The sequence below is a fragment of the Nomascus leucogenys genome, chromosome 8, assembly GCF_006542625.1.
Source record: "Nomascus leucogenys isolate Asia chromosome 8, Asia_NLE_v1, whole genome shotgun sequence".
NCBI lineage: Eukaryota > Metazoa > Chordata > Mammalia > Primates > Hylobatidae > Nomascus > Nomascus leucogenys.
In genome coordinates this window covers 73691117-74195308 of record NC_044388.1, presented here as the reverse complement: position 1 = coordinate 74195308, position 504192 = coordinate 73691117, and the positions used below count along the sequence as shown (strand labels likewise).

The 504192-nt window shown below is 39.8% G+C and overlaps 5 protein-coding genes, 1 long non-coding RNA gene and 3 pseudogenes across 18 annotated transcripts in view; 3 read left to right on the top strand and 6 right to left on the bottom strand.

Annotated features, from left to right (window-relative positions):
- Nucleotides 1-19691: 19691 nt before the first annotated feature.
- LOC105740195 lies at nucleotides 19692-20284 on the bottom strand (annotated as a pseudogene).
- Nucleotides 20285-20355: 71 nt separating this feature from the next.
- Nucleotides 20356-20760, top strand: LOC105740194 (histone H2B type 1-A-like). The gene has a single exon (XM_012508631.2). The coding sequence runs from the start codon at nucleotides 20356-20358 to the stop codon at nucleotides 20758-20760; it is 405 nt and encodes a 134-aa protein (XP_012364085.2).
- A 4504-nt stretch (nucleotides 20761-25264) lies between these two features.
- On the bottom strand, nucleotides 25265-25841 carry LOC100583044 (histone H2B type 1-A). Its single transcript, XM_004088749.3, has one exon. The coding sequence runs from the start codon at nucleotides 25691-25693 to the stop codon at nucleotides 25310-25312; it is 384 nt and encodes a 127-aa protein (XP_004088797.1). The 5' UTR covers nucleotides 25694-25841; the 3' UTR covers nucleotides 25265-25309.
- A 226-nt stretch (nucleotides 25842-26067) lies between these two features.
- LOC100582700 (histone H2A type 1-A) lies at nucleotides 26068-26530 on the top strand. Its single transcript, XM_003263231.3, has one exon. It carries the CDS (start codon nucleotides 26098-26100, stop codon nucleotides 26491-26493), a length of 396 nt encoding a protein of 131 aa, XP_003263279.1. The 5' UTR covers nucleotides 26068-26097; the 3' UTR covers nucleotides 26494-26530.
- A 24017-nt stretch (nucleotides 26531-50547) lies between these two features.
- Nucleotides 50548-93159, bottom strand: SCGN (secretagogin, EF-hand calcium binding protein). Its single transcript, XM_003263230.2, has 11 exons — nucleotides 92820-93159; nucleotides 91854-91924; nucleotides 83671-83763; nucleotides 80078-80167; nucleotides 75531-75587; nucleotides 75022-75099; nucleotides 63059-63114; nucleotides 55811-55856; nucleotides 55496-55555; nucleotides 53894-53962; nucleotides 50548-51126 (listed from the first exon to the last, which is right to left on the bottom strand). Exons 1-11 carry the CDS (start codon nucleotides 92899-92901, stop codon nucleotides 50998-51000), a joined length of 831 nt encoding a protein of 276 aa, XP_003263278.1. The 5' UTR covers nucleotides 92902-93159; the 3' UTR covers nucleotides 50548-50997.
- Nucleotides 93160-125602: 32443 nt separating this feature from the next.
- On the bottom strand, nucleotides 125603-471669 carry CARMIL1 (capping protein regulator and myosin 1 linker 1). Of its 13 annotated transcripts, none has more exons than XM_030817391.1 (40): nucleotides 470913-471669; nucleotides 465846-465943; nucleotides 327937-327987; nucleotides 322080-322139; nucleotides 313191-313312; nucleotides 298962-299059; nucleotides 298548-298618; nucleotides 298246-298319; nucleotides 283429-283504; nucleotides 278177-278265; nucleotides 276913-277007; nucleotides 267117-267203; nucleotides 260619-260722; nucleotides 257448-257525; nucleotides 257231-257307; nucleotides 253854-253958; nucleotides 248548-248617; nucleotides 240530-240541; nucleotides 238176-238257; nucleotides 237311-237410; nucleotides 237155-237209; nucleotides 231753-231925; nucleotides 230180-230248; nucleotides 227278-227371; nucleotides 217585-217683; nucleotides 208073-208201; nucleotides 205982-206113; nucleotides 194669-194844; nucleotides 191671-191758; nucleotides 188926-189075; nucleotides 167938-167955; nucleotides 163930-163996; nucleotides 163480-163676; nucleotides 151931-152043; nucleotides 145389-145821; nucleotides 141264-141345; nucleotides 139884-140096; nucleotides 135946-136077; nucleotides 133252-133401; nucleotides 125603-126678 (listed from the first exon to the last, which is right to left on the bottom strand). In XM_030817391.1, exons 1-40 carry the CDS (start codon nucleotides 470950-470952, stop codon nucleotides 126542-126544), a joined length of 4296 nt encoding a protein of 1431 aa, XP_030673251.1. In that variant the 5' UTR covers nucleotides 470953-471669; the 3' UTR covers nucleotides 125603-126541. The 13 variants fall into 13 exon arrangements, with proteins under 13 accessions (XP_030673251.1, XP_030673252.1, XP_030673256.1 ...); XM_030817392.1 differs by having other exon boundaries at nucleotides 133252-133398; XM_030817396.1 differs by having other exon boundaries at nucleotides 139884-140078.
- On the bottom strand, nucleotides 313395-313513 carry LOC115836530 (annotated as a pseudogene).
- On the bottom strand, nucleotides 365266-365365 carry LOC115836446 (annotated as a pseudogene).
- A 21111-nt stretch (nucleotides 471670-492780) lies between the features above and the next one.
- Nucleotides 492781-504192, top strand: part of LOC115836357 — a 16332-nt gene continuing 4920 nt past the window's right edge. The window contains exons 1-3 of the long non-coding RNA XR_004031377.1: nucleotides 492781-493064; nucleotides 493630-493856; nucleotides 498912-499029. This is a non-coding gene — a long non-coding RNA (uncharacterized LOC115836357). The remainder of the gene's footprint in view (nucleotides 493065-493629; nucleotides 493857-498911; nucleotides 499030-504192) is intronic.

Below are 504192 nucleotides of genomic sequence, written 5' to 3'. Positions count from 1 at the left end.
GTCAAAATGAAATAGTAAGCTAGAATTTATTATTGAAAAAATAAAATTTTTTTATAAACTTAGTGTAGCTTAAGTGCACAGTGTTTACAAAGTCTATAGCAGCGTACAGGCATGTCCTGGGCCTTCACATTCACTCACTGCCTCACCCAGAGTAACTTCCAGTCCCACGAGCTCCATTTATGATAAGTGTCCTAGAAGTACCATTTTTTATCTTTTTACTGTACCTTTTCTATGTTTAGATATGTTCAGATTCTCAAATATCACCGTTTCAATTGCCTGCAATATTCAGTATAGTAACGTGGTACAGGTTTGTAGCCTAGGAGCAACAGGCTAGACCACATAACCTAGGTGTATAGCAAGCTCTACCATCTAGGTTTGTGTAAGTGCACTTTATGGTATCCACACAACAACAAAACTGCCGCACAGCACATTTCTCAGAATGTATTCCCATGGTTAAGCATCGCGTGTTTGTATTATGGCAAATACGCACATGCTCTGTGGGGAGAAGAAGCAGTAGATGAGTTTCTGTGGCAGGTACTATTAATTGGCTAAGCCAATTAATTTCCAAATACATTTCCAAATTTCTGTGCCCTAGCTTGTATCTACTATAAGGCATATAGAAACAAAAACTTCATTTCTGTGGTTTCCTTGAAACAAATGGGGCCTACACATTTCTGGCTATTGATGCATAAAAAGAAGTAGGCCTGTGTCTCATCTTTTTTTTTCTTTTTTCTTTTTTCTTTTTCCTTTTTCCTTCTGCCATAACAGTGGCAAGACTTGCCATATCAGGTCTTGAGGTGTGGCAAGTACCTGATGCTCATGAGACAAGAGCAAGATGAAAGCCAATAAACTGATGAGGGCTCTATCAGTCAGGATAAGCTAAGTTACACTGGGATAACAAATGACCCAAAAATCTCAATTGCTTATAATAACAAAGTTTTATGTGCTGTTCACAATTCATGACCATTGTGTCTTGGCTACAGCTTCTCACCATGTTTTCCTCACTTCAGGGCCCAGTTTGACAAATCAGGCTTTATTTGGAACATGGATGGTCTCATGGCAGAAGTAAAAGAGAAATTATGGTTAGCCAAGTGCTTGCTCTTACAGGTTTTGCCTAGGTGTCACTTCCACTCAAATTTCATTGGGCAAAGCAAGTCAGATGGCCAAGCCCAATAGAACCAAAACAGAGAAATATAATTCTTTCCAGGGGAGGGCCAGGGAAAATTTTTGAACAGTCATATAAGCTATCACTGTCCAAGCTTCAATTCAAAATTATTTAGTTAGTTAACTATCCTTTCTGCACACAAAATATACTTACTCCCTTCCTATGAAAAGCCAACTCAAAGTCTCATGTAATTATAGCTTCAGGGCTGATGTTGACAATTTTATGATATTATCTCGTCAGGTTGAGTATGACTTGTCTTGCTCCAGAAACTCATGAACTAAGGAGACAAGGTGTCTGCTTCCCCTACACACCCATGCACACCCAATGTGTCATGCCAGGACACAGAAAAGATAATTGCAGACAGAATTTCACAGTAGTGTGTAGTTCAAAGAAATCTGAGATCATGTGGGCTGCTATTTCAGTCTTCCTCCTATCTCCCCATATGAGATAGTCCCTAATTAATCTGTGGCTCTGCACGCCATGAGTAGTTCCCCTAGGATATTATTTTTCACAGGTTTTGGCTCCATGCTCTGGCCAGTCCTTCCTTTTCCAATATCTCCTTTGACCAAATTTGAATAGTCCTTGCAGACTGGGCAGAATGCTCGGCCCATTGCTGACAAAAAAAAATTTTTTAGAAAGAGGACACCCCCCTCCCTGCCACACACACAAGAGACATAACCCTTGATGAATCACAGTCTCCTTTATCCAGTTTGGTAGTTCTGTGGTATTATGTCACTCAAAATCATAACCAGTTTCCTATAAAAGTGCTTCTCCTTCCCTCCTTTCTCTCTCTCTCTCTCTCTCTCTGACTTGGGTTACTTTGAGCCTACCAGGCTTCAATAGAAAAGCCATAACCTTTGCTTCATTATTTTTAGGAATGGTTACCACCTTGATTTGATACTTGCACAAGACCAAGCTTTGAAAGGACTTTCTTACTTAAATCATTTATCAGTTTTATCTTTAACTGTTGGGAGTTGAGAAATAGTGTCTTTCAACTCAGTAAGTCTAGAGTTTTTAGTTTCTCTCAATTTCCTTCATTCTGATTTTCAAGCCAGCTAATTACTTTTTGAGATTATGTCTTGTTTTATTATACTTTGTGAAATATAGTCAATAGTAAATCACACAATTTACATTAATTATGCCAAGAACTTCACCAAAAATAATAAGCTCAATAGGGAAATTACCTATAAATACATTTCTAAAGTTTTCTAAATGTTTCACCTGTGCAAATTAAGTATTAATGCCCTTCTAAACTCTAATGACAGCTTCTGCTCCTATCCCATCCCTGAAGCCAATACCCTAAAAAAGGCGGTGCTTTGTTTTACTTTGTTTTTAACCTATGGCAACACCCTATGCTATGCCTTGCACTGATTTCTGTATTGATTAGGAAAGGAGAAGTTAGGCTGTGGTAAGAGATGAAGCCTTAGTTAGTGGCATACAATGTAATTTTATTTCCTGCTCCAAGATACATGTCTAGCACAGGCCAGCAGCAGCTGTGATCCACATCATCTTCATGTTGAGACCAGGCTTATAGGCAGCTCCCATTTGAAACACTGCAGCCAGTCTCATGGCACAGAAAAGAGAGAATATGTGGAGAAACTTATGGCTGGAAACATGTTATTTCTAATTAAATTGAATTGATCAAAGTAAGTCATGTGATCCAGATGGACATTAATGCAGCCAAGAAGTATGAAGAAGGCAGGAAGTATCTGTGAACAATAATATATTCTACCATGGGGTTGAGTAGAAAAATAAAAAAAAACTTGAGTCCCTCTGGCTTTATTGAACTGGTATACCAGTTCTGAACTGCCTATAAATTGGGAAAAATAAAAATCTATTTTTTTAAGCCATTACCTGTATACAGTTCAAGAAGTAAGCAGTGTCTAATTTGATATTAAACTCACTTGTATTGAGTTTTATTTTCAATGACTTCCTTTTTTAGGTTTTATTTTTCTCCTTGTAGGGAAAAGAAAAAGAGATCAGACTGTTATTGTGTCTATGTAGAAAAGGAAGACATAAGAAACTCCATTTTGACCTGTACCCTGAACAATTGCTTTGGCCTAAGATGCTGTTAATCTGTAACTTTGCCCCAACCTTGAGCTCACAAAAACATGTGCTGTATGGAATCAAGGTTTAAGGGATCTAGGGCTGTGCAGGATGTGCCTTGTTAACAAAATGTTTACAGGTAGTATGCTTGGTAAAAGTCATTGCCATTCTCCATTCTCCATAAACTAGGGGCACAATGCACTGCGGAAAGCCGCAGGGACCTCTGCCTGGAAAGCTGGGTATTGTCCAAGGTTTCTCCCCATGTCATAGTCTGAAATATGGCCTCGTGGGATGGGAAAGACCTCACCGTCCCTCAGCCCGACACCCGTGAAGGGTCTGTGCTGAGGAGGATTAGTAAAAGAGGAAGACCTCTTGCAGTTGAGTTAAGAGGAAGGCTTCTGTCTCCTGCCTGCGCCTGGGAATGGAATGTTTCGGTACAAAACCCAATTGTATATTTGTTCAGTTCTGAGATAGGAGAAAAACTGCCCTGTGGCGGGAGGCGAGACATGTTGGCAGCAATGCTGCTTTGTTATTCTTTACTACACTGAGATGTTTGGGTGGAGAGAAGCATAAATCTGGCCTAGGTGCACGTCCAGGCATAGTGCCTTCCCTTGAGCTTACCTGTGACACAGATTCCTTTGCTCACATGTTTTCTTGCTGACCTTCTCCCCACTATCACCCTGCTCTCCTACCACATTCCTCTTGCTGAGATAGTGAAAACAGTAATCAATAAATAGTGAGGGAACTTAGAGACCGGTGCCGGTGCAGGTCCTCCATATGCTGAGCGCCGGTCTCCTGGGCCCACTGTTCTTTCTCTATACTTTGTCTCTGTGTCTTATTTCTTTTCTCAGTCTCTCATCCCACCTGACGAGATATACCCACAGGTGTGGAGGGGCAGGCCATCCCTTCACTCCTCCCATTTTTTCCCTTTTCTTCTAGTCTTTATAAATAGTTTATTGGTGTTTTATATATCTATTTCCTTAGTTTCTGTAATTTCTTATGATGTTTTATTATCTCAAGATCTGGAGTAGGATGTCCAATCTTTTTGTGTTCTTCTGACTCCTGCTCATATGGGAGGAGTCAGAAGGATTGAAACAATCATATGGATTGTTTCAGGTGTGTTGTGTAATTTCAGATTGTGAGCTCATATTTAATGAGTTTCACCTCAGCTAACCCTGCCATGGATTGAGAGATTGTTTCTCCAGAGAGGTTTTGTGTTTGCCTCTGTTCAGTAACACCAATCTGAGACCTTTTGTGTTCCTGACTGTCATAGACATAGTACTGATTTTTCACCATGAAACAAGACATTGGGGTTTAGGTTAAGGTATATTTGGCCCTTCTATTAAGAATAATGTTATTCTTGTTTTACTAAGCATTTTTTCATGTTAAATAAGTAACAAATATACACATATGCCCTTCTAGCAAATTTTGAGTTTTTTGAATTCACTTTTTTGAATCTTTTGGCTTGGAATTATAAATTCCATATAATAGATTTCCAAATGTCAATATATCCTAGGCATCTTAGTCAATTTGTGCTGCTATAACAGAATACCATAGACTGGATGGCTTAAACAACAGAAATGTATTTCTCACATTTCTGAAGGCTGAGAAGTTCAAGATACTGCCAGACTCAGTATCTGATGAGGGTCCACTTCCTGGTTTGTGGACAGCTGTCTTCTCCAACTCCAGAGAGTTGTATCCTCTAGTGGTGAACAACAGAGAAAGCATGCTCTCATGTCTCTTCTTATAAAGGCACTAATCTCATTCATGAGGAATCCAGCCTCATGACCTAATCATTTCCTAATATCATCCCATTGGTGATTAGGATTTTAACATATGAATTTGAGGGAGACTTAAACATTCAGTCCATAACAGTAGGTTTCTTGGAAGAATATTTTTGGCTAAAAGATACTTAAAGAATTTGTGCAGCTTTGGAGGTGTAGTGTTATTTGTTGGCTGATTTACTAACATCCTAGAGTCATATTCTCCAATCAGACAGTTGAGCTGAAGGCTGCAAGTTTACATGCCTCCTTTCATTGTTTCTAGTCCAACCAGCATTTAAGCCTAGCTCTTACATTGTGGAAATGGAAGCCATAAAATAAGATTTCCCCATGGATCTACCATGATCTACATATTTATTATTCTTTCTCAGGAACTGTGTTGTTGTCAGAATGCCAGAACAATTGCACTTTGCTCCTTTACCCTGAATGCCCTAACCCGGAAGAATGGCAATGTTGCTGCAGGAATACACTGGGTTGATTACTCTGCTACCTGTAGGAGGTGCTAAAGTAGATCCACTTTGATACTGGCATCCTCTCTGCAGCCTTAAACATCATGAGTTTCTCTGTTGGTGATATTCTTGGTGAACTGCTTTGAGAGGCCCCTGTTATTACAATCAAAGATACTTTTTAGCATACTGTGAACAGTTGTGACAAAGTACTCTTTTTATTGTCAGTCTATCCCTGATGAATCAGTCAGTAGCTTTGTTGGTTCTGTTTCCTACTTTGTGACTAAAAGAAGTTGCATTACGTATTATAACCTAACCTCGAAAGTGGCATACCATCAATCCTGCCATATTGTTTTTCATTGGTTGCACAGGCCAACCCCGGTACAGGATGAGAAGGGGATACACAAGGTTGGAATAGCAGGAGGCAGGAATAATGGGTGCCACCTTAGAAGCTGGCTATTATACTCAACTACAATGAAGTCATCCAAAAGTATGATATTGTCTTATAGTTGACCATGGCTAAATTCTATGCTTAATAACTTGTCTAATATTCCACAACAAGGCATATGGTGGTGATAAGAATTTGATTTTTTTTTTTGGATGTTTCTGATTCTAATGGCAATAAAACAATCTTACTACTGAACTTAGGATGCTGCTCCTTCTTTTGGGATGTATTCACTCAACAATTTTTATAATTTATCCCATTACCCCCAGTTTATTAAGAATTTTAAACTTTAAAGAACCCATAGCTAGCATTTTTAATGCATTTTAGCAACTATTGTCAGGAATGTAATATTTTATCAGTATTGACTTATTTAGTTAATTACCTTTATAAATGTTATTATACTGGAATCATGGACGTCCCTGCACTTCGAAGAGGAACTCCATGAGGACTCCACCTGAAAATAAGCTGCTGAAGGATCATCAAAACTAAAGATTTTTCAGAGCAATTAAGTTTTAAAAATAAGACCTGTGATTAACTATGGTTTCCATATTTATATGCTTTCCATATTTATATGCCATTTATGAATCATGCAGTTAATTTGATAAGACAGGTAATATAGATAGGACATGATGCATTTTTGTTGAATTTATTATCTGAAGCTGCAGTAAACATTTAAGTTCACTAGATTGATAATGGCTAATACTATTTATTGTTAGGATTGCAAAATCTGCTCATGAGTGATCCTCTCTGTCTTTTAAGTCAAATATGTGAATTTACTTCCAAGTATACCTTTAAAGACTTCTGAAGCAATCTTGTGCAATGGTACTTTTTCTACAAAGCCTATCAGGATCTGTTGGCTGAACTTTACAGATGAAATATGGTAGAACCAATTTTCCATATAAGGGAGAAGCTCTAAAGAAACAACTAATAAATGCCCTGATGTTGCCCACATGGGTTTGGTCCCTCAGACCTTTCAGCCACAATATCAAAGTATTTTGAGTAATGGATTAGTTCCTTCTAGAAAAAGTCTAGATCATTTGTTTTGGTTACTTTGATGATTTGTTATTCTGTAAGTCTGAAATAGAAAGACCTGGAGCCTAAGAAAAGGCCTCCAACTTAGGGAAGTCTGTAACGCAAAGATTGAGCAAGTTTTACATTTTCGCTATGATTTTAGTGAAAGGAAAAGGTGTTCTTGCCATGATCTGGCCTTACTCCCATTGGGAAATGTGTGAATTTCAGACCAAAGACTAAGTAAATGTTAAAGTATTCCTTCCTCTCTCATTGTGCTCCGTACACGTATTTCATTTGGAGACCTCTCTCAAATGTATAGTTTGTAGATAGTTATGTGCTGGTATGTTTTTAACAACTGGCTCTAAGAGAAAAGTGAATACACACATATAAATACGCAAAACATTTACACACCTATATCCACACATATATATATTAATAAAATCCATGGTACCACTTGCAAGTTAATGTAAAAACTTCCACTAACATTTCTGTATATAATTTGAGAAATAAATTTTAAGCTAAACTGCTTTATTGATTTTCAGTTTAGACCTATAACTTCAGAGGAAATAATATTTCTTGTAAAAATTCTATCAATTTTTAGAATTTTATTGCCAACAATAGTGTCACAAAATCAGACTGCAAACTGCTTGATTACTATCTGTTTGATCAGAGAAGTCACTCACACATTAACTAGTGGATGCAGTCCTGACATAAATGTTGGTTATGTGCTTTTATTTCAGGTTTCAAAAAAAAAATGAAGGAAAATGAAAGTATGTCAAAATTTTGCTCAGATGTCAATGGCATGAGCAACTACTTGCTGAACTGGATAATAGTTTTGGGGTACTGAAATTATATTTCCTTAATATTTCAGGCTATTCAGAATATAATAGCTATAGATATGTCACACTTTTAAGTTTAATCTACATTATTAACATTTTCTCCAAGATTTTCTTGTCTAGACAATCAATAATAAAGTCCTAATTTATAGTGTTTGTTGATTTCCACGGTGTGAGAATGTCCACCAGGCTGATTTCCAGCTACCCACACATTAGTGAATGCAGAGTTGGGAAGAGATGCATAATAGCATACCATTAAGTAGCATTTCTACCATTGAGATAGAATTGACATAAATAACCTCAAGAGCATGGAGAGCAAATAGTAAAAGGTACTGTATTTTCACCTTTCTAAATTTAATTTAATTGTAATTTTATATAATTTAATTTTTAATAATGGTGGTGTTTAACAACCAGTTTGCAAAATTCCTGCAATTTTAATAATTGGTCCTTGTGAGTAAGATTGCATTCATTTGAGCCAGCTCCAGCACAACCCTGGCCCTGTGACTGCTTATAGAGATTAAGATTAAGTGACTGCTTAAGAGAATCCCAACTTTCTGTCTCAAGCAAACTGGACAGGTGTGTTTCCTCATACTTCACCACTTCCCCATTGCAATCCATCCACACTGATGCTACCAGTTTCTTGATTACTCACATATCTGACCATTTCACTCCTGTACTCAGAAGCCTTGGATGTCTACTTTTTAAATTAGAGGTTCCAATCTCCTTAACATGCCACACAAAGGTTTGTGTCAACTGACCTTAAGCTGCCATCCAGTCATATCTCCCCACTGTATGTGCATGTTCTCTAGTCATATTAGATTAGTCTTTATTACTCAAAGAAACCATGGCTGGCCACACCTTAGTGCCTTCAATGACTCTCTTCTGTCTCCCTGAACGGACCTTGCTCTTTTCTCTGCATGGAACTTAGTGACACCCTTTTCCAGATCTGACTCAAATATTCTTCTCCTTAGGAAACTTTTCTCACCTTCTTCTCCCTCCAGTCAGAACCATATGCTCAACCCAGTAATTCTCATGAACTTTTGTACATATATCTGCTATAGCACAGCTTTCTTTCACATTTATGATCTTCTGAAAGCATGTGGTTTATTTATCCATTTTATTACACATAAACTCCTTGAAACATTACCTAATTTTCCCAGGCCAGGAGCAGTATCTGTCATATGTGCATGCTCAGTAACCCTTGTTTAATGTGGATGACATTTAAGACCTTAACTATACTGGCATTGCAAGCATAAATCAAGTACTTTCACAATGTATTTTTTCTTAATAAACTACTTAATTGAATGTCATATTATTCTGTTTAGGACTTCTGCATCTACTCTAGTAATCGAGATTAGCTTCAGGTTGTCTTGTGTTTCCTTCATCTAGTTTTGATTTTATGGTAACACTAACTCACAGAATTACATAGAAGGTGCTATATTTTCCTATGCTTTGAATTGGTTTATAAAACCTAGAAAGTTTTTTTTTAAGTTTCTGGCAGAAATAGAAGGCATCTCATAAAGAATGTATCATCAGAGAACTATATTCAAAAGTCATTGGAAATAATCTATTCTCTGTGTAGTCATGTTACCAACACAAAATACAATTTGTTTCATTCGTTTCGGTTTGCTTTCAGTGTCAGAGTTTGCTTATTTTCCTTTTGATTTAATTTTATTTCTTGAGCCTGCAAATCATTAACATGGTTTAAATTGTTCCTCCTTTTTACAAAAAAAAAGTAGTACTCAATACACAGTTTTTTCACCTTTTTTATAAAAACTTCAAATATATCATGGAGATTTCTGTACCAACACATGAAGATGATTCTCATTCATTTCCATGGCTTCCCAGGTGTTCTACTGTGAGTCTGTTCTAGACATTACTCAACATTTCCCCTGTGGATAGACTTTAACATTATTTCCAATTTTTTATATTACAAATAATCTGCATGTACAACCTTGTATATCTTTGTTGTTTCATATATGTGGAGTTGTATTTTCAGGACAGATTGTTAGGAGAATTCCTGGGTCCATGGTTAAGGCGTATGTTATTTGGTTAGGTTTTACTAAATTCCGCACAAAATGTATTAATTTGTGTTTTTATTTTATTATTATTTTTTGAGAAATGGGGTTTCCCTCTGTTGCCCAGTGCAGTGGCAGGATCATAGCTAACAGCAGCCTTGAACTCCTGGGCTCAAGGAATTCTCCCACCGCAGCACCTTGAGTAGTTAGGACTACAGGTGTGTGCCACCACACCGGACTAAATTTCCCACCATACATATTATACCATTGTACACTTCCACCAGCAGCTGTATGAGTGTGCCTATTTCTCTTCCAGCCTTGGCCTCCCCAGTAACTAGGATTACAGGTGCATACCACCACACCCAGCTATTTTTTTTTTTTTTTTTTTTGTAAAAGCATTTCAATATGTTGCCCAGGCTAGTCTTCATGGTCTCAAGCCATCCTCCCTCCTTGACCTCCCTAAATGATGGGATTATAGGCATGAGTCACTATGCCCCACTAGGTTTTGGTTTTATAACAAAAGTTTCCTGCCCAGGTTCCCAGTCAGGCCAATTTATGCAAATAAAGGATTTAAATTCACTTAGTTCTGATCGGTCAATGTAACTTAGTTCTGATTGGTCAATACAGTCAAGTCCTGATACGGCTGAACTCTGATTGGCCACCGTAGCTGAACACTGATTGGTTGGCTTCCAAGCCCAGAAGTTTCTGTGCCAGATGATTCTTTTAACCTTGGGAGTGGTTGCCCAGAGGCTCTGGCTGTAGTTTTACCTTGGCACCAACAACGACCGGTTTGGCTTGATTATAGAAAGGGAGGTTTTGTGATACTTTTACAACATTTTTCTGAGAACACAGAGTATTTGAATGCTCCCTCACCCAGCTATGGCCCTCTGGTTCTGTTTGAAGTTTGAGAGCCTCAGTTTGTCACAGGGAGTCCATTTTGTCTGTCGGCCAAGGGTATACTTCAACAATGTGATATTTCGTATACTTTTTTTTTGAGACAGAGTCTAATTCTGTCTTGGCGTGATCTCTGCTCACTGCAACCTCTGCCTCCCAGGTTCAAATGATTCTCGTGCCTCAGCCACCCGACTAGCTGGGATTACAGGCATGCACAACCATGCTCGGCTAATTTTTTTTTTCTTTTTGTATTTTTGTTGTTGTTTTTGAGACAGAGTCTCACTCTGTCACCCAGACTGGAGTGCAGTGGCATGATCTGGGCTCACAGCAACCTCTGCCTCGTGGGTCCAAGTGATTCTCCTGTCTCAGCCTCCCAAGTAGCTGGAATTACAGGCGCCCATCACAACGCCCAGCTAATTTTTGTATCTTCAGTACAGACAGGGTTTCACCATGTTGATCAAGCTGGTCTCAAACTCCTGACCTCAGGTGATCCACTTGCCTCGGCCTCCCAAAGTGCCGGGATTACAGGCGTGACCCACCGCGCCCTTTTTTTTTTTTTTGGATTCTTAGTAGAGACGGGGTTTTGCCATGTTGGCCAGGCTGATCTCAAACTCCTGACCTCAACTGATATACCCACCTTAGCCTCCCAAAGTGCTGGGATTACAGTTGTGAGCCACAGTGCCAAGCCGTATTTTGTATACTTTAACAATGTGATATTTTGATACATGCATTCAATGTGTAATCATCAAATCAGGGTAATTAGGATATCCATCGCCTCAAATGTTTATCATTTTTTTGTGTTGGGAACATTACAAATCTTCTAGCTAATTTAAAATATATAATAAGTGATTATTAACTATAGTCATCCTACTGTGCTATCAAACAGTAGAACTTATTCCTTTTATTTTCTACCTATTAACCAACCTCACTTCATTCCCTACCACCTCCTCCACCTTTCACAGTCTCTGGTAACCATAATTTTACTTTCTATCTCCATGAGTTCAACTTTTTTAGCTCCCACATATGACTGAGAACATGTGATATTTTTCTTTCTATGCCTGTCTTATTTCACTTAACATCCTCCAGGTTAGCCCACATTGCTGCTAATGACACGATTTCCTTTTTTAAGGCTGAATAGTATTGCACTGTGTATATATAGCACATCTTTAAATTCCAGTCATCCATTGATGGACACTTAAGTTGATTCCATTTCTTGGCTATTGTGAGTAATGCTATAATTAACATGGAAGTGCAGATATTTTATATATTTTCTTAATGTGTTAGAATTGAGATTCATTTTTTGAACCATTTTATTTTCAGAATTATCTTTATAAAAATCTGAGAATAAACTCACTTTTCTGAGAAAGGAGCTCATCAGTAACATCAGTATCTTGCATTCCATATAGTCCATTCTTCGGTGGTTAAATTTTTTGCAACTTATATTTTATTGTAGTTTTAAACCACCCCCATGGTTATTTATTCTTTCCCTAATAAAATTAGAAGTTCAGTCTAATAACTGTTGTAATACAACAAATAACTTATATTAATCAATAATTTATAATATTTGAGAAATCCTATTTAAAAAAAATGACTTTGTAGATCCTTGAAGTTGTTATATCTTGTAAGGTGTTTGGTTTGTTTTTTCCATTGTCTGGAGAATGTGGATCATATTTTAGTTTTCCAAGTAACTAAGGTTTAGGATCATTGTCTTCCCTTATGTCAGTCAGTTCCTGCTCCAGCCTGTGACTTTACATTTCTCTTCATAAAATTTTAATTTATTTTTATAATGTTATTTGATCCCACATTTCTCCAGCTCTGCTTTGTTTTCCCTAGTAACTAATGGATATAAGTTATACTGTCACCTCATAGCTAAAAGGGGCTGGTTTTAACTTTTTGTGTTGAAATAATTATAGGTTCACAGGAAGTTGCAAGGCTAGTATACAGAAGTGCCCTGGATCCTTCATTAATTTTATCCCAGTGGCCTTATCTTAATTACTATAGCGCAATTTCAAAATCAAGCATGTGACATTGGTACAATGTGTGAATAGTTCCATATAATTTTATCACGTGTGTAGATTTGTGTAACCATCACAATTCTATCATCACAAAGATCTCCTTAATGTTACACCTTAATAACCACACCTCATGCTATCCCCTCCGCCTCACCATTCCAAACCCCTGGAAACCATTGTTATTCTCCATCCCTATGACTTTATTTTGAAATGTTATATAAATGGAATCATACAGTGTGTAATCTTTTGATATTGGCTTTATTTTCACTCAACATAATTTCCTAGAAGTCCATTCTACTCATTCTGTATACCAATAGCTTTTCTTTTTTGTTGCTGAGTAATATTTCATGGTATAAATATACCACAGTGTGTTTAAACATTCACTCATTAAAGGACATCTTAATTGTTTCTAAGGCTTACCTATTAAAAACAATCTGCTATGGATATATGCATACAGATTTTTGTGTGAGCATAACATTATAGACTGAATATTTGTGTCCCTTAGTTCATATGTTTGTGTCCCCTCAATTCACATGTTGAAATTCTAACTTCCAGTGTGATGGTATTAGGAGGTGGAGTTTCGGGAATGTAATTATGTCATAAGTGTAGAGCCCTCATGAACGAGATTAGTGCCCTTATGAGAAGAGAATCCAGAAAGCTTGCTTTCTATCTCTCTTCTCTCTCTGCCACATGAGGATACAAGAAGGCTATCCGCAAACCAAGAAGAGTTCCCTCACCAGAGATCAGATCTGCCAGTACCCGGATCTTAGACTTCCCAGATTTCAGAACTGTGAGAAATATTTTTGTTTGTTTGTTTAAGCCACTTGGTCTATAGTATTTTTGTTGTAGCAGCCCAAACTGACTAAAACACATACATTTTCATTTCTCTGAGATGAATGTTCCATAGTGGGAGTACTAGATCACCTTGTAAGTATATGTTTTGATTTTACAGAAACTGCAAAATGTTTCCCAAGGTGATCTGTACCATTTTATAGTTTTACCAGCAATGTATGGGAGATCAAGTTTTCCCATATTCATGCCATCATTTGATGTTGTCAATTTTTTAATTTTAGTTGCCCAATAGGTGTGTAGTGATATCTCTTCCTAGTCTTAATTTACACTTTCCTAATGAGTGTTAATGTTAAACATCTCCTCATGTGCTTGTTTGCCCTTTGTGTGTCCTTGGCAGTGAAATGTCTCTTCATGAATATTGTTCATTTTTTACTGGGATAGTTTGGTTTTTTATTGTTGAGATTTGAGAATTCTTTATATTAACATAGATCAAGTATTTTACCATATATATGGTTTGCAAATATATTCTGTAAGTCTGCAGCCTGTTGTTGTTTTCTTCACAGAGACTTTCACAGAACAAAAGCTTTTACTTTTTTTTTAATTTTCTGGATTGTTTTGATTTCATGTCTAAGAACTTTTTGCATACATCTAGACTCAAAAGACTTTTCTCCTACATATTTTTTCTAAAAGGTTTATAGTTTTACATTTTTCATATTTAAATATATGATCTATATGAGTTAATTTTAGGCAAGGTGTAAAGTTTAAGTCAAGATACATATTTTTGCCTATTGCTCTAGCATCAGCTATTGAAAACACTATCCTTCCTTCATTAAATTTTGTTTTAATCTTTGTCAAAACTCAGTTGGTCATACTTGTGTAGGACTATCTGTGTGTTCTCTCTTCTGTTCCATTGATCTATTCTGCCATTACAACACAGTGTTGATTACTATATTATATAATAAGTCCTGAATTTGGTTACAGTTATCCCTACCACTTTATTCTTTTTCAAAATAGTTTTAGATGTTCTAGTTCCTTTTACTGGTACTTTTAAGATTTATTGTGATTTTTCACATAAACAATCGTATCATCTGTGAATATAGGGAGTTTTATTTTCTCCCAAATCCATATGCCTTTAATTTCTTTTTCTTGCCTTATTGTACTAGCAAGGACTTCCAGTGTACAGTTGAATTTAATTGTGAGTGAACATTTTGCCTTGCTCCTGATCTTAGATACCAATCTAGAATCCAGGTAGAATCTGAATGCCTAGGATTAGGGGAATCAGAAGAAACATGTTAAGAATGAAACACTTTATATAATGTAGGACTTATATTTCTCTGTTGTAACAATGGTAGAGAAGACTCTTTTGAAGGAATTCCTAATTTTATTATATTTTGAAAGGGGGAAACTGTCAGTGATCTAGTAACATTGTTATATTTCATTGGAAGGCATAACGTTTATTTCCAAAATCATGTTATTTGGGTGCCATATTATGGTCATATATTACTGGTTGTAATAGCAGTTGTAACCACCCAATGAGTTTTTCTTGCCTGCTGCCCAGATAAAGCCAATTTGTCAATATAAGGAAATTGCAATAGAGAGACAGTTTAATACATGTAAAACAGGCTAGAAGGGAGACTGGAGTTTTATTACTATTCAAACTAACCTCCCCGAAAATTTGGAGGCTAGGGTTTTTCAAAGATAGTTTGGCAAGCAGGATGCTAGGGAATGGGTGCTGCTAATTCGTTTAGAACGCAATCATAGGGATAGGGAAAAAGGCCTTCCTAAAGCTGAGTCTGCTTCTGAGTAGTGGCCATAGGACCAGTTGAGTCAAGAGTCATGGATCCAGTGGGGCCATCCAGTAATCAGAAGTGCAAAAGCCTGAAAAGACATCCAAAAATTCAATCTTAGATTCTACACTAATGACATTATTTACAAGAGTAATTGGAGAAGTTGCAAATCTTGTCACCTATAGAATAATGGCTGGAATGGAATAATGTTTCAACTACAAATTAAGACCCTCTCATCCTCCTAACCTGGTAGGCTTTCATTAGTTTTACAAAGGTGGTTTAATTTATTGAGAAGGGCTATTATAACTTAAACTATAAACTAAATTTCTCCCAAAGTTACCTTGGCTCATGCCCAGAAATAACCAAGGGCAGTTTGGAGGTTGGTTAGGTAAGATCTAACAAGATCTAGCAAGATGAAGTTGGTTAGGTCAGATCTCTTTCACTGTCATAATTTTCTCACTGTTACAATTTTTGCAAATGCGATTTCATAATGAGTTCAGTCGGACCATGTAATTTTGTACAATTTAATGGAAAAGATAATAGGGTGTTAATTTTATTTTCACTGTGTAGAAAGACCTTGAGAACAATTTAGTTAAATATGATCCAGTTCTGATAAATTTCAGGATTTTAAAAGAATCTTGGTGTAACAGAAGACACTGAGAGTCAGACCTGCCCATCCCACTGGTCTTAACAGTAGAAGGAAGGAATGGGTTAATGAGCCCATGGAAGGGAGTCAAAATGTTCTGAGGATCCAAAAATCTTCTCAAAGCGCCAGCCATACCCCTTGTTTGGCTCTAAATTTGTCTTCTAATTGCTTTACAGTATTAAAGGAAAGAGAAAAATTCCATCTTTTAGCTTAATTTCATGCTTCTTCCTTATTCTTCATTTATCCCTTCTGGCACACCCTGATTAAGAACAATGCCATTTAATCTCACAGAAATGAGTACTGAGATACGGGGCCATGGTTAAAGACCAAACACATTTAATTGACTATGATTTTCGGGAGGGGTTTTTATTGTGTCAAGCCGAAAATTTTTGCTTAAATTTGTCAGACAGATGTTCTTACAAAAGAAACTCATTATTGAGATAAATTAAGGAGGAAAGGGTGGGGCCCATTAACAGTTCTCTTCTAGGGTAACCGTAGACTAGAAAGAAAAGCTGCTGGGACTAAAGTCCTCAGAGAGTGGAATCTGAGATACACAGACATTCCCCCTACCACCCCACTCCCACCACCTTCTCTTTCAACAGACACAGAAGTTTTTATTTCTGATGTCACCTTTATTTTTTAAAGTGCTCCAAGAGCAAGAGATTCAGCCACTGGCAGCTCTGGATTAATTTTCTAAAATTTTTTATTTGTCCTGCAACCGTATAAATATGTTTCTTCAATCTCCAGGTCTGAAAATATCAGAAAAGATTTTTACTGGCTCAGCTTGGGTGGCATGCCCAATCTTTGAACTAATCATGGTACCCCAGTGAGTGCAGTTCCTTTATTGACTAAACCTGAGTGCAGAGTGTACTGCCCTGATTGACCATTTTCATCATCCCAATCTTGTTCTGAAGAGCAAGTCATGAACCACTTGTGAAATAGAACATACAATAAAACAATAGAACACAGCACAATAATTTAGAAAGTGATGTCAGAATGCTTCCACCATAGCATATTGTTTTTGAAAACTTTTGTTTTAGCTCTTGAAATGTACATGTTTCCTTAACTGTGACTTCGGTCATGCAATAAAAGGTATTTCTTAAATGTTTGTTGTAGTTAAAAAAAAAAAAGTGAAAAAACTTTTAGCTCTACTGTACAGTTTGGGTACTTGAATTCAGTCAATGTTGATGTTTCCAGATTAGGAGTTTGTGATGTGTTACAGCAGTAAGACAGTTCCCTTGTTTGGTCTTTTGCAGAACAGACTGCATTAGAGCATGATTGCTCATTTAATGTCTCTGCTCCTCATTCACCCACTTCAGAGGGTAATCAGATGTACTTACGTCCCTTCTGGGCTTTAACACCAAGTATTATGTGTCCTTGCTCATTCTCCATTTCATTTGTCTTTAATCCCCCTACATTCCCTATTTTCTGCAGTATAATTACAGTAGAATATTGTCATTTCCTTTAGCAAATGTTTACTATGGCTTTCTGAATTTATAAAAACAGACAATACTCACCAAAAATGTTCTGTTTTACTTATTAAAATCCCTTGTCAAATAATACAATCTGCGTGAACTAAGGATGATAGATTAATGCCATCATTTTGAAGCAGCTGCAATTACTACATTGAACGTAAGTGAGTTACTGAAATGATATTTTTTGAAACTTGATCACAGCTCCTTTTCTGAGAGGGTGTATGGCTCTGAGAACTGTTGATTTCCAATAATTATTTCCCAGTTAATTGTGGGTCATTGCCCTGCAGATGTTACTTAACTCTGATTTTATTTTCCTTCTACTAGTGTAGGAGAATCTTTTTAATACCCTTTTTAAAGATTTGTCTGATCATCAAGAACATTATTAAATAACATGATTTTAAAAGTCCTCTAACAACAACTACTAGTATTCCACTAAGAAACAAAGATTATCCATCTAAACGTATTAACAAACGTATTAAAAAACTCAGTAAGCATCTACTGAGTTTTTAAAAAAGATTTATTTTTCCTTTAGCAAACAGGTTTGCATTTTACTCAGCATTCAAACATCCTTACACTCGTAGATGGATCCTGGTTTATCACTGTTAACTTTTTAATTGGCTACCAGAGTTGATTGCTCATATGTAATGTAAGATTTGTGTATATTTACTTATAACTGAGAATGTGCTGCACTTATTAGCATGCCTTCTTCATTCACTTTTGGGATTTTTTTTTAGTAATTTGAAACCATTTCGTTAGCTGTAGATTTATCCTTTTCTTAAATGTCTAAGAAGAAGCCTGATATTTGAGGATGTTAGTTTATTGGTAACCTCATTTTTTCCCCCATTCATCTTAGTCCTCACTGCTTTCTAGGTTTAATTTAAGCAATTTCTATTTTTTCAGAAACTCTTACATTTCTTCGATATTTTCAAATATGTTAACATAGGTTTTTTAAAACTATGTCCTTGTAAACTTAAAACAATTCCTAAATATCTATATCTAAATTAAGTTCCCAGGGGGGTTTAATAATTGTTTTCAACAAATAGCTTTTATATTTATTTAATTCTGTAGGTTTAGAGTAATAATTTTATGGACACAAGCATTGTGAAGAAAATAACTTTTGGCCGTGCGCAGTGGCTAACACTTGCAATCCCAGAACTTTGGGAGGCCCAGGTGGGCGGATCACCTGAGGTCAGGAGTTTGAGATCAACCTAACCATCGTGGTGAAACCCGGTCTCGGGAGTTTCACCCAAGAAACTCGGGAGGCTGAAGCAGGAGAATCGCTTGAACCCAGGAGGCGGAGGTTGCAGTGAGCCGAGATTGTACCACTGCACTCCAGCCTGGGCGACAGAGCAATACTCTGTCATACACACACACACACACACACACACACAGAGTATTAGGCTTTGGTTTGAGATATAACCCACATACTAAAATATTAGTATCTTTATACTTATAAATATGAGTATTTATAAGTATGAACATATTTATATCTCAGTGTGTCCATTATATCTCAAACCAAAGCCTAATTATAGGTTTGTATCTTAGTGTGTAGGTTATAAACCTTATAAACATTATAAACTTTATTATAGTATATTAAGCACTTTCACATAAGTAAGGTATCACATATCCATATGTACCTTTTATCTTTTGGTTTATTAACGTGGCATGGCTATGGCCTTCTAGACATATAACCATCCTAGAATTCTCAGAAGGTAATTCTTTGGCAGAAGAAAACATGCGCCCTAGGAGTATGTTTAGATATGCCCGTTCCTTGACTGATGTCAATACAGGCATGCTCTCCCAACAACAGTTGTGCTGAAAGCTGCAAGTTTACAAATCTTCCTTTGCTTCTAATCATTTAGTCTAATTCGACACTCTAACTAAAATTCAACTCCCAAAATAGGATTCCCCATCTTCACATTATTTTTCTCAGGAATTACATAGGTTGTCACAATAACGTCCTAATTTGTTCATTTTCCCAAGAAGAATGGCATTTCCCCTTCCAGGAGGCTGCTATAATGACTGCTCTGCCTACCTGAAGTAGGTGCTGAAACAGTTCCACCCAGAAACATCAAGTTCTGCTGTCAATACTACTGAGTATTAAAGGAAACTGCTTTGGATACCCCAATAACCAGAACTGTTCTGAGTCCTGTTTACGAAAGCTGTAGTCTTATTGACGAAACAGCATTTTGTAATCCTTTTGTAAGCTAGCTCTTTCTCAGAAATTGAGTGGCTCTGAAAAGGGCCTTTGATTTCAGCTTTGGGTTTTTTTTTGTTTTTGTTTCTTCTAGACATTAAACATTCAAGTCACTTCGCTGGCTTTTACAACTTGCGTGGTTATTCGTACTGGACTTTGTGGTAGTGGCTCCCAATCCTTTGGGACAGCAGCACAGCTTGGATGTTGGGCAAGACGTCACCCTAAGCCATTGTCACTCGGCCCAGCAGCTTGTTGAGCTCCTTGTCGTTGCGGATGGCCAGCTGCGGGTGGCGCGGGATGATGCGGGTCGTCTTCTTGTCCTGACGGCGTTGCCAGCCAACTCCAGGATGTCGGAGGCCAGGTACTCCAGAACTGCCAGCAGGTACGCTAGCGTGCAGCCCCCGACCCTCTCGGAATCGTTGCCCTTGCTGAGCAGCCGGCGGACACCGCCCACGGGGAACTGCAGAACCTCTCTGAATAAATAGCACGTACCTTTCCCCCGAGCTTCCCTAGTCTAAGACATAGCTCAAAACTAAAAGTTATAACGGAAAAAGACATCCGTTAAAACGGGTACTCAGCGTATTTCTAGTCTGACAGCAGATTGTGGATTGTCTGATTGATTGGCTAATAGCCATCTATCCAATCAGAGAACCTTACTGCTATCGTCTTATTTACATACTCTACCTATTATCCAATCAGATGTTAGATGCAAATGACGTAGGTTGAGGGCCATGCCTATAAATATCACGCTTCGCTCCAGTCAAACATCAGTTAGTGATCTCCCCGTGAACTTGGAAGATAAACATGCTGGAGCTTGCTTCAAAAGGCACTGCCATTTCCAGAAAGGGCACTACCATTTCCAAAAAGGGCTTCAAGAAGGCAGTCGCTAAAACTCAAAAGAAGGAGAACAAAAAGCGCAAGAGATGCCGCAAAGAGAGCTATTTTATTTACATCTACAAGGTGTTGAAGCAGGTCCACCCGGACACTGGAATTTCTTCCAAGGCCATGAGTATCATGAATTCTTTTGTTAGTGACATTTTTGAGCGCATTGCCGGTGAGGCTTCCCGCCTGGCGCATTATGCCAGGCGCTCGACCATCACCTCCAGAGAGATCCAGACGGCCGTGCGCCTGCTGCTGCCCGGGGAACTAGCCAAGCACGCTGTGTCGGAGGGCACCAAGGCTGTCACCAAGTACACCAACTCCAAGTAAAGCATAATCCAGCCAGCAGATGAGCTCCACAAACCAAAGGCTCTTTTAAGAGCCAATGAAAGTTTCTAACAGGGCTGTAGAATGTTTATTATAGAGTATGCCACATTGCCAGACTGATAGTTTTTTCCTAGACTAGGTATAACATGCTTATCTCTTAAGACTAAATTTTGCGTTAATCAACTGTATCTGCAGCAGTATTGGTGAAAGCTAAAAATTTCACAGCCGAGGCAATTAAAGGGGAGCTCCCAAAATCCTGGCCTGGATTCATGGGGATATTCTTTCTGTGGACAGTGTCATGGGGAAATATGGCTTGCCTTTTTGTCTACGACGTTTTCTACTACAAACCCTCTACAATGACAGCAAAAAAGGCCTGGAGCTCCCCACTTAGGGAAATCTGGCACTGAGCATTAGGCTGTTTGCTTTTTCTCGACTTTGGCCATCATGTGTGCAAAACATCCTCCAAGTCCAGGTGGACCTGCTTCAGCACCTTGTAGATGTAAATAGAATAGCTCTCTTTGCAGCATCTCTTGCGCTTTTTATGCTCCTTTTCTTGCACATTATGAAAAGTGATCAGGCTAACTCCCCTTGAACTGCTGGAATTTGAGGTCCAAAGCCCAAGGTTTCTGCGTCTCTGTGAACTCCAGTAAACTGCTTACTCAATATCACAGTTCTTATGTTGCTTAGCCACTTAAGAATTCTCTCCACAGGGATTTCCAGTTGATCCCAACAGAACTGTTCCTGAACTTCTGCATTCTCTATATCCATGAGTACCACCCTATTCACATGGTTGTCCAAGCCAGAAATGTATTTTTTCTCTAATAGTCTCTGTTCAACCTCCATCCACTTCAATCTCTCAAGATATGGTAATTTTACTTCCTACATATTTCTGGTGTCTGATTATTCACCATCTCCACTGCTACCATTTTTGTCTGCATACTCATGATCTCACACCTGAATTAGTTTCTAATTGATGTCACTGCTCTTAATCTTGCCTCCCTAAAACCCACTCTCCACCCAACTTTTTTCATTTTTTAAATTGACAAAAATTATGTATTTACTGTGTACAACATGTTTTGAAATATGTATACATTGTGGAATGGCAATCTAATTAACATATGCATTACCCCACATATTTTTTGTTATGAAAACACTTAAAATCTACTCTGCAATTTTCAAGAATACAACATATTGTTACCAACTATAATCGGCATACTGTACAATAGAGTTCTTCAACTTATTCCTCCTAAGTGAAATTTCATATCCTTTAACCAATATCTTCCCACCACTCCCCAACTGTAGCCACTGGTAACCACCACTCTGCTCTCTACTTACATGAGTTTAACTTTTTTTTAATTCCACTTATGAGATCATACAGCATTTGTCTTTCTGTGCCTCGCTCATTTCACTTAACATCCTCCAGGTTCATTCATGTTGCTGCCAATGACAGAATTCTTTTTCTTTTTTAAGGCCAAATAGTATTCTATTATGTATATATGCCACATTTTCTTTAGCCATTCATCTGCTGATGGACATTTATGTTCTTTCTATATCTTGTCTATTGAGAATAATTCTGCAATGAACATGGGAGTACAGATATCTCTTTGAAAAACTGATTTTATTTCCTTTCAATATATACCCAGTAGTAGGATTGTTGGATTATATGGTAGTTCTATTTTTAATTCTTTGAGGAAATTCTATACTGTTTTCCACAATGTATGCACTAAAATATTACCATTTTCAATCTTATTTGAGGCACAAATATTACTATATCACATATTTTAAAAAATATTTTGAAAACTCAATTTGATATTGTTTAATAGTATTAAACATTTTATTGCATGCACTTAGAAATTTATATTAAGCTGTGTATAGGATCAGCTAGACTTGCAAAGAAATCCATAGTACAATAAAAGTTTTGAATGTTGGAGCTTTTTGGATTACGGATGCTCAACCTGTATTGCAAACATGTAAAATTCAAGAAAATCTACCAGGAAACCAATAGGAAAATAAGTCAATTCAGTGAGGTACTAGAAGGATATATAAAAAAATAATGCACAGAAAGCAGTCTTACATACATAACAACAAAGTGTTAAAAAATAATGAATAGGAAATACCTCATTTACAGTAACAACAAAAATACCCAGAACTATATTTAACTTTTTAAAATGCCAAATATATATGAAGGTAGGTGATCAGTTCACACCCATCCTGTGGTTTTCTGCAGGTGAATGACTCAGCCAGCACCTGAACTAGGCTCAGTTCTAGAAAATGGATTTGAGAGGAATGGGGTCCTCTGGGAAGACTCCTCTTGCTCTCAATCCAAGACCCAGTGGAATAGACTGACTCTTCCTGCCTTTACTTTATCCTGTCCTCTCTGCATGAACACTTGGAACTGTAACCAGTATGATGGCAAAGTCACAGTGTGGAGAAGGGCAGAGGCAAGATGCAGGGTAGTGGAGCCAGGGCTGTGATCATCCTATTGGTGGAACTTCTCTGCCTTTATGTTGTCCTGTTTTACTTATCTCAACCAGTTCAGCTAGTATTTCCTATTATTTGCAGCCAAAATACATCTGATATAAAAGCTACATGAAGTTTGGTCTGAAAAGAGTTTTTATTTGCTGGTATTCCTACTTATCTATTGCCCAAATAAGCCTAAAAGTCCTTGGGTAATCAGGGTAGTCTACTGACAGTGGTCACAAAGTTGACAGGTTATTTGGCAGCTATGTGATACCTGCTGTTTTCCAAGGTGTTAGAGAAGCATGAATCCCTGATTAGAGATGATCCCATCCCCAATACAAGGTGAGCATAGATGCTAGATGCCCCTTCCCCCCGATTTGTCACCTCCTTGGAAGATTTCCCAGCTAAAGCATGCAGGGGCTTTGCAGGGACTGTCTTACTGTTCACAAAAGTGTGGGGGCACTTACTTTAGTGGATCTTGTTGTACATTGATATATTGGTTGTTTGTTTGTTTTTGAGACGGAGTCTCGTTCTGTCACCCGGGCTGGAATGCAGTGGGGAGATCTTGGCTCACTGCAACCTCCGCCTCCCGGGTTCAAGCTATTCTCCTGCCTCAGCCTCCCGAGTAGCTGCAATTACAGGCATGTGCCACCACGCCCGCCTAATTTTTTGTATTTTTAGTAGAGACAGGGTTTCACCGTGTTAGCCAGGATGGTCTCGATCTCCTGACCTCGTGATCTGCCCTCCTCGGCCTCCCAAAGTGCGGGATTACAGGCGCGAGCCACCGTGCCCGGCCAGTATTAACTTTTTAATGTAAAGAAAGCACATATACATATCCAAAATTTCGTTAAAAGATAAAGGTTAAATGAACATGCGTTGAACAAATTGAGGATTCCAGCTAACCACAGGTTTCCAGGAAGTAGTATTTGATCCATTTTTAAGGTGGCTGGAATCAGTTCAATGCTTGAGAGCCCGTACAGATGGGAGTCCAACAACCAGTAACACGACAATGAAGGAAACTATTATAAATTCAAGAAAATTAAAGGACGTTTTAAATCCATTTCATTCCTGCTAATCAGATTTGTGAGTTCTCCAAAGAGTTTGCGTAATCATTTCCACACTTGGCTTACCTGTGGCACAAAACGTAACTTCCTCTCAACTATTCCCTTTTCGTGAGGTCTTAAAATTTGGGATCATAATGCAAGTTATATTGTCTACGTCGCTGCGCTTTTTAGTTTTATACATGTAATGCTAACCTTAAATATACCAGTATCAGCATGTAGCTTTTTATACAAACTAGGGGGCCTTTTTTTTTTTTTTTTTTTTTTTGAGACAGTCTTACTGTCACCAGGCTGTAGTGCAGTGACGATCTCGGCTCACTGCAACCTCCGGCTCCCAGGTTCAAGCGATTCTCTTGCCTCAGCCTCCCAATCAGCTGGGACTACAGTGCACGCCACCACGCCCACCTAGTTTTTGTATTTTTGGTAGACGGAGTTTCACCTTGTTGGCCGAGATGGTCTCCATCTCTTAACCTTGTGAACCGCCAGCCTCTACCTCCGCAAGTGCTGGGATTACAGGCGTGAGCCACGGAACTCTGCAAGGATTGTCTTGCTGCAACTAGTTCGTCTACCCGCCCTTTTAAGAGACTCACGTCCACCCTCAGCCCACAGCTGATTTGAGTATGTTCGTGGTGAATCACGCCTGTAATTCCAGCACTTTAGGAAGCCAAGACGGGCAGATCACGAAGTCAAGAGTTTGAGACCATCCTGGCCAACATGGTGAAACCCCGTTTCTACTAAAAACACAAAAATTATCCGGGCGTGGTGCGGGAGCGCCTGTAGTCCCAGCTACTCAGGAAGCTGAGGCAGGAGAATGGCGTGAACTCAGGAGGCGGAGCTTGCAGTGAGCCGAGATTCCGCCACTGTAGGCCAGCCTCGGAAACAGCGAAACTCCATCTCAAAAAAAAAAAAAAAAAAAAAAAAAAACAACTACCCTTACGGTTAGAAACTACACTAAGTCCACAGCTCTTTCAGTATGCTTGAGTGGCTCTGAAAAGAGCCTTTGGGTTAGAAACGACGTTTACATGGCAAGCTTATTTGGAGCTGGTGTATTTAGTGACAGCCTTGGTACCCTCAGACACAGCATGTTTAGCCAGCTCTCCCGGCAGTAGCAAGCGCACTGCTGTCTGAATTTCTCTGGAGGAGATGGTGGAGCGCTTGTTGTAATGAGCCAAGCGTGATGCCTCGCTTGCTATACGCTCAAAGATATCAGTGACGAAAGAATTCATAATACTCATGGCTTTAGAAGAGATTCCAGTGTCCGGATGGACCTGCTTTAGCACCTTATAGATGTAAATAGAATAGCTCTCTTTACGGGTCTTCTTGCGCTTTTTGCCCTCCTTCTTCTGGGCCTTAACAACAGCTTTCTTAAAGCCCTTCTTGGAGATGGTAGCACCTTTAGACGACAACTCCGGCATAGCTGCTATACACCTCTGCAGTGTTACACAGCTCCTTTCCAGTGTTACGCAAACTCTTCAGTGTTTCACAGCTCTTTCCAGCATTAAACAGCTCCTCAGTGTTAAACAGCTCCAACAACCATAGCTCCTGAAGCCTCACCAAGCTTAAACGAACAGAGATCGAGGATGAAAGATTCGGTATTTATAGGCACGGCCCTCAAATGCCGCGTTCGGTATCCAAAATCTGATTGGACAATGGGAAGTGGCGTGAATGCAAATTAGGCGATTCTAGTACGACTTTCTGATTGGGTAGACGGCCATCAGCCAATCAGATAGCAAATGCCAACCTCAGTCAGACTATAAATAGGCCCAGTAGCAGCTCTGGAAACGTGATTCTGGTGTTGCTGCAGTTTTCTTGTGAGGAGATGTCTGGACGAGGAAAGCAGGGAGGAAAAGCACGCGCCAAGGCTAAGTCTCGCTCATCTAGAGCAGGCTTGCAGTTTCCCGTAGGTCGGATCCACCGTCTACTTCGTAAGGGAAACTATGCTGAGCGGATAGGGGCAGGCGCGCCAGTGTACTTGGCAGCAGTGTTAGAGTACCTGACAGCGGAAATCCTGGAACTGGCTGGCAATGCGTCTCGCGATAACAAGAAAACTCGTATTATTCCTCGCCACCTGCAGCTAGCTATCCGCAATGATGAGGAACTTAATAAGCTTCTGGGCGGCGTGACCATTGCCCAGGGTGGGGTCCTGCCTAACATTCAAGCAGTGCTGCTGCCCAAGAAGACTGAGAGTCACCACCATAAAGCCCAAAGCAAGTAACTTCAGGTTGTCATTGATAAATGACTTCTAAGTGTCAAAAAACAAAAGGCTCTTTTCAGAGCCACCTACCGTCTCAGAAAAGGCTGTACATTACGTAACGCTAATGCTGTTAAGCAGCCATCTTACGCGCCTGTCAGAAGTAATACCCGTTTAAACGCATTGCGGGAATGTACGGGGATTTTCAAGGAGCCTTGCATCGACCATTAGTTCGAGGTAATTTTGATTATATACGTCACTGGGCGAGGTGGCTTACGCTTCTGAGCAGTCAATACTTGAACTTGTGGAGGTTGGAGTGGGAGGGTCGTTTAAGCCTGGGGCTTAACCATTAACATAATTAAGACCCTGTCCCCACAGAAACTAGCCAGGCCTGGTGGTGCAGGCCTGTAGTCCCAGCTGCTCGGGAGGCTGCCGTGGGAGGGTTGTTCATGATCCCGGGAGGCGAAAGTTACAGTGAACGAAGATCGCTCCACTGCACTCCAGTCTGGGTGACATGAGCGTGACTGTATCTCAAACTAGAGTTTTGTATGTCAGTTATGTTAAGGGTTACACATGGAAGTGAAGATTGCATTACGAGCAGGAGAAGTGTAATCTTCCTGTTTAAATCCAGGCAACATCAGTCTGGCTGGTTAAAGTACATTTTAGAGAATTTCTTTTCAAATATGGTAGTTTCATGAAATACTCAAATGTGGCATGTAAGTTAATCTTAAAATTTGGATAAGCATATGTATTTGATACCTGTGGTTTCACGTACTTTGTAAAGAATAATAGAATTATTTCTTAAAATATAAGTAAAATATGTTGAAGCCTTACACCATACGTAATGGTGAGATACTAGTGTCAAACTCAGGCAGGAATGGAACTAGAAGGCCTAACAATTTGAAATTTAGAAATTTGAAACAGTATATGCTTCAAAAGTTTTGACTGTTGAAAAGAGGCAAAATAGTTTGTTGATCTGTGTTTGCAGTTTGTGCTGTAAACAAGAGAAAGTGAAAAGCAAAACCCATTCAGTAACGCTGCCAAATAACTAAATCAAAAATTACTGTACGATATTCAACAGTTGACCTTACCTCAAAAAAAAAACTCATTTGGTTACAAAAAAAAAATTGCTAAACACTTGATATCTACACATAATAAGGCGTGTATAGAAGCAGGTAAAGTTCTATAAAATAAAACATGCCGAGTAAGGACAATCAAGTTACAAAAGTCAGTCATCCCTTGAATTAACCTGCATACATAATAAGTAAGGGATGCAATTAGGGAAGGCAAAAACTGAAGATATTTGAAAACAGATGGCAACTATATGTTGAATAAAACTGGGTAATATTTAGAACATGGCAAATGTGAAACTTAGGATATAAGACAAATCTAAACAGATGAATTCCAAGTAATTAATGTAGATACTTTGTCAAGGAAGTGGCACTTAACTTCCCAGACTTGCCAAGGCAGAGTAGGGAAAGGCAGAGGAGGAGGGACTTGACTTTATGGAAGAGAACCTGTGTATTATTTTATTCCAAATGCACTACATAATACTTTTATTTCCATCTCTAATGCAATCCTATTAAAATTGCATTAAACTAAATGTTTAGATAGAATAAAATATATTTAAAAATTGTGAATACATGTTAAAAGAGACATGCCCCTTGATTTTTCAAAAACAATTTACTTATAGAAGTTTCTGATTCTTCTTTTTTTGGAGCCAGAGTCTCGCTCTATCACCCAGGCTGGAGTGCAGTGGCGCGATCTCGGCTCATTGCAACCTCCGGCTCCCGGGTTCAAGTGATTCTACTACCTCAGCCTCCAGAGTAGCTGGGATCACGGGCGCCTGCCACCACGCCCAGCTAATTTTTGTATTGTTAGTAGAGACGTGGTTTCGCCATGTTGGCCAGGCTGGTCTCCAACTCCTGACCTCAGGTGATCTGCCCGCCTCAGCCTCCCAAAGTGCTGGGATTACAGGTGTGAGCCACCGCACCCAGCCTTGATCTCTTCTTATAGAACTTTCACACGTTTCATAGTTTATCTCCAGGTATTCTTTTTTATTACTGGATTTTGGGGAAATATTAGGTTTTTTTAATTATGTTTTCTGATTGACCATGTTTTACAGATAGAACATTCTTGATTTTTGTACTGGTTTGTATTTCCTTCCTTATTCTGTCATTTCTGTTGTCCAGCTTTTTTCCTCTGTGGTTTTCCAGGTAGGCAGAAAAATCATATAATTTTGTCCTGTTGTTTTAAATAGTTGACTTTGTCTAAATGCATTGTCTAATAGTTATACGTGATAATAAAAATGGTGATACTGACTTTTTTTTTCCCCCCGACAGCCTTCCTGTGTCGCACAGACTGGAGTGCAGTGGCCTGATCTCAGCTCATTGCAGCCTCCGCCTCCTGGATTCAAGCGATTCTCCTCCCTCATTCTCCCAAGTAGCTGGGATTACAGGCATGTACCATCATGTCTGGCTAATGTTTATATCTTTAGCAGAGATGGGATTTCACCATGTTGGCCAGGCTGGTCTCGAACTCCTGACCACCCACCTTGGCCTCCTAAAGTGCTGGGATTACAGACGTGAGCAACCATGCCCGGCTGACTTATTTTTTATTATAATCAGACTAATATGACACTTTCTCATGCCTATGTGATTTGTGTAATTTTATGTGATTTGTGTAATTCCAAAATTGCTGAGTTGTTAATTAAAAATAAATATTGGCTATTAACAATAAAACTTTAGCAGCAACTGAGACAAATATATGCCACTTTTTTCCCTTTACTTTTTTTTTTTTTTTTTTTTTGGGGGGTGGGGAGGGCGGGGACGGAGTTTTGTTCTTATCACCCAAGCTGGAGTGCAATGGTGCCATCTCAGGTCACTGCAACCTCCACCTCCTGGCTTCAAGTGATTCTCCTGCCTCAGCCTCCTGAGTAGCTGGGATTACAGGTGCCTGCCACCACACCCAGCTAATTTTGTTGTTTGGTTTTTTTTTTGTTTTTTTTTTTTTTGTATTTTTAGTAGAGACAGCGTTTTGCCATGTTCAGCAGGCTGGTCTCGAACTCCTGACCTCAGGTGATCTGCCCACCTAGGCCTTCCAAAGTGCTGGGATTACAGGCATGAGCCACTGTGCTCAGCCTCCTTTTACTTTTTATGATAAATCACGTTGAAGGAATTCAGAACACACCACTCCAAAATATGTCACTCTGACATATTGACTGTTTGGAGTTAGACACTTGAAAAACAGCAGATGCACATACACTCTGACCTTCCTTTTGTTTCTTAAAAGCAGGAGATGAAAGATGCCCTCCCTGTACCAGAAGGAAAGTTATCATTCTCATCAAGGAGAGAAAATTAAGGCCAAGGAAAATCTGTACAAATAAACCTTGTTACACCAACCCTTACCTCTCTAGTCACTTCTCCACCTAATTAATTACTCTAACCCAAGCCCCTTTGCTGTCACATTTTCACAGCTTACTGCACTTTGTCAGATTCTTCATATAAGCATTCCATTCTTTGTCTTTGGGTCATTTCCTACTCCTGTGCCATGTAAAACTTGCATTCAATAAATTTATATGCTTTTCTCCTGTTGACCTCTCATGTCAATTTAATTCTCAAGCCCAACCAAAATATCCTGAGGGTAGAAGTAAAGTTTTGCTTCCTCCACTACAACATTATGGATTTCTCATCAGAAATCATAGAAGTCATGGAACGATAGAATAATACCTTCTAAGTTCTAAAGCAAAATACCTTTCAATTTAAAATTCTGTGCTCAGATGAACTTTTTTTTGTGTAAGGGTGAAATAATTTTTGGACAAAGATTGGAAAGTTTTGCCACTCACAGATTCATACTAGAAGAATTAATGCTAAAGAACATACTGAAATAAAAAGACTGAACTCAGAAGAAAGACTGAGATGCAGTAAGCAATAATATTGCCAAAGGAAGAGGTAAAAGTATAAATCCATCTAAATACACTAGTTGTAAAAAAAAAAAAAAAAACCTACAATAATACTTACTAGAATATTAAGAAAAAACAACCAAAAACACTGGACAATAGTTACAGAAGATGAAAGGGGCTGAAACAAAGCATGTTGATGTCCTTGTACTGTTTATAAGGACAGACATACTGATATTTTCTTAAGTCAGGTTTATATTTTGATATTAAATGTAAACACTAAAATAATGTAGACTAGAAAGAAGGGGGTAATAGCAAAAAAAAATGAGTCCAATGGAAAGCAGGAAATCAGAAAGGACTGGCATGACAAATTAGAATGCAAAGTCAAACATTAGAAATGAGTCCAAATATCAAAATGAAGGTTAACTGATTAAATTTCCCATTTAAAAGACAGTATTTAGGAGTAAAACAGCTATACCTTGGTTATAAAATACTTAAAATTTATTGGCACAGAACATTTAGAAGAAAAGGAATGGAAAAAATACATTCCAGACAAAACTGTCCCCCATAAAAATTGTTTTGCAAAATAGCAGAGATAATGTTTAATGAAAAAATAATTTGAAAATTAAAAGCGGAAAAATTAGGTAGATACACTATTTCTCATTGTGTTAACACCCCAAAACGCAGCTTTATAGAAAACAAATAGCAGAAATGTATGACAGAATACATTCACAATTATAATGTATATTTTAATATGTCTGTCTTGGAAAAAGGTAATCACCCCTACCACATATTGGAATGTTAAAAACACACTAAAGCATAATGCATGAGTTTAATAGCAAAACCATAAACCTCTTACTGTGTCTCGTCTGTCTCTGTGTCAGTCTACCAGTATGCCTCTGTTTCTATCTCTGTCTCTAAAATGTATGTTATTAATTTTCATCTATATGCTTGTGTCCCAAAGAAACCTGAGTCCTTTACCCTAAACTTTATTTTTAAAAAATATATATATATATTTTTTTTTTGAGAGACGGAGTTTCTCTCTGTCGCCCAGGCTGGATTGCAGCCACACTATCTTGGCTCAATTTCCGCCTCCTGGATTCACGCGATTCTCTTGCCTCAGCTTCTCAAGTAGCTGGGACTATAGGCTTGTGCCACTACGCCCAGCTTTTGTATTTTTAATAGAGACAGGGTTTTACTACATGTTGGTCAGGCTGATCTCCAACCCTGACCTCAGGTGATCCGCCCGCCTCGGCCTCCCAAAGTGCTGGCATTACAGGCGTGAGCCACCGCGCCCGGCCTCTTCCCTAAACTTTAGAGTCATAGATTTATGATTTGTTCCACAAATATTGAGAGTTTACGAAGTACCAGGCACAGTTCTAATCGTTTTACTATTATAAATAATACTGAAACAAACATCTACATGCATACGGTGTTTTCTTTCTCCTGCAGTGTCTCTTTGATAGATATTTCCAGCACTGGAGAAACAGTGCTGTACAAATCAGATGAGATCCTGTCCTCCTGGAGCCGAAGTTCCTTATTCTTACTCACCACCCACATACCCCCCATCAAGTCTTACATACATAAGGTCTTCTCTCCCTTTGCCATTTCTCCGATTAACATCTCTCAACTGCTCCCCCTAGCTGTCTCACCAGGCTGTTACCACACTCTCCTATGCTGTGGTCATAACCAATCTACTTGCAGTTCCTTGAACCCACTGCGCTTTAATTCACCTGTGTCTTTATGAGTTGTGTAACTTTTCTAGAATGTTCTTGCCGTTCTTCGTTTAATTAGTTTCTATGCGTCCTTGAAGGATACGCTTATACATTACATCATTTGTGAAGCTTTCCTTGACGATTTCCCTCCCCCATCTTAGAGTCATTTAGATGTCCCTCTGGTGACCTTGTTGCACATTCTAGTTAAAGGTGTTAATGTTTATGCCTGTCTCTTCTACTAAAATATAAAGCTTTTTATATTTATAAAACTATAAAGCTTTTTATGAGAATGTTTTAATTGTTGAGCCAAATTTTGCAGTGCCTTTTAAAATACAGAAGACACCAATTAATGACTGGTTGAATACATAAATAAAAACACTTTTTTCTGAGTTCCAGCTGCTTACTTTTTAGCATTTAAGTGACAATAGTAAAATAGAAAATTGAGAGTGGAAAGGTCATCAATCATTTCCCATTTTGACATATTTATTCTTATTTTTGTATTTTTCCACCAACCTTTATGCTTATAGAGAACATTTTTCTCTTTCAATATCATGTTTTTTAAAATATATTATAACATTAGATTTTTAAGTGGTTATGTAATTTTATAATTCTTATTTTTTAATTCTCAATTTCGATAGCTGCACCAAGACATATACTGAGTACTTTGTACCACACATTTTTTTCTAAATGTGTTACGCACTTGATCTTGTTTAATCCTCAAAACAATCCTATAGCTAGGTACTACTATTATACCCACCTTACCAATGAAGAGATTAAACTTCTTTGGGGCAACAGAACTAGCACTGGAGTCAGCATTGCAACCCAGATAGTCTGACTCTAAACCCCACCTTAATTGCGACTATACTAAAGTGGTTGTACCATAATTTAGTTAAATAGACCATCTTTCATTGTTTGGGATATTTTGGGGGGGATTTTGTTTTCTTTTTTTGAGACGGAGTCTCACTCTGTCATCCAGGCTGGAGTCTAGTGGCACAACATCCCCCTCACTGCAACCTCTGCCTCCCAGGTTCAAATGATTCTCCTGCCTCAGCCTCCCGAGTAGCTGAAATTACAGGCACGTGATGATTCAGCTGCCTCAGCCTCCTAAAGTGCTGGGATTACAGGCGTGAGCCACCAGGCCAGGCCGAGCTGATCATTGTTAACTACTTAGGCTGTTTCCAATATTTTATTATTGCAATCAATGCTGTAATGAACATCTGTGCAAAAATAGCTTTCACTCCTTCTGAAGTATTTGTTTAAACCATTCCTAGATATGGGATGATTAGGTCAAAGAATACACAAGATTTTATGCCTTTTTCTGCATACTGTTACTATTCCAGATTATTGCACCAGAAGGCCAGTAGCAAAGCACGACAGTGTTTCTATTTCATTTTGCCCTCACATAATTTGGTGTTATTTAAAGAAAAATTTGTTTAGTTGGTAGAGTACAGCATTACCACATTATTTTAGTTTGCACTTCTTTTCATCAAAGCGAGACTGAACATTTCCATATATATATATATACACACACATCTATCATACATATATATGTGTGTGTGTATATATATATACACACACATCTATCATACATTGCTTATCAACAGGGATACACATTCTAAGAAATTTGTCATTAGCTGATTTCGTTGTATTAACATAAGAGTGTACTTACACAAACTTAGATGGTAGAGCCTGCTACACCCCTAGGCTATAGGGTATAGCCAATTTCTCCTGGATTTCTGTACAGCATGTTACTGTGGTGAACAGTGTGGGTAACTGTAACATAATAGTAAGTATTTGAATATCTAAACATAGAAAAGGTACGGTAAATAGATAGTGTTATAATATATGGGACCACCGTTATATATGTGGTCTGGCATTGAGCAAAACATTGTTATGTGGCTCATGACTGTATATGTTTGTTTTTGCCAGTTACTCCCATATTCTGAAATGTCTCTTTGGGTCCATAAAAAATAATTTAAACAACAAATTCAAATTAGTTGTTTTGTAACATTATAAAACTTAAGTTATATTAGGCCCTTAAATATAATATTTGCAAAATCTGAATAAAACAATTTTATAATGCAATCAATGAGAGCCAGTTGAATTTTTTAAACTGCCTTTTAGAGAAAGCGCTCGTTAATTTGAAATGCAGTCACACGTGAGCTCCTTTAAAGTCAAATATAATCAAAGCTAACACCAGGGGGAGCCTAGTAGTCATTCCACATGAAAATATATCTGACTTTTAATACATTTCTGAAGTGACACTGGAGAAAATGTACAGTGAAATTATGAATACTGCATTTAATAGTCCTACGGAGAAAAAATAGAAATCAGTGCTTAAAATATACATTCAGACTTCAACCTTTTAGTAAACTGAAAAAGACATGAGAATGATGATTACATGAACAACTGTTGCAACAGTTGCAGAACACCCACAAATGCCTGTACAGATCATGTTTCCGTTGTTATTTCTGCCTCCTGTCAGCACAGGAATCTGACAGGCCTACTTCAGAATCTAGCTCTGCTACTTCTAAGCTGAGAGTTCTTGAACCAGTTACATAATCTGTGCCTCAGTCTCTTCACCTGTACATGGTAATACCTACCTCACAGGGTTATTATGAAGATCAAACTGAGATCACGTCAATAAGGCATCGGGCACATAGCCCAGGCTCAGATATGTTAGTTCATTTCTTCCTCTAAAGCAGTGATTCTCAACCAAGGGTGATTTTGCTACCAATGGTCATTCGGCAATGTTGGGAAGCATTTTTGGTTGTCACAACTGGTGGCGGGTCCGGCATCTCATAGTCAAGGCCAGGGATGCTACTAAACATCTTACATAGGACAACTCCCCAAAATGAAAAATTATCTGCCCCCAAATGCTAAAAGTGCCAGGGTTGAGAAATCTTTATCTATCTAGAGAAATCTAACATCATCATTAATAATCCTTTGCTGAGAGCCAATTCTATGTTGGATTCCATTTGAGTTGCTGGAAATAACCATGAAATATAAAGATCTTGCCATGCAGGGGATTACAGTCTAATAGTGGAACTATGGCTTATCACAGTCTGTGAGTTTGGGGATAGGAAAGAGTGAGGAAAGTTCAGAGACTATCCGTTTTTCAGTTTAGAGTAAGCACCTTCAGCACCTCCACTTCTGTAAGCAAAAGGTTGCAGAGCATCCTGGGTGCCCTTTGGCTGTCTCCATGTTAGTGGAGCAGTCCAGAGTTTCCTTCCTGGGGTTTCCTATCCCTTAATTTAGGCTTGCTTCAGAAAGAAGTGCTGGTCACTTCCTCAGCACTTCTTATTCAAGTGCTGGCCTCTGCTGCGGTAGATGTTCGGGCACAGGGGTTCGGCCCTTTCCTACAGAATGGGCCTATGTGAGGGTTGCTTTCACCTGCTGACCCTTCAGCGCAGCCCCTCCCTCAGCCCTGGGGAGTTTCCTGAGGTTAGCTACAGAGGAGAGTAAGAGCCACTTCTGCCCACCGCACATGGCCAGTGGCTCATGAGAGAAAAGGCTTTTGAGTCAGAAGTCCTATGTGAGTCCTGGCTCTGCTTCTTTCTTTCCGAGGAGCCTGGGAAAAGTCTCGACATTTCTGACCTCCACTTTATAGCATGGAAGGAGGAATCTCTCATGAGTCTTATGTGAACTTTATTTGGTGCTTTGCAAATATAAATCATAATCCCCCTCTCGGGGGGATTTGCTTGTTGAGTCCTGCCTGCCCAAAAGTTCTGTAACCAAGCTCAGAATTTGCCACAAAATTACTCTAGTGTGGCCTTATGTCGACAGCTAGAGGCAGGTGGAATCACGCTTAAAAGCACCTACTGTGTGTCCATTCTGAATTCATCACTTTGTGCCCATTGTTTAAGACACAAGTATGGAAAAGCACTCTAAGAGAGGCTACGGGGCTGAGTGAGCTGAATGCCTGGGAGATCACTTACTGGCTCTTCCACTGCCCATGCTTCTGTCATGAGCCAGGTAGGGAGCTCAGTTCTGAATACACTGCCTTCCTAGTTTCACGTTTTTCTAAAAAGAAAGCAAATGCCTATGTCATGTATCCAAAATCCATAGCATTTGTAGTTATGACTGTTCCATCAGATCAGAAAGTTACCAGAAACCTTTAATGAAACAGTAAGAACCCTAGTAGGGCTAATTTTATGGATGTCCTTCTGTGGAGCTTCTAAAAGAAATCGTGGGTGATATAATTTAAAATTATGTGTGGTGTTGTGCAACAATAGTAAGGAAGCCAATTGGTAGACTCTCAGAGAAGGACAGCAGAGGCAAGTTTTGGGCTCCCTGCCTGTGTAAGAGAACAAGATCTGAATCGGTCTGACCCCACGCCTGCAGGGAAAGAGCACCCTTGAATCTGACCTATTACTTCTACAGCAGATGGTCCAAAGGAAATGTACAGGCATTTTACACAAACATGCATCTTAAAATGAAATTTGGAGTAAAATAAACATGCACTTGAGAGCACTTTCTCTTCTTGCCGCATCTCATAATTGACTCCACTGAAGTAAATCCTGCGTCCCAGGCAGCAGCTGAAGAACTGAGGGAAAGACCACTACACCTTTCAAACATTAACTCATGAGTTGTGCTGGGTCATCTGGCACCGCAATCCCTCCAACAGACTGTAAGCTCTTTGCTTACAGCTTGTCTCCTTGCCTAGCTTGGTGCCTCACTGAAGGAAGCTGTTATGGTGTCCCCACTTCCCCTAGGGAGGAACCATCAATTATGTTTGGGTCTTCTCTCCTCTCTGCTTCCACTCATATATAGGTGTAAAAAGCATAATAAGACAGCAGAAAATAAAAATGATAACATATGGAATCTAACATATGCATCCACTGAGCCACAGAGCTGGGTAACTACCTACACTAATCTTTCCAAGGATTCCGTGAGTAGTTATTTCTACTTTACCTCTATTTTATAGGTCAGGAAACTGAGACGGATTTTTTTTTCCTATGGGCCCTGTTACGGGTTGAATTGCATACTCTCCAAATTCATATCTTGAAGTCAGAATATGACCTATTTGTAAATGGGATCATTGCAAATGTAATTAGTTAAGATGAAGTCATACTGGCATAGGATGGGCCCCTAATCCAATATGAATGGTGTCCTTATAAAAAGAGGAAATTTGGATACAGAGCCAGACATGCAAACAGGGGGAATGCCATGTGAAGATAAAGGCAGACATCAGGGTAGCACTTCTACTAGCCAAGGAACACCAAAGATTGCCAGCAAACCACCAGAAGGTGGGAAAGAGACATGAAAGAGATTCTCCCTCATAGCTTTCAGAAGGAAACAGCTCTGCTAACACCTTAATTTCAGATTTCCAGCCTCCAGAACTGTAAAATGATACATATCTGTTGTTTAAAGCCACCTAGTATGTGATACTTTCTTATGGAAGCTCTAGGAAACTAATACAGTCCCTCAGTGAGTTCTTAGCAAAGCTGGGATTTGGGTTCAGCCCTTCTGATTCTCAGTCTAATGCTCTTTTCTTCATAGAGCAGCTGTCTCATTTCCTGAGGGGAAGTGACCACTTCCATCTGATTAATCAGGGACTGCCTCCTGGAAGAAGTGAGCTTTGAGCTGTGCTTGAAGGTGAATAATGTTTTGATGTGTGGAAAAGAGAGTGGAGACTGAGGGTCACACCAAGGGTTAGGAAGGCTCCAGGCAAGTTAAGGCTAAAACAGAGAACCCGTATAAGGAAGCATATCTGGTTAAAACTTTTGCATATGCTGAGTACTAGCGATATGGCCTTGTAGTGTTTTATAAATCTGCTGGAGATAAAAGTTGTGGCCAATACAAAGCCATTTAGGATTTCTGTGAACCTGAGTATGCCAGTAATTAAAGGGTCAAGCTTTTGTGAAATCAAGTTTTTTCTTTGCCTTCCTGATAAAGGCAGGATGGGAAGTAGAGAGGGAGAAGTTCCATGAAATATATCAAATAGCCCAGTCCTACTGCTAGCAGACACTTCTCTCCTGAGTCAGTTACTTGAGTCTTTTACTATTACAAGTGATCCTCTGTCTCTGATCTTTTTGTGTACCCCAATTAAGGTAAAAATATTAGGCAAAACATTTGAAAATGAAGTTTTCTTATCCAAAACAGCCAAAGGGAAAATTTTCAGAAAGTGTTGAAGGGACTGGCACAAATGAATGATTTTGGTTAAACTGATCCCTGGGATATCCAAGCATAAGATCACAGATGGGGCTGGCTGGTGTGGTCCTTTAAGAGATCTCAACAATGGCTTGTTGTATCTCAACAATAAGCCCAGAAAATGCTTATTCAAATGGAGATAAAAACGTGACGCAGCCAGCTACAATACTTTGTTCATTTATCTGCTTTGGACTCAAGGGTTTATATATTGAGAATCTACATCTGTTAAAGGTCATCCCCAACTCTTGAGCATGTGAACCAGGCCTGCCAGCCCCCTGGTGACAAGCATGTTTAATTTAATTGCAGGCTGCCCTCTTTGCCAGCTCTTTTTGACTGAACAAGTGCTGGCTTTTTCACCCCTGCCTTAATTTGTGGTTGCAAAAATGCTGTAATCCTGATGCAGCAGCCGAGAATGGCTCTCAGATAATCACTCTGCAAAGCAGTATCATTAGCAATATGAATGCTTGCCTGTGGATTGCTATCATTGTGCATGTAGTAATCAGTGCTGAGTCAGAATGGCACAGATTTATAAAAAAAAAAACAAAGTGTGCACCAAGAAAAGGTTCCACACAAACTATCCTTCCCTCTCCCTCTTCCCAAATGTGCACAACATTCCCTAACTCAATTTTGCTACCATCTGCACTCAGATAACTAGGGGAGTACAATTTTGCTTCACTGTCTAGAAAAAAATGGGCATTATATTTTGACGGATGAAGAAGAGCTGTTTGAGACTATTCATTCTCAGATTCTTCTTTGCTATGCTTGGGTCACAGGGAGCCCTGATGTGACACGTGGCAGTCTACCCTCCAACAGCTTGCTGTTTCCCTGGGTTTCTGTTATGAAGCTAGGCCCAATTCCACTGCTCTGGGACCAAAAGGCCTTTCTTTCTTATTCTAGCCAAGGGAATTTTTTTTTCTTTTTTTTTTTTTTTGGTGGACAGTGAGGAGCCCAGGTTGCTCTCCTGGCTCTCTAAGATCTTCTGATTTCCCCCCAGATCCTCTTCTTTATTCTATATCTTCTCCACAGACGAAGTTCTTAGGAACAACCTGGGAGACTTGCAGACCAGGGCCACGAACTTCCCAGGGTGCAATGGGGAGAATTCAAGCTGGTAATATTTTTTGTTTTTTGGAAACGGAGTTTCGCTCTTGTCGCCCAGGCTGGAGTGCAATGGCGTGATCTCAGCTCACTGCAACCTCCACCTCCCGGATTCAAGCAATTCTCCTGCCTCAGCCTCCTGAATAGCTGGGATTACAGGCATGCGCCACCACGCTCAGCTAGTTTTCATATTATTAGTAGAGACAGGGTTTCACCATATTGGCCAGGCTGGTCTCCAGCTCCTGACCTCAGGTGTTCCACTGGCCTGGGCCTCCCAAAGTGCTGGGATTACAGGCGTGAGCCACTGTGCCTGGACAAGCTGATCATAATTGATTAACAGGGTAACTAAAAAATGCAAAGTTGTCATTAATAAATGTGAAACTGAAAAAGCCAATCCTTCAGGATGAATCCCAAGTGGTTAACTGGACCTGAATTTAAAATAGAGCCAAGGACCAGTTGCTAACTAGAGGTCACAAGGGGTATTCTGAGTTCCCAGTAAACCCACATCTCTGTTCAAGTTTAGAATTTTCGGAGCTCACCTGAACCAACCAATCAGGGATCATCTGTATTGACCAATAAGGGCTCAGCTGTATAAACCAATCAGAACTAAATAAATTTGAATATTTCCTTTGCATAAACAGACCTGACTAGGAACTTGGGTGGGGCTTTTGCTATAAAACCTGTATCAAGGTATACAAGCCCCATTACGTATGTTAGTACATAAAAGCAACTCTCAGCTCTGAATCTTCTTTAGGGCAGTTACAATTTTGCAGTGGCGGTTTCAGTAGCACATAGCCAGTAAGTGGTGGGCTCAAACATTTAACTAGGTTCATATACTTTCCCCTCTCATTTATATAGGTTTTTTTCCTATTACATGTTCTTTCTGACCTGACATATCCTAGAGCTTTTCTAACTTTGGATGGATTTGTTTGGCCCAAATGGCTTGCATCTGCCCTATTAATGTATACAAGCCCCGTGAAGAATTTTAGTGCATAAAAGCTACTTTCCAGTCTGAATCTTCTTTAGGGCAACAATTATTAGCAAGTAATTTTAAAGAATAATATCTGTAATTAAAGTACAAAGTGAAAATATTTGCATACTTTTCCATCGGGTTATTAATTCTTCAACATGGATTGTAATCAAGAATGTAGTTAGAACTAGAAGAAACCTTAGAAATCAATCAATCTGGCCTTTCATTTTACATAAGAAATGTAATCCTGGGAGATTCAGGTGACTTTGTCCGAGATAAAATGGCTTGAGCTGGAATTCACATTCAGGATTAGACCCCAGGTTCAATAACTCTTTCACCACACTGTGTTTGTCAGGGGGAAGCTTCCAGCCCCTCATAGAAGAAGACTGTATATATCAGATAGTCTCACTAGATGTTAACTCACCAGGCAACACTAACTACCAAGTGCTGCCCATAAAATTGAGCAGCCTTGTGGATCATTCATACACAGTGATTTATTCAGTGAAACATCAATCTGACAGCCAAAAAACTTGAAAATTTTTAGTCATTATTGAACTATTTCAATAAACATCAAAGGAGATTGCCATAAATAAAAAACCCAGTGAACTTTCTTAAACTTCTAGCAAAAGAAATTGTGCCAAAGAGTTGGCTTTGATCTTGATTGCAAATAATGAAGTCAAATTAGTAGTGAAGGATTGTATTTTCACTACCATGAAGTTTTTCTGGTAATAGGTAAGCACTAGATGGCAGGCAAGCCGTTGGCTATTGTGTCTCTTTTTATGATGGGTATAAGAAGAAAGATGTTCCCTTGACTGTAATCTGGAGTGCAAAAGAAAAAAAAATGGAGTTCATCATTTCATGCTCTAACAAATTAGTGAACACAGTTATAAATCCTTGGAAATGATTTCCCTGTGAAAATGATGACCTCAACTCTGTTGCAAACGCCATCTTCATTTTTACATACAAAAAATTAAGGTGAGAAAATGTTTAAAACTAGTTAGATTCCAGGAAAGCCAATTAGGCAAGCACTAATTCTATATTTAAAGGAAGATAATGGATAGATTATTATGACAAGATAAAGATGGATGATGGAAGAGGAGGAATCACAGCATAAGAAATACCACAAAATGCATCAGGTTTCTCGAAGGTCATCGCCACCCAACCCTCAACGTTCTCTCATCTCCATGGTCAGTCTCCACAGACAATTGGGAGTTTTTCCTTGTAATTTTTTTTTTTTTTTTTTTTTTGAGACGGAATCTCGCTCTGTTGCCCAGGCTGGAGTGCAGTGGCGCGATCTCGGTTCACTGCAACCTCCGCCTCCCTGGTTCAAGCGATTCTCCTGCCTCAGGCTCCCGAGTAGCTGGAATTACAGGTGCATGTCACCACGCCCAGCTAATTTTTTATATTTTTAGTAGAGACGGCGTTTCACCGTGCTAGCCAGGATGGTCTCGATCTCCTGACCTCGTGATCCGCCCGCCTCGGCCTTCCCAAGTGCTGGGATTACAGGCGTGATCCACTGCACCTGGCCTTTTCTTTTTAATTTAACATAACGGAATAGTCAAGATAGACCCATTTCTTTTTCCTAAACAGTATCTCTAAATTGCTGGAATGCTACTTCTAAAATAGTGAATAATCTGAACTTTACTTTGAACTCCTAATTCATTCCTGTCCACTTTTTGTAGTTTTTTGTTTGCACTCTTAATCTTAAAATGTCATTGCGCCCTTTTTGAGTTGCATAATACTGATATGGAAAGGAAGGGCATGGTGCCTTTAAATGATACCGAAGCGGAAAGAGACAGTGCTGGGTAGAGGAGGGTGTGGTCCTTGGCTAAGGGTCCGCCCCGAGCCTGTGCCCACGGACCTAGGTGAGGACAGGCATTGTTTTTTCCCTGACCAAAGGTTGCATTTCCCAAGACCTTCTTGGCCTGCCACGCCCCCATCCTGTGCCTATAAAAACCCCCGACGGTAACAAGCAGACACGGAGACAGCTGTTCGTTTGGAGGAGTTCGCGGCTTTAGGAACGCAAGAACTAGGAGAACTAGAACTAGTACGCTGGTGGCAGGTTATCTACTGGCAGAGAGAGGCGAAGCTTGGTCAGAGTAGCTAGGAGAATCCGGGCTGTTCAGCAGGCCCTTTACTCCAGAGGAAAGCTTTACCACTCCAATCATAGACATTTTATACCTGCTGCGTTCCGAAAACCTTGCACTCATTCTCCAAGCCCACCTGTCCATAGACCAAGTCAAGAGCTTGAGAGGAAGTTACCTGTCCCTACAGTAGAGCGTTTAATTGACGTGTGTAATAGAAGCCCCTAGGAACTGCCATAGCGTTAGAGTCCCACAACCTGATCCTCTGTGTACTCCCGTAGAGAGTTCAGCGGGGCACGGAAGAAGCAGGCCACTTCCCCATTGCATGCCCTGCGAGAAAGACAAGGTAGCTGCTCCTTTTCAACACTATACTTTAGCTATCTTTTTTCAATAAAATATTTTAACCTCTACTCCCAGGAAAATAACAGGCCACAAAGACAGTTTGTGAGATTATTATGTAATCCACGAAAGACAGCTATTTAGGCCGGGCGTGGTGGCTCACGCGTATACTCCGAGCACTTACAGAGAAAGAGCAGATCACCTGAGGTGAGGAGTTCGAGACCAGCCTGGCCAACAATGGTGAAGCCCCGTCTCTACTAAAAAATACAAAACTGTGGTGGGTGCCTCTAATCCGAGATACGCAGGAGGCTGAGGCAAGAGACTCACTTGAACCCTAGAGGCGGAGGTTGCAGTGAGCTGAGATCGTGCCACTGCACTCCAGCCTGGGCGACAGAGCAAGGCTCCGTCTCAAAAAAAAAAAGAAACAAAAAAGCGTTTTAAGAGTCCAGGTTTTTAATAAAAGTGAAGTGCTACAAAGTTTGGAGTAACACTATTGGGCATCTTGGTTGTTTCTATACTTTGGTATATTATAGCTAGTACTATAGTGAACATCCTTACAAATCAATTTTTAGCCAAATCTCTGTCCATTTTAAGGCTTAAATATTTTAAAATCAATTTCCATACTATGCATCCCACACTTCCTTCTGGATTTAGTTTTCTGCTTAAATACATCCTTATCTAGTTCTTAATAAGAATATATGGTGGAAGTTGAGTAAAGCCCTCAAAATATTTGTCTATGTAAAGTCTTTCATCATAAGTTTGAGTGATAGTTTCGATAGGTAACACTTTAGATTAACAGTTATTTTCCTTTCTTACTTGGAAATACTCCACTGTCCATTTGTTATCTGGCTTTGCTGATAAAAATCTACTGGCAATGTAGTTATTATTTAGTACATAATTTTCTCATTTTTCTCAGCTTTTGTGATTTTTTTAGCCTATATTTTCTACATTTTCGATATAAAGTTTCTGGTGTGGGTTTATTTTTATTTACCAGGTTTAGAATTCAATATGTATTCACATTCAGAGGATTCATGTCTTCATCATTTCTGGAAACTGAACTGTTATCTCTTCAAGTTGTATTGATCCACTATTTTTATTCTCTTTGTTTGCAATTGCTATAGACATATGTTGTGGACTGTAAAAACAACTATTATCTTCTTTTTAATTTTTATCTAGTGTGTCTCTGTGTGTCTTCCTGTGTGAATTATCTGCAATATGTGTATTCACTGATTCCAACTGTGACCAGTCAAAAGTTATTTCTTGCACTAATATTATTTCAGTAATTATATATTTTATTTTCATGATTTTAATGGGTTCTTACTTATGTCCACTTGCTTATATTTCATTCTGCCTATTTTAAAATAATTGTTTTAATTATTATACCTTTATTATTGTAAGGGTTCTAAGCAAACATATGCTGGTATTATAATTATTACATTTTATGTTTATATATCTATTTAAGTAGATAATACATTCATATGGTTCAAAATTCAAAAGGTACAAAGAATATTCTGTGAAGTCTCCTTCCTACCCTGTCACCCAGTTCCTCTTCCTGGAGGCAAGCAAATTACAGATTCCTTTACAAACATAAGTTACATATATTTAAGCAAATACAAACATATCTATTTTGAAGGTATTTTTATATGGCTGTATTGTTTTTATTTCATTTGTTTACTCCCTGGGTATTGATTTTGTAATAGTCTCTTCAGCATTAGCTTTTCTCATGAGCTTTTTTCCCAATGACCTTAAAAACTCTTTGTTTTATTTATTTATTTTTAAAATAAATTTTATTGCGTATATTTGGGTCTTACAATATGATGTTATGGGACACATATAGATAGTAAAATAGTTACTATAATAAAGCAGATTAAAATGTCTGTCATCTCACATGATTATTTTTTGTGACAAGGGCAGCTAAAATCTACTTATATAACATAAAATCCTAATACAATTTTATTAAGTTTAGGCCTCATGTTGTACATTAGATCTCTAAATTTCTTCATCCTAGTATACCTGCTATTTTATATCCTTTGACCTACATCTCCCCACTGCCTGTGCCATCCCCTCCTCACTCCCCAACCACTGTTTCATCCTCTGTCTCTGTGTATTTGAGCTCTTTTTTACAAAACCCCAAATATTCCACATGTAAGTGAGATCATGCAGTATTTTTCTTTTTTGTGCCTGGCTTAGTTCACTTAGCATAATGTCCTCCAGGTCCATTCATGTTGTGGCCAATGGCAGGCTCTCCTTCCTTTTTAAGGATGAAAATATATACCACATTTTCTTTATTCATTTATCTGTCAATGGACATGTAGATTGTTTCCATATCTTGGCTACTGTGAATAATGCTGCAGTGAACATCAGGGTGAGGTATCTTTACAAGGTGGTGGTGAATTCTTCTCTTTTGGGCGTATACTCAGAAGAAGGATTGCTGATAGTTCTATTTCTAACCTTATGAGCTTTAGAATTAAAGTTTGCAGGCGTATGGGAATAAAAAATGATCTCTTTCTTTCTCTTTCTCTCTCTTTCTCTTTCTCTTTTTATTTCTCTTTCCCTCTGTGTCTGTTCTAAGTTCTTGTCTGGTAGCTGGGTGCTTACATAAGACTGGCCTTTTAGGGCCATAGCTTAAAACCTACATTTTGCACTGGGGGCCCGTGACTCCTTCCCTCTAAAAATACTGTGGATATTAGAGGTTGCCTAAAGGTGCAGTGAGTGACTTGGCACAGGTCCAGCTCCCTAGGTTTGAGTCACTCATAAGCCTTTGGCCCAGCAGCGCCTCTCAGCTTTTCCAGCCTCTTTTCATGCCTGTGAAGTCCATCTCCAGCCCCTGGTTTTGAGCAGTGAGACCCACTCCTTTCTCCCTGCTCAGGGACCTTTCTGGTGCCTGCTGCTGCCCCTTCTTGCCTCAGAATCTGGAGCCCAGCAAGACCTCAGGCTCTGCTTTATCCTACAGGAAAAGTCTCGTCTTATTTGTGAGCCTTATTTTTTAAAATTATTTCTTATCACTGATTCTGACAGTGCTATGCATTTGGAGTGGTGGCCCGGGGAGATGCTTGCTCAAATCCTGAACATAGAGCATCATTTTTACTGAAGTCAGTATTATTTTTCAGATAAGGAAATGGATATATAGAAAGATTTGTTGATTTTCCCCAGGCTATACAGCTAGGAAAAGTCAGAATTGGAAGTAAATACCAGGGAACCAGCCTCAGAGGCAAGGCTTTCTCCATCGCTTGGTGATGAAAGTTTTTCATCTGTGCTGGTAACTGTGCTAGGAGATGTTTACTCATGTAGTGGTCTGGCAGGCCCACATGGAGTTGCTACCAACATCTAAAACAAGGGTTTCAGATCTTACTGGAAGGTTTTCACCTCGTTGAAGGTGACATACACACATATGTATCACACACACAGATACAGCAACTACAGGAGAATTAGGATTAAATTATGGATATTAATTAAAGAGTAATAGAAATTGGGTGAAAAGAGATAGTGGAGAGTATTGGAGCAGATTTATGGACAAGTTAGGACTTAAGGAGATCCAAGAAGAAAGGGTACATTTTAATTGGTCAAGGGCAAAAGGGATGAAGTGGAAGATGGAAAGAAGAGATTAGAAAAAGGTCAAGAAGAGAGACTAGGGAGCTGCGAAGTCACTGCAGAGAGAGGAGGGAGGCTGGAGGGAGTGTGGGAGCAGAGGAGAGTGGGACTGGTGTCAGTGGAAGGAGTCAGGGAGACTGAGATGGCCCAGAATGTTAAGAAAAACAAGGGAAGGTCCACAGTCGAAATAATTAGTTCCTTTAACCCTGGAGGGAATGAAGAGAGAAGGTCCTCAAGGAGACAGAAGCGGGTGTTTATCTCCCAGTTTATGACTGTTATGATAGTTAGAAACTCAACATTGTCCTAAAAGTCTCATAGAGGAGGTCATGGCTCTAAGTATACCTAACCCTGATAAAGCAAAAATAAGCTAACTATTGCTAAAATAAAAACCTACAAAAACCTATAAGCTTTTGCCTTCAAGAACTTATAAACAAATAAGCAAACAAGAAGCAAAACTGAAGCTTATGGGTCTGGCAGTAAGGCCTCAAGTTGTTTTTACACCAAGCCTTGTCCAGGTTTAATCAGAAAGTCCCTTATCTGTGTTATATTAAGTCCACTCCAGCTACTGGGTTTTATAGAATTTGGGACTGAATTGACCAGAAATTGCAATATCAAGAGATAAAGTAAAGCTGGATACCCACACCAATTTTACTGAAATTTTACAAAATGAGTGATTGAGATCTATCACTTAACTATTTATTTTAGGCTACACTATGCAGCAAATATAATTACATTTTTATTTTGCTTTATAATCATGTAGATCCAATAAAAGATTACATTAAGCACTGCCCAATCCCTAACTATGTTGCGCAGTAGATTCTTAGTCCACCAATACCATCATCACCACCAACAGCATCACTACCACCACTGTCAACAGCATTCTTGCTTACAACTAAAATGCTTCATATACAAAGGATTGCAATACACAATTCCTTGGTATCAATAACTTTACAATCCCCTTAAGAAGAAAAGTATCCATAAATATAAATTAACACTATTTGGAGGTATAGTTGGCAGATGAGTAGGACGGTGACTACCTGGGATCATAATTCAGGGGAGGGAGTGGTGTCTGAGGGCCTGACCAATTGAAGAAGGCTTCATTCATTCTTAATAGGTATTTGTTGAATGAATGGATGAACACACATCTCTGGACCAAAGCACAGCTTTCAGGATGTCATTCCACTTTTTCCCAACACATCAAATATATACTACATGGGCTCTGATAAGAGACTTCTGCCTACTAGGAGCCTCTACTTCAGCTCGCCGATCTGCCTCTGGGTTTTCAACAAAAACCTAAGTCCATTTATCCTCCTTGGCCATCCATAAATGAATCCACCAGCACCTACATTATATGATATAGTTAACTCATTCCTCACATGGAACAAACCCACCGTCTTGCTATTCAAAGATCTTCACCAGCCCTTTCTTTGCATGCTTGGAAAGGTCTTCATCAACTTAAGATTGTAATAGAGCAGGAAACCTGAGAGCTTCTGATAGAGTCTCAGCTATGTGCCATGACTAAAAGCTTGCTGTTGCTCAAGGTAAGTAGCTTCTTTCAATGGGTCTTAACAAATTATTCCTAAAAGAATAAAACGTCCCTTCCCACCCTCATCCTCCTCTCAGCCACCACTAGGTAGACACTGAAGAGGATGCACATCCTTAGCTAAGAATGCAGTACACCCATTGCAGGAGCAGCAAACCTCAAAGACTCTGTTCGTGTAGCTAAAGGAAGAGTCATAAATTAAGTGGATATGGCTCAGCCTTGGGTCCAGTTCTGATTTTTGCCAGTTCCAGAAAAAGCTCTATTTAGGAACAGGAGATTAAAATTAGAGCCTTCATACATTGCTAGTGGGAATGTAAAATATTGCAGCTATATGGAAAACAGTTTGGCATTTCCTCAAAAAGATAAACATAGAATTAATACATGAACCACCAGGTCCACTACTATGTATATACACAAAGGAATTGAAAACAGGAACGCAGATGCTCATATGCCAATGTTCCTTGCAGCATTATTTACAATAACCAAAGGGTGGAAACAAACCAAATGTCAATCAACAGGCAAATGAATAAACAAAATATGGACTACTCATACGATGGAAAATAATTCAGCCATAAAAAGGAATGACATTCTGATATGTGCTACAACATGGATAAATCATGAAATTACGATGCTTAGTAAAACAAACCAGACACAAAAGGTCAAATATTATATGATTCAACTTATATAAAATATCTAGAATAGGTGAATTCATATAGACAGAACATAGATTAGAGCTTAACAGAGAATGGAGAAGAGGGAAATTGGGAGTTATTGTTTAGTGGGTACAGAGTTTCTGTCTGGGGTGATGAGTAAACTTTAGACATAGTGGTAATCATTGCACAAGACTGTAAATGTAATTAGTGCCGCTGAATTATACACTTAAAATGATTAAATGGCAATTATGCTACAAACACACACACATATGTATCTATGACTACAATTTTTTTAAAGTTTAAAAAAGTGATAGTGGAAGAGAATGCATTTGTGACATATAGAGTGGGTTTTCTCAAACCAAACATAAAATATGTTGCAATAAATAAATATAAAATAAATTCAACTATGTTAAAATAAAAGGCTTCTGTTATTTAAAACACAACAAGAAAACAGGAGATTAAGAGGCCTTAATCACTGCAGAACAATGTGATGTCCTGGAAATAGAGAATGTCTTTTCCTCTTTGTGGGTTCAGGCAGTCTCAATCCTGAAAATGGTTGTTTGTCCTGTGAAGGGTGTATGTGTGCACAGTTAGCTCACCATTTGGACAATCAACAGAAGAATCTGGCATGTGTGGTTCACCCTGTGGTGCTTCCTGAACTCTCTTTAAGCTCCCACAAAGTGTACTCCAGGCTGAATGACCCGGCCTTGGAGAATTGTTCTTCTGGGAGGTGTGGCGGATCCCACCGTGAGAAAGAACCTGCAGGAAAGGGCCAAGGCTTCCTGAAAGGTGCATGAAAATTGTCTGTAATTAAGTGGTTGTTGGCCGGGCATGGTGGTTCATGCCTGTAATCCCAGCAGTTTCAGAAGCTGAGGCAAGTGGATCACTTGAGCCCAGGAGTTTGAGACCAGCCTGGGCAACATGGCGAAAGCCCGTCTCAGAAAAAAACAAAACAAAAAAAAATAAAAAATAAAATAAAGTGGTGGTTAGGAGCACGTGGTTCCAGAGTCAGACTCCCTGACTTACCACTTCTAAGAGCTATGATAATGAACATATTGTTTAGCTTCTCTCTACCTTGGTTTCTTCATCTCTAAGATGAGTATCATGATAGTACCTATCTCACAGGGATTTGGTGAAGATTAAATTACTTAAGGTATGGATAGCACCTAGAAGTACTTGGCATATAGAAAGCACTTAGTAAATAGTAGTTCTTAATATGAATAATCTATATGTTGGAGGTAAGGGAGACCTGAGGGGAAGAAAATCAGGTTAGGACAAGGGTGTGCAATGAAGGGAACCCCTGTAAACAGAATTCTTGGGTTACGAACAGCTCTAAATACACTGTTCTACACTAATTTTTCTGAATTATCTATAACACTTCACTAAGCCTGAAATTACTGCACAGTCTAGTATACGGCAGGGGTGTTATGAAGAATAAAGGATGAAAACAGTAAAGGAAAGTGGGGCCTGCCCTGCAGAAACTCTGCCCTTGCCCCAACAGTCTCCTTTCCATGGGGATGGCATCAGAGTTCCAGGAGAGAAGACAGCAGGGCACATGTTGGGGCCAGGAGCATGCAGAGGCACCCATGAGAGGCACTCACGTACCTAGAAGAAGGCTGCTGTGGTCCCAGATTTGCTGGAGAGCACTGTTGGAAAACGAAGGGATGGAGAGGGGAGCCTGGGTTACTTGGAAAACATTTTCTTCATATTTCTTCTCTATTTCTACCTGCCTAGCCATGTGAGCTCACCAAGCACTTAAGAACAAAACCCAGTCCAGGATGAGCGTTCTGGTCTCCTCCTTCCAATAAAAAGTGATTATTGGCAGCTCTCACTTTAATGCCAGCTCACCAGGAAGTCAGCCCTAGTGAGGGCATGTGAGAACTATAGAAGGATTGGTGGTGTGGATTTCTTTTAAGATATTGCCCTTCACTCTCCTTCTCTACCCTTCCCCCAATCCCCATTAGATAAGGGGTTTCTTAGTCAAAGCATCAGGTAGAACATTTCAAAGGTCACAAGACAAAAGCAATTATCAGTACATTTTTGTTTCCAATTGCAGATTTATTTCCACAAAAACAAAAAATCTATGTTGAAGTTACAGAATTGCCATGAATGCCACACACCATTCAGACTAAGCAGAAAGCCCACAAGAAAAGCACAAAATGAATGCACTCAGCTGCCCCTGTCCGCCCCCCACCCTGGTGACCGGGGAAGGACAGGCAGAGCCATCTAACAGGGGAGCTGAGTCTTTGGGAGGATAGGAAAGCCCAGGGTCAAGGGGAAAACAACACAGACACTACACGGGGGCTTTCGGTGAGGCAGGGATAGATCATGGCGGTGGAAGGAAGGCCCTAGCGTCCCTCCTCTTGCCCAAGAATAGCACACCATTTGTGAGTTTGCCCACTGTGTCCCCAGCAGCAATGCACAGATACAATTCTACCAGCAAGAGCGCAGAAACACAGTAAGAGCAAAAGGCAAAGCAGTCTGGGATTATGGGTTGATTTTCAGCCCAAGACACAAAGCCAGCTCAGACTTCTGAATTTTTCCATCCTTGTTCACGTCGCAGTGACGCAAGAGAATCTCGCGGAACTTATCAAGGTCCACCCCGCTGATGCTGGGCTGAGGGCGACAAAAGTAACATGTTAACAGGCAAGCCAATGGTGTTCCCACCCTTTAACGCCCTCTCTGATGCTCCCTAAGCTTAGGGTGTCCTGCCTTGGAGGAGACAGGCCACAGGGAGTGAGGGAATGAGTCTATTGCCTCATCCCACCAAATGCTGCCGAGGATAAGTTTTCTGCCAGCAGCTTCATTTCTCAGCATGTCCCTTCAGGCCAAAAAACCTTTACTTCCGCGTCACTTCCCTGCAGTTCTTAGAGAAAGACTGCCTTATTAGCAACCATAGTAAAGATACTTTCCCTCAAAGTAGAGAATTATGACCATAAATTTCTGCCTTGCTGCACTGATGAGAGAAGACACATTTCATTATCTCCCTGTAGGAGATTTTTGTGCCTCTGGTTTAAAAAAAAAAAATGGTTATACTGAATGTATATTTAAAACATGTGGTTGAGCTAGGGATGTAATATTTACTCCAAGGGATATGTTAGGGGGCAAGAAAGAATGTTAGCTAGAAATGTGATACATGTTAGCTAGGAAAAGTTTTTTACTTCAAGCTCAAAGGCCTGCAAAAGTGAGGAATGCTTTAACAAATTGATTCTCCATAGGTTATTTCATTTAAGCTTCACAATAATGCTGGGAAGTAAATAATTCCACCTCTTTTACAAATTAGGAAATAGAGGTGCAGAGAAAGCTTAAGCTTCCTGCCAAGCTGGAAAGTTGTGGCAGCATTTTTGAGCCCAAGAATAGTTCAACAGTCCTCTGACAATTGGAGACAGTCCTCAATAGTCCTCAGATTCCAATTGAGTGCTCATTGCAAAATTTCATAACATTCTCATGGAGAAAAGACTAGTCTAATGAAACTACATGTGTGCTGATGCATCTGTGAATAAACGTCAGAATCAAAGAGCCCATCCTTCAAAATGGATCTCACCTGGCTTACTGGCCCTAAATTTTTTTTTTGAGACGAAGTCTCAGCCGCCCAGGCTGGAGTGCAGTGGCAGTGATCTCTGCTCACTGCAACCACCATCTCCCGGGTTCAAGTGATACTCCCATCTCAGCTTCCCAAGTAGCTGGGCTTACAGTCACCCACCATCATGCCTGGCTAATTTTTGTATTTTAGTAGAGACAGTGTTTCACCATGTTGGCCAGGCTGGTCTTGAACTCCTGACACCAGGTGATCCGCCCTCCTTGGCCTCCCAAAGTGCTAGGATTACAGGAGTGAGCCACCATGCCCGGCCACTGGCCCTAAATTTAAAATAGATCCAAGTGGCCCTTTTTTGACTAGAGATGACAGCTTACTCAAGTTCCCTGAAAACCAGCACCTTTTTCTTTTTGGGGCTTTCAGAGCTCACCCGAACCAACCAATCAGAACTCAGTTAAATTAACTAATCAGGGCTCAGCTTTATTGACCAATCAGAACTTGGCTCCAACAACCAATCAGAACTAAGCAAGTTTGAATCCTTTATTTGCATAAACAGAACTAACTGGCAACGTGGGTGGGCACTGACTCTGTAAAATCCAAACCCCCTTTTGTTCTCATCAGGCTGATTAGACGTCAGAAAGGGTTTTATCCATGCTTGCTCTATTACAATACACAAACTTCCTGGAGATTCATGCAAAAATTGATATTTGCACATTTTTCAGCTGCAAGGCTCCATAGTGTTAATCTGATTTTCAAAGAAGTCTGGAACTCCACAAACAGTTCATAATTGCTACTCTAATTTTTTGCCATCTGGGCTGACCAGAACACAATCATTGTGTTCTGAACAAACCTCAAAAAATCCCTAAGGATACAAGACTATTAAATTCATTACCTACACAATCCCTTGGAAAAGGAAGAATTGGAAATGATCTGCTTAATTGGATCATGTAGCTGATCAATACAGTTCAACAGGACCTCGAAGAAGGTTTTTTAAACATTGTCTATCCTACATAAAACAGCTGTGTGATGTAAATATAATCTAAATTTCATCTGCCCCAACCTCAGCAATGTCTTAACCGATAAATAACCATCTTAGGCTAGGTATTAGAGAAGCCTCTTTTTTTTTTTTTTTTTTTTTTTTTTTTGAGACAGAGTCTTGCTCTGTCACCCAGGCTGGAGTGCAGTGGCCCGATCTCGGCTCACTGCAAGCTCCGCCTCCCGGGTTCACGCCATTCTCCTGCCTCAGCCTCTCCGAGTAGCTGGGACTACAGGCGCCCGCCACCACGCCCGGCTAATTTTTTTTTTTTGTATTTTTAGTAGAGACGGGGTTTCACTATGGTCTCGATCTCCTGACCTCGTGATCCGCCCGCCTCGGCCTCCCAAAGTGCTGGGATTACAAGCGTGAGCCACCGCGCCCGGCCCAGAGAAGCCTCTTAGTTAAAAAAAAAAAAAAAAAAAAAGAATTCTGAAGATAAGTTTTATTACATGAAATTCAATTAAATGTTTTAGTTATTCTAATAACCAAGTCTAAGGGGAAGAGGGACTTTCTGTAACCAAAAAATAGAACAGAAAGATATTCAGTGGCATTGTGCTCCTTTGGTAAAATAGATGGCCTTTAAATGATGGTAAAAACATACTTGTATGATAGCTTCATGTAATTTAAACTACAATCTTAAGAAAGCGAGGGAGGTTTGTTGGGTTTCATAACAATTCAAAGGTTATTAAATAAACTACATCCCTAGATTTTATCTTTGACATTAACCTTCTGTCTCACTGATTCCCACAAATAGACAATGGAATCAATCAAAATGACAACCCCAGTTCATAATAAGAAGAACGTGCACTCACCTGGACAAGCTCCATCATGTCTTTGACAAAGCCATCCACTTCTGGGCCTTCCAGGGCTCCTGTTTTACTCTGAAAAAGAAAAGATCCAATTGCCCAAATATCATTTTCTTAAGCCAAAAAGCAAAGCAATAAATTAGATAAATAAACCGTATCAGTATTCTTGTGTGGCCGCAAATAGATTTAGAAGTGGCATGTTCAAATTTATGTTCTCCATGCAGGACGCGAATGTTCCACATGAATTAAAATAACTCATTGAAAACAGCTCCATGTAACCAAATGAGAAGTCATACTTTTGAGTTCCTCGGCTTTTGCAGATTGCAGTCGTATGACATACATTGCCTTCATTTGCTTCCCAGGTCCTAGGCTTCAGTTCGGATAAGCGTTAATTGTACCTAATATTAATCCTTTGAGGTATAGATTGAAACTTTTTTGTTTTGCCCTATAATTTGGCAATGATATGGTGATTATTAAAATATTTATTTTAAATCCAGGGAAACTACATTGAATGAACATGTTAGAATTATCATCTGGTCTGTACATGAGACCCTTAATTTTTTTCTAACCATTTTATAACACATGCAGATATGAACATCTATAAAATACAATACATATTAAAATATTTGGTTCTTCTCTAAAGTTCCAGTATAATAACTCATCTGCCCTCTTTGTGATTTCTTAATCCTGAGCCTTTAACATATCATTTTAAAAATTCCATTCCCTTAGTGTATTTACCAAACACTTATATAGTACTTGTCAGGCACTCTCATAAAAGCTTTATAAACCTGAATTCATTTAATTCTCATAACATCCCCAGAAGGCAGATATTATTATCCTTATCACCCTAATTTTACAAATAAGGAAAACAAAGCACAGGGAGGCTAAGGAACCTGCCCAAGGTCACATAGGTAATAAGCCATGATTCAAACCCAGGTAATTGGTCACAGAAGCCACGTGTTTAGCCACCTCTATGCTAGACTGCCTCTCCCAGGTGATACTGTTTTCTGCTCAGAACATGACACATCATTATCTAGTCTGATTGGTTTCAGGGAAACATCCTTATAACCTTTCCCAACATTTTTTCTGCTTTTCTACTTTTCTTCCTTCTTACATCATACTATCATGTCCTTAGGAAATTCAATCTCTTTGCCATACTTTGTACTTATAATTTTTCTTTTCTCGACCCTTTTCATCAAATAATTGGTTCTACAAGAAAAAATAGTTTTTATGATAAATAGGTATGACTTTTCCTCTATTTCTTTGGGTTGAATATTGGGTGGAAGGGTTGTATGTTTTTGTGCATGATATTATAAATGAACTCTTAGTCCTACAAGAGGGAGAAAACTTGTAGTTTAGGCCCAAGAAGCCAAAAAAAAAAGTCACTTTTTTTTGTCTTCTCAACCATGTGTACTCCTTTGGCTATTTTTACTTTATTCTCAGAAGGTCTATAGAGACGTTGAGAGTACCTTGACCTAGAAACACACAGATGGGATTGGTATTCATCATGTAAGTTTAGGGTCTGTTGGGTAAGATGGCTCCACATAGGGGTTTTAAATAAGTTTCCTACTCAAAGATGGCCAGCACAGTATAAAGAGGCACACTTACAACATCATAGTAGGCAAAGATTTTCTCAAAGTCCCTTTTCCTTTCTTCAGTAGAACAAGCCTGTGTGAGGAAAAAACATTATGTCAGTCCAGCAATGTGACAATTCAGCTGTACAATTCTTCCAGAGTCCTGGGCAACCTTTGCAAACTTTGAGTAAATGACCTTTAAGATCCCTTGAGTCCATGCTGAGCCTTATCTGTTTTCTAAATAAGTTAAAAAGTAGGACAAATAGATGCCTTCCTTTCTTCTTTCCTGCTCAAATCCGTAGAGAAACAGCAATGACAGAAACCCATCTAGAGAAATGTCACTACTTACATCCATTTTAAATTGGAGAAGGAAGTTTTCCTGAAGAGCCAGAATCCTAAATAGAAAAAAAAAAAAAAAAATCCACATAAGGATCGTTCAGCTCTCAGTTATACGAAAACTTATAGCCCTGGTGTGTGGAAAGTACAGGCAATTTCCTGCAGAACAGAATAGGTACTTGAAAGACAGAACTTCCTACATCACAAAAACAAAGAAATTAATTGGGGAAAATCTCGTAGAGATTAGTAGTCACCATAGACCTTTAAAAGTTCATCTTGGTGGAAAATGGCACAGTATGGGCTTCTGGAAATTCACTCCTCCATAAAGCGCTGAGAAAACTGGAAAAAATAGTCAAAATAACTTTCCCAGAGCTCTGGAAAATAATTAAAGTCTTGCAGCAATCTGGGGAGTGTTTATTCTGAAAAAAACAGCTGAATCTTTTTTTTTTTTTTTTTTGAGACAGAATCTCGCTCTGTCGCCCAGGCTGGAGTGCAGTGGGTGCGATCTCGCCTTTCTGCAAGCTCTGCCTCCTGGGTTCATGCCATTCTCCTGCCTCAGCCTCCCAAGTAGCTGGGACTACAGGCGCCCGCCACCAGGCCCGGCTAATTTTTTTGTATTTTTAGTAGAGACGGGGTTTCACCGTGTTAGCCAGGATGGTCTACGATCTCCTGACCTGGTGATCTGCCCGCCTTGGCCTCCCAAAGTGCGGGGATTACAGGCGTGAGCCACCGCACCGGGCCTCCAAAACAGCTGAATCTTGGTTAGAACAATGACTGTCGTAGCATTTAACTTGCCCTAACACATACACAGAGCCCGTTAGCAAGAGACTGGGAGACTTACTGGTTCAAGACATTTTAGAAAATCTCTGTCCAATTATGAACTGACCATTGAACTGACCTAGCAGAGACTTCAGTGGACACACCTGACAAAGAATGTAGACTACATAGAATTAGTTCAGAAAAGTCACCAAATAAACAACAACAAAAATCATCAATACACCAGAAACATGACCTGTAAGAACTACTAAAGGGAGTCCTTCAGGCTGAAATTAAAGGACACTAGACAGTAACTTAAATCCACACGAAAAAATAAAGAGCACCAGGAGCGGTAAATATGAAACCAAATATAAAATACAGCATAAATGTATTTTTTGTGTGTAACTTTTTTGCTTTCTGATTTAAATGACAATTTCATAAAACAATAACTAAAAATCTATGTTGTGGAGCACACGATATATAAAGATATAATTTTAACAACAGAAAGGAGGAGAAAGGCTTTTGAACTATACAGAAGTAAAATTTGGGGTATAATATTGAAATTAAGTTGTTATTAATCCACAATTAGATTTGATTGAAATTAAGATGTTCATTGTAATCTAGCAGACAACCACTAAGAAAGTAACTCAAAAAAAATAGCAAAAGAAATAATAAGGGAATTAAAATAGTACACTGGAAAATGTCTGTTTAATGTGCAGGAGGTGGTAATGGAAGGACAGAAGAATTTTAAAAAAGCTTAAGACAAAGAGAAAACAAATAGCAAATATAAATCCTACCTTCTCAGTAATCACGTTAAATATACACATATTAAATACTCTATTAAAAGCAGAGATTGGCAGAATAGAAAGAAGTAAAACTATCTCTTTATAGATGATGCAATATTGTATATAGAAAGTCCTAAGGAACCCAACAAAAAACTACTAGAGCTAATACACAAATCCAGCATGTTGGCAGAATACCAGATTAATATAAAAAATTCAATGACATTTCTATACATTAACAATGGCCAGTCCAAAAGTAGAATTCAGAATACTAATCGTTTCATGATAGTGTCAAAAAGAATAAAATATTTAATAAATTAACAAAAATGGTTCAGTTTATAGACTGAAAACTACAAAACATTGTTGAAAGAAATTAAAGAGCTAAGTAAATGAAAAAACATCCCATGTTCATACACTGGGAGACTTAATATTTTTAAGGAGACAACACTCCCCAAATTGATCTGCAGATTCAAAACAATCCTCATCAAAATCTGAATTGGTTTTTTTGCAGAAATTGACAATCCGATCCTAAAATTAATGTGAATATGCAAATTTACCAGGATAGCCAAAACAATCTTGAAAAAGAGGAACAAAGTTTGAGGACTCACATTTTTTATTTCAAAATTTGCCTGCAAATCTACAGAATCAAGATAGTGTGATATTGGCATAAGGACAGATATGTAGATAAATGGAATAGAATTGAGAGTACAGAAATAAACCCATACATATGGTCAGTTGATTTTCAGAAAGGGTGCCAAGACCATTCAGTAAGGAAAAATATTCAAGAAATGGTGTTGGGACAGGTAGATATCTACATGCAAAATAATGAAATTGTGCCCCACCTTACACTGTGTTAAACAATTAACATGAAAAGGATTTACATAAAACAGAAATTTTATAGTTTATATAACTCTTAGGAGGAAACAAAGGGGTAAATCTTCATGAGCTTGGATTTTGGCAATGGCTTCCTAGATATGACATCTAAAACACAAACAACCAAAAAAATTAGACAAATTGGACTTCATGATAATTAAAAACATTTGTGCTTCAAAGGACATCATCAAGAAAATGAAAACACGACTCTCATAATGGAAAAAAGTTTTTGCTGATTATATATCCGATAAGTGTCTAGTGCACAGAATATATATAGAACTCTTATAGTTCAACAACAAAAGGACAAATCACCCAATTTTTTAATTGGGCAAAGGATCTGAACAGACATTTCTCCAAAGAAGATATACAAATTGCCAATAAAACATAAAAAATGTTCAAAATGCAAATCACAATGACATACTACTTCACACCCACTAGGATGATTATAATTAAAAGAAAGATGCAAACAATAACAAGTGCTGATTAGAATATGGAGAAATTAAAATCCTGATACATTGTTGGTGGGAATGTAAAATGGTGCAGCCACTTTAGAAAACACTTTGGCAGTACCTCAGAAAATTAAATGTAAAATTACGACATGAACCAAAAATTCTGCTCCTTAATATATAACCAAGAGAATCACAAACATATATTTGTCCCAAAACATGTAGCAACATTATTAATAATCTCTAAAAAGTGAAAACAACTCAAATGAACATCAGCTGATGAATGAACAAAATGTGGTATGTACATACAAGGGACTATTATTCAGCCATAAAAAGGGATAAAGTTACAACATGGATGAACCTTGAAGACATTACTCCAAGTGAAATAGCCAGAGAGAAAAGGCATATATTGTATGATTCCATTTATATAAAATGCCCAGAATAGGAAAGTTGATAGAAATAGAAAATAGATTGGTGGTTGCCAGGGTCTTGTGGGAGGAGGAAGAGGGGAGTGACTGCTAATGTGTACTGGGTATCCTTCTGGCATAATGAAATGTTCTAAAATTAGATACTGGTGATGGTTGGACAACCTTATGAATATATCAAAATCTACCAAATTGTAGATTTGTAGATCTGACTTTAAAAGGGTAAACTTTAAGGTACATAAATTATATCTCAATTTTAAAATAATCTTGTTTTTGTTTTAGAAAGCAAATATGTCTGCCTCTTTTCTGTATAATTATAATTATACTTTAATAGAATACAGTCAGTTTCAGTAGATTCAACATTAGATTTATGTTGTATTCATAGTCATGAGGATATATAGAAAAAGTAGAAAATATGTAATACAACTATGTGGAAAATCTTTGCTCCTCCAAATGCTCAGAGTGGAGGGAATTAATTTGAGCCAATTAGAAGATAGGATATCCTGGAAGTCTGCAAGGAATATTGTTCTTACTATATGCTGGCACTGGGCAGCCTAAATCATGTTGCCAGTCACAGCACATATACTTGGGAGGTGCTTTTATGTGGAGGAATTGAGCTGCATTTCAGAGCTGAAAGTAGAGAGAGAAAATTCCTATCTGCAAATGTTTTAAGACCTCCTTGTTGTTGTATTAGTTTCCTAGTGCTGCTGCGACACACTGCCACAAACATAGTGGCTTCAAATAACCATAATCATTTACAGCACTAGAAGCTGAAGTCTGAAATCGATCTCACTGGGCAAAATTCAAGCTGTCGACACGGCCGCATGCCTTCTGGAGGCTCTCGGGGAGAATCCTTGCCCTTGCCTTTTTCAGGTTCTAGAGGCTGCCTACATTCTTTAGCCTCTTCTTCCACTTTAAAGCCAGCAACTAGCATTTTCAAATCTCTCTGTGACACTGACCTTCTGCCTCCCTCTTCCATATTTAAAGGATCTTTGTTATTATATTGGGCCCAATGTGGATAATCCAGAATAATCTCTATTTTAAAGTCTATTGATCAGCAAACTTAATTATATCTGCAACTTTAATTCGTTCTTGCCATGTAACATAAAATAGTCACCAGTTCTGGGTATTAGGATGTGGACACCTTTTTTTTTGTTTGTTTGTTTTTGAGATGGAATCTCACTCATTCACCTAGCTAGAGTACTGTGACGTAATCTTGGCTCACTGCAACCTCTGCCTCCTGAGTTCAAGCGATTCTCCTGCCTGAGCCTCTTGAAGAGCTGGGACTACAGGCATGCACCACCATGCCTGGCTAATTTTATTTTATTTTATTTTATTTTGTATTTTTAGTAGAGACAGGGTTTCACTATGTTGGCCAGGCTGGTCTCGAACTCTGATCTCAAGTGATGCACCTGCCTCAGCCTCCCACAGTGCTGGGATTACAAGTGTGAGCCACTGCACCCAGCCTAAGATGTGGACATCTTTATTCTGCTTACCACAGTTCTCATTTTCAAATTCCATATCAAACTGGTTTTGAAATACACTTGGCACCCTGTATCTGTGGGTTCTTCAGGGCCAACTGTGGGACTTGAGCATCCGAGGATTTGGGTATCTGGTATCCACGGAGGTTCTGGAACGAATCCCCAGAGGATACTTAGGGACGACTGTACTGTACTAACTGATTTTGCTGCCTTGCATCTCTGTTCAGTGCTACTGTAACTCCATCAATTCACAACTACTCATTGAATCCCCCTAAGTACACAACACTCCACCAAGTGAGAAGTTATTCAAGGGATTAGGGCATAGTCCTTGCCCTACTAGCAGGACCGTAGCAAACCCGCCTCTACAGAGTGTTTAGACGTATGCAGAAGAGGCCCTATTAGTTATCAGAGTGATAAAGGGGGCACGACTAGCATTTTGTACATAGGGCCAGGGATATTAGGTTTCTGGCATTGCATGGAAATTTCTGCAGAATGAAGAATTGTCCCATGTCTCACTTGAATTTCAAATGTCCAGGGGGCAATCGTGACTGTAAAAACCCTGCTTTTAATTATTTGTGCTTGGAACTGAATTCTTATTTGTATAAAAACTCAAGGTTTGCATAATTTACTACTTACATAAATTTTCCACATGGTATATGAATTGTGTTGAGAGATAAACATACTTTGTCTCATTTGAAACTCTGTCAAGACTTATTATTTCATAAAATCATATCAACAGCACCTGAGTTACCAAAATGCCACAATTGTATCAGTCAGTATCTGAACTGCCCCATTTATGATAATTCTATGCAGGTGAAAGCATCTGACTACTTCATTATATCTTCACTATGATTGTATGCAAGCACTTATACACTGAAATGTGCATTATTTTATAATTAACTGCTTTCCTTCTATTTCTCCTTTATATGTTACAGTCTATGCATGATGTGAGTTATTTTAGCATTGTATACATTGGTAGGTCATATCGTGTATGGACTAAGAGGGCAGAGAGCAGCTGCTCTGAGCCCTTTATTAACCCCAGCCTCCCCGGGCACACAAGGCTCCTCAACTCTCACTACCTCTGAGACGTGCACAACTGAGTCAGGGCACAGGTGGATAGATGCTTTTGGTGAAGGGAACCATGAGATTGCACGCTTTTGTTTTCATCTAGATGGTCATCTATTGAATGAATCCTTTGGTCGCTTTGGGATTGGCTCTCTCACATAGCTTTCTGACCTCTACTTGAGAGGAGCCCTGCCTCCATTGACCAAGGGAACCAGGTGGGATCCACGGAGCACAGGCAAGATGCCTTCTGCCCCAGGCCTGATGGAGAAACACTTTTGTCCCTCTTTGGCTGGTCCCTCAGTGGCTCTTCTATTTCAGTGTGGACAAAGTTAGAACGAAGGTCCTAAAAAAAGTAGCCAAGAAGGACACACAGGCTGCCTCACAATTCCTATGAGGCACAGATAGAAGGCCATTTAGTGTACTGGGGTCAATATCCTGGCTGTTACTGAGGAGATGTTCTTCCTGGTGAGTGCCCTTTCACAGATATCAAAACCTGGCTGAGGTAGCTGCCAAGGAAGGAGATAGCTAGTGTGGGATTTGGTGATTCTGGACTCAGGTTAATGTCCACTAAGAGACGAAACCAACATCTTCTTGTGACTTTGTCGAGTTACCTCCTCATCATTAAAAACTTGCCTTCAGTCCTTGGAATTCCTCTCTCTCAGCTATACCTGCTGCTGCACTGCAGCCTGTAACTGCTGCCCCGCTTACAATTACCACTGAGCCCTGCCCTGAAGCACCTGGTATTATGGATGCTCCCCAATAACAGGTATATCTGTGTATTCCAGATCCAATAATTTCAACTCTGACTATTTGCTCAGAATGTCTTTCTCTTTTTTGTAGACAACTCCATGCTGTTTGGGATCAGCCGGACTTGACAAAACGTGCTGACACACCAATCACGTGTCACAACACCAGACTCACAGACAACATTTTCATGGACATTGAGCCACTTCTGCTTTTATCCTGTCCTCCTCCACTTCTAGCCTTCAGACACTTGGTGCCTCCCTGAGGATACACCAACACTTCAAGACCACAGAGTGCACCTGGAGTCTGGCTCAGTAGTCCTGTGTCCAGAAATAACTGCTCGACGTTCCCACAGCCAGTAAATGGGATTTGGGACATTTTTGTCATGAAGTCACAATGTGGGGCTATAAATGTCTTGCCTTTAAGGGTAGGGTCTTCCCATGACCCATCCATAAAATTTGTGAAAATGTTGTGTGTTGCTCATTTTGGAGAGAAGAATTTTCATTATCTTCACAAAGGGATCTGTTACCCTAAAAGATTTAGAATCACTCAGCTTATTTGGTAAGATGTGCCTATTCTTTTAGACTCCAGGTGAGGCTTGATCTCCAGTCTCGAAAGGAAATATATGATGTCATCAGACCCCTAGTAAGGTATTTCTGAATGTATGATATCATTTCCATGTAACTCACCTTGCTAAGTCATTTAGATCCAACCGACCATCTTTATTTCTGTCAAAAATCTTCATCTGAAACGCAGAAGGGAAAATGGTTGTACTTGTAACAGGAACTAATTCTGAAAGTTATTAAAGCACTTTTCTATTTTGCTCTTCTGATTACATATTTGCCTAAATTGGTTGAGGAGCCCACTTGCCTGGGGGAAAATTAGTATTTGTCACAGAAGGAATTGCATGTCAGCCTCTCTGTTAGGATGAGTCATAGTAGCCAAATCTCCTAAATCTCAGTAGCTTAACACAACACAGGTTTATTTTTCACTCATGTTATATGAGAATCAAGGGTTAGCTGGCAGCTCTACTTCATGTTGTCTATACTCTGGCAACATGAAATGACAAAGTCGTGACCATATGGCACATTCCTGATTGCCATGGCAGAAAGAAAGAATAGTAAATAATTTACTGATTAAAATTTTATTGTCCAAAGCAGATCCCTGGCCACACCTACCTTCAAAGGGACAGAATAATACAATCCTGCCATGTGCTTAAGAGGAAAACTAATTATTTGGAGGATAGCAGCAATGACTACCACAGTCGCTGACAGGCAAAACAGGATTTTTATAAAGATTACAAGCTTGAAATATGGGTACTTGGTTTGAGTCAAAGTTTTCTGAAACTATTTTATTTTAGCCCTCATTTAGCATGTCAACCACCAAGGAGGGCTTTGAGGGCTCATATCATAGGGTACTCTCATAGGGTATAGGAGAAACCTCATGTTTCCATGAAGGCAAAAGGTGTTGAAACTGAGCCTTGCCTTTCATAGAGAGACTTAGCATTGTCCAAAGAAGTTGTTTACATTATTAGATGAGACGAAACTTAAAACAAGATAGGACTAAAAGTTAAAGATTTCTGCACTAACCACAAATTAGAAGGACCAGATTGGTTTGGGCAGAATAGAAGAGATAGATTTCTTTGCACATCTGAGTTGAAATGTGAGTGAACTTTGTGACTTTACAACATTTTAATGCTACAGAATATCTCTAAACATATCCATATAAGGAGGCTGCACAGGGAAAAAGAGGGAGCGAGATAATCTGAAAATATATCCAACAGATTTTTGCTTTAAAAAATACATTAGTTCCCCATCCTTCCTCTGTCTCCAAATCCAGTTTATTTTTAATATTTCAAATGAATTTGAAAACCTATTCTCACCACTTTGGCACCAAAAATGTGTGTTACAGAATTAAAACACAGGTTATATTTTTTATACATTTGGGCATGTTACATGTCCAATTATGTCCCCTAAACATAAACACTATACAGTATCCAGTAAAAAGTCTGATGGGGATAAACTTTGCTAGAAGATGAGCCATGAGTTATTTTCTGTGACACCTTCATATGAGAGGTTCTATCTTAACAGAAAGCTAGGTCAGCTTGAGCTTTAAGCAAGTAACAACTCACCTTGAAAGAAGTGGGCCTAACTCCATTGCTGTGCAAACTTACTCCAAGAGAAAACAATCCTGTGCTCGAAATTGGCCTGGGATGAACTAAACACCAGTGTGGTAAATTATGCTTCTACCTCTCAGAAAATTGGCTATGGCTCACGTAAGAATAAGAATCAGAAAAAAAATCATTTGCCTAATTTTTCCATCTCTGAGTGTATACCAGTGGGGATGAATGGCACACATATTCCGCTATATCTGCTCTTCTATTTTCCTGGTGCCTCTGTAGCTCTAAGTTCAAATATTAATAATGAAAGAAGCTTGGAGCATGCCTGTAGCACCAGACTAGAAATTAGATCTTGTGTGACATTAAGACATTATGCTTCTTTGCAAGTATAACCTTTAGTGAATTTTGAATGCTTGGCATATTTGTTTGAGACATAATGGCTTCTTAATTTTTAAACTATAACAAAGACCATTTATGAGGGCTCAATGGGTTGTATGTTATTACATTTAATTATCACAACATCCTTATAAGGTAAAAAAAAATCTGTGTGCAACAAATAAGGAAACTGATATTTAGAAAGATTGAAGTAGGTTGTTTAAGAAGTAGGTTGTTTAAGAACCTAAGAAGTAGGTTGCTTAAGATTTTAATCTAAGCATATCTGTCACCAGAGCTCTTCCCATAAAACCAGGCTCTTAGCTCTATAAAGTCTGGATATCTCATCATGAATTTGATTTGCTTCATGTTTGGTTATGAAGTAAAACATCTGGTGCCATAGACTATGCCAGAGATGTGGTATTTACCTTTTCTAATTGCCTCTTTTTCCCTGGGAAAGCAAGAAAAGACTCTATGTGGATTTCCCTCCAATTCAGTGGCCTGAATTTCCCCTAAAGAAATATAAACTTCATGATAGTTGAGTCAACTCTAAGACTGCCAATTTTCATTTCACTGGATTCATGCTTATGTAGTTCATTTCTATCTATTTTCCCTACCCTTGGCTATAAACCAAGAGATATAAGCCTAGTGCCTGACAACTGCTCCAGGCAGTGGTGGCAGGTTGGTCACAGCCTGAGCTCCATGAGCAAGTGCCCCTGCCAGCCCTCAGCCCACAACCCAGCTTCCCTTCAATCCCCTGCACACACACCCCTGCCCACTGGGCTCCATGCCCTGAAGCTGCACGGGTGCTCATTTACCCTGGCTGGAATGATGATGAAGTATTCCTAGGCCAGAACAGGCTCCAGAATTTCTGAAACCAAATGTTCACTGCCTTGTGACATTGGTACTCAAATCCCTATAGCAAACATGCTGTGACCAAAAACACAGAATATGAGGAGGTGACCCCTGCCCAGAAGCTCCTGTCCCAGTGACTGCTGACCAAGACCAGTGGGATGTCCTGCTGGGCTGAGCGGCTATTTCTTGCCAATGATGCTCACCCAGTGTCCATCCTGGAGGACTCTACTGGGCACCTACAGAATCAGAAGTGACCACCTTCACCTGTAGCATCAACCATGCCCAGCTGATGGTGGTGGAGGGACGATGTATTTACTGTGTGAACTCTGAGAACTGCACTAGTCCGAAATCCTCAGGGAAGCCTGGGTGTTCTCTAGCTTATCTAGTATCTCCAGAGCTGTCCAGGATATTGGTCATGCTCTTTTCAAAAACAACATGATTGTAACTGTGAAGGGTTTTCAATATATCTTGGCCAAGCTGCCAGATGATGCACCTGCTGGGACAGCCAGGGAAGACAAGGGGAAGGCAAAGAAGACAGCACTGACAGCTGCAGAGAAGGCCAAGGACCTAGCAAGCAAGGCAACCACTGAGACACAATAGCAGCAACAGTGCATGTAGCCAGCCTGGGCCCTGCCCACCACTGCCACAGCACTCCAGATGACCTGGTTCAAATCCCTCTGCCCTTTTCCAGTTTACTTCCAGCCCTACCTACTTCCTGGGTGGTGGGTTGAGGGTGGGTGTCCTGTTGGCATCTACAGAACACCAGGCATACCCATATCTCAGCCAGTCCTGCTTATTTCCCCATTGGGCAGCTGAGGTCAGAAGCACAGAGAGGTGTGGTGACTTGCACGGGATCACAGATAGGATGCAGATAAATTGGTAATAAATGCTAGACTGCAAACTCCATGAGGGCAGGGATCTTTGTTTTGTTTTGTGATGTGCCCCCAAGTACCTGGCACATATCTAGCACATAATAGGCATTCAGTAATTATTTATTGAATTTTTTAAAAAAGAAAATAAATATAGGCCTGAAGTTTTCCTCCCTCTTTACGCTAATTCACCTCAGGAGGGCTGTGGCAGTTGAAGATGGCGGCGGTAGGGGGCATGCCTTCCATTCTGAAGGGCAGTTGCTGAAAGGTGGTGAAGAGCCCTTCATCACTCTTCTCACCTCTACCACTGCTTTTCCAAGACTTGTGCTCATACTCCATCCACACATTTTTGAGAATTAACTACCTGAAAGGTGCTGTAAAGGCTCCCAGAAATGGAACACAATGTCTTATTAACAAATGCCTTAAAATTCTAAGTGTGGTAGTTCCCATTGTCTGGCAAGAGACTCATCAGGGACTTTGGAGTTTTTCAGAATTCTCCTTAGATTGAATAATATTTTACTTTTTCAAATCTTTGTAGGTGCAATAGTGATTGTAAAATGCAAAATCACTTAAAATCATTACTGGGTAACTTCCTGTCAATAGATATTTTCTTAAACAATAGATTCAAACTACAACTACTGTGACGTGGTGGGAGAGGAAGTCTGTGACTTTTTAAAACAATTCTTAATGAAGAATTTTAGTATAATGCCTGCCCAAGGTGAAAAACATGCAAATAATTCAGCAGAGTCAAGAGTGTGAGTCCCTCCCTTGCCTGTTCTAGTGGTAACTACCATTCAGAGTCTTATGTATCCTTCCAGAAACTTTTTAAACATACAAGCATATGTATATATGTACACACACATATATCACAACTGTCTAGTTTTTTGACAAATAGGACCATATGTAATATACTATTTTGCAACCTCCTTTTCTTATTTAATAAATTATTGGAAATCATTCTTTAGCGGTTATTTTTTTAAAAAAAACTTTAAAGGAGATCCTCATTCCTGCCTGGAAATTATTGCCATATTCTATTCCAAAAAAGATTTAGAACCCCCCTCCCATATTATCATTGACAATTATTTGACAGGTAATTACTCTGTGTCTAATAACATTCTATACACTATGAGATATCCCAAACAATTATTAAGGTGGTACATGATTTTAGGGCATACAATTGTAATTGAAGAGCCATAAACAAATATCTGAAATATAGGTTAACAAATAAAATTCAGCATTATCTCTTTAACCCTGAGAAAAAGAGACACAGCAATGTGACAGGATATTGGAGGAGACTGAGGAAGGAGATAAGAATTCAGGTAAGTTCTGAAAGAGGGATAGGATTTGGACATGAGGTAGAGGGAAGAGAGGAAGACATTGTAGACTAGCAAATGTAAGAACAAAGGCACCGAGATAGAAATTCACCTGATAGCAATCAATGGGTTAGCCATAGAGAGTGACCAGGGAGGACAAGGGGTGTTCTGGGAGTGGAGGGGAGAAGTTAGAGAGGGAGAGAGAATGGGACCAGATGATGCAAGAGTTTGAAAGCCTTAAATAGGACTTTAAACTTTTGTAGATCCATGCACAGGTGACTGGCATCATTTATTCATTTATTCATGCATTCATTCATTTAACAAATATGTATGGAGTGCCTACTATGTGCCGGGCACTGTTCTATTTACCGAACAAACAAAGATTCGTGATCTCATGGAGCTGATTTGGAAAGAGGAGATGGAAGGGGGGATGGAAAATAAGACAGATAAGTAAAATACTGAAAGTTTTACATATGTAACATGAAATGTACATGTTACCTATGTTAAATGCTCTGGAGGAAAAATTAAGTAGCATATAGAATAGCAAATTGGGAGGTACAATTTTAAATAGGATGGAAATTGAAAGCTTCAATTAAAAGGTGGCTTTTTCACAAAGACCTGAAAGAGATGAAAGTAAATCAAATGCATACCAGGGTTAAAAATAGATTGGCAGGGATATGGCAAGTGCAAAGGACCTGTAGCAGCACATACATGCATGTCAGAGTAACCAAAAGTATGTCAGGTAATAGTGTGGCAAGACTAGGACTGGGGAGGAGATAAAAGGAGATAAGGTGGGAAAGGTGATGACTTGGTGTGTGAGCAGGTCGTGTAAGAACTTTGGCTTTTTCTCAGAGACAGAGCCATTGGAGGTTTTCGATATGAAAAATGATATCATCTGACTCAGTATAACAGGATCACTCTGGCTGCTGTGTTTCATAGAGATGGTAAGAGACAAGAGTGGAAATAGGAGGATCTGCTGGGAAGCATCTTGCAATTCAGTTGAGAAATAATTGTGCCTTGGAACAGGGTGAGAAATGGTCAGATTTAGAATGTAATTTAAATGTCTTCAATAAGATTTGCCAGTTAGACGTGGAGTGATAGAGAAAGAGGCATCAAAGATGGCTTCAAGTGTCATGCCTTGAGCAACTTGAAAGCTTGAGGAAGACCAGTAGTGGAGCAGGTCTTTGGGGAAAGTTCAGAATTCCAATTTGAGACATGTTGAAGGTGTATATTAGGCATGCAATTCAAGTGGAGATACACAGCTGAGTGTATCCAAGAAGTTGAGAGAAATGCTCTGAGTCAGACATATAAATCAAGGGTGGTCAGCCTTTAGTTGGTCTTCAAAACCATGAGACTAGTTGAGATCACCAAGAGTGAGAGTGGACATAGAAGAGACGAGATCTGAGGACTGAGCCCAGATGAGCATCAGGTTGGCCTGGATCACAGTGATGAATGCCTAGACCCAGAGAAGGAAGCAGATATGAGCTGCTTTAATCCAGGCATGAAATATGAGAGCCAAGACCAGGATCACGGATGGGGACAAGCTTAAACTCATATCATTCTCTTTATCTGCCATCGTTGCAGGATTTAGGAGGACGAGAGTGACCTCGGGTTGAAACAGGAGGATCTTGAGTGCACTCAGGCCCAGCCGACTCACGTCCAAAAGACCGGGCTCGGAATAAAGACAGCACTTGACTTTTATATACACTTTGCAAAAGGGAGTGGGCTAGCTTGAAGCAAGCTTACAGTGGCATGAAAGCAGGGATACAGAGGCAGAACAAACTTAGGATTGCACATAACCATTGCCAAGCAACCCAGGTGTCCATTATGAGGTTTGCCTGGGCACGGGCTTATCTCCTAACCTTCACTATGGTGCCCAGGCAGCTGTAGTTCAGGCCTACTCAGGCTTCTTATGACCTTCGTTGTACTTCTTAGATAAAACAGAATACTTGAAGTCACTAGTTTTAGAGAACAGGAATCTATAAACTCATTTCATAAAATAAAGGAAAATTTGTTTTTCTTCTCCCTATGTTGAGGGAGTGCTGGGAGTCTCCAGAGAACATTAGATAATATTATCAAGACTTTTCCTGGGTCTGGGCTTTGCCTGTTGCTGCCTCTGGGACAAGTCAGCCTAATACAGGAAAACTTACTTCTCTTTCTTTTTATTTTTCTTTGATTTACCACCTCACCATAGTCTCAGATTTAAATTTGTTGTTTTATAAATGTTCAAGTTTCCTGCTCTAATTTAGTATGTGATTTAACATCAGCCAGAACTATTAGCTTACATTTAACAAAAGTAAATATTATCTAAAAATATTCTATCCAGACAGTTAAATCTTTCCTCCTGCCTGGTGTTGGCAGCACCTCTAAATTCAGTATCATAATTTGATTTTAATAATAGGCTGTCTCCTTCCTTGTCCAGAACATTAATTAGGAATCAGGATAAGACAAGGTGTGCAGACCTCAGCTTTTCTCTTCTGTTTGGTCATTCTGCCTTAACTCACTCATTAGTCATGCTTAGGCCAGTTTTTAAATGTGCCAATCTTTATTCAGATCAATTTGAATTCATTTAATAAGTTACATCTCTTAAGTAAAGCATTTGATGCTAAACCTCAGAACAAAATCTTTAATACAATATTGCCATGACTATGTCCATTGCTCAATAAAAATCCATTAAAGCAGCAATAACGTGATTTCACGCTTGGTGTATCAGAGCTCAGGATGTAGAAGTCGTTTTTTAAAAAGTTAAGTTCCTAGAAGTTAGTACACCCAAAAGTTTCTAGGGAAATGTAAAAAGTCTTTTTAAAAATCAACTGTCAAGTTCCAAAATCTGTTTGTTGAAAAGTATAAGTCACCTCTATAACTTAGGGAAGAAAAATGAAATAGATTGGTCAAAATTTCATTGAACTCATTTTGTCTTCTGATTAAACTCAAATCTTTGGGTGGAAACTCTTTCACCAGCTTTCTCCACACTTGGCTCTCACCTCAGTGCATAAAAAGCCAATGAGAAGCTGATATAGTTTGGATGTTGTCTCCTCTAAATCTCATGTTGAAATGTAATCCCCAATGTTGGAGGTGGGGTCTGATGGGAGGTGATGAATCATGGGGGCAAATTTCTGATGAATGGTTTAGCACCATCCCCTTGGTGCTGTCCTTGCTATAGTGAATGATTTCTCCCAACATCTGGTTGTTTAAAAGTGTGTGGCATCCTCCTCAGCTCTCTCTCTCTTGTTCCTGCTTTTGCCATGTGATGTGCTTGCTCCTGCTTCACTGTCTACCATAAGTAAAGGCTCCCTGAGGCCTCCTCAGAAGCAAAGCAGATGCCAGCACCATGCTTGTACAGCCTGCAGAACCATGAGCCAATGAAACCTTCTTTTATAAATTATAAACCCAGTCACAGGTATTTCTTTATAGCAATACAAGAATGGCCTAACACAGGGGCCATCTGGAGTTTGCTTGATTATGGACCTGTCTCCATGGGACAGTTTAGAACCAAAATGAGTACTTAACTGCAGCACACATGAGCAGAAGAGCTATGAGGTGTGGGCAATTAAACAGACATAGAATAACAGGACCATCTTGGCCAATGGACAGTTCTCAACCTAGATACTTAAACATTGGGTAAGATCACTCTGATTTCCCTCAGCTACTTCCCAGGACTCTAGACTTATGAATCTAAGCTAAAAATGTTGCATATTGCCAAAATTTCTTGAGCCCAGGACATCCCATTGTAAGATGATGCCAGCCTGAAGCTTCTTTAATTCAAGCCTGAAGGCTGTGAAGGGAAGAACTCTGGGCAACTACGGCTGCTGGCCTGATGCGTGATGTACATCATCTTTTTTCAGCCACATACTGCACCCTTTCTTATTCTGCCCTGGAGGGTCTGGTTTAAGGGGGAGGGGAAAAGGAGAATTTCAGAGCATAAAGCTCTGCTTGGGGAAGATTAGTTCTGTACAAAATGCTGAAATGTGCAATATGCAACCCTCCAAGCACCCCAAGAGGGAGCAAGAGCCATAGTGGGGCACAGGGTCATAAGAAACACTGACAGGGGAGATAGGAGGGTCCCAAAGACAAATGTTCCTTATTTTGTCATGGTTTCATCATAGATGGCTATTAGGTAACAACTGAAAGTTCAGTTTAATTTGCATTAAGTAGCCTACTACGTGTCAGGTCCCATGTGAGGGCTGGGACAAGAAGGTGAGACGCTCTCCTCACCCTTGAGGAGTCACAGGCTAGTGGGGTACAAGACCCATAAACAGATAACATCAGTGTCATCCTTGACTCCCACCTGATTCATCAGGAAATCTTCTCAAGTCTATCTTCAAAATATATTTAGTTCTCACCTCTTCTGCCACCTCACCTGAGTCCAAGTTGCCATCTTCCATCACCTGGGTGGCAACAATGGCCTCTCAGCAGATCTTCCTGATTCCATACTTGCCCATTGAGGACTCTTCTCAACCCAGGGGGCAAATATTGACATCCTCTGCATCATAGCCCTCTAGCCGTTTTCCATCTCACTAAAACCCCAAGTCCTCATGATGGCCTAAAAATCCCGTGATGGTCTGGCTGCTGTTTAGTCTCATCCTTTCTTGCTCTGCTCCAGCCATGCTGGTCTCTCCCTGTTCTTAAAAATCCCAGGTGCGCTCTTGCACTAGGGGCCTTGTGCCTCCTGTACCCTCAGTCCCTCCTTACATCTCACTTTCTCAGAGGGGCCACCCTGACCACCTTACTGAAAAGTACCCCTTCTTCCTAGTCCCCTACCCCAACTGCTCCTGCTAGCACTGCCATTCCTGGCCTAACTCCACTTTTTAATTTTTTCCATAACACTCATCACCCTCTGTTATGCAATATAATGAATTATTAATTACATTTATTATTTGTTGTCAGTCTCCCCTTTGTCTATTTTGATCACTGTTTAATCCCTGGTGACTAGAATAATGCTTGCGGCATAGTAGATAGGTAATGAATATTTGCGGAATAAATTAAATTATTAAGAGGCTAAGATGATGATATGCACAAGGCGCTACACAGGCACAGAGAAGGGGTACTGGGCTCACTGTGGAGGGAAGGCTACAGAAGATTTTTTTTTTTTAGGGCAAGTTGATATCTAACTGATTATCGAAGGATGAGCAAGAACCATGTGAAAAAAGTAGGGGGGGAAAAGCTGAGCTATATTGAGAAGTTAAAGAGTAGTGGTTTAGTATGGCTAGTTGGAGATGGGGGCAAGCCCCTCAGAGTCAAAGATAGTCAAAGAAATACTGGCAACATGCTGGAGATTCTACATGAAAATATATTCATTAAGTAGGTCATGTTTTATAAGTCAATAAAATTGAGATAACAACAGCCAGTGCTAACATTCTGTTAAATCAATGTTAAAAATATGCTGAACTAGAAAAACCACCTCCTTATTGTTCTGTACCCCAGGCAGTTTCCATCTAATTTCCTTTTTCATAGTATTCATTCTATTAGAGGGCTTCACTGGAGCTTAGGTCAAAAGGAACCTAGAGATCCTCCTGTAGCTGGGAAACTGCTTCTCACTGCTGGGGGATTTCCCACTTCACCCTTTGGTGCTGAGCACATATTTACTCAGGATTTCAGACATCATTTTGCATGCTATTAAAACAAATCAACACAGTAAGAAGCTGAATAATTTCCTTAATTGAGATCCTGTCCTGAGATTCGATTCTCTCCTTGGCATTTGCTTTCTCCTGTCTAGGCCAATTACAAGTTACCAGGGTCAAGAGCACTTGCTTCCTTCCCAGCGCGGACTCACTTGACTGAGGGCACATTCAGAGCAGAGTACAGAGGGAAAGCAGAGAAGGCTCCACGGCTGAAAACCAGGGGAGCTTAGCTTCCAGCTTAACAGATGCCTTTAGCTAAAGAACACTTTTTCTTAGTTATCTGATCTTTAAAATGAGCTTAAGAACTCAACCTGGTGGTGACTTATTCACTTACCCTTTCTAAGCCTTAGTCATCAGATATATAAAATTGCGTGAACAATACCAACACTGCAGAAAAGTTGTTAGAAATAACATAGTATTTGGAAACACCAATTAAAAGCCTAAATATGTCAACCTGGTGGTACACATTTTAACAAACTCTTCCCAGTAATATGTATCCCTGACTTCACCATAAGGCTCAATGAGGTGATTCTGCTCAATAACTCTTTATATAATAAATATAACAATCCTACAAGTAATTAAGGCTTTGTCAGCAAATTTCCTTGCTTACTAATTAAGAAACCTGAAGATTTTGATAGGAATGAAGCACACACATAGGGATGAGAAAGGAATAGGGGAGGAGAAAAGACAAAGGAGCCAGATGCAGTTCAATACAAATCATTGATGAGTACTGGGAGAAATGCATCAAGTTAGGTGTTGAAACAGAACATGAGGATGAGTTTGCCAAAGGCAGCTTCCTACTTCACCACTTTCCGTGGAGCTTGACACAAAAATAGTCTCAAGGTCACTTGGAACAAGGATGACATGAGGGGAACATGAAATAATGACAACTACTGCAATAAGAGCTAACTCATTATATTCTGGACAGTATGCAAGTGCTTCATATGCATCAACGCATTTGCCCTCACAGGAATTAGGTACTATTCATCCCCATTTTACAGGAGAAGTAAATAAAGTTGAGAGGCTTGACAGTTTTCTTACATCATAGCTAGTAAGTGGCAGAGGTAGGACATGCATCCTCCATCTATCTGACTCTCCAACTGCACTAAATCAACATGCTAAATGAGGAGAATCATCCACTGTGGTGAGAGGCAGCTTCCATCTGTTTGGTCCTGATTGTCTAAGTCTGTATTTACTTGTTTCCGTGTGACTTCAATTAACATTGAGGTTATTGGCTGTTGCTTAGAAACCTAATGTTGACTGAACTTTACAGGTTTCCCCACAGACTGGTGAACAGCTTTCTCTCTCAAATAGATGCAACCTGGTCACAAGAGAGAGGCTAAAACAATACAGTTTTAGCCAGTATTTTTCAGAGTTGAGGTTTCCTCTTGCATTCATTTAGTCTTCAATTTCTCAAGGACGAACTCTCTAGCAGACACTGTTTCTGGGGTCTGGGGAGGGAGTGGGGGAGCTGCCCTCATGGAGATTACACTCATTACTTACCATGGTGCCAGTGTATTCTTCCAGTTTAGCCTCAGAAATGGCCTTTTTGTGGTGAAGAAAGAGGTCTCGGAGGAAGTTCTGTGGTGCCAAGAGAAGAGTCTTACTTTATATAGTGAGCAAATAAACTGCAAAGGTCTTAAAAGGCCTTATTTCAAGAATTGTGGGTTGTTTGTTTCCAGGAGGAAATAAAATGCTTTTAGCAAGCAATAAATCCAAGAATGGAGGGCTGTCACTGTTTATAGGGGGCTCACAGGACCCAGGGAATAGCTCCAGTGTGAAAAGGTTATCATAAATGCTCAATTATGCTTCTTTTCCAGAGAGAGCAATGTGACTTGCACTTTCTAAACCTTTTAAAAATGAATATATATACATATATGCACATAGGTATGTATTTTTTGAGTCACATATTCAAATACATCTTTCTTGGGCCCACAGAAATCAAATTCATGATACACACATATCAAATTCCCAATGATAAACAAACCCACCCTTCGCCCAGTGACACTCACGCGGAGCTCAGCAGCTGATATAAAGCCACTGCTGTCAGCGTCATATTTGCGCCAAATCTGAAATACACAAAAGTCATTAATTAATTTATCCTCAGATAACTTGGAATAATTATGTGGTATCTACTACAGTTCAGCATCTGAAAACAGTACTTAACTGAATGGAAATTCCACTTTCGATGGGAAACTTTAGGCTTTCTTTGGTGAGAGCAATTTTGGGCAGAATCCACCACAAATGGATCACTGCATTCACTTGGATCCACCTAAGGAGGGCCACAATGGTTTCAATGAAAGACCATTGAGTGGGCTTTCATCGAAAGGGTCCTTTTGGAAAGCTCAGAGTGGAAAGATAAAAAGGGATGAACTTCAGTTTGGGGCAATATGACAAACTAAGAAACCTCCTCAGTACTAAATACCTAAAAATGCAGCATTCTATGAAAATAACTTTTTGTTTTTTTTTGAGACAGAGTCTCGCTCTGTCGCCGAGGCTGGAGTGCAGTGGTGTGATCTCGGCTCAATGCAAGCTCTGCCTCCCGGGTTCACGCCATTCTCCTGCCTCAGCCTCCCAAATAGCTGGGACTACAGGCACCCACCACCACGCCTGGCTAATTTTTTGTATTTTTAGTAAAGACGGGTTTTCACCGTGTTAGCCAGGATGGTCTCGATCTCCTGACCTCGTGATCCGCCCGCCTCGGCCTCCCAAAGTGCTGGGATTACAGGCATGAGCCACCGCGCCCTGCCAATAGCTTTTAATTACATTGCATAGATCGCAAGAAAGTGAAAGGACTTCTAAGAGACCCGACATGATGGGAAAGCATAAACTCAGAGTGATAATGTAGGACTGAAACCAAAGCCTGTCCCAAGTATACCTGCCGGTCCCTGGCAACAAAGCCTGCAGTTTTATGAGAAAACTGCACATGCGGTAGACAGGGAATAAATCATGGGACCCACACAGGTGGAAAATTAGATTGAGGTGCCTGCTTTAAACTAAAACTTCAAAACTAAAACCTTAATGAAAGATGAACTTTAAAAAATTACACTGCAGAAAAGTCCCCTAAGAAATCTCCCCTGTGCGGTCTTGTCTCTGATGCAGGGGATAAAATAACTCCGATAATTCCCAGTTATAAGCTACTCCTCTCAGTGTGAGGCCAGCATTCATCCAGGTGAAGATGCAGTTACTGAACTGGAAGACAGAACAGCTGAAACTTTTTGAGGAAAGCACTGAACTGCTTTATTCAATAAATGCTGTTACTCTCCCCACCTCTGATTATTCCATGGACAAGCCTCACATCAATTGGCAAGCTCATTAACTCTTGTACAAAATGAAAGGTTACACTAAGTTTTTTTTTTCATTGACGGATTTTTCTTAGATCCTAAATGGGTTGCCTGTGTTCTGTGTTACCAACTGCAAGAACCTTAATTATTAACCACAATCAGCATCCTGAGCTCAGACTCTGCAGGGATAGTAGGAGGTGTTGATACTGATGCTGTGTTGACACTGATGTTGATATTTAGTGATAACAATTCAGAAACATCACTCCTTTCAGACCCTGTCATTTATGTCTGAATTTAGTCCAGTTTATAAAATCAGTCAGTTAAATGTGATTTATATCTTTTATCGTATGAATATGCCAAAACTATGAGAATTTCAAATAATTTTTAAAATTTTTGCATGCTTTTTAAGTGCCAATCTCCCATCAATTTCCGTTTAAATTATTGTATAGTTTTACTACAGCTGAGCCAATGGAGAGCCGAAGATTTTTATGTGACTATTCAGCAAGCCTATCTTTAAAGAATAAAGACAAAGTAAAGACATTTCCAGACAAACAGAAGCAGAGTTTATTACCAGCAGACTCTCAGTAAAGGATATATACTCTAGGAAGAAGAAGGAACAGGAAGAAGGAAATCTAAGATATACAAAAAGGAATGGCAAACAAAGACAATGGTAGCAATATGACACGTGGTGACACGTGGGCAAATTGAAACAAATCTTGACTGCATAAAATTTGTGGGGTTAAAGAAAACAAGATAGAACTAATATTCTGGACAATAATGGCACATGAGCTGGTGGGTAAGAGTTATAGTGTGTTAAGACCCTGTGGTTCAGGGGAAAAGTAAAGACATTAACTTAGAATTTCTTAAAATATGTAGAATGTAATGGGATATAAGACAGTTAATTTTAAAAAACAAATTCAAGAATTCACAATGATAGTTTTAAAAATTGGGTACAGAAAGGGAAATTGAAAAAATTACAGATAAAATTGACAAACTAGAAAGGCAGGAAAAGTGGAATTTAAAAAAAAAAGAAAAGATAAGAAGCCTCCATAGGGCCATGTGCTTTTCCCACTTCTCATGATTATTCAAGACTACACTAGGCCTAACATTTTAATACTATTTTTCTATATTCATGATTTTTTTCTGATATCATGTTCACTATACAAAATTAATGAAACACAAAAAGAAAAAATGTATAATCTCCAGAAATTCCTACCCTGAGAGAATTACTTATTGTTTCTATGTGTTTCATTTCTAGCATGTTTCTACAACATACACTAAAAAACAGAATTGGGGGTCATATTGTCTGTACGCTTGGGCAGTCTATTTGTTATTTTTATTAAAAATGTTATCTGAGTGTTTTTAAACACAATTAGAATCATTTTGAAAATGTCATTTAAAATAAATTTTAAATAATTATGACTTTATACACAATTAGAAAATACAAAAGTACAAAGAATAAAATCACCTGAAATCACCACTTACAAACAACCAGTATTTATTTGTGTATACTTACCTATTACCTTATTTATTCAGGCTTTAGGGTAAACAACTTTTAAACAAAGTTAAGATCAAATTCCATATACAATTTTGTTTCTTAACATTGTATTGCATTTCCTTCATGTCATTAAATATTTTTTGAAAACTTGGTCTTCAGTGATTAATAACGTTCAATACCGGAGTTTTTCTCTAATGAATCTGCAGCAACTAGAACAGTGCCTTGCATATTAGGGTGCTCTTAAAAATTTGTAGAATGAATGAATTATATGAATATATCATAACTAACTTTTCCATTATTGTTAGACATTTATGTTATTTTCAGTTTGAACTATAAGTGACACTGCAACATTATATGAACATCATTGTACAGAAAACTTTTGTCTACATCTCTGGTTTTAACCATAAAATAGATGCTGAAAAAGTAGAATTTTTTTTTTTTTTTTTTTTTTTTTTTGAGACCAAGTTTCCCTCTTGTCGCTGAGGCTGGAGTGCAATGGCACGATTTATGCTCACTGCAAGTCTGCCTCCTGGGTTCAAGTGATTCTCCACCCTATGCCTCCCCAGTAGCTGGGATTACAGGTGCCCACCACCATGCTGGGCTAATTTTTGTATTTTTTTTTTTTTTTTTAGTAGAGATTGGGTTTCACAGTGTTGGCCAGGCTGCCTTTGAACTCCTGACCTCAGGTGATTTGCCCACCTTGGCCTCGCAGAGTGCTGGAATTATAGGCGTGAGCCACCGCACCGGGCCAGGACAAAGATTTTTTTAAAAAAATAAATAAATAAATAACTGTGGATAATGACATTTTGAAGGATTCTGATTGAATTTTTCCAAAAATTACTTTCCATAAAATTATTCCATGATGTATGCCTACCGACAGAACGTCAGTGACAACCTCTGGGCTTCCTTGAAAGCATTGCATATTTTTGTGGATTTTCTTAAAATCTTTGCCATTTTGCTTAAAAAAAAAATCATTTTCTTAATGTGCATTTCTTGAGTTACTGGCATAAATTCATGTTCCTTTCAGAATCTCTTCTGTGAATTGCCTACGCAAAACTTTTTATCTCCTAAATGGGGACATGGTAACTATTTCCAGTGTGGGGCTCCGGATGCAGTGGCTGTCTTGAATCTGCTGCTCTGGACTTGGGGAAACCCTTATCTGCCCTTCCCTGGTTGGTTGTCACCAATAGAGCAGTAACACTGAGAGGCTGAGAGAGGGGGTAGCCCAGAGGGAAAGCAGTAAGAGAGGTCATTGATACTGCCTTTAACTTTTATTCTCCCATGATTATAAACAGAAGGGCTGCTGGCTGGACCAGCACTCTAATAAATTGTTTTGACTGTATCATCATGCCTTCAAAACTAAAATTAGTTGCCGCTATTTTCTAGAGTCTAGATTTAGATAGTATTCTCAAAAGGCTGAAGCTACATAGGAATATTGGCTTCAGATGGGGCACATGCTCTCCAGTTTCCATAGTCCCCCACCTCCCCTCCCTCTCCATTCTTCAGTGTACCTGTCTGGCCTCTTGTCTAAAGTTTCCTCCAGCCCAAATTAAAGGAGCCTGTCAGCTCAGGAGCACCCCAGGAAAGTACTGAGAGAACACTGGGGTTTGGGACCAAAGTCCTCACTCATCACTAAGGCATTTTTTGCTTGGTCTTATCCTCTGTGCTCAGCTCTCCCTTGAGCACTGGGCAGGAGTGGTGGCAGCCACAGCAGGTGGCTAAGATCATAGCCTTGTCTCAATCCTCTTTCTCCACAGAGACACAACCAAGCACTCACCTGCATAAACTCCACGCTGCTGTCCAGTGGGTTTTCCCGGCGAAAGAGCAGAAGAAAGTTTTCATCCTCAGATAAGAACATACCAGCAAGCTAAAGGAACAGAAAGAATAACAGTCAGGGACACTAGCCAGTGTCCATTTGAAGAGTGCTCCCTGGTAAAAGGCATGGTGGTGCATATTCCAGGGCAGAAGGGCTCAGATCTTCCAGGATGAACAGCTCAGTTTGCAGTTCTGTGCTCTTGACTGACATTCTTTCAGAAAGTATCACACTCCTACTAAATATAAATCACTACGTGTATCTGCCTTCCATGAGCTTAAAATCTAAAATAATGATGACTATAACATTAATATCAATAATAAATTTCTTAAGTGCTTGATATGTTCCAGGCACTATTCTAAGAACTTCCAATACTAAATTAATTTAATTCCATAATAACAGAAAATAAAAATAGCAAATAATGCTTATGTTTGCCAGGCATTATTCTAAATGCTTGCGTATGCTAATTCATTTAATCCTAATAACAATCTACGGGGTACACAACATACCATTACTGTTATTTTCTAGTTAAGGAAACTGATCTATACAGAGATAAGGAACTTGCCAAAGTTTTGTAATTAGTGTGCGATGAAGTAAGTATTTCAGCTTGGCGATCTCAAGCCCACACTTTTAGTCAGTATGGTTTGCTGGTGAGATGCTTTATATATACAGTACTTCAGTGCAAAAGCAGGAATGACTGCTGCCTGGCTTGATACTTGAGTGTTAACTATGGTTTATATTCTTTTACATTATTACTGTCTATAAGATACTACAACAGTTGACTCAAGTATGATAAATTCAACCAATCAGCTTTTTTATATGAGCACCAGTTTGACTGATTTACTTCATGCACTCCCTTGACCAAAGTTATAATAATATCTTATTCCCCTATGTAGTTATAATACTTTTTTCAGGTTTGGCTGTGTTCATTGCCAACCCTAGAGTACTGTAGTGTATGCTGTCTTCTTTCTGAGCTGTTCCCATAAACAATGGTCATTTCTTCTATAACTGAGTAGTTTGCTCAGTGTCTGGTACGATACCACAGACTGAGTCCACAGCAAATGCTCCGGAAGGGATTTAGGTGTGATTAGCTCACATTCTCATTCACATTTTCTAATTGGATATGGGTCAGCTCAAGGACACACCATGTTAACAATAACTATCAGATGTTGACTGCCTGCTACATGGCAGGTACCAGCAAGGTGCTTTTGAGTTATCATCTCATTAAGTCCTCACACCAGTTTTTCAGGATGAGTATAAATATCCCCTTTTTATCAATGGGAGGCAGTGCAGTTCAATGTGTAATAGGCTTTAGAGTGAAATTAAATTTCTTCTCCATTACTTACTAATTATTTGATCTTAGGTAATTTAGTTAATATATCTGCGCCTCAATTTCCTGATTTGGAAAATGGAGATAATAATATTGATATCCTGGTCCTGATGGGAAGACTGAAAGTAAGATGAGCCAGTATTTATAAACTGTTTAGGAACATACCTCATACATATCAAATAGTCAATAAATGATAACTGCCATGTTGGTAAAGATTATAAAATTGAGGCTCAGAGAAATTAAGTACCTTGCCTAAAGTTTCATATTCCACCATATTGACTTCATGCTTTTCCCATCAACCTACACAGAGTCAACTGGAACTGGGCACTGCTCTTTGAGACTAAGGGTGGCCTTTTTCCCATCTTATTTTTTACTAGAAAATCCAACATGAGTCAAAGTGGGCTGATTTTTATGTCACGACTACCTGTAATTGGAGTAAGTGAAATGGTCAATGGTACAGCAAGGGAATGTAGGGGAAACAAAAGGCCTTGCTGCTCCTTAGACTCACAGACTCATAACGTTTTAAGGAGCCTTGAGAACGCAGTCTTGCACCATCAGTTTTTGTACAAACAACAACCTCAGTGACACTCATGTGCAGGATTACAAGACAAAATGGTTGGCCAATTACTCGGAAATGTCTATCTGTTATTAGTAAGATAATGATGTAGTTTTCAGTTATTTGCTGTTTTTCTCATTCATTAATTAGGTCAAGAAATACTGAGCACTACTATGTGCTATGCTCTGTTCCAGGTTCTGGAAAATCACAACAGTGAACATGTAGTTAGGAATATTTTGTTTAGTGCACCTAACTTGCTGTTTGCATTTACTGTTCTGTTGATGCATACATTGATACTTTTACATCCAGTATAATGAGAATTTTTGGTTACATATACAATTTTGCCTTTGATTAAAAGTTTGGAAACAGCTACACTCATAAATCTAGAGTTTAGTTTATTAGTTTTCTGAAAAGGCAGTCTCCTGGTGAACATGCCCACTTTTTATAAAGGGACATTATCCTGCTCTATTAACATAACTTCCTGAAGAAATCGTCCTATTATTTTCTTCAATAATATTGACAGCTCAAATATGGCAGTGTCACAGCATCAAGAGACTAGCTCTCCCAGTGTCAGGTAATATGTCTAACAGGCAATTTTGACTATGAAAAAATATCTTAGTTTCAGATTGACTCATTTTCACATACAGACTTATAGCTACATAGTATGAACCTGTATAGATTCATATCTATAAGCAGGGTTCCACTAAAACCATTACCACTTATTTGGTCATGTTATTCTAGGAAAGTAACTCAAGTCCTTATCAGCAAAATGGGGATAATGTTCCATGCCTATCATCATCTTAACTACTACGGGAATACAATAACAAAATATATGTGCGCAATCTCGGCTCACTGCAAGCTCCGCCTTCCGGGTTCACGCCATTCTCCTGCCTCAGCCTCTCCGAGTAGCTGGGACTACAGGCGCCCGCCACCACGCCCGGCTAATTTTTTGTATTTTTAGTAGAGACGGGGTTTCACCGTGGTCTCGATCTCCTGACCTCGTGATCCGCCCGCCTCGGCCTCCCAAAGTGCTGGGATTACAAGCGTGAGCCACCGCGCCCGGCCGGAAGTCCTTTCTAAACTGTAAACATTTTTGTAACTGGAAGGAGAAATGATCAGCTAAGTTGTAGACTATCCACAGCCCTACACATGTAGTATAGTTACATGCTTTAGTATGTGCTCCATAAAAGTGGGTTGAGTTGAAGTAAAGACAGCTATTGTCTGTCGTGCTTTCAATAATCTTAGGGATAGATCTTTCCCACCTGCACTGGGAGCTGATGCTGAAGTTTAACCTTATTTATTATCAGTAAGTTTTTCCTTATATCAATGTTCAGTTTGAACAGGACACTGTTTAAAGAGACAAATGGTAGATCAAGTAATTGAGAGGCCTCTATCGTTTCAATTCCCAAATTATAAAATAGGTACAAATATTGATTGACCTAAATAAAATGATAAAAGAATTGCACACTCTTTGTTACGAAGTAGAAAAAGGAGAGGTGATTACTTTTAAAATGTTATCTAGGCCAACTGCCTTTCAGAAATCTCTAATTTCCTGATCAAATATGAAGTTTCCATTGTCTTTCAAAGAATATTACAGCCCAAGACGACAAAGTAAAGAAAAAAAACAGTCAAGAAGAGTAGAGCCATGAAAGATACAGTCAGGAAAGTTACCTCTTTCATCTGAATGCGACCATCTTTAGAGGCATCTTGGGTAGTCATAAATTGCTGTTTCACCTTGTGCAAATTTGCTTTCATGACCGTGTCCTGCAATTGACCAAACAGAGCCACATTAAAGCCACTGGGATCTCAAAGATATAGTTAGGATAGCAAATATTCAAAACATACAGCGTGAAAATTATGTTTTTTGAACCTGGAAAGTAGGTTCCTTGGCCATTTAAAGTGATTTTACCCTTTTGTAGAAGAGAGAGCAATGCTGGAGATTTCTTGAGCAACCAAGCACTAATTAGAATCTTGACTAGGTACAATTTACAGTTAATGAGTTACTAAAATATTGATGAAAAGAAGCTTAGAGACTAGGGTGCTAAAAGAACAAATTTGAACAGTGTTATATTTGGTTGTAACAAAAGACTGTATTGTAATTACAGGTTTTCTTCCCAATAACTCAGAGGTTTTACGTTTTTTAACTGAAAAATCCAGTTCTTCTGGGCCCCCAGGTGTCTGTAACTCATTTTTAATCTTCTTTTGTATTCTCTGAGGAAAAAAAATAATGAGAAGGGAGAAATAATTAAAGAGGAGGCCAAAGTAATAAGGTAATTGCCGAGTTAACCAAAGATGTTGCAACTCCCTTCTATGTAGAACTTTAATTGTATTCTTTGGTGGATTTTATGGTTACTACAGTAAAAGTGACATATGTAACCAACAATGAAGAATTAATTCTGATGCAAGGGTTGAGAAGCATAGATAATCCCAAACAGTGCCCAGTTCTAAGATTCTAGACTTGCTGAATTTATGCTAAATTCATTCTCCCTAATACTATCATGCTGTCTCTTGTCCCAAGCCCTCCAGCTGTAAGTTAGACGGGCTGAGAAGAGGTAATCCTGTTGACTCACTATCCTCCCTGTTGGTGTTGGGGGTGGAAGTGACTCAGCCTTCAGCACACTCTCTGGATGCATCATCCATGCACATGTGTACAGGACAGTTCTCTGGATGGCCTTGGGCTAACTCAGTTCTTCTGCCTTTCTCACTTGTATTTCTCAAGAATAACCCCAGCATGTGCTGGTAATGCAACATCCTGAGATAAGGAAGAACTTGCCAGAACAACCCAGGTTCAAGATGTCCTAAAACACTTTAGCTCACCACAACACGTTGCCTTCAGGTATAAAACCCAGAAAAGACTGCTTTCTGTCAAGCACCTACCATGTGCCAAACACAATTCTGGCCTGGTAATATTATAGTCAGCAAAAGAGACCTGGTCTTTGCCCTCCATCACAGGCTGGTGGAAGGCATCTTTGTCCAGCCTTCCTTTCCACTGAGACCTCTCGCTAATGGGTTACAAAGAAGAGAGGAGATGGTGGAAAGAGAAGTGTGGTGGGGAATTAACAGCTGCCACATCCAGTTCCTAAGAATAGGAAAGAAGAGCAGGTGAATAAACATTTTTGGAGTGCCAGCCAGAGGATGGGCACTAAGCCAAGCTCTTTAACAAATATTATCTCCCTGGATCTTCACAACGGCCCTGGGAGGCAGAAAAAAATATACTATACCCTTTAGCCCCTGGCTTCCTTGCTGGCCTGCTAGCTTCTTCCTCTTTGGGGACCTTGTTTTTTCCTTTTGTGCTCCAGCTTCTTACGTGGAAATTCTCCTTTATCATTTTCCCATCACTGGCTGAGAAAATGTTTCTGGTTTTTTTGTAGTCTTGACTCGGAGGGGCTGTCAGTCCTTACCGCTTCCCATCAGGCTGTCATCTCTTCAGTTGACCTCTTGCATATGGCAAAGAACTTGCCAGAACAACCCATGCTCTGTTTTAGTCCTTCCTAAAACAAAATGTCCTAAAACACTTTAGCCTGGCACATCGTGTTGCTCTCAGGCATAAAACCCAGGGAAGACTGCATATGGCAAATGTTTTCCAGTGAGTAGAAAATCTAGTAGAAAAGTAGTACAAACTCTCTACCTTCCAGATCTTAACATATGAAGACTAATACTCAAATTCATGACAATTTTATCCATTTTTGCATCTATAAATCAAAATGTATGATTCCTTCAGATTAGTCTTCATGATTTAGAAGCAAAAGAATAAAGAAGAAAAAAAATCAGAGGATGTTTGGCACCCTTTTCTAAGGATCTGAGACACTGCCCTTTCATTTTACTGATGGAGAAAACAGGCCAGAAGGGTGATGCAGCTGAATACTGGCAGAACAATCTTGAAACCAGCATATTTGATATCTGGTCTAGTGCACTTTCCACCACACCTTGTTGTTGGTTGAGATGAGGCAGAGAGCACCTAATGGAGTCATTGCATTCCAACATTAAGTCGTTAACAAATGAGAAATGGTTCAAACGAAATGCAAGGAGAGCTTGATGACTTGCTTTGGGGATTTTTCAGGATGGTTTCTGGCAACTAGTTAGATAAACACATGCTTTAAATATCATAAGACCCTGAAGGTTTGAAAGCATATTCTTAGAGAACCAGGGAACTCTTTGGTCAGCAAGAACAATTTTAATGCTGGGGAAGTTCCTGGGCATTATGCTAGACCTCAGCCTCTGACAATTGTCATCCATTGTACCAACTCATTGCAGGAGGTGGGTGCATAGCAAATGTTTGTTCGGGTTATAATAGTGAGGTAGAAAAGATGCTGTGAGCTGATATGATTTAAGCTATTGGATCCTCTAATATCTGATTCTTTAAACTTCCGGGATTGGTGTGGATACTGGATATATAGGGAACTGCCAAGTTTCATGTCAGTCAGTAGTTTGCCTCTTCCCTGTTCAATCACACACAAACTTTTGTCAGCAAGTGTAAAGATAGAATTGTATTTCCTTTCTTTTCACTTGTTGCTTTTTGCTGCAAGTGATGATAAATAGATGAAATGCATGTGACAGAAAGAGGTTAATGAATTAATGGCTTGTATAGTTCCCAAGTGGATAATAAATAGTGAGGAATAAACTTTATTTGAAATAAATTGCAGTGAAGGTGAGTCTCTGTGAAAAAATTAAAGTTATATGAATAAGAACTAAAAAACAGCATCTATATGTATAGCTATTCTTTAAAATTATAAACCCAAACCACTAGCATTTGTGATTGAGATGATGTATGAATCAAATGGATCTGTGTATTCTAGCCATATCAAGGTCATCTGCTGTATCTCTGGCTTTGGTCCTGTATTTAGAAACACAAAATGATTAAAATAAGAGGACTTAGACAGTCTGACTCTGTAAACATCAACCAAACATATTCATATGGTGATTATAAGTGGGGAACAGTGAAGGGTCTAGTTAAAAAAAAAAAAATGAATACCAGATGGGCGTGCTGTCTCATGCCTGTAATCCCAGCACTTTGGGAGGCTGAGGTGGATGGATCATGAGGTCAGGAGATTGAGACCATGCTGGCTTACATGATGAAACCCCGTCTCTATTAAAAATACAAAAAATTAGCCGGGCGTGGTGGCACATGCCTGTAGTCCCAGCTACTCGGGAGGCTGAGGCAGGAGAATAGCTTGCACCCATGAGGCGGAGGTTGCAGTGAGCCAAGATCGCACCACTGCACTCTAGCCTGGGCAAGACAGTGACACTCCCTCTCAAAAAAAAAAAAAAAAAAAAAAAAAAGAATAGCTTTCTAAATGAACACACACCAGACTAAAACTGTGGAAAAATACATTCGTGATTTGAAACTAAAGCATCAAGTGAAGAAATGAGTGATAATGCCTGTATCATTTGTCTAAGACAGAGCAAGTCTAACAGGTCCTTGAGGTGACAGTGTGTCTGTTGTCTTCTGTCTTCCTTTGAGTAGCCTCCTTTACTCATGAAGGACCAAAGAGTGTTGGTGAGTATGACTTAAGGCATCCTCCAAAGGCTACCCTAGCTTGGAAAACTTGCTCTCACAAACTGGAAATCATATATATATGCACACACACATATACACATATATGTACATATATACACATAATATATATATATTATATATATATATAAAACCTTAAAAGCATTTCAGTGTTTAAGAGAGTCAGCTTCATTGATCCTGTGTGGGATAACCCCTTGGTGGATCTGAGGCAAAGTGGGGCATACAATAAACACTGGGAAAACTAAAGACCCAAGAACATATTGCATCGGCATAAGAACATACATGTTGGGTGCTTTTGCAACTAAAAGCACCTTTCACTTGTGTTATCTTATTGGTCTTCACTGTGAAACAGGCAGGCCAAAACATTATTCTAATAATTATTATTTTATGGATAGGAAAATTGAGACCCAGGAGGTTTAAATGGCATGTTGCTATCACACAGCTCTAGGTGCAGAGATAGGGAATGAGCATCGGATTTCTGCCTCCACACGTAGTTGTCCTTCCCACACCCCCATGAGTCTTCTTTGCAGTGGGCCTTCAGAGACAAGAGGTGCATTTTTTTTATTCTCTGTGGAAGGTGAACAGGTTCTTTGAGACTCAGAGTTCTTCTGTCAACCAGGTTTCCTCATGTGACACCCCACTAATCGTGGTGGGATTAACCTGTCTAGTCTCAGCACCAAAGATTTTGTGTGTGCTTACATTTGAGGGTTCATGTACCATACAGGAAAAGCACAACGGAAATCACTCAACAGGGTTGAACTTCACTTTGAATTTTGGCTTGGTCTTTTAGATTAAGAACTCCACAAGCATATCATTCATTTCTTTAACTCTGGAACACAGGATCTGTTGGATGAATAAATGATTCTTTATGATGGGTTGGGCATTCCCAAAGGAAGCTAACTAACATAGGTCACGTTGGTGAAAAATTAGATTTTAAAGTAAATAAATGTGAAGCCAAAGAAACAGTGGCCAGATTCTACATTACCTTTAGTTTGAGGGCACAGAATCTTGGCTTCTGTCTTCTCACACCCCTAACCTCAAAGCTCATGACTATCCCTTTGACCTAAAGCAAAAGAAACTGGGGCTTCCTCTGTCGTAATTTCCCATCAGTCCTTATCTGAGACGCTAGGCTCCAGCAGGGTACTTATATCCCTGAAGTATTGAAAGAGGCCCAGGATGTGGTTCAGTCTGTACATGAGGGGTACGTACACATAGAATCTGATGCTTATCCATGGACTGGCTAAAATCTCAGCATTTGGAAAGAAAAGGTTTGCAGGGAGTAACAGAAACAGCAGCAATTGCAGCTGATGTTTCCATTAAGTCAATCCCCTCCGAGGCTCTGAGAAACAGGTAATTACAAGCAGGCTGGTTGCTCTCCTAGATAGACTAGCAGGCAGCTTGCTCTTAGAAACCTCAAAATACCTTCTTCTGAGATCTCTGTGACCCACTAATCAGCAGAGGAAAGTAGAGCTATTCATGCCACTGAAGGCTGGCTTACCACTGCTGAACACCAGAGCGAGGGGCTGCCTGATTGTGGAGGCCTCCCTGCTGCTGGATTCTGTACTCACTGGGCATTACCAATCAAAAGCAGGTGTCACAATCAAAAGGTGACTGTTCCTGAACTGAAGGGGCTTCCATTTTGGAAGTCCTGCCCTATTGTTAAGAACTTGCTTAAGGCCTACTTATTACTCATCAGAGACAAAACCCAAAATTAGGAATAGCTTCCTTAATCATGGTTGTCCAGGTAGCATGGAGTGCCCAGTGAAGGTCCCTGCAAACACGCTCCCCAGAGTAATGCCTCAGCATTTTGAAAGGCATCCAATGGCAGATGATATCCTTTCTAGTTAAGAGTTCAAACTTATCATCCTGGCTCCAAAAGCTTTCTTCCCAGCCAAGTGCTCATGAGATATGCCTGGGGCTGTTGCCACAGCTCAGTGGGATTGGCCTAATTATATCAGAAGCCCCTCTCCAAGAGTCACTGTTCCTGGAGGAAAAGAGGGCAAAAAAACACGCAAACTGACTTTGAGTGCCTTTAAAATGAAAGATCCTTGGCAGACCCCAAATGTACTTAAATACCTACAGGATGAGACCTAGGGGTCTGCATTTTAACAAAAAAATATAGTTCTCAGGCATACTGAAATTTGATTTGCACTAGGTTAAGGATTATGAGATCTTCCAACCCCCATTCCAGCCTCAGAGACATTTGCACTGAATGCAGTTGCACAGGACACCAGTGAGTCCTTTGTTGTCCTCTTTCCTCGAGGATTACACTTGCCTCTGTGTAAGAGCATTAGTCCATGGACCAGGTCTGAGATAGGGGCAGTGATGAAAACAGCCAAGCTGCAAGAGATGACATCCCTCTTTTCTCTCACAATGGCAACAATGCTTCTAAGGTTAGCCAAGACCTCAGATGAAGATATCTCACAGCATCCTCAACTTAGAGCAGACCCCAACTCGATGAATGAGTATTAGATACTCCAGCTTCAACATTGACAGCAATTTTTCTCCTCCCTTTTATAAATCACTAGAGCAAGGAGCCCTCTGAAAAGGTGAGAAGTTCCAGGTCCCTGAGGATAGATTGTTAGGAGCTGGCCATCCCATTTATTCCAAGATTTTGAGTGGTTTTAACTTCATCTTTTTGCTTTCCTCAAATACCCATGTCCATGATAGATAAGATGGGTTTCTGGAACACGATAAGCCTTACATTTACAGTTGTAAGTAGAAGCCCTGTGGGCAAGGCTGGTGGCCTTCACCATGGGCTGCTGGCATGTGAAAGTGGCTGGCAAGATTGAAGCAGAAGCCTTACTTGGGGGAGGCTTCCTCAGCTCTACCTGTAGCTTGTGTAGGTACAAGAATGAAGGATAAAGAGGAGTGTGTGCAAGTGGTCTGAACAGAGGAAAGAAGGGGCTTGTGTCTCTATCCTTCTCATCTGCTGATCCTTTCACTTCACAGGCTTCACAGGGTAAGGGGTGGAGTGCAGGCAGACAAAGAGCAATAAAAGGTTCAGAAAAAGGGAGATAAGAGACAAAGAAAAGGGTGAAGGAGAAAATGATGAGAAAAGAAATGAAGGTCAAAAAGAGAGACAGGAAAGAAAGAAGAAAGGAGAAATAAAAGACTTGGGGAGAGAAGAGACCAAAAGAGCTTTGAGAAGCAGAGAGACTGGAAAAAGAATGGGAAAACAAAGAGACAGAGAGATGGAGAAACAAATGAGAAACTGATACAAGAAAGAGACAAGAAAGATGAGCAAAGGAGAGGTCAGAGAAAGGCAAGAAACAGTGGCAGATGAGAGCCATGAAACAGAGAGATGAGAAACAGAAGTGAGCAGAAAAATGACAGAGACAGACGTAACAAAGAGAGAGAGACAGAATGTGAGAGGCAGACAGAACTAGACGGGGACCAAGAGATCTGTGTGGCTGAAGGATGCAGATGCCAGCCCTTTTGTTTCTGAACTGGCTTCCCGCGCCCCTCACATACCCTTCCCATGTTCTCAACAGTGATAAAGAGCTCCTTGTTCCCTCACTGAGCTCTCACATGAGAATGTGATGCACTTCTATTCGTCAGATAAACAGCTGAAGGATAAGGACAAACTATCTCCATCATTCATTTAAATTCAGTTGTCCCTAGAGCGTCTCCTTCTACTATGCATGCCCTGCTGGAGCTTTCATCAGATCGAGCCCATACCCAGGCTGGCCTCCCCTCATGTGTTTCTGTGTAAAATTTTTCTCTGCTTCGGTACAGAGACTTTCAAGAGTTCATTTACATCTCCCAAGGACAGATTTACCATCAGATGGACACTAGATAGATTGGCTTCCATTTGTATCTGGGCTCTGAGTGTGCTGGTTGTTTTCTGATTTGTCATTCCCTGAAAAATCTGTAATCTCTTCTAATAAAATGAATAATGGAAAAATGATTTTAAATGGTTTGTAGTTTGCTATCAGAGGAGTATCATACATATTAAACACCCAGAACTTTAATGTGCTTAACATGTTTTCCAGTTTTTTGAACAAAGTGGGCTACTTTATCCCCAGGTATAAATCAATTAGCAGAGACATAACCAAGGAGATGTTCAAAACCAAGTTAACTGAGTCTACAGTTAGGATCTCTGAGTGGATGACAGATGTTACACTGAAAGTCAGTGACCAGCATGTCTAATGCTACAGTTGCACCTTTTATAAAACCTGCCTAAATCCCTCTATGTTGCTAGGAGAGAGGGAGAAATTACATACATGCAAGGAAGAAAAGAGGTCAGTTGGAATTAATAGGTACAAATCAATGTACAACTTGGATGTGTGTATCTTACTAAGGGGCATAAATTAAGGCTTAGTGTGCAAGTACTTACATCAGTACCCAGTTTCATCAACATGTGGAGAAAGAAAGCATCGAGTTCCTTCTCTTCTATGTAACCTTTTTCTAAATGCAAGAAAATAAACATAAATAATACTAACATATAAAATAACACATGACTGTATTTATCTTAATATGTTTTTAATCTCACAATTTATAAAGCTTCCATCAACACTATTTTTTGTTATTCCAATAACAAAGTGCCAACACCTACCTCTAGAATACATGGGTTTGAACAGTAAACACTGTTCCAGAATAAGTGCTTTATGCTAGGGTTTATATTAGTGCTTGGAAAAGGAAGGCTATTAAGTACATGAATTTTAATCAACGAATAAACATGAACTTTACAATAAAATTTAACCCCCAAATTTCTGAAGCTTGGAGAAACTTAACAGGTGTAAGTATTGAATCCTAGTTTGCAGAGTTAAAACACACCTTTTAGATATTTTGTTTCTTTATTAATAAAAACAAATATTAAGTAGTTCCATTTTATTTTCAAGTAGTTTTTTGGTGGAGGAGTCATTTTGAAAGTGATAAAATTTATCCTAATTTTGAGAGAGTGAGGGGTGTACAACAAAGTCACTGAGTAAAAGTGAGCCCATTTAGGGAAGGATGACTTCAAATAGCTGAGTCTCAGCCCACAAAGCCTTGAACATATACAATGATATTAGTCATTATATATACAATATATATGTATGTCTACCATATATGGCGCGCGCCCACACAAAGAGAGATTGGAAAGGGGAAAGTGGAAATTCATTACCCAGAATTTTAACAAGGTGTATAGATGTGTATCACCAGTATGCCAAACGTCTGTTAATGATACTGTATTAGGTACAGTGCATTAACAACCCAGGTCGATAACTTTTCTTACAGTAAAGGGGAAACTCTAGGTCCTTTCAACGGGCTGAGCTTGGAGCCACGTCTACACCTGAGTGTGCAAGTGGCTTGTTCTACTCACCATCCGCATCAAAGCGCTGCCAGACCTGCCAGAAGCCAGCGGCGTCCAGGCGCCCCGGAGTGGGTTCGCGGGCGCTGTCCATGGTGTCGACGAAGAAGACCAGGCACCTGCGCGAAAGGACCTAGACAACTTTGGTAAGGACTCCTTTACCGTATTTCTTGACTCCCTCTCCTGCTTCTTTCGCTATCTGATTAGCTTCGAGTAACTGTTGCTGGGGAGGACGCGAGCGCTGCTGGCCGTGGCGTCGTTGAGCCGTCCCTCAGCCCTCAGCAAAACCAGCTGCTGGAAGCCCGCCCCGCTCCTGGCGCGCCTGTCCCCGCCCCGCCATGCGCGCTGTCCTGGCAGATCCTGTCTGTCTCTGCGCTGCGGGGGATTCAGGAAGAAAGAAACTCTCCAGGCGTCCATGGCTCACTGCTTTTGCCCTTTAACTTGCTTCTCAGACTCAGAGAAGACATCCCTCTTACGTTTGATTCACTTTCCAAACTTGTGTCTCAAGAGGTTTTCTAGGGAGAGCTGCCTCATTTAAAGGGTTGCAAGAAGTGTCAGTGTTAGGGTCCTTTGGACTTGAGGATTTAGAAATGTAGTGTGTGGACAGGGTAGGTGAGAAGGGATGGTGATGGTGGTAAGTGGTTCCCTTTAAGCAAGGAGTAAGTCAACAGCAATGATTGAGTCCTGGTTGTGTAGGACATACACATTGCTGTACCATAATGCACTATAAGGACTTGCAACTAAATAGGGATACTGCAAGTCACCGTGATTTAAAGTAGCATCATTAGGATGCTGAGGAAAATAAAAACTAAGCCATACTCTGCCAGGAAAAGAGAGTCTGGGGGAGATGTGTCTGCCTGCAGGGTACTAGGTAGAAGGCTCAGATGATTGTGTTTGGCTCCTAAGAGGCACATTAAGACCAAAGGATAAAAATCAGTTGGAGGAACACAGAGCTTTCTGACAATCAGGACTGTTCAAAATTGGGCAATGCTTTGTGGAAAAGTGTACAAACTATACTGATACATTTTGACTATATGTTTAGAACCTTTTGTTGGATACTCTATAGAAAGTGCTTGGATATTAGATAAGAAAGTTGAACCAGATATAACTCTTCTTTATGGCACCCTGATTCTGGTTTTAGCATTCAGATTTATTTATAAAAAGCATGCATGCATAAGTCATCTAAACCAGAGTAGTGAAAAGAACATGACACTCAAGGTCAGATAGTCCTGGGTCAGGATCCGAGTTCCATTATTTACCAGCTTTGTGAACTGCACCATTAGTTCTCATCTCCCTAAGCCTCAATTTTCTTATCTATAGAATGAGGATTAAAACATCTGTTTTGGAGGGTTTCTGTGAGGATCAGAACCATACATAGTAATGCACAATGAATTATAGCTGCTATGGTGTTGTAGCTGCTGAGGGGTGACTCTATTAGAGAAAACAAGTAAAGTCTAAGACATTGTCATTGCCAAGAGGAACCTAATGAAAAATGACAAAGAAATGTAATGTTTTATCCTGGATGTGATGCTGGAACAGAAAAAGGCCATTAGGTAAAAATTAAGAAAATTTGAATAAATATGGACTTTAGTTAATAATAATGAAAAAAATGTTTCAGAAGAAAACAGTTCTGGGTTCAGGGCCCAGCTTTGCCTCTTACTAGTTGTGTGTGATATTGGGCAAGTTACTCAAAAGAAGCCTCACTTTCTTTGACTGTAAAATGGGAATAGTAGTAGTATTTACCCAGTGTTATTATCATAAAGATCAAATTAAAAAATCATATAAACCTATTGTCACAGTATATACAGTAACATTCAGTGTAAGTTAGCTACTAAAATGATGAATCTTCCATGCATACATATTTGGAAGACGGTGAAGTAAACTTCAGGATTTTTGAGGAGTGTGGCTTAGCCTAAAGGAGGAAAAGCTGTATTATCACCAATTAAGCAAGTGCTGGTTACAAAAATTGGAGAAAAGCATATGTAGCATAGGAGGGTGTAAGGGTTTGGTATCTGTAATTATCATCTGTGACTTTAGGAAATTAGTGGATACAATGTCAAGCACCAGTTAGGAAAAGTAATTGGTATGAATTCACCAGGGCTGATCTTGTTTTCCAATAAATAGTGGGAAAACATAAAACAAGGCAGATTTCAGAAGTAATAATCAAGATCTAACGTGGAGGAATGGTTAAATAAATGATAGTAAATATCTATGATGGGCTTCGCTGCATACACAGAAATCTTGATTTTGAAGCTCGATGATCCAGAAAACTTCTCAAAACATAAGGTTAAGATTAAAAAGCAAGTTACAAAAGTGTACATATATGATGACTCAATTCTGTAAAATAAAATACGTGTTTCTACATGTAGAAAACATGGAAGATATACATTAATGACATTAATGATATGTTTCTCTGGAGTGGGGAAGAGGAAGGCTCACAGATGATTTCAATTTTGCTATTTGTAATTCTTTTATCTTAAAACTTTGTGCAGTAAGCATATAATGCAAGCTATTATACTTTTTTAAAGTTGTAAAAGTGAAATCCAGGGAAAGAAGAAGAAAAGTACAGCTGCAAAGATTACTGTTCTCAGGACTGGAGAACAAACAGAACTTGGAACACTTTCCAGGAGCCTGTCATCTGGAGCTCCTCTGGGGAGCTGCAATCTCCATTCAATGATTTATTTCCTGTTTTCTTTGCATCCAAATATTTATCATGGCCCTGGGTAGGGAGATACTGCTTAGGAATCCTGCATTCCCTCGTATAAGTTTCTCTTTGAGAAAATAATCCAAGCCCTTAACAGAGAAGAGAGCCAGTAGGAAGGTATTTAAAGATCCTATAAGAGACACCTGTAAGACTGTCTCATTGGAAAAGTTCTCCTGCCTAAAAATGGAGTGATGGAGATGGGGATGAAAAAACCAGAGGTGGTTTATCAGAGTCCCTTCCTGTCCAAAAAGAGAACTCAGAGTAAAGCAAATATTCAGCAGCTGGAATCAAGTTGAAATACATTAGGCATCTTATGGATTAATTAGCACCTTCCACAGAGATTCTGATTTAAATGGTTTGGAGAAAGACCTCTACACTGATATTTTTTTAAATGTTCCCCTAGGGATTACATTAGAACCACTGACCAACCTTTTGTCTATAAGTTTCCTGCTGCTCATATTCTGGTCATTTTATTATTTAGGTACGGCGTCTCTGAAGGATAATTGAGAAAAGGAAAAAACTTCTAAAGAATTAACATTACTTTCTTATTAATACACTGCCTCTTTCAAAAAGAGGTAAGAATTTATACTTATATGTAATCCTGGTAAGTTTTGACAATTGATGGCCGAAACTAGAGACTAAAATCAGTTGTTTTTCTTTTTTCCCTACTGATTTCATTTTCTCCTGCAATCATTTCCTGCTTTTCTTATTAGCACAGCTAATTGAGGGTTAGTTGCATAAGAAGCAGCAGTGGTCTGTAATTTGAAGCATTGTTAATTAACCCTGATGCATCCATTCAATTTTAAGCTAAAATATCTGCATCTTTTTACAAACTCAGAATGATATTTCTAACTGGAAATATAAACAATACTCATCTTCCTATGTTGTTGAACATTGAAGCATTGTAGACATCTCACAGACTATATAGTAGACCTTAGAATTCAAAGAGACAGCCTTGGTTTAAAGCCACACCAGTTCCAAAGGGCCATGCAAGCAGAACAAAAGAAATCAGACAGTGGTTTTCATAAGAAAATAAGAAAACACTAGAAACAGAGTTATTTTAAAAATATATACATTTTACTGTTTCCCTTGCAATCACATGAATAGTACAGATAATTTAAACAATCTAGATTAGAAAAACTACAAAACAAGAAAGAAAAATTTCTTCCATAATTTTGACACCTAGAGATAACTAGCAATAATAACATACGGGTTGATGTCCTTACAGTAATTTTTTATAGGCACTAAAAGTAGATTATACTGCTCTGTAACTTGCTCATTTCACTTAATATTATGAAACATGTCATTAAATATTCTATGATATTATTTTAATGCCAGTATTATCATAATTTATTTAACTAATATCTTCTTTTTAGACTTTTCAATTGTCCCTAGGTTTTCATTATCATAAACCTCTGCTGTTACAGCTAAATGTTTGCACACTCTAGTAATTATTTCTTCGGGATAAAGTTCTAAATGCACAAGTGCTGGGCTAAACAATGTTTAACATCGTAAGTCTTTATAACATACAGTTAAAAGTGGCCTCCAGCTGAATTTTACTGATTTATACTGCTATTAGCAGTGGAAGAGATACCTTTTTACGCCATTATTAACAATAAAAATAAAAATCTTTGAATAGTTTAAAGTAGTAGTTAATAGTGATTTTATAGGTGGTTGTTTGGGGTAATTTGGGATTTTTTAAGAGGTGGGCTAAGTGTTAAAGTTAAAAACCTATCACATTCAAGTGGCTCTTCAACATTTCTTGTCCTCTCTCCCCTTCCTACCCTACAGAACATAGCATCTGGCACTGTGTCTTGCAAACAGTGGCTATTTAGTATTCTGTATTACCCCAATGATGCCATCTTTTCTTAAGGAGCTGATACTACTAAATTATGAAAGAAGACTTTTGTAACCTGTACTAAAGCACAAAACCAGTGCTTTAAAAGCTCTAGGTCTGTCAAAGTAAGTTGAAACTGTAAGTATTTTTCCAGCCACTTATACAGCCATCTTCTTACAAACTTAATAATACAAATGCATTGTGCAGCTTTTTAAATTTATTTTCTTCCTATTTTTCCCCTTCTGGGTCTGCATTCCTAAATTATATAGAAGTTTTATCTCAGCACCAAGTCTGATACCAAGCTAAACAAATGGTAGGCAGAGCTAAATCTAGGTGTCTACACAGAATAAGGACATTATTATATTTATTTCCCAAATAGTTTGTAAATTTTGTTCACAAAATATTGATACATTAATAATCATTTCTTTTTTAACTTAAATATATATGTACTTAACTTGTTAATTTGCAGCTTTTTAAAATATAATCATTTCAAAGCTATAAATTTCCCTCCAAGTAAGGCTTAAGAGACATCCTATGAGATTTGTTTAATTATAATTTTATTCTGATTCCCACTGTGATTTCCCTTGGACCATGAGTTTATGTAACATTTCTAAATTCTAAATACACATGGTTTATGTAACATTTTTGTTATTGATTTTTAAATCTAATTGCATTGTAGGTGGAGAATGTGATATATAGTAGCCATCTTTTGAAATTTGTTGAGGATTGCTTTATGGCCCTTTATAAAGTAAATATTCATAAATTTGTAGTGTGTGTTGAAAAAACTATGAATTTCTCCATTTGGGGATGTAGTGTTCTATGTATGTTCATCACTTTAGGTATGTTAGTTACATTGTTTAAACTTCTATATCCTTACTGATTTTTTGCCTGCTTGATTTAAAAATTACGAACAGATATGTTTAAGTCTTCTATTCTGATGGTGGATCTGTCTGGTTCTTCTTGTCATTATTTGCATTTTTTGTTTTATGTATTTTGAGACTATGTGACTGGGTGAATATTTATTAAAAGTTATCTGTTCTTGGTGAATGAATTCCTTTTATTATTGTGTAGTGACCTTTGTCTCTTGTAAATTTTTTTGCTTTATTAAAGTTTATTTTACCTAATATTATTATAGGTGCATCCACTTTCTTTTGTAGTATTTTCTTCATCTAGCTATTTTTATCCATTTACATTCATCATCTTGCATGTTTTAGATTGTATCCATAGAATATTTAGCTATTTTTACTTATCGTAATTACTGATATATTTGGATTTATTTCATGTTATTTTTCCTGCCTTCTGTATGTTTATCTTTCCCTTCTGTCCTCTCTGCTTTTTGCTTGATAAAGTTTTTTCTTTCATTTAGTTTTTCTTATTTATTAACTTGGAAATTATACATTCATCTTCTGTTTCAGTTTTTTTTTAATCCTAAAGATATCAACATGCATACATTACTTTTAAAGTAAAAATCAATACATTTACAGCCCTTGCACATAACATTAAAACCTTAGGATATTTTAGAACTGTCCACCCCATCCCAATTTACATACTATTGTTATTATGTATTTTAAGTGTATTTTAAATCCACAAAATATTACCATTATTTTTTCATCTAGTAATATTTGTTTAGATTTTCCCATATATTTGTCATTGTTTTTGCTCATCTAATTCTTCTTGCATTTCAGAAATTCCATCTGGGATTACCCTTATTCTTCTGAAAGTGCATCCTTTAAAATCCCCTTTATTTGAGGCCTGTTGGAGGAAAAGTCATCATCTGTCTGAAAATGTCTTTATTTCACCTTTGCTCTTGACAAAAAAACATTGCCAGATATTGATTTTTGTGTTGACAGCTACTTTCTCTTAGAACGCTGAGATTATCTTTCCCTCAGGACCTTCTGAATGCCTTTGCTGCTGTTGAGAAGTCAGCTGTTTGTCTCTATGTAATTCCCTTGTAAGTCTCCGTTGTTTTGCTCTGGCTGCTTTAAGGATTTTTCTCTGTCTTTGGGGTTCTGTGGTTTTAGTACAATATGTCTACAGATTTTTTTTATCCTGCTTAAAATTCATAGGGCTACTTGAATCTGTGATTTGATATCTCTCATTAGCTCTAGAGAAGTCTCAGCCATTTACTCTTTAATTTCTCTCTCTCTCCACTCCTTCCCTCCCCCTAACCATCTCTCTCCACTTTTCTCCTGGGATTCTAATTAGAAATATATTAATCCTTCTCACTCTAAGTCTCCTCTTCTTCATTACTATTCATATTTTCTGCCACTTTGTTTCTTTGTGCTGCATATTGCATAATTTTTTCAGATCCATCTTTTAATTCACTGATGCTCAGTGCAGCTGTATTTAATCAATTGTTAAAGTCATCATTTAAGTTTTTAACATTATATATTTTGTTCTTTTTAAAATATGTTTGATTATGTCTCATAGTTTCTTGTTCTTTCATATTTTCCATCTTTTATTGATTTAAACTGATTAAAATTAACTATTGAACATTCTATTTCTTATTTTTCCCATCTCTGAAGTCTGATTCTACTGTGTGGTATTCCTGCTAGATCTCACTAATAGTGACTTATTTTCTTATGTTATTTTCATAATTTTGACTGTATACATTCATAAGTCTTGGAACTTTGTCTATGGGAATACTTTAAAGCCTAGGCTGAAGGTGAATTTCTCCAGAGAGGATCTGCATTTGCTTATACCAGTTGTCTAAGGCATTATCTGCCCAAGGCAACTTTAAACTAAATTCATAGACTGAATTTGTTTTGTTTTATTTTGTTTAACACCCAGTTAGAATGAATTCAGGCAGCAAACATGTATGAGGGCCAATTTGTGGTTAGGAATTCTTAAGTTAGATGATTTTTCTCTTCCATCTGCACCTCAGTTTGGAATAGATATTTTTTAATGAAGTCACTTGGGATTTATTATTTCTAGATTCCACTAACATTGATAGGACTCCTCCTTAGACCTTCTCCCTTGATGCTGTGAAATTTGAAGGACAAATTCACCTGATTTGCTAAATTTTTCAAAGCAGAAAATAGATCCAGCCTACACTTACCTCCCTGCATTTCTATTTTCACTTAGCTGAGACCCTTAGTATCTTTTACTAAATGGTCCATGCATCAGAGTACTTTTAAGAGTTTGAAAATAGTCTATCCAACATTTTCAGTTTTTCTTCAGTGGCTGGGCATGATGGTTAATACGGAGTGTCAACTTGATTGGATCGAAGGAAGCAAAGTATTGATCCTGGATGTGTCTGTGAGGGTGTTGCCAAAGGAGATTAATATTTCAGTCAGTGGGCTGGGAAAGGCAGACCCACCATTAATCTGGGTGGGCACCATCTAATCAGCTGCCAGTGTGGCCAGTATATAAAAACAGGTAGAAAAATGTGAAAAGGCTAGATTGGCTTAGCCTCCCAGTTTATATCTTTCTCCTGTGCTGGATGGTTACTGCCCTTGAACACTGGACTCCAAGTTCTTCAGCTTTGGGACTCAGACTGGCTTCATTGCTCCTCAGCTTGCAGAGAGCCTATTGTGGGACATCATGATCTTGTGAGTTAGTACTACTTAATAAACTCCTCTTTATACATATGTGTGTGTGTGTGTGTGTGTGTGTGTGTATCTTATTGGTTCTGTCCCTCTAGAGAACCTAGACTAATACAGTGGGTGAGCAGCATACTTCATCCACCACATTGTTAGAGATCACTGAGTTCTTAACGTCAAGACCCCTTTTAAAAATTTCAATTTTTCTGTGTAGATGCTAAATTAAAAAGCGTGAAGCTTTATTTTTTGTAAATCTCAATCATTACAGTGATTAACAGGTTTGGTGTGGCTTGTTTCCTTCTCTCTTTCTTTCTTTCTTTCTTTGTGCTTTCTTTCCTTCTTTCTTTTTCTTTCCTTTTCTTTCTTCTTTCTTTCTTTCTTTGTGCTTTCTTTCCTTCTTTCTTTTTCTTTCCTTTTCTTTCTTCTTTCTTTCTTTCATCCTTCTGTCTTTTTTTGTCTTTCTGTCCTTCTTTCCTTTCTTTTTTCAACACTGTAAAGTTCTTCTACCCATGGTATTCGTTTTGAGAATAGAGTAGATGCCTGAGGCTAAAGACATAACAAAAGAGAAGAAAGTGATTTATAAAATTTGCTTGTCACACATGCTTACGAAAGTATGTATAATCGTGTGTGCATAATTATAATGTCTTATCTTTGTCAGTCTTGGAATTTCAGAGATATTATTATTATAGGCTGAAACATTTTCTGCAAACCTTTGAAGACTTGAATAAAGCCAGCTGGAGAATTACAATGCAGGATGGAATAAGTACAAATTTACCAGATAATCTGGATATTTAATTAGCTGCTTGACTGCTGCTGATTAAAACCTCCCCCGCAACCCCACTAGGAAAGAGCTGCTCTCAGTGTGCTCCACAGAGTTAAGTCCTCTGAATGCATAAAGATGGAGAGAGTTGGACTGACAGCAACTGCCATGCTAAATTCAGATGATCCACCTAAAACTTCCATCACTGGATCTGGAAAGGAGTTTTTACAGCATCTAATTCAGTGTTTTCCAAACCTTCCCTGCTCATAGTCTAATTTGGGTTAGGGGTGCTCATACAATATAAAGATTCCTGGTTGCTATCCAAGATCTGATGGATTAATATTCCTAGAGCAAGGGCCTGGAATCTGTATTTTAAAAAGCCATCTAGGAGATTTTAATCATCTATAAAATTTGGGAGACACTGATCTAGCATTGTTGAGAAAAACAAGACCCAGAGAGATGGGATGCCTAAGGTCACCCAGGTTTCCTGACTAGCTGTCTTGTGTCCTTTTCTTTACATCTATGGAAGGTTGTGGGGAAGGATAAAACTGACTTGTATCATCTGCCTCCAATTGCCCAGTCATGGCAGTGGGCACATGCGAGCACTTGGACAAGTTAAGAGAGCACCAAAGACATATGCGTTAGGGATTGTACTTTCTCTAATCATGAAGGATCTTTTAAAGATCCTTACGAAAGATCCTATGAAGGATCTTTTTTTTTTTTTTTTAATTTTTTTTTTTTGAGATGGAGTCTCGCTCTGTCACCCAGGTTGAAGTGCAGTGGCGCAATCTCGGCTCACTGCAAGCTCCGCCTCCCAGTTTCACGCCATTCTCCTGCCTCAGCCTCTCCGAGTAGCTGGGACTACAGGCGCCCACCACCACGCCCGGCTAATTTTTTGTATTTTTAATAGAGACGGGGTTTCACCGTGGTCTCGATCTCCTGACTTCGTGATCCGCCCGCCTCGGCCTCCCAAAGTGCTGGGATTACAAGTGTGAGCCACCGCGCCCGGCCTGAAGGATCTTTTTAAGGATTAAACAGAACAAACTACTTCATTCTTCAAATCCTAGTGGTTGAGAGTGAAGGTCAACAGGATTTCACTAGGTTGCTTGTTTTCTTCCAGGTTCCTACCTCATTCAAACTGGAAGTCCTTTGCACACAAAGCCTTGCCTAGTGTGATATCTCCTGGTGCACATTTAAACGCCAGCCAAGGCTTATGCTTGGTAACTGGAGTTTTCTACGTAGAGAAAGGTGAGTGGCTTTAGGGCATGGTATTGTGTGTATGCCTATTAACGTCTAGAGCCAGCAGTAAGTGCGCAGGAGGGGTTCAAGTTTTCTGCTTGGAACTGAAGGGGACACTTCCAAGGAAAGAAAAAAGTTGGGGCATGCACAGGAGGGTTCTAGCGTTCTGACCTTTTATGCCTGATTTAAACTGGTATTTTCCCAAGAATGAATGCATTTGTGTGAAGCATGCCAAGAGTTGAGCCTCTTTTCAGAGAAAGGTTAATATTTTTCTAGGTGCCCACCCAAACTTTCATGGGAGAGTCCAACTTAATAAATTCCTCAGATAAACAGAACAAACAAAGGTTCACTTGTTTCCTGGGGATAGCTGCCTCTGTGTTGAACAGAATGCATTTCATGAGGCTATAAGCAACTGCTGAGATGTTTGCATTTTCAGAAAGCTCAGAGATTCATCAATATTTACCTGGAGAGATTTCAAGTTGTTTTGCTGACATTACGTGGACTAATATTTCCTTGATAGAAATTTGGCAAATCCAGTTGCCAAATACCTCTATGCTAAATTTAAAAGGAATGGTAGAGTTACCCAGGGGTAACGGTTTGATTCCAAACATGAACTTATCTTGTATCTAAAAGCCAAGCTCTTTGGGGCTTCTATTCAGACATAGACAGAAGGAAATACAGCACAGGACTGAAAGAGGGTGCAATCTTTTTTTTTTTTTGAGACGGAGTCTTGCTCTGTCACCCAGGTTGGAGTGCAGTGGCGCAATCTCGGCTCACTGCAAGCTCCGCCTCCCGGGTTCACGCCATTCTCCTGCCTCAGCCTTTCCGAGTAGCTGGGACTACAGGCGCCCGCCACCACGCCCGGCTAATTTTTTTGTATTTTTAGTAGAGACGGGGTTTCACCGTGGTCTCGATCGCCTGACCTCGTGATCCGCCCGCTTCGGCCTCCCAAAGTGCTGGGATTACAAGCGTGAGCCACCGCGCCCGGCCAAGAGGGTGCAATCTTAAAAGGAGCTCATGTTTCCAGCTTCTTTCCTTGTTTGTTTTAGGGAGTCCATTAAATAGCACCCCCTTTTCCCCAATTGAGAAATACAACACAAAGCTAGGTGAAAAATCAAAATGCTAGCTTTATCGCTAATAAAAGCTAGAAAAGAGGATATGGCTAATATGTGAGCATCATAGGCTTCCTAATATTTTCTGATTTCCAAAAGAAATGTACCCACAAGCCTCAGGGAGAGCTGAGCAGCCACAGGCATCTCCATCATAGGAAGAGGCAAAGCTTATCATGTGGTACAGAAGAGGCCAGGGTGCACCCTGGGGTAGACAGAGCTATAGAGTCAGCATACTCAGCCCCTGTTATGGACTGAATTGTGTCCCCTCACAATTCATATATTGAAGTTCTAACCCCCAATATGGCTGTAGTTGGAGATAGGGCCTTGAGAGAGGTAATTAAGATTAAATAGTGTCAGAAGGATGGGGCCCTAATCTGATGGGATTGGCGTCCTTATAAGAAGAGGAAGCAAGAACAGTGATTGATTCCTCTCCCTGTGTGCATAGATGAAAGGTTATGTAAGCTCACAGTGGGAATGTGACTGTCTTCAAGTCAGGAAGCGAGGTCTCACCAGAAATCAACCGTGATGGCACCTTGATCATTTTAACCCCCAGAACTGTGAGAAAATCAATTTCTGTTGACTAAGCCACCCAGTCTGCGGTATTTTGCTGTGGCAGCCCAAGCAGACTAATATAGCCCCTTTTTCTAAATTCACCAATTTATAAAATCACTAAGTTCACCAGTGGGAAGGAGAGAGGAGATACATGTGCATCTGAAGAAAAATGGCAATTATTTAGTTCACATTTCCCCTTTTGGGGTATGGAATGGAAACAGCCTCCCTTTTGTGGAAATTTGAGGAGAGGAGAACAAGCATTCCTCCTTAACATGCTCCCCATGGGAATGCTGCCGCTAATTATTTCTGACAGGTGGTGTGTCCAGCCTCTGATCCAAATACCAAGGAATAAAGTCTCCTCCTCCTGAGGCATCCCACTCCACCTTTGGAGAGCTCTGACTCAGGGAAAATTGCCTTCGATAAAATCTACGCCCTGCAGTGCTCCAATGTAAGCCACAGATATCTAGGCTGAAGCTTCACTCACTTCCCAGATTTACAGACATTTAAGGATACCTGTCTCTTATCTCCTTATTCTTCCCTTTCTTGAGTTAAACACACATGGGTCTCTTAATAGCACCAAGTGGTCCCCAGGACACTCTAGTGGGTTTCTAGCCATTAGGTCCTTCTGTTGGGGACCTTCACTCAGTACTTTATCTCAGTCTAATTGGACAGGGATGGGGCAACTTCTTTGTGCTGCTTAGTTACTACACAACCATTGAGGCCAGACTCAGGTGTACTTGCAGCCCTGGACAGGCTGAGTAGTTTCCTTCCATGCTCTGAACGTAGAGCCCTGTATGCACTGGTGCCCAGCTGAGGGCTCATAGGCTCCTGGCCAAGTGTCTCCGGTAAGTAAATATTCGGTGTGTTATTCACCTCTTAGTGAATGTTCTGCCATATTATTGAGAGCTCACAGAGAGTTGTCATTGGCCATAATCTCCAGGTCTCTGACCACCAAGTCACCCTACTCTATTACTGTGCCCTTCTTTTTTAAACCTAAATGTAAGACTTTGTTTTTTTCTGAATACATTTTAGCATTTTGGTTCCAATCTGATTAAAGCCCTTTCTTTCAAAGCCCCTGCTCCAAATTCCCCTCACCTCCACTTTCTTATTCCATCCTCCTGCCTCCTGTCGACAGAGGATCTATTCCTAATATTTCACATTAGGTATGATGTGGGCACTAAACAATCAGAAAGGACACTAACCACAGTGCAGGGGGCTAAGGGAGGTGCCCGGGCCCCCTGCTGTACCAGGCTTTATCTCTTTTGGGGGGGGTGGGGGGGGGCTAGATTACAGAAAGATCTAAGGGGTCCTGATGGAGAGGCTGAGTTTGCTAAGCTGGTAGGGGAGGCGGCCTGCAGGTGTTCTGGACAGTGGCTTTTACCAATTGGTAAGGAGCTGCATCAGTATTGTATCAACTGTTGTGGGAACAGCTGATGGATCTTTTAAATTTGAGTTCTTCCTAGACTGAAGAAGCATGATGACCCTAATGCTCCTGGCAGGGAAATGGAGTTCAGAACCGCGACTTGCTCATGGTCCACAGGCAGAGAGTGGCAGACTCAGGATCTTAATTCTGATCTCCAGCTTTCACGCTCCTGCCTGTGGTCAAGTTCCCATGATTTGCCAGTGAATATGACAAGACAAGATGAAGTATAAGAGAAGTAACAGAAAATGAGCAAAAATATTTTTCCCAGAAGCCAGACATAAAGACACCTACTATGTGATTACAGTGTATATGAAATTTCTAAAAAAGGCAAAACTCTACAGACAGAAAGGAGATCCGTGGTCATAAGATGTCAGGGATATCTACTTTTTTGACTAAAAACAGGCCGGATAGAACTTTTTGGGTGATGGAAGTGTTAAAAAAAAAAAAAAAAAAAAAGGATGGTGTTGCTTGCACAATCAGATGAATTTACTAAAATTCATCAAACTATATTTAAAGTGGGTGAATGTTATGTTATATAAACTCAACCTCAGTAAAGCTGTTGACAAGGATTTTTTTTAAAAAAGGAGGCCTGGCATGGTGGCTCACACCTATAATCCCAGCACTTTGGGAAGCCGAGGCAGGTAGATTACTTAAGGTCAGGAGTTTGAAACCAGCCTGGCCAACGTGGTGAAACTCTGTCTCTACTAAAATACAAAAATTAGCTGGGCATGGTGGTGGGTGCCTGTAATCCCAGCTACTAGGGAGGCTGAGGCAGAATTGCTTGAACCCAGAAGGTGGAGGTTGCAGTGAGCCGAGATCACGCCACTGCCCTCCAGCCTGGGCGACAGAGTGAGACTTCATGTCGAATAAAAATAAATAAATAAAATTTTAAAAATAAAAAAGAAAGCATTTAGCAGCATGAATTCTACTCCATTCTATTAGTACATATTGTTTCACAGTTCTCTAAGCACAGAAGTTGGGCACTTCAGGGTTGGTATTAACTCTTCCTCACAAGTGATCTCAGTTTATAGAGCCATTTTAAATGGCCAGTTTATTTCTAGCTGGTCCATAAGAAAATAATTGGCGCCCTGAAATCCCTTAGGACAGTGGTAACCCACATTATATTCATTCAGGAAGTCAATGAGTTTCAATTGTCTAAATATTTACTGATAGCCCACCCAGTGACAGGCACCTTTCAAGGGCAGTCTGGGATAGTTAGGGGCAGCAGACAGTTGGTACTAAACTGAAAATAGAGGACTTGAGGTTTGTGACCTGGGAGCCAGAGTTTCAAGGAATAGTAACCAAGAGAAGCAAATATAATGCATATGACGTACTAATTAGTGAATTATCTGCAAAGACATTCTTTTTATTTAACGTAATATGTTTTCAATGTTTTTTTTTGACAATAAACAGCATGTAATACAAGTGAAGTTTCAAATAAAAAAGAACCAGATCCAAGTTAATTACTTAAAATGATAAAGCTTCCTGTTTTGAAACAGCAAACATTGAAATTTTTTCTTGCTTACAGGATGACTTAAAACTCATTTTCAGGTCTGGCTCCTTATTGCCAGACATTTCTCTCCTCAATACCATGTGTGTCTTGCTCTCTGTTCCATCTGTGGCTCCCTTCCAACAAAGCCTGCCTGGTATCAGCCTCAGAGTTCTCCCAAAAGAAACTTGGCATCAAGGTATGTCCCATCTCTTCATCTGAACTGCAGCTTCTACACAATGGTCTCTTCTGTTATCGATTGCTGGATAACACAGCGTAGAGAACAGCAGTCATTTACTTGCTCACAAGGCTGTAATTTGGCCCAGACTCAGCAGGGGAGGCTTATTGCTGCTGCTTGTGGCATCACTTTGATTGGGCCTAAATGGCCTTGGGAGAATGGCCTCCCTCACCTGGCTCGCAGGTGGTGCTGTCTGTCAGCCAGGAGCTCAGCTGGAGCTGTCCAGCAAAATGGCCCAGTTTCCCTCCATGTGGCTCACCTGGGATTCTCATAGCATGGTAGCTGGATTCTGACAGATTCTTTGCTTGACCAAACTTTTGACAGGCTCCTGAAACTTCTCCTAGGCTCATCTGTACACTTTTTGTAAAATTCGCTTTTAGCAAGAGCCTTGCTAAGTCAGTTTAGCAAGCCTGTCCCTTACTCCTTTCTGGATATCTGATCACTCTCAGTATCTGACTGGTTCTTCAGCCTTCACCATCCCCCAGATAATGTCTGATCATCCTGGCCTGTCTTCAGCAAGGAATCCTGTTAGGTCAAGTTAGTCAGAATCTTCCTTACCCCCTTATGTCTTAGTTTAGTAATTTTTTATTCACTGACCCCATCTTGCTCCTTGGAATTCAGAGTTGAGCCCAATCTCTTCCCCACAGTAAAATTCCATTACAGTGCTTCCTATACCTATAGAGAGAGCACACCCCCTCCATAAAGTCCATAAAGTCTTTCCTACCATGTCTTAACAGGTGTCATTGAATATTGTTTAATATTTAATATTTCCAAGCAGAAGCATTTAAGAGACAAATATGGAGGTTGTAGTTATCTTAAGACTCAGCCTCACAAATTGCACAACATCACTATTGCCACATTCCATTGACCAAAACAGGTTGCAAAGCCAGCCCGGACACCTTTCAAAGCAAGGCATTGTAAAGAATTTTCAGCTACCTCTCCTCCACTGCAGTATTTCTGACTCTAAAAAAATGCCTGACCTTTTAAAATAGATTTCTTTTTTTGTCTTATGGATTCTTTTTTAATATTCACATATTTTAACGTATTTATTTTAAGTACCCTTCAGAATGCTTTATTATCAGTGGCAGGAAGGTTTCCTTGTTGCTTTATAATCTTTGTTTGTGACCTCATCTTCATGACAATCTTGTGCCTGCCCCCTTGTTCATGGAGGCAGTCCCATATTGTGGATAAATCTCCAGCCCAAGGAGAAAGTTTTTTTATTGTGCACATACATGGGTAGAACAATCTCTTTCTGGCTCCTGGATTTTTGGTGTTAGGTTTTAGGACAGGAGGGAGGGCTTCCCACGTCTGCTCAGTTCATCATCTTAATTTGAAGTTCCCATGATAATCTCTTCTCAATGACAAATTTAAGTCTCTCTTTTACTAGCTTGCCTCTGCCAGTATTTGCAGTTTCTTCCCAGATTTAAAGTCATACCTAAACACTGTAGTGATTAATTTTAAAAGTTAATAGTGATTTGTTCACAGGTAGGAAGAAAGTCGCTCCACTAGGATGAGGAAAATAGTAACACCATAGTGTTATGCACTTAGACAATGAGGTGGCCAGTTTCTGTAACATAAGTTGCAAATATTTTTCTCAGTTTGTCATTTATCTTTTAACTATCTTTGTGATCATATTTTTAAATTTTTATGTATTAAGAGTTAGAATTGCTAAAATGTTCTTTTCTGGCTTCTGGTTTTGAGAGAAAAGAAGGTTTTGATCATTTTAATTATTCTCATCAGTGTCTTAGCTATTGGACCAGCTTCCCATGTACTCACTATATAGCACTGTAATCTTATTACTTTGTGAAATTGTTGTCATTTTTTTCTATATTGTGTGATATAAGTGAGGGTTATGATGCATTTCCAAGCATGGGCACCATAAGAACATACTGTTTTCCCTAAAAAATAATCAAAGCATGAAAACAGAAGTACCACTATCATGGAACTTCAACCAACTAATGATACGCTCATCTTCCCATGTTCCTTTTGATTTATTCTTCAGTCTTCATTTTCTGCACACTCTTCATCAGACAGACAGCTGAGGAGGCCAGAGGCAGCCTCTGCTGAAAGTATCTCTTGGATGCTTGCTACTGCCCCCGGGGAAGAGGGTGCAGTCTGCTTTGTCCGGACCTTAGGCTAAAGGTCAGCAGTGGCCCTTTTCACTCAATTGTGGACCAGCATGACTCACCAGGATTGGGGACCATGGATTCAGAGCCAAAGGTCCCTAGAAACAAGCACCTTTTATTGCCTGCCATTGTTCTCTAAGCTTAACTCCCTCTGGGACTTATCAAGGGAATCAGCAGTGAACTCAAAGACCTTAATTGGTTCAGGCTTATTGCAGCCACATAATGGCCCCTGTGGCTGATTTTTTCAGGAATCATTTGTTGAAAAAAACAGGAACACATTTAAACTAGTTTAGGTAAAAAGGGTTTATTGTATACATGGGACAGTCACAGATATGGTGCACAAGCAAGGTTGATGTGTCTCACGGACACTGGAAGGTTGTCTGGCCCTTTCTGCCCTTTCTTTTAACTGCTTGGTTCTTTTCTGCTTCTCCTGGCACTCGCTGCTTCACACTCTCTCTCCCTCTTCTCTCACTTCCATGTCTCTGAGCGCAGTTTCTTCTGTTCTGAGTGCACACCATGGCCCTCCTGCCTCCAAATGGTGGTCTCAGGCTCCAAGTCTCTGTAAACTTCTTGCTCTGGGGTTGGAAAGCTTTGTCTGTAAAGAGTCAGATAGTAAATATTTTATGCTTCCTGGAACCATAAAATATCTGCTGCAACTATTGACAGTCACAGACATTATTAAACTAGCAAGCATTGCCAGATTTGGCCTATGGGCAATAGTTTGCCAGCCCCTGAATTAGCTCTTCTTGACTGTTCCAAATTATTTGGAGAAAGAACCTGACTGATCCCTGTGGGTCAGATGTTCATGCCAGTCATTTAGGGGAGAAGGTTTAGAGTTGCCCCTTTGGCCTATGGGCTGGGAAGAAAGATGGGCTTTTCCAGCAGAGTGGCTCAATTTTGTTGTCTGAATGGGAGCAGAAATGTGCATGGCTCATTTCCAGGCTTCAATATGAATGTGGGTGAGAAAAATGTCCTAAATGCTGGGCATGCTGGGTCTACATTAAGCTTTATATAAAAAAATAATAATCTAAGCAGTCCCAATTCAGAATGCTCAGATCCCTATAGTTGTGGCCTAAACCCAAGCTTTTCCGTGTTTGCAGATGGTCAACAGAACTACAGGGACCTTCAGCTGGCTGCATAGGTCAAAGAATGGAGTCTCTGGTGCAAGAATAGAGTTTTTTGACTGAATTGTTTTCATGCATCACACACTTAGATGTAACCTAAAAAAACCTTTTATATGTTCCACTTTAGTAACATATCCAGGTATGGAGTACAAGGAGTATGTTTGCCACAGCTCTGACCCTTGGATTCTATGTCATCTGTACAGGATGGGGAATGGAAGGAGCTGAGGCTCAGAATGTGCTTGGTGTGTTACTTCGTTGGTAATCAAAAGTAGCACATTTACATATTGGCACATCAAAACGTTCTTTTTGTACATTGCTGCAGGTTAAGAAAGACACAGCAGGACCTGTGTAGAGTCAGAAAAGGGAAAAGCAAGTATAGTCTGAGAAGGAAGGACTTCCACTCCTAAATATATAACGAAAACCTACTCATCATCTGCCGGGTGGACAGAGCCTGGTTTGTATCACAGGAAGGGACATGGGAATCATGATGCTGTCACCAAATCAGGTATCTCACAAAGGATGATCAGAGGAGGTTTCTGGAAGCTGAGAGGATATAGATGAACTTTAGGGAAGATTAAAATCTTTTCTCTACACAATGGGAAGAAGTTAGCAGAGGTCTTTTACCTGGAAGAGCTGGCCAGCAATTGAAGTGACTATGCTCTCTTCCCAATTCAAGTTCAGTAGTTATTTACCTATACAAGGCACTGAGAAGATGCAAAATCAAGTGGCTGGAGAAACAGAACCACATTTGCTGAGTACCTACATTGTGCTAGATGTTCCCCATGTTATCTTGTGAATCCTCCAAACAGTCTTGAGATGTAGATATTAATTTTCCCGTTTTTAGAGATGAGACAACTGGGACTCAGAACGTTTAAGTAACTTCCTCAAAATTACTGTCAGTATGTAGCAGAGTTAGAGCTCAATCTTGTGTCTTTCTGAAGTCAAAGCTTATTTTCTTTCTGCTAAAGTAGCAGTTTTCAGTCCCATCAGACCAAAGCCCCTTTTTATAACAAATATCTTGTAAGGTCTTCTTTACTACTCTGAAAAAAAAATCATTGAAAAATATTTTTTTTCTGTTTTTATTTTTATTTATTTATTTATTCATTTTGAGATGGAGTCTCACCCTGTTGCCCAGGCTGGACTGCAGTGGCGTGATCTCAGCTCACTGCAACCTCTGCCTCCCAGGTTCAAGCGATTCTTCTGCCTCAGCCTCCCAAGTAGCTGGGACTACAGGTGCGTGCCACCACACCTGGCTAGTTTTTGTTTTGTTAGTAGAGACAGGGTTTCACTATGTTGGCCAGGCTGGTCTCGACCTCCTGACCTCCTGATCTGCCCTCCTTGGCCTCCCAAAGTGCTTGGATAACAGGCGTGAGCCATCACATCGGGCCTGAAAACTAATCTTATGTATAGTACTTGGGTTTTGTTTGTTTGTTTTGTTTTTGTTTTTTGAAACAGGGTCTCACTCTGTTGCCCAGGCTAGAGTGTAGTGGCAGGATCATGGCTCACTGTAGCCTCAGCTTCCTGGGCTCAAGCAATCCTCCCACCTCAGCCTCCCGAGTAGCTGGGACTACAGGTGCACACCACCATGCCTGGCTAATTTTTATTTTTTGTGGAAATGGGATTTTGCCATGTTGCCCAGGCTGGTCTCAAACTTCTGAGCTCAAGCGATCCTCCCACCACAGTCTCCCAAAGTACTGGGATTACAGGCATGAGCCACTGCACCTGGCCTAGTACTTGCTTTTCTTAAAAAAGCAATAATATCTACATAAAAACTTGTACACAAATGTTTATAGTGGCATTACTCATAGTAGCTAAAAAGTGGAAATGTCCAAACATTATCAACTGGATGATGGATACATATAGTCTACTCATACAGTGGAATATTATTCAGCAATAAAAAATGAATGAAATATTGATACATGCTACAACATAGAAGACTCTTGAAAACATTATGTTGAATGAATGAAACCAGTCACAAAGACTAATGTACCGTGTGGTTCAATTTATATGAAATATCCAGAACAGGCAGATCCATAGAGATGGAAAGTAGATCAGTGGTTGCCTAGAGCTGGGGGATGGAGGGACTGAGGGCGAAATCTAAGGAGAGCAGGATTTTTTTTTTTTTTTGAGACGAAGTCTCACTCTTGTCCCCCAGGCTGGAGTGCAATGGCACGATCTCGGCTCACTGGAACCTCTGCCTCCTGGGTTCAAGCGATTCTCCTGCCTCAACCTCCCAAGTAGCTGGGATTACAGGCACCTGCCACCAAGCCCAGCTAATTTTTGTATTTTTAGTAGAGACAGGGTTTCACCACGTTGGCTAGGCTAGTCTCGAACTCCTGACCTCAGGTGATCTGCCTACCTCGGCCCCCCATAGTGCTGTGATACAGGTGTGAGCCACCGCGCCCCACCGACCGAGCAGGATTTTTTTGAAGGGTGTAATGAAAGTATTCTAAAACTGATTGTGGTAATGGATGCACAACCGTGACTATACTAAAAACCATTGAGTTGTATACTTTAAGTGGGTAAATTGTATGGTGTGCGAATTATATCTCAATAAAGTACTTTTTAAAAAGCAATAAAATGATATCTTGGCTGTAATGTAAATGAAACTAATTCATAATAAAACAATATAAACCATAACATGTAACAACATGCATAGCTACACCACAAGACATGATCAAGTAGTCAGGGGCTTCAGCCTGTGTAGAATCCCCATAAATGTGACATTTACAAAATACAGACTGAATTGGTGTTTTATGTTGGTCACTCAACTATCATGAGCAATATTGCCATTCATGAAGTGATTTTCCAAAATGATGAATGATCCTTAGGTAGGCAAACAATTTGCTTGAGTGAGTACGCAGCTTTCTCTCTTTTCTGCCCCCCAACTCAAGGGTTTGTCTGCGTGTTTCACTCTAGAACTACTTATCTCCCCTGAGGGTGTTGTGAGCTAGAGACAACTTTAACCTGGCTAAGACCATCTAGGGCCATTCTGCTCTGATATTCTACTGTCATCAATGATAGTGTAGTAGTAGTCACTATTGTCATCATCTAAGTGGTAGTTATTATTTTTTGAACACTTACAATGTGCCAGGCACTTTTCATAAATTTATATTCAATTTTCACTGCAACCTTAAGAGACAATTAATCCTTATTCCCGGTTTCCAGATGGAGGAACTTACCTGTGGATTTAAATAACTTGCAGAAGTCCATTAGCAAGTACTCCTAGTACAGAGTCTGCTTTCCTAGTCATCCCTCTTTTGCACTTGCAGGACAGGGGCAGTCTATGGTCTCTGCATATGCCCCTGCATATGTCCCTGCTCCCTTCTGGCACCCCTACCCATTATACCCTCTGAATTCAGGACTGTGCATCATACACCTTGTCCTTCCTCCCTTCTTTCCCCATCTTATGACAGCCACACTCTCGGCAAGGAGAAATGCCAACATTCAGTGGCTCCACCAGGCAAAGATCAGCCACTCTGCACCACCAGCTGCCAGAGCACAGAACACGGCCCATGCTGAGGGCAGGTGGCAGAGCCACTGGACACATACATATGTCTTGATGCCCAGCTTTGCTCTGGACACCTTCCATGTTGTGGAAGAAAAGCCAAGTTACTTCTTCCAGTTCCCACAAGCTAGCCTGCACAGCCCCTGCACCAGCAAAGGGACAGGAGCCATGCACCCGGGCTGCTCCACCAACATGGTCCATCCTTCCTTCCCACCTACTTTCCTGCTCACTTAATCCCCACTGAGTGTGTGTCTGGAGAGTCAAGCAAAACTCTCTACACTGGGCTTTTAACTTTTTTTTTTTATTTTTTAAAGAGAGGACAGACATTTGAAACATTTTCTCCAAGTCTCCATAAAAAGCACTTTATGAAACAATCTAGGCTTACCAGCCTTGACATTCCCCAGCTCTCTGGACTTCATCACAAAGGGAGATGAGGCCAAGCCTTGGGGGGTAGAGTGGAAGAAAGTATAGGACTCTTTTGATGCCACCTACACACATTAAATGGACCAGCCACTTCTCTACTTTTCTTTGTGAAGAAGTTGTAAGCTAATCAATGTCCCTTCTCTGCATGAGATCAATACTAAAGCTACAATCAGTGCTTTTACCAGCTTAGCTGCCCTGGGCCCATGGAGCTCGTGATTGTAAGGAAATAACCCCTCTTCTGGATGAGCCCTTCCTCACTCCACCTCTCCCAGTGGGATCTCTCATTACAGAGGAAATGCTGGAGGAGGCTGGGCTGTGATCATTTAGAGTGTACTTAGTGCCAGGACACCAGTGAGAAAGGGCTTTTTTTCTGGCAGGAGACAGGATGCCCTTTACAAATAAGTGCAGTGGGGTAAACCTTGGGACTTACCTGACTGTGCACTTTTCTGTCATTCCCAACTGCTTCATCCTTTGCTTCCCACAACTCTGGACTGGCAATGAGGAGATGGACTGGCATAACATGGTGCTTAAGAGTGAGTGGTTTTGGCAATAGACTGTGTGGGTCATGAGCTGTGTGACCTTGGATAAGTTACTCAACTTCTCTGAGCTTCAAATTCATGATTTTTAAACAGAGGTGATAATACTACCTGCTTCCCAGGGTTGCTCTGAGGATGAAATAAGTGAGAAGGCATATAAGGTGCCAGGTACATAACCAAAGTTCAGATGTTTCTTCCTATTCCTATTATCTTCTCCATCTTTCTGGAGGACGTTCAGAAGGCCCTAACCATTCTCTTTCTGTTTCTTCACCTGAAAATTGTGGATAATAGTGCATTTGAAAACATTTCACAATAGCCAGAAACTTTTAAGTATTAAAACCATCATATTGGCATATATCATAGAGAGTAGCAGGAAAACTGAGGGATAGAGGCTAGCGGAGGACCCATTGAGAATAGGAAGCTACTGTGGCCAAGAGAGAAAAAAATGATGACATAGAAAGAAACAAAATGGCAAACTCGAGCTGAGGAGTTAAGACCCTTCAAACAACTCCAGCAGCACTGGACAGGTTTATCAAGTTCTTTGGGGTGGTTCCCTGGTTGGACAGGTCTCTGGTAATACTGGACCAGGTGTGGTTTCCAGGGAGAAGGGAGGTTCATAGGCTGGTGTTTGGCATATAGCAGATGCTCTGTAAATATTTGCTAACATTTAATGAAGACAGCACTGCCCACCTCTTAGAGAGTGTCAAAGAGATGGCAGCAGCACTGAGGAGAAGGTGAAAGGGAACTCCTGGATGTTTCCAAAACCTAACCTATGCAGCATCTGCTAATGGAAGATCCATTTGCTCACCAAGGAGGCTCCAGGAGAAGACCTTCTCCAAAAAGTGCACCCTGCCTCAGGCCAGGAAAGGCCAAGAGTCTGAAAAAGAAGAGCAGGCTCCTCAGGTCGCCCAATGCCATCCTGGGAAAAGGTACTGGATGCCCGTGTTTGCAGGGGAGGAACCCAGCTGTACCAGGAGTTCTCAGAGCCTTGTTGAAGCCTATCCAATGAATGTTGAATATGAACTATAAATATATCCTGTTATATAAGTTCAACATAAATTTCAACCTCTTTAAATTCATTTTTTCAAAGTTTTCACAGGTTGGGTTCACCAGAAAGCTAGCTCTGAGATGGAGACGGGTGTGCAAGAGGGTTGTTAGGGGTGCTCTTGGAATCAACAACTGTGGATGGGAAGGAAAGAAAGGAGGCAGGATTGGGCAAAGGGAAAGTTGAGCTGTGATGCTGTCCCAATGGAGGTCTCAGACTACCTGAGTTCTGAAGATGGAGTGACCTTTCACAGCTGTCCTGAGTTGAGGTGAGGGGCTGGACTTTCATGTTTCTGCATTGATTAGGTATTAGAGGAGCTGCCAGGGAAAGCGGTGTGACCTTGAGCTAGTTGGCTCTCAGCCAAGGCAAATCCCTCAGGGAGCTGACAGCTGAAGTCATCTGCCAGTGGCAGCTGAATTTACAAATTCGTTATTCCTAAAGGGAGATCTGAGTGGTGCATCCCGGTGTCCACCACAATTGGGGAGCATAAATTAATAGAAAACACTAGTGAAGAAAAGAAAAGCCCTTTCATATACAAATTGTTGTCCCAGTCATTGCCTTAGTCCCTTGCTGTGCAGAGCATTTGTGAAATTATGTCATTCACTAATTTGTTTATGTTCTCTCAGCCCCATGAGTCAAAGCTCCATGAGCCAAAGGATGGGGATTTGGTCTTAGGAGACCAACACTCAGACCATTTCCTGGTACATAATAGGTGCTCAACAAATATTGAACAAGCTAACAAAATGAGAAACCATAACTAGCGAAAACTTGATTTATATTTGAGGTATTCTCAGGAGTCAGGGAAAGTGAGAGGGAATATGCTTCAAAGCCAAATTCAATGGAACTATGGCTGAGGGAATCATTGAAACAGATTGGGTCATAGACGTGCAAAGTCTAATGCTGTGATTGAATGATGGCTGTCACTTCAGTCTTCAGATGTCTTATGTGGTTCTTTGGGCTTCTCCAAGGAAGGGAATGAGACAGTAAGGCACATTGTTTTCCTCCCCTTTAATCCACAGCGCATCTTGTCATAGTAACAATGGCCCCAGTCTTGTCTACCATCGAAGGGGAAATCTCAGCACTGGTGGACACTCAGCCTTGTTCCTTGTAGCCTGAACACCTGGAATTTCAAAAGCAGCATGCTAGTGTAAAACTTGCAAGAAGCTCATGTGGCATACGGGATTTTTGCTGCTTAGCTTGTGTCAGTTGCTGCCATTGGGGCTCCCTATGAGTGAATGCTAATAACACAGGCAGTGCCAGGCATCTGGGCTGAACTGACATCCCCTCACTAGCCTCAGGGTCTTGCTTTGTTTGCCTTTCAGCAGTGATTGGAGAGCCAACTTCTTCCCATGATTCAATTAAATGAAATTAGATTTAGGGAGAGGAGGTTTCTTCCTTTTGCCTTTTCCAAGAATAATCAATTTAATTAACATGTTCATGCCCCCAGAACTTTTTAAAATCTCTCCCTCGTGTTTCAGTTAAACTCATTAGTGACACAGGTTTCTTTTTTGAGTTATTAGAAGGTTGGAATGGTTTGCAAGGCCTATTCGGAACAAGCCATTTGCACAGTGATACCCCCAGAGTGGGTGCTCCTGTAGCCATAAGATTAAATCAATTGCTTTTCCTTCTTGAACAGACCAAACATGGTCAACCCTGAAGTCTTCTTTGGACCAGCCAGTTCTGGACCATAAGGTTGCCCTCAGACCCAAAGGCACTCAACGGTGTTTGTTTCTAACCCTCTGCTCAGTACTCGGAGGCACCTGGGACCCAAAAAGCCAGCAAAGCTGAGCTTCTTTTCCACCCGCAGAAGGTAAGTGGTATGGTGGAGGGCAGGAAGAGGCCAGGGTGCTGGGAAGATGCCCTAAAGACCTATTTCCATCTGAACATGAGGCTCTGCAGGTCCTGCATTTGTCATAGCTCAGGTCTCTACGAATGGATATTAATTTATTCACCTAAGAGACTGCAAGGGCACACCTTCTCCCCAGAATGCACCATCGCTTCAGCCAGGAATGCTAGGTGGCCTCAGTATTAATTACTCCTTTTGATTATCTGTAATTTCTTTTTTCTTTTTTGAGATGGAACCTCACTATCTTGCCTCTGTAGTACAGTGGTGTGATCTCGGCTCACAGCAACCTCTGCCTCCCGGGTTCAAGCAAATTCTTGTGCCTCAGCCTCCCGATTAGCTGGGATTACAGGTGTGCGCCACTGTGCCCGGCTAATTTTTGTATTTTTATTAGAGACGGGGTTTTGCCGTATTGGCCAGTCTGGTCTTGAACTCCCAGTCTCAAGTGATCTGGCCCGCCTCAGTCTCTCAAACTGCCTATCCAATTTTCTGTAATTCTGTATCTTGGGGCTTTGCTGACCCTAACGGGAGCCGCTGCTTCTCAGAGATAGTAAATGAATCACCTGGAAGCATGCCTTTCATATGCAAACTAACCAATCCAGCACCTCCCCATCCCACAACCTCCTCTAAGTGGCAGTAGGCTCTCACACTCCAGGCTACTATTCCCCACTGTAGTCACACCAAGGCCAGGTACTAGACAACACAGGACAGTTGCTCTGCCCTGAATCTTCTGAAATGTTCAAGCTAGCCAATCCTAAGCCTGGTTACCTGACCTTGCCCATTCTTTCTCATGGGAAACACAATAAGAGCACTTGCTCGCATTTCCCTCTAGCTCCCACTGCCTCCTGACCAAACCTGCTGCCTCTCCATGCGGCCCTGCATGGTATGGTGTGCCCTGTTTTCCTGGGAACTATGAGGAACTGGAGATCTTTTCAATAGTTGTTGTCTCTTGATCGGTTGACCTCACTATACCTGAATACTAATAAAACTTACATTTAAAACAGCCTCCTAGGCCCTCTCTTGGAAGACAAAGTCCTGTAACCATTCACCATGGTGGAGGAAAGCCATCTCTCTCCCTGCGTCTGAACAGGGGCTGAAGGCACACATAGCTGAGCCCACTTCACACTCCCTCCCCACCAGCCATGAAGATGATGCCTGGCAATGAAGTTTGAGATCCTGTTCCAATTTTGGAATCATTTTCTCCTCATAGGTATTGACTTAATTTTTATACATTTCTGAGACCCATTGAAGATAATCCTCAGGGGCACATATGGTACAGGAGGATAGGAAACAGCTTGGAAGACAACAGAAAGGAATATGTATCCACAAGAAGAGCCTTTTCCATTTCTTTTCCAAAAAAGTACTCCTGTCCTGCCCTGCTGGGCCTGGGGCAGCAGCTCTTAGAAGTGGTTTCTAACCTTGCTTGGACCATCATCTCTTTGGTAGTCTGATGAAGTCTCAGGATCCCTTCTCATCGTAAATATTTTATACGAATAAAGTAGAATACAGGGTATTACAGAGGAAACTAATAATATTGAAAATACAATTAGTAGAATATTTTAAAACAAACTTTGATTTAGAAGTTAATGCACTGCTTTATTAATTCTTTACATAACACAATGTATCAGAGCGTCTTATAAGTACCATAATTTTGAAGTAGTGGTGAGTGGGATAATGTATCACAATATCTGCAGCGGTTGGAAACTGATCTAAAAATGTTTATGATTTCCACTTTCCCAGGCACTGTTAATACTATTATAGTTTGCTGCACATATTCATAACTGAAAGAAATGCTAAATTGCAAAGGAGGCTAATGAAAATAAAGATTTTTTTTTTTTTTTTTTTTCACAATTCAAGCTCACAGACAGATGCCCAGCATTCTCCCCAGCCCATGGTATGCAGGATGAGCACCCTGTCTAGAGCTTTGAAAATTAGTAGCAGGTAGAGGAGCTGGGCTCCTCTGCTGAGTGTGCCTGAGCCACAGTAGTGCTGGCTTCAGCTGGGAAGTGCTCATCTGGAACCCAGTGGTTTGTGCCAGCAAATCATATTCTTATTTGCAAATGGTCCTCCCTTCCCTCACACCTCATCATTGTAGGCAATGAAGGCTCCATCAGGGTGCCTGGGATAAAGTAAGAGCAAACTAGCTCAGTGACCTTTGGGCAAAGTCTGTCTCTGTTCTGTAGAAATGGAAAGTCATGGGGGTTCTGGTCTTCTATCTCCAGTGAGAGTTGAGTCTTATGAGCCCTGGAGATCTCTCCAGGTATCATAAAATTGAATTATCTCATTTCTAGTCATGGAGTATGGTCACCCTACACTTATGAATTATCTGATGCCTATGGGTCACCCTAATGATGCTGCATAGAGACGGAGCTAAAGCAAAAGACGAGGGAGACATCACTGTGAAGGTGGGAATTGTAGCCTGAGAAGGGAATAAGGTCACCTGGGGAAATGAGAAGAAGGTGCATCATGAGCCAGCCTCAAAATGACTTGATCACAGAGAGGACAGGCTTCAGTGAGGGCTGGTCAGGCCAAAGGGTCAAATGTCCACTTGAATTCTTTGCTCTCAGTAAGTGGGAAGCAGCCTGACTTTTCTCCCCCTCCTCTGAGGACCTGAGGGAAGAGCATGGGAGACCTGTTGACCCGTTGGGAACAGTCTAGGAATGTCCCCAAGATGAGTTTCTGCCTGCATCGACACCACCCATTCCACAGGACCCAGACCTAGGGCCCTTCTTCCACGTCCTTACTGCCATGCTTAAGGACACTCCTGCATGGAAGAATCCCTGTGCAGTTCATGTCTGAATTCTCTGCAGGGATTCAATGTCTAGAAGCTCAAGCACATCTTCCCAGCAGTGGTTTTTCTGCATCCAGGCCCCTCTGATCACATGGTAGGCAACTTGAAGTGGCCTCTACCCTGACAATGCTTCTGTCTTTGAGATAATTCTTTTCTTCACACCTCCAGAAACTATGGTTAAGTGTATGCTCTTACTGTCAGAAGAGACCTCATGATCACTGTATGTCACGGGAGGTGCAAAGTTGTGCCTAATCCTCCAAGTAGTGGTTTGGGTGTGGACACATGAAACAGGTCCCAGTGTAAGCTGTGTGTACACAGTGTAAGTGATGGCTTCACTTTGAGTTAAAACTAATACAAATTGTAATTGGAAAGTATAAATGGATTACCCTGGTCTTATTCAAATGTGCCACCACCCAATAACAGCAAGGACAGTCCCCTTGGAGAAAACACATTTTGTTTCTACTGATTTCGAGAAATCTCTGACTAGGGAGAGTTTCTAATTCATGAGATAGATTTCCAAGTGTGACTACGAGACTTAATGCCTATTAAGTTGCCCTAAAAAGGGAAAGAAGCTACACATTTAAGCTGTGATTATGAAATAATCATACAATCTGACCTCAGACTAAGAAATCCTGAGATGCAATCTGTACGTCTCAAATGCTTTGCCTTACATTTTGAGACTTAGTGATTTTGGTGGCAGTGGCACACAGTGACCAACATTTCAAAACCCAGGCAGACTACCTTGGCTTTGGGCCAATGATAACCATTTGCACAGAAGCTGAATTCCCCCATTCTCCTATGTCTGTATGTGATGCAAACACTGCATAGGTCTAACTCACCTTAATTATAGCACTAGCAGATTAAATTATGGCCCATTTCAGTGAACGGAGCCTTCTCCTACTCTCGGCTTTGTGATGTGTGGTGTGTGTGAGCCAAGAGCCACAGAAGGCTGAGATGTTAAATTGATGTGGTTCACTGAGCAGACAGTTTGCCCAGCCTATACCATCAGAAGGAAGGAGAGATCAGGCTGCCTCAAAGCATGGCTTTTAGTTTAGGTTTTGCCTCATTCAGTCAAACCTCAGGAGAGACAAACAAAAAATCAAAACACAAGAAAAGAGGGAGAGAAAAATTATCCTCCTTCCATTGCTCTTTGTGTTCCCTACTTTGCCTCCCTGCTCTGGTTTTTAGCAGTTTGGCCAAGGGGTGGGGTTCTGGGCTAAAGAATTTAGGAAGGTAGGGTTCTATTTGGAATAATTTAGGAAAAGCAGGACCCTAAACGTAGCAGTGACAACAGTGAGCATCTAGGAAATCTCTGTGTTCTAAGCACCTTTTAAAGGAGTAGAAATGAAAGCCAGCATCACTACAGCTATTGAAGGCATTGGTTCATGTTCTTGCTCTGAGGGAAAATGTAAAAGAGACTGAGAATGAATAAAGGCCACATCGTTTCTACTGCAGGGCCACACTGGGGCAGTACTTTCAATCTAGCAAGTAAAAAAGTGATAAACAGAAATATCTTTTCAAGGCCACCTCAATTTAGGATTTTCACACTTGGGACTGAGAACAGGTTTAACGTCTCAGTTGATAATCAGGGCTGTCCTGCCTACTGAGATTTCCTGTTGCAATCCATTTATTTCTTCAGTATTCTGTTTCCCCTTCAGTTGAAAAACTGTTTTCTCTGGGAATGCCGTTTTGCAAATGGAGTGTTAAAGTGAATAGTCAACAAAAGGAACTGGATCACCTGGGGAAATGAGCCAACACAGGGCAGGGTCAAAGTCATGAGAATGTCTTACCCACTGCAAGTTGTTTGCCCCTTCCTAATTGAACCACTTGTCCGTTATCCTCTTCTGGGATTTTTAGTTGCCAATTTTTAATTGCAATTGAGTTCTCTCCAACACTTGACACATGCCTGATCAATTGCTGGCCAATGGCCTGTGCTAGTAGACCCACACTGACCAATGCTAAAGAAAAACAAAATTGGAAAGTCAGCCTGTTCCAAAGCTGCACAATGAATGCATCCCCAAAATAAGTGACCAAACAATTCCTAGGTTATTTGGCCCCTGCTTAGTATATCCAAGAGGTGATTATGAAATCTTTCTCATTCTTAATTTAGGCCTTGTGCATGGCACAAACAGAAAAAAGAATATGTGTGGTTATTTTAGGGGTTTTCTGGGAGGCTTCAACCCTTGCTCCATGAGCAGCACCCCCCACCGCCACCTGGCTGGTCCGAGTGGGCTCTCTGGGACCCGCAGCTCCTGATGGGCTCCATTGCTCCTCCAGCACTTAGCTTCACTGGGTTCCCGGATGCAAGCATGGTTCTCTTCACTTCTACCAGGGCTTTACAAGGGTAACAGGAATCAAGGTGGTGTCTGTTGTGTCAAAATCCAAAAGGACCTCGAGAAGTCAGTTAGTCCCCTCTGCCTTAAGGGCATCTTTCTTTTAGGGACATATCACAAATTCGAATATATTCACAAAACAAACATAAAAGCCCACACATTTTGAGAAAAGATCTGCCAGCCACCAGCTCAGCAGATGTACATGGTAAAGCTGCCTTTCCATGTGTGTGTTTTTTTGTTTTAAGACGGAGTCTTTGTCGTCCAGGCTGGTGTGCAGTGGTGTGATCTCAGCTCACTGCAACCTCGGCCTCTCAGGTTCAAGTGAGTCTCCTTCCTCAGCCTCCTCAGTAGCTGGGATTACAGGCACCCACCACCAAGCCCGGCTAATTTTTTATTTCTAGTAGAGATGGGGTTTCACCATGTTGGCCAGGCTGGTCTCAAACTCCCTACCTCAAAGTTCATCCACCCACCTTGGCCTCCGAAAGTGCATGTATTCTTGATTGATGGTGACAGAATACGGAGAAGTGTGTCAGTTCAGGTTCTCCAAGAAGCATGTGCCCAGATGGGACTAGACCGCAGAATATTTATTTATTGGGGGAAATGGCTGTGAAGTATAAAAGTGGAGGGAGCAGTAGCAGGGAGTGCCTTCAGACCATATTCAGGTTGATCACCTGTAAAAGAAGATTGGTGGGAAGGAGGAAAGGAGATGTGGGTAGGAAGAGCTTTGGTGCAGCTCTCAGAAAGCCTTGGCCAGGCCAGAGGAGGGCCCTAGAGCAAAAGTTGCTCAGTAGAGTCCTGTGTTGGGCAGCTCTAGTGTACCAGCCGTCCTCGGTGGTTGGCAGGGAGAGTGGGGGTGGCCTAGCTGCAGCATGACCACTGTAGAGGGTCTGAAGGTGTGGCAGCTGGAAGCTGTTAGCCATGGTCAGCCCCCACATGCTCCCCATAGCCAAGTTCTCTTGAAGGAGCATCTGAGTGGGCACCTCTTGACCACCACAAGGAGACAGAAAATGATTAAGAATCGTTGCTCAGCCCCTTCACTGGATGCCTGCCTCTAGTCCATAGGATTTATCTTTATAATCTTAGCTCTGATTACATTATTGCTTTAAAAAATGCAACGGCTCCTACTGCATAGAATCAGGATCCAATTCCATAATAAAGCACCAAGGCTATTCACTATCCGGGCTTCTCTCGACTGTCTCTTTGAGAATAGTTCTTATGCTGAAACCCAGAGAGAGGCCCTAACCAGCAGCACGTGTGCCTTTTATCACATAGCATTCTAAGTGAATGTGAACTTGATTTCTCTGTGAGCACTTTCTGTATCTTCCCACTATTCTCTATGGTTGAATATGGGTCACATCATACATTTACAGGGGGTACAGCTAGGAATCAGACACTGTTCCTGTACTTATGAAGGTATGACTTCAAGGCCTTGCACAAACATTGCCTCCTCTGAGGTTCCTGAGCAGCACAGGTAGACCTAAGCCCCTTTCCACACCACTGTTTCTCATGAGTATGGTTCCATCACACTGTATTGTTTTGGGTTGGGTTATGGGTCTGTTTCCTCATAGCCTGTTAGCTCATGGAGGTACCATGCCCATCTTTTGTCTTCTGATGCTTCTCCCAGTTTGACAGCCATAAGAGGTGTTTGTTCCCATCAGCATTTATGACAGCAGAGCTACAGTTGGAGGAAGCAATCTTCTGTCTTTCTGCCCTCATGAAGTCACGCAAAGGCAGCAAACCATCTAGTCTACATTATGGGCACTTACTCATATGCCAGACACCTGAGCTAGGGAGAGGGATAGTGGAGGACGATGAGGGAAATAGTCATGTCATGCCGACCCCACCTTCTATCATTCTTCTTTCCGAAAACCATTGCTTGCAACTCTTCAAATCATACTTCTTTGCTCACACTTGCATCCTTCATATGACCCTGTGCATGGTAAAGGGAGGTGGATCAAACTCCTAATTCTATATTCTTCTGGTAAATGTTATCATTTTTCCCAAGGGTGAAAACAGGCAATGGCATTAGTAGGTTACCTTTATTTCGAAGGTAATGGTTTCCAGATTGCTTATCTGAGAACATTGATTATTTTGGATTTTGGAAACAAAACCAAAGTTCACCACCCTGAGCCAGTCCAAACTAAAAATGTAACTGAGGAAGGCCCAAATGCCACTTGTAAAATCATTTTATTGGTATAAATATACATATGAATAAAATACTTCCAGCCTGTAATGTAAGTGAATATTTGTGAAATGTCTTATAAAGAGTAGTATTTTGATTTTTACAGGTGTCAAAGTATTCTCTCTTAAAATCACACATTAAAAGCTAATATGCAGACAGAAATTAAAGGCCTTCAAAAACATGAATATTCATAAAACCTCATTCCAGTCAACTATATACATTAATCTGGGCATGTGGTAAAATCAGCCGTGGGCCTCTCTCACTCTGTTCTTAGCTGTGCTTGTTGATGGTATGCAAAGGTCACCGACCAAGCTTTAAATGTACAATTCCACATCAGGAAGGAAGAAGTTCCCCATGGGAGAAGGTAAAAACCATACCCAAGATCTAATATATATAATCTATACAAATTATTAGTGTGCTCTGTTAATATAATTACAATGTGCAATTGCATACATCAAGAATAAATTGCTATATTGAGTCCTGTGCAGATTTGACACAGGTACACTCAGCAGTACTCCGAGGTCTGCTGTGGTGTTACTTGTGTGAGTGTGTGTCCAGTTATTTCATTTATCTCCAAAAACTCATCTTGCAGGGCAATCTGTAGCTGCCTCAGATAAATTCAAGTAGGGCCCATGGGATAATTGCTGGCTTTCATTAAAGGCATATGAAGGAATGTTTAGAAATCAAATGTAAAGGGTTGGAGGAAGACCAAACAAATGTGCTTTGATTACCAAGAAATGGATCTGTTTCTATACAAAAAAAAAAAAAAAAAAAAGGGGCAGGGGATGAGGGTGGGGGAGAAATAAAGAAAAAGAAGAGAATAAAGCACCCAGAGAAGAATGCCTGGGAAGAAAAGATGTTGCCCTTGGTTCCTCTCTGATGGCTACCAAAGCACCCTGCACAGGAAGACTTCTGCATGGGTGACCTTTACACAAAAATAAACTCTTTTTCTGCTTCTTCCCCGGAGTCACTAGATTTGCTGCCTTGATGGCCATCTTTACTGGAGGACCGTTGCTTTTGTTCTTGATACTCCTGGGCCTGCTGGCCCCAGCTTCTCCTTGAAACTGAAATAAAAAGGGAAGTTGCACAGTTTATTGACAAAGTAATACCAGTGGCCTGACTGATAATGGGCTGAGATGCAGTAGCCTTGAAGGTTTGGGGGAGGTGAGGGGGCCAGGGTGAACTTTCTCAGAAACAAACTTGCTATTATGTTTAGAGACTCTAGACAGAAATGTAAAACAAACCAACAAAGCAGAAACAAAATGAGCAAACACACACAAAAACACAGTCTATGACAGGGTGAACCTCTCATAGATGTGGGCAAGAATCTGACGTTAGGACTCTCGAGGAAAGGGGAAGCGGAGGGAGATGCCAGGAGGGAGGAGGGCTTTGAAGCGGTTCTGCTCCAGATGACCTCCTCAGTCGTAGCTGCCCCCTCATGCAGCAGAGAGAACAGGGCAGACAGAGCCTTGAGGAGATGCTGGGTGGACAGATGTCCCATTCGATGCCTTCTGCAGATGATTTGGGGTTTGTCATTCCTGCTTGCGGGACAGGATATCAGCAAAGGCCTCAGGAATCTTTGTCAGACCTTTCTGTGACTTGGAAAACCTCAGTTTCACCCTCTAGGAAATAAATACTTTAAAGTCTAGTGAAAAAGCATTAAATACTGCCTATGACACATTCAACCATTTTGGAATCACCCTCCAGGTAAAACAATTACCATTATTGTTGCCTGCTCTGATTACACATAAATATGAAGAATCCACTGAGGCTTTATAAAGCAACGATGGGAGAATCATTACTGGAACGGAGCCTCTGTTACGTGTTAGGCACTCTCTGTTTTATTATGGCTATTCCTCACAATTACCTTCTGTAAGATAGGTTTTGTAAAACTTGAAACCAGGATTTAAACTAGATCTGTCTCTCCAAAGCCTATGTTCTTTCCAACTAGAACATGGCTTCACTGCTATGATACCTTGGGAAAAGGTTCAGATGCTGTACTCCAGCATAGCTATTAAGGATTATTAAATACTATTCATCTTGTCTATTGTATAGACAGCTCTTGAGCTAAAAATACTAAACCCACACACTGTGTGCCAGCCTGAAGGAAGAGTACAGCTACCTCATCACTTGGAAGTTCCAATGATCTAACCAGGAACACACTGCATCAGTCCTTTAAAAGCTATAGGATTCATTTGATGCTTCTAATCACTTGATTTTCGCATTCTGCTAAAAAAAAAAAAAAAAAAAAAAAAAACTCATCTTGCCAGAGGCTGGCTATTAAAAAGTTGAACCCACTGAAGAGTGTTTCAAGGAAGTGAAAGCTCATTAAACCTAATAGTCAAAATGCAAACCTAATCGAGTACTTCTCTTGCCAGTACTGGTATTAGAGCCAGATTCTGGTATTTAGACAATAAAAATTTAAATTTTTAGTTAATGACATTAAATTGAAATGACTCAAAACTCTGAAAAGAAAAAACCTTTCAAATCTGATAATAAAAGTATGTAATTTCTTAAATTGTGACTTCTTTTTGTCCAACAGATTCAGGCAAATTCTCAAATCGGGGGAAGAAAGCAACAAATATTATCACTGATTTCTATTATTTTTTCTTTTTAGAAACAGGGTCTTGCTCTGTCACCCAAACTGAAGCGCAATTTCTATTTTTAAGTTTGTGTTGGGTAAAAAAATTAAATGCACTTGTTTGGTCCTTTCAAAACTGTCAGTAAGCCAGGTTTGGAGAATGAAGGTGAATAAATGTCGATAAATATTTTGCTCTTTATCACAAAACCAATTTGATACTAATAGACAAAGAATCTTTTAATTACTAAGAACAAAAGGAAGTAGGGAAGACTTATATTATCTTCACCCTGAAAACATTTTACAATAAACCCAACCTCAAACTAGAGCATTTCTTGTGGTATCTGCTAGAAAATATTTTTCATCGTTTTAAAACCAAAATAAGTTGTTCCTCTATATTAAATGACTCAAAAATACACTACAGGTTCAAGGGAAGAAACAAATATAATACACTGCTCATTTGTCTTCACAGCAAATATATTTGTTCTAATTCTTAGATTTAAAGGATAATCAAACTTTTCATTCTTCCCAATATTTTTGTTTCCTGGCAATCTTGGGTCTAACTCATGTTGTATGATATGACATAAGAGTACTTTCTAAAAATGGAGAAATTCAAGAAACCAAAAATGTTTATGTCACAGATAAAAAACTGAGATAACCCTATAGACCAGGGTCATTACAACAGGCATGATTAAAATTCAAAGAAATCCAACATAGAAATCTTCCTGCAAAAAGTAGGTTGTCCTTCAGTCTCCACCTAAATGTTGATTCTTTAGAGTCACTGACACCAGGCTTCCGAATTCTCCAGGTTGTAGGAGGAAAAATAATATATTATTTCAAGAGGCTGTCAAAGAATTTCACTATGGTGGTGACTTTATTTAGAAATTCATTCTAAATATATTCACCTCCATTGATTAAACTCTACCAATTGTGAATGTGCATGTGATAATGAGACTAGTACCATGCTGACATGTTCTTAGTATAGTAGGTAAGCACCATTCAAGAACAGGAAAACTAAGGCATAGCGAGATCAAGGACCTAAAGTTATGCAATTAATGTGATGAGTTTGAAGGTCAAAGCATTTGTTCTTCTAGTCTCCAGCCTTATTAGTCCAGATCCCTAATGTGAACAACTTTGTAGGGCGAATGTTCTTTGTCGTTTGTTTTCCAGCCTTAAGGGATCATCTATTTGATTGCATGTAATTAAGATGTTGACTACAACTATATTGAAGTAGGTTTAGTCAGGCTTCTATTAAAAGATGGTCTAAATAGAATTATGTCTGTTTGAAACTTAAAACTCCAGAATGTATGTATGTATGTATATATGTATGCATGCATGCATGCAAGCATTTATTCATTTATAGATACTGAGTCTCACTCTGTTGTCCAGGTTGGAATTCAGTGGCGCAGTCATAGCTCACTGTAGCCTCAAACTCCTGGGCTCAAGTGATCCTCCTGTCTCAGCTTCCAGAATAGTGTAGACTACAGGTGCACCTCCTCACCACACCCAGCTCATTTTTTACTTTTATTTTTGTATAGACAGGGTTTCATTTGTTGCCCAGGCTGGTCTCAAATTCCTGGCCTCAAGTGATCCTCCAGACTCAGCCTCCCAAAGTGCTGGGATTACAGATGTGAACCACCGTGCCTGGCTAGAATTTATTTTTAAAATATTTATAAGATTTAGACTTTTTACAAATTCAGACAGACCTCCTCTTAGGCAGCTTGAGTTAATGCTTGCTTTTATATGGGATGAAAAAAATCTGATTGTTTCACAAACACTTCTTCAATGCAAGTATTTGTTAAGAGTGCTAGAGTATCTCTATGTGTGTGTCTATATACATATTTATCACTATTTTACATACTTTTAAAGTTAATAGAAGATACTCAAGTAAATGAACAGGTAATTTACTCAACACAAACACTCCATGTATATACACATCCTGTCTATAGTGGCAATAATTGGTACAGAGAGGCTCGAATGTGAAATCTGTCATTCTTGAAGATGATTTGACATTGCATATATGTGATAATTTTAAAGCTTCTGAAACATGCATATAAATGCAGAATTAGAGGATCATATGAAAATTTGGTATTTTCTCCATTGTAAGCTCCACTGACATCCATATTTTCCAGGAGAAAAACACTATGATGACCTTAAAATAGTATTCAGTAGTTGGCCCTGATTTTTTATACTTTCTAGCAAGAGCCCAACATGCCAACCGTTAAATTTATCTTCAAGAACTCACTTAGGGGAAGCAGAACTTGAATCTGGTAGAAAAAGTAGAGCAGAGCACTGGCTTACAGACTGCAAGTCACAGCCAAGTATTTATTGGCTGCAGCTTGGATTATGGAAGAGGCAAGTGACACATAAAAGGAATCTTAGATGCCCTGTACAAACAGGAGCCATTACAATGCATTCAAAGCCAAAATCAACTATTTTCTTCAAGAAAATAGGATATACTCTTACAAAAACATCACAACTTATAATTAAATGTAGAGAGGAAATAATATGAAATGAAAAAAATGTGCTTACAAATATTTCTAGTAAAAGAAATTAAGCATTTTACCTGTCAAATCAATATAATAGCCACACAAAACATAATATTCATGATAAAAATATGCAGCATGCTTTGAGAACAATATTTGAGAACAATAGCCTCTGTTTGTTTCATGAATACATACTTTAGGAAAGTAAGGCTGTATTAGTGTAAACAAAGCTGCTCTTAAAAGACTTAAAAGAAAGTACAAGTAATTATTTAATAGAAATGATCTGCTAAATGTCATTTTTTTAACCAGGAACTATTCAGAAAGCAGACTGCTACGCAGTTATCAAAGGTGAAGACAGTCAAGTGCTAGGAATCGGCACTAACAAAACAAAATTAAAATATTATGCATAAAATCACTTTAATTGAAGCTCCTGTAAAAATTACTTCTTAATGCCTGTCATTATTTCAAGAAATCAAAGCAGAAAAGTAAATACAAGATGGTCCTATTTAACTCCATCAAAATTTGACCAGCTCCTCACAATGAGAATTTTAAGCTAAAGAGGTCATGAACAAATCTGAGACAGATATAGAATCTCTTCTTGCTTTTCTATAATGTGGGTTATCTCTAGGTTTATCCTCTTTTTACTCTAATGCAAAGCCTCACTGGATGATCAATAGGCACTGGGTGGCAGGTAGCAGGGAGCATCTCTTTTTGTGTTGTATACACTGTTTTTAGTGGCCTCTTGAAGAAGGAACATTGCATTAATGATGCTTTGTTAATAATCAAGTGATATAAGTCAATGAAAACAATAGTTCAAATGTAAAGCTCCCGAATCCAGAAACATCTATGCAACCTTTGGTATGCTTAACAAAAGGGGCAATATAGAGACAGAGATTCTGGCCTAATAAATTCTCAAAAATAACTCGTCAGAAAATAAATGTCTTAGGTGTTTATTTATGTAACTTTTCTAGGACTGAAGATAGAGATTTTCTTGGCAATATGAGAGAAACTTTCTTGTAGAGAGGAGTTATTGTAACTATGTGTCTATAAACAAATCCACTACAAAGGAAATTCTGTAAAAGTAAAGGGTCAACTCAACTGGCTTTCTCTAGGGCAGGAGCTACCCAGCCCAAACAGAATGTTTATCTTTATGTGTCCTATAGACTTTGCTTTATGCTCTGAGAAGTGTCTTTAACCCACCCTGCCACCTAGCTAGTACATGTTGGAACCCCAGGCAAGTGAGCACATGTGGCTGAGCCCATGGCACTGGCTGAGAAGGCAGGCTCCAAACGTTGTCCCTGGCAGGCAGTTGGTAGATGTTTTTTTGTTTTAAAACCTGTATCAAGGAAAATTCTCAAAGACAACAGTTCCCACTTCAGGTATCATAACTCATTGGGCTGTTAAGTCTGTGAAGTGTATCACAAGAAGTTTATATCACAATAGTAAAGTGTGAAAATTCAAGAATGGCTTATCCCTTTGCAATAAAGAGAAGGTATCCCTATAATAAGGTCACTCCCATTAACTTGTATTCTGAAATGCTTTCTTGGGAGGCAGTGAAGGGCATGGTGTTACAGCCTGAATGCTGGGCCACACCTGATCCCTGGGAGCCTACATACATGCATCTATTAACCCCTGATATGGTTTCACAGGAAGAAAAGAGCCTCATTCCAAGAGCAGAAGTCCTTTAAAGAAATCTCACATATCAGAATATGTTATATTCCTTACAGATGCTAAGATTTCCTTTAACGGATTTTTGAAGTCATGTTTATAAAAAGTTAATATATTAGCCAGAGAAGAGATGAGTACTTTAGGCACAAAAAAGACATTTTTTTCTCTGAGTCAGCAATACTTGTCCTTCAATTTCCCATTGGAGGGCAAAGCTGATTTGAAATCTGTCTCCTTTTTGTCTCTTGGAATTGTTCTCACCTGAACAGAACATTACAGAATTTACTACAGGGCCAAATGAAAGACAGAAGTCAGAGAGTAACTCCTAAAAAATGGAATAAATTGTTCCTGATGGTTGACAAGTTAAATGGTACTTTTTCTTTCTTACTAAAGGGTGATAAAATGATAAAGGGTGAAAGATCATGTGCATGACCCAACGTCTGCACTGAGTCAGTGACTTTTTATTGATCCTTTCCTGAAAGAGTGTAAGATGTTAGGCCAATATTCTTTAAGGATATAAACTCTGGCATTCTAAGAATCTCCGATCCAACCACAGTTGAAACCTAACAGGAGAGTAAAGATATAAAGGAAGAGAATAGGAAGTCTAACCCCAATTATAAAAATAAACTTGCATGATCACAAAAATTTGAAAGGACAAGTCACCAAAGTAACTTGATCTTCCTCATAAGAATTTCTAATTTTAGATTTTTAAGTCAATATTTTTTTTTTGCCCCAAATAAAAGGACCATCCTGTTGAGATTTAGAAAAAAAAAAAAAAAAACAACCTCTCTTGTATGACTAATCCCTGACTCAGTCCCACGATAGAATTTACTCAATTACAGTTTGTTTTTGTTAGTGCCAGTTCATAAGCTTCGGGTCAGTGAGGGATGATAATCGAAGGCTCTAACCATTTGTTGGCTGTGACTTCCTGTGCCCAATTGCATTCACTTCCTCTTCTGCAATGGTGGAGTACAGTTTTGAAGATCTTTTCCCTCTACTGGAAGGCTTGCCACTGTCATGATCTGAATGTCTTTTGTAATAATCTCCTCTTTGCACTACTGAGGAAAAGGGATTTATTTTACCCTTTATATTATTAGCACATACATCAATGTGTTGACATTAATATTTAAAAATATAAATATTAAAAATTAAATATCAGCTTACCCACCCCACTTAGGATTCAAGGAACCTACAGTGTTGGTCCTGGGCAGATATACATCATTATCTACAGAATTCAACAGCCAACATTATGGAAATGTGCAAAATGAGGTGAGCTGCAAGTCTGCCCCAAAAAGGTATTAACAAAAAGGCTCCAGTATTTCCATTTTGATTCCACGATGGATTAATGAAAATCACATTCACTATGGAATGATCCAGAAGAATCATAGCAATTTACCTGTTTCAGAAATTAGTTGGGCATGCTAGTCCAAAGGGAGGCAAAGAACAGGGAAATGAAGTAATCAGCATGAATAATAGATAAGAAAACAGAAACGAGCACAATATGGACAGTTTATAAAGAAAAAGATAGGACTCACAAGTGGCTGCCATTTCTGAGTGACCTTAGTGGACAAGCTGATAAAGTCAAAATCTTACCACCTCAGACATTTACAGACTGTTCCCAGACTTCATGTACATTTTCAGTCCAATTTCAATACCAAGTGATAATATCAGGATGATGTCTATGATTAACTTATTCTGGATCCCAGATGGGAAAGTCATGGTCTCCATCCCTACCGTCTGACTGGAAAGAAGGGAGTGTGAGCCATTCCTAAGATTTGCTACTTGGGGAGGGAGACGGATGAGGAAGGGAATCAAACATCTACCCCTAAAGCTCTGAAACATTTAAGGAGCAACACATTCTATTTCTAACTTCCTGGGGAAAGAACACTCAACTTTTTCATGGCAGCTAAGAGCCTGCAGTGGTATCCAGTATCTCCCCGACTTTGCTAACAAAAGAGGCTCCATGATCTATATTTGTACTTGTGAGGCTGATGGGTTACTCTAGGCCTTGTTTTGATCATCTATAGGCATCTAGAAAACACCATTTTCCAGAAATGTTAAAACAATGATTTTTGTATTCAACCTTCTGATCTTTTTTCTTCTATTTTTGTAAATCTTTCAATATTTCAATTGCTTCAGACAAGATAAATGAACATTCCTACTTAGCACTACCATCCCTTCCTCACCTTTCTTTTTCTCTCCAACTGAACTCTTTCGGACATTTTCAACGCTTCCTTAAAAGTAAAGATGTAAAGTCAGCAGTTGCAGAAAGGATGGAAAATTAGGGTAGGAATGGGAGAGGCACTTGGTGGTGAGAACTGGACTGTCAGAGAATACTTGCGGGCTCAAGTCTCTCTGAGATGGCACCACCAAAGGTCCTTCCTTTTACACCAAGTCTTCCAAAGGCTTCAGTTACAATACTGAACCCTGTATTTATTTACATCATGTAAAATGACTATAGATACGAGCTACTTTTCAAAAGCTTTAGTTTCTCTATTTGACAGAAGTGGTTTAGCAGCTTTGGTCTCAACCCAACCATCTTTTATTTATAGAGAATAAGTGAGTGTAGCTTCTACCCAACAAATAAATCTATAGGATGGAGATAAGAAAGCAGGCAGTGTTATTGTTTTTATTAGATTTCCAAGCCACAAAGACAGTACTCAGTAACACTTTCTATTAACTTCAACCCAATACTATTATCAAGAAAAGAAAATAGGCCAATGTAGGAAGAGAACAGAGACAGAGAAATCAAAGGATTCTAAAGCATTAAAAAAATCTAAAATAAAATGCAACAACTCCAAACCGCAGTGAGAGCCTTCTGGGTGTAGACGACTTGTGTGGCTCTAGAATTTCCTTATAGGTGGGGCTCAGAGATGGCATTTACACTATACATTACATAGGACAGAACCCCAAAGTCAATCACACATTTAAAAGAAATGGCATGGGTGCTGAAGCCACAACCATGCCTCACCTTTGATAATAACTGGTAACAGCTCAATCTGATTTGGGAAGAATTAGCTTGGGGATTAGCTAATTAGCTTGCTGTGCTTCTACCTCAGCAAATTAGAAGGAACAAACTGGTGCAAAGTCACCCTGAGAATGTCCATGTCTGCACTTCTGAGAGTAAGGAACATCTGACCTTGTGACTGAGTGAGCACAGTGAGCTGCAAGGTGGCTCAGCCCCGGGGGTGCTGTTCCTGAACTATAGCAGTAGTGATTTGCCACAACTAGGAAAAGATTTCATTGAAAACAATGGGACTCAGAAATCTATAGGTAGCCCCAAATACATCATAAAATCATGTTTAAGGAGCTCCTAATATGCTGGAAGTCAGTTCAGAAGCATCTAGAAATTACTCTTGCAAATAAGTTAGACCTTTGGGTTGGGTGTCTCAGCTGCTTTTTTCATTTGTCATTAAGATCCAGTGTCATCAATCATGCTGAATCAAGTTTCTGAACTAAGAAACTACTCCATTTCCAAAAACTTAACCCAAGGAATGTTGACTTTAAAAAACTCTAAGATATTAGTAAAGTCCAGGATGAGTTCCTTTATTTTGAAATGTCCCTCCTTGAGGAGAGCTAACCCAGAGAAAAGAAATCCTTACCTTCCTGTGAAAATGTCCTGGGGCTGGGCTGGGGGCTACTCTGGCCATCTCTCTCTTTGTCTAAAGGAACTTTTTTCAGGACAGGTGGAAGAAGGGCAACTTTCGGGCTAGATGGAGAGTCTGGAATGTCATCTAAGGAGACACAAACACGTGAATCAAACTGTTCCACAAACTGGATTCCAAGAACATAAAGCCTGGTAAATCTATATATATAAATAAGTCATTTAAAAAAATAAAGCATCATAGAATTTTTCTGGCCAAAAATTAGTTTTGTGTTTTTGCTCAGTGAAGTAACATCCACAAACAAAAGGGAAAAACAATGAATACTTATAAAAAGTTAATATCTGCACAAATATGAATCTATTCTGTAGATCAAGAATTTCAATGTGCAGATATTTGAAAATAAGACTGTATGTGAACCACATGTTCCTTCTGACTTAAACACAAAGGCTGTTTGGTTTTCATAAAATATGTAATATTTATAAGACACTGCATTGTCAGTGTCTTATATACACATACACATATATGTATAGTGACTCTTGTACTGGGGTTTGAATCCCAGTATAAGAGTCACTATACATATATGTGTATGTGTATGCATGCATGCATATATGTGGGTCACTAACAACAATTTGGAATCATAGTCTTTTAGAACCAGAAGAGACTTTGGGCACCGGACAAATGAGATTAAAAACGAAAAAGATGACAAAATAGCTAGGACTAGAATTCTAGTCTCTTTTCTTTTTTTTTTTTGAGACGGAGTCTTGCTCTGTGGCCCAGGCTGGAGTGCAGTGGTGTGATCCCGGCTCACTGCAACCTCCGCCTCCTGGGTTCAAGCGATTCTCCTGCCTCAGCCTCCCAAGTAGCTGGGATTACAGGTGCATGCCACCATGCCAGGCTAATTTTTTGTATTTTTAGTAGAGACGGGGTTTCACTGTGTTAGCCAGGATGGTCTTGATCTCCTGACCTCGTGATCCACCCGCCTCAGCCTCCCAAAGTGTTGGGATTACAGGTGTGAGCCACCGCGCCCGGCCAATTCTAGTCTCTTAATTCAAAAACCAGGGCTGTTTCACTCTAATTGAAAGGATCTACCACAAGCTTGTCCAACCCATGGCCCACAGGATTGGACAAGCATGCAGCCCATGATGGCTTTGAATGCAGCCCAACACAAACTTGTAAACTTTCTTAAAACATTACAAGATTGTTTTGCTTTAAAAAACAAAAAAAGTCATCAGCTATTGTTAGTGTTAGCATATTTTGTGTGTGTCCTGAGACAATTCTTCTCCCAATGTGGCCCAGGGAAGCCAAAAGACTGGATACCCCTGACTACTGGAACATTCTCCTTCCTTTGCTGTTACCAGCAAGGTGGTTCTTAAGTTGGTGTGTGAGTGTCTGTGCACGTAGGAGACAATCTACAGCCAGGTTCTCTTCAGTCTTACACTTCCAGTCGCCTACTTGCTTAACCAAAATAAGCAGGGATGTGATAAGACATGTGAAGATAACACTATCCACCTTCACAATCTGTCAGAGCTGTAGCGGAAAGGAAACGAGATGGTGTATTTGAAAATGCCTGCTGAATTCCCAAGCTCTACAAAAACATAGGTTTATTAACATAATTCTTGATATACTAAGTGCGATGAAATAAATGAACACATTTAGTAAATAAACAAAATAAAACTTCTTGCAACAGAATATTGGGAATTCAGCTAGTTTTATATTCAGCATTAGAAACTGGGGAGTGGTCCCCTTTTATCCACATGGGATACAATCCAAGACCTCCAGTGGATGCCTGAAACCGTGGATAGTGCTGAACCCTACATAAGCTGTGTTTTTTCCTACACACACACACACCTATAATAAAGCTTAATGTATAAATTAGGCATAGTAAGAGATTAACACTAAAACTCAATAATAGAATAATTATAACAATATACTATAATAAAAGTTATCTGAATGTGGTCTCTCTTTTTCTCTCTCTTGAAATATCTGCACCATGAATAACTGAGACTGTAAAAAGCAAAACCTTGGATAAGAGGGGCCTACTGTACTCTACAAACTAGGTTACTGTACAAACTAGGTTCATTTTATAAGAACTGTTTCTTTATTGCAGACTAGAGACACACCCAGCTGATGACAATGTTAGGAACAAGCCTCCTGTTGAGTACTTATTTGCTTTGCTTTCTATTAAAAATTTTTTCCATTTTTCTTTGCTTCCATTCTCTCCACTCCTTCTACATGAAGACATTGGGTATGTACCAAGAAATTTTTTGTGTTCCCCATCATAAACTTTGGTTTGGGAAAAAGTTTGAGTAGAATTAGGAAGTCTTAAGGGGTTTGTTTCAAGACTTAGTTCCTTGAGGTAAAGCTAGTACACCACTTTCTTTGTGGCTTCTCTTTGGAGACAGTTCACTGGTTTTCTCAAGGGACCAACGGGCTATGAAGACCAGGGACCATCCAAGCTGGCCACTTGGGAAATGAAAAAAATACATGAGGGAACATGGGAAAGAATCACAAGTGGAAGAAGTTTGGACACACGGGATTCTACCTTTTTGCTCATTCTACCCAAATCATCTGCACATTGATAAATTATTAGGATGAGCTGCGCATCCTACTTTACAATATACATGTCCATGGGGGAGAGGTCAATAGAAACACAGTTACCACGACAGTTGGTGGAGTCAGAACATCTGGCGGCTACACAGACACACCAGCTGCGTGACTTGGCAAACTCAGTATCTCTGTGCCTCATATTCCTCATCTGTAAAATGGAGCAGTGATGAGGGTATTGAGAGTTCATCATAAAGCACTTACAACAGTGCCAAGGACACAGCTAAGTGCTCAAAGATTAGCCATGATGATGATCTGACTATATATTTTTATCCCTGTTTGACTAATTTTTGTGGGAGAACAACGGGAAGAGGTGAAGAATTGATGTAACTTTCATTATATTACCTATCCTACTTTTGTATATGTTTGAAAATTCTTATAATGGTAAGTTAAATTAAAAAAAAAAACTAATGTGTGTGTGTGGTTTTTTTTGTTGTTATTGTTAAACGTTTGTTTTGTTTTTTTGAGATAGGGTGATAGGGTCTTGTCACTCAGGCTGGAGTGCAGTGGTGTGGTCACAGTGTGATCACAGCCTAAATTCCTAGGCTCAAGTGATCCTCCCACCTCAGCCTCCCAAGTAGCAGGGACTACAGGTGTGCTCTACCACACCTGGCCTTATTTTGTGCAGGAGAGAATAAGGTGAAGACCACTCCATTTCTAATATTTTTAAGTTTCTTCTACCATTAGATTTTCTAAACTAATAGTCAGCAAACTTTTTTGTAAACGGCCCAAGAGTAAATATTTTACACTCTGCAGACCATATGGCCCTGTTGCAAGTATACCACTCTGCCACTGTAGCGCAGCCACAGCCACAGATGACACCAATACAAATAGTATGGCTGTGTCCAGTAAAGCTATTCACAAAAACAGGCCCATTGTTTGCCAAGTCTTGTTCTAAACCCTTGCTATATCACAGAACATGGCATAAAACCCGACGAGCTTGTGCTTTCCCCATTTGTAGCCTTCCTCCTTAAACTGCTGCTTTTCAAAGTGTCTGAACACCCTGGAGACAAATACCAGAAAGCCAAGCCAAGCACTGCAGATGGGTCAACATGACAAAAGACTGATTTCCCTGTCTTGCCTACAAACTAGCCTGTACCCCTGAAAGCAAGGACAGCCTCAGAGTCCCCAACTCTCACACACGGTGGGCCTCAGCATTAAATAAAAGAATCCCTCAGCTCTCATCACTTTCACAGCTTTGCACGGGTTTCTCGTGATCCCCTCCTGCAGAAGCCGCTGTACCTCGCTCACCAGCTGCCCCAGAGTCTGATCCAGCTGGCTCTGGGAAGCCACCTGGTCACGATGTAACTCCCTAACTGCAAAACTCTTACCAGGCCGTGAGGCGGTTCTTGGTTTCTGCGGGATGACGGGCCGTGCTGCCAGGCTGGGTTTGGGGGACTGCAGGAGGGGCTTCGGGCTGGTAGGTGTGCTGGATGAGCTCCGAGACCTGGAGCCTGCTTCCGCTTTGGGTTCTGCTTTGGTATTCTTTTCTGGTGTTCCCAAACCAAAGCGGTTCTCTGGAAGACCTGGGTGCAGTTTAGGCACTGAGATGAAAAAGGCCACTTTAAAAATCAAAAGTCAAAGAAGCCAATAACTTGAAGCTAGAAGTCTGGTACAAACTGCTGTAATCATTTGCCATCGTTTCTCATCATGGATGTTTTAAGAATATTTTAAGAATATGCTGTTCCAGCATGTTTTTAAAATCAAAACATGCTGGAGGAAGAGTAACATTCTTTGTAGAAAAGCAATAAACTTTTTGGTTCTTTTCTGATCACCCCTGACTATTCCAGGGATGACAAGCTTTTACATTTAATAGTGTACAGTGCCGTAATCACATACAAGGAAAACAGTGGTTCTTCATGCATTTCAAATATTCGGGTCTTTCTCAGATCTGGCACAAGGTACAGGTATTACCAAATGTAAGTGCCTTGGTTCTGGACAATAAGCAGTTAGGACTCTGGCTGCAGGTTCTGAGTGAGGAGGGTGATGCTGATGGCTGCAATCTCGTGTTTAGTGAGAACAGCTCCAGAAATGTCATCTCATCCCCCACCTCCATCCATACTGCTGCCTTAATTTAACAAGACAACTGGCAAAAATAAACCCATAAAATGTGATTTATCATCCAACTCTTACTGCACCAAGATACTGTAGCTATGCATAAGAATCTCAAATAGCAAAATGAGGATTCTATCACACAGTTAACACATTACTCTCCAGTTGTCATCTAAGATATTTTCTTATTTTCTTATACCTAAAAATTCAGAGGGACAAGGGATATTGGATTTCATGCATATTCAAGCTGCAAAGGAAGCACACTGTTCATACCAAACAAGACAGCCACCCATCTTCCATATGTCATCATGGCTTATTCTTAAACACAGCAGCCATGATCCTGTACACTGCCCCCACCCCCAACTTTGCCAAAATGCTCAAAGTTGAGAAGTTTGCAATGAAAAAATGGTCAGAATTTCCTCCCTTTGGGAAATCAAAAAGTGCTCTATCCAGGCACAATGCTACAGTGGGGCAGGATGCGCCCCAGGGGAAGGTAAGGCAGGTGAAGGGATGTGGTCTTTCAGATGATAGCTGAGAACACACAACAAAGAGATCGGTTCTTGCCTCCCTGTTTAAGTTTTTCTTCTGTCAATCATGTGACTCTGCAATCAGAAGGTAAGCGCTTTTCCTAAGGGGGTGATGGCAATGGCCTGACTTACCTGCCCCACCTCCATCCAACCGCTCTACGCTGCTCAAGGCTGGGCTGGAGGAATCCTGGGATACGGCATCATTCCCAAGCTTCTAAAAAATTCAAGCACCATCCCCACAAAAAGTGCACATTTATTTAATGCAAAAGTGAAAAAACAATGCAGATAATAAATGACAGCAAAGAAGGGCTCTTTAACTCAGCTGCTGTTACGGTGACTGTGCCTGAGCTGTCTCCACAAGCTCTCCTGCCGGGACAAAGCTGTGAGAAACACATTCTATTCTGTGTTTAGGGTCAGGGCTCTGGGGTCCAAAGTGTGGCCGGTTTGGTTCCTCGGAAGGCTCCTCACAGGTGAGAGATGCATGGGGCCAGGGAAAGTCAGTGGGCTTGGTGACCTTTACTGTTTTTCTTGTTGAATCTATGCAGGCTCTGCAGCCCCTGATGCTTTATGTGATGAGGGCCCTTGCCTGCTAGAAATGTACAGAATCTGCTTTACGTTTGGTTTCCAAAAATCTAGTTTTGGCTGGGTGCAGTGGCTCATGCCTGTAATCTATCTCAGCACTTTGGGAAACTGAGATTGGGATAATTATTTGAGGTCATGAGTTTGAGACCAGCCTAGGCAACATAGTGAGACCCCCCCCATCTCTGCAAAAAATAGAAAAATTAGCCAGGCATGATGGCATGCATCTGAAGTCCCAGCTACTCAGGAGGCTGAGGCAGGAGGATCACCTGACCAACCCCAGGAGTTCGAAGCTGCAGTGAACTATAAGCGTGCCAACGCATTCCAGCCTGGGCGACAGAGCAAGACCCTATCTATTAAAAAATATATACATATAAAATTTTCAAAGCAGCAGAAATCTTTCCAACCTCAATGATAATATAGGTGAAAGGGGTCCTGAAAGAGGCAGGGTCTTCCCTGCTCTGAGGTAGAACCACAGGACACAGATCTATTATTTAGGAGGCAAATACAGATACACAAGACTGAATAAATTTTTTAAAAATCTGTAGGTGGGAGGAATTAGTGATGGTGAAGACGGTGATGATGGGGAAAGTAAAACGCCACTGTCTTGGGGTAGGAGTGGAAAGTTTAGAAAGTCTACACTAGACTGAGGCATTTAGATACAAAAAAAAGATATACAAAGCAAAGTCTGGTGTTTACTTCATAATATCTAAGAATTATATGACAAAGATGGTCCACATCTACTGCCTAACAAGCAAAAACAAGGTGGACCAGTAGACCAGGAGGCATGATGATTTCCAAGGCAGTCTGACCTTCAGACTGCTGGTTCCTGCTCATCTCATGCTTCTGACAAACCTAAAAAGCTCTGCAGCCAATTCCTAACTTTAAACTGTGTTTGATGATACAGGAAGGATTATTTCAAATGCAGGTGACATAAGCCTCACTCCCTGGATTCATCAATCTACCCCAATCACACACTCCCCAGGAGTGCTGGTTCTATCAGAAGGAAGCACCCAAGTGGCAGGAAGGCTAAGGAACTTCTCAGGAAGATGACAAAAGTTCCACTGTCATGAATGCAAGGTGCTGAACAGGTCTCCAGGAGGAAATGTGTATAGAAGCACTGCAGCTAAAACAAGCACATTATTTGGCATCACTATGGAAAAGTGATCCCCTAAAAAGGAAGTCCCATGCCAGCCCTCTGTGCCCAGGACAAGTGTCTGCAGGACAGGGCTGGGGACCATCCATGAAGGCCCCTTCCACATCCTTCCCTTTCAGTTTCCTCCAAGTGCACGGCAGGCACCTGAAAGTGAGGACCTCCTTAAATTCTGTACCCGGGGCACCCCATTTGCCTGCATCTCTAAAACAATCCTGGGAGTTGTTTTCTTTTCCCTCCCAGATTTTTAAAGTTATTTATAAATCTCAAAGTGACTGTGGGGAATAAGGATAAAATAATATAATGCCCATTGCCTTTGTATGTGGACAGATGACTTGGAGGCCCCAGAGGAAAATATATGAACTCTAAGTATTCACTGCTTATTTCTCTCTTTTGTCAATAAATGAAAAGTGTCATATCTTCATACTTACAGTTCTTTTTCTTTAAAAAAAATACATACATATCTCAAATGCCAACAATGCAAAGAGAATTACTTAGAGGGTGAAGACACCATATATTTTTTCAACAGTATATTGATCATTGATGCTAATTGTTGCTACCTTTATAAAGAATACAGTCATGGTACTTTAGGAAAAAAAAGTTCTAAAGCTAATTTTTGAAAAACTTCATTATTTAATGATTTTGACAGAAGACCCATGAATTTTAAATGGCAAGAATTTTTAACGATGGTTGTTTTGAAGTGACACTAGATGGCGCTAACAGATCATTAATACTGTGTAAGCCCTAAACAAATATAAAACCATAAGGATTTTGTCACTTTAAGCCAATTTATATATCAAATCCAAACTACATGAATAAAACACTCTAGTACATATCATCTTTACACCAAAAAGAAACTGTTAATCATGAAAAACATAAACAGCATATTAATGAAAACCGTACATTCATTGTTATAAAGAAATTCACAACATGGATTAAAATTTTAACATTTCCTTGGGCATCTGACTCACTAACGACATGGTTGTAGTATTATCCGGAATTCTGACCAGTGAGGGCCACACCATGCCTCCTTTGTTGACTGAGCAGGATGTAGTTAAGTAGTCTCTCCCAACTCTAAGGGTTGCTCAGTGAGTTAGGAGGGATCTGCAATTAGAGAATTGCTAAATAATGTTGATGTTGGTGGAAGAACTTTGGTGAATAGTTGTAAGATCAGGTAGGAAGTGGAGTTTAATTTTTAAACATTGGTTGTTTAGAAGCCATATAAAAGAGCTCCCTACACCTGCCATGTAGTTAATTGTTTACTTTCTGAAAGTCAAGGGCTCACCGGGATGAACTGTTTTATCGTGATACTTCAAATAAAATAGACATGTGATTTCCTTTCTTTGGAGAACCAGTTGTGTAAAAATAATGGAGCTCAAGATAATGCACAGAAACCATAGCCTGACTTAAACATGAGTATGTTCATCTTATCACACAGATACAATCCTTCACGTGGTGACAGGAGAAAATAGGGGTAAAAAGAAAAGTGAAAACGACTCCTTATACTTTAAAAGGAGGTTTGAAGAATAAATAATGTTTTAAGTCAGATTTTGGGGGAACTCAGCAAGTTTTAAACTACGAAGTTTTTCTTTGTAGCAACAGATGATACATATCAATGGTCAAATATTCAATTAAATCTAATAGAATACTTTGACTTTTTTGTCTTTGTCTTTTAAATCTGGAATATAGCAAGGCATTCTTAGGTTTAAAAAGAGAATAATTTTTAGGTTTGAAAGGGGAGTAAGTTAGAAAATAGTTTCCATTTTTATGTATAACCTAGTTTCAGTGTTTTTATTTCCCTCTGTTAGTTCACCTATCTTCAATATTACCCTCAGTCTTCCATTTGGATTCAGCCGACTGTCTTTTCTCCCAGACATGAGCATTTCCCCCGAACCCGGAACATCCCTGACATGCTTCCAAGACATGCACAGGAGGCCCCTGGGCAGGTGGGAAAAGACTGCAGTCTTCAAAGCCTACCTTAGAATGCTGGCACTCCACAACAGCGTGACCCTTGGGCCAAAGTGAAAACATGGCCATTTCTTTAGGGTCTGTGCTCCAGGTTCTTTAGCAATAAGTTATGGTTTTGGATTTCTATTTAACCAGCAGGCTATTTTTATTTTCTCACCCAAATAAACCAAGTGAGGGCAAAAACACAAACAAGGACAACCAAGTCAAAAATGAACCCCCACTTATCTCACAAAGACAAGGAGTAGATTGGGGGTTACCAGAGGGCAGGAAGTGTGGGGGCATGGGGGGAGATGAAAAGAGGTACAAAATGGGTACAAAAACACAGCTGATAGAAGAAACAAGACCTAGTATTGGACAGATCAGTAGGGTAGCTCTAGTTAACAATAATCTATTGTCTATTTCAAAATAGCTAGAAGAGAGTAATTTGAATATTCCCAGCATAAAGGAAAGTTAAATGTTTAAGGTGATAGACATAAAAACATCACAGGCACCATGAAAATACGTGCATCTATTATATATCAAATAAATGAATGAATTAAAAATAGGTCCACCCTTACCTTCTGTGCACATGCAGCTCTCTTCTCTTGCTTGGCTTTCATCTCTGCCAGCAGACCACTGCCCATCACCTGGACCCCATACCTCCGCCCTCCCTGGGGGCTGCTCTTGCTGTCACTCCGTTCCACCTTCCCAATTTCTTCCCCTTGACTCTCTTCAAAGGAGTCAGGTGTTTTTATCTCCTCTATCCGTTCAGAATTGCCATTGTGCTCAGCGGCCTTTGTGTCCTTCCTGGGACAGTCCACAGGTGGACTTCTGACTGCCCCTTTTGGTGAGGAGGGTTCTTCTGTCATCAAGATCGTTGGTGGTCGCTCAGATTTGGACCGGGACTTGATTAAATTGAGAAAGCCACTACTTTTCCGAGAATCTCGCTTTTTCTTTTCATCTCCTCCTTCATTAAGCTCATGGGACTCTGAGCCTCTTGTTGACCATTTCCTGCATTTCAAACCAAGACACAGATCTGTTGTTTTTACTGTAAATAAGTTCCAGCAAGAATCAGTCAAAATATAAATATGGAGATTGCTACATATACAGTAACCATTCAGAAGCATTTTTAAAAGCGGATTTGAGTTACTGCCCTTAGGAAACAGAAAGGAATGTGGAATATCATCGTCATATTCACATGTGAGAAAATTGAGGCACACACACATTAAGAATGAAAGATGAAAATGTAACTGGTACAGCCAGTTTGCTAGCTTACTCTAAATGTAACCCCTCTCTCCCTTTGTTTCTTGTTTTATATATGTATCTAACTACTTGCTCTGCTTGAGAATTCCAAAGGGTATCTTGAAACAATCCAGGCATAAAACAGAGGTGGTGGTGCAATTTTCTCCCTTCTAAGTAGAAATTGGTACGCAGTTAGTCCATAACCTAACCCCTGCCAAGAGGAAACCAACCAGACCTCCAAATAGTCCATTACTCAAGATAGTCATCAGAAAACAACCAACAGAACTGCACCCCACACCACTCCTGTGCATGGTTTTCATGCCGCCTTTCACCTTAAAACCCCTTTAGCCAGCCTGAAAATTTGAGACGGCTTTTTGGGACTTGAGTCTGGCCATCTCCCAAGCTGTCAGCACTTGCATAAACCAAACTTTGCTTCTCATGTGTTTGACTTTTTGAGGGGCAAGCAGCTAAACCTGAGTTTGGTTCCAAAAGGCAGAGAGTATGCTCTGGGAGAGTTTTCAGAAGGAGAATATGCTGAAACTTGGGAAATGGAAGGGGAGACGGAGTCAATGAAATGAGCTAAGTAGGAAGTATCACAGACAACTTGTCTCATTTAAAGCTGTCAGACTGAATATCCACTTAGCTCCCCTGAATCGCCATTAAAATAATAGCAAAGGATTTATAAAAGAAAGCATAAGCCCTACAGGGGAGAAAAGGCAAAAACATAAAATTTGCAAGCCAAAATACACTAGTTATATGTGAAAATTGAGTTAATAGATCAGAGAAAGCTGAAACCTAAGCCAACAGTGGGGGAGACCAAGAAGCATGTGATTTGTGCTGGCTCCAGAAGGAGGAGAAGCAGGCACCTCTGCAAGTGGAAGTGAAGGGGAAATGAAGACAGGAAGGTTCTCTTCTTTGTGAAGCCCATTCGGAAATTCATCAGACCCTCTCCCTAAACCACAGAGCCAGTGATGCCCATCCCAACACGCAAGTTCACTCTCTGGAGAGAATGAACCAAAGAAGCTGAGCTGGGGGACAATAAATGCAGCTGAGCTGAGTGAGGATCACGAAACAGGGAGGCTCAAGAAAGCCTGCACAGTGAGCAGTGACGCCTCCGGGACCCCTTTTCTCACTCTGCATGCCAGAATCAGGCAGGAAGGTTTATACCCACCAGGCAGGAGATCGAAGTTTCCAAAGCTCAACAGAAAGGACCTAAAGATTCTGAGAGTCAGGGATACCCTCTCCCCCAACAAAATGGTCCAGGAAGACCACCCTACATGGAAGCCCACCAGTTGACAAGCTCTACCCACAAATTTCCAAGAAGCTCTTTGGTGCCCCATTCCTTTTCAACATGGAAGAGAAAAAAATATTGCATCCACCAACAGGAATTATAGCAAAATATGACAGCAGAAGTAGAAAACTCAAGGTTGGAAGATACAGCTGAGGAAATCTTCCAGAAAAACAAAGGGAATATAAAGAATAAAAAAAATAGGAGAGAAAAGGTAGGAATTAGTGGATTAACAGAGGAAATAAAAAATCTGAATAACGGCCTGGGCATGGTAGTTCATGACTGTAATCCCAGCACTTTGGGAGGCTGAGGTGGGCAGACTGCTTGACCCTGGGAGTTCGAGACCAGCCTGGTCAGCATGGCAAAACCCCATCCCTACAAAAAAATACAAAAATTAGCTGGGAGGGGTGGTCCATGCCTGTAGTCCCAGCTAATCAAGAGTCTGAGGTAGGAGTATCACCTGAGCCTGGAAGGTCAAAGTTGCAGTGAGCCATGATCACGCCACTGCACTATAACCTGGGTGATAGAGTGAGATGCTATCTCAAATAATAATAATAATAATAATAATAATAATAATAATAATAATAATAGAAGTTAAAGAAAAAAGTACACAGAAAAAAGGAAGAAATTATGAAAGAAATAATTTTTAAAAATTCAGCAACAAAGGACATGAGTTTCCAGATTGAAACGGCTAATGAGTGCCCAGCAAATTGTTTTTTTTTTTTTTAAATTAAAAAGTAAAAAGCCCACCTCAGGGCACATATCATCATAAAATTTTAGTACACTGGGAATGCAGAGAAGATCCCAAATGCTTCCAGAGGAGAGGGAAAACAAAAGTAAGTCAGAAACAAAAGATCAGGACTCAAGTCAACATCCGATTCTCATAGCAACACTGGAAGCTAGAAGATAATTGAGCAAAGCTATCAAAATGCTAAGATACAACGAAGACCAACCTATAATTCTATACCTAGTGACACTATTAATCCAAATGAAAGATATGCAACAGTTACAGAAACTTGTTTTCCAAACTCTCTTTCTCAGGAAGCAATTCAAGAAGGTGCTCCACCAAAACAGGGGCATATACTAAGACCAGCGTGGGCCAATGGAAACAGAAAAATGACACAGAGATGAGGCGAAGGGAATCCCCCAGCAGATGATGAAGGGAGATCCCAGACAACAGCAGTGGACTGGGCCTAGAGGTCACACTGGAGCTGGTCAGATGCTGGTGAGAGGTGTGTCCAATAAGAAAAAAAACTGAAAATACTTGAACAAATTGAAAGGAAATTTGTGTCTTTACTGGAGATTTAGGAGATAAGTCAGTGAAAGGAATGCAGAAAACAAAACAAATGAAAAAGGGGACAATAATTAACACCAAGGAAAACAAAAATTTCTACAGAAAGAAAATGTAATCACAGTATACGATCTAACACAATTGTCAATGTTTACATGGTTAGGATGAAGCAAACACTAAATATTGATCTAACCAACTGCTGTGGTTTGTCCCCATTAAAACTCATGTTGAGGCTTGGGCTCAACATAAGTTTTGATAGTACTGGGAGGTGGTACCTTTAAGAGGTGATTAGGTTATTAAAATCAATTACTGAGACTGGATTAGTTCTCATGGGAATGGATACGTTCTTGAGAGAGTGGGTTGTTATGAAGTGAGTCAGCCTCCTTCACCCCTCCTTTCTTTTTGCACACACTCAATTCTCCTTTCACTTCTCTGCCATGCCATTATGCAGCATGAGGCCCTCACCAGAAGCCAACCAGTGTGGCCACCCAAACCTGAACTTCCCAGTTTCCAGAACCATGAGCTAAATAAACCTCTTTCCTTTATAAATTACCCACTCAAAAGTATTTTGTCATAACAACAGAAAACAGACTAAGACACCAATTATGATAAAATTAAATAAAGAAGGTGGGGAAAGGAAAAGTGTGTCTAACTACGTGTGTACGTGTGTGTGTGTGTGTATGTCTGTGTGTTTGGTGACAGAGTATACAGGTTGAGTATCTGCAATCCATAATTTGAAACGCTTCAAAATTTGAAACTTTTTCAGCACCAACGTGCTCAAAAGAAATGCTCACTGGAACATTTTGAATTTCAGATTATGGATGTAAAACCAGCAAGTATAATACAAATATTCAAAAAAGAATCCCAAATATGAAACACTTCTGGTCACAAGCATTTCAGATAAGAGATACTCAGTCTGTATTATCATCATCTAAGTAAGAAGTTAGCGGTTACAGTACTATCTAAAAATGAAACACAGAAAACAGAAAAAGAAAGGATGCTATTAAGACAAATGGAAGAAACAGCTAAAGGAATAAAAATTAGTTGCCTCTGGGGAACAGGCAGTGGGAAAATAATAAGGAACTTTTTTTAAGCCTTTGTAGAACATCTGACACTTTATGAGCATGTATAACTTTGATTTTCAAACTTCCTTCGTACTACTTCATGATTTTACCTATCCCTTGACCTTTAAAGATTGGACTGACAACAATCTATTTATAAAAAAATTTCAAATCACAACTTTCAGTAGATTCCATCATATTATTTGATGATGAAAATTGATGTATTTATTTCTATTTGTGCACGGAAACATGAACGGAATCTTCCTTGAGCAGTATCTTTATAAAAAAATATATTTTAGGCCGGGCGCGGTGGTTCACGCTTGTAATCCCAGCACTTTGGGAGGCCGAGGCGGGTGGATCACAAGGTCAGTAGATCGAGACCACGGTGAAACCCCGTCTCTACTAAAAATACAAAAAAAAATTAGCCAGGCGTAGTGGCGGGCACCTGTAGTCCCAGCTACTCGGAGAGGCTGAGGCAGGAGAATGGCATGAACTCGGGAGGCGGAGCTTGCAGTAGGCCGAGATTGCGCCACTGCACTCCAGCCTGGGCGACAGAGCGAGACTCCGTCTCAAAAAATATATATATATTTTATACCTTAAAAAATTTACCCAACTTTCATTCAGAGCCTATTAAAGAAACTAGCATTAACAGGAAAGAAAATCACACTGGGGCGGGTATAACAATACGTACAGTTCAGATCGAATGCTTATAAACCACCTCATTAACTGAATATAAATTTCAGAAGTTTAAAAAGAGTAAACAATGGTATCTGTAAATTATATGGAGATGAGTCGAGATTTTCTCCATTCATTTAACCATCACTAATTGAGGGCAGACTATATATTATGGGCTGTGTTAGACATTGAAGCTATAACAAAATAAGGCCCAGGTATCGCTCCTGAAGAGTAGCATTCTATTTGGGAAAAAAGACTTGAAAGCAAATCATTAACAGCGATTTCCCATTTTGCTATATGTTTGTGTTGGTTTTTCTTGAATCTTTTACATTGAAAACACATTCATCTATTCCTTCAGTTATAAAAAAAATTAAAAATCAAACAAACTCTTAAAGGATTACGTGGGCTTTAACAGATGTGTGTGAAGGATGGAAAGAAAAGTATTAAGTCAGCAGTAGAGAAACAGCAATTAATTCGGGGGGGTGGGAGGCGCAGTTCCAGAAAAGCTTCAAAGAATAAATGACATTTAGGTTGGTTCTTGAAAGATAGGAGAACAAAATTTTGCGAAGTATAGTATGCTAAGCTTCAAGGCCAGTGTCAAAGAAGACAAATAATTGGGTCCTAAAGGTTATAAGATTCAGTAAGTTACATTGTTATGGATATAAAATTTAACTCACTGCCACCTCACCATCCTGCCGAGGCAAGATAAGGCACATCCATCTAATAGAATTGATTAGTTGCTTCCCTACCTGTGCCCAGCCTGACGCCTTTGGCTTATCTGGCTTACATTTGTTCCTGAATTTGATATCTCAAGGTGAAGAATCTTCATAAAGACAAATCCATGTTAAGAGTGTATTTTGGGATAGATTTGTATTTAGTTGAGGATTAAATAACATGGTACAAATCATGCTTAAAGACTGAAATGTTTCAAGTTAAAGAACTGTTAATAAAAGTACCACTGAACTGTCTTCTAAGGGAACTGTCTCAGTAGCAAGAAAATGAGGAGAAAACTCTTCAGAAAATGCTGACTCTGAGGGCCCTTTACTTATTTTGCTGTCATTTTGACACTGTCTGTTAAATCATGCCATTTAGCAAAGACTTAGCCCTCCAACCCAATAAATCAAATTATGAACAAGGAGAAGCTCAAAGTAAATAATTCCAGCACACCCATGATCATTACCCTGTAATGGAACTATCCAAGTGATGAGGCCCTAAAAGAATCTTGGGGTGGCACATTTTGTGGTCTGGTTTAGATTCGTACAATAGGTATCAAACTGGAGCATGCCTCAGCATAACCTGGAGGGCTTATTAAAATACAGATTGCTAGGCCCAACCTCCAGAGCTTTTGATTCAGTAGGTCTGGGGTAGGAGTTTGAGAGTTTGCATTTCTAATAAGGTCCCAGTTGACACTGGTATTGCCAGCCCAGAGACCATATTTTGCAAGCTGTCAGAATAGTAATTTCCATATATAAAATGAAACTTAGTATACTAAGTTTAATTGCAGCTGTTAGTAATTTAAATATGAATTAAATAGCATGATTAGTGAAATTACTCTGAACTCACTTGGAATCCATTTTGGTCACCCTCTTGGTAAAAAATTCATCTACACCTTCATCCACTCTCCCCATGAGACCATTCTGTTCACCATCTTGGGAGACTATGTTGGCAGCACAGACCTGCAAAACAAACAGATGTGATGTTAATTCACATGCACCTTGATTTAGCAAACATTTATCACTAGATTTAAGAGACTGTGATTAAGGGTTATGGGAGGGACAAGGCTCACTAAAATAGGGACCACGTAATCTACAGGAATAGAAGCCATATGTACAATCATAACATAGACAGGAAGAAACAAAAGTGAGGGATGCACTATAAACACCATGCCTTGTGGAGGATTCATGCTGACTGGTGTATTAGAAGCTTGGACCTAACAGATACGACGAGTCGAGTGTTTCTAAAGGCAGAGAAAGGCACTGCGGGCATGTGGTAAGGGGAAAGGGAGTGCATGGAGAAATGAAACACGCACTGACTTCTGAGAGTGGTGATAACTCCAGGGCCCTGAGGTGTATGGGTGAGGCTGGCTGCTAAGGATGGAGCATAGCAAATGCTAATACTGGTTGCCCCTAACCCTCTCCCCTGCCTACTTTCTTTCTTGCTGGAAGAGCCCTAGAGTCAGATTATGGATACTGATTTGCTTAAGCTACAATCCCTTCCTCTTGTCTGTGATTAATAGGCATGGGAGTGGGACATAATCCTGGTGTGTGAGATACAAGGGGAAATTTGCTAGGGAGCTCATGGGGGCAGGTTTTGTCAGGAGGAGAGAATGTGTTTTTCCGCAGTTATGTGAGGGAGATGTGATGTCTGAGCTGCGGAAGGCCACTGGCATTCACCAAATGGGGAGGCCCAAGGATAAAAGGCCGCACACTGGTTGACAGTAACAAAGCAAAAAGGGGAAAGCACCTGGGTACTTGTTCTCTGCTGCTGAATAAGCCACACCTGGATCCTGAGGCCTCTGGATTTTTTGTTGGGTGAGAAAATAAATATTTCTCATTGTTTAAGTCACTTTTGAGTGAGTATTGAGTATTTCATAATATCCAGTTGAATACTTTCCAACTAATAATACAATAACCCATAAGGAACAGCCTTGAGCCTTATGCTAAGGAAGAAGGAACTTACTCCTTAGATGATAGGGAGCCACCAACGCAGCAGCATGGCCCAACCTGAATTCTGGGGAGGTAATTCTGGGGCAGCATGAAGGACCAATTGGAGACGCCAGAGAATATAAGTAGGTAAACCTGTTCAGGAGCTGAAATCAAAGACTCTTGAATAATTTAATGTAATCTGGAGGTGATGAGGAACTAATGAAGTGGAGAAGTGAGAATGGAAAGACAAAAGCTGCCCAAGATATGGTCAAAGTTTCCAGGCCAGGTAAATGGGGACATGGTTCTGGGGAACATGTTACAAATATCATATTTGGGGAAAAAGCTGTGTCTTATCTTCTTGTTTGAGGTATTGTGGGAAATTCAGAAGCAGGTGTCCAGCAGGCAGCTAAAAACTCTGATCTTATGAGAGAGGCTGGTGAGAAGCTATCAGAAAGCTATACTAAGTTAGCATGTCTCTTTGAAAGGACAACTCATAGTAAGCTTAGTCAGATGCTTGATTTGTGCCTGCAATGTATATTAATATTTCACAGATGGGTTGTGGATGACTGAGAAAGAGCATGCATCTTGCCCATGCTGTTGGACACAAGGACAAATTCTCATGTGGTTGGGATACCTGGTCTAGACGTCTTGCCATAGAGCGGTGGGAAAGCTATTTCCTGTAATCTTGATTTGCAAGTCTCAAGATGCCTAGGGGGAACATGGCTTATGTCTGTATGGAAATTGTTTAAAAAGAAAAACCCTTGAACAATCATTTACTTCATTCATTGGGAAGCTCTCATTATGAAAATGAACTATGTGTTTGAGTTCATGTTTGCGACATGCTGAAAAGTGAAGAGACAACAGATAATAGACAAAGAACCCTATGAAATAACAATTACACCTCTCATCTGAATGGTGCTTTATATTGGAGCAAGGTTTTCCTATGTGTTGCAAAAGAGCAGACAATCAGCAAAGTTCTATAATTCCGTTATGCAGAGAAAAAAGCTCACTGAATAACTTTTATTTTGATTACAAAAGATAAAGTAGTACAGAACTTGCTTTTATTACATTATTTTTCCCTTTTGGAAAAGAATTGAGGATAGAATCTCTATGGCAGTAATAGTCCCTTAAGTTAATATAGTTCTTGACAGTTTACATGTGTTTTACACATTATGATGTCAACCTTATGTCTACCCTTTAAACTGAAAGAGATAGTACTATCCTACTTTTTGGTTAGTCAGATCAAACAGTGGCTCAGAAGGTGAGGGGCACCCACACTGGTCACCTGATTGATGGATGAAGAAAGATGTGACCCCAGGACATACGGTCCTAACACAGGGCTTCCTCCCAGCTTCCCCCAATGATTCCTCTTTCCATTTTGAAAAAACAAAAAAACAAAGTTAAGTTTTACTTGTATAATTTCTCCCCTCAGGAAAAATTTCTCTTTTCCTGCTTGGAAACAGAAGTCACAGCCGGCACAAAACGTTCTCTGGGAATGTGGGGTACATCAATGGGTTTCAGAGATGGAGGCACAGAGCTGAACAAAACAGTTTGTTTTCCTGCAGGACAGGCCAGCTTTTAGGGCTGGACTGGCCCCTACAGATCCTCCAGTCCAACCCTGTCATTTTAGAGATAAAGAGACAGAGAGCAGACAGGTTAAGAGAAGTCCAGTATCACTGGGAGATCTTCCATGAGACATTGTTTAAAATGCATCTGTTAAAATAGGAAGCAGGAGGTGGCATCAGCCTACGTGAAGAGCAGTAGAAAAACTGAAGACTGAATTGAAATGTAGTTTGCAAAAGAGTTCAAGGTCAAATGCACATGCTGTTTCAGTTCCTTTTCTAACAAAAGCAAAGGAAAGGACAAACAGTTATCAGAAGTTCTCAAAATCCCAGTTGCTTTTGGTCTTTTCTGTCAAAGAGAATACATTTCAGACTGAAAAGGGTAGCACAGCTGTTGGAAAGGGAGGGAGCAGAAATCTCAGCCGTGAGCCTGGGGCCAGAACCCACTGCATTTGCACTCAGAGAAAGGCTTTTACAAATAAAATCAGGAATCGCTGTTGTTGATATTTGATAAAGAAGGTAGATTTTGCACCTCCAGTGTTTAAGTGCCAAAAGGATAATTCGTGAATGCTGAGAAAATAAGTTGGTGATCGTGAGGACTAAAGACAATTCAGATCACCCTCTGTTTTCCCTCTGCCAGGATTATCACAGTGAATACACCAGGGAAAGACAGTAGGCGGTGCACCTGGATTTTGATGCGGCAGCTGCCAAATCTCTCACAAGGTCTTTATTGGCTGGATGGAGAGGAATGGGCAGGAAGTAAGGACAATTAGGTGCATTAGTAATTCTTCGAACAAATATACCAAGGAGTGCTAATTAGTGAACTGAATAATCATGGAATGTTATGTGCACATATTAGAATGTAAAAAACATGGAAAATTAATTAGCTAAGCAATCAGGAAATAAGGAACCCAAAGGAAGTAAAATGAAGAAAATATAATAAAAGAAAAAAATTAATGAACTTGAGAGGATTGATAAAACAGTTGACTCTTAGAAAAAGACTAATAAAAGAGATGACAACATGAAGAGAAAAGGCATTAAAAATATGTTAAAATGAAAAAGGGGACACAGCTATATAAGAGATTAAAGCTATCAGTATAAGAAATTAAAAACTTAAAGGAATTCTATAAACAATTCAATGAACAATTAGACTAAATGGAAGATATCCTAAAAATATATAAATTACCAAAATATCTTAAGAATTAGGTAACCTGAACAGATCTATGACAAAAGAAATAAAATCCTTAGTAATATATCTACATACAAGTATCACATGCACACAAGCATATAGACAACACTTAGGGCCCAGATGGCATCCCAGGAGAGGAAGAGACAATCTCTATTATATGTAAACTGTTCCAGAGAATAGGAGAAAAGAAAGAGCTTCACAATCAATTTTATGAAGATATTATAACTTTGAAAGCCAAACTAGATGGATGGTTTAGACAAGAAAATAAACATGTTAAGTCTCTCTCATTTATGCATATAGATGCAAAAATTCTCATAAAATATTAGCAAACAAAGCCTAGCAGTGTATTAAAACAAAGCAAAAAATCATGATTAAGAATGTTATAACACTAGAAAAAGTATGTTACTGAGATTCACCCAAATTTCACATCAAAAAACAAAAATTATCAGTCTCAACAAATACTGGAAAAAAAAAGAATCAAACTACCATTCATTCAAAAACAAAATTAGCAAAATAGAAGAAAACTCTCTCAACTGAATAAATTATAGCAGAAACTGCTTTGTGTCTATTTAGTGTCTATTTGCTCTTGTTGACTCAATACCAAAACCCTGACTGATTTGGAGTATCGATGTGACCAACTGGCCATTTATCTTCCTAGATTTTCTTGTAGCTGGGGATGGAAATATGGTTCATTTCTGGCCAATAAGATGCAACTGGAAGTATACTAGGACTTCCGGGTAGTTTAGATTCCCTGCTGCATGCACCCTCTTTTTCTCTGTCTGAAATATGTGTATAAAAACAGATTATAGACCTTGCCTGAGAATAAGATCAATAGCAGTCACCAGGATGATACAGCCATTTTAAAGGTGAATGCAACCTGTGGTTGAATAAATAGAAGTTTCCTACTTAAAAGGAGAGAAGCAATGGGTCGGGTGTGGTTACTTGCACCTGTAATTCCAGTACTTTGGGAGGCTGAGGCATGTGGATCATGTGAGCTCAGGAGTTTGAGACCAGCCTGGGCAACATGGCAAAACCCTGTCTCTACAAAAATACAAAAATTAGCAGGGTGTGGTGGTGCGCACCTGTAATCCCAGTTACTTGGGAGACTGAGGTGGGAGGATCACTTGGGCCTGGGACGGGGAGGTGGCAGTGAACCGAGATCGCACCACTGCTCTCCAGCCTGGGTGACAGAGTGAGACCCTGTCTCAAAAATAAATAAAAGGAGAGAAGCGATATGGCAGATCTTACTAAATACTCTATTTTGTCTTGGGTGCCACACTGCAATTTATTCAGAACAGAGTAACAAGACTTGTAAATGGATTCTAGACAATTTCATATGAAGAACATCGAAAGAGCTGAAGAATTAAGATTTGACCCACAAATATTGTTAAGTCTGCTAAGTAGAAGAGACTTGGATACCACGTGCCACTCCAGAAGACAGAAACAAGATGGCTAAGTTCAAGCTATACAGTAAGAGTTTTCGCAACACAAAAAATAATTTGCTAATAATTAGAGCTTTAAGAAAATGGCAGCTTCAGAGAAAGAAGTCATTGTGGATGGAATGGCCAATCAATGGCTGTGTAGGGATTTTTAAGCACCTGATGAGGGACTGGACAAGATGACTTCAAAATCCGTTTCAGCCTTATGACACCATGATTCAATGCATACAGGAGAAAACCTATTACCCAGGAATTAGTCCATTTTGATTTGAGTTGGTTTGTTGCATCACTGGGCCGACTAGTGTGGGGCTATGCCCTATGCTGACAATATATGGCAAACTGACTGATACTGACATATCACACAAAGAGAAGCCACTGCATGGTATAATATTTCAGAGAATGATCATGGACAAATCAGTTATCTGCCCTGGGCTTCCTATTCCCTTGAATATTGAGTAATCTTTAAAATTCCTTCCACTAGGAGATTATTCCAGTTAGTGGTAGAGTCAGCACTATATCCCAGTCCAGTGTTCTTTCCACTCCTCTATGCAAATTTTTCAATGATTTTTCCTTAAGGGAATACTTTTCACCTATAGTTATGTTAGGAAAAAGTAGAAAGAAGCAATAGCTAACTGGCAGTGGATGAGTGAGTATAAGCATGCCTCCACCCCTGTTGGGTGTCGTGGTTAGAACGCTCACTTGCAGTTAGGTGGCCACGTGGCCAAGTTCTGGAAAGTGGTATTCAGATGAATGTGAAGCTCATCCTTTCAGACCTGGCCCTTAAAACCTCAGGGGCATGAGCCTTCATGCTTTATGTCATCCTCCAGCTGAATGCATATGACTTGAGGGACCAAAAAGGAGGGTAGAGCCACAAAGTAAAAGTAGCCTGGATCCCTGACAACTGTAGCGTCCCCTGGCCAGAAATACCCACAATGGACTATGATATGAACAAGAAATAAACTCCAAAATATCAGAGATTTAACATAGTAAAGGTTTATCTCATATAGTAGCTAGTGTCACCCCACCTAATACAGCTGAACTTCAGTATCCGAGGGGGATTGGTTCCAGGACCCTCGAGGACAAAAATCCATAGATGCTCAAGTCGCTGCTATAAAATGGCATAGTATTTGTATATAACCTACAAACATCCTCCTGTGTGCTTTAAATAATCTCTAGATTACTTATAATACCTAATACAATGTAAATGCTACGTAAATAATTGTTATACTGTATTTTAAAATTTATATAATTTTTTAATTGTTGTGGTTTTTTTATTGCTTTTTAAATAAATATTTTCAATCCAGAGTTGGTTGAATGCTCAAATGCAGAATGTGTGGATATGGAGGGCTCACTGTACACTACACATTTTCTCCCTTTTCTCTGTTGTAGCTGCAACATTCTAGTACCTGAGAAAATGGCATTTCCACTCTTAAATTACCCATGTGATGCTCTTTTCCCAAAAGCAAAGACTTTCTGACAGTCAGTTCAACTGAGGAAATAATTTTTGAATAAAATTGTATGTAAAGTTAGTTAGTTTGTTTCTTAGTAAACATGGGTAAGAATCCCTTTGAATTAATGAGGGCAAATGAGTGTGGTATTAAATGGGTTTCCAGGAATTTTTTACTCTTCCTCCTCCATTTAAGTGTAGAAAAGGGAGAATAGGTACAAAAGCAAAAGCAAATATAAGATTTATATTGTAAAGATAACTAATATTAAAATGGAAATACTAGCTTTGAACAACAATGTTTTTAAGTAAAGGATGGCATATTTTTATCCCATTTATTTCTTATGACAACTCAACAACGTAGGCAACGTTGGTATTTAGAAACAAGTTGGCTCAGGTTTTTTAAAAAAATCCCACAAGCCTCTGTCCAGATACACACTGCCAGGGAGTGGGAGAGCACACTGGCTGAGCGTAGCATACTACTCTTACTACTACAGTAGAAGGTTAAATTCTATGGGCTAAGCAGCTATAATGTAATTTCTAAGAATTCTTGTATCTACTTAAGTAAAAAGGAAAAAAGAAAGAAACATTCTATCTCTTGTTATTTTTTTTTTTAAAAATCTTTTTTTTGTTGTTTTTGGAGTGATAGAGGTGGAATTAAAACATATAGCTGAAATATCTATATCCATTGTTCTTAAAATGACTGTGGTTTGATCTGAGGTTACATTTTTGTGCCTAGTTTCTTTTTTAAAAAATAGGTTATCTACTCTTCATATTACATAAATATCTATTTGTACATTTTTGGCACAAAAATCAGTCATTACAACATGTTTGACCTGGAAGAAACTGGCATGCTGGCATTTAACTCAGCCTTGGCGTTGACAATTCTGACACCTGGAAAAGTTCATTTGAGGCATTAGCGTTCAGAGACAAACTCTAGAAAAGCTAAGACAGACTTTGGATGAACTGATTTTACTGAATCCTAGGAAGAAAAACAACGATAATTGTTAATAATTGTTCTTACTGAACAATAATAATAAAAGTAAGCCACAGCCTCCTCATTCTTACCTGAAAAATTTAAATAATGGTGCCTATGTGGCAGCTTCACAGGGCTGTTAGACATGAAAGCACTCTGGAAATTGTAAGCAGCGTGATATCATAAGGTAATATATTTTCACTATGAATTCAAGTAAAGGTGTGCTAATCCGTACTCCTCAGTTCACCAGTACTCTGGGAAAAAGCCAGATCTATTTAGACCTCTGGCCATAATACATTATTTTGGGACTCACCTTTGTGTTACACAGTCCCTACGGGAAAAAAGCCTAGAGTATGCCAACCCTGTGAGTCCTGGCTTCATTGTGGACAAAGGTGAAATCTCTCTAGAACAGATTGATGAGGCTGGGACATGCTACCCCAAAATATGGCGCCTTGGCATTTGAGGAAATAGCAAAAGCAGGAAGGTCATCCTCATCTTCCCCTTGCCTTTTTCAACCTTGAGGCAGGTCATAAAAGTTTCATTGGAGAAATGCCCTCCCTATAGGCAGATAAAAGAAATGTCCTCCCTATAGCCAGAAAAAAGAAATGTCTCTGAAGACATGGGGAGAGGGAGAAGAGTCTGAACAAACAGGCCTTGCTAAGTGCCCCCAGTTTATTACCATTAGATCATACCCCCTTTGTCTAATCCTACTTCTCTGTAAGTAACCAATTCATCAAACTTAGCATAAAAATACAAAGGTTTCTCCTGTTTCTTTGAGTCTGCATTTCTGAAGGTTCCCATGTCACATAAAACTTCCATTAAATACATTCTCTTATGCTTTTCTCTGGTTGACCTGTCTTTTGTTACAGGTGCTTCAGCCATGAAACCTAGTGATACATGAGAAATATCCGTTCTCCCTTGCAATACCTAGTATGCACCTCAAATAGGACTCTGCCACAGCTTCCTTCCCTTCTTTTCTATTTTTCAAACATTTAAGGAGAAAAGGCTGGCATGGTAGCTCATGCCTGCAATCCCAGCACTTTGGCAGGCTCAAGCAGGAGGGTAGCTTGAGGCTAGGAGTTCCGAGATCAGCCTGAGCAACATACCAAGAGCCCATCTCTACAAAAAAATTATTTAAATAATTAGCCAAGCATGGTGGTGTGCACCAGTAGTCCCAGCTACTCAGGAGGCTGAGGTGGGAAGATTGTCATTGCTTGAGCCCAAGAGTTCAAGGCTGCAGTGAGGCATGACTGTGCCACTGCACTCCAGTCTGGGTCACAGAGTGGGACCCTATCTCAAAAAAAAAAAAAAAAAAAGAAAAGATAAAAGTACACAAGATTATCTCTTTCCATGAGTCACCAGTTTTATCAAGGATAAACTTAAGCCATTTCGCAGACGAGTTATATTGCTAGTGTTATTCCATATGGAAAGAGCCATAGAGAAACCATTTATTCAGTAACATCCTAGAACCTGAAGTGTGGGTTGTTGGGCGGGGGGGGGATTGTCTTTTTACCTATCTACAAAAGTAATTCTTTTATTTTAAAAAGAGAAAGAAAGGAAAGTATATCCCTATAAGTATATGTAATAATGGACTAAAAAAGTTAAAAATCAGTAAATTAGAAAACAACAAACTAGAATTTTTTTTGTATTTTGAAACGGTGTCAAGCGATTTGGATTCAAATGAGAGAAATTAACCAAACACAACAAAAGCCTGATCTAAAGTGAGGAAATTATCAACCAGGCAGGTAAGTTATTGTGATCTTCATCCATCTATGTCTCCAGCTATCCACCTACTTATCCTATAAGTATTGTTGAACCCCTACTATATTCAAAACCCAATGTAAGCACTGAGCATATTACCATGAATAATAAATCACAGGCCCTGCCTACATAGAACTTAGAGACAAGGAGTAAGCTGAGAAAACTCTGTGTGATGAGAGCTGTGGCAGAGTAAGCATCAGGCACCGGAGGAGGTGAGGCCTCCATGGAGAGTTGCTCAGGCTGTGCACTGTGCACAACCACACTGTGAGAACAACTTCCCTGGTGTCATGTGACCCTAGCTCTGCGGGAACACAGTGGGAGCGGTAAGGAGGGCTTCCTGGAAGAAGCTTTGCCTTCTTTAGAAACAACTATGATCTAATGGTAATAACCTGGGGGCACTTAGTAAGGCCTGTTTGTTCAGATTCTTCCCTCTGTCCCCAAGTCTTCAGAGATAAGGACATTTCTTTCCTCTGGCTATACAGAGGGTACTTCTTGAAAGAAGCTTTTATGATCTGCCTCAAGGGAGAAAGACAAGGGGAAGATGAGAATGACCTTCCTGCTTTTGCTATTTCCTCAAATGCCAAGGTGTCACATTTTGGGGTGGCATGTCCCAACCTCATCAGTCTGTTCTAGAGAGATTTCACCTTTGTCCACAATGAAGCCAGGACTCACAGGGTTGGCATACTCTAGGCTGTTTTCCCTTAGGGACTGTGTAACACAAAGGTAAGTCCCAAAATAATGTATTATGGCCAGAGGTCTAAATAGATCTGGCTTTTTCCCAGAGCACTGGTGGACAGAGAAGTATAGAGAAGTGGATAGTTACAGAGATGTAGTGGAGATGTAAAAAATCTGAAAGTAGTTCTCAGCCCAGGAGATGGGGGGAGGCAATAAGAAAAGGGCTGCAGCATTAGAGGGCTGGAGCTCAGGATGGGAGGTAGCCATAGCAAGGAGGAAGAGGGAGAGCTGGTGATCAGGATCATATTCAGCTTTCTAACCTGTCAACTGATGATGTCCCAAGAAAAACAGGGGATATGAGAAGGGCAGGCTTATAGGGAAAGGTGGGATCTAAGTTTCAAATTTTTGAGCCCGAGGTACTAATTCAAATTTAGGAGGCAAATCTACAGTCAACAACAGAGACTAAAACCATGAGTTCAGATGACATCACCCAAACAATAAAAAACTTAAATGGGTCTGGCAGGAAAACTGAAAGGACACTACTGGAGAAGTAGGTGGAAAAGAAAAGAGTGTGATGACCGGGAAATCTTCTGTCGGGAATGACAGAGCTTTCTGTGTCAAAGAACTGCTGAAACATCAAGTAAGATGATGGATAGCTGAAAAGAGTCCACAGGATTTGGTGTGGAGTGACCTTGGGAGGGTGGTTTACGGGGTAGGTAGATATAGAAGGAAGATTTTGGTAAATTGTGGAGTGACAGGAAGGTGAAGAAGAGAGACAGTAGAGACAGTTGGCATAGGCAAACTTTTTCAAGAAGTTTAGCTATAAAGGAGAGAAAAGACATTAACCAGAGAGAGACATGGGTAAAGTACATTAAGGTTCATCAGCACCCACAATTGAGTCTTCTACTGGAGTAGAAAGAGCAGGATGTCAAGAGTCACACACTGGGGCTCCCACTTAGGGCTCTTCTCCAACACTTCGGTTACATCGGTTTGTGGAGGCGGGATGCATGTGTTCACTCCAGAATCAAACAATTTTTAATTACCAATTAATTCTTTTGGTACTCGTATCTTTTTTGCCCAGACACTGTAAAATGCTAGAGACATTTATCTAGAATAAGGATTTCCTATCCTAGATAATCCTTATCTATCTAAGGATTTCCAAGGGCAGCTCTGTTCTGAAGAATTGGAAATTTTACAGCATTGTCTTCTCCACAATTATGTTGTTTTAGTTAAGTGACACAATCTGTTCATTCTCCAAAATTATTGAGCACCAAGTTGAGATACTTTGTATATCTCATGCAAAGAGGTTCTAGTCTTCTTAAACATAGTTTTCATGTTTGTGCAAAGCACTTTAGCAAGACCCTCCAACTTTCCCCAAAGAAAAGGGTGTGGGAGAGATGGGGCCTCTCCAGTCCACCTACCGCTGCTTGGGTGGGTTGCTGCTTCTTATTCCTTTTTGGCCTTAACTTGGTAAAGTGTTCCAGCTTCTTCCCCTCTTCGGAGGGCAACTCAGAGATAAATCCCGAGCTCCGCTTCTCCTGTCTGAGGGATGGGAACGGCGGGTCTTCAACGTGAATCGGTACCTCTTCCAGCGCTTTATCTAAATCAAACTCCATTTCTAAAATTAAAAAAAAAAAAAAAAGAAAAACAGCCCACGGCCAAAGCTTAATGCATAGAGATGGATGAAAAATTCCTAAAAGTAATTTTAAGTCTAGCATACAATAGCAAACACCCATTCACAGATCACTTAATTCTTTCTCAATATTTACTCATCTAGGGCATCCATAAGGAACATCCCTAAAATGGTCTAAGGTCTTGCTAAGGGTGCTTCACAGTTCCAAGGAAATGACTGGCAGCAGCAAAACACTTACCAAAGGCCCTAGAAACAGGCCGCAGCATTCGGCTGTGGATACTCTTCCTTTTGGATTTAGGGGTCATCTAGAAATGAAATTATAATAATTAAAAAAAACAGGTAGCCACAGAAAACTTGCCTTTCAAACTTCTGAAACATTCTGGATCGATTGTTTAACTCAGTACTTGTTTCTCTGCTTTAGAGGATGATTGAAAACCTGACTGAAGAGACCAAACTATTTCTAAATGTTTACAATTTCTCAAATGATACAGCTAAACTCTTTCTTTTGTTCCCCCATCCCTAACCAGTTGAATTCCACTTATATAGCTGAAAAGAACAATGAATGAATTTAATTCCAAGCTGTATAGAGGATGTTAAAATGGATACAAAAATAAAAATCAAAGACTGTAAAAATCAGTTACGAAAAATTGAAAACACTATTATTAACTGATCATTGTCACAGTAACATCAATGTAAGCAACCCTGACCTCTTTCTGTGTCACGTCAATGACTTAGGTAGTTGCACTCTCTTGTTTTTCATTTTGCCCCCAAGATTTTGATCTTTACATCATGGGCAAAGACCAGGAAAAAGTGCTAGGATTCAAAAATCTGTATCTGCTGGCACTTCTCAGTGAAATGTCTTTGATCCTGCTAATCTTCTAAAAAATGAAACCCAAACTCAAACCCAGGGCCAAAACTGAAGAGCACTTTCCTAGCATTGGTGTCAACTGTTTATGGTGCAAAGCCAACCCTCAGAAAGGCACTATCTTCTCCCTCAATAGGATCACACAAATGTCAAAGACGGAGGGAAGCTTTGTCATCACCTACACAAATAAACTCCAAGGATGAAACTGAGTTACAGAGATGACAAAGGCTAACATTCATGGTGTCAGAAGGAGCAGAGCCAGGGATAGAACCCAGTGAAGAGGGTCAGGCCAGCATCCTTCCTGCCACATCATTCATGACCCATATAGAGATGGATGGATGTTAGGGATGTTTTCACTGGTTTGATATCAGGAAACTGGTACGTGTATAAACTAAGAGGTAACATAACTGAAAGAACTTAGTTTGCATACTTTCATTTCATTTAATAGGTTTTCATCTAATGCTTCCTCAAAAAAAAATCTACATGATTGAAAAACATTCTTTAGCTCCAAGGAGAAACTGGCAGATACTGATCTTTAAAGCAAACAAATCTATAGTTTTGACAATTATGCCAGTTTTAATAATAATATCGTTTTGCTATCATTTATTGTTGAGAGAAAAGGGGGATAAAAAAATGATTAGCAATTGTATTGAAATCCAGACTGGTTTTCCTAAAATACAAAATGAAACTTGCTGATTTGGCTTTTTTCAAGGTTTTGTTAAAGGCAGACAATCTGAGGAAAAGCTACTTATAAATTAACAGGCTTTGCAGGTTCAATAAAAACTCAGCTAACTCCATGCAAATGGAAAGGAATCCAGTTTAAGGCAGTTCTCCCCCAAAGTTAGCCATGCAGTTGGCTGAAGAAGTTAGTGGCCTGCCTGGTCTATTCACAAGTGAAATCTCTGAAAATAATTCTCAGGAGATACAAGCTATCAAAATATATGCTGTGTTTGGTCGCAACAAGTTCTTCAGTATTCTATCCATCTTGTGCACAATCATGGTAGGTAAAATAATCAAGACGTAGCTTCAGATATAATTTTTAGCCAATTTCATTTAGATTGTCACAAATAAAGAGGAAAGATGTTTAAAAACGCATGGACTGAAGATGTCTTTTTTTTTTTTCCTGACTCTTGATTATATTTTACAGGAAGTGTATTCATGGGCAAAAATAGTCTGGTTTAAGTTTCCATATCATGAAAGTCTTTATGATACCAAATACACACAAAATATATAAAAATTATGATATTTCAAACAATTTTAAACATATAAAAATATGTACTATATATAAAATAAATGACAATATATAATATGTACAGAAAGAATCACATTTACAAACTCACGTCCATCTGTGAATAGGTCATTCAGCTTAGTTTAATTTCATAGACATAATTAAGAAACACACAAAATCATCAGGATAATTTGACGGTTGATATCACTCAAAGGGGAGCTAGTTTTCTCCTCTTGGTCTTGTTTTCCAGTGCTTCAAAGCCCAGTAGAGAAAGCTTGAATATCAGAAAAACTCACTCTAATGTATTTCACTTGCTTTCCTTTACTTTGTGTGCTTTTTACAAGGGTAAGTAACTTCTAATTACATTTCCCATAAATCTGTACCTATCATATCTTGTAGTTCTGAAGTTCTGGCACAGAGCCAATGGTCTTTTGCTAAAATAGAATTTGTAATCAGGCCAGTTTCTACAATTGGTATTAAGAAGGCAACCCAGCTTCTATATCTTTCCTTCATGGGATTTAAGTGCAACAACAGGGAAAAAAAACTCAATCTCATTTCTCTCATATTTTTATTACTTTTCTTTGGAAGTGATTCTTTCTTAGTTTTACAGAAAATGTGGACTTCCTTAATCTTATTGGCTTATTCCTACAATGCCATTACATATAAACCTAAAGCAAGAGGAAATATAAAAATGTACTATAATTATCCACCTAAGTGCATATTTAGGAGCAAATATTTAATGTTTGTCCAGAAATTTGGTTTACTTGCGCTCCTTCCTCCTCCTCTCCCCAACTGTTGGGTTGATGAATTACATCCCAGAAAAAGAAAACAATCTGACTTTACCATCTTCTTTAACACTGTTAGCTCTCTTCTCTTTTTGTACCAAAATGAAAGGGTCAATTTTTTCAAACTGTTTCTTAGTCCTTATTGACCTTTCCCTGACATTTGCTAATGCCTAAGTATTTTCTGAGTCAGAGAAATCACAAACTGTCCATCAGATGAAGGGGGGTCAGCATTTGAAAAAGAAGAGGTACATACTGCAAACGGATCTCTCATCAATCAATGGTTAACACTGTCAACTTGAGGCCTAGACAAAATTAACTTATCTTAAAAAATGCATCTTGCAAGCAATAAGGTATAATTTTCAAAACCCATATCCCAAAGAAGTATGAGGAAAAATGTGTTAAACCCTTGTTTTAAATGTAATTTTAGCAGGAAAATCTTAAACACAGACTTCTTTCTTGTCCTAACATCACAAATCATCAATAAATCCCCACTGTGGCAGACACTGTGAACAAAAAGGCCACAACTCTATTTTCTGAGAATCCAAAAGCATCAATGTCTACATTACTCTGAAATTGTACTCATTTGATCAAATTTTTATAATGAATTTTAAACTATTCTGCACATAGCTCAATTGAGATATGTCTACTTTTACTACCAGTTAGACTAATCTTGGAACCTTCCAAACAACATAACATTTTTTTCTTGTCAAACCCACTTTTAACATGTAATTCCTAGACATATTTTTTTTTTAAAATGAGAGTCAAATTGCTTAAGTCACCATAAAAATAGAAAGAGGTGCTTTGTTTTTGCCACGTTTGCTCAAAGAATAATAAATAACACTCTCACTCCAAGTTCAAGAATCCATAATTACTTCCCCCTCACCACCAAGGCTGTAGAAACAACAAAAAAAATAACAATACCAGTTGAGATGAAGATTAGGAAAGCTCTCCTAATATAAGAAGCAAATCATAATGTCGATTTTCTACAACCCTGGGCCTGAAACAAGTAATATGACAAGAATCAGGAAAAAATTTTTAAAAGTAATCATGTCTTTATTATTGTTATTATTACATGAGTGGAATAAGCACTTGTCTCCTCTTGAATGTTTGTATCCTCTTCATCAACACTCTGCTTGCTTTCAGGCACATGGCTGGAGATATTTTAAATTCATTGCCTGTTTTGCTAGCTGAACCATCTTGTAAAATCCAATCTTGTCTCTAAATTGTTGCCTATTTCATTCAGGATCTGCAGATGGATGATGACACTACAGTCTCCTGGGAGACCAGCCAGGCAGCACAGAAGCAAATGGAGCACAAGAATATAAAGTAGTACAGCCAGAAACCGCAGAGCCACCAAAAAATACTTACACTTGTACAGCAGAGAGTCTCCATGCAGCAAAAAGAAAGAAAAAAAATATGAATGGAAGAGAGATAAAGCAACAGCATTACTAGAAAAGGGGAGGGAGAGGGATACCATTCACAAACAAAGAAACAGAAAAGCTAAAACACATAAAAAGCCTTCATAGCAAAGGAATAAGGCAGGAATGAGGCCAACATATTAATGGCTTAAGACATCCAATCTAGCTTTTTATAAGCAGAAGCACAATTACAGCTTGAAAAATTTCAGAAACTCCTAACCTACAGATATTATGTCTCTTGCTAGGTGTGTACAAAGTGATATTTACCAACCCCACAAGGCATTAACCTCATTTGGGGGATGGTGGCTTTGTCAGCTCCAAAGCACATAATGGACAGAGCAGCGGATAGTTATTAAAGAACCCCATGCAAGTCCTGGCTCCTGGACCACGGGACCAGTCTCAAGAACTAAGTGGGGACAGTGTATCTGCAGACATTTACAGGTGTCTCTTCTGGGGCCATTTACATCATTCTGTGCTCCCACTGCATTTTAGGAGCAGCAGCTTTGAATTCTTTTGCCTCTTCAGTCATTAAAGCTTTTCAGGAAAAGATCTGATGACAGGATTCAGCACAAGTTACCTACCCACAGTGTAATTCAATATTGATGATACTTTATACCTTAGTGGGAATTTAGGTCACCTTACATTTTACATTACATCTCTAAATAATGTTTTTCTTTATTTTCTTTCCTTCTCCATTCACCTTAGATTAAAAAAAACTCTAAATAATTTTTAAAACTCCATTGGTCATCATTAAATTTTGTTAGGGCATCCTCTTCTTATTCTGAATGAATAATAATTATTCTGGAATAATAATGATGAATTTAAAAATTCATTTATAAAGGAATTTTTAAAAACAAAAAAAGAAGTCCAGTTGTAGAATGCTAGTCTTTGTGAAAGCAAAGTGTCAGGGGTTGAGAGATCCTTTCCAAACCTCCTGAGGAAGGCCACCTATTCCTTCCACCTGGGGCTGGGGCTTTCTTTTTTCCAAGTTCTTTATTTTTCATGTCAATTATTTTCAGTATAAAATGGGATGGAAATACAGGGCTCCTCAATTTGTGAATGTAAATGATTTGTGTCTCTTTAAAGTAAAGGCAGCACATAAGTAAAAAGCACTCCCTATAACCATCACCATCACTGGCACCAGTATTATGTGCTTATCAGAAAGGCTTCCACTGGTAAAGTACTGAAAAATTCTCATTCTTCACATTTCTGATTTCATATTTGATTAGGCAATTTACTTCAAATATAACTCATTCTATGACCCATTAAATTAGCATGAAAACATCCTTGCTGGATCAAAGGAGAAAAAGTAAAAATATATTTTCAAATATATTTTCCTGAATTGCCCAAAACAAAGACTCCTACCCTGTCCTAACACATAGCCGTCAGAAGCTTTCTTAAGGATATGACTATGAATACATACATAAGAGAGTTACAGCTGATGGTTAAGTCCCATAGATGACTTTTTACTTTCCTTCTCTTTGTGAAAGATTAATTCAACAAGACAAGTAGTCTGTCCCAATTATCCACCTAAAGATCATTATAAGTGATGGTGAGGAACCTTTCAATTGGTTCAACTCCTAAAATGACAGGCAAGCAAAAAATGTTCCCACGAAGAAGGAAAACATGGCAACAGACATTTCAACTTTTTGATAGAAGGAAGATTAATAGTTCATTCTGCTACTCTTGTCCACTCTTTGGAACTCATTTGGGCTACACTGACTTCAACATCCCCCCATGGGCCGGGCGCGGTGGCTCAAGCCTGTAATCCCAGCACTTTGGGAGGCCAAGGCGGGCGGATCACGAGGTCAGGAGATCGAGACCATCCTGGCTAACACGGTGAAACCCCGTCTCTACTAAAAATACAAAAAATTAGCCGGGCGTGTTGGCGGGCGCCTGTAGTCCCAGCTACTCGGGAGGCTGAGGCAGGAGAATGGCGCGAACCCAGGAGGCGGAGCTTGCAGTGAGCCGAGATTGCGCCACTGCACTCCAGCCTAGGGGACAGAGAAAGACTCAGTCTCAAAAAAAAAAAATCCCCCTATTAGGACAACGGCAAGAGAAGGAGTATGTCTCATGCTCATGGCTTTGGCATCCAAGAACTGGGCATGAATCCTGAACCTGCTACTTATTGGGTTATGGGACTTTAACCAACGTTTTTGCAAAGTCAGCTTCCAGTTTTCTAGTTTGTAAAATAAATTGTGAGGATTAAATAAGATAATAAATACCAAGTGCTTGGCACAGTGTCTGGCAAACAATGCCAATCAGTGACCTCTTAGTGCTTCAATAATTGGCTGTGATTATGAGGTTAATATCATTTTAAAAATTCTTCTATTCCCAAAGACAGAGTATTAAGGAGGGGGGCCATTAATAAGAAGTAGATTTACAACAGCAAAAAAGTGAGAACAATCAAAAAGCCAATCAGTAGAGGAATAACTAAAATTAAATATATTTAAATAAAGGAACATCAATTAAAAGGAAAAATAAAAACTACCTGTAGCAACATGAACATGTCTCAAAATATATTATTGAGTGAAAAAAGCAAGTTTCAAAAAAGATACACGTGGTACGATGCCATTTATGTAAACTCTAAAACATGCAAAACAATATTATACACTGTTCATGAATACATGTATGTTTGAACACAAAAAACAAACAGGAAGTGTCCAGCTGAACTCATGAGAGTGCCTCAGGAGAAATGGGGAGAAGCGTGAGATTGTTAGTAGTGGTCAAATGATGCTATTACATTATCTGTGATGCCCTGTATTATTCAAGATTCAACAAATGCTACCAAGCACATACTGCACATCAGGCATTCTTGGAGAAAGGGGTGGGTCTAGCAGTGAATAACAGAGATAAGCTCTTGCAGTCCTAGTGTGTGTGTGTGTTCCAGTGTATATTGGCAAAACAAAGATTCTAACATGTTAACAGGTGGCTCTTCGGGTGTTAGGAACACAGGTATTTGGCATTTGTGAGTAATTTGTGTAATTTCTTAGGAATGTCCCAAAAAGTTTATTTAGGAATACTTAAAGAAATCACTCTGGTCATGGTATTGATCGATTATCTGGACTTACTATTCTGCAGACACTTTAATAGGAGCCTGTCTGAATGACCATATACTTCCACCACCTTTGCTACCTCCTGATGGGTAACAACGACAAAGATACCAACCAGATCATAAAAGCTTGGGGATGGAAAGTGATCAACTACAACACATGGAAAGAAACTTTAAAGTTTCTTGAAGTAACTCGGAGTTGTTCTGTATGTGTAAGTGTTTGATAAGCGTTAGTGCTGCTCTTGGAAGTGTTAAAAAGTGGCTGGCTTCCTGATGTTCAGGAACTATTGTTTTCCAGAGCCCAAGAACCCAAATTAAATAAAAATCCCAGTGCCACATCCTCCCTCTTCATGTTCTTTATCATGAACCTCACATGTAAGGGATTTTTTTTAAAAAATTAATATTAACCTTAATAGAATTCACTCTATCAGAAATACACAAATGTTTTGCCGGTCATTTCAGCACCTCCTTTTAATAGAGAACTGAGATGGATTAGATGGTCAGAACTGGACAGACTGGGTGAAGGGGGAAAAAGCCAGTTAGTTAGAAAAATAAGGAAATGAAAGGTTTACCACTAAGCAAAAATGAAATAAGCAAAAAAGGATTTTTTTTTTTTTGCTTAGAGGTAAACCCTCCGTTCTCTTATTGCTGGCAAAAAACTGGCAGAGGCGCCTTTTGGCCACTGTCTCATCAGTCCTCCCTCAGTCTCCAGGGGAAGAAAAGCAGAAAACCTACAAGAATTTCAACTACAGAGTCACCTTGTCAAGTATATTTACTTTTAAAAATGAGTTTAGAATAGAAACAGGAGGTGTGTAGGCAGAGAGAAATTCTTTTTATCTAATGGCCAACAAATTTACTATAGCATCCTTTAACACGAAAAGTAATTTTTTTCATTTTAATGAAATGAAAATGGTTTTCATGTAATAGACAGCAGAATACTTTTTGAACCATCTTAAGCAGTGTGTCAAAAACACATGATAGATAAATGGGACTAATTTGGGTGACATAGGGGAATGCCTAGAGAGTGACTCAAAGGATTTCCTTTAGGTGCCCCTCCCCATCCTGCTGCCCCCTTGGTCATCCCTGGGGAAGACAAAATGATCATCTCTTGGGTGAAAAACGTAAGCCAGGATTCTGTCTTTTTCACATCTAAATCCCCAGAGCCCATAGAGGGCTTGGCATATAATGGGCCTTCAAGAAGTGTGTGTTTGAATGAATGAACTGAATCACTGCTTTAATCCAGTGCACTCCCCACATTCAGGTTCTATAGACTTGTTTAAAAAGAAAGTATTACTAGTACCAACCATCGTTACCAAAAAGGGCATTTAGGCACAAAGATAAAATAGTAAGGACTTATTTATTGTAAACGATAGTCCTTTAGAGACATTTATTTTCATGAAAAATCTGGTGTCTGTATTTTTTCTATTTCTTGTTACACAGACAAAAACTTCCTCATGGACCCTAGTGGTTCATGTACTGATGTCCACCTCTTTTTTTATTTTGAGACAAGGTCTGGCTCTATCACCTAGGCTGCAGTGCAGTGGCTCAATCTCAGCTCATTGTCCAACCTCTGCCTCCTGGGCTTAAGCCATCTTCCCACCTCAGCCTCCTGAGTAGCTGGGACTACAGGTACATACCACCATGCCTGGCTAATCTTTGTATTTTTTGTAGAGACGGGGTTTTACCTTGTTGCCCAGGCTGGTCTCCAATTCCTGAGCTCAAGCAATCCTCCTGCCTTGGCCCCCTAAAGTGCTGGGATTACAGGCATGAGGCATGAGCCACTGCACCCAGCTATGATGTCCACCTCCTTAAACAACGCACTTTTCAAATACATACACCCACTTTTTTTCCCCAACTATTTATTTTGAACACATTCAAATTTAGCAAAATTAAAAGGACAAGGATAGTCTAATAAATACAAATATACTCTTCACTTATATTCAGCAATTGTTAACATTTTGTCACACAAAATTACTTTATTTCCTTCATTCTCATCTCTAACACAAACACAGAAAAAAAAATTCTGAACCATTTAAAGGTTGTTGACATCTTGACATTTCTCCCTTAAATACTTCTGCATGAATATCCTAAGAATCATATTTTCTTATATAACCATACATTATTACCAACATCTAAGAAAATTAACAGCAATTGTATAATATCTAACTTACACACTATAGTCCGTACTCAAATTCCCCCAACTGTCCCTCAAGTGCCTTAAAACATCCCCTCCCCTTTTGGGATCTCAATAGAGAATGCACTCATCATATAGGGTAATGTCTCTTCAGTCTCTTTCATCTAGCACATCCTCCCTCCCCACTCCCATCCCCACCTTTCTTTTTCATAATACTGACTTTCTTGATGAATCCAGGCCAATTGTTTCATAGACTGCCTCACATGCTATACTTGTCTGATGATTTCCTCATGATTAGATTCAGTGAAACATTTTTAGCATGAATACCACATACGGGATGCTGTGAACTACTGACTGAATCACAGCGATTGACACATATGTCAGGTTGTTCCACTACTGGTAAGACTGACCTTGATCCCTTGATTAGCATGGGGACTTTCCAGCTGTGCTCCATTGTAAAGTACTCATTCCCTTGGTAATTAATAGAAACTCTATGAGGTGATACTTTTAGTCCATGTAGATTTTTAAGCAACTATTGGTAATCCTTGCCTGAATTAATGGATATGATCAGAACTGCAAAATTATAACTTTCTATCTCTTTCATTGTTCTTATATTAGGTGCCATTCCTCTGAAAAGAGAAACATTTCCTCTCTGAAAATCCTCTGTACTGGCATTTCAATGTTTTCTGAGTATTACTGTGAATGCATGGTTCTCTAATACTTCAATGTATCTTAAACTACTAGTCATTATGCTTTTTGGTGCTCAGAATGTCTCAGTGAAGCCCTTTCAACTGGATTTTCTGAGCTTTGAAATGATCCCATCGAATTTAGAGCTAATCATTGCTTTTTGATATAAAATATCCTAGACCTACCTTCCCTGTTTAATGAACTAGATTATAAAAACTAAATACTTACTACTAGCTTTTCAGCTCAAGGAGAAAACTCAGTAAGTTTTAATTGACTTTTACCCTCAATATCTAGCCAGACAGTATTATCACATTTGTAGTTAAAAAAAGTAATTTTTGTGCATTTCCATTTTAAAAAGTCTGAGACGGTGTCAATCTCACTGAGAAAAAGAGATACCTAATTCTTGCTAAGACAATTGTTGGACAGCATAAAGTCTTCCTTTGCAAGCCTAGGAAGAAAAGGTATAGGGAAGTCATAACTCTGAGAAAGCTGCAATAAATCGATGGACAAAAGGAGGAACGTTATGTAGAGATTTAGTGAAGTGCCACATTTCCTACTAAACACAACATTAAATCCAGCTATTCATGCTACACTCATTAACTTTTATATCCAGAGTGTCATTTCACATAAAAGTTAAACTGGCATCATGATGTTAAAACAAAAACATTTAGGGAGCAGCACTGATGAGAGACTATTGAAAAGATCATGGCAGAGAACTATTTTGAAATTAAAATGGTTTTTTTTCCTTATTTTCCAGATCTGCACAATTTTTTGATACAACAAAAATATTTATCTTCCTAACTTTGTCACGTTTTCTCCAGGAAACAGGAAATACCTCACTTTTTATTCCTTGTAACTCATCTTGCAACTGCTGCAAAAGTGAAAATCCATGTTTGAATGTTCTCCTTAAAAAGTGAATAAAATTTAATACATTTTTCTTAAGAGCAGCCCAAAAATAGAATTCTCTGGCACTGATTTCAAGCAAGTATCTTGCCACCACAAAGTGTGTGACTCCTGTTGGGCACAGAAGCATGATGTTTATTACTACAAGATCAGGTATATGTCCCTGTAGCATTATAATTTTTTAAAAAGTGAGAAAATGCCGGGCACAGTGGCTCACGCCTGTAATCCCAGCACTTTGGGAAGCCGAGGCAGGTGGATCATGAGGTCAGGAGATCGAAACCATCCTGGCTAACACGGTGAAACCCCGTCTCTACTAAAAATAAAAAAAAATTAGCTGGGCGTGGTGGCAGGCACCTGTAGTCCTAGCCACTCCGGAGGCTGAGGCAGGAGAATGGTGTGAACTCAGGAGGCGGAGCTTGCAGTGAGCGCCACTGCACTCCAGCCTGGGCGACAGAGCGAGACTCCGTCTCAAAAAAAAAAAAAAGTGGGAAAATTATTTAATTACTTTATTGCACTATTAAGCAAGATGTTAATCCAATGCTCATAAAAACTTGAATAGCATTTTAATATTTTCTTTATTGTGAAAACATAAACAAAGGGGAAAACCCTACTGAGTATTAAACTTGAAGTATTTTAAGTCGCAATCTTGGAAAATCCATGTTAAAATCAAGGCAAAAACTAGGAATTTAGAAGATTTAAATACTTTCCTCTAGAAAGGACATCATAGTTCAGTGATATCAAGATAAATAATCAAAATATTAGCCTAAATTCTTCAGGTAACACATTTGCTCCCTTCATGGAATATCAGCTTTATAGTGATGACAAAAACTAGTAGTTAACAACAATACTGCCACCAACAAAAACCAGGTTAAATATAACAATTATTTTACTGCTTTAACAAACTTGAGTCAAATAAACTACAGCGGTACCTAGTAAAAAGAGTGGACGGTGATTTGGGGGCCTGGTGACAGGATCCTAGTTACAGAGCTGTGGTAATCAATCAGTAATCAGAAGATCTGGTTCCTATACTTTTTAACCACAGAGCAAGTGGTTCCCCAAGCTTTATTGAAATTAGGTCCTAAAATCCCAACTCCTCAACCTTACACAGAGCTTCAGGGAAAGACGGCTTACCACCAAAACTCTGAAACCTGCTCCAGCTTGGAAACCAAGATTTTCATCATGCTCAGTTTAACTCCTTTTAATCAACATCCCTACTGAATGAATTCTAAAGAAAGATTCGCAAAAGAGTGAATTCTCAAGATATCTCTCTCTAAATTACAGATCAATTATTTTGATAGCTATTTTTCCATAACTTCAGATCATCATTCATATACTCTATTCTACCTATGAGAACATTTGTCAAAAACAATACGCAATATTGTTTGCTGCTTTTGATCTTTTGTGTCTTTGATCTCATTTTAAAATGAATTATCGATTTACAGCCAAGGTATAATGAAAAGTTGGGTACATTTTCCATCAAACATATGACTTATATACCACTAGGGCATTATTTTCTAACAAAACAAAACTGGCTTTCAGAGCATAATGAGGGCAATCTCTTAGCTATTGTTTGATTTAATGTTAACTGGAACAAACCCCATATGAATCTTCCACTGACATTCTCCAACATACAAAGTTTCAATATCAAATAACCACATACAGGTGGCCAGTTCATTTAGTTACCTAGAGGGAAGAGGCCACACAGTGCACAACTAGAAGCATTACTAAGGTTTTTATGGCCATGATAAAGAATGCTCTGAAATCTTTTCCAGAAAAAAAGTCATTTTGGCCATGCTGAATTGAGTTTGGCATTTGGGGATTTCCATTAAGTATTTGGCTCAAAGGCTGAAGTGGATTTGAAGCTGCTTTCACAGAAAAACCCTGTCTTGATTTGCAGGTACCCACCCTACAGCTCAGCTCTGGCTAGAAGGTGTTCTGTCTGGACAACAGAAATGATCACATACCCCAATCTGGATAATCAAATGTTAGATCTAAAACTTGCAGCACTAGTTTTCAGGTTAAGGCTTCACCCTTAGCCAGCAAGCAGAATAGAGCACCACGTGGTCCTGGGCTGGGCGCTGATCCTTAAGTTTGCTGATTATAACTCCTTCAGGTTTTCTTTCCTCTTAACTCTGTTCACCCCACTTTATCTTTTAAATTTCCATTAATTATTAAATCTGCTACCTAAAATAGTTTCTCAAAGAAGTCAGAAACACATATAAATCCAAGAAATACATTTATATAAGGCTATATAATCTAGACAAGAATTTATAGGCCGGGCGCGGTGGCTCACGCTTGTAATCCCAGCACTTTGGGAGGCCGAGGCGGGCGGATCACGAGGTCAGGAGATCGAGACCACGGTGAAACCCCGTCTCTACTAAAAATACAGAAAAATTAGCCGGGCGTGGTGGCGGGCACCTGTAGTCCCAGCTACTTGGAGAAGCTGAGGCAGGAGAATGGCGCGAACCCGGGAGGCGGGGCTTGCAGTGAGCTGAGATTGTGCCACTGCACTCCAGCCTGGGCGACAGAGTGAGACTCCGTCTCAAAAAAAAAAAAAGAATTTATAAAAGAAATCCCTCGCAGTTATATTTGGAGCATGGAAGAAATTTTTTTGGTCTAGTTTCCAAGTGTGATTTTTCAGAATGAAAGTCAATGTGATTTTCTTCAGCACGTACATCAAACGTCAAAGCTAAAAACCATTTATTTTATATTTTGATTTTTTTAAAGGATAGGCTTGTGATAGAGGTTTGGCCTCAGCCCTGAGAGATGGAAGAAATCTGAAATATAAATTCCAGTAGTGACAGAGGTTTCCTCTGAGGCGCATTTAGAGAAACTGAGAATTTGACAGGCCCACTTCACTCTCTGAATGTCTACATGTGAGCTGAAGAATGAAGCTTAACTCATCCCAACTTTAATTGATGTTTCTAAACTATAACAGTACAATTAGAAATTTAGACAGAATCACTTAATTTATCTACTGTGACCTAATCTTAAATGGTCAAAAGCATAATGTGGAGTGGAGCCATGCACTAGTTTTCTTTCTCCCTCCACCCACATTTAGGCCACTTCTTTTTGTCATTCCCAAATTTCAGCACGAATAAATCTACCCTACTTGTTCCCTCCTCAGAAAGTCTTTAATCTCAGGGAATATTTGGTTAAACCTGAGATTCTATCAGGCAAGAAGGAAAACAATCCAATTCAAAGTTAGGGCAAGAAGTGCAGCCTGATTAACCACAAGGGCTGAATTTGGAAGGATCACGTGTGTTATATGTATGGGCAGCTTCCAGGGGCAGAGTCCTCTACCCCGGATCTTTCTGCTGTTTCCATCAGTTCAGGCATCTACAATCCATGCCATCGCTTGCCCCATAATTGGAGGAGGTATGGATTTGCTACCATAGGTTAGTATCTCCCCCAGTTCCACTGAGAATAAGAATAAACCTCTATAAGTAATTGGCCTGTGGGAATAAAGATACCATCCACCGAACACTCAGTGTAAGCCCTCAGTGAAAAGGCTGTTTCCCACCACAAACCTCCCTGGGTGTTTGTTTCCTGTGATTCAGGCCAGCCTGAAGACCATGAATTCTGCAGACAGAGAATGTGTTTGAGAGTCAGATCATGTGGAGTTGGGCTTTCAGCTGCAGCTCCTCCTTATTGCAGTGTGATGGGGGAAAGTGTGTTAACGCCTCTGACTTCTAAGAGTCTCATTTGAAAAATGGGTTAAAATAGCTACCACACCTGGCTGCTATGACAAAGCACTGGTTACAGTGGGTGGGTGGTTTTAATCTCTTTCTCCTCAGCAACTTGCTGACAGCTTGGTAATCTATAATGTTCTCATTAATTGAACCTCATCAGTTTAAAGATAACTTTTCCATGCAAGAATTATTTTCTATAGCTTCCAGATTAATCTGCTACTACTGATACTTATTGATGGCATTAGCTATATAGAAATCAATAACATGTAATTCCAGTTCTTTCAAGAAGCATACAAAGAAAACCCATGCAAGTAATTATAATTCAAAGCCAGGAGAAGGGAAACAAATTTTACTGAGCAATTTTGTGCCAGGCACTGCTCTAGATACTGGGGATATATGGTCAACAGCACAAAGTCCCAGCCCGCCAGAAGCTTATACCTTCACGAGTAAGTAAGATCACTTCAAGTTCTAATAAGTGCTAAGATAATATAATATGCAAGGTGACTGGAAGGCTTCTTTGGCTAAGAGGATCAACGACAACTTCTGAGAAAGAAACACTGGAATTGTGACCTAAACAGTGTGAAGACAGCCATGGGACAAGCTGGTGGAGAATATTCCAAGGTGAAGGAACAAGAGCTGAGATGGGAGCCTGGGCAAGTTCTAGGGAAAAGCAAGGAAACCACCAGTGGCTGGAGGGAAGAGAACAAAGGAGAGACTAGAGTAAGATTAGGAGACAGAGACAGAAGGTGGACCATGTAGGACCTTATGCATCATGAGCCTTATTCTGGGTACAATGTGAAGCTATCAGAGGATTTGACACCTTAGATACCAATCTGATTTCCATTTAGAAAACTCTTCTGGATACTGAATAAGGGATCGACTGACTGCAGAGGCAACAGTGAAGGTAGGAGTGTGAGGTACAAGCCTGTTTCAAGAGTCCAGACAAGAATCAAACATGTCTTGGATGAGGGAGGGAAGATAGATTTGGACAGTGAAAGAATAAGAGAGATTGAGGCTGACAGGTAGAGTTCGGAACAAATGGGTAGAAATAGAAAGTCATAAAGCTGATGGTGAAGCCTTAGGGAGGGAAGGGGGAACTCAATGATTCTATTTGGGACATACTATATATGAGATACTTTTTGAACAGCTAATTGGAGATGTCAAGTAGGAAGTTGAATATATGTACCTGTAGCTGAGGGTAAATTTTTATTTTTATTTTTATTTTGTATTTTTTTGAGACGGAGTCTCGCTCTGTTGCCAGGCTGGAGTGCACGCTGTCTCAGCTCACTGCGACCTCCGACTCCTGGGTTCAAGCAATTCTCCTGCCTCAGCCTCCCAAGCAGCTGGGATTACAGGCATGTGCCATCACGCCCAGCTAATTTTTGTATTTTTAGTAGAGACAGGATTTCACCATGTTGGCCAGGATGGTCTTGATCTCCTCACCTCATGATCTGCCCACCTCGGCCTCCCAAAGTGCTGGGATTACAGGCATGAGCCACTGCACCTGGCCACTGAAGGTAAATTAAGATAAATATCATGAATGTGGAAAAAGAACAGTGCTGATAGAACTGAAGAGGCAATGATCACTTCAGGGAAGGCAGTCTGGTGAGTGCATCTGTACTGTAGCTTTACTTGGGCATGGCTGACACCTTATTCAGACTTGACTACTGAGCCCCAGAGCTACTCCTGAACATCACAACCAGGGCCTTGTGAGTACCTCAATCTCGATGAACAAAACAGAAGTCACCACTGTTTCTGCAAAAACCTAATCCATCTTACAGCTTCCTCACCTTTGGTGGCTGCTTGCTACCTTATTAAAAATAAACAAATAAACAACGAACAAACCCTTAAGTGAGATCTACAAGGTTCTGGGTGATAAGGCTCATGCCTTCCCTACCAGCCTCCCCAAATTGGGTTCCTCAATTTATACTGGTTCCTCAAATTGCACTGTTCTGTCTTCACTCCAGAGCTCTATATGTGCCACTCTCCCTACTAAATTTACTTACTCATTTTCCTTCCAGCAAACTTCTCCTTCTCATGCCATCTCTCATTGCACCAACAGCTACTGAGGGTCTAGTATGTGCCAGGCATGATGCATAGAACCTTCCTCCAGGAAGCCTTCCTTAACAACACCCCTCCCTCAGGCTGGGCTGGACATCACTTCTCTGTGCTTCCATAGCAACCTGCCTACCTTTATCAGAGCACTTTCCCACCATATCTAATTTTTCACTTTACTAATGTATAACCACCTCAGTCTGAAAATGAGCTGAGGCCCATATGTAACAGCAATATTTTTTTTTAATGAGTAAAGACAATGAAGAAAAAATGAAGCCAGAATTACAGCTTAATACAACGAACTATACTTCTTCAGGCACTGCACACTTTTTGTAGGTCAAATGCACATTCAGTTCTGAGCCTCTCTGTTAACAATACCAAAGTGAGACACATGGCACAATCCATTGTGTCCATAAGACAGAAGGCAAACTACTCAGAACGTCTACTACTCTCGCCTGCAATCTCACCTGGATATATCTGTAACAATTGCACTTTAAGATAAAACAGTGACAATAACAGTGGTATAGACAGTATAAAGAGTACATATGGTAACAAATTTCATAGGGATATTTATTAAAGTTGTCCTCAATGAAGATCAACAACATAAGGCAAAAGCACTCTTCAGTAAAAATGATTCCATGGGAGCTCAAAACAATGAAACAAATGATGATCCTATTTAGAAGAGGCTCTCCAGGGTACCAAATCCTCTTCTACTCCTGCATCTCTGCTCAGGCCCTTTCCTGACCTGGACAGTGCAGGGGAGAAATAATAAAATCATGCATGAGCTGCTGTGTGGCTAATATTTTGAGAAAGTTGAAACACACCAGGTAGGGAGAGTTATTATAGATGAAAGTTTCCCAAACTTTTTTGGCTGTGACCTATTCCTAAGACATATATGTTTTTATGTCACACTCCAATTTACGCATGCATGTATGTATAACTGAAACAAACATTTGGTGTAATATGATACTTACGGATACATTTTGTATAATGTTACTTATGATACTTAATATGATACAAAATATGTTCATCCTTTATGTCAGATCTTTTTTTTTTAATCCTGGTTGCAACCATTATACTGATTTCATGACTCACTAGTGGGTTGTGACCAAAGGTTTGAAAGATGTAACCTGTGTGAATTCAAGCCTTTCTTGATGACCTCATTTCAGTGGTAGACTCATAGCTTCCAGCATCCAAGCAAATTCAAGTGATGGATTTACACAGACAGTGGTTCTGTGATCCATCAAAACTACCTTGCCACTTCTGCCCCTCAACGCAGCAAGCTTGGTGGGTGATACAATGGTTCTTTCACCTTCCATTCCTAGCAAGAAGCCAAGAATACCTGGTATACGATGGATGAACAATAAGCATTTGTTGAAAAAAATGAATGGCCGTCTAGCCTATGCTTGGCTTAAGGGATCTTCTGATAGCTCATCGCTACCTAAGACTTCAACATCAAGTACAACTGCCTCCTCCTCTGGGCTCTGTTGAGAGCCAGCAGCCACCTTCTTCCAGATGTTTCTTTTACCCCATCACCTGGGTAAACAAGTCCTCTTTAAGGACTTCCCATTGTCTTCCTCTTTAGGCAGGTTCTCTCACATACATATATAGAGACAAGAATTACATCCTTAGTGGCCGGGCGCAGTGGCTCACGCTTGTAATCCCAGCACTTTGGGAGGCCGAGGAGGGCGGATCACGAGGTCAGGAGATCGAGACCACGGTGAAACCCCGTCTCTACTAAAAATACAAAAAAATTAGCCGGGCATAGTGGCGGGCGCCTGTAGTCCCAGCTACTCAGAGAGGCTGAGGCAGGAGAATGGCGTGAACCCGGGTGGCAGAGTTTACAGTGAGCTGAGATTGCGCCACTGCACTCCAGCCTGGGCGACAGAGCGAGACTCCGTCTCAAAAAAAAAAAAAAAAAAAAAAGAATTACATCCTTAGTATTTAAAAACATTGTTTTCTCCAGTTTTAATATTTAACTCAGAAATTAAAGAGGAAACCTTTCATCCCAAAGGGATTTGATCTTTTATTCCAACTGGAAAGCAGTGATAATTTGGAGCTTTTATGACATAAACGAAACATCGTTGACCAAGTGTCATCATGGCATGTTGAAAAGCATGAGGTTTCTAAGGGAGGAAAAGTAAGACTGAGTTTAGAGAAATTATTTCACTTACTATTGGCTCTACTGTACTATACCCAGGAGCCATTAAATCTGTGACTGCTTGGAAATAATTTAATTCATTTAGACTCAGTTAAAATTAAAATTCACTTAAAATTTTTCCTCCTTAAGTACATTCCTATGTCATACACACACACACAGAGCTAATCAATGGAATGGTTTCTGTTTTATAAATCTGCAGGTTACCAGAGACATTTAATATAGTTCATGTTTAGTTTATGATTACAAAATTACCTTTTATAATGATAATTACATGTCAAAATTAAGCTCATAAGAATCACCATTTCCAATCAACAAGTCAGGTGCCCAATTTGGGTGCTGGTTTTGGAATACCCTGACTAGTCACAATTGGTTCATGTTTGAAGTCATTTTGTGGAGGCATTTATTTAGTATGCCCCAGGGAGCTTTAGGGCTCTGGGGGTGAAGCCTGCTCTGTTACCTGCAGGGCAAAGTTGTAGGACTCATCTCTTTCTAGAAATAACTGCAATAAGGGGGAAATCTTTTGTCTCTTGGGTGGCCTGTGAGGGCAGTCAAAACTGTACCTTAGGCCTTGTTTTAATCTTTTAAAAAAGATGTCTGGCCGGGTGCGGTGGCTCATGCCTGTAATCCCAGCAGTTTGGCAGGCCGAGGCAGGTGGATCATGAGGTCAGGAGTTCAAGACCAGACTAGCCAAGATGGTGAAACCCCATCTCTACTAAAAAATACAAAAATTAGCCGGGCGCGGTGGCAGACGCCTATAATCCCAGCTACTCAGGAGGCTGAGGCAGGAGAATCGCTTGAACCAGGGAGGCGGAGTCTGCAGTGAGCTGAGATCATGCCACTGCACTCTAGCCTGGGCGACAGAGCAAGACTCCATCTCAAAGAAAAAAAAAAAAAAGATATCTGGGTCAGATCTCTGGAAGCTCCCTGGAACAGGGCCTCTGATAGTGGTATTTATGTGAGTTAAAAATTAAAAGATTAACTCTGGGTCTTGAGGCAACAATGAACTCTTCAGGGATGGAACATGCATTCCCAGCATTCTGACAAAGGACTGCAACAAATATTATTACATCAGAACAAGGATCTCTGAGGAAAGAAATAATAGTAATAATAAAATAAAAAATAAAAATATACTATTATAAACTTTGAGGAACACACATGAACCATTTTAGTTGGACTCAGAGTGTACTATAATTTTAAAACTTAGAATTTGGAAATAAAGGTGTTTTAATCAATTGCTTTCCACTAGTTAAAAAGTTAACTCTGTTTTCAAAAGTAATATCGGTATGAAAAAGACATTACAGAATAAAATTATAAGAGAAAATTAACAATTATGACTTGAACGACCCTCTGCACAGTTAATATTAGTGTAAACCATTTTAAATGAGACATATTGACTCAATAGTCTGTGCTTGGTGACACTGTGAATAGATTAGTTCCATTAATAACTGTTGGTACTTGAGAATAAGGCCATTTGTTTAAATTTCTTCTCAAAAATAGTATTTTGACCAAGTCAAACAGACTTTTGCTGAATTTTAGTCTGTATTTAAAAACTTAAAAAATATATATTGAAATTTGAAGTTGAATTTGTTAAGGGAAAATAATTGCTATTTTATCATTGGAGACAGGATTCACAAAGATGCATTCTGTAATAATTCAAGCTTTTTAAGATTCTTTTCCCAGGAAATAGCAATAAGCAGACAAACTGCTCCTCTGCATGAATATCTTTTGATTTAAAACTGGTATGATGCTCATTAAAATAATTGAAAGAATTACATACAATTAGTGAGCTAGTTATGCCTAAGGAGCAGACACTGGCTCTTCACTCACTTGGCATACTACTTAAATCCCAAACTTCTGCTATTTTTTAAAGATGGTATACTGTATATGGTGACAAATTAAATATTTAGAGATAACTAATCAGTAGAACTAAAACTGCATTCTTCAATACCCCAAGGACCAATAGGCCACCAAAGTTCAAAGATATGGTTCAGAATACTGATTTCCTAAGAGCACCCGACTGCAGAAGAACAGATGGTCTGTGAACAATAAAGATTCTAAAGAAATACACGTTTCAGCATGACATATAAGGCATGTGGGTTGAAATGATAAGAAGCATTAGGAAAACTAATTAATCATTGTCACCAACAAAATAACACATAGAGAGGCACAGGAGGTTTCAGGTAAGCCAAAAGTGGGCAACTTCATTTCTAACAATTGGATAACAATTGAACACAGCAGATATTTGACACGTGTTTCCAACAATGTTTAAAAACTACAGGCTTCCATTATGGTTATATGACACTACGCCTTCTATTTGTGTTTCTGTTCACATGTTCATTTCATCTGGCGCTAGTAAGCACCTATTTTACAGAAATCAATATGGTATAACTAAATTGAATGCAAATTTTAATCCTTTTGTAAGAAATACCATAGATGAAATTCGTATACTCATAGCAGACTGGTTAAATGCAGACTCTGGCACCAAACTGCCTGCCTTTGGTTAACCTTGGGTTACTTATTTTACTTTTCTCTCCCTCAGTTTCCTTATTTGTTAAACAGAAGGTATTAATAAGACTTTATTATTCATGTTGCTATGAAGATAGAACTGGTTAACAGTCACAAAGAGCTCAGAATAGTGCCTGCACATCACAGGTACTACATAAGTGTTAAGCACATGAATAAGAAGGCTTTTTAAACCATGTGATTTTCCGCCCTGCAGTTAAGGAGATGTCAGACTCTCTGGGGGCTAAGAGAGTAGACACAGGCTGTAAAACAGTGCAGGTGATTTTAATAGTTTGTGTTATCTTCCTCCCCACTGTGTCCCACCACCTGAACTAGATTACCTCTTAGTTTCTTCTAGTTAAAAGAAAAAGATCATTTATCTTATTGGAAACAAACAAAATTCCCCTTCCTGACACTCTGTTTAAAAAGAACAGCCTTTTTCTTTAACTTTATAAAATTAAGTTTGATTAGAAGCTTAGTTATCCTCCAGTAGATAACAGGTCCCAAGAAATTAATCATTCTTCCTTCAGCCTTTGCTTAGTCAAAGCAAAAGTTTAACTGTTGTTGACTAACTGATGAATTTCTTTCAAAGAAATCAATCGTATGGATTATCGTTTCCAACTCCAGGAAGGTAAACATTAAAACCCAAATTAATATAAATTTCTACACCTAACATGCCCTTAAACCTCCACTAGGGGAATTATAACTATTGGTTTTTTAAAGAGACTTAAGCACTGAAATGGAATTGACATTTGGACCAGGGAGAAATGGAAGAAAACATGAAGATTAGAAATCCAGGGGCAGGGTTCCCAGAATCTCCGCCCAGTTTCCTAAAGAAATGCTCAAAAATGGGTATAGTAGCTATGAACATCCTGCACAAAAAATGCCAGGATCTGTGAACAAACTTAAATCTGTGAACAGCAGGTTGGTGATGTGTCAAAGTTCCTTTGGAATTCATAGGGAAAGTTTCACAGTTCTTTGGGCTATAAACAAACATTTTTGGTAATAGTAAAATTACAACATCTCCCAAAGCAATCAAATTCAACAGTGCTGTAGCTCCATCTGTGGCACAAATTCTACCCACCAGGGGTTTTAGGTTGTATGCATGTACTTATGTACTTGCCCTTCTGATAGTTTCCTACACAACAGTTAATCTTGAGTCCTAACTTTCCAGATCACTTTAGAAATGCTGCCAAGGAAAATGCATACATTCATTTAGAAAACCATCACGAATTAAATGCACCTCCCTTTGAAATATGGACTGCAAACTTTTTTCCCCCAATGGCATCATATGAGGGTCACAGCTTGAAATATCTGGTAATAGATGTCAATAACAAACAATAATGGTTTGCTACTTTGATTATGAAAGGAGGCATTAAAAGACCAATCTATTGCTCTACTCCTTCCAAATGAGCTATGAGTTTGTACCAGCTCAGAAAATCGATTTCCTTTAGGAGAGGAATCCTTGCGCTTGGGGCAGCTGCTGCCATGTGAATGGTTCTATCTTTGGGTGGCTTGGAATTGATGGTTAGGCTGAAAGTATACAGGAAATTATTATCAATAGTATAAAATCCCGACTTGCACTTTTTACACACAAAAAAATATGCTTTTTCATTACACTAACAGCAAATTTAACTCTGGTTTTCTACTACTTAACAACTTATTAGCCTAGTTAGAACAATGAATGAAGACAATATTTATTAGAACAAAAGCTACTTTCATGACTTAAAAACTCATGCCAACCTATATATTCTTTTTTTGATGAAGAGCTCTTGTGTTTCTCTGTCACTCCCTCAACACCCAGGGCCCTGCTCGTCACCCCAGGACTCAACACAGGCTCATCTCAGGAATGGCCCTCCCTGCTTACCTCCTTGGCCCTTTAAACCAGATAAAGTCTACCCCTCCTAACGTGGCTTGTCCTGAGAGTTGAATTCAAAGAGATCTACATCTACTCCTGCCTCTTTAGGCATCATGGCAACATGAATGTTTTTACAATGGATGCTGACTCACGGGGGCTGTGCCTGCTGCAGGGCTGTCCCTTAAGTTCTGAGGGTGGTCTTCCAACTGCATTTTTTAAAATTATTCCTTTCCTCCACTCTCAACTCACTCATTTAAAATAAACAAACAACCTTTTTCTTCCTTTCACAAAACTAAACCAAATTAAACATACAAAAAAACTTACTTCCAAACAAAGCTTACACAGTTTAAAACCAATGTTACAGTAGCTGAGCCGGTCTTTCATAACCAACTTTTCCTCATTCCAAACCACATCATCTATAAACCCAATAAAATACATTTTACTAGCTTGTTTTTTCCTTCACCCTTTTCCAACTTACACACGACCAAATAAATCTGGTAGGAAACGTGATATGTGGAGTTGATTTCAAATTTTTAATTCAAATCTATTTCTTATTATTTATTTTCTTTTAGGGCTAGTCTAAGAGCTTTCCAGAACAATTATCCTATAACATAGTGTCTAACTTCTAATGCCTCAAAAGGCAAACAAACTCAAAATACTTATGAAATATAAATTTTATAATGAGCTGGACAACCAAGTTTTTAAAAACTTGACAATTTCCTCCACCCAGATTAAATATATGTGCAGTTTTATATAATTATATAGAAAACTGTTTTTCAGCTTTATTTAGTGATATTAGAATGTTGCTTGCAATCTTGGATTATACATTAGGCTTTCTTTGCTGTTCTCCTTGTATAGGACAGGACTTTACATGGAGAACCTTCAAATATTTTATTCACAGACTTTAAAACATGATAACAGTGGTTTATAAATAAGTAAACTTCTTAACACACTACATTCCCTCCTAGGTTAGAAAAGTAATATCAGCCATATCAGATCCTTGGTGTTCAAAGTTAAAACAAGTACTATTTCTTAACAATAGCTTCATCTAAAAATTACTAAAATCACAATGTAGAAACATTTGGACATATAAGTAACCAAAACCTAGTCTTACCACCACCACCTCAGATTATAAGGAATTATTAAAAAGTAAACATTTTGTAAGACATAAACATATTGAATACAGAGGATGATATAGACACAAACAATTGTTTCATGGTAAAGTGAGAAGTAGCTATGCTAATTAATATAAATTTTAAAATAATGTAATAGGATTCAGATAAAATTTTCCTTAGAGTGAAAAGGTATTAACAACCTAAACACTCTAGTTATAGGGCCAGATGGATATGCTACATGAAATTTAGAAAATGGATAAGAAATTAAGACCTACAGTTAGGTAAACACTATATAGTGTGCATTCCATCTTCTAAAGCACATCAAATCAGGTTAACGAAACAGAATCTCATCTAAACAGGAAGCCCAAATTTAAGGGTTTGTCAGAAAGTTGTGTAACAAAAGAAAACAGGTAAGACCAAGAAAGAGTCACCCTATATATATTTTTTATTTGAAAAAGTCTTTCTCCACATTTTTAATGCCTTATTTATAATTTTATTTGAAGATATTTTCCTGTCACAAAAACCTTTAAGAGTTACCTAATTTATTTCTCCTAATTAGGAATTTTCCCACTATGGCTACGGGGCCTTAGAAGGGGACTGAAGCTTCAGCTTTATTCACTTCATTAGCGGCCTCTTTAGGACTTTTCTGAAAGAATTGTCTGAGGGTGGGGACAGTGTTTTGTTTGGTCTGATTTCAAAAGGTGAGATTTGTTTAAAAAAAAAAAAAATGGCACAGTCCAGTGAATAGGGTAACGGTGCCACCAGAGGATGTGTCTTACCATACAGGTATCCAGATCTTCCAAACGCTCTATCTCTGTTAGCTCCTCCACTGTGATGATGGAACGTTTAACTGGCTTCTCCTCAGCCAGCTCAATCTCTAAGGATTCTTGTTGAGGAAGGGTCTTGCCACGTCTGCTGAAATGGTCAGCCTAGAAGGTCAAGACGTGTACGAGGAGAAATTAAGGCACAGAGACAGAAAGTGTTGGTTAGCTGGATTCCTGAAGACGTCTTCCACAAGATGGCGCAGTGGAGCACAAGGTTGACGAGTGACAAAGACAATTCTTAATACATTCACAGTACAGTCACTTACCTCTTTTATTATCTTTCTTTGGAGGACAGAGTGTTTTACGCAGTAAGTTATAAATCTCTTTTAGTAAATGAAGAGACAACATAGTAGTGTTCTTTTTATTAATTTTATTTGATAATTCCTCTGAAGAAATTTCCTTCTATACTAAAAAGTATCTGAGAGTAATAAAACAATTCCAACTTTCATTATTTTTAAAGGACTGAAAAGAAGGAAATTACTAGCAAAATTTTAATTCCTGCTAGCTTTCATTGTTTTCATAAAATGAATACCATATTTGATATGATTTCTTAATTTCCAGTGTTATACTTTAGGTAAACATAAAAAATTAAATAAGAGGTAGAGTAAGCTTGGCTGAAATTAACAAACTTCAGTGCTGATCTGATCTGACATCAGGAACTTTGATTTAATTCTTCTGAAACAATGAAAACCAGTTGGCAAGTCCACGGAAACTTTGAGAACGTTTACAAATTTAAGTTGGTGAAAATGGTATCTGAAAGTCATTGAAAACAAGGTTTCATTTTGAAGACAGTATTTCCTTCATATGAGACTTAATCTCTTTCCTTATCATCTAAATCACCAGTATTAATGTTAAAATGAAGTTCAAACCAAAAGCGCATTCAGCAAATTTTTTCTCAGTTAAAAAAATCAATACTTTCTGAGTAAATTCTTTAAGAAAAAACAAACACAAAAAAGTGAAAAATTCAAACTTTCAGTGTATTTCTCACATGAAGATTTCTGTTAGTATAATATGTACTATTTGTGTCATAAGTAAGCATTTTAAGACCATTCCTGGAGCTATGGGTTATCAATAAACTGTTTCTAAAATAAGTTTATTTTAAAAGGATGCTCTAGGCCAGGTGCAGTGGCTTATACCTGTAATCCCAGCACTTTGGGAGGCTGAGGCAGGCGGATCACTTGAGGTTAGGAGATCGAGAAAGGATTTCACATGGTGAAACCTCATCTCTACTTAAAATACAAAAATTATCCAGGTGTGGTGGCACACAACTGTAATCCCAGCTACTCGGGAGGCTGAGTCAGGAGAATCACTTGAACCTAGGGGCGGAGGTTGCAGTGAGCCAAGATCGCACCACTGCATTTCAGCCTGGGTGACAGAGCAGGACTCCATCTCAAATGAATGAATGAATGAATGGATACTCTATTGCTTTTGTTTGTACTTATTTTAAAAAAGGCTGAATCAGGAGCTCTAAACAATCATGTAGCTCTTTACTGTGCCAGGAAATAGGAAACAGTGTTTCTTACATTCAATGTGATGATAAACTGGTTTTTTATATTTCCAATTTAGCACAAACCAATATACTGTTAAAATACAATAAAAAAGAAAAATCAGAAAAATAACACGTGTTTGGATACTCTATCTTTTTTGGTGCTACAATGAAAAACTACATTTTTTCATATCCACTGATATTGGAAGCTCAAGAAGTTTCTGGATGCTTCCTCTGGGGAACCATCTATTAGTGGGCCACCTCTGGTCCACAGGCAGCATTTGAATTGTGCTATTAGAGATATCTGTCTTGTCTTTCAGATTTTGGAAGACAGTCTTACACGTTTTTCTCAAATGAATTTTTCAAAAACATGCATTTTGTCTGTTTCATGTAGAAGAAGCTGTTGCTGCTCCTCTCATTTTAGGATTCTCTAGCGTCACCCAACAATTCAATGCCATAAAACTGGTATCTCCATCCCGCACAGTTAAGAAAACATTGAAGAATTATTTTTCTTGAAGCGAACATTGCTATAACTTTCCTGGGAGACTTCCACTGCATCACATTGAGACATAGGATATAACCAGTTATAAAAGCTTCATCTATGCCTCAGAGAACTTCCTGAAGTTTACGCAACATTGAGTTTCTGATACATTTTTTCATATGCACTGATATTGGAAGTAAAGTCCCCTACCTTGATTAAGAACCAGTCTCTAGATGAAGAAATTTTTTTTTTTACCTTGGTTACATCCAAGGCACCTGTGGGGCAGTCAGCAACTATCCATTACTAAATTATGCCCATTTTGTTCTTGCACTTTCTTTATTCAAATATTTTTATTTTCTCCCATATTTTTAGAATAGTCCATTATCAAATAATCATATCAGCAACAAAATGAGCAAAGATAAATTAAAATTTTAATTTCAGACTTCAGTCTCAACATTTCTTCCCCAAGCTTTTGACCTTTATAATAAATGAACAATAAGATTTCTGGATACAATCAGTTCTGCTTTCCCTTATCATTCCCTCTGGAGAAGTTCTAACATGCTCCAGAATGGCTAGAAGCAACATATTAGAGAAAGGAGGAAAACCAAGATCACAAACCATAAAGCTGTAATAGTGTGAAATGCAGCAAAGAAATCACATCCCCACACCGGAAGTCATCCTGCATCACAGCAGAGCTGAAACAGGTCCTGCTCAAGATGTGCACAGCACTCACCAGTTTATGATGGCAATGTGAGAGTGCATCCAGGATTTCGTCCACAATTCGATCAGACAGGAAGGAGGCCACTGTCAACTTTACTTCACTGTGTGAAAATCAAAAGGACAGAGTACCATTTTAATTTGTGCAAGGGGGGAAAATCATCCACCCTTGCTACTATAGTGATAAGGTCAACTGTGATTCCATTTCTGTCTTTGAAAGTGGAATATAAGAATGTGTGAACAGGACTAAGGACTTCCAAAAATAAACCTTAAACACTGCCATAAACACACAAGTAATAGACTTTCTTTACCAATTTCAACCTGCCTCTGCAATTTCAAAACTCAAGATTAATGGTAGAAATGAAAAGCATCTGGATAAAGACAAAGTTAATGGGAACCATATGTACTGTGTGGTGAGGAACAATTCAGCCACTGACATAAAGGAAAACAAACCTGGGCTGGAGTAAATTAAGAAAGTCTAGCCTGGTTGTTAAGTCTTAGTTACTGCTTTAGTATGCGTATCACTCACTCTTTTAAAAAACTTTCCACCAATCAAATGATACCATAACTGCGTCTGCTTTGACTGACCCTGAATATTTACAAAATCACCTGCCCTTATCTTTTATGAAGAGAGGTTACTAAAATTTGCAGTTCTGGTGCCTGTTGCCTGACCTCAGAAAGTTGTCTACACAGCAGAAAGTGGCTTGTGGCTTGTTCTTTTTACTAATAAACAGACCCAGCCACTAAGATTCTGTCAGATGGCTGGTATTTTTGTTTGCATTTTTGCAATTTGGTATTCCCAAGAATTCCACTTTCATGTGTGTTCTCAGTCTGAATATCTTAATGCATATATGTACAAATGTACATTAAGCATAATACATTTAAAGGTAAATATGTGAGAGAAATACATACCTATATTCCAATATTGCCTCATAAGCTAACGTTGAAAATATACTCATGTAACACGGAAAAAATCTTGCTAACCTAAAGGCAATAATTTGCATGGAGATTTCTCTGCCCGGGGAGATTTCTGAATAGAAGTACGAGTTTTTTACCTAGAGTAAAAATTATCTTAAGCTAAAGATAAAAAATACATTTAATTTCTGCCCCTGAAACAAGGTATCACTAGCTATTTGCTTTATCTGATACTTCACTATTCCGCGGAAGTGTCTACTGATAAGATTCACCCACGTCTCATATTAAAAATGCAGGTTACTGGGTCCCACCCCAAACTTTCAGAGGGACCTGAAAATCTAATTTTAAGTACTTCCTCTGATTCTTTTTAGGCATGTTTAGAAATCATACTTCCTCATAAAACTATAGGTTCAATAGTTTCTCTTTCTCTCCTTCTCTCTGAAAGTGGGGGGGAGTGGTTTATCTATTTCAAATTGTAGCACCAAAAAAGATAGTCTTAAAAACGCAATTATTTTTTCATCTCAGGATCCTTCTATCATTTTGCTATTGGATACTATGCTTCCTTCCTGGTTAAGCTTCTAGTTTGCAAAGGTTTTAGAGGAAAAGAGTCAACTTAACCTGCCCATGCAAACGTGCATATTATATGAATGCATACATACATGCATGTGTAGGTGTAAATATTCTCATTCTATCAGTGTTCAGTATAATGCATTATAAAAAGCCAAGTATGGAGTTAATGGACATAAAATTGATTCATTGATGTGTATTCTATACTGCTGTTCAACTTTCAGAATTTGTCCATTTTCAAAGGAAATGATCATATTTGACAGAATTTGATACTCAAAGCTATCAGAATATGATCTATTTGTGGCTGAAACCACTATTATGAAAGAATAGTGACCAATACATTATTTTCTCCTTAATGTTTAGGCATCTCCAACAAAAAAATTCTGAAACCACAGGTTATAAGAATAAGTAAGCACACCTAGTGAAGGGCTAGAGTTTATAAAGTCACTAATCTATGGGGTCCTATAAACCCTCTAGAAGTCTTTTCTAAAATTTCTCAAGTCCTTCCAATTGCCTTACAATTCAGCTGAGTAGGATTTAGGGGCTTCAGTAAAACAAACAAACAAACAAAAAACAAGACCTGAGATTTTTCAGTTACTGCAGAATTTCTAAATCCTCAAAGTTCTATAATCTGGATTTAAAGTCATCAGCCTTTGATATCTAGTTAATGATAATATAATTTGGGGCTTATTTTGTTTTTGACTCATTTTTCTCATGGATTGTCATTTAGCTGTATCATTGTGTGTTAGCACCACCCCCAGCTCTACAGACAGGAGCTATTATTTCTGCTATATCTAAATATCTTCATCAATATTCAAAAATGGTTAAAATGGAAAATTAAAAAATGTTTCTGAACTTAGTTTTTAGTTATCTGATTCCCCAACTAAGAAACATTATGAGAATTAGCTGAGCTATAATGTAATACTGTTGATGGACCAAAAATCTCTATGTAAAAATTCAGAAAAGTTTGCCAGTAAAATCACAGCTTCTAAATATTTCTATCTTGTCATATTTTTCAAACTTTTTCAAACAGAAATCTAGGTAAACACTGCAAAGACACCATTAATACACACATAGTATTACAGACCCACCAAAATAACCCAGAAGGAAAATATGGTAAGGTCGAAGTGGGCCTCTGCCTATTTATAGGCTGTGCATTTGTTCACAGTGTACGATGGTAAAAAGCAAACTGATTTCAATCTTCAAGCTAGTGATTTATAAAGGTGAAAGATAAACTTCAGAAACAGAAAACAGGGATTACAAACATGTACCCCCTCTTAAATATAAAACCTTTAAACAGAGCAGATAACTCTATGTCCTTAAGTAATGCAGGCATTTACGTGATCATCTCATTTTGGAAATGTATAAAACCTATGCATTTATGCACAGTTATATTTATATACAGTTTCTGCCTATTAAACATGCCTAAACACATTATATATGGATACAGCCAACAATAACACTCTTTACAGCTGCCTCGACTGCATTTACAGAAACTGCAGCTCCTAGGTTTATTAACATTGTAAACCTACCTAATTTTGTTAAGGATATCAATTCCAGACTGCTCCAACAGGACGTTTTTAACAAAGGTACGTGGAATAGAAATCTTTTCGGTGCTGGCATGAATCAAGTCTTGTCGAATGTGAGCTTTTTTCATCACATTGGGACAAAGATTCTCAGCAGCATCAACCATGGACTCAAGCAACGCCTGCAATGCAGCACAAGTGAAGGGAAGAGATGATGACACTGCACCCGAGGCGCCCGCCATAAAACTGAAAGGTGGTTATATATGACACGGAGCCCTCAGAGAACAGGAGCACGATGGAGTCCCAGAGTGCAACCAAGAATTCTGGGCTGCCCCAGGGTGACTTGTGACTGTTGGATGATCATTGATCTCTGGTAATCACTTTAAATCAGACACTTGGCAGAACCAAGCAAGCTTCGTGCTGGCATCTGAAGTGTTACGGTGTGTCAGCTGTATTTAACACAAAGCCATTAACAAGAAGATTAAAAAATACAAACATCAAGCCTTTATACACCCCCTTACCACAAGAAATTGTTTTCCCTGGTACAAGAACATAAAGTTACAGGTAACCCTAGAAAATATATCATATTTGAATGCTTCTGAGATTCTGCAAATCACAGAAACTCCAAATTAGGGTGAACCATTCAATTGCTCTATCAAAACAGCAGTAGCAGAAAAATCACAGAAACTACTGCCAATTTTATTCTTTTAAAAGAAAAGCTTTAGGTAAGATATTAATTATTATGACAACAATAAACTATAGGAAAATAACAGACAAAAACATTAACAGCACTTTATAGACAGCATTAATAATAACACTCAAAACACATTCATATAGCACTTTAGAGTTTGAAAAATGTTTCTGCACATTTTATCCTTCCAACATCTGTGAAGATGGGTAGGGCAGCTATTCATGTGATCACCATTTTACGGTTGAAGAATGTGAGCTAAGGGAAGTTAAATGATTTGTCTGAGATGGGTGATACGGTTGGAAAGTGTGGAAAGGGCATTAGCGTCAGTGTCAGACCTAAATTTGAAATCTAGCTGAGTGACATTGGACAAAGTTACTGATCTCTCCATTTTACTTTCCTTGACCATAAAATGACAATAAAAACGTTCTCACCTCATAGGATTGTTGAGAATAAATAATATTACATGTCTAATGTGTTCCACAGAGTGTCTAGCACACAATAAGAGCTCAGTATATCACAGATATTAAAAGCTCAATACATCACAGACATTATTATTAATCTGATTTCGAAGACTGTTCTTAATGATAAGAAACGCAGTTTTTGAAAGCGAGGCTTGGATCCTATTACTGGTCCAGTGTGAATATGGACCAATGAAGCACTATTATCGAAAGACTAGTACAGTGGTCTATCTGCTCACATATTAAAATGCAAAGCACAATCCACCAGTAAAATTTCTCATTGCACTGCAGTGTGAGCAGCAGAGTAGCAGGCTGTTTACAAGGATCATGTGGAAAACCAGGGGAAGAAAGGAGGGAGGCAGCCGTTTGAGAAGTTTCCAAAAGGCTTTCCTATTTTGACAGTGCTCTGTCCCCATTATAACTCTGGTTGAATAATCACTGAATTAGTGTATTTTCCAAGAGAGCTCCTATACCAGTCATCTGCAAGAGATGCAAGTAAGTCAGTTTAAGGCAAATTAGTTTCCTCTTTGACACTGAAATAAACACATTTTGTTCTAGATGGAGTAATAGTCTGGCACTCCTGATACGAACAACCTCAGGAATCCAACACTCTGTTTTAAATCTGTCATGTTCGTCAACATATCAGTTACTTTCTGAAAGGTCTCCCTGCATGACAGTGCTAATTCAGTTTGAATAAACTTCACACCTAAAGGGAGGAGGCCTGGCTTCCAATGTAAACTCTGACATGAAATTTCTGTGGAGTGTTAAGTGAGTAGTATTAAGTGAATAATCTTTGCAGATCTCTGCATTTTCATCTATAAAATTATATAAGGTCTCTTTCTGCTCCATGATCACATAACTTTGACCCTATAAAAACGAATTTTAGCCTGTCTTAGGCATTTAATTAATCCAGCAAATATTCTGCAGTTAGTTCCTTACCACCACCTCTATCCTAACAGTACAATACAGCACTTTAAAACTAACTTCATCCAGGATTTCCTTTGATCCACATAACAACTCTGTAGGTGAACATAGACTTTAGATGAGGGAACTGGGGCTCACGGGACATAAGTGACTTGCTCAAGGTTGCTCAGCTGGTCACTGGAGTTGGTGAGATGGGGACTCAGGTCTTCTGTTTCCTACTCTTATTTCCTATTATACCCATCCTCATTTAATTGCCCTGATCAGTATCCAAAAGAATGTGCCTTTCGTCTCTGCTTCATTACTTATAAGTTTGTTCCCTTGTTCTCTTAAGTAAACAGTATCTAGGGCTGCCAGGGTAAAACTTTGCAGTGGCAGAACTGGGAGAAAGATAAGAGAGGACTGCAGCCTCTCCTTCATGCCCCATGGACCTCTGCACACCAGACCCTGTTCAACATCCATCTTTCCCATGGCTTCAAACTGTTACCTATATTCCAGTGAGTCTCAACCAAATATTTATCTACAATCACCTATATAATACATATGATATAATATATACACAGTAAAGCCTAGGAAACTTTTCCGCCTGAATATGTGCCATGGAAAGGTCAACTGCAATGTGTTGTCCTCCCCTCCGCACTCAAACAATAACAACTACAACAGCAAAATCAGCCTTTCTTGCTAAGTTCTTTACTGTGAAGAATGGCATTAAACTAGATGAGAAATTTGCAAGTCTCACTAGACTCTACCTACCTCAACCCCTTCCACCACAACTATCTCCAAAACATGCTAAATTTATTCCTAGATATTTCCTCAAAAGTGGAAATATGTCAAAATTATTATTCTTTAGCACAGAATAAAAATCCCTGAAGTATCTGGTAGATGCTGAGCTTGCCAGCTTCATTTCTTGCCATATCTCTCCATTTCCTTTATAACTATTCATAATCCAATCATGGTTGCAGTTCCCCGTATGATCCAGGCTCTGTTTCCATGCTTTGTACACAATCTTTTCTTGGCTTAGATTCCTCCATTTTCCCCTCTGGGCCAGAATAAAACATCCGTACTCCTCTATACTCAGCTCAATATTTTTCTTTGAGAAGACTTTCTTTCTTCCCCTACTCTCTTCACACTCCAAGCTGTATTTGATGACATGCACTCTTTCCTGCTGCCATACAGTTGGAACCTCAGTGATAAAAAATAAAATAAAATGCTCAAGAAGTTAGTGACTTTTACCCATTTTTGGGCCAAGACACGCCTTTGAGAATCTGATGAACACTTATCCAGAAAAATTTATATGAATTTTAATAGAATTCTGAAACTTCACAGAGAGCTAGAGTCATCAGACTCCAGATACAAAGTTAGAACCTGGTGGCAATTGTGAAGCCCACTTTACATCCCCAGGGCCTGGCACACTTCTTAAAACAATCACTAAAGAACATATTAAAAAGTATTACAGGCCCAAGGACTCACTAAGTACGGGTATAGTCCATCTTTTCTGTACTAAACTTCAGTGCTACCTCTGTCATTTCTAACATTTGAATATATGTATGGGTCTATTTATTGGATCTGTTTTTTTGGTTCATCTACCTCTGCATATTTTCCTAATTATCCTAAGTCTTAACATGTAGTAGAACAAGACTACCAACCTTCTTGTTCTTCTTTATATGTGTCTGGGCTATTTTTGAACACTGCTTTTCCATATGTTTAGAATCAGCTTTGTCAAGTTCTATTAAAAACCTATTGGAATGTCTATTAGAATTATCAAATAACAGATAAATTTGAGGAAAAACTGATACCTGTAACAATAACTTTTCCTACCCACAAATATGACACATATTTTTATTTTAGAATTTCTTTAAAGTCTCTCAATAACCTTTCTCCATTGAGGTGTTAGAGATTTTTGTGTGATTTATTTCCTAGGTACTTTGGATTTTTCGGTTACTATTTTATTATTAATATTATTATTCTGAGATGGAGTCTCGCTCTGTCACCCACGCTGGAGTGCAGTGGTGCCATGATCTCGGCTCACTGCAACTTCCATCTCCCGGGTTCAAGCTGTTCTTCTGCCTCAGCCTCCTGAGTAGCTGGGATTACAAGCACCTGCCACCACATCTGGCTAATTTTTTTGTATTTTTTAAGTAGAGATGGGGTTTTGCCATGTTGGCCAGACTGGTCTCGAACTCCTGACCTCAGGTGATCCACCTGCCTCAGCTTCCCAAAGTGCTGGGATTACAAATGTGAGTCACCATACCAGGCTCTCTGTTACTATTTTAAATGGTGAGTATTTTTAATCACATTTTCTAACTAGTTGTTGCTGACATATAGAAACACAATTTTTTGTTGTTGTTGTTGTTGAGACAGGATCTCATTCCGCCACCGAGGCTGGAGTGCAGTGGTGCAATCATAGCTCACTCCCACCTTGCTGGGACTACAGGCATGGGCCACCATGTCCAGCTAATTTTTAAAATTTTTGTAGAGATGAGGTCTCACTGTATTGTCCAGGCTGGTCTCAAACTCCTTGGCTCAAGAGATCTTCCAGCCTCAGCCTCCCAAAGTGCTAGGATTACAGGTGTGAGCCACTGTGCCTGGCCTAACTTTTTACATATTGCTCTACATCTAGAAACCTTATCACACAAATTCAATAACTTACCTGCAGATTCTTTTGGGTTTTCTATGTAGGACATCACAAAATCTGCAAATTCTGATAATTTTTCTTCATTTTTAATTCTTACATTTCTCATTTCTTTTGCTTATCATATTGCACTGGCTAAGACCTTCAGTATAAAGCTGAATAGAAGTGATGATAATAAACATCTTTGCCTTATTCCTGACTTTAAAGGAAATATTTTCCCCTATTTAAAAAAAAATCTAGACCTACAAAAAATTGGAAAAAATAGGACAATAAGCATCTATAAACCTAACTCTTAAAATTCACCAGGTGCTAATAATTTGCAATATTTGTTCCCCCCTCTCTGAAACACCTGAAAGCATGTTGTAGGCATCATGACCCTCACTGCCAACTTCTTAAGTTATCCATTAACAGCTCATTAGTTTTCAGCCTCTCCTCACTTCCAATATTGGTATTTAAAATCATGTATTTCACCCTAAGTACTGGTTTAGTTGCCTCCTACAGGTTCTTATGTTACTATTTACATTACTGTTTAATTCCTTATATTGTCTGATTTAAATTATGTCCTCCTCTTTGACCCATGAGTTAGAAGTCATTTTTAAATTTATAAACATGTGGGGTCTTTTTTAGTTATCTTTTGTTATTAATTTCTAAGTTATTTGAATTGAGACCAGAAAATATGGTCTCTGAAATTGTGCAGATGACCTTTATGACTTCATGGGCATTTTTCATAAATATTCCATGGACACCTGAAAAAAATTTCACATTCTCCTTTTGTTGTGCACTGATTGAATAGTTGCATTAGATTACAATTAAGATTTCTGTTGTTCAAATCTTCTTCATCATTGTTTTACTTGATCTATCAATTATGGACAGTTATTTTAAAAGCTCTCTACCACAATGGCAAATTTGTCCATTTTTCTTTGTAATTTTGTCCACTTATTCATTCATTTATATATGAGCCATATGATTAGATGCTCACACACTTCAAATTCTTACATATTTCTGGAAAACTGGACCATTTGTCATTATTCACAGACCTGTTTCTCTCTGGTGATACCTCTTCTATTGCCATTTGGGTGGGATCAATTCTGGCTTGGAACTCAACCTTGTACGATATTTAGGATCACTGTCACCTGCCCATGTCAGTCACTGTGACACCAAAAATAACCCAACATTTCCTAATGCTCTTCTAGAAATGCAGTGTAACTTCTAGTTTAGTGCCTCTGTTTTAGTGATTATACTAGGAATTTTAACATGCATAATTTACTTCATGTGTAAAGCAACACAGTCCAATAGAACTTTGAGATGATAGGAATATCTGTGCTGTCTAATAAGGGAGAGATTAGTCACATGTGGCTACTGATCCCTTGAAACGTACATAGTGCAAGGGAGAAACTGAATTTTGAATTTTGTTTAATTGTAATTTTAATGGCTACATGTGGTTAATGTGTAACACATTGGGCAATGCAGGTCTAATGCTGAGTTCTTAACACTTCTCTAGAATAAAACTAGGACCTTGGATTGCTTTAACTGACTTTCTACTAACTTATACACTCACTTTCAGTACTTGCTTTTTAAAATTTTATAGCGTGTTAGACATTAATGTCATCGTTTCATGTAATGTTACTATTTACTCATATTTGGACCTTCCCAGCTCATTAGTCTTTCTTTAGCTCAGACTACATTTTTTAGATAATTTTTCCTTGTCCTAAAGTATATCCTTTAGTGTTTGGTGTGTGTGTGTGTGTTTGTGTGTGTGTGTGTGTGTGTGTGTCTGTGTGTCTGTGTGTGTGTAGTCTAGTAACAGTAAATGATCTCAGTTTTTGCAGTGATGAAAATGCTTTCATCTTCATTTATAAAAACTAGGTCCATTGGGTATATAATTCTAGATTGATACGTTATGTACTCTCTAAAGTTTAAAAATATTATTTCATTGTCTTTTGGATTCCATTAACTATTGAGAAGTGAGCTGTCAGTGTTAATATCGGTCTTTTTTTAAGTAATAAAAAAGAGCCTCTCCCTGCCTGCCCCCAACCACCAACTCTGGCCTCCTTTCAAGATCTTTATCTTCAGCACTCTTCACTTTTTATTACAACGATTCTAGATCTGAATTTGCTTTTCTCTATCCTGCTTTAGGTTTCACCGGGCCTCCTGCATCAGAAGATTCTGGCCTTTAATTCATCTCTGAAATTCTCAGCTGTCATCTCTTCAAATGTTGCCTTCCCCTAGTCTCTGTTTCCTTTTTGGGGGGAAATCTAAATTAGGCTTATGCTAAATTTCTCATTCTATCCATATTTCCTAACTTTTCTTATATGGTCTTCATTTTGTTAGTCTCTCTGTTTTACTACCTTCAGACAACTTGCAATGAACAGGCCCTGTTTTTGAAATATGATAATCCGATTTTGTTTTGATGTATCTCTAATGACAGTTATGAAGATCTATATTTCTTAACTGTAAAAATAACTAATGGTACTTAGGAAACCTGTTCAAAATTTGTAAAATAAATTGGATTAATCTCCTTAACATGGCAGCTATGCTCTCATATTCTTGCAGTGAGCCAATGACTTGTAATTCATTACAAGCAAATACAACTTCCATGCTAAAATGCCCTGAAATCTTCCTTTCTTTTGCTCTGGAAAATATAAAGTCTAGAAAGAAGAAAACTCAGAGAACTCTTCTGGCCAAACTGAGTTAATAGTTGACAAAATGCCACCTAAACCCCTCAGGCCTCATATCCTAAGTAAAGCTGAAATTCACCAGTCAAGTATTTTACCATTTAAGCCCTGAATGAAATTAAGAATTTCCTAGGCCAACACAAATACCCTAGACTTTAAGTCCAGAAGGGAGAAATGAATGTTTCCTTATGTTAAAACATTCAAATCCCCCTTGTTCATCTACTACTACTCCAGGAATAAATGTTAGGATCAAAAGAGGGAAAACAGGGGAGTGTTGTCATTCTGAAATACCTAAAACAGGCCAGTTTAGAGAAAACATCATCTCCTTCAAAGAAGGAATTTCTCCAGACTTACTGCTTTTTTCTCCTCCAGGAAGTATACTAAGAAGGCTGGTTTATCTGGCCATTTATTTTGCTTTCTGAAATAATACTTTGGAAAGATGGCTTAAAGAGCTATTTGAACTTATTCAATGTTCAAAATGTCTATGACTGGCCATGGTACAGGATGATCAAATATTAGAGCTGGAATAAATCCCCCTGATTATCATGAGGCCAAGATAATCTTGCAGAAGGAAATGCGGTCCAAAAAAGTTAAGCAACTTGCTTAGCAGGAAACCCAGGACACAAATCTAGGCCTGCTAGCTTCCTTTTCTTATTCTACCACTCCCTATAATAAAAACTATTTTTACAAAATAACATTTAAACAAGATAATCCATCGACTTTAGCTCTTGCAAGTTTAACATGTTAATTTTAGAGAATGTGGGAAATAGAAAAAGGAAAATTTTTAACTAGGAAAATTTGATAGTAGTAGTGAATTCAGTAACAGCCACAATAGTTTAAAACTGAACACTAGTTATATTAAAAATACATTTTCCCTACATAATTTTAAGAAAATCAATGCATTAGAAATTTATATAGACAAATGGTATTTTTTTAATAGTAAAAGATTGTCCACTTGTCATGTAAACTGGAAGGAAATATAAGGAAGTCCATTATAAGTATCAAAAATGAAATGTACACCCAGTTAAAAGAACATTTTAAAGTACATTTAATTAAGACGTTTTGGTTGAGGATTTTCTCTGATTCATTCCAGACATCCCCAAAGGAAAAGAAACTTGAAACTCAGAAGGACTGAGAATAATAAAAACAAGTGAGTAGGGAACAGGAAAAGGTGGGGAAAAGGCCATTTGGAGGCCTGGGACCTTAGAAATAGTGAGAATGAGAGAAAAGCATGCTATGATATTTGCAAATAAGGAGGCGATGATGAATGAAGAACACTGGTGATGTTTAAAGAGGGGTCAGAGAAATCAAGGTCAAAATAATGTAGGAAATGCCTATTTACAGAAAATATTTTGAATCCTAAATATATTTATATTATTTTAGGCTTTAAAAAATTCAAATTGTTATACTTCAGATATTTTCCTTCTGCTCTTTCCTAAGAAAGAGACTGGCAAGAATCCATTTCAACAATTCCATGCAATGAGAAGGAAATGAACACCAAAGGTATAAGGGGTGGTTTGTTGTTTAGACCAGCTGAAATGACAATTAACAGTTTGAAGGTGTTTGATAGGAAAGGTCCTATTACAAATGTTTCATGCCCATTTAAATTCTAGCCAATTTTCAGTATGGAATAAGTTCTTACAAATACTTTAATGAAACAAATTAGGCAATGGATATGAATACACAATTTACAGAAGAAGAAATACAAAGGGGGAATGAAATTATTTGATGCATCACTGAGTTATTGAAGAAATCCAAAAGACACAATGAGGCGAGGAGCGGTGGCTCATGCCTGTAATCCCAGCACTTTGGGAGGCAAAGGCAAGCAGATCACTTGAGCTGACGTCAGGAGTTTGAGACCAGCCTGGCCAATATGGTGAAACCCCATCTCTATTAAAAATACAAAAATTAGCCGGGCATGGTGGCCGGCACCTGTAGTCCCAGCTACTTGGGAGGCTGACACAGGAGAATAGCTTGAACCCGGGGGGGCAGAGGTTACAGTGAGCTGAGATCATGCCCCTGCACTCCAGCCTGGGTGACAAGGCCAGACACCATCTCAAAAAACAAACAAAAAGACACAATGAAAATTTTTTTCCCGTTACATTGAAAAATATTAAAAGGTTGATAAACTTAGCATTGTTGAAGATGTGGCAAAATCAGCAATTGCCTGCACTAGTGAATAGCAGTGTGTGAATACATATGAAAGTATAATACTATCTGACATAACGATGGGTCAATTATAGACATTTACCCTAACTAAATTAATCAGAAATTATAAAATAAATTATGCTGGTACATCTATGCAATGGAATACCACATAGCCATTAAAAATGATTATTCATCAACCTATAATTGTATTCATGACATTGTACCAAATAGAACAAGGTTACCAATCAGTATATATAGTATTATCACTTATATAAAAAACTGTGTATATAGGCACAGAATGTCTAGAAATTCACTAAGATATTCACAGAGACACTACCTCTGGGATCTCAGGGGATTTTCACTTTCTTTTTTCCCCTATATGTTACTATTGTTTAAACATTTCACAAAGAGTAATTCATTTTCTACAGTTAAAAAATAAATAACAGGCCAGGCGCGGTGGCTCACGCTTGTAATCCCAGCACTTTGGGAGGCCGAGGCGGGCGGATAACGAGGTCAGGAGATCGAGACCACGGTGAAACCCCATCTCTACCAAAAATACAAAAAACTAGCCAGGCGTGGTGGCGGGCGCCTGTAGTCCCAGCTACTCGGAGAGGCTGAGGCAGGAGAATGGCGTGAACCCGGGAGGCGGAGCTTGCAGTGAGCCGAGATCGCACCACTGCACTCCAGCCTGGGTGACAGAGCAAGACTCTGTCAAAAAAAAAATAATAATAATAACAAAGCCGATTTTGTTTTAAATATGTTATCCTTTATGCAGGATCAAACAAGTGCTATTAGGTAACAAATGGTCTAGCAGAACTCTACCATCCACAGTCCTTTTTCTGCCCATTTGTCTCTGCTCAGGATGGATTCAAAACAACCATGATTAAATAAAATAAAAATGACATACAGAGTCCCTCTGTATTATACGCACAGGAAGACAGGGGATTAAACTCCTTAAAAAGAAAACCCCACACTTTCTCCTTCATTAACTTAATTGTCAAAGAGAGTAATTAACATGCTGCAAAGTTATTAATGAGTTGCACTTCAAATCCCTATATGCTGTAGTAATTGTGTTCTCAGAAGAAAACAGGCCAAATAATTATAGAAATTCAGACACAGTTTTTAAAGGCTACCTTGATAGGCAGATTGGAAGTGATGAAAACTTTCTGAATGCGAAATTTATCTAGTGTAGCTGTTTCTTGAAGTTACTTTAAGCAAAAGCTGGTCTTAGTTTACTCTATTCCCCAAAAGTTTCAATAACTTTTTGTTTCTTTTTTTACCTTTTTTCAGTGAATCTATAGGCAGGTCTCTGCAACCTTGGGTACCTTGTAATTACATTTAAATACCTTTCCTAGTCTTTCAACCAGCTCCTTACAAGATTATCTATTTACCTAGTGGCAGACTCCCCACATAAGCACCATCTAGGTACTGTAAATGTAGTTACCATCATTTTCCCGATTCTCTAAATCAGATGTTAATAACAGAAGGTATTTTTTCCGGAAGCACACTTCTCTTTCTACCCCCTAAATAGAAATCAATCATTTCTTTATCAGTGGCAACCCATAATTTATTAGGTACATTTAGAGGTTTACCATCAAAAATGATTATGCAAGCAGTCTTTCCAAAACTTATAATGAAGCTGGAAAAGACACAGTATTCAATTTTTACTACAAGTACATCTTTGCAGCATGCACACATACAAGTCTATAAAACATAGATAGCTATGGAATAAAATGCTATCATACATAGTTAAATCTTAAGAATTTCATTTCTCAAATAACAAACCCCACAAACCTTTAGTTGTTCATCTACTACTCTTGTAACTTCTCCAGCCATTGATTCCAGGGTCTCCTGAATTGGACTGGATAGTAAGCCACTGGCTCCCGCCCAAGATGCACCACCAACATGGTATAAATTTGGTAACAACTGTAAGAGAAATAAAAAATAACCTATTTAGAATTCGGTAAATATTTCAATCAAAGTCATTGCAGAGTGAATGAGAAGGGTGAAGGAATACTGGTAGGGATACTCTCTTCTCAGTCAAAGGCTCTTTGCACAGATTAATAAACTGAGGTCCAAACTATGGGCATTCATTTTTATTCAATGAGTCACAGCAACCCTAAGAAACACTAGACTGGGTATTAGGAGACTTTCACATTGACCACTTCTGTCATTAAGCAGCTTTGAAACCACAGGAATAATACACTACCCCCTCATGTCTTTTTTTTTTTTTTTTTTTGAGATGGAGTTTTGCTCTTGTTGCCCAGGCCGGAGTACAATGGCGCGATCTCGGCTCATTGCAACCTCCACCTCCCAGGTTCAAGCGATTCACCTGTCTCAGTCTCCCGAGTAGCTGGGATTACAGGCGCATACCACCATGCCCAGCTCTCCTTCATGTCTTAATGTCTTCATCTGGGGTATGAAAGTTGAGCTGTTTTTACTCACAACACTTCTGTCACCAAAAGTGTAGGTGTTTGCCACACCGGGCAAGTCTCCAGTTCTCTGCATACGCTAAATGGGTGTCCTACAAGTCTATTCAATTCAATTCTGACACTGTCTACCTGGAGTTTGCCTCAGATCCCAAAAGTGAAGGACTAAGTCCCACCAGACTATCCCCAATTCAGATGGCACTCACAGGTCCCAGGTTGTCACTGGTACTTCTAACCAACAAGCCTTAAATTCAAGGGGTTCCCATAAATCCTTTTTCAGGTTCCATAATTTGCTAAAATGACTTACAGAACTCAGCCAAGCGTTTTACTTATGATTACTGGTTTATTATAAAAGATACAGCTCAGGAATAGCCAAACAGAAGATGTATAGGGTAAAGTACAGGGTCGGGGGAGCTTCAGGGGAGTTCTGCAGGTATACAGCCCTCCCAGCACGTTGATGAGTTCATCAACCCAAAAGTTTTCTGAAGCCTACTGTTTAGAGATTTTATGGAGGACCCATTACATAGACACGACTGATTAAATCATTGGCCACTGGTGTCCATTCCATCTCCAGCCCCTCTCCATTTCCATGGCGTCCAGGGGGTGGGCTGACAGATTCAGTTCACGAATAACGTGGCTGGTTCCTCTGGCAACCTCCCCTATTCTGCAGCTTTCTAGGGGCACAGGAAGAGTCACCTCATTAGGATAAACTCTGGTGTGATGAGAGGGGCTTTTTATTAATAACAAAAGATGTTATTATCATCTCTGTCACTCAGGAAATTACAGGGGTTTTAGAAGCTCTGTTTCAGGAACCAGGGACAAAGACCAAATACTATAACAAAAGATGCTTCTATCATCCCTATCACTCAGGAAATTACAAGGTTTTAGAAGCTCCATATCAGGAACTGGGAACAAAGACCAAATATACATTTCTTATTGTATCACAAGAGTATCTGATTGATCTACAGATTCCTCATACTAATGACATTCAGTGATTGTGTGATTCTAGCAGCAGAACCAAAACCAGATCCCAGTTTTTCTCACTCACAGTTAAGTCCTTACTCTACTAAGTCACACACTGGGAACCAAAGTCTAATGTGAGAGAAGCTTCCTTTTAGGGGTAACAGAGGGGAGTTTCATGTTATCAGTTTAGAAGCAGAATCATTTTAAATGAGCTGTTACTCATTTAAACTACAGCTCCCTCTCAGTTGCTGAGGGCCCAATCATACCCTCTGTAAATCACAGTGGCCCCCTGCTTTTTATTCTATATCTTGATTATTGGTAATCAGCAGAGGTACAGAAAGGAGGTCAAGGCTAATTCAGTTCACTTTGCCATTTGTTAGTAAACTTGGAATTGGGTAGAGAGAGAAAGAAAGTTGAAATTGGTTTCTAAAACTAAATTATATGAAACGTTTTTATTATACCAGACTCTCACACAGCCTGAAGTGAAACTCACCGTTTTAGAGTTCTTAGCATCACGCATGAGCCGCTCTGCTGATTTTAAATCTTCCTGGATAGCATCTCCCCCACAATTTCGTAAGGAGTTGAGATGATCTTGTACTTTCACACATATTCTGTCAATCATCTGCTCCAAACCAGAAAAAGGCAAGCATCCAAATCAGCCCAGCCGATATTCAGATAGAAGGAAACACAGAATGAAGGAGTATGAAAAAAACTTCAGCAAACCACAGAATGTACAAGGATGAAAACCTCAAACCGTTCTAACTGGAGTCGTTGAGAATGCTGCTTATAAGCAATTATTAATTTACTTTATTCATGCAAGTAACCTTTGGCAACTTTAAGGCCAGAAAAAAATTGAAGGCATTTCAGTTCCCTTTCCTGCCTTAGGAAACGCAGCACATAGAACAGAAGTGAACGCTTCTTGATGATTCAGAACCTCACTCAGTGACATTTTGCTAGATACTAACTCCTTCATTAACTTTTAGTGAGCACCCTCTATGTGTTAGACATAGAGTTAGGTACTGAGGAAACAGAGAAATAAAATGTGCAACACTGAGACTGCTGCAATGACTACAAAATGATGCCCAACAGCCAGTTGGTCTCAATACTATAGAAACCAGAACATCCCTTAAAAATTGGTATTTTAAAAATCGATTCAATTACATCAAGTATTTTTCTTTGTAAATTAACAGCCACCAAAAAACAAAAACAAATTGAGGTTTTATTATATTAACATAGGTAGTAATGAAGTCAATATCATCTAGTTTCTATTACAATAAGATGCCTCCCCTACCAGGTTAATTGCACCTAAATCATTCTCAATTGTTTTACGGATATAAATACAAAACCCAATGGGAGATGGTGGATCCCTATGGTAGACAAAAAATATTACAGAAAGGTTAAGATTATGCTCTTCTATATTTGTACTTATACAAAAAAGCATGAAGGAAGCCAAGAAGTCTGAAGAAAAAGATAACCACAGTGTGGTTTTAAAAGTGTCTCCAATATTTTCGTCAGAGCTGCCAGTTGTCTATTTATTTCATGTTCTTAAAAAAACTATTCATTCTTCGAAGGCCTTACATGTCAAGAGTCCCCTTCCATCAGATAATTCATTTGGCAGAGGAGACAAACAATATTCTTTTTTAGTTAAATTCACACTTCTCTATTTTGAATTATTTGATATCATAACGATAGGAAGCTAAAGTCTGCCCTTCTTCCCCCATAAATTTCAAAATGATAGAGACTTTAAACACTATTCCGAAGACTTCAGGTCTGATTACAGAGCCCATGTCTACTTGCTGTAGCACTGCCATCTCTCTTGCCTTTTTCTTTGTAAAGTCAGGTTCATAATATCCACCACACATTCTTTATTAGTGTGTTATGAAGACAATTCAGTAAAGTAATAGCACTCAAGCACCTATTACTTAAAAAGGGCCAGTAATGCCAAAGTTTATGTATAATAAAAACAGCTCCTATTGCTGTAAAATATATTGAGGTTACATACGTTATTATCTTGAGATCCCCCTAGGAAAAAGAAGTTATATGAATATTGCTTCTCACATCAAATTCTCTGCCTAAAATCCCTAAAAAATCTAAGACAAGAAAGTTATGATTCCTGCCTCTGATTGTAGGCAGGAATCATATCTTTCTGCATTTACACAATGCCCTGCATAGAGCTCACTATAAGTTTTTTAAAATCTTAATTGATAGAAATCATAACTCTTCTAACTATTGTATTGATCTGTGCCTCCTGAAGCAAAAAGGGTCATCAATAATTCACATCTTACCAAGAATGAATGCCTAATTTCAAGAGACAAATAAACCACACACTAAGAAAGAAACTGATATACATTTGGGGCCGCAAAAGGCTAATTTGAGAGGCACGTGGATGAGGCACTATAAAGTTGGTATCTTTAATCACCATGAGAGAGCAAAGAGATGCTTGAAATGTATGCCCTTAAGCATTCACCAAGGAGAGAGGATTTACATGAACTCAACAAAAATGGTCTTTAAGTAGAACAGCTAAAATGTCATGCAAAAGAACAATCAAAATTAAGTTATTCAATTCAAAGAAGACATAAAATCTCATGTCTCCAAGATTCTTCTGAGCATAGCTCAGCAGGCCACATTTAGATCCTTTACCATGAAAGAGCTCAAAGCTCAGAAAAGGTAAACTATTTAAGATGACATACAACGATTATACAGAGTACAAATTGAAAATTTTGAAAAAAGTAAATCAAGGGGTTTATCAGTTCATAATTCATCTCTCAAGTACATAAATATGAAAAACAAAGGAGATGCAATCTGAAAGGCTATAATCTCTTGGGTTACTCCATTAGAAGACCTCATAGAATATGGTTGTGTTAGGGCTGTTTAGTTTAACCTCTCTACTTCACCCTAACCCTATAGTGTTCAGTTTCTCTAAAGCGACACAGAAAAGTTGTTGACTGCCATAGTTTACGAAGCTCAATTCCTTCCAAGAAAATGTACCCTGTCATTCCCAGACATGGTTTTGAGTCTTAATCTGTCTTCTTACATCCTTCCTGCAGGTCCCATATCTTCCCCTTGAGAACACCCTGCACAATCATATACTCTCTTCCAGTGACAGTCTTGCATATATTTAAATACACCTATCTTTTCATCCTTAGCCTTCTTTTCTTGAGGTTTAACATTCCCAGCTCCTTTTCCCATGCCACTGACACAGTTCTCCAGTCCCTGACCTCCTTTCCTGTAGGTCGCGTCTGCATTCTGTCTTCCACCTAGAACCTCATGAAGTCTCCTCAGTGAAATGGATTGTAACTAAGAGTAGACTGGTAAGCACAGAGCTGAGCTGAATAGCACTATCGTCTTCCTTACTGTAGAAAGTATACCTTCATTAATACGGTACAAGTCAAATTGGCTTCTTTGGCAACTATGTGACACCACTAACTCATATAACGCTTGCTGGTGACTACCTAGGCTTTTTCAGATATACTGGGCTATTGAACCCACGTGTAAGAATTACAACTATTAGCAATAAATGCCATCTGTGGTTGCTCACAAGTTGATACAATTGTTCTTATTTCCAGCAAACAGCTTATTCATAGAAAATTTTATCATTTTCCACATCTGTTTCTTTATTCCATTCAAGAGAAATAAACTGAACACCTGGCATAAAGGAGCTACAGTCTTGAAAAAGGTTACCCCTTGCCATCAGCAACTTAAAAACCTAGAAGTGGGAAGAAATATTCACAATTAGCAGTAACACAAAACATAAAGTGCTACATAATATGATATCCACAAGGACATGAACATTTTATTTTCTTCACTGCTGAATCCATTTCTTACGATAGTGCCTGCCATATCATAGACCTTCACAACTGTTTATTCAATGATAAATGAATGATACAAGCTTTTAAAAAATTTTAGCCAAAGGAGGAATCACACCTAGCTGAGGTTAAAAATAACTTTTATTTATTTATTTATTTATTTATTTATTTATTTGAGACAGAGTCTCACTTTGTCTCCCAGGCTGGAGTGCAGTTGTGCTATCTCGGCTCATTGCAACCTCTGCTGCCTGGGTTCAAGCGATTCTCCTGCCTCAGCCTCCTGAGTAGCTGGGATTACAGGCGCCTGCCACCACACCTGGCTAATATTTTTGTATTTTTAGTACAGATGGGGTTTCACCATCTTGGACAGGCTGGTCTTAAACTCCTGACCTCATGATCCACCCGCCTCGGCCTCCCAAAGTGCTGGGATTATGGGCGTGAGCCACCACGCCCAGCCCATTTTGTTTTTTTAGCTGAGTCCTGAAAGATTTGTACAGATTGAGAAAAACAGAAGGGATCGTTAAACAAAAGAATGAACCCAAGCAGTGGTACATCCAGACACTATGACTCCTATTTCCTGGTTAGGAACAGAGACACCTTATAGTGGGAGATCAGACTGGAATGATGGGTTAAGGCAGGACAATATAGCACTCCAGTGCAGGCTAAGAGGTTGAACATGGTGTCCAAGGCACAGAGCATCATTTCCCCAGCTCCTCCGCACAACTGTGAGCTCTAGAAATCCCTTACCCCATAAACATTCACGGTGGCTCAGCTTCCCTGATACAAAGAACATAGGCTGTGGAAAGCAGGAGGAGACACATAAGATGAAAAAACTAGTTCTAGAAAGAAAGAAAGAAAGAAAGAAAGAAAGAAAGAAAGAAAGAAAAAAAAAAAAAAAAAAAAAAAAAAAAAAAAAAAAAAAAAAAAAAAAAAAAAAAAAAAAAAAAAAAAAAAAAAAAAAAAAAAAAGAAAGAAAGAAAGAAAGAAAGAAAAAAGAAAGAAAGAAAGAAAGAAAGAAAGAAAGAAAGAAAGAAAGAAAGAAAGAAAGAAAAAAAAAAAAAAGAAAAGAAAGAAAAAAGAAAGAAAGAAAGGAAAGGAAGGAAGGAAGGAAGGAAGGAAGGAAGGAAGGAAGGAAGGAAGGAAGGAAGGAAGGAAGGAAGGTGTGGAAGGTAGTTAGTAAAAAGACCTTAGCAAGAGGGCTGGTAGTATAAATAAAAACAAAAGAAGTACCTTTGGCAGCCACTGGACAGGGTTTAGTGGGTAATGGATGGGGAAAGCAAATGAAGAGTTCAAGATGACTCCAAACGTTCAACCCTCAGTGAATGATGATGTCCCTGAGTGAAATGGCAAAATCAAGAGTTCAAAAGGATGAGTTTGGTCTTAATGACTGTTATCTCAGAAGGCCAAAGTGGTGGAGATGCTGAAAAAAATAATTGGCAAGATAGGACTCTCTGGAAAGAGACAGGGACTGAATGGTTAGATCCAGGAGTCATCTACAAATGAGAGAGTTAAAATAGAAGTAAATAGCCAAAGGAAAAGAACACTAAATACAAAGCTTTGAAAAAAAATCCTGCATTGGGGATATGAAAAGAGAAAGAGTTGTGTAGAAAGCAGAAGGTAAGACACAAGAGTGGCAGAAGCACATTCAGAATGGCACGTTGTCCAATGAACTAAGAATTGAGTTTTAAGAAAGATGAGATGGTCCATAATGATGGTAATTGTGATAATAAAAGTAAGCCAAAAAAACCCATTGTTTACTGGTAAGAAGCCAAATACTTTTCAAGCATTATCTCAGTTACTCTTTACAGCACCTTCATAGATGGGTACTATCATCATCCCCAATAAACAGATGAAAAAACTGAGGCTTAAAGAGGTTAGTATGTGACTAACATCAGTTCACACAGGGAATAGTAGAGCCTGGATTTACATCTGGGGTCATCTGACTTGAGAGCCCAAGTTCTTAACCATAGTATTCTGCCTCCTTTTACCAAGAGATGAAGAAGGAGAAAAGGCCCCTGCACATTGTGACAAAGAGCCATTTCAGTAAATAAAGAGAGACAGAGGCCATGTTTCAAAAGGTTGCAAAGTGAGTGTTTAACAAAGAAGTTAGGACTGCAAATGTAAAAATGTGCACATGAAAGAGGAAAGACCATATAACAAGCAAATAGCTCTAAGCAGTAAAGCCCCCTCCCCCCTTTGTTTCTTTCCCTTTCTCTCTTTCTTTCTTTCCTTCTTGGTGAGAAGGCTAAAGAGAAGAGCTTGGCGAGTGGCAGGCAATTCTAGGCCTATTTTTATAACTACAGTTTTATTGTAACAACACTTATTCATTTACATATTGTCTATGGTGGCTTTCGCAGCAGAGTTGAGTAGCTGCAACAGAGATCCTATGGGCTCCAAGGCCTAAAATATTTACTATATGGCTTTTTACAGAAAAGGTTTGCTGAGTCCTAATTAAGAGGCTTTATCATCTGGAAAAGAAGGTATCAAAAACGAAGGTAGAATTTTGAGTCTTACAAAAATATTTCCTAATCAAAGTCGCCAGACAAAAACAAATACAAGCAGTTACAAGACTTCAATATTTCATTAAAACATTCTTTAATGCCTTTGGTGTCACCTGAGAATGATGACTGAGAATGATGGCTATCAAGTTGGCAAGGGCATTCGTCACAGAGGGTCTATCCTTTCTATATTCAGGTTTCTGGAATCTTCAAGGTAAATCTCTCCTAAAGTGACTAAAATGATTAAAGTCTAAAAACTGCTAATTATAATGTCCTAAGAAATTCCCAAATTGAAAAGGTGGCAATATACCTACTACATAATAACTCAGATAATTCAGAATAATGCCATCTATGCAGAATTAAACATCCACATACTGCTCTTGTGTAAAACTTTCTCTCAATTGATGAAACGTACTTTTAAGAATAAGCATTAAAGGTTGCTGCTGTAATTTTTTTTTTGGATGGGCAAAATCCACTCTGAATTAGGGGGAAAAAGTTGGAAAGATGTTGTATTAAGAAAAGAAAGGTTGAGGCAGGAAAATCACTTGAACCCGGAGGCAGAGGTTGCAGTGAGCCAGGGTTGTACCACTGCACTCCAGTCTGGGCAACAAGAGTGAAACTCCATCTCAAAAAAAAAAAAGAAAAAGAAAAGAAAAGAAGTCTTGGGCCGGGCATGGTAGCTCATACCTATAATCCCAGCACTTTGGAAGGCCAAGGTGGGTGGATCACTTGAGGTGAGGAGAGGAGTTCAAGACCAGCCTGGGCAACATGGTAAAACCCTGTCTCTGCTAAAGATACAAAAATTAGCTGGGTGTGGTGATGGGCACCTATAATTCCAGCTACTAGAAGAATTGCTTGAACCCAGGAGGTGGAGGTTGCAGTGAGCTGAGATTGCACCACTGCACTCCAGCCTGGGCGACAGAGTGAGAAGTCTTCATTATTGTAGCTCATAAAGGAACACAAGACAAAGTTTCAATCTAACTTTCATTGCTTTTCATGTTAAACACTAAAACCTGTTAATAATAGTAAACCATAAAATACTAGGCTAGTAGTATTAGTTCCCTGCAGGAAAAGAAATTAGATTTTTAAGGTACTGGTAAGGTCAAAATAATGGCTTTCTTTCTCAAAACTCCTGCTACTTCACTAGTATAACTTTTCTTCTCAACACATATTGGTTTACTTTTTCTTGCTTAAATAATGCATATTTACTGTAAAACATTCAAACCATATTGAGAAGAGAATAAAATACACCCTTCATACCACCTAAGATAATCATCATTGATATTGTGATGAACACCCTTTTACACATCTCTATGCCTATCTATATACTCACCCATATTTTACCTAATTGGAATATTATGCATGACATTTTTATTATGGACATCTTTCTTTCATTCTAAGAAGAAGCAACAAAAAATTAAATAACATTCGTAATAAGGTAAGAAAATAATGCAAACCATTCAACATGGTCTAAAATGACAAAAATTTCCCTACTAGTCAATTCTTTTCAATTTGCAGAGAAAAATTCTTTTGAAAGCCTCTGCCTCTTTAATTCCTCTGGTGGCTTCCATTTTAAATTTAAATAGGATACTTATTTTTATGTTTTTGATTTATGAATTATAGAAAATAGTAGATTCTATGAAATAAAAACTAAAGATTTAGCATACTTACAATAGCATTCAACTTTCTCCCTCTTAAACTTCTAATTTTAGTTTGTTTCATTACCTTTACATTATTGCGATTTTCGACATTTACAATCTGTTATGTAGCAATAATTAAGCTTGCCATTCTTGTCTAATATTAAAATTTTAAACCCTCTAAAATGTAGCTATAAAGTTGTGATTATGGCTGCCCCAGAGAAAGACATGCCAATCCCACGTCCCTTAACCCTGCAGCTCAAAGTAGATTTTCCCAAAGCAGAGATTTTTAAAAACTTTCTCTCAGCTTGTATAACTTCTACAATTTCATCTCTGCTATCATATCCTATTTATACCTCATATTGCATACTTTTCTGCTTGAGAATTTATTCAAGTAACTTTTTTTCATAAGGAATATGAAGAGAATAGAATTTCTGAGTTCATGTCTGAAAACGGCTAGGTATAGAATTCTTGGTCCAAAATAAATCTGCTTCCAAACGAGGAAGACATTACCTCGTTTGCATCTACTAATGGGGATTGATGCTAAGAATTGATTCTAGTTCCCTTGTAAGATAGCCCATTTACTCTTTCTGGAACTCTTTTTTTTTTTTTTTGAGTCAGAGTCTCGCACGATCTTGGCTCACTGCAACCTCTACCTTCCAGGTTCAAGTGATTCTCCTGCCTCAGCCTCCCAAGTAGCTGGGATTACAGGTCTGTGCCACTACACCTGGCTACTTTTTCTTTTGTATGTTTAGTAGAGACAGGGTTTCACCACCTTGGCCAGCCTGGTCTGAAACTCCTGTGATCCACCTGTCTCGACCTCCCAAGCGTTGAGATTGCAGGCGTGAGCCACAGCGTCTGGCCTGGAACTCTTTTCTTTCTGGAACTCTTTGATTTTTTTTTTTCTGTATTCTAGGTGTTCTGAGATTCCACCAAGATATATTTAGGTGTGGGTCCTTTTGCCCACTCATTCTGATCAATTCTAAAGTGGGTTATATCAACCCCGAGACTCATATGAAATGGTTTTCTATTCTTTCCTGTCCTCTAATATCTCTCATTTTTATAATAATTTTGAAGCTCCATTAGAAGGCTGTTGATTATTCTAAGTCAATTCACCATTTCACTTACTTTGCTTTCATATTTTTAATCTGTCTTTTTTTATTATAAGCTATAAACGTTTGCTCTACTTTTTCTTCCAGAAGACCAGCTTAGTTTGTGTCCATCAGTTTATTTAATTCTGTACTAGAGTATCATAATTTTAATTGTTAAGCATTGTTTCTTATTCTGACTACTCCTGTTCATAGCAGCCTATTCTTATTTTATGGACATATCATTCTCTGCAGTCCCAATGAACTTACGATGACAATTTTTTTTAAAGCTCTCTGCTGTACTCTGCATTATCTGAGCTCAATTCCGTTGTTCATCTTGCTCTTTGACACATAAATTGTTTTCCTCAAATATCTTGTGATTTTTGGTTTTGGTTAATTTTCGGAAAAGAAATATTTCACATTTTTTTAATTATGATAATTCTGTTTCCTTGGCAAAGCTGGGTAGAGAGAAGAGGAATGCAGTATAAGAGAAAAACACCTCAGTTTCTCTTCAGCATGTGTTAATTAATATTCATCAAACTTTTCTTCAAAAGAATCTCGGAATTTTTTTTCTTTTTTTAATGAACCTGACATTGTGAACATAAAATCTGGGAATCTGTATTCTACCCATGGAAGTGTGAAGGAATAAAGAGAAAGGAATAGAATGTCTCCAAAGTAGCAAATTTGATCATTTTCAGATTTTATTATCTATTATAATCAAAAGTTCCTAATATTTATATAGAAACCTATCTTACTGGCAATTGTTGATTGATAATTAAAAGTGCATATTTAGCATTAGAATTAGCCTACCTTTTCCTCCTTCAGTATCTTCCCTCAAACTCTACTTAGATTTGTTGTCATTTTCAAAAACTAGTTCTTATTGACCCATTGGAAATGATTCAAATTCTAGAAGTCCTTTGCTCTCAGAGGGTCGGTTAAGAATAGAAGGAGAAGTCACAGGCACTGGCTCGCTTACCTGCTGGGTGGTGCTGGTGACAATACCCTGCTGCAGGCGGTAGGCCTGCTCTTGAAGGTATTTTCTAGTCTCATGATTTCGTAGCAGGTAGTTTTCTATCTGGAAATAAAGCACAGGCATCCCTCAAGAATACATTTCAACCCAGCAGAGAATAAAGTATAAGTGAAACAGTCAGTTGCTGAACTTAAAAACCAAAGCGCTAATACATACATCCTGCCAGTGCTTTGACCCCACAAAACACATGAGATGGAGAAACCGGCTTTCTTTGTGAGTACTGGTGTTTTTAGTTAGAGATTCAACTTGCAGGCAATTGGAGTAATTTTTGTGTAACTCAGTAGTTGAAAAAGATAAGCAAGCTTTTAATTGCCTGCAGAGTGAGAGACCCCACTTCATGACTTTCCATCACTTTCAGCACACAATCTCAATCCTTCTCTCACATGAATTTTTAACTACCCAACAGTTCAGAAGTTAAATAAACATCCCCAAGGAATAAGGGTGGTGCTCTCTGAATCTCTTATAGCCTTATTCCAGCTGTAGAATGTATCAGCACTTAGAAAATTATTTATTTTAACGTAAAAAGAGAGAGAAAGAATTGCTACAAAATTTGAAGGATATAGACTGGTACAACTCAAAGATATATACTAATTTCATTAACCCATCAAATTTTCAAATTTTCTCAAAAACAGGACTCAGTTATTAAAATTATAGCAAATAAAAAATAGATTTCTGTATTTTTATACATAGATTATCTACTAAGAAAAATTCAAAGGTATGAATGATAACTAGATTAAAATAAGCATTCAAGCAGAACAATATGCAATAAATACATATTTAACATAAGTGCGAGGTTAACTATTAAGAATGATGGATACCTATAAAGATGTTTTTAAAGGAATAATCAGAGGTTGGTAAATTTTGTCATCTATTTTTTAAAATTTGTTGGTTTTGTTTGTTTTTAAGAACATCACTTAACCATTTGGCTTTTAATTTGTCACAGCAGTTCCCTGGTTAAGAACTAACAAATAACTGTGAAGCACTAAGTATTTTTACATTTTAATTTTCATTTTCCATATGCTAAAATGACTACTACTTAATATCAATTAGAAACTATTAAAATACAGACTATAATTACGATCATTCCTTGAAAATATAAAGCAGAACAAAATGTACCTTTCCATTAAACATAAATGAAGAAATTACAAAAACGAAAAGATACCTGAAACATCATTAAAGTGACACATTAATGCCTTGACAGTGTATTACATTACTTTCTCTTGCTGCTTCCCAAGAAGTCATCTCTTTCCAAGGTGACATGACTATCAATAAAAATATTTTGCTGAAAAGATTCTTGCCTGAAATACATGACAGGCACACACCACCACCCAGCTTCCGGTCCTTTTGCTTTATTAATTCTTATACATTTGGCCTCACTGCAGCACTGGCTGTGGCTGGGTCCGAGAGAAGTTTGCTTTTTCAGAAGGCTCATCTCACACACAGGCAGTGCATCCAAGGCTGGCTCATGCCTCCCAGACATTTCCCCAGATGCACCAGTGGTGCTTTATAGACTTAAGCATCAGGAAGGAATTTTTAAAAAAGTAATACTCTAAAGCTTGCTTCTAAAAACCAGTTCAAAAGGAAGAAACAGTAACAATTTTCAAGTGACTTTAACATCAGGCCTGTATACACCACCACCAAAATTATATGCATCTTAGATTAATAGGGTAAACTTTGCTTGCATGTACCATTTCAGACTAAGGACAGAAAACCCACCTCCTGAAGGACCAGAGGATTCACTGTCATGTTTAGTGGGCTCCCCTGGACAGCTGAGAGCAAGCTGGGAGATAACTTAGAGCTAGTTAGACATCTCTGGTCTCACTGCTGAAAATAGCACCAGCACAAGAAGCAAAAACAAAACAAAAACATCTGTATTTTAGTAAAGGAATCTTGTGTGTGTTTTTTAAGATTGAGTATTGAATCACACTATTTTTTTCTTCAGTAGAGTAAAAGGAAATAGTCATATTTTTTCCAGAAGACAAAAATCTACCTGTTAAAATAAAAACTTGAATACATAAGGACACAGCAAGTTTTACAAGAAAAACCAATAGGCTGGGTGTGGTGGCTCATGCTTCAATCCCAACACTTTGGGAGGCTGAGGCAGGAAGATCACTTGAGCCCAGGAGTTTGAGACCAGCATGGGCAACATAGCAAGACCTCACTACAAAAAATTAAAAAATTAGCCAGGCATTATGGCTCACTCCTGTAGTTCTATCTACTCGGGAGGCTGAAGTGGGAGGTTCACTTGAGCTCAGGAATTTGAGGCTACAGTGAGCCATGACTGCACCACTGTACTCTGGCCTGGGCAACAGAGTGAGACCTTGTCTCAGAAAAAAAAAGAACAGAAGAGAAGGAGAGGAGAGGAAAAGGAGATGAGAGGTGAAGGAGGGGAGAAGAACAGGAGAATGAGAGGGAAGGAGAGGGGAGGGGAGAGAAAAGAAACCAATAAATATAAGCTTTAAAGTCACCTATTTTTATTAACAAAGCACACATTTTACAGTTAACATATCTGCATATTTTGTCCTGAATGTCCATTTGCTTTTTCCTTTTTTTTTTTTTTTTTTTTGAGACGGAGTCTCGCTCTGTCGCCCAGGTGCAGTGGCACAATCTCAGCTCACTGCAAGCTCCACCTCCCAGGTTCACGCCATTCTCCCACCTCAGCCTCCCAAGTAGCTGGGACTACAGGTGCCCACCACCACGCCTGGCTAATTTTTTTTTTTTTTTGTATGTTTAGTAGAGACGGGGTTTCACCATTCACAGGATACTCGATCTCCTGACCGTGTGATCCGCCCGCCTCAGCCTCCCAAAGTGTTGGGATTACAGGCGTTAGCCACCGCACCCAGCCCTGAATGTCCCTTTTTTTTTTCTGAGATGAGAGGAGTCTCGCTCTATCGCCCAGGCTAGAGTGCAGTGGCACGATCTCGGCTCACTGCAAGCTCCACCTCCCGGGTTCACGCCATTCTCCTGCCTCAGCCTCCTGAGTAGCTGGGACTACAAGCGCCCGCCACCAGACCTGGCTAATTAAATTTTTTTGTATTTTTAGTAGAGACGGGGTTTCACCGTGGTCTCGATCTCCTGACCTCGTGATCTGCCCGCCTCGGCCTCCCAAAGTGCTGGGATTACAAGCGTGAGCCACCGCGTCCGTCCTCAATTATGTTGTAATATAGTAGGATTCATATCTACCATGTTTGTAACTGTTTTCTATTTATTACATTTGTCCTTTGTTTCTTTTATCTTCCTTTTTTGCTACTGTCTCTGGTTTTAATTAAGCATTTTGTATGGTTACATTTCTCTTCTCTCCTAGTTTATCAATTATACTCCTTTCAAAAAAGTTTTTAAGGCCGGGCGCGGTGGCTCACGCTTGTAATCCCAGCAGTTTGGGAGGCCGAGGCGGGTGGATCACGAGGTCAGGAGATCGAGACCATGGTGAAACCCAGTCTCTACTAAAAATACAAAAAAATTAGCCGGGCGTGGTGGCGGGCGCCTGTAGTCCCAGCTACTCGGAAGGGCTGAGGCAGGAGAATGGCGTGAACCCGGGAGGCGGAGCTTGCAGTGAGCCGAGATTGCGCCACTGCACTCCAGCCTGGGTGACAGAGAGAGACTCCGTCTCAAAAAAAAAAAGTTTTTAGTGTTTGCAATATGCATTTATAAATAATCCAAGTCTACTTTCAAATAACGCTATATTGATTCATGAGTAGTGTAGGTACCTTATAATGGAATATTGTCAATTCCTTTTCCATCCTTTATACCACATTCACCCAGTACATTGTGGTTATTATTACTCTGAAAAAATAGTCAGCTTTTTTTTTTTTTTTTGAGACGGAGTCTCGCTCTGTCACCCAGGCTGGAGTGCAGTGGCGCAATCTCGGCTCACTCCAAGGTCCGCCTCCCGGGTTCACGCCATTCTCCTGCCTCAGCCTCTCCGAGTAGCTGGGACTACAGGCGCCCGCCACCATGCCCGGCTAATTTTTTTGTGTTTTTAGTAGAGATGGGGTTTCACCGTGGTCTCGATCTCCTGACCTCGTGATCCGACCGCCTCGGCCTCCCAAAGTGCTGGGATTGCAAGCGTGAGCCACCGCGCCGGCTAGTCAGCTATTGTATCAATTCATAATGAGAAAAATATAATGTTACCTTATTTTATTCCCTCTGATGCTCTTCCTTTCTTTATGCAGATCCAACTTCTATCTGTATCATTTTCCTTTTCCCTGAAGAACTTTAAACATTTCTTACAAGACAGATCTACTGGTGATATATTCCCCCTCAGTTTTTGTTTATCCTAGAAAGTCTTTATTTCTCCATTACTTTTGAAGGATAATTTTCTGGGCCGGGCCCGGTGGCTCACGCTTGTAATCCCAGCACTTTGGGAGGCCGAGGTGGGCAGATCACGAGGTCAGGAGATCGAGACCACGGTGAAACCCCGTCTCTACTAAAAATACAAAAAAAAAAAATTAGCCGGGCGTGGTGGTGGGCACCTGTAGTCCCAGCTACTCGGAGAGGCTGAGGCAGGAGAATGGTGTGAACCCGGGAGGCGGAGCTTGCAGTGAGCCGAGATTGCGCCACTGCACTCCAGCCTGGGCGACAGAGCAAGACTCCGTCTCAAAAAAAAAAGAAAAAATGAAGGATAATTTTCGTAGATATAGAATTCTACGCTGCTGGGGTTTTTTTGCATCAACACTTTAAATATTTCACTCCACTCTCTTCTTACTTACATGGTTACTGACAAAAAGAGTGACGTAATTCTTATCCTGGTTTCTCAATACACAGGTGTTTTCTTAGTCTACGTTCTCTAAAGATTTTCTCTTTGTCGTTGGTTATCCATATTTTGAATTTGCTATGCCTATGTGTGCTTTTTTGGTATTTATCCTGCTTGGTGGTCTCTGAGCTTTCTGGATTTGTGGTTTAGTGTCTGTTGTGAATTTCGGAAAATTATCAGCCATTATTACTTCAGATGTTTCTTCTGTTCCTTTCTCTCTTTTCTTTCCTTCTGGTATTCCCATTAGTTGCAAGTTTCATCTTCTATAATTATCCCACAGTGCTGGGATAGTCTGTTCTTTTCTGTTTTTCTTTTTGCATTCAGTTTGGGAAGTTTCTATTGAAGAATCTTAGAGTTCAATGATTCTTCCCTCAGCCATGTCCAGTCTACCAATAACCTCATCAAAGGCATTCTTCATTTCTATTACAGGTTTTTTATCTCTAGTATTTCCTTTTAATTTTTTTTTTCTTAAGAGCTTTTATCTCCTCCTTACATTACCCATCTGTTCTCGCATGTTGTCTGCTTTTTCCACTAATGCCCTTAACAAGTTAATCATGGTTATTTTAAAGGCTCTGATAATTCCAAAACTGGTATCATAGATAAGTCTCATTCTGATGCTTGTTTTGCCTCTTTCACACTGTGTTTGTTGCTTTTTAACATGCTTTGTAATTTTTGGCTGAAAGCTGAAAATCATATATCTGGTAATACAAACTGAGGTAATCAGCCTTTTAGTGTGAGGTTTTATATATTAACTGGCTAAGAGCTGGGCTCTATTTAGTATTTGCTGCAGCCGTATATGCCAGAGGCTTTGATTTCCTCTAGTGTCCTTGCTTTTGTATCCCATTATTTTGGGGTTTCCCTAGAAACTCTTTCTTAATTACAATCTGTGTCTTGCAGTTTACTCAATTGTAATCCACTGTCATTTTACTTAGCGTGGTGATAAGGTGTTAGGAAGGGGAAGTATTCTACAATCTTATGATTAGTTTTTGTTTTAAGCAATCCTGGTCCCTGGGCTATGGCCTTCGAAAATATTTCTTATCCTTTTTAACCCTATCCCTTATGTGAGACAGAAAGGCTAGGGAGGGTGGGTTGTTTAATTATCTTTCCCTTGTTCAGGTAAAGTCCTACTAAAGTAGTTTCTCTGGCTGGTAGACCTTTGTTATTTAGAACAGAATGCTCTGAGTGTACCCTAACCCCTGCCAGAAAAAAAACGAAATTTTTCTCCAATCTTTACTGAAATAGCCTGATGAGACTCATGGAAGTAAAACCCATGAAAGGGTGGGGGTTCCCTAAAACTGGACCCCTAGGAGTTTTTAACTCTTAAGGTAGTCCAGGCTAAGCCTCTGGCAATTCATCACTTACTGTTTAAGTTATTACTCCTATAAGTTATTACTCTACTAGCTTCTGCTCCTGGCAAGCTGATCTTGGCTATGATTCACTGTGATTCTCTGTACCTCTCTTTCCAGTCCCCAGTTTTCAGGGTGATAGTTTTTCTTGTGGCTTAAGTTCTTTGACAGATCTAAGAAAAGTAATTGATTTTCTGTTTGTTCAGATTTTTTTGTTGTGAGGATGGGAGTGATAACTTCCAAGCTCTTGAGAGTTCAAATCTGAAACCAGAAACCTGGTTTCTCTAGAATATGTCTTTTATTCAAAGCTCATTAATATCCTACTGGAAATTATAAAGGTATCTACTATTTTTATGTAGCTTTTCACAAACTCCTTTTCACATATACTGTTTCACTGGATCCTCATGGTCGCCTTAGGCAAATTAATCTTCCTACTCTTTGTTTTCCATATCTGTAATAATAGAACCTACCGCATCATTTATTTTAAGGATTACATGTATTAATTTATGCAAAACATTTAAAATAGTTCGACACCCAGTAAGAATTATATATTGTCAGCTAAACATGGTTATTACATAGCTTTATTTTTCCTACCTATACAGTTGAAAAAAATAAAGTTCAGCAAAATTGAGTAACTTATTGAAGGTTATGAGAAGAGTTTAATTTTAAGTCAGATATTCTAAATTCAAATCTTGATTTCTTTTGCCATACCACAGCTTTTTCCTCCCTCATCTCCAATCACACTGTCTTCTATTCAACATATGCCTGAAAAGTATTCAAGCAACCAGGCATGGTGACTCACACCTATAATCCCAACACTTTGGGAGGCCAAGGCAGGAGGATTGCTTGAGTGTGGGAGTTTGAGACCAGCTTGGGCAACATAGTGAAACCTCGTCTCTATAAAAAATTTTAAAATTAGCTGAGCACAGTGGCATATGCTTGTAGTCCTGGTTGAGATGGGAGGATCACTTGAGCACAGGTGGTTGAGGCTGCAGTGAGCCATGACTGCACCACTGCACTCCAGCTTGGGCAACAGAGCGAGACCCTGTCAACCAATCAATCAATCAATGAAGTATCCAATCATACACACCAGGCACTGTGCTAGCTGTGAGAATAAGCAAGATGAGAGAATACATAAGCTCTGCCATCAAATAACTCATAGACCATTAGGAGAATAAAACATGGAGCCGGGAAACTTAAATCAATGTTGCAAGGCCAATGACAGAGAGGAGTACAGGAAATCCTAAGACCACGCACCTAGAGAAGGAAAGGGCCTCTGAGAGGTCTTCCTGGATGAGCTGATGCTTGATTTCAATCTCAACAGACCTGCATGGTAGTCAGGAAAGAAAAAGGATGTCTGGAATATAGCAGGGATTCTCAAACTTTACAAACACCAGGAAAGCTTGTGAAAACACAAATGCTAAGTCCTACCCCAGTTTCTGAGGCTTAACAATTTGCATTTTTAATGAGTTCCTTGAGACAGGTCAAAACAAAAGAGTTGGCCAAAGATGAAGTGGGAAGTGTACAGGAGGCAGATCCTGGACAGAATTTCCTGCTGTGTTAAGGAGACCCAGCTTTATCTATCCTGAAAGCCACTAGGAAGGGATAGAGTGAAGATTTTAGTCTGCTCAGATTTACCATGAAACAGGATGGCTATTTTTTATTGCAACATGTAAAACTGACAAGAGGAGGCAAATGTGGCAATAATCCTGGTAAGAAATGATGAGACTTGAAGGAAGGTATCCATAATGGGAACAGAAGGAAGGAAAGCTAATGAAGGGATTTATGCTACACGATGGTAGATTTACTGATTGATTAGCTAAGGAAGAAATGAGAGAGGAAAGTCAACTCTGGAAGACTAGATGGAAGGTGGTAACACTGTGATCTGAGCAACTCCTTCATCAACTAAGATGGACCCTAAGGTTAAGGAAACAAAGTCATCTATGGGGTAAGGGTTCAGGGCCAGTTGGCAAGGCAAATTTCTAAATCCCTACAGCTCTAAACTCCCTAACGACAGGAGCTATCAGATCCCTTCTACTCTGACTTACAACCCAGACCACTATGACTCTGACTGGACAGGGGGCCAGCCTTACATTCTTTTTTTTTTTTTTTTTTTTGAGATGGAGTCTCGCTCTGTCACCCAGGCTGGAGGGCAGTGGTGCGATCTCTGCTCACTGCAAGCTCCGCCTCCCAGGTTCACACCATTCTCCTGCCTCAGCCTCCCAAGTAGCTGGGACTACAGGAGCCCGCCACCTAGCCTGGCTAATTTTTTGTATTTTTAGTAGAGACGGGGTTTCACCGTGTTGGCCAGGACGGTCTTGATCTCCAGACCTTGTGATCCACTCGCCTCAGCCTCCCAAAGTGCTGGGATTACAGGCCTGAGCCACCACGCCCAGTCACATTCTTTTTTGATAAGTAACTGCAGACCTTAAACCAGTTTCAGCCAGTGTACAGAGGCTGCTCACAAACTGTCTTTATGTACTATAGTTCTAACATAACCAAATTCACCCTCATTTTAATGCTAAAACCTAACCCCAAAGTGAATATGAGATGTATGTTACATGTTTACCCATTGCACATGCACTCTGCTCCCCTCATAAATATGTATAGCTCCCCCCCAAGCCTGCTGAATATGTACAACTCGACTGTACGACGTAGGCCTTGTGAGGCATAAAACCCAACCTGCCCTTCCCTTCTTTGAAGAGAGGAGCACATTCAGCACACACCAGAGACTGTCTCTTCCCAGTTTGCATACCAATATCATTAATGAAGCTCTCCTTTCTAAAATTTAGCCATCTTGGTGGTCTTTTGGATGACATCACCAAGGAGAAAGAACAAAGGGGGAGGAAAAGTTCAAAGATTCCTCAAATAATACCACACTGTGAGTGAAGTAGGCTTCTTCAGATGGGAAATATTTGAGCACAACTAAAATGCAGAGAAAGGTGGCCATAGAAAGAGAAGGATGAAGATATGGAAGAGCAAGGGAATGATTCAGAGGTTTCCAGCACAGGGCAGAATAAGGGGGTCAAATGCACCAGGGAATGGCTGGGCTTTGAAGTGGAAGGTACCTCTGAGTTTGCCAGTACAGAGGCAGGAGTGGGTGTAGATTTACATACATTTATAGATGAGGATGGTAAAGTGAGAGCTCAGGAATACTCTAAGTTTCTTGATGAAAAAAGAAGAGAGGGATCCATCTGTTGAGGATGAAGAGGAGGGAAGCTGTGCAAACTGATATTCAGTTCCACACATTTCTCCAACAGCCAATCAGGAAGTTAACTATACTTATGCTCTGGCATGTTGATGTTGTAAGAATGTTATTTTATTCCACTTAAATTGCATGACAAGCTTTAGTGTTCCTTAGTATACTCCTCCCCCAGTCATGCATTACCCCGGTTGTGGTCATAAGAACATAAGACAATGTGAAAAAATAAAATTTAAAAAAAAACTTTGTAAAACAACAAAGTATTGTTTATAAGTTCAGGAACATAACCACAATTCAAATGTGAATTTCTTGTAATTAAGCTACTGATTCTTCAATACCTTTTGCAGAGCATCTTCTGTTTTTTCAGGGTTTGTTTTTAGGGCTTGAGAAGCATCATACATAGGAATTGGCATAAATCTTAATGTGTAGTTCCTAGAAAAAGGAGAAAATAATATACTTATTTAAAAGTAACTTCCTATTACATTAATTCAGCACTCTTTTTTTTTAAATCCAAAAGGATAGCTGCAAGAGTAGCTTAGAAAATTCCAAACCACCAGACCATTTAGGCCCCTAGATTGCAGATTATCCTTTGTAATAACCACAAGTGCAAATACCACAGGCAACCACATTAATTCACACTACCTACAAAACTGACACAACTTTGAGGAATGCAGTTTTGCTGTTTTGTTTTTAGTTTGGATTCCATCAAGGACAGAATTTTCACACTGGGATTGAAAAGATGAACTGAGGGAAAGCCTAGGGAAAGTCCAGCATCAACTTGCTACATGGGTTTCAGTAACCAATAGATCTGACTGTACCTGGGTCCCCACAGTGATTATGTGTGACAACCAGCCCCAAACTGGTAGAGGAAAAAACAGAAATAAAAACAAAACATTTGCTTGCAAAGCAAGCCATTAGCATCCACAAAATAGTCTATTAAGTTTCTGGACTCCATTAAATGAAGATGCCCAGTATACATGGGATTGTCTCTTTTAAAGCTGCTGGGAAAGGGTCTGCTGCCTGGCTAAACACTCTGACCTCTGCAGGTCCTTTCAGCTTGAGTTCAAGAGCTAATGTCCACCAGGCTCTAGAAACCAAATGAAGCAACTGTTGATTGCTGTATATTATCCCACTGCTACTGGCAGGCCTATTAAACATGAAGATGCAGGAGTCAGCCATTTTTGTGTGAGCAAAACACACAGAACTCTGAATCTGGTCCCTGGCCTTTGATCCTGACCCTGCTGCAAACTGCTATGTGCTCAGATGACCATTAACACCTGCTCACCTACCACAAACGCCAGTATTAGGGATGACTTCTGTCCTCCACCCCAAAATGCATCTGTCCATTTCTTCAACACGGTACTCAGGAAGAGCTCAATTTCACCTTGGGCTACTTGGTGGCAACTGGGACATTAAAATTGCACAGTAGCTGCCTTGTTTTAGGACTCTAAACTATTAGCAGCACTCACAGTGCTTCTCAAGCATATTTAGATGACATCTATTAGAAGAATAAATTAGCAACTACCTCCTAAAATAAGGTACTAATAAAGAATAAATAACAAAGAAAACCATCAACTTAATAGTAGCAGTCTAGATGGGCTAATGGAAAAAAAATATTCACCCAGTCCAACTTATAGAGTAGCTTCATGTAAAATAATCAGACAAAGAGAAAGCTGTAATTTCTATGGCTTTAATTTTTATCTTAGCTTTGTTTTAGCAAAATTGTTTTTGTTTGCCTTCAGAAAATCCAGCCAAATTAAACTAAGAGATGATATGTCTTTTTTACAGCCTTGACAGTTTTTATTTCCCTCATCCAATTTTTATCATGTTACAGACCAGCACAGTTTATTTAAACCAAATGTGATTTTGAAGCATTGGCATCCTGGAGCAGAGCATACATAATCGACTGTGATCAAGGGAGTCCAACAGTCAATCTGGAAATGTTGAGTATTGGTTGTGCACGCTCCTAGCTTCTTCCAAACACCAGCCTGGGCTGGCAGTCTACAACAACATCAGGGTGGCAACTGTGCTGTTAGCATCCAGATGCAGCTCAGTGTAAACAAATGTCTCCATTTGGGGTTTTGTGGTGCAACAGGAGTAACCATAGGTGGGTCTGTGATCATGCAGTGGCAATGCGAAACTGATAGTCTAAGCTGCCTTACCCCTATTTAGTAATGCCCTGGGGTCAGTACAGAGAAGGGGCTCAGAAATGAGTCTCTGTGATTTTGCAATGGCAGTAACTTTGAACTCCTGGCTGAAGTAGAGCCACAGGATTTAGAAATGGAAGGGGCTTAGAGATCATTTACCCTAATCCTCTCACTTCATGAAAAGAGAATTAATCAGAGAGGTAAAATGCCTTGATCAAGATCACAGGCTTGTGGGTGACAGAACTGGAGACTGACTGAAGGACTCCTGATTCCCAGTCTAGGGTTGTACCACAACACCATGTCAGGCATGAGAGGCCCTCCTGGGAGGCCTCACATATACAAGGAATCTGGAAAAACACAAAATAATGAGCATTTCCTCCCCTTTCCCAGGGAAACGGCTTCTATGCTATCCGCCCCTTATTTTTCACCCATATTTTACAGCCTCTCATTTTTAATGCTATAAATCTGCTTTGTTCACTTCTGCCTTTATAATACAATATGAGGACCAAAAAGCCCAGAAAGAACCACATTCCTAGTATTACTTTCAACTATGTCTAGTATTATTTTCTCATTTACTGGGAAAGTAAATTCAACAATAAATAATAATTGCAGGCTTTAGTTACTGAAGTAATGAAGAAAGTCTTTCACAGTCCTGAGACAACTTAGCCCTGGGCTTACCATTTATCAATTTCATCTTTATTTTCTGGACCTCAGCTTTCTTCTCACCACTGAATTCAAAGGTGTCACGATAGGCAAAAGAACAACACCCAGTGTAGATTGTGAAACCACAAAGGGGAAAGGAAACAAGGCAAGTGTCACACAGCCCCTTTCCCGTGATTTCATTTAATTCTCACGACAGTGTGGTGTTTTTGGCAGAACAGGCATCTGTGCCCTCATTTCATACATAAGGAAACTCCCACCAGGAGAAATTCAATGTCTTCCAAGATCCCATAGATGGTTAGCTGTAGACTAAATTCAGACCCAGATCTTCTGATCCCCAATAAACAGTTGATTCTATTACTCCACAGATAACACATATACCATTGGTTTTTGTTTTTCTATTTCGTAGAAAGAAATCCTAATTCAAACTTACTTTTCCATAGCAACAGCTATATCTTGAAAGCCTTGTGCAGTGATGTTGTTCTTGTCCCATATTACAGTCCTGTTTGAAAACCAAATCACATAAATGATCAGACACTTAGAGAAAATGATTCTCACATTGAATATAAACCTCTTATAGACAGCACTGTCTAAATATTTCAGTACAGCTGCATTATGTGAGCAAGGAATAATGTTCATCTTCATTTCTAACAAAACAAGGATAAGCATTTCCCCCAATATTATATTCGTAACACATTTACCATGCAAGTAGTATGGAAAAACTGTACTTAAAAGCAATAGCACATATATTAACTTACTATTATGTTATCTAACTTTCACTAGACAGAAAACTCTAAATTCTGATATTTCTGATATTCTCCCAATCATATTCTTATATTTATGTCTGAGGTGGAAGCTATTTACAAAAGATGTGAACCAATTCCATGCCCAATATAAAGAATTTCAGCTACTGAGATTTCTCACCCCAAACAGTAAAACGCTAATGTTTCCAAAACACTAGAGAGAATCTGTCATAGTTCCTTGTGTTTTCATTATTTCCCTGACATGGCTCAATTAGTAATCCTAGGAACTTCCTCACTCTGCTGGCAAAACATCAGTTACTATAAACAGGATATTGTTTGCTTTTTAAACACAAAATCTATTTGGGGAGAAAAATATTACTTTACCTTCAGAATGTGTAGACTTCAGAGGTATTTAGGATTTGTCAGTTCACCCTGACATATAAAATAGCTTTTATTTGTCTGGATGATCCTGGCCTCACAACTTTCACTGCCTTCCCTTCCTAATCTCGATGACCTTCTTTACACACATACTGACCTTCAAAGAAATTGCTGCAGATTTTGACTTTTGGCTTCAGTTTAGACAGAAAACTCAGACTTTTATGCCAGAGACTAGAAAAACATCATGAAAGAGCCCTTGAGGAGCAATGTGAATTAACTCTTCATTCACCAGACTGCTGACCTAGGTAACAACTCCAATCTCTCTGAACGATGGATGGCAACAAGGTGACAGTGGAGCTAGTCCTTAGGAAAAGCCACGCTTAGGAAACATGGAATAAAACTGCTAAAGAGAACAGCTAGCAGCCAGCGTGAGCCTGGTTTTGAACCAGCAGACCTTCTGTGCCCCTTGTTTTTAAGTCTTTATATTGGCAGGCATGAGCAAGGGGGTTAAGACCTTGGGCTCACAGCGAAGTATGGGCTCTGCTCACTTAGTGTTGCCTACAAAACCCTCCTAGCTTCTCACTGCCTTTACCTACACATTGGTCAGCTATCAACACTGATGTGAAATAGGAAATTGTGGCAGTTCTCAGTCAGGTGCTACCTTACAACAGAACTATAAGACAACAGACCAAAGGAATCACTACGTCTAAATTTGGGAACACCCTCCTCATTATTCTGACAGAAGTCTTGACGTTGTCACCTCTTCTCCTCAAGATGGCCTCATGGGAAGCCCAGGTCCCCTTGGGCCCAGCAGCTCTGCAGTGCTTGCTGTTCAGAATCTGCTCCAAGCCTTCCTCATGAGTAGGGAGGGCGGGATCTGCCTACCTGAGCTTAGTGTTGATCTGCAGTGCTTTGGCCAGCATCTTCGCTCCCATGTCCCCCATTCCGTTGCCGCTAATGTCCACTTTGGTCAGGGAGGTGTTGCTTCCCAGGGCATTGATGATGATGGTGACCTCAGTCTTGAGTTTCGAGTCAGCCAGGGACAAGGACTGCAGAGGCTGTAGAGCAAATGACATGCGGCACTCAGCAGTCTCATCAAAGCAGCACCCACTCTCCACAATGCATTTCGTGGAGAATGAGAGGGGATGGACCACTGCACGTGTCTGATTTTAGAACTACTACCTAAAAGACACTCATGGATGGAAACTGAAGGTTCTGGCACAAAATGGACCACTGGAGTCAAAGATGGAGAACTTGTGTTTTAATGCTGAATACCTACCACTTTTCTTTTAAGGGAAGCCAGGGAAAGACATGCAGGCTGACAAATGCCAGCATGAAGCAGAGGATAGGATGAAATAAATAAAAACATAACATAAAAATTTCTCAGCTTTAATATGATCACCCTTTATACCCATTTTATTTTTATACAAGGTGAAATGACACCTTAAAATACTAATAGAAGACAAATGCAAGATAAAAGCCAGCCAGGATTAATAATAGCTGACAATTATTGAACAATTACTATGTTTAACCACCATTTAAGCTTTTTATGTGTATTAATTCACTTAATCTTCCCACTAACCCATTGCTTAGATGCTACTGTTATCCCCATTTCCCAAACCAACAAACAGAAAAGTTAGGTGACTCAACCAAGTTTACATTGTTAGAAAGCACCCGAACTAGGATTCAAACCCAGATGTATTGGTTCCAGATTTCATGCCCCTAACCTTATACCACATCTCCCTATTAGCTTATCGCAGATCTTTTTGATCATCACCCTTTAATTTTATCTTTTTTTTTTTTTTTTTTTGAGACAGGGTCTTGCTTTGTGCAGAATGCACAGGCTGGAGTGCAGTGGTACAATTACCACTCACTGCAGCCTTGACCTCTTGGGCTCAAGCCATCCTCCCACCTCAGCCTCCTGAGTAGCTGGAACTACACATGCGCGCCACCACATTCAGCTCATTTTAAAATATTTTTTGTAGAGACAGGGTCTCACTATGTTGCCAAGGCTGGTTTTGAACTCCCAGGCTCAAGTGATCCTCTCACCTTGGTTTCCTGAAGTGCTGGAATTACAGGCATGAGCCACCACACTCGGCCTTAACTTTATCTGTTGAGTTTCAATCAGAAGATACATCTACAATTCTTTTTTTAAGTAAAACTTGTGTGGCTTTTTTTTTTTTTTTTTTTTTTTTTTTTTGAGACAAGGTCTTGCTCTGTCCCCCCAAGCTGGAGTGCTGCAGTGGCATAATCTCGGCTCACTGCAACCTCCGCCTCCCAGGTTCAAGTGATTCTCCTGCCTCAGCCTCCCGGGATGGGCATTACAGGTGCCCACCACCATGCCTGGCTAATTTTTCTATTTTTAGTAGAGACAGGGTTTCACCATGTTGGCCAGGCTGGTCTCAAACTCCTGACTTCAAGTGATCCACCAGCCTCAGTATCCCAAAGTGCTAGGATTACAGGCGTGAACCACCGCACCAGGCCTTGTGTGACCTTTTTATTTGACCATAAGCTGTATGGTGAATCCAAACCAGTCCACTCATTGTCCATCCATTTTAACCAGATATTGAAAGCCACTCAGCCTAAAGGCAGGTTTTGTTTGTCTTGCATGGTATCTGACCAAAATAATAATAGTAACAATAAATTAATAGAGCTTCCTACTTACACCCAGCTCACTTTACTAGTTTATGTTGCCTTCCTAGCCCTGTGGGCATTTAAGTTTGCATTCCTTGATTTAAGCCATAACTTATTAAAGTGGGGTAAGAATTCCAGGTTAACTAGGTTGAACCAAAGTGGCTCTAAATGTCAGAATTCAGACTTCCCTGGGAGATGTGGATGTCTCCTGGGTTGCGTGGGTCCTCTATATTGTCCTAGCCACACTAAACAAATGATATGGTTATTGCATAAGCAGTCCCATCACTACAGGAAGTAATGATAGAAGCAGCTTCTGGGGTAATCTATGACCAAGTTCCACAATGCCTGGGGGATTGGAGCTCTCAAGGTGTGCCTGGGTGGTCTACAAGACAGACCCCACACACAGCCTGGGGTTTGTCTGTGTCTACTCAAACACTTAACATTGACTTCCAAAGCAACATCTGTGAGAGGTTCATCTACCAAAGGGCTACAGGAGACAGAATGAGGGTGTTGATGGTTTCAAGACCCAGATATCAACAAAGCATCATTATGCATTTGGTTGGTACCAAGAGACAATAAGCATATTATTGTCCTTATCATCCAAATTTACCATGGCTTTCAAAGTTAATACATTTACGGTAAAATCAAAAGGTAATGCTGCATTAATCAGAATCAAATTTATAAAAGTTAAATGGCCTGGTAAGTGCTAAGGCAATTAAAACCTGGGCCAAAAAGTCTGTATACATTTAAACCCAAGTGGGTTTAGCTTGGTTTCTTCAATTTTCTTAACATCCTACATATAGGTAAGCGGAAATGACAACTAAAAACTCTTCAGGCTCAGGAAACTTACTGTTTTAAAGAAAAACAAACACAATATGCTTTAATGAAAAGATGTAATTACATCTTTCATCATTTCAATAATCTTGATTCAATTACTACGAAAATGATATATTATAGCTTCTTCCTAATACTGGAAAACTGCCAACTCTCCGAGCTATCAAGCATCAATTCCAGGACTATATTCAAATTCTAATATACCCCAGTTAATACTTAAAAATAATAGGCAGAGTCATTAATGCGAACAGAACAGCCTGAATTGCATGAATATTTATAAGGTCATCCCTTCTTGATTTATTGTACTTCTGTGTAACATTACTATTTGAAATCTTACTATTTCTTTTTCATAGCTGAACATGCTTAATCTGAGAATCTGTCTCCTGGCTACAGGCACCCCCAGGAGAAACACATTCTGTTCTACTGGTTACAAAATGGGTTTGTATGTAATACTTCAGAACAAAACTCCCTGTCATCTTGGCCCCTCTATGTTACTGTCCCATGACTCTGGGTGCAGCAGACTGAAAACCACCGTCTATAGCTGAAGGTAACACTGGAACCCACCAGCATGTAGGTTTTTCAACTGAACATAATGTATAATACTGGGTGAATAAGGTATTCCACAGGCTGGTCAAAGAACAAGCTCTACAAACACCAGGCCAGAATGTAAAAAGTAAAGAGATTTTTTTTTTTAATATGTAAAACTTGTAAATAAATAAAACAAAAAATGATCCCAATTGTACCAGGTATTGGTAAAAATTTTTATCGTCACAAGACTCATCTCCTAATCATTTCAAATTCTTTTGCATATTACCAATTTAAAAGTAGAAAAAAATAGAAGAATTGCTTTCTGAAAAAGCCATCTACTTTTCAATGGCAGGAACATAAAAAGCTTTTCATTGTACAGCATTATGAGTGACACTCTATTCAAACTTGTAACTTGACAGAATTCACATTTATATAGCAAACTTTATCATCTGCAAATATGGTTTTAGGTATATTTTAACTATCATCTTTAAGTAACGGACTTCCAGAATTATAGATACAGTTTGAAGAACCTCACATAATGAGCAAAACATAAAATTTATGTACTTTTCATAAAATATAAATTTTCCTAAAGTATACGTTAAGAAAAAAACATTTTGGGGTGAATATTAAGTATAATTACATAATATTAGCTTCCCTAATCTGTTAAAACTGGGCCAATACTGGAAAATCAGAAACTCAAACAAGGCAGAGTGATGCAAAGTCAAATTAAATATGTAAAGCAAACAGCATAAACTCTGAGAAGTCTAAATTAAATTCTAATTATATCCCTAATTTCAATAACCCAGCATAAGAGCAACAAAATATGGGGTTTATTAGCAAATGAGGGTAAGGAGAAGTGCTGAATTCATTAAATAATAGTGAGATTCATTTTCTAGCCCACCACAGATTGAAAATTACATCCACAATGAAGAAGAAAGAGAACAGAATTTTCTCCTGCCCACCAGCTCAGAGCCCCGCCAAAGAAGTGGGGGCAACGGCAAGTGAGGGAGTGTCCGGTGTCCATCCCTCCTGGCCTCTTAGCTTTCACAGAAAAGTCAGCTTACAGCTGTAATAGAATTTGCTCTTCCCTGGTATGAATTCAGAAGGGAAAATGATACTTTTTCAAAATGTGACATACTTCACATGATTAATATAAAAATCATCCTCATGACCTACAAAAGTAGCTATTACAAAACATGAATAATGTGACTCTTTATAGTAGGAATACAAATTGATCTGAGTTTTAGGAACTGGAAAAGCTGAGTCTGGTGACCAAATAGGACTTTCAGAGGAAACAGACAAAATATTAGAGAGCATCAGTAAAGTATAAGGTGTAACACACCAGCTCTAAATTAAATGGATTCATGGTAGAGTGCTGCTTATTTTGTCCATAAAATAACTTTTCTTTCTCCTAATCCATTTTAAAGGACAGCAAAATAAGATACTATTTGAAATTAAACTTCTTTACCCTGAACTAAATTTTGGTCAGGAGCAACGAAAGAGGATTAAAAATACAGAGTGCTACTAGACTTCAAGAAGCAATTAAAGATGGAAGAAGGCCGGGCGCGGTGGCTCACGCTTGTAATCCCAGCACTTTGGGAGGCCGAGGCGGGCGGATCACAAGGTTAGGAGATGGAGACCATGGTGAAACCCCGTCTCTACTAAAAGTACAAAAAAATTAGCCGGGCGTGGTGGCGGGCGCCTGTAGTCCCAGCTACTCCGAGAGGCTGAGGCAGGAGAATGGTGTGAACTCAGGAGGCGGAGCTTGCAGCGAGCCCAGATCGCGCCACTGCACTCCAGCCTGGGTGAGAGAGCGAGACTCCGTCTCAAAAAAAAAAAAAAAAGATGGAAGAAAACTTCCTTGGTCTCCTATAATTCCACATAATTATTAGATGAAATTCAAATTAGCAATATATTTCTCAGCATTATATAAGGTCATAAAGTCAACTAGATTGTGAAAATTCATGCCTGAAGATTAGTTTATTAGCTAAAGTTAGGGAGTAGTAAGGCCAATTAAAAGATAGGCTCAGGAGTCAATTTATACTTCTTTTTATCTATCAGTGACAATCTTCCTTTAATTGACAGTGAGTTGAATGAAGTAAAAAAGTAAGTTTTCAAATACATTCTACAACTCTACTAAAGCATATTTATTCCATTTTTAAAGAGTAATGGAAAATGTACACATTGATAAAACTATCTGAAAGCATTTCAGCATTAATCCAGTAGAAATAATCAGTAAGAATGGCAACAAACAGAAGATTTTAGTAAAAAATGTTTAACATAATACTCACTGATTCTTCATCTTGAATCATCTGTACTAAGTTGTCCAATACAGGTGTCAGATTTCTAAAGAGATTTTAGAGATGTGGACAGTGGAATCAAATCAAAAGCTTTCAGGAGGCTGGTTATTTTCATCATTGTCATATAAAAAAATTCAAAACTCTTACTTGGATTTCATATTATTAAAATTTTTGCCTAACGCCAGGTGTTGTATTGATCTGTTTTTACTGAGCCACACTATTAAGGTAGATAGGTCAGATTCTAAACCTGGAAAGAATCAGAGTAAGTAGAGCATCAAAACACATGTGTATAAATTAATTTTCAGCTGGAACACAATTAAGCAAAGGTGACATGTAGTTGGATGACTTCCTTTACCTTCCTGAGGGGCCTGGGATTCTAATCTTTTATTTTCAAAGGCACTCTTTGCTCTCTTTTCATGTCCTATTATTTCACAGGGATAAACTCATTCTCTACAAAGACTTATCTAAATCTCTTATACAATCAGTGGCTAAACCAAGTCAGCAGGAAATGGCAATGAATAATGGCAGAAAGTTTCATCTCTCCCACCACTGTGAGAGAAGATTCCAACAAACTGTTCACTGGGGGGTAAGTGGAGTTAAAGTTGTCTATGCAAATTTCACAGGTTCATACTAACATGATACCACAATCAGCAGAAATGAAGCTAATGATACAAGCTTCTGAATAAACAAACAAAAGTACAATTTTATTATCAGCAAGAATGCAAAAAGTTGGGCTTAGACCTTTTTCAATGTACTGGTGATGTTTTTATAATTGAATTGTTTTACTGCATAGACTTTGCATAGTTGGCCACAGAATCAACTTAGTAAGACCGTGGCACAGATTTATTCTACAAATAAATCCTATTGTTAAATTTAAAAGCCCTATTAGTCATGAAATAAAATAATATTTTTATTAAGGTATTGTCTGGATTTGGGTAGAAGATTATTTTCCCCTTATTAACTTGCTTCAAAAAATACTTCAGTTTCATTTCTTTTCTGATATCTGACTTACCATTGTCAGAGATGTCTAAGCTGGTGATGTTGTGTATTTCAGCAATGCAACCTTCTAATACTTGAGCACCTCCTGATCTCAGCTAGAGAAACACAAACCAAACACAAAGTAAAGTCTTCACTCTACTGGAGATGTAATCAAAAAATTAAAAATAGGAGATAGTTAGTCTCAAAATAAACTTAGCACCAAAGAAAAAGTAAAAGCTTATCAACTCCAAAGAAGCTATTATAAATGGGTAAAGAGCCTATCACTAGCCATTGCTGCTGTTTCCTATGCCACGTGATCCCACATTAAATCCTAAAACCATTAGAAAAAAACAAAACAGAAACAAGATGACCACCACCCACGCCATAGTAGCAAAGCAGTGCATTATCAACCCAGAAGAATTTCTTCATTTCTGACTTTTGGAACTCTAATAAATTCATTTTATACATGAGAAAGTTACTGTTGTATTTGACCGTTACCGATTCCAAGGTATAAACTCTCCACCCAAACAAAGGAGACAATAAAGACTTACTTTGACTGTCAAACATTCCAGGAAGGACCCATCCCTACCTGTTCTAGGAAATGAGTGAGTTCTCACTAATAAGGCAGAGATTAGCTAACTAAAGATGACTGCAAAATGATTTGTACAAATGCTTCGAGCCATGGAGGGAAAAATGTTAAATTAATATAAAATATTATTATGATGATTGTTTCAGAGCAAAACTAAGTGCAAATGATATTCTCACCTCATTTGCAATTTTATTTTAAAGAGAAAGTCAACCTGAAAAACCCAATACAGTACTTTTCATCTTTTCCTATGAAACCAAAGCATATTTTACAGCAGTCATAACATCTTTGTATTTTCCATCCAGCAAATATTTGTTGAGTTCCTACTCTGTGTAAGGCATTGTGAAGGATGCAAAGTTTCCTAAGCTGTGGCCCTTTTGCTCAGTAAACTTACTATCTAATGAGGAAAAACAAACTATCATTTTTTGGAAACCTACTATGAACCAAGGAACATGGCAAGTCCTTTACTCATGTAGGAAAATTAAAATTTATAAAAATTTTGACAACAAATTTACAATACGAGGTGCTATTTTCCACGTGTCTAGGTTTTGATGTAAGAATTAGAAGAATCCTCATTTCCCTATTTTGGATGCGATATTTTGCTAGTTCCTTGGATCAAAACTTGCCAACTTCTCTGGCTTCTTGTATGGTAAGCAGAGTTCTGCACAGATCTTTGAGAATGCTCTCTATTCAGGAGAATTTCAGTTGGGATATTTACATTCAGCCATTCCTACTTTTTTGAGACAGCGTCTCACTGTGTTGCTCAGGCTGGTCTTGAACTCCTGGGTTCAAATGATCCTCCCACCTCAGCCTCCCAAGTAGCATGTGCCACCGCATCTCATCATTTCTACTTTTTAAGGTGACAGATTGCTCTAAGGTGAGCTCTAAAGTAGAGTATTACAGAGAGGCAGACCTCTCCAAGGGACTGGTCTACATACTTCAGGGAAACCAAAACCAGCTTCACAGCTGAAGGGCTTCTAACCTGTGTGTGAAGCTATTGTCAGGACTGACTGCCAGGCCCATTTCACTACATCTGCTTGTTTTCTCAGGAGCTCTCCAGCTTACCTAAATGCCCCATCGAGCCTATCTCATCATGACACCTGTATATCTTCCCCAGCACCTTGCTACTGAAAATTTGAGATGAATAAGTACAGAAATTGAGTGTAAAAATTTTTAGAAACCTTAGTAGTAAAAATTTTAGGTCTGTTGTATCTAATCATAAAAATTGGGGGCTTGCATATCTTATGTCTTTCTAAATCTTTCTTGTATTTTATTCGTATTATATTTTATAAATGTATTGGTTTATGATAGATTGGAAGTTTAAAAAAACATAAAAATAGTTTATTTACTACAGATAGTTCTGACAAGCATGGCTCTAGGTCCCAGCTTGTTTAAACTTGAAGAAGTAAATGTGTACATACACTACGTCAAAGCTAAAGCAAGAACTTATTTAAGCAAACACTTCTCAAAAAACAATTTGATTTTCAGAGCAAGAAAAAAGTATGCTTTTGAGAAGATAAACGTAAATGTGTTGTCTTTACAATTTCATATTTGCTGATAGTGATTTACTTGCTGAGAAATAAAATTTCTGTTAGAAAATTTCTAATGTTCTATCATTGTAAAGTACAGTAAAAATATTCCATTTATAGAAATAGAAAATATAGGTAACATTTAAATGTTTAACTTTGTTTATACATACTCCTTACTGATATTTGTAGTATATACACATAAAACATACTTTCCAATGCTTAAAAAATAATCAAATGTATCAATATATTCTAATTGATTCATAAAGTACTTACACAATGGCCAAGCTAATGAAAGCCCAAGGAGAAAAAACAGAAACCATTATCAGCAGTATGCAGAACAAGAATAAAGAAGCTAAAGTCTCTATCAATAAAAAATGTAAAAAAGCAGAGTCAGAACAAATACTTCTAACTAAAATTTGCTCCCAAAACAAAAATTTAGATAAGAAAATAACTAAGCTTTAGTTACCAAGAACATTCAAGTCACAGGTTATTAAATGTCTAAAATTCCCCGAAAGCTAAAGCTTTCCCAAAACAGTAAAAGCTTTTTCATTACTGTAAATGAAAATCCTTTTAAATGAATTTGCATAATTAGAGGCTGTCTGCATGTGTGCATGTAAAACTGGTTTTTAAATTACCCTTGTTTGGATCCCACACACTAGCAGTATTTAAAAGAAAGCAAGATCAAAGAGAAGTAAATGTGACTAAAACGTTGAACACTTTTTGAACTGTTAAAAATAAAATCATATTTCTTTCAAGAGGGTAGTATCCTCTCACTCAAGAAAGGTGGAACATTTCTGATCTTACTTACAATTCTAAGGAAAAAGTTATATCAAACACTCAAATATCCATAATGGGGAAAAGGACAGCAAGGAAAATTAAAATCAAGAAGGAACTTTTAATAATTTACTTTCCTTCCTTACTATCATTTGTCATTTAAAAAGATATGGCAAAAATATAAAATGATCCCCAAATTATCTACTATTCTTTCATAGGGGTTCCAATAGTAATTTTTTTAAAATTAATTTTTATCCTGGGAAATTTTCGTACATAAAATTGAATGGTGTAGGTTTCTCCAAGGACAGAAAAAATTAGACAACATCCAGTTCATAATGTCCACTTTCTAGCAGGATTTGATGCTAAATAACAATCTAGTATCTAAGAAGGATGTATATAAACACAGTTGTTTTTTTGTTTGTTTGTTTGAGACAGTCTCACTGTCTCCCAGGCTGGAGTGCAATGGCATGATCTCGATCCACTGCTACTTCTACCTCACAGGTTCAAGCGATTCTCCTGCCTCAGCCTTCCAAGTAGCTGGGATTACAGGCGTGCACCACCATGCCTAGCTAATTTTTGTATTTTTAGTAGAGACGGGTTTTACCGTGTTAGCCAGACTGGTCCTGAACTCCTGACCTCAAGTGATCTGCCTGCCTTGGCCTTCCAAAGTGCTGGGATGACAGGCATGAGCCATCATGCCCAAGCAAATACAGTCATTTTCAAGGTGCAAATAGTTGCAGATATTCATTGCTTTCATACATGCATCCTGTCACATGAAACATTTGCAATTCTGCATTCCATACCTGGCCTGACAGGGAAGTGATAGGTGAGGGGCACTACAATGATGCTTGCTTCAAGGTTGGTTGAAAGACTATCAAATGGAATGAAACTGTCTCAAAAGTTTCTATTCAATTGCTGCAAAACTCATTACAAATGTCGGTATTTGGTGCTCTTTTTCTACTCACCATGAATTGCAATAAACTGTAGGATCATCTTCAGAAAAGCTTCCACTTAAAGAAACTAACTCCCACACCCAGGCCTGCAACTAAGCCACAGCTATAATTAGTTGCCCTTTGCATCTTCTCTGAAGTATTAGAGACTTTTGTCTCTCATTTGGAAGGAGACTAAGTTTGAAGAATTTAGTCCCAGCATTTACCAATTCTTCTCTTAATGCATAACTATGAAGTTATAAGATTTTTAAACATACAAGAATGCACATGGCCAGGCATAGTAGCTCACACCTGTAATCCCAGCACTTTGAGAGGCCGAGGTAGGTGGATTACTTGAGGTCAGGAGTTCAAGACCAGCCTGGCCAACATGGTAAAACTAATAATATAAAAATTAGCCAGACACAGTGGCATATGCCTGTAATCCCAGCTACTCAGGAGGCTGAGGCAGGAGAATAGCTTGAACCCCGGAGGTGCAGGTTGCAGTGAGCCAAGATTGCACAACTGCACTCCAGCCTTGGTGACAGAGCAAAACTTCGTCTCAATTAAAAAAAAAAAAAAAAAAAAAGAGAGAGAGAATGAAAGATCAATTGCCTCTCTTTAGATACTTGGGTACATGGGAAGAATATTCATGAATGCCAATATCACTGCTGCTATATAAAATGGTTTTGAAGCTCTTTAGAACTAACCTAGAGGGCAATGGAACACACACATTTCTCTGAACATCTGTACTGACACTAAATCCTTACCCTTTGAGAATGAATAAGGATCAGCCACAGGCCATTCTGAAGCTAATCTGGTCATGAGGTATAATATTGTCTTGCGTCAAAAAATCAGGTTTCAAGAAGAATCTGTCTCACCATAAGCTGATGAGAGTAATCCTTCTTGAAAGATGTAAAATAGCTTTGAAGGCAATTCCCAAAAATGTTTTGGTAAAGACTGAATATTTATAAAGCTTCTAAATAAAAATTTTTAGAAGGGCAATACTGACCTATGATGTCAATTCTGACATTCCAAATAAAGCTCCTCCATCTCAAACCTTTTACTCCCCAGATGATGGCTCACATATGCTGGGCTGGCGTAGTGACGTTGTACCAGATGCCAGCACTGAAAACTATTATTTCCATTCAATAGATGAGCAACAAAGGCTCAAAGAAGGTGAGTCACCTAATAAGCTAAGTAACTGAGCCAGGTTTCAAAGGGGGCCTTTTGATTCCAAAGTGCTCACCCTTGGCTCACTCTTTTGCCTCCCATAACTACTTTGAGTCATTTTCATATACAAAAGAGCCTCCTTTTCAGTACTAAAAGACCAAGGGAAAGAAAGAGAGGTGATGATATAATTAATGCAAAATGCCTTAAGGAACACAGAAGTTTTTTTCCTATAAGTACAGAAGTTATCTGAAAATGTAAGGTTAATTTCAATGCTTATTACCTTAGCTATCACAGATCCAAAAGAATATAGACCAACATTTTAGATTTAATTTTCCAAATAACAATGATGTTTGTATTGTAAGAAAGCAACTCCATAAGTTCTAAATACCCACAGCGAACTTTTTATTTTAATAGCATGAAGTGTAAGTCTCCTCTCTCATTCAAATTAATGAGTGTCAAATGCCTATTTCAAGGCCGGGCGCAGTGGCTCACGCCTGTAATCCCAGCACTTTGGGAGGCTGAGGTGGGCGGATCACCTGAGGTTGGGAGTTCGAGACCAGCCTGACTAACATGGAGAAACCTCATCTCTACTAAAAATACAAAATTAGCTGGGCGTGGTGGTGCGTGCCTGTAATCCCAGCTTCTCGGGGGGCTGAGGCAGGAAAATCACTTGAACTCGGGAGGCGGAGGTTGTGGTGAGCTGAGATCATGCCATTGCACTCCAGCCTGGGCAACAAGAGCAAAACTCCGTCTCAAAAAAAAAAAAAAAAAAAATGCCTATTTCAGGGGAATAAAGAATACCCTGAGAACTACAAGCCAACTTATTAGGAAAGGTGAGAATGAACAGTAAAGGAATCAGCATATGGCAAAATCAAAAATAATTTGCTTAAGTTATTCTAAGCTCCATGTCCAAACACTTTTACTTCCTACTTTTAAGACTGTTTTCCCCTTTCCTCTCAATAATCTCAACTACCATCTTTTACCATCGTTTATCCTCTATAACACTCATACTAGTCTGATTTTAAAATCAATCACTGGATTTATTCCCCCTACCAGAAGAAATAAATCTGGATCAAAAATTCTATACAGTAGATGTTTTATATTAAAGTTAATCACCTATTTATAAATATAAGAAGACTTCAAGGTATCTCACAATAGCTCCTGCTTCCCTGGCTGGGGTGGACTTGTATTAGAGGTACCCACAGGAAGCGTTGAGCTCTTACGGAGCCCACATCAGAAACTTCAGGAAAACCCCCCACCCCCCACCCGCCCCCCAGCCCCAAGCATGATGGCCAACACCTGCCAGCAGAATGCTCTGGACCTTGACTCATCCCAGGTCTGCCAGTCCCTCATTCTGAGTAAGTCATCCTCAGAAAAATAATCTCCCAAGATGACAATGGTATCAAGGAGAAATTTTATTTCTCACCACCTTTTGGATTTTAAGACTAGATTTATCTGATCATCGAGGAAAGTCAAGGCTGAAGCTGCTATGATTTCAACTGGTATGATAAGAGTGGAGAGGGTTTGTAGCTAAATAGAGAATAGGCAGAAAGAAAATACACATATTCATGATTTTAAACTTTCGTGATAGTAAGAGCTTCTTTCTAAGAGGATTACATAAACTCTGCAATATCAAATACAGATGATTCAAGTCTCAAACAGTTAACACTCAAAGTGTCAAGCATGAATTATATTGGAAATCCAAACACTTTTGGGGGGAGATTTATTATATCATGAAGAGAAGCAAACTGAAACCTACTTAAATGTGGACATCTAGGCCTAAGAAACAAAATGTGATAAAACTCTATAACACAGTTTAGAAAAATAATTTTGTGTTTTACCAACTTTCATGAGCATCAACATAACATGTTACTTCATAAAGGTGGTCAACAGTACTGTGATTCAAGTTATAAGTGGGGAGAACATGGTACTACAATACTTTTAAGACTTCCCCATGTCGGCAGTATCAATTTATCATATAATGCATACGTAAAAGGCCAAAATGAAGTTGGAATTATCATAATAATACTGTTCAATCCCATCATCAGAGATTAACCATTTGACCTGAATTCCTGCCTTTATTTAAAAAAAGATTATAAAGTCTACTAGCAATTAGGTTGAACTTTACGAAACTGCCAATAGTCAGCAATTTTTGACATGCAAAATATCAGTTTTATAGGGTTCATCTACTATAACTATCTGAAAGCTATTCCCAATAGATCATAAAGGAGTTTAAGGAACAAGGTATATAGCAATCTTTGGCAACATGGCCCCTATCGATTTGAGAAGAAAATGCCTAACCATACTTAGTAGTCTAATAATTATCACAGTCAATATTACTATTAGCAATAGAGAATGAGGACAGAGTATTTTCATCATGGATCTGCCATTGGTGAGTTATATTATTTCCACTTCTTTCGACCTCAGTTTACCTATAATTAAGGAACCAGATGATCACTTATGCCCATTCCAGCTTTATCACAGAACTGAATAAAAGATGTTAGACTGCTGGCAGTCACGATATTTAACCAGGATCGTAAAACCACATTAGAAGTTATTGCTAATTTAGTAGTTTGATCTTATAGAGCAGTAAAGTTTACATCAACTTGCTTGTTTTTTGTTTTTTGTTTTTTTGGTTTTTTTTTTGAGATAGAGTCTAGCTGTTGCCCAGGCTGGAGTGCATTAGTACAATCTCGGCTCACTGCAACCTCTGCCTCCCAGGTTCAAGCAGTTCTCTGCCTCAGTCTCCCGAGTAGCTGGGATTACAGGCACCCGCCACCACATCCAGCTAATTTTTGTATTTTTAGTAGAGACAGGGTCACCATCTTGGCCAGGCTGGTCTTGAACTCCTGACTTCGTGATCCACCCGCCAAGGCCTCCCAAAGTGCTGGGATTAGAGGCATTGACTGCGCCCAGCCGGGTGATTTTGTTTGTTTTTTTTGACATAATAACCTATCCCACCCCCTTCATCTCTCACTCCCCCCCCAATTAAAAATAAAATTACTATTGGCATGCCCCTCAGTAAAGTGCTGGTAAACAAATAAGTAATTAATATTACCAGATTTGGTTTCTACTTTATAGTCTGTTTTTATAAATGAAAGATCACTAATTTGCATATGAAAATTCCACAACGCAAGGTTAGTTTTTTAGGGTTCTATTGCTTGGGTTTTTTTTTTTTTTTTTTTTACAATATGTCTTTTCGTATTGTTTTTTGCTTTTCTTTTTTCAAAACAACAAGACTGTTAAATCACATAACTGGTGTTCACTCCAGCTTGAAACTAATGAAAAATACTACACTAACTTTTATGCGCGTCCGTGTGAAGAGACCACCAAACAGGCTTTGTGTGAGCAACATGGCTATTTATTTCACCTGGGTGCAGGCGGGCTGAGTCCAAAAAGAGAGTCAGCGAAGGGGATAAGGATGGGGCCGTTTTATAGGATTTGGGTAGGTAAAGGAAAATTACAAAGTGGGTTTGTTCTCTGGCGGCAGGAGTGGGGGTCGCAAGGTGCTCAGTGGGGGTGCTTTCTGAGCCAGGATGAGCCAGGAAAAGGACTTTCACAAGATAATGTCATCACTTAAGGCAAGGACCAGCCATTTACACTTCTTTTGTGGTGGAATGTCATCAGTTAAGGTGGGGCAGGGCATATTCACTTCTTTTGTGATTCTTCAGTTACTTCAGGCCATCTGGGCGTACACATGCAAGTCACAGGGGATGCAATGGTTTGGCTTGGGCTCAGAGGCCTGACACTAACAATATTATGGTACAAATTCAGACTTGTCCATTTCTAGAATTTTCATAGAGGCAAAGCATTAATCTTATTCAATATTTAGTATTGGCTTGGTGCCTGGCATTTTGTTAGGAGATAGGGGAAATACAAAATATAGTATGACATAAATACTGCCCTCCAGAAAGTTACATCCAAGCATACAGGAGTTAATTTAATATCTGTGCAAGGTACTATTGGCGATTTAGTGTCCAAGTGCATGCTATTATCATTAAGTGCTAGACAATTAGAAAAGATCAAGATCACAAAGGGCTGAGGCAGGCAGGGAAGAAACTTGGCAGACAGATAGGAAAACAGCAAGAGCAAACAACTTTTCTGCGTACCAGACACCCTAAGAAGCACTTTTCAAAAAGACCTCCTTTACGCTTCCTAACAACCCATTGGGAGAGGTACTATTATCTCCATTTTGCAGGCACAGAAATTGAGATTTAGTGATATTAACCAATTCATCCAGGATTGCATAGCCTAGGAGGCTGATGCACGTATGCAGGAGACTGCACTTGAGTTAATTCCTCAAAGAGAGGGAGGTCTTGGGGAGGGGAAGGAAGAGGGACATGGTAGGAGTGCTGGGGAAGAGAGAACAGTGAGTATAAAGGCCCAAGAATAGGAATGAAGAGACTTCCATCTCCATTCCTGGGAAGAAGTGATAAAGCTTGGCGTGTTAAGTCAGGCTCTGAACAGGCCATATAGTTTGTATCTGGGTACTTTCTTACTAGTCACACAAAGTAAAAGTTTCAAGATAGTAAAAGTTTAGGTGCCCTGTAAAACATAGACACTTTAGGCCGGGTGCGGTGGCTCTCGACTGTAATCCCAGCATTTCGGGAGGCTGAGGCCGGCGGATCATGAGGTCAGGAGATCGAGACCATTCTGGCTAACACAGTGAAACCCCATCTCTACTAAAAATACAAAAAAAAATTAGCCGGGCATGGTGGCAGGCGCCTATAGTCCCAGGTGCTCGGGAGGCTGAGGCAGGATAATGACGTGAACCCAGGAGACAGAGCTTGCAGTGAGCCTAAATCGTGCCACTGTACTCCAGCTTGGGTGACAGAGGGAGACTCCATCTCAAAAAAAGAAAAAAAAAAAAATATATATATATATATATAGACACTTTAGTCTCAATTCTTCTCTATGAGCTCTTTGATAGGAAGTGTTTGAAATTGCTATACTTTCTAGAGGTATATTAATTTTCTTGTTGTAAATCAAGATATTAAAAAGTAAAATTAATAAGACAGCCATTCTCTTTCACGCTCTACAAAATCCAAGTTAGGTTATACACATTTATCCCTTGCAACAAATGCTGCATGTTTCATTTTCATGATGGCAAAGCAAGTCTATGGTTTTATATCTCAAGGCTTCATCATAAAATACTCAGCCATCCGGCACCAAGAATGGAACAACAACAACAACAACAAAACCCAAGTCATTAAAAACATACTTGAAAGCTTTCTAAATGATGTTCTGTGGCTGTCTGTAGATGAAACTTGCAAAATACAGAACGTTAGAAACTTGTATAATTTATTTTTCTGCTTCATTTACACCCTGTGGAATCACAGTATCACATTTTATCCAGGAAAAAGGCAAAGCGGTTGAGGCTATTATCTATTCCAGTATACAATTTAAGGGTGTTCTTACCTCACAGTTGCTGAGATCCAGAGAAACCCCTTTCAAGTTATGATTACAAGCCAGGCCTAATAACAGTGCTCTGAGGGGAGGAAACACACATATTAGATACACATTCCACACATTGCCCAAAAGAAAAAATGTAAGCACACTGAATAAAGCCTAGAGAAAGAAGACTGCCTTTTCTGAATCACAGGTCAAGCACCAAGCACCCTCTTACTTTTTAAAATGCCAACTGCATTTCTGCCTCACAACAACAGTGAAAAACTGACTCTGCAGCATTCTTTTGCCTGACAGGCAGTGAGCCCATCATAAATGTAAAACCTGCAGGATTGCTATTCCTATGCAAATAAACCAACAGCACACCTAATTGCATATTGAAATTAAATTGTGCTCATCACAGATAAATTCCCACCTGCATCTGCTTGAGAAGAGCTTTAATAATGTTTAGAATATTATTTAGCAATTGTTATTAGAGTCGCAAAGTAAAGCTAGTTTTCCCTAAGGAATATGTAAGTGAGGAAGTCAGGCTCCGTAGTATACCAGGATGTGAAATTATATCTAGATGAGTTTATTAAACGACCTACAGTAGTGGGTGGGCAAGGGTATAAAACAAGGCACACGTCTTGAATTGGAGTCCAGGATCATGCCTGTCCAACTACCTGCTGAGCCGGGACAAATCATATCACTGCTGTGAAAAGGGATTTTCTCATCTGCAAATTGAGGAGATTAGACTAATCACTTGGATCCACTTTGACAAGTCAGTCCTATAAAATCCAACACCATCAAGCAAGCTTGAAACAGAAAATTCACACTTGCACACACAACCACTAAATTATAGTGGACAGAAGACCCTAAATCAGACTTTGTGAAAAACAGAGATGAGCATAAGATGGTTCCTGCTCTCAAGCAAGGAAAACAGATATGTGTGCCAATAACTCTAACACAAGGCTGCTAGTGGTAAGTACTAGAAGAGTGGAAACCAGGTATTTATTAACTGGGGGTGACTACCTGTTTTCCATGTTCCCAGGAAAAGGACCTCCACTCAGCATACCCCAAAAATACCCTAGGGTAAGGGTGAGGTGGGAAGGTAGGGAATTATTTTATGCCCAAGTCTCTGAGACTTTCTTTTCTAGTGATTCTCTGGCTTTATCTACTAAGAGAGAACTCCAGCAGTGGCATGGAACACATAGGGGCTTGGCTGCCTCCAGCTATGAAAAGCCCCCTCCTTCCACTCCTTGACCCTGTCAGGAGGCTGGAGGTGAGTGCCTTCTTTTTCACTTTTTAAATTCAGTTCACTAGTCCCTTATTCTAAAACACTGTCCTATGAGAAAGACTGGGTATATCTCATCTGTGTACTTGTTCAATTACTTACTAAATTGCTTCTCTTTTCCTAAAAATTACTTATGCCCCCTTTCTTTCATGGGCGCAGTATTGAGTCAGTGAAAGCGCTGGAGGCTGAAAACCAAAAGGCCAGTCCTCACATCCCAGCCCAGCGAGTAATGGTTGAATGACCTTAAGCACATCACTTTTCGTGTGTGTCTCAAGTTCTTGTCAGTAAAATGAGAGAGTTCAGATATTACCAAAGAGGTCCCTTTTATTTCCAACATATGCTGAGTTTCTAGGACTTAGACACATATTTCAACATTGCATTTTTATGGTGCTTATATGGAAGGAAAATACTTCCTACTTTTCTCACATGTGAATTAAGGGCAAGAAAACAAATGATATGCTTAAGGCATTTAATTATAGAAGGCCAATGGTTAGGAGGCAACAACTCATGAGACTAGTGAAAATAAATAACCCATAGGAACTGTCCCTAGTAAAATAAAAGAACAAATACAATAAAGCATACTGGACACTGGGGAAAAATTCTATAGCAAAATATGTTGTTTATTTTAACCCAATGATGGCAAAATTGCCTTAACAACCATCTTCTAGATCCTCAATCACTATTGCAAAATTGCTTAAGAGAACAATTTGTATTTAATTCTTCCAGCTCCAGATCGGTGGCACTAGTTATAATTTCAGGGTAGCACATTCAACAGGTTTATGAAAAACACTCAGCCAGAAAGATGCGGTCACAGAGAAGGGAGAAAGGGGAGATGGGGTCACGTGGCAGGGAGAAAGGGGATGTCCATGAAGAAAGGCTTGGGGGAGGGAAAACGAAAGACCAAGAATGAGCAGTAAGCAGGAACTCACACTGCACTCTGAGTGATGCTGGAGCAAGGAGCATCCTTGGGACTCACATGAACCAGACTATTCCAGTAATTTTATTTATTTTTTTTATTCCTTTTTTTTTTTTTTTTTTTTTGAGACGGAGTCTCGCTCTGTCGCGCAGGCCGGAGTGCAGTGGTGCAATCTCGGATCACTGCAAGCTCCGCCTCCCGGGTTCACGCCATTCTGCCTCAGCCTCCCAGCTAATTTTTTTTGAATTTTTAGTAAAGACGGGGTTTCACCGTGGCCTCCATCTCCTGACCTCGTGATCCGCCCGCCTCGGCCTCCCAAAGTGCTGGAATTACAAGCGTGAGCCACCGCGCCCGGCCATTCCAGCAATTTTAGAAAACACAAAGGAACAGCGTCACCATGTTCTGTAAACCCCCTTGAAATACATTAACATGGACCAAAAAAGGCCTCAAAGGAAAATCGCAACAATGAAGTAAACAGTCATATTCTTTGTCTTGCTTCCCCCTTCCACCTCCCGCCTAACACTCTACTTCCCCAATTTGCTTGTAAAAGAATCTCAAATTAAGTGGGAAACTTGTAGGGAAAAATATTATTATGTCCAAACGTAAAGCGTTGTCTCAAAAGAAATTGTGTTGCTTTCGTTTATTCTCTCACGGCTACTAATCCCAAACCCTTAGAGAAACAAGGGTTTCTGCAGTTGAAGGTGGAAGGAGGTAGGGAACATTGCTGAGCCCATGACAGCTGGCTGAGAGCAGTGGACACTGCTAGGCACTTCCCAGAACCCACTCCGGGTTCTTCCTCTTTACTGGAAGAGCCTCCCAGTGCAGCTTCTCCCTTTTGTCTGATCCTGCTTTCTCCCCCTTCCCTTTTCACCGGTGGTAATCCCAAGAGAATGTCCTTATAAATATCCTACTTGCGAATCTCCATCTCAAAGTTGGCTCCTTGGGAAACTCAATCTTCAACAGTGATTTGGGGCAAATTACTTAGCTTCTCTGAGCCTCAATATCCTCAGCTGTAAAATGGGGATAATGATACTAACTTCTCATCACTGTCATCCACATTAAAGGTGACAGGCCCTATGTAAGCACCCAGCGCAGTGTCTAGTTTAGGGGAGTACTGTGCAAATTCCTTTTCAACCTCACCCTGTCACACACAAACCTGAGAACTTCAGTTTTGTGTTATCTTTTCAAATAATTATATCACATTAAATGTATACATGGAATTTTATTTACACAATCTTCAGCCATGAAGGCTTTCTCCCCATATTAAAATTTTTACTGATTAAAACACAGAGCTGAAGAGACTACTGATTTAACACTATCAAACATTCACACCAATAACATCAGGTCCAAGATTTAACAATTACAAAATATCTTTGAAGTACAACATTTACAGGTATCAATGTGCAATAAAGTACAGTAAGTCCAGCCTTGTTGCAAAGTGAAATATTCTACAAAATCAGTTACATTAACCAGTAAAATGTTACTCTATATTATACAAAAGTAAACAACATTGAACGAATTAAAAATAGAAAACTATTTTGAATATGCTAATTTCCTGCTGATATATTACTAGGACAAGGACCCTCTCTGGTTTTGCTTCCTATCCTGTCATCAGGGGTCTAGCACATTGCAGATGCTCAGTAAGTATTACTTGAATGAATACGTAAATGAGAATGATTATAATAGAACTTTAGAATACGATTCTGATAGCTTTCTTAATATCCATACAAACAGCCAAATCATGAGGTGTTTATTATTTGTGGCTGTTATATTTAGGGATCCTTAATATATTAACTCAACATTTTTTAAGCCTGCTATAACATAACATCAGACTTTTTTTTCAGCACTTGACTGGATCTACTTTTTTTTTTTTTTTTTTTTGAGATGGAGTCTCACTCTGTCACCAGGCTGGCAGTGGTGCAATCTCAGCTCACTGCAACCTCTGCTTCCCGGGTTCAAGTGATTCTCCCACCTCAGCCTCCTGAGTAGCTGGGACTACAGGCATGCACCACCATGCCTCGCTAATTTTTGTATTTTTAGTAGAGTCGGGGCTTCACCATGTTGGCCAAGCTGGTCTGAAACTCCTGACCTCAAGTGATCTGCCCACCTCGGCCTCCCAGAGTGCTGGGATTACAGGCGTGAGCCACTGCACCCAGCCTGGATCTACTTTTTTAAAGGCATCCATTGTTTTGGTCATCTGGTACTATATGAAATCAAGAACTTCACACCTCTCGAAACAGAAATAAAAAAGGAAAAGAAAAGATAATTTATAAATTAAACGAAGCTTAATTTTCTAGTAAGATTAATAGCAGACATTAATTTTAACATTTCATACACATTACAAGGCAAAAATTAAATGCTGATTTACAGTCAGCTGGGAAGGGAGAAATTGATGCATACATTTGAGCATATCTGACAACTTCCATAATCGTAACTACTTGAAAATACCTTCTTTAGACTCAAAGAGAATTTGACCCTACAGTCAAATTCACTGAACTTGTACACTAAACTTTTGACTCTTTCTGGCAATAGAGAACAGAAATCTCAAGGATAATAAATTATTCTCAAACCTCAATTTAGCTAACAATTTTAACTTCACCACTATACCTACACTAGGGATATTAACCTATAAGTTGGCTGCCAAATAAAAGTGCCAAATATCCCATACTAACCTCAGTAATTCAGAAACCAAAGTAGCTAAAAATTCATTCTGTTGCATACATACAATGTGTTTAGAGTTTATTACTATTAGTAGAAAGATTTAGAGTAAATGCTGATGAAAACACACACACACACACACACACACACACGAACGAATATGCCTGAAATGGAACGAACAGAGGTTAATATAAAAGCAATAGTAAGTACCTGGGAGTACAACTTTTGTAGATCAGTGACTCCTGCCAAGGTCATAAACCAAAAGATGTTTTTTCTTAGAAGATGCAATAATATCAATAGTGCACAATGTACTTTTTAAAATTTTAATTTATTTTTCTGCCCCAGAGTAAAAAGGCATTCTCATCTGTGGTTTTTGTCTTTGGATTATATATCTTTCTCCCTTCCGTCAAGCACATTCGTAAAAACAAGTTGAACTTTAAAAGCTCTGGAGAAAGTGAATTAACCACTCACTTTAAGGGCTCAGGAGACAGTTTTGTGCCTGAAAGGTTGATGTGCATCAAAGCCAGAGAACTACTAAAAAATTGCTTGAAAGATGGAGGTACTTCTTTTCCTTTCCTGAAAAAAACACAAGAGTTATACAAGCGGTTACACCTTCATCAAACATATTCATTGATTATTCAGACACTGTGAAATCAACAAATCAGTCATATTTTCTGTAGAAATTTAAAAGTAAACAGAAACAAATAAATGTCCAAAACCTAAAGCTATAAATCCAGTATCATTAAAGGAACCACTTAAGGGAGGTAAAGAAATATTTAGTCCATAAAATAATTCACTGCTATTCTTCATAGCCAATGAATTCATTATGTTTTACCTCTTGATCAGGAAACTCCATGTTTGGAATTTTTAAAAACAGGAGGTCAAAGAAGATGTATATTTCTCACCAATTTAAAAGCTTTCTCACTGGGTGGCACAAAATGTTAGAGATCAATACCTGCATTTGGCAATGTTTTTAGATGTAGCAGGTTTCACATGCAACAAGATTGTGATCTGATGTTGAGCTAAAACAGCACAGAAAGTCCAAATGGCACAAAGCCTGCATTACAAATAGCCTATTCAGCTAGTATGTCCATACCACAAACCTAATCATTTCAGGCCAACTATTAGAACAGTGAAAGACAAATCTACAAAATACAATGGCTATAACCTCCGAATACATCCCCTTGCTACTACACAGAAAAGTATGTGGATCAAATCATACGTCTCAATAATAAGGTAGCATCAACACTATATGACAAGGGTTTAAGAAAAACAGGATTCAAGAGTCCAAGACGGAATCTCAACACTGTGCTTGTTCTGTTCTATCTGATAGAAATGATGGAAGGATTGAATAAGTCAGTATATGTAAAGCACTTAGGCTGATGCAGAGTAAGCACTCACTTAATGATAGTTATTCATATTCTGTGGAGGGGTTCATGGAATCTCAGGGCAGAGGGCATCCTAGTGGTTTAGCTCAACCACATAATATTCAATGACATTTAATGTACAGAGATCTGGGAAAATTTCAATATTTGACAGTTTTTTTTTAAGTTTTAAAACAGGACAATTAAAGGCTATCAGAGAAGAAAAATCTAAACAACCAAAATATCTGAGAAGATGAAAAATAAAACTAAGAGGAAAGAGAATTCTGGTAGACTGTGTGAGATAAGAAATCTCAAACAACTCTGTTTCCATATAGTGGAACAATGTAAGTTGTATATTCTTGTTCACTTTCTGCTGAGAAAATACTGTTAACTTACTCTAAATATATTTCTTCTCCTGCTATTCTGTCTCAGTTTTGAGTATCCCAGTGTTTCCAAATATTCACTGCCCCTTTTGAAGAAGGATGATGCTTCATCCCTCTACTGACAGCAGCCTTGTCCATGTGACTCTCTTTGGCCAGTGAGACATGAGCAGAAACGATGTGTATGACTTCCAGAGAGAAGCCTTGGGAGCCAGTATGTGCACTGCCATGATCTCTTTTTCTCTGCTATATGACTGTGAACATTCTAGATAGGAGGCTGCTCTGCCTCCTGGAGTGAAGGTTATATGCCAGCCCACAATGGACATGTCACAAAATCACTGTTGCTGAAAGCCATGGACATTGGAGGAAAGTGATCACTGTTACTGCGGAACAATCTAACTTATCCTGATGGATACATTTATGAAATTATCTGTGAATAAAAGAATGAATAGTCTGGCTGACAATCCACACCTCAACGTAAATGCAGTAATTTCAACAAAATTACTAAGGGCTTTCTACCACTATATCTAGGTAAGGTATTAGGTATTAAACAGTTTAATCACAACCTTTCATGTGGAAGACAAGACAATTTGTTAGCGCAATTCTGTTCTATAAGCTTAACAGCTCTACTGAAGACCAGTCATCACAGAATTCACAGTATTTTGAACTCAAAAGTGCTGATTATACAAAAACCTTTATAGTCTGTGCTTTCATCTTGTAACCCAGTTCCCCAGTCAATTACTGCTCCACCAAAGCATGGCTTTATAAGCTGGCTTCAAACATATGAGTTGACTAGGTTTCAATTAAAACTTTCAAATGTTCCCCAAAATATAGTTATCATGGAAAATTCAACTTTTCCCACCATTATATTTTCAGACTTCACACTCCCTAACTTTAATCTGTGGAGGTCTTTGTGGCATATTTTGGCTACTGTAAAGATTTAATCACTATTGAAGTAATAAAAAATAGTACTTTAATATACAAAGTAATTGATTTGCAAGGCACAGTTATGGAATAACGCATGCTACAAAACTGAATTTTCCAAATAAGTGAGGGTTATCCTTTTAAATATATAAGGCCTTTAAAAACTAGCAAAAATAAAAATATTTCTAATATTAACCAATACCCCTGTTATTTAAAAGCATATAACTAAAATATTATTTACTATTTATGGTCATAATTATAAATGCTAAGTGTTGAACAGTATTAATTCTTTAGCTATTCCCAGATTCCATACCTATCTAACCCATGTACTTTTCATAATTCCTCTGATAATTCCTCTATAGTCTCTTTGCATTCTAAGTTGCTACTGTTTGTGAATCCTTGATGCTTCTAATCTACAGCCTTATTCTGCGAACAATCATAGGAGTGTATAAGTGAAGTAGTCAGACTGGCCCTCAATTGCTTCTACAAGTGAAAATGCATGAGCTTTGAGATAACTATTCTCTTTACTCTCCGAAAGTAGTTTATACCTATATCCAAGCTCACCTGTGCGAAATACCTATAAAAGTTTCTAAAAGGGTTTTTCCCATGTTAAGACAGATTGCCTGACCACATATGAGAAATAGTGCGTTATCACATAGTTCACGTAGGCAGGCTGGAATTATTGGTAAGAACATTAACCTACATTTAAAATGATAAAACAAAAACTTGGCCGGGCACGGTGGCTCATGCTTGTAATCCCAGCACTTTGGGAGGCCGAGGCGGGCGGATCACGAGGTCAGGAGATCGAGACCACGGTGAAACCCCGTCTCTACTAAAAATACAAAAAAAAAATTAGCCGGGTGTGGTGGCGGGCGCCTGTAGTCCCAGCTACTCGGAGAGGCTGAGGCAGGAGAATGGCGTGAACCCAGGAGGTGGAGCTTGCAGTGAGCCGAGATTGCGCCACTGCACTCCAGCCTGGGCGACAGAGCGAGAATCCGTCTTAAAAAAAAAAAAAAAAAAAACTTGAATCTTCAAGGCCTAATATTCATAGATAACACTTAAGGCCACCTTCTTTCATATACAACGTTCACCCTTTATCACTCCGTTTTCCTTATCACTACAACTTTTTCTCAGAAAAAGGCACTTCCAGATGACAATGAGAGCAGAAATAAATCTATACCGGTGAGAGAAGACAGTTCTGGAGAGGTTGAGCACAGCTAAATATTGAAGGCATCCTCGGAGAAGAGCTCCACAGACCTGAAAAAGAAATAAGGCACACTTCTTTTCAAGTATTTCCAGGTCCAGGAGAATCTTTTATTAGAGGTCCCCTATATCCCATCTAAATAGCTCTTCTGAGACCCCTCAGAGCAATATATATATATATATTTTAAATTTACCATGTCCAGGGAACATTCTGTATTGGATAAATCCAGATGAGCAATGGCATTTGGCTGGGCCAAAAAATTATACATGTGCTTGAAAAAAAAAAAAGATAAACGTTAGGATTCTAGAAACACACACATACACACAATGCAAGTTAATGTTTTAAAAGGAAGTTGCCAGAATTTCTCAGATCATTCTCTGCTCTTCCCAAGGGGATTACCAGAATTTTCTGTCATTCCTTTATGTTCCCTGACAGTGAAAATCCCAAGAATAGTTAAAATTATGTTGGAGTAAAAAAAGGCCAAATGGAATATTGAAAACCAAACCCCCATTTTGTTACACATGACTTAATTTTCCTGATTAGGTTAATTTTTATTATAGAATTTTGGAACTGTGCTAATTCACTTTAACTCCTGAGACTAAAATACCACCTGAACTGCAGTCACTCTATCAAAATGCTAATCACTTTTGAAAGTGTTTGCAGAACTACAAATCTGAATTTGAACCATAGGATGGTCTCAGGCTATCCTCTCTTCTGTACGACATAATGATTTTTCTACCCTTAGTTACTTCTCAAAGCTAACAAGAATGGCTTGGCAGCAATATGAGTGCTTTTTTAAAAATTTCACTAATAGCTGAGACACTTCGGTTTCAGAGGGTCACAATGCCTAAACCTCCCCAATCCTCTCATTCAAGGCCATCAAAATAATGAGACTGATCAACAGATCAGTTCAACTGAGATGCTGAACACCAACGGCGACGTTGTTCTGGAATTACTCTGTATGTGTAGCAACTGCCAGAGCCCACCCATAACAAACTGAGTCCAAGCTCCCTGCCACCAGGCAAATAGCTTAAATTCTCCTCTGCTTCACTGGATGCCACTGGATACTTGCAAAATCAAACAAGCTTATACTGAATATGTCCTTGCAAACATTTACTATGTATAGCAGTTTGGCTATATGGTGCTTCGGAAGAATCCTATCAAGGAATTCAGAAGAGCAAAAAAATAGCCTGTAAACACTTAACACTTTAAGATAACCATACACACAGAATGACATTTATTTATTTATTTATTTAATTTATTTATTTTAAGACAGGGTCTGGCTCTATTGCCCAAGCTGGAGTGCAGTGGTATGATCTCGGCTCACCGCCACCTCCACCTCCCAGGCTCAAGCCATCCTCCCGCCTCAACCTCCTGAATGGCTGGGACTACAGGCATGTGACACCACGCCCAGCTAATTTTTGTATTTTTTGTAGAGACAGAGTTTCAACATATTGTCCAAGCTGGTCACAAACTCCTGGACCCCATAGATCCACCTGCCTTAGCCTCCAAAAGTGCTGGAATTCTAAGTGTGAGCCACTGCACCCAGCCATAGAATGGATTTTGTTATGAAAAGTTCTGATTCAGAAAAGTCATTTTGCTCTCACATGAAGATCCTCTGCCTCTCTCTCTGTTTGCCTGGCAAAAATTGTCTCGAGACTTTTAAGTTTACTGTGGCTTTGCTCCCAATCACCAGCTGGGGGAGCTCTTATCACCATGAAATGGTGACGAGACTATTTGGCCACACTTCTCTAAAGAGGCCAGGCCCTGCTAGGCTGCTTTCCCTGAGGGCACAGGGTCAGGTAAACTCCTGCACCTGCCGCCAGGCTCCTGGAACTTTTGCCTTCCCCGCCCACTCTCCCTTCCAGCCCACTCTCAGGCCTCATCGTTTCACTCCCCAGAAGCAAGCTACAACAGGACCCACCCTGGCCAGAAAAAGAAATCTTGAGCTATTTTGTTGTTTTAGGTGACTATTAATGTTCCTATTTTAGCTGAATCTTACTAATCTTCAGCCTCTCCTTTTATCCTTCCCTCTATTCTTCTACTTTGCCACAGTATTATTTTGGTGGTGTCACATTGGCCTTCTTGTTTTATTTTGGGAGGGAGCAGATTTATGAACTGTCAGTGAACTGAAACTGGAAAATGGATTGAAAAATCATGGCACACCAGGAATCAAGTATTATTTAAATAATTTTAAGTGCAAGGGAGAGGAAAAGGAAAAAAAATACAAAAAGGCCTTCATTTGTACTTTCTGCCTTACAGGTAAACCAAAACAAGAGAAATAAGAATAAATTTCACAGTGTTTTTCAGCCCTGTGGCAAAGCAGTGGAATGCAAATTAAGGCCCTTCAAAGATGGCTGCTGGGTGTAGGCCATGTTGTTAAAGAAACAATTCTTCTAAATTCTATCTTGGTGACCAGAGGGGATCATTCGCCACACATGGAAATGAGATCATACCTAATCCACTGTGTCAAAGATCTGCCAAATATTACATTATTGATTCAGTTACATTAAAAATTTTATTATAATTGAGGGAGTAGTTTTTGCCTTCATATTCAAACTCCAAAGAAATGGCCCCAGGTTATGTGTAGACCACTCTTCTCCCTATTTTATTCACAGAATAGACGAGTGCTCAGGTTTATCCCAATACTCCCTTTCAATTGTAACCTATAAAAATAACCATCAGTCTTCCCAGTAACAATAATAATAATGAGAAACTTCTGTTAATGTTCCCAAGCTTCCTTACCAGGCAATTTTAACCTGTAAGCTAATGGGTTTTCGTTGTTGTTGTTATTGTTTGATACGGAGACTCACACTGTCGCCCAGGCTGGAGTGCAGTGGCGTAATCTCGGCTTACCAGGCGTGAACTCCTCCTGGGTTCATGCCATTCTCCTGCCTCAGCCTCCTGAGGACCTGGGACTACGGGCACGTGCCACCACGCTTGGCTAATTTTTGTATTTTTAGTAGAGATCGGGTTTCACCATGTCGGCCAGGCTGGTCTCGATGATCTGCCTGCCTCAGCCTCCCAAAGTCCTGGGATTACACGTGAGAGCCACCATGCCTGGCCCCTGTAAACTAATGTTTTTAAATGAAGAAAAAAAATTCTTCAACAGCATTACTTCCAAAAAAATGTGAACTTCAGCATCATTAAATGAGAAAAAAAAAATTGTGGTGATATATGACATTTAATTAACGAAGGCTCTGGAATTTTCAGTAAAACACTTCATAAGCTTGTATCTAAATGATTCAAAGGTGTCATGACAAAGAAAGAGGCAGGGAAATGCACTGCAAAGTCACGTTTAGAATTATTCCAGACTTACTAAACACAGCTTCTTCGAAGATGGAATAAAGAAAAGAAAACTTACTGAGAGGTCATCTCCACGAAGGACGTTCCCTGAGAGGTCGAGGTGGACAAGGGTAGAGGCGGTCAATGGATTGGCACTGAGTGACTGAGAAAGGCTGTTCACCCCTGCAACATCAAGAAAATCCAGGCTCAGTTTGCACTCCAGGAAACAAAATGAGGTTTGTGTTTCTATAACTGGCCCAACACTTCCATCAACTTGCAGGACTGAGGTTAACCATGAGCACTGTCCCCGAAAGGTGGCGCTATGATTGTGTCTCCTTTTGACACACCCTCGGGAAGAAGAGGTTGGTCAAAGACACAACCCCCTCACTGAATCGGAAGGAGTAATGAATTGGCTTCCCTTTGCTCCATGTCTTCTGATATGTCCAAGGACAGAAAGGATTTTAATCTGAAGCCTTAGAATGATGAAAGCAATCTAGTTGACAATGTTTATCCTTCTCTTAATCCTGCCAGGTGATTCTTCAGTTAGTGCCTGGTGTTTAAATGATGCATGTCCAAATTCAGATAATTTAGGCTATTTAAAGTATTGGGAAGTTAAAAAGAGAAGTATACAGCTCTTCTTAAAATGTATTACATTCAAGGAAACATTTGGATTAAAATGGATTTCACAAAGAATGAGAAGATGATCTATATACCATGTAAGATGCAATCACAGGGAAAAACGTGTAATTAGCACTCTATACACTCTTTACATACATAATATAAATGGTTCAAGTTAACATAAACTGAACTAAATTGACAAATTCACCTCAGAAAACAAAGAATGAATATGTGAGGAGGCTGCTTATCCTGTATGGATAGAACGAAGTTCTCTTATAGGTGGGTAACAGTTATTGACAGGCCCACTAGACAACCATGACTTCTTTTCAGAAGCGAATAAGAGCATTTTGAGGTGTGTCATTACAAAATGGGAGCCCAGAAGGTTCTAATCACTCACTGAGACTCAATCACTCACCGCAGCACTGATGATTTTACTTAGCATAATGGGAATGTGAGAGATAGCAAAGCTCTTCATGTTTCTACCAAAAGTCCATGGTTCCAAATTATATATTTTAGAAATATGGCTATTTCTTAATTGGATATACTTTTATAAATTATTGTGTTCTTATTTTTCGGCAAAATTTTTTGAAAATCTCAACCTACCAAACTGAGACTCAAGTAAGTCAACTACTCTAAAGAACCAGGAAAAGGTTTTCTTTCCCCTCCACATTTGGGCAGACCCTTCATGGAGAAGACGGGCCAAGGTCAGGTCTGCCAGTAAGAGCCAGTTCTGGTCATAGCAGCAGGATCTGATGAGGGTACTACAAGAGCTGTGGGGTGCAGGTGCAGCCTTCCACTGGAGCACCTCCCTGCTGTGAGCTTAGAACGTTCAGCATGGGGCTGATAAAGAGGCCATTGTCTTCTCCAGCTTCAGAGAGTTATAATAAACTGATTCTAGTGTGTGTCTGATAAAGGCTACTGAGCCATTTCTCAAAGTGGGCGCACATTTCGGTGGGTATACAGGAGACCGAGACTTTGAATAAAAAATATTTAAGTGCAAAGAACTTGGCTGTCAACTCACCATTTACTAAATGCTAATAAAATGCTGGGAATTAGGAGATAAATATAAATAAGATCTTTTTTTACCCTCAAAAATTGCAAAGACTGTTAGGGAAAAACTTAATTAGACTCTACAATGAAAAGTCAGTGCTACACAAGGAATATTCATTTCAATAAACCTTTATGGAAATCCTACTGTGTACCAGGCAGGGTCTTCTGAGATACCATCTTACTCACTGAAGGCCAGTGGAGCAGGAGACACAGACAGCTGAATAATCACTATCCAGTGAGGCAGTAACTATCAATGGGGCAAGAACAAGAGCTTGGCAGTAGAGGAGGAGGAAATGTGATTAATTGTGTTAGATAAGAGGAATGTACGGTGGCTTATAAAAAAAGGTTATTTTCTGGAGGTTATCTTCTATAACTGTTTAAACGACCAACTTCCTTTAGTTTGTCCTGATATTAGTATTAATATATTTTTTAATGGAATAACTGAGTCCAAAACATACGGCCAATACCAGATTCTCATCAAGAAAATCATTTGTAAAATCATTTCCTTAGTGAGGTATAACAAAACTCAATAAATAAATGCCCAAAATAGAAGGCTAAATTAGTCCTGACAGCAAAATGCTCCTTGACAAGTGCGGGAGCTTGGCAGTTGTCCAACACCTGAATAGACTCGAGAGAGCATCATGTTATCAGCTCAGCTTCATGCTACTGAAACAGCATGAAGGATTTCCTCTGCTGCCCCCTAAGCCCATGTTCACATGAGGCCTGTGTTAATAAGCTCATGAAGAGTGGAGAATTATAAAAGTATAGAATTGAAATAAACTCAAGGCTCTTACAGCCCTAACTTAACACATTTACATGCCTTTCTCGATTTTGGCTGTCTAGTGATTTTGACCATTCTGTTACTTATTATTGTAGTGTTTACAGCTGGAAAAAGGTGGTACCAGATGGTTCTGCCTTGACATAATCTGGCAACCAGCAGGACATTTGCTAGAAATCCAGAAAACTATCAGTTAGCTAACATCTGAGATAAAGAAAGGGTATTTGGAGGCAGTGGCGATGTCATGGGGAGTTATTTTTTTTTTTTTAATCTGTCTTGCATTATCAAGCCATGAATATAAATGCTAGTCAAATTCACCAGAAGCTTAACACTGCAATGTAACTCCAGTCATTTTAAATCTGCGAATCTTTCAGATCCTATGTAAAATACTTCAAGAAGTCAATTTTTTTTAAAAAATAAACAAACATTTCAAGATATTTTTGTCTTAGGGCAATTTGAAATTATTCAGGCCAGGCATGGTGGCTCATGCCTGTAATCCCAGCACTTTGAGAGGCTGAGGCAGATGGATCACCTGAGGTCAGGAATTTGAGACCAGCCTAGCCAACATGGCGAAAACTCATCTCTACTAAAAATACAAAAATTAGCTGGGCGTGGTGGCACATGCCTGTAATCCCAGCTACTCGGGAGGCTGAGGCAAGAGAATTGCTTGAACCCTGGAGGTGAAGGTTGCAGTGAGCCAAGATCGTGCAAGTAAGCCAAGATCGTGCAACTGCACTCCAGCCCGAGCGACAAAGTGAGACTCCATCTACATAAAATAAGATAAAAATTCTTCAAGTCATGTTATAAAACAATGCTAACTCTCAAAACACATATTTAAATATATACATATTTTATTGCAGGTAAAAGATAAATGGGAGGATCCTTATTTGTAAAGGGTACAGGCGATGTGGGGCTGTCCTCATCATAAGGAAGTGGAGAAGCCCAGCTGTGCCTGTAAGACCTCCCCACTGTTACTACACTAAAAGGGACAGGGACATCAGGGAGAGGTGGCACTGAAGGTCCTCAGAACCAAATTTGCCCTCGGAAGGATAAATGATCACTACATCCTTTTGTTATATAGTAATGAACAAATGAATTAAATATAATCAAGAATTATTAATATAATCAGTTTTTCATTTTTGTTTTCTTTTCTTTTTTTTTTTTTGAGATGGAGTCTCGCTCTGTCGCCCAGGTTGGAGTGCAGTGGCGCAATCTCGGCTCACTGCAAGCTCCGCCTCCCGGGTTCACGCCATTCTCCTGCCTCAGCCTCCGAGTAGCTGGGACTACAGGCGCCCGCCACTATGCCCGGCTAATTTTTTGTATTTTTAGTAGAGACGGGGTTTCACCGTGGTCTCGATCTTCTGACTTCGTGATCTGCCCACCTCGGCCTCCTAAAGTGCTGGGATTACAAGCGTGAGCCACCGCGCCCGGCCTGTTTTTGTTTTCTAAAGGACAGGTTCTCACTCTGTCACCCAGGCTGGAGTGCAGTGGCACTGTCATAGCTCACCGCAACCTAAAACTCCTGAGCTCAAGCATCCTCCCACCTCAGCCTCCTGGGTGGCTAGAATTACAGATGCAATTCATATAATCAGGTTTTAAAAAACCACCTTTATCTTATAAACGATTTAAACTAGACCTATGGAGCACACAATAAATAACGAATGCTTTTAATATGTACACAAGTCATATAAACTTTTTTTAAAATAGATTAACACTATAAACAGAAAACTAAAAAAGGATGTAAACTTAGTGATTTCCCTAAAAGAAATACAAATGACTAAGGAACAAGGGAGTTCAGAGGGGGTCTGCCTTCTTATTTATACTTTTTAGCATCTTCTAAATCTTTACCATAAATGTGTACTACATTGATAATTATCAGAAAAATGTTTATATAAAATGGATTTGCTGAAGTAGAACAGTGATAATGTAAAGGAGTTAAACTTCACTGTAAGATCTGTAGATGGCTTCAGGCACTAGGTCTGAAAACACTGACTCCTGGGGAAATCCCTTTGGTATTTATTTTCATGCCTTAATCTTAAATATGTGTGTATAAATGGGTGCACATAAAATCACGGGACTTACGGAACTAATCTCAATTTCAAACCATTCTTAATTTAACTACATGTTCAGAATAATGTATGATGGCATGCATATAAAATCATCAAGGGATGACTTTGCTTCACTCATTCAACCAAGGCACATTCCGTAAGAGACTGAGAAGTGCCAGGACACAGCAATGAATGAGGCAAAGCCCTTATTGTCCAGAAATGTACAGGCTAAGACACAATCAAATGTGATGGACACATGCTAAGACAGAGGAATTTACAAAGGGCTATGGAACACAGAGAAAGGAGAATCTAGTCATACAGGGTGTGGTGAGAGGGGGTTGTCTGAGAACATTTCAAAGAGAAAGTGAGATAGAAGCAGCCAGGCGCAGTAGCTCATGCATGTAATCCCAGCACTTTGGGAGGCTAAGGCAGGCAGATCGCTTGAGCTCAGGAGTTCGAGACCGGCCTGGGAACATGGAAACCCTATCTCTACAAAAAAAAGTAGCTGGGTGTGGTAGTGCATGCTTGTGGTCCCAGCTACCTGGGGAGCTGAGGCGGGAGGATGGCTTGAGCCCAGGAGGTCGAGGCTGCAATGAGCCAAGATCATACCACTGCACTCCAGCCCGGGTGACAGAGCAAGACCCTGTCTCCAAATAAATAAATAAATAAAATTTAAAAATCCACCTCCAACTTTTTTTCAATCCACCTCCGATTTTTTTTAATCCACTTCCTTTTTTTTTTTTTTTTTGAGACAGAGATAGAAGCTGAATCTGCATAGGATGCACAGTAATTCATGAGACATTCCAGGTAAGGACACTAAGGTTGCTCCAGGTAGAAGCTGATGCATATAAAAACATAAGACAGCTCAGGATGATGATAATTATGATGATGGTGGCGGTGGTGGTGCTGGTACTGGTGGGGGTGACGGTAGCAGTTTACTAAGCACTTGGTGACAGAAATCATACTATATGTATATTAAATCATTTAACTCTACCTGTGTAGAAATAAGATACTGTTATTTCTGTCCTACAAATGAGGCATCTGGGAGCAAAGACATTATAAATGCATGTTCATACATAAGTAGAAAAGTCAGAATTCAACCTTCAGCCATCTGACTACAGAACTGACACTTTCAACCACTATACATACTCTTTCCAAAACGCAGTGACTTTCTTAAGAAATGGCAAGATGTTCAAGAAACTTTCATTAAACAGTAGTCCAAGCACAGTGCCAGGTGCTGCAGACAAAAAGATAAGAGAAGCACAGGCCACAAGGAGAGCCCCAGTGTAGCAGGAAAGACACAATATTTATACAATAACATTACATATGTGATCTTGAAGTAATACAAAGGGAACATTCATTGATTCTGTGTGGCCTTGGGAAGAGGGAACCCCTCTCAGCAGAGTTCATCACAGATAAACAGTTTTATAAAACAAACTGAACCTATTTGGGGATTAAAAAAAAAATTTTCAGGCATCCAGGGCAAAATGTGAAAATATACAAAGGCACAAAGAATGCAGGATAATTTCTAATATTATTATTGAGGTGCTACTTTGGCAAAATAATAATAGAATTGACAGGATTTGATGGAAAAAATGAAGGTGAGTGAAGTTAGGAACTAACCTGGAGAGAAGATAAGGAAATCTCTAAAGACAGAACTACAAGGAGTGGAGCTACAGTGGTGATCCAGAAGTTAAGCCCAACAGTTTTCTGCAAAGCAGACAGTCTATCTGACAGAAAGGCCAACTTGTTGAACTAAGAGAAACACGACCAGGTGCATCTTGGAATGTGAGGCAGGAGGGTAGAGGCAGACAGGTGAGTGTTTCCTGACTCAAAGTTTTGAAAGTTAAAGACTGCATGTACATGTCAAAATTATTCTCTACTCTGACAGCACTTCACTGCAGAGCATCAGAAATTGAATTACATAATGTCTTTATCTTCAAACTGCCAGAGTAATATAATACATATATTTTTAAATGTATTTTTTAATGTATTTTTAAGTGTAACAAATCATTCTAACTAAGGTAGCAGGTGCAGCAGAAATATTTCAGACACACTGTTAGGTAAATAAGAAATACTGTACCTTTAGGTGATAATGAGGTTTTAGATAAATTTAAATGCTTTAATCCCTTTGGGAGTTTGGCAAATTGAATACTTAAAGAGGACACACCTGAGAAAGGAAAAAAAGAGATTAGAATTTTCAAGTTCTCGGAATTGCATTTTTTACAATGGATGAAAATTAATTTTGATTCTGATTGATCATATTTTTCCTTCTAATATCAGACTTTGTTTTCTAAACATTTACCATCAAGCCCCCTTTTCTTTCTGTCCTACCTACAGGGTAAGAGAAGAGGAAGATTGTCTTATTAGGCATACAATATCTGAAACTTTTCCATTGGAGATACTTTTCTTGGGGCCACGTGTCACTCTTTTTCTCATAGTTCTATTTAAAATGCAAATCCTCTTGGAAAGGATAATTGTTAACCCCTTTTCTTTTTAACCTGTCTTAATGAGTTGATCGCTCTTCTAGATGAGTGGATGTATGCTATTTAATTATTGTCAAGAAGAATGGAGTAATATTAACTATTCTGATAATGGCAGATGGATTCCTATACCTAATTGGCTTACAGCTAACAACCTCATACAGAGCTTCGGAGCATGTTTTAACTTCTTAAAAGTAGATTTTGTAACTTTGGATAACTCACCAGGAATTTACGGTATTTAAAATCAGATATCTTCTAAATTTAATAACCAGAGTGGGAGATTGGGAACACCAGCTCACCCATCCAAGGACTGCAATGAGCATAGACTGTTTTCTGGGAGGAAATAAGTAACACACAAACATACGCCCTTCATACAGGTCCTTTAATTGACCTCCTGCTGTAGATGAGCCATCATTTCCCCAGGGGCATGTTCTTGAGAAGGCTCCTTAAACGATGTTAATTCCTGGTCCCTTAGACTAATTATCAAGCTTCAGGCAGCAATAAGAAATTACTGTGCTGGTTGCTGCCCTATTATATAACCCCAAATTATCTACAAATCTTATCACAACTTCTAAGAAACAACATGGAGGTCATGCAGCTAGACTAAGCCTCTACATGGGCGTTTCCCCTAGAATAGTGGGTGTTCTGGGAGCCTCTGTTTCCCCACTGTGTTTCCACAGTCAAAGAAGTTTGAAAATCACTGGATTAAATCATGTTAAACAGGTTTTTATCTGAGTATTTCTAGAGACTTGAGTATGCTAATCCATTTTGTAAATTACAAGAAGAGGGCAGCCTTGATATTTAGCTGATACACTCTTGTAAAAAAAAAAAAAAAAAGATAAGTGACTAACAAGTTGATGTGGGAAAGGGGGGAAGACAGAATAACTGTTAAAACTTGATTAATCTAAAAGGCAAAAAAGAGAGGAAAAAAGGGGACAAATAAAAAACTGGACCAGCACTTTGGGAGGCCGAGGAGGGCGGATCACAAGGTCAGGAGATCAAGACCATCCTGGCTAACATGGTGAAACCCTGTCTCTACTAAAAATACAAAAAATTAGCCGGGCGTGGTGGCAGGCATGGGTAGTTGCAACTACTCGGGAGGCTGAGGCAGGAGAATGGTGTGAACTCAGGAGGTGGAGGTTGCAGTGAGCCGAGATCGCGCCACTGCACTCCAGCCTGGGTAACAGGGCAAGACTCCATCTCAAAAAAAAAAAAAGGAAACAAATAGTAATACAGATTTTCACCCAAATATTTCAATGATTACATTAAATATAAATTTAAATTAAATATAAATATTTAATTTAAATTTATATTATTTAAAAATATTATATAAATATAAAGACTCAAATTACAAGTCAAAGATGATTTATTTGAATAAAAATATTAAATGTTTTCAAGAGATACACCTAGAGATATATGTATTCAGAAGTGAATGTAAAAGCATGAAAAAAGATATGCTACGAACACTAACCAAAAGAAATCTGATGTAGCTGCAATAAGACAATTTAAATTTTAAGAAGCATTACTAAAGATAAATAGAATATTTCATTAATTAAGAAGATACAATTACTCTAAATCTATGCTCTGATTAACATCATCTGAAAATATATAAAGTAAATCTGACAGTAACAAAAGGAAAATACACATATTATTACATAAACACATACCCATATATAATAATGGAAGTTTTCTAACACACTTCTATTAGTAGCTAATAAATGAACAGAAAAAGTCAGTAAAGATATAGAGAATATCAAGATCATAATGAGAAGACATATAACTGATATATTTAAAATGCTGTACCCAGTAACTATAGAATATATTTCTTCAAAGTCCACACTGAATACTTTCCAAAAGGAATCATATACCGAGCCATAAAGCAAGTTTCAACAAATAATAGAATGATCCTTAGTACTGTGAATTCATACACAGAATATTTGTATGTTCTCTGTTACCACTACTGCAGTTAAAATAGGAATTATAACAATAAGATAATTAGAAAATCCCCAAATAATTATAACTTAAGCAATATATTTCTAAATAACAAAAGAGTCAAAAATCACAGTGGGAATTTTAAAAATACTTTGAGTTAAATCTAAAAACTATGGTATTAAAATCTTTGGGATCTAACAAGAGCCATGCCTAGAGAGAAATCAATAGACCTAAATACATATTTTAAGAAAGATGAAAAACTGGAAAATAATTATCTAATTATCCATCTCAAAAAACAGCAAATTAATCCTCACTCACCTCTGTAAACAGAAGGAAGGAAAAAAATAAGAAAAAGGAAAGAATCCAATTAAATAGATAGCAGCCGTAAAAATAAGTACATTTAACAAAGTTGGTTCTTTAAAAATACTAACAAAATTAATAAACTCCAGCAAGACTGGTAAAATAAATAAGAGAGATCAAATTATCAAAATCAAATGAAAAGAGAATGTAAAGATCTTACAGGCATTGAATTATAACTCGAGGGTATAAACAAATCTGTAAGTCAAAAAACTATCATTTTAATAGAAAGGAACAAATCCCTTATGAAAAACATGACAGACCAAAACTAATTTAAGAAGAATCATCTCAATAGTTCTCTATCTATTCAAGGAAACAAATCTATTATTAAAAAATCTCTCCACAGAGAGAAGCAAAAGAAGCCAAACACAAAGGAGTACATAGGCAAAGAACAGGCAAAGCTCATCCATCATGAGAAAAGTCAGAATAGTAGTTATCTTTTCCAAGTGGTAGAGGACAGGGCTGGTAATCACTGGGGCAAACCACAAGGTAAGTCTGGAGAACACTGGGAACATTCTGTCTCTTGATCTTGGTAGTGGTTTCTGGGAGAAACAAAGGCCTCTTCTCTGTTAGAAAGCAAACAGATTGGAACACTAGATGTCAGAGCATAGGTGAGTAAAAATTTTTACATTTCCACCAATTCCTATAGCTTTCCCGGAGAGTTCAGAAACACTAAGAAAAGTAAGTGAAAAAGCAAAATACAATGAACTATTTCCATTTCAAAAATAAGGCTAAGAGGAAAAGACTTGGAACCAAGAATATAAGAATATAGGGATACTGGAAAAAATTGAGTCAATACTTCCAACTTTTGAATGCCCTAAAATCTAAATCTATGCCTTTTTTCCCCCCCAAGATGGAGTCTCACTCTGCCACCCAGGCTGGAGTGCAATGGCGCCATCTCGGCTTACTGCAACCTCCTCCTCCCAGGTTCAAGGGAATCTCCTGCCTCAGCCTCCCGAGTAGCTGAGACTACAGGCGCGTGCCACCACGCTCGGCTGATTTTTTGTATTTTTAGTAAAGACAGGGTTTCACCGTGTTAGCCAGGATGGTTTCGATCTCCTGACCTTGTGATCCGCCCGCCTTGGCCTCCCAAAGTGCTAGGATTACAGGCATGAGCCACTGTGCCCGGCCAATCTATGCCATTTTAAAAATATTGCTTTACCTGTTTAACCATAAAAATATCAATTATCTCATTTAATCCTTATAACATTCTTATTTGGTAGGTACTATTATTATGTTTTTAATATAAGGAAGCTGAGGTATAGAGAAGGTAGGTAACTTGTCCAAGAACACTTAGCTAGAAAGCTGTGAAGCCGGGAATTAAACCCATGTGTTTTGACTCCGGGACTCACTGATATACACTGAGACATGAAAGACCTAAAACAACAAGAAAAGTAAGCAGCAATCCTAGAATCTATAAGTCTCTTGTCTTATTTAGAAGATCAAATTAGAGCCACCACCAAATAGCTGGGAAAAAATATGAGCATACTTCAGGTCAACAACAAACACTAGAGCTAGGATTCTAAATGGTGTCTAAACGAAATAATCGAATTTTGAATAAAGTGAGTGGAGGAGCCTGGGCAACATAGTGAGACCACATCACTATAAAAAACATTTAAAAATTAGCCAGGTGTGGTAGCACACACCTGCAATCCCAGCTACTTGGGAGACTGAGTGGGGAGGATGGCTTGAGCCCAGGAAATCGAGGTTGCAGTGAGCCGTTATTATACCACCGTACTCCAGCCTGGGCAACAGAGTGAGACCTTGTCTCAAAAAAAAAAAGTGAGGAGAAGAAGTGAGGACAGACATTTCTGAAAAGGCTGAAATCATAAAAACCAAGGTAATTGGGACGGAGAAATAGGAAAAACAGAACACAGAATCTGTAATGCTTAGAGAAGTAAAGCATAAATGTACACACATATATTAGTATTAGAAAACTAAAACTAAAGTTTCCCCTAAACAATGTACTCTGACATTTTCTATTCTATTCCACTGCTTTAAAAAAAAAAAAATGCTTGTCATGAACTATTAAACTGATTTCATGGCCAGCTAATGGGTCTTGACCCACAGTCTAAAAAAACACTGCGTTAGATGAAGACCAAGAGCAAGCTGGTGAACAGGCATGGCCTGGCAACAAGGACAAGAATGGCTTGTGTATGTGTGTGGTCTGTTCACCATCTTGTGTTGCTCTTGCAGAAAGAGAGCAGGAGGGCATCCAACATTTGAAGGATTACTCATACACATTATACCTCTGCTTACTAAGTCATACTCGAACCTCCTTTACCACAACCCCCTCAGCAATCAGAAGACTGCATGCCTGGTCCTCTATACATAGATGTGAAAATAACAGAGATTTGCTGCATCGACATTCATATCATACAACTCTTTGAGAGTTTCCAAATAAGTCCCTGAGTGGAAGGTTTAGGTACAAAACCACATTCCATTTGCTATTTAAATTCCTCAGAATTCTTGGCCACTTAACTGTTAAGACCTTATCTCCCTTGTTTTTTTTGCTGTTGTTTGTTTTTTTTTTTTTTTTGAGACGGAATTTCTCTCGGTCGCCAGGCTGGAGTGCAGTGGCACAATCTCGGCTCGCTGCAACCTCTGACTCCCTGATTCAAGCGATTCTCCTGCCTCAGCCTCTCGGGTAGCTGGGATTACAGGCGCACACCACCACACCCAGCTAATTTTTGTATTTTTAGTACAGATGGGGTTTCACCATATTGACAAGGATGGTCTCGATCTCCTGACCTCATGATCCGCTCGCCTCAGCCTCCCAAAGTGCTGGGATTACAGGTGTGAGCCACCGCGCCCAGGCCCTTATATTTCTTTGAGCTTCCTTACAAATAATAGTCCTGGCTTAGTCTTTTTTATATCCTGTATAACTTAATTACAGACCTCTCATTCACCCTTTTTATTAGTTTCAAACACAAAACACCATCACTGAAAAGCTTGGGAACAAAAATTACTAAAAGTTTTCTCTAGATTGAAATTTCAATAAATATTTTACACTCAATTAGATTTCTTGTGGAATTTCCATCCATGAGCAGAAAAGCTACCGATCATCTTCAGGTATTTAGCCTGAATGAAAAGAATAAAGAATTTGTGTTCAGGAGGCTCATCCCCAAGAGTAAAGAAAGGTGGGAGATATGAATGTTGGCAGTTGTCTGTGAGCACTGGCAAATACAGCAATGAATGAATTTAGAAGGGGCAGAAATGAGAAAAGTCTTGGTCTGTGAAAATATTTTCAGGATGTCAAAATTTGAGGGTATGTGAGCAGAAACCACACAACAGACTTGGCAGGAACATTGAAGGCTATCCTTGGAATGATTCATGATAACAGCACTGGTGAATGGGATGCAGCTAGATAAAAAGACACAAAGTCACGTCTCAGAAGTAGGAAAGCAGAGGGAAAAAGCAGGCAAACATCATCTTTGAACACATGGTCTGACTCTATACAAAAGAAATCTCTCAAACTTCACCATAATTTTCAAGTGCAAATAAAAAAACTATACAAGAGAATTAAGATTGAATAAAATCAAATAAATCAAATTTTATTTAAATAAAATATTTGTTGATTGTGGACAAAGTCTTACACTAGACACTTTGCATCTTAGGAAAGAAGGAAGGGGAGACAGAAAACCCAGAAAGTGGGGATGAGAGGAAGCAAGGTGCTGACGCATGAGGGAAGAAATGTCCACCTCTAGTTCTCATGTGGGCAGAATGAAGTAAGTGCTATTATGGAAGTTTGCACGGGAGCTCCAAAGTGAGGGCAAGACAGAAGAAACTGCACCTGTGGTGACAAGTTGTCCAATGTGGCTGAACCTCAGAGAACATGAAGTGGACAATGGGAAAGAAAACAAAGGGCCTCAAATTCATTCTTCCTCTTCCATCTCCCCAAACAATGTGCAGTGTTTTAGGTCTAGTTTCTTTCACTTAACAGTGTTTTTGAGGTTCATTGATGATGTGGCATGTGTCAGAATTCCATTCTCTTTTGAGTAGTATTCCAGTGCACATATTATATATACCACATTTTATGTAACCACTCTCCATTGATGAACATTTGGGTTGTTTCTACTTTTTGGCTATTATAACTAATACTGCTACAAACATTCATTCACAAGTCTCTGTGTGGACCTAAGTCTCCTTTCTCTTGGGTGATATAACTAGGAGTGGAATTGCTGGGTTATATGGCAGATTTGAGTTTAACTTTTTTTTTTTTTTTTTTTGAGACAGAGTCTTGCTGTCGCCCAGACTGGAGTGCAGTGGCGCCATCTCGGCTCACTGCAAGCTCTACCTCCCCAGTCGCCATTCTCCTGCCTCAGCCTCCCAAGTAGCTGGGACTACAGGTGCCCGCCACCACGCCCAGCTAATTTTTTGTATTTTAGTAGAGACGGGATTTCACAGTGTTAGTCAGGATGGTCTCGATCTCCTGACCTCGTGATCCGCCCACCTCAGCATCCCAAAGTGCTAGGATTACAGGCGTGAGCCACTGCGCCCAGCCGAGTTTAACTTTTTAAGAAACTGTCTAACATGTTTTGCATGTGGCTGTACCATTTTACACTCCCACCAGCAATGTAGGAGTTTCCATTTCTTCACATCCTTTCTAAGACTTATTTTGATTATCGCCACACTACTGCTTTTGAAATGGTACCTCACTGTGGTTTTAATTTGCACTTCTCTAAACACTGAGAAGTGTCCCCTTCCTGGTCCATCTGAACTCTGGATTTCATTTGCTTAAGAACCTTCCTCAAACAACTACCTCCCTCTGGAGATTTTTTCTTGTCTGTCAATAAATATGACTGAATCCCTCCCATTTTAAAAACAAAACCAAAAATAGCCCTCCTATCTATAAAACAGTCATCATCATGATTTCTACTTTGTCACATTCACCTCTCTGTAGTATCTAATAGAGAAACATTTGTTTTTCCTAAGAATTGAGTATACCCTAGAGAAACTCCTATTCCAGTACTATGCATCCATTAACTTCAGCTTTGGCTTATTCTATGAGGGTGCTTTTTGCGTGATCTAGTTTTCTAATTCAGTCTCAACCTTCCTGTAGATTCACTACTTTAGATGATGACAAGTTACCCTGGAGATTTTTGCTTGAATACAACCTAGGTATCTTTGTCAGCACAAAACAATGACCATATTAAGGACAAAAAGAAAAACTGAACATCTATATCAGTACATTCAGCTCAGTTTAATAATTAATACTCGGCTGGGCGTGGTGGCTCACGCCTGTAATCCCAGCACTTTGGGAGGCTGAGGCGGGCGGATCATGAGGTCAGGAGTTCAAGACCAACCTGACTAACACAGTGAAACCCCATCTCTACTAAAAAAAAAAAACAATACAAAAAATTTGCTGGGCGTGGTGGTGGGTGCCTGTAGTCCCAGCTACTTGGGAGGCTGAGGCAGAAGAATGGCATGAACCTAGGAGGCAGAGCTTGCAGTGAGCCAAGATCGCACCACTGCACTCCAGCCTGGGCAACAAAGCAAGACTCCGTCTCAAAAAAAAAAAAAAAAAAAAAAATTAATACTCATCAAATATAACATTGAAAGGTGAAAGGCCTTATTCAACAAACCTGGAAAATATTTGCAACAGAAAATGAAAACAAAATAGTCCCACTAGAGATAAACAAATTCCTTCTTAAACCTTGTCCATCAATGTTCCACTAAGAATTCAAATTCTCGAGTTTCCCTTTCTAAACCTACTGACTCCTCTCTCTACCCATGCAAACACTTTTAATAAAACATTCTGACTCTTTGTGAACTATAGTCCTTCATCCTTTCCCTATTCTCACACTCAAATCTTGTTTAAATATTAAAAGATAATAGTGGTAAAGAGAATTCTAAGATAGTCCCCAAGGTTCTCACCCCCTGATGTATATGCCCTGTGCAATTTCCTTGAATATGGGGGTGGGGAGCAGTAAATATACTGTTGACTCTTGAACAACATGGGTTTGAACTGCACTGGTCCACTTCTGTGTGGATTTTTCTCCACCTCTGCCACTGCTGACACAGCAAGATTAAGGCATTCTTTCTTCCTCCTTCTCCTCAGCCTAGTCAATGTGAAGATGACCAAGATAAAGACCTTTATGATGATCTACTTCCACTTAACGAATAGGAAATATATTTTCTCTTTATGATTTTCTTAATAAAATTTTATTTTATTTAGCCTAAAGAATACAATATATAATTTATAACATACAAAATACATACTAGTCAACTTTTTATTGGCAAAGCTTCCAGTCAACAGTGCTATTTTGAGGGAGTCAAGTTACATGTGGATTTTTGATTGCTTGGGGTCAATGTCCCTAACTCTTGCATTGTTCAAGGGTCAACAGCAATGAGACATCCCTACCATAATTAGGTTACCAATCACTTGACTTTGAGTTCATGAAAAACAGGGAAATTATCATGGGTGGGCCTGGTCCAGTCAGGTGAACTGTTTAAAAGAAACTAAAGCATCAGAGAGATGTACTCCAGCTGGCCTCACACACAAAGCAAACTGCTGTGCTGTGAGATAAGGGGGTCACATGGCAAGAACCCTTCTAGGAGCACAGCCTCTAGGAGCTGGGAGTGGTGCCCACTGACAGCTAGCAAGAAACTAGGGACCTCGAGCCTATAGCTCCAAGGAAATTAATTCTACCAACAACCAGTGAACTTAAGGAGGACTCCAGGGCACAGATGAGAGCACAACCCCTGCTGACAACTTGCCTTGTCTTGAGAGACAGACCCAGAGCACAGAACCCAACTAACTCGTACCCAGACTCCTGAGCCAAGGACAGTATGAGATAATAAATTTATATCATTTTAAGCTGCCAAGTATGTGGTAATTCGTTAGGCAGGACTATATAACTAACAAAATACATTAAAAATAATATCTTCCTTTCCTTTTGTTTCACTTCAAAAAGGTAAAGCAGATCATACAATTTTAACATAAGCATTTATATGAAAGGTTGGAAAGAACTGGAAGCCAACAGGACCATCAACAGCACTTATAATTACAACTTAGCCTGATACAGCTCTTCAGGCATGGCTAAATTAAAATTTTCTAATCCTCTTACAATTCTGGCATCAATGATAATGAGAACTCTGCAGTACCTCTATCCTCCAGTGGGTTGCCAGCAAGGTTAATTGTGTGGAGTCCTGAGTTGGGATTATGTGCTAGAGCACTGGCCAGTTTTTGTGCAAAATCTCTGCGTGTAAACAAAACAATAAGATTAAATAACAAAATGTGAAACCATTCAGACAGAACATTTAAAGCTTAGAACAGAGTGAAATCTAAATAGAGAAACCTCCCTTACAATATTAGTCTATATAGCATATATTTCTTAATACCCATTAACACCTCATTAGAGAATTTATAAAGCCACAGCCAGAAAATGATTCATTTTGATTGGCCAAAAGCAAAAAGAAAATATATAATTGCCCCTTTAAAGGCACTCTGTTGTGTGCTATTAATAGTACTTTCTGGCCCCTCCACAATTAAAAAAAAAAAAATCCTGGATTGAACCTGCTTTTCATGAAAATCATAGTATTCACCACCTCTTATTTCTCATTCCATGCAATTGTGAATGCAAAACTGATTATACTAATTATTAAGTTTAAAGGTTACAATTGCTAGTGCTACATTTTGGCAAAAATTAAAACCACTGTTTTAGTTATGTTTAACTTCAAATAACGTACTAAGTGCTATGATTATGAAACTGTCAACCCTCCTCAGTTAGCAGTAAAATCTTTATTCTACTAGATTCTAACTCTTATGCTCTTAACAGTAGGCTTAGGTAGTGACTACTAAACCACTAGATAAAGACTGTGCAAGTGTTAACCTGAAAAGGGAGAAGAAATGACTAAAACTGATCGAAGCAAAGCAGTAAAGTCATATGAAATATGTTATCACTATGACCACCAGTAATGATAATAATAAAACCTACATATACCACCTACAGAGTAAAAGGCACTTTGCCAAGTACTTTAAATATATTAATTCATTTAACTTCGCAATTTTAATTCTATAGAATAGACATTATTATTATCCCCATTTTAAGAGTGAAGAGAATGAGGCACAGAAAGCGTAAACAACTTGTGCAAGGCCAGGAGGCATCTGGCTCAAGGAACTATGCTCTTAAAAACGATACTATGTACTCTCAAAAATATCAAGTGACACAATATCAAGAGATGTTACCAAATTCTTAGCCTTCATGATGATGGCAATTATAGGGATTTTTTTTTTCCCAGAAGGAAAAACATTGCTGTATATGTGATCGGCCCAATTAAAAAATATATATATACTATGAATTAATTAGAAGAGCAAATGGCACAGAGTTTTAAAGCAACATATTTATATATTCAGGAAAATACTCACGTTCTAAGTCCAGCATTTTCCAACACCAATTCTTCCAGTCGATTGGACCTACTCACCACCCTCAAGATCTGTTCACAGACATCAGTGGACTGTAACAGAAAACGTTCTTTGACTATTCCATAACTCTAAAGAAGAAAAACTTTATTGTTATAAATCTATGCAATGCAAAGTTTTAATTAAGTAAAACATTCACTCATTCAATAAACCTTGAATGAGCATCTACTACTACGCACCATCATGATGAAGATGCTGGAAATACAATGATATAAAGGAGAAAGTCTCGGCCTTCAAGAGTGTGCCATCCAGCAGGGGAAACAGACAAGAAGAATGCTATGGTCAGAGTTTGTGTCCCCACCCCCTCCTAAAATTCATAGTTAAAAACCTAATCCCCACTGTGATAGCATTAGCAATTAGGTGCCTTTGGGAACTGACTAGGTCATGATGGTGGGGCCCTCATGAAGGAATTAGTGCTTTCGTAAAAGAGGCCCCAGAGAGCTATCTTGCCCCTTCCACTTAGTAAAGACAAGGCTAAAAGGCACCACCTGTGAACAAGAAAGTGTGCCCTCACCAGACACCAAGTCTGCTGGAGCCTTGATCTTGGACTTCTCTGCCTCAAGAACTGGAAAATAAACCTGTTATTTATAAGCTACCCAATCTATGGCACTTTGTTATAGCAGCCTGAATGAAATAAGATAAAAATATACAATTATGATAAAATAATAAAAAGACCATTTTGGTAGTGCAATGCATACGTATAGGTGCACCTAATCCAGGCTCATGAAACTTAGAGGACTTCCCAAAGAAAGTGACGTTCAACATGGAGAGCTGAAGACTAAGTGTTAGTGATTATGATGATGTTGAAAATATCTTTGCAGAGTTCTCACCATGTGCCAGGCACTGAGTTAAGCCCTCTATGTGTATGTCATTATAAAACCATTAAACATTATTATTCCATGTTCATAGATAAGAAAATTAAGGTTTAAAGAGGTCACAAACTTAAATAGGAAGGCTAAATAAGTACTTGATGAACGCTAACTGGTATTAGGATGTTCCTACTGGAACATAAATAGGATAAAGTGGGAAACAACCTAATAATAGGAAAAAGCTTAATAAATAATTGTCTCATGTTAATAAACATAAAATAAATTGTCTCATGTAATAAAAAATGTCAAAAAACCATTATGTAGTTATATAACTATTATGCCTATATGTTAAACAAGATTACAACAATTAAAATGAGTAATATATAATAAAATTTTCAGGGGACAGTGAAAAATGAAGAGTTGTGCCCTGGTGGTAGAATTGTGCATTTTTTTCTTTATTAATGTTTTTATATTTATAACCTGCCTCATTCCAAAACTAATTGAAAGTGGTTCTTGACCTTAATATTACTTATACATTAAAAAGTCATTTTGGCTTGTGCCTGTAATCCCAGAACTTTGGGAAACTGAGGAAGGCAGATTACTTGAGCTCAAGAGTTCAAGACCAGCCTTGGGAACATGGTGAAATTCCATGTCTACAAAATATACAAAAAGTAGTGGGGTGGGGTCCCAGACTGCGCACGCCTGCAGTCCCAGCTACTCAGGAGGGTAAGGTGGGAGGATCACTTGAGCCCAGGATGTCGAGGCTGCATTGAACCATCATGGCACCACTGCATCCCAGCCTGGGCCACAGAGTGAGACCCTGTTTCACACATGCACACACACACATACACACACACACACAAAGTGATTTTAAAATTCTCCTTGCAACCTAGGGTATACTAAATACTTCATGATATTTACAAAAAAGAGTGAGAGAAAGAAGGCATGTTCTATGTGCCATGGCATGTAATATCAAAGCACCTTTTCTTAAAATATCACATAAAAATATTACAGTACTTTGACATATCAGATCACAAATACCCAACTGGATTAACCATAATTGGAACACAGTCTGAATGTGGCACAAGTTCTCTAGCCAAGTATTTTTAAGAAAACCCAACTTGGATACACCCCAAGTCCCACAGCATGTAAGGCTCTCATAATTCTTATTTGCTGTTTGATTCCATTCTGTCTATAATGCCACTTTTACACTATTGCTGGGTTTCTAATGTGTCCCACTGATTTAGGAGGAAAGAGAAAAATTCCAGTTGACCTGATGCCTACAATTTACATTATGCTGACAGTGATGATATTCAAAATGGTGACACCCTTATCAGTATAATTCTTTATCTCACAATGTACATACAAAGGAATTGGTCTTATTCTGTGTTGTCATGATAAAAAGTGATTACTTAGATAATGTTTTTGCAGAGATTATCCTAATAACCAGAAATAATTCTTGGGATCATTACCATTTCTGGGCTACCTTGCAGTGCACCCAGAAAAGTAATTTACCATAATGCTTTGAAGATTTATAGCTCATTGGGGTATAAATAGTGTAATACAAATTTATTAAGGAAAATGTATGAAAGTGTCTCAAACTTTTCTTTAAAATGCCAGTAGGGGAGACATGTAACAAATCATTCACGATTAAATTAATTCTACTAATTTTTATTGAGTGCCAAGTACATTAAAAGCATCATTTTCTACAGGGATGAATATAAGGAAATGAAACTTTTAAAGGGAGACACACTCAAACCTAGCTACTAAGTATAATGTGGTAATTCCAATAGTGTTATCCAAATGTCTACAGCATGTGCAGCACTACATGCAGCAATTTAGGAAATTTTTTAAAAACTGGATACAGTGGCTCTCCAGGAGCTTGCATTCAGTTAAAAATGGAATGTAAACAACAAAAACTAGAATCACTATAGAGTAATAAATGAACTATTGCAAAATAAAATAATTTTAAAAAATGGAACTTTAGAACTGAAAGAAATGTATACATTATCTGGTCCCACCATGTCATTCCCTAAAGACTAAAAAAAGATGCTCACCAATTTGCCTAAGTTGCAAAACAGAAGAAGCTGAGCAAGACCCCAATTCTATTGTTTTTTTAATGAATCAAGAATGTTGGCCAAAAACATGGGTCCTAATTGCATATTCAGTACCATTTTTTTAAAAAATCCTTGACTCAGATTAGAAATAGTGATTGCTAATTTGCTTCATAAGATCAACATAAAGTCATATTTTTCTTGTGGCACCTTAGCACAGGAGGCTTTTATTGGACTAGGAACAATCTTAACCCAGAGAGCTCATATAATTTGAGAAGCAGCCACTTATTTTTGCCCTTGCACTTCATGTTTACAAAATCCAAAGATGTGCTTCTTCACAGTGTTCTTTTCTTTGAACAAACCCAATGTTAGACAGTGCTTTGAGACTGCCCACTTCAGTACCAATCAAAAGGGAAAGTATCATTTCTTTTTAACTTTGGGTAAAAAGCATCAAGAATTTAGTATTCTTTTTGAAGACCTGTAGAGTAATATCCACAAAGATCACTTCATTTTAAAATACCAAATATTAAAAATATATGCAAACTGTATTTTTGTGTTTAAATCTCAGTTAATAGAAAAGCGGCATGAGCAGTCCTCACATCCTGTCCCTCCACTTCCTTCCATCCCAGGACACCTAAGAAAGCATACTAGCACTTACATGCTTTGTTTTGCCAGGACTGAAATGATTAGGTGCATATTTTATGTCCTAAACATCTAAGGCAGCTGAAAGGAGATGATACCTGGGAGGAATAATGACAGAATGGCAGCAGCAATTGCCTGGACACCTTCCTGTAACTACAGGTTGGGACAATCTCTAAAAGCGAGATATCCACAACCTTCTTGAAACCCTCTTGAGGCCCCATTTTGAAATTCACAAGCTTATGTAAATGTTTGAATGAGCCAGGAAAACTGACATGGTAGCAAACCATTGTTCTCTCTGATCCCACAATCCCTGGACTAATCTCCTTCTCATTCCTCCAATGGCTCCCCTTTCCCACCTGTACTCTTTGCTGGCTCAGTCCTGGAAATGGTCCCATCCCAGCAAGCAGCAAACAAGGGACTTCTATTCTTAGGTCTCCCATCATGGCTACCCGTCTGCTCCCTGAGGGCTCACCTGGCTCCAACTCATGCCAACCCTCACTCCATCATCACTGCTCAGACACAACTCTTGTTTGAATTATATAGTTCACATAATTCATACTCTTATATTTGTTCATTTCTCAATCTCTTTGATAACTTATTAGACATCTACTTATTAAACCAATTTTTATTAAATAGTTACTATGAGCCACACACTCTCATACACACTGGATAGAGATGAATAAGAAATGGTTCCAACTAGCTCACAATAACAGGTATGCAGAAAGCTGAGGCCCTGGAAGGTCAGGTAAGTTATCTAAGGTAACACAGCCTTGTAATAAAAATCAGAATCTGAAATCCAGGTTTCTGATTCCAAGTCCATGCGTTTTCCTCTACCATATTGGCTCTTAAGGGACCCCAAATGAGTTTAGTCCATTTTGATACATATAATGTTTTAGGCCACCCCTACCCCAGGCAAATTCAGAGAACCAAGTCACCTGCCCACTAGCCAGTCTCAACCCTCCATGTCCCACAGATCCATGTCTCATTCCAAGTCTGATGTATTCACTATGAAAATCTTAACTCTGAAAGTTAGAGGCTTAAACATGAGAGTCTCCAGGAAAACATATAAATTCTTTCTTATCCCATAACAAACACCAGAGAGCTAATTTATGGATAGCATCTGTCCATATGACTGATGTGAACTGGCAACAACCCCAACACAGCATCTTATTTCCACTAATAAAATACACCAAATATTTTTCTCCTTCATACCTTACAAAAACAGATTTCACTTTAATTTCATTTTGCTTTCATATAAATCTACCCAAAACCCCATCTTGAAAATCAACATTAACTATCATTACTGGAACAGGGGAACTCTACCTGTTAATGTTTTCCTAAATTCTTAGGAAGGGAAACTTTGTAGAGACAGAGTGTAAGATAGGAATAAAAAATCTGCTATTTGCAGCTGTGCAAATGTAACTTTAACAGTTTTTGCCAACTGAATCACTTTATACTAAAGGCTACAATAAATGTATCTTTTTGTTCATCTTCTTAAATTGCCTGAAACAGCTGAATACATGAGGAAATACTTGGAAGCATCTCACAGTACAAATTTGACTAAATGTTATGCAAATCATTTAAAGGAAAATACCTCCTCAAGAAATAAAATGTATACAGCTTACCAGTACAGTAAAAAAATTTTTTTTCACAATTATTGGGTTTTTGAAATCTTGCATGTTTGATTACTTACCAGTTTTAGATCCTTAGAGGACAGCTTTGTGAACCACTGATTATATTCCAGAGCAGCAATGATAGGTATTAGGTCCCTGGAAGCAGAAACAACAAAGTACATGAAAGTGCTCCTACAGTAGCTACACTGACACTTAATTTTTAATCCATGACATCCAAGTTCACCTGTTAATTTCTATTATTCAGAAACACAACATCCAGTTGGCCACTAGACAACAACTAAGTTCTCAAAGACTGATCTTCAAAGTTCCCAAAAGTTGAAGTAAATTGCCTCTAGGGACTCTGTTTCCTACTTTCAAAGTAAAGAGGCTGGTATCAGAATTTGCTTGAAGAACCTCCTTGCTCTGAGAGAAATCATACCTCTAAGTCCATACTAATAACAAGTCTTATTTCTTTAGACCTCTCCTTCATAAAATCTTTTTTTTTTTTTTTGAGACAGGGTCTCACTTTGTCACCCAAGGTGGAGTGCAATGACGTGATCATGGCTCACTGCAGCCTTGACGTCCCAACTCAGGTGATTCTCCCATCTCAGCCTCCCAAGTAGCTGGGACTACAGGCACGTGCCACCACGCCTGGCTAATTTTTGTATGGATGGGGTTTCCCCATGTTCCCCAGGCTAGTCTCAAACTCTTGGGCTCAAAGAAACCCATCCACCTTGGCCCCCACCCAAAGTGCTGAGATTACAGGCATAAGCCACAGTGCCTGGCCTCCTTCATAAATTCTTTAACCATCAATTATCTCATATAGTATTCTCTAATCAGAGGAGTTCATATTGCAAACTAGGTACTGACAGTAAGTGGCACTGGATGGATTCCCAATGCTTAGCAAGCATTTTGCAACCATTTGGTCTTTTTTTTTTTTTTTTTTTTTTTAGTTCTTAGTAGTGATTACATCCATAAGACAGCCCAGGTGCATTTTTGTCTTAGGCTTCCTATCAGCTCTTCGACCATGTAGTGAAGCTATTTGCGTGACAGTTCTGCCTCCATTCCAATTTTGCAGCCTAAGCTCCCACAACTCATCCCATGCTCAAGATAAAAAGCTGACAACTTGTTACTCATCGAACATGACGTGCAATTTCACATTCAGAATAATCTTTTACTGCTCTGTTCAGTTATGAAAATCAATGTGTCCTTAAATGCCACTATCACACATCCTCACCTCCTTAAGTCCTCTCCTGGTCAAACCCCACCTCCCTTTTTAGCATTTATTTATTCTATCTTATATTATAGTTTGTTGCTTTAAGTATCAGTCCCCTACCACCCCCAATTATTAAGTTCTTTGAAAACCAAGCCTTTGTCTACTTCAGTTTTTTAGCTTTAGTGAGGTCATACCAGTTTTATACTCAGTGCAGGACAAGTAGCAGATACTCAGATTTTTTACTGAAATAGAAAAGAAAGGCAGAAGGTGGAAAGAGGTCTGAGAATCAATATTATCTCATAGCTCTGGGTGGCCCGGCCCTGCGCTTGGCACTCTACACAGACCAGTTCATTTAAATCTCAAAACAACCCCAGGAGTTACTGTTGTTTACGTCTTACAGATGAAGGAACAGATGTTCAGAAAATAAAGTGAAACTAGGCCAAAGGGACAGAACTACAGTCAGAATCCTGGCTCTGAAGCACCACATGTGTGCAGTTTCAATAGACATGCTTTAAAAAGATGAGATGAGTGCCCACAGGCAGTAGAAAAAAAAATCCACAGAAATAGGCAGGCTCATTCATGTGTTTCCACATGCCAGGTTTTCTACTGACAAGCCTCTTTACTAACTTTGCCTAAGTTTAAAATTTTTTTTACGTTTTAGATTAAAAAGGAGAACAACTCTTTCAATAGTTATTTTATGGTCTTCACTCTCTTCGTCCCCCTCCATTGACCACATGCTCCATGCTCAGAACAAGTTCCTGTGTCTCTCCCTATTGCCTAATTACAGGTTGTAGCTTCTCTAAGGGTGAATTCCATCTTATTACAGAGTCCCCAAAGCCCACGCTGAGAGTTCTCTTGTATATTTCAACATTCAGAACTATGGCAAAGCAGTCTCATCTTTTTGGTGGATTTAATGTCAAGGAGTGACCACACTTTGGAACCACTTTTTTGTGTATTCTGTTTTGTCACACGATCTGATTTGAAGTATAACTGGCTTTTGTCATAGATGAAGTCATTTTCAGGAACTGAAGGGCACATCATTTTATAGAATCATGAATGCAGTGGGTACAACAGCATCATCTCTACATATGACAATACTTAACACCAAAAATGCTTATGGTTCAATATTAAATTTTTAAGGTATACAGCATTCTAAAGTGTACATCTGTGTGATATAATATATAATTGGGATTAATAAAATCTACATATAAAAAAGATATAAATGCTAACAAATATAGACTTTTCTTAAAAAAAGAAAGAAATATAGCCAAATGTCATAAGGATACTTTGTCAGCATTAAAGGTGTTATTAATTTCTTCTAACAAAATTATTATGTTTTTAAATTGTTCTATGATTCATATTCATAATCTATTTTACAGAATTAAATCTTCTACGGATGATATAAACAAAATTTTGCTCTAGAAAAAATTTTTCATGAGGAGGATGGAGACTAAGCATATCAGCATGGTTTGCCTACCATGTTTCTCTAAATTGTGTTAACGCCTAGGCTTTTTATGTTAAAAAAACAATTAGAAGGAGACAATCACATATTATACTCAGCAGATATTTATTTAGTCCTCAGTACTAGGCAGGGTTATTAGGCTCTGAGAGCTAAGAGATGAAAAAGAAGTGTAGCTCTTACTCCTCTGTCGCACTCCACTGGTAAAGAAGAACCCCTACTCAACTATCTGTAATACAATGAGAGACGTGCTGAATAGGGAAAATGTTAAAAAACAAACAAACAAAAAGCCCTAAGAGCGCAGTAGGACAGCAAGTAATTCAGCCTGAAGTAAATGGGGAATGGCTCACCGGCTTAAAAGATCAGAAGGAAAGCAACCAGCCAGGGAGACAGAGTATTTTAAGAAATTAGGAATAGCATGTACAATGGCACGGGAACCTAAGCACATCCAGCAATTCCATCCATTCTTATGTTCAACAAATGCTGGCCATCATGCATGAATCACCGGGCCTGATGCAAAAATGAACATAGGAAATGGTCTCTGCCCTGTAAGACTGATGGCCTGGCACAGCCTAGCAGGAGACTCAGGAAGGAAAAGCAGCTGTAATACAGTGAAACAAGCCCTAGTGAGGTAGGGGGAATACAAAATACTATGTGTGCATATAAAAGGGGTGCTAATCAAGACAACCAAGTTGAGAAACAGGATGTTACTGAGCCCTCAGAGATGAGGGAGTGGGATGAGACACATATTATAAGCAGAAGAAATAGGCAACAGAGTAAGGTATGGCTTAGTCTAAGAGTTCTTAGATCTCCAAAAAGCAAAATATGAAAATAAAAAAATTGATAAACTGGACTTTATTCAAAATTAAAAGCTTTTGCTCTACAAAAGATGTTAAGAGAAGAAAAAGATAAGCCACATGCTGACAGAAAATATTTACAAATCGTATTTCTGAAAAAGGAATTGTATCCAAAATGCATAAAGAACTATCAAAAATAAAAAACAATCACCCAATTTTTTTAAATGAGCAAAAGATCTAAAGAGACACTTCACTAAATACGATATATGTATATGAAATAAGTACATGAAAGGATGCTCACAATTATTAGCATTAGAAAAATGCATTAAGGAAAAACCAAAAAGAGATGCATGGTTTAAAAAAGAGAAAAAAAATTAAAAAAAAAACAAAAACCTGACAATACCAATTGCTAATAAGGACCCAGAGCAATTGGAACTCTCAAATGGGGCCAATGAGGATGTAAAATGATACACTCAATGGGGAAAACAGTTTGACAGCATCTTATTAGGTTTAACAGATACTTGACATCTGATCCAGCAATCCCATTTCTAGAAAACTACCCAAGAAAAATCAAAATTTATGTTCACATAAAAATGTAGATAATTATTTATTTTTAAGAGCTATGTTCATAATTACCAGAAACTAAAAACAACACAGATGTCCTTCAAACTACAGGACTGTCAAGGTTAGATTAGAAGAGGTAATAATACAGTTTCTACCCAGCTCTCTCTCTCATGGCAAGCTCACCCATGGAACCCAGCGCTGCCTTGCAGCAGACAGCCAGCATCAAGCACCAAACACGTGAATGAGGAACTCCTCATTGTGACTCCTGACTGTTCTTGCTGTGGCCATTAAGTTTGAGGGGCTTTGTTACATAGCAATAGATAACCAGAACACTTAGCACCTAGAAAGGAGGCTTGAAAGCTACACTTAGGAGGCATGACTTCATGCATGCAAGGTAGTCATAGAAAACTTTTGAACAGAAATGTTTCAGAAAGTTAATTTCTGCAATATCAGTGGGAGGTATCAGAGGCAAGGTAACAGTCTCTACAATGTAGACATGATGTATCAGAGATACGGGAGGAGTCTAAGGCAGAAGGTGGGTTCAGAGGCTAGAACAAGGGCCAATGCAAAATAGAAATTTTTTCCAAATTGATTTATAGATGTAATGCAATGCCAATCAAAATAGGCATACTTTTGTGATAAAACTATAAAGGAACACAAAGATTACTGGGATCATTATTATAACCAGGTGGGGCAGGCGGAGAAGGAGGGAACGGTGATTGAAAATTGATATACATAAGTCTTTTAAGGAGAGGCAGTAGCCTATTTCTTGCGTTAAATGGTGGACATAGTGGTTAAATTTACAATGATTTCCATCCTGGTACATATCTGCATACTTTTCTCTAAGGAGACAAGTAAAAGGATGGCCTTAGCAGCATTACAGATAACAGACAATACACTAACCAAAATGTCTGACCAACATTCAGTAGAATGGATAAATTATGGAATGTTCATATATTAGAATATGAAATCGAAACAGAAGTTAATAAATCATAGCTACACATACCAACATGTAAAACCTCAATTTCTCAGATCCTTAATACTGCTCAGCCTGGCTGCAATATGCTGAGAATGAGGAGCTTACAGTGTAAGACCAAGTGCCTAGGAAGTACTTCAGCAAACGCTTTATGTAAGAGGCAAGGTCTAGTGTAGAGTGACATTCAGGACCCCTAGAATTCATTACTTTCTGGGCATCAAGCCACCATGACAGCCAGAACAAACATGAAGACCAAGGATCAGGGAGACTCAGGCCTGCATGGGACAAACAAGTTTGCATATAATAAAAAAATTATGGAACCAGTAATAATCAAGACTCTGATGAGGTCTTATTTTAATAGAAAATACAAAATACACAAGACAGTACGTAACTAATCTCATTTCTGAGAGTTCATTTTCCTGGATAGCTTTCTTAGGACACAGCAATAAGTGAGCACATAAACAGATCATGAATAAATATTTAATTTGACATTTGCATGGGCCTCCCTACTGCTGTGCTGATACCAACTCATTGCAAAGGACTACCTGATTTTCCCTGGTGGAGTTTATGGCAGGACAGATCCTTTCTCATGTTTTCACTAAGTGCTGATGCAATTAATTGATATAAGAGGAGAAAGGTTTCCAAACATCAGCCATTACCATATTAACTGATTTCTCTTAGTTGGAAGTGGTAACAGCTTTTTACCATCACCAGTCCATGACATTCATTGTTCATCCCCCACTGTGTTTTGCTTCGACATCCTAAGAAACTCCTAATTATGATGTAACCTTTGATCTGAAAAGTAAAGTCAGCCTTAAAAGGAATTATAACAGTTGAGGGAACCCTCTCATGAGTCCTGGCAACATGGCAACATAGCATTCTCCTGTACATTTCCAAACATTATTTCTACCGTTTCCTTAAAATGGTAGCAAAAACATCTTAAGACTACAAATCCTGAGGAGAAGGATCCAGTATTAACATCTTTTAGAGCCACGTGGCACAATCATTTCTTACATGACACTGAAGAGAGATGAGACAGTTAATATTCACTAACCTTTTTCCTGATGTAAATTTACTACACATAGAGTTTTTTTGGTTTTGTTGTTAGTCTAATCACTGGTTGGGGAGTATAAAAAATATTGGGATCCAGGCCAGGTATGGTGACTCACACCTGTAATCCCAGCACCTTGGGAAGCTGAGGCAGGTGGATAGCTTTTGCCCAGGAGTTCATGACCAGCTGGGCAACATGGTGAAATCCCGTCTTTACAAATAAATCATAAATAAAATGTAAAACATTAAAAATATAAAAATTAACAAGGCATGGTGGTGCATGCTTGTAGTCCCAGCTACTGAGAATGAAGTGAGAAGATCAACTAAGCCCAGGAGGTCAAGGCTGGGTGATACAGCAAGACCTTGTAAAAAAAGAAGGAAGGAAGGAAGGAAGGAAGGAAGGAAGGAAGGAAGGAAGGAAGGAAGGAAGGAAGGGAGGGAGGGAGGGAGGGAGGGAGGGAGGGAGGGAGGGAGGGAGGGAGGGAGGGAGGGAGGGGAAGGAAAAGAAAAGAAAGAGAAAATTGGGATCCTTATTTCTATGTCAGTTGACACTTCAGAATAATCGAAACCTTCCCTTAAAACTCAAAAGAATCAAGTTTTTCTCTTATATCTTTCCAGAAGAAAAAGCCATAATAAAACTGATAAAATAAGAGCATCACAGAAAAAATGCATGAACTAGTCTCAGGAAATCCAAAATTTTCTGTAACATAAGGATTTTCTAACTTTTTCTTTTCAATTAAGAAAACTTGTCAAGTTAGATAATTGTTCATTTAAAAAAAAAGGAAGACCTTTAAGCATATGAAAATAGCAAGCATTTATTTGAACATTTTTATGTACTAACACAAAGTGCTTTAAATATATTTATCCATACAGTCTTCATAATTACCCCAGAAGAGAGGTATAATTATTAACCCCATTTTCAGATGAACACTCCAAAGGCATGGGGAAGTTTGATATATGCACAGTTAAAAAGCTAGTTGAGGCAGAGCCAGGATTCAAACCCAGCCAGTGTGACTCATGATCCCGTGTCTTAACCACTGTGCTGTCATCTCACTAATGACTAACTTGCCTTCCCTACCATCAAAAGAGTCTTCATACTCTACAGAGGAACACAGGATGGTATATCCACAGGTTTTCAGATCAAAGGATCGAAAACCCCTTCCATCTTAACCAATCATTTGGTTTCTGATTTTAAAGTTTTTTTTGGTTTTGAGACGGAGTCTCGCTCTATCACCCAGGCTGGAGTGCAGTGGTGGATCTTGGCTCACTGCAACCTCCGCCTCCCAATTCAAGCAATTCTCCTGCCTCAGCCTCCTGAGTAGCTGGGACTACAGGCGTGTGCCACCACACCCAGCTAATTTTTTGTATTTTTAGTGGAGTATTAAGATATATTCTGAAGTGACAATTGTACAGTCCTCTTTTTCTCTGAACATCAAAAATAAACTGCTAATATGTGGCGGCAGTTTTATAATAAAAAGTTAAAATGCAGAAACAAAGAAGTTGGCAAGGGATTGAGAGTCTAGATCTCTTGCCAAATTCTTTGCTACTCTACATTCTAGATAACCTATTAAACCTAGATTACCTAGTTCTGATCCCATCTTTCTGATCTGTATGGCTTTATAAGAATTTAATTTTCCTAGTTATTATTATCAGTACAAATTTCCCTCCTGACTCCCTTTCCCCTGCCTGCCATCTCTCTGAAATTTTAAAAACACTGTGACTTTTAAATAGACAGTGTTAAATACACCAGGAAAGTGTTAAAGAACAAAAATAACTGATGGATGTGTAGGACATCTAGCAAGCCCCACAACCTGCAATGTGAGAAAAGCACAAATAGAGAGAGCAGTCATTCAATGAACAACATCATGATTATTCTTAGTATATCCACCTACCACAGGAGTGAAGATTTCCCTCTCACAAATCTTATAAACATTTAAAGGCTCAAAGGAGGTGTTTTAATGCAAGAATGCACAGCCTTGCCACTCTTCATGCTCCATGCATGCACACAATGGATTATGCACTCTCGTGGAAAGGCTGGTAAAACTCAGAGCCTAGCACTGTCATTTCCTGACATATTCATTTAATAGCCTTTCTGGGAATAATTTAGACTTTTCTCCATTCCATCTATTTTGAATATGGGAGTTGGAGAGCTTTAAAAAGTTAAGAATGTCACAAATTAGCTATTCCTTCCTGCTATCCTAACTTATATAGAGACATGTCTGGTATATTATTAAATTATTAGCGGAACCACTCACCAACTCTGGGAAGGATGTAAATACCTAAAACAGTTCCCAGATGAGGACATTCCTAGAGGTCTAAATGAGTGGTCTCTATATTTTTAGATCATTCATCCCCAACAGCAAAGAATTTTGCATATTCTCCCCTCTAAAAAAATGTGTTAATCTATAAATCATATACATGTACTGCAGCACTAATATATTAAGCTCAGAATAAAACATACACACATGCATAAATAAAATGAATGAGAAGAAAATAGACAAAAATCAAGTTCTACTATTAACGTCACATCCCCAACATATCATCGTCTTGTTCACCCCACAGTGTTCATGTCACCCAGGTTGAGGACCATAGTTCTACAGAACTATTTCGAGAAATTCAGGAATGGAAACAGAAGCCAATGCTGTTCACACCTGATTCCACTCTCCAAACAGCAATGCTTTTGTAAATGAGACCAGAAATTTAAAAAAAAAAAAATGGAGCTTTGATTAGGAAAAAATGACAGCAGTGTCCTTAGGACAACCTTGCCAAACATAATCCACACTCAGAACTCTTTCCTGATAGTATCACACTCAAGAATGTCACCTTGATCAGTAAGAAATATGACAACACAAAAAAGCATGAATCTGCTGCCTGGACTCTTGTGAGTCAAGTTGAAGCTCAATGATGCATGTGATTGAGTCTTCAAAGAACTGATGAGATTAGCTCCTCTTAAAAATCTTTCAGGAACAAGAGAAATCGATGTAGTTAAAGTTATATATTTTCTTCCTCTTGGCACCAGTACCTCTACCTTCATAATTCCCTACCACTCCAAATTACAGTGTAATTAAATTTTTAACATGTCAGCTCACAGACCTTCGAGAAATCCCATGAGAAATTTACAACAAATTTTCAATCTATGCTTTTTTTTGGCCTACTGATAACCTAAAACAGAACAAATTGAAAGAATATACTTAAATAAAATGTCAACTGGACATTTTATAACTAACAACTGGAGTGGGCATTTTTCCAAGTACTTCCTAATTACTGTTCTCCAGAGACTAACTGGCTAGATCTAGCATGACCGCTGTTATCCTTACTCCTGAATGCTTATTCAGCAACAACAGAGGGACTGGTCCTAGATTCAGTTCCGATAGAACCATAGTAAATAAATAAGAAAATATTATCACAACATTCAAATTGCTTACAAATTACCATGAAGCACTTAGATAGATCTTACAGGTTTTAGTGAAGCAGCAAGATATATAGAAATAGGAAGCCAAGTCCACAATGAAAAGAGAACAGCAGGCTGGATGACTGATAAAGCAGCCCCAGGACAGGACAATGTATATGCCTCTCCATCCTTCGGTTCCTGTGGCTATAGATCACATGAGATAAGGGGCACAGTGTCCTAACACTGGGCCTATGTCTGAAGAAGAGCAGATCCTAGGCAAATCAGAAGGGTGAGGACAGTAGTAGAGGCTCTTGGTGACAGAACAATGACCAAGGCACTGCCCTGTCACCACACCTGGACCTTCTAAAACCATGTCTCACGTGTGGTGATGGGGTCCCACACAGACAGAATGTTGCTTCCTCCATCTCTGTGCTTCAGATGAGCAAGCTGCCAAAGCCATGTTTCATCCTCTCAGACCTGTGACATTAACATCAGTGCCTCCTCTCCCATGACTAAAATCCCGGCTTTGAATCTGAACTGTTCCTGGGAAAATGGTAGTTACAAACTTCTAGGCAGAAAAAAATAATGACCTGGATGAGTAAACTAAAAGAAACAAATGGAACTGTATAAGAATCCAGATAGAATTTAGCCATGGCTTCAAGCAAAATGGTTAAGAATGTCGTCAAAGCTGTAACTGCCAGCTGCAGCAGGGTGGTAGACAATATTTGAGTAATCTGACAGGCTTTCTAGAAATAATCCTACCTCACAGGATTCTGATTTGCTCCACTAGAGCAGATCACTCACTATCCCTTAAAAATCCTTTACTCTGGGACAATGGTTTGACTGTAGAGTATCACATCACAGAGCAAGAGCAAGATAGACACAGCCTAGCCCTCACTGAATTTCCATTCCAGAAGCACTGATAGTTTTAAGAACTGTTACAAATGGATGTTTTTAAGTATGAAGACCAAATATAATGGTGAAAAAAAGTGGAATGAAAAAATAAAGCTTTGGATGATGGCCAGTCAGGAGAGCTTTCTTACTGACTCTGAAACAAGCACAGCTTTCTAGAAGGAAGTCTAGCTGTAATACGAAGTTCACAGATCTCGACATACAAATGCATGCAGAATCTAACTTTAACAAATACAAATGGCAAACAAGGTTGCTTGCTTGTATCTGAATTATGTTCAAATAGGGGACATATGTTCGAATATGTTCAAACAGGGAACATAGGAACCAACTGTCATAGTGGGAAAATTCATGTATACATGAGAATGACTCCCCATATTTGCTAACAAACTCTAGCTCAACACATAGATGTTGATGTATTTTCTGACACCTCCAAATTTTCTAATTCCTCCTCTCCATAACTCACACCTCAATGAGAAAAATACCAGTAGAGGTAAGAGAATAACCCACACACATCACATCAACTTATGCCACAATGAAACCTACAAGTGTACCATTTAAGTGCAGACTGATACCTTCATGAATTAGCATGTTGAAGCTTCTACTACATCGAAATATTCAGCCAATAAAATTTGTTGTAATTTAATTAGCAAAATACTATCAAAGCCCATCTAAAAGGACTGAGAACAGTCTCTTTATAACCTGGCTCTAATTTTAATAGTAAGACTAGTAAAAAACGGTAAACAATTTTTTGAGTACCATCTATTTTTTAATATTTAGTTATTGCATTCCAAAGACCACCATAGTAATATTTATACACATATTATAAAACAAGGAGAAATATTAAAATAAGTCAATAATAAAGTTCCACTACTTTTTTGTAGCCCATCTTGGATTTTTCTCTAGGTTCATATATTCCACATTAGTGGCGGCTGATCTAGAGCAGGTATCAGCAAACCACAGCCCATGACACCTATTTGTGTAAATACAGTTTTATTGAAACATAGCAATACTCATTCATATATTGTCTAGGTCTGCTTTCAAGCTACCACAGTGGAATTGTATAATTGCAACAGCAACTGTCTGGCTCATAAAGTCTAAAATATTTACTATCTGGTCCTTGACAAAAAAAAAGTTTTCCAAATCCTCCACTGGAGTCTCAATAATGACAAATGTCCTTCTAGCCCCTTAATTAAGCAAGAAAAGTAGATGATTTGGGTCTACACCTCTAATGCAGTCTTTACTGACGAACTGAAAATTCTCCAACTAAGGAATTAGTAAATAATTTTTCTAAAAGGTTTGACAAATTTCTCATGCTACATATTTCAGGTTAACTGTATTTAGTGGCTTATTTAAATATAGTTTCCCTTTGCCGATAGATTAATTAAACATGGTGGGTTAGTTGGTGGATGAGACCAAATTAAACATGGTGGATTAGCTGAAAAGTTTAGCACTGACCCTATACATATCTATCAGTGGTATAAAAATCATTATGGCATAATAAATTAAGTCCAGAAAAATTGCCTCAAGCTGCCCTACAGTGTCTTCACTCCCATAGGCCAGATGTTCTCCAAGGATGGACCCTTGGGGACCCTGAGATTCATTCAGGAGGTTCACAGGTTCAAAATCGTTTTCATAACAACACTAAAACAAACTTATCCTTTCACTGTGTTGACCTTTGCATGGAAGGTGCAAAAGCAATGATGGGGAAAACTGCTAGCACCTGAGCACAAGCCAAGGTGGGAGTCTTCACTGGCACAAGCTCCTAGTTTTTTAAACAAATGTCAATTTCATTTTAGAATGTCCTCAGTGAAGCAGTAAACATTACTCATTTTATTACATTTTAGCTCTTGAGTACAAACATTTTAATATCCTGTGTAACAAAATGAGAAGTATGTTCAAAATGAGAAGTATCTTCCTCTATATATCAAAGTGATCACTGTCTCAATGTAAAGTGTTTGTGTGATAGTTGCATTTTTAAGCAGAACCAGCTCCTTTTTTTCAGTGGACCATCACAAAAAAATGACAATGTATAGTTATTTAGATTTGGGATTTGGTAGACATTCCCTCTAAAATGCAAGAAGTAATGTGGTCATTTCAAGATATCACTTCACCTGATAATATGGTTTTTTTTTTTTTCCCAATAGTAAAATTGTATCTTTCAAGCAAAAACTTAAATTTTGGAAAATTTTTGTCTGCTACTATGAGCTCAACAGCTCCGAAGTACTTAAAAAAACTTTTATGATATCAGTGATGATAGTTATGAAATGTCTTTTTTTCTTTTGCTATTATACCAGAGGAAGATACTTGAAAGCTATGTATAACTCAATGAACCAATATTTTCTAAGTTACCAATGTACAATGCTACAAAATTATGTACGGATAAGACCCAGTCAAAGGATAAGATAGACCAAATAGACTTTAATGTAACAAAATACAAAAAAGTTCACTGATATGGTTCTGATTCTACATTGCAACTTATCTTTAAGAAACCACCACTTGTTGAGTTTTGGTGAAGTACGAAGGAAGAATAGCCACAATTATGTGAAAAGGCTATTGAAAATACTCCCTTTTCTAACTACACATCTTTAAGGCTGGATTTTCTTTTCATACTTCAGTCAAAACAACGTATCACAATTTTATGAATGCAGAAGTAGATATGAGCATCCACTTGTCTTCTATTAAGTCAAACATTAAAAAGATCTGTAAAAACATAAGCCAATGCCACTCTTCTTGCTGATTTATTTTTGTTTTAGAAAATATATTTACTTTTTCATAAAAACGATACCTATGTTAGTACGTAATGGTTTGGTTTATCAGTGTCATTTTTTTAATTAATAAATATTTCAAATTTTAGTTTTAATTTATAATATTATAAATGCCAATGTTTTGACCCACAAAAACCAAAGATCAATCATTTTTAAGATTGCAAAGGGACCAAAAACGCTGGGACCAAAAACGCTGAGACAAACCCTGGAGGACTATGAACTTCTATCTTATTCCACATGCAATTTTCTTGTTTTATTGGAAAATGCTTACAAAGAAAAATATTTTCCCTTTTTCTTTCTCAGTTCACTTTTTTATGAGCTACACAGGAAACATCTTGTCTAAATTTGAAAGTATAAAGTTGCCTCACTTATAGGAAGAAGGAGAACTGCTCTAAGCCGGAAAAAAAAAAATTGCCTGAGAACTGGAGGCTTGAGGCCCATCAGCCACAACTGCAGACACAGCTGAGCCTGCCTCATCATCTTCCATAGTCCCAGGCTGCACAAAGAGGAGGTATATCCAGCTAGTATACTTTTTCCCTGACCGATTCAGTTGGCTAGAGCTCTTCAGGGACCACACTGCAATTCTGGATTTCCTGCCAGGTAGGTGGAAAAATAATTCAAAATGGTATTTTGGAGGGGGCAAGATGCTGGTGATGAGATGACATATGGGCAACAACAATCCTCTCTGACACTTCAGTTGTCCAAATGGCACAAATGATATAGCTGGAATCCAGATTTCTCTCTCAGTTCCAATCAGAGAGAAAAGATTTATTGGGTTGGAGTTTATTAAGTAGAGCTGACCCCTGCCTACCTATAATAAGTAGCAGCACATCCAGGATTGAAGAGATTGGGATAGGCCAAGATAAATTACCAGACATTCTGGAACAGGGCCAGGCTCGACTGTGAGAGAGCAAAATACATTTGCCAGGTCTGCTGTGCTAAGAGACATGGGGAGCAAATGAAGCTTTTCTCTGAGGCCTGAATCTCACAAGCCATAGCCCTAAATATAATCAAGTCAAGATCTTAAACCTAAAAGTTTCTCAAATAACTTGTAACAGGTTTCATGACTTTATTATCACTATCACATGGCAGATACTGGCAAACTGATTTTCACCAATATACACATATACATCCTACCAATGCCCAATTCATAAACTCTGAACTAAAAGTCATATCTTAGAATTTCAGTATTAAAGTTCATCCTTGAAAAAATGTTCTAAATGGCAATTAGGTAAAATAATACTACATTTTGTAGACAGGGTAGAATAGACAGACTTTTGTAGGCTGATATAAGAACATAAGAATTATACTGTTTTTATGGTAAAATACAGCACATTTTCTAACTACCAACTCTGGATTTTGGATACACACATGCACCTCCACAAGTCATCCACAGTGATAAACATATTTGGAACTATAACTTGAAAGCCAAAAATCTAGAGATTCTTAGATTGTCCTGATTCCCCTTATAAAACAATTCTTTGGAGATAATGTACAGCCCTAAGTGCCAACAGAGAACTGCAGGAAAGAAAAGAAAAATGAAGAGAAGAGAAGAGAAGAGAAGAGAAGAGAAGAGAAGAGAAGAGAAGAGAAGAGAAGAGAAGAGAGAAAAGAGAGAAGAGAAGAAAGAAAAGGAAAAGAAAAAAAAAGAAAAAGAAAAAAGAAAAGAGAAAGAGAAGGGGAGGGAAGGGGAGGGGAGGGGAAGGCAGAGGAGGGGAGGGAGGAAGGGAGGGAGGGAGGCAGGAAAGGAGGAAAGAAGGAGCTTACCTGTGGTCAAGATGACTAAAATCTTGTAAATTCAATTCCCTGGTGTCTTGGGTAAGATAAATTGTATCCACATCCTATTTGAAATATAATTCAGTCATGTAATCAGTCCATGCAGATGACCAGGAAAGCAAGAGAGACAGTGAGAATTAGACAATGACAATGGCAGGTTTTTATGTAATCTGAGAAATGAAGATTTTAAGTGAAAAATAAATGAAGGGAAAAAAAGAAAAATAAGCCAGCCAAATGTTAGAATATTCTCCAGGAGTGTGTGTGCTCATGCACATGCACACAGACATTCTTACCCATTGTACTTCTTCCCTGTATGAAAATCCAAGCCAGTCACAAACACAGGCATACATCTGAGAAAATCCACCTGAAACATACAACAGAAACACTGACAGGCCTTTGGCAAAATGATTTTTAAATTAAAATTTTAAAGCTTAAATATGGCCGATGTTGACAATGCTGATTATCCTTTTCCTTTTTAGGGGGGAAAACAGCAAAGATTCTCCTCCCTGTTCTATAGTAAGTACATAGCAGGATGCAATACAGCTTAAATATAGGACTTTTGTCCACCAATCTAAAGTCTGTGCGCTGCTAATTACACCTTGAAACTAATTGCACCTTTACAGTAGCACACTAGGAATAGACTTAACTTCCTGGCAGGGGGATATCCATCCAGCTATTCACATTTCAGTTTTAAAATGCATGCTCACCACAGGGGCCCTGCTCAGCCACGGTCTGGCTGTCCCACAGTGCCTGGAGACTAGCCAGGCGCTCAGATGGCTCCATGGAGACTTTTTTCATGATTCTCCTGTAAGATCAACGACAACAACACATTTCACAAACCACACTTTTTGACTGCACATAGAAATAAATTTTGTCACATTCTTTTTTTTTAAACAAAGATGAGTGTCACTTCAATTTCAGTTTTTCTTCAATTTTTCAATTTTCAATTTTTTTGAGCACTAGAGAGCTAGAAATCTAGAAAACATAACAATAAATCCCTATAACTTTCCTTTGTAGATGAAAGGTATTTAGCAATGCAGTCTCCATGTTATAGTTTTATAATGTTAGATTTTGTTAGAATAGTTTGAAAAGTGTGTTCCACTTAATGAATTATTAGATTACGTGTATGCCAAATATAAATTACTAATTTTCAATTAATTAAAGTAAAAATCTCTTCTGTCCTGCTACAGTGCCTTGCACAGATGTCCATCAAGAAACTGATCAAGTCATACTGGAATAGTTGTTCCTTTTGCTATCTCTTCCCCTGGGCCATGATTCTTCTGGGGCAGAGAACATATGCAGCTCCTCCCAACCCCCTATCCTCCTCCTCAGAACCTAACAAAGTTTTTGCCCACACATGCAGAGACAAGACAGAGTAGTGGTTAAAAGTACAGACAACCATCCCCCAAAGTTTCCTTATTCAGGAACTGACACATTTCTGAATTTGTCAGTTTCTGAAATGCTATCCCATAGGGTTATTGTGAGAAAAAATGATAATAGTACCTATAAAGTTATTAGAATAACCCCCCCAGGGCTGAGCCTGTAATCCCAGCACTTTGGGAGGCCAAGGCAGGCCATTACTTGAGCCTAGGAATTCAAGGCCAGCCTGCGCAATGTGGCGAAACACCATCTATACAAAAATTAGCCAGGTGTGGTAGTATGTGCCTGTAGTCCCAGCCACTCAGGAGGCTGAGGTGGGAGGATTGCTTGAGCATGGGAGGTAGAGGCTGCAGTTAGATTGCACCACTACACTCCAACCTAGGTGACAGAGGAAGACTCTCCAAAAAAAAAAAAAAAAAGAATCCCTGGTGTATGGTAAATGTCAATATATGTTAACTGATACTGTCATTGGTTATCACAGAGTAATCATTTAATAAATAGTTTATGAATTCATTAATTCACTCAAAAAATTTTTATGAAAGATCTACAGAGTGCCAATACCCAAAACCAGGTACCAGGCATACAACCATGATTAAACACAGATGCTGCCCCTGCCCTCGCAAAGCCAGCATTCTACTGTGAGAAGCAGACAAATAACCAGGCACTAGTGGAAGAGAACTAACACAAGGAAAGTTCAGGGTGAAAGAGAGGGCAAAGAAGGGGCACTTAGCTTATTCCCTGGTGAGGAGAAGGGGTGGGACGTAGGGAGTTGGAAATGCTCTTTGGTATAAAATATATCTCTGCTAAGACCCACAGGAGGGCAAAAAGAGACAATCAGGTGAAGCATGGCGAGAGGAGGTGTGAGCTAGGGGCCAGGAAAGTGTTTCAGATAAAGGAACAGCACACCCCCAAATATGAGAAAGCCCATGCTTACCAGAAATTCAATCTAGCTCAAAATAGTTGGCAAATGATGTGTGATAAGGACAGGAGTAACAGAAGAATCTGGGGAGCTAGGCAAAATCCCAGGCCATGGTGCACCTCACAGGTCAAATAAAAGGATTTTGATTTTATTCTCAGGGCAATGAGGAGCCATGGCAGACTGTAAACAGATGAGTACGTGATGATTAGATGAGCGCTGTGAACAAATATCTGCCTGTGTAGGTATTTGCTCTCAATTTTCTACAAAATTGAGAAATAGAAAACATAGCTTGAAAAATAAAAAAGAACTTTCCAGGACTGTTAAGAGTCCAGCTGAGAGTGAAGGTCATGGATTCTTGGTGGTTTAGGGCTAAATAGCTGTGGGATTTTCTCCTGCAGCCCTCAGCAGCCCAAACGTATATGGAGAGGTGGGCAGCTGGCTTGCTGCAGGATGCAGGATTTCCAGGTGGGTGTGTCAGAAAAACAGTGGGGACAGAAGGAGCAGAAGATACTGACAAGTGTCCTTCACTTAGGTGAAGTCATGGATGTTGTGGGCTGAGCAGTTAAGAATGGACAGGAAGGCAGGACGGGGGTGGCAGAAGAAGAGAAAGCCAAGCTATCCCCAGTCTGGAGGCCTTGAAAAAGTCCAAATACTGGTACTTCCAGGGGAGAGAAAGTGAAAGGCTGTAGTCAGAGGGGGAGGGCTGTTTTTTCACCATAGAATAAGCTGTTCCAGGAGATGACAAGGTCATGTGGCCACAAAAGCAAGTGGAAGTAGGGTAGAGGTGAAGAGGTCATGAGCTGTGAGGAAGGGTATCAGGGCATCAGTCACCCAGAACCATGACAGGATGTGGGTGAGAGGTGGTGAAATAAATATATTAACTCATATTGAATATAGTTTCATCTTTAATGATTTCAAGGCACTCTGCTACATACAATGCTCTCAGTCATTCTTATGAATTTCCATCACCTTGTAGAGACTGGAAGAAAATGTTCCCAGTTATTTACATTTTCTGATTGAATGGATGTATTCCAGATAAAATATGCTAGGGCCTGAGAGGTTGCCTGGTTGGGTTGTTCTACTCCTGGAGAAAACCTCAAATACATATAAAATCATTTAAATACATTCTGTTAGCATGGAAAATATTCCTCCTACTTCTTTGTAAGTTTTATGACTAAGACATAATCAGGTTCCGACATACCTCATTTTATTGTATTATACTCACAAGTATTGCATCTTTTGCCAATTGAAGCTTTGTGGCAACCTTGCATTAAGCAAATCTATCAGTGCCATTTTTCCAACAGCATGTGCTCACTTCCTGTCTCTGCGCCACATTCTGGTAATTCTCACAATATCTCGAACTTTCTCATTATTATTATATCTGTTTTGGTGATGTGATTAGTGATCTTTGATGTTACTATTGTAACTATTTTGGGGGACCATGAATCATACCCATATAAGAAAACAAACTTAGCTACTTAAAAGTGTGTGTGATCTCACTGCTCCACTGACAACCATTCCTCTCTGTCTCTCCCTTTCACCAAGCCCCCCATTACTTGAGACACAACAATATTGAAATTAGGCCAATTAATAACCCTGCAATGGCCTCTAAGTGTTCAAGTGAAAGGAATAGTCGCACATCTCTCACTTTAAATCAAAAGCTAGAAACAAGTTTAGTGAGAAAGGCACATGGAAAGCCGAGACAGGCTAAAAATCAGGCCTTTTGCAACAAAAAAATTAGCAAAATTGCAAATGCAAGGGAAAAGTTATTGAAGGAAGTTAAAAGCACTACTTCCATGAACATGCGAATGATGAGAAAGTGAAACAGCCTTATTCCTGAGATGCAGAAAGTTTTAGTGGTCTGGAATGAAACATTCCCTATGCCAAAGCCTAATCCAGAACAAGGCTTTAACGCTCTTCAATTCTATCAAGGCTGAGAGAGGGGAGGAAGCTGAAGTTGGAAGCTACCAAAGGTTGGTTCATGAGGTTTAAGGAAAGTTGTCTCCATAACATAAAAGTACAAGATGAAGGAGCGAGTGCTGATGAAGAAGCTGAAGCAAGTTATTCAGAAGATATAGCTAAGATCATTGAGGAAGATGGCTACACTAAACAAGTGATCTTCAATGTAAATGAAAGAGCCTCCTATTGGAAGAAGATGTCATCCAGGACTTTCTTAGCTAGGGAGAAGTCAGTGTCAGGCTTCAAAGCTTCAAAGGACAGGCTGCCTCTCTTGTTAGTGACTAATGCAGCTGGTGACTCTAAGTTGAGGCCAATCAGTGCTGATGTTCCATTCCAAAAACCCAAGGCCCTTAAGAATGATGCTAAATCTCCCTGCTTGTACTCCACAATAGAACAAGAAAGCCTGGGTGATAGCAGATCTATTTACAGAATGTTTTACTGAATATTTTAAGCCCACTGTTGAGACCTACTGCTCAGAAAAAGAGATTCCTGTCAAAATGTTACTGCTCATTAACAATGCACCTAGCCACTCAAGAGTTCTGATGGAGAAGTATAAAAAAAATCAATGTTGTTTTCATTCCTGCTAATTCAATATCCATTCTGCAGCCCATGGATCCAGGAATAGGTTTGACTTTCAAGTCTTATTAAGAAATATATTTTGTGCCTATAATCCCAGCACTATGGGAGGCTGAGGTGAGCAGATCACGAGGTCAGGAGATCGAGACCATGCTGGCTAACACGGTGAAACCCCATCTCTACTAAAATATGAAAAAAAAAAATTAGCCAGGCATGGGGGCGGGCACCTGTAGTCCCAGCTACTCGGGAGGCTGAGACAGGAGAATGGCATGAACCTGGGAGGTGGAGCTTGCAGTCAGCTGAGATCACGCCACTGCACTCCAGCCTGGGCAACTGAGCAAGACTCCATCTCCGAAAAAAAAAAAAAAGAAATATATTTTGTAAGGCAATATAAGCAGCCATAGATAGTGATTCCTCTGATGCATCTGGGCAAAGTAAATTGAAAACCTTCAGAAAAAAATCACCATTACAGATGCCACTGAGAACATTCATGACTCACGGGAAGAGGTCAAAATATCAACATCAACAGGAGTTTCAAAAAAGTTGATTCCAAACCTCATGGATGACCTTGAAGGGTGTAAGAGTTTAGCGGAGGAAGTAACTGCAGATATGGTGAAAACAGCAATAGAATTAGAATTAAAAGTGGAGCCTGAAGATATGACTGAATTGTTGTAATCTCACGAAAAAACTTTTAACAAATGAGAAGTTGCTTCTTACGGATGAGCAAAGAAAGAAGTTTCTTGAGATGGAATCTACTTCTTATAAAGATACTGTGAACATGCTGGTCATCAGAGAAATGCAAATCAAAACCACAATGAGATACCATCTCACGCCAGTTAGAATGGCAATCATTTAAAAGTCAGGAAACAACAGATCCTGGAGAGGATGTGGAAAAATTGGAACACTTTTACACTGTTGGTGGGAGTGTAAATTAGTTCAACCATTGTGGAAGACAGTGTGGCGATTCCTCAAGGATCTAGAACTAGAATTACTATTTGACCCAGCAATCCCATTACTGGGTATATACCCAAAGGATTATAAATCATGCTACTATAAAGACACATGCACATGTATGTTTATTGCAGCACTATTCACAATAGCAAAGACGTGGAACCAAACCAGATGTCCAACCATGATAGATTGGATTAAGGAAATGTAGCACATATACTCCATGGAATACTATGCTGCCATAAAAAAGGATGAATTCATGTCCTTTGCAGAGACATGGATGAGGCTGGAAACCATCATTCTCAGCAAACTATCACAAGGACAGAAAACCAAACACTGCATCTTCTCACTCATAGGTGGGAACTGAACAGTGAGATCACTTGGACACAGGGCAGGGAACATCACAAACCAGGGCCTGTTGGGCAGTGGGCCCAAATAAAATAAAAGATTGTTTTTCTTTTTTTTTTAAATGTCCCTTGAGTCATAACAAATGATTTAGAATATTTCGTAAACTTACCTGATAAAGCAGTGGGAGGGTTGAAGACAATTGACTCCAATTTTGAAACAAGTTCTACTGTGAGTAAAATGCTATCCAACAGCATTGTGTGCCACAGAGAAATCACTCATGAAAGAAAGGGTCAATTGATGTGGTAAATCTCACTGTTGTCTTATTTTAAAAAATTGTAAGGCCGGGCGCAGTGGCTCATGCCTGTAATCCCAGCACTTTGGAAGGCTGAGGCGGGCGGATCACCTGAGGTCAGGAGTTCGAGAGCAGTCTGACCAACATGGAGGAACCCCATCTCTACTAAAAACACAAAATTAGTTGGGCATGGTGGTGCATGCCTGTAATCCCAGCTATTCTGGAGGCTGGGGCTGGAGAATGGCTTGAACCTGGGAGGCGGAGGTTGCAGTGAGCTGAGATCGTGCCATTGCACTCTAGCCTAAGCAACAAGAGCAAAACTCCGTCTCAAAAAAAAAAAGAAATTGCCACAGCCACCCCAACCCTTAGCAACCACCACCCTGATAGTCACAGCAGCCATCAGCATCCACACAAGCAAAACCTTCTCCAGCAAAAACATTACAATTCACTGAAGGCTCCGGTGACTGTTAGCATTTTTTAGCAACAAAGTATTTTTAAGGTATATATATTCTTCTAGACATAATGCTATTGCATACTTTAGTAAACGTAACTTTTATATGCACTGAGAAACCAAAAAGTTATTGACTCACTTTATTGCAATGGTCTGGAACCAAACCCACAGTACCTCCAAGGTATGCCTGTTTACCTAATACATGTCAGATGTCATTAATTTCTTCAAATTCCGTGTAAATGCACAAGATCTACAAGTGTAGCATGATTTTTGTCTATTTTACCCAAAGGAACCTGTAATTCAGAACCATTATTTTAATACTTTGGGGTAATCATGTTTGAGAAGACATTATAATTAAAATGATATTACAGAATCTGGCAATTTGGAATGGTTCATCTTGGTTCAAAACCATCATCTGGCATTTTAATGGCATTATACTCTGTCTACATCAAGACAATGAAGCAGATATTATGCAAAGAAACAGCAAGGCTGTCAGAAGTAGGCTCAGCCATTATTCAACTCAATTAGGTAAACCTTGGACACAGAAAGCTGGACTTTTGTCTGACCTCCTCTAGGATCACATTTCTCTTTTAAAATTCTTGCTTTGTTTCCATAAAACTGCAGGCCATGCTCTTTTGATGATACATAGGGGGTTTAGCTACTCAAACACAGGAAAAAAATATGGCAAAAATCTTTGACCGGAAGCTGGTGGGATTAAAAACAGGAAGCTGGCAGTCTACAATTACAGAAAGAAATAAATTAATCTTGATGGTAGATTTGGAAGCCAGAGCCTCAGTTTTACTCTCAAAACAAGAGTGGACATTCACACTCAGGGTTAAGGGGAAATCAATCAGAGAGTAAGGGAGGCAGCAGCTAGGGCAGACATCTGTGCGAACCAACTTGCAGACGTGTCCGGCAGAGCCTTTTCAAGTAGCTCCGCTTCTTTACAGTTCTTATTTTTCTTTTTCAACTGAGATTTCAGGAGCTAAAGGAGTCTCATGAAACAAGTTTATTCATTTCCGTAAGAGATAAAGTCGTAAGAACTAAATTTCCAGAAGGTGGTAACTGTTTCTTATCTATGCTAACACTGTGTACAGAAATAATGAGTGAGAGAATCCACTCTACAGAAGTTGTTTTCTGCCTGTAGTTAAATGAGCGCAAGGAACCCCATCAGTGTATTTGTTACCAGGCACCAGCTCACACACATACACACACACATACACACACATACACACACACACACACACACAGATTGTTACATAGACAGAAAGACAGAGGATTTGTTGTCCAACAAGTACTATAAAAGGTAAACCAAAATCCTAAAACAAAACATAAGCAAGACATGTCTCTCACATGCGGGCAGCACTAGCATTGATTCGGCATTTGCACTATATGCATTTAAATTGCACAAGACTCAGAAAATAGTTATATGTGGCAGCAAGAAATAGCAAACTAGATGACAAACACACCAACTCTTTGTCCATGCAAATCTCATGATAAACTATTGACACAAAAAAATTATAGATTATTTTAATGTACTTATACTAATTGATTTCTTTAAAATTCAGTTCCAATGCTCAGCCTATGCAGCATGGCAACTGTCTCCAGAATAGCACGTGCTTTAATACTGCAAGCCACACCACAACAAAAGGCTACCTACTGCTTTGCAAAGTGAAGAGACTACCAAAACACAGCAACCACCTTTCTCTTGTTTATATATAAACTCCTATTTCATCAGCTTTCTCCATAATAACCTCACATTTTCATACCTCATACCTGTATTAACAATATCATTTAATACTAAAAAAAAAATTCTAGCTTTGTTTTGGAGAACAGCCAAGGTTCTTGATAGTAGAAAAGCTGAAGGCCGTAACACAGAATGACTTCCTGAAGAGAACTGCCATCACAGACAACCCTGAGAAAACAGATGACAACACTGAGGCTCTAAACCGTTCCCTAGTTCACCCCATAGGGTTGTCACTGTCTGAGAGGTGAGGCCTCCAAGGACAGTCTATAGCAAAGATTGGAATGTTAACAAAACACATGACGACAGTGACTTGAGTTGGGGTGATTTTTAAATTTAACTTAAATTTTCTTCTTTATACATGTTCTCTATATTTTGAATTAAACTTTCCATATTTAGTGAGGAGAAAATGTCATTTTAGAAGGGAAGGAGAGAGGGAGAGAGAAATATCCTAACATATATTTGGAGACAAGAGATGGTGAGAAAATATGACATGTAAATACTACAAATTTTAATTTAAATCCTTCATTTTTTTCCAACCTGCATTCTCTTGACTATAAGAGCTGATTACATATACATACACACACGCACAGACACAGACACACACACACACACACATATATATTTTTGTTTGTTTGTTTTGAGATGTGGTCTTACTCTGTCACCCAGGCTGGAGTGTATTGGTGTGAGCATAGCTCACTGCAAGTTCAAACACCTGGGCTCAAGTGATCCTCCCATTAGTTGGGAATATAGGCATATACCACCACACCCAGCTAATTTTTAAAATTTCTTAGTAGAAATGAGGTCTCACTATGTTGCCCAGGCTGTATATTTTCATATATTTGATTTGGATGAGGGATGTTATTTTCAGAATTATATATGGGTAAAATCAGAAATTCAGATCTTTGGAGGTACAGGTTCATTTATATAGAGTCATACGTAGAGTATTCAAGAACTGATTGCCCACGCTGAGACTTTTCTGGGCTCTAACTCCTCCTGATTCACCTGGTTCCTAGCACCTCCTCATGAGACCCTTTTCTGTTCATCAGTCACCACCAGAAGTGCCCTAAGCAAGGAAGGAGATGAGGGCCCCCGTGACGGACTCAGAAAATAAATCTGATGGGACAAATGAGTCATACAAGGTCTAAGGATTCTAAATATAGTTTCATATTCTCCAATTTATCATGAGTGGAATATATGACATTACTGGAAACATTTTATTTTGCATGTTCTATTGTGCATTATTTATATAAACAAATATTCCCCTGACTGATAGCTCTGACTTAAGGCATACTGGGAATGTAGGAGAAAAGATATGGTTACCAACTTCTCCACTCTCTCTAGTCACACAACCAATACCAATAAAATTGTACGTTTCCCCCGCCAAAATCATATAATGCAATCTAAGGAACTTCAAGAGTAAAGGCATAACACAGAAACCACAAAATATTAGGCTTATTGAGACAAGCTAACTGTGTGTGTTGGGTGGAAAAGAGGAATGCAAGTCAAATACATTTAGGTAATTTAATTCTCTGCCAAGGCATTTTCTAAATTATAATCTGCACCTTCTCTCTGATTGATCTCTTCATGTGAATTGCCTTTCCTTTCACTACTCTCTCCTCTGAATTCTCTCCATCCATTTGCAGTAAATCTCCTCTGCAAAGCCAGCCTGTGCTCATTCGTCTCCCACTTACACCCAATCATCTCCTGTCTCATCTGCTTCAGGTTACCTCAGCTAATGAGTTCATGGTTTGAAGGCAGGGCCACTGTCTTCTGACTTCTCTATGCCCCATGGTACATTACCCAACAAGGTACTGGGAATGGATTAAGTGTGAAGTGTATGTGCTCGTCCAAAACTTCAGTCAGTACCTACTATGTGCCAAGAACTAGGGATTTAAGACTAATAAAAACATGGTCTTTGTTTAAGCAGCTCCCAGCCTAGAAGGAAAGACAGGTGTGTTTTGTACTTTGCCTCTCACTTTCTCAAGGATATTGCTGATTTATTTATTAGGGCAGTCTCCAGCAATAAATCTCTCTTTCTACTGATCATTCCCCTCATTACAGCCATATGGTTTCAGCATATGCTTTTATCTCCCATTTTAAACACAAACAGAAATCCCCCGTAATCCCTCAGAGTGCGCTAGCTACATCCAATTTGTCAGTTCCTCTTGATAGCTGATCTTCTCTATGAAGTTGTCCACATATGCCACATCCACTTTCTCACTTCTGAGTTTATCCCTCAACCACAGCAGTCTGCTCCTCCCAACCAGACCCCTAGACCTGCTCTCATCAAGGTGCCTATATTATCCACGTCACCAACACTGGACACCTCTCTGCCTGCAGCTTGTTCAGCCCCAGCATCATTCTGCAGAGTCAGGACTCCTTCCCAGGCCCTGGTTTTTCACTGGTTTTCTTCCTACCTTGACAGTCAGTCCTTACCCAATTCCATTTGTGGCTCTTCCTAGTTTACCTGACCTGTAAGTGTTGAGCTTATTCCAAGTATGCCTCCTCTACGCATCTTTCTCCAGGTGATGTCATCAACAGCCATGCAGTGAAGACCATCTTGTGCTCATGGCACTCACCTTTGCTCCAACTCCAGACCTCTCCTCCAAGCCCCAGCCTCACAAATCTGTCTACCTGATAGCCTCACCTAGATGGAACTTGGAGGAGAGGTCTATGGAGGTCTTGTAGGTCCTAGACAAATAGATCTCAAATTCCACATGCCTAAAACAGAATGGCTCCAGATCCCACCCCCCAGAAAATACTTGTCCCCCACCTACCCCAGGCCTTCTCTGTCTTGCTGTCATATTGGTCATCAAGTTATTAAACCGGACTCTGAGGAGCCATCCTTGTTTTTCTTCTCTTTTTTTCCTCACTGCCCTTACCCACACTTACCTAATCCATCAGCAACTCCTGCATCCAAAATAAAGCTTACATCTACCCTCTCTCAATACCTAATGCTGCTACCTTTCTCCTGACCACAGTCATTTCTTGCCTAGATTACTACAAGTGTCCAAATTAGCTTTCTACTTCTACTCTTGCTCTGCCACCAGTCCATTCTCTTTAGCAGACAAAAAAAAAAAAAAATTCATCAACTATCTAAAGATTCATCTCCCACCCCTAAAATGTTACAGTGGCTTCCCAGGAAAATACTACTAAATCCCAATCTCTTTCCGACGAGACTCTACATCAACTACATCTACATCACCAGTGCTGGTTCCAGCCCCCTCTTGAATCATTCCTCATCCCTTCCCATCTTTGTTCTTCATTATACCCCAGCCAAAGTGGGTTTCTCAGTTTCTCAGAGATACCAAGCCCTTTCTAGGCAAGAGAAATAGCATGAACAGAAGCCCTGGGAAGATGATATTCTTTGCCCTACTCTTATAGGGCAGGCGCCTTATCTTCTACTAGGTCTGTTGAAGTTGTCATGGCCACAGTGAGGCCTTTGGAGACAGAAATTTATTCTTTATATGAGTCCCATCTATTTCTCTCACAGCACTTACTCAAAGGTACTGTTACTTGATTTATGTATTTCCCTCTTTGGGGGGTTTGTTTCCCCAAGTTAAGTTCCATGTGGGCAGGGACCATGTTCACTGCTGGACCTCAACACTTAGCACTATGCCTAGCATATAGTAGAAACTCAATAATAATCATGGAATATATAAGTGTATGAACAAGCACTTACAACACAGTATGATGTGTACTAGTGCAGGAAGTGATCCAAAGTTCTTTGGAAACATAAATAAAGACTCTCTTTACAGATGAGAAGATACCTGAGTTAAATCTTTTGGAATTTGTCAGGATTAGAGCTATTACAATGGTGCTGAAAATACGAGAGAGCCTGATCGTGTTCAGGAACAGGAAAACAGTGGTATTCTGTGTCAGGCCATACAATTTACATTTTATCAGGAAAGCCAGCCATTTGAGAGCTTAGGCAAAGAACAGATACTGTTTGAATTATAAAAAGATAACTCTGATGACAGTATGAAGGATCACTTGCAAGAGAAGAACTAGAAGCAGGGAGACTAACTAGAAAGATGCAAGGGAGAAAGTGACTATGGCAGTGGAAATGAAAACAAGGAGAAAGAACCAGACCACGAGATATTAAGATAATATTTTTAAAAGCTTAGCAACCAATTGAATATGACAGTAAGGACCAAGAGATGAACATGGCTCAGCTTTTAACTTGTGAGACTATGTGAAAGACAATGCCATTAACTGAGACAGAAATACAGAATATAAGCAATTTTTAGGGGGGAAAGTGAGGAGTCCAGTGTGGGACATACAGGTGCCTGAGGCTATCCTTGTAGAGATGCCCAATAGGCAGCTGGTAAGTGGGGATGAAGACCTGGGTACAGCAGAGGTCACAGATTTAGAAATCAACATACACATGGGAACTTTATTCCTAGAAACAGAGGTGATTAATACTTGTTTAATATTTTCCTGAAGATTTTAACAAGAAGTTAAATGGAAGCTATAAGTGAAAATACTATTCTTACTCAATGTTTTCTGGGAAGAAAAAAATGGAAGAATCCAAACCAAAAATAAAAATGGTTAATTTCTCTGAAAATCCTACAATACTAAACAAATAAGGCTGCCTTTTAAAGAAAATAGAGATTCTAAATATTGCTCTGAAGTGTCTTTAAAGTTCAGGGTATTATAAGCTCTTGCCAAGTAAGGCGGTGCTTAGTAATTTTCTTATTTCATCAGTATTAATTTAGAAGGAAAGACAGCACATTATAAAGAAACACATAACACATGTACAAAGTCACATTACTGAAATGTAGTTTAAGGAAAATGGGTTGTAGCTATTGTTAACTCAACGATTACCCCAGCTAGTTCTCTGGTGGCTTTAAGGATGATGTCGAAACCATTCCTAAGGTTTTGCTTCTTGGCAATTCCCATTGCCACCATGGATTCACTTCTTACCTCATCCTACCACACACTGCTGCCCACACCTTTTCTCCAGAACTACCTGTGTGTGTGATTAGAGACCAGGAAAGCTTGCCTTGAAGACACCTCATACCTGAAATTCTAGCCAAGCAGGAGTCAGAGGGCAGCCCCAGCTCACCCTCTCCACTCCACTGAAATGGAGGCCAGGGACACTTAGTTCCCCCAGCAACCAGCTACCCTGATAATCAGAGAACCACAAGACTTAAGCTTCAGGGAGGAGGGAGCCCAAGGTGAACAACCAGCAAGCACAGGGCCAGCCTTCCATTCTGGTGTGTTCACCTTCCACCACATGGGGAAGGGAGAGAGCCCTCCGAAGGGCTGTGAAGGGATCTGAGCAGGCCTCTTAACGCCAAAGAGCTTGAAAGGGAGTTCTGCCCCCACTGAGCCACTTTTAGTCATCCATAAGGTTTAAATCACTAGAAGCCTAGGTTTTCCTGCTGCTTTGTCTCTCAACTTGCAGGCAAGGCATTGCAGGAGGAGCATGTTCTATGAAGGGCAACTGTTCCCAAAATTCCCCTCCCACCTCCACCATGCAAGGAACACAGCTACCATGCTACACATGTCTACGTGGGGCCTCCAGCCCTTCCCTATATACACTTCCGCCTGCTGGAAGAGCAATGGGAGGGAAATTTTCTGCCATCTGTGAATCCTGTTCTTCTATTAGAAGGGTATTTTGACTATACTTATTATTTTAGGGAGCTTTCAGACATAAGCATCTCTTTGCCTTTCACCTCAGTCAATCTAATTCCTCCATCCCAACAACCCACATACTCCCCAACTACAAACTCAGGTATCCAAGCCCATAATCCTGACTTTAAAAGCTTAACAAAAAATATGCGGGCATGGATGAACAAAATTTACTAATATGCCTAATGGGTATTTCAGAACACTAAGAGGACAATGAAAAAAAGGGATTTTTACATTCAATTTTTTTAGGTTTCTTGTTACTTAAAATTAAAAAACAAAGAAAATAAAGCACTGTCTCTCTCTTCATCTGCATTATACTTGGTGCCACTATACAAAGCGTGCAGCCCCTGGCACTCTGGTAATAAGCTGTGAGTAATATTCACACTCATGTAAATCTGGAGTTACACTAAAAAGGTTACCGTTTTAGTCTTATGAGAAGTTAAAGGACTGCCAAATCCCTTCATCACTCAAGCTCTTTAAAGAATAAGACACAGCCCTGTGGAAACCCTCAGACCAAAACACAAGGGTTTTGATAAGGGTTTTGATATTTAATGTTTAAGAGGAAAAGGAAGTCTGAGAGAGGAACTAAGTGAAGGGGTAAAAAGAAGGCATTGTTGTATTTGCCATTTTGAGGAAGGATAGGTTCTTTGCTCTCCTCACCCTGCCCAGGGAAACTCACACTGGAGAGAGGCCAGGAAATATCTTCCTCAGGCAGGTGCCTATGTGAGCCAGCACCTCACTCACGTCCTCGGGCGACGCCATCTTCATGGAAATGCTGCACTTCTCAGTTTCCACAACCATCTGCAAGAACCGGGTGGGACACTTCTTAAGACTGAGTCCAATTCCTTTCATTTTTAATTATTTTAAATATTGTAAACTACATAGTCACACATATAATAATACAATATTAGCTTTTTTTTTCTTTTAACAAGGTTCGAGGGTAGCACATCTCACATACGTGTGTGAACACCCAACCATCACGTTCATGAACTACAAAATGATCACAATATTAGCTTTTGAAGAAGCACTTTCCTAAAATAACGCACTTAATTTAAGACTCAAAGAAGTGTTTGGGTAGAGGGTGGAAGTATTGTCAGAAACATCTAGAAACTGAAGCAAGCGTTTCCAAGGGCCAAGCTGGCAGATTCAAATAGACTCCCATATGATAGAGACTGAATTCCCACATAAACATGACTTCTCCTTTTACCAAGATTTTGTCCTGAGCTGCAGTCTTACAAAGTTTTTATATCCCTGCTATGTAGTGTAAGTATGGCTTTATCTTTCTGTGAGTACCCATGGACAATCTAAAAGCTACCTTTAAACACACACACACACACACATTTTAAAGACAAGAAACCTTATCATATGCTTATATAAAATTTTAAAACCTTTTGCTTGGGAGCAAAAGAGAAATGCTTTTAAAAGTTTCGATCGGCAGAGCACAGTGGCTCACGCCTATAATCCCAGCACTTTGGGAGGCCAAGGTGGGTGGATCACAAGGTCAAGGGATCGAGACCATCCTGGCCAACATGGTGAAACCCTGTCTCTACTAAAAAAAAAAAAAAAAAAAAAAAAAAATTAGCTGGGTGTGGTAATGCATGCCTGTGATCCCATGTAATCCCAGCTACTCAGGAGGCTGAGGCATGAGATTCACTTGAACCCAGGAGGCGGAGGTTGCAGGGAGCCGAGGTCGTACCACTGCACTCTAGCCTGATGACAGAGCAAGACTCCGTCTGAAAAAAAAAAAAAAAAAAATGGTTTCGAGCTTTCTAAGAAGAGGGGATACTTGGAATATTAAGGTAACACGTTAATAAAATGTTTGGTGTTAGGTTTAGTGTTAGGCTAAGACTCATTCCTATAATTAATTGCTGGAGATGTCCAAAACATGTCAAAATATGTTGAAACTGAGACAGCTAGTCCTCTAAATAAGTACAAATTAACTTGTGAAAAGGAGGACAGGTCACAAAAAGGGCAAGAAGTTGAAGATGTACAAATTACAAATAAGAAGAACTTCAACCATCTAAAAAAAAAGATACCATTTTCTTTAATCTCAAAAACATTCATGTAAACTGGGTGTGGTGGTGCATGCCTATAATCCCAGAAACTCAGGAGGCTAAGGCAGGATGATCACTTGAGCCTAGGAGTTCAAGACCAGCCCCGGCAACATAGCAAAACCCCATCTTCCCACCCCCAAAAAAATTCCCATAAAATGCAATCTTCTTAGATTATCACTTCATCAAAATATCCGCACACATTTACTTCCTGTTCTTACTTTATCTATACAAAAATATGATGGAGAACACTGTTTATAATGTGCAATGCAGTTTTTAGATTTTGCCTTAGATTTTCCTAAAATTAGCCCAAACAGAAAATAATAATAATGTAAGTATTGCAACATATGTATGTTAAAATGAAAAGTAATGCAAGGTATGTCAAAATGACGAGATCAAAGAAAAGGACATAAATAATGTAAGTGTTTCAGATGTTACTTTTTCATAAACACCTCTAGAAGAATCTGTCAACAAGTATTTAATAAATACCACTTCTGTGCTAGTTAGTTGTACATAAAAAAATTAAAATTCCTATTTTTCAGCACATTCCTCAAGAAATGAAAGGCAAAGCCTTTAAAATTCTCAAGGCAAAGGCTCCATTTGTCTTCTAAAAGCTGGTTCAAGAGATATTCCTCTTGCAAAAGACACCAAGCATTATTGTACCTGGAGGCTAAACAACCCAGTAGTCTATAAGATGTTTTAAGTAAGACTAAATCTACTTAGTGCAATTAGGCTCATATTTTTCATATGCACATATCTGTGCATACGCATGTTTTTAAAAGCCAGACACTTTTGATGTGCCATTGTGTCTGTGTTCTGCACCCCACTCCCAACCTTCCCACCATGGGTAATTATATTTTTCACTACAGGGGTACTTTCACATTCTTCACATCTAGCACATCTATTCAGTTCACAGTTTGGGTGCGAGTGATTAGTAATTAGCTTATTCTAATTCCACTTAATCTTAACACCGAATCATCTTTAATTGCACAGGATTGAAAAGAATGACAGAGAAGAAAAAAAGGTGACAGGTGGAGGAAGAAATGAGGCCTTCAATTCAACCTTACAAGCAAGCACTCACACAACCCTGTGTAAGATGTCACCACCTTTGCATAATGTAAAGACTGCAACAAAGTGATGGAGGTGAAACCAACACAATAAGTCACCTCATCAAAAAAGAAAAAAAGAGCTTCCTATCAAATACTCCTTTCCCTCCCACTTCAGCTGGGGAGGAACAGAATGTTTGAAACACATTTTCCTTAGACACCTAGCGGATATAACCATGATATCTAATATACATTTAAAATAATAATTAGAGATATAAGCCGTAGTAACTTACGTACGATTCAAATTTCCTACCCCACTCCACCGCCTTTTTTAAGGTCGAACAACCTGACTAAACTTTAAGGGCAGGCAGCATATTTTACTAATCCCCAGCTAACAAACCTGTGAGTTGTTTTTCTCTCCTCTGTCAGAAATACCCATGGGTGGTGGGTGGCTTATCAATATCATTCTGTGACATAGCAAACAATTAACCCTATAATTCAAAAAAAATCATAGCAGGTATTCAGTTGTACAAAAAAATGGTCCAAAAATTGTATAACTATAAAACTATATAACTGCTGGCCTCAACTTAAATACCATGAAGGCAATAGAACTCGAGCACCAGAAACTAATGTGGCATAGAGGCTTGTAAAATAAGATAAAGGTTTCCAACATTTCTGAAGAAAGGGGAAAATAGCAACAGTAAAAGTCACATTTCACTAACTCAATAGAGCAATCAAGCAATCACTCACTCTTAAACACAATGCAGTAGGTAAGTCTCAGGAATTTTATCTGAGTTTATGAACTATAATTAAATTATAATAAAAAATAGCAAGGAGAAAAAAATAAATCCCAGAGAACATTACAAAAGAATTCCTAATCAAGGCTAGATTCTGAGTGCCACTGGTAGACATTCCCATCCTTACGATTTTATATAAAAGAAAATCAAAACTAGAGGTCAGTGGTTACACAGGTCACTGGTTCTTAACCTTTGGAATGCAACAGAATCAAATGGTGCACTTGTTAAAAAAACAAACGTCCACCGCAGATGTATAGAATTGTAACTGTCCTACGTATATGTTGTGTCTGTTTGAGGGGGATGAGGAAGTGTGATGTGACAGAGAGAAGGGTACTGCTGAAAGTACATTTTTAAAAACAATCACAGGCAGTTCCAAAACACAGCAAATTTTGAATACCATTAGGTTACTGGTATTGCCAGTCTCTGAATTGCTAGGCCATTTACAGAAGCAGTGCCAATGTTCACTATAATTTCATCTCAAAGGTCCATCCTGTGGGTCAAAGTTAAATTGAAGCACTGTTGTAAAGCTATTCATTTGGTACTGACACTGACAGGGGCTGAGACAGACAGTTTTATACACAGTTCCTCTGAATGGTAGGCATATTGAAAGGGGCAAGACTACAAGTGTGGTAAGACCAATTTTGGCAGCCACATGGGAAAATTAGTCTTGCTGCATCAATACCCTTTCTCATAATTAAATAGCACAGTGAAATCATATTTTGAACATAACCTTGGCATTAACATTTCGCTAATGCCCTTCTGCTCCCATCCCAGCTCTCAAATCATAAACGTAAACATTCCTGAATTAAGACCACCGAGAAGACGCTTGTTATGTCATTATGTCATCATTTACGAGTGATCATTCACTCCTGCATATGTTTGACCATTTGGGCAAACATATGTTGCTGTGATTTTTCTTTCAAACTCCAGTTTCTGGAAAATGATAAACACATAAGATAAAACATTGCTGTAAGATGAACTGTGGAAGAGTTCCAAGAGTTTGTATGAAATCTCAAAAAACATAGTGACAATTTTGACAATTTTAAAGAACATTACCAACAAACTCCACATACACACACACACACACACACTCTTTGTAGTTTTAAAAGCTAAAACAAAAAGTAGAAGGAAAGAACAAAGATCAGAGCAAAAGTCGATGAAATAGGAAATAGAAAATCAATGAAATCAATAAAGAAAACCAATGGAATCAAAAAGAAAGTTGTTTGAAAAGATCAAAAACATTGGTAGACCTCCAACCTGACTGAAATGGAAAAAGAGAGAGATAACCAAATTACCAATGTTGGGAATGATATTCTACTGGTATTAGAAGTATAACAAGTGGATATTAACAACTTTATTTCAATAAATTCAACAACTTACATAAAATAAACAAATTTCTTAAAAGACACAAACTACCAAAGCTCATTCAAGAAGAGAAATATAAATGGATCTATATTATTAAAGAATATTAATAGAATTTGCAATTTAAAACCTTCCCAGGTCGGGCACAGTGGCTCATGCCTGTAATCCCAGTACTTTGGGAGGCCGAGGGAGATGGATTACTTGAGCTCAGAAGTTCGAGTCGAGCCTGGACAATGCAGAGAAACCCTGTCTCTAGGAAAAAATACTCAAATTAGCCAAGCATGGTGGTGCATGCCTGTAGTCCCAGCTACTTGGGAGGATGAGGTAGGAGGATCGCTTGGGCCCAAGAAGCGAAGGTTGCCGTGAGCCAAGATTGCACCCCTGCACTCCTGCCTGAGCAACAGAGTGAGACCCTGTCTGGAAAACAAAACAAAACAAAAGAAACCTTCTCAAAGAGAAAACTCAAGGCCCAAATAACTTCACCAGTAAATTCAAGTAAATATTTAAGACAAAAATTATTACCACCTCAACAGAAAAAATTTAACAGAAGGAACTACTTCCTCCTCTATAGAGGAGAAATATATAGAATCATTCTCTAAATCCATGATTCTCTAATAGAGAAGCCAGCCAAAAATGTCAAAAAAAAAAAAGACAAACCAATAACTCCCACAAACATCAATGCAAAACACTCTTCACAAAATTTTAATATTTGGAATTCAACAATATATTAAAAAAAAATATCATGGCTCACGCCTGTAATCCCAACACTTTGCGAGGCTGAGGCGGGCGAATCACAAGGTCAGGAGATTGAGACCATCCTAGCCAACATGGTGAAACCCCATATCTACTAAAAATACAAAATTAGCTGGATGTCGTGATGCGCACTTGTAGTCCCAGCTACTCGGGAGGCTGAGGCAAGAAAATCATTTGAACCCAGGAGGCAGAGGTTGCAGTGAGCCAAGATCGTGCCACTGCACTCCAGCCTGGTGACAGAGTGAGACTCTGTCTCAAAAATATATATATAATAATAATATATCATGGCCAAATTAGACTTATCCCAGGAATCACATATTTGATATTCAAAAAATTAATCAATATAATTCATCATTTTAAGAAGCTTAAAAAAAGAAAGAAAACCACACAATAATCTCAATAGACAGAGAAAAAACATTTGCCAAAATCCAACACTAATTCCTGATTAAAACTCTCAGCAAACTAAAAATAGAAAGAAACTTCTTAAACCAGATAAAGGGTATCTATTTTAAAAACCTACAGCTAACATCACACTTAATGGTGAAAGAATAAATGCGCTCCCTCAAAGACTAGGAAAAAGACAAGAAGATCTGCTCTTGCCACTTCCATTCAGCACTGTCTTATAAGTACCAGAACAACTGTCAAGTTCTGAGTTTTTACCCTACTTGTAGGCCAGTAAGTTAGCCTATTAGATGTTTCATTGATGCTGCAGAAGACAGGAGACGCCTGGGTCACAGACATAGCATTTTATGATTCGTGGTACAACAAAAGGCATGTGTACCACATTTGGATAGATTCCCCTGCCCTCAAAGTCCCACATGGTGCTTCAGATGGATGCTTGCACACATAGTAGCCTGCTGACAAGAAATGAACCCTTAGACATTGGAAATCTACCGTTTTCATGGTAAGAAGTAAGCAAGCCTGTTCTTTGTTCAACAGGGAACTATTCCACCATCCCACAAGGATGCTCACTGCAATCAACCCTGAGAATAGCCTGGGCAAAGAGAAGTCACAGCACTAAATTCTTGGCATAGCCAGCAAAATATGTAGGAATTCCTCCACCAGTGGAGGAATATCTCCCAATAGCAATAAGACTAGACAAAGAAATAAAAGGCACCCATGATAAAAATGAAAGGTACCCATCCATATTCACAAATGACATTATCTTTGTAAAACATGATGACATCTACTTTTAAAAGCTATTAGAACTAATACATGAGTAGAGCAAGATAGCAGGTTACAGGATATAAGGTCAATATGCAAAAATCAATTATATTTCTAATACCAGCAAGAGACAACTGAAAACTGAAATGTAAAAAATAACACAATTTATAGTAGCATCAAAAAATATTAAACACTTAGGAATGAATTTAGAGATATGTAAGACCCGTACACTGAAAGCTACAACAAAACACACTCAGAAAAACTGAAAAAGACCTAAACAAATGGAGAAATACATAGTTTTCTTAGGTCAGAAGACTGTACATCACTAAGATGTCAGCTCTTCCCCAAAGTGATTTAAAAATTCATTGTAATATCAGCCAAAATTCCAGCAAGCTTTTTGTAGAAACTGAGGTGTTTCTAAAATTCATATGGAATTGCAAAGGACCTAGAATCACTAGAACAATTTTGAAAAAGAAGAAAAACGTTAGAGGACTAACACTATCTGATGTCAAATTTTGTTGTAAACAAGCCACAGTAATAGAGTATAAGAGTGGCATGAAGATAGTAGCAAGGAGACGGGATTCAGAGTCCAGAAATAGATTCACACTTAAATGGACTACAGAATTTCAACAAAGGTGAAAACAAGCTCAGTGAGGAAACAATAGTCTTTCAAACAAATGTTACTGGAACAAGTGAATATAATACACATATGAGAAAAAAAAAAGACAAACTAAAAAAAAATTTTGATCTATACATAGCTTTATATTCAAAAATTACTTCAAAATGGATCATAGGCCTACATGTGTAACCTAAAGCTGTAAAACTTCTGGAAGATATAGAACATTCTGTGACCTTGAGTTAAGCAAAGATTTATTCAATATGACACTAAAATCACAATCCATAAAAGAAAACATTGATAAATTGGACTTCATCAACATTTAAAACTTCTGCTCTTTGAAAGACACTGTTAAGGGAATGAAAAGACAAGCCACCAGACTGAGAGAAAATATCTGATAAAGGCTTTGTATCCAGAATGACTTTTTTTAAAAACTCTCAAAATTCAATAAGAAAGCAAACAGCCCAATTTCTGTAATGGCAGAAGGAAATACATGATGCCAAATAAACAGATAAAAAGATACTCAACATGTTCTGTCATTAGGGAAATGCAAATTAAAACCACAACGAAAAAGCACTACATACTTGTTGAATGGCTAACATTAAAAAGACTGACGATACCAGGGATGGGGAGGATGTGGAGGAACAACAACTCTCATATGCTGCTGGTGACAATGTAAAATAGTACAACCAATGTGTAGAAGTGTGACGGTTTCTCAAAAAGTTAAACATATAGCTACCATATGATTCAGCCATTCTACCCCTAGGTAATTACACATGGGAAATGAAAGTACAAGTCCAATCAAAAACTTGTACTTCAATATTCATAGCAGCTTTATTCATCATAGCCAAGATGGGAAACAACCCAAATGTCCCTCTCATCAGGAGAATGGATAAACGAACTGCAATATAGCCACACAAGTAAACACTACTCAGCAACAAAAAGAATAAACTATTGAGACATGCAACAAAATAGATCAATCTCAAAATAATTAAACTGGGGTTGCAGGAAGGAGAGTATTAAGAAAAATAGCTAATGCATGCTAAGCTTAATACCTAGGTGATGGGTGGACAGGTGCAGCAAACCACCATGGCACACATTTACCTGTGTAACAAACTGGCACACCCTGCACATGTACCCCAGAACTAAAAATAAAATTAAAAATTAAAATAATAATAATTAAACTGACTGAAAGAAGGCAGACAGGAAGAAGTATACATTGTATGACATCATTCACATAAAATTTTTAAAATGCAAACTATAGCAACCAAAAGTAGATACCTGCAGATTGACTGCAGGTGGGGAAGAGGACAAAGACAGAGTCATACATATGTCAACACTTATCAAATTGTACACTTTAGTTTACTGCAGTTAGTTATAGCCCAATAAAGCTATTTTTTTACATTTGCATTTTATTAAATCCAAAAAATTCATTTATCACTATATTCCCACTAAGACCTTATATAGTACTATATAATTGCTATGAAATTTTAGTGCTAAAGCATGTTGTACAAACTCTATATGGAACAGTACTCTCACATTTACATTGCCAGTTATCATAAGAGCTAATTAGTTCTTCACAAACTGAGTTATGGAGAATGTGTTTTCCTTATCAGAATGAATTCCCAACTCCTGCCCACACAGCCAGTGTTGAGTCTCTCATTTCAAAAATTTCATCTTCCCTAACCTTGTTTATCCACGTTGTCTCAAGGAACATTTTAGGGTTTCAGGAATTCAAGAAAGATCATGACCTTGCAGTGATCCGTTTTTCACACTCACCTGAGCTGACTTGCTGCAAATGACGCCATGAATCTCCAAGTAGCTGAAGGTTAATTCGAGCTGCAATTGAGGGGAAAGGAGGAAAGAAAAGACCTGTAACGAGGGTTTTTAAAAAACATATAATTCAAGGTAAAAAAAAAAAAAAAAAAAAAAAAAAAAAATCCTACAACTAGAAACAGCCCAAGAGCAAATAAGACATTGGGCATCTTCTGAAGGCGGGCTAGTTTAATATCTCCATTCATTCAACAAGATAGAAACATGACTTACCAAATTTCAGAAAAGGTGTTACTTACTTTACTAAAAAAGAAAAGAAAGGAAGCTGCATGCCCAACTTTTAAAATTTTATCCAAACACAATAGTAGAAGTTGGTGTAAAAGCAATCATAGTTTTTGCCATTAAAAGTAATAGCAAAAAATGCAATTACTTTTGCACGAACCTAGTAAGTTTTTGCACTTAACCACTATTTATTCATTGAGAAATGAATGTATGGAAGGAACCATCTAAACACTTTTTTCCCTTTTTCACTTCAAAATTTTGCTTCAGAAAGTCCTATCAGGATAAAGTCAATGTTGTTTTTCCCTTCTTTCTAAACCTTTAGCTATTTGTTACACTCTGACCACTTACCAGAGTCAGCCATCCTTCTACTGTCGTCCATAAAAATGCACAGTTTGAATGGATTTAGAGAAATAAATCTATATTTATCCAAATTAAATCCATATTTACACGAATATAATATTCAGGAATTTTAAGTTGTGCTTAAATGAAATGCACAGAGTTAAACAAAAGTCCTCTCTCTCTGCATGTAAATAAATGATGATTTGTTTCCTTTCTATTTTAACAAGTGCCCCTCTCTTCTCCTGTAATCAGCAGTTTTTTTTACTTTAAAATATCCCCAGTCTTTCACTCTTTACCTGTTTTTCCTGATAAACAGCCACTAATCTTTCTTGCCGGTTTTCCCCATTTCAGCAAATAATCACAGAGCATGGAGCTAGAGACAGTGGGGGACCAAGTTGGATCAATTTATTTTACCCTCCCACATTAAACCAAGAAATATAATGATAAAAGAACACATCCAGAACCAAACCCACAAGAGATTTGGTTCTGCTCCCTGGTGGTATGTTGTACCATGATACATTGGTAGAATAAATTTTAGAGCAGAAAAACCCCGACTCTCCAGTTAAACATCTCAAAGTATACTGATGAAGTTATTATTAATAGTGGGGAGGGAAGTAAATACTGGGCAGAAAATCCCTGAATCTCCAGTTAAACAACACGAAGTATACTGATGAGCTCTGGAAGTAGAAAGAGAACTCATTCGTTCATTATTCACTTGGTCAACTGACAAAGATTATGAAAAGCCCATTATGTGCCAGTATTGGAAATACAAAGAGTAATGAGACATTTGTTCTGTCCTCCAAGAGTTAAATGCAGCATTTAAGGGCACATGTTTAAAAGCATTAAATTAGAGTAGAAGTTTTCTTGCCTATCATTATCAAGATCTATACATAATTTTGTTTTGAAAAGTTATTTAAAGCAGGAAATTATTTTCTAAAAAGTATACATACCTTCCTTCGTTATTTTAAGTTTATGAATAAATATTCATTCACTACCCTTTAATATTGAGCCAAAGTTTTTCTTTGAGTTAAGCCCACTGGCTGGCCCTCCAGTGGCCTTTCTGCATAAACCATACTCACAAGCATGGCTTCCAGCTTCCAATTTAAGTCTCTTTAAAAATGCAGAACTGCAAAATACTTGCAAAGTAATATGACGGCAGACGTTTTCTAGATTATTATGCTCCTCACCACCCCTCCCCCAACTATAAAGTTGTCTAGTCTTTAAAACAGCAATTTAAGTAATTCACTTTTATCAATATTCAGTGTCACAGACACTCTTCTTTTGCACTCATATTTCATTGCTACATAAAATATCTTTCACTAAAATGTTGCATTAAAAACATTTGCTATTATAACTGCTATAAACAAGTTTAGGAATAAACCCATGACCCTCAATGAGCATCTCATTCAGTGGGTGGGAGCAGGTGTGAATAGGTGTGAGCAGATACCCTCTCCTACATGCTAACAGCTATGAAAATGCAGCTAGCATCAGTCAGCATCATCAGGGATAGGAATGGCCACCTTTGGTCAATTTGGCTCAGCAAAATTAGTTGGAGGTCAATTAAGATGCTTCTACTGGCCGGGCGCAGTGGCTCACGCTTGTAATCTCAGCACTTTGGGAGGCCGAGGCGGGCGGATCACGAGGTCATGGGATCGAGACCACGGTGAAACCCCATCTCTACTAAAAATACAAAAAATTAGCTGGGCGTGGTGGCGGGCGCCTGTAGTCCCAGCTACTCGGAGAAGCTGAAGCAGGAGAATGGCGTGAACCTGGGAGGCGGAGCTTGCAGTGAGCCGAGATCGTGCCACTGCACTCCAGCCTGGGTGACAGAGCAAGACTCCTTCTCAAAAAAAAAAAAAAAAAAAAAAAAAAAAAAGATGCTTCTACTGTACCTGAGTGCTGTCCTGAAGTAGAACAACAAAGTGCTGGGGAGCCAGGAAAGAGTGGTGACATTTCATCTAGGCCCTGAAGAATGACTTCAAGTTCCTCAAGCAAACAAGGAGCATAGAGGGAAATTCAGGAAGAAGAAAAAGAATTTGCAAAGGCATCAAGTTGTTAAAAGAACTAGGACAAGGAAGAAACTAAAAGGAGCAGATCCTGCAGTATTAGTAATCAATAAGGATGACTGGCTAAGTCTGTGATTAGTTGAAGTCCCAGGTTATTATTAATAGTGGGGAGGGAAATCTCTAAAACATACTGAAAGACGTCACAGCAAGGTTCAAATCATTCTGTCTTAACACCTATTTTTACTAGGCCTTTGCTCCTGGTCCCCACAACCCATCATCCACTCCACTCCAACCCACCCAAAGACAGTTTAAAGAATGTCACTGGATTAGATTTATGGGCAGGAAGAGGCAGGAAGACCAGTTAAGAAGCTGAGGCAGATGTAGGCTGCATGAAGACTGGAGGACATTTTTCAGTTAGAAATTACACTAATTAAATATCACCACAGAAATTAGTGAATAATTAGATAAGAGGAAAAACTTAACCCAGACTGTCAATAGCTTTTCCACCAATCTCTTGCTCACCTCACACCCAAACCCTCACAAGACAGTGCCCATCCCACAAGCAACAGAGCAGATCTCAATGTGATAAAGAGCCTGTTCTTCAGTAACTCCCACTCTTCCCCAGGCAGCAGTCCATGCTTCAGCTCCTCAGCCAGGCCTCGGCCCCGTCCATCTTTCTGAGCTGTTTCCCTCCCACCACCGCCTCCTCCACAACCCTCAGCCCACACTCCAGCTCCCCAAATGCACTGTGGTCTTCCAAACTGCTAAGCCTTTTGCCCAGTATAAAACCCTTTATTTGCCTGGCTGATGGGTGATTTTTCAACTGGCCCTCTCTGCAAACCCTTCTTTGATCTCGTAATTACCCAGCCCCTGAAAGAAAAGTTAGAGCCTTCTGGGGTGATAGCACAGTTCTATTTCTTTATCTGGGTGTGACTGCAGAAGTATTTGCTTTGTAGTTAATTACTGAGATGTACATGTCCGTTTTGTGCATTTAACTATATATGTTGTATATTTCACAATAAAATGACAAAAGAAAGATGTTTAATTAATCAGCTCCCAAAGAAAAGAGAAGACATCTATGTCATAGTCAGTGCTTTACACTAATGTTATAAATATACTTATTTCTCCAGAAAATTAGTATCATTGACATTGGTTTTACTTCTCAGTCAAGACTTAAACTGGCACATGAAAACCAGCCTTCTCTAGGGGGAAAGCTGCAAAGCTGCAAGCAGATCACTTTGGAAGAAAATCTGCCTTTCTTTATTTGTGATGCTGACAATATCAGAAATCAGAACCAATGTTCAAACTACCCTGGCCAGGCTGGCTGTGAAACATTATATATTTTACAGGACGGAGCCAAGCCTTTCCTCAGGGGCAGAGCAAGGAGGGGGCAGAATAAAGTCATCCAGCAGAAGGCAGGCAGGTGACTTCACAAGAGGTAACACACTTCCACTGTGTCACAACATGTTAGGGTATGCATATTTTTTAGGGGTCTTCTATTCAATAGGGTGCTTGAATATTTTCCTAAGCCCATAAAATTTCCTTCTGTAATTAATTTCTTACCAGTGGGATAATGTCTAATTAAAGTCCTCATATCATGCCTTCAGGTATTTTAATGTATAGTTTAGTCCAACTTCATTGACATAATTTATTTATAAAACATAATAAACATATAGGCTCACTTTATATTATCTAAAGGGGCTTGGGTCAAAAGTTTCATTTCTTGGAGAAACTTTATAAAAGTTAACATTTGTATGATCAGGAGAAAAAAAAAAAAAAAGGCCACAGATACCCTAAGCCTATAACTAGCAAACATTGCATTGGCATCTTCCCAAAAGTCAGTGCAAATCATGCAAATCATGAGACTGCAAGTCCCAAAAGATCCATTTCATTTGTACCAATAACATTATAGCGCCCTAACTTGGCGCCTAAGTCCAAATTTACAAAACAGTGGCTAAATGTTAAATTTTAAGAAACAAGAAAGGACTAATGAGCAAATAACACTGCGGGCCAAACATCATAGCACGATAAGGCTGAAAGCATCTACCAGACCTTACCCATTTTCCTGGATATGCAGGCAGGGGAAGCAGTTCAGCTCAGTAAAAAGTCGAAATAAGTAGGACATGGTGAGTCTAATTTCTCTTTCTCCCATTCATTACTTTTGAATCTTTAGACTAGCCAACTTCACATCTTTTCGCTATTTTCTAATCACTCACCTACAAGGTTACTGTGAGAATTAAATGAGACTGTATCCTTATATACTTAGTAAATAACTTATTAGATTCTAGCAATAACAGAAGCAGAGGCTTTGCAGCCAGCCTCCCTTGATTAGAATCACACATGTGCCACATACTAGTGGAAGTTTAACCTTGGTCAAGTTACTGAACCTCCTTGAGCCTCAGTTTTCTCATCAATAAAAGGGATAATAATAAGACTTACAGCTCTCATGAGATTCTGTTAAGGATCAAGTTATTTACTAAAACAACACTCCAGTAAATGTTATCACCTTTTTAGGAAAAAAATCCCAATTTCCTATGACCTCAGTCCATATCATATAAAAATGATAAACTCCTTTTAGTTAACATAAACAAAATAAGTCATTATTATGATTAATCCACAAACTATCAGTTCGAATTTTGCACCAAGTAATGAAGGACATCGCATGAAAAATGTTATATATCTCTTTTAAAGAACAGAGTGGCGCCTTGTTATTTCTTGTAGGCAACATCAGAGTAGATGGAGAACAGCTGAGATGGTTACATTTCTGGTAGTGTATTCTTTGGAGTTATGAAGGTTATTTCCCACATGTCTGAAGTCTTAGAAAAATCTGCCAGTACTGATCTGAAGGAAATAAGTAGACTTCAATAAAGTGGAAATCAAGCCCCAGTTGAGACAGAAAAATAACTGGGACATGGAGCCCTGGGGACATAGAGCACAAAATCCTTCACTGATTTTCTTGGGATGCCTTTACGCAAAGAGAGGGAACAAAGGAGTAAAAAATATGTTTCTCATTACAGCCTTTAGGTGTTTCTGGGAAGAAGGAAGGAAAACTTGAATGTGCTAAGAGAAATCTGAACGCAGCTTAAACCAAAAGTCTATGTAAGTGAGGTGTGTGTGTGTTGTGTTGCAGTATGTGAGGGAATATGTGTGCACACATGTAAGAATGCATGAGTGACTATGCATGAGTGTGTATGAGTGAGTGTGAGTGTTGAAGGGAGGCCTTCATCAACACTTACCTTGGTGGGGATTCGCGCTGTTACAAGGAAGGCTCGGCATGATGTAAGCACCTGTAAAACAGAAGCAGCAGCATCAGTATAAGTACCAAAAAGTGGGCCCAGTGGGCTTTGGTGTTTCCATGGGATTTTAATGATACTGAAGCCTCAGAAGGCCACATGGCTTGGCTCCTGTCATGTAAGAAGAATTACGACCTGGGACAGCTTCCTGGTCTCATACAATTAGTTTTAACTTAAAGAGTCCCTGTATCAAAGTTTTTAGAACAAATCACAGGTGAAATTTCAAGATGAGAAATCTGTCAGCAGCCCAAAAACCCAACAGATTATTCAGATTAAGTAAAACAGGTCTCTGTGATACTACAATTCAGATATATAGTCACAAGTCTCACTATATCAACAGTAAACTTAATGGAAAAAAAACAACTAAGTACTCATTTGCACTTTCCAATTTACAAACACCACCCACACTTGCCCTCTTGCTTTCCACCCTCTTTGTACTCCAGCTAACATTTATATAATGCACAGAGCGAAATCAGGCTAAGCTTCCAAAAAATCATCCCTAACTTTGCTTCTCAGCTGTGCCTCTCTTAGTCTTAGAACATTTATGGAAGTTTCCTTTTTGATACTCAGCTAAGAACATACATACAGCCTGTGGGGTCCCATATGCCTATAGGTTCCTTTTACTTAGCAGAGGCCCTCATGAATACTAAGGGGCTAAGCTAGGAGTTCAGACCTTGAGCCAGGATCCCACATCCATGAAGCTTACTGCAAAACTTTCCACTCTGCAACTTTGAGATTTGGGCAGGCCTCATGAGTCTTTTCAATAAAGAAAGAAAACTGCAAGGCTTCTCAAGTCCTGATGGCAGAATTGCCCTTTTTGTATTTTCCAAATAACTTCCTTGTCACTAAGCCTGTATTTAGCAAGTAGTGCTTATTTAGCAAGTTATGCTTATGTGCTAGTTTAAGGATGCTAGATTAGAACAAAACTGTAGAAAGTTAAGAACACTGGGACCTCAGGTTGTTAAAGGACTTATCCAAAGTCAAACTGCTTTACCCAGACACAATCCAGGGCTCGAACGGCTAAGCTGAGTACAGAAAGTGAATCAAGGCTGTGCCCCTGTGGCGTGCTTTATGCCTTTCCCTAGTCTCCCAACTCCGAATAGAAACAGTGCATTTTCTATAAAATCTTTCATTGAATAATCATATGTCATCACGGCAGGGGATAACTCAAGCCAGAACTATTTATGAGACAGATGAGAAGAGAAGTAATCTGACACTGGCTGGGAGAGTGTGATAAGAGCAGGTGAGGAAAGTTGAGGGAAAAGACAGCCCATTTCAAGACCTTTCACCCAAATGCCACCGTCGCAGTTATTCACAGGATCAATTTTTACCTGGTATCATTTTTGTGGCTTGACTTTAGAGTTGGCATGCCCTAGGAAGCCATTAATAAATGACTTCTAAAAGTGTAGGCAACAAGTGCCTTCTCAATGCTACAGGCAGCATGTCAGTCTCATAAAAATGTGGGCAACAGATGATGTCTATCTTTGAATATTCCATATGCTGTGAGCCAAATCACAGCTTTTCCCTGAGGAATTTATCCTTTTTTTTTTTTTTTTTTTTTTTTTTTTTTTTACACCCTCCTAAGGCCTTGGGGGCAAGGAAATGGGACAAAGCACCAGGCAGTAGAAAGGAGAGAGACAGGGATGAAGTATGGCCAGGATGAGTGCATGGAGGTCAAGTGCAGCCCGGTAGTAGCAAGACTGGCTACATAATCAGTAGGGACATTGTTCAAATATGTTTAAGAATTTCAAGACGATAGCAATAAGGCATTAACCCAATGCAGGGAAATGATGAACTCACTTCAAAGTCATATAATTAGGGGAGAAACAGAATTCACATGCTTGGGATGGAAGGCATCCTGCTTGTAGGGTGTCCAGCTCTTTCTGTTTACACAAGATGTTTCCAGTTTCAGCGCTGAGAATCCTGCATCCCGGGAAACTGGGACTGTTGGTCAACCTACTAGCTTGAATTTTGGAATCAGAAAGACTTACATTCAGATTCTGGCTCTGCCACTTTCTGGCTGCATTAACCTGTTAATGCCAAAGCCTGAGTCCTTAACCACCACAATATATCTACATGTTACTACTCAATCATGCCTCCTTGTGCTCTAGCCGCTGGCGGATGTGTCCTGTGCAACTGTACAGATTGCAGGCCATAAAAGCTGTCCCTGAGTCATTGCTACTCTTTGTCGAGCATTTTCTATGTGCCATGAATAGGTGAATATCTTTGAGGACAGTGGCACACTTAACCTTCACGACAACTATATTTGATGTCATTATTCCCATTTTTCAAATGAGTAAATTGAGACTCAGTGATGAACTCACTTCAAGGCCATTCAATTAGAGCAGAAATCGTTTATAAAAGCATCAGAGTTCATAAGGTCCTTAAGAAGAGTATAATTTAAATCTTACAGCTTTGTTAACACCAAAACCGATGTTCTTAACCACCAGGCTATATTTATATGTTACTACTCAATCCTGCCTCCTCGTGCTCTAGCCCCTGGAAGATCAGTTACAGTGAAGGTAGGAAGGGATAGCCCAGGGCAGCCACGACTGGAAGAGATCCACAAAGCGCTCAGCTTGAAGGAGTACCTTTTTCAACATTCCAACAGTTTTCAGAATGCTCTTTTTAAATCCAAGTATGCCCTGGAGAACTGAACTCTTCTGTCATCAGCACTAGTTAATCTTTGGCTAATACAGCAGTACTCAGGGAATTAAGAGTTTGCAGGCCTTTTGCAAAAGGGCAGGAGATCATTTTGTTGCATGAGACACACAGGGTTGAATAACAGGCATCAGATAATTGAAAGAAGCATGACAGTAATAAAGAGGAATTTGGAAAGCGAGATAAAAGGCACCAGAGATACGCTTGGCTTGCACTGCCATTTGCCTAGGTCTGGGGAGCGGAATACGAGATTAGAACTCATCTTAAAGGATGAAATATTCACCTTCTCTGAACTAAGCTCCACAGTGCATCCAGCACCTTCTACTCCCGTTTAGCTCCAGGATATGACCCCTCTTTCAAATACTGCTCCTCCTCCAGAGTGGAAAAGAAAAAGAAATAAGATAATAATGCTGACAACCAAGATCATAAGCATGGCTATAGGAAGCCAGTTCTCTATTCTCACCATTTCTCTCTTTTTATTACTTACAAAGGAGCACACACATTTCTCTCTCCCAGGGGTACTGGTATGATCAATCCCCAATCTTTCCCAAAAGCTTAGGTCCACAAAACCTCTGCATAGAGGTAAAATAACAGACAAATCCTAAAACTCACATGCCAGAAAGGTCCCAACATCACATGGTCAAAGACCTAAAATTCCCTGAGTTTGTATATAATCTGACAGCAGGTCCAGAGAAACTCATCATCTCACAACTAGTCGGTGGCAGAGCTGGAACTAGAAGCTGCAACTCCTCACTCTCAGTCTATTAACTCTCCTCTCTCACCTCACATTAAAAATAAGGTTCAAGGCCAAAAGTCACAGACAGGAACTTGTAGCCTCTTCAGTATTCATAAAAATATATTTAACTCTGTGAACTTTCCTTCAAAGGAATCCAGGATCCTTTCACAAACATAGTAGTAATTGCCAGTACCTGTTCAGTACACTGTTCTAATAGGTTTGTGTATGTTACCACATTTAATCCTCACAGCACCCTATAAGGAAAACACTATTATAATCTCCATTTTAAGATGAAGACACAGAGGCACACAGAGATTATGTAATTTGTGCAGGTCATCCAGCAAGTAGGTGGCAGTTGGGATTCGAGCCTGGACGGTCTGGTTCCAGAGATGGTGTTCCTAATGACTTACACTGGCTGTCAAACCTCACCTTTCCAAAAAACAGATTCCTCAATAGTCCACACACATAGAAACATAGATGAGTCATGGAGCTTTAAAGCCAGAAAGAGGCAAACACGTAAAATGACCAGCAGTACAATGAGAGATGTTTGGATATCATAAGGAAAAGGACCAATCCCTACTGGTCTGCGTGTCGCCTTTTGTCTCTTTCTATGCACCGCCATCATCTGTTAGTCTCTATCTCTCTGAATTTCTCTCTCATCTCTGTTCTGTATCTGTCTATGTGATTCTACATACGTACCTCTCAGTCTATCTGTGCCTCTCCTCACTGGCTCCCCACCCCTCCTCTGACCCCTCTCTCTGCTACTGCTGCCAGTGTCCCCCACACTCCACCCCATCTTGCTCCATCTCCTTTCCCTCTTCTGGTGCCCTCCTCCCCTGCCTTCATTCTGCCCTCCATTCCCCAGCCCCTTCTCCATGAGAATCACTTGAGAACTTGTTATTTTATTTATGCCTTTTGCAAGACAATAGACACCAATCACAGAAGAAAGACTTCATTCTGGAAAAGTACTTCACTTGTAGCACAGTTACAGAAAAACGTGAACAAAGTATGAACCAAAAATAATTAGACACCTTTTGACATCATTACACAATGAGCATATCGGCAATCAAGTGATTACAAGGTCCCCTGTATGAATCTAATTAATAAGTCCTAAAAACAAATCTCAAACATGCACCCAAACAACTGAAATACAACAGCAATCACTAGCACAAGGAACCAGCCAGCCATTCCATCCTTTGACAATTGTTGCACTTTAGGGAATAACTCTCCCACTACCAGTGGGGGAGTGGGGATGGGGGGTGGGCAGCAGGGGAGGGAGGGAGTCAGGTGACCTGCTTGTCTTCTCTTGACTTGCCCTTTCCAGAAAAGTCACCATAGGAAGTTTCTAGAGGCCACTGACAGGGTATGAACTAGAGTCAGAAGATTTAAAACAAGAGGAGAGCTGGGCGTGGTGGCTCACACCTGTAGTCCCAACTACTCAGGAGGCTGAGGTAGGAGGATCTCTTTAGTCCAAGAGTTCGAGGTTACAGTGAGCTATGATGGTACCACTGCACCCCAGCCTGGGTGACAGAGCAAGATCCCATCTCTAAAAATAACAAATGAAATAGGAAAAAGAAAAAAAAGAAGAGTAGAAAAAAGAAACCAGAATGTTCATATGGATTCACCTTTTGAGTAAAGATTAATTTTGTAACTATAAGTAGATACATGAGGATCTAATGATCATTTCTACCTTCACCCCAGCAATAATAAGGTTCACAATCTGTGGCCCTCTGTGTCAACTCCCTTTCTTTAAAAGTATTTTACAGGCAGTGGAAGTACACAGTGTCCTTCAGAAGTTGGATACAGATCAAAATAATTTGTCTGAAAAGAAACACATTCATAAGGGAGCCCAGGCTTTGAAGGAAGACTGATAAGCCACAAAAGCTTTGTGCAGGATGGTCCCCATTTCTGGTGGTCAGTGAAAGCCTCCAGAGACACAGAGAGTTCACAGAAAATGTGGAAGGGGATGGGGGTTGGAATAGATGAAATCTTCCAAGCTTTCCCAAAACTGTACTCACTTATGGGTACAACACGGCAGCAATATTTTAAAGCAAGAGTGAAAATTACAAATACTATGGTTACAAGCCAGATTGTGACTCTTGTTTTATCAACACAAACTGAGCCAATTAATAGGGCTACATTCGTACTAGAAATCCCAATGAACTCAGTTTCCCAGGCTCTCTGTTTGGCTCCAAAACTGCCCTAGGATTTAAAGCTTCAGAGGATTTATAGTGCACACACACGGTTTCTAGCAGAGTCAGGGGCAGTCGCACAGGACACATCCTCTGTGACTTACCAAAAAGTGCTTCCTGATAATGAATATTTCTTCAGTGCTCAGGATGGGAGGCATCCTGCTTGTAGGGTGACCTACTCTTTCTGTTTGTATAAGACGTTTCTAGTTTCAGGGCTGAGAATCCTGCATCCTAGGAAAATGGGACTGTTGGTCAATCTACTAGCTTGAATTTTGGAATCAGAAAGACTTATATTCAGATTCTGGCTCTGCCACTTAAACCTGATAGACTTTTGTTGATCTCTAGAGAGTTAGAGATTACAGAATTACAGACGAGCAAACTGAGATGCCTCATACAAGAAGTGCTCAACAAGAATATTCTTCTGCAGGATTGTTACTGTTGTGTGGATTAAATAAGATACAAATGCAGATAAAGCCCTACCCCAGAATCTAATATGCCTTTGCTAAACACCAGCTCTTCTTATAACTTAACTAATAGCATCTTAGATTTAGTTTCACAAAGTAAGATTAAGTTGCTTCACCTACTGAATTTTTAAATAATTGTTTTTGTGAAAAGAACAAAACAAACAAAAAATACAAAGATACTGAAACTTCTCCTAGGCTGCAATTTTCTGTTCAATGCACATCTTTGGCTTTGAAGGGAAGAATTTTCTTGCAAAGTTAAAAAAAAAAATTAGGGTGCATCAGATGGAGTTTATGTGCTTAGCCAAGGAACCTTCACCACAAAGGGTAAGCTACAACTTCCCTCCCACCTCCCCTGGGAAGGCCCATTTTTCCACTACAGCCTTAACATGCAAACCACATTTTCAACCTCTGTAATGAATTTCTTCTGCCTTTCACTGAAATGCAGGCAGCAGCCAGTTCCCTCTGAGGCTTCTTGGTTCAACTTTTAACTTCATAATTTCACTTAGAAACATTTATAAGTCTTCCTTACTGTTAAGACTCACAGTTTAGCAGAGAAGCCTACATTTTCTTATGGAGATATGGAGGTCAACTATGGAATCTGCTCATTACACACTTATTAGAAACTGAAATAAATAAATACCATCTTAAATAACTCCATTGCCCAAAGCACAGGCAATCCATAAATTCATGCTCTCTAAATCCACATTCTCTCATGCAGATTACCAGGGGTGCCTTTTCTTTAAAATTGGGCTCTACGTGCCAAACATTCAACAAATGGTCTTATACCCCTGAAGCACTCTCTAATTTGCAAGCAAACTAAATGATGAATGCCATCATTCCCCCTCTTAATACTTTCCCCTTCCAAACTCCCAGCTCTAAGTACATTGCAGACAAAACGTCATTAATCCAAGACATATACCTAGGTGAGGGAGAAGGGCAGGTGGTGAGGCTCATTATCACCACTGCAGAGTTATAAGTGGCAGATGATAAGGGACTTACGCAAGGTCACCCAGAAAACTGAAGGAAAATAAAACCTCTCTCCTGGCTCTGAGCCTCCTAACACCATACTCAGCTATGATGAGCACCATCCTTTCTGGCAGGAGGACACTTCACCCAAAAGGAACACCAAAAAAGTACATTTTAATTTAATTCCTGACCTGAAATCCTTTTTAAAATTAGAGCTTCACTCTTCATGGGCAGCTGTGGGATACATTGATATTAATGGATGTGCCCCAGTGAGGCTATACAGTCTAGTGTAGGGTTTGCAAACTGCAGCTTGTAAGTCAAACCCGGCCTCTTCCCACTACCCCACGCAGAGTTTTATGGCTCATAAAGCCCAAGATATGGTTGCTGACCCCTGGTCTAGTGGTTTAGAGAACAAATTGTAGATTTAGACTGCCTGGGTTTGAAACTTAGCTCCATTATTTAATATATACATGGCTAAGAGCAAATTACTAAACCTTTTCTGTGCCTCAATTTCCTCCTTTTTTCTTTAAGATACAGTGTCTCACTCTGTCACCTAGAGTGCAGTGAACGATCATAGCTCACTGCAGTCTCGACTTCCTGGGCTTAAGTAATCCTCTGGCCTCACCTCCGGAGTAGCTAGGACTACAAGCACGTGCCACCATGCCCAGCTAGTTTTTAATTTTTTACAGAGATGGGGTATTGCTATGTTTCCCAGGCTGGTCCCAAACTCGTAGCCTCAAGCAATCCTCCCAGCTCAGCCTCCCAAAGGACTGGGATTATAGGCATGGGCCATCAAGCCACTGCACCAGGCCCTCTTCTCTTCAAAAATGAGAGAAATATTTACACTTCATGGAATGATGAGGGTTAAATGAGTTAATATAGCTAAAGTGCTCAGAAGGGTGCTGGCACATGAGAATTGCTACATGGTGTCTGTTACTGCTATTTATACTTTAATATCATAATAAAATTTTAGGTCCATAATAGTATTAAACCAAGAGGAAAGTTATCCAGATTTAGCCTGAGTCTGGCCTCAAGTTAGCCAAGTGGCCTAACCATGAACAAGTTACAATCTCTGTAGACCTTATTTTACCCAAATTTAAAATAAGAGGTTTGGTTGGAACAGGTCTCAAAGTCACCTCCCTACACTCTGAGCCCATGACTTAGACTCTCTCTGGGATTCTCCTCTGGCCCCACTCTTTTTGGGTGGACTTCTAGGAATGACAAGCCCCCAGTAAATATTTGCTGAGAGGAATTAATTCCCCCTTACGTCTCTGCTCCCTGGACCAACAGGTGCTCCTTCAATAGGGGGTCAAGAAGTCACTGAGTTTCGTTTTCTATTCGGATGTTTAGTTTCAGAAGAAATCTATGTACTCTAACACCTGTGCAAATCCATTTATTTTCACCTAATTCATTCCTTTTCACATTATGTAGAAATGGAATGTTTACATACAGCATGCCAGACACAATCACTTCATTCTTTCCAAAGTCCCACTACTGCAAGTTGTAAGGTGTTATCAAAGCATAAAAGAAACAAACATGTCTAATGTTTGCCCACAGGTGAACACAGGGGCCAGTACATATCAGATCCTCTTTTCAAAGCACCTGCTGATACAGAAGTTTGGAATCTCCCATAGTGATTCTGTTAGAACAGTGTATTTTAAAGTCAGAGTAATGACACTTCTTTAATGACAGTACTTTAGCAGTGACACACAAACATGAATGGGCATCTTTAAGTGGTGGCAGGATGACAATTCTTAGCATGAGGCCAAGGGTGAAAATGAGTGAAGTATCCAGCTCCAAGCCCACAGGGTCCGTGAGGATTTTGTGTTAAGAACTCACATGTGGCAGAACTCCTACCCAGACCTTCAACTATTGGGTGAGCAGAGTGCAGGAGACTCACAGGTCTGCATAGGGCATGTGTGCTAAGAGACCTCATGTAGTCATCACTGTCATATTTATGTTTTAAATAAATTCACAAGTAATAGAGTCACAGTTATTCAGGGAATACAGAAAAAATATAACTATAAAGTTCATATTAACCTAATTAATTACTAAAACTTCTGCTTCCCCAACACAAGGCCAGCCAGCCTCTTTTAGAACACACCCATTTGAGAATCACTAGAACCCAATTCTAGCTAAAGATGAGAGAGTTAAGAGGGGTCACGGGATATGTGTGCCCTTTTCCTTTATTTTACAGATGAGGAAACAGATCAGGAAGAGTTAAATTATTCCTCTGTGCCTATTAGGGCTTATTCTTAGTTTCAAGCAACAGAATTTTAAGAATAAATAAATTTACTTAAAGGAAATGGAGTAGTTCTTGTAATCAAAAGAACAACCAGAACTCAATAGAGACAGAAACCAAATCAACTCTAAAGACGGGAGAAGCAGGGACTAATAAGGAGTTCCTCTGGCTGCCCTTGTGGAACGAATTGACTCCAGTCTTCCACTCTAGCATGTTCCCTCTCAAGATTCAAAACCTAGGGGGCAAAAGTCCCTTGTCCTGGGCCTGGCACCTATGGCCTAGTGACAACGAGCACTGGCTCCATGGAGTCTGGGTCTGAATTCCTGCTAGACCACTCACTACCAGCCATGCAATCTTGGGCAGGTAACTCGGCCTCCCATATCTCTGTCTCCTCACCTGAGATAATATATGCAAAACACAAGTACCTGGCACATGAAGGAGTCCGATAAATGCTAAATGGCAGAGTTGGAACAAGAAATCGGTTTCACTTTTCTTTTACTGTAAGTCTATTGCCGCAGTCCCTCCCCAGCCTACATCATTTCAACTTGTCTGTGTTTCTTGGCCTTACATTCTCATCTTCTCAAGCCAAGGAAACACAAATGTCACTTCTTTCTCCCTCCCTTGTTATATTAGCATTTTCATCAAATGAAAAAAATACATATTTTCTTTCCTTCTCTCAGAACAAAGTTATAAGATAGTTTCCCACTTTGCAGAAAGGTGATTGCCATATGGTGGCGGGGGATTGACTTAGATTTAACACCATTACATATATAATCAGAGAGATAGTCTTCATTAAATTCTGAGATTAAAAAATAAGGAAAGAAGGAGAATAGAAGATTTGGGGTAATCATATCAAGAAATTACGGTAGGTATATAATTTACAGCGGTGCTTTTCAAACTGAGGGCTGCAACCCATTGGTGGGTGGTTAAATCAATTCATTAGAGTTTAATGAGCATATTAATATGACAGACTAAACCAAAGTGAAAAGGAAAAGAAAGCCAAGGCACAGCAAGTAGGAAACATAAGCGTTATTTCATAAAACTTGTTTGAGTGATGTCAGTATATACATGGTACTCGCATGCAAATCTGTGTGTGCACACTTCTTAAAATCAATATAAAATGCATGTTTTACTCTGACCCCAGGTTTTGAAAGTTTGATAAATACTAGCATATGGTACCATATGCACCTGTAAGCGGGATCCACCATGAGGCTATAGATGAGGACGAGGCAGCTGGTAAGATGGCAAGAACATGAGCTTTAGAGTCAGACACACTTCAGGCGAAATCTCAGCTTTGCCATTTTGTGGACTGAGCGGTATTAGGCATGTTGCTTGAAATCTCCAGGCCTCAGCTTTTTCACTTCTAAATTGGAGACAATCTGTATCCTAGTGTAAGTACCAGAGATAACCTATCAAGTGCTGAGCACACAGTGGATACTAATATAAAAGGGGCCATAATAATTGTCCTCAAACTTAATAGAATATAGCTCTGAAAATGATCTACAGGGACAAAGGTGTGAGACCTACAGAGACAGTGTGCAAACTTGCGAGTTAGAAACAGCCAAGCCCAGAAGCCCAGTCTCCTGGTCTCAGCCTCGTTCATAACACATCATCTGCAGCATGTGGCTTGAGTCAGAGGAAGGGGGAGAATACTCCCATGGTAACTATAACCTATTTAAGAATTAGAAGAGAATTTCCATTTCTATATGGTGATGGGATAAACTTTGGTATAAAGGAAGAATGGGCTTTGAATCCAGACCAATTTAGATCAAATTACCAACTCCTCCATTTATCAACTACCTAACCTCCTAAATTTTGTTTTTCTTACCTGTAGAATGGGTATGAAATAGACTCTGTTGGACAGTTATGGGGATTAAATGGGATAACATGTAAAAAGCCTACAAGTACTGTGCCTAGCACTCTCTTAGACATGCTGAACTTCATTCATAGGTGATGCTAATACCTGGCTCAAAATCTTTTTTTCCTTTTTCTATTTTATGTAGAGACAGGGTCTCACTATATTGCCCAGGCTGGTCTCAACTCCTGGGATCAAATGATCCTCCCACCTCATACTTTCTATACAGCCCCAACTTCTCTAATCAGGGGACAATACGGCATCCAATCACACAGAGCACTAGGCTTTGAAACTGTACCACCCCAGTTTGAATTCTGGCCCCACCACTTACAAGCACGAATGATTTTGAGAAAGACCTCTGTGTGCCTTACTTTCCTCATCTGTAAAATATGGGATCACAATATATACCTCACTGGAGGTTGTCATAAGGATTAAAGAAGGTAATACACACAAGGTGCTTAGAAAAGTGTTGGTGATAATCAGTGCAAGTCATCATTAATCTTGCATCCCTAAAGATAGGATGATCAGGAAGCCTTTTAATTCTTGGGCCTTCTTGTTCACTCTGTCATATCCTGGGCCATGTTAGTTATTGCTTGAGATTATACCACGTCAAAGGATTTCTAATTCAGGCATCCCACTCTATGCCCGAAATCTTTATTTTATTTTTTTATTTTTCATTTTTTATTTTACGAGACAGGCTCTTACTCTGTCACCCAGGCTGGAGTGCAGTGGTGCAATCTCGGCTCACTGCAGCCTTGACCTCCCAGGCTCAGGTGATCCTCCTGCCTCAGCTTTTCAAGTAGCTACTACAGGCATGAGCCACCACACCCAGGTAATTTTTTAAATTTTTGTAGAGATGACATCTATGTTGCCCAGGCTGGTCTCAAACTCCTCAGCTCAAGTGATCCTCCCACCTGGGCCTCACAACCATGCACCACTACCTGGCCCTCACAACCCTTTAATTTCTCCTCAAAGTGTGATCCACGGGCCAGAGACGCTGGCATGACAGGAACTTGTCAGAAATGCAGAATCTGAGGCCTCAGCCCAGACCTGCTGAATCAGAAACTGCGTTTTTACTAAAATCCCCAGGTGATTCACATTAGCATTACAGTTGGAGAAGCACTCATAGCTAGTTCCCTTATTCAGGTACTCCCACTACCCTGTTTATTGCCCCCTGACACTGCCAGGTCATTCTCCATCAGCACTAACCTATCTTCATCCCACTGAAACTCCTCTGAAATCATTCCTCCATGTGTTAATGTCCTTAGCCTTCATGTTCCTTGTCCTTTTATTACTCCCACAGAGTAAAACTTCAATCTTGGCTGAACTTACCTAGCCGCCTATTCCATGCTTGCAGTGGTAGCTGCCAAGCACAGCTGGAGAACTGATCTTACCCAGCAAGCTGACTCCACTCCCTTCATCTGGAAAGATGACTTTCCCTCCTACTTCACAGAGAAAACAGAAATTATCAGAATGGTATCACTTACCATCCCACTCCAAACCTCCACACCTGCCTGCACCTGCAGCTGTATCCACCCCCTCCTCTTCCTCTCCTTCTGAAGTGCTGGAGATAAATGCCCGTCCCTTCATGTGGGCTCTGGGTTACATCCCACCTGTCTTTGCAGGAACCTTAAGCAACTAAATATCCTTTCCCTTCCATCTCTAAATATCCAAACATAGAGACATTTAGACCTAGAGCTATATGCCTGGATCCTACACACCTCTTGCAGGTTCCCTCTAACTGTTTCTACCCTTTGAGCCCAACTTCTCAAAAAAGGTACCCATACTCAGTGTCTTCCATATTCCTGCCTCCAATTCACTCATCTAGTGTTCAAAATTGGCTTCTGTCCCCACAACTCCACTGAAACTGCTCCTGCTTGAGGTGCCAATCTTGATTGCTAAATCCAACCTCATGGCTGCTAAATCCATGCATTTCCTAACCAGATTTCTCCTTAGCACTGAGTATGGCCCTTCATGCTTGATGTTCTCGTTTCCACACATTTTCAACCAGCCTCTCTGGTTATTCCTAGTCGCATGTCCAATCCCCACTCCCTGCTACCATTCATTCTCTCTCATGACTTCAGTCCCTCCCAGATGACTCCCAACTTTATGCACAGCCCAGATCTCCCCTTCGATCATCAGATCTATTGACCTAACTTCACTTGTATGTTACTCCAACCCTTAAATTCAGCATGTCAACAACTAAACCAATGATCTTTCTTTCAAAATCTGCCCTTCCCACGATAGGTCTGGCTCAGGAACAAGGATGGTCATCCACATGGTTTCTGAAGCCAGAAATCCAAGCACTGTCCCCTTCTCTTCCTATCTCATTCTCCAAGTTCAATGCAGTCTACCTCCCTAAATAGCTCTTAACATCCATTCACTTCTCTCCGTCTCTACTACTATGATACTATTCCAAGCTACCACCATCTTGTTCCTGGACCACTTGCAATAGCCTTCTAACAGATCCACTCTTGCTCCCTCAAATCACCTGCTCATATAGGATCTGAACATGATCTTTTAAGAACCCAAACATTATTATGTCCCTTGTCTGCTTAAGCTCTTCAGTGGCTCTGCACCACTACACTGGAGGCCTCCACCTCCAGCCTCACTTCAACCCAGCCACACTGGCCTTCTGTTGCTCTCCCAAGAGGAGGGCTCCTGCCCCACCTCTGCTTTAGGAGCTCTCCCTTCCCCCTCTTGCTTTACCTTCATCTGGCTCATGCCTACTCATCCTTCAGGTAAAGGACTTCCCTAAGAAAGTCCAGACTACACTAGGTCTCCCTGTTATATACTCCCACCGTATTTGCACATTTTCTTATGAATACTTATCACAGTTTTAATTAACAGTGGGATTACATATTTAATATCTACCAGCCCCATTAAACTGCAAGGTGCCCGGGAGCAGGGACCACATCTGTCCTATTCAAAGCTCTATTTCTCAGTGCCCAGTACATCCCTGGCACAAAGTAGGTGCTCAAATATCTGTTGAGTGAATGAATGCAACAAGTTTTACTGCTCCTTCTCACCTTATTTCCACCTCTGAAAATGCAGGATTTTAGAAGGCAAAAAGTTGCTACAGTCTGTGAATCTGATAATAATTCTGTCCTGCCTGTTTTATCCTGCTGCCTACCACATAATTGACACATCCTTCCTGTTTAACAGCCATATCCTATAAGGGAAGTACCTAAAAATCTGTTGTTTGCAGCTTACCCACTTAAAACAGATCACTAGCTAATTCCCAACGCACCTGCCAAAAGGATAAGAAATAGAACAATAAAAAGATAGCCTAGTAGAGGAAAGGCATAGAAGTGTCAAGTGCTGACATCCCTGCCTTTTGCCTACTGTGTTCAAAGAACTTCCTCATTCACAAACTCATTACAGAAAGACAGAGTTCCAGTTCCAGAATTCTGCAGCTCTTACAATCTGGGAACATCATTTCTAACAATGGATGTAGGGTAAGCAAAATCCACTTTAATAAAGGATTTCAGGTATCTGATATCTTTCTGGATCTTGATTTTGCCCTTGATTGTGCCAACAGGACTACAGGGTTAAATCCACAAAACTAAATAATTAGTAAAGGATGGGTCAGGGTACTGATGAGGCAGACCTTATATGAGGTATACAAATCACCATATATTATTTTAGTGGCAATGAATAAAAAATCTCAAACATAAGGCAGCCCATCTTCTAAAGCCAGGGCATATAGAAAGGGCATGCTCAAGGGAGCAAAGCTATTTTTAAAAATAGAGAATATTTTCTTTCTCAAAGCTTCAGGTAAATGAGATCAGCTAGTGTTTCACTCAGGGAACACAGAAACATCACTGATTTACTAAAATAACTCCATCCAGCACTTTGACAAACGTCTCAAAGTTTCAAGATAAACTGAAAGTTCAGGCAGAGCTTTTTAAGCCAAATCCAGTCTTCACACAATGGGAGGAAGTGAAATGTTGACGGGTTTAGTCATAAACACTGCTGCTGCTACACCTTTTAATGTAGAAATTAGCAACCTAGGATCTCGGCACAGCTGTGCCTCCTCCGCCGTGCCTCAGTGGGAACCAACAAACTGTAAGTGACTCCTCTGTCTTTACTGCTACAGATCCCTTTCCAAGCTTTCCCTTCCCCTGCACTTTGCCAGAAACAGGCCGGGTGCCCCAGTTTGGCATTAACTACTTCCTACCGTGAAGCAGGGGACACTGCACCTCTATTTTTTTTTTTTTTTTTTTTAAGACGAAGTCTCGCTCTGTCGTCCAGGCTGGAGTGCAGTGGTACGATCTCGGCTAGCTGCAACCTCCGCCTCCCGGGTTCAAGCGATTCTTGTGAATCAGCCTCCTCAGTAGCTGGGACTACAGGTGTGTGCCACCATGCCTGGCTAATTTTTGTATTTTTAGTAGAGATGGGTTTTACCATGTTGGCCAGGCTGGTCTCAAACTCCTGACCTCAGGTGATCCGCCCACCTCAGCCTCCCAAAGTGCTGGGATTATAGGCATGAGCCACCGCGCCCAGCCTCTATTATGTTTAAAGCTCATCACCTCCGCTCCCAAGGCAGCAAACTCCAGGTGGGTCCTTCACCCATGGTCCCTACCCCATCCGAACAAACATACACACAAAGCGGCCCTGCTGCAAAACCCAAAAGATCCCTTCTTGCTTCCTTTGAGAATGCTGGCATGGTGACAAAGGACTGGCCAGCCAGCAAAGGGACCAGCCAACACGGGAAGCCTCAACTTCCCTCTCTCAGAAGCTGTCCACAGACAACTCCCTGAAGCCCTGGTTCAAACTCCCTTCTACGTGGCTCGTCAAGTGCAGGCAGGAGAGAAATGGAGGCCCCTTGTTGAGCCAGGCAGAAAGCAGAGCCTGAAACCAGAGTAATCTTAGAAGTGGAGGGGAGGCAGGGTTACACCAGAGGATGTGTCTTCCTGACTCTCTGTCTCTTGCTAAAATGAATTTCAGTTAGATTAGCACTCCTTGTTTTCAAACATTGTCATTAAAGATATGAGTAATTCTTTCAATCAATAATTACTGAGTGCCTACCTTGTGGTAGGCACCAAGGATAAAAAAGACATAAAGCTCTGCCTTCAAGCAGCTTATATTTCACTCAAAGGAGATTATACAGGAATAAATAAGTAAAACATACGGTATTTCTATGGTGATAAGTGCTATGGAGAAAAATGTAGTACAAAAAGAGAATAGAGAGTGCTTAATGCCTGGGGCTTATGGACAGGAGTGGTGGGTTAGGTGGGTGGCATTTTTAAATAGCTTGGTGAGACATAATTATGAAGTGAGGTTGAGAAAGATCTAAAGGCAGTAAGAGAAAGAACCACATGGCTATCTGGGATAAGCATGGTCCAGGCAGAGGGAACAGCAAATGCAAAGGCCCTGAGGCAAGAATATGCCTGCAGCAATTGAAAAATAAAGAAGAGCCTTGGCTTGAAGTGAGTAAGCGCAGGGGAGGTCAGAGGAGTGGTAAGATGGGGGTGAGGTGAGCCAGGAGGTCTGTGAGGCTTTATAGGCTGTTGTCCACACTTCGTTCTGACTGATAATTGTCCTGAAGGCCAATCTCTGACTGCCATGTTGCGAGCAGACTGAAAAGTGGGTGAGAGAAGGAGAGTGGAAGCAGGGAGCCCAGGCAGGGGCCAACGGCAATAGCTTATGAGAGATGGTGATGGTTAAGCCACAGGGGTTAGCAGGAGTGCTGAGAGGTGGTCAGACCAGATATACACTGATGATGAAGCCCACTGGTTTTGCTGATGAAGTGAAATTGGAATATAAGAGAAAACTAGTTATTTTGCTAAAGGTAACAGTTTGGTTTACACCCCCGAAATAATTACACAGCAATTCAATTTAAGTGACTCCTGGATTGGTCTAGGTACTGTGTTACCTAGATAAAGTTTTTTTTTTGTTTGTTTGTTTGTTTTTAAAAAGAACAACTCTTTATGGAAGAAATGCAACTTGAGAGGAAAGAGCTGGTTCCAGAATTTTCCAAGTGTTATTCTGAAGATTATCAAATTATGTTTGTCCTCAGTAGGGGAAAAAAGGATCTTCTGGAGTTGTGCTTTCCTGCTCAACCACCACCTTCATGCTCTAATAATTTCAAATGTATATTGTAAATATAGTACCTATAATATATAACCTGAGATTCTATTTAAATTCTAAAACGCAATTTTGGGAAAAGGGACAATGGGAGTATCCTTTCACCTTTTCTCCGTTTCCCTAGAATAGTGTTCTCTCACAGAACTTTCTGGAAATGTTCTGTATCTGCACATTCGGATACAGGAGCCACCAGCCACGATGTAGCTACTAAGCACTTGAAGTGTGACTAGTGTGACTAAATTTTGTATTTAATTTAAATTAATAGAGCAATTATGGCTAGTGGCTATCATACTGGACCATACAGCTCTAGAAGAAGAAAAAATCACTACACAGGAAAACATTCATGAATCAGACATTACACTTTACTCTTAAAATTGAATTATAAAATAAGTACAAAATAGATTGTCAAAATCAGAAAGCACATGTTCTTGTTTTTTATTATGCCCTAGAGTTACCTAATTCTCATATTCCTACATATATTCTTTGAAAAGAAACCGTAGCTGGCTTGGTCTTAACAGTTTTTAAACACATTTTCTTGGTTTTTGCATGCAATTCCAATATCTTACAGGCCGTCATTCTAACACTGTCATTCAAAATGGGATTTTCTTCCTTGAAGCGTATTCAACGCTAACATTTTAAATGTCACATAAAAATAAAGATAGAAGAGTCTTATTATAATTGAACCATCTTCCTGCTTTAAGTTCAAAGCACTCTCTGACATCAGTTATCTCTTTTTTTTTTTTCCTCCCAAGATCACCATGAATGAAAGGGCTGGTATTAGTTTATCCATTTTTTAGTTGAGGAAATCAAGGCAGAAAAAGATTAATGACAGTCAATTTCACAGTGTAAATATATAGCTTAGTCAGAAAAGAAGAAGAGAAATTAGGAAGGCATAAAAAGGGAAATTAATTGAAAATGAAAAAAAAAAAAACTACATGCAAATCCTTGGTTGTCAAATTCAGTAGGCTGAGAGCCAGGTCTGAGAAATGCGGATTGATTAACAGAGTTGGTGGCATTGTCTGTCCTTCCGGCCCTCTGTCTCAGACCTTCCACATGTCCCAACAATGTCCCTGAGGTCTGGCAAGTTGCTGGCTACACAATCGGAAGGTGAAGAGGATAAGGCGGTTTAGTTAGGATCGATTAGTGAGGTGGCTGTCAGTATAATGGGGTTCATTTATTCATCAGCAAACCCTACCAGATTCAAATGACAGGGCAACATTTGTGAATAATCTCCTAACCCGACAGCTGGAGAATGAGCTTCCATTAATCTTGCTTTGAAACACCCAGGCTAACCCTAGTTATAGCACTGAATTGCACGACCCAAGAGATTAATAAGGAAATTCAATGAGTTTAGAGTTGATCCTTGAATTCATCAGTTAAATTCCTTCTTTGAGAATGAGGAAACTGAGTCCCAGGAAGACTGTGATACTTGCATAAGAACATAATTTTATTCACTTTACAGGCAAGCAAGCTTGAGTTCCTATGTCTTGTATAAGCAAACATAGGAGCTGACTATCCTTGCTTTTTACTCCAATATATATACACACACAATGTCATATACACATTTTATATGTGTATCTATAAACACATACATTTTGCATGTGTATGCATATATACATATACATTTTGTGTGTGTGTGTGTGTGTGTGTGTGTGTGTGTGTGTGTGTGTGTATATATAAAATGTTTCTTCCGGAGTGGGGGGAATATTAAAATTAGCAATTGCATCCCTGAACAACATTATTAATTAAGAGCTGAGACATAACAATGTTATAAAAGCAAAGGCGAAACAAATGTAAACCGTTAAAATAATTCAAAACTGTATAAATGTTATTAGTTCCTGTGAAATAAGCATAAATATACTAAATATATTATATATGGAGATAAAAGTACCATACAATATGCAGGAAAACCCTAAAACTAGAACTATATCATAAATCTAAACTAAACTAAGTATGTTAGCTATTTAATAATAAAAATATATTCTTTTGCTTCTTGGAATTTAGAAAGATTTCTTAAGGGTGGCTTGGTTAGCCTGGTCTTCTCAATGAGTCTGGGCAAGTCTGAACTGATGGTTCCTCTTAGTGAGAGGAGACATTCAAACAATAGGCAGAGGCTTTATATACGTTTCATGATGACACTGAAGATTCTAGGGACAATTGGTTTTTGAAGTGCTAACGTAGAGAAAGGCAGACTTTCCTCTGCTATTGGTTACCTTCCCTAAGAAGGTTGCCAGCTGTGAGACATCACTTGGGTAATCATTCTGATGGCCACTATTAGAGAAAAACCCATTTCCTTCTAAAATGACTTTGTTTTAGTTCACCGAGTCATAAGTTTTTTGTTTTTTTTTTTGAGATGGAGTCTCGCTCTGTCACCCAGGCTGGAGTGCAGTGGCGCGATCTCGGCTCACTGCAAGCTCCACCTCCCAGGTTCACGCCATTCTCCTGCCTCAGCCTCTCCGAGTAGCTGGGACTACAGGCGCCCGCCACCACGCCCGGCTAATTTTTTGTATTTTTAGTAGAGACGGGGTTTCACCCTGGTCTCGATCTCCTGACCTCATGATCCGCCCGCCTCGGCCTCCCAAAGTGCTGGGATTACAAGCGTGAGCCACCGCGCCCGGCCGAGTTATAAGTTTTTAAAGGAGCTTTGGAATATGAATTCAAAAAATTCCCAGTCTTAATTCTGAACATTTTTTTGGCCATTACCATTAAGCACAGCTGGTGGGGGGATGGATATAATCTGTTTCTCATCTATAGAGCATTTTACAATAAAAGGTGACAGTAAAAATTCCATCATTATGCTTAAAAAGTTCCTCTGATTTCCTGGGAAACTCATGGAAGGAAGACTGATTCTAATTCTTCCAAATCACGCAGGAAGGAAAAGCATCCAGGAAGATGCACATTCATCTAAAGCACCGAAGATAAAGCAGTCAGAATGGGCACAGGGAGAACCAGGTGCTGGGTGTGGACTTTTCTTTATAGGCCTTATCCCTTTTCCCTGAAAATGCCAAGTGGGTGCACCACGGATTGTGCTAGGTTAGCATGATTTACACGGAGATTTTAAGGTAAAGATAGACAACTAAAGACAGAAAGGAATTGAGGCTAAGGACAGAAACGGAAGCTGCACAGATGTACTGCATGGATTCTGGAAGTCAGACAATACCTATAGATGTAATTGTAAGGTGGATGGTACAGCACTTCTCAAGACAGACACGCCTGGGCTAGCTCCACCATCTACTAGCTGTGTGATTTGGAGCGAATTATCAGATTCCCTGCACCTCATCCTTGGCTGTAAAAACACATAATGTAGTATCTACCTCCTATAAATGTTGTGAAGATTAAATAAGAGGATGTATATAAAAACTTTTTAGCACACAGCCTAGCTAACAACAGCTCAAAAGATACTAGTCATCTAATGAGAATTAAAATAACAGTCATAGTTCAAACAGTAATAACAGCTCTCTGAAAGGCCGAGCTAAATATTTTTTAATTCCCTTAACATATCAGTAAAGCAACCGAAATTGGAAATAAAATTTCCTCCAGGCATAATTTGTTATATATATATAAAACGTTCTCTAGGGATTACATGAAGGCCCCACACAGAACAGGTTCTATCCAAATCATCCCTCCACATTCATTAGCATCATTTTTGAATTAAATAAGTTAAACAAAACTTACATTTTTCACTTCTCAGAAGTCAGCCTGTTTTATTTTCTGAATGCCTTAAGGCTTAGTTTGCTATCTGGTTTCAATGCCTCTGATATTTTTGCCAAACTCGACCAATTTGCAACCATTCCCTGAAATCTGCCTCATATCCAGCCACCAAACATAAACCATCCACAACAGACTTAGAACATTTCGGGTCTCCTATTAGCTTCCCCAGTCAAAGAGACCATGGCTGTTGAGAGTCTTCTCTAATGCAAGGGTTGCATCCTCACCTGGGCAGGTAGACAACCACATTCTGGCAGAGCCAGACAATGGCAAGTCCAGAATCCTGAGCAGAAACACTTGGAATGACTGTCATAGTAGCTGTGCAGCCCCTACCATCTGTATTACACCTGCAAAACCAGGGGCCTAAGGCCTTTTTCTAGCCACAAAAGGCTGTGCATCCTGGATCGCTTACATAAGTATCAAAAGGTATCCTTCCAGATGCCTTCTCTCCACACACCAGTTCATAATAGCTCTTCCTTTTTTGAACCATCTGTGAGTGGGGAAGAAAAGGGGGATGTTTTTGAAATCTGCTGTAAACCAGAAGTGGCAAGGCACTTACCTTATCACATTTAACTCCACGAGGAAAGGACCATGATTCCCTTGTTATAGATAAGGAAACCAAGACTCAAAGAGGTTTATAACAATTTAACTTGTCCCAACAACATTGATAAGAGTTAGAATTTGAACCCTCAATTATCATCTTCAAAAGCCACCTTCCCTGCAGCACCCCATGAGGTGAGCCTCTCCTTGCTAATGCTTCTCATCAATACCCCAGACCAGCTCTTAGGGCTCATATCCTCAGTTACATTATTTACTCATAAAAGTCTTCTCATGGGGAGCAATAATTTGCATGATTCTGGAAGGGCTTGTTCATGTCACACTTCACACGGCACAGTGTCTGATATAAAGAAGACAGTCGTCTGATCTAAATCTTCTATTCCCATGGCCAGAATATAGCTAGCTTGTGTCCTCTGCATATGATTATCACATAAACAGGACTTGCTAACACCAAGCTTTGGAAAACAAACTTCTTCCCACCCACTAACAGGCTAGTTGGTAATTAAAACCCACATTGATTTATCACTGTAAGCACTTTACACAAGAAATGGATTAACTAGAATCAAGGACATTCACGACACACCTGTATGTGAGACCTTTGGAGGATAAGAGAAATATCCATTACTTTAATATACTTGCTGATTTCTCTATTTGTGAGTTTTCATGACTGATGATGTTCCCTTGCCACTGGTCATCAAAAAGGCTTATCATAGTTGTGAATTCTGAATACAAACAAATGAATTATCCCTAGTTGAGAGCTCTTGGTGGAAGAGGTCCTAGACATGACATCACTAGGTCTTACTATAGGAAGTACAAAATTACACCCATATCAGAAAAATATAAAATTACCTTGTTCATTAATTTTTAAATCGTTCTTTACCCAGTTGTTCCTCTTTTGCAGTAACCCAACATTCAGAGATATGGCCCCTTTTCTAATTCTTTAGAAAATGTAATCTTCTCCCCTCTGATATTCTTAAATCCTCCAAATTTGCACTAAATAACATCAATATTAAATGATAATCCAGAAAAGATGTCAATATCTCCCCTCACTGCATGCACATGCACACACAAACACAGAAAGCATGTGCTATTTGAATGAAAATAAACCTAAATGTATTTTAAATCTATGTATATGTTAAAAAGCTTATTTGCCCAATTTTAGATGTTTAAAATTAAGATTTCACATTTCATGTATTCTCCGAGAAAATTAAGCTGAGTGATGGAATGCCTAGGAGTCCATTAGTGGAAAAGAGATGATGTCCCAAGGAAGAAACTATACTAGAGTTAATCCAGACACCACCATCCTTTATCCAGATAACAGCACTTCTCTAAGCAGCCCTGTGAATACCACGCTATTCACTTGACTGAAAACCCTCATGTGTCAAATAATGGCCTCTTCACAGGCACTGCGATGGCAGATTCCTTAAATAACCAGTGGCAAAAGTGCATGTAAAAACACCCTTTGTTTGGCAGCTACGGCCACAACTTTCATTGCTTACCCTCTACCACTTCAGACTCCCTATCTGCCGCACCCCATGCACCAGATGTCCCCATTCCTATTGACTGCTTGTCTCCCATGCTCTACTTGCTGCCATTTACCAAAACCATCAAGAATTTTATTCTGACCACCTGCTTGAAGATGCCCTCTTGAAAGGGGACTGGGACCACAATTAGCCCAACAGCCTGCAAGGCCCCCTTGGTAGACACCAGCACTTCCCCTTGTATGAGGGCTTAACCAAGTGGGACTTGCTTTTGTGGAGTTGGGGAAATAAAGGGTTTTTTTTTGGGAAAAGAAGTTCAAATGACTGAGCTAGAAAGAACTTTAAGAATGCTTAATTCTTTGCGGCACTTAGCTGTAAATATGCCTGCAAACCCTTTTCTGGAGTGTTAGCCCCCTGATGGCAGGACAGTGTCTCATCATCTTCATCTTGGTATCCCCCCTCAATAAGTGTTTGCTGAATGACAACCTCCTCCATGATGCCACTCTCATGAGCTAGGTTGTACATGAAAATTGTTAATCAGCTGGGGCCAAGATGGCTTAAAATAAATGGCCCCATGTGTTACAGAAGACACTGGACTGGCAATCAGAAGACAAGTTCTCATCCCCACTCTGCCATTAAATAGCCATTCAATATTGGGTGAGCCCCTTGTCCTCTCTGAGCCCATTTCCGCATCTCTGAACGGAGTGAAAAATGCCCATCTCTAAGGATGCTGTGGCTCCATTATTATTCTGCGGCAGTTTTAAAAGTAGTTTCTACTGACAGAAAAGGTTGTTAATACAAAAAAAAAACGAAGTTACCATGAGTGAGTGAAACTACCTTAAGATTAAAACATGGCCAGGCGTGGTGGCCCACGCCTGTAATCCTAGCACTTTGGGAGGCCGAGGTGGGCGGATCACTTGAGGTCAGCAGTTCGAGACCAGCCTGGCCAACATGGTGAAACCCCATCTCTACTAAAAATACAAAAATTAGCTGGGCGTGGTGGTGGGTGCCTATAATCCCAGCTACTCGGGAGGCTGAGACAGGAGAATCGCTTGAACCCTGAGACAGGAGAATCGCTTGAACCCGGGAGCCAGTGGTTGCAATGAGCCGAGATCGTGCCACTGCACTCCAGCCTGGATGACAAGAGCAAAACTCCATCTCAAAAAAAAAAGATTAAAACATGATATTTATTTTCCCAGGATGGTTTTGCTTTTGGTGACGGTCTCTTTCAGCTCTGTAATTCTGTGACCCAGTGAGAAATTTTGAAAGCAATGTTATAATTCTACTATTAAATTTAGATGGATTTATAACGTTGTGGCTTATAAAATGAAGTAGACAGTCTTAAAAAAAAAAAAAAAGCAGAATAATTTTAAATTTTCCTGGAAAGAAATGGGGCAAGCCCTCCAGGTAGTGCTGTCAAAATAAACCTGCTCAGCTTTTTCACATGGAGTCCGCACACCCTGAAGGGGATGAATCTCATATAAGGAAAAGCTTGAGTGCCACCCCTCAGTGGCAGTAGAGAAATAACCACAGGGCAGAAGAGACTGGGAGGAGGGCAAGGCACAGAAACTGCATGCAAGATCTGTGACATATGGAAGTCACAAGGACCCCCATGATCCTAGGAGCCATCCAAGTGCACAAGTCAACACATAACGGCATGAACTACAGGCTTCATTCCCTGGCTGGAAACCACCTTTCCACTTGCTTATATCTTACCTCAATAGGAAGACAAATGCAATTTTCTCATTTCCTCCATCCTCTATGTAAAATTATCATTTATAACAGCAACTTTCGAGGAATGCTAAGAGTGACTTGTAAATGCTTAGGCAGAACACTGATTCAAAAAGCGAACAATACTATATGAGCAATCATTAAAGAAGGTCCCAAAATGTAACTTATGTATAACAAAAAGACTTTTAAAATTAATGTTATTTTTTAAGTTTTGTAACAAGAAAAGTAAGTGAAAACAAAACTGTCATTATCTCTATTTCTGCCAGAAGATGCATTGTTCAGTTAACAATCTTATTCACAGAGATATTGATCAAGGAATGGCCACAATGAGAGTCAATTAAAAATAGTTTCTTTTAAGTTGAATTTTTAATTTAAAAAGATTTGCATAGTCCAAAGAAGATAATGCTGCTATTGGAGCAAGATGTTTCTAAATTTTCAGCGGTGTCAATCATTTGTAACAGAAGATGCCTTATTTACTCTGTCACTCAACCAATGTTGACTAATGGTGTCACAGCAGTCACTTGTTTCTGTATCCTGTACATCCTCTCCAGGATGTTTCTCCTTGCACCGCCATCCCGACAATGCATATTCTTACAGCACATGGGCTTGGGGACAGCAACGCACAGAAATATGTCCATGGTCACAATGATGTAAGCCAATTCAGCGAGCTCCTAGTCCCCAGTAGGGTTTTAATTTTCATTTTTTTGTGATGTGCTGGTAAATTTAGACAAAATCATGGAGAGAAATAAAGGGAAAAAACTTGAGGCGACAATATTTTTTAAAGTGCCTTGTGAAATGTAATTAGATACACCTTACCATAAATAGTCTAAGACTTACCATTAATCGGAATATATTTTAAGGTTTCCTGGGTGTATTTCTCCCCAAATTATTTTTCTCTGCTAAGGCAAAAGGAAATAAGTAACGTATTTACTTATAAACAGTAAGACATTTCCAAATAGGTAGTACTCACTTGCTGGAATAATTAATCTTCTCACAGAAACCCTAAAATAGTAACTGTTAATGTGTATATGTTTCAAGTACAATTAGATAGGTAACTCTCCTTTACTGAAACCTTTCATTTCTTTTTTTTTTTTTTTTTGAGACAGAGTCTCGCTCTGTTGCCCAGGATGGAGAGCAGTGGCAGGATCTCGGCTCACTGCAAGCTCCGCCTCCCGGGTTCACGCCATTTTCCTGCCTCAGCCTCCCGAGTAGCTGGGACTACAGGCGCCCGCCACAGCGCCCAGCTAATTTTTGTATTTTTTAGTAGAGACAGGGTTTCACCGTGTTAGCCAGGATGATCTCGATCTCCTGACCTTGTGATCCACCCGCCTCGGCCTCCCAAAGTGCTGGGATTACAGGCGTGAGCCACCATGCCCGGCCTACTGAAACCCTTCATTTCCAACAATTTCAGTAAGGTTATTTATATTAAAACATCCATCCAACAACTCATAGTGGTTCTGTCTATTAGACTGGCTTGAGAGGAGAGACCCTGACTTAACCACCTGCACAAACCCAGCACTTGGTACCGTTGCCACACAGTAGTCATTAAACCAACCTGAATCACAAAGAGCTGCAGTAGTTATTTTTCCTATTCCTAAATGGTGTCTTACTTTTTTCACTGATTTTACAGATTAAAAGCAAGCAAACAAACAAGGCTTACTCAAGTGATTACCAGATTTCTGACTTAGCCCCTCAGGAACTGTGTAATATTGGGTAGATGATTTAACCTCTCTGTGCCTCAGTTTCCTCTTCTGTAAAATAGAAATTAATTTTAGCACTTTAGCACTTCTCTTCTAGTGTTGTTAGACGACTGAATGAGTTAATAGTGTGCTGCTTTCTGCTGGCTACTGTGTCATCATCATAACCATCATTATCACTGCTGAGAAGATGAACAAAATCATAGTGGGAAGGGCTCCATTTCCCAGGGAAAATAACTATCATGCATCTTTCTCTGTAAATACAAGTTTGTAAACACTGGCTAATGACAGAGGGATGGAGAGATATGTGATAAAGCAAGTAAAATGTAAATGGTAGAAACTAAGTGGTGTTATGTGGGTGCTCACTTAACACTCTTTCAACTTTTCTGTATGTTAGAAAAATTTCATAAGAAAATGGCAAAAGAATTGCATAAGGCAGAAATAGGTGAAAAAGAAAAGGGAACTTAGCATGGAAGATCAGCCACACTACCTCCCCAAGAAAGTATTATTCATCAATAACAATAGCAACAATAATCATGATCTTTTTTTTCTTTTTTCTTTAAGAGATGGGGTTTCACTCTGTTGCCCAGGCTGGAGTACATGGTGCAATCACAGCTCACTGCAGCCTCCAACTCCCGGGTTCAAGCGATCCTCCTGCCTCAGCCACTCAAGTAGCTAGGACTACAGCTAATTAAAAAAAAAAAAAAAAAAAAATTGTAGAGCAGGTCTTGTTATGTTGCCAAAATTGGTCTCAAACTCCTGGCTTCAAGTGATCATCCCACCTCAGCCTCCCAAAATGCTGGGATTACAGGCATGAGCCACCATGCCCAACCTAAAAACTTAACCATGATTTTTTTTTTTTTTTTATTTTTGAGATGGAGTTTCATTCTTGTTGCCCAGGCTGGAGTACAATGGTACGATCTCGGCTCACTGCAAACTCTGCCTCCCAAATTCAAGCGATTCTCCTGCCTCAGCCTCCCGAGTAGCTGGGATTACAGGCACGCACCACCATGCCCAGCTAATTTTGTATTTTTAGTAGAGATGGGGTTTCTCCATGTTAGTCAGGCTGGTCTCGAACTCCCAACCTCAAGTGATCTGCCTGCCTCGGCCTCCCAAAGTGCTGGGATTACAGGTGTGAGCCACCACGCATGGCCTAACCATGATCTTTATAGAAATCTCACCTATAATTTTATTTCTAAGTCTTACAACAATCCTACAAGGAAGCTACTCCAAGTATCATTGCCATTTCAGAAATTCAAAAACAAGAATAGAATGAAAGACCTACTGAGGATCACGCAATTCATAAGTTATTGTGGAGATCTGAACAGAGTTCTACTGCATCCTTCCCACTGCCAGAATAATTAAATCACTCATTTCATGCCTCTCACCGTGAAAGAAACCACTCTCTTCTTCAACATTGTGACCCTAGTGCCATAGTTAGTGACATATAACAGGCACACAAAGATTACTCAATGGATGGAATGAAGGGAGGGAAAAAAGGAGGGAGGAAGATCAGGAACACGGTTGTTTTTTTTTCCCCCATCCACTAGACCTAAACTCTACCCAATCCAGTAATTATAAAGAGGGGTATTACTTTTATTAAAATGGTATAATAGTTTCTGATTATAAAAATAACACATTTATTACAGACAACTACATTTCCTCTTACCAAAGAAAACTAAATAAATATATTTCCTACACGTGGATACTGGTAGCCATTTTTTGCCTCAAGAAAGACTTATTCAGATTTTCCAAATGTATCTAGCATGACATCCATTCACATGAAAGGCAAAATGTTCAGTTACACAGATCTGAGCCATCCCCTGGAGTCGGTCCAGGAAGAAGCAAGCAGGGTGGTGAGCAGTTTGCAAAACATGTCACATAAGGAGAAGCTGAAGGAAGTAGGTCTGCTTATCCTATAGGAGAAAAGACATAAGAATGACAGGAAAACAGACTTCAAATATTGGAAAGGCTGCATATGTCAGAGGGAATAAATGTTTTCCTCTGAGCCAACTGGGAACAATGTATAGAAATTATAGGAAGGAACATTTTTGCTTGATACAAAGAAAATTCCAAGATCAATTTGAAGTTGTGGAAAGAAGAGAACTCTTTTATAAGGCAGGGCTCTCACTATCAAAAACCTTGTCAGGAGTATTATACATATGTACAAGGTTAAGCTAGATACCTTCGAAAGTCCTGTCCAACTGCAATAACCTGCAATTCTAGATCCCATATATATCTACAGTGTGCATATCATATATACCAGGTTAGCAATGTATGGCACAGGTGGCAAACTCCCACCATACCACATGTGATACACACACACACACACACACACACACACGCATACACACAAAAAAACAGCCTAAGATGAATTGCAGATATTTGTAAAACTAAAATTATGTAGTAATAACTAATTTCTAACTCTGTCATTGAGTTTCTCACAGTTTGGAAGAAGAATGTGGCATGCCAGGGACAAATTTTTTAGTTCAAGTTGTAATACCCAAAACTGAAAGCCTGCATGACATAAAAGAATAACTGCTAAACTAGTCCAAACACTTGGTTTGCACTGACTAGCCATGTGACCTTGGACAATCCACCACGTCTCTATAGATGTCAGTGTCCAGTAGAACTTGTACTGCTATGCTCATCACTAGCCATATGCAGTTTTCTGAGCCCCGGCAATATGGCTAGTGCAACTAAGGAATTTGTAATTTAAATATTGTTTTAATTATATCTCACTGTCGTTAATTTATTAAATTCAAACAGCCGCATGTGGCTAGTGGCTATCACATTGAACAGTAACTATTGCTGACAAGGCCACTGAAGAAGGAAGTCAAATTCCAGACCAACCTCAACCCATCATCTTCTGCAAGAGCTCGATACCATCTAGACAACTGTGACAGAAGGAAAAGATAAAAAATCTGAGGCTCTACGTCAGAAGGTCCTTAGGGCTCCTGTCAGCTATTGTCTAGCCCGTTCATTATCACCCCCATATCCTAGGATAGACAGCCCAGTGCCCTTTTATCCTTTGACTGTCCAGGTTGGGATCAACATCCAAGTATAGCAGTGTAATTATCAACGTTGCCTGGAAAGATGACATATATAGAACATATAATAATCCACATTAGTGGATTATTAGTGAAATATCTGTGAATAATTAGTGAACATTATTGAAAAATACTATTTCTTGTAGAGTACAAATAGCTACCTTTAAATTAGTTAACTATCTCTTATGAAGGAAACCATTTGATTTATTTTAGCTTTCAAATCAAATCACGCAACCAACTTTAAAGTTCTTTTACAAGCTTGAAAACACACAAACATTAAAAGCCACAAAGTGGCTGGGCACAGTGGCTCACACCTGTAATTCCAGCACTTTGGGAGGCCAAGGCAGGTGGATCACTTGAGGTCAGGAGTTCAAGACCAGCCTGGCCAACATGATGAAACCCCATCTCTACTAAAAATTCAAAAATTAGCCAGGCTGATTACAGGTGGTGGTGTCCATGCCCATAATCCCAGCTACTGGGAAGGCTGAGGCAGGAGAATCACTTGAACCCAGGAGGCAGAGGTGGCAATGAGCTGAGATCACACCTCTGAACTCCAGCCTGGGCTGACAGAGCGAGACTGTAGCGAAAATAAAAATTTTTAAAAAGCCAAAAAGTGTGACTTTTTAAAGAGTTGCCTAGTTGTTTTTAAAACATATATAACAAATCTAGGCAGGGTGCAGTGGCTCACGCTTGTAATCCCACCACTTTGGGAGGCTGAAGCAGGCAGATTGCTTGAGCCCGAAAGTTGGAGACCAGCCTGAGCAATATGGCAAATCCCCATCTCTACAAAAAAATATGAAAATAGCCTGGCTTGTTGGCATGTGCCTGTAGTTGTAGCTACTTGGGAGGCTGAGGTGGGAGGATCACTTGAGCCCAAGAGGTGGAGGTTGCAATGAGCCAAGACTGTGCCACTGTACTCCAGCCTGGGTGACAGACTGAGACCCTGTCTCAAAAATATATATATATATGTGTGTGTGTGTGTGTGTGTGTACATATATATGTCTAGAAAAAAATATTTCAAAAAACTTACCAGGTAATGTCAATAATAGCCATATTCCAGAGGCTTAAGAGAAGCTTGGCAACGAATTTACTAACATATATTAGTAATATCAATCATTATAGAACCAAATAATGAGATCTCAAAAGAGCACATGTGAAAGGGCAGTGAGCTGTCTAATCACAACTAATTTCAGGAAGTTCAGAGTGCATCTAGGAAAGTATTATTATTTTTGCAATACTTCACTTTTGCAATGTTTTAAAATCTGTTTGTTTTTTTAAACTAGGCAATTGCCACCAGAAAAATCTTAAACAGATTAGTTCATAATGTATAACAACAGAGTAAAATGCTTCCTAGCACATAGTTCAACACCAGTGGCTAGTCTCACACAGCAAATTTTCCTAGGCAGGAAACTCAGTGTCTCCTGATTCTTCATTCCTAAACTGTATTCTGCTGATACTGCATGCCCTCTTCTAATTATCATGAGTCCTACACACACAGAACAAGACAGACAAAATCTTCATTGCTGCGGCCCACACCAACATTAGCTTGCCTTCCCCTGCTTAATTGGCTCTGATCACTGGGCAGAAACAACTCATTGCTTTTTCCTTTACACATGCTGACTCAAGTATTCTTAACATCATTAGTCATGTTTCATAGTGTCTAGAATAAAAACAAATTGACATCCACTTCCAGCAATTATTCCATTTTACACTTTGGAGAAAAGAAGTGATCGACAGCTTCCAATCTGCCTAAAATCTCAAGCAGCTAACACTTTTGCAAAACAATCTGACTATGCCACATGCCTGTATCCCCAGCTTCTTGGGAGGCTGAGGCAGGAGGATAGCTTGAGCCCAGGAGTTCAAGGCCAGCCTGGGCAACACAGCAAGACCCCCCCATCTCAAAAAAGCAAACAATACAATATGACTAAAAGAAGATTTAAAGTTATGCAAAACACATAATAAACAGTATCAATTTTTAAACCAATGAGAAGCTGAAAGATTCTTCTGAAGTCTGCTTATAGACGCCAATTAAGAAATGGAAGTCTTCCTCATGTCTTCTCAATTAAAACCATTCCATTTTCTACTGGCAGAGTATCTATGGATGAGACAAGCACAGTGCCAGGCACTTGGAAATGCTTGGTGAGTACTGAATGTAAAACATGGAAATGTGGGTTTCTCTAGCAGTGGAGGCAGGAAATCCCCATCAGTAAGGAGTGAAAGCTAATTCCCCTTAGGGCAGTCATTCCTACTTTCTTGGTAGTGCCTGTTAAGTAGAGGCCAGGTGTGGTGGCTCATGTCTGTAATCTCAGCACTTTTGGAGGCCGACACAGGAAGATCGCTTGAGGCCATGAATTCAAGATCAGCCTGGGCAACAAAGAGAAGCCTCCCCATCTTTACAAAAAAATGGTAAAAATTTGCTGGGTGTGGTGGTCTGTGCCTATAGTCCCAGCTGCTACACTTTGAGAGGCTGGGGTGAAAGGATTGTTTGAGCCCAGGAGTTGCAGGCTGCAGTGAGCTATGATCATGCCATTGCACTCCAGCCTAGGTGACAGAGCAACACCCTGTTCTTAAAATAAAATAAAAATTAAAAAAAAGGCCTGGTGCGGTGGCTCATGCCTATAATCTCAGCACTTTGGGAGGCCAAGGCAGGTGGATCACAAGGTCAGGAGATTGAGACCAGCCTGGCCAACATGGTGAAACTCCGTCTCTACTAAAAATATAGAAAAATCAGCCGGGCGTGGTGGCACCTGCCTGTAACCTCAGCTACTCAGGAGGCTGAGGCAGAATTGCTTGAACCCGGGAGGCGGAGGCTGCAGTGAGCTGAGATCGCTCCACTGCACTCCAGCCTGGGCAACAGAGCGAGACTTCATCTCAAAAAAAAAAAAAAAGTAGAGAAATCCACATTTAAAAGAAAAAACATAATAAAACTCTTGTCTACGCTAAATACCTTCATTTCTATCACCTAATAGTAGCTGTTTTAACTAAGGCAGGCATCACCAAAAGAAACATTAGCCTTTCAATACTCTCCAGCCTTTACTCTCCTGTTGTAGAGACAATAATGATGCCAAATCCAACATTTATCAACTTGAGGACATCAAGAAATGCTTCTACATCAAATGGGTCTCAAAACATCCAGAACACCTGCAGACACATTGCAGATGTAATGCTACAATAGTAACATGGTTCAACAAGGTCTGGAGGCCTCAAACAGTGAGGATTTTTACTTCTACTTGCCTATCTGCTCAAGATCTTTTTCTCATGAACTATTTCTCTCATAGTTCTGTTCCTTCCTTTTCTTTCTTCCAATAGATACCCATAATGACAGAGTCCATTTGCCAACTCACAGCTAGAGGCAAAGAAATCATTACCCACTAGGAAAAGGGGCCCATAATCGCATCTGGTGATTATTCTCTATTTAATACGATGCTTTTCCCTGAGGCCTCAGTCTTCTACTGAAAATATTTTAATTGTAATTATAAAGTCATGACCATCCACATGTATAGCTGGTTTGCTTCAATTAGAAGTCACTGCAACCAAAAAACAAAGTACTTTCAGTTCCTCACACTCATTGTGTTTAATGTCTCCATTGGTTGAATCTCATGAATGGCTCACTGAATTGAAGAAATGACCCCAAGTAGGAATTCTAAATTCTGCATCTTCAAAAGATAGTCTTCAAAATCACAGAAAGAAAAGCTGCTGAATTGCAGAATATATATTGCTATTTAAAAGGTTATAAATCTTTTAACTTAAGGAAGGGTAGAACTCTCCACTTAGAAAATTCAGAACAACTTATGTTAATGTTTCATTTGTCTTGAACTAGAAACTGTGAGCATAGCGTTCAACAGATTCAGCTATCCACTTATTCACTGACTTTTATATCTCTGCATATGCTCTTCAGCCTATTATCTGGGGAACTATCAAAGAAAAGTTGTGGCCCAAATGCTGGATTTGCCTGTTCCTCAGTTCATAACTAGTATTTTTCAAATGTAGACCTATAAACACTTTTTTTTTTTTGAGATGGAGTCTCGCTCTGTCGCCCAGGCTGGAGTGCAGTGACGTGATCTCGGCTCACTGCAAGCTCTGCCTCCTGGGTTCACGCCATTCTGCCGCCTCAGCCTCCCAAGTAGCTGGGACTACAGGCACCCGCCACCACGCCTGGCTAATTTTTTTTTATTTTTAGTAGAGATGGGGTTTCACCATGTTAGCCCGGATGGTCTTGATCTCCTGACCTCATAATCCGCCTGCCTCGGCCTCCCAAAGTGCTGGGATTACAGGCGTGAGCCACCAAGCCTAGCCAACTATAAACACTTTTAACTTTCCTTGAACCAGAGCATTTAAAAATGTATATAGTCTGTACATTAAATGTGTTGTTAGTGAAGTAAAAGGTGACATCATAGAGTGTTATCTAGTCTGTCGTGATTTTTTTTGTTTTGTTTTGTCTTGTTTTTTGAGACGGAGTCTCACTCTGTCACCCAGGCTGGAGTGCAATGGTGCGATCTCGGCCTCCCGGGTTCTAATGATTCTCCCACCTCAGGCTCCCAAGTAGCTGAGATTACAGGCATCCACCATCATGCCCGGCTAATTTTTGTATTTTTGTAGAGATGGGGTTTCACCACGTTGTTGGCCAGGCTGGTCTTGAACTCCTGACCTCAGGTGATACGCCCACCTCAGCCTCCCAAAGTGCTAGGATTATAGGTATGAGCCACCACAGCCGGCCTCGTGATGTCTTGTATTATCTAGTACTATCGTGATTTTCACCTATTGCTTGTTACTTTCATGCAAATTCTAATTGACTTTCAAAGTAAAATCAATAAAAATGACCAGTGTTTATATGATATTTACTATGTGCTGGACCTTAGTCTTTGCTTATATTAACTCATTTAACCCTCCTGACAACCCTATGAAGTGGGTACAGTTATTTCTTCAATGTCCTGGGGGGTGTTTGTTTTCATTTTAAAGTTCCTACTCCTAAACTATTCTAACAAAGTTCAAGTAGCAAGATATCAGATTACAAACAACAGGCCAGGCATGGTGGCTCAGGCCTGTAATCCCAGCACTTTGGGAGGCTATGGTAGATGGATCACTTGAGGTCAGGAGTTTCACCAACATGGTGAAACCCCATCTCTACTAAAAATACAAAAAGTTAGCCAGGTGTGGTGGCAGACACCTGTAATTCCAGCTACCTGGGAGGCTGAGGCAGGAGGATCACTTGAATCTGTGAGGTGGAGGTTGCAGTGAGCCAAGATTGAGCCACTGCACTCCAGCCTGGGCGACAGAGCAAGATTCTATCCTCACCACCCACCCCACACACACACAAAGATTATAAACAACAAAATTAATTCCATGTCCTTGTATCATACCAAGGTAACTGCTTTGACACTGTAAATAACCAGTGTGATTGGTAAAATAATTAAATGTATTATTAAATGTATTAATTCTTGGGCTATTTGCCCACACCAAATTTCCAAGGTTAATCCTACCCTTCATTGTGCATGAGGCAAATATACTCAGATATATCCAGACAGCAAGTTGGCTACGGTTGAGAGAAAGCAAGAACTGCAGGCAAGAACAAGCTCAAAAACAATCTGTAACCTGATTTTGAAAACTAAATATTAATTTCATCACCTTCTTTACCAAATCTTCTAACAAGTGGCAAGTCAGAGTGAAGTTTCTCTCTCTTCCTTCCTCTCCATTCTTTGAGGTGCTAATGAGCAGAAAATGAGAGTCTAAGGCTCAGAATAATCTACAGACTGGAATAATGAGTCTTGGAAAAATTCAAGAGCTGAAACTAAAGCCTTACTAATTTGCACCATGAAAGAGGCCATTTTTTATGTTAGTGCTGACTGATCCAAATCCGAAATAAAAATACCACCAAATCAATATATTCCTCTAGAAAACATGTATTCAAAAGTTTGTCATGATCAAAGCAAACACTGTGATTTATTTGGTATCTATTTATCCCAAAAAAGCTACTACTATTTATCTCTTTTGTTTATCTATGTGAAAATAAATTCCAAATGACTATAACAGGGCATGGTCCATAGTAAGGGCTCAATAAATGTTTACTAAATGAAATGCATGAACGAATCATTAGGCCCCTCAGCATTCTCACTTATCTACTGTCTCCAGTCCTCACTCCCTGAAAACCATATTGCACAGAGCCACTAGAGGATTTCTTCTAGAACACAAATATAATCATGCCACTCAACAGTTTGAATCCCGTTCACAGAATTCCCCACACCTCACCAGCAAACTGAAGTTCAAACTCTGTCACAGAGCACCTAGCCCATTCTCTCACCACTCTTGGCCTTGGATATATGGCAATAATAGTGAAATTCCCCTTGCCTACATGGTGTTCTCTCCTCCCTTCTGTGAACTGGATGCCTTAGATAACTGTTCTCCTGATAAGTTGTACATAACTTTATAGCTGCACTCAGCTCACCACATTACTGTTTTAATGTCCAACTTTCCTCTCTCACCGAATATGAACTCCGTAAAGAAAGATTATCTTATTAATCATTGTCCCTCCAGCATCTAGAAGAGTACTCAGCACATAGTAGGTACTCGATAAATGTTTACTGGATGCTTGGATAGATGAATGGATGGACGAAATTAAATAGTGTTACATCTATCCAAAAGGAAATTCACAGGCAACCACGCTTTTGAGGATGATGATGTTAGACTTGCCGAGAGGAAAAAATAAATAAATTTAAGCAGCTTGAACAAAACACTCTATTATTAGCAATGATTATAGAATTTATAGTCATCAAGTAAGACAGTACCTGCTGGAACTGTCTCTTAATTTCTCAAGGCAGTGAGGCTTGGATATCCCTGAGAAAGAGGCAATGAGGTAGAAGCTATACATTCTTGGGTTCTCTGCCACACAGGTTGCATTCTGAAAGCAAATCCAAAAACACCAATGTTTTGAGAAAAAAAAAACACAAACTGGTGTCCATACAGCACCATGTGGGCATACACAGCTTCCATTGAGTGGACCAGGGTAGGTGACTGGCTCAGAGCAACCTCAACCATCACCCAACGGACACACGAGTCCAAGGCCACTCTTGTGGTAGAAGAAAAAGCAAATGACACCTGAGTACCTGTTGTACACGTGGCTGATACTACAGAAACTAGTATATAATTAGAATTTTTGGTTTGTGTCTTAATTGAGGCAGCCACCTTTGACACAGGTCCTGGCTATTGGTGGCCACAGAGGGATCTGAGCATCAACACTGGCAAAACCAACAAAATGTGCTGTTGCTACGTGTGGGCTGCGTTGGCAATGGTGCCAGTAATGTCCCACCATGTTATTCTCCTGTGCCTCATGCTCTGTACTCAAATCCAGCATTGGGGCAATTGGGCTTTCTTTCTTGAAAACAAACATTCTGAAATTTCATGTCTTAAAAACCAGCCAGGCGCGGTGACTCACGCCTGTAATCCCAGCACTTTGGGAGGCTGAAGTGGGTGGAGCCCTTGAGGTCAGGAGTTCGAGACCAGCCTGGCAAACATGTGAAACCCCATCTCTACTAAAAATACAAAAATTAGCCAGGGATGGTGGCACATGCCTGTAATCCCAGCTACTCAGGAGGCTGAGGCAGGGAGAATTGCTTGAACCCAGGAGGCGGAGGTTGCAATGAGCCAAGATCATACCACTGCAGTCTGGCCTGGGCGCCAGAGCGAGACTCCACCTCAAAAATTAAATAAATAAATAAAATGTAGATGGGAAGTTTATTATCCTATTCTCTTTTTGCATGTATTTAAAAGTTCCCATAATTATTTGTTCTCAAGAAGTTTTGCATAATACAAAGTTTTAAAAATATACATGCCATAATTTTGTTTTAAAAAATATGAAATATTTCATAAATTTGCATGTCATCCTTGCACAGGGGCCATGTTAACTTCTTTATTGTTCTAGTTTTAGTATATGTGCTACCAAAGCAAGAACCACAGTTTTTCTATTTCAAGATATTAATTTCAAGGTAATCAGGACAGAAAAAGCAAGAAATCAAGGTTACCAAGATTATCTTACTGAAGGGAAAATACCAAAATACTAACACCAGTAATTTAAACATAGATTTCATCCAATCTGGCATAAAGTATTTCAATTAATGTCACCAGAAGGAGATTACACTCTTCTCTATGGATTGTTACATGTTTATGGAAATTATTTGTATCTTTAAAATATATTATTTTTGTTTTTCACTTCAAAAAAACTTTAGAATGGCACCATTCTTCCTTCTATATCTATGTACATTTGAAACCTTATAAAGAAATTTCTTGGCACCCTCAAAAACCACAATCCAAACCTACCTTATTCCCAAAAACAGACCCACTTTCTCATGCCACTACCCAAGTTAGGGAACAATCTTCTATCTTTTCTGTGACACTGTCACGTTTAAATGTCCTCATGGCTCCTGAGATACCCACTACCAGACTCATCAGAACCTGTCCAATCAAATCACCCCACAGTACTCAACCCAACCCACTCCTCAGGGCCAGAGAAGTCCACATTCTGCCCTCATTTGGACTTTAGAGCCTCTCTCATTCATACACTGCCCTCTCTCACCCCCATCCAACTCCATTGTGATTTTATGATATAATAAGAAATATAAGGCCAGGCATTGTGGCTCATGCCTGTAATCCCAGCACTTTGGGAGGCCCAGGCAGGCAGATCACTTGTAAGAGGTGAAGCCAGCTGAACTTCCTGGGTTGAGTGGGGACTTGGAAAACTTTTCTGTCTAGGTAGAGAATTGTAAACGCACCAATCAGCGCTCTGTGTCTAGCTAAAAGATTGTAAATGCATCAATCAGCACTCTGTAAAAACGCACCAATCAGCACTCTGTGTCTAAAGGATTGTAAATGCACCAATCAGCACTCTGTAAAATGGACCAATCAGCACTCTGTAAAATGGACCAATCAGCAGGACATAGGCAGGGACAAATAAGGGAATAAAAGTTGGCCACCCCCAGCCAACAGCAGCAACCCACTCGGGTCCCCTTCCACGCTGTGGAAGCTTTGTTCTTTCGCTCTTCACAATAAATCTTGCTGCTGCTCACTCTTTGGGTCCATGCCACCTTTGAGAGCTGTAACACTCCCACAAAGGTCTGTGGCTTCATTCTTGAAGTCACTGACACCAAGAACCCACTGGAAGGAACCAACTCTGGACATAATTGGAGTCAGGAGTTTAAGACCAGCCTGGCCAACATGGTGAAACCCCATCTCTACTAAAAATACAAAAATTAGTCAGACGTGGTGACGTACACCTGTAATCCCAGCTACTCAGGAGGCTGAGGCATGAGAATCGCTTTAACCGGAAAGGCGGAGGTTGCAATGAGCTGAGATTGATCCACTGCACTCCAGCCTGGGTGACAGAGTGAGACTCTGTCTTAAAAAAATAAAAATAAGTTCTTCATCCCCAGTTCCTAGCACAGAGTTTCTAAAACCTTTGGAATCTCCTGGGCGATAGGAATGAGAAGAGTGTCTCTTGTTCATTATAAGCCCATTTTCAATCATACTTGAGTTTAGACAAATGTGATGACTCTTGGTGGGCCCCTAGAGAGCTTCAGGATGAGGGCTGGTGGTGGCCAGGGGAACCAACCATGAAATTTGAGGAATGAACTTTCAGCCCCTGCCCCATTTCTGGGGAGGGAAGAAGGGATGGAGATTGAACTAATCACCAATGACCAGTGATGTAGTCAACCATGACTATGTAATGGAAACGCCATAAAACCCCTAAGTTACAGAGTTCAAAGAGCTTCTGGATTGGTGAACACATGAAGGTGCTAGGAGGGTGGGCATCTAGAGAGGGCATGCCCTTCCTCTATACCTTGTCCTGTGCATGTCTTCCATTTGGCTGTTCCTGGGTTGTAACTTCTATAACAAACCAGTAATAGGAAGTAAAGTGACTTCGTGAGTTCTGTGAGCCTTTATAGAGAATTACTGAACCCAAAGAGTGGGGCTCATAGAAACTCAAGATTTATCATCTCTTGGTCAGAAGTATAGGAGACCTGGACTTAAAACTGGCATCTAAAATGGAGAAGAGTCTTGTGGGTCTAAGCCCATAACCTGTGGGGTCTGTGCTAACTCTGGATAGTGTCGGAATCGAAGAATTGGTTGTTGGTGTGGAAAAAATCCAGCCATTTGTGTCAGAAGTGTTGTGAGTAGAAACAGATCACAGACCCACCCAATATGCAAGGGCCAGAATGGCTTAGGTCTGAAGGAAAACATTCTACAAGAGCTGTTAGACTTAGGTGACACAATTTTTTATAACTGCCTATTTCAATACTATTAAGATATAACCTTCTGCAATTTGGTGGTACTTGTTTATAATTTGATAGGCAGAACTCAAAGAAATTCAAAAACTGAATTAAGGTGACTAAGTGAAAATTTTAAAGGGCAGGAAAACACAACCTCTGGAATCAAGACTAGGAATTTTGGCAACTAAGTTATCAAAATATTCTCACCATTTATAAATTCTAGCAGACTTTCTCTAACCATACAAAAATCAAGAGAAACAAAAATATAGCAGTCCAAACACACATACAGTAGAAAGAGAAAAAAAGATGAGTGTACCCTCAAAAAAGTCCCTTTTCCAATGCAGGTTTCTTGCTACTTTAGACCAAATATTTCGTGTGGTCCAAGGCATGAGTCCACATCTGGCAAAAAAGAGTACACAGTCTAGACTGTGGCTCCTTAAAGGAAAAATGCGTGTCTAAGTTATTTGTAAATTTCCAATGACCTACACAGTGTCTGGTGCAAAGAAAACAATAAATGGTTGATTAATAAAGAGAGGCTTGTTGTGAACCAAGGCCTTAGATTTTAAAAAGGAAGAACTATCGATAAAGGTATTTGGGACTTATTTACAAATCCCTATCAAACATGAAATCTAATTCAAACAATAGGAGATATAAGTTTTTTTTTTAGTTTTTCGTAGAGTTCATTATCTGGAAATTTTGTAATTTCTGTAATTTTCCATTTACCTTCCCAACCCAACAAAATCTCTTTCTCTTTCCTTGAGGGCAAGGGTCAGCAAACTACTCCAGAGAACCAAATCTGACCTACTGTCTATTGCTTTAAATAAAGTTTTAATGCAAAATAACCACATCCATCAGTTTGTATACTTTCTATGGCTGCTTTCATACTACCATGGCAGAACTGAGTATCTACAACAGAGAATCGGCCTGCAAGCATAAAATCTTTGCTATCTGGCCCTTTAGAGTAAAAGTTTGGTGACTTCTGCTTTAGAGTATCATATAATACTAAATACCCAATAAAATACTGTGTTTTTAAAATAACATCGGAGATTCACTAAGCTAAAGTTATTTACAAGATAATTAAATATGCTATTCACTTTTGGTCCATATGGCTTTATTTACATCCTCACTATTAAAATCTACCAAAGACACAGCTTTAAAAGAATAGAAGCCTAATGATAAAGAAAATCCTTTCTTGCCACCTAATTTATGCCATGATCTACTATGCCTTTGAGAGTCCTTAAAGAGCAGAATAAATTCTACAGAGGTAAGAAAAGGAAAGAAAAAAGTGCATAAAGAAGCTCAAAAGAAATGTAAGGCCACACAAATTAGAACCAGGGTACAGGGTCACACATACAACATATTGATCACTCCACATATTGAGTAAATGTAGTATTTAACAAAATGAGTTACACGTAATGTTAAAGAAAAAGAAATGGCAGAAAAAGCAAGTGAGCTCTTTGGTTTACTTAACCAGGCTAAAAGGCTATTCACGGAAAAGTGCCCTTTTGGAAATGTAGCAATCCCGGCCCTTGAGGAGACTCAAGGAAGACAATGTGAAGAGATCAAAGGCATTTCACCCTGACCTGTACCCATTTCACCAGAAGGTTCTTTCCATCCACCTTTTAGTGATCAGAAAGAAGCAAAGCCCTGGAGCCACCTCAAGACACACAGCCTGACTACCTCTGCTTAATGCAAAAAGCTCTCTGGCCAGCTGAGAGGTCTCACCATCCTCTGAAAGAATCTTGTTTATTCCTACCAAACCCAAACCCAAATCCCTCCTTCTTCCATCTATCCAAATTCTACACATCTTTCATGGTCACATTCAAAATTCTAAGCAGCGCAACTGCACTACTCCAGAGGGACCCATTCTCAAAGATGATGTAAATGGTGTTCCCTGGCATTCTACAACACAGTGGCCCCAATCCCAACTCCTCAAGAAAGTCTCTCCCAACACATCACAGCAGGCTGACATTCCCCTTTCTTTCCTCAATATGTATCTTATGGCCCTACTGGACTGTAAGCTCCTAGAAGACAGGACAATATATACCTCTTTAATACAAAGCTAATAATGGCACGAACACCAAATAGCACCTGCTGAGTCAAACTTTGTGCTAAATGCTTTGTATGCATTATCTTATTTAAGTCTCAAAATAATCTTATGGGTATGTGTGACCACCATTATTTTAGTTTTGCAGATGAGGAAATCGAGACTTAAAGTTTTAAATTTGCTGTAGTCCATACAACCAGAAAATGGCTGAGCCAGGAGTCTGACCAAGGTCTGTCTGGTTCCAAGAGTAATGTCCCTAAATTGTACGCTAACTCTCACCCCAAAGGTACCCAATAAAACCAGTTTTTTTTAATCCCCAAGATAGTGGATTGGAGGCACTGTGAGCATGCCTCTACCACTTGGAAAGACAAAATAGTGTGGAGAGATTCACACTGTGAATTTTTTTTTTCAGGAAGAAACACAGGAACTTACTATGAGGCAGGTGGAAAACTCTAAGTCCCCAGAGTGTGAGAGGAGAATAAACTGCTTCTAGGATATACACTCCTACTGGGGAACCTGGCAATCCAGGCCACAAGGGAAGCCCTCAACCCTACCCAGCACTAAAGCTGATTCAGTGAGCCATGGGGAGTATATGAGAAGGAGTAGCACTGGACATGCTTTCAGTGTACTCCCAGTCTCCAGCAAGGACAGAGGGAAGCCATTGCTGATCCTGCCTCACAGGGGACCTTGTGGAAGTCAGCCAGCTAACTCAGACAGCAATCACAGGTTGAGATAAGCTCAACTGAGATTCACGATATGAGTGGGAACAAGCTCCCTTGGCCAGAACTGAGGGGCAAGTGGGAAGTGTGCTGCAGCCATAAGAGAGCACAGGGGTTCGGTGCCCCTGCTGTGTAGGGATACCAAGAGAAATGTGGCCTGAAGGCCATGCAAAGGCTAATGGCCTGGGGCAGTTTTGAGTTCTGAGTGCCAACTGTCTGGAACCCAGCTAGCTGCTGCTAGTGGTATACTGTGGCTATGAGGCCTGCCTTGCCAAGTGCATGAAAGCTGAGTAGGGCTTGCTGCTACCTGCTACTTACTCCTCACTCTCCATGCAGACTCTTCGGTGTAGCAGAAGCAGCTGTGCTTTTTCCTTGAATATACCCCAGCAGCCAGAGAACTGCCTTCAGATGTCCACTGGGACCTCTACTTTTGCCCACATATGGAGAGCTAGAGCACAGACTTGCCTGACCCAGCCCTCACCTGGCTTTGCCCCTCAATCCTACCCTCATAGCTTAATACAAAGAACAGAAACTTTTGGGAGCTCTATAACCCCACCAATTGCCTGAGACACCAGAGTACCTCCCCTGGGTACATAAGGCAAAGCAGAAATCCTACCACCACCACGGCTGATGCTCTTTTGCAAGCACCACCTTCTGGTTGGAGGCCAACTGACATAGGAGATTAGCATCTTCAGGCAGAAGAACACAGCACGCAGGAAGGAGAAAACTCATCTGTGACCTCAGCAATCACTATTGCCTGCAACACCCTGGCTAACCAAGAGATCTTGAGTCTGCCCATGTGACCAGTTCATCTATTACTACAACCAGTACTTGAGAAAACCAACACACTAAGGCTTTTCATGACCAAGGAATCTCATAGCACTCCCATGCCATCCCCAACAGAACTAGTGCTGGTACCCACTGCTGGGATACTTGAGGACAGGTCACATCACTGGATCCCTTGGAGACATCCCCCAGCACCACCCTGGAGTGTGGCAGCTCCACTAGGCAGCTAGACCCAGATAAGAGTTGCATTCACAGTAGTCTGGACTTCAGGGATTTCTACTCCTAAGGGAAGAAGAAGTGCATGACATCAAGGGAGCACTCCATGAAACAAAAGAATCAAGATGGCAGGCCTTGAGTCCCAGAACTTCCCATTTCTGGGAAGTTTCTTTTAGCACAGGCACAGTTGCAGTGCTTGGCTCAGCAGAAAACGTTTGTGGCTCTACCCCAACAGCCAGTCAGCCTTGGTGCTCATGAAGGGTCTTGGAGAAGGTGATTTCTTTTCCTCTTCATCCACTATCGACCTAGCTGAGGCTTCCCCCATGGGAGCTCAGCATGGATGTACCTGTAGACAGCCTTTCTGGAATACTTCAGAGTAACTGCATCCATAGAGAATGCATGTCCCCTAGGTTCAAGCTTGGATGAGGGGTACAGTCACAATCCCTTTCTATGTTGAACATCAACATTCCTGCAGATGAAAAGAGGTGCCTGATCTGAATAGCTGGAACTCTGGGTCAGGAGTGTAATTGGAAGGTGGATCACTTTCCTGCTGGCCTAGCAGGGAAGCTGAGATGGCTTCTTCCCTTTCCCTTGAAAAGACCTCAGTGCATTTCACTGAGAGCTGCCCCAGCTGCTTCTACCAAGGCTGGGACCTCTGCCCACCACTGAGCATTGCATTTACCAACCTGCTTTAGCCACAACTGATTTTTATCCATGGACATCTCTCCTACTGGCCTGAAGCCCAAGTTGTTCAACTCAGTAAATAAAATACTGCAGAAAAAAATTAAGTAATTAAAAAGTGCACAACACTGGGGAATGAGATAAGCTTTAAGAGACCTCTGCAATTCCAACCCCACAGGAGACAATGAACCTGCTCACAAACCAAGCACTATGCCACTACAACCAGCATCTGAGAAAGCTGTCATACAAAGACTCTCTATAACCAAGGAAGTCATACACAGTCTTTTTTTTTTTTTTTTTTTTTGAGATGGAGTCTTTCTCTGTCCCCCAGGCTGGAGTGCAGTGGCGCGATCTCGGCTCACTGCAAGTTCCGCCTCCCGGGTTCACGCCATTCTCCTGCCTGTCCCGAGTAGCTGGGACTACAGGCGCCTGCCAACACGCCCGGCTAATTTTTTGTATTTTTAGTAGAGATGGGGTTTCACCGTGTTAGCCAGGATGGTCTCGATCTTCTGACCTCGTGATCCGCCCGCCTCGGCCTCCCAAAGTGCTGGGATTACAGGCTTGAGCCACCGCGCCCGGCCCATACACAGTCTTTACCCCTGAAAGCACCAAGAGTTGAATTAGGCTACAATAAACTATAAAGTCACATCCTCAAGGGAGAAAAAAATTTTTTAAGTCAAATCAAAAATAAATTCAAGAATAATTAGAATAGCTTACCCAAATTAGAGGAAACTAGAAAAATAATTCTGGCAGCCAGGTATGGTGGCTCATGCCTGTAATCCCAGCACTTTGGGAGGCTGCGGCAGATGGATCGCCTGAGGTAGGAAGTTCGAGATCAGCCTGGCCAACATGGTGAAACCCCGTCTCTATTAAAAATACAAAAATTAGCTGTGCATGGTGGTGGGCACTGTAAGCCCAGCTACTCGCAAGGCTGAGGCAGGAGAATCCCTTGAATCCAGGAGGCAGAGGTTGCAGTGAGCCAAGATCGTGCCATTGCACTCCAGCCTGGGTGACAAGAACAAAACTCCATCTCAAAAAATAATAATAATAATTCTGGCAATAAGACAAAACAAGGTTCTATAACAACCCCAAAAGATCACACTAGCTCTTCTGCAATGGATCCAAACCAAGATGAAATCTTTGAAATACCAGATAAAGAATTCAAAAGGTGGATTATTAAAGCTATTCAAGGAAATACTAGACAGAGGTAAAAACCAGCATAAAGAAATTGAAAAAACAATTCATGGTATGAACAAAAAATTTTCTAAAGAGACAGATATTCTGAAGAAAAACCAATCCAAACTTCTGGAAATAAAAGATACACTTAGGAAATTGCAAAATGTAGTAGGAAGTTTTAACGCTAAACTAGAACAAGTAGAAAAAAGAATTTCAGAGCCTGAAGATAAGCCTTTCAAATTAACCCAGACAAAAATAAAGAATTAAAAGAAATGAACAAAGTCTCCAAGAAATATGAGATTATATAAAATAGTCAAGCCTTAGAATCAATGGTGTTACTGAGGGAGAAGAGAAAGCAAAAAATTTGGGAAACTTATTTGAGAAAATAGGTGAGAAAAATTTCCCTGGCCTTGCTGGAGATTTAGGTAACCAAATGCAAGAAGCATAAATAATTCCTGGGAGATTCACTGCAAAAAGGACATCATCAAGGCATACAGCCATCAGGCTATCTAACGTAAACATGAAGGAGAGAATTCTAAGAGTAGTGAGACAAAAGTATCAGGTAACCTACAGGGGAAAACATACCAGACTAACAGCAGACTTCTCCGCAGAAACCTTACAAGCCAGAAGGGATTGGAGTCCTATCTTTAGCCCCTTCAAACAGAATAACTGTCAGCCAATCATTTTTTATCCAGCAAGACTAAGTTTTACAAATGAAGGAGTCTTTTTCAGAGAAGCAAATGCTGAGGGAATGTGTCACTACCAGACCAACCCTACAAGAAATACTAAAAGGAGTTATTAATCTTGAATCAAAAGGTTGATATGCACCAGAATAGAACCTCTAGAAACCATAAAACTTATAGGACTTATCAACAATAATACAATAAAGAAAACCAAGTACCTGTAACAATCAACATAACTGAACAGTACCTTGCATCTTGAGATTAAATACTCCATTTAAAAGATATACTTTGGCAGAATGGATAAAAAGTTACAAATCAAATATCTGCTGTCTTCTAGAGAATCACCTAATATGAAAGGATTCTTACAGACTCCAGGTAAAGAGGTGAAAAAAAGATATTCCACAAAATATACGTTCTTCTCATCAGAACATGGACCATTCTCCAAGACACACCATATGACAGGCCACAAAACAAGTCTCAATAAATTTTAAAAAATCAAAATCATACCAAGTATCTTCTCAGACCACAGTGGAATAAAACTAGAAATCATCTGCAAAAGAAATTCCCAAAACTATACAAATACATAGAAATGTATTTGTATTTCTATGTATACAACCTACTCCTGTATGACTTTTAGATGAACAATGAAATAAAGATGGATATTAAGAAATATTTCAAAATGAATAATAGTGACACACATCATCAAAACCTCTGGGATACAGCAAGAGCAGTGCTGTGAGTTAAGTTTACAACACTAAATGCCTACATCAAAAAGTATGAAAGATCACAAACTGACAATCTAACATCATACCTCAAGGAGCTAGAGAAGCAAGAACAAACCAAACCCAAAGCTAGCAGAATGAAAGAAATAACAAAGAGCTTCTCATTAGAGCAGAACTAAATGAAACTGAAACAAACAAACAAAAAATACAAAAGATCAAGGAAACGAAAACTTCGTTTTTTGAAAAGATAAACAAAATCGCTAGATGATTAGCTAGATTAACCAGGAAAAGATTCAAGTAAGCTCATTTAGAAATGAAAATGGAGGCCGGGAGCAGTGGCTCAGGCCTGTAATCCCAGCATTTGAGAGGCCGAGGCAGACGGATCACGAGGTCAGGAGATCGAGACCATTCTGGCCAACACGGTGAAACCCCGTGTCTACTAAAAATACAAAAAAATTAGCCAGGCATGGTGGCGCATGCCTGTAATCCCAGCTACTCGGGAGGCTGAGGCAGGAGAATCGCTTGAACCAGGGAGGTGGAGGTTGCAGTGAGCCAAGATTGTGCCACTGTACTTCAACCTGGCGATAAAGCGAGACTCTATCAAAAAAAAAAAGAGAGAGAGAGAGATGAAAATGGAGACATTATAACCAACAGAAATACCAAAGATCATTCAAGACTACTACGAACACCTCCATGTAAACAAACTAGAAAATCTAGAGGAAATGGGCAAATTTCTGGAAACATACAATCCTTCTAGCTTGAATCAGGAAGAAACAGAAATCCTGAACAGACCAACAAGTAGCAAGATTGAATCAGTAATTTTAATTAAAGTTGCCAAAAAAAAAAGCTGAGGGCCAGATAGATTCACAGCTGAATTGTACCAGACATTCAAAGAAGAATTGGTACCAATCTGTTGAAACTATTCCAAAGGTTGAGAAAGAGGGCATCCTCTATAACTCATTCTATGACACCAATATCACCCTGATACCAAAACCAGGAAAGGACATAACAGAAATAAAAAAGACAAAGAAAACTACAGAACAATATCCTTGAATCAACAAAGATGTAAAAATCCTCAACAAAATACTAGCAAACTGAATCCAACAGCACATCAAAAAGATAATTCACCACGATCAAGTGGGTTTCATCCAGGATGTAGGGATGGTTTAACAAATGCAAGTCAATAAATGTGAAACATCATATAAACAGAATTTTAAAAAAAAACAAAAATCTATTGATCATCTCAATAGATGCAGAAAAAGCATTCGATAAAATCCAGCATCCCTTTATGATAAAAATTCTCAACAAACTAGGGATAGAAGGAATATACTTCAAAATAATAAAAGCCATATATGACAGACTCACAGCCAACATCATACTGAAGGGGAAAAGTTGAAACCATTGCCCTTCAGAACTGGAACAAGACAAGGATGCCCACTTTCACTACTTCTATTCAACACAGCACCAGAAGCCCTGTCAGAGCAATCAGGCAAGAGAGAAAAATAAAGGGTATCCAAATTGGAAAACAGTAAATTACACTATCTCTGTTTGCCAGTGGTATGATTATATACCTAGAAAACCCTAAAGACTCCTCCAAAAGACTCCTAGATTTGATAAATGAACTTAGTGAAGTCTCAGGTTACAAAATCAATGTACACAAATCAGTAGCACTGCCATACACCAACAGCAATCAAATTCAGAATCAAATCAAGAACTCAATCCCTTTTATAATAACAGCAAAAATAAAATAAATTACCTAGAAATATACTTAACAAGGAGGTGAAAAATCTCTTCAAGAACAACAAAACACTGCTGAAGGAAATCAAAGATAATATAAACAAATGGAAAAAATATCCCATCCTCATGAATTGGAAGAATCAATTTCATGAAAATGGCCATACTACCCAAAGCAATCTAGAGATTTAATGCAACTTCTATCAAAATACCAACATCATTTTTCACAGAATTAGAAAAAAAAATTCATACGGAACCAAAAAGAACCTAAATAGCCAAAACAATCCTAAGCAAAAAGAACAAACATGAAGGCATCACATTACCTAACTTCAAATTATACTACAAGGTTATAGTTACCAAAACAGCATGGTATTGGTATAAAAGTAGATACACAGACCAATGTAACAGAACAGAGAACACAGTAATAAAACCAAATACTTACAACCACAATTGATCTTCAACAAAGTATACAAAAACATAAATTGGAGGAAGGACTCCCTATTCAATAAATGGTGCTGAAAAAACTGGATAGCCACATGTATAAGAATGAAACTGGATCCCTATCTCTCACCATATACAAAAATCAACTCAAGATGGATCAAAGACTTACTAAGAGCTGAAACCAATTACAGTAGACAACCTAGGAAAAACTTCTGGACATTGGTCTAGGTAAAGAATTTATGACTAAGACCCCAAAAGCAAATGCAACAAAAACAAAAATAAATAAATAGAACCTAATTAAACTAAAAAGCTTCTGCACAGCAAATCATCATCAGAGTAAACAGACGACCCACAGAGTAGGAGAAAATATTTGCAAACTATGCATCCTACAAAGAACTAATACCCACAATCTACAAGTAACTCAAATAAATTAGCAAGAAAAAAAACAAATAATCCCATCAAAAAGTGGGCAAATGAATAGACATTTCTCAAAAGAAGATATACAAATGGCCAACAAATATACAAAACAATATTCAGCATCACTGATCATCAGGGAAATGCAAATTAAAACCACAACAAGATACCACCTTACCCCAGCCAGAATGGCCATCACTAAAAAGTTAAAATACAATACATGTTGTCATGGATGTGGTAAAAAGAGAACACTTACTTATACACTGGTGGTGGGAATGTAAATTAGTACAACCTCTATGGAAAACAGCCTGAAGATTCCTTTAAGAACTGAAAGTAAAGATACCATTCCATCCAGCAATCTCACTACTGGGCATCTACTAAAAGGAAAAGAGGTCATTCTATCAAAAAGACACGTGCACACATCACAGCACCATTCACAGTTGCAAAGATATAGAACCAACCTAAGTGCCCATCAACTGATGAGTGGATAAAGAAAATGTGGTCTATATACACTATGGAATACTACTCAGAATAAAACAGAATGAAATATCTTTCACAGCAATTTGGATGGAGCTGGAGGCCATTATTCTACGTGAAGTAACTCAGGAATGGAAAACCAAATATCATATGTTCTCACTTATAAGTGGGAGCTAAACTATGGGTACACAAAAGCATACAGAGTCGTTTAACGAACTTTGGTGACTCAGAAGAGGGGAGCGGAGGAGAGAGGTGAGGGATACAAAAACTGCATATTGGGTACAATATACACAGATGACAGGTGCACTAAAACCTCAGACTCCACCACTATACAATTTGTCCATGTAACCAAAAACCATTTGTACCTCAAAAGCTATTGAAATTTTACATATATATATACATCAACTAAAAAAAAAAATCTGTTTAGTGAATAAAACTCCTGGTTCAACCTACAGTTGGTCCTTTAGACTTTTCACTTCCTAAGTGAGAACAGCTCTCAGGGTGGAAGAGCTACGAGGCAGACAAACCCCATGGTGCTATTCTATCATCCCACACAAATACAGGGGCTGTATGACTCCATCGGGGCAGTACAAAAGACAAAATATTCCTGTCCTTTGCTCCTAAGAGCAAGCACATCATGGCAGGCAGTTTACGATTATTTTCCACATGTCTTCTTTATTAGCCAGGCCATTCATGTCTTTATATTTGACAACTGGCTACACACCCTCAAAAATAAACACAGTGATGGAAAGGTTGCTCTGTTCCCTGCTAATACATGTGTAATAAAGCTACTCTTGCAGACGCTTGGCGCTGTGGTCAAAAGGAACACCTTCCCCCTCCTACCCACATAAAGATGAAGGTCTTGAATAAAACAGAAGCCACCCAGAGTCCAGTTCTGAAATGAAAATATCACACTCATAAAAGCATTAAGAAGGTTCCTTATTGAGCTGGTTTCAAAAGTTTAATTACTGTAATTATATGCATACATACTTTATCACTGTTTTCTAATGAGATTGGCAAGGACATAGAAACTTGGCATTTTATTCCTAGTTTAATGCGCTTGTTTTTATGCTTACTGTAACAGCTTGCTAGAAGAGCACTGGAGATAGAGTCGGATACGCTTTAAAGGACAAGGGAAAACAGCTCCCAGTGGATGGTACACACATGGCAAAAGGCCAAGACTAGAAGCACCGTCATTAGGAAAAGGAATCAGCCAAGGTAAGCAACATCATTCACAAACAGGAAAATCTGCACTGCAACCTACCTACCTTCTCTCCTCACTTCAAATAAGACTTTGAGCTTTAAAAACAAAGAGGGTGCCTGGGAGGAGGAGCCACAGCTGCTTAATCTGAAAGCACCTTTCAGTTTCTTTGCAAAAGTTTCCAAGTCAAGGGGAAAATTCAACACCCAAACATACAAAGTAAGCTCCAGAGGCAAATGTGGGCACTTCGGAGAGCAGCAGTACTCCAGGGTTGGTTCCTAGCCTATGAGAGTTCTGGTGAAAGAGGCTACTGTGAACCAAACGCCCAGCCTTCCTGCAGGGGAGGAAAGTCAGCAGTTTACTTGGGAATTTGCCACCTCGATACATAGCAAGTGAGGAAGCGGTGAGAGGTGGCAGATGGAAAGGGGTAAGGGGGGCGAGGGGCACAAGCTAGATCCAGACAGCTGTGGTGTTATAAAAATGTAGCAGCCAAGCAATGTGGAAACAGGAGTCTTAAGCATCTGATTAACTGAGAAGCAGCTGTGGTAATTTCTGGACTAGCTTTAAAAAAAAAAAATCAAAATACAGAATTGCATTCAACTGTTAAGCTGACTGCAAGAGCGATCAATGGGTTGAGAATAAAACTAAAGCTCGAGACACTGAGCCTTGCTCTAATGGTGTCGATGGCACAGGGCCATGCTACGGGGTAAAACCAGGTTATGATGAGTTCCCCGTCTGGGACTTCCAAGAAGCATTCCCTAGAACAGGATCCAAGACAGATCCACCCAATATTTAAATCCAGCTTTTAACAAAGGCCCTGTATAGACACCAGACTAACTAATTTGAGCCTAAAAGGAGACTCCTAAAAGTTCAGATAAACTTAGTTACTTATACTCCTCTATTATAGCAGAAATAGACATGTGATCTAATCATGTAAGGGGTTTTAAATTCAGCCAAAATAACTGGCAAATTTTCCTTGCTAAAATGGCAAAAACGAACCCTCCTAACAGAGTTGCTCCATTGTAATCATTTACAGTAAATCAGTAAGTACATCATTCTACATAACATATTGATCAATACAACATATTTTGACCAATTAAACATTTTAGTCAAAAAACATGAGTCTGGGACAAGGAAGAATATGTATACATGAAGCCATTTATCACATTAAAATACATAAAGCAAGAGTGTAGACATGTAAAATCTCATTAATTCCACATCTAGATATTTCAACCATTTCTGAAAGGTAGACAGAGGACTCCAGAGTAAAGAGTACAGGACTTAACCATTTTAGTAGAGATTTTAGGGACATTCACAGAACTGCCAATCAGGTGGGTCTTATGTTATTGGTTATATCATAATCATCTGGGGTTCTATGAGATTCCTGAGTAATGTCTGTTTTGTCTCCCTAAATTGAATGTATGTCTTTGGTTTCACTTGAAAACATTGATCTGTATGCAGCTGGTGCTTATTAGGAGGTGTTAGCTGTTTGTTCAATGTGCTCTAAGAGTGATGTACTGGGCTAATTTAACTCAAATAGCTTTACAATTCTGTCACAACCTCTCTGCAGCCGCCTACTTTTCCTAGGGCAGGGAAATAGAAATCATTTTAAGAAATGGAAAAAGTGTGATTTAAGTAATTCAGCTTAGCTTATTCCCTTGGGAAAAGGACAGCTAACAACTACTCTCAAACTAAGTAAGTCGTGTCTGACCTCTATTAGTTATTTAAATTTAGCCATACCTTTAACTAACAAAGAGAAGGTGTCCTAGTCAACTCCAGTAAGGATCAGTGTTCTCTGCTTCTGGCATACCAACTGATTTGAACTCTGAATTTCTCTCAGAGTTGTGCTCAGAATTTTACTGATAGTTCAGCTGACATGGAAAGGTCTGAATGCGGCCGGGTGCAGTGGCTCACGCCTGTAATCCCAACACTTTGGGAGGTCAAGGCAGGCGGATCACTCGAGGTCAGGAGTTTGTGACCAGCCTGGCCAACATGGTGAAACCTTATCTCTACTAAAAATACAAAAATCATCCGGGTATGGTGGCGTGTGCCTGTAATCCCAGCTACTTGGGAGACTGAGGCAGGAGAATCATTTGAACCTGGGAGGCAGAAGCTGCAGTGAGCCGAGATCACACCACTGCACTCCAGCCTAGGCGACAGACTGAGGCTCCATCGGGGTTTGGGGGAGAGTGAATGCAGCACAGGAGAGGTGGTCTGTAGATAATGAAGCCAAGTATGGGCTCTTTGGAAGTCAAGTGTTCACACATGGGAACCTGTCTCAAAATATGAATTACTTCCTTACTGCATTAATATTCTCCCTCCTTAACTCTTCCCTCTCCATGTCTTATCCTCCTTACCTTCCTCTTCAAGACTTAACAGGACTGAGTACCAGCAAGGGCACACACAGCCACACCACACACAGCTGAGTGTTCTGGGGGCACTGGTGGTGTTGGTTTGCTAGCTCTCCCCTAGGAGGTCCTTCCAGACACAGCAGCAACCCCCACTTCCCGCTCAATGGCAGCCACCCTCCAAACCACTCCCAAACCCCAAATCAGCCCCAGGGAGACCAGGTCTTCACCCCACTCAGCAGCTTACATCCCACTCGACCAAACTGTCAATGACAACAGTGCTTTGTTTGTTTTTTAACCAGCATCTATAGGGATACCCTCAGTATTCTTAGCACTAACAAAAAGAGCTCCAAAGAGAGGAACTGAAACCAAAAGTTTACATCACGGATCCCCCTTCCACCAAAAAAGTAAATGTTATGCAGCACTAGACCACACCCCCCACATCAAAACTGCAGCACAAGCTTTCCGAACATTTGAGAGAAACCAATTTTCACAGTAGCAGCCAACATGTGAAAATACTTTTATTGCAAAATTGAAGAGTATAGTTCAGCAAATGCATACTGGAATGCTACTATGAGTAATTGCACAAGTGGTTATGCAAACACTGAACTCATGCTTCAATCTGGCAGAAGTGTAAACATTTCTAGAATAGTACGCAAGGTTCAGTTACCTAGCTCTGCTAGTTAACTTTCTTTACCTCTGAAAGAGCTCCCCCAAAGTCAATCATTTTCCAAAGGAAAAGTCATAGTTAGAAATACATTTTAAGTAGGCAAGAAAAGAACACACTTACATTAACCTGACACAACCATTTTTAAATGAGCATCTTACCAGGGGCCAACCTGTACAGACACGATTATTCTCTCGTGTCCTGTAAGAGGGTGCTGTTGGTTAACTTAATTCATACAAATCTTCAATCTTGAAAACTTTCATTTATTTGTATAATGTATAATGAGATCTAGTATGTGCCAGGCACTATTCTAAAAGGCTGGATATACAGCAGTGAGCAAAATAGGCAAAAATCCCTGCCTTCAGGAGGTTTACATTCTAGGAAAGAGAAAACAATGCACAGACACATAACAAAGACATAGGGGCATGTTCAAAGCTGATCAAACTGTGATGGAGAAAAATAAAGCAGAGTGGGGTTGAGGGTGAGGTGTTACAATTTTAAATGCCAGGCACAGACACAGAAAAAAGGTAACATTGTACAGAGATTTGAAGAAGGTGAGGAAGTGCCCCAAACTGCATGGAAATCTTAGGAAAGTTTTCCAGGCAGAGGGAACAGCTAGTTCAAAGACACTGAAAGGCCAGGTATGGTGGCTCATGCCTGTAATCCCAGCACTTTGAGAGGCCAAGATGGAAGGACTGCTTGAGGCTAGGAGTTTAAGATCAGCCTGGGCAATACAGTGAGACCACATCTCTACAATTTTTTTTTTTTTTTTTTTAATTAGCCTGGCATGGTAGTACACACTTGTAATACTAGCTGTTTGGGAGGCTGAAATGGGAGGACTGCTTGTGAACCCTGGAGTTCGAGGTTCCAGTGAGCTGTGATAGTGCCACTGTACTCCAGCCTGAGCAACAGAGCAAGACACTGTCTCTAAATACATAATACATACATACGTAAATGGACACTGAAAGAAGAGAATGTCTAGGCGGTTCAATAATCAACAAAAATCTACACATTTTGCTGTTTCCTAATCTTCTGAAATACTACATCCCACATACATTTCAAAAGTACAGATTTCAAAAGGCTTATGGCCAGGCATGGTGGCTCACACTTGTACACCTGTAATCCCAGCACTTTGGAATGCCAAGGCAGGTGGATCGCTTGAACTCAAGAGATAGAGGCCATCCTAGGCAACATGGCAAAACCCCATCTCTACTAAAAAAGAAAATGAGCCAGGTGCAGTGGCACATTCCTATAGTCCCAACTACTCAGTAGGCTGAGGCAGGAGAATCACTTGAGCCTGGGAAGTGAAGGTTGCAGTGAGCTGAGATTGCATCAAAACACTCCAGTCTGGGTGACAGAGCCAGACCCTGTTTTAAAAAAAAAAAAAAAAAAAAAAAAAAAGTGAGGGGGGCGGACGGCAATTCTTCTCCAATACTGGAAGTTTTTTTCTTAAATATACAGCATCTGGCACTACTGTGATAAATAGAAATATATGCATTTTGCTTTCCCACCATCCCTCAGTGCATTGACAGCTTCTTGTCTGTAGTGAGTTAAGTCCCAAAGGCGCTGGGAATATGTTTAGCACCAGAGCAACCAAAGCTAGTAGGCTGAATACAGCACTCAGATGGGCTGCAAGCCAAAGATGCCTATACATGGATTCAAGAAATGATGTGCAAGAATCTCCACCTTTATTCTCTACACTACAACCATCCTCATCATTTGTGGCAGCATCAAGGTGGTGAAGCAACTCAGCACAGAAAACACTGAAAATGGTAACAAGACCAAAATAGAGCTGGAGGGAAAAAATATCCAATCTCTGCACTTCCAAAATAATAATGTGATCCAAGCTTCTTTTTTAACATTTAAGATTTATAAAAAACAAGAGAGACTTTATTTTGAGTATAGAGGAAGAGAAAAGGAGAACTGTGTCGGTAGAAACAGAATGTGAATACTGGGAATCCGGATAGAGAAAGGCCAAGGCTGAGTGAAAGGAGTCAAGGCTGAGAATCAGGGATGCTTGGGCCCCTCCTCGCTTCCTGGTCCACTAGTAGTATATCCTTGGGCACGACACCGTACTCTTCCGGGGTTTCACTTCCTCATCTACTAAAAGGAATTCATCCCAGCACTTTGGGAGGCCAAGGCGGGTGGATCACCTGAGGTCAGGAGTTCAAGACAATCCTGGCCAACATGGCGAAACCCCATCTCCACTAAAAATACAAAAAATTAGCTGGGTGTGGTGGCGGACACTTGTAACGTCAGCTACTCAGGAAGCTGAGGCAGGAGAATCATTTGAACCCAGGAGACGGAGGTTGCAGTGAGCCAAGATTGTGCCACTGCACTCCAGCCTGGGCGACAAGACAGAAACTCTGTCTCAAAAAAAAAAAAAAAAAGAAAAAAAAAGAAAAAAGAAAAAAAAAGAATCCATATAGGATTGCTGTAAAAATTGGCAACAGTGGATTAAAAGCAGCTAGGATGTTAAAAAGCCAATCTCAAAAGGTTACATGTTGTATGGTTCCATTTATAGAGACTACTTAAAATGACAAAATTATAGAGAAGGAGAGGGTTGGCTATGGTTATAAAGGCATACCATTTGGGATCCTTGTGATGGAACTGTTCTGTATCTTAACTGCAGTGGTGGTCACACAAATTTTCACATGTGAAAAATTGCATAGAACTAAATGTACACACACACACACAAACAAGAAGAATGTGTGTAAAACCTATGAAATCTAAAAAGTAGCAGGGCATGGTAGCTCATGCCTGTAATCCCAACACTCTGGGAGGCCAGGCAGGTCACTTGAGCCCAGCAGTTCAAGAGCAGCCTAGGCAACATAGTGAGACCCCATCTCTACAATTTTTTTTTTAATTACGGGTATGGTAGTGCATGCCTGTGGTCATAGCTAGCTACATGGAAGGCTGAGGAGGGAGGATCACTTGAGCCCAGGAGGTCAAGGCTGTACTGAACCATGATATTGCTACTGCAGTCCAGCCTGGGCAACAGAGCGAGACCCTGTCTCAAAAAAAAAGAAAGAAACGAAAGAAGAGAGAAGAGAGAAAGGAAGAAAAAAATCTAAAAAGTGTTAAAGTGTTGATCACTGTATCAGTGTTAATTGCCTGATTGTGATACTGTAATACTGTTATGCAACACATTACCACCGGGAGAAACTGGGTGAAAGGGACACAGAACCATTCTGTATAACTTCTTACAACTATATATGAATCTATATATAAAACTATACATGATTTTTAAAATCTCTTCACCTTAAAATGTCTGGCATGTTGGAAATGATCCATAAATGGCATATTGGTCAAGTTATCCTCTCACCTAAAAAGCAGAACTGCTAATTTGTACTTCCCACTAATGAGATTCTAGAGGAAACGCTCAGCAATGTAGCTGGCACGAAGTAAGAGCTCACTCAATGGTCATTATCCTGGCCCTTCAAAACCTCACAAATATCCAAGGAAAATGCAAATGCTTTTTATATAACCAATGGAGAAACTTACAGAGTTTGCTGGCTCTGAATAATAAACATGTATGCACCAAAATAAAAGAGCCCTCTAAAAGAGAGAGAGGAAAAAAAAATCTTCCGTGGTGTAGAACAGCCTTTGTCACAGTGTTCTCCATGGAACACTAATCCTCCAAGCTGCTCCTAAATAAATAAATACATGGTCCCTGGTCAAATAAATTTGGGAAATGCTGCATATACCATCCCCCTTTGGAAGCACCAATAAAAAAGAAAATCCCTATCCAACTTCACTTAACCCATCCTTCTCCAAATTTACTTGGTCAAAAATAATTTTTCATACCTACTGGCATCCTGAGAAATGCTCCCAAGTCTGGAATTTTAAAAGTCATTCTACATTGGTCAGGTACTCACTACCTGAGTAATGAGTAGTTTCTTCACCCATTATGTCCTTTCTTTCTTTCTTTTCTTTCTTTGTTTTGGAGACAGAGTCTCACTCTGTCACCCAGGCTGGGGTGCAGTGGCGCAATCTCGGCTCACTCCAACCTCCGCCTCCCAGGTTCAGGCAATTCTCATGCCTCAGTCTCCAGAGTAGCTGGGATTACAGGCATGCGCCATCATGCCCAGCTAATTTTTGTATTTTTAGTAGAGACGAGGTTTCACCATGTTGGCCAGGCTGGTTTCAAACTCCTGACCTCGGGTGATGTGCCTGCCTTGGCCTCCCAAAGTGTGGAAATTACAGGTGTGAGCCACTGTGCCCAGCCCCATTATGTACTTTAGAAGAGAAACAAATGGGCTTTTCTACAGCTCCTGTAGTGGTTTTTTTGTTTTGTTTTGTTTTGTTTTTGAGATGGAGTCTCTCTCTGTTTCCCAGGCTGGAGTGCAATAGCACGATCTCAGCTCACCTCAACCTCCACCTCCTGGATTCAAGTGATTCCCCTGCCTCAGCCTCCCAATTAGCTGGGATTACAGGCATGTGCCACCATGCCCGGCTAATTTTGTATTTTTAATAGAGACAGGGTTTCACCATGTTATTCAGGCTGGTCTCAAACTCCCAACCTCAGGTGATCCACCCACTTCGGCCTCCCAAAGTGCTGGGATTACAGGCATGAGCCACCGTGCCCGGCCCGTGTAGTGGTTTTAACTATACATAGCTGGTCTTCGATAAATGTTTGCTGAATTGGATTCAATAAAAGTGTGATTCCAGGATGACAACTGTAGGCATCAGGGGAAGTGACTTTTACTGATTTTCTTTTTTAATCTCCCACTTAGTGAGAAAAACAAAGGCACTTCTTTCTGGAACTTTCTGAAAGGCTGTCAGAAACTTTCAGGTGCCTAGGTTTTCCACTTATGCCAGTAGTATCTGGCCTCAGGGGGAGCTGCTCACAAGTGGAACAGCAGTTAACAAGCTGATGTGATTATAAGGGTTCTGGGAACCGGCCTTAGTTCATTGTTGCTATAACACAGTATCACAGACTGTGTAATTTATTTTTCAAAAGAATTTTTTAAAATTTTTTCTTTCTTTTTTTAATTTCTTTTTTTTTCTTTTTTGCTCTGTCTTATGGGTCCTGAAAAAGAAATGTATTTCTTACATTTCTGGAGGCTGAAATGTCCAAACTCAAGGGGCTGCATCTGGTGAAGGCCTTCCTGCTATGTCATAACATAGCAGAGAATATCATATGGTGAGAGAGCAAGAGCATGCTAGCTCAGGTCTCTCTTCTTATAAAGCCACCTGTACCATCAATGAGAACCCCCCGATGATCTTAACCCTTATTATGTCCCACAGGCCCCACCTCCAAATGCAACCAACATATGGATTTGGGGATTAAGTTTCCAACACACGAAATTTGGCGGACACTTTCAAACCATAGCAAAGCTCATGACTAAAAATATACCTACTTATGACTATAAATCCTGAAATTCCTTTAGCAGGATACAAAGCCTTTCATACCAAGAAAAATAAGAAAAAAGCTCTGCCTGCAACTATTCGTAAAAGAGGTAGTAAGTTAAAGATAAGTCATTTTCATAAAGATGACTTAAGATTAAAGTCATATAAATGAATTTCGGAAGTCAATGAATTTGCTGAGATCAAGCTTGGAAGGGCGGGGTGGGAGGAGTGTGCAGGGGGGGAAAGGTAAAGACTTTCCCCTAGAAGTAGAAGGAGAAAGACAAAACTAGTTTCACCTAATTCACAGGCCCATCAAGACCAAAAACACTGTTTCTATTTAGAGGAATGACCCATATTCTAACTTGAAAAACCATAAACTACCTGCAAAATGTTGCCAGTTTTAAAAGAAAAATTAATCAGAATAATGAATAAGAAAAAGTATTCTTAAATACAAACAAGATTTGAGGGAAACCTCAAAATCTGCTCAATTATATATATCTTCTACATAAAGATCTGGAAACGAGGCCTTTATCATAAGCCCCTAACATAATGAAAACAAGTCTCAAACACCCAAGGGTAGGAAAGCATACTCACCAAGCACACCCCCCAAAGCATACTCAGGCATTTTTAGGAACATTTCCAACATGCTTGAAAACAAAATGGGTTTCAGATAAAACCTCAACTTAACTGGGACAGCCATGTTTCCCAAGCATTCTAGTTCTTGAAGGTTGCTATGTAAAACTGAGTGATGGTTTGGACATTCCATTACACTTAATAATCCTAAAATCACATGCATATGGCCGTCAGCATATCCATTCCTCAACAGGAATAAGGGAAGGTCTAATCACAACATTTCAAATTAGCTAAGATATCAGTTGGGAAGCCCAGGCTGCACACTTCCCAATATGTCCCTGTTACTTTCTCAACAGTCCCCCTGCGGTATCTCAGGGCCAAATCTCTCCTCTTGGGCACAATAATTTGAGCAGCATTTGCCTTGGCTATCCCAGTCTTCTCCTCTCACTGGCCAGAAAACATGACAGAGAAAAAAAAATTGCCAAAAAAAATATTTTCTGGTAGCTGAACTGAATTTAACACAACAAAAAAGGTATGTAAGGTTTAGCAGCGATCCCAGTGGGCTTCCAGAAATCAAAGTCCCCACACACTAAACAAGTTGGAGACAAGAAAATTAAAAATCTGCCTGCTGAATAACTGTCTATGAAAGTTTTCTTACAAGAAGCCTGGTTATCTTTTTAGATTCTCACTCCTCACTGCAAGATGTTCTCTTCTATATTTCAAAGACAAAGTCAGTCTCTCTTCCGTCTTTCCCTCCCCCACTCATACATACAAGAAATAGTGATTTTTCTAAATTCCTTTTAAAACTGATGGAAGGAGGGAGAAGCCTAAGTATTCTTCCTAATCTAATGTTCTATTAATAGAATTTTTAATGCAGTGCAGGTTTTACAATACTGTAAGCGCGAAGACAATGAACAATGACTGTATTGTGCCACACCTGCTCCCCCGCCCCTCTGGGAGGCTGAATGATGTCTTATCTGGCATCCCTCATTTGGACACTGATACACCTGTGAAGTGACAGGCCTGCCAAACTGCAGAAAAAAGTTCTCCCTTTTACTCTGTTAACATGCCTAACATCATTTAGTCCAATAATGCCATGTTAAAAAAAAAAAAAAGTTAAACTTTTTTTTCCTTTTTTAAAAACAAAGTGCTTTACTTTTTGCAAGACTAAACCATTCAGCCAGACTTGGCCAAACCTTCAATTTACACAGTGGGACACACTATAACAATTGGCCCAAATACCCTAAGGGAAAAGCCAGACTCATGGATTCAGAAATGAGAAAAATGCCTCCGACTTGCCTTCCCGGTTCCGCCCACTGTGCACATCAGTGCACCCACAGGAAATGATTCCCATTTCAGTTTCTCTGTTGCAATAGTCAAGGGAATGCAATCCCAATATCAGGAAAAAAAATTAGCATGTCACTGGAATGCAAAGGCTGCTGGATCATCAGAGTGCTTCCTCTCAAATTCCAAACACAAACCCACATGCCCCAAATGCTACACTGACCCAAGTGGTTGTGTGCCTGCCTCAAAGTTACGCTCTGCTGAGTGTCTTCTTATTTATCTTTGAGCCCTGTACCAGCTTAACAGCTGATCCTTCTGCCCTCTTGGGTCCAGTGTCAAATCTGCCAGGGGAGCCTCATCAACAGGCAGAACGAGCCTCAGTGAGCTAGGGGAAGCCAGAGATCAGAGAAGTATGCATCTGAGAAATCAGCCTGCCCTGTCATGAGGTTCTGAAACACCAGCTCACTGAAAAGCACATTAAAGGGTTCCAACAGCAGGGTTGAATGGGTGTCAGCACAAATCAGTGAGTCCAAGTCCTTCCGGCTTCCTTTCCTGGCCAGAATGGGAGAGTCTTAGCTATAATGGCATTCACAGACTTCTGCCCAGCAGAGCAAGCCAAGAGAGAGCCTTCTATTAGTAGCACCCAAGAAGCCTGTGACCATGGTGCCCAGTGTCCATCTTGGCAGAAAAAAGACACGCTGTGATTCAAATAATAAATGCACAACCACCACAGAATACATTCTACATAGAATGATGATACTTCATATTTAGCTTCCAAAACTAAGCTAAATGATCAGTATTCTTGGCCACAATGATCATATAATAAAATTGTTACAGTAAGATATTTCTACAGTGCAATGCCTTCATTCACATGATAGCTATTCCCATCTTTGAATCCTTCTCGAGTTGTTATGTTACTTAAATTGCATATACACCAAGTACACCTGTTTTGCAGTGCATTCCCAGGCATTATTTCTCAGAAATGCATGGTACACATTTCCACTGCTTGCTACTTAGTACTCCAGCAATACATCACTTCTTTATAATAAAATGGCTCTATATGCCCTATCATAGAGTATGGGGATTCGCCAAATTATTTTTCCCCCTTAGAAGCGTTGATTGACCTGGGTGAAGAAAGTTCATAATGACCACTTTATATATACCTTATGATATGCTTTGTAAGTATTGAAATGTTTAAGTATAATGGGAAACATCTTAATTTTCTAATTTTGACTCTTCTTTATCTGTAGCATGTTCTCTAACCCCACCCCCCAAAACAATAGAAAACTATATATTTTTTATGCATCACATAAAAGTAATGCTTCTCCTACCTGTATATTCCCACTTCTTTTCTACTGTCTGTTTATGTTTTTTATGCATCACATTCAAGTAATACCTCTCCTACCTTTATATTCCCACTTCTTTTCTACTGTCTATATAATATGACCAGAAACAAAAGTATAAGCCAATTACAATGCTTCACCCAGAAATGAAATCTATCTTTTACTCTACAGAAGAAATACTACAGTCAACATAACACTGTCTGCTAGTGTTTTTAAGACCACAGCCAACACACAAGACAAACTGTGCTCACAATTTTGCTCAGAAATGGTTGGCCCACACATTAGATAAGCTAAGTTTATTCTTAACCAATATTAATTTTTATTACCAAAAAGTTATTTTAAAAGTGTGTGAGGTACTTCTGTGATACTCCTTATATGGACAAAACCATAAGAAAGATAAGTCAGCCCAAGCTGTCAGCCTAAATGCTTACAGCCAGCTCAGTTACAACTGAAAAGGTTCATCCTGCACTAACATAAAATCATAAAATGTACGATTTCAAATTCTGAGATAATCACACCTAGAAAATGCAACCGAAAGTAATGTACCTGCCATACTGCATTATTTCCACCTTACTGATTAAAGCTGAAATAGGTGTGCTAACTTCATTGACCATCTACTTGTTGAAAAGGCACTTTTAACTTAAGAAAGTAGTTCAAGCTTCTTATTTCATTAACCACAGAACTATAGGTTGTTTACACTGAGAAGCTTATCCGTACTCATGATGGAGTAAACTGCAGCTTCTCAAGGCTTATTAAAATTAAAGAATTGGAATCATAACTCCATAAATATCTACGTGTTTTGTTTTTTGATTTTTTTTTTTTTTTTTGGTTTTCTTTTTGACACAAAATTTTACTCTGTCCCCTTGGCTAGAGTGCAGTGGCACGATCTTGGTTCACTGCAACCTCTGCCTCCCAGGTTCAAGCAATTCTCATGCCTTAGCTTTCCGAGTAGCTGAGATTACAAGCATGTACCAACACACCTGGCTAATTTTTTTGCATTTTTAGTATAGATGAGGTTTTGCCATGTTGGCCAGGCTGGTCTCGAACTCCTGGCCTCAAGTGATCTGCCCATCTCGGCCTCCCAAAGTGCTGGGATTACAGGCATGAGCATCTATGTACTTTTCAACTGTTTTGAGTGTCTGTGGTATAAATTCATGAATCTGAAATTTCAAGTGCTTTCAAATTGTAGCAAGGAAACAAAACCTGACAACAACCATCTATGTGGTAGGAAATTCCAGTTATCTAATTAATTAAGTTTATTTTAGAGGTGAGTCCTCCTGAGAAAAAAATTCATTCAAATCACAGAATTTCCTCAAATCTTACAGAGTGCCAAAAAAAAAAAAAAAAAACCACACACACACAATCACTTCTGCTGAGCCTCAGAACACAGTCTCCATCCTACCCCAATAGTTAACCCCACTAAAAGTAGCCATTCTGAAGACCCACACCCACCTGCAAGGTAAGAGCTGGAAGTAAAGAAAAGGCTGCCGTTTAAGGGTTCCGGAAGAGGATTCTGTTTTTCCCACCATCATTCACTAAAGACTGCACAAAGAGCATCCGTCCAGTCCAAAAGAAGGTCTGCCGGACAGACCACAGATTGCCAGGGTGCCTGCCTGCTAAACACAAATTAATGACTAATTCATGAATTCAAGAAAACACCATACAAGACTGTAGCAGCAAAAAGCTCAATTAGCTGAAAATTAAACAGCACCCAACACCTGTGATGTAGCTCCCCAAGATAAGAACTTGGCTGCCAGAGGGCATTAAGAACTAAGGGCACTAACATATGGGCTATTTGGAAGGGAGAAGTGCCAGGAAAAACAACCTTATACATCTTTCCATGCTGGGACCTTGTACTAAATTGAGAAAGTATTTTCAGCTGAGTTACTTGGTGAGGTTTACACCCTAACCACCTAGAATCCTTGCTGCTCCCAGATATTCCCTCTCTTTAAACCAAACCTCTGGTTTTCAAACCCACCTCTACTTAAGCATTCAACTAATGAAATGGTAAGGACTGTAAGAGGACTTGAGCAAATTCACTGAATGGCTAACACAGAAGTCTTAGAAGGAGGGAAGTCCAGCCAAAGGAACCTCTTTCTTGTACTATAAGCTAGGGGCATTTTGTGGGAGGAGTGTAGGTAGCAGGGCAAGCAGTGAATGAACAAGTGTATAAAGACATGGCTCACCCTACACTGCCATAAAAGATAGTCAACAGACAAGACGGAAAAGTTCCAGAGATCTGTGGCACAGCAATGTCAATATTCTTTACTGAACTGCACAATTAAAAATGGTTAGGATGATGAATTTCATGTGGGTTTCTCTTTTTACCAGAACTAAAAAATTTTAAATTAAGAGAAAGATATTTAGCAGAAACAGCTCTCAGGCATTTATTCTGAGAGGTTTCTTTGGTTTTTTGTTTATTTTTCTTTTTCCAAATAGGGTCTTGCTCTGTCACCCAGGCTGGGGTGCAGTGGTGCGATCATAGCTAACTGCAGCCTTAAACTGCTGGGTTCAAGTGATCCTCCCACCTCAACCTCCAGAGTAGCTGGGACTACGCAACTACTCTGGACTGCTACACAGTAGCAGGTGCTCACCACCACACCCAATTAACTTTTTTTTTTTTTTTTTTTTTTCCATAAAGACAGAGTCTCCCTATGTTTCCCAGGCTAGTCCTAAACTCCTGGCCTAAAGCGATCCTCCAGCCTCAGCCTCCCCAAGTGCTGGGATTACAGACATGAGCCACCTGTCCTTACTCTGAGAGGTTTTGAGGCACTTAGTTATTTGCAAACTGGATTGAAAATAAAGGTAATTAGGAGGAAAGTAGTATTCCTGGTGTCTTGCCCAAGACACAGAGGAAAGATTAAGGGCAGTCAAGCCACTGAGAGTTCCTTCTTGGCTCATTCATGTGGTTATAATATCAGAAGCATCTAATACATTTATGTTGACTCTAAAGTCCTATGTAGGAAACCAAAGGGCTTGGGGGTCCCAGAGGTCACATCTTTTTATTTTACTAATGGCCTCGCCTTTGGACTGTGGCCCTAAAGAGCTACCCAAGGAGAGGGTGTTATGTTCTAGATGTACATCCCTCCAGAATATTTGGAGGAGGGTGTCTGTCAGTAGAGTCGCCAGCTTCATCAGGATGACTTTTCACTGACATCTATGAAAGTGTGGGAGTGACTGTACAGGTGATTCCCAGGTCAGCATCACACTGGGTCTATAAGCAGAAGCTTCAGGGGTCAAATTTCACTCATTGTAAGGGAGAACTGTTGGAATGGATATAGATCTGCAACAAAATTAGACTCCCTCCCAAAGCAGTGGATTATGTCACCAGAAATGTTGGAGAAGTCATTGATGAGGTCAGGCTGGGCTTAATTCCTTCCCAACTCAAGTTTCTGTGGTCTATTAGCTCAGGAACGTGTTTGGTTACAAGCAAAAGAAAACTCAAACATTTTTTATCTTTTCACTTCACCACCCTTAGCATGCTGACTTTTATCTTGTTTGTTCCCTCTTGGTCACAAGATGCATGGATATTCTACCTCCGGGTTCAAGCTCATGTTGAAAGCGGAAGAAGCTGAAAACATGAAGGGGCAATCCTCTCTCATGGAAGCATAAATTTCCTAGAAAGCCACAGCAGGGCAAGTATGGTGGCTCACTCCTGTAATCTCAGCACTTTGGGAAGCCAAGGAGGGAGGATCACTTGAGGCCAGGAGTCCAAGACCATGTTGGGCAATATAGCAAGGCCCTGTCTCTACAAAAAAAAAAAAAATTTTAATTAGTCAAGTGTGGTGGTACGCAACTATAGTCCCAGCTACTCAGAAGCTGAGGCAGGAGGATCACTTGAGTCCAGGAACTGCAGGCTGCAGTGAGCTATGATCACATCACTGCACCCTAGCCTAGCTGACAGAGCAAAATACTGTCCCAAAAAAGAAAAGAAAGCCACAGCAGACCCTTCCACTTATATTTAATTGACCAGAACATATCATATTGCTACCTCTAGTGCAGAGTTTCTCAGCCTTGGCACTAGGGACATTTGGAACCAGACAATATTCTTATCTGTGGATTATCTATTTTTATCTGTACATTATCAGCATCCCTGGCCTCTACTCCATAGATGCCAGCAGCACCCCATTCCTAGTTGTGAAAATCCAAAATATCTGTCTCTAGACACTGCCAAATGTCCCCTGCAGGGCAAAACTTCTTCTAACGGAGAAGCACTCTTAGACTAATCCCTCCAGAAGCTAAAATGAAAAGGGTAGTGAATGGTACAGGGTCAGCCAATAGACACTGTCAGTAGCAAATTCTCTATGTCTGTTTCTTAAATGTCTAGTTCATAAATTTTTCTTAATGAGCTTACTCACTACCACGCTAAGTATGTTGAAGAATCTAAGAGAAACGTACAAAGTGCCCTCATCTTAGAAGTACTAACAATAAAATTTGGAAAATCAAGATTGATGCACAAGAAACAATCAGATAAAAATACATTATAAAAGGCTAGCTAAGCCATAGAGACAAGCAAGACATCCTTCAGCTGGCTCAGAGCAATGGGGATAAGAGCACATAACATGTAGCCTAGAGTCCTTAATGAAAATGTCACTTCAGAGGTAGAACTTATGTTTGAAGACTAGAAATATTTAGACACATGGCAAGAGATCCGGAAAACAACATAAACAAAGATCAGAAAACAAACACTGTTAAAACCTCAAGATCTACTCTGTAGACCTGAGTTCTAATCTGAGACCTTAGGACAGCATTTACCCTGTCTACACCTCAGTTTTATCATCTGAATAATAGGGATAATAACACATCTCTCCTAGGATTGTTGAGAGACTCAAAAGAGAACAAATCAATTACAAGAGCATCTAGCACACAGTAAGCAATCAGTTGTTAGCTTCTATTATTACAATTATAGATATCATATTATTTAAGAGAATCATCATTTATGAAGAGGGGTCATCTATCAGGAATCAGAGAATTCTTACTAGAGAGCAGCTGTCATATCCTGAGCAGGACAGCCAGGACCTATAGTTAGTGGGTAAAGCCAGGCTTGTGATGGCCAAAAGATAGCAGCTGAGATCCAGAGAGGGCGGCAGGAGAAGCCACACAGAAGCACCATCCACACCTACAACAGATGGTGGCAGGAGGGGTTGACTGGAACCTGTGGATGAAATCAAGTGAGCTTCATGGCCAGCAGCCATGGTCAGGTTAGTAATAAGACTGTAGTTATTAAGTGACTTTAGCTCACAAAGCATTCTTACATATACTATCTGACTGATTTGGATATAACAAGACTGCCCATAGGTAAGAGAGAGCTACTCCAGCAAGATAGTTTTTTTAATTACTTGAAAAGTCACTGCCAAGCAAAGTGGCAAGAAGTGGGAAATATAAGACTTGCCTCCTATTAGTACAACAGACATGAGTGTGAAGCAGAGAATGACACACGTAGTGTCTTTCATACACACAGAGAAAATAAATAAGCTTTAAAAAACATTTACCAATCTGTGCACTCTTACATGTTAGCAGGCCACCAGTGGGCCTTCTGAGTCCCGAGTTCCCAGCTTCCAAGTCTCAATTCTTTTATGATCAAGGAAGAAGATAAAGTCCACTCAAAACTATCTTCCTATTTTTCCTGTCAAGGTTTCTCTAGTAGTTAACTTACACAGACGTTCCCCTGAGTTATATACATTAGTCGTATACTAAGTTTAATAAGTTCCACAGCACATAATAAAAGCTTGAAGACACATAATAAAAGTTTAGCCTTATCTCAAAAAAAAAAAAAAAAAGTATCCAACAAGTACCTGAAAACCACAAAGAGAAAGAGCAAGATGACCAGGTTGATGGTCCCCATGGCATGGTTTTCGTGACTGCTCCCATCCTCCATTGTCCAGTTCCTGTTATCTGGGGTCATTTATGTAGTCACCTATAGATGAATACTTTTTTTTTTTTTTTTTTACTGTATCCAATACATGTTTTCAACTTCTGTGGAAATTCAAGGTGCCAAATATTTTCTTAAACATTTAGCCCTTGCTGGGTTTTGATAAATATTGAACATCGGCAACAAAAAGAGACTGATACAATAAAAACCTATGCCATGAAACTAGTGAATAGAAAAAAAATCCATTTATTATAAACGGTTTCTGATAGACCCAGTATCACACCACAGAAGCAAAAAGGAGCTGTTTCCTGATTTTGAGGGTAGACTTAACTCCTAGCACATAGAAGTGCTGAATAAGATTTTTTTTTCATACTGTCAGGAATAATAATCATAACACTGGGCACTTTACATATGTTATTTTCCATAATAGTCATTCACTGGGGTGCATCATCATTGTCCATTACTTATAAAGGAGGACAACGAGACTCAGGGAGGTTAAAATAACTGACCCAAGGTCAAGTAGCTGGGCTGGAATTCCAAGTAGCAACTGTTTAACTTCAAGTCCCTTGTTCTGAACCACTGTGTAACACTACCACACCATGAATACAATGAAGGAAGTGAAAAGGCAACCTCGCATCCATCTAAACGCACCAAAACCCTAAAGTGAGGAGTTAAGTATAAACTTCATCAAAGGCAAGAGGTGTGAAAACAATTTACTATTTGCAGTCTCTCCACATTTGTTCTTTGTAGTTTGCTTTACCAAGGTCTAGACAACAGGCTGCTCACCCTTTCTCACCATCAAATACAGCAGAATCTAGAGCAGCTCTGCCCAATAGAAACAGAATATGTGCTGTGTCTGGAAGTTTAAATTTTCTTGTAGCCACATTTTTTAAAAAGATGAAAGTATCTTTAATAATATTTTATTTAACCTCATATATCCAAAACATTATCCTTTAAGCATGTAATCAACATAAAAAAATTATTAATGAGACATTTTACATCCTTTCTTTCACAGTAGGTCTTTGAAATCCAGAGTGTATTTTATACTCACAGCACATCTCAGTGTAGACTAGCAGATTTCAAGTGCTCGGTGGCCATATGTGACTAGCAGCTACCATACAGGGCCACACAGATCTAGACCCTTAAGAGTTACACATACATACAACACCCCTTTAATAATCTCTTCCATGTTTCTATAATGATCCAAAGAGGGAGTGCTCTACTCTCATTTCTAGGCTTACACACTTCTGGGATGAAATTACAGGGATACCATCCAATGAATGCCTGAAATTCCACCATGGTAGCTTACACTCAATTCTTTAAATATACTGTGCTTCAAGTTGTGTTTAAACAAAAATGCCCCAAAAGGGGGAATACTCTAAGCTAATATCTGTCTATCATTAAACCTTAGGTTACATGAAGGGAACTGACAGCACATCCAGGGAGAGCCAGTAGGGGCACAGAAGGCAAAAATTAGATGGCTGACTTTTGGCAAACCTCATCTCAGATTCTCTTACAAGTCCCTGTTCCAAATTCCCTCTCTCCTCAAGAACTTTAAAGGAATTACACTTCAATAACTCCTTGTCAAGAATAACTATTATCAAGAAACACAAACAGGAAACTACTGGGGCTTCTCTGATTTTCAACCTAATAACTTGAGGCAAACACTGCAAACTCAAATGCCCACAGGAACCTGGTTGGGCCCCAAAAACGAGAATAAAGGGCCAAATGAGCCTGTGCCCATCTAAGGAGGCAGCCTTGACCCCAGACCAGGAGCCCATGCCTGGTGAGACAGTGGCCCCAGTGCTGCAGGTCATCTGATTTATCAAAACAAGTCACAAATCTGGATTTTCAGGCTCATCACTTGATTTTTACCATTAGTAACTCATAATATTTTAGATAACCACACACGAGTAAACAGGAAGTGACTACAAAGCAAATGCAGCCCCGGGCACCAGTCTGCAAACTCTAGTATTTGAGGGACACAAGCAAAAATACTAAGAATAGGCCTAGACCTGGAGGGAAGTTAATACTGCATCCTCTTTCAGCTATCGTCTTTGCTGCCCAAAGAAACCAAAACCATACCCGCCCAGCTCTCTCTTAGACCGAGAGGAGCAGGCAAAGGCCAGACAAGGCGAGGTGGCTTTCTGCCACTGTGCTGGTCCCCCGAGGCATTTCCATTTATAAAATGAGGGGGCTGGTGGAGGCTGGACGTGGTGGCTCACACCTGTAATCCCAGCACTTTAGGAGGCTGAGGCGGGCGGATCACAAGGTCAGGAGATCTAGACCATCCTGGCCAACATGGTGAAACCCCATCTCTACTAAAATTACAAAAATTAGCTGGGCGTGGTGGCATGTACCTGTAATCCCAGCTACTCGGGAGCCTGACGCAGGAGAATAGCTTGAACCAGGGAGTTGGAGGTTGCAGTGAGCCGAGATTATACCACTGTACTCCAGCCTGGCAACAGAGCAAGACTCCATCTCAAAAAAAAAAAAAAAAAAAAAAAATGAGAGGACTGGTTTAGATCAGGGCAGTATCGGGAGGGTGGGATCCTTGCCCATGGTGAAGGGTCCCCCCAGGGCCATGTGATCATCCCTGGTGGTAAACACAGACCTCAGGCAGTGGGAACTACCAATCTTTTAAAGAGAAGCCACAAACATAAATTTTTCTGGAAAACCTTTTAGTCATTAAATTTTGGCAAATTCAAATCACATTTCCAACAGTATATGAGCCCCACAGGGCCACCCGTCTGTAGCCCCTGGATCAGAACGTCTCCCAGTCCCAACAGTCTATCTGCTTTAAACCTACACAGCAGGTCCGTGAATAATGTCATTTCATTTGGTTAATAACATTGATGAGAAGAAAAAGAAATCAATTCCTGACTGGGACCACTGTCTGGTGTAGAGTTTGCATGTTTTCGCCATGTCTGAGTGAATTTTTCCAGGTTTCTAGTTTCCTCCTCCACTGCAAAGCCATGCACATTAGGTTCACTGGCATGCCTAACCGTCCCAGTCTGATTGAGAGAGTGTGTGTGTGCATGTGTATGTGCACCCTGCAGTGGAATGGAGCCCTGTCCAGAGTTGGTTCCCACCTTGCGCCCTGCCTGCTAGGATACGCTCCAGCCACCTTCAACCCTGAACTAAAGCAAGCAAGTTGAAAAATGAAGGAAAGAAGGAATTAATACAAATTACTGTCAAATTTAAATTCACCGAGTAGACAATAATCATACAAATACACAGTAATAAAGACGAGGTACGAAAGCACTCAGCAAGCTCACTATATTTGTTTTTAAAACGCGTGATGGTAGAGAGAACTCTTTACAATTTTCACTTTGCAAACATTTACTCCTTGATTTAACCCATCACCAAGATGACTGCTATCACTCACTGATTCACCAAAAATCAGATAATTATCTTACTTGTTTTTATTTTTTTATTTTTATTTTTCATTTTTTTAAGACAGAATCTAGCTCTGTCACCAGGCTGGAGTGCAGTGGCACGATCTTGGCTCACTGCAACCTCTGCCTCCCGGATTCAAGTGATTCTCCTGCCTCAGCCTCCCGAGTAGCTGGGATTACAGGCACGCGCAGCCACATCCAGCTAATTTTGGTATTTTTAACAGAGATGGGGTTTTACCATGTCGGCCAGGATGGTCTGGATCTCCTGACCTCGTGATCCGACCAGCTCAGCCTCCCAAAGTGCTGGGATTACAGGCATGAGCCATCACGCCCGGCCTATTGCTCTTTCTTAAATGTATGTATATCACATTTATTTCTATGTTTAGATTAGAAGTGCTTTTAATGGCCAGGCATGGTGGCTCACGCCTATAATCCCAACACTTTGGGAGGCCGAGGCGGGTGGATCACCAGAGACCAGGAGTTCGAGACCAGCCTGCCCAACATGATGAAACCCCATCTCTACTAAAAATACAAAATTAGCCGGGTGTGGTGGCGCATGCCTGTAATCCCAGCTACTCAGGAGACTGAGGCAGGAGAATCAACTGAACCCGGGAGGCAGAGGTTGCAGTGGGCCAAGACCGCACCATTGCACTCCACCCTAGAGCAAGACTCCATCTCAAGAAAAAGAAGTGCTTTAAGTGTTTATATAGAAGTTTGATGATCTTTTGTAACTAGAAATCTGCAGTAGGAACTTAATTGTTGTTTATGTCAATGAGCCTGTGGCCAAATTGATTTCCTTACATGACAGTTCACTTAAAGTCACAGCTTCTAAGACCATATCGATGACTTTAAGTGAGGACTTACTGTACACTCTCATGACTTCACCACAGCATTAACTTAACCTCCTTTCTCTATCCATGTAAGTTTGAAAGTGGTGCTACTACTGATTGTAAGACTAAAAGACAAATGAATAAGTAAAACATGATATCCTGGATGAGAAGCTGAAATGGAAAAAGGACATTAGTGGAAAAACTGGTAAAAATCTACATAAAGTCTGCAGTTTAGTTAATAGTATTGTACTACTGTTGATTTCTCGGTTTTAATCCATTTACTACAGTTAAATAAGATGTTAACATTAGGGAAAGCTGAGTAAAGGGTACATGGGAACTTTTTAAACTACCTTTGCCATTCTTTCATATATCTAAAATAATTTCCAAGTAAAATGATTTTTCAAAAACTCAAAGAACCATACCCAACTCAAAAATGTTAATTTCACAGTATTTTTTTAAATGAAATGTTTTTGGAAACTTACTAGGAAGCAGAAATATGAATTGCTCTGAATCTTCTTCACTCTGGTTAACCATAAGACTAAGGGAAACCAGAAAAGACTAAGAGAAAAACCAGAGTGCACCAGCCTGGGTTCTGTCCTTTGCTTTATAGTTCCGTGCAATAGCCAGTGGGGCATGGGATCAATGGGCTGTTAGCAGAATATCACATGGCTAAATTTAGGTAGTTGTGATTAACTTGACTTTGAGAAACTGCCACTCAATTGCTTTTTGACTTATAATATAAATTAGCTTACATTTAGAGGACTGGAGGCATTATTTCCCAAACAAGAGAGGCAGAACTGAAGTAATAAATACAAAAGCTTTGGCATGGAATGCTGCAAACTGCACAATAGACAGATATCAGTGCCTCTTAGAGAAGAGATTGACATCAATAATGTACGGTTTAAACATTTGAAACAGCACATTAAGTTGCCCCATCCTTACATCATCACATTTCCAAACAGCCCCCTTAAATCTTTTTTGTTTTTCTAATAAGGCAAGATACATTTAAATAAATAAGCTGACATATTTCCAAATGCATGTAGAGAGAACTGTACCATGAACGGGACTCACTTAAAGCAGCATGAAAAGCTGTAGGAACTCTTCTCTATTTGTATTCTGTCATGCCTAATATTATGCTTGTAAATTAATTTGACACCTATAATAAATATACTTTAAAAGGGAACATGAAATAAAATAATTAGCTTTATTAGTGCATTGTGGCAAGCAGATTTACAGTGACGTTAAGCCAAAATGTGCCTAGAGCAAGAAATAGTTATTTTTCTCTTAAACAAATAGTTATGATGCCCTACCCTGACACAAACTACGCCCTAGTCCCCGGGAATAAGCAACGAGCAAAACAAAGGTCCCTGGCCTTGCAGAACTTACATTCCAGCAAGAGAGAAAAGAGACAAGGAATAAGATAAATGAACAAAACATATACTCTATTAGATTATGCTAAATACTAAGGAATAATAAATTAGGCAAGGGAGAGAGAAAGTGTCAGGAGGGGTGTGGAAAGTTAAGATTGGTGGCCAGGGAAGTCCTCACTGAAAAAGTGACATTTAAAGAAAGACCTGAAGGAAGTGAGGGAGCAGGATAAGGGATCATGAGGACGTGGATAAAGGGCAGGAAGTTAAAGGGAATTCCAGGCAGAGGGAAGAACAAATGCAAAAAGCTCTGAGGTAGACTCAGGCCTGGACTGTTTCAAGAAACAGCAAGACCAGAGGGGGAAACAAGGAAGCAAGTGGGCGGGAAATGGGAGATGAAGCCAGAGGGTAATGGAGGGCTAGGGCACATCACAGCTTGTCAGTCACGGTAATCACTTCAGCTTTTACTCTGAATGAGATGGGAAGAAGAGTGACATAATCTGCACACAGCCGATAACAGACTGAAGGGGATAAGGCTGGAAGCTGAAAGACCACTTAGAAGGATACTGTCCTAATCCAGGTGAAAAATTATGGCAGCTTTGACCAGGGTGATAGCAATAAAGGTGATAAGAAATCAACTCTGGATATGTTTTGAAGATACAGCCTATAGGATTTGCTGATGGGGTATGTAAGAAAGAGAAATCAAGAATGACACCAGACTGGGCGCAGTGGCTCACACCTGTAATCCCAGCACTTTGGGAGACCGAGGTGGGCAGATCACTTGAGGTCAGGAGTTCGAGACCAGCCTAGCCAACATGGCGAAACCCCCACCTCTACTAAAAATACAAAAATTAGTTGTGCATGGTGGCAGGCGCCTGTAATCCCAGCTACTCAGGAGGCTGAGGCACAATAACTGCATGAACCTGGGAGGTGGAGGTTGCAGTGAGCAGAAATCGTGCCACTGAACTTAAGCCTGGGCAACAAGGGGAGACTCTGTCTCAAAAAAGAAATAAAGGAAAAGAATGGCACCAAATGTCTTCTCTTAAGTAAGTGGAAGAGCAGGATGCTATTAACTGAGATGGGAATGACTGTGGAGGAAGCAGATTGGAGATTGGGCACGTTATGTTTTGAAATGCCTGTTAGACACATTCCAGGAGAGATGTCCAGCAGGCAGCCAGATGAAGAGGTCTGGAGTTCGAGAGAGAGATCCAGGCTACAAATACAAATGCAGAAGTCATCATACAGGTGATATTTAAAGCATTGAGTGTAGATACGATGAGGAACAAGTACCCTGAAGCACTTTGCTTAGAGTTTGGAGCGATAAGGAATTAGCAAAGGAGACTGAGAAAGACCAGGAAAACCAAAAAAATGAGGTGCATGTGTGTCCAAGCAGTCCTGTAAAGAATATATTTCATGGAGGGGAATTATTGACTGTGTTAAATGCTACTGGTAAATGAAGTAAGAACGGAGTGGGTCCTGACCATGGGCTTCAGCAAGGAAATGCCACCCATGGCCCTGAAAAGCACAATGCCAGTGGAGTATGATGAGTTAAGGTGCAAACTTGACTGTGATGGGCTCAGGATAGAATGGGAGGGGAGATGTTAGACCTAATGAATACAGATGACTCATTCAAACGTTCTGCAGTAAAAGCAAGAAAAGAAACTGGCTAGTAGCTGGAGGAGAAATCAGAGTCGAGAGGATGTTTTTATTTAATAAGAAAAATAATAACTCATATGCCAGTGGGAATTAGGTAGAAGGAAGAAAATTGATGACATAGGAAAGGGAGGGAAAATTTCATACAGCAATGTCCTTGAGAAGGTACGTGTGGATGGAGATAGAACATCATGCCCAAGGAGGTGGGAGCACGGGCACAGACGCAGGCAGGTGGTGGGTGTGCTGGTGGCATTCTCTACTGATTTATTTCTGGGGTTTTTGGTGAAAAAGGAAACAACCAAGAGTAAGGAGACTATGGATGTTTGAACAGCAAGTAGAAAGTAAGCAACAGTTGTCTGAGAGAGTGGTGGGAATGAAGAGACAGTGGAAACACAATGAGACTGCCAGGTAGCATCAAGGGCCCACTTAAGATCTGTGATCAGCTTAGAGTGAGACAAACAATATGGTGGTGTGGTTTTCTCCAAGCACATTTGGCCTCATGGGTGCATGCACAGAACAGGTGAAGAGAAAGAAGGATTTAACCAGAACTGTGATTTAGTCAAGCAAGAATGACCAAGCATGAGGGGTCAAGGGTGATAAGGATCTATGCCACGGTAGAGATTACAGTGGTTGATCGTGGACTCCAAGCTGGGGAAGGGGAGAAGTGAGGACATGGGTTGAGTGTGGAGCCGTGAAGACATGATGGATTCAATGGACTGAAAATCCTGGTGGGTCAATGGACTATTGAGGTTGGAGGTACCACACGAGGCTTGCGAGAGAAGAGGAGGTGGTGATAAGAGTGGGATGTTGCAAAGTGAGTGATGGAGGCACTGAAGTCACTGGTGATGAGAGGATCAAGATATGACCGTGGGGTGGAGTGAATATGAGGACTGAAATCCTGGAGAACTCACAGAAGTAGTGTTGGAGAGAGGTACAGTGAACCAGAAACAAAATTTTTCAAAGAAAGAGGGGAATGACCGCGTGGAAGAGCAGAGGACTTGTGACAAGGAGGCAAAGTGGGCCATGCAGATACCTGAAAGTCAGAGGTGGCGGCGTTTCAGGAGAAGGAGGAGCAGCACTATGAAAACAGCATAGAGGAGGCTACCCTAGCTCTACCCATGGTGCACGGGAAAGGTGAAAAAGGGTGGCCACTTGAGACGGCTGAAGGAGGGGCAGTACTGCCAGGAGAGACCCAAGTGTCCAATAAAGCAAGGAGGTGAAGGCCATGCTCCCAGACAAGGTGAGGAAGTGGGGGGTTTGCTGATGACTGATGGTGAGCACACAAACTGCAGAGTGAAGGGGCTTCATGAGTTCCCTAGGGGAGGGAGGCAGGATTGGAAAAGCTGAAGTAAAGATGCAAATGAGGATCAGGACACGGGAGTGAGAGATGACGTGGGAGTCCAGGCTTCCTATGGTGACTGACATAAACGAGAATAAGAGGTGTGATGAGATTGCTTCTGAGGGTCAAGCAGAGATTGGTGGAGAGGCTGGGAGTACAGAGGGTCCTTGCCAGGAGTAGCATCACAGGGATCTCACTTGACCCCTACTAAGGAAGGTGAGTGGCTGAAGAAGAGAGGGAGGATGAAGAGGTACAGACTTATCCCTTGTTCATGGATCAGCAGAGGGACGTTTTGTAAAATTTGGCTTGTCCAAAAAAAAAGCAAAAATACTGATTTTAGCTAACTCTCCGAGCAATTACCTTCAATCCTCTATGTGCAAAATAAATTTAAATCCTCTCTAATCTCTATTCTGCATTTTTTAAAATTACAATTCAAACTACCCAAAACTTCATCAACTCCAGGAGAGTGCATGAAAGCACACACCACTTTAGAGTGATGCACTGGTCACTGGATACCATAAAACATTCCACATTGAGGCAACACCCAATGAGGTGCATTCTTCTCTAAGTGCAATCTTAAAAAACATCAGAACAAGAAGAAACAATTAGGCTGGAGCACTTTAGAAGGATTCTTAGAAGGAAGCCGTGTGCTTGTTTTGTGTCTGGAAAATAAGATTAGACAGATAGTTGCATCAGATTTCCTGACAGGATTATTAGAGTACGGTTACCACAGTAACCAGTAAACTATGTGTGCAGCTGGAGGAGGAGGAAGGTAGAAGGCATCTTTTTCAAAAACAATTAAATCCTATAATTTTAGAGCTGGAAAGGATTTCTAAAAGCCCTGTAGTTGAATCCTTTGCCTAAATACCCTGTACAGTATACAGTATTTAAATATAGAGAAACTATAAGAAATACCCTTATAAAAATCATCCAAAGAGAAAAATAAGGTGAAAATGAAACTTTTTGGTCATGAGTTGGGAGGTGCTAGAAAACTTAGTGATAATAAGTACATAAAATAAAGAAGGATTTCAAGCCTAACTAGAAAGACACAAGAACATATACTTAGCCCTTCCTATATGCTAAGTATTCCCTTTTCACTAATCCTCACAATAACGTAACACAGTTACAGATTAAGTGTCAGAGCTGGGATTTGAACCCAGGTAGGCCTATCCCAAAATCAATGCTGCCTCCTAGAGACTCCTGATGGCCCAGTCCACAGGGGAGTTGCAGTAAGAAGAGGGCAGCAAGAAAGCAGGTGAGCATCCAGCCTGCCTTGGTCACCAAACAGCTCAGTGGCTTAGGGAAAGTCACTCCCATCCTCTCTGAATCCAAATTTCTTCATCTGGAAATGAGACTAAATGCCCTCTTCACGAATGGAAAACCAAAGATCCAAATAAACCTCTGTACTAGTTTCAAAGATACTAAATCACATTCTCAGAGGAAAGCTTAATGATCGAATCACCCCCTGACGTTCCCATTCCATCTGAACCATTCTTATGCCAAAGTCTCTCCCATCTTACACCTGCATTCTTCTAAATGTGGGCTGCCCGCTAGCTAATGAACAGACTCACTGCAGCTTTCAACAACTAGCCATAGTAAGTTGCTAGCAACTAGCCCTGAATATTTAAAGATATCAACTTCTTTCAAACAATGCTCCCCAACCTTTTCGACACCAAAGTGCACCTTTGCCCCCTCCTCCGCCTTTCCACTGTTATTTCTGTTCTTCTTGCTTCCTCACAGATCATCATGGACTTGGTTGAACAATCTGGATCCAAAATGTTCTCAGAACCCTGTGGAGAAATTCTGTCGGGCTAAGAGGCTTAAACTCATTTAGAAAAACTACGTCTGTCTTATTATTTCTCCAACATATTTTTGACATTCTGAGTTTTCTGTTGTTGTTGCTGTTGTTTTTAGACAGAGTCTCGCTCTGTTGCCCAGGCTGGAGCAGTGGCGTGATCTCAGCTCACTGCAACCTCTGCCCCGCAGGTTCAAGTGATTCTCCTGCCTCACCCTCCCGAGTAGCTGGGACTACAGGCATGTGCACCACGCTAATTTTTGTATTTTTAGTAGAGAATGGGTTTCACCATGTTGGCCTGGCTGGGCTTGAACTCCTGACCTCAGGTGATCCATCCGCCTCAGCCTCCCAAAGTGCTGGATTACAGGCATGAGCCACCATGCTCGGCCGGCATTCTGAGTTTTCTATATGTAAAAGATAGATAGACAACAGGGGTTAAAAGGCTATGCTCCATGACTACCCACAGCCACCATCAGTTCCACTCAGATGCAAATATATTCTTTCCTTATGACTCTGAACACTTCTTTCAACAACTTTTTTTATTGTCTCTGGCACCTTCTGCAAGTCTCAGATCTTTCTGAAATCTGACTACCTCAACTTAAATCCCAGCGCAGTTACTTAACTAGCTACGTAAATGACAGCAAATAACTAAACGCCCAAAGCCTCCCATTTATGCCTCTGTAAAAGGGCAATAATAATACCATCTACTTCATAAGGTTATCATGAGATCAAACAAGGATGTGAGTGCTTAGAATACTGCCTGACACACGGTATGGTAACATGAGCTAAGATCACTGCCAGTCCCTCCTGATTGTGAGCCTTCTATCTTGTGTGTGCTTCCTTTTAAGATCTAAGTTCATTAGAAAACTGCCACATTGTGACACTCCTTCCTTTTGGTACTTACCCCTTATCTTCCACAAGGGAATCATTTATTACATGGTCAGAATTTAAATATCTGAGAATTTCCCAACTCCTCTCCTGACTTCTGGACTCTGATCTGTCACTTAGCAATTCTTATACAACTTAAAAAAAAAAAAAAAAAACCTTCATTGACAGCCTTCTCCAGCATTCCTTTGTGAGGTTTCTTCTACTGACCCACCATCCTGCACAGTGAGGCATTTAGATTTCTCCTCGTAGCATGTAGTTCATGGTCTGCTGATCTGCCCAGAGTAATTAATGCTCCTGTGGCCAACAGCATATATCTCAAAGATAGGTAGCCAGGGTTTGGGGTTCAATCTTAAATTATGGAACAAAGCTACATGAATTGGCCTATCTGGGCATTACGTACTCTGCTCTTTGGTCTCTTTAAGTGTCATACCCTAAACCAATGATCCAATATTCTTGGCCTCCAACCAAAAGCAATACATTCTAATCAGATTGTTCTTAGCCATTTATAAACTACAAGCTAAGCGTTGTCAAATAAGGAATATTCTATACTCAAAACGTTGTGATAAAAACACTGGTTCAAAAATAGCAATCATTTTAAAAGGCATTAAGCTACACACTGAACACTGAAAGTTTTAATGGAAATTGACTTTAGAAGTAAGGAGAACCCTCTGCTTCTTTACCACGTGGCTTGAAAAATAAATGACACTCTAAATGAGGGTCTGACCAACTGGGTTAATTGGGGAGAAGGTCAGATTCAGATGCTCAATCAAATTTCTCTTTTAGTTCTATTTAGAAAATAGTCTCTGACTAGGGTAAGGCTAAAGAAAACATCTTAAGGATATGGGCAATGGATTTGCAAGAATGGAAAAGTAATAAGGAGCCGAATAAATTATGAAATCGATGATTTCTTTATGCTCGACAACAATGCAGGCAGACTGGGCATGATGTTGGGATCTTGGAAAGTGGGGAGGGGCATCTACAGCCAATTCTATTTTAATAAAATCACCATAACCTCCACCATGTACTAAGTATGTGCCAGAAAATGACTATGTGAAGTATTTTATATTATACCTCATTAATCTTTATAAAGGCCCCAATGGCACAGGTTATTGAGGCTTAACACAGGTAAGTAACTTGCCCAAGGTCACACTGAGCAGGGCTGGGATTCAAACTCCAAAGCCTTTAATCACTGCCCTGCATCTACACCAGCATCCCTGCATCTGGACACCCACTGCCCAGCCAAAGGCAACCTGACCCTGCTGAGAACTGAAGCTTCTATCTGTTACCCTTGCCGGTACTGGACAGCACAGCCAAAAAGACCACAAATCTGCCTAAGGCCACACTGCTGGGAGATACTTTTGTACTCAAGGAAGAATATCTGAGATATATACTACCTGAGTACGCAAACAAGGAAGAATACTGAAAACTGGACAGATTCCATGATAGGAATCAAAGATCAGCCCAGAAAAGGATTGGGCAGAATTCTTAAAAGGAAAAAGATGTCCTTCCCCTGTGCTACGTTAAAGAAATAACCTTGTGTCAAGGAAGATTCTAATTGACCCTCCACAAATCTCACTATGGAAGAAGAGAAAAAATAGGGAAAATCTAACCCCACCCTCATACACTAGTCAGAACCAACTAGTTATCTGCAATGTCCAGAACTCACATATTCAAATGACTTTGCAAGAGGACTCAAATAGCTAAGGACAGGAAAATATTCTCCTTCCCAGGCTAGGCTTATTGGAGACAGTGGGTGCGCATGAGAGAGGTGATGCTACACACCTGTCCATAATACAAGTAACAATTTCTTGATTTTCACCTCCTTGAGTTTGTTGTGGTCATTTTAATTTATTTTATGTTGATGGGGACAAAAATGGAAACTAAGAAAAAAATTATGAAAAGGAAATTCTATATTTTTTTTCATTCATAGAATGTATACATTTCATCAAAACTATAATATAGCCTTTAGGGGCCCTCTATGGGAGGATTCATGCTGGCAGAGACTCAAATTCAGAAACAATGGGATCACCCTTCAACTTTCAGCATATAAAACTCATGTGCTGGTTCTTTTCATTTTATGTAACTTTCAAAGTACAAAAATAGCACAACCCAAGAAGCAACATTTAAGTGTAAAATCCTTCCATAGACAGAACTCACTCATCAAAATAGTTTGTTATAACCGAATCAACGGCCCACTTATTGGAAAAGTGCTAAACACAAAGAATTTCATTGAAATCAGATTTTCTGAGCTGGCTCTATAAAGTAAGTGCAATAATTTACATTTGTTCATAAGTAATGACATAATGGCAAAACTACTACCAAAAGTGTAAATTCTCCTAACAAAACTAGTCAAGAAATAAAAAAAAAAGTAGGACCAGCTTTTTTCAGTAAAACATATAAAAGAACTACTAGGACAATCTGTGGTATAATCTGCACGCTATTTCTATCTTATGCACAGAACATGAGGACTATGATCTGACAAGAAACCTGTACAAGACAGAGTCTACCAAGGGGAAAAGGTTCTGGAGACAGAGCTTAGCAGCACACTGCCATAGCAAGTGGAGTATTGTACTCCTGTAACATGAATGACTGAGTATTTGTAACTACAAAATATAGTACCCCTTTTTTATACTAACACCTTTTATTTTTTTATTTTATGAGACAGAGTCTTGCTCTGTTGCCCAGGCTGGAGTGCAGTGGTGCAATCTCAGCTCACCGTAACCTCTGCCTCCTGGGTTCAAGCGATTCTCCTGACTCAGCCTCTCGAGTAGCTGGGATTATAGGCATGCGCCACCACGCCTGGCTAATTTTTATATTTTCAGTAGAGATGGGGTTTCGCCATGTTGGCCAGGCTGGTCTTGAACCCCGACCTCAGGTGGTCCACCCGCCTCAGCCTCCCAAAGTGCTATGGAAGAAGAGGGAAGATAGGGAAAACCTAACCCCACCCTCATACGCTAGTCAGAATCAGCTAGTTCGTTCCTAAAGCCAGATTACAGGAGTGAGCCACCATGCCCGGCCACTAACACCTTTTTGTTAAAAAATGCTTTTCATATCTTTAACTGAGCCAAAATATTAGTCGCTAAATGAAGAGTTTACAAAAACTCCTCAGTATATCACGTCCACTCTGACCAAACATGATTCTTTGTTAAAAGAACATTTTCTAGTACTTCATTTTACTATGCAACAAAAGAATCATTCACTGCATTGTCTTCATTCCTGGCTGGCCTCATTCACTCCACTTGAGGAGTCTCTGACCCACAACCATCACAATCGCCCTTCACACTTGTGTTTTCTCTATAGCACCTTTCAGAGAACACCACCATACAGTTCAGATGTCAATGATGCCATTATAGACACGGACCTTTTAGACGATGTTGGCTGGTTACACCATTGTGTGATAAAACAATTAACTTGACATTCAATTTTTTAGAGTTGGCCTAGATTTCATATTTCTTCCAACATCCTTATGTTATATAGAGGTGAGATCATCAAGGTTAGAAGACATGTGCCCAATTACCGTAATGCAACTAAAGAAACAGAAATGTACAAAGAAGTCTCATAGTTCACAAATGTTACATGGGTCTTATGCAATCCTCAGGAAATGATACTCAGTGCGAATATATGGGAGAAAATACTGGAAGCTCAACCATCAACATTTGAATTTTGAACAGATACAGGGTTGATTTCAATAAGATACTTATTAACTTCGAAGGAGAGCTGTATGGCAATAAGGAAGTAGAGAAATGCATTTGGCTATCTCTACTTTGTTTTAAGCACAAACAAATGATAAGCATTAGTTTCCTTAAGCCTCATGACATCATACTCCAACACAACATATGCCCTGACAAATAAGTACTACACTTATTCAAGCAGTCATACAGTTTAAACACAATATATTTATGTTCAATCGATACGCTGTCTTTTAAAGGGCAACTGTGCCAAAACTATAAATGTTAGTGGAAAGAGAATTTCAAAATGAAATTCCAAACGACTTGTGACTCTGAGGAAAATATAGATTTTAAAGTTTACAGATACATACATTGCTCCTTAAAGGGTACATCTAAAACCCTAATTGAAATAAATCATTTTCTGGAACAAAGCAGGGCATAACTTAACAAATACTAAAATAAGTGTTCTGTGTTTACTGACTTTTTGTTTCACTTATTCATGTAAGCAACATTTATTGAGTGCCTACCATGTCCTATGTACTATAAAAGGGGCCTGAGGGTACAAAAATGGAATCAGACTGGTTTTCCAGGCTTAAAAGCTAGTAATACTAGATTGTGAGCAACAGGATGTTTGTATGTGCACTTTCATGAATGATTTACATCCATTAACTCATTTAATCCTAAACAACCTTAAATACTATTAATTAGAGATGAGAGCTAAAGCCCAAAGAAGTTAAGTGACTTGTCCACCGTCACACTGCTGGGAGCTGGGTTTGAACCCAGGCAACCTGAGACTACAGCCCACACTCTTCGCTACCATACTGCCTTAGGCTGCTCACAGGGGAGGTGAGTAGAGTAGAGTCTGTCACCGGAAGGACTTCCTAGGGAGGCACATACAGAAGCTGAGTCCTAATGGCTGAAATGGGGAGAGGAAAGGTGTTCTGGTCATAGGATGGTGCAACAACCTACAAGCATGGAGGGATGAAATCTGTCACTGTCAAGACAGCAAGTAGTTCCTAAAATCAGAATGAGGAGGGTGCGTGCAAACAGGACAGGGGAAACAGCTAGAAAGCGGGGCAGCTGGCAGAAAACAGTACCTAAAATCTGGGGGTTGGGGGAGACATTAAAGGTTTTTTTATTTATTTATTTTTTTTCTCCTAGGAATATGGAAGATGGGTGGAAGGGGGATGAACTAGGAAGAAAGTTGCCAATCTAGGGCCTAAACTGAAGTAGTCGAATGGCCAAGAGACTATTTCATTGGGCCAGCACAGTAACAGAGCAGTAACAATGGCCAACACAGTAACAGTGCAGACAGAGATCCCACCAGAAGTGATTAACTTAGACACACATACCCTTCCTATAAAAGACATGTACAATTCCATATAAGGTGAGTTTCATTGCCTACAAAGGATGTATAAACTAGAGACAATAAACAAAAATCTGGATGCCAGCACGGGGCAGGGGAAAGCGCATTGAGCATGGACTCAAGGCTTTAGCGCCCACCCTGCCGCCCCACAGTGAGCACAGCTCACCTGGCCACTCAGGTGCTGCGTTCCCTGAAATTAGTCTAGAAATGGACTGTAAGAACCCTTCTGGTACAGACAGCCTCTGAATACCATTTCTCATTTGGGGACATGTCAGAATTAGTAAAACATGTAAAATATCTCATCCTATTTCTTTCCTTTATTGGTTTACTTTAAACAATTGTTCACATTTAAGTACAGCTTCAGGAAAATCACAAGGAGATGAAAAATAACAGTACAACTATACTCAGAAAATATATCTTTTTAAATATACATTGCATCAAAATGGAAATTGCTTAATAGCATTTTCCAGAATATACAATTTTTAAAAACCTCATTTCATTTTCATAATTTAACACATCCTTATAATTTAAAGCCAGGAACCCAGAGTGATTATGCATTCCTTATCTTATAACAAAATCAAATCAACAGAGCTGTGTGCTTTTCGGGATTTTCACGGATTAACTACCCATCTACAGAGAAAGCCTTAGTAATATACAAGAACTGGAATTACAAGCTGCAACACAAATTGCAATTTAAAACACACACACAGAGATCAGCACATATGATTGCCAGGGAGACTTCCTATGCTTCATTGAAAGAAAAAAGCATAACCCCATGCAGGACAGTGAAATGAACAGAAGAGACAGGAAACTGAGTTTTTCCTCCAGACCAGCTCCTATTTGCATGACCTCAGGCAAGTATCTTAACCTATATAGAAACCTTTGTAAAGACAGGCTATTTCCAAGGACGGTAGCAAAGAAGAAATGACAGAAGAGGTGTGAAGGGCCTGTGGTTTCAGATTGTTACTGTTTATGCTTCAGAAAATGTCACCATCTCCAACAGCTCACTTCCCAACTTTGATCAGATGTAGTCAAGACTGGCCATCTAAAGATTTGCCAGCAAATTGCATCCCTTAGATCTGTGAGAAGCTGGCCTTTCCAAAGACCTCAGGTTAACACTGTGCTACTGCCACAGAAGGGGGCTGTTAAAGGTTCATCTCAGAACTAAGACTTTTTTAAAAGAAATCACAAGATAAATATCTACCAACTCAGCAAACGACTAAATAATATAAAATAATTTAATTAAAAATTAATAAGAACTATTATATCAAGTACCTAGTTGAAAAGGTTTTAAATGATAACAAAATCTACAATGAGTTATCACCAAGGATCTGGGTCAGTAACGGAGAGAAGCAAGAAGCGTGGGCATGGAGATTATTTAAGCTGATAACTGCAAATTCCCCATTTGTTTGAGATGTTAATGGTTAGCAGTTGGTAGAAGAAAACAGAATTTATAAAAGCCAAAAAGCAATTTATCCTCAATACAAATCACCAAGGCATGAGAAGATAGACAGCCAGGGAGTACAAGTTCACATAACTATAATACATTCACTCTCTCTAAGTAATTAATCGGTATAAGTGAATGTTATGAGGGTTGGGAAACCAAGGTACTCTGTGTGTCCAGAATCAGGAAGGCCTCTGGCCCCATGGCCTCCCTGACTGCCCCGGATACCTCTGCCTCAGGTAGCCACTATGAGCTGCAAGATTTCCTAACAAATTTCTCATCTTTAATACCAGGATCACTACTCAACCCTGAGCTACACCAGCCACCAGGGGTGTGTTCAGCTGAGTCTTTGAAGAAAGAATAACCACTTTAAGTGTTGTCCTGCACACACATACCCGTGCGCTCACAAAACACCAGCAGAGGAGAAAGAATACAGGGAAAGTACATTCTAGGATCAATTCTGAAACTTACCATCGGTGTGATGCTGAGAAAATCTCTGAGCCAAAATTCATACCTAAGCATAGATAATGTCTGGTATTAACATGTTAAAATACTAGGAGAAGAAAAAAGGCTTTTGTCTCCTTAACAAGCTATAAAACATCAGGAAGTAATGATTGTTATATGGAGCCTACCAGTTTTCCCAGAAATAAAGAACAACTCACCCATCCCCACTACGACTACCAAAAAAATGACAACCTGTTATAGCATTTCAAGCAATATTTCAAGCTGGGTTCCAACTGAGAGATATTTATATATGTCCCATTTAAAACCAAAAAAAAAAAACCTCCACTGTCAAATAGATTTGGGGAACACTGTTTACTAATCCTCCTCTTAAAGGAGCACAAAACATATTCTTATTTATTTATTTATTTATTTACACAATGTCTTGCTCTGTCACTCAGGCTGGAGTGCAGTGGCACAATCTTGGCTCACAGTAGCCTCGACCTTCCAGGCTCAAGTGATTCCCGTGCCTCAGCCTCCCAAGTAGCTGGGACTACAGGTGCACTCATCACTGATTTTTTCGTATTTTTTGTATTTTTTGCAGAGACGGGTCTTGTGATGTTGCCCAGGCTGGTCTCGAACTCCTGGGGTCAAGCAATCCACCCACCTCAGCCTCTCAAAGTGCTGGGATTACAGACTTGAGGCACCATGCCCAGCCGCATATTCATTATAAAGGCTCATCTGAAAAGTTCTGCTGTCAAGAAATTTCTTTCTTTAAATTTATTTAACCAAAGAAGTTTTATTCACTTAACACCTTTAAACGCTGGCATTCCAAGGGACACAGTGTAGCAAACAGCAGGGAGGGGCCTTTCCACATTTCTGGAGAATCTCTGCTTTTCTGGGCAAGGTCATCAATCTGTACTATTCAGATGGGCTTCCTCCACGTAGCAGGAATCACAGCACAGGCATCTGAGTGTAAACCATTGAGTCTCTCCAGCAGAAAAAGAGGGCCTCTCTCTTCAAGACAGTATTTCCCTAGACCCCAGTGAAGGAGTCTTGGGTCATATGTCCACCCCCTGGACTAATCACTGTGGCCAGGGGACTACAGCACAAAGGCCAGTAGGCACAGAAGCATCAGGTCTTCTGTGGCTGAAGAAGTTGAAACCATAGTAGAATCACATGGTTGCTGTGGACATGAGAAGTTCCCTAAAAGAAGTGTGCGTGTGTGTGTGTGTGTATGCATGTGTGCATGGTGGGTGGTGCTATGGAATGAAGACAGAATCTCTACCCTGAGCTCTGGGAAATCTAAATGACATCTCCACTTGGATATGTAACAAGTATTACAAATTAACATTTCCCAAATGTTTTCAGCTGTCCTTCCCTTCTTCCTCAACTTGTTCCTCCCTCAGTTTCAGCAAAAGTCAGTATCACATACCTAATCAAAACCTGGGAATCGTCCTGGATTCCTCTTTTTCCCACATTCCCCACTTTTGATCATCAGCAAATTCACTTGCTTCTACCTTAAAAATACATTCAGAACCCACCCACTTCTCTACACCTTCACTGCAAACACTCACCCAAGCCACTATTATCTCATACCTGTATGAGCACAATCCAACCACTTCCATTTTTGCCTACCCGTCTTATTCACTACAGCTTTCTCAGTGCCCAGCACATGATAACCACTCAAAAAATATTTGTAAACAAATAAATAAATGGGGAAAAGGCTCCTAGGCTGAAAAGATAAAAACAGCAGATTTCCAGTTCATCACTACTTTTATGACTATTATGACAAATCTTTAGATTTGAGGCTCCTGGCAACAAAAGTCAAAATGCAAATACACAATAGTCCTAGTGATTCGGGAGGCTGAGGCGAGAGTATCACTTGGAGTCCAGGAGTTCAAGGCCAGCCTGGGCAACATAGTGAGACCACCTCCCCATCTCTAAAAAAACAAAATTTATGTTTTTAAAATCCAAACACCCTATTATTTTAATTGATTTTTTAAAGGAAGCATACAAGATTTTTAAATGAGAAAAGTTCTTTTTTCCTGGCACTAAATGCTAAAAGCAATTTAGAATATGAACTATTCATTTAACAATTATTCATAGGTCCTTAAAGAAAGCATTGAATTGCAAAACAGACTTACGATTCCTTTAACAAACAACACGGACCTGAACTTCACAGTTGGCTTCTCATATCAATTTGTAAAAGCCAAAGACAAGCATCAAAAATTAAAGTAAGTGGGCTTCAGGGAGTGTAGAATAATGGGGTCCAGTCACGTAGCTTTCTAGAGATCTAATAGGAAGGACTGAACTTTGACTCCCTTGGGGGACAGATGCCTCACGGGTCCTGCAGGAGGCGGTGAGGCAGAGTAGAAAGACACAGGCTGCAGGACCAGAGAGACTCACATTCTTGCCTTCCCACTCTCATGGATTAGCTCTGGGGAACTGCTGAAGGATTTTAAGTAGGAGAATGACACACTTGGATGTGCAGTTCAGAAAAATCACTCTGGCAGCTGTATAGACAATGGATCAGGGTGAGGTCACAGCCTGGGTGGGGCTAATTAAAAGGGTACTGAGGTTTCCTGGAGAACAACGCTGACAGCCTGAACTAAATTTTAATAGAACTTAGTACCCACAAAATCTCTTTAGCCTATCATGGGCTGCAGCATCAGTGGAGCATCTATCATGGAGGCAGTGCCTCAGGAACAGGCAATCCTTTCCCAGTAAATACTGTGCAGGGCTTTTTCCCCCCACCTGCTACTGAGGTCCTGGCATAACACAGAACATTTGAGTTGTGCAGCTCCTATATGAAAATAAACAGACGAAAAGTTGTTTTGACAGCAGGAGGCTGGAAGGAGGCTTAGAATCAACTAGTCCCAGAGTACAAGCAAGGGAGATACTTCAATCCTCAACTTCCTCAGGGGCAGAAGAATATACTGAGTGTCTCCTCCCAGGAAGTTTGCTGCTTGTTGTTGAAGAATGATTTCCCATAGAAACAATATTATAAGCAAACAAACTTCTTCTTTCTACAATTTATCTTGATAAACATGATTCACTTCTGGGAAACTTTTAGCAAAATTATGTTACAATAAGTTCCCTTCTCCTCCCTCCTCCTCAAAAAAAAAAAAAAACCTCTTGAAATATAAATGTAAAGCAGCAAAATAATAAAATTTATCAACCTTCCTCAATCTAAGTCCATAATGGAGCATCTAAAAGCTGGTTCTTCAAAATGGCAAAAGGTCAGCACTTCCAAAAAGTATCTCACCTAATGAGGGGGTAAATCATGGCTTGTGCCACTCCAGATCCCATCCTCATCTGTCTTTTTTTTTTTTAATAGAGACCAGGGGTGGGGGGGTGGGGGGGTGTCACTATGTTGCCCAGGCTGGTCTCAAACTCCTGAGCTCAAGTGATCCTCCTGCCTCAGCCTCCCAAAGTGCTAGGATTACAGGCATGAGCCACCACACCCAGCCCCTCACTGTCTTCTAAAACCAAAAAGGATTTTCTAACTTGGTTGAAACCTTCCTGGTCTCCCAGCCTCCAGTTCTACCACACTGTAATCCAGTTACCAAATTGCAATCAAAATGGAAATCTGATCATCTCTCCCCTTCATCCCTGGCTCCCCAAAATCTTCATCAAAGCCTTCCATATCTTAGCCCTTCCTGCATCATCTCTGTTCCTTAAATTGAACTTCACACTTTAAATCCCTGTCCCTCTTGTCGTCACTGCCTGGCCAGCTCATTTGGGTCTTAAGGCTCAACTCAGTCATCACCATGGAGCATCCCTCTAGCCCTGCACTGGGCCAACGCCAGTCTATAATCACACAGTACCATGGGCACACCTCTGACCACGCTACTGTTCAAGTCTGCATGTTCTCTTTGTCTTATTTATCTTCCTGCCTCTAGTAGCAGCGTAAAGCCTGACACATCAGGAGCATTCAATGTTTACTGAACTAACTCCAGAATGAAACTCTCTTCTACTTGTCCTCAACTCCCTACCTTCAATTTCCTGACCTACAACAGTGTCCTCAATGTGTTCTTTTAACAATGAATCCCTGATGCTGAATAGGACCACGTGCTTTGCACAAGTTCATCATGAAACAACTCATATCACAGACTAATGATAATGAGCTGATGCCCAGACTGGGAACTGAAACTTTGCAAATATCTTCTCATATGCTGAATCCCCTGAACAACTCTGGAAGACAGATATCGCTGTTATCTTTTCACTGTTTTCTTCAACCCTATCTTTCAAAACATACATACAACAAGAGCCGAGATACTTTGAGTATCTTTGAAAAATTTTGTCTGAAGCAAGAAGAAATCTGCATTTAGTTATGACTGAAGAGGTAATCAGAATTCTTGTTTGACTTCTCCAAAAGATCCCTGATGCATTCAATTTAAATATGTGCTTCCTCTCAGCCATATCTTGGTATGAATACCAGCAATGTCACTTACTAAACAGACTTTGCTCGTGTGCTTTTACAAGATAATACAAACTTCTGAATGTGCCATGTCCTGATCATTTAGGCTAAGGATCAATGAACTCAAATGTATAAGGAGGCCAAAGTAGCTTTGTCAAAGAGCAAAACCGGCTCTGTGGAAAAAACGACAGCCTTGAGGACAATGACAAATTGCAGTCAATATGGGCATCACGGCCAATGAGAAACACTAGGGTGCTTTTGGGACGGCAGAAAACTGAAAAGAGCTTGCCACTGCTAAAAGAAAGAGCCTGGTCACAACCCAGCTCTTCCAATTCCTGCTAAGCACAAACACAGACCTAGTGTTCCCAGGTCCAACTTTTTTTTTTAAAGGTGAGGGAGGATGGAATCTAGATTTATGGCTGATATCTCCCAATTTATAAATATTGGGAACCAACATCAATTTTTTAAATACTATATATTTAAAGCACAGTAGAGCAGGCTGCAAGCCACCAGCTTGTGACATCTGGCTTTAGGCCTATGTTGCTCATTATCATTTTAAATGGCCCACTGATTCTTATAAACTTTCATCTTCTCCAACGTGACAGAAAGATCTTTTGTGACTGGAAATACATATGACCCTCCTAAGACTGGCACCCATTGTAGAACCCAAGATTTGATGCCCTGGACTCAGGAACAGCTGGATTAAAGCATCCATGTTAACTAACGTGAAGTTTTGTTTAGCTCATCAATCCAGGAGATTTTTTTCCCCTCTCATTGCACTTTTTAAAATTTTTAATTATTATGAGTACATAATAGTTATATATATTCCTCATATCTCAATTTAATTACCACAATCACTGTTTTTACAAGGTCTCAGGCAAGAAGAGGTGAGGCAAATGGAGGCTTTGAGGAAAGTGGCTCCAAAGCCTACATGATAGAAGATAACTCTGGAAGAGAAAGAGATGACGTTCCTAAGTTTGTATAGCAAAACTTGAGAGAAGGCAACAAAGATGTGACATCTGAACTCAGAGAAATATAACTTCTATAGAAAAGAAACAAGGCCTTGCAGTTCTATAAGGAACAGTAAACAAATCAAGCATGCACACAAGAAGTAAAAAAATATATCCAAGTAGAAAGGAAGCTTTTAATGAAATGTCCACAGAGCTCATGGTCTGTAGTGACTTTAATGCAAGATTCAAGGCACTATCTAGAAAACTCCTAGCCAGTCTTGACAGGCCAAGCCCTACACTGAGCATGTGCAGAGTCTTTCTGTTCCATGCAGTACTTGCTAACAAAACTAAATTTAAATGCCTTGCCATGACTCTATCTCCTTTAAAGTACCTCATTAGTCCTTGATATCCCTTTGCTGTATCTCTGGCTTGTCTTGCCACTGCTCTGTGAGTCCCCACAACTCCTCCTCCACACATACTCTTCCCCTAAGAGCTTGGCACTGAATAAAGATCCATTTTGGATCTGGATTAAAATAGTTTTCTTTACTAGCTCATTTCCTTATCTACTAATGAGGGAAATACCACCTACGTCAGAGTAGGAATTAAATGAAATAATAAACCTAAAGACCCCAGCTCAATGGTTCAAACATAAATAATGCCAAATATTCATTCCTCTCCCCATACCTGTATCCTCCCACCAAGCCCCAATGTTCTATAGCTTATGACCCAAAACGCTAAAAGTAGAACATTCTAATATTGACCATATTAACAAAAGCTTGAAGAGATATGCAAGTTATAAATCTGTTTTTGTTCTTCTTCACCAATATAAATTTGCTAAGTGACAGATTAAAAGACAGTCAATTCCAAGAAGTTGGATTCAATAACATGACATGAGGCACAAAGTAGCCCATATCAATAGCCAGGAATGATTTTATTGCAGCTTGTTATGCTAGTTGCCAGGAATTTTTTTTAATCTTGAATGTTGCTTTAAATATAGTAATAAAAGAAAATATGACCGGCTGTTGAAGCCCATATGCTACTCCTTTTCAGGACTACAAAATGCTCATTCAGAGTTTGTTTGTGCACAGCAAGTAGCAGCCGGAGGGGAGCCAGTGAAATCAATGAAAACTCGCTGTTTGGAAAACTAGCAAATAGAAAATTGGGGCTTTTTTTCTCTGGTTTCTTCTAATCTAAAACCTGTGATGTAAATCAAGTTGATTCTCGACTTTTTATTTCAATTTCACTGACAGTCCAAATAGAATGCCTAGTCATCTCTATGCTACAATCTCCACTTCATCATACGAATTAAGCACAGTTGATCACTCTGTTCCTGAAATATTTCCCCATGAAACCAGTTTCCTGGTTTTCTTCTCTTCTCTCCCTGGCCATTCTTTCTGTTCCTTTGCTGGCTCTTGCTCCTGTGAATGTCAAGAGTTCCTTCCAGCTTGGTCCTTTGCCTGCTCTTGCACTCTCTCTCCTTGCTATCTCTCTCCTTTGGTGATATCACACCTATTTCAATTGCTTCAAATACTCCCTGTACACTGGCAAGTCCTGAATTCCTTTCTGGAAACTATATCTTTCCGCTGAGCTGTATTTGAAACTACATCTTCCCTCTGGGGTGTATGCTCATTTTGCCATCAACAGGCCAACATCTTCACTTGGACATTTCATGAACGCTCCAAACGCAATGTATTCAAAAGTTATGTCCTTTTGCTACGCCCACCAGTCTCCCGCATCACAATAAACAAGGTCCTTATCAGGTTGCAGTGAGCCAAGATCATGCCACTGCACTCCAGCCTGGGTGACAGAGTGGGATTCCGTCTTGAAAAATTAATAATAATAAGGTCCTTATCTACCCAGGTGCTCAAACTAATCACTGATTTCTCCTTTTTTCCTCAGCTCCCATATACAAAAGTCCTATCATTCCTACCTTCAAAACATATCCAGAATCCGTCTACTGCTTACCATCTCCTCCAGCAATCCCTGGACCAGTGGTTCTCAAACTTTTCTGTATATCAGATCATCCAAAGAACTTGTTAAAGCAGATTGCTGAGTCCCACCTCCAGTTTCTGAATCAACAAGTCCATAATAAGACTTGATGTTTGCATTTCTTACAGGTTTCCAGGTCATTCTGATAGGGCTGATCCTGAGACCACACATTGAGAAGCACTGCCCTAGACCAAGCCTGACCTCTGACTCCCACTACTGTTAACAGTGTAATTCTCTCTTAGAAGCCTCAGTAATCATTTTAAACATACCAGATTATGTTATTTCCCCATTAAAATCAAATCCAAGCTCCTTACTGACCAGTATATGTAATCCAGCATGACTTCTTGGATATCCCCTGATGCTCTTGCCTCATTGTTCTTTAGCTCTCCACTAAAACCACACACTTCCTCAGGGCCTTTGCACAATCTATTGAATCTGCCTGGAAACCCCTTTCCCTCACTCTTCAAATGGCAGGCACTGTTTTCCTTCAGGCCTCATCTTAAATGTTATTTTCTCAAAAATGTCTCATCTAGGCCGGGCGCCGTGGCTCACGCCTGTAATTTTGGGAGGCCGAGGTGGGCAGATCACGAGGTCAGGAAATCGACACCATCCTGGCCAACATGGTGAAACTCCGTCTCTACTAAAATACAAAAAATTAGGCGGGCATGCTGGTGCACGCCTGTAGTCCCAACTGCTAGGGAGGCTGAGGCAGGGGAATTGCTTGAACCCAGGAGGCGGGGATTGCAGTGAGCTGAGATCACGCCACTGCACTCCAGCCTGACGACAGAGCGAGACTCTGTCTCAAAAAAAAAAAAAGTCTCATCTGACTATCCTACACAGCCCCCCACCCCACTCCAAATTTCCTATCACTATACTCTTTTCAATAAGTTTTAGCCCTTACCATAATTAGTGTGGATGTGTATGCAAGTTTGTCTCTTGCTGCCTAGCAAGACTAATCAAGCCATATCTGTTATATTTGCTGTATCTTCAGCACACTGTCTGCTACACACTACATGCTGAATCACTTTTTGTTGTATAAATGGATGGATAAATTAATGAATAAATAATGAACTTTTCAGTAAAGGCAAAAACTTCTAATTTCTAGCTAACATAATTTTTTAAACTTCTAAGATTATTTGAATAATTCCCTTTAAGCCAAGCAAATTATCTTCCAAACAAGTCAAAACAATACCATATGCAAGCTGTAGGGGAAAAAATGCTACTGAACACAAATCATTTCCACAAAAACAGACCCACAGCAAAACCCTAAAATCTGTAAGCAAATTGTCTTTTCCAGTATTTTTTAAAGATAGTTAAATATCAGCCTTCATACCAGATGACACTTTTACAAATACTCCCAGATTAAGCAGCTCATGGTATGTGACAATATGTCAACACCCTTTCATAGAATATACACTTCTGCCTCACATAATGGCATGTATTCAAGTTTCAATGAATTCTCTACCACATGAATACAGAAAACTCATCTCAGGGCACAGCTCAACAAATGAGAGAAGGGCCTTTAATCTACCACCCATCAACATCTGAGGTCTAAGCAAGAATCCTTTAGTTTCCAGAAGTAAGTTTTACATAGAACTTTCTATTTTCCCACTAATATTCATCACACTAGAACTAATGTTGCCACATAGGAAAGCAAGCTCCAAAGCAGATGAAGGGGAGACCACTGAGAAAGCTCAGGACCTAAGAGGCTCTGCATGGCTTGGCCCCTGGTCACCCTCAGCCCCACCTCCCTACCCTAGCTCTTCCACTTCTGCCCAGTGGTCCTCTTAGGGTTCACTTCCTTGACCCAGCCAAGCACATTTCCACATTAGCGTCTACATTCACACCTGTGCCCTCACCTGGAACGCCTTCTCCCCCACTTCAGCCCTCTACTACACACTCCCACTTCCCTGACACATTATCTACAACAGCACCCATCACCCTACTCCATCTTCTATCCTCCCAGCTCTTATGACTACCATATACTTTATCAGATATTTATTTTCCATCTCCCCAAAGCTTAGGGATTTGCTTTGCTTGTTGCTTTACTCTCAACACCGAAAAAGTGCTTAGCTCACAGTAAGCACTCAAATATTTGTTACATAAATGAAGGACAAGTTACATTCAGCCCAGTATGAGAGGAAAAACCATGAAACTGAACAACATTCTTAGGATTGCTGTGCCAGGCTTAAGCATTCTGTAAAAATTTGCTGCTATTTCCTGACATCAGGAATTTGCTTCTCTTTTTCTTCTGATGAGGGTGTTTAATATCTAAGAGAGCTTTGCTCCTATAATCCCTCTATGAATAGGCATTCATGTTTAAGGCAAAAAAAAAAAAAAACTTATTGAATCTTGAGATGTCACATTCTTCAACATAATTACTGCTTTGCACTGTGAACTCTTGACACTATTCAGGGCCTCCCCAGCTCTGTAAGTGAAGTGACTGCAGCAGTGTCCCTCCAGGGACATGCCCAAGTCTCCTCTCCACACCTAGCACGGGATTTGCTACCCTCTGTGGCAGCTGCAGACAGGAGAAGGTGTTCCTACAGGTCCGTTCCTTTGTGGGGCATTAAACAGAGTTAACTCCCACAATTCATGATTACCTGGAGTATTATCTGAGCCATGGGCTCCCAGATGGAGGATCTAGACTTGGGATGCCAGCCAGAACAGGCTTGTCCTCTATCTCTTTTCTCTGTGCCTTTTTGCCTTCTGCCATAACAGTCAATTACCACAACTGATCACTGCTCTTCCATCCTTATTTTATGAGCTAGAAAATCAAAATACCCTAAATCCTAAATTATCTTTAATCTCTTATAATTTGATCATTTACATGTGAAAACTATAGTTGAAAGGGAAAAAAAATGAAACAAAACAAATGAGCAAACTGTGCTTTGCACAGTAGGGAACGTGAAGATGATGAATGGAACAGTCCCAACTTCCAAAGATTTACAATCTAGTGACTATCCATAAAATAAGTTGTCATGTTACTCTACTGGATAAAGTAACCAGGAACCATAGAAACCATACATCTATGATTTTCAGAAATGTTTGCAACCATTTATAAATTCTTTAAGGACAGCTTCAACTAAGACAAATAACCAAGCTTTTCATGCTGGAGTGCAGTAGTGTGATCATAGCTCATGGCAGCCTCAACCTCCTGGGCTCAAGCAATCCTCCCGCCTCAGCCTCCCGAGTAGCTGGGACTATAGGCATGTGCCACCACACCTGGCTAATTCTGGGGGGTTTTTTGTTTTTGTTTTTGTTTTCTTTTTGTAGAGACAGGGTCTCGCTCTGTTGCCTAGGCTGGTCTCAAATTCCTGGTTTCAAGCCATCCTCCTACCTTGGCCTCCCAAAGTGCTTGGGATTACAGGCGTGAGCCACTGTGCCAGGCCTTTAGTTCACATTGTTTTACTTGTTCCTTCTCCTTCTCATTGAGAATATTCTTTTCTACCAATACTTTTCCAGATGCTGAACCAGGTCAGGCACACAAGATAAAAGTCACTAAAAAGTAAAAACCCCACCTACCAAGCAGATTTTTGTGTCCGTGCATCTATTAGAATTTGAGAACTACCTAGAGAGCAGGCTACTGAAAGAGAAACCTTCCAAATGAATCTGGAATTACTTGGGATATCTGCAAAACAACCAAGAATAGGGAGGAAAGGGTGCGCCTGGAAAAAATGAATTAATCCAACCATCACAATTCTAGCCCTCCTCTGAGTCTTCCCTAATACAAATGGACCATAAATCATCATGCTGCCTTTGAAGCTAAATGGAGCAACCTAGACACAAAGAGATCATGCCTTAGACTGTGCGGAATGCCGCTCTGTTAAAAGATGAGATCCTGGCTTCACACTTGAATCAGTCCTGTGAAAACTGTGTGAATATTGAGAAGGAGGGGCAAAGAAATATAAAAACGGAGCTTACGCCGGTAACAGTAAGCTACCTGCGCAGCACAGAAACTCTGCTCTTTAGAGAGCTTCAGTCCAAGACTATGAAGCCAGTAACTCCTTTGATCCAATCCTAGTTGAGCTGAAGAATGTACCACTGCCGTGTAGCATTTTTCAGGTGGTCATAATGTGGAGACAGTTAGTAAAGGGAAGGTTACAAGCTCAGAAAAATGCAGCATTCACTGACAGCCACACACATTTATGTTACCTAAACTGTGTGTGTATTTGTGTGTTTGTATGTATGTACATGTGTGTGTTTGTATGTGTGTGATCCAGAGCACTGTAATAATCATTCTGTTTATTCCTTTGTATAAAAGCACTGGAGGCTGGGCATAGTGTCTCAGGCCTGTAATCCCAGCACTTTGGGAGGCTGAGGCAGGTGGATCACTTGAGGTCAGGAGTTCGAGACTAGCCTGGCCAACATGGCGAAACCCTGTCTCTACTAAAAATACAAAAATTAGCCGGGTATGGTAGAGAGCGCCTGTAATCCCAGCTAATCAGAAGGCTGAGGCACAAGATTGTTTGAACCCAGGAGGCAGAGGTGGCAGCGAGCCGAGATAGTGCCACTGCACTCCTGCCTGGGTGACAGAGCGAGACTCTATCTCAAAAAACAAAAGAAAAACAAAAACACTAGATTTCTTTAAAGTTAACTGAAAGAGAGCCAGGCATGGTGGTATGTGCTATATCGCAGCTACTTTGGAGGCTGAGGCAGGAGCATCTCTTGAGCCCAGGAGTTCTAACACAGCCTAGGCAACACAGCGTGACCCGGTCTCTTTAAAAAATAAATAAATAGGGCAGGGCGCGGTGGCTCATGCCTGTAATCCCAGCACTTTGGGAGGCCAAGGGGGGTGGATCGTGAGGTCAGGAGATCGAGACCATCCTGGCTAACACAGTGAAACCCTGTCTCTACTAAAAATACAAAAAATTAGCCAGGCGTGGTGGCAGGCGCCTGTAGTCCCAGCTACTTGGGATGCTGAGGCAGGAGAATGGCGTGAACCCAGGAGGTGGAGGTTGCAGTGAGCCGAGATCGCACCACTGCACTCCAGCCTGGGCAACAGCAAGACTTCGGCTAAAAAAAAAAAAAAAATTAAATTAAATTAATAAATAAGTGAAATATATAAATAAAATTAATTAAAAGAATGAAAGGTTTAAAACAGTACTGAATATTCAAATTTCCTGCATTTTGTTGATTCAGTTATCATTTGTAGATGGTATTTTTGTTATTTTATTTGGAAAATTACCTTAACCTTTCTATTTGTGTAAAGTATCAGAGGCTGTAACATCCCTGAGCTTTATAATAACAGTATGCATTCACCACATAGGCACTCATTAATTCAGATGCCACCTTGTCTCCTCAAGGCTGAATCAGACCCTCCTCTAGGCTTTGGAAGCATCTTGTGTGGCCTCTAGCAGCGGTCACCAGAACATCCAGCTTACCTGTCTGTCCCTACAAGTCTGAGAACAAGTCAAATGCAAAGACTCTATTCTTGTTTTGCCACAGAACCCCCTAAATTCCAACCCTGTGGGTGGGTGCTCAATAAAGATTGAAAAATATTAAAGGATCACATTTTACTAGCCAAATATCATATACTATGCTACAAGGTGCTGTAACTCTCCCCTCAAGGGGTAGTTTCGGAAAAGACAGGTACTCAGCTATTCAGGCAGAGGCCAGACAACCAATGTGTGAAGAATTCTGAATGTGTGGGGTGGGGGTGGGAGCTGGGGGAGGCAGATGAGTAGTTCAGAACGGTCTAGATATAGCTTGTCCAATTCATGGCCCATGGGCCACATGCAGTCCAGGATGGCTTTAAATGCAGCCCAACACAAATTCATGAACTTTCTTAAAACATTATGAGATTTTTTGGCAATTTTTAAAAATCACTAGCTATCATTAGTGTTAGTGTATTTTATGTGTGGCCCAAGATAATTCTTCTTACAATGTGGCCCAGGGAAGCCAAAAGATTGGACACTCGGGTCTAGATCTTTAAGGTCCTTCCCATTCCTGGGATCCTTTGGAAAACCCAAAGTCCACCCCTCCCACCTGTACTCCAGAGCAATTGGGAAGCAGCTTTCAACGAAATCACCACTTCCACCAAGAATGCTAAGGAATGTTATCTCAAACATCTGACCAGCCTGCAGGAAGAGGTCACTGCTTTGTTTCCTTTTCATATCTCACCAAGGCCAACTCAAACCACACCATTTGTTAGGGGTAGAGGGAGGATAAAATGAGTTGTTATATGTGAAAGGCTCAGAAACAGTTCCTGGCAAATGATAAGCACTCAATAGCCTTAGCTATTAAACATGTGTTTTCCATTTAGTCCAAATAAAGGTAAAACAAGACATTTTGGTGACAACCATTTTCCTTACTTCTGAAGTCTCTGTTACATTATTCAGCCACTCATGCAAATGAACAAACCTGGGAAATACAATCCTCAAACAAGCAAACAAACAATACCCTCCTCTGCAAGTCTAGGTCTTTGCTTTGGTAGATGTGGCCAAAGAACCAGGTGCTGCTTTCTCTAACCCCACTAGAAATCACCCAATGTTCCCACTACTCCTCCAAAACCTGTTTCTAATGTAGACAGAGGGGTGGGCAGGAGGAAGAAGACAGAGAATATACTATCTTACCTACCTTGCTGGAGTGTTTTTTCTCTTCAGAAAAATGCCATAAACTACCACAATTATCACCATACTGCATGCAGCACATTTGGAGTCTTTAAGCAAGATTGACCATGTTCATAGACTAGTTCTCATTGACTAATCTTCATTGACTAATGTCTGAACATAACATGTGCAAGTAAGTTTTCTTCATAGGCAGGGTGAACAGTACTTAACTAATCCACTTTCAAGCAGCGATAACAATATATTTCTTTAAAGAGGTGAAAATAGCCTGATGCAGGAGAATCGCTTGAACCCCGGAGATGGAGGTTCAGTAAGCTGAGATCTCGCCACTGCACTCCAGCCTGGGTGACAGAGCGAGACTCTGTCAAAAAAAAAAAAAAAAAAAAAAAAGGTGAACAAATGTAGAGATTCAGTATTTCTCAAATTGCAACAATGTTATCTCACTCAAGAAGTTATTCTGCAGAGGTTCCTAGCTTCTAGGAGTCATCTACTCCTTTGAAAATGTAGTAAAAGCTATGGGCCCCAGAAAAATATGTATTAAATGTGTATGTACCTTTCATGAGATTAGATTAGGACAGTTAGACTAAAAAACATAGGCTAACTCTCTGTGTGCACTGCCCTCTCCTACTGAAAAGACTACCATTCTCCCTTCATTAGCTACTGCCAGATTTATAGGCGCCTTCCTGTTAAGGAAATCAAGCCCTTTGAAACTAGCACAACTTTTAATATCAAAGGGCATTGCTTAGAAGAATGCATGCTACAATACACAGCAAAACCTTACCTAAATTATTTTCCGAAAATTATTAAATATTAATATTAAATATTATTACACTAAGTCTCAATCATAAAAAGATATTTTATTACTTACAAACATTCATAGAAAGTCAGAACAAGAGGTCAGCCACATGATGCCCAGTACAGCCTGCAAAGGATTTCTCTGAATAAATGAGAATAATTCACAATTCGTCTAATTAATTTACTTGACATGTAAGCTAAGGAAGGCTTCTGTAGGCTTGAGTAGGACCCTTTAAGAACAGTCTATCCTCGTAGTAATTTTAAACATGGCAGCTCCTTCTCATTTGATTTGCCCTCCTCTAGCCACATTAAATTGCCTAATTCATGAGTAAACAGCTAATAAGAGCTCATGAAGTCAATGAGCTCATGAAGTCAATGAGCCCAGCCTCAGAAAAACACAATTTTCAAATTTTGGTAGTCACTGAGGAAGGCTGCACTAAGTACAGGGTCCCATTTCGGGTCCAAAGAAAAAGAGCATTTCATCCTTCTCTGATTGCATCTGTCCCTGCTGTTGAGCACCTCACAAACCAGGGCAAACAATGGCTTTGAGGAGATGGGGCTGGGCCGACATCCAGACCCCCCAGGACAGCCATCTGTTCCTGACTCGCCTTCCTAACGCAACTCCCAGGAGCATCTCCCTGGCAAAGGGAACGCGGCTCCCACGTGGGGTCTCCTGGGTGGCTGATGGGTCTGGAGTTGTATTAGAAAATGGGACTCCCCAAAAAATGAAAGAGATCTTGCTAAGGAAGTTCAGCCCACCTCTCCTCTAGTGGTAGAGAACTTGAGGTAGGAGGCAGAGTAAAGGGAACAAGAACAGGTTAGGTGCCTTCTGCAGCCACTTCACATTTCCCAGAGTAGGACTGATGACAAAGAGCTCAGAAAGATCAAAACAACAAAGGTCCAAGGCTTAGTTTATCAAGCTCCCCATATACAAGAAAAAAACATCAAAAACTGGAGAGGACTGTTCTCAAAGCAACATCAAGGCCTGATAACCAGGGTCACATCTATTCATCCCTGTTTCTTACTCTCTGCACCTCACCCGTTGCCCAAATCAGTCCACTTTGTCCCCAGTCCTTCCCTTCCCGACCCTCTCCTTTCCAATTTCAGCATGGATGCGGTCATCTGAGACCACCAAGGCAGCCGCCAAACGGATGCCCTGATGCTCCCCTTCCAACCCACTGTGCACACAGCTGTCAAGGCAATCCTCCCAAGCAGACCTCACTCTTGCCTAAAACTTCCTCAGCCCCTCAACTCTGAACGGAGAACAAAATTAGAGACTGCTTGGTGTGGCACATTCCAAGCCCAATAGTCCTGCATATGGCTGATGCTCACACAAGGTCAAGTTCATAAAACAGAAACAAATTGAATACGCTTTACGGTTTCTACACAAGGTTAGCATTTACTCCCTCACTACTTCCAAAAGGAATTTGAGATGACTTAAAATAAAATGCAGATTCTAAAAACACAAGAATTAGACAAGAAGGAAAAGGAAAGTGAATTAGAAGCCCTAAATAAGCCAAGTGCAGTGGCTCATGCCTGTAATCTCAGCACTTTGGGAGGATAATGCGGAAGGGCGACTTGAGGTCAGGAGCTCTAGATCAACCTGGGTGATATAGCAAGACCACTTCTCTACAAAAAAGAATTTTTTTTTTTTTTAAATTAGCCCAGTGTGGTGGTGAATGCCTGTAGTCCTAGTGATGAGAATGAGGTACGGGTTGATCCCAGGAGTTGGAGGCTGCAGCAAGCTGTGATGGTATCACTGCATTCTAGCCTGGGTGACGATGAGATCCCCCATCTCTATTTTAAAAAAGTCCTAAGTAAAGGAAAGCTTCCAATATATAGTTTAAAAAAAAAAAAGCTTAGGAATTTCCTGGAAGATGAAAATAATATGGAAACAATATTATGTTATGGCTCTCACTAAATAAAAGCATTTAGGGTAGGGTGCAGTGGCTCATGCCTGTAATCCCAACACTTTGGGACTTTGGGAGGTCAAGGCAGGAGGATTGCTTGAGCCCAGGAGTTCAAGACTGGGCAACATAGGGAGATCTCATCTTAAAAAAAAAAAAATAAATACATTAGCTAAGCACGGTAATGCACACCTATACTCCTGGCTACTCAGGAGGTTGAGATGGAAGGACTGTTTGAGCCCAGAAGGTCAGGGCTGCAGTAAGCCATAGCACTTCAGCCTGGGCAACAGACTGAGACCCCGTCCCAAAAAAAAGAAAGTATTTAGGAAAAAAATCTCCCTAACTCAACTTTGAGAGAAACTTCTCCCATAGAACTGAGCATTAGAGAATAAACAGCATGCTCAGTACCCTCAGTGACACCTTTTAGTTTTAAAATTGTAGTAACAGTCCTCAAACATTCCCTCTCTGCTCAACTTCCTAATTAAAAACTAAGGGCCTAATGCTAAATCTTACTTTAGAAAGACAGCTCTGGGACAGGAGTACCGAGTCTCCAGGTGCACTGCTTTCTAGTAACCTAACAGGACTCAAGAGTAGCAGGATAATGAGGATTTAACAATTGGCCCTCTGGCTAATCTGCAGGCTGTGAATTATCTCCATTGATTGTTCACAGTCAGTTACAGACAGAACTTCTTGTTCTTCTCTTTCCCTCTTCTCACTACTACACTAGACTAGTCTTTAAAAAAAATTATAATAATAATGGCCGGGCGTGGTGGCTCACATCTAATTCCAGCACTTTGGGAGGCCGAGGCTGGCAGATCACCTGAGGTCAGGAGTTCAAGACCAGCCTGGCCAACATGACGAAACCCCGTCTCTACTAAAAACACAAAAATTAGCCAGGCGCAGTGGCATGCGCCTGTAATTCCAGCTACTTGGGAGGCTGAGGCAGGAGAATCGCTTGAACCCGCCAGGTGGAGGTTGCGGTGAGTGGAGATCGCACTCCAGCCTGGGCAACAGAGTGAGACTCTGTCTCAAAAAAGAAAATAAATAAATAAGCCCTCTGGCATATAAACTATCTCATCTAAAATCACTAAGACAATTCAAAATTGAGACCCCGACATTCCCCGAGAAACAGCTGTCCATGAGGCTTAAGGACTGAAAGGACACTGTTTCTCGACAAACGCAAAACACCTCAGTGCTGCGTCTGTGCCCACTCCTCACACCATGCAATGCTTTGCCAGGCAGGCAGTGTTCCCTATGTAATTTTAACCTGTTTTACAGTAATCAATTAATTAAGGCTACTTTCAATTCTATCTTCCTGGTCATTAGAAGCATTTCTCAGTTTAACGTCAAGAAACATTTTCAGTTTAATGTCATCTACAAACCTTATCAGCACCAACATCATTACTAATAATGGCACTGAAGGCTTTCAGCTGTGACCAAGTCATAACATTTAGCTTAGGAAGAAAAGGACAAAATAGGGTAGGCTTACAGTGTTTCTTAAGTGTAATGTGCAAATAAGCAGCTGCAGATCTTGTTAGACTACAGGACCTGGTTCTGTAGGCCTGGGAGGGGCTGAGATTTTGCAGTTCTAACAAGCCCCAGGTATTGGCAATGATGCTGGTCATGGACCACAATTTGAGTAGCAAGGGATTAGAGGGTGCCTATTACTTTTTAATTGTGCTGTATCTGGTTCTGTGTGAGCACAGTGAAAGGAAAACTAACAGCCTAGAATATTGATGAATCAAATCCTGCCAATTCCCAATTTGTGGGAAAGGGTTCCTTCATTTATATGACAACAGTGTGAAACTAAGAATGCATTTTGTCATAGAAAGAACAAGAGATTACCTGAGGTGGAATTAACTAATCTGCCTGGAGGGAAACACAAAAAAACAATGGCACGTGGGGGAAGAGATGAGAGAAAAAAAAGCAGGCAGTGGTATGGAGGAGGCTGTGGAGAGCCAGTGCCCTGCTCAGGCCCCAGTCTAGCACCTGCTGCCATGGGTGGGCATTTGGGGAGCCCTCAGGGTAGACCGCAGAGGGAGCGGCCAAGCTGCTATGTTTGCAAGGGCAATGTCTATAACTGAGGAGTGCCTATCATCCTCACACAGTGAGCAGTAAATGAGGAGAGAAGATGCCTACCAAGACAAAGGATCAAAGCGGAGGCTTAGAATTGGTATGGAAGAGAAAACCTCTCCACACCACAGGGTTCCTAGGATTAAACAGGATAGACTAGGATATTTTCCTGAATGCAATGGAAATGAGCACTGTCCTTATAATCTAAGACATAGAGCCTCATCCACACTGCCTCTCATGTTCTGCAACTTTGGGAGGACACCTAAAGACTCTGCCTTCACTTTCTTCATCTGTAAAAGGAAGATAATTAAGACACGCTTCACACATTTACTGTGAGGATTAGAACAGATAATACATATAGTACTAACATATAGGAAGCTTTTAATAAATGGGAGCTATTGTATTTTTCTCCACTGCTTTCTCACAAAGCAGTGGCAATGGCTATCTCTGGAGTTCCATTCCTACTATAATACCCCCTAAGTCAGCGATACTTTTTCAGTCCCCTCTCAGAGTTTGCTGCTATTTTTCTGACTCTGAAGCAAATTAGTATATACAGCAAAACCTTAAATATGCAGGCAAAATCTAACCATCATAAAAATAAAAGTTATTTTGGGCATTTATACACAGTACATCCATCTGTATCATAGCCAGGTCCTGCAATAAAGCCAAGTATATACTCAACTGTTGGTAAATATCTGAAAGATGGAGACGGTCTCATTAAGGAAACAGCTGGATATACCAGGAAACAACATGGATATGTGACATACTGATAAGGAGGGCAAAAACTAGCTTAACTATCACTGTGAATACCTATGTGCATGTGTGAATGTATACATACATATATATGTATGTGTATGTACACGTATATATGTGTATGTATGTATTGTGTGTGGGGGTGTGTATATATATAATTTTTTGTTGTTCGTTTGAGACAGAATCTTGCCTGTCACCCAGGCTGGAGTGCAGTGGTACAATCTCAGCTCACTGCAACCTCTGCCTCCCGGGTTCAAGCAATTCTCCTGCCTCAGCCTCCCAAGTAGCTGGGACTACAGGCGCGTGCCACCACACCCAGCTAATTTTTGTATTTTTAGTAGAGACAGGGTTTCACCATGTTGGCCAGGATGGTCTTGGGCTCCTGACCTCGTGATCCACCTGCCTCAGTCTCCCAAAGAGCTGGGATGGAGGCTGAGGCGGGTGGATCACGAGGTCAGGAGCCACAGCATAAGCCACTACACTCAGCCACATATATAATCTTTAAGTTGGCTTCAAAATTCAGGCAGAAAGACTTGCCAAAGAGTTTAGAGTTCAGACTTCCTCTAGGATTTCTTTAATATCCTTTAACGTAGCACATTTATCTCCCTATATTCAAATGTCTTACCCACTTTAATTAGAAAGACTGACTACAAAGAAAACACAGAATTAATAACTGAACATGTAATTTTAAACTCTCATTGGACTCATCACCTCTTCCCCTCCAAGTCTCACGAGTGCCTGCTTTAGCAAAACTGACTCCATGTTTCTACATCCTGTGGTTTCTCATACCCACTCTGAGAAGTGAAAAAAATAGTTGAAAGGCAAGACGTCAGAGAGGGAATGGAATAGGCCAATCTCCAGATAAGTGAGCTCTAAAACCATTTATTTGGAAGTTTAAGGTGTCCAATTTTTTTAAATACACTATTTCTGGTTTCTCCCAAATAACTGTATGTATATATATATATATATATATATATATATATATATACAGCCTTCCCTGGGTAAAGATCTTTAAAATGCTGGCACTGTTAATGTACACAAGGTCTCTGTCCTCAACTATTATGCCTGACTGCTAACTAGTTAGCTGTGGCCCTGGTCCTGGCCCTGCCCCTCCTCCTCATGCTGCCCAGAGTCCCTCCAAATAGGTTGTAGGCTCAGTGCTCTCATCCCCACATCTTTCTGCCCACTATATATCTGCAGCCTTATAGGACCAAATCTACACTGGAACAAAAATATAAAATGATGAGGACAGCAACTTGAGCAGAGAAAGTGCACCAGGGAAACAGCCAGGCCTATGGGCAAGGCTGGCAGAAGAGCCAGCAATTCCTATCTATCCGAAGAAGAAACCCGTTCTTCCAGGGCAGGCTGCAGGCGCTGGCAAGAACAGAGTGAAAGGAGGAAGAGACCCTTCTCTCCCTCTAGGCAAAACTTCAGGTCACCCATCTTGCAAAATCTAAGCTTGGTTTTTTTTCTTAATCATTCCCACACTCGTGAAGATAACTGTGTTACTATGTGGGGAAAATTTTTTATTTTCAAAATAAAATTGTGGGAGGTAAGCTCAGCTCATCCACAGTTTTTGCGGAGTTCTTACTGGCCCATTTGGGAGAAGTTTCTCTGAGTTCATCACATGCTGCTATCCACTAGAGGACAGAAGCATGACTAAATGTAAACCTTGATAAAAGCTTTTTGCAACTCAGAAAGGGAAACAAGGGTTTCTTCTCCTCTCCACTCATTCCCCTCCTCTGGCTTTTTTTTTTTTTTTTTTTAACTGAGTCATGCAAAGGAAATTTTAGGCACTGGCAGAACAGAGGTGGGGCATTACAGAGATCTGCCAGCTGTTTCCTTAAATAATGCAAATCTTACAACGTGGCAAGACTTCAAACTGTTTTCACTAATTTCTCAGGGGAAAAAAAAAAAAAGACAAAGTAATTTGAAAGTGGGGGGGATGGAAAATTCCAAAAGCTACTCCAGTAGTAATACTGAATGACTGAAGGAATAAAACAATATAAACTCTAAAAAGAAAGTTTCCCCATCAGAATATTAATCTCCCAACCAAGTAAGTGACCTCAATTAAAGAGACACATTTGAGTTTAAAAAAACAAAAACAACAAAAAATGAGTTAGGAATTAAATGAAAATTCCTGAGTTACCGTGGGTGTGGCCCTCAAGAAAATTTACTTTCTTACATCCATGGAGTTTTGCCTTTTTACAAGCTTATGTTTTGCAATCATCCTGGCTATTTTCCCAGAAGAAAAAAAAAAATTGGTGGAACAAGGGGAAGGATGCCTAAAATTTGGAAATCATCCTTGGTATCTTAACCAGGGAAAAGCTCTCAGGTCTCTTGTCTTGGGGAATATACTCCTGTACTAAAGCAGTCAAACAAAATTTCAACAAGTTTATGACAAATAGGAAGCCCAGCCTTTGGTGAGGTCGCTGTCAGGAGTTCTACAAATCTTGGGTGCTCTAAAGTTTATTTGAGCACACCCAGATGGAAGGGGGTGAGAGGAAATATAGACAGGATAGGACAAAAAGGTTTTTAATCCTTCACCTTGACAAGATGTCTTATTTTGAAAGTGTTTAATTTAGAATGTATATAATCACCAATAACTAGATTTGAAGTTCCACGAGCACAGGACAATATTTTACCCTTTCGTTGTCATCGTTGCCTCCCACAAGACCTAGCACATGCTATATGTGATGGATGTCAAACTACTTTTATTGACTAAGAGAAAAATAATGTCCCAGCAGTTTGACAGGCGGCTAATGCCTCCTGGGACAAAATCAGTGGCTAGTAATCGAGAGTGGGATGGGAGAATTGTGTCTTCAAAATCACCTTGGAGATAACTTTCAAACTACTTATCCCTTGCCCCTCTAAGATCATGACACACCCACAAGGGTATGCCCACTTTTCCCTTCTAAACTAAGTGTGCCATTGTTTCTGATGGGTGTGTATCATATCTATTAGGTGTGTACCTTTGCAGGTTGGGGGGATGGATGGCTAATGATTTACAGCTTTTCACAGTAGAACCTTCAGGGTGAGAGGAGGGGCAAGCACCTAGATCTGATGGGTGGGGGTGGGAACTGGGGCTTAACAGCTTTTATAGATTTCCATCTAATGCTCTTTTTTTCCCCCCTCTATATATCCTACAGCCTTATGCAAGACCTAGAGCTTCCAAATCCTGAACTTTTCTGGAGTTTTATGGAGCTAACTGGCTCACTTACTGACATCCTCTTTGAGATCCTTAGAGTCCAGCTTCCTCTGCTTAGCCACGTCAGTGACTCCTTCCAAAGACATCTTGATGGCAATTAACTGCTGTGATCTCCTCTCCTATTCTCCTACCTTTGAGGTGCCTGTGTCTTTTTTATTTCATTATTTATTTCATTTTAGAGATATTTTGGAAAAACTAAAGATATTTATGCGTTCAACCCGTCATGGTTTTTGTTGTTGTTTTGTTTTGTTTTGAGACAGAGTCTTGCTCTGCCACCTAGGCTGGAGTGCAGTGGCACGATCTTGGCTCACTGCAACCTCCGCCTCCTGGGTTCAAGCAATTCTCTGGCCTCAGCCTCCCGAGTAGCTGGTATTACAGGCACCCACCACCACACCAGGCCAGTTTTTGTATTTTTAGTAGAGATGGAATTTCACCATGTTGGCCAGGCTGGTCTCAACCTCCTGACCTCAGGTGATCCACCCGCCTTGGCCACCGCACCCGGCTTCGACCCACCATGTTTTACAGAAGTCATTTTAATTGCTTGTACATCTTCTCTGCCAGATCCCAAAAGAACCAAAATCACACAAATCTTACATACGCTCCCAGAACTTAGTGCAATCTAGGCCTATGGTAAATATTCTAATATTTGTTGAATAAATGAATCATTTTAAAAGTGTAAAAATCACAGAACTCTAAGCTTTCAAAGGATCTTCAGCTTTCTAGGTTCTTCTCTCTCCTGTATCTCTCCAATCTTCTAGTGGAATCATATTTAAAGCTCCAGATTAATAATCTCCTTTTAAAAAATCCCTAGAGCAGTGGCTTTCATATTTTTCTGATTGCAACCCAGAATATAGAATACATCTTACGTCACAATTTGCTAGATGTGCTCATATAGCTACTGAAAATAAATTTCATGCAACAATACTTATCCTTACCACATGGAATGTCCTCTAACATCTATTCTATTTTAGTTCACCTCCTAAAAAATGCTGGCCATGATTCACTAAATTGAATTCACAACCTACTAATGGGTGATCAGCTGCAGTTTGAAAAACTTTTCTATTCAACCTATCTCTCAAGCTGCAGCTCGGATATGGTGGCCTCAAGGGCAGCCTTCCCTGACTCCCTAATTAAGTCTACATGTCCCTCCTTTATGTTCTCATGGTATATGATCCTTCTACATTTTTTTGTGGTACACCTGGATCTGTAGGATAGGCAAGACATCTAGGGGATCAGAGACTTGAGCACACATGCCCACACAAAAACTTGTATGCACGCTCATAAGAGCATTACTCACATAGTGAGAAGGTGGAAACAACTCACAATCTATTAGTGAAGGAATAGATTAAAAAAAGATGTGGCCGGGCATGGTGGCTCACGCCTGTAATCCCAACACTTTGGGAGGCAGAGGCAGGTGGATCATGAGGTCAGGAGTTTCAGACCAGCCTGGCCAAGATGGTGAAACCCCACCTCTACTAAAAATACAAAAATTAGCCGGGTGTGGTGGTGTGCACCTGTAATCCCAACTACTCGAGAGGCTGAGACAGGAGAATCGCTTGAACCCAGGAGGCGGAGGTTGCAGTGAGCTGAGATCGTGCCACTGCATTCTAGCCTGGGCAACAAAGCAAGATTCTGTCTCAAAAAAAAAAAAAAAAAAAAAAAAAAAAGGTGTGGTATATTCACACAGTGGACTATCATTCAGCCATAAAAAAAAGAATGAAGTTCTAACCCATGCTACAACATGGAAGAACCTTGAAAATATCATGCTAAATGACATAAGCCAGACATGAAGGCCACATATTATATAATTCCATTTATATAAAATATCTAGACTAGGACGGTCCATAGAGACAGAAAGTAGACTAGCTGTTGCCAAGGGCTGAGAAGGATAGGTGGACTGGGGGTAAGTGTTAAAGGGAAGAGGTTTCTTTTTGGGGTTTAAAAAAGGCTCAAAATTGATTCTGGTAATAGATGCACAACTCTGTGAATATACTAATAGCCACTGAGTTGTACACTTTAAACAGGTGAAATGTATGGTATGTGAATGACTTTTTTTTTTTTTTTTTTTTGAGACGGACTCTTGCTCTGTTGCCCAAGCTGGAGTGCAGTGGCATGATCTCAGCTCACTGCAACCTCCGCCTCCCAACTTCAAGTAATTTTCAAGTGCCGGGATTACAGATGTGAGCCACCACACCCGGCCTGAATTATATCTTTAATAAAGTTGTTTTAAGAGAGAGGCTAGATGTGATGGCTTATGCTTGTAATCTCAGCATGTTAAGAGGCCTAGGCGGGAGGATCACTTGAGCCCAGGAGTTCATGACCAGCCTGGGCAACATAGTGAGACCCTGTCTCCATTTTAAAAATAAAGATTAAAACAGAGAAAAATCTAAGGGAGACCTGGAAATTGGACTAAGTTGCAGGAGGCAGGTGCAGAATTTATTTTACTTATCCCTGGCTTCTAGCACAAGGCTCATAGGCATGGCAAAGGCTCCATAAGTATTTGTTGAATTAATAATTGATTCTATGACAATGAGTGGATGGGCTTTCTCAGTCATGTAAAGCTTCCACCTTGGGGTACTCCCATGTTAACCATTCAAAGAAGGAAAAATGAGCTTCCTTTTTTATTAAGTGAACTTCCACCTTCACTTACAAGATATCCAATACTCCCAATGATTATAAACTGAAGCATTTTTTAAAGTAAGAAAAATATTATGTTTCCCTATTTCACTGTTTAAAAAAAATGGCCAGCGCAGTGGTTCACGCCTGTAATCCCAGCACTTCGGGAGGCCGAGGCAGGTGGATCACAAAGTCAGGAGTTCGAGACCAGCCTGGCCAACAAGGTGAAACCCCATCTCTATGCAAAATACAAAAAATTAACCAGGTGTGGTGGCACGCGCCTGTAGTCCCTGCTACTCGGGAGGCTGAGGCAGGAGAATCACTTGAATCTGGGAGTCAGAGGTTGCAGTAAGCCAAGATCGTGCCACTGCACTCCAGCCTGGGTGACAAAGGGAGATTCCATTTCAAAAAAAAAAAAGGTTGTACAATAGTCCTTCTCCCGGAACCTCACATGAAATTCTATTAATAAGAGCTTTCTCAGGCACAGTGACAAAGGAGTGCTGTTGGAAACTGTGTTGCTCAAAGTTTTATCACACTCCACAGCTGACTACAACCTCAAACTGATATTTTAAGCTTAATTCCTGCACAGAAAGTTTCAGCTCAGCTATAGACAACAGTTAGCCACCAAAAGAGACAAGAAATAAGGGCTAAGAGAAACTAAAAACACAAAAGAAATGCACTGTTATATTTATTAATAAAAGTAGAACTTTATATCCATGTGAAATATGAAACTTAATCTGCACACAGCCATTTTTTAGCCTAAGCATAACTGGATGGCTACCTTGTTTAAAGTCTTTTTTTTTCTTTTTTTTTTTTATTGTACTTTAAGTTTTGGGGTACATGTGCACAATGTGCAGGTTTGTTACATATGTATCCATGTGCCATGTTGGTGTGCTGCACCCATCAACTCGAGTTTAGCATTAGGCATATCTCCTAATGCTATCCCTCCCCCCTCCCCCAACCCCACAACAGGCCCCAGAGTGTGATATTCCCCTTCCTCTGTCCATGTGTTCTCATTGTTCAATTCCCACCTATGAGTGAGAACATGTGGTGTTTGGTTTTTTGACCTTGCGATAGTTTACTGAGAGTGATGATTTCCAGTTTCATCCATGTCCCTACAAAGGACATGAACTCATCATTTTTTATGGCTGCATAGTATTCCATGGTGTATATGTGCCACATTTTCTTAATCCAGTCTATCGTTGTTGGACATCTGGGTTGGTTCCAAGTCTTTGCTATTGTGAATAGTGCCACAATAAACATACGTGTGCATGTGTCTTTATAGCAGCATGATTTATAGTCCTTTGGGTATATACCCAGTAATGGGATGGCTGGGTCAAATGGTATTTCTAGTTTTAGATCCCTGAGGAATCACCACACTGACTTCCACAATGGTTGAACTAGTTTACAGTCCCACCAACAGTGTAAAAGTGTTCCTATTTCTCCACATCCTTTCCAGTACCTATTGTTTCCTGACTTTTTAATGATGGCCATTCTAACTGGTGTGAGATGGTATCTCAATGTGGTTTTGATTTGCATTTCTCTGATGGCCAGTGATGAGCATTTTTTCATGTGTTTTTTGGCTGCATAAATGTCTTCTTTTGAGAAGTGTCTGTTCATGTCCTTTGCCCACTTTTTGATGGGGTTGTTTTTTTCTTGTAAATTTGTTTGAGTTCTTTGTAGATTCTGGATATTAGCCCTTTGTCAGATGAGTGGAATATCATTCAGCCATAAAAAAAGAATGAAGTTCTTTCATTCAAAATTCAAAATTTTCAGGTTGCGAAAATTTTCTCTCATTTTGTAGGTTGCCTGTTCACTCTGATGGTAGTTTCTTTTGCTGTGCAGAAGCTCTTTAGTTTAATTAGATCCCATTCATCAATTTTGGCTTTTGTTGCCATTGCTTTTGGTGTTTTAGACATGAAGTCCTTGCCCATGCCTATGTCCTGAATGGTAATGCCTAGGTTTTCTTCTAGGGTTTTTATGGTTTTAGGTCTAACATGTAAGTCTTTAATCCATCTTGAATTAATTTTTGTATAAGGTGTAAGGAAGGGATCCAGTTTCAGCTTTCTACATATGGCTAGCCAGTTTTCCCAGCACCATTTATTAAATAGGGAATCCTTTCCCCATTGCTTGTTTTCGTCAGGTTTGTCAAAGATCAGATAGTTGTAGATATGCGGTGTTATTTCTGAGGGCTCTGTTCTGTTCCATTGATCTATATCTCTGTTTTGGTACCAGTACCATGCTGTTTTGGTTACTGCAGCCTTGTAGTATAGTTTGAAGTCAGATAGCGTGATGCCTCCAGCTTTGTTCTTTTGGGTTAGGATTGACTTGGCGATGCGGGCTCTTTTTTGGTTCCATATGAACTTCAAAGTAGTTTTTTCCAATTCTGTGAAGAAAGTCATTGGTAGCTTGATGGGGATGGCATTGAATCTATAAATTACCTTAGGCAGTATGGCCATTTTCACGATATTGATTCTTCCAACCCATGAGCATGGAATGTTCTTCCATTTGTTTGTATCCTCTTTTATTTCATTGAGCAGTGGTTTGTTTAAAGTCTTATCTGTGCCGTTTGAATGCCAACATCCACAGCCACCTGCCGTAACAACGCTTGCTATAAATAAGTGGATATAACATTCTCTCCCAAGAGGTAAAAATTCTGGTTATCTATTAAAAGCAAAACCAACAACCAAAATAACCCATCTTTTACCTATCCCTCATTTATCAAAAAAGAGGCTTACACTTCAGATTTAGATGCCTGCAGAGTGGTCCCCCAAAAAAGCAGTGTCTAAACAAAATAAAGACTAACACGGCACAGAACTACTCTAACAATAGCAATTCTCTTCCCACAATATTTCAGTCCCAGTGGAAGCCTTTCCCCGATGTCTAAATACATCTCTGTTTACTTCCTACATCTAACATTTATTTTTAACAGCAGGAATACTTCTCATTCCATAACCAAGGGAAATTAACAAATAATATCAGATCTTAACTTTAGCAAAACAAAACCTGGAAATAATTCCAATGTGCTTCTTGTAAACAGATCTCTTTTTTAAAAATAATACTTTAGAATATGTTGCACATCTAATCAATTTATCAACAAACATTTATTGAGTACAAGGTACAAAAAAGGTGGACAAAGATGGAGAAATGCAGATCAAGTCAAGGAACTTCTAGTAGAGTAGGAAACACACACAGGTATCCAAACAACAGACATTCAGGAAACACGAATAATAAGTTCCATGACATAATGTAAGTACATAAAGTGCTAACAAATAGAGTCTGTTCACTTTTCTAATTTAAAGTTCCAAAAGGTTTATAAATATTTGTAAACGCTCTTACAAGCACAGGTATTACTGCCCAGTTTCAAAATGACCAGGGCAGCCGGGCGCAGTGGCTCACACCTATAATCCCAGCACTTTGGGAGACCAAGGCGGGCAGATCACCTGAGGTCAGGAGTTCGAGACCAGCCTGGCCAACATGGTGAAAACCTGTCTCTACTAAAAATACAAAAAAGTTAGCCACGCGTGGTGGCAGGCGCCTGTAATCCGAGCTACTCCAGAGGCTGAGGCAGGAGAATCACTTGAACTGGGGAGGCAGAGGTTGCAGTGAGCCGAGATCATGCCAGTGCGTTCCAGCCTGGGCGACAAGAATAAGACTCCTCAAAAAAAAAAAAAAAAGCCAAGGCATTGCAGGAAACAGGTGGTTAAACACAGAACTGCCATATGATCCAGCAATTCCACTCCTAGGTATATACTCAAAAGAACTGAAAGAAGGAACTCAGATACAGCAATGTTCAGCCATACAGTAATGTTCACAACATTATTCACAGCAGCCAAAAAGTAAAAACAATTCAAATGTCCATTGAAGTATGAATGACTTTTTTAAAAATTGGTATATGCATACAACAGAATATTATTCAGCATTAAAAAGGAATGAACTTCTGGCACATGCTACAACATAGAGGAAACTTGAAAACATATGCTAAGTCAGCAGTCCCCAACCTTGTTGGCACCACGGACTGGTTTCCTGGAAGACAACTTTTCAATAAAAGTGAGGGGAGGAGGGATGGTTTCAGGATGAAAATGTTCCACCTCAGATCATCAAGCATCAATTAGATTCTCATAAGGAGCATGCAGCCTACATCTCTTGAATGCACAGTTCACAACAGGGTTCTCGTACCTATGAGAATCTAATGCCACCGCTGATCTGACAGGAGGTAGAACTCAGGCAGTAATGCTCACTTACCTGCCGCTCACCTCCTGCTGTGTGACCCAGGTTCCCAAAAGGTCATGGAACAGTACCTATCCGCAGCCCCGGGGTTGGGGACCCTTCTGCTAAATGATACAAGCCAGACACAAAAGGCCACGTATTATACAATTCATTTACATAAAACATGCCAAATAGGGATATTTTCTGTTTCCATGGAAACAGAAAGTAGATTAGTGATTGTCAGGGCGATGGGGAGGTGGAATAGTGATTGTCGGGGCGATGGGGAGGTGGAATGAGGAGTCAGTGTTTGATAGAGTTTCTGTTTGGGATGAAAAAGTTCTGGAAATGGATAGGTTGCATAACATTGAGAATATACTTAATGCCACTGAATATATATTTATTAATAGTTGTTAAAATGGTAAATTTTGTTATGTATACTTAATGGCAATTATTTTAAAATGAAAAAAAGGGTATTTTTAATGGCTGAGGCATATATTGGCTTGATGAACATGTCTTCAGTGGTAGAGACAGGCACAGGCCTCACTTTCCCCACCAGGCAGCCCTTAGCTGGTAACCTATATATCAGCTACATATTTATAAAGGATGTCAGTTCTCTCCCAGTCCCCATAAGAGAAATGTTATATTGCTTTATTTTGTGCACCATTAGCTAGCAGGGACCACTTACAAAAAACTTCAGAAGAAGAAATTATCAACAGTTTCCGTGGGATGAAACTCACTAAAATTTAAGGGTCTAAAAGCCACGGATGAGACAACAATTCTTAGAGCCACAGACCATATTAGAGAAGGAAGAGTGTGAATTAACTGCCTTATCAACTTGCTATTTGTTTTATCTGCTCAGCAATATCTATGTCAGTGCAATGATAGTATTTACAGGAAAACTCTACAATTCACCTGAAAGACAAACTAAAAAACCCATGGATTGTCTTACCTTTTGAAACCCAAAGAAAGGAGGACTCTGAAAGGAGAAAACTCTTCACGTATTATTAACTGAAATAGCCATGCCCTTTTCTCCTAAAATTCTAAAAGCTCTACTTCCCACTTACTCTCACAATATTCCTGGAAAAAGGCTTTTTCAGCCCCACACTATTAACTAAAATTGCAGACCTAAGAACCTTTTAAAGCATTAGCACTAACCCTCAGGACTCCCGATTCTCAAGTTCCTAAAATTAGAATGGCTCTTTAAATGCCCGTGTATCTGTCCCCAAAGAGACAAGCAAACAAAGTCCAATGTCTTCTGCCACCAGGACAGCAGGGAGAGAATTCTTCTCAAAGTTATATTCAGAAATGCCAAAATCAAACCTTACTAAACATGTTCAGAAAAGCTTCACACATCTCTACTGAAACTAAAAAGTAACAAACCCAGCCAGCGGCCAAAGGGACAGACCTCCTAATTAGATTTTAACCTCATCGAAATGATATCATGTACTCAATCCTAGGACATAGAACCAATCCAAACAGTCACTGTGGGACTCAACTGTCCTTACCAACTTCTCTGCCTTGACCTCGTAATAGAAGTTTTAAGTTCTTGACAGTAAAATTGTGACATTCAATAAGCTCTAGCTAATACATCATTTGATATATGAGCAGGGAACATTGTAAATTTCAGAATCTTAGACCAAAGGAAGTATTTTCCTACTTGAAAGCTCTATAGCAGGGGTCCCCAACCCCTGGGCTGTGGACCAGTACCAGTCTGTGGCCTGTTAGGAACCAGGCCGCACAGCAGGAGGTGAGTGATGGGTGACCAAACATTACCACCTGAGCTCTGCCTCCTGTCAGATCAGCCGAGGCATTCAATTCTCATAGGAGCGTGAACCCTACTGTGAACTGCACATGCAAGGGATGCAGGCTGCACACTCCTTATGAGAATCTAATGCCTGATGATCTGAGGTGGAACAGTTTATCCCAAAATCATCCCCCTACCCACTCGGTCTGTGGAAAAATTGTCTTCCACAAAACCACACCCTGGTACCAAAAAGGTTGGGGACAGCTGTTCTATAGGACATCCTAGTTAAGAGGGCAAGCAATCGATACTTGAACTTACCCAGCTGCAAGGAATTCAATCCTTCATCCTCTATCCCCACCCTCACAATAAGCACATTTTATGAGTGGACAGGTCTGTTAGGAAGATTATTCTGCATTTCAAGCCAATCCTCAGTCCCCTGTAATTTTTATCAATTGTCCCAGTTCAGGACCATAGATAATAAATCTACGTCTCCTTCTCTGTGATGGCCCCTCCCATGTGTGAGCACAGCTCAGCACCTGTAGAGGCGGCAGGCTCATAATATAAACTGCACACAATCAACAAGTGTAAATGATTTAAAGAACCTTTCCCAACCCCATTTCACAAGACTTTTAAAGCAGAGTGATCTGAAGTTATCTTAAACATTTATAATGAAGAGACTAATCTTATCTGATTTGTTCTTCTCAAGTCAAACCCAATGATGAAGTGCCCTGGACAAAGGACTTCTCTGACTTTATTCCAGTCCATTCCCAAGTCACCAGCTTCTTCCTTTAAAACTTACATGTCCTTTACAAACAGATAGTGTTGAATGATTGTTAAATGGAATGTTTTAGTAATCTTCCTAAAAGTAGGTTGGGTGATTGTGTCTTGCTCACCCATTATTTGACATATATTTCTCCAGTTGGCTAATTTGTACAGCGTTAAAGCAGATACGGCAAATTCTAAAAGAATCCCTTTGTGTAAAAGATAACCCACTAAAATAACTTGTCAGCTTTTCTCCAAGTTCCCTGGAACACCAGTGTCCTGTGAGATAATAATTGGCGCTTCAAGAAATGTACATGTTAAGTATAAGAATACCAAAGGTTCTAAGAACGGAGAAATGGAGAAACTTGTTTAAGTTTGGAAAATGAAGGGTCAAAGTCCTTGAGCACAGAGCACTTCTCACCCAGCACACCTATTCATATCTTGGGAACAGAGTCCGTTACTTCCCCAATTGAGGAAATAGGCTTAGAGCCACACAAGGCTTCTGATTTGTATGCTAAAAAGTGTTGCTCATGGAACCAATATGAAATGAGATGGTTTTCTTAGTTTTTTACCCAACTGTAGAAGAAATGTTAGGTGACAGTTTTACTTTTTAAAAATAATAAAATCACGCATTATAATTTTATCACATGGAAGAAATGAAGTGTCATCACTGAAAGCCTAAGAAAACAAATCTTTTCATTCAATCAGCATAAACAACTCCCACAATGGAAAAAAAAAAAAAAAAGGAGATCCCTATAACCAGCCAAAAGTTGAAAGTACATGCAATTTCTCTCTCATTTAAATGATGAGACCAAGCCTTCGCAAACAGAAAATAAATCACTCTCTCTAAAATGACGTGCAGAAAAGGAAAAAAGAGAGGCAGCTCATTTGCACTGTGATTCACATTCCTGAGACAGTGGTACAAACACTACTCAGTACCACACAGGGAGACATGACACTCTTTCTCCTCAAGCATCTGTAATCTCCTGGGTTAATCATTGAGTGTAGTGGGAAGCAGAACTCAGATGAACTAGTCAGAGAGCACTTAATGGCTCTCCAGACTGCACTAATCATTCTGACCAAAGCAGAGTTCAGTTCAAGTGCTGAGATGGGCGGCTGTTTGCAGCTGGCCATTCTCCCTCCCTCCCAGCATCGCTGTTATTGATCCCTGCATTGTGAACAAAGCTAAATTAAAGATGGGCTACATCAGATAAGGCTGCTGAGTAAAGAGACTGGCTGGGCCCCTGAAGAAACCAGCTTGGGCTTAAAATTTGTACTCTAGGCTGAGTGACTTACTAAGCAAATATTCTGTGTATATCACAAAGAGGTTGCTTTTAGGGGTAGAGGTACTTAACATAAAAGTACAATAGGTAAACAGTCCTGGACTCTCGAGTAGTTCACAATCTCCTCAAGGATACTAGGTTGGAGAATGAGAGAATCCTGATTATGCTCTCGGTCAGGCCCCAAATCTTTTAAGCTGGCCTTGAAAACAAGCACTGGACCACATTCCCAGAATATATTACCCTAATGGAACTCAGCCAACCACCTGAGCAACAATGTAAAGTACTCTGTATCGTCACTCATTCCCCTCTGGATTGATTTGTGTCAAGAGAATCCAGTGGATTTGCTGCATGAAGGTACTGGTATACTTTCCTTGGTTCTAATAGGAAAGACAGGAGGAAGAAGTGACTAACAGGATAAGGGAGGCACTGACCAACTGGATAGGGTCAGTGCCAATAATTCAAAATAGAAAACCTTCTTTAGACTTACTGAATTTTCAGAAAATGATTTACAATGCTGATTTCAACACTCTATTGCATGTATTTTTAAAGATTTTTTTAAGGCTTTTCAAACTCTTGCATCTCCCTCAAAAGAAATAGTACCCAGAGGCCCTAACAGGAAATGTTAAGATAAAATGTTATTGGAGGCAAAGCAACGCATCTCTGGAATAAATATGGTGAGCTGGCTTATTTGGTCTGATCTAAGGAAATGAATGAAATAGGGCCTGAGGTTTTCTGAAGTACACCTTATCCAGCTTTATTTTGGGAAAGTCAACCCATCAACAAGCTGAAAGTAACAGCTTCTATCTCCCATTCTCTCCTGTAATACAGACTTCAACTGCCCGTGAGAATCTCACATACAGAGTGTTTTTAAATAAAGAGGCAGAGGCTACCCAGGTGTTTCTGAGGCACAGCCAGGCTGAGTCACTGCTTCAACAAAGCAGCATGCCATGAAACCCACCTGCAACCCATCTGAAACCAATTGGTCTTCTAATATAGGTATATATTCAATGGGCTCATCCAGGCAACAAGGAATAGACATATTATGAAATTGCCTCAGTTAATGATAATTTAACATGAGGCTCCCTAGAGAAGCAAGCAAAATAAGGAAGTACAAAACAGGAACCCCTATGAGCAGTTGCCCAGTTGGGCCTTCTAGAAAACTAAAACATACTGTGCACATATTAGTTTAAGTAGTTTGATTCAACTTCGATTCTAAAAGTCACCCTTTCCAAAACAGCCATCCGGTGCTGTCACCCAATTCCACCTCCTACTGTTCTTGTTACCACTGGCTCGTTAAGAGCCTCTTCATCTCCTCATGGTTTCTGCTTAACTAAGGGCTTTTATTGCCTCATGTCTTTTGCTGTCTTCCCATTTCTTTGTCTCTGTCTCAAACTCCCAAGAGGATCAATCTCTGCCCAATATAGGCTGCTGGTTAGCCTATCGATGTGTACCTTGGGAGTCAGGCATAAGCATACCTAGTTCAAGCAGCTATGGCCACCAAACTGTGGAGCTGCATGCATCAAGCTAGGGGATACTAACAAAAGGAAATCCTGTAAACAAAGCTGTGGACATGGCAGGCTCTCGCAGGGAAGCCAATATGACCAGCAGACACTTAGCATGATCTGTCTGGTAAAAGTCATTTTCCTAAGCAGATTTCAAAGTTCTGTATATAGCAGGTTATACTTATTTCTCAATAAGGTTTATTCTATGGGTCTCTAATTGGAGCTAACTTAATTATCTAAGTAACTTAGTAATATACTTAGTTACCTAGTTACCTAAGTAACTAACCAAGTGTTTCTCAAACTTCAGTGTGCATCAAAATGACCTGAAGGACTTGTTAAAACAGATCGCAGGGCTCCACTGCCAGATTTTCTGATTTAGTAGGTCTACGTAGGTCTCCTATGCTTTGATTTTGCTTTTTTGTTTGGTTTGGTTTTGAGAAAGAGTCTCACACTGTCACCCAGGCTGGATGGAGTGCAGTGGCGCGATCTCAGCCCACTGCAACCTCTACCTCCCGGCTTCAAGTGACTCTCATGCCTTAGCCTCCCAAATAGCTGGGATTACAGGTGTGTGCCTCCATGCCCCGTTAATTTTTGTATTTTAGCAGAGACAGGAGTTTGCCATGTTGGCCAGGCTGGTCTCGAACTCCTGGCCTCAAGTGATCTGCCCTCCCTGGCCTCCCAAAGTGCTGGGATTACAGGCATGAGCCACCACGCTTGGCCTGCTTTTGCATTTTTGATAAGTTATCAGGTGATGTTAATGTTGCTGTTTCTCAGGACCAAATATTGAGAACCACTGGTCTGATCTTTTAGGTATCTTAAAACAAGACAAATTGCTATGTGGTGGGATTTGTTATTTTTGTTACATACAGATTTGGTTATCTAAATACTTCAAAAATAAGCATTTTAAATGCATATAGATTTTTAGATAAATCAACAATAGCTATATCATAAAACTGTAAATTTTGAGACTTAGACATAACTCTAGAAGCTAAACATGATAAAATACACACTTGCTCTCCAACATTTGAAACCCACTGATCTAAACCAATGATTCTCAGTGGGGGGCAATTCTACAATCCAAAGAACATGTGACAATGTTTGGAAACTTTTTTTTTTTTGAGGTGGAGTCTCACTGTCGCCCAGGCTGGAGTGCAGTGGCACAATCTCAGCTCACTGCAACCTCTGCCTCCCAGGTTCCAGCAATTCTCATGCCTCAGCCTCCCAAGTAGCTAGAATTACAGGCACCCGCCACCACACACGGCTAATTTTTGTATTTTTAGTAGAGATGGGTTTTCACCATGTTGGCCAGGCTGGTCTCAAAAACTCCTGACCTCAGGTGATCCGCTCGCCTCGGCCTCCCAAAGTGCTGGAATTACAGGCATGAGCCACCGTGCCCAGCCTCTGGAGACATTTTTAATTATCCCAACTGTCGGAAGAGTGGGTGATGGTGCCAGGATCTACTGGGTAGGGGCCACAGATGCTAGTAAACATCCTATCATGCACAGGACAGCCCCCACAACAAATGTTTTCACCAAAATGTCAATAGTGCTGAGATTGAAATACCTCAAGGTTGGTTAGAGGGTGAGAGTCCAGCACAGCCTGGAGATTAAGAATCCAGCATGGGCCAGGGGGCAGTGACTTAGGCCTGTAATCCCAGCACTTTGGGAGGCCGAGGCGGGCAGATCACCTGAAGTCAGGACTTTGAGACCAGCCTGGCCAACATGGTGAAACCCTGTCTCTACTAAAAATACAAAAAATTAGCTGGGTGTGGTGGCGGTCACCTGTAATCCCAGCTATTCAGGAGGCTGAGGCAGGAGAATTCCTTGAGCCCGCGAGGCAGAAGTTGCAGTGAGCTAAGATTGCACCACTGCACTCCAGCCTGGGCAACAGAGTGAGACTCTTTCTCAAAAAAAAAAAAAAAGAATCCAGCATGCCCAGGAATCCTCCTGACTATAGAGACACAGAGCCACACACACCAATGAACTCAGATAATGCACCCTGCACCCCCGATCAAGGACCGGCGATAAAACAAAAGCAATCGGTCAAGCGCAGTGGCTCACACCTGTAATCCCAGCACTTTGGGAGGCCGAGGCGGGCAGATCACCTGAGGTCGGGAGTTCGAGACCAGCCTGACCAACATGGAGAAACCCTGTCTCCACTAAAAATACAAAATAAGCCAGGCAAGGTGGCACACACCTGTAATCCTAGCTACTCGGGAGTTTGCGGCAGGAGAATCGCTTGAACCCAGGAGGCGGAGGTTGCGGTGAGCCGAGATCGCACCATTGCACTCCAGCCCGGGCAACAAGAGCAAAACTCCGTCTCAAAAAAAAAATAAAAAAGCAATCATAACTAAAATCCAAGAGGAAGCAATCTGAGTGAGGCATCAGGAACAGACAGCAGTGCCCCGAAAGGACCAAGAAAGCCCTAAGTTAATGAACAGGCACCAACTACTGATGTTTTCTTTTTTTCACTCTAAGTAACTGGGAAGTGAAAGAGGGACTTGGGCATATATCTAAATACATGCAGATTTGCAGTGAAAGCAAGGTGAAAAACAGATACCTATTGGAAATGCACAGCGTTGTCTTCAGTGACAAATTTCTCAATGCTGAACTTGAACCCTTTCTTTAAAAAAGATTTCTCAAAAGCAGTGTACCCTATTTAAGAACAGCAGAGTGAAAAAAACATTCTAAACCCATTTCTGTAGACAGTCTGTACTGGCTTAAAATAGCTCTGAGCAGAGAAAACATAACAACATGTACCTTGTACAGGGCCAGGAAGACATGCAAAGTTGAGGTATTTCTTTTGAAATATTTATGTAAAATACATCTGAATAATCTGTGACTCAAATACACAATTAGATTCTTTTAATCAAAGCATTTAACATTATCACGACACTACCCCTAACAATAACAGCTAAGACTTACTCATGATTTACTACGTGCCAGGCACTATTACAAAATATTTTATATGTAATATCCCACTTAATTTTCAAAACAAAGCTACAATGTAGTTTTTTGTTATTACACCCATTTTACAGATGAAGAAAGTAATGCACAGAGAAGTTAAATAACTTGGCCAAGGTTAAATGTTGGCAAATGCCATTTCAGAATTTGAATGTAGGCACACTTACCTACTAACACAGAAAATGGGAGGCGTAAAATGTAAAGACATTGAAAAAAGAAGCCATTCCTGAATTTAAGGCTAAATATATCACCAAAAGCATCTCTCTCTAGAATATTAAAATGTAAAGCCCTACTCTGATGAATAAAGTTGGCTACTCCCAGAGAACACAGAAAAAAACGAGGTAAGCATGAAGCCTTCCTGCATATACAGTGTTGCTGACACCACTTGTTCAGTTCTGCGGACAACCTGCATATGTCAGGTGTAAAGACAGATGCCACTTTCATTAAATCTCTGCAGCAAGAACACATAAATGGAACAATGCTTAAGAAACTCCAAGTTACAAGGGGCTAATAGCCTTTCCTTTGCTCCAGATGCTTTATTAACAAGCAACTCTGGACAGGAAAGATTGGACCAACTTCTTGCATCCAGGCTTTGCCAAGAAAGAGAGAAATATTGAACAGAGAAGACCCAACATGTTCTCCACAGAGACCACTTCAGAGAGAGTAAAATGATAGAGGGTTAAGTGCTATTTAAACTCCAAAAGTTTTTTTCTAGAAAGGCAAACTGTTGAAAAGGAAATCACTCTCAGAACTTTACAGTTAATTCACAAACAATGAATTTGGGGGAGATAAAATTCTGATAAGGAGCAAGACATCCAAGATGCTTGAAGGGAAACATCTGCACACTCAAGCCAAATATGTGACTACGTCACTCTGTGCAGCCTAGTTTTGATTATCAACAGCACAAGCAGTGACTGTGATTCAGTGAACAAAGTTGTACAAAATGTTTTCCCAAATTTCAACATTTGTGCTGTCCCAAGGATGCTGGCAAAGAATATAAATTGGACCCAGAGATTTAAAAGAAAAGGAGATGGGGCTGGGCATGGTGGCCTGTGCCTGTAGTCTCAGATACTCAGGAGGCCAAGATCGGAAGAGTGCTTGAGTCCAAGAGTTGGAGACCAGCCTGAACAACACAGCGAGATGCCACGTTTTAAAATGCTTTAGTTAGTTAGTTAGCTAGTTAGTTAGATTAGATAGATAGATAGATAGATAGATAGATAGACAGACAGACAGACAGAGTATTCCAGCTCCTTTTCTTATAAGAATATCTCTAAGTGCCAAACTGAACTGCCCAAGACTTAGCAAAAAACAAAGCACAGCTGCTTCTCTTCAGGTCATGCCTACGACAGATGATAAGATCTTTTTTTGGTTGCTAGTGACAGTTGACTTAAGACAGATGGATTCAGGAAACCAAGAAATGACCACTGATAACATTCACTGGCCTGGACTTCTCCTGGCCACACCTTAGCTCAGATTCTGCAAGTGAGTGTGACTGTGCCCCATAAGGTTAGGCATCAAAGAGCAGAGAGATTGCCTTAAAAGAACCTTGCAAGGTTCTCAGTCACTTCCCCACATCTGGGCCTCTTGATTTTCTTTGCCTGTTCTACAGGGTAACTAAGAAAGTCCTCTGTGCTTGTTTTCTGAGACAACAAATAAGGAGGTCCCTGAGGAATATCATCCTATCTGCCAGGCTTGGAAGAAAAGACAGCCACAAGCAACACGGTACACAATGGTAGCTTTGAAAGGATACAGAAAGGCAGGCTGAACTCTGGAGGGCCTCAGCAAGGAGGACAGGGCTCCACAAGGAGCTCCACATGGCAGAAAAGAGACCATAGTTCCTCATCACCTGGACACCCCTCTCCCAGGACAGGGAGATAGTGAAAGGGTCAGGAAATTGGGACAGTAAATGAGAATGGGAAGGACTACTCTGCAGCTTCTAGTGGAGTAGGGAAGGACCATGAGACTTAAATTGTTGTTGGCTATACAGATGAAATTAACTGCCTTCAGAACTGTCTGGGAAGAAAAACAATGTCTCCTTTCATTATGATACTAAATTATCTTCTAAGACATTAGACTAGTTCTACATGCATATTAGCTTATGGTTCTTGTTAATTACATTTCGTCTAATGAAAGTGCCATGCGCCTTATCATTTGCGAATCTACTCAACTACTATTTATGAGAGCATTCAAATGCCCAAGGTAAGAAAGTCCCACGACAAGGGCAAAGATCTGAATCATATAATACAGGCTTACACCTACCCAGGGTTCAGCCAAGGAAAAAGCTATGGCTGATTCTGCCAAGACAATGATACTTGGAAGCTGTGACTCTGAAACCACAAGTGAAGTCACAGGACTTTTTCATTCCAGCAAACATACTGTAGTAGAAGACAACACATCCACACAGGCATGAAAAACGTTTGCCTCAGGAACTAGGGTCCAAGGAGCACTGGTCTAAGCAATACACGGATCCGAGAAAAGAGAACAAGCCATTCTGCCAGGTAGACTCTTGTTTAAGACAATGAAATTGACGAGGTGGAGGATTTATTCTCTACTGAGACTTCCTGAATAACAAATCAGGTGAAAAAAATGCATCCTTCAAAATGCCTATTAGGCAATGATGGCAATGATTCCACTTCCAAGAATTTATCCAAGAGAAATAAATATGAGGACATGGAGAGTTATAAGGCAAAATATTGGAAATAACCTAAATTATTTGACAATAAGGGACATGGTTAGATAAACTACAGTACTCCTCTACAGTGGGTAAATGGAGTACCACGCTTTCTACTGCCCTAGAAAGCTTTGACCCCAAAATTAAATTTTAAAAGTATATCACAAAATAGTATTCATGATTCCATTTTTTAAAACATATATATTTTATGTAAGTTAGCACAGAAAAATATGAAAAATACTGATTTTTTTCCAATGATTACATCTAAATTGATAGGATTAGGTGATGTTCGATTTTTCTTTCCCATGTTTTATTATTGTTTTAGTAATGCAAGTATCAGGGATACTTCCAAAATTTAAAAAACAACAATAACAAAACTTTTTGTCCAAGCAATGCATAGGTAGTATTCTTCAGCAGGCAGATTGCACTTAGATTGATGTTCCCCACCCTGATTGGAGGAACACAGATGCTGTGATGCCACAGGCTCCATACCCTCTTCAAAAGGCACAATCCACAGGAGCCCATTAAAGACTGAGAAAGTCTGTTTAATTCAGTTCAAGGGTGTTCGCCAAGCATGTGTGATCCCCAAACACCAACAGTTGTTTAAAAGGTTCATAGACAAAGTAGGGTGATTCCAAAGCAAGGTGATCAGAATAGTGATGTCTGAAAACAACATCTTCCAAGGACTGAGACTCCAGGATGTGAGCCTATTTAGCCTGAGGACTATGAGACCAAAGAAAAGTATGATAACCTTCTTCAAATACTTGAACTGCACTCATGGATAGGAGGGAGAAAAATTGTTCTGTGATATTCCAGTAGACTATGCAAGAAGAAATGGAGAGTGAGAAGCAGATCCCAGGCCAAAAGAAGACAGGGCTTTTGGGGGCTTTTGCTTTTCTCATCACTGGAAATAGCGAAGCAAAAAGTAGATACCTAGCTGTTGGAGGTGCTACAGAAGAAACTTCTCCTAGGTTAGGACACATGGTTAGATGGCTGCCAAGAGTCCTCCAGTCCCAAGATCCTCTAGGCAGCAATCAATGAGGGCAAGGTCTGAATACATTTCCCCAGAGTCTATTTAAGTCAATCTGTCTACACCAGATCCTGTCTGGTGGATATACCTACTAATCCCAGTCAGTGTCCATAAATGTCTCCTGAGACTCCAGGGCCCAGGGATCAGCAGAAATAGACACATTTGCCTCCTTAGCAGGAATTAAGCACATGTGTCTCAAACCCTTGCCAAAGGCTGGTGAGGCTATAAGTACAGCTCAGGACATGTGTACACGCCTGCTTGCTACCTCTAAGAGGACGTCCTTTGCATCTACACATATCTAAAGAAACCAAGACACTTGCTGGCCAATGTTCATCAAGCGATAATGCTTTCAAAAAAAAGAAAAACCTTGGGCTGGGCACAGTGGTTCACACCCATAATTCCAGCACTTTGGGAGGCCGAGGCGGGTGGATGACTTGAGCTCAGGAGTTCAAGATCAGCCTTGGCAACATGGTGAAACCCCATCTCTACAAAAAATACAGAAATTAGCCAGGTGGGGCAGCCCATGCCTGTAGTCTTAGCTACTTGGGAGGCTGAGGTGGGAGGATCACTTGAGCCTGGGTGGCACAGGTTGCAATGAGTTGAGATCATGCCACTGCACACCAGCCTGGGTGACAAAGTGAGGCCCTGTCAAAAGGGAAGAGGAAGGGGGAAGGGAAGAGAGAAGGGAAGGGGGAAGGGAAGAGGGAAGGGAAGGGGGAAAGGAAGGGGAAGGGAAAGGAAAGGACGGGAAGGGAAGGGAAGACCAGCTCACATATGTAACCCCACTACTTGGGGAGGCTAAGGTGGAAGAACTGCTTGAGCCCAGGAGTTTAAGACTGGCCTAGGCAACAAAGTGAGACCCCATCTCCACAAAAAAAAAAAAAAAAGTTTGACATGGTGGCATATGATTGTAGTCCCAGCTCCCGAGGAGGATCTCTTGAGACCAGGATATCGAGGCTGCAGTGAGCTGTGTTTGAACCACTGCACTCCAGCTTGGATGACAGAGCGAGACACTGTCTCAAAAATAAATAAATAAGAAAAACCTTCTCCTAAGAAACAAGATGAGGAAAATAACCCAGTGAATGAAAGTGAATACTCTTTTACCTACTGCTACTACTACTACAAAACACACACACACACACACACACACACACACACACACACCAAGCATCCTTCTTTCCCCTCTTTGCCCCTCTTTCCTCAAAGAGCTGGGGAAGGTGGTCTATCAAGAGAGAAAAAAATAAAACACAGTAACATAAAGATTTAGACAATGATATACCCCATATATACCAATCCAAATTCTTATATTCTATTTTTAAAAAAAAAAGCATTTTAGAAAGCAGATGGGATAAGAGAGGGAACAAAAATCTTTTATCCTTCAGATCGTAGCTGCATTTTTAATCTATTTTAACAAAGATATTAACAGTGTTTCCAGTGAAATGAAACCTAAAGTTGTTAAACAGTAACCTTTTACTAAAGTCTTTATTTTCTCTGTAACTATTTTATAACTAGGAAAAAAAGAAGAGTTCTCCCTATTCATTCCATATTTTGATTAGATTTCCTGGCTCCTTAATGTCCACAATGTCCCTTTCATGCTACTCTCCTACTCCCCCTCCTCACTTACCTTCCTCCACTCTCCAGGGTATATACCTAATTGCCCTGGTCCAAGGGTGGCTAAATCCCAGAGACTGGAAAAAGTATCTTTTTAGAACAATGAAAAGTTACACCGAGCCTGGTATATGTTCAACAGCTTCTTTGCCCAAGGTCATTTGACTCGCCTATCCTAACTACAGAAGAAACTGGGGCAGTTGCAGATGAGGAGAGAGTAGAATGTAAATGCAGCTCAGGTAACAAGTTAAAGTCAGCCAGAACTGCCTCCTGAAAATGCACACCCAGGGCCACAGCCTGCCCCCAGCCCCTACCCAGAGATTAGTGGAAACAGGTAGGAACTGACTCTGGTGTTCAGTTCAGGTAAATTGTGAAGTGCTCAAATATGGATTCTTTTATTTTGAAGTTCCCAGAATGTATGCCAGGATCCTTGGCAACAATGCATGTTCTCTGATAACTCACTCCCAAAGATCGTTTCAATGTTGTTTCTGTTTTCTAAAGCTCAATTTTCTAGAGCCATGTAACTTCACCCAGGTGCTTTGAAAATCACCTATGCACAGAATTGTAAGTGATCCTTAAAAGTTGAGACTCCTAATGGTACCACAAAGGCAACTGTTCAAATTACCCAACAACTGGTACAAGAGCCTCTCACAGAGGGATGTAAACCTGGAGGCCTAGAAGAATGATTTTCTGACAGCATTCTTCAGAAGACATTGCAGTCTACAAACATTTTATATGAATTTGTCTTATGTCTATTTTAACTACTGGAATAAAACACCAACACACACACTCAGATGTGTTACACCAAGTTTTACATATCAGAGAACAACTACGAGGTACACTGTGCTGCCAGGATAACCCACTTTTGTGCAGATCTCAGAATAAAGCTTCCCCTGCCGTCTCTATTTACTTGGAAAGCATCCTGAGATTGCAAGACTAGCTATTTTAAAAACTGTGATATCTGTACTGCTTAACTGGTGAATTGGGAGTCTCTCTATTCCATGCACCCAGAGCAAAAACCAAATCTCCCCTACTATTTCTAATTTGTGTTCATCAAAACAGCCTCACTGAAATCAGTGATTAGGTTTACACTATTATAGGTTTAATTATGAACTCCCAAAATACAATCCCAAAACATTACTACATTATGGGTTCCATGAAAAAAAATTGTTTTAAACAGGCACTAAGTCTGAAAACCATTGGCCAAGGCTGATGTTGCCTTAAAGAAGCTGAACACAAATTTCAGCATGAATATCCGTCTGAAAAGTGACTATGGCACAGGTCATACTGCTGAATCAAGTTAGGTACTAGGGACTGGCGAACTAGAAAAGCATTAAACAGACTGGTCATGCAAAATGAGTATGGCCTACTGCAAAAGAACATAGTTTCCATATTGCAGAATATCTGAGATTGAAGATAATTTGTGACTAAGTGGGCCAAATACTTCCAAAACTTCTATATGAGAGATATTTCTTTTTTCATGTCCTCTTAAAAAATAAGCAGGTGGAATAGAGTTTATACTTCATGTTAATGAAAGCACTGCCACCAAAACATTTTAGGGATACGTTACCCAAAATAATACCCCTGTGCCTTTCGACATTTTCTTAAGTTAACTTACAGTTATTCCAATCCAGTCTAATTAAGATGTTCAAAAGCCATAAATAAATAGCCAACGGGAAAAAAATATGTTAAAGAGATTTCAGGCCTGGCGCATTGGCTCACGCCTATAATCCCAGCACTTTGGGAGGCCGAGGTGGGAGAATCGCTTGAGTCCAGAAGTTCAAGACCAGCCTGGGCAAAATAATGAGACTGTCTCTAAAAAAAAAAAAAAAATAATTAATTAATTTTAAAAAATTTAATGGCCGGGCGTGGTGGCTCACACTTGTAATCCCAGCACTTTGGGAGGCTGAGGCGGGCGGATCACAAGGTCAGGAGATCGAGACCACGGTGAAACCCCGTCTCTACTAAAAATACAAAAAAATTAGCCGGGCGTGGTGGCGGGCGCCTGTAGTCCCAGCTACTCGGAGAGGCTGAGGCAGGAGAATGGCGTGAACCCGGGAGGCGGAGCTTGCAGTGAGCCGAGATCACGCCACTGCACTCTAGCCTGGGCGACAGAGCGAGACCGCGTCCCAAAAAAAAAAAAAAATTTAATTAGGCAGGCATAGTGGCATGTGCCTGTAGTCGCAGTTACTCAAGAGGCTCAACTGGGCAAGGCTCAGTTCAAGTGATTGCAAGAGGCAATCACTTGAGCAAGGCTCATGATTGTGATTGTGCCATTGCACTCCAGCTTGTGCAACACAGTGAGACCCTGTCGTTGTGGGGTGGGGGGGTGGATTTCAGATTAACTTTTCAAAAGAAAACAAATGGACAACAGATGGGTTTTAAAGAGAATAGGTAAACAAAACAGAATAGTCCGATTTGTATGCCACTTCCCCTACTTGCTCAGTTTAAGAAGAATGGAAGTCCTGCTTCTGACCCATTTTATGAAGGGTGTGGAAGAAGGGGTTGGCCACGATGATGTAACCCAAATTCTAAATCAAACAGAAAAAAACAAAGTGGAGACTAGGAATGACTTTTCATACACTTTAAGGCCACCATCCCGGAGAGAGGAGTGCCACATTCCTCTCCCACAAACAAGCAACAGCAGAATTGTGGGAAACAAGAGGTCATCAGGGCTCTTGCTCCCGCCAGACATTGTTTTTCCTTCAACTTAGCTCTCTAAAAAAAAAAAAAAAGAATCCCAGCACTTTGGGAGGCCAAGGCAGAAAGCTTGCTTGAACCCAGGAGTTCAAGAGCAGCCTGGACAATGTGGTGAAACCCATCTCTACAAAAAATACAAAAATTAGCCAGGTGTGGTGGCACACGCCTGCAGTCCCAGCTACTTGGGAGGCTGAGGTGGGGGGATCACTTAAGCCTGGGAGATTGACGCTGCAGTGAGCTGTGTTCGTGCCACTGTACTCCAGCTTGGGTGATAAAGTGAGACCCTGTCTCAGAAAAAGAAGAAGTCCAGACAATGCCAAATGCTGCCAAGGATTTAGAGAAACTAGATCACTCATACATTGCTGGTAGAACCATATAATGGTACAGTCACTCTGGGAAACAGTTTGCCAGTTTCTTATAAAAGTAAACATGTAATTCCCATGCAAACCAGCAGTTGCACTCCTTGGCATTTATCACAGAGCAAGGAAAAGTATGTTCACTCAAAAATCTGTACACAAATGTTTACATCAGTTTTATTCCTAATAGACAAAAACTGGAAACAACTCAAATGTCCATCAACTAGCCAATGGCTAAACCAAACGTGGTACATCCATACCATGAAGCACTCCTTAGCTAAACAGATACAACTTGGATGAAGGTCCAGGGAATTATGCTGAGCAAGAACAACCAATCCCAAAAAGGCATATACTATATGAGTGCATTTATATAATATTCTTAAAATGATAAATTTTTAGAAATGGAGAACAGATTAGTGGCTACCAGGGATCAGAGAAGTGGGGAATGCTAGGTATGGCTATAAAAAGGCAATGTTACGGGTCCTTGTGGTGCTGGAAATCTGCATTTTACAGTATCAATCAATGTCAGTATCCTGGTTGTGACATTATAATTTTGCAAAAAGGGAAAACTAAATAAAGGGCATAAGATAACCTCTCTGTATTATCTGATATAACTGCAGACAAATCTACAATTATTTAAAAATGAAAAAGTTTAATTTTAAAAAAATACATAAGTTAAAATACATTTTTTACACTCCAAGTACTATAAAAATTGGGTGAAGATTCATTTAGCAAATGGGAGAAGGGAATTAGAGTCAAAGAAACACGGACTCACTTTCTAATGACATCCCCTAAAGACAACAGAGAAAGATATTTCAACAACATATGACATGTCAAGCCAATGTAGCCCAGAGTGGAACTACTGACAACGTAGATTTTAAAAAAACATGGGCTAAAGGACCATTCCTCAGGAGAACACTCCTAATGATGGAGAGCCTATTTGAGCCTGTTCTATCTTTTCTTAACTGTCCCAAGAGGCATCATCTCTAGCCTGTTCCTTCTTAGCCCATGGTCATTAGGGTCTCTGGCCAAGTAAGTTTGGAAAAAACAGCATACTTTAACCAATTCTTAGAAATTTACAATGCACAGGGGTGTATTAATGGCTCTGAAAACTCAGGCAGTAAAGAAACTGATTTATCTTTAACACTCTGATTGCCAAATTTATTTGAGAATAGAACACTCTTGCCCCAGAACATCTAGCATTTCTGATTTCATTTGAGGAGAGCATACCTTAGGAATTTTAGATCCAGCCTGTTGCCCTCTATCCTGCTAATAAGGTGCCACAAACTATGAATAAACCCTCTTGGCCTTATGGTGAACTGACCTCAACCTGTCAATGGAGGCAGCGGATACTTGGGCTTCAGAAGGATTGGCATTTTCTGCACCATGGAGAAAACAGAATGCAGGACCCCTTTATTCCTCTTGCCTTATCATTTTTGGGTGTTTGCTGCATGCAGCCACTGTGCTATGCAGTATTTAAATAAATTCCACTTGATATGTAAAGCAACCACATACCAATAGATACTGTTATAACATAGGTTTTTTTCCATAGGAAAAAAAAACAAAAAACCTGATTCTTAACATTGTCATAAAGTTGCTGAGCAACAGTGTGAACCCAAAATCTGGGCCCTTAACCACTGAGCCTTAATATTTCATTATACACAGGTGGCAAGAAGAGACCTGTTTAACCAGTCCTAACTTTCACCTGACATCCCAACTGCAAAGACAGGACTCAGGCTTTACACCTGCCCATTCTCTACCCTGTATATGCCTTACCCCAGCTGTACCTTAGTATGTTTCTCTAACATAAGCTCTCTCAGGCTTCCAGACATATTCTGTTCCCTTTGTCCAGAACATGTCTCCACTCTCTTCCCTTGGCTAATTCCTACTCATCCAGTGAACGCCAGCTTAAGCTTATCTTCCTTCTGAAGTCTTCCCTGATTCTCAGGCCTGAGTTGGGAGTTCCTCTCCATGCTCCTGAAGCCCCAATTCATCCACTCATAGCACATCTCAAACCACTGCCTGGCTACATGTTTACCTCCCCAACTAGACTGTAAGCTTGGAGTCCTATGAAGTCAAAGACTAGGACTATTTTGTATATACCATGTGCCTGGAACACAGCAGGTGCTCAATAAATATAAAACTAGTGTATAAATCAATCAATCAAAGACAGAGAGACTCTAAAGTCCAAATCTCCCCTATCATTGTTTGAAGTCAGCAACCACGGAACAAAGTAACAGCTGCTTTCTTTTTGACCACAAAGGCAAAGCAGACAGGCTCTGAGTGAGGCAGAGCTGGGTTCGAATCCCAGCTGTTATTAACTAGCCAAATGATGTGAAGCAATTTACTTTGGCTTCTCCAAATCTCAATTTCCTCATCTGTAAAATGGAGATGTAAAAAGTGCCTACCTCATAGTGTTGTAGTGGGGATATAACAAAGCAATGCGTAATTAAGTACTCAGCACAGTCTCTGGCACTTGGCCAGTGTTTAATAAATATTAGCTATTATGATCATGGCTGGTCTGAGTGTAGGGGTGTTTACAACTAATTGATCACAACTCATTATAGATTTCTTTGCTCTTCCTCCACTCCCATTGCTTCACTTGACTAGCCTTCAAAAACAGATTTTTAGAAATATTAGCTATTATGATTATAGGAAGATGAAGATAAGCCCTCTACAAAAGATAAGCTAGAAATAGTATAAAGTCTCAAGTGTAAGAAGAAAGAACCACGTAAAATACAGCACACTCCTACTTTTATAAGAAAAGGAGTGAATAGTGGGCAATGGGGGAAAGTAACAAAAGCACAACTCAAAACAATGTACTGTAGATATTCAGCCAACTCATTTATGAACCATTTTAGTAGGCTAACAATGGATTAAGCAATTAAATTTCTCTAAACTCAGAAACTCAGAAATCCACAGCTTTGAGGTTACTTCATACATCTTCGTGTTCTAACTTGAAGCCTGTCAAAGAAAGCCAGACCTTGAGTATTTCTATTAATAATTCCTGCCCATGCAAGTAATAGCCACAATGAGTTCCGGCCATGCTCCTAGAAACTGCTTAGATTCCATATTTGGGGAGATAAATGCTTAAACTCAGATACATTTTTAATTTGGTTACAACTTTAATCAATTCCAGCTGTTAGTTGAGGCCAAAAAAACTTACAATTAGGTACTAATCATAAGCATTTTAAAATAGTGCTAATTTTATATTGGACATTTAAATTTGTCTTTGAAATTTTAACATGGTAAATTGCACTCATGATGTGGGTTTGTTCTTAGCACAATAATAATTTCCATATCAAATAATACCAAGCCCCAATTTTTTAGACTGTCATAGCAACCACTACCTGATATTTAAGTTGTAGAGAAGTTGATTCATCTTATAAAGTTACTACATTATTAAAAACTTACTTTAAATTTATAAAAAAGCAAATGACAGAAACAATATTTCTTCTCTACACTACCACTTCCAAAAAAATAACACAATCATTGTTGAACAACATCAAGAAAAACATAAGGAAATTTCATCTTTACTGAAGCTAAATAAAACAGAACAATGGCACCAATCATTTCTTCTACTGATAACTTAATCATGCAGTTTACATAAGGACATTTTGTTGCTGGGCAAAAGCCACTCAAGTTTTCCCACTTCAATGCCTTTACCATCCCGACTTGTATATACAGATAACATAGAAACAGAAGTCATCCATCACAAGCATAATCCTTACTAACAAGAAAAGACAGTCACGTATCCTGGGGTTAGATATTTTAGAAGATTCTCAAGACAGATGTGATCAGAAAGACACTTCAAATTCTTTGGCAACTTTAACTAAAGAAATGGAATATTAAAAATATTCTTTTTCAGGCCACGCACAGTGGCTCATGCCTGTAATCCCAGCACTTTGGGAGGCCAAGGCAGGCAGATCACTTGAGTCCAGGAGTTTGAGAGCAGCCTCGGGAATATAGGGGACCCTGTCTCTACAAAATATAAACAAAATTACATGGTGGCCCATACCTGTAGTCCCAGCTACTCAGGAGGCTGAGGTGGGAGGATCGCTTGAGCCCAGGAGGTTGAGGCTGCAATGAGCCGAGATCACGCCATTGCACTCCAGCCTAGGCAACAGACTGAAATCCTGTCTCAAAAAAACTTTAAAAAACTAAAAAATTATTCTCTTTCAATAATATATACCTGGGATTTGTTTTAAAATTCTCCAGAGGAAAAAAAACCAACAACAACAAACAAACAAACACCATGGGGAAGATACGCAGTACAATGCTGAAAATGGTTGAAGCTGGGAAGGACAGGTACGTGGGGTTCAATATACTATTCTCTGTTTTTTGCATATGTTTGCAAATATCCATGATAAAAAGTTAAACAATATTCTCTCCATCAAAATATTCTTTCCACCTAAGCTTAAATTTAGATTTGCCACAATCTCAACCTAGAAACCATTAAAATACCACAAAATATTTTCACCTCTCTAAAGGTACAACTCCAACACTGACACCTCTCTAAGAAGTTTTCTGCAGCAGGGCCCAAGCCCTCAGCCCCTCAGCATCTCCTCTCACAAACTGAAAGGAACCCCAAGTCCAATCGCAACACTAGCAGATACTGCCTTCAGCAGGAGTTTCCCTCCAAATCACCAACACCCTGCGTAAAATGACAACGCTTTGTTAGCTCATCACCCCTTAGATGGACTCATATATAACATCTGAGAAAATCTAATTAAGTAATGAAACCAACATGAGATGAACTGTTTAAACTCCTCCATAAGACTTTATGAATAAAGTCATAGGATCAGCCACCACACACCAAATAAAAAAGTTCCATTTAACATCAAACTCTGAATATTATGAAAACAGACTCTAAGAGATTACCTAAATATAGGCAGCAATTACAACTTTGAGAAATACAATCTAAAAGCCTTTGATCTTTAAAATTCAATTACCCTATTTTTAACTTTTGACAAAGAAATATTCCAATTAACCTAAGACAAAATGGTCATCAGAACTTTTGAACAATATATAAAACACAGAAGTAATGCTGCATGAAAATTAAGTAATCTAAACAATGAAAAGACACTTTCATTTCCAAACATTTAATAAAAATAAACAGTAATACTTACCAGCACTTTGTTTTCAACTTTGTCTCCCTTAACTTCCAACTTCACTTTCTTCTTCACTGAAATTTTTATCTTTCTGCCAATAACATCCTTTATGCTTTCTGAAAAAAAAAAAAAGGAATTATGTTATTAGTAAGAAAAAAAGCACTGGGGAGGAGTAAGCATTTGGAGGAGTATATTTGGTTGTTTCTACTGTTGCCGTCTTTTGAGACAGAGTCTTACTCTGTCACCCAGGCCGGAGTGCAGTGGTGAGATCTTGGCTCACTGCAACCTCCACCTCCTGGGTTCAAGTGATTCTCCTGCCTCAGCTTCCCGAACAGCTGGGATTACAGGCGCACACCACCGGGTCCGGCTAATTTTTTGTATTTAGTAGAGACGGGGTTTTCCCGTGTTGGTCAGGCTGGTCTTGAACTCCTGACCACAAGTGATCCGCCTGCCTTGGCCTCCCAAAGTGCTGGGATTACAGGCATGAGCCACCGTGCCCGACCGTTTGTCTTTTTTTACTTGTTTTAACAAGTTGGATGATTATCGCCCATCAAGTATTTAATAAACACCTACTTTGTACCTCGTACTGTATATTGATATGCTGAGGCAAACACAAAAGCACGACATAATACCAGTCCATGCAAGGCATGACATAATCTTGTTTGGAAAGTAAGATACATATAAAAGAAAAAACAAAGAACAGCAAATAGTGAAGTTGGGCAGTATGATGAAACACTACATTGCATGCAGAACACAACAGGAATTCATAAATTCCCTCTGCCCCTGGCTGGTTACCTCTGGTGCCCAGCAGCCTCTGGGTTCACCATAGTGTCATACAAATATTAGCATTCTCTATGAGTAAGTCTTGACATGATGTTTGGGGAATATGGCAAAATAAAACAGAACAGAACTGGGCTGGGCACGTTGGCTCACGTCTGTGATCCCAGCACTTTGGGAGGCTGAGGAAGGTGGATCGCTTGAGGCCATGAGTTCAAGACCAGCCTGGCCAACATAGATAAACCCTGCCTCTACTAAAAACACAAAAAAAATTTAGCCAGGTGTGGTGGTGCGTGCTTATAATCCCAGCTAGTCCAGAGGCTGAAGCACGAGAATTGCTTGAAACCGAGAGGTGGAGGTTGCAGTGGAGCTGAGATCGTGCCACTGCATTCCAGCCTGAGTGACACAGTGAGACTCTGTCTCAAAAAAATAAAAATAAACCAGAACTATAACAAATGATTTACCCAAACAAAGGCACCCCCAGCCATCTGTCCTTCCAAAATCATCACAGCACAATACCCCCAAGAAGTGGTCAAAGGCAATAGAAGGAGAAATTTGGAGACTTGACATTTCACATGGTGGTGCAAAAGTCTTCCTAGGGCTCCCATGAGTACCTCAAAATCAACATGTCTGAAATCAAACTCATTATCTCCTACTCTGGACACTAATGATGCTGGAAAATGCTTATCTCCAACTCCTTTCTCTCAGACAGAAAGCCAGTCTCCTAAAATCTGCCTCCTCCACAGCTCCTGACCACCTAGGCATGACTGCAGTAAGGGCCTCAGAATCTCTCACCAAGACTAAGTCCATGGCCTCTAACCCATAAGCCCACTGTCACCTCCATAACCACCGTGACTCTTCCAAAACTGTGAGATTCATCATGTCTCTCCCAGTCTATGAGTTGCAGTCATTTTTGAATAAACCCAAAACTCATAGCATGCCATTCAAGGTCTTTCACATTTTTTTTCAGTGTGACTTCTCAGCACATACCTAAAGATCCAATTATCCCTAATACCTTCATCTTTTACACCCCTAGGATTGTGTATCTATTATTCACTTTCCTGGGATGCTCTTTCCCTATTGTCCTCCTGGTTATATTCTATTTATCCTCCAAAATACAGTCCCCTCCTCTATGCTCCCATACCTCTGTATTCTGTATTCTAATCATTTTGGTCTATTCACATGTTCAACAAATAAATGTACATAGGAGTACCTCTTGTGTGTCAGGTACTCTACTAGGTGCTAGATAGAGATGGTCCTTGCATTTCACAGGAGTTTGCAATCTAGTGGAGGTCACTGAGAGATGTCATAAAACAAGTGCACACACAATGCATAGGATCATGGATTCGGAAGCACACGAAGGTTTCAGGGAGGAGGGGATCCCTGAGCTGAATCTTGAAGGCATAGGAAATAAGATCACTGGTTTCCAAAGTAGAGTGCACAACACAATCCACTGAGATGAAAGAAGAAAATAGAATTTTCATTTCTACTTACAATGTGTGTTTCAGTGTGTGTTTTAGATTATAGACACTAAATGGAGTATGTAGTTTAATATATGTTTATTAAGGGGTAATCAAACCTTTCTTCTTGGAAATACCGCCATGAAAGTTTAGAGCTGCTGAGATAAAGAAGAGTGAAAACGGGGAGAAAAAGACAGTGTACGCATAAAGAACGGCATGGAAATCTGAGAAAGCACAGCCTGCTCAAGGAACAGCAAGGAGGTGGAATGTTTGGGGCAAGAGAACATGTAGTGCTCACTGCACTTTGAGTTATTCACAAAGCTCCTATCTTATCAGAACTCGAGAAACAAGCACAGGCCACTCTTCTCTCCCCTAAAAAAGAATTGCGGGAAATGGGCATCTGAAATTGACTTCAGAACATATACACATGGAAAGAGATTGGAAAATCATATACCCTTTAAAATAACTACCTCTAAGTGGTAATAGGAGTGACACATAGTCTTCTTATTCTTCTCTACATTTAAATTTTTTCTACGTAAAGTCTGCAACACTTTTTTTTTTTTTTTTTTTGAGATGGAGTTTCACTCTTATTGCCCAGGCTGGAGTGAAATGGCTTGATCTCGGCTCACCGCAACCTCCGCCTCCCAGGTTCAAGTGATTCTCCTGCCTCAGCCTCCCGAGTAGCTGGGATTACAACCATGTGCCCCCACGCCCAGCTAATTTTTGTATTTTTAGTAGAGACGGGGTTTCTTCATGTTGGTCAGGCTGGTCTCCAACTCCCGACCTCAGGTGATCCACCCGCCTCGGCCTCCCAAAGTGCTGGGATTACAGGGGTGAGCCACCACGCTCAGCCAAGTCTGTAACACTTTTTAAATATCTTGAGGGAATCTTAAGGGAATATATAGAGGTTTTCACGTGGTCGGTCGCCATTTTGAATTGATCAGAGCAGAACTCTTGTGAGCACTTGAATTTAGAGGAAAGCAGGTGCAGGAATTTATTCTATCTCAGCCTAACTTGACCACTGAAAGGCCCAGAAAAATCATATCGGGCATAATATGTCACTCTGTTGAAAGAGAGATGAGATAGGCAATACTTAATAAAAACAAAAATTCCATTTCAAGATAAAGGTCAAACTCAACTTTTAAAATATACGAACTATTCCTTTTGAGAACCATGAATAGAAACCCAGACACCTTATTTCCACTCTACCCTTCACTCTTTCTCTTGGGTCTAAGTAATTACCTACACTTTCCATTTCCAGACTCAAGGACAACTCCTTACATAAAGTAAAAATCTGCCACCCCCTTTAGCCATCCTTATCCCCTGACCAGCCAGGCAAGCCCTGCCCTAAACTCATTCTCAGGACCTCTAGAGGCATCTTCAGAGCCTCTGGCGTTTGCTTGGGGTGTTGGAAAGGTCGCAGCCTCCCAGAACCGGATGGGTCACTCACTCCAGCAAAAGATGCAGACTCCACAGGGTTGGGGAGAGAGAAGAGGACCTGCTGAGATCATGATGAGAGGTGCGTGTGTGTGTGTGTGTGTGTGTGTGTGTGGTGTGCGCGCGCGCGCGGGTGCGTCTGTGAATAATTTCATACTGTAAATTCTGGTAAAAGATCAGATTTGTCTGTCTGTAGTTCAGCAGAAGTAGAAGCTTCCATACAAACCTAGCAACAGCCTCTCTACATCAAGTTTTACCTGCCAACAGTCACCAACGGAAGGGCATACACAAATTCCTCCAAAGTATTATTAGCTAAAAGGAACAACAGAGGGGCAAATTCCACACATGGAGATCAACGGGTGCTCAGAACTTCCTCTTGTTGTCAGCACCGATTAAACATCATCTTTGTGAGCTGTAGGCTGTGTAGTGTGCCAAGAATGGTACAGTAGGGAATATAGGTCACTAGGGCTCAAAACACATCTGTACAGACGCACATACCTTGTTACAATATAACATGCTACACACATACACATGCTTAAACGCTAGGTTTTCAGAACACTCTCCCATCCTATTTTAGCTCTGCCATTTTAACCCTCCAGATAATTAAGTTAAACCCCAAGACTTAACCAGCCCCGCCCCCATCACCACCAAAAAAAAAAAAACCCTCAAGGTACTCAAACAATGGGTCACCTTGCACAGGGTAACACACACGGGTTCCCTAAGCGATCCCCTGTAGGAAGAATCGGTAGGTTAATCATTATTAAAATAAGGCTTTTATCATTAACCCTCTATTTCCTGGCCCGAGTCTGCGTCAGCCCTGTAACCCTTTCGCTCCCAGCTGGCTACACTAAGCCACGCCTTGCCAGGCCCAGTCATTTTACCAGACTAGCGCCCACTCCCCCAAGTCTGCGTGTCAGAAGATCACCTCCCGCGGGGCATTTTAAGGCGCCCGACACGTGCCGGAGACGACCTACTGTGCGCTCGCCACCTGTCCTTCCGATAGGCTTTCCCGGACTTTCCCGAGTTTGGAACAGTGGACTGGGCGCTGTAAAGGGCTCCCCTCGCTTGCAGAACTCCCAAGTCTAAGATGGCCCGCCCCCTTCTTTCGCCAACCTGGATCCCCGCTTCTGGGCAAGAGGAGGTGCCCAGGGCTCACAGTCGAGACCCCCCTCCCACCCACCTCCCGAGGACTCCCAATTCCTCCCCGACGCCTTCTCTCTCTGCACTTGGCTCTAGAGGCGGTCGGATGGGAACAAACTTCCCGGCACCCCCAGTGACCCTGCCCAACACCACTCTGCCCTAAGGGGCGCCAAGACTTCTCGGGACCTGCGGGAAGGCAGAGGTGGGAAGGGAGGTAGAGGTGAGGAGTACGCAGAGGAAGATGGAAAACCAACAACCGCGCGAATCTTACCTATCAACTCCCTGGGAACGTCAGAGCTCTCCTCGGTCATGGTTGCCCTGTAGGTGTGGGGGTTATTGCAGGTCCAACTCTGATGTATGGCCCCCTGCCCTTCCCCGAACTCAATTTTTTTAGAGAGGCAGATGCAGCTTGCAAATGGAAGTGGGCAAGAAAAGGGGGGGCGGAGATACAATTTTGCCGCGCGACCCCCGCCCCACCAAAAAAAAAAAAAAAGAGTTGCAAATGCGAGGCGGATTTGCTACTGCTGCTACATGACGCCTCCTCGCAGTTCCCGGCGGCTGAATAAGGAGCGGACCGGATTACAAGCGGGCGCGGGGCGCGGGGCGCGAGGCGGCTGTGGCGCCTGCTCCTCCTCCCGGCTTGCTGGTCCCCGGCTGGGCTTGGGCCGGCGTAGCTCCCGCCCAGTCTCCGCGCCGCACCTACAGCCCTAGGTGAAAGCGGAAGGCGTGGGTGAGGGCGGGGAGTGCGGCGCGGGGCGGAGGGAGTAGGTTTTCCTCGCGCTCCTGCCGGGCTCCGGGGGGGCGGGGGCAGCTCCGGCCCTCCTCCTTCTCCTCCTTCTCCTTCTCCTCTTCCTCCAGCGTTTCCTCCTCACCTCGCGAGAGCCGGCCTCCGCACCAGTGCCAGGCCGGCCTCCGGTGCCCGAGCGCTGGGTCCCCGGCGTAGGGCGCACCCCCAGGAGAGACGCTGTGCGGTGCTGCGGTGGCGGCGGCGGGCACCGCGCCCCTCCTCGCAGCCTCCCTCCCAAACCGCAAAAGCCCTGCGTCTGGAGAGGGGGCGAGCGGGCTCGCGAGAGAGCCCGGGAGCCATCTGCTGGCTGCGAGGCAGGAGAGCCGGGTGAGCCGGGCTTTCCGATTCCTCGTCCCCACTTCGGGGCGGGCCAAGGGACCCAGAAGACGGGAGACTGCAGATTCTGCAGACCCGTCTACACGGAAGCTGGTTCTTTTTGGGACCCTCTTACGCACTTTTGCTTTTTCAGCCCTCCCGGTGACATGTCATTTCATCATCGCTATTCTTCATTTCTGATGAGCTAGACGAAACCTGTGAACACTGATCATACCGTGAGAAGACACTTTTGTGTGTGTGTTCAGCGGGTGCTCTGCAGCCGCAGTTCGCTATCTTAGACATTCCCGTTGAGAGCGCCTTGGAAAATGCCTTTCACTCTAAAAAGTCTCTTTTATCCTCGGGGCATATTCGGGAAGCTGAGCTTTAATCACTGGAGCCTATGTAAGCCTGCAGATAGGTCTGATCCTACCTGGGCCCAAACTCCCTATGACTTCCCTGAGCTCCGTCCCCAGAGGTTCAACTTCACGACCAAGAATACTTTGTGCCTCAATCGCTGCTTTTTAGCCTAGGGCTGGGAATGTCCCAGACTGTCTAATCAGGGTCTGCTTTTAAAGGACAGAAAAGGAGGAAAGGAAAGGGAATCCGTGCACTTGGCAATCTAATTTTAAACACTGCTATTGACCTTGGATCCCTTAGAATCATCTCCAGCCCCACAGCCAGGCCTCACCACTAAGGATTTGCCAACCTGGCCCCTTCCCACCCTCCTTAACCTCTCCCACTCCCCACTCTATTGTGACCAGCCTCACTGTTTGCTCTTCCTTCCTCTTAAGGTTATCTGATTCTTATCTATGTTTTCAAACCCATCCCAATGGTCTACCTTCTTTATGAATATTTTTCCAGGGATTTTAAGATTACTGTGATCCCTAAGCCTCTAGAATATGTATTGCCTGAAACACACTTTTCTAAGCCCAACCATACAGTGTCTTGTTTCATTGCTTATGTATTTGTCTGGTTTTACTATCTAACTCTTGCATTGTCCCCTGAGTTTGGATTTTTTCTGCCCAACTAGACTGTGGGTGAGTTGAAAGTGGGAACTTATCTTAGACTTTTGAACTTCTTCAACAGCCTAGTTCAAAGTAGGTGTTCAATAAACATTTGTTAACTGATTTTAGAGCTTTGGACCTCAGGCCTCCAACCATTTGTTTCAAAAGTGGGCAATTTCTTTAAGCTAGACATTTCCTTAGTGCATTAAATATATTTTTTCTGCAATAAATGGAAATTAACATCTCAAACTGTCTTTCATTCAACCGGGTGTGTTAAAGAGGACTTTTCTGGCACATACCAATGAAGTTTCAGAAATGCCCTGAAGTTTCCAAACCATGTGATAACTTGTGAAAATAAGAACAAAAGTTTGTCTTTTTTTTTTTTTTTTCCTGTGGCCTGGGTGATGGAAAGAATAAAGGGAAGGCTGTATGGCAGTTCTGTAATTCAGTACTCTTTGGCTTCTTTTAAAGGAAGCTGGAGTTTCAATAAAAGAATCATTTTCACTGCAACAGGATCCTGATTGGCTCCTGCATCTCTGAAGAAGTGAATTCAAATGAATCTCCTATCACAACACTGAAAAATGACTGACTGATTTTGGAAATCAAAGTCATTTACTTCTCAGTTGCAAAACTCAAATATGTTTCAGAATAGCAAGCAGAGAACTCCAAGGAGCACTGTTTATAAAGCTGCAAACCCAACAAGCAGTAAACATCCCCAGCACCGTAAAACCATGGTGCCAACTTAGAGAATGCAATTTGCATTCTGAAATGTGTACTTGTTTACTGAATCGGCCTACCCTTTCTACTGCTACTGCTGCAAAAACAAACTTTTCTCACTCCATCCCTCCAACTTCCTCAAATTCATCCCTGTTTATATAGTCTTGAATAAAAGAGTGATCAAACCACTACATGAAACTGATTGCATTACATATGTGATTAGTCATAGCTTCATCTAAGTAAGTATTTTCATGTGGCTGTGTTTAAGCCATACAACTAGTACTGATAATCTGAAAGCTGTTAGTAAGATAAAACTTTTTCAGAGAATCCCTACTGCATTTGAATCTGTAAAATGTTAAACATTTAACATATAGTGAGTGGCAACATTATTTTGAAAAGTTATCCGTGGATTTTTATTTTTAATTCTAAGCATATATTCACATCTATATAGTACATTTTATAATGCGTTATGGTCAGAAAACACTCTGAATAAAAACGTTTGCAGAAAATAGTGTCCCTAAAATGACCCAACATACTATCATTAGACCCATATCATGTAATGATTAAACCCATGGAGACAAAGCAAACAAAAAAGTTAAGAAGAAATCAGCATTCTAACAAAAAAAAAAAATCACAAACTTACGTAGGTCAGTTTCTGATCTTGTCTACTGCATTAAGAACTGGTTTTAAAATGGAAAGGTATTCAGAAATGTGGGAACCACCAGCATTTTACTCCCCAAGTAATGATTTTAAGATTACCTCCCACCCCCAGTAACCACTGGGGAAGGGGCCTTCTTAAGAAAGTGTATTTTTCAACTTGGTTAATAAAGATCTTTCAGGAGAGTATGCAATGTGAACTAAGCTTGCAAACACCTCTAAGAAAACTTAGTTTATCTCTGACTAGAAGACAGTGGAAGGTAAATGGCTATTAAACAATACTCCATTAGAGTATTTACAAATGAAATTATACGAGACCTGAGATTTGCTTGAAAATAGCCCATGGGGATGGTGAGGGGTGGAGAGTATTAAGTAGGGATATAGACGAAATCAGAGTGACCCTGTGTTGATTTTTGTTGCAGCTGGATATCATATCCATGGGAATTCATTGCTTTCACTTTTGTATGTGTTTTCAATGTTTCATAACCATAATAAAACAGAACGAATCCTTAACACATATGACTGAACAAAAAGGAGGAAAATCAACTCAGTCATTACTTCAGAACACATCTGTTTGAATGTGCCATAATTAGAGCTCCCAGTTTTACAATGGTTGTCCAACTTCAGAACACTTGAACACTTCAATAGATAACATGTTGTCTTGATTCAAAGAAACATTTTCTTATGTTAAAGTTAATGAAATCTGAATGCATTTTATAATGGGATAGACAGTTAAAATCATGCTTCTCACACCCCATCCCCAACACAAATGCAAAATATGTTATGAAATCCATGATTCATCTGACAATAAGTGACTATGACAAGTGAGGAAATAAGGGTTTGGCATATCTGAGCTACCCAGTGACTCCTTGGGTAAAAAGTATAATTACTATATCTTTATCACAATGAGGAAATAAGTTCACATTTGTGGAGTGACTTGCCCAGAGTCACAGCCTTAAGGGTCAAAGATTGAACTTAGAATCTGAGATTTCCAGGTAAATATTCATTTTACTGTTGTTGTTGTTGTTGTTGCTGTTGTTGTTGTTGCTGTTGTTGTTGTTGTTGTTGCTATTGTTGTTGTTTTGAGACAGGGTCTTGCTCGGTCACCCAGGCTGGAGTGCAGTGGCACGCAATCTTGGCTCACTCCAACCTCCGCCTCCTGGGTTCAAGTGATTCTCTTGCCTCATTCTCCCAAGGAGAGTAGCTGGGACTATAGGTGTGTGCCACCACGTCGGGCTAATTTTTGTATTTTTAGTAGAGACGGTGTTTCACCATGTTGGCCAGGCTCGTCTCAAACTCCTGACCTCAAGTGATCTGCCAGCCTTGGCCTCCCAAAGTGCAGGGATTACAGTTGTGAGCCACGATGTCCGACCCATTTTACTATAGTTTTTATGCTACTCTACAGGCTCCTGGGCTAGGTTCCCTGGGAAGCAAACAGGTGACCAGGGCTTGGCCCCACTCACCTACAAGGAGCTCCTTCTCTAGGAGGATGATCAAGATGCGCTTCAATTGCCCTGCAACTAGCCCAGTGCCAGCCACATAGTAGGTGAGGGAACACTCCTTCAGAAGGCTCAACTGAGCCAATTTATAAAGTAATAAATACAAAATGTGCTAGATGTCAAAATGTGTTCAGTAAGTGCTATAGAAATTCGTAGGAGGGGGAGAGAGGAAGCAATAAAATGTGGAAAGATTCTTATATAAATTGACTCAGCAAATATGAGTTGAGCGCTTATTATTTGCCAGAGGTTATAATGGTGAATTATGTGGCTGCTTCATGCAGCCCTCATGGAGCAGCCTAGAGGAGAAAGAGAGCAAGACCAAGACAAAAAAAAAATGCAACATCTTTTATAACTTAATCTTGGAAATAACATACCATCACTTCTGTTCTATTTTACTGGTCACATGGATCAACCCAGGTCAATGGAGGAAGGTGACACACAAGAACGTGAATACCAAGAGATGGGGATCATTGAGGACCATCTTAGAGAATGGGTAAAGCAGAGAGAGAGAGACAGAAAATGGCTAACGGCTAATGTAGAGAAAGTAAAGGATCAATGATTAGAGTAGCTAGGAATCAGGAAGGTAAGATGTCAAGTTGGGAAGTTAAGAAAAAAATAATTCAAGAAGGGAGAAAGGGTTAACAGTGTCCTGTGCTGCTACAAAGTCAAATTTGATAAGTTATAGTAATGCATATCTGAACTTAGTAATAAAGGAGGTATTGTTTTCTGTGGAAAGATACATTTTATTAAAATGACAGAGAAGATAAAGTACAATGGGTTGAAGCATGATGAAGAGATGGAAAAGATGAAGGGAAAAAGGGAATACATATGAATCTAGAATTTTGAGGGTGACAAAAAGGAGAGAAGTAGCCAAAGGCCTACATAGGAGACTTGCTGTTAACCCTGGAAGATTTAATACTTACATTTATTTCTGCCACTTTCCAATGAAAGGAGAAGAATAAAACATGCATCAAGTCTTTAATGTAGATTATAGACTTTAATAATATTGTATCAATATTACTACTTGCTCATTACTTGTAACAAATGTACCACACTGATGCAAAACAATAATAGGGGACACCGCTGGGGTAGGAAGCATATGGAAACTCTCTGTGCTTTCTGCTCGATTTTTCTGTAGACCTAAAACTATTCTTAAAAAAGAAGACTGCTCTTCCTCTCAGTACCAAATTGCACTCAATTTGGAAAAGGCGAGTCCGGGCTCAAAATGGAGGCACATGATCCAAAGGAGCCGGAGCACTTGAGAAAACTGCTTACTGATGTTCTCAGCTTTGAAAATAAAGACGATAGTTTGAGAAATGGCGCATACTCACAGGCTGTGTGATAATGAGAGACTCCCAAACAACATGTTCCAGAGGCTTTGGTTTTGTGACTTACTCTTGTATTAAAGAGGTGGATACAGCGACTTGTCCTCAACCACACAAGGTTGACAGGTGTGTACTGGAACCAAAGAGAGCTGTTTCTAGAGAGGATTCTATAAGGGCTGGTGCCCATCTAACTGTGAAGAAAATCTTTGTTTGTGATATCAAGGAAGATAGAGAAGAATGTAATTTGAAAAGCATGGCAAGGCCAGGTGCAGTGGCTCACGTTTGTAATTCCAAATGCTTTGGGAGGCCGAAGTGGGTGGAATGCTTGAGCCCAGGAGTTTGGGACAGACCAGACTGGGCAACATAGTGAAACCCCGTCTCTACAAACAAATGCAAAAATTCGCTGCGCATAGTGGCACGTGCCTGTGGTCCCAGCTACTTGGGAGGCTGAGATGGGAGGATTACTTGAGCCTGGGAGGTAGAGGGTGCAGTGAACCAAGGTTGCACCACTACACTCCAGCCTGGGTGACAGAGTGAGACCCTGTCTCAAAAAAAGAAAAGAAGGAAATAGAGAAAGAGAGAGAGAGAGAGAGAGAGGAAAGAAAAGTATGGCACTATTTAAACCATAGATGTTATGGAAGGCAGAGTGGAAAAAAGAGGGGATTTGCTTTTTTAAAATTTACTTTTGTTTATTTTTTATTTTGAGACAGGATCTTACTTTATCACCCAGGCTGGAGTGCAGTGGCCTGATCATAGCTCACTCAACCTCATGGGCTCAAGTAATCATCCCACCTCAGCCTCCCAAGTAGCTGGGAGCAAAGAAGTGCCATTACACCCAGCTGATTTTTAAATTTTTTTGTAGAGATGGGGTCTCCTTATGTGGCTCAGGCTGGTCTCAAACTCCCTGGATCAAGTGATCCTCCCACCTTGGCCCCTAAAGTGCTTGGGAGGCATGAGCCACTGCACCTGGCCTTGCCATAACTTTTTAGGATCATAATACAGTTGATAAAGTTGTAATTGTCACAGAGGAAACTTTGGAGGCAGTGGAGGTAATTTTGGCTATGGTGAAAACTTTGGTGGAAGAGGAGGCTATGATGGAGGTGCTGGAAGCAGAGATAGTTGCGGAGGAGGTGATGGTGAATATAATGGATTTGGAAGTGATGGTGGCAACTATGGTGGTGGTCCTGGTTATAGTAGAATAGGGGGCTATGGTGGTGGTGGACCAGGACATGAAAACCAAGGTGGGGGATATGGTGGCATTGGTGGAGGACGTGATGGTTGCAATGAAGGAGAAATTTTGACAGTGGTAACTATGGTGGTGGTGGGAAGTATAGTGATTTTGGAAATTATAGTGAACAACAGCAATCAAATTATGGACCCATGAAAGGAGGCTTTCTGGGTGGAAGAAGCTCGGGCAGTCCCTATGGTGGCGATTATGGATCTGGTGGTAGAAGTGGTGGATATAATAGCAGAAGGTTCTAAAAAACAGCAAAAAAGGGCTTCAGTTCCTAGCAGGAGTTAAGTGAGGAGTTACCAGGAAAGCAGCAGGTATTACTTTAAGACAGTCGTCTCAAATGCATTAGAGGAACTGGAAAAATCTGCCATAAAAGAAACAATTATCCATAGTTAGAAAAGTTACTGCAGCTTAAATAGGAAACCCTTCTTGTTCAGGACGGTCATAGCCACAGTTTGCGAAAAGTATAGCTATTGAGTAATGCAATGTAGTGTCAATTAGATGTACATTCCTGAGGTCTTTTATCTGTTGTACTTTTTCTTTTTCTTTTCATTACATCAGGTGTATGGCCCTGTAAGTTGTGATAGTGGTACCAGGAATAAAGAATTAAAGAGTTTTTAACTTTTCAAAAAAAAGAAGCCTAATAATTTATATAAAAATGCATAAAGCAGCCAGGTGCAGTGGCTCATGCCTGTAATCCCAGCACTTCGGGAGGCAGAGGCGGGTAGATCACGAGGTCAGGAGTTCAAGACCTGCCTGGTCAAGATGGTGAAACCCCGTCTCTACTAAAAATACAAAAAAAAAATTAGCTGGGCATGGTGGCGGGCACCTGTAATCCCAGCTACTCTGGAGGCTGAGGCAGAGAATTGCTTGAACCCGGGAGGCAGAGATGGCAGTGAGCCAAGATCGCGCCACTGCACTCAAGCCTGGGTGACAGAGGGAGACTCCATCTCAAAAAAAAAAAAAAAAAAAAATGCATAAAGCCACAAGGACAAAGAAAATAGAAGATGGTAGCGAACAACAAAATTCAACATTTTGGAACTGAGAAAGCTAATAGAAGAATGGTAGCTGACTTAGCAGACTAGCGAAAGATAAACTCTAATCCTCCAGGGAGAGAGTGAATAAAAAGCAAGTTAATTTCTATAGCAGAATCCAAGAAAAATCTCAGGAACTAGATACACAAATTATCCCTAAATGCGGAAGTACAGAATGAAGGAGGATTGGTACAGATTTTAAAAGCTCTAGACACTCCACAGATTCCCTCCCCTACCTCACACAGCCAGTCTACTGCACCCCCTGCGCAGCTGCCTCAGATGGGAAGTTAACTCTTTGGAGAGGTTAAACCAAAAAAGACCTAGTCTTGGAACAGCAGAGGGTGAAAGTGAGAAGCCATACCATATGGAAAGGGAAACATTCCTAAATATAAACCCCTAAAAATTCATTCTCTGTTTAGTTATCAGAAGTCTAGCAGCAAGGCTTATAATCCCAGTCAGAGAATTGGAGAATTCCTCTCCTATGTTATTAATCATCTTTAAATGAAATACCTATGAGATACTGACCTACAGGGACTGGCCAGTGAATAGGTCAAGTCCCCACCTGTCCCCCTGAATTGAGACCCACCATTTGACAAACCCTGCCCATTCATGTAAAGCTTCAGATCAGCTTTGTTATGCCTCACTGTAAATACAGACATCAAAGGCACACTGATATTTGAGGAAAGCCTCTACCATGAAAGCTAGAGACCAAAACAAACAAACCCCAACAAGGGACATAGAAGAGCATGGAAGTAAAAGAAAACTTCAAAAATCTGTAGTGAGACAAATTCTGCCTCTGGCTGCAATGGAATAACAAGGATTGGACATTCTCTCCCACAAAAACCCAGAAAAATATGCAGAACATAAAAAGCTTTTATTTTTCAAACACTGGACATCAGGTAGGACAAGACTTTAATCACTAAAAGAAGTTGAAACAAACAAGGTGATCACTATGATTGCCCCTGGTATCTTCCTGGAAATAACCAGACTGTGGATGCAAAGAGGGGGATCCTAAACAGAGTCTATTGAGTCAAGCAGATGTAGGGATCAGAGAGGCCAAGGGGGCTGAATGTTACGAGGTGGAGTTCTAGGGATGAGGGAGCTGTGCTGAAAAGAGCTCCAGAAATCTGCACAGGGGTCTCTTTGAGTCTTTGCTGTGCATGTGGCCAGACAGGCATAAGGTGAAACTCCACAAGGGCAGGCAAAAACCACGGGAGAGTTGTAAGGTGAACTACTTCTAGAGCCCACGCAGGGCAGACAGATATTTGAGTTCTGACCAGTCCAAGTGGGAAGTCATCTGTTCTCATTCTGGGCATCTAGTGGAGACTTTGAGAAGCTGGGAAAAGAAGAGAAAATAAAATCCAAAGTAAATAGAAGAAAGAAAATAATACAGGTCATAGCAGAAATCAATGAAATTGAAATTGGACCCGTAACTTTTTAAAATTAGTAAAACTTAATAAGGGTCTTTGCAAAAAAATTTGTTAAATTTTATGCAACACTTGCTGGACTGATCAAAACAAAAAGATAGAAGACACAAATGACCAATATTAGGAATGAGAGGGGGACATGATTACAAATATTAAAAGGGATAATATTGGAGGTATTATGAAGAACATTATGCCAATAAATTTGACAGGTTAAATGAAACCTACACATTCCTTGAAAGATAAAAATGTCAAAAGTGACTCAAGAAGAAATGGAAAAAATCTGAAAAGCCCTAAATCTACAAAAGAAATTTGAATTTCAAAATAAAAACCATCCCATAAAGAAAAGGAAAAACAATCACATCAACTATCTCTTTACACACACAAACAACCATAAGACAAAATTCAACACCCATTCAAAATAAAAACTCTCATTAACTAGGATAGAGGAGAATTTCCTCAAATTAATAAATTGAATCTGTGGAAAACCTGTAACTAATGTTATATTTAATGGTGAAAGAATTTAGTCCCCCTTATGCTTCCCTCGTTAAATCAGAACCAAGACAAGAGTATCTACTCTTCCTATTTATACTCAATATTATGCTAGAAGTCTTAGCCATTCTAATAAGGCAAGAATAAGAAATGAAAGACATAATGGGCAGTAAGGAAGAAAAGCCTGTCTTATTTGAAGATGGCATGACTGTATACATAGAAAATCCTAAGCAGGCCAGGCACGGTGGCTCACACCTGTAATCCCAGAACTTTGGGAGGCCAAGGAGGGTGGATCACGAGGTCAAGAGATGGAGACAATCCTGGCTAACACAGTGAAATCCCCTCTCTACTAAAAATACGAAAAATTAGCCAGGCGTGGTGATGGGCACCTGTAGTTCCAGCTACTCAGGAGGCTGAGGCAGGAGAATGGCATGAACCCGGAAGGTGGAGCTTGCAGTGAGCCGAGTGCACTCCAGCCTGGGCGACAGAGCGAGACTCCGTCTCAAAAAAAAAAAAAGAAAAGAAAAGAAAAAAGAAAATCCTAAGCAAACTACTAAAAAAGCTACTAGAAATAATAAATGAGTTGCAGGACACAGGTCAATACACAATGAATTGGATTTTCACATACCAGCAATGAAAAATTGGTAACTGAAATGTTTAAAAAATCATTTACAATGACATCAAAGTATTTAATAAGCAGGGATGAATTTAATAAAATAGATGCAAGACACGTACAGTGAAAGCTACAAAACATTGCTAAGACAATGTAATGAAGAGTAAATAATTATACAATATATCAATTTCCATGGGTTGGAAGACTCAGTCAACATGGTTATCAATTCTTAAATTGAACTACAGACATTAATGAAGTCCCAGTAAAAAATATAAGGAGGATTTTCTGTGGAAATCAACAAGATAATTCTAAAATTCATATGAAAATCCAAAGGATCCAGCCTGGGTAATATAGTTGGACCACTTCCCCACAAAAAAAATTTTTAAAAAGTGCCCAGGCATGGTGGTGTGCACCTATAGTCCCAGCTACTCAGGAGACTAAGGTGGGAGGATTGCTTGAGCCCAGGAGGTTGAGACTACATTGAGCCAGGATCATGTTGTTGCATTTCAGCCTGGGTGACAGAGTAAGACCCTGTCTCAAAAACAAATAAACATTGTATTTGTGAGAGGTGTCAAATTGTTAAAAAAAAAAAAAAAAGAAAGAAAAGAAAAACAAACAAATAAAAGAATAGAAAATCCAAAGGAGTTAAAATAGTCAAAGCAATTTTGAAGAAGAACAAAGTTATAGAACTTATACTACCTAAATTTGAGACTTACTATAAAGCTGTTACAATTAAGATATATGATACTGGGGTGGGGCACAGTGGCTCACACTCGTAATTCTAGCACTTTGGGAGGCTGAGCTCGGTAGGAGGATTGCTTGAGTCCAGGAGTTTGAGACCAGCTAGGGCAACATAGTGAGACCCCATCTCTATAAAATAAAAGAAAAAACATAGTGACATTGGCATTTTATTTTATGTATGTATGTATGTATGTATGTATGTATGTATGTATGTATTGAGACAGGCTACAGTACAGGGATGCCTTCATAGCTCACTGCAGCCTCCTGGGTTCAAGTGATCCTCCTGCTTCAGGCTCCCAAGTAAAAAAAACCACAGGTGTGTGCTACCACACCTGGCTAATGATTTTTATTTTTATTATTTTTAGAGACAAGGTCTCACTGTGTTGCCCAGGCTGGTCTCAAATTCCTGACCTCAAGTGATCCTTCTACCTCGGCCTCCCAAAGTGTAGGGGTTTATAGGTGTGAGCCACTGTACCCAGCAAGAGAATAGATTTATAGATCAGCAGAACAGAATAGAAAGTACAGAAATAGTCCCACACATACTTGATCTATTGATTTTTTACAAAGATACCAAGGTAATTCAATGAGAAGGAGTAGTCTCTTCAATAAATGGTGCTGAAGTAACTGATTATCCATATGGAAAACAATGATCTTCGACCTTTGCCTCATGCCATAACAAATATTAACTCTAAAGAATCAAAAGCTATACATAAAGGTTAAAGCTGTAGATCTTCTAGATAATGACATGGTAGAAAGTCTTCATGGTTTGGGGTACACAAAATTTTCTTGGATTACATTCATAAAACATAAGTCATAAAATAAGAAACCTGATAAATTGAACTCCATCAAAATTAAAACCTGCTGCCCCTTGAATTACACTGTTAAGAAAACGTAAAAGGAACACATTTTCTCAATAACATATATTTGACAAAGGATGGTATGTGGAATATACAAAGAATTCTTATGACTCAATGATAATAATGAGCAAAATATTTAGACAGGCATTTCACCAAAGAAAATATACAGATGACCAATGAGAATATGAGAAGGGGCTCAATACCATTAATCATCATAGAAATGCTAATTAAAATCGTATTGAGTTTGAAAGGCTGAGGTGAGCAGATCACTTGAGCCCAGGAGTTCCAGACCAGCCTGGGCAACATGGCCAAATCCTATCTCTACAAAAAATTAAAAACTTAGCCAGGTGTGGTGTTGCTTACCTGTAGTTTCAGCCGTTTGGGAGGCTGAGGTGGGAGGATTGCTTGCACTTGGATGGCAGAGGTTGCAGTGAGCCAAGATTGCTCCACTGCACTCTAGCCTGGACGACAGAGTGAGACCATGTCTCAAAAAAAAAAAAAAAATTAGCTGGGTGTGGTGGTGTGTGCTTGGGGTCCTAGCTACTTGGGAGACTGAGGTGGAAGGATGGGTTGAGCCCAAGAGTATGAGGCTGCAGTGAGCTATGATTAGGCCACTGCACTCCAGTTTAGGTGACAGAGGAGAGCGTGTCTCAAAATAAACCAATCAAACAACAACAAAAAACTAAACCATATTGAGGTACCACCACATCCACCAGAATGGCTAAAATTTAAAAGGCTGACAATATTAAGTGTTGGAGAAGATGTGGAGTAACTGGAACTCCCATGCAATTGATGGTAGGAATGTAAAATAATACAATTACTTTGGAAATATGTTGGCAGTTTCTAACAAAGTTAAGCAGATGATTAACATAAAACTTTGCTATTTGCCTCTATATATTTACCTAAGTGAAATAAAAAACATATGTTCCCACCAAGACTTATGTATGAATGTTTACAGCACTTTTATTTGTAATAGCCAAAAACGAGACTGAAGCAAAATGCACACAGCAGATAAATGGATAAACAGATTTAGCATATTCATAGATTAAAATAAATACTCAGTGGGCTATGGAGGCTCACACCTGTAATCCCAGCACTTGGGGAGCCTGAGGTGAGCAGATCACTTTAACCCAGGAGTTCAAGACCAACCTGGGGAACATGGCAAAACTCTGTCTCTGCAAAAAATAAAAAAAATTAGGCCAGGCGTGGTGGCTTACACCTGTAATCCCAGCACTTTGGGAGGCCAAGGCAGGTGGATCACGAGGTCAGGAGATCGAGACCATCCTGGCTAACATGGTGAAACCCTGTCTCTACTAAAAATACAAAAAATTAGCCAGGTGTGGTGGTGGGTGCCTGTAGTCCCAGCTACTCGGGAGGCTGAGGCAGGAGAATGGCGTGAACCTGGGAGGCAGAGCTTGCAGTGAGCCAAGATGGCGCCACTGCACTCCAGCCTGGGCTACAGAGCAAAACTCTATCTCAAAAAAAAAAAAATTAGCTGGGCATGGTGGTGTGTGCCTGTAGTCCTAGCTACCTGGGAAGCTAAGGTGGAAGACTCACCTGAGCCCAGAAGGTCTAGACTACAGTGAGCCATGATCCCACCACTGTACTCCTGCCTGGGTGACAGAGTGAGATCTTGTCTCAAAAAAATAAATAAAATAAAAGAGAGAGAAGCACTCAGCAATAAAATGAAATGAACTGATATTATATATGGCAATATGGATGAATCTCAAAAACATTATGCTAAGAAAAAGAAATCTAGACACAAAAGAGTGTGTACTTGTGGTAACAGGAGGCATACGTTTGTCTAACCTCAGATTCCATGGGGATTCTACTTTTGGAAATCAGAAAAGATAAAATAACTCTCAGAATGTTATATATATTACCAGAAATGTTTATTTCTGTAGGTTATTGGGAAGAATCTGCTTTCTACCTCATTCAGGATGCCGACAGAATTTAGTTCCTTGTGATTATGGAACTGAAATCTCTGTTTCCTTGCTGGCTGTCACTCAGGGCCCAATCTCAGCTCCGAGGGCCAGCTTACTTTCCTTGGCATGTGGCCCCTTTCCATTTTCAAAGTGAGCAAAGCTAGAATCTCTCTTGCATCAAACTCCTCTCATGCTTCTAACCTCTTTCACCAGAAAGAGACTTGTCCTTTTTAAGGATTCACCTGGACAGGTCAAGACCACCAAGTATAGTTTCTCTTTCTCTCTTTTTTTTTTGAGACAGGGTCTCACTGTGGTTGCCCAGGCTGGAGTGCAGTGGCGTAATCTTGGCTCGCTGCAGTCTCAACCTCCCAGGCTCAAGTGATTCTCCTGTCTCAGCCTCCTGAGTAGCTGGGATTACAGGTGCACACCACCACGCCTGGCTAACATTTTTGTATTTTTAGTAGAGACAGGGTTTCACTACATTGTTCAAGCTGGTCTCAAACTCCTGGACTCAAGCAATCCACTCGCCTTGGCTTCCCAGAGTGCGGGATTGCAGGCGTGAGCCACCGCACCCGGCTAGTCTCTCCTTCTCTCCATTTATCTATCTATCTATCTATCTATCTATCTATCTATCTATCTATCTATCTATCTATATCTGTCTATCTATCAAGTACTGGGATACATGTGCAGAACGTGCAGGTTTGTTACATAGGTATACAAGCGCCATGGTTGCTTGCTGTACCCATCAACCTGTCATCTAGGCTTTAAGCCCTGCATGCATTAGGTTAATGCTCTCCCTCCCTTTCCCCCTCACCCTAGTCCCTCTTTCTTAAAGTCACCTGTAGTATATATAACACAACCTAATAATGAAGGATCCCATCATATTTACAGATCCCTTCTATGCTCTAGGGGAGGGAATATACCACAATCTGCTATCACAATAAAGTTGGCATAAAACATAGGAAAAATTCAGAGAAATTTCAGCAAATCATTATATTGTGGATGCTGAATGATGGGCTACACATGTTTTCATTTAGTTTTATTGAACTTTGGTGTGTGTGTGTGTGTGTTGTTTTTTAGCATATTGATAAATCACAAAAAGAATACTAAACTACTTTTATTAGTGAATGTACTGATTTTTCACATTCCTTTTCTATTTTATTAATATCTGTATACTCAGGATTAACCTTTGTTGTTTGCTTCTCACCTCTGGAACCTGATACTGGGGCAATTTCAAGAAGTAATTTCTGAAGTGGGGGCAATAAATAAGTCAAGCTAAAAAAAGAAAATAGCAGTTTGAGAAATCTTTCCAAATTTTCTGTTTAAAAAATCTGTTCACATAAGAAGTAAAAATAACAATAATAGCCATCAATGATGCTAAGCCACTGACACATTTCATCAGCATTTCTTATCTTCTATTTTCCCGTTGTTCAATGTCATCACATGAATTGTCATAAAAATGAGATTATTATTCTTCAGTTGCTCATTAGTTCAGGCTGTGGAGATCTCCTAAAAAGGATAACTTGTCTTATGAGACCTCCCTATTTGTTACTAGAGAAAAGTGTGGGATGTTTTGGATTGCAAATGGAAAGTTTTCCTCTTTAACTGAACTCTTGAGATTGTAGTGAAATCATCTGTGCCCTGAAGCATCATAATCGTTCCCATATGGACAAATTCATTCAACAAACAGTTATATTTGCATATATAGATTATCCCTAGAAATAGTTTGTCCCTGTTTTGGCAATCTTTGCTGTTCAAACAGCTCTCAAGGGTATATAAGAGGATTTTACTCCTGTTACCCACCTCCCCATTACAACTCAGTTCCCTACTGTTTTCCTCCAAATATTTTTAAGAAGTGAGGTAAGCTGGCTCTGAGGCTTCTAAATTCTGAATTCTGGCTCATTTTAACTGAGTCATTCTGGAGGTCCTAGCCTTGAAACAACTTCTCTTTTGTTCCAATAAACAATAAGCTTAAGAAAAAAGGTTAACTGTCTAATAGCCCCATGATTCCCTTGGTTATCTAGCTAGAAATTCTGTTTGCAAATCTGCTACATCTTTGATGAATAGGAAATTTACAAATAATTCACAATTATGTTGAGTTAGTGCAGTTAGGGAGTTATCAGTCAACATACTTTAAAAGTAACCTGTTGGAAAAGTAGTAATTTAAAAACCTGCTCAGTTTTTTGCTTTCTTTCTAGTGATTACCTTAAGATCATATTACACACTGTGTTATCTTTTTAGATATTTAGATTTTCTTTTCGTTTATTGCTGATATTGTTATTGCTCTATGAAGCAATACAGCTTTTAGCCATCTGCTTCTCTTCCTCTTTTGGATAATTGACATTTTGTCAAATGGCAAAAAAACAGTATCAACTATACTAAGTAATAACTAACATTTATTAACCGTTCCTTCATGTTGAAGATAAAGCACTTTAAGTGTTTTATCCCATGTAACTCTCAAGACAACTTAAGACGTAGGTGCTTTTATTATCTCTAGTATTTAAATAGGGAAGCTTCACCCCAGATGGGTTAGATAACTGTCCCTAAGTCACACATTGACACCTCAGAGTAGTTCTGATTACAGGTTGTGATGCTTCTAACCACATTCCTAAGCTAAAATGCCAGTAAAGAAGTGACTGCTACTGCCATCTGCTGGTAACTAGCAGAGTTGTTAGCTACTTTTGCTCAAGCTGCAACTAAAAATCTGTACAAATTAGTGTTTGCAATGAGAGCTCTCTTTTTTTTTTTTTTTTTTTTTTTTTTTTTTTTTTTTGAGACAGAGTCTCGCTCTGTCGCCCAGGCTGGAGTGCAGTGGCGCGATCTCGGCTCACTGCAAGCTCCGCCTCCCGGGTTCACGCCATTCTCCTGCCTCAGCCTCTCCGAGTAGCTGGGACTACAGGCGCCCGCCACCACGCCCGGCTAATTTTTTGTATTTTTAGTAGAGACGGGGTTTCACCGTGGTCTCGATCTCCTGACCTCATGATCCACCCGCCTCGGCCTCCCAAAGTGCTGGGATTACAAGCGTGAGCCACCGCGCCCGGCCTGCAATGAGAGCTCTCTTCTGACACACGTTGGTGTCTCATGATGCCATCTAAAAGGCTAGTGTTTAGAACAGTCCCTGACACACAGTAGGCACTCAATATTTATGGAATGAACAAATGGAGATCCCAGGAGAATTTTTGTTGGTAAAACTTCTCAAGTTGTCCCGAAAGAACACAGAAGCTGTCTCCACACAAAGCAGTGATGGTGTCTTTCTTTTTCTTTCTCTTTCTTTCTTTCTTTCTTTTCTTTCTTCTTTCTTCTTTCTTTCTTTCTTTCTTCTTCTTTCTTTCTTTCTTTCTTTCTTTCTTTCTTTCTTTCTTCTTTCTTTCTTTCTCTTTCTCTCTGTTTTTCTCTTTTTCTTTCTTTCTTTCTTTCTTTCTTTTCTTTCTGTCTGTCTGTCTGTCTGTCTTTCTTTCTCTCTCTCTTTCTCTTTCTTTCTTTCTTTCTTCTTTCTTTCTTGTCTCTCTCTCTCTCCTCTCTTTCTTTCTTTCAATGGAGTCTTGCTCTGTTTCCCAGGCTGGAGTGAAGTGGCGCGATCTTGGCTCATTGCAACCTCCACCTCCTGGGTTCAATCGATTCTTCTATCTCAGCTTCCCGAGTAGCTGGAATTACAGATGCGTGCCTGTAACCCGGCTAAGTTTTGTATTTTTAATAGAGACGGGGTTTCACCATGTTGGGCAGGCTGGTCTTGATCTCCTGACCTCAGATGATCTGCCCACCTCAGCCTCCCAAAGTGTTGGGATTACAGATGTGAGCCACCACGCATGGCCTATGGTGCTGTTTTTCAAGTGTTTACTTTGTTCACTGTGCTGCCTCTGCATTTACAATATCCTTTGAATTTCCTTGTTATAGCCTAGTTTATAAGTGGAGTCTCACTTGTGTTTAAATCTAACTTTATCAGCTACATCGTATAGGTTTTAGAAGGAATCCTAGTTTCAGAACTGACAAAGACCTGAAAAATCCTGGCTAGTGTTTCCCAAGCCCTGTTTCAAAAGATGGTGATTTTAAAAAAGTGTTTAATAGACAAATAAGTTTCAGAAACAGTACATTAGATAAATTTCCCCCCCCTTTTTTTTTTCACTGTAGAACTTCTCAGAGTATTGAGGCAGGAGAATAGCATGAACCTGGGAGGTGGAGCTTGCAGTGAGCCAAGATTGCGCCACTGCACTCCAGCCTGGGTGACAGAGCGAGACTGTCTCAAAAAAAAAAAAAAAAAAAAAAAAAGAACTTCTCAGAGTATTTAACATGCTACTGTGCATTAGAAATCTTTGAGAAGGGTTATACATAAAACCGTATTTGGCAGCTTGGGCTGCCATAAAAAAAAATACCATGGGCTAGGGGCTTAAACAAGAAAAATTAATTTTCTTACAGTCTGGAGGTTGGAAGTTCAAGATTAAGGTGCTGACCAGTTAGGTTTCCAGTGAAGGCTCTCTTCCTGGCTTGCACATACCTGTCTTCTTGTTTTGTCTTCACAGGGTCTTTTCTTGGAGGATGGTCTTGGAGAGAGTGAGAGGTGCTCTTCTTATGTCTCTTCTATTAATGACACTAATCCAGTTGGATCAGTTCTGCCCCCTTATGTCCTAATTCAACCTTAAACACTTCCTTAGAGGCCCCATCTCCAAATACGACCACACAGGAGGTGAGGGCTTCAAAATATGAATCTGAAAAAAAAAAAAAAAACAAAATATGAATCTGGGGGGACACAAACATTCAGCCCAGTTTCCAAATAGGACTTCATCACAGATTCTTTCTCATTTAGCTCCTATTAACATCCTAAGGGACATTAGTGTTTTGTGGAACTCACTTGGAAATTTCCAATATTCCAAACTCCAGTTACTACAGACGGAGCCCAGTGAGAATAATTTTCCTAATATCATACAGCCAGTTATTGGCAGAGCTAGAACTCTCACTTTAAGTGTTGTTTTTATGATATCATGCTTGTTCTATTTTATTTCTCCATATGAAAATAAACACTAGTACTGCCTTTGCAGAACTTTACAGTTATAAAGGGGATGTGAACTAACATTTATTGAGTGCTACTATGTGACTTTTCTACCCTGCCCCATGCTAAATGGGTTAAACATTCCAGAATTTATGACTGTTGCATTTCACATCATGATTTAATAAATGCTTGATTTAATAAATCATTTAATAAATACATGATTTAATAAATACATGATTTAATAAATGCCTCTATGGGATGAGTCAGTGAGAGTCCACCCTGAGAGATACATCTTTCTGATTTTCTATGTGTCAGGCACATAGAAAATGTTTCTTTTTTCTTTTTTTTCTGAGATAGATCTCACTGTGTCACCCAGGCTGGAGTGGGGTGGCACGATCTTGGTTCACTGCAATCTCCGCCTCTTGGGTTCAAGCAATTCTCCTGCCTCAGCCTCTCAAGTAGCTGGGACTACAGGCACCAGCCACCACACCTGGCTAATTTTTTTTGTATTTTTAGTAGAGACGGGGTTTCACTGTGTTGATCAGTCTGGTCTTGAATTCCTGACCTCATGATCCGCCCACCTCGGCCTCCCAAAGTGCTGGGATTACAGGCATGAGCCACGGTACCCGGCGGCCTTTTTTCTTTCTTTCTTTTTTTTTTTTTTTTTTTGGGACGGAGTCTCGCTCTGTCGCCCAGGATGGAGTGCAGTGGCCCGATCTCGGCTCACTGGCAAGCTCCACCTCCTGCGTTCATGCCATTCTCCTGCCTCAGCCTCCCAAGTAGCTGGGACTACAGGTGCCTACCACCACGCCCAACTAATTTTTTGTATTTTTAGTAGAGACAGGGTTTCACCACATTAGCCAGGATGGTCTCGATCTCCTGACCTCATTATCTGCCCGCCTCAGCCTCCCAAAGTGTTGGGATTACAGGCGTGAGCCACTGCACCCGGCTGGGCTTTTTTCTTTTTTAAAAAAATTTTAATCTTTTAAAAACCTTTAAACTGACAAATAATAATTGTACATATTCATGGGGGTATATAGTGATGTTTTGAAACATAATGTATGGTGATCAGATCAGGGTAATTAGCATATCCATCATCTGAAACAATGGTCATTTCTTGGGTTGGGAACATTCCGTATCCTCCTCCTCCTCTAGCTATTCGAAACTATGTATTACCTACAGTGGTAAAGAACAATAGAGCTTATTCCTCCTATCTACCTGTAATTTTGTCCTTTAACAAATCTGTCCCTATCCTGCCCCCGATCCACCCTTCCCTTGACCCTCCCCAGCCTCTGGTATCCTCTGTCCTACTTTTTACTTTTATGAGCTCAACATTTTTTTTTTTTTTAGCTTCCACGTATGTGTGAGAACATGTGGTGTTTAACTTTCTGTTCCTGGCTTATTTCACTTAACATAACGTCCTCCAATTCCAGCCGTGCTCACATTGGCCTTTTTTTAGCTCTAGAAAGTTATATTGTTTTCTGCCACAGACTTCATAATGCTGTGTTCTTTTCTATTCTTCTTTTTTACTTCCCACCTTGTTCTCCTGCACTTCAGATGCACAGAACTGTGTTAACCATAACCTTTGGGTGTTAATATGCCATCATCCGTGATCCATTCACAATACCACTCAATAATATCATAAACATCCAACCCAACAATCAGAATAAGTAACCTATATTTATCTACATGTGCCTTTCTTGTCTCATCCCATTGCATCTCCCTCAAATAATATTTTGATCCTAAATGTTAGATTTATTGTTTGCTTGCTTTCTGTTGTTTTTGCTTGCCTAACCACAACACCACCACACACACACACACACACACACACACCGCTCTATTGGTTACACGGTTTAATGTTTTTTGTTTGTTTGTTTGTTTGTTTTGAGATGGAGTCTCGCTCTGTCACCCAGGCTGGAGTGCAGTGGTGTGATCTCCGCTCACTGCAAGCTCCACCTCCCGGGTTCACGCCATTCTTCTGCCTCAGCCTCCCAAGTAGCTGGGACTACAGGCACCCGCCACCACGCCCGGCTAATTTTTTGTATTTTTAGTAGAGACAGGGTTTCATCGTGTTAGCCAGGATGGTCTTGATCTCCTGACCTTGTGATCTGCCCACCTCAGCCTCCCAAAGTGCTGGGATTACAGGCATAAGCCACCGCGCCTGGCCTTTTTTTTTTTTTTTTTTCAGTCCAGAGGTCTTTTATTTTATTTCTTTAACACCTATTGCATGAATTCATAGGGAATAGATTCCAGCAGCTCAAGCTCTTTCCCATTGGTTCTCACACAGCGTGCTTCTCTGGGTGGAGCAGGCTGGTGCTTCAGTTGAACCCAGGTACTTTTCTCTTTGGCTTCCTTCTTTTTCTGATCATTTTCCTTCTTGCATTTCAGGAAGCTACCTCAGCTCTTAGTGTTTAATGTGCTCAATATGCACATTAATTCTCTTGGCAAGAATCTTGCCCTTAACTTGTTTGTTTAAAACAATGCCAAAAGCGTGCGGGTAACACTGTAGACTCTTCCAGTTGTGCCATGGTAACACCTGTGGGGCATTCCTTTTTGAACAGTACCCCTTCCCTTGATGTCTACAATATCACCTTTCTTATAGATTCGCATATATGTGGCCAAAGGAACAACTCCATGTTTTCGCAAAGGCCTAGAGAACGTATATCCGGTGCCTCTCCTCTTTCCCTTTGTGTTCATCGTTTTGGCAAATTACTGGAAGATGATGGTTCTGGCCAAAAGGCTGGTTTTGTTTTGGGGTCACATTTTCTTGCTTCTCTGCATGAGAATCTTGGATTAGATGATGGACATTGTGAAGGTTATATCATTTAGTGTCTAGACTTTGTAATTTTCCTTTCAACATAACAATATTATTTTGAGTTTTTTTTCTAGCAGGCTTACTGATTCTTTCAAAGGACTTGTTTGTTTGTTTGTTCGTTTTATAAAAAACTGGATCTGCTATATTGCCAAGGCTGGGCTCAACTCTTGGGCTCAAGTAGTCCTCCTGCTTCAGCCTCCTGAGTAGCTGGGACTACAGACACGCATCACCATGGCTGGCTTAAAGGTTGTTATTAATCTTTGTGAGGGTTGGTGTGGAGTACCCTGTACTACTAGCTATTTTAGCTTTGCTCCAAAGGTGCAGCTTTTCTAGGGCCTTTGGTGAATACATGAAGTGTTTAGCAAGGTGTTTCTACCCTACTTGGTCAGAAAGGTAACAACCCTCAGTCCTCCGAGAGTTGTTTAGCTTCAGTTACCTGGTAACTGTTCTTAGCAGGATTCATCCATTCTATCACATATGGTTTATATTTATTCACTTTTACTAGTTACTGTGCTAAATTCTTTCTATGATTTTTCATGTGGTGGTATTATCACTTATTTTATAGGTGGAAAATATGAGGTGCAGAGAAGTGATGGAAAAAAAGAGAAGATCAGGATTTTAGTTTTTTTCTGCATTTCTCATCATCCCATGAAGTCTCTGGATAACATAAGCCAAGTTTTCATATACCTTGACGTGTATGATACTTACATGGTTCCAAGAACAAGATGCATACTCAATAAATATTCACTATAGGCAAAAGTGGGCACAGATGGAAAATAAAATTATTTGAAGGTAAAGAACACTTGATTAAGAATTAGTCAGCAAAATAACATTAAGTTGAGTCAGAATAAATGGGTTCTAGGCTTCACCCCATTGTGAATGAATAATATATTACTTTTAGACAGTGTTTGCCTATACTTGTTTACATTTGCTCCTCACAAAAACCTGCTGAGCTAATAACCTAGGGTAAGGTCTTGGTAGGAAGACATCCCAGAGTCATAAGACAACAAACACATGATAAAGGCAAGTTTTAAAATCAGATCTTCTGAATATAAAATAAAAAAAAAAATTTTAGAAGGGTCTCACTCTAACCCAGGCTGGAGTGCAGTGGCGCTGTCATAGCTCCCTGCAGCCTCAAACTCCTGGGCTCACGCGATCCTCTCATTATCTTAATCACTTTGAGTCTCAGTTTTCCCATCTATAAAATGGGGATATCACTTAGTTCACTAGGTTGCTCTGGTGTTTAAGCGAAATAAATAAATATAAAGCATATTGAAATATTTAAAGAATTCAATAAATGTTTATTATTAGGAAACAAACATATGGTAATTTTTGAGCCAGAGTCTCATTCTGTTGCCCAGGCTGGAGTGCAGTGGCACAATCTTGGCTCACCACAACCTCCGCCTCCTGGGTTCAAGGAATTCTTCTGGGTTCAAGGGATTCTCGTGGCTCAGCCTCCCAAGTAGCTGGGACTACAGTTGCATGCCACCATGCCCAGCTAATGTATGTATTTTTAGTAGGGACGGGGTTTCACCATGTTGATCAGGCTGGTCTTGAACTCCTGACATCAGATGATCTGCCCACCTTGGCCTCCCAAAGTTCTGGGATTACAGGTGTGAGCCACTGTGCCCAGCAAAAAAAAAAAAAAAAAAAAAAAAGAAAGAAAGAAAGAAAAAAAAGTCTTAAACAAAAAACCCAACAGGGTTTGTTACTCCGAATCCTGTCAACCGTCAACCATACCATATTGTACCTCTCACCATATATTTTTACTTAAATTACCTAACATTTCTTAGCCTTGGTTTTCTCACTGAAAACAGGGAAGGCTGAACTTAACTATACATAACTCTTCTGCTTCTAAATGTGTCTGAGAGAGAGACTGAAATAAGCAAGGGAGAGTGGATGTCCTTCATGCTTAAACATAAGATCCCAATTTTTATCCGAAATGAGCTTAAACTTTCCCTCCTGTGAATTTGCTACTCTTTTTGAAGCTAATAACAATTAAAAAATAGAGCTATCTTTAATTCAGCAAAAAATGATTATTTCTAAATCCTGAGAGATCAATAAGACCGCGAATCTAACAAATCCATTTTTAATGATGAAAACACTAATTTCATCATAAGGAGGCAGTGATAAGATTCATTTATTTTATATAAAACATTATAATTTATCATTTTTAACAAAATGGATACCACAAATTTTCCTTTTGGAATAAATGTTTTAATCACCCTTTGGATGTGATATCTTTTGATCAACAGGAGTTTTTGGCATCTCTAAACACTCTTCCAAATTGTTCAGGACTCACTTTGGTTTTTAAAATTAACGTTTGATTGATTTAAGTAACAAATGCAAAAGCCCAGTTTCCCCTTACATTTAAGTTCATTTTATACATTTTAAAATTCAATTTATAAATAAGGTAATATTATAAAATTCACTTTTAAAGTGGCCTTTGATTATTGCTTAGTCCGATTTGCAAACTTTGTTAAATATTTTAAGCAACCTATACATTTATTATTTTCAAATTTTTTAAGTTCTTTAGTTTTCTGACTTACAAAGAAACCTTCCTAGGTATTTAAATAAGCATACTAAACCTAATAAGTAATCTTGTATTTATGCTGAGTCCTTATAAATTACATAACATTGTCTTAAGCCTTTCAACCTAAGAGAAGTCTGGATCAATGGTGATGTTTCACATTTTAAATTCAGGGCCATTTGGCTAATCTATTGAATAATTAATATATTCAGAATTTCTTAAACATTACATTACTTAAAGCTACCACATTAGTCACAGTTTATGCACAAACATAAACCTGAAATTTTAGAACTAATTTTTTGCTTTTAAAAAAGCATTCCTCTACTAAATTCTAGCTCTTTTTAGGACTAATTCACTTTCAAGAAAAAACAATTCGGTCTTCCCACTATCATACCAGAGATTTTGGTAAGGAGCTTAAGCTGAGGCATCCAAGACAATTTCCCTCTCAGTCATGACCGGCATGTGGAAGCTTCCAAGCCCACGCCCTCCATGTGGAGCGGACTCACAGCCCAGGGCCACTGATACCAAGGAACATGTTACATAAGTGTCAAGGCTGGGTTAATTTGGCAACTCATTCTAGATTGTTTTATTATTTGATTCTATTAAAATAATTTAAGATTAATTTTTTTTCTAAAATTCTTTTCATGTCTCCTAATTGAGATCTGGTTAGATTCCACATATCCCTCTTGTCTTATCCAGCTCTAAGCCACAGTTCTGGGGACATTTTAATGATGCCTCCAAGCACATACAGACATTGCCAGGAACCTTGCTGCTCACTAACAGATGCTCCAGTCCTTGGATATCCCACATTTGAAAAGGCAGCACTGTCTGTGAGAAAAGCATAAATAATTTAAACAAAATAGGAAGAGCTAGAATGAGAACTAGTGTGAAAGGTCAAGACAAATAGAAGTATATTACTTGAATGTAGATGTGATCTACAGTGAGACCAGAGTCTATCACATGCACACGTAGAAAATGATTATATTTGTTCAGCACATCAGCATAAACAGATAAGGTAGCTCTCAACTGAAGTAGGTCTTCCCAGGGGATCCAGCACATCCCCAGGCCCTGCCTGGCTGCCCTGTGGGCTGAGGGAATCAATATGTCAACACATCTGATATCTATTCACTGTATGACAGCATGGATTACCTGGGCTAAGGGTTCTTGTAATTTAAAAAATACTATTTAAGACAGAAATGTGATAGGGGAGCCTACAACTTGTATGGCCCCCATGGACTCATAGTAATTGTTGAGATGTTTAAGATCTGAGGCTGGCTCCTTAGTGGCACTGAACAAACATATTTCAGTGTCAATCGATTGCATAACCATCACCTTAGTATCAATGTCGTGGATCTCCACACACTAATATACACATATAATTACATATATTTTACATCTTAGAGTGCAGCAAAATTTATTTTTTTAAAGCTCTCTCATTATCTTTTAAAAACATTTATTCCCATTAGGCTTTCTGATTCACTTTTACTAACAAGTAATAGGAAATATAAGTTTATTGTTTTATTTATTTGTTCAACAATGGGAACACACCTAGTAAATGAAAGAGCTACTACTTGAACCCAGGTTCTTAGCTATAATGTTATTGCATCTGTTGCTGCTGAGGCACACATTATTAACCATCATTAGTAGGTAAGTTTTCTGCAGAACTGAAGAGATATCCAAAGACAACAATAGCAAATACCACCATCAGAATTGGCCCCAAAAGAATACGATCTTGGATATTTTATTTTTGCATAAATACAGTTCAAGTTTCCACAACTCAAAAGAAAAGAGGGAACCTGGAGAAGTTTCAGTGTACAACCATAAAGTTTGATTTTTTTTAATCACATGAGGAAAGCTGAATAATACCAATTTACTTAGTTTGAGGGTGAGAAGAGCTCTCACATACAAGAAAGCCCACATCCCTGCCTTAATCTTAAATTATATATCTGTGTGGTTTTTTTTTTTTTAGACGGAGTTTTGCTCTGTCGCCTGGGCTCGGCTGCAGTGGTATGATCTCGGCCCACTGCAACCTCCACTTCCTGGGTTCAAGTGATTCTCCTACCTCAGCCTCCCAAGTAGCTGGGACTACAGGTGCACAACACCATGCCTGGCAAATTTTTGTATTTTTAGTAGAGACAGGGTTTCGCCATGTTGGCCAGGCTGGTCTCAAACTCCTGACTTCAGGTGATCTGCCTGCCTCAGCCTCCCAAAGTGCTGGGATTACAGGCGTGAGCCACTGTGCCCGGTCATGATTTCCTCTTTTTTCTTTTTCTTTCTTTTTTTTTTTGAAACAGGATCTCACTCTGATGCCCACGCTAGAATGCAGTGGCACAATCTGAGCTCACTTCAGCCTTGATCTCCAGGGCTCAAGTGATCCTCCTACCTCAGCCTCCTGAGTAGCTGGGACCACGGGTGTGTGCCTCCACACCCAGCTAACTTTGCTTAATTTTTGTAGCGATGAGATCTCACTATGTTGCCCAGGCTGGTCTTGAACTTCTGGCCTCAAGTGATCTTTCCATCTTGGCCTCCCGAAGTGCTGAGATTACAAGTGTGAGCCACTGTACCTGGCCTATTTGTGTGATTTCTTACTTAAAATGATAAGCCTTTCAAGAACAGTCTAGAAACTACCATAGAGTTTTAGAGTTATAAGTACAGCATCAATTAGATTGCATTATTAACCAGCTAATTGTCAAACATGCCTCCAAAAAGAAAGTCCTTTATTAGGTTAAATATATGCATATTTATAATTTAAATTCTCATTCTAAACATACCTGCATGCAATCTCAAGGCAATAAAAAAAAAACCTGAAGAAATTCTAATATGGAAATGTGGTGTCCTTAGCCAAAATAACAAATAGAGAGGATGGAAATCTTTATCCTTAAAACAGAGTAAGATAAAATATACTTAAGCCAAAGCAGGAGAAATGCAAGTTGTGTTTAAGGAAGATTTCACTGACAGTTAAGTTTATTGCTCACTGGAAAAAGAAATAGGAAAAGATACTTAATGTCCTTCTCTGAAGGCCTTATGTAGTATTTTAAACTTATTAAATATAATCATAGTAGGGTATATTTGGGAAATAGAAATACTTTTAAATTACCTATACTCCTATACTGCTGTATTTCTAACAAAGCAACTGCCATCACTTCTGGTGTATCCTTGGCGAATCTTTCTGAATTATATTCATTGATTACATAGCTGTTGCCATAACACAACACATACTTTTGTATTTAACAATTTTCATTTGTTAGTTTGACATTTTCCAAACTTTTTTTATATTGCAATTGATTTGATAATCGTTCTTTTTCTTTTTGAAACAGAGTCTTGCTCTGTCACACAGGCTGGAGTGTAGTGGCATGATCTTGGCTCATTGCAACCCCCACCTCCTGGGTTCAAGCAATCCTCCTACCTCAGCCTCCTGAGTAGCTTGGACTACAGGTGAGCACAACCACGCCCACCTAATTTTTGTACTTTAAGTAGAGACAGAATTTCATCATGTTGGCCAGGCTGGTCTCGAACTCCTGACCTCAAATGATCCACCCGCCTTGGCCTCCTAAAGTGCTGGGATTACAGGGGCCGATAATTGTTCTTGAAATTAAAATTCCATCGAGTAGATACACTGTAACTTCCTTAAACATTGCCATATTGTTGCTTCTCATTTCCTATCAGTATAAATTGTGCTGAAATGGACATGTTCATGCACATGGCTTTTATTCCTGTTTGGACAAGTTTCTTAGGATGAAATCCCAGGAGTTGGATCACAGGCTAGGAACTTTTTTGTGGCTTCCTACATTCTTTCCAGGAAAGTATCTTTTTCTGTTGCCATCAGCAGTGCCTCAGAGCACTGGTCTTACTGAAGCTTCATTGGCATTGAATATCATAGCTTTTTTTTTTTCAGACAGAGTCTTGCTCTATCTCCCAGGCTGGAGTGCAGTGGCACCATCTCGGCTCACTGCAACCTCTGCCTCCTGGGTTCAAGCGATTCTCATGCCTCAGCCTCCCAAGTAGCTGGGATTGCAGGTGCCTGTCACCATGTCTGGCTAATTTTTTGTATTTTTAGTAGAGATAGGGTTTTGTCATGTTGGCCAGGCTGGTCTCAAACTCCTGACCTCAGGTGATCCCCCCGCCTTGGCCTACCAAAGTGCTAGGATTACAGCCATGAGTCACTGTGCCCGGCCAAATATTATAGCTTTTTATAATACATGTTTGCCTTTTCAACAGGAAGTAATTGGTCCCTCACTCTAGGTTGAACTCCTGGGCTCAAGCAATCCTCCTGCCTTGGTCTCCCAAAGTGCTAGAATTTAGAGGTGTGAGCCACTTTGCACCCAGCCTCTTGGCTTTCACTTATAGCTACAGGACAACACAGTAATTAGCAATGTATCTAATTTACCACTTCATCAGTTCACTGAATGAGATATTTACTTAGAGCAATCTTTAGGACAGGTGATGACTCCCATTAGGAATGATGTTCAATCATCTCATTATTTTGATGTACAAATAGAAAAGATGGTCTTTCTCAACTGTTGGCTTAGAAGCCACATTTTGTAGCTTGATTGAAGCCCATTTATGTTTTAAACTGAAACTGAAGAAGACAGAATTTGAAGGAGAAATATTCACAGGCGAGAATATTTATTAGTAGAAGGAATTTGACTGTAAATATGCACAACTATATTCAAACCTCCAAACATAATTAGCAAGCTTTATAACTTATGGAAAGTACCCCAGCCTTGAAAAATCTCAGCTGCAATAAGATTGTGAGCATCACTTTTTAAATTAAAATATAAAAATAAAGTATTTATTCATTAATTATTTCTGCCCGCAAACATATCAGCCCTGATCAATAAGTTCAATCCAACCCACAGTTATTTAACACCTACTTAGTTCATGGTACTATATGCTCTGAGCTACAAAGGTAGATGAGATTTCAAAAAGTCCTGATCTTTTCCCTCAAGGCACACAGAACTTTATATCATAGATCAGTGAATCATTTTCAGTTGATAGATAGTTCAGAAACTATGACCAAGACTGTAAAATAACATGTTGCATCTGGAACACTATGAGACTCAGGGCAATTTACTTGAAGGTGTATTTGCCCTGGATCCTGTCCAAGAGAGCATCAAAGCTTTTTGGTTGTTGTTTCATTTTTTTAATGACGTGGTCTCATCTCTGAGCAGACCCACAGCATGGTCCTGTAGAGTAGCCTGGGCTCATGTATTTACAAATAAAAAATCAATACCCTCCTTAAAATATTGACTTGCTGTCTTCGCAGAGAGCACACTTTCAAATGATCCTGCCTACTGCGTATTGATTTGAATAGTTTTTAAAAAAATCTGTGTTTTTACTGGATATTGGAAAATACCTTGCTAGAACTAAAAAATGTAACAGCCATTGCCAGGTTTTCCAAATAGAGTATATTAATAGCTAGTTGATATGACAAGCGCTAGCCTAGCCATACACCCAGATTACACTGGGCTACAAGTTTGGGTTAGCCATGCATATCAGTTACTGACCACTGTTGGAGCCAGGGCTTACAAGATCTTTATAAAAGACTTGGTATTGTCTCCATTTCCAACGAGCATGTAGTCTCCTGGAGGATGTGGTATAACATTCAGAGAGAACCACTCTCATAATGATAATATGCTGAAGATGGAAGTGGGATGGGAGCAACATTAGAGTTAATCAGGCATGGGATGTAAACTAACATTTTTTAAGTGCCTACCCTGTACCAAGCACTGGGCTAGGCACTTGACGTGTTTAGTCTGACATTTTTCTAAGGAGTGCATGGAAAAAGTTTTCTTTCAACTTTGACACTGTAGAAACTAAGGCTTAGAGAAATAAAACAATTATTGTCAAGTCCCCATAACCAATAACTTGCATTGCCAGGATTCAAATCCAGAACAGCCCAAATCCAGAGCTATGTTCTCTTTTTTATACCATCATGTGCAATAAAAGTGTCTGAGAAGACAGAGGTCAAATGTGATCAGAGGGAAAAGCAATTGGTCAAGGGCACCATCTTAAATATTTGAAATTCTTTGAACAAATAAACCAGTCTGCCCTTGAAGTTATTTGGGGTTCTGCTATGCTGTTCTAAAGTTATTTGGGACCACCAACCAATAAATAATGTGAACTTGAGGGAGGTGATAAAGAACAAGGTCAGGAAGAAATCAGAATGCTTCCCCCACTCCCTTTATTTGAGACAGGGTTTTGCTCTGTTGCCCAGGTTAGAGTGCAGTGACACAATCATAGCTCACGGCAGCCTCAAACTTGGGGCTCAAGTGATCCTCCCAACTCAGCCTCCTGAGTATCTGGGACCACAGACACCACGCCTGGCTAGTTTATATATGTATATATTTTTAGTAGAATCTTGCCATGTTGCTCAGGCTGATCCTTTTAACTTAAAATGTTTCCTTTAATCAAAAATATATATTACTGAAACGTAGATATACAGCATTGGCATTAATAAACATGTGAAGCTGGACGTGGTGGCTCGTGCTGGTAATCCCAGCACTTGGGGAGTTCAAAGTGGGAGGATCACTTGAGGCCAAGAGTTCAAGACCAGCCTGGGCAACAGAGCAAGAACCCATCTCTATAAAAAATTTTAAAAATTAGCCAGGTGTGGTGGTGCACACCTATAGTCCCAGCTGCTTTGGGGGCTGAGGCAGGAGGATTACTTGAGCCTGGGAGGTTGAAGCTGAAGTGAGCTATAATCACACCACTGCACTACAGCCTGGGTGACAGAGCGAAACTGTTTTTTTTGTTTTTTTTTAAAAGCATGTGAAAAAGAAGGTTGGGCTCCACAGCTTCATTTATTTAAAAAACTTGATTGACATACTATTTTAAATGGTTAATTTACTTATTAGAGTTATTAGAGCTGTTGTTTCTAAAATATATCTTCTTGCTTGATTCTCTCCAGCTTCTGCAGCTTTTGCCCCTTAGACCCTCCTTTTCTTTTTGTTGTTTATCATTAACTGCTGTCAGCTGTCAAATCATGCTGGCTGACAGCAAAATTACTGTGCATTTAGACACAAGTGACAAGACTCTGTCCTGGCCATGTTTTCAAAGGAATCCGGGTGGTTTTAAAAAATATGTTTATGGGCCATTATTAGAAAGTGGTAACAACTGCTCTCCAGTGGAAAGTCAAATAATTTGTCTGACAAAGTGATTTGTGAAGCTTCCACAGTGAATGAAGAATCTGTAGTCATCTAAAAATAAGCAGCAGAAGGTGGTCTTGGGTAGAATAAGTGGCATCTAGAAAGCTTTAATGAAATATCAATTTTCCTGGAAAGTGAAAAAAAAAAAAACAAACAAGAAAGATTAACAGCTTTCTGTTAGTTACACAAAAGGAAAGTGCCCTGGTGCCAACCACCACTCCTCCTCACCACAGAAGGTGAGTTTGAGGAGTCAGGTAGTGACTTTGGCTCAGACTGTTCGTATGTCAGAGAGCTTGCCATGCGACTCAGAAACTGACTTCATCTGTCTGAGAGCCCATTTCCCCATCTATAAGAGAAAAATCATCTATCAACCCTGCAACGTAGGTGTGGGAATTAAAGGCAGTGAAAAATTAAGCAATGACACATGATAGAAACTCAGCAGATGTGAACTCCTTCTGACTCACTCTTCTGCTCCTGAAGTATTTTTCAGCTACCTGTAAGGATGGCAGAAAGACACCACGTGTGTTTCATTTGTTTAAAACAGTTTTTTTTTTTAATTGGCCAGGTGCAGGGGCTCGTATCTGTAATCCCAGCACTTTGGGATGCTGAGGTGGAAGCATTGTCAAAGGCCAGGAGTTTCAGACCATCCTGGGCAACATAGTGAGACCCCTGTCTCTACAAACAATTTTAAAAAATTAATTTAAAAATCTTTCCTTTCACCCTCTCTCCCTCCCTTCCATCTGCGTGCATTCAAGTACATGTGTATTTTAGGAAAATGTACATGTTTATTGTAGACAAAGCAGATAAGCCAAAAGAAGAATATAAAATTTCCTGTGATCCACATTACAGGTAGATGTACTCTGTGTGTGTGTGGAGGGAGGCTGTGTGTGTGCTTCTAAATCAGTAGTTCTCAGCCTTAGCTTACCTGGGGAGCTATTGAAGTAGATGTCTAGGACACCCACTCAGAGATTCTGACTTAATCAGGCTGAGGTAGGGTTTGGTCATTGGATGTTTAGCTGAGGCGGGTGGATCACAAGGTCAGGAGATCGAGACCATCTTGGCTAACATGGTGAAACCCCATCTCTACGAAAAATACAAAAAATTAGCCGGGCGTGGTGGCATGCACCTGTAGTCCCAGCTACTGGGGAGGCTGAGGCAGGAGAATCTCTTGAACCTGGGAGGCAGAGGTTGCAGTGAGCTAAGATTGCGCCACTGCACTCCAGCCTGGGCGACAGAGCGAGACTCCATCTCAAAAAAAAAAAAAAAAAAAAAAAAGCTCCTCAAGTGGTCCTTACTCTGCAACCAGTATCCACTATAGACTTTTTTCTATCCTTATATCATACTTGCACAAAATAAGCTCATAGCCTGCCATTTCCCCTTAATATACTGTGAAGATCCTCTAATGTAGACAAATGAACTTCCATAAAATAATTTTTAAAAGCAAAAACTA

What these genes read in the sequence shown, in the direction of transcription:
- LOC105740194 (XM_012508631.2), top strand. Translation starts at nt 20,356, where the DNA reads ATGCTGGAGCTTGCTTCAAAAGGCACTGCCATTTCCAGAAAGGGCACT.
- LOC100583044 (XM_004088749.3), bottom strand. Translation starts at nt 25,693, where the DNA reads ATGCCGGAGTTGTCGTCTAAAGGTGCTACCATCTCCAAGAAGGGCTTT.
- LOC100582700 (XM_003263231.3), top strand. Translation starts at nt 26,098, where the DNA reads ATGTCTGGACGAGGAAAGCAGGGAGGAAAAGCACGCGCCAAGGCTAAG.
- SCGN (XM_003263230.2), bottom strand. Translation starts at nt 92,901, where the DNA reads ATGGACAGCGCCCGCGAACCCACTCCGGGGCGCCTGGACGCCGCTGGC. An exon ending in GATCTAAATGACTTAGCAAG is followed by an intron (nt 55,857 to 63,058) that starts GTGAGTTACATG and finishes TTTTCTATTTAG; the next exon opens with GATTCTGGCTCTTCAGGAAA. An exon ending in TTCTCCAATTTAAAATGGAT is followed by an intron (nt 55,556 to 55,810) that starts GTAAGTAGTGAC and finishes TTCCTCACACAG; the next exon opens with GCTTGTTCTACTGAAGAAAG.
- CARMIL1 (XM_030817391.1), bottom strand. Translation starts at nt 470,952, where the DNA reads ATGACCGAGGAGAGCTCTGACGTTCCCAGGGAGTTGATAG. An exon ending in CAGCGCGAATCCCCACCAAG is followed by an intron (nt 322,140 to 327,936) that starts GTAAGTGTTGAT and finishes CCTCAATTGCAG; the next exon opens with CTCGAATTAACCTTCAGCTA. An exon ending in CAGAAGATGCTCTGCAAAAG is followed by an intron (nt 217,684 to 227,277) that starts GTATTGAAGAAT and finishes CTTTATTTCCAG; the next exon opens with ATAGAAAACTACCTGCTACG.